The sequence below is a fragment of the Rhinolophus sinicus genome, linkage group LG09, assembly GCF_036562045.2.
Source record: "Rhinolophus sinicus isolate RSC01 linkage group LG09, ASM3656204v1, whole genome shotgun sequence".
Lineage (NCBI taxonomy): Eukaryota > Metazoa > Chordata > Mammalia > Chiroptera > Rhinolophidae > Rhinolophus > Rhinolophus sinicus.
This window is the reverse complement of record NC_133758.1, coordinates 76,462,087-76,986,503: the sequence shown is the minus strand read 5'-3', so window position 1 is coordinate 76,986,503 and position 524,417 is coordinate 76,462,087. Positions and strand designations below refer to the sequence as shown.

The window sequence follows — 524,417 nt, the reverse complement described above, 5'->3', positions numbered from 1 at the left end:
TTCCCAGATCTCCCTTCAAGAAAGGAGGTATTCTCCCACATTTCAGCTTAGAATCTCTTTAGGGATTAATCAACTGCATCCACTGACGCTTCCACCTGCTCCAGTTGCTCTCGGCCCACATCCAATGACTGGTAGATAGTGGAATATAAAGACCAGCCATTTGGGCCTAATTTTGAAAAGATTAGTTGCACCTGCACATCAAGAACCATCTAATGGACCATCTTAGCTCCAGAACAACTTGTAGAGTTGACGTCTGGCAATATTCATAGCTTGAATTCAGTTTTTGCCCAATCCTGCTTCGTCACCCTCCCTTCCACAGGTGTTAATCCCAATGGCATTCCCTAATGAACATCTTGCAGGCTAACTCCATCTTAGAGGTTACTTCCAGGGGAATCTAAATAGCAACTCAAGCTGGAGAGCCTCATTATGACCACTTACTTCATTTTGTCCTCTTCTATGGAGGAAAAAAAAAAAAAGCACTTTATTTTTTAACTTAATACAAAAATTGTTTATCTCTTATTGAATTATATCAAATACACAATATATTCTTATATAACTAATGGTTTGGGACCATTACATCTATTTTATTATATATAAATGAAATTTTTTGTATGTGTATTGCTATATCAATTTAAATTGCAAAGTCTAGATAGTTTATTGGATCAATGTTTTAAATTCTAATTGGTTTAACTATAGAATATGGATACTTAAAATATGCATTTTAAGGTAATATATGCCATAGAACACATGTACCCTTAATGATTTGAAATAATTAGTTGATCTGAAATATTTTATCTTTGCAAGTCAATACGATGTATTCAGTACCTCCATTTTAAAAAAGACAGGTAGTAGAAGTCTAAGATGGGAAGAAAATGCCCTCTAGTGGCAAATCTTGATAAAATAAATTTTATGTTAAAGCATTAAACTCAATGCCTTGTTTAACAAAAAGTTAAATGTCTGTTCTGTGCTAGGTGCTATATTGGGCACAGGATACAATTGTGAACAAAATTTAAAAAATAAAAATCCTCTTTTAATATGCACTCCAGTGAGAGATAGACACACTTAAAAATAATTAAAATAACTGCATATTTAGTGAAGAAGATGAATGGAATGTCATGTGGGGTCTCTGGTCCCACTCCCCGCACCAGAACACAGGATATGGTGAGGCCGAAAAAGAACACCAATGGAGCCATGGATAGGGGGTTCATACCACTATATTCTCGCTGGTGGCTGGGCTGGAAACACAGGAAGCGGGATCCATACTATCCTCAATCTGCTGTCTGCTTCTCTGACAAGCAACCAACGTAGTTATATTAGTGGCTAATGGCTAACTGGTAACAGCTGATGGCCACCCAGCCACAGTGGATGGCCATTTGATTCCAGCTGATGGCCATCTAATAACCAAGCCAGCACTTTTCCACATGAGGGTGAGAGCTTGGAAACTGCTCTCTGGGACTATGTCCCTACAGGAAACAAACACTATTCTGAGACAGAGAACAGCAAGGGGGAACTTGCTTTATCATAATATACCACTTCTGCATTTGTAGAGAGCTTCAATCTTCTAATTTATATTTAATGGGCCAGGATGTCACTATACAACTGATTTAGCTGAATCTGCTTTTTCAGCAACACTGTCATTGTTGCTGTTGCTTTGTTTTAAAGAATTGAAAACTAGAATATTTGTTTTAAAGAATTTGAAAACTAGAATATCAAAGTCAAAAGGGGATTCAGCTAAATCACTTGTCTAGTGACATCCTAGAATACTAATTCATATACTCAATATCTAAAATTTTACATAACAATTTTTCATGTTTTTCAAAATAACAAAGAAGTAAGAGGAAATTTATTGTATTACCAGTAGAAGGGTTTCACAAATACATAATAATTTAGAGCCTCATTCTCATAACAAGAATATAACTTTGTTACTTAGAAATGATAATAATAATAATAATAATAATAATAACTTACAGAACTTCCCATTCATCTTGTTAGATGAGCACTGGGGGGAAAAAAAACAAACAACAACTTCAAGATCCTACAAGATCCCACTGACTTCATCACTGATGTTGCTTGGCCTTTTTGAATTTTGTTATAGGGTCAGACCCTTCACAAAAAATAACGAAAAATGGATCAAATACCTTAATGTAAAATGCAAAACTGTAAAAGTCCTAGAAGATAACATAGGAGAAAATCTAGACTTTGGGTTTTGTGATGATTTTTTTAGATAAAACACAAATGACAGGATCTATGAAAGAAATCATTGCGTAATGAGATTCATTAAAATTTAAAATAAATGTTCTGTGAAAGACAATATTAAGAAAATAAAAATACAAACCACAGATTTGGAGAAAATATTTGAAAACACATATCTGATAAAGAACTGCTCTCCAAAATACACAAAGAACTATTATTAAAACTTAACAATAAGAAAACAAACAACCAAGTAAAAAGTGGGCCAAAAACCTTAACAGACACCTCCCCAAAGCAGTTATACAAATGCATACACGCAGATGAAAAGATGTTCCAAGTCATATATCATCAGGGGAATGCAATTAAAAGTACAATGAGATACTATTACACACTTATTAGGAGGGCCAAAGTTCAGAACCTGACAACATCAAATCCTGTTAAGGATATGGAGCAACAGGGACTCTTTCATTGCTGGTGGAATGCAAAATAGTACAGCCATTTTGGAAGAAACTTTGGTGTTTTCTTACAAAACTAACCATATTCTTATCGTATGATTCAGCAATTGTGCTACTTGGTATTTACTGAAAGGAGTTAAAAATTTATGTCTACATGAAAGCCTGCACACAGATGTTTATAGTAGCTTTATTCATAATTAATAAAACTTGGAAACAAAGATGTTTTTCAGCAGGTGAATGGATAAATAAATGTAGTACAGTTAGACAATGGAATATTATTTAGTGCTGAAAATCAATGAGCTATCAAGCCCTGAGAAGACATGGAGGAAACTGAAACTTAAAAGTACCCACCCTAAAAAGGATCCATACTGTGTGATTCCTATTATATGACATTCTGGAAAAGGCAAAACCAGCGACAGTAAAAAGATCGGTGGTTGCCATCTTTTGGGGGGAGATAACAAGTATGAATGAATGAGCACAGAGGGTTTTTTAAGCACTTAAAATACTCTATATGATATTGCAGTGATGGATAAACAAGGTTGGACAATTAAGTTCATGAACTCATCCTAGAAAAAATGCTACATACCTCATTGCTGAACATCACTATGGTCACCTTTGAAGTACTCCCCTTGAGATGCTATGCACTGATGCAAGCACCTAGTCCACCCTTCAAACCAATTTTGGAACTCGTTTTCTGGAATGACCATCAGAGCTGTCGTCATATTACTCTTGATGTCCTGAATGTCATAAAAACATCTTCCTTTCAATATTTCCTTTATCTTCTGGTAAAGAAAGAAGTCATTTGGGTCCAGATCAGGTGAGTAGGGAGGGTATTCCAATATAATTATTTGTTTACTGGCTAAAAACTCTCTCACAGACAGCGCCGTATGAGCTGGTGCTTTGTCGTGATAAATTGTTGGTGAAAATCTCAGGTCGTCTAATTTTTTCATGCAGCCTTTTCAGTACTTCCAAATAGTAAACTTGGTTAACTGTTTGTCCAGTTGGCACAAATTCACAATAAATAATCCCTCTGATATCAAAAAAGGTTAGTAACATCGTTGAAACAAGTTTGCGAACTTAATTGTCTGGCCTTGTATGTAATTGTACATTTGTCCTAACCCATAAAATGTACAACACCAAGAGTGAATTTCAATATAAATTATGGACTTTGGGTGATAATGATGTGTCACTATTGGTTCATCAATTATAACAAAGGTAGCAGTATGGTGGGCAATGTAATAATGGGGGAGGCTATGAATGTTTGGGGACACAGGATATATGGGAAATCTCTACCTTTCTCTCAAAATTGCTGTGAACCTAAAACTGCTCAAAAAGAAAGGAAGAAAGAAAGAAAGAAAGAAAGAAAGAAAGAAAGAAAGAAAGAAAGAAAGAAAGAAAGAGAAAAATGAAGTCTTTAAAAAAACGAATAAAAACAAATCACAATGATTTAGGATGTTTTTAGGCTGGATTTAGGTTAATACCTTGGAACTTCCTCATCAAGGTTAAGTTAATAAGACCTAATTTATGTCTTCTCCTCACAAATGTGATCTCAGTGCCCAGACCAATGTCTGATCAGAGTAGTTAATAAATGAGTGACTGATGAATAAAAATAAAAAATAAAAATTGAAGGGGGAAAGAGTTTATTATTACATCAAAAGAGTAATTGATCTTCTTTCTTTTTGGAATATATTTATCCATTATGTGGTGTATTGTGCATATTTCCTAATATGTATTGCTCTTTTCCCAGCTGCTCTGAATGAGAGCACTGCTTTGTTTCAATGATTCACAAAGCATGCTATGCCATTCCTAATATTCTAATTTATAAAGCATTCAAGTAAACACAGAATTCTGGTATTAGTTCAGATAAATAAATAATTCACAGTACACATTATTCTAGGTGAAAATCAAAGAAAATGTGACATATAGGGTCTGACAAACTAGAAATATGAGTGCAAAAACATCGGAATGAAATTTGTATGGTCATTTCATTCTTTAATTTATTTTTCCCCTCAGGATTTAGATAATCATATTTAGGAACTAAATATTGTAACAGGACTCTAACAGAGCTAAGTGCAGAGAGTAGTTTGTCAGTAACCATGAAGAAAATTTTTCTAAGTACACACCCACTAAAATATCATATCTAGTCACCCAACACTATTCCTTTGTTTTTGCAGAAAAAAAAATGAAATGGTCCTAAGCTTTTTCAAAGAAATTATAGACAACTTATTATAAATAGAAGGTAGGTGACAGCTTAATCTAGCTGCTAGTGGAAAACTTAACACCTGCCATCATGAATTTTAACAAGGAGCAATGATTTTAACAAGTTTGAAAACCTAAGAACATTAGCATCTCCAAACTACAGGTTAGAAACCTAAAAATAGGTTGATAAATATCAAGGAAATAACCATCTTGATATATGTCCTCACACAACTACTTGTTAAGAAATTGGGATTACTTATTTTTACTCTGAAATAAATTAAAATACTTGAATTTATCATTGTCCTTTCCTCTCATGCCAACAACTGGGGAGGACAATTTAACACTGAGAAAATGCCCTCTATAACTTAATAATCTGGATACTTGGTTATACATGAACACTTTTTAATGATCCTCTTCTTGTCATTCTCTTAAATAAACTTTTATCTGTTGTTCCACTCGAGCATGATCCTCAAAGTGCTTTCTGTCTACTCCTTGGGAATCCCAAACCCCATTCACGGATTCATAGATCAGAAGTATATTAATAATAATATTAATGTATTATTTCGCTTTTCACTCTAGTTGGCTCATAAGTATAAAGTGGAGTTTTTCCGAGACAGGTAGGAGAATCCAGCCATTTTCTACTGTTAGAGAGTATAGAAATTTGATAAAAGGTAAAACAATGCCAATGAAATTGACAAACCTGAATGACTTTGGAAGTGGATTCATAACAAGACCCTCCATGAAAGAACAGTCTCACTGCCGCCACCACCTTGGTGGTGCCCTTGTGAGACCTGATACAAAGAACCAGCTGAACCACAGAGACTTGCAACCCATGAAATTAAGAGAATAGTATGTGGATGTTATTTTAAGCCACAAATTTTTGGTAATTTGTTGCAGCAACAATAGGAAACTAATAAAGAAGATCACTAGTCCTATATTTTTTATCTATAAAAATATGCATTCAACAAATATTTACAAAGAAATAGTAGTGACGTGTCTGGAAGTAAGTATTTTCTAGTACTCTAGGTGAAGAGAGCATATGCTCTTTGGTATAAAATGTGCAGTATAATATTATATATTATATAGACTGGCATTTTGTAAATACATTTTATGGCATAGGAAATGTAAAGATGATGCTCTTTGCTTATGGAAAGATCAGTTAGTTTTAATTTTATTTATATTAAAAATGCTATGAGGAATGTGTCTAGTGGCTTAATAAATATTCTGATCAGAATCTCAGTAACATAAATGAAAAGATTATATAAAACAATTTTTTTTAAAAAACTAATATTTATTCTAGCACCCTTACCTAAAAGGTTTCTCTCATATTCTCATATCGCCAAGATAATATTATGAGAAGCAGAAAAGGATACTGCTTATAGTAACAAATTAGAAAATATTCCTTTTAAACAAAAGCAAGTTCCATGTGTGAAGAACTAAATACTGAACTTAGATACAAAAAGTGAAAAAACAAAAAACAAAAAGCATAAGGAGGGTTTGAAAAGATCATTTTGTGTTTTAATAAAGGGGAAAACTACTTGGAGTCCATCTTATGCCAAAGCTAAATACAAAATAGAAATAGTGTATATATAGTAAACCACTCTTTACTCACAGAATACTCAGAGGTTATAATACAGGCATTGGACACAATCTGCTGTATGGACCCAGTGAGGTCCCGAAATTTATACAATTGGGGGGGATCCTCTTAAAAAAAAAAGGCCACAAAAGTATAAATATAAAACTAAATAAGAAAGTAAATATTTATTTAGAATGGAAAAGAAATTGCAATAAATAAACCATTCTTAAGCCTGCAAATAACACAAACTTATAAAATCCAGTAAACTAATGTTTTATTAATTGACTGTCTGGCGTACTTCTTTCTTTCCTTTTTTTTCTTTTAATATTAAGAGGTTATTTGAGCAAAAATCGATTTGAATTGGGCAGCACAAAACTGGAAGTGGTTAGGAGTGCTCCCCCAACAGGAGTTGGGGAAAGATTTACATAGAGATATTGTGGAATCAAACAAAATAAGTTATTTAAATGGCTATAGCTTAAAGCCTAGTTGGCTGTTTGTTGTTGTTTATCCTTAGCGTTTTGATTTTATAACCATGAAGCATTTACAGACTTAGATTTTGGTTTGTTTACATAGGCCGCCGTGGCATCATTGCCATTTGAGTCTAATGGCTTCCTTGTTTCAATAATTGAACAATTCCCCCATTTTGCTCATCCTCTTGTACATGATAGATTGATCAAAAGTTGAGTATTAGTACCACTCTCAGTCATCATCAGAGTTAAGATGCTTTTGTCTCATTGTGCAACTCATAGCACATGATGTCAGATTCATGGAAAGATTATTTTCGTTGTTCATCTTGTTTCTCTTTCTCCAAGTCTAGTGAGACCATACGATGTGCTGCTGGTGGCTGTGAACATGCATTTAAGATCTCTAAGTGAATACAGTGTACCTGGGAGGCTGCAAGGATGACTATTAGGAAGATAATGCCAGGAGACTGACGTACACTCCTTCACCAGGGCCCCCATGAACCAGGCTAGTTGGTGTCAAATAAACCAGAGAATGTAGCTGAAGGTGCATTAAACTTGTTTTAGTCAAGTGCTTATTTGTTAATTTCTTATATTTGCTACAATATCAGAGGTGTTGATCCATGTACAGCAAGAGTTGTTTGGTATGGCACAGGTTCCTTCTTACTCAGCCAATACGTAATCTAAACCAATTCTACAGAGGGTGCCAAGAAAAAGTATATACATTTTAAGAAAGGAAAAAAAACTATTAAAACTGTAATACTCAATGTATACCGATAGCAAAAGATGAATACGAGTCAGGTTGGACTTCTGCAATTACAAGAGATACTCAAAGTGGTTACCATCAGCGTCCAGACATTCTGATTATGGTGAACTGTTGCTGGAGAATGTTGACCAAAGTATCCACTTGTATAGATTTTTTAGGCACCCCTGGTATTATCTAGAAGTCCCTTAGCAAGCCTAGGGACTTTTTATTAGTGGTCTGACACACTTCTCTTTTTCTTTTTTTAATAAAAAAACTGTATTTACTTAGAAGCATTCAGAATGTCAGCAAAACAGCTGCAATTATTTTTTTGCAGTTACAGAGTGGTATTCAGTTAACAGAACAATTATTTCATATAAGCTGCATCACAGACAACTGAAGATGAAAAAACTACCATCCCCATATATCACTAATTTGTGCTGTGCCCCAGCAAGAACCTGCTTTAAATCTCCATGCCAATTTACAACCCCGATACTGTACCAGCCAAAGTTAATGGCTATTGAAAACACCACCCGGACAGGGCTATCTAAAAACACATGCAGTAGTGTGTTAACTACACACACACAAAAAAAATAAAATAATAAAAAATAAAATAAAAAACACTGTACAGTTTAAAAATGTATATTACACAGCCTTACATCTCAATGTTTTTTCCTTGAAAGGAATGAGGTGTGTACTGGGGATAAGGGGTTAAATGCTTTATGAACAAGAAAAAATAAACTGAGCTACAACCAACTTATTCATCATCATCATCTCCTTATTCATCTTCATCTTTTCATCTTCCTTCTCTTCCTTCTTTTCCTGCTTTTTTCAGCCTTGACAACTCCCTTTTTTGCCGTGTCAGCCTTTCCTTTAGCTTGGTATGCAGCAATATCCTTTTCGTCTTTTTTCTTCTCTTCATAAGGCTGCTTGTCATTCCCCATCTGTCCCAGCTCCTTTGCAACATGACCAATGGATAGGCCGGGAAGCTTTCCTTTGATTTGGGGAAACAAAACAAGAAAAAGGCCGAAGGAGGCCTTTTAGGTACATTGGCATCCTTGAACTTTGCTTTTTGTTTTCCATGTAGCAGGCATATAAGTTTTCATTTCTCTTTCATAACGGGCTTTGTCTGCCTTTGCCATGTCGTCAAGTTTCCCTTTCTGTTTAGCAGACAGTTTTCCACCTCTCTGAGCACTTCTTAGAAAACTCTCTGAGAAGTTGACTGAAAGAACAGGATGCTTCTTCTTATGCTCCTCCCGGCAGGTGTGCACAAAGAATGTGAATGATGATAGTTTGCCTCTCCGGTGTCCTTTGCCCAAGTTTGATTATTTTTCCTCAGCAAGCCCGGCATCGCACAGTGCCCGTGGTCGGCTCGCACTCGCCCGGGTGCTGTCTCTATGGAGCTGAATGTCCTGCAATGGCGGTGGGAGCCAGACACAGCCTCCTCACTCTCTCCTCTCTTCTGACACACTTCTAATAATGCTTTTGTCTTTCACTTCCGGTTTCATTTTGATTGCTCTAGATTAATTTGGTTGCATTCCTTACATTTTGATTGCTTTTTAAAAAGGTAATGAGTTACAGGTATTTTTAGTGCATATTATAGTCTTTCAATTAACAAAAGTGTCAAATAAACCAGAATACAGTACGTATTACAAGTGACCAGAACTTTAACAAGAAATCTAAAAAACAGAGTGTAATAGTTTCCATGTTATCAGAATTGAGAATTTATGAAATTATGATCAATTTTGAACCACTGGGAAATTAATAGGTGCAGAGTATAGAAAGTGACTCTAATGAAAACGTTGTACAGATACAATAAGAGTTAATATAAAGGAATCACACAGGTGTATATGTAAGCATATTATGAGAGAAATTTACTGGGGCTTAATTACAACCAAGAGACTTTGAGGCATTATATGGAAGAAGTTTTTGATATATTAAACCTTAACACCTTCACCAAAGAAGATGGTGAAGCCTCCGTTTTGGAGATCTAAATGAAAAAGTAGACTGGATTTTATCTTTCAGACTTAAAACCGATGTAGTTTCAGGAACCTGAACAGACGACCTTTCTATTCAATGATTCCATCATTAGAAAGGTTTGTAAAACCCTAGCCTTTCAATCGCTTTCTGGTGCTTATCTCCTATTAAGTCCCATAGGTATAGTTTCCTCCCAGGCCCCAGCCCACTTAAAGCAAAGCAATCATGGGAGTTGCCAACTCATCAAAAGCAGGGTCTAGTCCAGCATTAACCTAATTATACATTGCAACCACTTTCTTATACATCTGGGAGTAACTCCTTGGCTTTCAGCCAGCATCTCTGGGATTTGATTTTCAAGTGACATAGTGAGTTACTTTAAAACGTTTATCTCCTGAATGCTGGAGATGGAATGTCATCATCACAAAGGAGCAAAGTCACAATTGGATCAAAAGCCTCTGCTCATAATAGACGGCATGGCTTTGCCAGTGGTCAGAGAGCCCCAATCTTTTGTTTTTTTGGACTCCTATTTTCTGGGTAATAATGCAGTATCTTGTTCATTATGACTCACTCTGAGGTGATGAAGTCATTATGTGCCTTGCTTTTTCTTCACAGAACATTGGTAAGCATTTTTTTTTTAAACAAAAGTTGATACAAATCTTTGAAATTTCTGCCAAGGAAATTAGGCAGACATCTGAAAAAGAAGCAGCATCACCTAGCCTCATCTAAAATGTACTTTTGTTCCATGTCTATACTTTTTTCAAAAGACCATACACAATTTCCTCTTAGCTAGGAGTCTTTCTGTAGCAAAAGTGTCTGAACAACCTATGGGTTATCTTCTGTGTTTTAGAAAAAGAAGTCTATGTTCTCTTCCACCCCTGCATTTCAGAGGGCTACAGTGTGGTGTAGAGCTCACATGTACTAAATCAATAGCATTTACTGTTGGCAGAAAAATATAATCTGCACCCAATAAGTAGAAACATAAATACAGCCTCACAAGGAAGTTAGTCAATACGTGCATTTCTTCCCCATCTGCTGCTGCTGAGTTTGGCTAGTTTCCCCTTAGGGTGGTTTGCAGTCTCTGTCTTCTGATGTGTTCTCCTCCATAGAGGCTTTATGAGATGGTTTCCTGAGCTGTTATAAGACTCTTTTCCACACTCATTGAGTGCCTGCTTTGATTGATCTTAACAGCACCTTCAAAAATTCTGGTGGAAATCTTTTCTTAGTTGAGGTTTTTAGATATTGGCTATATAACTAAATAAGGAGTTCCATATTTCAAAGTAGTGTATTTGGAAGGGTGCCCAGAGTAAAGAAAACATTAATAGGCATAAAAAACTAACATATGGATGCTATAAGAAGTATGATGGAAAATGTCCAAATAAAGTAGTGGAACCTTCCAATCAAAGAGTGTGAAGGGCAGTAAGGAAAATATGTTCTCTTTTATGTTTGTGCCAAAATGTAAGGACAATACAACCTATAGAGTAAATTTAGCAGATGCTGGAAACTGCAAAAAAGAACACTAGTTGCAGCCAGCTAAGTTTAAAATAACATGCTATTTATGTCTGATTGCAGTTATATTCTATTTTATTTGATTTATTTTATCCATGTTATTTGCATCCATATTATTTGGTCTAGTAAGACTACCTTAAATTTGTACAGTTAGATTGTAACAAATTGTTCTCACAGAAAGAATGAAACACTAAGAATTAATTTCTTAGAAAGACCGATCTAGAAAACATCTATACTATGTCTTGAACTCAATCAGATGGTAATTGTCTTTAAGTTCCTATTATGTACCTAGATAGATGTAGGCCAATCAATGGGGAATATGGCATAATTGCTTCTTTTAAGGAGTTTAAAAGTTAGTGTAAAAAATGATAGAAGGCTACATTTTCTTTTTCCATTCTAGGGTACTTATTTCAAGGCTTTTGATTATAAAGATTTCTTTGTTCCCAAATTAATTATTTTTATTTGACACACACAGCTTTTAGGTAAGGGTTCTCATGTGTTTTATGAGATTTAAAGATTCTTTTGATGGTAAGACATAACACACTAACACTTGGATAGATGAAAGGCAGAACTTTTTGTTACTTATAACTCCAAACTAGAGAAGTCTGCCGGGCAGGGCCACACAGGGGGTTGCAACCAGAGACACGATAACAGCAAGCTGGAACTGTAAGAGGCAGCTTATGTGTGGCAAGCATGGTGGAGTTAGCTAGGTTTCTCAAGTTCCCTGCAGATTCACTAAATTGAATAATTCTGTGGTTTCCAAGGCATACAGGCTGTCTCTAGTCTGTCACTAGGCCCCAGTGTGATTAGGGCTGACGTGCAGTGGCCTAGAGTGTGAGTACCCCATAAGGGAAGTGGTTGGCTATGTACTTGATTAGCTGCTCAAGAAGAGGAACTGATTAACCTCTACTCAGGACCCCAAAACAGAGTCAACAATGCATAATTAAAACAAACAATCAAACTGTATTATATGATGCAGATATAAACTGTGAAAATATTCTTTATAATGTATTCATACTTCCAATAAATATTTAATGAACACACATTATGTGTTGACTCCAAGATGGACATTGAGAAAATAGGATGAATAAGAAGATTCCAGTTTAGGGAAAGATAAAACGAATGATGACAATTTAGTTATGTCTAAGAGTCACATAACATACGGTGTTTTTGGAATACAAATATAGCTATCACTTTTATAGTCCAGACCACTCCAGGAAAACTGTCAGACATAGGACACATCATGAACAAAGATAAAAGAGTTAGATGCAGTTTAACAAGCAGCCTTCTTAGAAAACAGTCTAGCTCAAATATACTATATAAATAAGTCAGAAAAGGCCCAGAAGGATAAAGACACTTGATTTATGTCACAGGTATATAGGAAAGTATAGGAAACAGCCTAGAATACCTTCCACACACATTATGCACCTATGTTTTCTCTGATATGGTTCACATCAGCACTGTTTAATTGCAAATTGCACAAGTTTGACTGTTTGAACATGTTAGGTAAGCATCATAACAATCTGGTCAGAAAGACAAGACATATCATAATAAAGAATAGGTTTAGAATTCCATTCTTTTAAAATGAATACACAATCTCTTCTACTGGACAAAGGGATATCTGGGCCCTCAGCTAGTCAGGGAACCTCAGGCGTCAGCTTTATGGCCACTATAATTGGGTTGCGCTTTGTAGGAGAGTATAAAACCAGCAAAAAGTGAAATGAGGTTGGAGTCTCGTGCAGAGACACAAATGAGTTCTGAAAACGCTCAATGCTAAACCCAAACGAAAAGGCAAGGAGCAAATCCAAGGTTCCATGACACATAGGAGTGAGCTGAATCTTGAAATACAGCCTAGAAATACACCCTGAACAAGGGTTCAGGAGGAAAGAAGTAATATCGGTGACAATCTGTGGGTAAGGAGGAGGCCTTAAAGACACAGTGGGTTCATGCTGGAGTTTTACCTTATAAAATTGAGGTTTTCCATTTGTAATTTACAACATTAAAATAGCTCTGGATGAACTCTATTGGGATAGTCAATTTTTATGTAGTAGTAAAATATATTATATATATTTTTCAATTTTAATATTAAAGCAATTAGCTAGATTATATTGTTTTAGAGCTCCTATAGAATAAAACCTTGATTATTTAAAAGAATAATTGATCATCAGATTATAATAAAATTTGTTAGGTGTAACACTAGAGCTCTCTCTCTCTAGAGAGGTTCATGATATAGTTTAGAAAAAAATCAACAGCCGGTTTATAGTCTCATTGGATATAACAAATCTATATATAGCCAAATAAACATAAAAAAATGTTTCAGATGTATGCATCATTTATATAAAATAGTTGACTAGCTATGATTTCTTTATCTGTCACTGAAGATGCAAAGTGTAGCTTTGTAGCACTTGCATGCTAACTATATACTCTCCATTTCTGAACCAACCCCTAAACCTTCAGTAACTCAGGCCTTAAACTTAGATTGTCCAACTCAAACTTACTCTGCCATTATTCTTCTGTTCAAATTTCCCCTTGTTGCCTAAACTATATATTTTTATAATTGGCTTATTGAATCATAATTTAAACAAGATACAATTATTAAATATGGTTGTACATCTCTCTAGGTGTGTGTGTGTGTGTCTGCGTGAGTGTATGTGTGGTGTGATCAAAACATTGATCGAAACATATGGTGAATGCTGCTGCCGAGTGCCATCCAATGGAAAGGCAGGGATCTTTAATATGGGAAACAGCATGTGGAAACTTAGTAACAATGTGTGACAAGTTTCAACTTTTTAGGTGCAGTCAGTAGGGTGTGAGCTGTGGTTGAGAGAAGGTGTGTTTTCAAGTGTGTAGTAAATCACCTTCTATCATGACAATGCTCCATGTCACACATTGCTTCTGGTATGGAAATTTCTGTCAAATAAAAACGTGGTATGTCCTCATGCACCTTATTCACTGGATCTGGTACCATGAGACTTCTGACTCTTCCTTAAAGTCAAAATGATTCAGGACATCAAGGCAGCCATGACAGTGCAACTAAAGACACTCATGAAAGAGGACTTCCAGAACTGCTTCAGAAAGTGGCAAGAACGATGGGTAAGTGTGTTTGAAGCACGGGTGAGTATTTTGTGGGAGATTAATGGCAATGTGTCTTTTACTGTAATAGATAGTTTTTTTAATTTAACCATTCACTATATATGCTGATCACACCACACACCACACACACACACACACACACACCACACAAACATTGTTCTTTAGCTGATCTCTCCCACTCCACATTCACCATCATTTTCATGCCATTGACTAGCAGACACTTGTTCTTAGGATGTCCTATACTCTGGAGTTAACTAATTAATGCATAGTTTTGTCACTGAATATGTTTTTCATCTCCCATATTATCCTCATACAGGTAGTATACACATACGTGGATTTTTACTTCATTATCCTATCTCATAAGCTCTGTCTTCTATCTGTCAAGCATGGCGAATTGTGATAACTGGCACATTTGCAATAATTTCTACCATTTTTATTTTACATTCTTGATGTGTCACTTTCTCTGTTTCTATTTTTCTTAAATTTTACTATTTTGATATATTTATTATTTTTCTTTTTAATCTTTAAGATATATATATATCTTAACCATTTTTTTTTTTTGTTATTTAGTACCTTAATCCCCTAACAAATAATACTAGGTACTTAGAACACTTTAATTCTGATCTCTCCCCTTCTGATTTGTATGCTACTTTTATGTAAATTTTATTTGTGCTTTTTGTTAAATCTACAAATTAGAGCATACTATTATCTCATATGGGCAATACATATTTCAATTTACTTACATATTAACTTGTTTCTTTGTTCATTATTACTTTTTACATCTCTGGTCATTTTCCCTCTTCCTTAAGTATATCTGATAGAAATTCCTTTATTGAAGATTGATGTAAACTCTTAATTGAACATTTATTCAGTTTAGTTTTTGTTTTCTATTCATTTTGGCTATTTTTACTGTTGTTGCGTTTTGGATTGTTTTGTTTTGTTTGTCCATAGAAATTTATTTAGTTTTCTTATGAGCCCAGTAGTGAATTAAAAGTATGTGTATTTTCATTGATTTAGGATCTTGTTTTGTCGCCAGAGGACTCTTCAGATACACAGACAACGTGCTTCAAGAAAATAGATATTGCATAGGTTTGATTTGGATGACTGCTACAATAAATGAGAGAAGAATATTTATAGATCTGAAGTAATATCTGAGAAAGCTAAGTCTACAAGGAGACTGAAAGCAAGTCAAGGACTAAATGCCTCAAAAGTCATGGGAATTTGGAAGAAAAGTCTTCTGAATGTTTCTATAGTATCATAAGGAATTTGATTTAAGGTCCCTGATATTGGCACATCAATACTTACAGTTACTACCACTTGATTAACAATCAAGCTAGTGTATTACAGTGTTTTAAAAACAAATGTAGGGCCGGCTCGGTGGCTCAGGTGGTTAGAGCTCTATGCTCCTAACTCTGAAGGCTGCCGGTTTGATTCCCACATGGGCCAGTGGGGTCTCAACCACAAGGTTGCCAGTTCAATTCCTCGAGTCCTGCAAGGGATGGTGGGCTCTGCCCCCTGCAATTAAGATTGAACACGGCACATTGAGCTGAGCTGCCTCCCAGATGGCTCAGTTGTTGGTTGGAGCGCGGGCTCTCAACCACAAGGTTGCCAGTTCAATTCCTCGACTCCCACAAGGGATGGTGGGCAGCGCCCCCTGCAACTAAAATTGAACACGGCACCTTGAACTGAGCTACTGCTGAGCTCCCGGATGGCTCAGTTGGTTGGAGCCTGTCCTCTGAACCACAAGGTTGCCGGTTCAGCTCTTGCAAGGGATGGTGGGCTGTGCCCCCTGCAACTAGCAACGGCAACTGGACCTGGAGCTGAGCTGTGCCCTCCACAACTAAGACTGAAAGAACAACTTGAAGCTGAACAGCACCCTCCACAACTAAGATTGAAAGGACAACAACTTGACTTAAATTAATTAATTAATTAATTAATTTAAAAAACTTATCTGAAAAAACAAATGTAGTTCTATAATTTTGTGAACATAAGTTTAAAACTAGTATATATCTTAATAACTTTTAAAGATCGTACTTGGAAAATAGATACAGTAGTCATGAGTTCCTAAAGAAACAAGAGTATTCTAGTCTACTTGAAATATAGTATAAGTGTGTTTGTGTGTCTGTGTTTAAAAAGACCTTTCCATCTATCATAAAGTCCCTCCTCCAGGTCTGTTACATCTTTGTAACAGGCCTCTTTTACATCAATTTTGACCCAGGGATGGTATTTAAAAGACACCTCACCATTTGTCATTCTTTCTAACCTTTATCCTGAGGTGAGATTACAGAAAAATTCATACTATAAAATGTGGGACTCTAAGGCTGCCAGTTTGGGGCTTAGCTCATTACTCAAAAAGTTTCTCATAACTCCTCTCTGTGCACTCCTTTATGTTAATCATGCAAATAAGTGTTCTCTCCTCTATAATTCAAATGGCTTAAAGAAATTGTATTGCCTTTTTCATTCCCTCAATATCCAATAAAACTTTGAATGATTTTTTTTGAAAGAAACATTGAATGAATAAATCAATGAATTAATAACATGATTCCCCCTTTCTAGAAACATTCCTTCTACCACTTTTCTTAGCTATGTTTCTTGTCCTCTGAGTTTCAAATTAAATGTCCACTCCTATCCAATAATACAGGTTCTGGCACTTACCACCAGAAAGATTAATGTCTGAAATACACTGTCAGGTACAGCAGTGCAAACACAAATATGTTGTCCTTTTCTTTGTAAAACAAGTTGAAGACCATGTAACTTTAGTTGCATTGCATTCTATTTAATTCTACTTTTATAGAGTATAATAGATTTAGATAACTATCATTTCTCTTTAAGGTATTACAAAGAGCATACTCCTGCCAGAAGTATAAAATTTATAATGAACCAGAGACATTAAGACAATTAATTAGTTTCTAGAATCACTCACTTTCAACAGCAACTTTATTTTCTACTGTGAAAATAGAAACAACAAAAAATATAGTTGGGTTTTGGGGAGTTTTTTGTGAAAACACTTAATTAAGTGACCTCAGAAGAACATTCTGTAAGCTTGCTACTACTGATCCAAATACAAGTCTCACTGATTGAAGAAGAAACGAAACAAAACAAACAAAACCAAACACTAAGAGAATTTAGTTGGGATTAAGAAAATGTTTATTTGATTTCAAGTATAACTGATGCAATTTTATTTTCTCTGTTTGGAGCAACACATAATTGTTTCAGTTAAACAACATTAGGCTTTTATGAAGTGAAAGAAAAGTCTAATCTCTATCATCTCCACATAAATTACTCTTGTCACATGTGAATATGAGGTTTCCCATACATCTGTTTCATAATCCTCCTCCCAAGGATGACTAGCTAAAGAATTTAAATGTCATGATGGCTCTAAACCAGCTGCCATCCTCAAAGAGCTCTTCCTGGAAAGAGTTTAGTGTTCATTCATGAAGACTGTCATTCTTGGAAATGAGATTGGAAGCACCAGACTATGTTCTTTTCCAGAGCTGTCATGTATGCTCAAATTTAACACTAATCTAAAAAAGACCTTCCTCTTGATTTGCATTTGTGATATAAATATTTACATAAAACAAAGATTTGAGGCAGATCAAGGGTTGCTATGATGTAAATTATCTCAATGGATAAGATTTTTCTGTATTTATAATTTATGTACATGTTTGATTCATAGTTTACTGATCTACACCGTTCTTATGAAATAACTAAGGTTTTATAATTTTCATTCAAAAAGAATACTATATATTCAATTATTTTTATTCTTATGTAAATAATTGAAAACAATATGTTAAATAAAAATAAAAGTTGTAAAAAAGTTAAAGCTAGATAATTTAATCACCTCCCTTAATGATCTAGATTATTCTAAATTGTCTATTAAAATTAAAATGGATCATGCGAAGAGACTATTTAGATGGTAAATGCAGTGATGAGGCTCAAAAATGACATTTCATATGATAAACAGAGCAAACATTTTGGGTGAATTTCAATTCATCAGATAGAATTTTCCCAATGGAAAAATATTCTATAAAGGTAAAGTTGACAAAAACTTATTGATGAGGCTCATGTTAAAATTTTATATATTCTTTGTAGAAAAGACACAAAAATATAACTGAATATGTTTAATTATTTTGCAAAATCTAAGGAACTAATAAACTTTAAAGATGATTAATTAGTAGTAATAGTAGTAGTTGTAATAGCAGTTATAGTAACAATCAGTAATAATAGTTGTTAGTTATAAAGCACCTATTTTATGCAACATATATGTAATAAACTCTATGTATTAAACAATTTACATGAATTATGTATTTGGTCCAAGATCATAATGCTTGAATAAGGTAGAGCTAGAATGAGAAACTAAATGATCTAACTCCAGAGCCTGCACTGTTGGCCACTATGCAATATTGCCTCCATTTACATCATCATTACTATCATTTGGGGATGAGAGCACAGATAGGAGATAAACTAAGTCTTTAGAAATATTACAATTAAAATATGTTTTTATAATTATTTTTTAATTGTTTGTATGTCTACATTATATAAGTTACAAGTATTTGAAAGAGAGGAAAAAAGATGAGTAGGGGAAAGAAGCAGTATACGTAGACAATAGTCACAAAAACAGTAATTTCAAAACTATTTAAATGTTTTACTGAATTAGCTCAACTTGAAAAGTTTCGAAAGATAGAGCAATTAAAACAAAAAGAGAGAGAGAGAGAGAGAGAGAGAATACATTCACGTTCAGGTATATAGTGAACATGGGTGCTGCTCTCTTGAAATCAATTCAATATTTTACCAGTCATGTTAGTGTATATGCCTGTCTCATTCCTGGCCTGTTGCAAAACATCTACCCCACCTAGAGCTTCTGGATTTGGCTGTCCTGGCATCACATAAATCCACAGCCCTGAACATTGCTGTTTACATTAAGATAGACACACAATCCACAGGTAGAGGAGGGATTCATAGGCTGAACTAAGCCAATCAGATTATTTATTTTAAGAACTTCAAAAACACAGAATATAGTCAACCAATAATGGATGCCAGCCAAATGACATATTTTGGGATTAACCTACTAGGGTTGAGTTATGTAAGGGCGATAAATTAGCAAAGTAAGCCATTCTACTAACAAAAATAAGAAAGTACAGCAAACAAGCAGAGAGGCAGAAATGGGAGCCATATAAACTCTGACAGACATAGATTAAGTTCTATTTCTGACAGCTTTCCAGGTTCTGTGAAACCCATCTCTACTTATATTTATTCCTCAAAGTTTCTGAATCTGGGTTTCTTACACAAAAACAATCCCCTACATGGTCTTTGTATAAGTGACTTACAAATCCTTGGAATTAAAATTCCCATTGAGTAGACCAAAATAACAATAGTGTATTGATATCCATTTTCTTATTAGAAGATGGTTGAACTTGGCTTAGATTTAAATAAGGAAGAGTAAGAGATGAAAAAGTCTTGCTCTGTATAGAATTTTTTTGTTAGGAATAAACTTACTGAGAATTGGCTCCTGGGAACTTTCTGTTGAGATGATCCCTGTACCAGGTCAAAAAATTATCTCGTTGTTCAGTAGCTAAAACCTAGGAGGACTCTCAGCTTCTGATCAAAGAACAACTACGAAGTAGACGATGAGAGATTTTCAATGTTCATAATAGTAAAAAGTTCAAAATTAAATACAAATACATCCAAATTATTTAGCTTATTTAAAATATGTCCCATAGAGTTTTTTCCCCACAACTGCTGAATAGACTTTAAATTGGTGACTTTAAACCATTGTATCTACATTACAAAACAATTATATTTTTGTCATTCATTTTTATAAAGAGAAGAAACAATATTACGTTCTTTGACTCATTCGATGAACATTTATTGAGTGCCTAACCTCTACTTTGTGCCAGGGGTTCAAAGAAAAATATGATATATCCCCATCATAAAAGTAGCTTACAATTTTGTGACGAACAATACTGATTCGGAAGTATAAAAAATATATTAAACATTTACATGATTTTTAAAAACTTGATGATAATTTATTAACATTTAAACAATAATTGAAATTAGATTAAGTTTTAAGCAAAGTGAAAAATGTTATCTGTTAAACTGAAATAATGCATCTATCATTATTAAAAATGCTTTGTTAAATATATTACCCAATGAACATTAAATTAACAACAAATCTTCCTAGTGATTTAATTAGTTGCTTAATGAAATATTTAGATTCAATTATGTCATAAAAAGTCTACTGTCAATGGATTAAAGATTTAAATGTGAGACCTGAAATGATGAAACTCCTAGAAGAAAACATAGAATAAAAGCTCCTTGACAAGGATCTAGGTAATGAGTTTTTTGGAAAGCACAAGCAACAAAATTTAAGTAAATAAATAAATTAGTAAATAAATAAATAAATAAATAAATAAATAAATAAATAATTGGGACTACATCAAACTAAAAAGCTTCTGCACAGCAAAAGAAGCCATCAACAAAGTTAAAAGTCAATCTATGGAATGGAAAATAATGCAAACTGTATATCTGTAAGGGGTTAATATCAAAATATATAAAGAACTCATACAACATAATAAATGAAAAACAAAACAAAACAAATGAACAAAAAAACACACTAATAATCCAATTTTAAAAATGAGCAAAAGACATGAGCAGAGTTTTTTCCAAAGAAAATATGCAAATAGTCAATAGGTCCATGAAAAGATGCTCAGCATTAGTAGTCATTAGGGAAATGAAAACTGAAGCTACAATGAGGTATCATATCATACCTATTAGTATGACCATCATCAAAAAGACAAGAGATAACAAATGATGGTGTGGATGTGGAAAAAAGGGAACACTTGTGCACAGTTGGAGATATTGTAAACTGATGCAGCCACTATGGAAAACAGTATAGAGGTTCCTCAAAAAATTAAAAATAGAACTATGATATGATCCAGAAATTTCACTTCTGGGAATATACCCAAAGGACACAGAAACATTAACTCAAAAAGATATCTGCACTCCTATGTTCATAGCAGACTTATTTACAATAGCCAAGACATGGAAACAACCTAAATACCCATTAATGGGTGAATTGATAAAGATGTGGTATATATACAATGGAATATTATGCATAAAAAAATGAAGAAATCGTACCATTTGTGACAACATGGGTTTGAGGCATTATGCTAAGTGAAATAAGTCAGTCAGAGAAAGACAAACACTGTATAATCTAATTTATATGTGGAATCTAAAAACAAAATAGACAAACAAACAAAAACAAAGTCAAAGAAAAAGAGATCAAATTTGTGTTTGTGTTACCAGAGATGGGGGTGGGTGGCTGTCGTGGGGTGAGGAAAGGGGGAATTGCAAGAAGGTGGTAAAGGTACAAACTTCCAGTTATAAGATAAATGAGTACTAGGGATGTAATATATTCCATGATAACTATAGTTAACACTGCTGTGTGATATATAGGAAAGTTGCTAAGATAATAGATCCTAAGAGTTCTCATCAGAAAGAGAAATTTTTTTCTTTACTTTTTATTGTATCTATGTGAGATAATGGATGTTAACTAAGCCTATTGTGGTAATCATTTAACTACATGTACATCAAACCACCATACTTAAAGCTTAAATTTGTACGGAGATGTATGCCAATTATTTCTCAATAAAACTGGGGAAAAAATCCTACTGTCCAACAAAAATAATACTTAACACATTATTCTCCGATGGCTTCTTATACATTAAATTATGAAGTACATAATTTAGGATCCTTTACTCAAAACTGACAAGTTGTATGCTAAATCATGTTGTAAAAATACACATCAAGTATTGTTAGCAGGAGAGAGTAATTAATTAGATATTTATTAATCATCAAAACAGCAACACTGAACATAGCACATAACAAAGTAAATGCTTAATAAAAAAATTGTTGAATAATGTCATAACCCAAGAATAAACCCTTTAAAATTTATTTTCTATGCTAAGCATATACAAAGTGGGGAGAAAAAAAAAAGCAACTTTCTTAAGGGCTAATGATATATTTGGGAAAATGATACCAATATAAATAATTATTTTAAATTTTTTATTCTTTACTTTCTTACTTTGCTTTAGGAAAGTGATAGTTAATATAATATCGCCAACTACAAGAAAACTAGATAATTTAACATAAATGTATTATTTTGTACAGTGGCATATGGAACTATTTTATGGATGACTCTGGTAAAAATTTTGGACTCAATAAGTAAAAAATAAATATGCTTTTCTCTCTGTCACGCTAGCTCAAATTAAAAAGGCATGCGTACTTTCAAAGAAAAAAATCAAGCAAATTTATGGTAGCTGTCTTTTATATCAAACAAATTGTTAGAATTATTTCGAAAGAAAAATCTTTGATTTTTCAGACATAGATGCGACAATCAGAGGACATAATTAAAACCAAATGCATACAAGGTCCAAGATGGCAGAATAGGTAAACACTATGCCAGCGACCTCCCATGATCACAATAAAATTACAACTAAATTATAGAACAGTTAACCTAGAGAATCACCTGAAGACTTGTTGAACAGAACCCCTACAACTAAGATGTAACGAAGAGGCCACATCAAGACTGGTATGAGGAGTGGAGACTCAAAACAGTCTGACCCAAACCCATAGGTAATGGTTGAGGACTGGAAAGCGCACCTTGGTGGCTGAGGTCTCCCTTGAAGAGTGAGGGACCCCAGCCCCACACCGGGATCCCCAGCCCAGGAGTACTGTGCTGGGAAGAGTCTGAAATAAAGAATACAATAACCTAAGTGAAGAATACACTAAAAGAAATCAACAGCAGATCAGATGAAAGAGAAGATATAATCAGTGATTTAGAAGAAAACATATCAGAAAACAGTCAATTGGAACAACAAAAAGAAAAAAAAAGAATTTAAAAAAAATGAAAATAATTTAAAGGACTTCTGGAACATCAAGCATAAAAACATTTGCATCATAAGAATACTGGAGGAGAAGAGAGGAAGCAAGGGACTGAGAACCTACTTGAAGAAATAATAACTAAAAATGTACCTAGCCTTGAAAAGGAAATACATACACATAAAAGCTCAGAAAGTGCAGATAGTACCAAACAAGAAAAACCCAAATAGGCCAGCACCAAGACACATCATAATTAAAACAGCAAAAGTTAAAGACAAACAGAGAATCCTAAAAGCAGCAAGAAAAAGACAACCAGTTACTTATAAGAGAGTTCCCATAGACTGTCAGCTATTTCTCAACAGAAACTTTGCAGGCCAGAGGGGAGTGGTGGGAAATATTCAAAGTGATGAAAACTAAGGACCTATAACCAAGATTATTCTACCCAGTAAGGCTATCATTTTAAATTAAAGGAGAAATGAAGATCTTCCCAGATAAGAAAAAGCTAAACAAATTAATTACCACCAAGCCAGTATTACAAGAAATGTTAAAGTGACTTATTTAAGAAGAAGAAGTAGTAAAACAAACAAACAAAAGAAGATAAAAAAAAACATGAATAATAAAATGGCAGTAACTGCTATGTACCTATCAATAATCACTTTAAATATAAATGAAATAATTGCTCCAATTAAAAGACACAGAATAGCCGAATGGATAAGAAAACAGAACCCGTACGTACGGTGTGCTGTCTACAAGAGGCCCACCTCAGATCGAAAGACAGATAGACTGAAAGTAAAGGGTGAAAAAAGGAAGCAACAATAAATTTTTAACAAGTAATTTTAAGAAAGGGAAAGTATATATATTTTTACATGACAGGAAATCATGTCCAATGTATTTGGTTTTAACTATGTTTTAGAAATTAATCATCTATGGTGTCATTATTCAAAACTAAGTAGAAATTCCAAAAGCAATAAACTTTCCAGCCAGCCTTGGAGTTCAGTTGTCTAGGACCCTAGTTTGTGGTCTTTATTTCCTAACTTTAAATAGTCTCTTTTGGCGTAGCGATGTCAAAGAAAAGGTTCTCAAATCACCACATGATCTGTCAGACAATCACAATAATAGCATAAAACACTACCTTGAATAACAGTGGTGAATATGATACATGTTGCAGTGATTCATTACTAAAACAATATTAATTCAGGAAAACTTTGAAACTCAGACTTAAGTAATATAGTACTACCATGGTTATATTTATGAATGAAATTTTTCGAAGGCAACGTGAAGAATTTGGTATAAAAATGCCACAGGTTGTATGGACTTACAATGAAATATTGCCTTCTCTGTAACACAGAAACCATTTTTTATCTTTGGAATGTTTTCAATATGGAGCAGTGTTTCCTAAAAAAATAAAAGAATTTGACTTCTGCTTAACTAATGAATTGCTTGTTTGTCTTTTCTAGTTAGTAAGGCACTGAAATGACCTTACCAATAACTGCATGATGAAACCAAGAATGTGATGTTAGAATCAATAATAAAAAAACACACTTTTTTGTTAGATAGCAATTCCCATGTGAGAATTGTGTAAGGCCCTCACCTGTGTGTAGCATCAAGTAGAAAAAATGGGGGTTAAATTAACCTATATTACTGCCACTAGCCCCAATATCTACCAAAAAGTTATGGCCAAAGCAAAAGCTATCATACTTACTATACTTACTTATTCCACCTAATAAATGGAGAAAGGAGAAATTTCCATAGGCAATGACAATAGACAGCGAACTTGAAATGACTACTAGGCAGAGTATATCTGGAAAAGGACAAAACTTTATTTCATCTACAAAATTAATTCTACAACTCACTTAATAGTCACATTCTAGACTTCATTCAAACACACAAACTGTATAGTCTTCTTGTTATTATATAGAATGAATAACATATTTTATCTTCACTCTGCATAAAAATCATAGTTTTATATACAACTGACTATAATATGAAATGTACATACACATTTCCTACAATTGAGAATGATTTATTATAACTTCTAAATCTTGTTCATGACAAATATTACAGACAGTGCTAAAAGAGAATTATGTAAGAATAGCTAACTTCAGTTTTTAGTTGAGAAATAAAAATGCAGGTCATTAAGTACCAAATCTTGCAGGACAAATGGTCAGTGGCATGGTGGTGGATATGAAATCAGGGAACCAGTGTCCAACTTTGGCACTGATCTACCACCTCAAAAGTTATAGTTGGAGGTAAATAAAATAATGTTATTGCTGACCCCTGCAGTTCACACATCTATAAGAATTTCTTATAAAAGGCATATGCTTAATAAATATTTATTGAAAAATGAATGAATGAATATACTTTGTGTATGGGAGTGTTTTATATGGCTATGGAGAATTTTGGCTATTATCTTAATTATGGTTAGAGAAATCCCATAGTTCTGTTATATATGTACAATGCAGTGTTATTTATTCTGGTAAAAATGCTGATATAACTTCAAACTCACCTTTAATATTCTTTCTTTTCAAGTTCATCAGTAACATAGGAAACTAAAAAAAAAAAGCTACTTTTATGAACTAGAGAACATGTTTTGTGTGAAGTATATAAAAGCAATTGGAATTCAGTATTTCTAGAAACTTGTAATATTAGGTAACACCATAAATGTATTAACTCCCCTAATTGTGTATTTGCATCTATCATGATGAAGGTACATTTTGTGTAGAGCTATTGTTGTTGAGGATTGCTTCTCTGTGACCAGGTCGCCTTGGTCTCAGGGAACCACCCCCGCGGGAGGATGTGGTGGGCGTTGGGGTTGACCTCTGAAATCCCAGTGCTGCCCCTGCAGCCAGAAGCAGAACTATGCACATCAGCAGCCCTGGGTGCTCCCACTGCAATCAGCCAGGAAAGGTGGGGGGGACGGGATGAGCTGGGAGAGACAGCTGGTGTGTTTGTGACCTTATTCTCTTCTGAGTAATGGCGACTGCTATACCAAAGCTGCCCTGCCTCTGTAGCTCCTCCCTTGTCACTGGAATGAACCACAGAGTGCATCTGCCACTCAGGAACTGTCTCTCCAGTTCTCAGGGCTGTAGATATTCTGCTCTTTAATTTGACACTGCTACCATTTTTTTTCTGGGGTGCGCTGTTAATACTGGGAAGGTATGGGGGAAGGTTGTGGGGAGGTGGCCAGGTTCCACAGCTGTGTTTTCTGTATGGCACTGAAGGATATCAGAGCACATTTGTCTCACTTCTATATTTGACCTTTACCCTGAGGTCTCTATCCTGATTTCTGGGTTCACATACATTATATGCTGATCTCTCAGGCAGAATTGCTAGGGCCACATAGAGTGTACCTGCAGTCTCAATTCTCCCCTCTCTTCTCCCAGGACCACAGTGAGCTCTGGGCTGCACCCTGCGGGCCTCCGTCTCTGCATTTCTCCTTCTCCTCCTCCACTGTTCACCCCATTCGCCCACCTTCAGATGTTTCAGTGCACAGATCTCTCAGACATGTTTGTGTATTGTGTAGGGGATCCTTTGTTGAATTATAGCTTTTCAATTTGTTGTAACTTCAAGGGGAGATATCAAGGAACACCCCTCACGCTGCCGTATTTCTGACATCCAAGGATTTGTTGCTTTGTAACCTGGAGATCAGTGGTCTCCAAGTGTAATCCACAGGTCAGATTCTGTTATTTTTAAAGCTCATCTTTCTCTGTCATTTCTCCTGCAATTTCCCCAGAGATCTCATCCTAGATTCTAAAGGATTTGATGGAACTAAAGTCCTCACTCTCTGTTGATTTCATCAAGAATCTTGTCTTTTGTAAATCAGTCAAGGAAATAAATACAAAAAACTCCTACCCACTCTCCCAAATGTGCTTCCTTTAAGTAAGGCTCTTAATGAAATCCAGGATATATTTAAAGCCCCAGTAGCCAAATATCTATTCTTTAAAAAAAAAAGTCAAATTAGTATACATTTAGATAAAATTATGTGGCTAAAACATGAAGACAAAGGGCATAAGAGTTGTCTTTAATATTAAAGTGTTACCACGTGGAAAAGGATTGAACCAATTTTGAGCTGTTTCACAGAGAATAAATTAAACCAGTGGATGAGAAATACACAGTCTATACAATAAAGACATTTTCTAACAATCAGAGCTCTTCTTCATCCAAGCATTTCTTAATTTATTGGCGATTTTCCATAGAGATGCACAGGAAAGAAAATGGATGGAATGATCTCTAAACTCAATTTAGATCTGAGATCCTGGTGATTGAGCCTTTAGTGAGCCAAACGAGAATCTTAAATTTCTTTTGTAAAACCATAATGTGCAGCCCAGCTCCTAGTATTTTATTAATACGTACCATCTGACGATATAGGCTGTTAAGCCAAAACTCTGATACCAGAAAAAACATTATGCATAGCCCTTCATAAAATTGGCTCTTTTGATATAACTAATCTCAGTTTTACTTTGTGTTGCTGACTGTTTCATTCTATTTTCTTCTGACAATAAGCAGAAGACACCACTGAGCATGAGTCAGGAAAGCCCTCATAGAGGAGTTAGGATATTCTACATTTTGACAATAAGTTATACACATTAAAATACACAAAAAGAAAGCCAACTTAATAAACAAATAGCATTTATACTGTTCAACAACTGAAAAAAAAGGGAAAAGATAAAAATATGGACAAATGATCTGCTTTTATAACTTCTTAGCGAGACTAAATATCATAGAAATAAAAGCACTAAAGTCACCTTTTTAATTTTATTTTTTGAATTTGCTTTATGCAAAGTTTAATACATACAATTATGTATATATTTGTCTTGAACTTAAAAAGAGAAAAGAAAATACTGTAAAATATTTTCACAAATCGTGATTTCAAATTCCAGAAGGCTTTGTGTGTACGTACTGGTTAATGGACTGTGGATGAATGATTTTTATGACTCTCTTTTTGTTAACAGATAACAAAAAATCCTTCAAATATATGAAAATAAGCACATCCAAAGAAGTGAGCAGTTTCCTTTGATGATCTTTCTATTAAACAAATTGGACTATCCTGTATAGTCACTCACTGTTCAGATCAAGTCAGACAATTTAATTCCAACTATGGATTTATTTGTTCATTTGCAAATCAACAGAAGTTTGTTTTTTTTTAAAAAATCATCTTTAGCTATTAGCCTTAAGTTTCTCTATGACTGAGAATTTTACTAACAATTTGAAAATCTGTAAAGAAAGAAAGCTTAAGGTAGGATGCAAGCCAAATTGTGAATTATTTTCATCCTTTAATAATTTGAAATCGTCCATGGTGAGAGGAAAGTAAATTATCTATTATATTATGGAACTAAATACTGGAAATGCATGGAGGTATGGTAGAAATAAATCTGGGTAGACAATAAAAATATTTTGGTTTTAGTTTTGGCTGTAAATAACTAACTGTGAACTTGGAGAGTCATTTCATTTAGTTGTTAATTCATAATCTGCAAAATGAGGGATTTATTAAATACATTATTTTCAAACATTTTTCCCCATTAAATTCTGTGGTGGCCATGAAGGTATAAAATCCAGATCTTCCTTCAAGAAAACAAAAAGTTTTCTCCAAAGAATGTAGTTGATTGACCGCCTCCAGCTGCTGCAACTTTAGAATCTGATGTGGTGTTTATGCCACTTTCTTTCTGAGCTACTCCCAATGACTGACAACAGCGGGAGTATAAGAACTGTGTCATGTGTGCCTCACGAGGGTAATTTCCTCTTTCAGGAAATCTGCTCAAAATTTCTCCCTCAGACTAATGGGATTTCTCAGAACTGCACTGTAGTTTGATGCTCTTATAACTCAATCCTTTCCCCTTCCTTCTCTTTCTTTACAGACATTAGATCAGCATTGTAGGCTGGAGCTCACCCACATGGTAGCCTTGAGAATGTACTTTTCAGACCTCTAACTATAGAGAGAATAATTGATCAAGGGATCGATCTGCTGTGCTCTGACTTCCATTGCCAAGTTTCCAGAGACCACACGTTCCATGGGATGCTCCCCGCCAATGACTGAGAGATGTTAAGGCAGGCCTATTCTTGTCAGATGCAGGATTCCTCTGAAGGCCAACTTTACCTTGAGAATTCCTGAAGACCTTCCTGATTCTCTCTTAGTTTACATTGTCCAATGTCTGTCCTAGCCTTCTCTAGCCACCTAAACTTTTTTTTTTTTTCCACACTGGTATTTCTGCTATAAAATCCTGATATTTTAAATCTCACCTTGGCATCTGCTTCTCTGAGTATTCAGATATCACATTCCATCTCTTCCTGCTCCTTATCACCTTTATCCTTCACAGGTATTTTCCCCAATCAATACTTTACACTCTTAGTTTGATATTGGCTTATGCTTTCTAGAGGTCTAAAATTGACACAAATCCTTTCTTTGAAAAAGTTCAACAGGAAATCCCAATATTAGAAGTAATAGAAAGGGTTTCTTCTGGTTAAAGTAAGTTTTGGGGTACGAAGAGCTCCTTATTCACTGCCACTCTCTCCTTACTTTACCTCCAGTGAAAGCTCCTAAAACATTTTTGAGAAATGTTTTAGCATATGGGTGTGGGGACAGAGCGAGGAGTGCAGTTTCCAGGCTCTCGGACTCACATGGAAAGGTGCTGGCTCAGGTAGTAAATGGCCATCAACTGTGACTGGATGGCCATCAGCTGTGGCTAGTTGGCCGTCAGCTGTAACCAGTGAGCCATTGGCCACTAATATAACTGCCGTGGCTATGCTAGCAGAATGGGGGCTAGCAAGAAGATGGTGGCTGAGCTAGTAAGAGTGGATTGCAGTTAGCAGGACAGATTGCAGCTAGCAAGTGAGGTTGGTTGGCAGAAAAGCGGACAGCAGGTCGCACATTGTGTGACTCCAGCTTCCAGTGAGACTATAGTGGTATGACTCCCCTACCTATAGCTCCGTGGGTGTTCCTTTTGGGCCTAGCCATATCCTGCGTTTTTATGTGGGGAGCAGGAGCTGAGACCCCGCAGGCCGCCCTGCACGACAATGGGGAAGACATTTTGGAAATTCCTAAATAAGATCTTAACACATTAAATGCTATAATTTTATAACATATAAATGTCTTAATTGGAATCCATGTAAGATCTTTATAGTGTTCCCCCAAATCCAAAATTTTACCACTGGAGCCAGGTCCTGGTAGAGGTATCTTCTGGCATCAACCATAAAAATTGTGGTACCAGACCAGAGTATAAGCTTTCTAGGAGATACTGGTCAGCTGGGGACTGCAAAGAGTGAACACAAAGAGGATGCTCACTGGCCTCTGTTCTCTGAGAGCAGCTCTGTGGGCCTTAGATGTGTGTCAACCCAGAAGCCCGACACTTAGGCCAAAGCTCCTGCACAAGCAAACAGACCTCTTTACAGAAAGATCAGGGGTACCTTTCAGTCTGTTGTCCATGCTGTGCCCTGTAGGTGGTAGCCTGCCAAGAACTGTCCCTTGTTGTCTTCCCATGAGAACCTGGAATGCAAGCTCCCAGACCTCCAAAGCCAGACCATGGGGGTCCGCTGGGCAGCAGCTGCAAAAAACAAGCACCAGACTTGTGTAAATGTTCCTTTCCAGGAGACACAGGCACTCTGCAGTGGGGCAGAGGGAGAGCCCAAAGATGGTACGTCATGGTGTGTGGGGAGAGGAAAAAGAAGAATCAAATCAAGACTAAAATTAAAGAAGGAGAAGAAGGAAGAGGAGGAGGAGAAAGGGGGGGGAGGAGGAGGAGGAGGAGGAGGAGGAGGAGGAGGAGGAGAAGAAGGCTAGAATTATTTTAAAAATCTTTCAAAAAAAATTGTTGCATGCGCCCATGGGTGGAGTGGTGAGAGATGGTGGGGCCTCAGGAAAGAAAAGGCCCTCATGGGATGGGGAGAAGGAGAAAGAAAAAAGAAAAAAAAAAGGTCTAGAATTTTAAAATAAATTAGTTATCTAGCTAGCTAGACAGACAGACTGACAGACTGACAGACTGACAGATTAGACTGATTAGATGGATGGATGGATGGATGGATGGATGGATGGATGGATGGATGGACAGATAGAGTGGGCAGATAGATAGACAGATAGATGGGGATGGTGCCCACAGGCTAGAGCAAAGCAGAGGGAAAGCATGAAGCTGGAGCCTGTTAGTCTCCATCCTTGGAGAGAGGTCCAGCAGGCTCCTATTTGTGGGTGTTGAATTAGATGTCTGCCGCTCAAATGATGCTCTTTCAAAGTCTGGTCCTGATAAGCTGCGTGTGAGTTGAGTCCTGGGGCAGGTGAGTGCAAGGGTACAAGCCCTTTCGGAGTCATTCGAAACTAGGTGCAGCCTTGTGGGACTTACCAACATGAGCCCCTTTTGTCTTCAAAGCTAGATGTTTTGGGGGCTCATCTCTCAGGAGCAGGTCTTATGTAAATGTGTGGGTGCCCAATATGGGGTACAAAACTTCCCTTCTGCTCTGGGTTTTTAGTTTGCTCCTGATTGTGGGTCGCTGTGCTGAGGGTGGGGTTTATGGTGAGATTGTGTCTGAGGTCTCCTTCAGGATTTGTTTGGTGGATGTGTAGTGGTTTCTCAGCCAGCTTTTAGGTTCTTTCAGAGGACATTATTCCGAATGTAACTGTAGACTTGGTGCTTCAGTGGGAGGTGAATTCAGGATCTTCTTTCTTTGCCTTCTTGAACCGGACCCGCCCTTTCTCTTTTAATTGAGAATTTTCACTTTGATTTAGTCTTTTATATGTTTGTTAGCTTTTTACAGTCTCCTGACCCTACTTGTTTGTTGTCTCTAATTATCCGTGGCTTGGGGATATCAAACAGATTTGTTAAAAATTATATGCAAGACAAGAAGAAAAGTACAAGAAAACAAAATTACAGACTTTAGTGTAAAAATCACTCATTTGAGTCCATTGCAGACAAATACTTTTTGTAACTTGAAGGGAACTGAGTAGAGACCACATCATCTGACAAATCCATATTTGCTTGTTGATATTTCCACTGGAAGTGTCATGCAGGTGGGCATTTGGAGTCTTTGGTCCCGCTCCCTACATAAGAACGCAGGATATGGTGAGGCCAAGAAGGAACACCCACGGAGCCATAGATGGGGGAGTCATATCACTATATTCTCGCTGGTGGCATCCACCTCTCTGCAATCCGCGCTTGCTAGCTCAGCCACCATCTTCTTGGTAGCCCCCATTTGCTGCTAGTGTAGCCACAGCAGTTATATTAGTGGCCAATGGCTCACTGGTTACAGCTGACAGCTAAGGAGCCACAGCTGATGGCCATCCAATCACAGTTGATGGCCATTTACTACCTGAGCCAGCACCTTTCCATGTGAGGCCGAGAGCCTGGAAACTGCACTCCTGGCTCTGTCCCCACAGGAAGCATCATGTTCAGCATCTAAAGTGATTCTCACCAGTTATGAGTACTTGAGCCTTACTGTAAGCTAATTCTTATTATAAGGAAAATGAAATAATTTTATTTACTCATCTGTTGCTATGATGTACAGGGGTGTGCTGGGGGTGGGTTGAAGATGAAGGAGGGTTGGAAGAAAAAAAGACAAATGAAATATTTCTAAATTAGGCAGGTGAAAATGAATGTAGTATAGAGATTATAGGGCAAATAGATGGGGGGGGTATATAATAAAGCAGTTACTCAAAAGAACTGTCCTGTTAATATACTCATTAGGGATTTAAATAAAAAGATAGCAATATAATACAGCCTGACATCTGTAGGTATCACATTTTCAGACTCTATGAATAACAAGGATAAAATCTGAAGTTATATTGATGTCACTGATCCATGCAGCTTTTGATTAGCTTCTTTTTCAGTTTGATCTGGAATGAAAATTGTTCAAACCCATTCACCAGTGTAAGTATCAAAAGGGCTGTTTGTTCACATTATTCTGATGTGTCATCACTTTTTGGGGTTCATTAGAAACATAAACATGGTTTATACATGTGAGTTATAGTTGATACAGCAGGAATTTAAAACACTAAAGGTATGTGTTCCTCTTCAAAACAGAAGAAGCAATACAAGCAGTAACTTTTTTATGTCTAAAGTAAATAGGAATTATTATGTCTTTTGTAGTAGTCAATTAATCACCTGGAGTTTTACATGTGATCCTGGCTGGGTTAGAGAGTTTATTTATATTATTCATTCTCTTGTCTATAACAACTTTGAATAGTTAATATGCTATTAATTTCTTAAGTTGCCTTTCATTTATGAAAATGTTTATATTTCAATGCCAATATAAGCACTATCTTACCTCCTCTCTGAAGACTTTTCTGCTTGCAGGCTGTCTTCTCTGATCAGAGGTTAACTTGCTTCCTCTACTATTAATTTGTCACTTTCTACCTTGTACTGTAATTTTCTTTTCCTGTGCATGAATTATCTCCACAAATAGATTTTAAGCTACCTGAAAGTCAGGCATTTATCTGAAATCTATTTATATCTCCCTATTCTTCTAGAGTCTTTCATTTGTTAACTCTTGGCAACTTTTTGCAATGTAAATGTCCTCAGCACATAACATGATTTTTTTTCTATGTAAATATCTCACTCTGTATTTTAACTTGTGACATATTCTGACAATTCAAATATTAAATACAATTGAAAAGCCCCTTCATCTTTTATAATCTTACACCATAAATTACAAGTCAAATAAATATTACAAACATTAGAGAAGAGATTGGTTATTTGTATATTTATATGCAATTTTTCTAAATACATGTACATCAAAAAATGATTTATTATCCAGATAAAAAAAACTACCTGGAATCAGCCTGCCTGCTGTACAACATTCCCTGATCTAATCATCAGGTTCTTCAACTCTAAGCATAAGGGATTTAGAATGTCAGGAGACATGGATATCAAAAGCTCCTGAGTTTTCACATCTTAAAACATGATCTCTAGTGATCTTCTGTTGCCATATCATTCGTGCATCTCACCAATATTTACTGAGTACATACTATAAATTAGTAATTTTATAAATACATGGGATACCAAAATGAAAAAAAAAGTCCTTAAATTTGAGTTTACATTCCTGTGCGTGTGTGTGTGTGTGTGTGTGTGTGTGTGTGTGCGTGTTGAAGCAGGAATGGACAATGGTTATCTAAGATGTCAAACTATTACAAGTAGGTAAAGGAAAATAAATCAAGGTAAGTAAGGGGGCAGAGAGTGTTGAATATTACTATTAGTTTACACACATGGGTAGAGAAGGACTCTATAATGTTACATTTGAGAAAAGACTGAAGTGAAGTAAGCGATTTAGCTATTCAAGGGACAAAGTACAGTTAAAACTATCTGAGCAAGGGGAAATGTGGCAGAAAACAACAGTTGAAGACTTGGTCAGGTGTCTGATTGTAGCTTCTTGCAAGACACATAAAGAATTTTAAATTATATTCTGAGTATGTTGATAAGCCTTTTGAGAGACTAAAGTCAGTTGAGATATAACCTGACTTGTGCAAAGCACATAATGGTTAAAATAGACTGTCAGAATTATTCCACTGATAAAACATGATTTATACTGTGGATTAGAGTCAGCTCAATACGCATTAAAAACATTAAATGTGTATGCTCTTTTTCAAAATATCGCATATGTACTAGTCACATCTAGAATTTAGAATCTTAGATATTAACCCCAATATTCAAAGAGCATTCGTTTGTTGATTTTTGTTGCATTGTCTTCAGTGGTAACTGTGTACTGTGGAATGTCCAAAGGGTTTGGTGGCTCCGAGACCAAGGGGCGGTGCCAGTAGTGACTGCTTAGTGGCTCTAAATGATTTAGGAACTCTATTTGAATCATTCACATGGCATAATGCAGCCATATTTTCACAGGCAACCTTCTTCAGTCTCCTTTTTGCAATCAAAAACTCTGAAAGTCAGGCATTCCCCACATTGAAGAGACATTGCCAAATACAACTTTCACTACCAAATAAACATAAATAAAAAACTAGAGGCATCTAATTTGCTCTGTTGGACTAGTTGTCCCATCCTCAAGCAGTAAGCCATAGAAGAGAGGCCCGATCCTCTCATTTAGAGCTTTTCCCAGTGATGTGGGAGACAATTTGCAGCAAGGCAGCCATCTTTAAAAATCTCTTCTCCAGTTACAATGACAGAGACTGGGACACAGAGCAAAGGACACAGTGAGAATAGAGAGCAGAGTCCTGTCATTCTCGACCAAAAACAGAGATTCCTGGGAGACAAGACTAGAACCAAAGTAACTTAATAGCAACATTCATTATCCATTCATTCCATAAATATGTATCAAGTGGCTAATATGTACAGGCACCTGGAGATACTGTGGGTACAGTGACGATCAAGACAGAGTCACTGTCACTCATGCACCTACATTCTATGTTGATTGTCACCTGCCCTTTCTCTACCCAAACTACAGCCAAAACAGTCCTAGGGGAGAAAAAGCCTCCATGATGAGGTCAGTAGCTTTGTTTTGGAAGAAAGGGTACAAATGCTGAGAAACAGAGAAGACCAGCTGGTATGTTCGTTCAAAGAAAGGAAAATCAAGACACTTTGTGAACCTATGAGCTCAAAAGCTGCTACTTTTTTTTTAGACAAATACTTGACTCAGCTTTGAAAAAAAAAAAAAAATCCCAAAGACTAGGCTCTACCTCAGACTAGTGAAATCAATACCTCTGGGGTGGGTGGGACTCCGGCATCAATAACTTTTAAAGTTCTCCAGGTGGTCCAGGATTGAAAACCACTGCAGTAGCTTAATATGTGTCTAAGTATTTTCCTGAACAAGTATATACACCAGACCATATGTATACATGTATATTTGTACGTGTGTGTATACATATGTTTGTGTGTCTGTAGGTACATGGTGTATGTGGTACAGTTATTATTTGAAGGTGGTAGGGACTATCTAACTGAAAACACATTTGGGGACAATTTTGTTTAAATAAATATATCCAAGCTATTCTGCAGGCTGTGACAATTGGGTGTCATTAACAAATTATGTTTAATATCACTGCAGAGAAGAATCCACCTGAAGCTACGTAAACTCTACAGTAATAATTTTTAAAAATCCAATCATTAGTTTCTGGCTATAAGTTATTATCCCTGCATTAAATTCATGATTGTGCTACTCTAATTTATTTTCCTATTAACAAAATATGTGTCTTAATATGTGTCTAAGTACCTCTCAAAAGTTAGACTTTAATCTTTATATAACATGAAACTATTTTGCATCATGTTGTAACTATTTCCTATTCAACTGTTGATAGGAAATGTTACGTTACAGCATACTATAGATGTTGATGCTGTTATTTCTTATCAAGTAAACATGTTGTTTGCCATAGTACTTATTTATTGAAATCCCTTTTCTTGTCAATGATTAATAAACGTGTAAAAATAAGTTGTATACACAAGTGGTACTATCGCCATCCCCTGAACCAGTGCTGCTGAGTCCCTATTTGTCTCTTCTAGAATGTGAAGCAATTTCTCAAAAAAAGTTTCCACATCTGTCACTTCCTCATCTTCTGCTGGCATAATGACCCTTTCAGTCTCTCCCAAATCTTACAGTAATGGCTACAACCCTAGCCAAACAGAGGAAAACAGCTTCTTTAGGAGCTTAAAATAAATGTGGTCTCGTAACACAATAAAGAAATGGGCCACACAGCTCACTTGTGTACTCTGCCCTTAAGGAAGTGTATATCCCTTGGAGTAAGTAGAGAACCAAATCAACATTAAATTACCTCTGTGTAAATAAATTATGTGATAACAGTCACTAAGGAACTTGAATATAAGAATATGGCCTGATATACGAGAAGATTGATTCATCTCCTGATTAGCTGTCATACATCTTCGAACACTTTCATGATGCAAACAAAACCTGTAAGCAGTTTCTTTCTGAGCCTCTCTCTTCACCTTTCCAGTAAGATTCTAGCTGTCATTTGTCAGATTTTATGGTGTTATTATCAGATCTAGATTGACTGTACTAATTATTCTGAAAGATGCCAGAATTTGATCATGCAACAATATTTTACTCCTATTGAAATTATTACAAAAATTTATTCCATCACACTGCCTCTGTTGCTTATTGTTTGTTTGTTTGATTATTGGTAATAGAAAATGGTAGTATTTTGGGATGCATGGCAAATCCTTCTTTTAACAGTTTATGAACATGAATAGACTCTGTAAGGGTTTATTGCTGAAAAATCAAAGTCTGTTGTTCTTGGCTTCTTGATCTTTTTACATTTGTGTGGTGTAAAGAGCCTTCAAACAGCCTGATTCTGTTGCTGCTCCTACTGCCAGATATAGCAAAGCTAAGACATGTTTCTATGAGTTATGTCCTAGTTTTGTTAGTGTTTCAATTTAGGTCCTCTACTTTAGTTCACTCCAGTAGTTCTGTAGATATCTTGATGCATTCCATATTATACATGGTCATAAATACCCTGTGGAGGAGAATTATTTACAACAGTTATTGCTTCTGTAGTTATGACATAGGTTCATTGTAGGTCTAAGACTTTTTTCGTTGGTAAACAGTTCTTGAAATTTAATTGTGCATGGGTTATCCCGATTACACAGTTAATAAACCAAATGTGCTTGAGGCACATGGAACAAAGTCATAACAAAAACGGTATCTTACTATCAGGCCTTCTGTGACCTTACATCATCCAGGTTAACAAACTCGGGTGTTTATTCGGCTCCATAGACCAGTGCTTCTCAGTTTTAATATGTGTACAAAATATTTCAGAAAGTTTAGGGTGGGACTTGAGGTGCTCCTTTTTGCAAGCTTCCCAGTGATACCAATGGTACTAGTCCAAGGACCACACTTAGAATAGAAAGGAACTAGGGAACTGTCTTAAAACCCAAATTCTGGGGCTCTGTGCCTCTCTTACGAAATTGGAATTTCCACAGAAATCCGATTCTTTAAAAATTATTTTATCAATTCTGAAGAATAGCAAAGTTATAAACCATAAACCATTAACACACTATGTATAGAACTCAACAGGGTGAGTCACAGTCCAATTTCTAACTAATTTTTCTAATATCTAATTTTCTGTTAAACCTTAAAGGAAAGCTCATCAAATTAAACACTACTGAGAATCCAGCGCTTAGAGTATTGCAATGGCAATGCACTGGTCAATCAGGAAACACCTTTTTCTCAGCTATCCTCTCAATCCAAAGCACAGCAAGTACTCGAATAAGGTCCTTTTATTCAATATTGTTTGGTTATAATGTTCATGAGGGGAAAAAAAAATGATTCCCTGCTAGGGCCACTGTCTCTGTGGAGTTTGCAGTTTCTCCCCCAGTCTGTGTGGATTTGCTCTGGGTATTGAGTTTCCTCCCACATCCTAAAGATGTATATGTGAGGTGAACTGGCATGTCTAAATTGTCCTGCTCTGAGCAAGTGTGTGTGTGTGTGTGTGTGTGTGTGTGTGTGTGTGTGTGTGTGCGCCCTACCATAAAAGGGAATCCTGTCCAGGGTGGGTTCCTGGCTTGCTACCTGAGCAGGGATGGGATCTGGCCACCTGTGACCCTGAACAGTAATAAATGAGTTGGAAAATCATCTTACTTGTTTCCATTAATCTTTCTTAAATGTGTGTGTAGCTCACATTTATTAATGTTTAACATTATACGTGTTTGGGGTCTTTATATAGAAGTTTGATGATGTTTTGTGACTAGAATTACAGCGTAGGAACTTAACTCTTGTCTATATCAATTAGCCTGTAGTAAACTTGGTTTCATTATAGGTTGTTTGACTTAAAGTTGCAGTTTCCAGTAACATTCTTCAGTTGTGACAACCAAACATGTCTATGGACATTGCCAAGTACCCTGCAGCCCCACCACCACCACCAGGAGGGGAGGCAAAATCACTTTGTTTCCCCAACAGCCTCACTGGGGATGACATGACACATTACTCCTACCCCTTATTTCTAGTCCCCTTGCATTCTACCATCTGGATTAACAGTACACAATTATATTCACTAATTTAGGGTGTATAATGTGTCCTCATGGACAATGGTAAAGGGTATCTTCTCTAAGGCGACCTTATAGCTGTACCTTCTAAAAGTACCCTCCATTTGTCCACAGCTTCAGGGCAATGGAGGGGCCAGGGGAAATACACTTCGTGGGCCTGTGACATAATGCCACATTGTGAGCCAGACTTGTCCAGGACTGCAGTTATTACTGAGTCCTCACACACCAGTTTAAGAGCGGCACCATGATGACGTTTTGGGACCTGGATTATCAGGATCAATTCAGATCCCATGTCCTAGGTCTAAAATCCTGATTTCTCTTTTCTAGTACATAGTTGTCAAGTGGATGGTCCTGAGTGTGGGGACAGAGCCAGGAATGCAGTTTCCAGGCTCTCAGCCTCACATGGAAAGGTGCTGGCTCAGGTAGTAGATGGCCATCAACTGTGATTGGATGGCCATCAGCTGTGGCTCGTTGGCCGTCAGCTGTAACCAGTGAGCCATTGGCCACTAATACAACTGCTGTGGCTACGCTAGCAGTAAATGGGGGCTAGCAAGAAGATGGTGGCTGGCACAGGCAGTGTGGATTGCGGATTGCAAAAAGGCGGATGCCGTCAGTGAGAATATAGTGATATGACTCCCTTATCTATGGCTCCGTGGGTGTTCCTTTTTGGCCTCACCATATCCTGCGTTCTTGTGTGGGGAGCAGGACCAGAGACCCAGCCTGATATCCTGCATGACACAGTTTCTTTAGAAAAGCACTGGAGTTAACACTACTGGACACACTTCTGGTCATGTCGTAGCATCCTTCCCTTTGGGACTTGATGCATGTTCTTCAGTCAATGGATTCCAGTCATAGACCTGGCTCGTGTCTGGAAACTGGGCCTGAAAATGTGATGTTTTACTGGGGACACTGCCCTCAGCCTCCTCATTATTTATCTTCAGTTATTTTTTTGTTTTGTTTTGTTTTTTCAATTGTATAGATTAAGCAATATTCCTGTTGGCTTCCCTACTATCTTATGCCTCAGAACATTGTGTTTTGTGTTGTTTTGTTTTTTTCAACAGCTCACTATGGGTCAGAATCACAGGCTGCCTCTCAGGCTTTGCTATTTCATTATGGCAATTGCTCCCACCTGAAATTTTAATGGTTAAGTGCTACCAGCTGGACTCAATTATTTCAGGATTCTTATTACTTTCAGAGCTCTCTGCTCTGAATCAGCATTTTGTATGATGAGCCCAGCCTAGAGAGGACAATTACCAAGGGGTTTCTCAATGATACTGGCTCACTCTCACTAACATGCTCTTTTTTGCTTTGATAAATGGAAGGTCCCTTGGGCCTTCCCACTGCACACAGTTGCCTGATGTTTTTTTCTGCCTTATCTAGTATAGCCATTACAGCATACACACCATTTTGAGCCTTTAGAGACTGTTAGGGACTAAATGTTTGTGCCCCACTCCCCCATCCCAGTTCATATGTTGAAACCCTTAACTCCAATGTAATGTTATTAGGGGGTGGGGCTTGTGGGAGATAATTAGGTTTAGATGAGATCATGAGGGTGGAGCCCTCATAACAGGGTTAGTTTCCTTATTAGAAAAGGAAGATATATTAGGGCTTCCTCACTTTGTCATATAAGAATATGGCAAGAAGGCAGAGGTCTGCAAGTCAGAAAGAAGGCCCTAGCCAAGAAATGAATCTGCTGATATTTTGATCTTGGACTTGACAGCTTCCAGAATTGAAGAAATAAATGTCTGTTGTTTCAGCCACCCAGTCTATGATATTTTGTTATAGTAGCCTGAGCAAATTAAGACTTAGCTCTTCTTCTAGGATGTAGCTTATTTAGGTCATCACTTTTTCCAAAGTTCCAAGGCCTTTGGAAACTTATTTGCACTGTCTCGTGGGGTCCCTGCCAAAGTGTTAAATAACATATTATGGCACAACTCATTGTTGTCCAACTTTATGCCTCTTTCCTTGATTCTGCACCCATGTATGTTCTCTTGTCTTTCTCTGGCGTCGTTACCTAAATGCTGAAGCTTTTTTTTAGAGTGTATTCATTTTCTTCTCTTAGCAGGTCCAGCACCGTTATGCTGTCATTGATCCTATAATTATGGGTCTGGTGGCCGGATAGGAAAGAAAGTATGCATTGTGTAGGGCAGAGCATAATGTCTTTTGAGACAGAGGCTTCTGCATTGCCTACAAGCAAGGGGCTAAGGGGAAGACTAACATTTAAACTAAGAGATCAGGCTACTTCTGCATGTTCAGATGAGTCAGGGAGACCTAAAGTTTTAGAGATCTTAAACTCATTAATCTAGATGTTCCTATCTCAAATCTCAAGTCTCCACTCTGTCCCAACAGGTGGCTAATCCTGGTGGAGCAAACTTGCCAAGGTTTAGAATTCAAACTGCTCTGGAGCTCTCCTACCCTTATGATTAAGTTCTGGGACAGACCCTCATTTTTTTCTGCCCTCTAGCTGCAGGCAATGGGAATCTCTTTATGGGCAGCTAAAGAAACACTGTGACTTTCAACATTTCACCTTAAATTGGTGATCATTCCCTTCCAGCCTTTCTTTTTTTTCTCTAATACATTAATAACTCATAGTGATAATCATCCAATTTCATAGTTCTTAAAATGACTACTTTCTCCTATATTTCTCAAATGCTTGAGATGTTCCACCAGGCCTCTCCTTCCTTTCACGAGTATCCATCCCCATCAACCACCAGTGAGGGGCTTTCCAATTGCATCATTAGAGAATACACAAAGCCATCTGTACTCTACTGACTGTCAGAGATGGAGTCTTCATTGTCCTGTGGCTGGCAGGTGAGTGAAGCCTCCCATTCTCATTTTAGAATCGGCATCCTAGGACCATTCTGACACCAACTCTCTTAGGCCAGGATTTCCTGGAAATCAAATGCAGTAGAGATTTGTGTATAGGAGGTGTACTGGGAGTATGCCCTGGACCATTCTGCTATGGCTGTGAAGAAAGCAGGATTGGGCGGGGAGAAAAGTTAAATTGCAATTCAGTTACAACAACTACACTTCAGTTGATCCCATGGGAGCTCTCGAGCTGGAGTGGCCCTTCAGAGTCATCCCAACGTGAGGCAAAGAAGCATCGGGCATTTGTTCACCACCATCTCCTCGCCCCCACGCTTAAAATTTGTCATTTCTGTTGTTTTTACAAAATACCTTAATAAACAAAAGAGGAAAACTATTTACATTCTGATGACAGGTAAATAAAAATTCAAAATAACATTATTACAGGGGAATAAAGAAAGATTTTTTTCTGATGATTTCATAAGACAAAGAGGGTTAGGGCACATATAAAATAAAAATTCCTTAAATCCTTAAAACTCTTTTTGCCTAACATCCTGCTCCTCGAAGCAGTTGTTACATCATTTCTGTACTCGTATTCTGCCTGCAGCTTGAACCCTTCTTGGAATATTTCTAATACCATCTTGGGCTGAGTTCTGCCTTCTTATTCACCTCCATAGTTCCCTGACCATCTCTTTCTTTAAGATAATTTGGCTCTTTCTCACCATCTATTGTTTGCAGCCCCATCCACCGGTATGTTTTACTAATCAGGGTTGCTTTGAGATCCATCTGCCTTAGAAGAGCAAAGACTAGAGATCATAAATTCTTTGCAGTTAATATTTTATCCTCTCACATCTGTGTATGCTAACTAGAGCCCACAAACTTTTCCCACGAGTGAAAATAAAATATTTTAGGATTTTCCTTCAAAATGATAATAATCTAATTTTTAAAAGGATATAAATGAAAATTTACCAGTATCAACTTTTAAAATTAGATTCAGATGGAAAAATGCAAAAGCTATCAGAAGATGCTACATTTCTCACAGCAGAATATTTTAAACAAATGTATATCAAAAATTGATATTGAAAGCAAAATTTTATCTTATTCTATGTAGAAAAATTATTGATTTCACTATAAACATACATGTAATTCAATTAAATGGTAGATAACACAACAACTTACACTAATACTTAGTTTTAGTGATTGCAAATGAGAGTGATGTGTTATTTTTTGGATGTTTGAAACCGATTTTCTGATCTCTGCCTGAAATAGTATGTTGTTTACTAAAGAAACATCATAAGGAATATTTATAAGCTATAGGTGAGCTCAGAATTTTTTTTTTTTTTTTTTTTTTTTTTTTTTTTGCCAGGATTGGGGATCAGAAATTGCTAAACATAAACAGCTTATGAGTGATGGAGTCATGATATCAGAAACTGATGTGAGAAAATGATCTAGGTAGATAAGCAGTTCTCTCCAGCATGAGAGTAGTCTTGTCAAGAGTCCCCAGAGGATTTTTTTAATGCCTTTTTCTCATCCTTTCAGGACCAATGGTAAGCTGCTTTAGCTGTTCATTGGACTTACCCAAGGTTTTCTTTCCTGATTTATTTGTCAGTCCAAAGCCAACTCTCTTTTGTAAGGAAAATGCATTGAGGAGGGGGAAAAAAATCTATAATATACAGAAATATTTCAAATAATTTGAAAATAAACATGCAGACTTTGCCCCAATGAATTGTACCATCATTATACACAAAACAAGGATTGCTTCCTATTTTATTCACTGTATTTTTACTGATTTTGGCAATAGATTCTAAAAATATACCACTTAAATGTAAAGCCTGCATTCACCATGAAACGTAATTATTTAGATATTAACTCTAAAAATCTTAGAGATTATGATGCTTATCGGGTTGAATCCAAGTCTAAAGATAAATATACTGGAATAAAAATTTCACTCAAATCCTATCAGGCTATTTCATGTGTATGGTTATTTTTCCAAATATGCTGAAATTGGGATACGTTTAGGAATTTTATACAATGAAAATTGCTAGATTTTTCCATTTTTAGCAAAGCACTTTATAAATCTACCATTATAGGCTAAGAAAAAATGACACACATATCTATAATAAAATCTCAAGATTCAATCCAGTAACAATGAGCAGTTTGGGCTCATTCTATGAAATATAACTAAAGAAATTCATCAGATGCCTGGTAATGTTTAGAAAATGAGTCATTTCCGTACAATATTTGCTTTGGTTAAGTCTTCTAGGCAAGCAGATAAATCAGTCCTAGGTCTTCTGTGGGAAACAAAGTCAATTCAGAATCAAAAACCAGAGAAATGATCTCTGTTTGGTTGCTCCCTTTATCTACTAAGATATGAATATCCTGTCCCCCAAGGTTATACATTAGTTAAGCCTATTCATAGATAATTTTTATCTTTTGCTCTTAAGATTTTATTTGTTGGAAGTGATTGAGAGTTTAGTTAATATTGTATTTTCATTTTGCTTAACAAACATTATATGCCTTTAAGCAAGTACAATCAAGGCACTATTCTAAGTACTTTATCAATATTAACTCATTTAATCCTCAGTACACTGAGATAAGCAATAATTGATATCCCTATTTTATAGACAAGGAAACAGGCACAGAGCTGTTAAATAACTTCCCAAATGTCACACAGCTAGTAAGTAACAAAGAATTCAATCTAGTAATTCTCCCTCTGGAGTTCATATTTGTAACCATTGCATTGTGCTAGATAGTGGAAGAATAAATTATAAAGCTATAAATTGTTGTCTAATTTTATTTTTCAAATTCATAACAAAACTAAAAATCATTTTTCTAGAAATCTGTACCAGGTTCCCAATTTCTCTCCACTCCTTCTCCTACCGTCAGCCTCAATGAGCTCAGCGTGTTCACTCTTAACCCCTGAAACCCTGTAGCCTTATGCTCAGTGTGTTAATATTCTCTTTATGAGGCAGCAAATCATAGATTTCGATGGAAGAGTCTTGGAGCTGTGCTCTTTCAGTTTGCGTCCTGGTTCTGCCAATTAGAAACCATGTAAGTGTGTGCAAGTTATTCACTCTCTTCTGGCCTTCATTTTGGTTGTGTGGAGTAAATGAATTAAAACATGAAGAGCACTTAGATAATGATCAGGTAAATATTGTTCTTCTTATGACTACCTCAGTTCTCAGTAGAAATGCCTACTTCATAAGGTTGTTGCAAGTTGACTCAGAGGTTCTGTAAATCATCTGCCTCGTTGTCAGGTGCCTCGTAGCTCAGTAAATGAATGGGAGTGTCTTTTCTACACAGTTCAGGCTTTTTTCTCTCTTAGGTGGCCATACTTAAGAGTAAGGCCACCTAACTGAGCTCTTATCTTCCCAATTTATCAATCAATTCTGCAAATTACTTATATTTCAATATCTAAATGTGAATTACATCATATCACAGAGTAGTTTTAAGTTTAAGAAAGCCATTCATGTCCTGTGCACTTTGGCTCTAGGTTCCTTTTCCTGCCTCATGTCCCTAATCTTTCTCACTTGTGCATACGGTGTTCCTGTCACACCAGAGAACTCACTTATCCAAACACACTTTGATATCTCTATGCTGAAAACCAGGCCTTTCTTTCCGCTTGAATATCCTGTCAAGTTACTGCTCTTAGCACGGGCCTCATTCAAAAGTTCTCTATGACTCTGTTCATTTCTCAGGAGACAATTTGTTATTCCTTCACACGTGCTCCAAAGGCACACTACTTCCAATCTCCCCATAGTTATGATCACCCTTCATTGCATTTTACAATTATATGTGTGTGTGTGTGTGTGTGTGTGTATATATATATATATATATATATATATATATATATATAAATAATTGTATATATATATATATATATATATATATATATATATATATATATGTGTGTTACTGTGCAGGGACTAAATGCCCTCTACATCAAGAAAAAATGCCTTTTTATGTAAAAAATTCTCAAATATTTACCATATGTACACAATTTGAAAACGTAATGATTCCTCAAGGACAATTTGAAAATGGTAGCCATGTCAGAAATACAGAAGGAAAACAAAAACTTAATATTTACATTAGAAAATTGGTTGGCATCCATTTTCTAAAAACAAATTTGGGGCAAAAAATAATATAAAACAGATATTCAGTTAATGGGAGCAAGATGGAAAATGCTATTGCCAAACCATATTTAAGAGTAATCAGGTTCTCTAAATTGAGCATAAGTCTGAAGTATGATCAAGTTAACAAAAAAGAAAAGGCCAGCGTTATATTGACTGAATTGAAAACAGAGTGTGGGGAAATTTGTATTTTTCCTGCAGAAAACAGAGTGACTATTCCTTCCATGAAGCCAAACCTAAGCCTATGCTTCAGATCTTTATCAACATCACTTTCCCCATTGAGCTTATTTATCCCTTGTTTCATTCCTACCCTGCTCTGTTCTCTGCTAAATGATTTCTTACTCACCATAAATTTTGTGTTAATGGACATCGGTGCAATAGCTCTCATTATATTAAATGCATGTTTCATAGAGCTTTCTGGATTTAGATAGTTGATTAAAGGTAAACTAAGGATTGGATTTCCCTTAGATGGACCAAGCAAGATGGTTGGTCAGCTAGCAAAATCATTAGGTATCTAATATATGTCAGCTCTTGTAGGATGCAGCACTGACCAAAGAAAGATCTACTCACCATCACATGGAGCTCACAATGAGGCAAGAAAGGCAAACAAGTGTCGGTGAGATAGATGCTATAAAATAATACTGTGTATTTGCAAAATTAGGTGTTGTTTTGTCTAGTTTAGGGGTATGAAAGCTATCCCTAAGAAAGTGATATTTAAGCCTACTTCTAAAATACAAATTATATTTAGCTGAACAGAGTAATAAAGGTAGGGAAGATGTATTTTTGGATGAGGGAGAGCAGTTGATGTCGTAGACATAATGTGTGTAGACGTGGAGATGAGAGAACAATGAGGGACTGCAGAAGAAACCTAAAGATGTCAGGATTTTTGCAGAGGAGACAATGAAAGAATTAATAGAATAAGTAAGGCTAGAGATAAGGGCAAAATAATTTGAGGTTTTCTGGTGGACCTCAGTATTTAGATTTGATCCCACGAGTGCTACGCTCCTGCCTCCTGAAAAGGATGGATTTTCTATGAAGTTATCAAAAGCCATTCATTCTTCTTGTGCACTGTGTTCCATCTCCTGTAGCATACCAAAGATTTCACATACTCTCCATCTCCTGAATCATTATTTTTTTCCTACTGGATCATTCCTATGAAAACGTAAATATAGCATAAGAGAGCACATATTAAAAAAAAAAAAAAAAAGCCATTTCCCATCAGCCCAACTTCCCTGAACCATTTTTCTGCACCCCTTAGAGAATATCTCAGCCAAAAACAATGTCTATGTCTGTACTCACTGTCTATACTTTCTCAGCAGTCCACCTTACATCAACATATTTTTGGCAGGATTTTGTCCCCATTCTATACTAAACCCACTATTGCAAAGTGGTCAGTGACCTTCATCACACATGTTCCAGCTGATTCAGTAGCATTTAACGAGCCTGTGTCTCACTACTTAAATTCCTCAGTCGGATATCAGAGACTAGTCCATCATCAACTTTATTGAATACATCTGAACCCCTGCATATGCTTTCCCTGAAACCACTATCACTTTCAGTGAGGTGAACAGAGTGTTGGGGCTTACAGCACACCAACAGCTTTCTTTAAAAATTCTTTTAAATACTCCTCTTTTAAACTTCAACTCCTGAATTTTTGATGCCCTAGAGATGGGTGAGTTTTAAGAGTTGTCAAACAGATTTTCAGCTACCAACATTTGACATTTCTGGATAGTCGTCTAACTTTGTAATATATAATCTTTGGTCGTAATGGCGCAGGTAAACTGAGATGAGAAAAAAATTCATTTTAATATACTCATGTATCTTGAAATGTATCACAATTTTTCATTTAAAACACAGATTCAGCCCACTTCAGGACACTTAGTTCAAAATGCCTTGGGGACTCTTTCCTCTGCAATGATGAAGTTGCTAGGTAGTTAGTAGTCCAGATGTGCCAATGAGTACTAGTATCCACGATGAAGTCACTTTTTCTCTTTTTTAACAGGAGAATTCTAAATGTAGGTTGACAGAGAGCAGCATGCTTATCCTACTTGTTTTTCACCCTAGTATGGGTGGGTGAGAAAGTAAGAAAAAAATACATGGCCATTCTGCTAATGCATATGAGAGAAACATTTCAGTCACGTGGTTAAGCCCACAGTGGACTGAAATTCTTAAGTATGTGCAAACCTGCTTTCTGTGGGAGAGCAACGCCCCAGTATGCTATCTTGGGAAGAAAAAGAAAAAGAAAAAAAAACAAAAACCTGAAAAGTAAATTATAGAAAACTAAAAATATTGGATAGCAAAATACAAATAAAATAAATAAAAGTATGGATGTTCTATTTTACACTCAATACAGGTAGAAAGAGGGTTCTGTTCAATTATTTTCAGCTACAATTTTTTCTTAACAAAGACTTATGTACGTTGTAGTATGATTTACCATTTCTCTGATAATATAAATAAACGTATGTGAAATTATACAGTAAGATATATATCTTCTATGTAAAAGTATAATTATTTTGTATGTTAGAAAATAAGCTTTGTTTTTTTAAAAACACACATCATTTTTAGCACTCTTATTAGGGAAAATAATTAAAATTGAGGCTGTTATTAATATAATTCCAAAAAGTTACAGAATTTGAGTGTTTGCATAGTTAATAAAATGAACCATCTCAAAAATCATTAAATAAAAATGTAAATTATGAAATGTGACGTAAGAGTTCTGCCATTTTAACTTAAGATATTTCTCACCAATAACCATAGGATAGCAATTTATGGCTGAATAAAATTTAGATATACTACATAGAGGGGTTTGATTGATATTTCCATCCATTACACAATGTATGGGTATTATGTAATGTTGCAAACCTATTATTACTTAAAATTGAACAGTTTTTCCTATTTTCATTTTCTTCCATTTTTTATCAGATCACATACATTTTGTATATTTTATAATTTAATTACTTATGATGACTATGGGCATCAACAAGACAATAAATTTATCTAGATCATTTTATTTCTATACTAACTGCATATCCATATAGCTGCCATGGCTGTCATCCCAATGATATTTTGACATGTTGAAGGCCTAACCCTACCTACCCACCAATGCATCTAACCATATGATATATTTCTACCAATTAAGAGCCACATCCGTGTAATTTCCCATGCTGCCATTAAACGTTTTGGTCCTAATTTAAAGAGAAAAATGATGAACAAGTTGGGGAAGTATAAGGATGGGAATATGCATGATACATTAAGCAAGAGCAAAGGAAAGTTAAATGTGAATCTTAAATACATCTTGAGTAATAGTTTGCAATTAATTAGTCAAGAATTGTTGACCTTAAATTGTCCTGCTTTGATTAATAGTACAGGGTGGTGTACCTCTGTTATATCTTTACCATTTTCTATTTGTTGACTATCTTTCCTACTAAACTGGGTTTTTCTCTCTTTAACCTTGACACTTAGTATCATGTAAATAAAACACTTACAAAAATAATGGTTTTGAACTATGTAATAAAATCAACAAAATTATATTATATAGTCTCTTCAGTTAAGTCAGTATTCAAAATAAAACATTTTTTTTCAATTTTCCAGTAGCATATTTTAAAGCAATTATTGCCTATTAAATACTGTTGATAAATAAGCAAATCACATCTTTAGATGTGAATGAATAAAGTCAAGGAAAGAGGACACTTACCACTTTCCATTGATCATTGTCCAGTTAGTACTAGAGAAAAGAGGTTTTGTTTTGAGTTTTTAAGTGGAGAACACATGGGGGAAAATATGAGAGTTTTTAATTTCTAGCTAAACCTTACCTTTAAGTGTTTGTGTTCATTAATTCTTGGCAAAAATGCAATCCTAATTTAGAGATGAAAACGTTTCAATGCACCATAAAACTCATGAACTTCAAAGAGGTCTTACAATGAACATTTTCACAATTTAAGCACAAATGAACGAAACCATGTGGGTTACATTTCTTTTAAAGTATACATGCATTTAGAAATTAAGAAAAAATACACACAACAAATAAATGTGAGGTTTTCATCAAACTCTACATTGAGTGACCAATAATGTCATAACATGTCTATAATTAGTTTAAAATTTAAATTTATCTGAAGCAGAAAACAATTATTAAATTAGAATTTAAAAAAAAAAAAACTTTACTATGATAAAAAACTCAATGTCACCAAAAGTTAATCACTTTCTGACTGTACAAGGCAATGTACTATATATAGCATGCTACTATGTTAGATTTAGTCTGCTTTCTGGCACTTTAGAATAATTCACAATGTGAGATGAGTTCATTTGTTCACCCGAAAAAAGAAAATTAATAGATAAAATATGTACAGGATAGTTTACATAGTGCATTGTGCTTTTCAAGACAACATTCATGGCTGAAGAAGAACCATAGACATGCCAAGTAAAAATCTGTTATTAAAGAGGGATATGCCTGGAGGAATTGAGAGCTCTTTCAGTCCCATCTGAAAAAGAAATTAAATCGTATGCGATATTTATTTTTAAATGATGACAACACAGTGGCTTGTCAAGGTGGAGTCGGAAGGGACAGTCTAAGTACCTGGTGCTGTTAATCAAATCAATTCAGTGCAGTGACTGAGTTCTGACTACTGTACTCTGCTCCAAGCAAACACTCCCTGTAATGGAAGTAATGGTTATTACTGGGGACTCCCTTCTCAAGAGGCATCTAATGGAGCCACTGAATCTCGGAAAGAAACTGAGAATCAGGTTTTGTTTGTTTGTTTGTTTGTTTGTTTGTTTTTTAACTAAAATCTTATTAGGTTCTCCAAATTGAGATGGGAAACAGAAAATATGAAGAATTTTCTACAATGGCAGGAACTATGTCCCAGGCAAGCTCAGTGAAGTGAGGTTTAAATATAAATGTAGCCAGCTACGTTTATTATATGTTTGGCTGCACTTCCCAGTCAGTGTTTTCTTCCACATTACTGATGCAGGTTTCCAGGATTCTTCCTGGAATGGATGCATATTGACTCTGCTTTTTCTCTCATTTGGAATCATATTCACAAGTTTATTCTAAATTGTGATGCCCAAGTGCCTTCTGTGGGAGGCTTTTTTTTTTTTTTTTCACTGTGTTAATTCTTTTTTAGAACTTAACTGCTTGGTATTTGATGTATTAATCCAAAATTTAATTCCTCAGTTTTTGCAGGTATCATATGGACTTTCTTTTTATTATATCCACATGTACATTTCCCCATCAATTAAATTGCGGAAACATATTTGTGTTTTCACATTATCAATCTCAATAAAACCCAGTTTCTGTTTCTCCTACATCATTTATCTAAACAGGATACTGGCGAGGACTAGGTGTTCTAAATATAATGAGTCCATATCCACAATCTTGAATGTATTGGGTTCCCCCAGTTCTGTCTTTTGGGAACCCAGAGTCAACTTGCATCCATCAACTTTGTCTTCTTTTACAGAAAAGCATACGGGGACAATTATAGTTCTTTCTTCAGGTACATCAAACAAACTTGTTACTGGGATCAAAACATAACTGATCTCTAAATTTCGAAACTTTACCCGCATTCTGATCTCTCACTGGGAAGACCTGACATATCCAATTTAGACCCGTACACAAAGCCTCTATTCCAAACAGTAATGGCAGTGTTTTGGTGTCAGTTTAAAGGCCCTACATGTCTCCCAATACTCAGCAAGGAATAAACATGAAGTTTTGGAAAAAGAAATCTCAGTATATTTATATTGCTTCCCAGACGGTGTCACTCTTAGGTGCCGAGTGCTGGTTTCGGGAAATGGAAGAGGTACCCATTACCTTAGTTCAGAGTTAAATATTTTCTTCCCAGAGGAAGCCTCTCAACTCAATATGAGTGAATGTTTACTGTACTAATGTTTAAAGAGGTCAGGACAAGTGAGACATGCTGACTTTGATATACTGTCTTTCTTGCCATCTTCCTTAGAGCATGTTTGATTGAAAGCAACTGAAACCTGCTTACGCAGTTTTCAAGATTAACTGTAAGCTCACAGGTTTATCTCATGAAACCCAAAGTAAGGGCCTATCTTAGGATAAGAAATGCTTGCTGGAGAGTCACCAGGAATACAAGGAAGTTACTGTTGAATTAGTATAGTATTTTGTGGCGGTTAAGAGCATGGGCTCTGCAACCAGACTATTTGAGTTCAAGTTTCAGTTCCTCCATTTGCTTACAGGACTTTTTTGAAACATATAATCTCTCCCATTTCTCATTTATTCAACTATAAAACAGGAATAATAATAATTCCTATTACAGAGGGTTGCTGTAAGAGTTAAGAAATGCAAAGTACTTAAAGTACCTGGTGCATAAAAATGCACTCAATAAAAGTTAAGCACGATAATAATCTGTTTATTGACAGTGCCACATTTATTATATATCCCTTCAATACTTTACAAAAAGCTAAAGCATAACAAAAAATATTAACAAATTTACTCAGTCAAAAAGGGGTGGAGGGTTACTAATAAATTAAAGAATAATGTCGAAAAGAATAGTGCATGGTACAGCATACCCAAAAAATTCTCCATGAAATCTGTGCTTCTAGGACTTTAATATGTATCAATAACAATTTGGCAAGATGTTTTGTCCTTTTTAAAAGTATAAAATGGTTATATCTAATAAAAACCTGTTACATACAATAATAACATTTAGTGAGTAAAGGAGAGAAAAACCTAATATGAAGAAATCCATTGATTTTATGTATGTATCTATGTATTTTAATATACTGCATTATGTAATCACCTAAATTTCATATTGGAAAAATAAACAAGAGTAGCTAAGGCAGTGTGCTCTGAAAAAGAACATGAATGCAAACTAGTTTAGTAGACATGAAAATATATTCTGCCTAAACAATCAAAACTGCTGATAATAATATAGATAGGCAGAGTAATGAATGATATTAGAAAGGCCAGAAATAGATTCAAGTGCAAATAGTTATTGTAACATAATGATGAGATCTCAAATCAGTAACTTATTGGGAAATAGGAGCATTATCATTAAAAACAATAAACTTGGATCCATAATATACATCATACCTGAAAATAAAATCAGAATTGATAAAATGTTTATATGTAAAAAATAAAATAAGAACACTAGAAGATAAGAGCAAAGGATTTTTTTGTAATCACTGAAATGGGAAGGCCTATCTATAACACAAAATATAAAAACCATGAAATAAAAGATCTAATAAGTGTAATTTCGTATCAGTAAAAATCCTTACTGAGGAAGGAGCTTTCAAATCAGCAGATCTGAAGATGGGGACCTGGCAAGAAACTCATGGCCCAGTGACCAGACACCAAGGGAACATGGATGATTCAGCAGAGGTCAAAGTGTACAAATAAGAAGAACCAAGCTCCCGGGGGAAGTTTGTGCTTCCTAGCAGATGCCAGCATGATGACAACACCAGGACATCACACAAAGATATGGCAGTGTGCTAGCTTTCTAGAATTTAGCCTTAAACTAGGGATATGAGGGTGAAATTAAAAAAAAAAAAAAAAAAGCTGCCTAAATTAACTGAGATATCTTGATTTGACCAAGTTAACCTGCAGCAACTGAGTTTTCACTGTCAGGCAAAATGGGGGCTCAAAAAACAAATTAAGTTCTGTTTTTATTTTTACTTCTTCATTGCAAGGATGGAGAAGGAGAATTATAAATAAAATCAAAAGAGAGAATTATAGGAGGAGAATTATAAATAAAGTCAAAAGACAAAAAAAAAGATGATAAAAGATTATTTAATCTGGCTGCATGTAATCAGAACTTCTCTAAAAATACCATTAGCAAAGTTAAAGTACAAACAAAACACTGAGAAAAGTGACTGCCATGTGTGTCACAGAAAAGGACTAATGTCCTCAATATTTAAAGAGCATACAAAAAGCATTAAGAATAAAGACATACAACCCAAAAGAAATATCAAACATTAGTCACAGAACTTTTGAAAATTTGTGCAGCTTCACTTATACATTGTATTTTAATGTGAAAAGTCGTCTAGCAACTTGATGAGTCTGTGGGGAAATATACTCTCATATGTTATGGGTGGAAGTGAAGGTTTTTATAAGCCCTATAGACAATTAGGCAATATCTGTCAAAACTACAAAATGCATATGTTTGACCCTGTATTTCATCCTACAGATTTATTTGCATGCGTGTGAAATTAATGTTTACCTTTTTTATACATATCATTGTCTGTAGTAGCAAATGATTGGAAACAATTCAATATCCATCAGCAAAGGACCATTTAAATTATAATAAATTAAAAGAGTGAGACAATATTTTAAATATTTGTTACGTGTGAAGCTAAGTAAAAGAGTATGCACATATTATATGGAAAGATTTAATGGAAAAAATTACTCATACTTTTTTATACACTTTGAATTTTCAACTATATTAATCATCTATTTAAAGAGTTCAATTTTTTTTTAATTAGAAAAATTGTGGTACAATAGCTCTCACATACAGCATATAAAACCTAATTAGAAAGTTGTTCCATTATTCCAGGAGCAAGGAAGTAATATATTTGTTAAACCTTTTATTATAAGAAAATACCAAATTAAAATCATACTGTGATACCTTTTTTCATTTATCAAATAAAAAATCTAAAATTTGACAGTTCACCTGAGAGTGAACTGTTTCCTGAGAGTTGGTGAGGCCCTCAGGAAATAGGCACTGTTGTACATAGTTGATGGAAGTGTCAGGTACCTGCCACTACAGTATTATCCACACCTAACTTCTTTTTTTTCTTAGCAAAGCCTGTCTCCCACTCTAATAGCTGAAAATATCAGCTACTTGAGCTCCCAGAAACCTATAGACAGGCCATAGCATACAGACAGTACAGAAAAAAAAACCACACACAAAAAAACTGAGAGGATGTCTGGGATTTTTTTTTCCTTCTAATAGGAAAGGACACAGAGAAGGAGAATATTCTCCACTCTGTATGATGCTTTTGACTGTGGCAACCATCGTGGACCATAAGGGGACAAGATAAAAATGCTTTGCATTCAAATTTTGTGTTCTACGAAGAGGGTATCTCTGCCTTTTCTGCCGCTGTTAGTTGGGTAGTCTTATTTGCAGCGGTAAGAATTTTGATATTGATACGTGAAGTTTACCAGAAAATGGGTCAAATGTTAAGAAACAGCAACCTCAAGTGATGGTTGTAACTGTTTTTCACAGGTCAGAGTGTATAGCAGTATAAATGTATAGCAGTATGAGGGTGACAGAGGACCTGAAGGAGCAAGCACGGCACTTTTTCGTGGGGTTGCATCACTTTGCTTTGGCACAACCTTCCTAACGTGTGTGGTTGATTTAAGACCATACGGTTTTAATCTCACCACCAAATATAATTTGTGAGCATAACAAACGCTAATACAATTTACCAAGTGAATGTGGAATTCAAGAAAATAGCTTCTCAATGAACAATGATAACACTGAGATTTAGTTTCTTACGTCTTTGTTGATTTTATCTCTTTCAGATGTCAGCACCCCTTTGTCATTTAGACATCTAAAAATATTGATCATTCAGAACGCAATCACATTAACATTCTCTCTTAAACTATCCAGTGACCAGCAATTACCTTATGAAAGTCCCATTCATCTAAGATCCAATGAAATCCGTGTAAAATACTACTACCTTACAAATGCATTAAGTTCACTTTACAAGCAAAATTCATTTTTAGGTTTTCAATTCTATAGTCTAAAATAATCCCAACAATTTATTTTTTCTCTAAATCAAGTCATATTATCAATTGAAAACTTGTTAAAGTATTTGTAAGCAACAGATTAACTAATTATAGAATTGACAGAGTAAAGATTTCTGTTAGCGGTGACTGAACCAGTTGTAATCAATTAAAAAGCTGATCACAAATATTAATTGACTAGACTATGAGTCACTTCATTAGTTCTAATTTTCTGAACTAAATATTTTTTAATGAAATCAGCAGTACTATCCAGAAAATTGGAAAATTTTATAATTACCAATATACAAAAATCATATATTTTTAAATTTAATTTGTGAATATTAAAAACTTGTTGATTCCTTTCTTTTGCCATTGCATCTATGGCCAACTCCTACTTTTTATATAAATTTATTTTTATGTTTACTATGTTAGAGTTTGAGATAATTTTTCTGAAGCCTGGTAAAGTCTAGATGAAATTGGAACCATTTTATTTGCAGTAGAAATGGCAATGAAAGCATGAAACCACAAATATTTAGAGTTTCATTTTCCAAAATGACATAAATAGTTCATGTAGAATTTAATGAGCCATTTAATTCTTTGTTAACCATTAATTTCTATTCAAAACATTTCACTCTGTTGTTTATGATGATATCTATTTCTCTTTATCCTCCGATATTTTCATCAGTGTGAGATCCATATTGTATCTTCAGGAGGAACAGAAATATATAAAATTATGTAGCAAGGTTGGTTGATTCCTATACCTTAAGGAAACCAGAATTGTGCATTGTCTCAAGAAGACAAATAAGGATGAAAAATATGCTGTGAGGGGAAGAGGAAAAAGAGGAAGGCAGAGTAAAATCAACTTGTGGTCTTTAAAAAAAAAAAAAAAAAAAAAAAAAGATTATATCTGAGGAAAACAATCACAAGATCTACACCCCAAAGCATTAAGGAATAATGTAAATTTCTCTGAATGGTACTTGGGAGTATGGGGGTGGAGGCAATCCTACCAAACTTTCCTTTTTGTTTCCTCCCTCAGCCTCTCTTTTTTCTGTTTTCCTATAGTACCAAGCAAAAAGTATCTCACCCATGACCCAGTTAGACAATTTTTTTCTCCTGGAGGAGTGTATATTTGTTAGGCTGTGTCTAGCACTGTATTGTCATAATATACATGTCTGTGAAAATGTTTCTATATTATGTGTCTAGCACTCTGCTCAACAGTGATGATTCACTGTACACACACACACACACACACACACACACACACACCATGTATATTACATAATTTCTTCACGTAGGATTAACCTTTTTTAAAGTTAAATCTCATACACAAACACAGATTGCATGCTTTCCTATGTGATTCCACTTCCTCTCAAGGATACTTTGATAAGATTTTTAAGTAGTTTTGTTAGATTTACACCTGACACCTTCATCGTCACTCTTCGCTTTCTCTGTTTTCAACTTGTCTGCTTCTTGGACTCCACGATAGTCAACCCCATGAGCCTCACAAATAGACTTATATGCAAAAGTATAAAATTCCAGAAGGAATGTATTTAAATAATACTCAAAACCAATAAGCCCAGGCCTCATTCCCAGCTACCCGCATTTTATTAAGATCTCTGTTTATGTTTCATGATAAGCATGGTGTTGTATCTTTTCTGCCTTGACAATAGCTCCAGTCTGCACATCTTTACCATTATTTCATTCCAGTTGCCTAACTAGTTCAACTTTCTGCTCATGTAAATATATGCTGGTTTTACAATCTCAAAGGAAGATTAAACTTGATTCTTCCCATTTTATTTTACTTATATCCATCTTTGCTGGAACTTAATATTCCTTTTTGTCCTATTCTTAATGAAAATAAAAAATAACAGATCATATTTCAAATGTCTCCTCTTTATAAGGCCATCATATATTCATTTCTCCATCCTGTTTTATTTTATCCCAAACCCTCCCTGTAATTTTAAGAGCATAACACAGCTAAGAAATAACTAATTATTCTTCAGTGTATTATTGAATTGTGATTTATTGCATTTCCTTTCAATTTTGTCACTATTTTAAAAGATAAATAAACATACAGAATTTTCCAAAATGTATCTAATTATAAACCACCACCATGGGCCTTTAACCAAAGCTTTCATTCATTCTGAAATACCCTCAGGTATCTCTACGGAGTGTGTCTTCATGGGATTTTTTTTTTCACTTCTATATACAAAGCAGTAGTGTGTGTATGACTGGCAGAGAACCTTAACAGAATAAAGCTTTGTTTCATTTAACCAACAGGAACAATAGTCTCCTCAATTTCAACAGATTTTTTTTTAATGTCACTCATCTACTCTAATTAGAATTATTAGGAAAGTATATATACTCTTCTTGGGCTCTAAATTTCTAAATAAGTTTTTAAGCTTGCATTTATTCATGCAATAATTAGAAAGAAATGTATTTTATTTACATATTAGTGAAAATACTTGACTAAAGATATTTAAGTGAGTTTGTACAGAGCCATATCTAAGTATAATATCTGTGTGATAACGATTGGGTCATACTGCTAAAGATTACAATTATTTTTGTCTTTCATATCATTAGCCTTAATGCACTCGAATGGTACATGTATCTTAGTATGGATGATCCGCTCAAATGAGTATAATTTTATAACAAAATTGCTTAAGGTGAATTTACTTTTCCACATAACTTCCTTTCACTACTAATGGAGAAGGAATGCATTAGTACTCATGGAACATTCACTGTCAGCCCATTTCCATTTCCTGAATGTAGAAGAAGGCCATTAAAAAGCCATTATGGGGGTCACTCGAGGAGTCAGTGTGTATCTGCTACTGAAAGCCATGTGTGTGGGGATGACGCTGTTGGTGAAATGGCTCCAGAAGTTGAGCTCTCAGTATGGGAAGGGTGACCTAGGCAATCCTCCTCCGACATGGTCCAGGGTGGGCACCAACCTTACTGATATCGTGGCCCACAGAAAGATCACCACCCGGGAGCTGGTGGGTTGCCCACTGTCCAGTTACTATGGAAACTGCCATTCTCTCCGGTTCATGATGGATGCCTCCAACCCCACCCAGCTCTCTGGGTCCTGTGCGTAGCTCCTTCTTTCTGCAGAACCACTTGCAGAAGCATCAGTCCTGATTATCTTCAATGAAAATGACCTGCACTGTTACATGACCATAGAGGAGAGGAAGTCATTAATCAGGCTCCCAGACATCATTGCTTGTGCTAAGCAAAACATCACCATGGCAGAAATCAGTGCCGGGAAAGGCAATGGCTTGCCAGGATCACTGTGCTGGCTCCAGGACACCCACAGAACCAGCAGATGACTACCAGGTAAAGAATGTACTTGGACAGCTCTATGGCAGGAGGCAGAGGATGGCACTGCTGGGCCTCCGGTGGTTTGTTCTTATAAAGACAGGGTGACCGAATGTAAGCCTTTAAGGGGGGCTTCTGTACTGAGTTGCAGTGATGGGAAAACTGAGGCACGCAAGTTACAGAAACTGCTTACACTTACCTCTGACTGAAAAGACTGTCCCAGGACTGGGAGAGCAGGACAAGCCTGCCAGACCTCTGTTCCTCCTAAGCACCCAAAGGAGCTAGGAGGAGATAGGGTTCCCTCAATAGCAAGGGCAGAGAGAGGCTCTGATGGGATTCATCACCAGGCCCTCAGTGGCACGGTCATCAGTGTCCTGCTGTGTCCTCTCATTTCAGCAGAGGGAGCTTGTAGGAGAGCACCTGTGGATTGGTGGATGTGTCCTAGAGTCCCTGTAACAAATTACCACAAACAGTGGCTTTAAACAGCATAAGTTTATAGTCACAGTTCTGGAGGCCAGAAGTCTGAAATCAAAGTTTTAGCAGGGTTGGTTCCTTCTGGAGGCTCTGAGAAAGAATATATCCCTTACCTCTCTTCTGGCTTCTAGTGGCTTCGGGTAATTCTTAGTGTCTGACTTAGGGTCAGCAGAATTTCTTATAAGAACACCTGTCATTGGAGTTAGGGCCCAACCTAAATCCAGGGTGATCTCATCACGAGATCCGTAATTACATCTGTGAAGGCCCTTTTCACAAATAAGGTCACATTTGCCTGTTCTAGGGGTTATTACTTGGGCGACTATTCAACCCACTACAATCAGATAAGAAATCATCTGCTCCCGAGTGTAGTCGTGAGTTCTCCACGAATAGCTTTCTCTGTCTCAGGGGCAGTTTAGGCCGGTTGGGCATGTGCCGCCTTACTTCCTTCGTGTAGAGAAGCAGGCCCGTGTCCCAGACTCCATGTAGTTGCCATCCGTCCCCTTTGCTGGGTAGAGGGAAGCTCTGTTCATGTGGGGGGTTGTAAATGATGTCCCAGAAAAGCAGGGCAGCATGGGCTGAAATGTCATCACTCCCCATGTGAAGAGAGAGGCCTTACAGCGCACTTTTGGGAAGATTTGCTACTGGCTCTTGGCTGTACACCGCCTGTGCCAATGCTGGGTGCCACCTTCTCAGACATGCCCCGTAAATTGTTTCGAGGTACGCCACCAAACAGCCCTAGATGTGAGTGATCTCCACCTCATCGGTGGGGGGGTACTTATAGATTTCACAGATAACTTGGGACTCAAAGGGCTTTCAGACATCCCCCAATTTCAAGGGACATCATCTGAGCAAAGCCTGGTGAAAAGCATGAAGTGTTAGAAGAATTTCTATGAAGCTATAACTCAACAGTTTTTCAGCTAAGGGTGTAAGAATACCAGGAAAGGGGTTAGCACTAGGCCTGAGCTCTGGGAACTAGCTGAGTGCCAGCAGGCAGGAAAGTCCCCCTTTTTCACTATGAAGTTCTGAATTATGTAAACCATGTTTTACATGTTCAAAAAAACAAAACAAAGGAAAAATAGAAATGTAAATCTGAAAAAACAAGCAAACAAAAACCTTAACTGTATATCAAGTTGTTACAATAACCTGAGAGAAAAGAACCTCTAAGGTAACATTTGAACACAACAATTGGTCTGTCTTTAGTTGGACAGGAACAAAAAGAACTGAAAAGAAATTGTAAACCTCATTCTGTATTTCTAGTATAGCATGGATAGTAGAGCAGTTTTATGTATGTTGTACAATAAACTAAGTATATTTGTGAAACATTTTCATTTATTGATGGGAATTTCAGTTATTTTTATATCTTGACTATTGTAAATAGTGCTGAGTAAACATAAGGGTGCATGTATATTTTCACATTAGTGTTTTGGATTTCTTCAGATAAATACCCAGGAGTGGAATTGCTGGGTCATAAGGTAGTTCTATTTTTAATTTTTTGAGGAAATTCCATACTGTTTTCCATAAGGGCTACAGCAATTTGCAATCCCACCAACAGTACACAAGGGATCCCTTTTCTCCACATCCTCGCCAACACTTGTTGTTTTTTGATTTATTAATAATATCCATTCTGACAGTTGTGAGATGATATCACATTGTGCTTTTTATTTGCATTTCTCTGATGATTAGTGACATTGCACATCTTTTCATATGTCTATTAGCCATTGGTATGTCCTCTTTGGAAAAATATCTCTTCAGGTCCTCTGACAATTTTTTAATTGGATTGTTTGTTTTTTCGGTGTTGAGTTGTATGAGTTTTTCATAAATTTTGGATATTAACTCCTTATCAGATGTATCATTGGCAAATATCTTCTCCCATTCAAATGTATTTTCATTTTGTTGATGGTTTCCATTGCTGTGCAAAAACTTTTAGTTTGGCGTAGTCCTATTTATTATTTTTTTCTTTTGTTTCCCCTGGCTGAGGAGCTATATCAGTAAAAATATTACTAAGGGTAATGTCTGAGACTTGACTGCCTATCTTTTCTTTTAGGAGTTCAATGGTTTTGGGTCTTACATTTAAGTCTTTAATCCATTTTGAGTTTATTCTTCTGTATGAAATAAGAAGGTGGTCCAGTTTCATTTTTTGCATGTATCTGTCCAATTTTCACAGCATTTATTGAATAGGCTGTTTTAACCCAAATGAAAATTCTTGCTTCCTTTGTCATACATTAAATGACAATATTGGATATAGTTCTGGGCTGTCTATTCTGTTTCATTGATCTATGTGTCTGTTTCTATGCCAACACCATAATCTTTTGATTACTATGGGCTTGTGGTATAATTTCATATCAGGCAGCATGATTACCTCTAGCTTTGTTCTTCTTTCTCAGGATTGTCATGATTATTTGGGGTCTTTTACAGTTCCATGTAAATTTTAGGATTATTCGATCTAGCTCTATGAAAAATACCATTAGTATTTTAACAGGGATTGCATTGAATCCCCATATTGCTTTGGATGATATGGACATTTTAACTATATTAATTCTTCCTATCCATGAGCATGGTGTATGCTTCCATTTATTTCTATCTTATTTAATTTCCCTCTTCAATATCTTATAATTTTCTGACTACAGGTCTTTTACTTCCTTGGTTAAATTTATTTCTAGGTATTTTATTTATTTATTTTTGATGCAATTGTAAATGGGATTGTTTTATTAATCTTTCTTTCTGATAGTTTGTTATTGGTGTATAAAAATGCAACCAATTACTGAATAGTAATTTTATATCCTGCTACTTTACTAAATTCATTTATCATTTCTAATAGTTTTTGGTAGAATCTTTGGGATTCTTTATATATAGTATCATGTAATCTGCAAATAATGACAATTTTACTTCTTCCTTTCCAATTTTGATGAACTTTATTTATTTTTCTTGTCTAATTGCTGTGTCTAAGACTTCCAGTATTACGTTGAATGGAAGTAGTAAAAGTGGACATCCGTGTCTTGGTCCATCTTAAGGAAAATGCTTTTAGCTTTAACCCATTGGGTTTGATGTTAGCTGTTGGTTCGTCATGTATGGCCTTTATTATGTTGATATATGTTCCCTCAGTTCCCAGTATGGTGAGAGTTTTTATCATAAATGGGTGTTGGATTTTGTCAAATGCTTTTTCTGCATTTATTGATATGAGCATATGATTTTAATTTTAATTTTATTTATGTGGTGTATCACATTAATTGATTTGTGGATATTGAATAAATCTTGCATACCAGGGATGAATCCCTTTTGATTGTGGTGTATGGTCTTTTTAATGTATTGCTGAATTCGGTTTGATAATAGTTTGTTGAGGACTTTTGCATCTATGTTCATTAGGGATATCAGCCTATAATTTTATTTTTTTATAATGTCTTTGTCTAGTTTTGAAATCAGGGTAATGGTGGCCTCTTAAAACAGCTTGGAAGCATTCCCTCATCTTTAATTTTTTGGAAGGGTTTGTAAAGAATAGGTGTTAATTCTTTTTAGAATGTTTGGTAAAATTCACCTGTAAAGCCATTTGGTTCAGGACTTTTGTTTGTTGGGAGCTTGTTGACTACTGATTCAATTTCATGAGTAATAAATAATAAGTCGGTTCATATTTTCTATTTCTTTTAGATTTAGCCATGGAAGATTTCATGCATCTAGGAATTGTTCCATTGTTTCCAGATTATCGAATTTGTTGGCCCATAAATGTTCATAGTTTGTTTGTTTGTATATATATATATATATATATATATATATATATATATATATATATATATATATATATATATTTCTGTGGTGTACTTTGTCACTTCTCCTCTTTCATTTCTGATTTTATTTATTTGGGTCCTCTCTCTTATTTTCTTATTGAGTCTGGTTAAAAGTTTGTCAGTTTTATTTACCCTTTCAAAAAAAAAAATGATCGCTTGATTCATTGATCTTTTGTATCATTATTTTAGCCTCTACTTTATTTATTTCCTCTCTGATCTTCATTATTTCTTTGGACTTTGTTTTCTGTTCTTTTTCCAGTTGGCTTTGGTGTAAAGTTAGACTGTTTATTTGAGATTTTTCTCATTTCTTTAGGTAGGCCTGCATTGCTATGCATTTTTCTCTTAGGACTGCTTTCTCTGTGTCCCACAGATTTGGGGTTGTGTTTTCATTTTCATTTGTCTCAAGGTAACTTTTGATTTCTTCCTTGAGCTCATCATTAACCCATTCAATGTATAGGAGCATGTTATTTAGCCACCATGTGTTTGTGAGTTTTTCAGGTTTTTTTTTTCTTGTAATTGATTTCTAGTTTCATACCATTGTGGTCAGAGAAGATGCTTGATATGATTTCAATCTTCTTAAATGTATTAAGACTTGTTCTGCGACCTAACATGTGGCCTATATTGGAACATGTTCCATGTGCACTTTAAAAGAATGTATGCTCTGCTTCTTTGGAGTGTAATGTTCTGTAAATATCAATAAATATATCTGATCTAATGGTCATTTAAGGCTGCTGTTTCCTTATTGATTTTTTTGTCTGGAAGATCTGTCCGTTCATGTCAGTTGGGTGTTAAAATACCCTTCTTTGTCTCTTATTATAGTCTTTGCTTTAATGTCTCTTTTGTCTGATAAAAGTATTGCTACCCCAGCTTTTTTCTCATTCCTATTTGCATGAAATATCTTTCCCATCCCTTTACTTTCAGTCTATATGTGTCTTTCTATCGGAGGTGCATCTCTTGTAGACAATATGTGCATAAGACTTGTTTTCTTATCCATTCAGCTGCCTTATGTCTTTTAATTGGAGCATTTAGTCCATTTACATTTAAAGTGATTATTGATAGGTACATAGTTATTGCCATTTTATTACTCATATTATTGATCTTTTGCTTGTTTGTTTCATCCCTTCTTCTTTTTAAATAATTTCTTTGAACAGTTATTTTAATATTAACTTGGTGATAATGAAGTCCTTTAGCTTTTTTACTTGTCTGGGAAGCTCTTTATCTTTCCTTCAATTTTAAATGATAGCCTTGCTGTATAGAGTAGTCTTGGTTGTACATCCTTGCTTTTCATTACTTTGAATATTTCATGCCAATCCCTTCTGGCCTGCAAAGTTTCTGTTGAGAAATCAACTCATAGTTCATGGGAGCTCCTTATAATAACTAGTTGTCTTTTTCTTGCTGCATTTAGGATTCTCTTTCTCTTTAATCTATACCATTCTAATTATAATGTGCCATGGTGTGGGCCTGTTTGGGTTCTTCTTCTTTGGGACTCTAGGCACTATCTGGCCTTTTATTTCTGTTTCCTTTGCCAAGTTATGGAAGTTTTCAGTTGTTATTTCTTCAAATACGTTCTGAATCCCTTGTTCTCTCTCTTCTCTTTCTAGTGCTTCTATGATGCACATGTTGGTATCCTTGATGCTGTCCCACAGGTCCCTTAAACTATTTTCTTTTGTTTTTGTTGCTGTTGTTGTTGTTGCTGTTGTTGTTGTTTTGATAGGGTGTTTTCTTCTACCTTGTCTTCTAAATCACTGATTATATCCTCTGCTTCATCTAATCTGCTGTTCATTCCTTCTAGTGTATGCCTCATTTCAATTATTGTATTTTTTTCTTACGTTTTTTGCAGTTTCTATGTCCTTCTTTTTGCTTACTATCTTCCTGTTGAAATTCTCACTGAGTTCCTTAAGCATTTTTATAACCAGTGTTTTAAACTCTGTCTCTGGTAGATTGCTGTCTCCTTTTCATTTAGTTATTTATCTGGAGTTTTCTCCTGTTCTTTCATTTGGGACATGTTTCTTAGTTTCTTCACTCTGGCTACATCTCTGGGTTTGTGTCTATGTATTAGGTAGATCTCCTATATCTCTCAATCTTTGCTAGGTGGTCTATGTAATATGTGTCCTGTGTGTCCAGTGATGCAGTCTTCCTGATCTCCTGTGCATGTGTGCTATGAGTGTCCCTTGAGTGTGTTGTGTGTGCTTTTCTGTTGTATTTGAGCCTTTATTGCTTTTAGTATGTCAGTGGGTGAGATTGACTCCCAGGCTGACTAACTAGGAGGAATAGCTACACCCACAGTGTATGACCTGTTGTGTGGGAACTGACCTCTCAGAGGGAGATTTGCCCTCATGGGCTCTTCTGCCTGTTGAGACTACCCTTTGGGTGTGTTTCTTATGAAGCTAACCAGGTAGTGCTCTGGTGTGGTCTGAAGCTGGCCTCTAGGTTTTGCTTCTCGAGTCTCTTGGGTGGGGCCTCCATGCAGACCGATTTTAGCCTTGCCTGTGACCAACCCAGAGCTACCTGTCAGGACCTCCAAAACTACATGCTGTAGGTTGCTGCCTGTGCTGGACCTGTAGGCATGTGGGGGTGGTATAAGCAGGTGGGGGTGAACCAAGGCTGGTTGCCACCAGTACTAGGCCAGCAGCAGGTTAGCAAAAGGCCCAGGGCTCACCTATTCCTGTTGCCACCTGCTGGCTGCCCATAATGTTCAGCTGTTGACAGAGCCTCCTTAGATGTGCTGGCCAGGCTGGTTGACCCAGTGTTAAGTGTCTCCAGTGATGCAGCACTTGCTTGCTGGCACAGGGTTTCAGGAGTCACAGGATGTTTACAAATTTAATGCAGATTTAGTTCTTGCCCCAGTGCAGGGCCCATGACCACTTCATAAAACATTCAGAGAATACTATGACCAGCCACTGCTCACCTCAGGCCCACAGATCCTTGAGAGCCACCCAAGAGAGGCTGCAGTGCAAGTTGTGGCTGACTGTCTGCCATGGAAATTTCCTCAGGTCACTGCAGGCTGCTGGATGCTGTCAAAGGCTCCACACCTTGTGGGGTGGGGCTGGTCATGTAGGAACAGAGTTCCCCCCATGGTGCAGCACTAGGTGATCTGGACAGGGACCTAAGGCTTCACCAAGGTGATTCACACATGCAGATTTTACCACACCAATGCAGTCTCACATTTGGCCCTTTGGGGGGAGGGTTCAACATGGATAAAATGGTGCTATCCTGTAGGCTACACTTGAGGCAGGCTTCACACTGGGACAATGGCATCTGATCCCTCCAGCTATCACTGCAAAGCTATACAACTCAGTCTTTCCCCATATGTCTCTGACACCTCTCAAGTGAATGCTCCTCCACCAGAAACCAGGTGAGTGTTTGCAAGCAAGTGAGTCTATCCACAGGCCCTTTAAGAGGACATCTGGGCTTCCAGTTGCCTTCTGTGTCACTGGAGAGATGGACAGAGTCCTTGCTGATTTTCACAGCCAGATGTTGTGGGGAACTCCTTTTCCCAATACAAGACCCCTGGGCTGAGGAGCCCAGTGTGGAGCTGGGTCCCCTCCCACTTTAGTGGGGACCTCCAGCACCAAGGTATCTCTCCCAGTTTTCAACCACTACCTGTGGGTTTGGGGGTCAGACCATTTGGCTTCTCTGCCCCTCCTACCACTTTCAATGTGGACCCTTCTTTATACCCTTCATTATAACGGTTCTGTTCAACTAGTCTTCAGATGATTCTTGAGGTTAATTGCTATATAACTTAGTTCTCATTTTGATGTGATCCTGGGAGGTAGCAGGCATAGCACTTACCCAATCTGCCATTTTAGACCTTCTCTCTCCACACTAACTCATAAAGCAGCTCAGACATCAATTGTTGACACCTCCCTTTTGTTCTTCTTCCTACTTTGCTAAATTCTTCTTTCCAAAGACAAATTATACAGTCTCCTTGCATTAGGAACACCATACAGCACTTCGAAACTATGCTTGGGGTTAAACAGCAAAACCATCGAAAAAAGGAACAGAAATGTGAGGGGGGAGAAAAACGGACACAAGTTTATGGTATGAGAGCTGAAACAATGAAACAAGAAGGCAGAGCTTGCTTGCCCTTGTTCAACCATAGTTTGCAACGTGTACATTGAGTGACCCAAATTTTGGCTGCTCTGTGCATGTCTGCAAATGACTGCAAAGGCACACTCTTAGTATAAATTGGGGGGTTACAAATAAATTTTAGCAAGTAGGTGAATTTGCAAAGGCCAAGTCCTTGGATAATGAGGATTGAGTGTATTTATCCTAATCCCATTTCTTAGAGTCAAACATAGAAAGCCTGTATCCTCTTTTGTGTAGCCCTTCTCAAATTTGAAGATAAAGTAATAGTAATAATTATTTCACATTTAACAGACTCCTTTTCACAGGACTTTACCTGTATTTACACATTCAACCTTAGCAACAGTTGTATGAGATAGAAATATGATCATCATCATTTATATTTTAAAAAGAAGCTGACAAGTACCGAGACATTCCATGATTTGCTCAAGTTACAGTGAGTAAGTGGCATAGATGGAACTATATCCAGGTCACCTGTACAGCTTTGTCCAGTTAAGTACTCTGCTGTAGGGCTCACACAACGGCCCCCAATCTCCTTTACCAAATGCCTTCAGCATACCCAGTGACTTGGTCTTAAGTCATCCATATTTGGTAATTGGGTTTTTATCTCTTAAGCTAAAGTGCAGAAAATTCTGCATTTCTATATCATGGTCTTGGCTCCTTGGAAGAATGCTTTTCACAGTATTTTGTCCTGGGCTTATTCTGGGGATACTATAAGAGACATATGGAATCTGTTATTTTATTTATTGGAGAGATGTAGTTGAGGACATTTTTTTTCTACATTACTCAGTGTTCCCAATATAAAGAACCCTGTGAGTCATTTCTCTCAGGCCTAGTGCCAGGAGGAGCCTGAATAATATGCATGCATGTTTTTTTTTTCTTCTGTTGGGACAATGTGAGTCAGATTAATAACCATATTTCCTAAGTGGGTGCCAAAAAACTCTAGAACTCTAAGGGCCGTGTATCCACAACACCCTTCACAGTCATTAAAACTTGCATTACTATGTAATCATTATGTTTTAATTTCCTCTTACTCTTGACACTTCATTCTAGTTGAATTTCCATCACTTACATACATTTAAATAATCTACCTCAAAAGAATTGTGGGATGAAACATAGGGAAAATACATGAATAAACATATAAATTAATTTGATTTGGAGTCACCTGATTTTCCCTGTCACTGTCTTCTAATGCATTCTAACTAATAGACACAGCTTTATAAGTGGCATCCAAAACTGAATGTGAAAATCCATGTGTGCTCTCACCAACGCTCCTAGCCTTATTCTCATGTGCTTTGATCTAATTTTGGTTAAAAGAGAGCATATAATTTGTGTATGAGTTTTCTTAATTCACTATTACGGGATTCTAACATTTTGTAAAATGTACATGGGTATTTTGGGTGAATTTCTATTTAGATTTGTAAGCATATTTTTAAATAAAAACCTTATTTTAACATCATATGAACTTCTATAATTGTTTTTACAAACAATAAAACTCTGCAATTTATTTTTAAAACTTATGCAGATAAATGTAAACAAGGCCAAAGTGACTACATTTCCTAAGAATGACTAGACTACCATGTTTGAGTGTGAGCGAAGTTACACCTGCATAGATTATGCTCCAAAGCAAGGACGGACTCTTACCTTCCTCAATATTATGTCAGCCTAGCAACATCATCACATTAACTGAACTTCTAGGAAGTCATACTGATCATGTGTAAGGAATCTTATTTTTGTTACATGTTTTGTCTATTTGTTTACTGTGGCATCATTTTTTTTTAAAATGTCATGGGGTTGAAAAGATAAAATTCTCCTATAAGCCTGTACATATTAAAACTTCAAAAGCAATTTTTAACAAGTCATAAATGACAGCTATCTCTCTCACAGGAGGGATGAGTTAAGCATGTTATAAAGTAAAACATAGTTTGGTCTCAATATAGTTTAACTTTATTTTATTAAGGATCATTTATATCCCAGAAGATATGGTCAAGTTGAGACTTTTAAGAGACTTTAAATTTTATTATGTTAAAAAAGTGGTTTCTGCTTATTTTCCAAGCAAGTATATGACACATTTTTTTCCATTATATGGATATGATATTGGATATAGTTAAAGATCACACTGTGAACTGATTTTAACTTTAGAACGTGCATTTTGCACGTGATAAATAGATACTAAGATTATGTACATATGACTAATAAAACATTAACATAAAAAGCAGAATCTTCACTTTTCCAGAAAATCAAGAAGGCAGACCTGACTAAAGGTAAAACTAAATACAAATATAGACTGCCTTTTTCCTAGGATTTGCTAAATTTTAAATATATTAATTTTTAAGCTTTTCCCAAAACAATGCTGAATTTTAAACATTCAAATGTAAACCGAGAAAAGTAGGGATAAATTAAATTTGATTTAAAGTGATAAAGAAGGAAGACTATAGTATAATAAATAAATTACATTACTCTACAGATTGGATCATTACAGACCATTATTGAAGAATTGTTATTTAAGTAAAAGACACACATTTTGCCACCTAACAGTTCTCACATTTCTAAATGTATCCTTATAAATCAGGTTTTAATGCTGCCACACAAAAGAAAAAAGTTTATTCTGAACTAATTATATCAATGAATGAAATAACAGAATCTTCTATAGGTATTTATTATTCATTTTCTTTTAAGTTGCCAGCAAACAAAGTTTTAAAGCAAAACAGGTACTTTTTTGATTTATGGCTTTTATCTTGGCATGGATCCTTTAAAATAAAGTAAAATTCATCATGCTCAATTCATGGAAAACTTCATGAAACAGCTCCTTTTGAGTAGTACAAATAAATGTATTGGCAAAGCAATAGGAAGTATAAATTCCACTCACAAAAAAAAAAAAATTTGCTGGCGAAAATAATGTTTATCTATAATCTATCCAGAGTCTAAAATTATCTAAATAATATATACAGAAAGTTTGTCTCTTTCCAGCTATTGAGAGCACATTCTCTGCAGTCCCAAAAGTCAGCAGCAAAGAACCTTATTGTGTAACTAACATCTTAATTTCTATGCAAAAAGCTGTATTATAAAAACAACGACAACAATATGGGACTTTAAACTTGCTAAGACTAACATTTTTGTGAACAATCACTAAAGGTGATGGTGTTTTTCTAAGTTGTGACATGAAACATTAATTGTAGGGGCTTGGAAATATTAGAATGAAAGAGAAATCACCAAAAATTGCAAAATCTTAATTGGTGTTCTGGTTTACTAATTGGAAGCATAAATTTCGAACCAATAATGGTAACATGGATTCAGTTTTATTGAGTACTTACTCTATGCCAAGCACCTGCAATATATAAGTGTACCTAGCATTCAAGGATGCTTCCAGTATGCCTTTTCTTTGTATTGGATGGTTTATATTCTTCCTTCCTTCCTATTGTACATGCTTTTGTATATATTTAATATTATTATCAGTTTATTTTCCCCAGTTTTATAGTCTTTATTATTTTAGTGGTCAGCCTACACCTGTTATGCAATATGATAGCCACTAGTCATAGGTGACTATTAATCTAACTTAATTAAAATTAAATAAAATTTAAAATTAAGTTCTTCAGTCTCACTAGCCACATTTTAACAGAGCCAGCAAAATTTTACGGTAGATTGGGTGCAGGATGAAGAGAGGGTTAGCCATCAAGGAGAATTTTAAGGTCTTTGTCACAAGCACTGCTATGGATGGATTTGCTAACAACTGAGGTGGGAAAGTCCATGGATAGAGATCAGTAACTGTATTTGAAACATGTTAATGTAAAGTATCTATCTGAGCTCTAAGTGGAGATGCCAAGGGGGCATTTGGCTATACAACAAGTCTAGTGTTCAAGAGAGAGGTTTGGGGTGAAAATTTTAATTTGAAAATTAAAAGCCTATAGATAATACTTGGATAAGATCACCAAAATAGCAAGTATAGATAGAGAAGATAAAGGACTGACACTTAAGACACCCCTAAACTAAGAGGTCAGGTAGAAACTGAGAATAGAGTGTAGGAGAGGAGTGTCCTCAAAGCCAAGAAAGGATGTGTTTCAAAGGGGAATATATACATATATATATATATATATATATATATATATATATATATATATATATATATTTTTCCCCCCCAAATACTTTGATAAGTCAACTATGAGGAGAACTGGAAATTAACCATTGAATTTAGCAACCTAGTTGTAACTGACAGAGCAGTTTCTGAGGAAAGTAGGGGTGAAAGCTTGATTAGAGTATGTTTAAAAATGAATTGGAGGGTGAGTTTGGAAATAAGGTTCATGTGTGACTTTTTGAAGATTTTTGCTACAAATGGGATAGTAGCTAACAGGGTAAATGGGGTCAAAGAAGGAACTTTTCAGTCAGGAAATAACACACGTGTGTATGGTGATGGGAATGATCCAACACAGAGGAAATATTGGTGATATAAAGGGAAAGGAGGAAACTATTGGAGAGAGGTCCTTGCTTAGAGGAAAGAGGATAGGATCTGTGAGCCCATGGAATAGCTGAGTTTAGACAGGCTTGTGGAGCACTCTTCCATACTAATGGATAGTAACAGAGATCATACACAAATAGATGCTGGGGAAAATACATTATGTAATACACGTCTGTGGAAGTTCTGAATGCTTGCTTTCCTCAGTGAGGCAGGAGATTATTGATGAGTGAGCATAAGGGCAAACATATGGGGGTTTAGGGGTTAAAGAAGAAAGTGAGAGATAGATATTTAAGATTTTATGATGCATATTATCATTGCCTGGCAATTCTGAGAGTCCTTTTGATGTGCAAAGGCACAAAATGAGGTAAGTCCATGCAATTGTGTGAGTTTTCCCCAGCTTTCATCTGCACAAATGCAGTTGTGGAATGTGGCAGAATAGTATTTAACCATGGTTGCAGCTTTGCAAACTAGTATGATAAGGAAATATAGAATATTATATACAATGAAGTACTTAAGCTGGGGAAAGAGCAATAGAAAACCTCATGCAGTGAGGGAAAATAAAAAGATGGTAACATCTAGAACGGTGGTTCTCAATGTGTGCTCTGGGCATCCCTGGGGTTTTTCCAAGATCCTTTCTGGGAATCCAAACTATTTTCATAATACTAGTAAGATCTTATTTGCCTTTTTCACTCTCATTCTCTCATGAATCTACAATGGATATTCACAAAAGCTCACAATGGGTGATATGAAAACAAATTTAATACATAAACAGATATGAGAATCCATCTACCTTCTTTTGACTAGATATTAAAGTGCTTTTCAGAATGTAAAACAATGCTAGTTTCCTCTAAATTTATTTGTTCTTGGGAACAAATAGTAATTTCCCAAATGTGGAAATTGGTGCTAAAATACGTATTTATGTTTACATATAATGAGTCTATTATTGCTTTATCTTTGGGTGAAGAAAGAAGTCATTGGGGACCAGATCAGGTGAGTAGGGAGGGTGTTCCAATACAGTTATTTGTTTACTGCCCAAAAAGTCCCTCACAGACAGTGCCATGTGACCTGGTGCATTGCCATGATGCAAGAGCCATGAATTATTGGCGAAAAGTTCAGGTCGTCTAACTTTTTAACGCAGACTTTTCAGCACTTCCAAACAGTAAACTTGGTTAACTGTTTGTCCAGTTAGTATTAATTAATAATGAATAATCCCTCTGATATCAACAAAGGTTAGCAACATCTTTTTCACTCTTGATTTGGACTGACGGAACTTTTTTGGTCATGGAGAATTGGCTGACTTCCATTGTGCACTTTGATGCTTTGTTTCAGGGTCATATTGGTGCATCCATGTTTCATCACCAGTGATAACATAGCCCAAAACATCCTCTTACCTCTCCAAAGTGTCTTGGCAACTTTGGCTCTCCCTTGCTTTGGTTCTGGTGAGCTTCTTCAGGACGATTTTTGCACACACCTTTTTTATGCCAAGATTTTCTGTTAAGATTTTCCTAACTGTAAACATCTCTATTGATGTTTACTTGGTCTGCTCTTCCTCTCACAGTCAGCTGACGACTTTGATGCACAAGTCGATAAATTTTTGCAATGTTTTCTTCAGTTCTGCTGATTACTGGCTGCCCTGACATTTCTTCATCAGTGACACATTCTCTCCTCTCAGAAAAATGTTTACTCCATTTGTATACTGCCATTTTCTTCATAGTTTTATCCCCATAAACTTGGACTAACATATTCCTGATTTCACTTCCAATCTTGCCAAGCTTCATAAGAAATTTCATGTTTGTTTTTTGCTCTAATTCAAACTCAGACATTCTCACGACAACATGCAAAAACAATAATGAACGCCACTCAGCAATACACTGCCAAACGTCACGAAAACAGCTATGAGACACTGATATACCAAAGTTATGAAATCTTACCGAGCTGTGTGTACAGTGCTGCCAACGTAAGCACATGGTGGCAAGTTCGTGAACTTAGTTGTCAGGTCTTGTACTATCCAATAAATGTTTCTATGATGATAAAAATGCTCTGTAGCTGAGCTATGCAATATAATGGTCACCAGCCACGTGTGACTATTGAGCACTTGAAATGCAGTTAGTGCAAATGAGGAATGGAATTTTAATTATATTTAATTTAAATATATAATTGTATTGAGTTTAAATTAAATATAGTCACATGGGTCTACCATACTGGGCACTTAAGTACCACTATGAGTCTATGTGGCTGAAATACCTAGGTTGGAGGACAAGATTATTGAAGAAGAAAAATTCAGCAAATTGAGAAGCCAGAGTGTTGAAAGCATCATCTGTGAATGTATTTTGTGCATTAAAATCACCAGGAATTAATATATTAATTGTCAAAATGACAAATAGTCATAAAGCTCTTAAAATTATTATATACCCTGCTGATACCTTCACATGCATTTATTCATTTACTCATCATCATAATCCTGAAATTTAGGTATGAGTGTTCACCATTTTACAGATAAGGAAACAGAGACAAGTAGGCTGTTAGGTAATGTGTTATGCAAGGTAACACATGATTACAGCAGATTTAAACACAGGTACCCAACTTCAGAGTCCATTCTCTTAGATAGTACTTTATGTGGACTTTCATATTTGAGGTTGCTAATCTTTTAAATTTGTTCTTTAAATATTGCAGGTAGTTGATTTGACATTGAGTACACTATGCTAATTGCTAAGACAAGAATCCTACAGAAAAGGCTTGTGATGCAAGTCAAGCAAGACTTCACCAACAGAAAAAAAGTACCATGTAAATAATTTACAGACATGGCTTGGCAAATGTTCAATACATTTTTGAACCACACCCCTGAAAGTGTATTGATGCTAAAATTCAGTTTCCAAGGAAGAGTATCAGCCTTTCTGAATTCACATTTTCCAAATGAGCTAATTAGCCCTCTCGGCTATTTCGACAGCAGTGTTGATAATTATACATACTGAACAGGTAAGTGGGATAATAACCTATAAAAACTGAACAGACTTTTTCTGAGTACATTTAAATATCTCCAGGGCAGGGGTGACGTTTCTTTTTCAGGACATGAGACAATGCCATATGAGCTTTACCAAATCCTTAACAATACGGATGATGATAGCTACTGAATACAACACTTTGCTTATAAACACATTTAGATCAATAATAAATTATAGATCATCTTTAAACAACCCTGGCGACACAATAAAATAACAGTTAAAAGAAGATTTAAGTTATTTTTTATTAAAATGTTTGTTAAACTAAGAAAAAGATAGACATTAATTACTTTGAAGTTAATATTTTATTTACTCAACTTCTATTCCTATCTTTTATTAAGCATTTAACACCTCAATCTAGTTGTTGAATCATAGGGGAAAAAGACTTGAAGAAAGAGTGCTAGCACAAAACACAGGCAGTCTTAATGGAATTAGGCTGTAAAAAATTAAAAATCATGTAGATTAGAATTATTACTACAAAAGATAGTAGTAACATTAAAAAACAGTATTCTTGAAAGTTAAAGTCAGTGACCAAAGCTAACATGATAACTATTGGTCAAGTGTCTGTAATGTCCTGTTCACCATCCTAATGGATGGGGATCCAAAGGTGAACAATACAGATGTCATCCCTGCTTTTGAGTCACAACATAAGTGTTAGAAAATTAAAGGAACATGAAATATTCAAACCTCTATGAAAACCAAAATATCTGATAGTAAAGAATAGTTATGAAAATAAATAACAATCTTATAAACACCACTATTTAACTTTTTATTTAAAAGACTAGAAGAGTTCCTACGAGAAATATGTCAAGGAAAATGTGAAATTTGTGTATATAGTAAACAGTCTTTAAAGCCCTAATAATATTCTTTGTATTTTCAGTATCACTAGTGTGACATCAGAAGTTATTGTACTTCCCTGGGCCTTTTATTTTTCCATCTGTCAAGTTATCATAATTACTCATCTCAGTTAACAATTCTCCAGGGTATAATGAGCCATGTTTACTCCTCAAAGAATTTTGAAAAAAAAAATTATTACCGTCACAGTTTGGTGCTGTTGCAGGTTTGGCAAGTTTTATTGCTACAATATATTTAATATGAATATCAACAAACAGAACAGACATTATTATCTATTATTAAAATAGATGTTTCCAGGTATGATATTTATTTAAACGCAACATTCTAATGTGTTGTTATATAAATATTTCTAGCTACTTAAGTTGTCTTAGTAGTTTAAATGAAACTCCTCTGGTTACTAAAACAAATGATGCACCATTTTTGCTTCTTTGTCAGGGCAATATACTTGTTTAATTTCTTCTATAACATATAGCTTGATAAAACAATATGTACTCATTTTACTCAACAAACGTATACTCGGTACTAGCACGTACAAATAAAGTTAAGCTCACCTGAAGAATACAAAATCATATACAAATAATTCCCATGATCCAGCAGTTAAAAATTTAATTAAAGTAAGAAAAGCAAAGCAAAATAAGTACAATATAATTATAGTTTATAGTGTAATAAATAGAATAAAATTAATCAACATCATGATGCATAGAAAATAAAATAGATTTTATTATTGATTTTTATTTAAGTAGAAGACTGGGTTGTTTGCTATCATTTTTAGATCTGTCAGTTATGTTCTATTTCTGTGCATTTTGTTGTAGCTATTTCCTGATATAGACTGAGCCCACGAGTGGCTTAGTTTATTGTTTTAGAAATCCATTATGAAAATTATATTGTATTGATCTAAATTAGAATTTTTTTTTTTTTGGTATCTAGGTTTTTGCCTTACTATTTGAAAGTTTCCTGTGTGTGTGTGTGTGTGTGTGTGTGTGTGTGTGGATTTATTTATTGCATGAGTAATTGGAGCCCATGGCAATCAAACCCTGGAGAGGTGGCTTTATTACGATGGTATTTATTTTTTAATTCAGCATGCCAATCAGCCTAAAATTCTCATGCTATATGATCAACTGACTTCTTCTCAATAGGAAAGCTTACATGGGACAGTAACATAGTCTTGTGATGGTAGGTAAAAATAAAAGGGCTTTAGACAGAATGTTTCCAAGTTATGATGCTATTCACCCTTCTTCATTTAAGGACACATCTTTCTAACTGATAGGAACATCTGTGTTGGTACACCCCAGCATCACATCACAGTAAAGAAGAAAGAAATATCCTGACTGACCAATATTTCTCCATAATCTAAAATCCATGAAGATTCTTAACATTTTGTATTTTAATGAACATGTTACAATTTTTATAGTTACAACATATTTTAGCTTAGTTTTATTTTATGATAATTTCATCTATTATTAAAAAATAGTCAACAATTAATGATCTCTTTAAAATCATAATTAGGGTGAGTTAGTTGAAAAGGAAAACAATAAATAAATCTATTTGTGCATTAAGCCCCTTGTATCTTTTCTTTGTTTTAGGATTTCATTTATTTAGGTCTTTATTTCCTACTAATAAAAGAAAAAAATGTTATTCTCATATTGAAGTGTTTCTCTGTAATAGTAAGAGAGTATATATATATATATATATATATACTGATGTATATTCCCAAGTATATATATATATATATATATATATATATATATACTTGGGAATTTTCCACATGTAATAAACACTGAATCTCTGTTTCAGTATAACTTGAAATATTTTATTAACTTGATTTGTACATGTGTTCGACATTTTAGCTATTATTTTTGAAGACAAAAATATATTAACTTATGTTTTTTTATACTTCACAAATATTTAAAACATATATATAATATATATAGAGAGAATATATATATGTATATATAAAATAAACTGTATATATGGGGAGAGAGAGAGAGAGAGAGAGACAGATTTAACCTTTTAGTGCCCTTTAACCTTACACTGGTAATACATATTATGTTATATTAGTATTTCTGATGCTATTACTTTGAATAGTTTTGTTCATTATAAGTAACACTTTTGAGGAGCTTGAAGACAGAAGGAGATCGGGACCTCTATAAAACAGATTCTACAGATTATAAATGTACCAAAATCAAATTAGAGAAAAATCTTTCGTATTGAATGACAAGTCATAGACTGTTAAGGATAACGTTTGGCATATGCAATAATTGGTATTACTCTCATTATATCTTGCTGAAACTATGAGGTTCTTTATCTACTTTACTGATTCTTTATGATCAACTTCCCATTGTCTGAGGATGGTACAACACAGTTGGCAGATGGTACGATACAGTATACTGGCCAAAGTACTGAAAACTCACTTCAAATAAGAGCTGAGCAACCAAGTGGAATATCTCCCAGCACTGACTCTCATCCATACAGAGATTCTTAATCTTCAGTGATTTCTTAATACCCTTCTGTGAGTCAAATTTTATTTTTCTAAACCGTAATCCATGAAGAAATCTCTGCTAGTCACATGGTTTCAACTACCTGTATTCGCTTTGCTGACTGACCCTGAATTTGGAGGATATTTGTGACTGCCAAATGCGATAGTGTTCTAGGAATAGACTTTTAATATCTTCTTATTTGCCTGTGGGTAAGAAGCTGCAGTTATATATAATAAACTATGTCTTACATACCAAGCAGCTGTGTAAAAGAGTTGCCAACTAGATAACAGACCAGAATATCAGGTAAATATTTGATCATTGTTTCATTTTCTCAAGAAATGGGTTTCTGAGAAAGTTATTTTTATAGTAAAAACTACAAAGAAATTACACATTTTATTAAAGGGAGATTCTGAATAAAATTTTCTATTTTTGTCATTGTCTAATATAAGTGTTATTGATATGGGTCAGATGATTGTGCCAAAATGCCAAGATTTGTAATGATGTTACCTAACAAATACCACAAAGTGCCAACTCAGATCAACACGACCTTTAATTAATTGCCAGTGCTTCACATTTCAGATCTTGTTATTGAATTCATTGATAGCAATTCAAAGTTTAATATTTGAGTTCAGAGGAAAGTCACAAATATCAGTAAACTTAATATTGCAAAGTAGTTTAGAGACAAGGTTCATATAAACTGAGAGAATAACATTGAAGAGAGAAATTCCTGACTTCACCAAACAAAAATTGCCTCCAGAAACATCCATTCTTACTGTGACTATTTTATTGCCTGAATTCTCCTGAGTAGATAAATTCACAATTAGCAGTAGAATCCTCAGAGTAAGCGGCCCCCTACATCTCAGTCTTGGCTTGTAGAGGCCATTGAAGACTGATTCTCATTCTGGGCTTAAGAGAATTTCAGCTTGAAGAAAGAATGAGATTTCAAAAGATAGCTTACTTTCTTCTTCTATAATTTAGATACCCTATTTCCCCTGTAGGTTCCCCAAGGTCAGAGATTAGCATTTATGAAATTTACATTTTACTCCCAGCACTAATGTAATACTTACTATGTAATAAGCTTCTAGTATATACTTTGCTGAAAAGAACAAATCAAATAAATTACATTATTTTTCATTCTTCCTTTGTTTTTTTTAAAATTTCACTAATAATAATCAGGTATATATTATTAAATTTTAAAATCCAATTTTAATATAAAATATACTTTTATATTATATGATTATGGTATGTTAATACTATATATTGTATAAAATATACATTACAATTAACATTTTAAAGGAATGTTGTGACATATTGTTCATTATAAAATAAAAATACTGCCTCATATAATTTACTATATTATTTTGTTACATAATTGTATTAATTATAACTAATCATGAGTACATTATTTATTTAAACTATATTTAATATTATCACATTAATGTTATTGTGTTAAAAGTACTTATATGTACTGGTAGATTTAAGCACTAGATGGCACCGAATATAATCCTCAAAACAAACTCTGATTTATTATTCCTATTTACAGAGAAGGAAATTGAGATATTAATTGGTTTACCTGGTGAATGGAGAAACTAGACTTCAAACCAAAGTATGCTTAGTTCTGAAGTGATTTCAGTGGACATACTCTATCCTACCTGTTCACTGTTCTTCTAAGAAATAACAAAAGTTGCACAAATTTGCATTTAAACAGACTGCATTTAGACTCCCAAATAAAACCACTCAGTATGTTGCCTAACGCGTAAGAGTTCCTTATCATACGGCATCACCAAAATAATCATAATTATTTTACATGACACATGCATACTTCACATGCATATAAATTATGCTCTATTTGTAATAATGAAACTGCTTCCAACAGCTCAATTCACCAAAGAGAAAAACAGACGGGTGCTAACATATCTCGTCATCATAGTTTTTCTTAAATTCCAAATTTCAGTTGATGTTAGAGTAGAAAAAGCAAGCTAATTAAAGTGAAAAAAATCATTTGATTATTTTAATGCTCAAATGACAAACACTGACGGTCTGTTACCAAATGTCACTCCACCACTTAGTTACTGAAACTATTATATTTAATGGAAGAGGATGTAGGAAATGTGTAACAGGTGCTGCCAACTCTGTGCCATCTCAGTGCTCAGCTTTGCACTCAGATGTTTGAGAACTGAGGAATCAAAGGATACAGAGGCCTGGATCTGTCCTTCTGTTGAAAATGAACCCCATGACTAATGCCTGGAGGTGCATTAATTAGGCTCAGCAGTCATATACAGCATTGAACACCTTGTAACTGAGCCTTCTGCCAATCAACATGTCACTGATAATATTAACTGGCTACAATTAGTTAGTAGATTATGTCCCAAATTATTTCAATGCTTTTCAAAGAGACAGGGATTTTATTTTTCTCTTATCACAGTGTTTTGGATGTCTTGCAAATTCCTTCTTCTGTATTCTTTTTCCCTTCTGTAATTAGATAAAGAGACTTACTTATTGACAGAAGCACGGGAAACCTTCCAAGATGATTACTTTCTAAATTTGTATTTATTTTTCCTAAACAGGCTTCTGACTTCCTCAATTCTTTTGTTCATCTGCAAATGTAGAGGCCTGCCATGTTCTGCCTTATCTGAATGAAGGTGTTATATTTTAAATTTGTTTTCTATTATCTTTTATCTAAAAACCTCAAAATAATTCCAGCCAAATATTCCACAGAATGCCAAGAAACCATGAGTATAAAAATCTAATTGATGTAATTAGCTCACAAACAGTATTATTTCAAGAAATGTAAATTATTTGTAAATAGATTAAGTAATTTAAATGTAAAATTCCCTAATACAGATAGTTAAGCTTTCCAACTTTTAAATGTGTTGTGTGTCTAAATTTAATTTAAACTGAGATATAAAGATTGAAATTCCCATTATGCAATTAAAATTTTTAAAAAAGAATCATATACATAGCACCCTAGAGAAAGACTATTATTTTACTGCTCAAAGGCACCTGTTTATTTAACTTGTAAAAATGACACATTTCCTTTTCAATTACTATTTATAATCTATTGACATCCCAGATAACAATAGAAACAAAAAACACTTAAGATATCAGATTGTCTTCCCATTCTGGAAAAATCATCAATGAATATCCTTCTATGACAAGTTGTTACCCTAAGAAAACAGATGTATTATAACTTAAAATTCCTAAAAATAAAATAAAGAGGTCATTCACTAGATTAATGCAAATTTAGAAAGCTTTAAAGAATATAGCTGTTATCCACTCACTTGAAAACTTTAAGATCTCTGTAACAAATATGCAGTTGTTTTTTCATTTTGCTTTTGTCTGTTTTCTTATTTAATAGAATATTCTGAGGCAGGGTCAAATGTCAGTGGATAAAGATAACAATGTATAAGAGGATCAAGAAAATAATTCCTTTTAAACTGGAATCTAAATTTCTGCAATTAAACCTAACCAGTATTCCCTTTTTGGATGAAGAAGCTCAGTCACATTGACCCAACAGAGCTGATCACACGAGTGTAGCCTGTCAAGAACATGACCCAGAGGCCTACCATGTTTCCCCGAAAATAAGACCTAGCTGGACAATCAGCTCTACTGCGTCTTTTGGAGCAAAAATTAATGTAAGACCCGGTCTTATTATACTATAATTATATTATAGTATACTATACTATATAGTATTATAGTATACTATTATACTATAATAATACTAGACCGGGTCTTATGTAATATAATACAATATAAGAATGGGTCTTATATTAGTTTTTGCTCCAAAAGGAGCATTAGAGCTGATGGTCCAGCTAGGTCTTATTTGGGGGGAAACAGGGTATATGGGATGTAGAGGGTATTTTGGATCTCCACATTAGACACACATATAATCCTTAGGAATCTGCAAAGATATTGGCTAAGAAATAAAGGCAAACTTACAAATCAACACATTTTCAGTTATGGTCTATGAAGCTAGTGGTAACGAATAAAACAATAGCTTTTATTAGATTACCTTGTATTAATAAATACAAATATTTTGCCATAAATTGTTTTCTGCTTCATTTAAATTTAAAGATAAATTTATTTAATCAATTAAAAAGGAGTCTATATCCAGATACACTTGACTTACTGTTAATAACAGCATTTGCATCAATTTGTTAATATAGCTACCCTACAAGAGAAAAATTGGAAAATTCTTTAAGGAAAGTAAAATATATGGTGTGGCATCTTTAGATCATGGTATCATTTCTGAGTACATAAGCCTGCCAAGTTAAAACAAAAACAACAACAACAACAGCAACAACAAAAACACACGTACTACACACACAATCTAACAAACCACTAAATAAGGGATAAACTTAAGGGATAGTCTGAAATTTTCATTAGGCCAGGCCAAGAACTCAGCAATAGAGTAGTGGATCCAAAATAAAAACAATAATCTAAATACACTTTATATTTGATATTTTAACAAGTCTTTGGTTGTTTGATGTTATAAAATATATGAAACTTCATGGTATCTAGGATATGCTATATAAAGATAAGAATTCTAATGATGAGAGAGTATATACCATATTTTGCCATGTATAATATGCTCCCGTGTATAATGTGCACACATATTTTGGCCCAGACTTTCAGAGAAAATTTTTTTCATTTTAATTTTTTAATTCAAATATTTATTTGTTTACATTTAGGTACTTGGTTTTGTATTATAAAGGAATTTTAGCGTTTATTTTTTTTTAGCATATTGTGGTACAAGAAATTTTATGTGACAAATAATTACAATACACAAGAACAGATACAAAGTACATGAAATTTTATATACTGGTAACAAGTTTATGATATTTATGCATCATAGAAAGCCAAGAACTGTTCATTGCAAGTTTCTCGTAAGTTCAACAAAACCGATTATCATATTCCACGGTATTATTTCACATACAGATATCGTTATTGATATCGAGAGTTACACTTTTAACTCAGAAGCATAAACAAAATAATTAAAAACATTTATATAGATATGGAATTAGTACTACCCATGTATAATATGCATTTTATTTTTCCCTCACAAATTTGGGCAAAAAAATGTACATTGTACATAGCAAAATACAGTAAATTCCAGATTATGACTCTATTTTAATGTTCTCTCAAGCTAATTCAAAACATAGCCCTTAAGTTCTCCTTTCATTTTATAGCAATCCTGTGGCAGAAAAGGCAAATCTCTTAACATAAGAAAAAAGGGCAAAACTTTTGGTAGTACTGACATAGATTTCAGTATGTCATGAAACTAAGTTAAAATGGCAGGTAGTTCAAATTTTGTTTTTGTCAATTAGAATTTAGAAGTAAAGTCAGTACATACAGTTCATAAGAATTTGAAAGCAGGGTTTACTAAATAAAATTGACATCAAAATATATCTAAATGATTAATTATTTTAAAAACATTAATTTAAACAATAAATATCTCATCGTGGCAGTTAAGATAACATAGTAATTTCTATTTTGGCCATGAATTTTATTTTGAAGTCACAAGATGGCTGGCTAACAGGCATATGTAGATTTGCATGCGTGTTTTCTTAGATATCATATATACTATAATGATAGTTTTCAAGCTATCTGCTAGAGCAAATTTGTCTGAACAAATGGCAAATTGAAGGGTCAACTACAAAGAATCCCTTCCAAAAATTTAGTTTGTGTGCCTAATTTGGAAAAAAGGAACGAAAGAAAGAAAAAAAAAACAACAAAAAAAAAACAGGCTGCTATTTTCTTGCTGCCAATTAGTTACTTCCATTGAACCAATCATTTCCAAAAGTACTTGAGTTGAACATGTAAAATATCAAATCAAAGAGCTGAACACAAAGAAAGCAAATTAAGGATTATTAATCCCAACTGTGATCTTAGTTTCTAACTTAATTTTTCTTAAATTAAATATATATTTCTTTAATTCAATTCCTTCAGCTATGAAAAGGTCATATCAATTTTACTAATTACCACTTATGAAGATAATTTTGTCACTTCAACTCAAAAGTGTTTTAATATAAATCTTGACAGCTCAGTATAAAACTTAATAAATAGTATAGTAGTTTCATGTTTTACATAAAAGTTTTAATATAGAATTTAACAATGTTTAATATTAATAATAACATGCCTATAAACTTTTTCCAAAACTTTAGGATGAGACATTTTGTTTTTGAAATTCCATTTTGGGAGTTTGCAAAGTTAAATGAGGGGAGAGGGCTAAAGATGGTGGATTAGGTAAATGCTATGCCTACTGCATCCCAGGATCACACCAGAATTATTAGGTTGGTACAAAAGTAATTGCGGTTTAAAATGTTAAAAAATAATTGCAAAAACTGCAATTACTTTTGCACCAACCTAATTCAAATAAATTATAGAACAATCAACTTCAAGAACCATCTGAAGAGTAGCTGAACAGAACCCCTGTAACTAAGGATATAAAGAAGAGGCTACATCAAGGCTGGTAGGTGGGGTGGAGATGTGAAATGGGCTGACATCAAACCCACAGATAGTGGTTGAACACCAGGAGAGACACCTCGGTGACAGAAGTGCTTCCTGAAGAGGGAGGGGTCCCAGGCCCACACCTCTTCCCCAGCCCAGGTATGGGCTGGGAAGAAGAGTTCTCACAACATATGGTGGTGAAAATCAATGAGGATTCTGTCTGCCCATACCGATGAGACGGCTAGAAATCCAGATGTTCTCTGAAAGGGTTCTCACACAGATTCACTTGCTTGCAAACACTCACCTGGTCTCCCGTGGATGGGCAGCAACTCTAGAGGCACCAGAGACATATTGGGAAAAACTGAGTTGTGTGGCTAAGGATGAGGGCTGCAGCCATTATCTTTGTGTGGAGACTTCCTCACATGTCGCCTACAGAAGGGTAACATCTTTTCTATGTTAAACCCTCCCCCAATGGGCCAATCTGAGAGTGCATTGGTCTGATAAAATCTGTGTGTGGGCACCACCTTGGTGATGATGCCCTGGGTCCCTGTCTCACCCAACAAGTACTGTGTCACCCAGGGAACTCTCAGCTACTGAGTGGCTTTCCACACCCCATAGGCTGTGGAAGCCTTATCCAGCAGTAAAGAGCCCTCAGTATCCTGAGGAACTTTCAATAGTGGGAAATGAATCACAAACTGTGTCACAGCCTCTCTTGGGTGGTTCTCGGGGATCTGCAGGCCTAAGGCAAGCAGTGGCTGGCCATCGTGCTTCAGTGTTTTTGCAAAGTGGTCATAGGCCCAGCACCCATGCAAGAAATAAAACTGTGTTAACTTTGTAAAAATCACTTCCCACACACCATAGCTCTTTGGAATTCCTTTTTGCCAACCAAGAGCTGCATAGCTGGGGGCACTCTCAGCACCTGGGTGGCCAGCTTCACCCTAAAAGCTATGGAAGACTTTTACAGCATCAAACAGACAAACAGAGAACCTTTGGTGGTGGGCAGTGAGCAGCAACTTTTGCCACTCCCTTTCTTGGGCAGCTCTCAGGGATCTGCAAGCCTGAGGTGAGCATTGCCCAGCTGTGGTATTCGTAGGATGTTTTGTGAAGTGGTCACAGGCCAGTCACTGGCACAAGAAGTGAATGCATTAACCTTATCAAAACCACCGGCTACATTTCATAACTCCCAGGGAACCCACCCACCCAGTTAGTGCTGTATCGCCAGATACACTCTCAACATTGGGTGGAACAGATCAGCACGTGCATCTAAGGAGGCACTTTCAATGGATCCTGATGGGCAGCCAGCAGGTGACAAAAAGCCTAGGAGGCCCTGGGCCTTTTGCTAAACTGCCCCAGGCCCAATACTGGTGGCAGCCAGACTCAGTTCACAGCAAGGCCACCACCACATGCCTCCAGGTTCAGCACAGGCAGTGGCCAACAACATATAGCTTTGTGGCTCCTAGTAGTTAATAGAGAGCTGATGACAGCAAAGCTGAATGAAATTGGCCTGCATGGCAGTACCTCCCAAGAGACACCAAAAACAACATACTCAGAGGCTGATTTCAGAACACACAAGAGCATTTCCTGGTTAGTCCCAGAAGTGGCACACCCAAAGGTAGTCTCAAGAGGCACAAAAGCCCGTGGAGGCAAATCCCCATCTATCCAGTACTCACAATCAGTCAGCCAGGAAGTCACTCTCACCCACTGATGCACCAAAAACAACAAAGGCTCAACTGAAACAGGAGAATACACACAACACAATCAAGCAACACTCCTGGAACACATGGCCAGGTGATAAGGGAGACTGCACCATTGAATCACACAGGATAAATACTACATAAGACCACCCAGCAAAGATTCAGAGACATAGGAGATCTACCTAATACATACAGGCAAGCACAGAGAGGCACCCAGAATGAGGAAACAAAGAAACAATTTCCAAATGAAAGAACAGAAGAAAACTCCAGAAATACAACTAAATGAAATGGAGGCAACCAACCTACCAGAGACAGAGTTTAAAACACTGGTTATATGAATGCTTAAGAAACTTACTGAGAACTTCAACAAAGAGATAGTAAGCATAAAGAAGGACATAGAATCCATAACAAAGAATCAGTCTGAAATAAAGAATAAATAACCAAAATGAAGAATACACAAGAAGAAATCAGTAGCAGATTAGATAAAACAGAGGATAGAATCAGTGAATTAGAAGACCAGATAGCAGAAAACACCCAATCGGAACAACAAAAAGAAAAAACAATAAAATAAGAAAATGAAAATAGTTTAAGGGACCTCTGGGAAAACATCATAACAACATTCACATCATAGGAGTACCAGAAAGAGAAGAGAGAGAACAAGGGATCAAGAACCTATTGGAAGAAACAATGACTGAAAAGTTCCCTAACCTGGTGAAGGAAATACACATAAAATCCCAGGAAGTGCAGAAAGTGCCAAATAAGAAGGACACAAACAGGCCCACATCAAGACACATCATTATTAAAATGGCAAAGGTTAAAGACAAAGAGAGAATCCTAAAAGCAGCAAGAGAAAGACAGCTAGTTATTTACAAGGGAGCTCCCATAAGACTATCAGCTCGTTTCTCAACAGAAAGTTTGCAGGCCAGAAGGGAGTGGCATGAAATATTCAAACTATTGGCATGAAAAAAAAAAAAAAGAGCATACAACCAAGACTACTCTACAAAGCAAGGCTATCATTTAAAATTGAAGAATAGAGAAAGAGCCCCACCCCCCACACACACGAAAAAAAAAAAAAAAAAACCTAAAGGAATTCATTACCATCAAGCCACTGTTAAAAGAAATGTTAAAATAAATCTTTAAGCAGAAGAAAGAATACAAACAAACTGATGAAGATAGAAAATATGAATAATAAAATGGCAATAGGTATGTACCTATCAATAATCACTTTAAATGTAGACGGATTAAATGTTTCAATCAAAAGACATAGGGTAGCTGAATACATAAGAACACAAGACCCATGCATATGCTGTCTACAAGAGACCCACCTCATATTGAGAGATACACAGACTGAAAGAAATAGGGTGGAAAAAGATATTTTACACAAATGGAAATGAGAGAAAGGCTGGAGTAGCAATACTTATATCAGACAAAATAGACTTTAAAATGAAGACTATAATAAGAGACAAAGAAGAACATTACATAATAATAAAGAGACCAAGCCAACAAGACATCACCCCAGTAAACATTTATGTACCCAACATAAGAGCACTGAAATATATATATAACAAATATTGACCAACATAAAAGCAAAGATCAACTGCAAAACAATCATAGTGGGGGACATTAATACCTCACTGACATGAATGGATAAATCTTCCAGACAGAAAATCAACACAGAGATAGTGGCCTTAAATGGCACACTAGACCAGATGGATATAATTGAAATTTTTAGAGCATTCACACCAAAGCACCAGAATATACATTCTTTTCAAGTGCACATGGAACGTTTTCCAAGATAGACCACATGTTAGGCCACAAAACAAGTTTCAGTAAATTTAAGAAGATTGAAATTATATAAACAGTCTTCTCTGCCCACAATGGTATGAAACTAGAAATCAATTGTGAGGGAAAAAAGCCTGAAAAAACACACAAAAACATAGAGGCTAAATAACATGCTACTAAATAACAAATAGTCAACAATGAGATCAAGGAAGAGATCAAAAGATACTTTGAGACAAATGGAAATGAAAACACAATTACCAAAAATCTATGGGAGACAATGAAAGCAGTCTCAGAGATAAATTCATGTCAATGCAGGCCTACGTAAAGAAACAAGAAAAGTCTAAAAACAAAACAAAACAAACAAACAAAAACCAAAAGAAAAGCAGTCTAATTTTACACCTAAGGGAACTGGAAAAAGGACAGAAAACAAAGCCAAAAGTGAATACAAGGAAGGAAATAATAAACATCAGAGTGGAAATATATGAAATAGAGACTAAAAACAACAACACAAAATATCAATAAAACCAAGCTTTTTTTTGTTGTTTTTTTTTGAGATTAAAAAAAAAAAATTGATAAACCTTTTTTTTTTTTGATAAACCTTTAACCAGATGAGAGAGAGAGAGAGCATCCAAATAAATAAAATCAGAAATGAAAGAGGATAAAGACAAAGAACACCACAGAAATACAAAAAAAAAAAAAAAAAAAAAAATTAAGAAAATACTTCAAGCATATAGGCCAATACATTGGGCAATCTGTAAGACATGAATAAATCCAAGAAGCATGTAATCTTCCAAGGCAGAATCAAGAAGAAACAGAAAATATAAACTAACAAATTACTACTATGGAAATTGAATCATTAATCAACAAGCTCCAAGCAAACAAAAGTCCTGGACCAGATGGATTCACAGGTAAATTTTACCAAACATGAAAAAAAAACAAAAAACAAAAAAATAACAATTAACACCTATTCTCTTCAAACTATTTCAAAAAAATCCAAGAGGAGGTATGGTTCCCAAGCTCATTTTATGAGGCCACCATTACCCTGATTCTCAAACCAGCCAAACACTACAAAAAAGGAAACTAAAGGTCAATACCCTTAGTGAAGATAGATGAAAAAGTCCTCAATAAAATATTAGCAAAGAAAATGCAGTAATACATTAAAAAAGATCACACACCATGATGAAGAGAGATTCATTCCTTGTATGCAAGGTATGTTCAATATCCACGAATCAATTAACATGATATAGCAAATAAAATAAAAACCATATGTTTATATCAACAGATGCAGAAAAAACATTTGACAAAATCCAGCATCCATTTATGGTAAAAACTCTCAGCAAAGTGGGAGTCAAGGGAACGCATCTCAACATAACAAAAGCCATATATGACAAACTCACAGCTAATATACTCAATGGAGAAAAGCCAAAAGCATTCTCCTTAAGATCAGGAAAAAGACAAGGATGTCCACTTTCATCACTTTTATTCAATATAATACAGGAAGTACTAGCCATACCAATTAGAAATAAATAAATACATACATAGATGGCATCCAAATTGGAAAGGAAGAGATAAAAATGTAATTATTTGCAGATGACATGGTACTATATAGAGAGAACCACAAAAATTCCACTAAAAAAAAACACAAAAAAAACTAATAGAACAAATAAATGAATATAGTAAAGTAGCAAGATACAAAATTACTGTTTAGAAATCCATTGGATTTTTATACATCAATAACAATCAGAAAGAGAAATTAGGAAAATAATCCCATTTACCATTACATCAAAAAAATATAAAATAAAATACTTAGGAACAGGAATAAATTCAACCAAGGAAGTAAAAGACCTGTACTCAGAAAATTATAAGACATTGAAGGGGAAATTAAAGAAGATACAAAGAAATAAAAACATATACCATGCTCATGGATAGCAAGAATTAACATAGTTAAAATGTCCATACTACCCAAAGCAATATATAGATTAAATGCAATCCCTATAAAAATATCAATAGTATTTTTTCATAGAACTGGAAAAAATAATCCTGAAATATATATGGAACTATAAAAGACCCTGAATAGCCAGGACAATCCTGAGAAAGATGAACAAAGCTGGAGGTATCACGCTACCTCATAACAAATTATACTACAAAGCCATAATAATCAAAACAACATGCTATTGGCATAAAAACAAACATATAGATCAATGGAACAGAATAGAGACCCGAGAACTATATCCATCCCTATATAGTCATTTAATCTATGACAAAGGAAGCAAGAATTTACAATGTGTTAAAAACAGTCTATTCAAAAAATGATGCTGGGAAAACTGGACAGATACATGCAAAGAAATGAAACTGGATCACCATATAGAAGAATGAACTTAAAATTGGTTAAAGACTTAAAAGTAAAACCTGAAACCACATAATTCCTAGAAGAAAACATAGGCGGTAAATTATCAGAATTTCCTTATTAATATTTTTACTTATATCTCTCTTTAGACAAAGGAAACAAAAGAAAAATAAACAAGTGAGACTACATCAAACTAAAATGTTTTGCACAACAAAGGAAACCATCAACAAAACAAAAAGACGTGCTACTGAATAGGAAAAGATATTTGCTAATAATACATCTGATAAGGAGTTAATATCCAAAATTTATTTTAAAAATTCATACAATTCAACACCAAAATAAACAAACAATTCAGTTAAAAAAATGGGCACAGGATATGAAAAGACATTTCTCCAAAGACATACAGATAGCCAATAGACATATGAAGAGATGCTCAACATCACTAATCATCAGAGAAATGCAAATAAATACCACAATGAGATACCACCTCACTTTTGTCAGAACAGCCATCATCAGTCAATCAAAAGACAAGTGCTGGAGAGGATGTGGAGAAAAGAGAACCCTAGTGCACTGTTAGTGGGATTGAAAATTGGTGTAGTCACTATGGAAAACAGTATGGAGTTTCCTCAAAAAATTAAAAATAGAACTACCTTATGATGCATCAATTCCACTCATAGGCATTTATCCAAAGAAATCCAAAACCCTAATATGAAAAAATTATTGCACCCCTATGTTCATTGCAACACTAGTCACAATAGCCAAGATATAGAAACAACTGAAAGGCTCATCAATAGATGATTAGATAGAAATTGTGGTAAATTTATACAACAGAGTATTACTCTGCCATAAAAAAGAAAGAAAGAAAGAAAGAAAGAAAGAAAGAAAGAAAGAAAGAAAGAAAGAAAGAAAGAAAGAAAGAAAGAAAGAAAGAAAGAAAGAGAAAGAAAGAAAAAGAAAGAAAGAAAAATTACCATTTGCAACAACATAGATTGACCTATAGGCTATTATGCTAAATGAAATAAGTCAGACTGAGAAAGACAAATGCCATATGATCTCACTTATATGTGGAATCTAAAGAACAGAATAAATGAACAAACAAAACAGAAATAGACTCAGATACAGAGAACAAATTCATCATTGCTAGATGGGAGGGGACATTGGGGGATAGGTGAAAAAGGTGAAGGTATCAGGAAGTACTAATCTATAGTCACAAAATAGTCACAGGATGTAATATCCAGCATAGGAAATACTGGACATTACATCCTGTAACTATTTTGTGACTACAAATTAGTACTGTAATAGCATTGGTACTGTAATAGCTACTCGTATGTACAGTATCAGATGGGTAGTAGACTAATTGGGGCTACCACTTTGCGAGGTGTGTAAGTGTCTCATCATTATGTTGTTTTGTACACCTGAAAGTAATAATAATAAAAAAGAAAAGTTAAGTGATGCATATGCCTTATCTTACATCACATTTCCTTTGAAGGCGGAGGCAACAAGTCACAAACTCATCAAAATGCCTGCAGTCAAAAATATATTATTCAGTGTGTAGCCTTATATCAGTTCAGGTTAGAATTGCAAAAAGTCTATTATTTTCAAAGCATTTTGCGTTTCAGAATTGTGGGCCTGTAATATTTAACATTTTTACACACTATTATTTGTTTAATCCTCATTTAACCCTCAAAGCAACCCTTAATGTTAGAATTACTCACCCCACTTTGTAGATGGGGAAATTGAGATTCAGAGGGTATAACTGAGTTTTTGATTCAAAGGCACATTTAACTGCCTCAAACCATGTGATCTTTCTGCTAAAAGGTACTGCCTCAGAAAAGGAAAGTAAAGGGTTAATGTGGAAGTGCGAGACATTTCTGCACCTTTTCAAGCTGAAAGGAAGAAAATCACCAAGACTCTTCCCACATTTAGAAATTGTTAGGGGGCAAAGGTGCTCTATTTGCATAAAATATTGTAACTGTGATAAAAGTAAAAGATGCTTCTTGACCTTAGACAACTTTGGGTTTGATCATAGAGAAAGCTGACAGATCTGTTTTTCAGTTAGGCATCCACTCTCCTGTTCTGGAGGTGCACATTCTGTTCTTGGAAAATGCAAGATTTGAGTTAATATCTCAGTTATCTTAATAAAACCCTTGCAATCTCAGTAGTAAGATGCATAACAAGGAAGGCTGTAACAGAAATTTGGAGTTAGAGCCAGATGAGTTTATGTCTCAACTTCCTAGTCACATACAATACTATGAACAATCACTAAACCTCAGTTTTTTTAATTGAAAAGTGAAAATAATAGCTAGTCAACGGGCTCTTGTGAGGATAAAGGGGATAATATATGTTAAGTGTTTAGTAAACAGTTGGTATTCATGAAATGGCAATCACAGTAAGTTCCATTTTATAAATGAGGGAAAAGAGACAAGAAGTTAGATAACTTTCCTGAAGAAGTATATCCTGAATTATCTGGCATCCAATTTAATTAAACAAAAAACAAAGAGAAAGAACAATACAAAGTGAGAGATAAAAAGGAGTTCCTTAAGGACATGAATTACATATTTTCACTTTATTTCCTTAGAAAAAAAAGCAAAGAACTGTTACTACCTATAAACCACAGAGTCTCTCAAGAGATTACAGTCAAGCTGTCTGTCTTGCGCTGCAGTCACCTCACGGGCCACCTCGGCTCATTCCCATGGTTGTGGGAAGACTGGTTCCTAATGGGCTGTTGGACCTAGGGTCTCAGCTCCTCTATGATGATTGGCTAGATAGCTTCCTCAGTTCGTGCCTAAGAATCTCCATAGGGCAACTCATAACATGGAAACTGGCTTCCCCAAGAGTGAGCAATCCAAAGAGAGACAAAGAAGAAGAGAGGAAGAGAGACTATCTAAAATAGAAACCACAGTCTTTCATAACCTACACTTGGAAGTGACATACCATCACTTCAGCCATAGCCTGTTGGTCACTTGACCAACCCTGGTACAGTGTGAAACAGGACTACCTAGGGTATGAATTCTGGGAGGCAAGGATTATTGGGGACTATTTTGGGGGCTGGACACCACAGAATGCATTCTCAAAAAATGTTGAGAACACTGACCTAGAAAAGATTACCTTCATATTTGGGAATCAAACACGTATGCCGAGATAATGTATTAAAATGCTTATCACAGTATCTGCTATGTATTGGTCTCAGTAAACAATAATTTCCTTCATTTTTTTGAGTAATATTATATTAAATGAGGAACTTAGCTATTTAGAACACTTTTTAGTTATATGAGCCCTTTCATTCTATTGTGAAATGAACATAATGACAAAAATATTGAATTGTTGGAATTATTTTTATAATATCCTTTCTATAAGCCAAAATTAGATACGTTCTTATTCTAACTCTTGTGCTAACTCTTGTGCTATTAGTATCATTTTCAACCTACAATTCATTTGAAGGATTTTTTTTTTGAGCCATGTCCATCTTGTGAGGACACTTTATATTACTACGCTAGATATGATATCAGCACCCATCTACCTGAGCACACAAAAGCTGCAATATGTTGCACGGCTTTCCTTTCAGTTAACTTGCAAGGCAAGTGATTGAGTAAATGAAGGACTATGTGAGACGACTGATGTCAACTCATGTGCTGGATATTATTAAAGCTTCATTTTTCTTATTTTTCTATCAAAATTAATATAAAAAGAATTCATATATTTTTTTCATATGCTAGTAGATCATCTTGGACAGTTCTCTACACATTACTTTGGAGACTGCTGATGTAATGATCCCCAGATTTATCTCCATATGCGCTTGACTTGTCAATTAGTAGTGCTGTTTTGTTTTTGTTTTTTTGTGGGTTTTTTTGCAATTTTGGCTCAGAAAGAGCAGTGGGCTTTCAATTTCAACTTCTTTGAAATAATTCAGTTCTTTCTGTCATTCATCTCACAATAACCTTTCAAAAACAAATGTATCAACCAAAAAACAAACAAGAACAACAACAACAACAACATACCCATACCGAAACAAAACCCTGCTATTGTCACTATTCAAATAAACTCAGCTATGAAGCCACGGAGATCTCCAAGACAGGCAGGAGGGAAATCTGACTTTGGGGAACAGGACTTCATGTGAATGAAACCAGATGTCAAGGGTCCAAGCAGGCTGGTTGGAGGCTTGGACTACAGTCTCAGGAAAATAAGGTGCTGACCAGGACAGCACCACAGGGATCATTCATACTGCCCAGGCATACATGGTACTTGCTGTCAGCTCTGTCAGCAAATGCTGGCCTAGGACTTACTCCTACGATATCCAACTCATGATTTAGGGCAACTGGATAGGTTTGAATCCGCACTCACTGTCGTTATGGGATTCCTTGTAACCTGCCTGCCTCTGTGAGGATCAGAACTGTGCACAGTTTAACTTCTGATTAAAGGAGCAATCAGAGAGCCTGAAGTTGGGTCTTTGCAAAGCCGTATTTTAGCTTAAACAGGCATTGTTAAAACTTGTCAACAAGCAAAATCAGAACAGTATAAAGAAATGAATTTTGTATGCAATGGAAGCCCATTCTCAATAGCGCTTTTATCTCTAAACACCAATTATATGAATGCTGATAATGGTAGATCTGAGCTCTTTGCCCACACTTTGTATGATGAATGTTATAGAATTTGTAGAGACTAGATCAACCAATGTCATTCATGACTGAATAGGAACACCACACGCAAATGTGGGGGATGTGTGGTTTCTAGAAAGGGAGAGCTATAGACACAAACTACATAATGAAACATGCCAGTTATATCCTGGAGATCTGAGACGGGCTGCAGAACAATAAATCACTTTGTTTAAATGGGATTTGAAGAAGTGCACTGTTCAAAGTGACTGCATGTGCTTTTTCCAGGAAGGGAATACAATTAAAATTTAAGTGTAGGGGGGAAAAGATCCAATTCTGAGTATTGCTAAATGATAAAATAATCTAAAATTGTTTACACTTAGAGATTTGGTTTCCTACTGCTTTTTTTTACTTTTTCTTTTCAATCCAATGACAGGGAGAAGAAACTCAACTTCACTGGCTTAATTTACTGTCAGGCTTTTGATCCGATACTTTATTTAATTGGGAAATATTATGATGAGCTAGGTCTCTTTATGCCTATTTTACAAGTAAGGAAGATTAGGCTTTGAGACATTAAGATACTAACCTGAGCTTACACAGTAACTGAAGGAAGCCAGGTTACTTTGACTCCAAACACCATGTTTTTAATCTATTTACACTTCCACATTCCTAGCTGTTTAAAAATTTTTTGGTGATTATCAGAATGTGTTTTACATAAAGCCAACTCGGTGTCTGATTATTCATTGTTAAGAAAATAAATGTAAAATGTATCATTTTAATACATTCTATAAAACATTGCAAAAGAATCAAATATCTTTAAAATAACAACAATTACTCATCATAATTTTATCTATATATAAAAATGATAGAATCTAAGTAGTTGAATATTTCTTTTTAAGTTCACAGATTTTCGTAATATAGAAATTTACAGCTTATAAGCTTGGCAGTTTTCCACACTGAAGATTTATATGCAAAGGTAGTCTCATCATATTCTTCATGGGAATAAAAATAATTAATCAACCAAATGACCTTTCTTCTAGTCAAACATCTGGTACAGTATAAACATAACAAACATTACAAGTAGCTTGGCTGTTAGGAGCTTTGATAAATCATTCTGAAATACTGGAAGAGGTCCTTCTCTATTCTAAAGATGAAATTTAATGAACATCCTCTTACCATATGGTTCTGGATTAACATAACTATATATACTGGTTACTGATATTGTTCCCAAGTGAAAGATATACTTCACCAAATTGTAGACTTTCCTCTCCTATGGTGCACATAATTAAACTGTGGAAATATAGATACTATAGGGAACATGGAACCATTACTTATGAAAGACCATAATGACAGTCAGCTAATAGGATGAAGCATCTAGTAAATTTATAGTTGAAAGCTTATATAAGGTCAAAATTGGTAACTGGATGAAATAATCTGAGATAATTCACAGATTAGATTTAGGTCAATATTTATTAACAACTTATTTACATGAGCTATACAACTATATTATCTACATAACATGTTAAAATACATTTTCATTTATTACAATTTGAAATTAAAATGAAGCTTGCTTATGGAATAACTTGGTTTATTTGAAATACCGAGTAACTGAAAAACTATATATTTTAACAAATACTGACACATTGCTTTTAACAATCAAACTTTAAAAAACTAAATGTAATTTTTTTAAAGATACAAATTATAATACCCAAATTCTTAATTATAGAATAAGATATATGTTAGTTTATAAAAACCCACCATTATCAAATTCACCATTTTTAATACTATTAGTTTTTTACACCAATATAAAAAAAATTAAAGCAAGTAACAAAATTCAAAACATAAATGTATTTTCACATGCTAAATAAGTGTTCCAGACTTAATTACACAAATGTTGCCCCTATTTTTTAACATTATTTTTTTCTTAACCAAAAGTAATACCTGATAGTAAGTTTAATTTTGATGTCATTCAATATATAAAACAGAAGGAAATATTGTCATTATTTCTTTCAAAACTGTTCTTTAGAGCTCTTTTGTAACCATAGAACTATATACATATTATGCACTCAAATAAACTTCACATAGCAAAAAAAACCAAAATCACCTTTTATAAATTTAAATAACTACTTAAGAGTTCATCCTCAATAAATATAACAATAACCAGAAGTCTAAAGTATGTTTTCTGATTATTAAGTCATCACAATGAAATGAAATTACCTAGTATTTTGCTGGATGATTTAACTACAAGTAGGGTGTAGTGATTCACTACATATTTTCATCTTTTAAGGTCTATTCTTACTAGTAAAAAATTTACAAGTGAGTTACAATCATTTTAAATTCAGTTTCTACAGAAAGAAATGTCAGATTTGTTTATCTAAAGATGATACAAAGAAAGTAGTAAAAGATAGCAAGTATTGGAAGGAAACATGGAAATGAGTAAACATTTGCAAGAATAAATAAGTTACATTCTGACAGATCAAGGAGTTAAGATGAAAGTTCATGCTTAAAAAAATTATGTATTTCTTATAAAAGTAACTTTAAATTGGTCAATATAAAATTTTTAAAAATTGAAATAAACTGTGAGAGCACATCCTTCTCTATATTCTCAATTAAATAACAACATCTGACATTTATTGAATGCTTATTTGTGTCAGGAACTGTAGTAGACAAGCATCGTTCATTCATTACCTCATTACTTTTTTAGTCTTCTCAACACCATGAAGTAGGGGCTTTTGTTTTAGAGATGAAGAAACTGAGACTTAGAGAGATTATGAATCTTTTCCAACTCATTTAGATCAGGCAACAAAGTGATAGAGCCAAAAGTGATATACTTTTCTTATTCCATAGCCCGCACCCTTTAATCCTAGGCTGTCACTGAGAACACAATTAGTAAAATTATCTACTGAAAATGTCTACTTCTTAGGATACAGAAATAGTATTCTGCTCATAAAAGAAAAAAGGTTAACCTCAGAGTAACGAGAGAGAAACAACACTGTTTTGTAAACTGGAATTAAGCTCAGTATTAAAGCAGAAAAGGAACGACTATTCAAATGACCTAGGTGAAAGTTTATGGGAGTCTAAAGCAAAGTTGTGACACTAGAAAAAAGGATGATTAAAAATAGTCAACAAACATGTAGGAGGTAAAATTGGTGAGATTTTTTAGTTAATTAATTTTGAATATTGAAAGAGGCAGAAGTTGACGATAACTCCCAGATTGCTTTGAGTTAGCACTTTGATCTTGGACTTCACAGCCCCTAGCACTAGGATATTTCTCACAATCTTTGCTGTTTAAGTCACCCAGTCTATGGTACTTTGTTATAGCAGCCCAAACTGATGAAGACAGTCTATATTCTTTACATCGCTGGCAAACCTAAGTTGGATGTAAAAAGTATTCCTTTCAAACACTCTGTGTTCAATCAGCATCTCTCCAGTTCAAGGTCAGTATTGAAAGACTAGCCTGTGTTGATTCCTGTACAATATACAATTTTTTGAGAGCTTTGCCTTATGGTAGAATATTCTCACATTCAAGGTAATGCAGATGTATGGAAAGGTTTGTGTAAAAAGTGGGCATTGGGAAAGTATGCCACATTTTTCTCTAGACCTTCATTATCTTTAATAGAGTTCTTCAGAAAAACAGAACCAATAAGATGTATGTACAAACAGAAACACATATTTATTTCATTGAATTGTCCCTCGTGATTATGGGAACTGGCAAGTTCATAATGCCAACAAGAGTTGATGTTGCAGTCTTGAGGACAAAGGCTGCCTAGATGTAGAATTCTTTCCTTGACAGAACCTTAATCTTTTCTCTTAAAGCCTTCAACTGATTGAATAAGGTCCACCCACAATGTGGAGTATAATCTGCTTTATTCAATGTGTACTGATTTAAACGTTAATCACACTTTCAAAATACTTTCAAAATACCATCTAGACTGGTATTTCACCAAACAAATAGGCACCACAGCCTAACCAATTTAATACATAAAATTATCACATCATCCTTCTGGGCCTTCCCATTGGTTTACTAACATTGAGCTGAAAAATGTTATAGTAAACAACCATAAACACTTTAACATGAACATCATTAACTAAATTTTTTAATATTTATTTTTATTTTATTTTATGTAAAGTTCACATGCAATTAAATTCACAAATGTTAATTGTACCATACTATGAGTTTTGACAAATGCATACAACTGTATAATACTGTGTAATAGCTGTTAACCATTGTATTCTCCAAATAGTTCCCTCATACTCCTTCCCACTCAATCTTCACCCCACCCTAGAGTAGAACACCACTGTTCTAACTTTTTCCCTACCACAGATTAATTCTGCCTATTATAGAACTACTTATATAGTAATTAAAATTGTATAGTTTGTGCTCTTTTGTGTAAGGCTTCTATCACTTAGCATAGGGTGGAAAATTTGTGACTACATGTTTTTGTATATATATGTGTTTTTTGGTAGGTTTTTGGCTTTATGGCAAGTATATTTTTATGTTCACAACACTCAAATTATAAAAACACCATGTATTAAGTTAATGCTTTTGAGCACCTATAGTAGACAAATCAGTGTATTTAATTTTTAAATTCATTCATTGGCTATATATTTGGAAGTTTACAGTTTAGTTGGAGAAACATCAAAAAGCCACAGAAATATTAATTAAATTTGATAAAGTTAAGTGCAAACTACTATCAGAGCCAAAAATATATAATTAACCTAAACTGAAGGATTATAGTTGGCTACCTTTGTTGTGAAATATAAATTATGAGTTGTTGTATTTCTTAATAAGATATGCATAATAATAATCAACTGTAACATAAGAAAAATAAACATATACATATTTTTGTCATAAACACATTGTGTTTCTTCATTATTTTTAATAACTTCTTCAGTAATCTTTTGAAACCACACTTTAAAAAAATAAATTTTATGAAGATCATTATTTTTAAATAAATAAAAAAAGATTTAGAAGAAAGCAATTATGAAACCTACATTATTTGCACTTTTTAATAAAATGAATAACTAGTTTTCCTTCCACACAATATATACCTGACTCAAGTATATTTTTAATGAGAGCCAAGAAATATTTTCCAAAAAAAAAATATTTTAAATGATGACTAAGAAATTACTTAATTTGTATGTAGTCAATCTGTTATGAAGTGATAACAGTTGCTGTGATAACAGAGCATATCACAGCCACATCAGGTTGGGTCAGATCAGGACAATATTTATTCATACCCACATTGAAATAAGAGAAAAGTTTCTGGTTTAAGGATATAGCCATTTTATATTTTAAAAATAACATATTTGAGATTATTATTTTTAATATTTTGTATCAAATGGTAAAGGCAAAAATGCTTCAATGTGTGATTTAAATAAATTGATACGTGTACAGAACTGCAAATCACAGAGCTGACAAAACTGTCAAGCTAAAGGCATAATGTAACAGATTGCATATATCTCTCACTTCTCTGTAAGCATTACCAATAATGTCAGGCACAGAGAACAAGTATGTGATAAAAACAAACATAAAATAGCTATCTGAAAGAAAATATAAACGTTGCTTAAAACGTAAGTAGCATCATACATATCAAAACATTAACTACATGAGAAAAATACCCAAACACTGTTGGCTCAAAAATCAAGGAATCCTGATATAATTTTAAATCTCTATCAATATGGTTACTTTAGATCAGTGCAATCTCTATGGCCATAAATACAATCTGCAAAATACCATCCATTTATTTATTTTTTGTATTTATAAACAAAATATTTAGCATCTGTTCTTTGTGAGGGATCACATTAGACTCTTAAAATGTATTGGCGAACATACAGAGCTTGCATTTATCAGTGGGTACCTGATAAAATAAAACTGGTATATGAGTAAAATATACAGGATGTTAAAACGTGATCAGGATATCAGGTGGGGTGTTGGGGAACCGTATGTGATTTTAAAAGGTTGGTCAGTGTTGTCCTCATTAAGACAATGACACTAGAACAGCAAGAAAGAAGTTAAGAGAGCAAACCAAGATGATGTCTAGAAAATATTCCAAGCAAAAGGAAGAGCTGCTACACAGACTCTAAGGCAAAGAGTCCAGTGTAACTGGAGCAGCCTAAGTGAGGGGAAGAAAAGGAAAAAATGTAGTAGAAATGGGAAGGGAGCCAGAACATGCATTGTAAGTCATGTTAAGGACTTTGATTTTGACTGTGAGTGAAACTGGGAGACAGTTTACACAAAGGAGTGACTGTAATAGGGGAGGATTAAGTGGTCGTTGTATAAGAGAAAGAAAGAAATCAGATGTTACTGCAAGATTTTTGTCTGTTTTTTTTTTTGTTGTTGTTGTTCTAATCTTAGCACTGAAGGATGGATTTCTAGGGTGACCCTAGTTCAGTTTCCTCCATCTCAGTTTGTGCCTCTTATCAAATATAACACACCTTTTACTTTCAAAGTACCTACTGTAAATGACAAATTATATGTTTTTTCTTAGGCTCACTGAAATGAGGGATACTGGCAGGGAGTAGAATTTTGAGGGAAGATCAGTGAAGTTTTACAAGTGTTTAGTTTGCTTTTTTTCTTTCTTTGTTTTCACTTTATAGAAAATAAAAGTGGAAGTTTAAGTACTAGATATGAGTCTTATCTCATATATTATGTCAGCTCATTTTGGACTCATTAGTACATGAATGACATTTAAAATCTAGACTATATTCCATTATAAAAAAGGTGCAATACAGATAGAAAGCGAAGAGGGCCAAGCACGGAGTCCAAGGACATGAACATGAAGGAGCAAGTGAACCAGCCAAGGAATTGACCAACAAAAAGAGAATAACCTGTCAGTGAGGCAGGAGGAAAACCAAGAAAATGTTGCTGTCTTGGAAGTGATGTGAAAAAATTATAATAAAAAGAAGGCATTGTGTTCCAGACATCTGTTGCTGTACATAAGGCACCTTGAAACTTAGCCAGTTAAAACAGCAACCATTTTATTATACAATCATAATTTTGTGGGTCAAGAATTTGGGCAAGGCTCACATGGGTGACTATTTTGCTCTTTAGAGCACTGACTAAGGTTGTCAGTTAGCTGGTGGAAGGCTAATCAGGAGGGTCCAATACAGTGTCCCTCACACGTCTGGCTTCTTGGCAGGGATGTCTGAAAGGCTGAGTTCAATGGGGATAGTCTACCTGAACACCTACAAATGGCATCTCCAACATGGTAGTCTCAGGGTAATCAGGTTTATTACATGGTGGTGTAGGGCTCCCAGAGAAAATGAGATTTTTAAGATGAGGTAAAGGTGACTGTGCCTTAAGTTCTGGGTCCAGAAACTGGTACAGTGTGACCTCCACCACAGAGAGGAGGTGACATAGACCTCAACTCTCACAGAGAGGAGTGTAAAAGCATCCATGGCCATTTTTAACGTACCATAGAGTGACTAAATGTCACCTGTGGCTGCCAGCCAAATAATATGAGAATTAACAATAGGATTTAATAGCATGAAGGTCATTGGTTTCTTTTATAAGAGAAGTTTCAGTGTCACAATAATAATGAAGTTTGAAAGTTTAGAGTAGATTTAAAACAGAATAGGAGAAAGGGATCAAATATATGGTGGTGGAAACAGAACTGACTTTGGATGGAGAACACACAATGTGATATTAGGTTGGTGCAAAAGTAATTACGGTTTTTGCAATTAAACCTTTTAAACCACAATTACTTTTGCACCAACCTAATATATAGATGATGTATTGCAGAATTGTACACCTGAAACCTATGTAACTTTACTAACAATTGTCACCCCAATAAATTTTAATTAAAAAAATGAATAAGAGAGCAAGACACAATAAATGGGTTCCCCCTTGACTCTGAGTGACAAGATTGAGCAATTCTGAAAATAATATTGCAACTTAAACCATTCTGAATACTTTTCTAATAGAAAACTAGGTCTTTCAGAGCAATAAACATTGATTTTGAAATCCAAATAAATGTCCCTTTAAGTATTTGTTTTTCATTTCTTTCAGCAACATCATTGAGTGGCAATATTGGAACTATCCTAAAATAATGAAATGTCATTTTTTTCCCAAAAATTAAGCATAGAGTTTATGTATATTTTTACATCCTCAGCATCTACCTCAATCCAGACATTAGAGAATAAAATTAAGAAAACAGGTCCAGCTAAAACATAAATATTTGATATCTTGTTTTATTATAACATATTAATTTTGCAATTTAAAAATATAGCTTTTGGTATGGAATTAACAGTTTTGAAACAAGTTCAATTTCTTAGGAAATATACAAAATATAATTTGGGAACTGGGGAGAGAACAGCAATAATGAATAAGCCATTTTATAAAAGACAAAAGATTTGTACAACCTGTAGAGTAAACCATCGGGGAGTAAAAATACATGACTTCAGAACCATGGTGTTTTAAATCTAAGATTCCCTTTGAATATTTCGTTTGTTTAAGCATTGTTATTTGATCAAATACTTCAATAATAAACAACACTGCAACATGCTGTTTATCTAATATTGTTTCAAATTTTGTACAATAAATGTTTAATACTAAGTATGAATGTTTAATCAATTAAATTTCCAATGATAATATTACAAACACAGTGTTTGGGTTATTTGTTATAAATATTTAAGTATATAAAGTAATTTTGGTATACTATATAATTCAAATGATACAAGATAACTTTTAAAAAGGTGTTTCTAATGGCAAAAGAAATATGTTTCTTAAATTTCAGGTACTGTAATTAATTTAAATGATGGAGAACAGAAAGGTCGCCTTTAATTGCTAGTACCTATCTTCTCTGATTAGTATTTTCTGTAGCTCTTTGTTTTTGTTACTTTTACTTAAATAATTTATGCTTTCAAACTATCACAACATGCTATCAGCTTGGCTTAAATGTGGTTGAGCAATTCATTCATTACTGAGTAGTGAAATATCACAGAGGCGTCTACAAGTAAGTAACATGGCTGATTCAAAAGAATCTTATAAATACTTGTTTTAAATTGAAAGAATTTCAGAGGAAAAAATATGTATATCAAAAAAGCATTTGTGAGAGGTACACAAAATTAATAAACAGGCATAAATAATTCCCAATAATTACAATTTTCATTCACCTATGCAAGATAATTGTGCTATAAAATAACATACAGACTTCACATTGGAAAGATGTTTGAATTAACATTAATACTTACTTACAGTTCTGATATTGGAAAAATTTTTTAACTAAACCAAGGTTATTCATGTCTTAATCTTTCCTGTCATCATCTTCACTCCCAATCCATCAACCTTTTTCCTACCTCTAACCCTTATCTCTACCACAAAGTACTTTTGCCTTCTTCTCTTCATTTCATCCAGCTCATCTGTCCTAAATATTCCTCTGGATCTGCTGCACCTCCTTCCATGTAAAATGTCCAATACCCTGTTTGATTTTTAGCATGCCCCCATTGGTGGATAAACAGACTGAAAAGGAATTCATAATCTTATTTACACCAAAGTGTTAGTGGCTTGGTTATTGCTTCTTGCTTACTAGCTTATATCAGTGTTAACCATTGTATATTATAGCATGCAGATAATCATGCTATACAACATGAGAAGCAAATACTGAGGGTGCCAAAAAAATGTATACACATTTCAAGAAAGGAAAAAAATGGCATTAAAATTGTAATAATATATACTGATAACAAAAGATGAATACAAGTTACGTTGGCCTTCTGCAATTACAAGAGGTGCTCAAAGTGGTTACCATCAGCATAATTTTAATACAGTTTTTTCCTTTTGTAAAATGTGCATACATTTTTGACACCCTCTGTATTTATGTCTTTCATTTTGTATATACATTATTAGTGTCCAGGGAATGAAGAGATGTCTATGGAAGAGGCATTGCTTTCAAGGAAGGGGATCTGATTCTCTAGAATCAGAATGAAAAGCAGATAGATAGATGATAGATAGATAGATAGATAGATAGATAGATAGATAGATAGATAGATAGATAGATAGAAGAGGTTTATTATAGGAGTTGACTTATGAGGTTATGGAGACTGAGAAGTCTGAAAATCTGCTGTGTGCAAGCTGGAGAACTAGGAAAGTCAGTGATATAATTTAGTCCAAGTCCAAAGGCCAAGAGCTGTAATGCAGGAGGACAGAAGACTATGGACTTTCCAGTTCAAGGAGATAGAGTAAATTCACACTTCCTCCATCTTTTTGTTCTAATTGTGCCCTCAGGGGATTGGATGATGACAGCCCACATTGGCAGGTCTTCTTTACTCAGTCTACTGATTCAAATACTTATCTCTTCCAGAAATACCCTTGTTGCCAAGCAGCAGCCTACCCGTCTGTCTCCTCGTACCTGCCCCTAAAGAAAGGAGAGTCTGTGAGACGGATCCTTTCAGGGACTTTGCTTTACCTTTGTTCTTGCACCTCATGTCTCCCTCTTTGGCCCCAGAAAGATGGCTGATCAGCCAATGACAAGTAAGATTCCCCACGGGGGTAGGGGGAGACAACTCAAGCCAGGCGCAGTCGAGTGGGGACCAACAGGAGAACCCATGGGGTTCATAGAGGTGGGCACAGCCCCCCACTTTCCCCCGGCTAAGGAAAGTCTCTGCCTCTGTGGCTGCATTTCTTCCCACAACCTGCAGGGGAAGTGACTCAATGACGTGCTCTCCATCTATTCAAGTGCATAAAGGTTTTATCCCTTGGTGTAGTACTTGTCCTGGGACCTATGGTTCCGCTGCCTGAAGGCAAGGGTGATTGGCTTAAACCAGTTTCCTATTGTAATGTATGGGATTCACAGATCTTGAGATTGATAAGCTTTACTTCTTTTACTTCCCCACCTAAAAAATGCCATGCATTGGCCCGATTTGGGGCTCAGTCCTTGAGGCTGCAGTCCCTTGGCCCCACTTACAATCTATTCATGGCTATTGTCTTTTCTTAACCTTGTGTCACCCTCCTCGCTTCCCACAACTCTTGTCGTGCTGAATGCGACATACTCTCACAGACATACCCAGAAATAATGTTTTACCAGCTACCTGGACATCCCTTAGCTCAATTTACTTGACACTTAAAATTAACCATCACACATACATGTTTCCAAAATTAGCATCATTTTCATTCTACCTTCATGAGTTTTGCCATATCAGCATGCCACATGTACTATTATTTATTTAATTTTTAAAATTTAACTCAACTCACTCTTTGACTCTAATAAATTTATTTAGAAAAAATGCATATCACAATGGTAAATGAAAACCAGTGTCATTGTCATAAGTAGTAAAGATTAATATCCATTAAATAAGATAAGAAATATTAAAATTGAACGTATCTATCCATTCACTGCCTAAAATATAACACAGTGAAAAAATAGAATATAAAGTCATCTGCCTTCTATCAATTAAAATATAAACAATTCTATGGCAGTCCGTAATAGCAAATTTAAAGATCCACTGATATGAATGCTTTTTAAAATTGTGTAATCTCTCTCTGTAAATCTCAAGAAATGATAGTAAATTAAAAATTAACAAGAAAAAAATGGATAAGGGAATAATTACAAATGAAAGCAAAAGTTTATAAGGCAGAAAACAAATCATGGACTGAATATCCTTGTAATCTACCAGAGGAGAAACTCAAATATGCACAGAAGCAGCACAGAAACTCAAATATGCACAGGATTGGTTTGTACTACAGAATTCACATGAGTTGAAAGCACCCGATTAAACCATGAATGAAGTAGTCTTGCTTCTACCTAATGCTAATCCTTCATGTGTACATTAGACTTCATCACCTTTCATCTGTTCAAGGAAGCAATTTCAAATATATTTCCTAAATTATCAATTTGTCCTCACCTACTGGATCCTTTCGATTGGCATTGAAACATACTATGATCACTATCATCTAAAAGCAAAAAAAAAACAAAAAAAAAAACTTCTCTTGATTCCACTTTTTCCACCATCTACTACTCAATTTATTTGGTCTTAGAAAGAATTGCCCAATTTCTTCCTCTCATTCTTTCTTTAACCCACTCCAGTGAGGGCTTTGTTCTCTCTGGTCCACAGAAACCAATAAACTCCATTTTGCAAAGTCCAATAGTCAGTTCTTAAAACTCATCATACATGACCTGTAATAAGTATTTGACACAGTTTCTCAATGTCTCCTCTTGAAACCCTTTCTTCATTTGGCTTACAGTACACCCTCTTGGTTTTCTTTTTCTATCTCCCTGATTAACCTAGTCAATTTCTCTTCTCAATATCAATCTCTTAATGCTGGATTGCTCCTCTGTTTTTTTTTTGTTTGTTTTTTCTAAAAACAGATTCCTTTAGTAGTACTATCAAATCTCCGGATTTAGATATCATATTTATGCCAAATATTTTATATTTACATTTCTATCCATCTTGTTCTCTCTCTCTCTCTCAAACTCTAAATTCAAATGCATATTTTAATCTCTATTTGGTTTAATCTCAACATCTCAAGAATCATGTCCAAAACATAATGGATTATTTCTCCTTCGATCTTTATACTTCTGATTACTCAAAAATCATGGAGTTATTTTGATTCTCTTTCTCTCATACTTCACAGATAATTAATCAGGAAATCTTTTGAAATATATCTAATATCCAAACAACCTTAGTTCCAGACCACCATTTTCTCTGTTCTGGATTACTTCAACCTCCTCATTGGTTAGTGTCCTTGCAATACTTCTCTTTAAAAAGATAAAAATTATTTTCACAAAAATGGAGTTTTGCCTTCCATTCACATATCTTATTTAATTTGACTCTCCAGTGGACGAAGAGTTTTAAGGTCAACACAGTATAGTTTATTTTAATTTAAGTACAATGATGCCACATATTCTTGCTGTTTTTGTATACTTTGTTTTTTGTTTGGGTATTACTGAAAAAGTATTTGTAAATAATATAATTATAGTAATTTTCAATAAGACATGCTTAACTGAAAGAAAATACTTGTCTTATATAATAGCATATCTTCCTGTGTATCTAAAAAGCTTTTGTGATAGGTCATCTTGCAACAAGATATTTAATATTTCATAATATAATCTAGTCTGTGATAGACCTCTGTAGCATTAAAAGACCTACAGGGGCGGAGGGCCCTATTGTTCTGTTCACGATTAATGATGTGAAAATGTAAACTAAATAAACTATTTAAGTGCATCAACCTTTATCTTTCCAGACTTGTTTTTTTTCGTTTCCTCCACTCCAGGAAAATTGAAGAAAATGTTTATACCCATTCCTTGCTATCTGAGCATAGCTAGCTAAATCAAATAAAATCTTCAAAATACAGCTTTCTTTAGAAGAACTTTAAGAGTAGTTTGGGAATGGAACTTTGTATTTCATTTCTCTCCCAAAAATGTTGCAAATCAAATTGTAGTTCTTTTTCCATGGGTCTCAGTCCAGTTCCTTCTTTTCTTCCTTTCTTCCTTCTTATGAACAGACTACTCTAACTTCAGTCCTTTTGTAGCCCCCAAAATGAAAACAAAGAATTTACGTTGTAGATATAAACAAGCAAAAATTTTATTTATGAGCACCTATGCAATTTCTTGACTGATTTAGATCTTGTGTCATTTTCCTAATGGTGATTGTTGATGAGGAAGCATAGCAGAATGGTTAAGAGCGTAGGTTCTGGAACAGACCCTGTCCTCATTCAGAACTGTCACATTATTGTTCTGTGTTTCACATCAGAGGTGAATCCATTTTGGTCTCTTTGCCAAATAAAATTAATTTTACTTTTAAGAGCTTAATTATGCCCTTAACATGTAACTTTAGATGAATAGGCAGTGTACTTAGTAAGAAGCAAAAATCTGCATTTTAGAAATCTCACTATAAATACATCTAAAGTCCAGAAGAAATGCAAAGTATTTGCTGTATTCAGTAGCTTTACAGTTCTTGCAGATTTTCTTTTGTATAGTTACCTCCCTCTTCTTCCTCCACTCATGTTTATTTCCATCTTTTTTTATCTGTCAGCCCTCCCAATAACATTTGGCTCTACCCAGTTCTGTCACTGCAGAGAAAGGGGTTGTTTATAATTTTAAATTGAAGATAAAATATATGCTATTCTTCTATCTGGCTAGATCAGAACTAGTTGTTTGTTTGGTCAATTAAAATATTTTGTTTAAGCAAGGAATTTAAAAACAAATTAATATAAAATGTATACATCTTATTTTAATATAAATCATAAGCATATGTGTTTATTCACCAATTTTGTGGTAAAGAACCAGGCCTCTTCTTTGGGTATAATCTATTAAATGAAGTTTTTTTGTGATATTTTCTGTAAAGCATACCCATAATCATCTACAATTTTATTTCAAAATTTGTTAAAGAGAATAAGAATGTAAAGACATTTACAAAGCTATGTGAGTAGTCAGTGTAGCTTTTAAAACTTTTCTCCCAATCTTTAATAGTTGTTTCAACCATTCTGAATTTGACAGCATTTTTTTTATTGACTTGTCCTTATTAAAATTTTCCAAAGCATTCCATTAGTGAAAACCACATCTTCTTAATTCTGTTTGTACTCACATTTCATTGGTTTGCATTAACTGAATTCTATAGTTACATTAACAAGTAAAATTGGCATAAACAGGATTGACTAATAAACATCTGACTTTCAGTAAGAAAGCATCACTATCTGTGAGAGGAAATGCTCAGGTATTTTAATGACCAGCTTAGCAACCTAACAGTTCAGCATATTGTAAATCTCAGTGAATAAGCAGACTGCAGACTCTGTCAATCAATCTTATAAATTGGTTAAAGTGATAGAGATTACAATAGCTTCTATTGGAATTTTAATGGATCATGAGGCAGCTAGTTTCTTTCTATTTTTTCATCTGTCCTAAAGACCTTCTCCAGCAAAGAGTTGCAGCAGAAAGAAGAAGCAAGGTACAAGAACCCCATCCTGCAACACTTGAGTTATTTGCATGCTTAAAGCCTTAGGCTGGAGTAATATATCTGTGACATACTCAATGCACTAATTTTTAGAAGAATTTATCATTGTCAGCAAATAAGTAGGGTATCTAAAGATAGATTATAAACAAACTGAAGAACTATATACTTTACTTGTTATCTCAGGAACAAAGGAATACTGACCAGAGCAGTCATCCTTATTTATTACATGTATGTCGTGCGGGAGACCCTGCTCACTGCGCCTTTTGTCGTGCGCGGAGGCCTTCTCGCCGCACCATCTTTCAGGCGGGGCGGCCTGCGGGGTCTCTGCTCCTGCTCCCCACACAAGAACGCAGGATATGGTGAGGCCGAAAAGGAACACCCACGGAGCCATAGGTAGGGGAGTCATACCACTGTGGTCTCACTGGAGGCTGGGCCCACCGGACGCGTGACCTGCCATTCGCCTTTCCGCCAACCGACCGACCAACAACTCTCCTCCACTCTCTCAACTCTCCTCTTCCGCTCTCTTCGGCTCTGCTCGGCTCCTCGGCAATCCTCGGCAATCCTTCGTAGCCGCAGCAGTTATACCAGCGGCCAATTGGCTAACCGGCCACAGCCGATGGCCATTCACCACCCGAGCCAGTACCCCTTCACGTGGGGCCGAGAGCCTGTAAACTACTCTCTGGGGCCCTGTCCCCACAATGTACTTGGTTAATTTTGTGTTTTTGCAAACATATTGGTAAATATTCACTTTAATTATTTAAATTGCACTGGTCTTCTCATCTCAATGTTGGCACTAAAACTCATGCTTTCTCTGTTTTAAGCTTACTGATTCACTCTGTGTTATTTATTGTGATTCCATTGGTTTTATTAATAATTATGTTATATAAAAATTAGAAGGATTAATGGATGCTTATTATATTCATTTGTTAAGGCTGCTGTAACAAAGTACCACAAACTGAATGGCTTAAACAACAAACTCGTATCATCTCACAGTTCTGGAGGCTAGAAGTCCAAGATCAAGATATTGGCAGGCTTGTTTCTTTCAGAGGGATATGAGGAAGAATTTGAACTTTGTCTCTGCCTAGCTTCTGGTAGTTTGCTGACAATCTTTGGTGCTTCTTGGCTTGTAGAAACATCACTGTCATCTCTGCCTTCATCTTTACATGGCATTCTCCCTGTGTGTATATGTGTCTCTTCACATGGCATTCTTTTATAAGGACACCAGTCATACAGGCTTAGGAGCCCACCCTACTTCGTAACCTCATCCTAGCTTAAATAATTACATCAACAAATACTCTATTTCCAAATAAGGTCACATTCTGAGGTCCTGGTGGTTAGGATTTGAACATATGAGTTTTCTCAGGACATAATTCAAACCATATCACTTTTTATCTTTGAATACAAGAATCTGTACAGAAATTATATACATGTATAAATTTAAGTAGAAGGAATTATAATGCACTCGTGTAACACCTTCATTGTAAATCCCATAAATGAGATAAGGACCTATATTGCCAGGGCACAAGAATTAAAATCAAAACAACATCATAACCTAACAGATTTTTACTTGGCTGAAGAGCTAGATTTTTTTTTTTTTAATCTAAATTCCTCATTCACAGGAATATCAGCAAATCTCCCTTCTGATTTGGACTTCATTTGGAATGTTTCATTTAGAATTACATTTAAGAGTTGTAAACTTGAACAAAAATATTCTATTCATTATTGATACTTTCAAATTCCACATTCTTAGTGAGTTATTAATTTGGTCATAGTCTATACTCTGTTCCTACGTAGATCTAAAAAAAAAAATTTAATTACAAAATTAGTTTTTGAAGTTCAGTATACATAATGTTCTTCCCCTTTTCAACAAAGTTCATGTAAAACTGACATACCATTGAAGCATAGAGTGAGTTAGTGACCATTTTAGTTCTTTCTATTTACCACCTTAATATTTCTATGTTTCTTCTTCCATGTCTCAGCTTACTGTCTATATCTTCTTCCTTTCTCTTCTATTTGCATGTGACACTCTGCTTTATAAGAGCTTAATTTGTTATTTACTCACGTTTAAATACATTTTTCTGTTACTCATTTTTGAAAACATGTTTTGTATCTTATAATCACATTTTCCCAAATTACATTGTATAATTATTAGTTTTTTTTATCTTTTGAAGTTATGATGCATATGATACACTATATTATTTAGACTTCTTGTGTGGAGCTTAAAAATAAATAGGCACTGATGAGAATTAATGTAGAAACAAAGTCATATCATATAATAAAGTTTGGAGTCCTTAGGAAATTGATTCTATTTTTTTTCTAAAATTATATAAACATAAATCATCACAACTTTATTATTTTTAAATGCCTCCTTTTAGTATTAACAGAATTACAAGTAATAATATGGAGACCCAAAGAGCACTGATTAACATCAGTAATCCTATTCAAAGATCAGCTCTTGCCATTATAAGTCAATCAAAAATCAAGTTAAGCCTCTTGACATAATTGGAAGTTTCAAAGAACTCTGAAGAGCATAATTTTCTGTTACATATGTCAAAGCTAGATGAGAAAAATACCATGGGAACAGAAAGGTCGAGGGCTAATCCACTCCAAAGTCATTAAAGATCATATTTAAATTGCTTCAAAAACTTCAAGGTTTTATAAGCCATCATCAAATTCCCCACCAGAACAAGGTGCCTCTGACATGACAGCTGCTCTTTATAGGAAAAGAAGAGTTGCTTTCTCTGTCATGCCAAAATGAATCTTTGGTTTTCAAAGTTTATTTTGTCATGCACATGTTGGTATTACACAAAGTTAGTTAAATTTTAAAGCAGAAATCTATTGTGTCATAATAAAAGGATTTTTTTTTAGCCTAGATGAGCGTATTCAAATCGCATTTTATAAGACTGTATTTGCAAAACTAATTGTAGCCATTTGCACAGTGTTACCGTATTAAATCTTGAAGGATAGGCATTCCCCACTTACTCTGAGTATAGACACCATCGAAGACCCGGAACAGCAAAATAATTACCTAGAGAAGTAAGGCTAACCACAAACACACTTTAAATAAATTATCCTGGTAAGATAATTACTTTTTTCACTTCATTTTGGTAGTGGAAACCTATTTTAATGTAAGGCATTCAATTATAATCAATGAAACTTACTATGTGGCTGCTATAGTCAAAACAGTGTTGGACAGACGCACATACATGCATAACCACAACAATACAAATAAATTGGTGGAACAGAAAAAAGTGCATACACATATCCAATTATGTATATACGTATGCATTTACTGCATAATAGAAGCTACATGTAAATTCAATGTGAAAACTGGTTTATAACAAATGACCTTAGCAGAAGATAAAAGTAAAAATGGACAATAAATCTATGAATCAATATGCAACTTGGGGAAATGTAAATGAAAACATGATTGGCTACTGTATGAGTATTTGCTCATTAAATTGATAACTGCAGTATTATTTACAACAGCTAAGATGTGGAAATAGCCTAAGTGTCTATTAGTGGATGAATGGATATAAAAGATGTGCTATATAGGTGTAATAGAATATTATTTGGCCATGAGAAAAAAGGAAATCCTGCCCTTTACAACAACACGTATAGACCTTGAGGGCATCATGCTACATGATATAAGTCTAACACAGAAAGATAAATGCTGCATGGTGAAATGTAGAAGAGCCAAAGTCATAGATTTAGTATAATGGTGGTTGTCAGAGGCTGCAGGGTGGGACCAATGGAGAGATGTTGGTCAAAGAGTATACATTTCCAGTTATAAGATAAATAATTGAATGTACAGCATGGTGATTACAATTAGCAATACTTTCTTATATACTTGAATGTTGCTAAGAGAGTAGATCTTAAATGTCTTCACCATAAGAAAGAAATGGTAATTGTGTGCCAGGATGGAGGTATTAGCTAACATTATGGTGGTAATGATTTTGCAGTCTATAAGTGTATCAAATCAATATGTTGTACATCTTAAAGTTACACAATGATATATGTCAATTATCTCAATAAAACTGGAAAGAAAACACAAAACATTTAAATCAGTAGACTAAGTAAAGCAGATAGTCTGCTCTAACGTGGGTGGACCTCATCCAATCCGTTGAAAGTCAGAATAGCACAAAAAGGTTAAGTAACCCTTCCTCAAGTCAGAAGGAATGTTTCCTATCTGATGACTAGTGAACTGGGACACTGGCTTTTTTTCTGCCTTAGACTCAAACTAAAATATCAGCTATTCCTAGGTCTAAAGCTTGCTGGCCTATGGACTGAAATGACACCATGAGCTCTCCTGGTTCTCAGCCTTTGAACTTGACTGGAACTATATCACCCACTGTCCTGTGTCTCCAGCTTGCTGATTCACCCTTCAGATCTTGAGACTTACATGAGCCAATTCCTTATAATAAACATATTTTTTCTATATTTATACATATCTTAATGTCTTTACTTCTCTGGAGAGCCTCGACTAATACAACCATTTCAAAAAAATGAATTCAAAAATGATGAACTGAAAAATAATGCAAAAATGATTAACTAAAAAATAAAGGTAGTGATCACGTTTGGGTCAGAGAAGAGGATACATTCAAAATGGGATACACAGGGACCGTAAAGTTTGTTACAGTTCCCTGTTGCTTCTTGTGGGTGGTGAACTTCATGAATGTTCACCTTTAAAATGTACTTTTATCATGTATTATATCTATATGTATATTTTGCAATATTTTTTAATTAAAAAGATTAAATAAATGAAATACATAAAATAATTGATAATAGCAAGTGTTGGTGAGGTGGAAGAGACTGATAATCTTAAAAACTGGGGTGTGTATAAAGTTTGCTAACATACGTTTGCAAAGGTATTTGGCAGCTCTAGTAAAATGTGAAATGCACACGCAATTGACACAGTAGATCTACTTTTAAGAAGTTTCCCTTATAAAATAAATGCAACAGCAAATGAGAATACATTACAATAGTATTTATTGCAGCATTATTTGGCATGACAAAAACTAGAAACAATAATGACCGTCATTAGAAAAACTGAATAAATTATTCAAAATCCATACTATGCAGCTATTGCGTTTTTTAAACATGAGTTAGATTTATAGATACTGACCAAAAAGCAAGTGGTTACAAAATGTTTAGACAAGAAAAAGGCAAAGTGTTTTTTAATGTGTGCAATGTGCTGCCAGTTTGTAAGAACAAGGTGTGGAGACAGTATATAACAGTGTGTGTAGCTATAATGTAAGGCCAGAAGTATGCTACCTAAGTTTTACTTTAAGTCAAATGAAATATAAAAAGACCTAAACATCTGGATTGGTTTAGCACTCTATATTGCTGGCATGTAGACATTTTGTTTAAATATTGAGTGGTTTAGACAGGAGAAATAAAGGAGTAAATTATTTGCTTTGGGTATACTGATTTTAAAAAAGGAAAATTTAAGTGACAAAATAGGACTGGGTGACTACAAGTGCTCCTAAAATTCAACTCCCCTGCTAATATCCAGAAAAAGAAAAAAAAAAAAAGCATACTTCTCTTCATCAATATCTCTGACCAGAAGGTAAAAAATGGTGTAAGACAGGAAATGCATAACTTGTACTTGGTCTGAAAATGATGTTTGCGAACTTGTTGCAACAATGTTGCTAAACTTTTTTGATATCAGAGGGATTATTCATTATGAATTTGTACCAACTGGACAAACAGTTAATCAAGTTTACTATTTGGAAGTGCTGAAAAGGCTGCATTAAAAAGTTAGATGACCTGATCTTTTTCACCAACAATTCATGGCTCTTGCATCAGGGCAATGCACCAGCTCACACAGCACTGTCTGTAAGGGAGTTTTCAGCCAGTAAATGAATAACTGTATTGGAACACCCTCCCTACTCACCTGATCTGGCCCCCAGTGACCTCTTTCTTTACCTGAAGGTAAAGGAAATATTGAAAGGAAAACATTTTAATGACATTCAGGACATCAAGGGTAATACGATGGCAGCTTTGATGGCCATTCCAGAAAAAGAGTTCCAAAATTGTTTTGAAGGGTGGACTAGGCGCTGGCATCGGTGCATAGCTTCCCAAGGGGAGTACTTTGAAGGTGACTGCAGTGATATTCAGCAATGAGGTATGTAGCACTTTTTCTAGGATGAGTTCGTGAACTTAATTGTCTGACTAATTCTCGAATCGCCAATTCTTGTCCTCCTCTTAAATTCCTAAATCTCTGCTCACTTTAAGAAAAATCATCCTTCAATCTATAGAGTGAGATAATTGTATGACAACTAGTAAGTACATATCACTACATCTTTCCCATAGTTCTATTGGACATTAAAATGTGTATTTGATGCACATTCCAGGTACAAATCAATATTATGATTCCTGTATATGAGGTTATAATTTTATTATTTTTGGAGACACATAGGATATATCCATGGCCAAACTCAGAATAACTAGATGGGCTATTGTTATATATACATACATACGTACATACATAATACACATATACATACATATATACATACATACATGCATACATAATTGTTGTGGACTGAATTTTATCCCCTTCAAAATTCATATGGTGAAGCGCTAACCCCAGTAGTTGGAGATAAGACCTTTAAGGCAGTAATTGAAATTAAATGAGGGAGTAAGGATGGGTCCCTAATTCAATGTGACTAGTATCCTTATAAGAACAGAGAGACACCAGGGATGAATGTGCACAAAGGCCATATGAGCACACAGTGTTTAGATGGCCCTTCTGCAAGCCCAGGAGACAGGCATTCAGAGAATCAAAACTTGCCAACACCTTGATCTTGGACTTCCCAGCCTTCAGAACTGTGAGAAAATAAACTCCTGTTGTTTAAGCCACCCAGTCTGTGTATTTTGTTATGGTACCCTAGCAAACACACACACATACACACACATGCACACACACACACACACACACACACACACACACACACACACATCTGCTAAGGCTACCATAACAATCTCATTATATTTGTTAAAATGAGAAGTACATTGTCACGTTCAGGTTGAAATGTGTACCCTAACCGATGATACCAAATGTCTGATAAGATATATCGTACATACAATTTGGAAATTCAAGTTATAAAAGAGACTAATACTATACATTATTTTTTTTACCTTCACTTGCTTTATCTTTATCTTATTTCTCCACCCACATCTGGTATAAATGGAGAGAATGCTTGCTACAAATGATCGTAGATTTATGGTCCTAGAAATTGAAATATGTACCAGGAGGCCAAGTCACTTAACCAGCTGTTTCTGGATCATGTTTTATTACTTAGAATTAGACCATGATGATACAAAACCATTTAACATGTCCCTAGACCCCTAAGGAAAATGGAAACTTATTTAAGTGTTCATGAATCAACACTAATAAGGAATTAAATTGCTTTGGAAAATCTATTGGGAAATCCTCACTGGAGATAGTTAAGAAGAAAAAAAATCCCATGTTAGGATAGAATTTGTGACAGGGATACATGACAGATCATTTTCTCTAAAGAAACCTTTCTAGAAAGAAGCAAGTCTACCTTGAGCAAGAGAACATGGCTATAGTAAAAAGAACAGTAGACAGAAAAATTCAGCATGTGGAAATTTATATCTCTAGATCATGAAAGCCCAATAGGGCTGATACCACTTACAAGATGGCAAAAATTCGTCCTTGGAGAGAGTGAAAACATTTAGACACTACAGTGGTTTGCAGCCCTCCAAAGAACCACAGTACCTAAATAAATGTATAGTATATCTGTGATGTTACAATTTCATGGCGTAAAGGTGATGATTATTAAAAAAAAAAAATGTCTACAAAGATTCCTTAGGGATGTGATTGTTTAAAAAAAGTTAAGAAATTCTGCTGTTGGTAAACTATAACATGAATATATAAAGATACATATCAAAAGAGATCTGGACCTATCTGCTCCCAGCTGCTTGATAAGGAAACTTGGCTAAAACACCCCTCATTCATAATCCCACCAAATTCCAAACCTGGGGCTCTCCAAAGCACCCCCCAAACATTCTCTGAGTTAATAGGAGTGTCATATTATCTTGTCCTTCTCCATCTCCTGAGTTCTTGCTTCTTTCTGTTAGTCTCTCTTCACCCCCATGTGAACCAAAATGTGGAACAGAGCTACTTCACAAGATTCTACAAAATATTAACATTTTTTAAATGTGCCAAAGCATTTACAAGCCTGGTAGATTTTATTCCAAAGTTGGGCATAATAGGGTGGGTCACAGAATTCAGTGGACAACAAGCTACATTACAGTACAAAACAGACGTTTATGTTCTTCAAATCCCCTGTTGGCCAACTCATAGTTGGGAGTTTTCTTTTGGCCCTTCCATCACAGGGCAGTAGACCTGTATCCTCTTTCCTTTTTTCTCCTATTATTGCATACATGCTGAACCCCAACCCCACACTGTCCCCAAACACACAAAAGAAATCTTTTCACAAAAAAACACTCAGTACTCTTCTCTGGAACATTAGAAGCAAAAATTTCTTGGTTACATCTCTAAATCTTTGAAGGTTTTAACTCCTGGCTTACTCTCTGTGATGATTCATTTTATGTGTCAACTTGGCTGAGCTGGGGAATGTCCAGATAGCTGGTGAATACACTATTTCTGGGTGTGTCTGTGAGGGTGTTTCTGGATGAGGTTAGCATATGAATCCATATACTGAGTAATGAAGATCACTTTCCATCCAATTAGTGAAGGCCCGAATAGAGGACAAGGGCAGAGAGAGGGCAACTTTGCTCTGTCCTTAAGCTGGGACATTCATCTCCTGTTACCCTTGATCATTAGTGCTCCTGGTTTCCAGGCCTTCTGGCTCAGACAGATACTCACACCATTAGCTCCCCTGCTGCTCAAGCATTTGGGTTTGCATTGGAATTACACCACCAGATTCCCTGACAGCAGACTGTGGGACTTCCCAATCTCTATAACCACATGAGCCAATCGCTCATAATCAATCTCCTTCTCTCAGAGAAAAACAAAAACAAAACAAAAAAAAAGTTTCTCCAGAGAACAATGATTAATACACCATCAGTCGTGCCAAAATGACTCCTGTTATAGTTCTAGGTGATTTCAATATCTATATAGATTATGTTTATGTTTTCAGTTTTCTGGCTTCTGTATTTGTTCACCTCTTCCTCCCCAATTATCTTTCTCCATTCAACCTCAGCCAGTTACTTTAATGGTCATAACCTAGGCTTGTTATTACCACTAGCTGTATCCTCCCTGTAGTTTTAATTACAAGCATAACCGGCATCTGACCCCCACCTCTTTCCATTTCTCATCATGACTGCAAATCTCCAACTCACTAATACTACCACTATTTCACTTTCTCTCAGCCCACTTCAAGCTTTCTAATCCAATTAATGTTCTACAGTAATCATTGTAATCCTTCCCTTGCAAAAGCCCTAAACTCCCTCACATCTCTTGTTCTACCATCCTTATTTGACAAAAAAAAAGTCACAAGCCTAGTTAAATATAAGTCTTTTCTATCTCCATGCCTATACTATCATAGCTGAACGTAGCTTTAGAAAATCACACAATCAATGATGAATCATCAATCTTTACATTTGTGACCACTAACCTAGAGAGGGCCCTTTTCCTGAACAGTAATTCCTCTTCATTTTTAAAAAAATTTTACTTCATTAAATCATCTATATTACAATTTCTTAGGTTTCCTCTTCATTCCCATTCTCAGCTGATATTCTTTCTTTATTCACTGAGAAAGTTAAATATCAGGAGGGAAGTTCCATAGATCTTTTAAATCCCCAAATACCACTTTTCTACATTTGTATCCTAATATTCTGCCTTTCTGCCATTACCATAAACTATCTGTGTCCCTATCTGAAGACATAGTCCCTTCATTTCTGCACTAAATCTTATTCCCTTCCACTCAAAGGACAGAGCTCTAGAATTCTCTGTGTACATTTTCAATATTTTCCTTTCTCCTGGATCTACTAGATCATCATTACAAAAACTTCAATATGCAAACATGCTATTTCTCCCTTTTCAAAAAAAAACAAAAACAAACAAAACTTCTTGTTGACCCCATTTTACTCACCAATCATAGACTAATTTTATATTCTACTTTTACAGCAAATCTTCCAGACTCACTCTCTAATACCGCTTATCATGTTCTCTACTTAACACATGTCTATTTGTTAATAGCCCAAAACTATCACCAAAACTGCTTTTGTCACCATGACTAACAAATTCTACATTATCTAATCCAATGATCCAATCTCAGTCCTCAATCTACTTGTATCAAAGAAGTATTACTTCTTTTGTTTTGATTGATTACATGGTTGGTTATTTCTTTTGTTTGAATAATTTCTTCAGTTCCATTGTGACAAACTATGTGTTGTTTCCTCTGTTATCTTTGCTGTAACTGCTTCTCTTTAAAGCTTGAAATGACCACAGACTCAGTCCCTGGGTTTTTAATTCTCCCTATTTATTCACTCTGTTAATGGTCTCAATATGTCTCATGGTTTTAAATGCCATCTACATATCTCTAGCTGACATCTTTCCCTTCATCTCCAAACAGACTGTTCAACTCCCCATTTGAACATCTAATTGGAATCTTAGTCTTGTCCAGAAATAAATTCCTATTTTTTTCCCAAAAAAATCTGTTTCTCCTACAGTCTTCCTCATTACATAAGTAGTGTTTCTATATTTTTAATTGCTGGAGGAAATTAAAAATCATCGCCGGTTCTTCTCTTTTATTCACATTCCCCATTTAATCCATTTGTCCCTACCTTTGGAATCAATCCAAAACATAACCATTTCTTGCTATATCCACTGCTACCCGACTGGTCTAAATCAAAATCATCTCTTTTGAAATGTCACAATAACCTCTAAATTGGTTTTCTTTCTTCCATACTCTCGCCTTCCTCCTCCTCATCCAGCCAAGTCTATTCTTAACATAATAGCCAAATTTTCATGTTAAATTATACATCCCATCATGTCACTCTCCCCAAAAACTTGCAAAGGGTTCCCAGATTTCACTCTATAAAAACCTTATCAGGGCCAGCCCAGTGGCTCAGGCGGTTGGAGCTCTGTGCTCCTAATGCTAAAGGCTGACGGTTCAATTCCCACATGGGCCAATGTCAGATAGCTCAGTTGGTTGGAGCACAGGTTCTCAACCACAAGGTTGTCGGTTCGACTCCTTGACTCCCGCAAGGGAGTCACACTTATAGTTGGAGACTTCAACAAAACTGTCTCAATAATAACAGCACAAGTAGACAGAAAAATTAGCAAGGATATAGAAGAATGCAGAAATACCATCAACCAACAAGATCTAATTAATATTTATGGAACACTCTACTCCATAACAGCAGAACATCCATTCTTTCACGTGCCCATGAATGTGTACTAAGACAGAACATATCCTGGGACATTAAACAAACTTCAAAAAACTTAAAATAATTGAAATTATACAGAGTTTGTTTTCTGACCACAGCAGAACCAAACTAGAAATCAATAACAGGAAGATAAGCAAACAAAAAAAAGTTTAGTTGCTCCTGCAACTAAGATTGAACACAGCACCTTGAGTTGAGATGCTGCTGAGCTCCCGGATGACTCAGTTTGTTGGAGCGCGTCCTCTCAACCACAAGGTTGCCGGTTCGACTCCTGCAAGGGATGGTGGGCTGCGCCCCCTGCAACTAATAACTGGCAACTGGACCTGGAGCTGAGCTCTGCCCTCCACAACTAAGATTGAAAGGACAACAACTTGACTTAGAAAAAGTCCTGGAAGTACACACTGTTCCCCAATAAATTCCTGTTCCCCTTCCTCAAATAAAACAAAACAAAACAAACAAACAAAATAAACCCTTACCAATAATAGGTTCCCTACCTGTCCCCTCCCTGCCTTACTCCCCTGAATTCATCTGCTCCCACTAAGATAAAGTATTTGATGAAGGCAAATTAGAGGAAAGTAGTTATAAATACCAGAAACAAGCACATGGCCAGTTACAGAAAGAACTACAATTGTCATAAGTATTTTTCTTTATTTTGTTATAAATATGTTTGTGAGTATATATACATATATTAAACACATGTCTTTGTTTTCTTTTCTCTTACTGTTTAATCACATAACATAAAGTGTATCGACTTTATAAGTATTTAAATACTGTTAATTTTACATCAGCGATTTTAAATTATGGGATATCAGGATATCAGGCCTAGTTCTCTTGCCTCAGATGCCAGGACTTATACCAGTGGCCCCCACCTGGTTCTCAAGTCTGAAGACTTGAACTGAATTACATTACCAGCTTTCTTGGTTCTCATCTTACAGACAGTAGATCCTGGGACTTCTCAGCTTCCATAACCACATGAGTCAGGTTCTACAATAAATCTCTCTCTCATTCTCTCTCTCTTTCTCTCATATATAGATATATATGTATATGTATGTATATGTGTAAGTGTAGGTGTAGGTGTAGATGTAGGTGTAGGTGTAGGTGTAGGAGTAGGTGTAGGTATAGGTTTATGTATCATATTGGTTCTGTTTCTTTTAAGAACCCTAATTAATATGTATGGCTACATAGCAAACTACATCAAAGCTTAGTGTTGTAAAAAATCTATTTATTATACCCACTGACTCTATGGATCAGGAATTCAGACAAGGCAGAGTAGGGATGACTTGTCTGTACTCTGAAATATCCGAAGCCTCAAATGGAAGTCCTGAAGGCAAGGGACTAGGATTGTCTATAAATTTGTTGCTGATGGCTGTCCACTGAGAGACTCCAGTCCTGGCTCTGTGAGTTGCTCCATCTGGTCTCTCCACAAAAGTTAGCGTGAGCTTCCTCACAGTGTGGTGGCTGGTTTCCCAAGAGTAAGCATATCAAAAAGCGCAAGCCAAGTGGAAGCTATATCCATTTTATAACCTAACCTCTAAAGTCACCTAGCATCACTTCCACTGACTCTATTGGTTGGAGTAATCATAAAACTTCCACCAAGTTTAAAAGAAGGGAACATGCAACTGACTCTTTATCAAGGAGTGTCAAAGTTACATTGTAATGAGAGGGGTGAGAGAAGAAACATTGCTGTAGTCATTTTGGAATATACAATCACACACATTTGCCTGGGTACCGTCAAAAATATCCTTGTTCTCTGTTTCTTTACTGATGAATGGAACTAGGCATTCTAATTTTCTGTAATTCAAGGTAAGGAACAATCACATGTGTAACATTTGACCTGTTCTAACAACAGCAACAACATGCATACATTTATAACAATGTGTGTGTGTGTATGTGTGCATGTGTGTGTGTGTGCGCGCGCGCGTAGGTAAACAGGTGTGGCATTTCCTGACACAGAGTTCCTAAATCCTTGGAATTTCCCGAGAGGAACATCTTTTGTTCTAATGAGGCCACTCTTAGCAGGTCCCTAGACAACTTCAGGATGGGGGCTGATCACCAGAAAGACCAATCTTGATTAGAAACCAGGACATGTCAGCCTCATCCCCCCTCACCCTCTGGGGAGGGAAAGTGCTAAAGATTGAGTTAATAATCGATCATGCCTAGATGACGGAACTTGCATAAAAAGCCATAAATGACAGGATTTGGTGAGTTTCAAGGTAGGTGCTGAGAGGGCGGCATGCTGAAAGACAGCATGGAAGCTCCAACCCCCTCCCCTTATCCCTTGCTCTATGAACCTCTTTTATTTGGTTATTTCTGAATTGTGTTCTTTATAATAAACCAGTAATAATAAGTAAAGTGCTTTCCTGAGTTCTGTGAGCCATTCTTGCAAACTTGAGGAGGAGTTATGAGAAAGCCAATTTGGAGCCAGTTAATCAGAAGTAAAGGAAACTCTGGATTTGCTACTATTGTTTGAAATGGTGGCAGTATTGTGGGACTGAGCCCTTAACCTGTGGGGTCTATACTAATTCTAGGTGGTTAGGAATATCAGAGTTGAATCGAATCTTTGGATATCCAGTTGTTATCTAAAGAACTGGAGAATTAGTTTTTGGTAATAGAAAGCCCTGCAGAGTAAGAAAGCACTATCACAGAAAATCTTATTTAAAAAAACATTTTAGGTCTCTTTCTGCAATACCAACAATAGATAGACATCCAGTGGTCCTACTTATAAAGATTTATTTGGAGATCCCCAATTATTATAAATGTATTTCTCAGAATAAACACACATTGACCTGAATTGGAAGTTAGCCAAATGATAGCTATCATATCATCTTTAATCAATTTATTTTCATAAAATTAACACTTCCAGTTCACTAATCTATAGCTCCTCAATTATGGTTACACTCCTCAAATTACCCATCAAAACAAAAGTCAATTGAAAGTCACAAACATTTAATCTATGCTATGGATAGATATAGAAAAAGATAGAAAGTGCTGTTTTCCTTCTATGATTATAGCATTAAATGGTTCAGTAAAATAAGTGAAAATATAGCTACAACACAAGGCAAAGTAAGAATAAGTGCTGAAGAGAAACATAAGTAAAGTGTTATGGGGAGTTGAAAGGAAGGTCATTGCCAAGTAAATCACAGCATAGAAATAAAATGACAAAATAATATAGAAAGAATTTTGTTAACCAAAGAGCAGACATTTCTTTCTGGCTCTGGGGGAATTGCTCACTGGTAGGGCAACCTTCAAGACCAGGATAACATTAAACAGAAGCAAGGTCGATATTAAGTGAATTTGATGGCTGAAACCGTTTTTTGCTCCTGGGCCTATAATTTAAAGTCATTATTGGGCCTTTGAGGCTAATCTCACTAGAACATGTCTAGGGACTGTGGGAGGAGGACAAGTAGAGACGGAATGAAGGAGCGGCAGCAACTTTTGGTAAACAAATTCTGAAACTTAGTATGTAGGTAATCTCTTTGGAACCAATTCCACCCATCAGAGAAATTTTATGACTGTAATATATTAAATTTACTTATATGAGTAGCAGTACAGGTGTGTCTTGAACTATAAAAAAATGAAAACAACCTCCCAATAGTCATAAGAAGGTGGAAAAATGCCATTTTTTTCTGTTAAATAGTGGAAATGCAGCTAAGGCCTGGAAACTCTGAGACTGGTGAGTAAGAATTAGGTAACAGCATCAACAAACTGGATGATGTCATTTTATTTACATGTACAGCGTAAATGTTATGGCTGTATATTTTCTTCTACATCACATGTGTTTAGTTTGAGCAACTAATCTGACTTTTTAAGAAATATTCCATTCTGTAGATTTTAGTTATTTATTATTTTAAATGAAGAGACTGATATTTAACACATATTTAGGGGACATAAGATAATTTGGTTATAAAGTTTTGATAAACGCAGTCACAATTTATTTTCCAAGTAAAGAAATAAAGTAGTCCCATTAATTTACTAATCATATTAAGATTGATCTTTATTTTGTTTATCTAAGGAAAGATGAAAGCATGGTCACTCCAGGCATGCGACATTGTCAACGGAGTTTTCATCACTCTTCCTAATTTATGGCTATTCAGTGGGAACTGAAAAATACTCAGATGGCTGATGGTAGACATCACAATGATTTACTCACCACATCTGCCATCTGCCCTCCGACTACATCGGCTCCATTCAGCAGTCAGATTCTCGTAAAATGGTGTTCCCCACCATTTCCTTCTCTTGTGCTGGTTGGTATTAGTTGACACTGCCCGTCAGATTGGTATTGAAATAGTGTGCTCCCAAGAGAATTACCATGAATAAATTTACTATTCTGACTCATATCATATTTAACCAAGTAGTTAATACAAAAAGGGGGAGATGAAGAAAGATTAACAAAGCGAAAAAAAATCTACAAAAATAATTGCAGGACATTTAATGCTTAGGATTTCATAACCACTTATAAATTCCTATAGTACGCTTTAATTTTTTAAGACAGCAGTTTTCCAGAATAAGAATCTGTGACCATAACCTTGAATTTCTAATATTTATGTGTGAGAGAGATGATCACAGGGAACTGAATATACTCACTTTCTTTTTATTACCTTCAGGGAAAGTAAGAAGGTATGTGTGAGCACATATTTGTGGACTAACCTCAGTGAACTAATTATAATTTAATAAAAGGAAAAAAAAGTCTCAGATTTCCAGCTATCATAAAGATTAAAATTAATAAAGCCAGATTATAAAAAAGCATTATAGCAATTAATCTACACTAAAAGCAATTAGTTCCCGATACATTTATGACCAACTCTAACATTTTTTCATAATTAATCGCAATAAGGATCGGTTCCAACTTTACATTAAAGTCTCTAAAAGTTGTGTCTACTCAGATACATGCATGGTTCAGATACCCCAGAAGTTTTTCAAAGACATAGCATAATGAAATCAAAAGCAAGTTTAGAGCTGTTTAGAAGAAACAATGCTTTGATTGTTTGTGAGGTTATAGCAAACCATTTGGCACAGAATTAAACTTCTTAAACAAATGAAACACAAGAGCTCTTCTATAAATCTTTCCATTGTATTATTATGTAGCACTTTGACACCAAGATGTGCTTAGGCTGGGAGAACAGCCTCTAATTTCATCTGGAGCCAAACACACAGCAAGACAGAACAGTTTTCTTCTTTTCCCAAAAGAAAACCCAGTACAGCATGGAGGTCAGGGCCGCCAATTCCAGATCCTGTGTTGTGATCCTAGCTCTGCAATTTACTGGCTAAGGGACACTGGGCAACTTTGTCCTCAGTTTCCTGATTTGTAAAATGGAAATAATGTATTCACTTGATAGGTTTATTGTGACTAATGGCTAAGAGAACTAAATATGGGTGAAGTCTTTGGACAGGGCCTGGCACATAATTAGCGTTATGTAAGCATTAGCTGTTATTATTGTTACTGACATGAAGGAAAATGTGCATCATACACATCACTGGATCATGTGTACACATGCACATTATCTCATTTCCTTCAGACATCTCCTATTACCTCTCTTTCTGGGCTCCTGTCTCACAGCCTTCATCTGAATGCCCCACTCCTCCTTTTTCCTTCTGTCTGCATGAGGCTCACTGACTACATAGCCTTCTGTGTCTAGAATCACATCCCACACTAAACACCAATAAATACATGACTCAGTTTCTTCACAGTACAACATAACTTTGTTTCAGCTTCTCCAAACTTGGATCCTCTCACCTTTACTTACTATTGTCTTCACATACATGAAAGTATATTTACTGTAAATACTGAATTTATTTCCTGTTAGCAGACAAAAGATCTTTTGTAAACCAGTATCCAGTATTCTGTGAAAGTGGGTAGGAAATGATATAATTTTTTGTTAAAATAGGCAACGTTTGCTACCATTAGCATATTGTATGATTTATTTTCATAAATGTAATTCACCATCCAGTAATTTGACAGCATTGAAAAAAAAACTGAATGTATGAAAAAGTTAGCAAGTGTTTGTTTAGTGTAGCAATTTAGTGTAGAACACTGGAAATGGTCTTGTTTACCTTTTCAGTCTACTTAGTGAATAAAAATCACTACTAAAATCTTCATGAAACTTATAATCTTAATTTCCATGCCTAGGTGTCAATAGGTAAAAAAATATAAACAGGTTTTCTTTAATCAGGACTTTACAAAAACTAAAACAAAATTATGTATACATATATTTGCACAAACTTATTCATAAAATAGTTTTTGGTAGTGTTTTCATATAGACAGAGAGCTAGACAATGCAAACTAGAAAAAAGTATATTCATTCTCAAATAAATTTCAAAGGCTTGCCACTTTAGGAAACAGTGAAAACTCAGAATATTAAACTAGATGAATGTAAAGAAAATAATTGTCTTCATTACAGATTTTTTTTCATTGCTCCCTTTACTCTTTTTGGAGGGAGAAGGAGATTTTTGAATTGAATGGCCCTTGTTTTCTATTGGGGCATTTAAAACCAACTGTAAAAAATTCTCAGTGATTCCCACCACACCACTCCACCCACACACACTTCCACTCAGCTACAAACACAGTCATTCTCAGTTCAGATTTACTTTAAGAGTTTCTGTCACCTGGATTTTAATTGGTCTACTGTATTTCCCTGAAAATAAGACATAACCGGAAAATAAGCCCTAGCATGATTTTTCAAGATGCTTGTAATGTAAGCTCTAGCCCAAAAACAAGCCCCAGTTAAAATCTTCAGACAGATGAACACATTTAGTACGTCCATTGCAACACAAGATGTACGTATTGAATTATAAAATAATATTAATATATAATTAAATATAAATATTATTGACATTAATATTTAAAATAAATGATAATATAAATGTAATATTAATTGAATTATAATTAAGTATTTGTAAATACACAAGCAAGCACCTTTGGATGAGAGGTAAACACCTATGTAAACAGATGACCTCGCAACGTATTGCCGAGTGACCAATTGGAGTACAGACACAACGCACGAATAACATGTGTGCTTGATAATGAATGGATGTGGTTGTGCCTAATATGAATCTTCATAATTCGTGTGTTGTAATGGACTTCATGCATTTGTGTGAAATAAACAAACATTTTCTGAATTTTGGTGCCTGAATTTTTCGTCACTTTTGTGTGGACCATCATTCTTAACTGTCATCATTTTTGTTGCCACTCCTGTCTCATAAGTCTTCAATTAATACTTGATTTAATGGTAGATTTAAAGGGAATAATATTTTGACCCCCAGAAAAGAGGAGTGCAAAAAGAAAGAGCTATTCCATCGAGTAAAAGAAAGGAATTGTGGAGGACTTCCGGGGCAAGAATCTTACGGCTTTCCTCAAAGAGAAGAAGGTGGATCTCTCAGTCGTCTGAAAATAGCGAGCAGAGTATAATAACCTCAGTCAACAGGTGGACGAGGGAAATGCTAAGAAGCGCAAGTGTGGATCAGGTCGGCAACCATTATTTCCTGAGCTGGAAGATACCATCTGTGAATGGACTGCTGACGGGAGAGCAAAGGCTTTGGCTGTGTGCATGGCTCATAGTCAAGCATTTGTCATTGCAATGGCACCACAGTTAGAAATATCCCCAGAGGAGTTCAAAGCATCACAACTCTAGCTGGATGGCTTCCTTTAGTGATACGAACTGTCTGTAAGAAGATCGATAACACTGTTCAAGCTAGAAGATACTGAAGTTATTAAACGTGCACTTGCATTCAAGTCCTTTGTTGATGGCATCAACTTTTCTAAACATCAACTCTCCAATATGATTGCTACGGATGAAAATGCAGTGTTTATGGGCCAAGGACCTCAAACAACAATTGATCAGAGGGGTACCTCGTCAATCTACATTTCCTCCACTGGTTAGGAAAGTGCACATGGTACCTGTATTTTGGCAATTTGTCTGGATGGGAAGAAAGCCCCACCTCTAACCATCACTAAGGGCAAGAAAGATAAGATTGAACATGCTTCAGGCATTTATGTTCTTGAAACCGAAAAAACTTTTTGTACAAAAGCAGTTATAAGGAAGTGGATCTATTTAATGCTGCCACTTGTTTTGCAAGGTGGCCAAAGAGGTCTGCTAGTCTGAGATTCAGCCAGGACTCACCATGCTAAAGACATGAAGAACTTCCTTGCAGAGAGAATAGGTCAAATAACGATTCCCGCAGGAATGACTGCCTATCTCCAGATTCTTGGTGCAATAAATAAGACATTCAAGGACAATTTGCACATGGAAATCAATGACTACATTGAAAACAGAATGGAAAGAAATCAGCGTGGAAACTTTGTGAAGCCTAGCCTGCAAGAGGTCGTTACTTGGGTGAAGAATTCATGGAAAAAATCACTGACAGCTGTGTTGCCAATGCACTACAAACAGGCTACATGGACAAGAAGTGCTCACTTAAGGAGAGCTCTATTGCTGGACATGAGAGACTGGGGTCAATGGCTCTACAGGAAATGGAGTCGCAAGAAATTCAAGCTGGAATTTGGAGTTTGGAGAGTTATTACAATGTTATAGAAGAAGATGACATGACTGTATTTGAATAAATGTAGATTTTTGTACATGAATAAATGAATAAATATAGATTGTTGTACATGAATAAATGTAGATTGTTGTACGTGAAAAAATAAGACATCCCCTGAAAATAAGCCCTAATGTGTTTTTTGGAGCAAAAATTAGTATAAGATCCAGTCTTATTTTCGGGGAAATATGGTAGTAATCTTTGCATTTATTTACACAGATCTGAGATTTTCTGCTTCTAATGCAATCTGAAAAATGCCTGTGCTAGTTACCGATTTCTAGGACCACTATGTCTCCATGTGGATCTGTATGAAGCTGTCTTGCATTTTCTCTTTCTGAAGGCTTAGTCTACTATTTGTGTATTTACTGAAATATAATAAGTTAAGAGGTAAGAAGAGGATATCATCTTGAAAGATATTCATAAATTTCCCAAGGTCAAGAGACCAAAGAAAGAAGCTGGCAACTCCATCATTACATCAGGAGTTTACTAAGGGAACTTACATAGGAGGTACATCTTGGGTGGCCAGGGTTCATGCATATCCTCTGCACCAAGTGGCTGGCACTAAGGGTTTATTCAGGACAGGGCAGAACAGATAAGAGTGCTGGCATGTGACCTGCCCCAGATAAGTGGAAACCACCTTACACATTTGTTCTGGGCAGAGCAAGAGGCTGTTCCAGGAACCAGTGTGCCTGGGGCATAGGGGAGGGGCTGATCATTCTCTGAAGGGATTTATAGGAATCAATCTCTGTTCTGGTCAGGATCCAACTGTATCTAACTCAAGGATCCTGAAGGGGTAACATCATGGAACAACCTCTTCACAAAAGGAGAGAGCAGTAAGCAAATTGAGTCAACATTGATAAAATCATTAAATCTGTGGCAATTTACATCATATTCAAACACCCTGCTCCTCCTGCTACAGAGATTTAACTTGTAGCAGGGGTCCTGCCTTGGCAGACAAAACTAACCATCACAGGTATCAGAGACTACAGGATCCCTCAAAAAGATGATCTAGGGGTCCATTAAGATTCAGTTTGCATGAAGGAATGTGGGACTTCCTATGAAGCACTGGAAGAAAGATGCTCCCTCCACCACCACCACCACCAAGAGCTATGGACATGAGCTGGTGTGGGTGGGAGAACTGTATCTGCTGCTCAGAAAGTCTTCTGGTCTAGTGTTCATGATGTATTCTTTACTGATGGATAAACATGAGTTAGATAAAAGAAAAACAAGAAAAAGAAAAAAAACCACCTGAAAGAGTTTTTTTTTCTTTAACTTAAATCACTGAGTGAATTTTATGGTGGTGGTGGTATAAATTTCTGGTGTTTTCAAAAGTGATGGAATGTGGCACTGACAGCTCTGAGGTGATGTTCCCACAGTGTAAGCACAGTTCTGGGGACAATGACAACCTCTGATGTGAATGTCACCACAGGCAGCCAGACAGGTGAAATGGAAATTGTCATGTGCTACATTGCTCATGAGAGCATGAAAGAAAGACAGAGACAAGACGGAGGGTGAAAGGAAATAAAGAAGCAAAAAAGAGAACACTCAACAAAACCAATACAAATACTATATGAAAATCAGGTAATATTGCTACTTACAAAAATAAATGAATTTCATTACCTTTTAAAGGTTTTTAGTAGTATTTCCTACTACTACTTCCCTATCTTTGCAAGATTTTGCTGTAAAAGTTAATTCAGAGAGTCATCAAGTAAGGAAAAAAGAATGCAAATAAGAAAACGTTTAAGGGTGATTCAAAATATTTCAGCTTAAATGTCTTTTTTCTTCTTAAATTGGCTTGTTCTCTTGAACTCACTATTTTATAGCAAATTCTTTAAAAAGGAAAAAAAAGAACAATGAAAAAGACAGAAAAAACTGTCTTAATTTTTCTTTACTTTCTTGTTCCAGAAGTTATTTTCAGGACCATTTCCTATGAGAGTCATAATCACTCTGGCCTGCTTTGAAGGGAACTCTTAAAACATTCTTTATGCCTTAGCAATGATATTATAAATATTTGTTGGCACAACTAAATAGGCAACTAATTTAGTATTCTAAAGTCAGTCAATTACGTATATCCATACCATGATGTACTTCATGGTCTGATTTGAATATAATATGTTGTATTCAGTAAAAATTAGAAGTTAAGAAAAAGAATACCAAGAATAATTATATATTTTAAAATGCACTAGAAATAAAATTAAAAGATCAAAACTATCAGTTTCCTCTAAGTTTTAATAATGTGGGCTTTATGATTAAAGGAATCCAAGTTTTAAGGTACATGTTAAAAATATTTCTATAACAAGTTAAAGATATTGATAAAATTAAGAAATTAGCAAATAATGAAAACTCTTTAAATACAAACGTGTAGTCTTTACCAAAATTTTATTTTGTTTAATAAACTACAAAATAATGTTGAGTCTGACTAACTTTTCAATTTGATTTATAAAATGACATAGTTCATAATATATTTTAATATTTATCACCAAAAGAGAACATTGTTGTACTACATATACTATCTGGAAAGTATATTAATAAGTAGCCTTCTACATATGTTGTTCTGACAATTAAGTTCTTGAACTTGTTGCAACGATGTTTCTAACATTTTTTTGATATCAGAGGGATTATTCATTATGAATTTGTACCAACTGAACAAACAATTAACCAAGTTTACTATTTGTAAGTGCTGAAAAGGCTGCATGAAAAAATTAGATGACCTGAACTTTTTGCCAACCATTCATGGCTCTTGCATCATGACAACACACCAGCTCACATGGCACTGTCTGTGAGGGAGTTTTTAGCCAGTAAACAAATAACTGTATTGGAACACCCTCCCTACTTACCTGACCTGACCTTCAATGACTTCTTTCTTTACCTGAAGATAAAGGAAATATTGAAAGGAAGACATTTTGATGACATTCAGGACATCAAGAGTAATATGACGACAGCTCCGATGGCCATTTCAGAAAAAGAGTTCCAAATTTGCTTTGAAGGGTGGGCTAGGTGCTGACATCAGTGCATAGCTTCTCAAGGGGAGTATTTCAAAGGTGACCGTAGTGATATTCAGCAATGAGGTATGTAGCACTTTTTCTAGGATGAGTTCATGAACTTAATTGTTAGACCTTGTATGTTCCGCTGTTAAAATAAGGTAAAATCTCCCAAAATATTTGGTTCCCACTTTTGAGTTAACCCAAATAGTCATGTGGCTATGCAGGAAATCTCCTTTGACCATAAGAGTTGATTATTCTCTTGATTAAAGGGATGAATGGGAGAGTCTCAGTCTATTTCTCTCGCAATATGAGTATCAGAAAATTAGGAATCCCACAACTTCAAGCTTGCAATGTCCATCAACCAAGTTCAATATAAACAAATATTATTGGAAGTTTCTGTGTGCTGAAGATAGTATTATATAATATAGATGCATAAATATGAGTACGATAAATTCCCGGCTTGCAAAGAAGAATCAGACAGGCACTGAACTGTATAATAGGCAGACAGGGCCATAACAAAACTCCCAAAGTCAGGTCAGGAGTTCTGGGTATGAATACATTTAAATTAATTTTAAATTTCACTCTCTCAATGTATTTTGTTCCTTTTCTCTTTATTCTTCTATTTCTTTTCATTCCTTTTTATCAGATAAATTAAAAGTACAATATCCAATTGTCATTTCAACTGATAAAGACTGTATAAGGTCTTTAAAGAGAAAAAACAGAAGAACTGAAAACTTGTCTGTTATTGTGGCATTGTGTTCTTTATTTTCTTAATAATGTGATGTTGGCAAATTAAAAAGACAATTCTGATTGTTTCACATGTTCAGCTCCTAGATGAAAATGGCTCTCTATATATTCATAATTTTAAAGCTAGCACTTTTTTTAAGTGTCCAAGAGTTTTAAAATGCACACACTGTATTAACAGCAATTGTTCAGCATGGAATGCACTTAGATACTCAACGGATTACTAAAATTTCCCTTCCTTTCAGAATGCACTTATGCACATGGAAACAGTTTGTAGAGGCTTAGGGCTCTGAAGGGATAAACACTGCATGTATAAAAAGGAGTCTTGCGTGGTGATGGCATAGAATCCCTAATCATTTGTTTTCAGTTTCTCAAAGAAAACAGATAATTTTTTATAGATCTTAATGAGAAAACACATGATATTGGTTGAATTTATTTTATAATGTATGCAAAAATGTAAGTATCATCTCAGATTTCCTTTAAGTACAAAATTACTTAGTAAAATTTGGACGTATACTATTGATTTCAAGTTGGGAATTTGGTACATGATGGAGAATTATTATCTGCTTAATAATCAGGAGAGCCTTGGTGTTATGTGTTTGTGTATGTGTGAGTTTGTGTTGTGTTTAAAGGCCTTTTCTTCCATATGTAAATTAGAAAATGCAAACATTCTTTCCAGTTCCATGTATAGTCCAGAAAGTTGTATAGCCTGGCATGTGAAAATATAGCTATAGTTATAAAGTTCTTGCCTTATTTTCCCCATGCAATTTTTATGAACATCTAATTTTTAAAGTATATGAAAATAGAAAAACTAGACACATAAACTATAATGCTCAAAATTTTGAATAACAATTAAAATATATTTATTGCTAAGTATCATTACCTAGCAACACTACTCTCACATTGATAAAACAGTACATTAAAAAGTTAGTAAAAGGGGAGCTGAATTTTCTTTTAAATCTCTGGTCTTCAGCGTGAATACGTATTTTATCCAATCATATTTAAAGTAGATAGTGAAAAATAACTTAGACATAATGACCTAGAATTGACATCCCCTTTAAAATAAAGTCCTTGATAAATGCCATCTAGTAAACATGTAAACCAAGGATGTGGCTTTACACGGCTGGAGGTAAAAGAAAAAGGACTAAGGACAGTGGACACCTTAAAGAAAATGAGAGGCATGTTAACAGGGATATTTGGCATCCTTTCCTCTTGCACAACTTATCTTCCCAAGAGCAATATCAGGAAGAGAAAAAAAAAAAAAATTAGGTTGGAGAAAAAGTGTGGGTAAAAAATATTGAGATTTACCAGAACAGGTAGAGAAGTGCACTACAATCCAGTCTCTGACTCTGACTCCTGTGACTCTACCTTCCTTGTCATTCTTTGCTTTTGTCATCAGGCCTTTCATTATGGTCTTTGCCCTAAACTCCTAAATTTGTGATGTCAGTCATTTCATTTCTCTTCTATTTAGAATATCATATAGTCTTTCAATTATAATTCAATAAATATTAAATATTGAAAACTTACTATGGACAAGGGCTTAAAATAAATAACATCAAATATAATAAATGCCTCACAAAGGCAGTGCTTAACAGAGCAGCTGACTTAGTCTGAGGCATCACAGTAAGGCTTTCCTAAGCACCCATAATTAGTCATCTGAGTTCTGAAAAGAAGTACATGGTCATCAATTGACTCATGGGGAAAAAGAGGTTAGGTGGCATCCAGAGGTTTGGAAGGGGAGAAAAATACTATGCTACACAAATTAAATGAAACTCAGAGTGGCTGAAACAAAGAGAGGAAGCAAACTGATATGGTGAAATAAGTAAAAAGAGGGATTGGAGGCAGAAAATGGAAGATATTGTAAGTTTTGCTAAGAATCCAGCTAAAAGGCATCAGCAAGCAACCATCCCAGTGTTTTAAGATGAGGAATAATATGATCAGATACACATATTTAACAAACAATTTTGAAAGCAATGTGAGAACCAAATGGACGGGATAGAGTGGAGGTAGATTCAAGACCTATAAGGTAGCTAATATAGTAATTTAAGAGATTTAGGGCCTTGGGCAAGGATTGTGGTGATTTATATGTAATTAAGAGAATAAATATGATATATATTTAGATGCCGAATAGGTGAGAGCAGAAGAGAGAAAGAATCCAAGATTTTTAGATTCAGGAATATTGAATTCGATGTACCTGGGAACTATCTTACTGAATATGTTCAGTGGGTGATGGATAAATGGTCTGAAGCTCAGGAGAGAGATCTGAGCCAGAGAGATATTCATGTGAGAGTAAAGTTACAGAAAGGGTAATTGAAGCCTTCTCAGTAAATTAGATTGTTGAGGGAGAAGGTCTAGAGTAAAAAAAAGAAAAGTGGAATACAAGAGCCAATGATGGGTTTTGCTATATGAGAATTAATTATAAAAGCTTAATTATAGTAAAGGTGAAGAAAAAGAAGTAGGAGAAAAGCCACTGTTGTGATGTGCTACTCAGAGATAAGTAGAACTTACACCTAGTCATTGTGACAAGGGAGTTGCTTGGCTAGGGTACTTTATCCACAGGAGATGAGTACGGAGGGGAAATTGTGGTTAGGACGTTCAAGTTGCTCTATTTTCTCCAGATGTCAAGGCACACATAACATTGGGTGTTAATCTTAGACCTTGCACCACATTCCCACGAAAGCCCAGAGAAGAAAATTTGTCTGCACAGATGGCAACATTGAATATCTCTGGATGCACTAAACTCTAAATACTGTATATGGAACTCCCTATAAATCTCTCTCACTTCTATTTTCTTTCACAATCCTCATGACCACTTTCCAACAAAAAACAGAAAGGCTTAAACTGAATTGTTTCGTATGACATGGAAAAATATTTTCCGCTGAGCCATCCAGGCTTGGCTCTTGAAATCCTAAAAGGGAAGAGGAAGGATTTAGAAAATCCTCTCTGAAGATAGAAGCCTGGCTTAAATGCTTATTGTCTAGCCAGAAAGGTCAAGTGCCCATCAGTCCTTGCCCTGGGGAGGCAAACATGGAAGTTTGTGTTGGGGTAAAGACTTGTAAGAACAGGTTTTTGGTGAGGATTTAGAGAACATTGTGTTTAACATTTGTATATAGGTATATATAGGTATATAGGTATATATATATATATATATATATATATATATATATATATATATATATATGTGTGTGTGTGTGTGTGTAGGTATATATATATATATATATATATATATATATATATATATATAAAACATCTTAGAATCTCTGTTTATTCAAAAGTTTGAATGTCTTGCATATAAATATAATATATCCATATTATCCACCCAGAAATCACTTTTAAATAATTTCTACAATCTTAGACTTTTTCTCCCACTTAATTATTTCCAGGATTTGTACTTAGGTGACTGTGTTACCTTCAACGGTGGGGATTATAGGAGGTGCAGAAAGCTGAATGCTGGAGATGGTAGAGTGTTTGGTGAGAAGCTGAGGTGGAGATAAGGAATTCCATTGGGGACCTATTAAGTTTGAAGTGCTGTGAGATACTAAAGAAAAGGCCTAGTGTGGGATTCATTAAAAGGTTCAGTCTTGGAGGATCAGTTTATAGCTGGGAGTAAAAACCACATGAGTGAATGAGATTTCCCGGGAGAGCACATATGAGAAGAGAAGGGAGCTCAAGTCCCAAGAGGTAGGTTCCCTGAGCCTGAGCGATATTAATAGTACACAAATATTCACCTACCAGACATCCAGAGTAATCCTGAGTGAATAGCCCTGTCTCAGGGATCAAGTTGTTTACAAACATGTGCCCTTTCTATTTTGATGCTTCAACTTGGTCACCATCTGTCTGGAGTTTACCAAAGTAAACCTTTTATTTTATTGTATGTACCTTTGAGCAAGTGTTAGAAAATGTTCACAAACTGCCCTTTGGGTTCTGCTCTAGCTATATGACCCCAAATTCTCCACCCTCTCACCCAACTCGTATCTCTACTGTGATATTGAATCTTCAGTGACAGTGACAATATATTCCCAGAATATTCATTAAAAAAAATATTTGTAGTGTTGATACCTGAAGACCCAAGAATCTCAGATATGCATGAGGAATATCTATGATGGTTTTATTCTCAAATTGAGAATTTATGCTTACCTTGTCTAACAAAGGAAGCATAGTTTTTTACTACAAATTTAAAATCATGGGGGAAATATGCTCTTTCTCAGAGTCTTGAAAAATTTGCTCTGCCAATTGGAATATTAAAACAGAATTTTCCAATTTTTTCTCTGTTTCACATTTGTGAAATTTGCACAGACCTTCTACCATTATGCATTTCTAGAATCCAGTTTATAATGGCACTGCAGGATTTTGTTGATAGTCCCATATGACTCATAAGAAAAAGGAAACAAGAAGTAGTGTCACCATGTGCTTTGTTTTGAACATGTTAACTAAATCTTACAAGAAAAGATTAGAAAATCAATCCCTTTATTCAGTTGAGTAATTGCCCACTTGAATCCCTAAAGGTCCATTATTGTAACATGAACTATAAGATTTCCACTAAGAGTCTTAAAAGAGTCAATAAAAGGTCATGTTTATATACGTTAAAAACACTTGAAAGAATAATATTAACATTGACTCTCTGGCCATGCCCACACTTGCCCAGAAAGGTATTTTGCTAGAAAGTATGCTGTTTTTGACATCAGTATTCTTCTAAATGTGCAGCAGATGTGACCGTTAAAAATCACTGTTGACATATTTTGATTATTTGTAATAGAGAGAAGCCAGTGTGCCTTGATATGTGGAAGGAACTCTTGTTTAATGCCATGCTGCTGATATTGGCCATTCAATTCAGAGGTGCAGAAAGTTTCAAAACTGTATAACTACTGTGCAAAATTGTTGTGTTTAAGCTGGCAAAGTAGATAACAACAAGAAGGGGTTTCTCACTATTCTTTTCAGTCCATTTTTAGCAGACAAATTGATACATGTAGTTGAATTTGCAAAATCAATGCACTTTGCTAATATATAAAAATTTGGATTTTTTATTCCTTATGGAAGATTCTAGGTTACTATGTATATTATGATCTCTAATAAAACTTGATTTAAAAGTTTTTCATAGTCTCAGAATACACTCCTCAGTTACTTTCACTATAAAATCATGTAATGAAATATGTGACAGAGTTAAGAGTTACAAAAGTCAGAAGTGGAGACATAAAAGAAAAACAAAATTCTCTACTTTAAATATAGATAACAAAAACTCTATGACTTTTCATTTTTCATGAGCATCTAATCATGTATTCAAAAACTCAATGTGTTCTCTTGGACCCAGGTTAGTATAGCCTTTTACTTTATTTATTTTTAAAAGAATGTTAGTAAAGAATTTTACTATTTGAAATTATTTATCTGTTAGAGTTAGAGCCTTGTAGAATCAAACTGTAAATTAGTTTTTATACCACACTCCAGAAATTATGTTTCTTACAAAAATCAGTCTTATGGTGCCAAAGAGAAGATTTCAATGCAACTGCAATTAGGTTAATTCAAATTCTCTGCCATGTCACCAATGTTGACCTAATCCTCGGGTATATGTGGGGGACCTTGCAAGTAAGCAGAATTTGGGACTGCTGGTTTAGAGTAATTGTTATCTGAAAATTGAGGAATTCTTGGAAACTCCATCTCAGGAGCCAAAATCTAGAACTTTGAAGGGTGGGTAGTATATTCAACAGAAACCAGAAAGATTAAGCAGATTTAGGGCCAGAATGATGCCTTCATTTCTGTTAATATCTCTAAGGTGTTGCCCTTAATTTCTCTGTAAAGGTAATTTATAGACTTGTTCTGAAGAGTCACTCTCATTATAGGTCACTCTTGCTATGCTCTGGAAATGACAAGGATTCAAATCACCAATTCATAATTATGACTGGTTTGGCAACTCATTCACTGGCATATCCCAGATATCAGTCTAATGGAAGTGAGATAAACCCAAGAACTGTCCTCAAAGGGCACTGTCATATTCCTCAAAACCTTGAGTCCTGAAAGTTGTCCTGCAACTGCTTTGGTTTTGGTAAATAGGTACAGTGATTACTACTACCGTAAAATAATTTATTCCTGGTAATGAAGAAAAAGGACTAAGGGAGTTGAGGAATCATTTCTTAGCCAGCTGTGTTTTCTCCCTAGGAACTTTCCCACTTTTAAATTGTGAAGCTTTACAGAAGGAAGAAGGGTGGAATCATTTTCCCAAAACTGCAAGTGAACTAAATAATGAGGCCCACTAACTATACATAATGATATCTGGAAGAGAGGAGTAGGGAGAAATGAAAATTGATGTCACTTGGAAAAAAGAGGAAAGAGGTCTTATTGTTAGAAAACTGAAGGAGAATGACATTATTTCAATGACAATGTGTTACATGTAAAGAGAGATGGTCTTTCAAATTAATTAATCTTTAGTAAGTATTTTCCAGACTACATATTTAGATTATTTTTGTTATTTTTGAAAAATAACTGTAGGAGATATGTTGTATATACTGTCTAGATGCTTATCAAATGCTTCTTCCTGAAAACACAGAATGACTTCATTTTTGCAACTGGGTTGAGTCCAAATCTCTTGCTTCTGGCCTATGGAAGTATGCAAGGGGGGAGAAAAACTAGTTCCTGACTTATCTCCAGGACTTCATTTTGATGCACTTTGGGGACCATGAGTTTAAATTATTAACATCACATGATAAAAATGGCCTGAATCCCTGGATATTTGCTTGAAGGTAAAGTGCTAAAGGTAGTCAATCCTAATACACATCAGACTGTGACAGTAGAAAGAAAGAAATCCTATGTTGTTACTCAGCTACTAAGTTTCTGTGCTTTATTTTTTAACAAAGCATACTTTAATCTATCCTGACTAACTCATAAATTGGTATTATGTGAGGACTACAGCTGGATTAAAGACCTAAAATATTTGTTATAGATTTAGAGATCAGGCGATGGACAGCAAGAAAACTGGCATTAAAATTGAGAAAGACGATGATCTATATGATGCAGAGGCAAACATTTGGTACAATTGTTTTATGCAGTACCATGAAAGTCAGACTATGTGTCTATTCAGCAAGAAACTCTACAGAATATGATTAAGAAAAAAAAATCAAAGAATTAGAATATTTTGAACATTATTGACTAAACTTAACAAAATATTACCATCAAAGAGAGAAATTTGGAAGTAAATTGGCCATTTTGCAAGCAGAATGAAAGAAAATAGTCCTGAAATGTTGTGCTTTGTGAAGATGGAAAGGCTAGCTACTTAGAGACTCCTAGTAGTTGGTGATGATATTTTAAAAGGATTGAATAAAGACAGATCGAATAAAATGACTCAGATTAATACAATCAATCAAGGCTAAATCAATGTGTATGGGTCTGACAATTAAGTTCACGAGCTTGCCACTGTGAGCTTACATTGACAGTACTGTACAAACAGCTCGGGAAAGTGTAATAATCTTGGTATATCAATGTCTCACAGCTGTGTTCATAACAACGTGTGGTGGTGTCTTGCTGAGTAGCATTCGTTATTGTTGTTGTGTGTTTTGTGTGGCGTTGCAAGAATGTCTGAGCTTGAATTAGAGCAATGAACAAACATTAAATATCCTGTTATAGTTGGCAAGAGTGGAAATGAAATCAGGGACATGTTAGTCCAAGTTTATGGGGATAATGTCATGAAGAAAATGGCAGTGCACAAATGGATTAAACGTTTTTATGAGGGGAGAGAACGCATCACTAATGAAGAGAGCTCAGGGCGGCCAGTAATGAGCAGAATTGATGAAAACATTGCAAAAATTTGTCAAATCATGCATCAAAATCGTCGGCTGATCATGAGAAGCATAGCAGACCAAGTAAACATAGATAGAGAAACAGTTAGGAACATCTTAACTGAAAATCTTGGCATAACAAAGGTGTGTGCAAAAATGGTCCCGAAGGAGCTCACCAATGAACAAAAGCAAAGAAGAGTTGAAGTTTGCCAAGAACTTTTAGACAGGCAAAACAATGTTATGGGCCATGTTATCGCTGGTGATGAAACATGGGTGTACCAATACGACCCTGAAACAAAGCGTCAAAGTACACAATGGAAGTCAGCCAATTCTCCACAACCGAAAAAGTTCCATCAGTCCAAATTAAGAGTGAAAATGACATTGCTAAGCTTTTTTGATATCAGAGGGATTATTCATTATGGATGTATACCAACTGGACAAACAATTAACCAAGTTTATTATTTGGAAGTGCTGAAAAGGCTGCATGAAAAAGTTAGTCTAAAATGACCTGAATTTTTCACGGACAATTCATGGTTCTTGCATCACAACAATGCACCAATTCACATGGCACTGTCTCTGAGGGAGTTTTTAGCGAGTAAACAAACAACTATATTGGAACATTCTCCCTACTCACCTGGTCTTGCCTTCAGTGACTTCTTTCTTTACTGGAAGACTAGGGAAATATTGAAAGAAAGACATTTTGAAGGCATTCAGGTCATCAAATGTAATACAATGAGAGCGCTGAAGTCCATTCCAGAAAAAGAGCTCCAAGATTGCTTTGAAAGGTGGGTTAGGTGCTGGTGTCAGTGCATAGCTTCCCTAGGGGAGTAGTTCACAGGTGATCATAATAATATTCAGCAATGAGGTATGTAGCAATTTTTCTAAGATGAGTTCGCTAACTTAATTGTCAGACCTCATATGTACAACCTTCTCATTAATTGTCCTAAATAAATGGTTACCATTAAATTAAGATTTTTTAAAAGTCAGTGAAAAGCAATGAAATAAATATTTAAGGACAACATCTGGAAAAGAACTTTGGGTATAGAATTACTGGTACATGTAAAATTAGAATAAAACAAATTAGCAGTCTACTGGTTTGAGATAATTTTATTGCCCCAAATCACATATTTTAACTAAAGAAAACTTTGCTTCATAATTAAAACAAATTAATGATAATAAAACCTTGAGCCCCCAACTTTCCACCAGCATGAGGCAGATATTGAAGGCTGTACAACTCTGAACAAGGTATTCTCTATAACATTCATTTCAGATGTAGCCATGGAGAAAAATAGACTAGAAGACGTCTCCAGATGGGTGGATCAGGGGCCATGGAGAAAATGGTAAAAACATAATTCCTTCTAGGGAGATGTACTGGAGCCTAATTTAAGACCCCTTACCCCATGCTCAAGGTAGGGAATCTTAAAAAATAGATCGATAAACAGTAAGGAAGTTGAAACAATGAAACAATCATCAAAAATCTCCCCAAAAATAAAAGCTGAGAACCAGATGGCTTCACTAGTGAATTCTACCAAACATTCAAAGATGATTTAAAACCTATCATTCTCAACCTCTTCCATAAAATTGAAGAAGACGTAACACTTCCTTACTCATTTTAGGAGGCCACCATTATGCTGATACCGAAACCTGGGAAGGATAACACAAAAAGAGAAACTACAGACCAATATCTTTGGTGAATATAGATGCAAAAGTCCTAAACAAAATACTAGCAAATCAAATACAACAATACATTAAAAAGATTATACATCACAATCAAGTGGGGTTCATCCCAGGGGTACAAGGATGGTCCAACATATGCAAATTGATTGATGTGATACACTACACTAACAAAATAAAGGATAAAAATCATATAATCATATCAATAGATACAGAAAAAGCATTTGACAAAATACAACATCCATTTATGATTAAAACACTCAACAAAATGGGTATAGAAGAAAAATACCTCAAAATAATAAAGGCCATATATGACAAACCCTCAACTAATGTACTTGGTGGTAAAAAACTGAAAGCTTTTCCTCTATGGTCAGGGACAAGACAAGGATACCTACCTGTTATTTAAGATAATACTGGAAGTTTTAGCCAGAGTAATCAGGCAAGAGAAAGAAATAAATGGGATCCAAATTGGGAATGAAAAAGTAAAATTGTCACTTTTTACAGACATTATTATTTATATAGAAAACTATAAAGACTCCATAAAAAAAGAAAGAAAGAAAGAAAACAAAACTACTAGAAACAATAAAAAAGTAAAATTGCAGGAAACACTATCAATATATAAAAATCTATTATGTTCTTATATACTAACAACATTTCAGAAAAATAAATTTTAAAAAAAGTCCACTTGTAATTGCAACAAAAATAATAAAATACCTAGGAATATACTAAACTAAGGATATGAAGGACCTACACACTGAAAACTACAAGACACTATTAAAAAATATTGAAGAAGACACAAAGGAATGGAAAAATATTCCATGTTCATGGATTGGAAGAATCAACATATTTAAATGGCCATAGTACCCAAAGCAATATACAGATTTAATGGAACCCCCATGGCATATTTTAAAGAAATAGAATCATCAGATTTGTATGGAACGACAAAAGAGCTCAAATAACCAAAGAATTGCTGAGGAAAAAAGAACAAAGCCAGAGGTATCACACACCCTGACTTCAATTTATACTTCAAAGTTATAACAATCAAAACAATATAATATTGGCAGAAAAACAGACACACAGATCAATGGAATAGTATTGAGAATCCAGAAATAAACACACATATATAAGGGCAGATAATTTTTGACAAAGGAGGCCAAAACATACAATGGAAAAAAAATCTTAAATAAATGGTGCTGGAAAAATTGGAAAGTCACATGCAAAAGAATGACACTATTAGGTTGGTGCAAAAGTAATTGCGGTTTTTGCAATGATTTTTAACCTTTTCAACCGCAATTACTTTTGCACCAACCTAATAGAATGCTATCTGTCCCCATACACCAAAATTAATTCAAAAACAGATCAAAGACCTAGATATAAGACATAGAATAATAAAATACATAGAAGAAAACTTAGTCTTCGAGGGAATTTTATGAATTTGACCTTAAAAGCAAGGGAAAAGCAAAAATAAATTAATGGGACTATATCAAACTAAAAAGCTCTGCAAAAGAACCCATCAACACAACAAAAGGCAACCAACTGAATGGAAGAAGATATTTGCAAACAACATCTACAATAGGGTTAATATCCAAAATATACAAAGAATTTATACCGCTTAACAACAACAACAACAAAAATCCATTTAAAAAATGGGAGAGGACCTGAACAGATACTACTTCCAAGAAGACATACAGATGGCCAACAGACACTCGTATACGAAAAAATGCTCAGCATCACTAATCATCAGAGAAATGCAAATAAAAACCACAATGAGATATCACCTCACCCCAGTTAGAGTTGCTATCATCAACAAGACAAATAGTAACAAGTGTTGGAGAGGCTGTGGAGAAAAAGGAACCCTCATACACTGCTGGTAGGAATGCGGATTGGTGCAGTTGCTATGGAAAACATTGTGGAAGTTCCTCAAAAAATTAATAGAGCTACCATATGACCCTCTTCCAGATATCTATCCAAAATTTTGAAAACATTTATTTTTAAAGATATATGTACCCTATGTTCATTGCATCGTTTATTCATGATAACCAAACTATGAAAACAACTGAAGTGTCCTTCAATAGATGATTGGATAAAGATGTGGTACATATATTCAATGGAATACTACTCAGATATAAGAAAAGGTGAAATACTGCCATATTCAACAACATGGATGAATCTTGAAAATATCATGCTAAGTGAAACAAGTCAGATGGCAAAAGTCAAGAACCGTATAATTTCACTCATATGGGATATAAAACTGAAAGCAACAAACGAACAAGACATACAAAAACTCATAGACACAGACAACAGTATGGTGGTTATCAGAAGGAAAAGGAGGTGGGGAAGGTAGAAAGAGTAAAGGGGGTGAAATACATGGTGACGGAAGGAGATTTGGCTTTCGGTGGTGAGCACATAATGCAATATACAGATGATGCATTGTAGAATTTTACAGCCGTAACCTATATAATTTTATTAACCAATGTCACCCCAATAAATTTAATAAAATTTTAAAAAGAGAAAGCATTGAGAGAGAGAGAAAAAAAGTCTTCCCAGTGGGATGCCAGAAATGTAATGGGCAAGTATTCACTGTATGTGTTTTATCTTTGCACTTTCAGAACGGGAGATTTTATTATTTCTATGTTCCACCATTGGCATTTTCTGTGTGTGTGTGTGCCTGTGTGTGTGTGTGTGTCTGTGTGTGAGAGAGAGAAAGAGCAAGAGAGAGAGAGAGAGAGAGAGAGAGAGAGAGAGAGAGAGAGAAGCTAAATAATTAGTTCATCTAGTTCATAGGTTGCCAATACAAAAGAAATTTCTGGACTAGAGGAAAGGATTGGATATTACCAAAAGGCACAGCACTCTGATCTTGATGCATTCACTGAAAAGAACTTTTGTTTTTCTCCTTTGGGGAGGAAATGAGTATAGTGTATGTGAGAAGGGGCAAGTAAAATTGACATTTAATAATGAAAATTATAAACTGTATTAGAAAACAGATATTAATCAAACCTGTTTCCTCTTCCAAGGCACAGAGCACAATTACATTTGCAAGCCTCCTTTACAATTAACTTTGGATCACATGTACAGTTTTTCTAATGGGAAGTGGGAGAAAATTATGAACTCCACTTCAAGACCTTGCCGTTGATACCTCTTCTGAGAGAGTCATGTAGCTAGCTCCTTCTTGCCTTTTGGCTATGACCTGATGTTGTGCACTTAAGATAACATTAGATACAATGGAAACCCCATGTATCTCCAAATCTCCATTTATAGGCAAGCTACAGGGGAAGCCATGAGAAATACATCATTGAAGACATGTGTTATAATACCTGGCATTCTATGAAATTAATCTTTGATCCATTTTCCCTCCTTTACCACTATTTCCATTCAATCAACATTACCTCTCCATTCTAAAGCATTCTCCACATAAATCACATAGTAATTTCACAGGTGTGATTGATTGTGTTGTTTCTCTCTTTAGAAACATTCCATAAATTTTTACTATGGTTCATCCTCAAATTATTAACAGAGTATAAAGATTCAAACTGCCTTTTATTGCTTCCTACACTTGATTTCTTTTTCTAGTGTCTTTGAGTGACTCCCTAATTTAATTTCTCTGTTTGGAAATTTCTGTTTATTTTTTAAAGTTTCTTGTTTGTGTGAAGATTTTCTAGTCATCTCTGGAAGTGGGGGGTGGGGTTGGGAACAGGAGGGTGGGGAGGTAGGATTGGTTGCTTTTTCCTTTATTCTTTATGTATTCTTTATAGCACATGTAACATATTTCTCTTATTTTATTATAAATATTTGCTTATGCCTACCTTTAATTATAAGTATCACCTCAAAAAAATCTAATATACCTTTATATTACTATTTCCTGGCTTAATTTATAGCACATATTAATCACATATTCATAAATAATAAGTATAATAAAGGGAAAAGTACCAACAGAAATGTTATTCATGTAGGCAAGTTTACACAGTCAATTAATTGACAAAAAATACATTTTAGTTAAAGAACATACTTTGGAAATCCCTCCTATCAGATGTTTTTTTTAATCTTACATTTTTATAACCTCTTTATTCATTATTGTACTTCTCACCTAAAAACCTATTTAACACAATATTTCTGTATTGTATTTGATTATGTTATTACAATTGCTTCATGGTAATTTAATTAGCCATGTTTATAAGTCTCAGAAGCTTTCACTCTGAAAAATAGCAGTTATATCATCTTTCTCCCCAGACATAACTAGAACATATTTTTAATGTAGACTAATTGTTAGTACAAGACTAAACTGGTAGTCTAAACTGCATTAAAAAGCAAATTGCAGCATTAATTTTATAAAAGACATTGGGTTTGAAATTATGAGCCCATCTCTCTTTCTCATTCTTTTTGAAAACTGTAAATTGAATTCTGATTAAATGTTTAAATGCTTTGAATTAAACCATAAAATATAACTTCTAACTCCTTGTCACTAATGCAATGAGATGAAACCAAATCATCTATGAGCTCCTGCTTTGCCAACAAGTAATATCTCTTAGACCCAATCAAGAAAGAAATTTAAAACAAGTTCAATTTCTAATGTAGAACTGGATTTTATAATGAGGTGTCATTTTTCAGAAACAAGAAATTATTTTTATGCTAGCACTGTTTCTTTCCTTGGCAAGGTCAAAAAGACTTGCCTTGAATATTTTATAATATGACTCAGTATTCATACCAATGACAGTTGAAGTCAAAGTTTCCTTCAGATTTCTTCTAATTTATTTAGGTTCCAACATACTTGCCACCAAACACATTTAAATGTTTCTTATGATGAGTCAACAAATACTAACTGTGAACCTACAATATAAGGCACTATGCTAAAACTTGACAGAAACAAAGAACTATAATGCAACACAATTCACAAAGCAACTACCATTCTGGAATTTTTCCATTCAGTTGGCAATAAATTAGCAAAATAAACCAATGCATTAGAGGTGCCAAATTAATGATAATAACAAAAGCTCTGTTTGTATAATGATTTAAAATATATTTGCTTTTATATATATTGTATCATTGAATCTTCATTACAGCCAAACCAGATACAAATCGTTATTATGCCATTCTCTTTTTACAGATCCATTCCTATTGAATTCAATATAGGAGTGCTTCTCCATTGCCTTGGTTCAGGAAGAAATACCAAACTGATTTACTTAGTAATACTTGAGTGGGGAGGTTAGAGATAAATTTTCCTTTTCATATTCTTAGGACTCCAGGATCCACATTCTGATTCTCTGATCTACTTTCTGACTACCCCAAAATGAAATAAGGATTGTCTTACATGAGGGTAAATCTAAGGAGGACTGAGTCAAGTCTCAGGGAACATGACAGGAATCATGTTGCTCCAGATGATGTGCTGGCTGCTGGTGATAGGCGGTGTTCTCTCAACACTAGTTGAAAAAGCAATGGTGTGAGCCTCAGCACAAGAGAGCCGTCGTACTCACTAGTTGGCTACAATACCCCTTCCTTACCAGATGCCAGCCATGTGCATGTCCTCTCAAATGATGCTGGATGCTTATTCTGTTCCATCTATCTGATCCTTCGCCTCAAAATCCTAGAGCCCATCCACCACTTGCCCTATGACCCCACTCCCTGTCCATGTCCCTTTAACTCAGTTTTGCATTTCCTATTTCCAATCTCATTTTCTTAATACTAGATTCACTATTTCAATTCTGTGCTATTGTATTAACCTTCCTCTAATTGGCATCTCTCCCACTTTACAAACTCCACATTGCCACACTTCCTAAAACATAAACCTGATGTTGAATTTCCTCAAAGACTAGGCTTCTTAGCATAGAATTCTACTTATCCAACAGTCCTCATCTCTCACCACCCCATGCTCTCCAACATGGTCCATACACACAAGAAACTTTTAAAGCATCTCTCCATCCAAAATGCTACTCTAAACCTTTATTATGTCTTTGCTCATGTTCCCACTACTTAGGATGACCTTTCTGTCTTTTCTGTATTGAAATAATCATATATCCCCACATTTTAAATCCCACAGTACTCTAACAGGAAGAGTTAATGCCTCTTTCCCCAGTAATTTTGTGTGTGTTTTAAGAACACGTTTTGCAACATTATTAAAACATATTGAAATTTTTATTTGTGAATGTGTTCTTGAAGTCAGAGTGAGCAAAATTCAACAGTTATAATGCCCCATTACAAAGCACACTTTGTTTTTCTACCTTTAGAGATTGCTTATCCCTCATCAAATACATCAGCATCTTTCCTCATGATATATTATACTTTCATATTGAAATACTCTGGCTTGTTTTCCATATGCTAAATTTCTAATTATCCTAAGATTCTGTGCAATGCCATTGCTATTAGGAAACGATTGGTGCATGGTGAATGACATAAGGATATTCTTCTGCCCTGCTTCAGAAAGAATGAACACTGTCCTCCTTTATTTTTCCATAACACTGTATACATCAACTAGAACATAGAACAATGTTATTATCAAAGAAAAGAAATTTAATGCAATAGATAAGAACAGTGTCTCTGGAGACAGATAGACCTAAGTATAAATCATAACCCAACAATGTACAACTTTGAACTTAGGAATATTAACTTTGTTAACACTCAGTTTCCTGAGAAAAGTGATTTCAAATTTCTGCCTAAGTTCATAGATTGTTTTGTGTGAGATGTGCTTGTTAAAAAACACATTTTTTATAAAGTGCTTAACAAAATACCAAGAAATAATAAGCATTCAACAAATGTTATAGTTACGAGATGATTTATGCCTCTCTCAAGTGAGAATATTGGGGGAAAAGCAGATAAGCCCCACTTCACTCCTCCTGGTAATCCTGGCAATTCTGAGATGCTCTTTCTGAGACAGCATGACTACTGGAAAAGCAGGAGTGTTTTGTGACGTTTGGAAGGACCACTGAGGTATAGTAATAGTGCAAAACCACTGTTCTAGACTTAAGGCAACTTGAAGTCAAGAACACACTTTGTTTTGCACCTTTATAAATGAAGATAATATATTGCAAAAGCGGTGTCCCAAATCTTTTGTGGACCTGAATTGAAAATTTTAAGTTAGGTGTCATTCCATTTTTTCATTCAAAATTTGATTGTATGCTGATTCCAATAGCTTTCTTTCTTTCTTTCGTTCTCTCTTTCTTTTTTTCTTTTTTTTTTTTTTTTTTGAAGAAGAAATAATTTGGCTAATAAAGAAAATGTTTCAAGGATTTCTGGTAAAAATGGCAGAGTAGGTAAATGCTGTGCTTACCTACAATCAGGACCACATCAACTACAACTGAACCACAGAACAACCATTATTGAGAATTGTCTAAAGTCTAGCTGAAGTGAAGCCATGAAACTGCAGACATACAGAAGAAGCCACCTTGAGACTGGCAGGAGGGGCATAGATGAAGGATGCGCTGTGCCCATACATGCATGTTATCATTCAAAATTGGGAGACATATCTCAGCTGCAGAGGAGAGTGGGGACCCAGACCCTCCCCAGCCCAGGGTTTCAGTACTTGGGAGAGAAGTCTCCAAAACTTCTGAAAATCAATGGAGATTGTGGGTGAGGGAGACAAGAGGGCAGCTGCACTCCGAGACACTCCTCTTAAAGGGCCCATGCACACAATTACTTACTGATAGCCTCATTTGCGCTCAGCTCCAATGCTGGGGCAACAACTCAAAAGGCATCAGGGACATATGGGGAAAAAAACTAAAGTTTACCTTGAAAAACTTCAAGGTAAGGGCTGGAGGGGCAGCTTTCTCTTGGATGGAGGAACTGATGGAAGCCATTGATTTTTTGCTGATCCCTTCCCATCCCTAAACACAGATGCATGCAGACACTATATCTAAGTCTCCCTCAAACTGGCTATCGCCTTTTGTCTGCCCCACCATAGTAATTCCCTGAGACCACACCCCACCCAATTTTCAGGCACTCCCAAACCACTTCCAGTGGTTTTTCTAATTAAACAGCTGGCCTTGGCTCATGCGGCAGACTTTCCTAAAATCTCTCAAAGGTTCACAAAACCCAAACAAGCAGTGCCTGGCTTTGGCATGTCCCGTACTTCTGGCTGAGCTACCCTAAACCCATTACTAGTGACAGTGAGCTTTGGTTTGTGACTTGGCCTCTCAAAGCACCTTTAAGCACATTGTGGGCAGCAGCCATCTCTGGGTTGCTTTGTGGCTCATGCCAGGTGGCCTCACTCAAGGAACAAACTGCAGCTGAATTTGGCGAACAGGGGGTGCCCTCTCAGGAGGCTCTGGAAATGGCAGGCCTAAGGACTAGCTTCTGACTGGGCCAGAGCATCACCTGGCCACCTCCAAGGATAACACACTCAAATGGCAGACTGGGGAAGCACCAGAGCCCACTAGAGTGAACTCTGATCTATAGTATCAGTACCTGTACAACATCTCCTCCACTGTAGTCAGAGCCAGTCCTCCCAAACAATCAGCCTGAGGCTCAATCCCTTCCACTGACATGCAAACAGCAATCAACTCACAATTACAACAGGAGGGCACACACAACCCACATAAGGGACAACTAGAGTGACCAAGGAGACTGCACCTTGGGGTGCCACAAGACACCTACTATATAAGACTACTCTATAAAGACAGACAAGCATATCAGCCGTACATAGAAACAAACACCGGGAGACAGCAAAAATGGGGAGAAAAAGATTCACGTCCCAAATAAAAAAAAATAACAAAGCTCCAGAAAAAGAACTAAACAAAACAGAGACCAGAAATCTACCAGATGCAGAGTTCCAAACACTGGTTATAAGGATGCTCAATGATCTCAGGGAAAACTTTAACAAAGAAATAGAAAACATAAAAAAGAACCAGTCAGAAATGAAGAATACAATAACTGAAATGAAGAATGCATTACAGGGAATCAACAGCAGATTAGATGAAACAGAGGATAGAATCAGTGATTTACAAGATAATGTAGCATAAAACTACCTATCAACAGCAAAAAGAAAAAAGGAATTCAAAGAAATGAGAATAGGTTAAGGTGCCTCTGGGACAACATCAAGCATACCAACAATCACATCATAGAGGCACCAGAAGGAGAAGAGAGAGACCAAGGAATTGAAAACCTATTTGAAGAAATAATGATGGATAACTTCTCTAGCCTGGTGAAAGAAATGGGTTTTAAGCCCAGAAAGTGTAGAGTCCCAAACAAGATGAATCTAAAGAGGCCCACAACAAGACATATCATAATTAAAATGCCAAAAGTTAAAGACATAGAGAATCTTAAGAGCAGCAAGAGAAAAGCACTCTTGGCTAATAAAGAAAGGTACCAGAAAGGCACCAGAAAGGTACCAGAATGAGAAGAGATAGGGCAGGGAATTAAAAAAACCTATTTGAAGAAATAAGACAGAAAACTTATGTAACCTAGTGAAGAAAGTAGACAGACAAGCCCAGGAAGCACAGAGAGGTCCACATAAAATGAACCTAAAGAGGTCAATACCAAGATACAGCACAATTAAAATGCCAAAGTTTAAAGACAAAGAGAGAATCTTAAAAGCATCAAGAGAAGAGCAGTTAGTTACCCACAGGGAGCTCCCATAAGACTATCAGTTGATTTCTCAACAGAAACTTTGCAGGCCAGTGAGGATTGGCAGGAAATATTCAAAGCGATGAAAAGTAAGGACCTACAACCAAGATCACTCTACCCAGCAAAGCTATCATTTAGAATTGAAGGACAGATAAAGAGCGTCCTAGACACGAAAAAAAAGCTCACCACCAAACCAGTATTACAAGGAATGTTAAAGGGACTTAAGATGAAAAAAAAAAGAGAGAAAATATAAGTAATAAATGGCAATAACTACATATATATCAAAAATTACGTTAAATGTAAATAGGTTAAATGCATCAATCAAAAGATAGGATGACTAAATGAATAAGAAAACAAGAGTCTTACATATGCTGCCTACAAGGGACTCACTTCAAGTCAAAAGATGTAAACAGACTGAAAGTAAAGGAATGGAAAAATATATTTCATGAAAATGGAAAGAAGCAAACAAAAAAAGCTGTGGTAGCAATACTTGTGCCAGACACATAGACTTTAATATAAAAGCTACAACAAGAGACAAAGAAGGAACCAGTAATCTCACTTCTGGGTAATTATCTGAAAAAATTCAAAATGCTACTTCAAGGGGATGTGTGCATCCATATGTTCAATGCAACATTGTTTACAATGGTCAAGATGTGGATGCTACCTGGGTGCCCTTCAATGGATGAATGCATAAAATGTAGATGGTACAATAGAACATTGCTTGGCCATGGAAAGGAATGGGTTCTCACCATCTGTGGTAGCATGGAAATTCCTGAGGGTATTTTGCTGAGTGAAATATGTCAGACAGCAAAAGACAGATGTAATGTGATTTTGCTTATATTTTGAATATAAAGAACAACAACAACAAAAAAAATAGAAACAAACTCATAGATACAGAGAACATTTTGATGATTGCCAGATTTGAGGGAGTTTGGGAATAGGTGAAAAAGGGATTAAGAGGTACCAGTTGGCTGTTACAAAGTAGTCATGAGAATATAGGGTATCGCATAAGGAATATACTCAATAACATTGTAATAACTATTAATATGTATGGTGTCAGATAAGTACTAGATTTACTGGGGTGTTGGATGAGAGGGTGCTTAGGGACAAGGTGAAAAGGTGAAGGCATTGAGAAGTACAAGTTGTTAGTTACAAAATAGTCATGGAGATGTAAAGTATAGCATAGGGAATATAGGCAATACTATGGTAATAACTGTGTATACTGCCAGGTGGGTATTAGACTAGTCAGGGGGATCACTTCTTAAATTATATAAATGTTTAACCACTATGCTATACGCCTGAAATTAATATAAAATAATACTGAATGTCAACCATCATTGAAAAATTTTAAAAGGGGGAGATGGGATGTGAAGGAGATTAAGATGTTTAATTTGCCAAGTATACAACAAATAAGTCATGGGGATGTAATGTACAGCATGGGGAATATAGTCAATAATATTGTGATAGCATGGTACAGGGTCAGATGGTAGCTGGACTTATTATGGTGATCACTTCTTAGGTATATAAATGTTGAATAACATTTGTGTACACCTGAAACTAATATAACATTGTATGTTAGCTATATTTTAATAAGAATCTTTAAAATGGTAAGAGAAAAAAATGTTTCAGCTGGCACTCTGAAATAATGACATAAGTGGGTAAGAGTATAATGAACAAAGAATAGAGAATATAATAAATAATGAACAATTGATCATAGAGAGAAATATTTAGAGCCATATGTTTGCTCTGCATGGATGGTACTATTTAGAAACATTCATGGTAATGCCTGGGTCATTAACCAGGTCAACCAGATTGCTACTTAGAAGCAATGCCTAGGAAAATAACTCAGCTTATTTCCTCCTGGCTGTTCAAACAGTAACAGCATGTTCTACAATCACTCTGAAAACTGTAATTTCAATGTTTTTGCAAAGGAGACAAATTCTTAAAAGTACTTTTTTTCCAGGATGATGATAACATGGTCTCCAAAACATGGATTGAATAAATTAATTCTTTTTTAGTAATTTAAACTATTTGTTCCTTGGGCAACTACATGTTTATAAAATCATAGTACATACACTCATTTCATCCATTTTAAAAAAAAATTAACCACCTGAAATCATATACTAAACTACATACTAATTCTCTTGTTTCTATAGGCCTTTTTGTTACTTTGTGTCATTGAGTTCTGTTATTTAAATAATACCACACTCATTTGGAATTTCAAAAACAAATTTTTGACACATTTTTAGGTTATTTTTTAATCCCTCCATAATTTTTCTTACTGATTTTGTATTTTATTGCTATAGTAAAATTTTAAAATCATTTTATCATGTACCTAAAATGATACTTGGATTTTTATTACAATTGCATTAAATATGTAAATTCATGGATGTAATTCTATTTTTACAACATTAAACTGCTGCTTAAGACCATAGCATATTTAATCTGCTATTTAAATATACTCTGAAGTTTTTCAGAGAGACCCCATGCATTTTCTTTTAGCTTTTTTCTGAGGAACTCCATAGTGTTTCCTTTTGTAAATTATTTTCTTCCATTATATTGCATTGCTGTGTATTGTGAATACATTAGAAAATTATAGGTTCTAGCATATCACTTTTTTATAAGACATTAGTCATCTCATATTAGTTTTGACAATTATTTAACTAAATTGTTTGGGGTTAATTGGTAGCGAGTTGTATTTCTGTAAACGTTAATAATTTTTCCTCATCCTCTCCGGTATTCATAACTTTCTCTTTTGTAAATTGGCTAATATTTTCAACAAAATGTTACACATTACTAGTAATGGCTAGTATTGTGATGACTGTAAGTGTATGTATGTATGTGTTTCTATATTGTTAAAAGATAAACTGAGGCATATTAAAAGTTTTAAAAGTTTATTTGAGCAAACCATTGATTTCAATCATGCAGGGCGAAACCGGAAGCAGCTGGAGCACTCCACTACAGGAGCTAAGAGCAAGGTGTTTATAGAATAGACTAGGAAGCAAAGCAAGGAAATTTTTGGAGATTAGTGTTAAGAATCAACTTCAGAGCAGTAATCATCCCCCTTAAATATTCAGGTTCCCACTTATTGTCAGCATTACTGCTAAATGCATTGGGTCAAGATGACTACTCTATATAGGAGATTAACTCTCCTAAATTTGAAAATACACGTATCTGGAAGGGCTTGAATTAATTTAACACCCACTTATTTTTTTTCATACTACTGTAAATAAGGGGAGAGTTCTAGCAAGTCATTTTCTCATAACATATGTAATAATCCTCAAATAATAAATTAATCAATACACTGATTTAGTATAATAATATTTCGTGTTTGAGATTGAAACATCAAATATATTTTTATCTGTTCTTTAGAAGGTAGAACGGTCTTCATTGAAATCAATATCCGGGAAGAAACTGAGCATACAATTTCCTCAATGAAGATGTAAAAATTAAACTCTAAAAATGATTCTAAACCACAAAACTTGAATATGCAATCTGTTATTCATTTAAATAGTTTACTGCTTGAAGGTTGAGGAATTCATAAATATTTTTATATTACATTTTTAATACCCATAGTATTCTAAATACTATGTAAAACTTTGTAAACAAAAAAAAGTCAGAAATTTTATCCTAAAGTATATGGAATTAATTGGCAAGATTTCTGAGTCTTTGTTACATTTAATTGGAAATTAGTGTTGTAGAATTAGAACAGGCAAAAATCATGTCATTTAATTTTCATCTCAATTATAACATGGCTAGGGAAGGAAATTTAAAAATCATTTGATTACAGCTGTATCTTAATAATAGGGATTTGTGTTTATTTTAGAGGTCATATCATGTCTTTGTTTATGTTACATTTGCTCAAAGATTATATTTAGCCACTTATTTGACAAATTAACAAATTGTTTGCACAACTGCAATATTCTTCAATAACAATATGACAAAAATACATCAAATTATAGCACTAATAACTGTCATCAATAACTGGCATGAGACTTTTAATCATCACCACTATATTTCAGAACATTTGTTTAATATACAAATCAGTCCTAAATATAAGTAATTCACAGTAAAATGAACTGTATGGGAAATAGACTTCTGCTAATTAAAAAATTGAGTGATAAAGAAAGCTTTATTAAGACATAAGTTTTCTTTATCACAACTTTAAAGGAAATGAAAATAAAAATGGTTTAAATAAATTGTAATCTCTTTCACATCTAATTCTGGCTTAAATTTTTTATAGGTGAGCCATCACAAAGTAGAAAGCTTCATTTAGGTAAATAGAAATCACGGGTCATTTATCAAAGAGCACAACCTAATAAAAGGTCCTATTGAACACCGAAGAGGATAAGATTTAAATTGACTTCGGTGGTTCTAGTTACACACACACACACACACACACACACACACAAAGACTGTGAAAGAAATATAAACTTTCTGAAAGAGCCCTTATATTCTCCCTGCAAGAGTGAAAAAACAACTCTAAAACACTGCTCTGAATGATATCATAATGTTAATAAATTGTGAATCCAGATTAATGAATTCTGTATGGGCTGGAGTTTATGCCTGATCTGTTTGACATTAATTTCTATCATAGAAACTCTGACTAAGAACATTCTTTAAGTTATGAAGCCATATGTTAAACTTAACTACAGTAGCTAGTTGAAGAGGAAGTGGAATTTTGCCTATGACAGCTGCAAATAATTAACTTATCCACAGTTCAAGATTAATAAATCCTTATAAAGAAAATATGCATATGAATGTTTCTGAGACAGTTGTAGCTAATGACTAATTTGAACATACACATATATTTTCCACAATCTAGCACTTAATATACTTCAGTATAATACAGCAAGGAAAAAGAACTATGCATATACATTTTAAGAAAGGCACATTCCTTTGTATTAAATACAACAATATTTAATATTTCCCAGAGTAGTTGCTTTATCATTTTAAACTTTAGCATACTTTAATCTACTGTTCTAAAATTAGAGGAAATCCTTAAAATTACATGATATTTATGTGATGTTTTCAATCAACATACTATATAGGAATGGAAAGTAATAGTATTTAATGGTCTTCTAGAAAGAATTAATGTTCCAGATGATTTCAGGTAGGTGCTCTATTGTGGTTACGATTTAACATTTGAAGTCTCAAAGGAAGGCAGGATGTTGAACCACTCACGTGACAGATGGACAACAAGCAGGCAGAAAAATCACAGACAGGCCAATCTTCCCACTCACATGAATGAACACCTGGCTTAGAGACTTGATAGCAGACCTGTGGTCAGTGATCTGATGCAGCACAGCTCTTGGGCTGTAGCCTCTGCCACCATCTATCTTTAGGACTACTTTCAGGAAAGAGGCTCAGTAGTACTCACATTCCCTAGATCGGGTGTCCTTTTTTTCTTTCCCTAGCCTCAACCCACTATCTCTTCTGATTTCTTTCTTTCTACTTATTTAGGCATTGAAGACTTAAAAGCTCATTCTGATTCTGTTCTATAATAATGAGATTTTGATGGTCCATCGGAAAAGCTATATTGGACATTATCCTTAACATTGAGAACAAAAAAGAACCATTAGCCCTCCCTGGAAGATCAATGGGACCAGTCACTAAAAAAAATAAAAATAAAAAAAAAATCAAAACCCCTTCTCCTTGGAGGAGAAGACTCTATCCTTTCCAGTGACTTATTTACTATGTCAACCTTACCATACAGTTCTTCCCCATCACAAGTATAGACAAAAAACATTTCTCACTCCAGTGGGATTAAGTACCTACAGGTGTGTATATAAGCAAATGCCTACACTATTCTTTGATTTTTCCGGGGACCTCTTTGTTATTGAAGTCCCTGTTTCCCTACAAACAAGCTACTTATCTCTATGAAACTGAATTCAGACACTTCGTTCAATTTATTTCCAATTCCTAACACCATTGCTTCTTTATCTCTCAGTAACATTCATCTGAAAAAAACCTCAATTCTTTATCGATCCAAATGTAGGCTTTTTGAGCTTTGAGTGTTTGGGGGAAATGCCACATTTGTGGAATGATTTTGTTAGAAGTCCATGGAATCCAACACAAGCTGTGTTCTTGACCCTGTCCAGAATGCATCTGTGAATCCCTAGTCAGCAACTTCTCCCATCGCCCACGTAACTATATCAAACATTCATAGTTCTCCTAGAACCATGACCCTCTGTACTTCCTTTCTTCCCGCTTGTCAACTGATTTCAACTATCATGTCAGAGTGAAAAAGGACTCGCCCTAATGTTCACTGCACTACCTCCCCATGAGCTGCCTCTCTCCTCCATCCCTTGAAACTGAGTTGGCCCAGATGTTATTTTCTCAATAAGGCTAAACTTCGACTACTCACTTTAAAATTGCAAGCTCCCCAACCTCGGTTCTCAGTCCTCCTTCCCCAACTCCATATTTCTCCGTAGTACTCATCACCTTATACCACATTATATAATTTACTTAATTATGATATTTATTATTTATTTTATAGCTCCCCTACATGACTGTAAGTGTCACAAAGACTGGGATTTATTTGTCTGCTTTGTGCACCAAGCGCTCCAGTCCTAGAGCACAATAAACACTCAAGAAACATTTTTTAAACAAATAAAAAGAGAGTTTTTTAAAGTCCCATGTAGAAATAAAGTACTTAAAGAACTTTAACTTATAATTAGAGGAAACTATAAAAAGAAAATTACAAATTTCAGAATACTTATAAAAATCACCAAGAAATACTTATAAAAAATGACCGATATCCTGATTGTAGAATGTAATTAAAGAGGTACTCAGAATGAAATTTATAGTTTTAAAAAATTATGTCAAGAAACAGAAAATCAAAACAAACAAATAAAGCAAACTAACAAAATCCCTTAGGCATTTAAATCAAGAAGTTGGGGGGAAAATAATAGGATAGACTCACAAAAGCAAGAAAGCAAGGAATGGTATTAAAAATTAGCAAAAGTATAATTGAAATAAGAGCAAAATGGAGAGATTATAAACGTCTTTGAAAAAACAGGTAACATATGTAAACATGGAAAATTAAAAAGAGAAACGATTCACAGATATAAACTACATAACAAAAGGATTACTCTAAATGATAGAGATTACAATGTTTAAAGACTATAAAAACATTTATAGACAAATAATCTAGATGATAAAGATAAAATTCTAAAAAACATAAAATACCACAATAAACATAAAAATACTAGCACAAGTATACATGGGAAACTTGGAGAGATCTATATCCTTTAAAGAAATTGAAAGTAAAATCAAAGCTATACCTAAAAAGCCCCCCAAAATCCTCTAATCTAAACAGATTCCCAAACATTTAATAGCAAAATGATCTCTAATGTATTAATGATGTTATTAAAAAGAAAAAAAAGTAAATTGACTCAACACATTTTATAAATCTAGTTTAATCCTGATTCCAGCACTCTAAAGATATTTTTTTTTAAATTACGAGTCCAGTTCATTTGTGAACATAGGTAAATCAATCCTAAATAAAAAACTTACTAACTGAATCCAATAGTATATTAAAACAGTGCATTACCTCTAAGTAGGTTTTACTTCATAAGTGAAAATATTTTTCAACATCATTTAAAAATTCTTTGATGTAACCTGTCACATTAACAGGCTAAATGAGAGGAAAGGAACAATTAATAAACTTCTGTTTATACTGAAAACACATTAGGAAAATGGGAATATAAGGCAACCACCTTAACTTACAGCAAATGTCATCTTTATTGAAAAACATTTAGAATCATTCTCATTAAGTTCAGGAACAGAACTATGCCTGTGTCTAGTATGATATAGAATTTCTCGTCAATATTATAAGACAAGAAAATGGTAGGTTTATAGATTGGAAGGGAGAAATAATACTGTCATTATTATTGTATAGTAGCCTATAAGAAACACCCCCGATAAACAATTAATAAGTGTATCCAGAAATGATGATGAATACCAGACCGAATTACAGAAATTAATAATTTTTTTCTGTATTACCGTGTTTCCCTGAAAATAAGACCTAGCCGAACCATCAGCTCTAATGCATCTTTTGGAGCAAACATTAATATAAGACCTGGTATATATTATATTATGTTATGTTATGTTATGTTATGTTATGTTATGTTATGTTATGTTATGTTATGTTATATTATACCCGGTATTATATTATATCATACCCAGTCTTACATTATGTTAAAATAAGACCAGGTCTAATATTAATTTTTGCTCCAAAAGACACATTAGAGCTGATAGTCTGGTTGGTCTTATTTTTGGGGAAAATTGTAGCAACAACATGTGTGAAATTATAATAACAGCACAGAGACATTTCTAATGGCATTGAAAACCTTCTAAGTATTTAGGAATCAACCTAATAGAAAATGCAGAAAATCATTACACTTTACACATTAAAGAAATGGCAAAATTTAGAGAAGTGACAATAGCAAGAGTTAGCAAGGGTTTATGGTGCAGACTTGGAAGTATTTAGCTAAATTGCATGTGTGGATGCCCAATGACCCTGTGCTCCTATTCTTCAGGAATATATGCCTGTATCAGTTATAGGCTAGGTTATGCTCTGGTAAAAAAAAATACTTTCGAGATCTCAGTGACCTAAACCAACTCAGATTTATTCTTCTACTACATGTCCATTATGGGTCATGTGGAGGGTAGTCTAGCTATTGTTCTCATGTTTGGACACAGACTAACAGAAATACCATCTGCAATATTGCTGGTCAATGTGGTAGATTATATTTTGAGGAGGTCTCACATCAAAAATTCAATGATTGGGCCAGAATTGACAGATGTCACCTCTTTCACATCAGCTCTTATTATCATTTGCCCGAAAAGCAGAGAGCCAGATGTAGTTCGTGAGCAGTACTAGTGGTAATGTTTGCCCTTATGGTCATCTAGCTCAATCTCCCTAGTACAGGCAAACTACACTCGGTCCATCAGTCTCATCTGGTCATAGGCATCAAGCTCAACGTCCAGGATGTTTGGGTGATATGTGGTAGTCTCTACATCAGGTCTGATGTATCTCTTCTCGATTCAAAGACATGAAAGATTATCTGCCTCCCACGCTGCCTTTGTACCCTGGTAGAATAAGGAGAGTCAGACTAAGTGCTGCTCTTCACAAAGGTGAGGGAATGAGACATATCTACATAGCAGTCATTGGTTCATTGTAGTTCTGAACTATATATGGTGCACACAGTAAAAGCTAATGTGTTCTTGTCAAAATTATAACAAAATTCTCATATGGGCACTTGTACAATAAGTGTATCATGGCATTGTATGTGGCTGTGGGAGTTGGAAGTACTTGGAGGAAATCACTAGCAATTGGAAAAGTAAAATACAATAGATGCATGCTATGGAATACAATGCTATAATAAAAGTAAGAAACCAAATACACAAGTAAAACATATCTCAAAAACAGTGTTAAATGAATAAAATGGAAAAACACTTATGTAAAATTTTAAAAAAATTATTAAATATTTCCCAATAACTTACTAATATTTAAGAACATATAGCAAACATATCAAAAACAAACAAACAAAAATTATGCCTATGTAGGAAGTAGAATAAGAGTGGAAATCAGAAAAGGAAAAATAAAATAAGGTAAAATGAAACAAATGAAAGCAGCCTTGCCCCAATTGCTGATGACAATGCTCAGTGAACTGCAGTGCTGTGTTACCTCTGCATTTAGCAATTAAAGGTGGTAGTAAGCAAAATTCACAGGAATACATGAGCAACTTAGTGGTATGTACTGTGACATGAGATTAACTCACATTAAAGAGTAAAACATGTTTTAAATAAATGTAATAAATTGCATATATCAATTATTTACATAACACACTAAAATGAAATATTACGTAAAAATTTGTCCTTAACAACTTTGTGGAAAACTTGATGCAAAAGCACAGAATTTTTGAGTCTCCATTGTGCTGTTATATTCAATATTGGATAAGGATGTTCAGGATTTCTTCCCCTAAAATTGAGTCCTGTAATTCAGCACACAAATTGGTTTAGGAATGCAGCTTATATTGATTGGGGTTTTCTTGTTAGTGCTGTGTTGTGTTGTGTTGTGTTGTGTGTTGTTCTGTTTTCGTCAAAAAAGCAAGGAGGACTGCATGACCAGGCCAGACTGCTGGATGGTTTTTGGAAAATAGACTTGCTTTTGGAATAAAAGCCTACCATCATTGACCAGGTCAAGTCCCACAACACAAGAGACATTTAAAGAAGATAGAACTTAATTATATATGTGAGAACCTGGTTTCAGTGCTAAGGTTAGAACTGTCTGCTGGAAAATCTGAGACTGTAATATAAGAGTATACAAAGTATACAAATGTGAGAAAACTGTGTACTTGATTACTTATATTAGGACTTTTTTGTCTCCCACCCTTCTCCCTGCATCCTATCACTCCCCCTAACCCCACCCCCGCCCTCTCTGTTTTCATTTGCATTAAGTGATAATAGCCTGTAGGAGTCAGTATCTAAGTACAACTAGAATTTCACTTTTAGATAAAACTGAATTTCTGAATATTTACAAAAGAATGTTGGTTAACAAATTTTGGAATGGTATTTAGTAGCCAATAAAAGCTACTAGAGGTTTAAGCATAGATTAATAAACAGCAGGGAATTTTCTAGACACAGAATTTTCTGGTATTTTAAGAGAAATAGTCTTATTTCAATAAAAATAACCTCTACAATGTATACAATTTTTATAAGAATATAAGGTAGGTGTATATAAAATTCATGCCTAGTACATAAATTAGATATAGCTGACATAGTTGACATAGAGCACTATGTCAACTATTTTAGTACACACAAAACCATGCCATTGTGTAGTCAAGAAGCTACATGAGCTGAGTAAATTAAATTATAAAAATAAGAAAAATGTTGCTAAAAATCAGCACTTACTTTGCCAAAGCAAAATATTTAATTCAGCAAACTACTTTCTTAAATGTATTAGACTTTACAGGAAAAATAAATTCCTCGCATAGCTTATATAACTTTACCAATGAAGTGATTTATTTTCCTTTTTTTTTGATAGATTTATTAACATTATTTAAATGAAAAAAGTTGATATGCTCTATCTAAGGAAATTTTTGATAAATTAGATAAAAGGTGATACTGGCATTAAAAAAAAAAAAAAAAAACTGTGGCGAGATATAAAAATGGAGCAAATGTGGCTGATATAGAAAAGTTAGAAGCCATTACTCTTCCCCATACCCCAAAATGATTATGCCAAATTTGTGCCTTCCTCAGCTCAAATACAAAACTTCTGCTTACATGAAGTAAACTAAGGTATTATTTTTAAAACTATGCAAAGGAGATATATATTGTTTAATTCAATGAACAGATAAATATTCAAAATTTGTTCTAAAAACCTCCATATGAAAACTTAAGAATACCCAGTTGACATCAAGTACAAATGCAATTAGGGCATTTTCCCCATCAAATAACAATATTTATCAAATTCTGATATTCATAATATTAAATGAGGAAATTCTATGTTGAAATCAAAAGCATCTTGGTGAAAATAGTTTATAAATTTTTATCAGTGGTGTATGTTATTTTGAACAAAGTAGAAAAAGTTAATGAAACTGCTAAAGTATCTCAAGAATATATACAGCTATATACTTATTAGATAGCATACATATCCTTTTGCTTAAAATAAAAGAGAAAAATTAATTTTTTTTTTCATACCAGTAAACTCTACCTCTGGCCAAGATTCTTGAATTGACTTTTTAAAATTAATTGTGGCAAAATTTACATAACATAAAATTAACCATTTTAAAATGAAAAATTTAGTGGAATTTAGTATATTCACAATACTGTACACCCACCACTCCTATCGATTTCCAAAATATTTCTATTACTTCAAAACAAAACCCCATATCCCATAATCACTTCCTCCTCATTGTCTCCTCTACCCAGCCCCTAGCTACCACCAAACTATGTTCTGTTCCTATGGATTTGCATTCTCTGGACATGGCATATAAAAGGAATTATACAATATGTGACCTTTCGTGTCTGACGTTTTTCACTAAGTGCAATTTTTTCAATGTTCATCCACTGTTGTACATGTATCAATACTTCATTCTCTTTTATGGCTAAATAACATTTCATTGTATGTATATATCACAGCTTATTTATGCATTAATCCATTGATGGACATTTCGGCTTTTTCCTCTTTGAGGCTATTGTCCATAGACTTGCATCTACATGAGCACACATGTATTTGTTTGAGTGCCTGTATTCAATTATTTTGAGTATACACTCACAAATAGAATTGTTGAGTCATATGGCAATTCCATGTTTAACTTTTGAAGAATTTCTATTTGCTGTTGAGGCTAAATATTTGTTAACACTCTCTCCTATGACCACTAACAAAAAAGAAAAAAAAGTAACAAAAGAACACGTAAGAAACTGTCTGATCAAAAAACATGTTTAGAATATTTAAAAGTGGAGTGGTGGAAAAAAGAGTTATTTTAAATCCTAATTTGGTTTTCATTATACTCAGCTTTTCAAATGGCTTATATTTCCCAATTTGAAAAGTTTGAGGTTGAAGCTTTTAGCTTCATTCAATATTCTGAAATTTAGTTTTATATATTTAATGTTAGGTGTATTTATTCTTTTAGATTGGTTTAAAATTGATTTTAAAACAAGAAAATTAATTAGTCTTAAATAGCAAAACCTTCATGTATTTCCTTTAAGAATAAACACAATAATTTTCTCATAGTTCTGCCTTTTTTATTAAAAGCTACAAAATATAGTGTTAAAAATAACATTAAGTACAAAGTGTGTGATTCTTTTTTTTAAAGCTACGTCCATTCCTTTATTGATAATTTTTGTAGTGTTTAAAGTAAAACTTACGCTAGATTTAATTTTTTTATCATTTTGTCATCCCAAAGAATTAATTCCATACCCTCCTTCAATTATATGTACACATTTTGCATGTTACAAAAAATACCAGTAATTTTAGATCTCCAAAGAGTTTATATATTGTCATTTTCTTAGCTATTCCATGACTTACAAACAGTAAAGACATACTACTTAGGACTACATAGGGAGAAGATGAACTTGAACTATACATTGTTTTTAAAGGAAATTTGATTTCATTATAAAGTATATACAGTGACAGAACTAGATTAGTAGAATTTTGATTTTAGTAATCCCATCGGGACCTCTTTAATAAATAAAGAGCCCCTGATAACTGCGTATCAACTTTACACGAGTGCTGGTAGGGGTTTAAAAGTCTATTTTATTGTAAGTACGTAATCTGCTGATATTAGGATATTAGTATATCAAAATTTAATGTGGAAAAATACTTTATTTGATAAAAATTAATAATTCAATCATCACCTTACCTGTGATTATTTCTACTAAACTGTGCAATGAAGGCTAACTGGAATTAGGAAGATGAAATTCAATCACAAATATCTGAAATAACATTTTCTTCCAATGAAGTTATGATTAAGATCATGAAACCAATATGTGGATATCATTCAAGATTTCAAATTATTTCTATTTTGTTAAGAAAAATTATCTAGGAAAAATAATGTGTCGATTCCAAAAGAAGGCTGGGAAACAAAACAGTTGTTCATACTTGGTTAACATCAGTAACAGAATCTCTAGGAAGCAAACTAACCTTTGTGCAAATTACTAGTACTGGAATGCTACCCAAGTTACGTGTAAGTGTATCTGCACCCAGAGGCAAAAACACACTGTCGTCTTTGTCTTCCCGTGACACGGTACTTCTTCTCTGAGGAGAAGCTGGGAAATCTTCTCCTGGCTCTACGTATTCTTGGAAGTCTCTAATCAACTTTTGTTCCATTTCTTTCATTTTTTCAGGAGGAATTTTCAATTTGCCAATATGTTCTCTAACAACACTTAACACTTGCCCATTTCTGTAAAGAATCCAAAGCAGTCCAAGGCTTTGACATATCAACAACCAGCGTAACTAGAGTGTCGTCCTTCAGAGAAAGGGCATCCAGTGAAAATTTAAGGAGGCCTTTGTCATACAGATCTCCATCTAAGATGCATACATTACATCTTGTTTGATCATCCGTGTCTTCATCGTGAACATTTAAGTACAAATATTCCAGTCCTCTCCCTTTCTTGTACTCCTCTATTCCCTGAGGTTTTCTTATTAAGCTTGCTTTCCCAGCTCCATCTTCACCCAGCAGCAGTACGTTCTTCCCCGCCCGGAGCTTGGAGTGCGAGCGGGTGGAGACCTCGCTGCGGATGCAGGACCAAAGGTTCTGCCCGTCCTCGTCGTCCTGCTGCACCACCGCCGTTGCCCGACGTTAGCTCGTTGGCCAAGGGGCCCCCTGTGTAAATCGAGGCTAATCCTGGTGGAGAAGAGCGGAAGGAGCTGACTCGCCCCACAGCCGCCATTTTTGTCGGGCCGAAGTGTGTGACTCTTTAAACAATGAAAACTATCCTTTAAATGAAGAATTTTATTTTATTAGAATTTGATTGCCTCCATTCTAATTTCACTTGTTTAGAGATTTCCATTCTATATGATCTATCCATGCAAACCCTTAAACATTTTCTTACTTTATATGAAATAATTATCTTTAAATAAGAGAGTATTAACTGTTTACTTAATTAGATTTATGATACAATTGAAATAACTTTTAAAATAAAATTTTATTGATTATTTAAGGTTAATATTTGAGGTTAAACTTTTATAGTAAGACTTTAGATCAATGAAAATATACAAATAGATTTGGTTAAATTCCAAAATAATAGCTAATTATATTACCTGGGGGTTATAATTTAAATATCACATCTGTGTATGACTCATGAGTTATTCTAACTTCATTTTTTTTCTAGTCAGACTTTATATACTTAATGCCTCTGCATTAAGGTCCATGAAAAGATTGATATTAAAGGATCCCCAAGATATATTGTAAAGGGGAAGAAATTCAGTGTTTAAAATTATACGCATATCACATTTTGTGAAAAAAGGGGGGAGATAAGAATACGTATTTATGCTTATTTATATATGCTTCAAGAAACTCGGGAAGGATAAAGACTTAGGAATTACACATGAGAAGTTCATAAGATCAGTTTTGGATAGGAGTGCGGCAGATAATATCTACATGGGGACAGGGATAAATGGAAGACTTTTTACCTCTTTTTATGGTTTATTACTTTTGAATCCTGTGAATATATTACCTAATCAAAATTGTTTTCCATTTGTTGTAAGCTGTTATTCAAGTAGCCCACATTTTCAAAGGCAAACTTTTAACCAGATAATTCAAATATGAAAAGATCATCCTTAGAGAAAATATATAATTGTATAGGAAAACTTTCCATAAACCTTATATTTTGATCTATTTTCTTCACCCCCAAATTTCCTAGTAAGAAACTCATTTTATTCACTTTATGATTAATGCACTTTGCTATGAGCTGGATTTTCCACATTACATTAATTTGCAAACTTTTTGGTTGAATAGGAAAACCAAAACACAGATCTAAATTACAAACTCCAGTTGTATTTTAAGCAGGAAAGCCAAGGTGTGCCACTTTCTAAAAACAGAAAGGCAAAGTTTACTTTAAACAAAGTTACTCATTCTTCCTTGTTATTTTTGTCCTTTTGAGTAATTTGGATGGGTCACAAAGTGAGATCAAAGTTGGATTTTAGAGGTTACCACAAAGTACTGTCAATTTACTATGTGGGAACTATGGATACATATGAGTGGGAGAACTCCCTCTGTGCCTCTCACACACATACACACCCCATAAAATGATGATACTGATCTACACACATTTACCTTGAATTGCAAAAGAACATACCAGTGTTGTTGTTCTTGGAACTAAATAAAATATATATACAATCGTCTATGAAAAGCTACTTTAATATGGACGTTCCATGAAAATGAACTTAGATTACTTGCCTGTGATTAAACTGGATTATGATTTAAAAGCAAACAAACAAAATAAAACAAAGACAATAAAAATAGAGTTTAGACACTTCCAGATGTCAATAATGAAACTCAAAAAATTAAACCAATCAATATTTTCCTTATATAATTTTAAATAGCTATAGATATTATAAAACATGTTGACAATTTGAGGATTAACCTGATTCTATATTCTACCTACAAAATTTTAAAAGTTCTATGATTTAAAATAAAGTGTTCATCAAACTTGGAAGACTTATATGCCTAAGTACTTCAAATCTGAAAAACAGAGAATAGTTAAGAATAGTTTAGATATTTACCCCTATCTCTTTAAGGTTGAGAAGCACGCTACCATAAAATTAGCATTTAATTTCTTGAATACTTTTCTTACGGGTGACACCTTTTACATGATCTAGACATGAAACTGTAAAATAGAAAGAAAACATTGCTGAGGATTTTGGCTTTGCTACTATAAAGATGAGCTTCCTATCTACTTTCTAGCATGCATTGCAACAATTATAGAGAATTAATTAAATTTCAAGTTTAAAACATTTCTTCTAAATAGAACATAAGTTGATGAAATAATTTTAATATGTACCTATATACCATACAATTAATAAAAGAAGTAAAGTTCATTCTTTCTAACTGAAATACCCAATTTAATTATTAACAGTAAACCAAAAAAAAGGTTTACTAAAACTTTGCTCTTTAATTACAAAGGCAGAGATTGAACTATGCTTAAGTATATGCAAAAGCAGAATAATCTTTAGACAAGTTACCATTAACTGATGCTGTGCAACAATTTATTTGTTTTTAAGAGGCATCAGCAAGAAGCTATTAATTCTACCAAATCTAACATTTATTTCACTGAAGAATACACATAACTAAATTTGTAAGCCTGTTCTATGTAAGGAATATCAAACACATCCTAGTCATTCTTACTTAGAATAATCATATTTTTTTCTGGAAAAAGAAAAAGAAAAAGAAAATCATTCCTAAAGAAAAAAAAAAGTTTACTTATAGGTGTTTGAAAATAATATGTAAATTTTCTTTGCTGTCATTCCCCAATCCTTTTTTTTGGGTAATTTCCCTATTCTAGCTACTGTACTTAAAAACTAAGCAACCTATAAGACCCTCTTAATTGCATTTTACTGCAATCTAACAGAACCCAGTCTTGTTTGTGGCAGCAGTGGGCCCAGGTAAACATGATCAATTTCCCAAACTCTCTTGTATCTAGCAGTCAATATATGACATAGTTCTGGCCAATGAGATATATGAAGTCTACTGAATAGGACTTCTGAGAGAAATATCTTGTGTAGTTTGTGATAAAAAAATTTTTAAAGGCTATCTTTTTCTCTCCGTTTCTGTTTGAATGGAATGGTTAGAGTCCAACAGTTCTTTTGAACCAAACTCTAAGATGACAGAGCAATGAGCTGGAAAGAGATTGGGAGTCATCCGATCAGTCCTGTGCTGCCAACCTCTATATGTATTTTATGTAACACATGTATTTTATCTTATGCAATATTGTGTTGTTTTCTGTCAAATGTGGCTAAATCTAATGTTATTATAACTAAAGCAGTGTTCCTGTGCTTTTCCACAGTGCATGTGTCTTTATCACTGCACATTTTTCAGAATAATTGCCAATTCATTCAACTAGACCAGATTTTTAAATTTCCTAGAGCACTATTTTTTCTTTAATAAATCAGGCAATAAAAAATCCTAACATCAAATCTATTCTTAGCATCATTTCATAAGTGAAATGAATGGAATGTTCACACCAAAAAGGTACGGATGACAATTTTAAAAAATAATTTAGCTTTATGAAACACTTCAAACATCATCACCCCATAAATGCTTAAACATTTTTTATAAAGAAGCGTAGATGTATCTATAAATCATTTTTTTGGAAATCATTTGCACTGAGCTATGCATTTCTTGAGGAAGGCGCACTTGCTGAATGATTCACTCATACAAACAAATTTCCATACCCAAAGAGCAAAAAAGAAAAATAAAAAGGAAAAAGTTATCTGTTTTTCTTTACCAGAGCCATGTGAAAATAATTTAATAATAATGCTGATTAATACAAAAAAATGAAAAATGGTAACTGGTCCCTTGGATTAGTAAAATCTTGCCCTCCGAGAAGGAAAATCCATCATCTCTTGGTTGTTCATGCCAAAATCTAGCTACCTTCACTGACAGGAGGCAGAGTCCTTTAAGCTAAGCCTGCAGTTTCCAGTCCGCTGCTAATAATGTAACCTTACACACTTAGCCTCCCTTTGTGGGCTTCAACTTCCTCCTCTGAATGAGAAGGGATTACACTAGACGATGTTATAGTCTTTTTCGCCCTGGCCTGCTATGATTATATATCCAACATAATCCTCTTACTCTGTGGTTTAAGGTTCCTCCACCTTTTTCCAACCTCAGGGGATTTGGGGATCATAGTCTTTGTGTTTGTGAAAATCATTACTAAATTTATCCTTCAATATTCCTGGGCAACTTGAGTAATCTCACTTCCTCTACTTTTTCTCATGCTCCCTTAAGTGTAGACACTAAATTAAATATGATGACTTAGGAAGTTATGAATAATACAATGGAAGTTGGGTAGGGGCTATTCCTATATTTGACATGTCTTAATGCTCTCTGCTTGTGGGGACATCAGAGAACAATAGGAATATGGTTAGTGAGGAATATGGTTAGTGAGACCATATTAATAATCACTTACAAAATGTGTCTTGCACACAGAAAAATGCTGAAAATATGGTTATTAAAAGGAATATTCATTATTTATTTTATACTTTCCACTAACCTTTAAAATGTTGCAGTAATATACAGGCCTGTGTGTATTTCCATTGTGAAAAAATGCCACATTAGGATGGCTGTAATATCATTCTCTCATTCTGCTTCAGAAAAATATTTCATTCTAAAACAATAGGGATAATGTACAGGGACGTTTTGATCAACATAAAAAGAGAAGGGAAGGAGGAGAGAGAGAGAGAGAGAGAGAGAGAGAGAGAGAGAGAGAGAGAGAGAGAGAGAGAGAACAGTTCCAGAACAAAGTTTATTTTACTGTTCCCTTAGGATAATCCCTTATTTTTAGCGCAGTGATTAAAGGAACATTATTTATTTGTTTTTACATTTTTGGACAAAGTCCCTCATAACTCAAAAATAAGCTCTCAAAGTATGAAGATAATTAAGCTAACTAAATCTTATTGCAAATATCAGCGACATCAGAGAACAATAGCAAGCTATTTGGGCGAAGAGATGCCTTGCAGATGAACAGCTCTAGGCTTTCACAGCTCAGATCTGTGGTGGCAGAACAAATATTCATATTAATGAGTCCAAAATATATCAAATATCCCTCATAATACATATTTCTCTGGGGCTGTTTTCCGTGGTTGACGGTGTATCTCTCTCCTGTTTGTTTATATAAATACAGACAGTGAAGGTGCTGAATTCCTCTCTGGTATCTTTTTTACCCTCAGGCTTCCTGCCTACATCAAAGGATACAGCATAGTTGAAAAGGGAACTCAATTATTGTCAAGGCAGAGGAAAGTGTAGCAATGGTATACTCCTATAAAATTGTTTCTCAACAGTTGCAGTCATTCCTTCACTCCTAACACATTTAATATTCTCCCAACAAACATTCTGACCATATTACCAGCATCTAGCTCAGTGCCAGGACCAGTATAGTTCTATTATTTATTTGCATTGCTATCATCAGTATTTACATCTGTATAAAATAAGAGCAGCTCAGAAGTGGACAGGATTCTAAAACCATTAATATATAAACTTCCCTTTCTACACATGTAAAATGAGAATAATATTAATCTGTACCTTAGGTAGCTACTGCGAGAAATAACAGCCTCCATAACGCAGCGTAGTATCTATCTCACAGACTGTTTTAAGGATTTAAATGAGACCCTATTTGTAAAGTGCCCATAGTATGTGCTATTGAGTTTTTGCTAAATAAAATAAAACATTAGTCAGCATTCAATAAATATTAACTAATAATCTGATGATGATACTGACATTAATGTTGATGATAGTCTATACTTCTAAGTAGTCTGTCTAGCATAGAATACAAACACATACCCAGATCATTTAAAAATAATAACAATACAAGGAATTGAAACGTGCACAGGGCATTAGGGAAGCTTCACATGGGCGCACTAATACTTTTGGCTTAGAGAAGTCAGTACAAAGTCCATTTGTTGGACCATGTAATCATTGTCATTTTGCATCTTTCTACATCTTTTTGTCCTGAAATCCAAAACTGGTAAAGCAGCTAGAGTTTGTGAGGGGAGGAAAATATTAGCTGTGTCCTGAGTAAATCTGAGGGGGCAAAGGTAACAGTGAAACTGTCAAGACCCTGTAAGCATGAGGAACACAAGGCTTTGGTAACAAAGATCCATGCAGGTGTATTGCCTTAGACCAAGGAAGGAGGCATATTTTACCCTTTTTCTGAAAGAGAAACAAAGCTGGAACATAGGAAAGCAAGATTATTTTTTATGAAGGCAGATAGTGTTATCCCTGATGTGACTTATTTTCAAGACTAACTGCTTCTCAGATGTTTTTCTTGTTCTGAAATGGCCGAGCAACACTGAGGCCCAGAACCAGCAAATGAATTTTACACGGCCTCAGCAATTGGAAAATGATAGTGTGCGCTCTTGGCGTATATAGGCCAGGGACTCCTTGAAACATTTGTCATGTTCCTAAAGCCCCCTCTATTCCCTAGGGTTCTTTTATAAGGCAGAGATCATCCAAGTGTAGGTAGGCAAACTTAGCATAAAACTAACATTTCTGGGTCCTTCCTTAGACAGAGTAAATTAGAACTCATAAGAAATAAATGTGTGATATGGAAATCTGTATTCTTAACAAGTCCCCTCAGGTAATTTTGATGCCTTGCCAAATGCAACCATGGTTCCAGATTCATACTGTGCAGTCACTGCCTCTCTATTACGTTAAAAAGACTTAAATGTGAAGGACAGCCAGAAAGTGACAGTGACTTATTAACCTAAAATTTTAGAGAAATGTTCGTTAAATTAAAAATTACTTTAAAAATTACTTTGAAATCCCAATTAAAACTCTTCCAATTAAGAGGAAATCAGTAGATACATAAATTCCTTTCAACTTCATTATGAAGAGTTTTAGGTATGAAAATAATACTAAGAAAATAAAAATTCACAGAAGTGACTTTTTATAACAAATTAATTGTTAGTTGTAGATTATCCATTTAATACTGTAAGCACATTAAGCAATGTCAGATGTAAGAGTATCTCTCTGGGCTACATTTCGCTTAATGGATTTTGAAGGAAAGCCATAGAGTAATTCTAATTCATATTTATGTCCCAAAGGACACAGATAGCCCAGAGAGTTATCAAGTTAAAGGCAAGTAATCCTAAAATACTTTTAGTATTTAAAACTGATGTGATATTGAAATTTGGATCTCAATTTAAAAGACTTGTTTAAATTGCGTATCAAATATCCATTTGCTGTTAGTTTCCTAAATGCCAAATACCACTTTAATTTTGAAGGCCAATATATATCTCTAAATATATGTGTGCATGTGTATATATTCATATATGCATATGTGCTATCTGTATATCAGAATGCCTTTTGGACAAGTTATCATAATTACATTAAATTCATAAAATCCAGTTTGGTAATGTTTTGTGTCAAAGATTAAGCAATTGATATAATTTGTCAATATCAACACTGTTCAATATAATAACTGAATTTTGATTCTAACATTCAAAATGCACAATATTTAAGGCAATGACCACATGGTTTTCTAACCTCATTTAAGTTACTTTTTGACAGTGGTACTGTAATAAAACATGTTTATTAATTCAGAAATCAATACATTATATTCTCTCTTCAACTCACTCTTGAAAAGGCTCTTATCAACATCACCTGTAATCTATACCAATTACTCTCAAAATGTGGTTCCCAGACCAGCAGTATCAAGGTCATCAGGAAACTCGTTTAAAATGTATGTTCTTGAACTCCTCTCAGATTATTTCATCAGAAACTCTGGGTTCCAGCAACTTGTGTTTTACTATGTCCTACTGCATCTTCTTAATATACACTAAAGTTTGAAAACCAGGCTCTGTCAAAAGCTTGACTTTCAGCAAAATATGTTATAATTAAACACTTTCAACTTAAAAACAATTATTTAATTATGAAACATTTCAAAATCAAATGGTACAAAGAATAGTATGAAATATACATGCACTCACCATTGCTACTTAACAGACATTAAAAGTTTTGCCATATGTACTTGATTCAAATAATCATTCAAAAAGAAATGCTTCAAAATCACTAGAAAACCAGTACCTTACCCAATATCTTTCCTTTCTTTTTTTAAGGTAATTGTTACGCTGAATGTATGTATATCCATTTTATTCCTGCTTTTATAGCTTTACTGCCTACGTATGTATGTGTCCAAAGATATATAATACTGTTCAGTGTTTTAAAATTTTATGTAAATAAATGTTTACAATTTGCTCTTTTCACTCAAATTGTTTTTGAAATCTGCCTATGAACATGTGTCATGATGAACATGTGTTCTGAACATGTACATTCTCTTAAGTATTTTATATTGTTTTACACAGTAGCTCTCCCTTATCTATGGCTTCGCTCTCTGTGGTTTCGGTTACCCGAGGTCAAGTATGATCTGAAAATATTAAATGGAAAATTCCAAAAATAAAAAATTCATAAATTTTAAATTGCAAGCCATTTTGAGTAGTGCAATGAAATACTGCACCATCCTGATCCATCTCATCCAGGATTGGAATTATCCCTTTGTCCAGTGTATCCATGCTATATGTAGTACTCACCCAGTAGCCACTTAGTAGCCATCTGAGTTATAAGATTTACTGGCACAGTATCGCAATGTTGTGTTCAAGCAACCTTTATGGCAGCCTAATGCTATGTTACAATGCCTGTGCCATTCACCTCACTTCATGTCATCACACAGGCGTTTTCTCATCTCACATTATCATAAGACAGAGGGTGAGTACAGTACAAGAAGATATTTTGAAAGAGACACCACATTCACATAACTTTTATCACAGTATATTGTTATAATCGTTCTATTTTATTTTTAGTTAATGTTATTAATCCCTTACTACGTCTAATTTATAAATCAAACTATCATCAGTATATATGTGCAGGAGAAAACAGTACTATCTGTGGTTTTGGGCATCTACTGGGGTTCTTGAAATGTATCCCCTGTGGATAAGGGGGGACAATGGTATTAAGAACAATCATTTATCAATTTTTATCAGTTCGTTTTTTCTAATACATAATATTGCAATAAACGTTCTTAGAACTTATCTGTATACATGTGTGATTTTGTCTAAAAAATAATTATATATGTTTTATTTGCATATAATTATATTTATAATATATAAATATTATTACTATCTAAGTAATAGTGTTACATTTAATGTAATTATTAACTTTAATATTTAACACGTTAAACATTTCAAATATAAATATTTTATAATAATTATATTGTGTATGTATATAATTTTATGTATATAATCTGGTTTGAGGTATCTATGAAGGGCTGCCACAAACACAACTCCAGGGGGAATAATTTACATTTTAATCTATGTAATGTAGTCATCACCACCTAGAGCTGTGTACTATACATCCTAGGTACCTATAGCAATTCAACTAGACATTGCTAAATGCTCATAACAGTTGTTGCTCTTAATAGCAGTTGTGTCTTTATTTTTCCTTATTCTAACAATTGATAGTAAACAACTCTAATTTTTGCCACAATATGATGAATGTGAAATAAAATTGTTTTACTATTTTGGATTATCCTAATTATTATGGAAGGAGGGTATTTTTCCACAGGCTTATTGGCTATTTAGTAATTTGTTAGAGGTAATGTCTGTTTTTTTATTTTTCATAGTGTTTTGATGTGGTTTTTATCTGACCCTCAGGTTTTTAATTACATGTATTGAATATAGCTTCTTGAGGGGTTTGGCTTTATTTTGAATTGTTTTAAATAGTGTGTTTTGTTACATACATTGTAAAAAAAAAAACTTTTAAACCAACTATATGTATAAAAAGAGTACAAATCTTAAGTTTCATAATCATCTTAAAGTGAACACACCAAAGTATCCACCATCAAGTTCAAAAAGTCAAAAATCACATTAACTAGAAGATTTTTTATACATTTAATGCATTTTTAGTGGTTTGTGCTTTTGAATATTCTTAAGAAATTATTTCCTAACTTATTATCCTGAAAATGGTTCTATACTTTTTCAGAAAGTTATAAAGCTTTCATTTTTATATATAATATTACTTTTCACATTTTTTAACCTATCTGGAATTTATGTATGATTTCAGATAAAGGTCTAATTATTTTTTCATATGAATAGCCAGTTGTTTAAACACTGGTCTATACTTTCTTACTGATTTGAGATATTATCTTTGCCATATTCCATTTCCCTATACTCATGGTTGTATTTCTGAGTTTTCTATTCTCTTTCATTGATCTATGGCATTCTAACTACTATAACATTACAATAAACTTGTTATCTGGAATGGTGTGCGTCATCATTATTCTTTTGATTAAAAATATGTTAGTTAATTGTGGGCTTTTAATATTCCATATGGGTTTAAGAATGACATCAATTTCTATGAAAAAATACCACTAGATTTTCTAATAGAATTATATTTTATAGATCAATATGGAAAGAATAAATATATTTATGACACAGAAAGCCCTATTGAGAATATGGCTTACATGTCTTCATCTTTTTAGGTCTTGGTCTTTATTTGTGCTCTTCAATAAAGTTCCCTCCACCAGCCTGCATTATATTAATTGGATAATGAGGTAGGGTTCAGGAGTTGGGTTACTTTTCTGCGTATGCAGGTCTGCAGGTGGCTGAGGTCTACAAGTAGCTTTTTGCAAAACTGAGGTGCAAGGTGAGGAAGCCAGGCAAATCAGCAGTCCTTTCGGCTTTTTATTTATTTATTAGGCCTCTAGTCTCTCAATATTGGGTCTCTGTGACATAACTGGGGACATTATAAAGAAATATTTATCAGAGCTTACCTAAGCATGAATATTCTTTGCTTCAGATATTTCTACCACAGATCACCTCTTTGTCTTACCATGAAGGCAGACTGTCTCTGGGACTTCTTTTTATAGGAAAAATTGAATTGAAAAGTGGGCAGAATTTGGAGGATGTTTAGGTAAGGGCTTATAATGCCATGTAGAACACCCCTTAATATTACCTACAGAATAAAAAAATCTTGAGCTTACTTCAGACATTCCAGAAACCATGTGCTGTAAATCTATGCCTTTTAAAACAAGACAAAGAAACAAATGAACCCCCCTGACCCTTAGCCGTATATACGACTTACAAGGGACACGGTTAGTAATAAAGAAGAAGCCCTCTGGAAAATGCAGTGAGGGTAGATGATTGTTGCATATGGAATTGTTTAGTTTTAGTTTTCTGTTTTCACCCAGCAGCTCCTGTCACAGAAGCTAGAGCAATGATATTCTCTAAGGACGCTCAAAGTAGAGTCAAGTTCCCTGGATTTTACTGTCTGTAGGACTCACAGGTGCAACATAACTCCCTCTTCTTAAGAGCCCTAAAATACTACATTTGTACAAAGTACTTTCGTCAGCTAAATTCTTTAAATTTACAGGGTGTTTTTTTTTTTTTTTTTCTCATTAAAAATACTCATGTATTGATAACTAACTGCTCTCATAGTATTGGACTGGATGGGGAAAGTGCAAAAATCCCCCGACCCCTTTCTTTTTTCTCTTATTCTTGTTATTAATACAAATGCAGTCCTTATAGTAAGGAAAGCTGGGATAACCTATTGTTTCGCAATTAAGTAAAGAAAAATGTTCACTTTCAAAAAGATTTATTTGGAGTCTCCAAAATTTTAGTTATGCTAGCAACTACATGGATGCAATAAAACAGAAGAAAGGTTTATTACTATTTCCTCCATATAGTCTCTATAGTTTGACCATCCCAAATATACGACATAAACTTAAGATAAAATGGTAAACAACTCCATATTTAAGCAGCAACTTATGCTACTTATCAATTCTTTATTATACAAATCACAAATTATTTAACTTTAATTAAAGGAACAAAATGCCAATAGGAGATGTTAGAAGTGTAATACATCAAAGTGATACTTCAAAAAGCTTTGAAATTACTGATCTAATTAGTCATTATAATCATATACTTAAGAAAATAGCTGCATTTTCATTTTCACATGTGACAAGCTTTATTCACACAAAAGCAAAGATTTTGTTTTGTGAATTAAACATATTATACCTCTGCTCTTTACACTGAGAAAGAGTGTGTTAATTTTCTCTTGCATCTTTCAGTTATCACTAAATTTACAAAAGAAAATATTCCAACTTAACATTTTCCAAGTAGCCTTCCTTAGATTATACACAACGTTTGGAAAGTAAAAGGAGAAAGTGATTTTTATAAATGTTGCTGAAAACATAGATATACCTACCCCCAAGAGACCATTCCACAAAGATACGTTACGTAATTCTTTTAAATAGTCACAGAAGAACAAAACCAAAAAGTCCTGTACACTACCCTGTTTCCCTGAAAATAAGACCTAGCCAGACAATCAGCGCTAATGCGGTTTTGGAGCAAAAATTATTATAAGACCCGGTCTTATATTATATTATATTACATTAAACCCAATCTTATATTATAGTAAAACAAGACTAGGTCTTATATTAATTTTTGCTCCAAAAGACGCATTAGAGCTGATTGTCAGGCTAGGTCTTATTTTGGGGAAAACACGGTATTAAAGCAATAAACTTAAATGAACCTGTGAACTTTGATCTGTACAACTAGATGGGCTGTTCCTAGAGTATATCCATGGTGTGTATGTTGCAGGTGGGAGCAGGCAGAAAGCAAAGGTATATAAATACAAAGATAAAAAGACACAAATATAAACATATAGTGGTTTTAAAACATGTCCCCAATTTTTTTGACCATCCTTCATTCAAGAAATGGAGCTTTGGGGTGACTGGATGGCTCAGTTGGTTAGAGCACGAGCTCTGAACAACAGGGTTGCCTGTTCAATTCCCACATGGGATGGTGGGCTGCACCCCCTGAAATTTCAGATTGAAAACGGCAACTAGACTAGGATTTGAGCTGCACCCTCCACAACTAGATTGGAGGACAATGACTTGCAGCTGGTGGGCCCTGGAAAAACACACTTTTCCCCAATATTCCCCAATAAACAAAACAAAAAAAAAAATTAAAAGGAAAAAAAGTGTTGCTTGTATTCCCTTCCCTTGAAACTGTGTGGGGCTTTATAATTGCCTTAACAAGTAGAATGTAGCACAAGTGGTAATGCCAGATAGCTTCTGTTGTCATCTGTTGCTCTGGGAGCCTTCAACCACCATGTGGGATTCAACCACCATGTGGGAGGACAACATAGACAGATCCATTAAGAGAAAGAGACAGAGAGAGAGAGAGAGAGAGAGAGAGAGAGAATGTCCACAGAGCTCGGCTCTTTGCATTTTCCCAGTTCAGTACCACATATACGATTGACAAACCCTTGAGATGATCCCCGTCACTATCTAACTACAAACCAGAGAGAGAACCTGAGCAAGAATTGCCTACCTGAAATCTGTCAAACCCCAGATTTGCTACTAAAATAAATAGTTGTTATCCTTTTAAGCCACTGTTTAGGATGGCTTGTTACAGAACTGTAGAAAGAACAGTATATGATAAAATTAGCATACACATTGTATGTGAATATAAAATAATAAGACTCTTCACATTGCCTAGCAGAATTACCATGTAACTTCATATAAATTAGATGGTGACCTAAGAATGAAAACATATTGAAGTTAGATTCTGATATAATTTATTTTTCAACAGTGGACAAATTATAGTTTGTTTTCCTTATTTATTAATATCAATAATTGTTGATTTCAGGGTTACCAGTTTCTTTCTTTTGTGACATATTACTAGAATAGCACTACTACATGAGATCAGAATGCAAGAATATGGTTTAATCTATGCTTTTTGTTACTAAAAACAAGTTACTCTTTATTAATTTGTCAAAATTCTTCCCTAAGAAAATTGTGTATGTTCCGTCATTATAATTTCCATTCCCTTATTCTTTTTCCATTGTATAATTGCTTTAAAATATCTCCACTTTTTTAATAACTGCTGGTTTCTGTGATCAGAGTTCTATTTCCCTAAATTAGGGGCAATGTAAAATAATATAGGACTGGACTTTGTTATCTTTCTATACGATTCACTGTCATCCTCCTTTAGTTTTATATAGTCAACCCTTATTTCTAATTCTAATAATATACATACTGAAAATCCAGATGCTGTATCATTATTCTTTTGTTATATTTTTTCTCTATTTGTTTCTTAGGTGTACGATTTAATACATTATCAGTGTTTTATTTGTTTCCAGGCATTGAGCTGATCAGATGTTTGACTCTCAGGGTCTGAAAGCAACCAGGTAAGTTTAAATCTTGTAGCAGTTAGATTTTGCGGAGTAACAAACCATTGCACAAATTAGTGGCTTAAAACAATAACCATTTACTTAGCTCGTGATTCTGCACATGGGTAATTTGAAATGCCTGAGCTGGGTAGCTCTTTTGGTCTAGGCTGGTTTCTCAGTAGAATTACATGATATAAAATTGATGTTTTAACACCAAATTCTTTTTCATTTTAGTAGCTTTTAATTTCTACGTAGTTAGCAGGTAGAAAGAAAAGAAGTCCTCATAATTAATATGAGTTGATGACTTGAGACAATTATCTGGATAAACAGGATAATACATTCAGAAACACTATGGTTGTTAATGAAGGAGAGATACTCATTAATGATTCATCCCTAGTCTGAAACTCCTCTTTTTGATGCTGATAAAAAAAAGAAAAAAAGAAAAAGAAAAGGAAAAAAAAGAAAAACACGAAACAGAAACAAGGAAAAAAAAATTGTTGCCTTAAAAATTATTAAATAAATGAGTTTTGAAGAGAGGGTTAGTTATTTTAAAAAGCTTTTCTCCATCCTCTAAAACTTTTCCACCAAATGCCTTCCTCTGAGGTACTTACAGATAGTTTTTACAGACTTTACTATGATTTGGCTATAGAGAGAGAATATCTCATTAGTCCAGATTTATTCTGCAGTAAAGAATTTGCTTTCATACAAATTTCTGTGGCAGCACAACTCACTGAAAAAAGATCTTTGTGAGAAAAATTTCAATAAAACTAATTATGATACTCTTCTTTAGAAAATTAAAAATTATTTTTCTCCAATCTTTCACTGCTTTTACGAGAAGGATAACATTTCTATCTCACATGTGGGTTACAATGACAGCAGAGAACCATCATGCCAAATTTCTTTCATTACTATACCATATTAAATGAGGATCAACCATACTAATACAACATTTTTCTATAAATTGACTCACTTTTTAAAATCAAGTCCTACATTAATCCTGTCCTAAATAGCAATGTTTATGAAATCACAAATAAGCTGTATTAGTTGTAGTTTCTTAATATACATGACCATTACATATAATTATTAACAGAAAATAATACCTTTAATAGGCATATTGTTCTTTGAAAAACACTAATTGAAATTTTCACAACTGTTTGAGAATTAAGAATAAGACTACATATTTTTTCTTTCCCTGATGCTACATTCAGTAAGAAAAGTTGTGGTGATAATAGTAGTTATTGATGACAAATTCATAGTATTGAAGGTGATGTGAAGCAATTAGTTTAGTTCTCAGCATCATATTTTGAAAGTATCATGGATAAACTAGAGCAGTTTTAAGTAAAGCACAATTCAGTTTCTGTTTCCTTTCAAGTTTTTACCCTACACTTAACTTCTCAAAAAAAACGGGGGGAGGGGGGTTGTTAATATTTATGTCAATATGTTGGTTTTGATGTAACCTAGGTAAAATTTTTTAAATTTCTGTTGATCAACAGAAGTAAGATATACCTACAATGGGCTTATACAACTTACTTTTTACATCAGATCAAGTTGGTAGTGCTAAACTAAAATAATTTAAGATTATGTGTGTATGTGTGTTTGCATGTGTGTGTGTGTGTGTGTGTGTGTGAAACTTGTGCTTCAAACAGCAAAATTTACATTTATACTTACTTAACATGAAAACCTCTGAATTAAGCCAGTATATCCTACAAAAGAACACTCTAAATAAATATGTTGTGATAAAATATTTTAATTAATCAATAAATAACTCTGATCATTAAGTAAGGCATGCTGCTAGTTCTGAAGTGAATTTAGTATTATTTTGCATATCTCATAACAAATAATTTATCTCTCTTCTAAAAATAAGCACACAAAATGTAGTCCTATAAGAAATTCCTTATATTTTAATTATTGTTATATCACTTTACCCCATTTTTATTAGATGTGATATTTAATGTTACTAAAGTTTGAAAACTATTTATTTTAATGCACTCTATGTAGCCAATATTAATCAAAAGGAGAATAAATTTCAACTTACATGTCATTTAAAATTGTTTTTGAAATATGATAAATATTTTATAACAGAGTTTTTAGGCAGTTAGTCCCAACTTTTATTCAATTATTTCTTTTAAATTACAAATTACTTAAATTGTGAATATTTACAATTATAAATAATTATTAACTGTATTATAAAATTATAAATTTCAAAAATTTGTAATATATATAATATTTTGTAATATCTTTCAAAAACATATCTTATAATGTTCTAAAATTAGATTGAGATGATGGTTGTACAACTTGGTATATATACTAAAAACCATTTAGGTTTACACTTTAAATGGGTAAGGTATTGGATGTGTGAATATATCTCAATAAAGTTGTTTAAACATTTTTTCTTACATCTGATGTATCATACAAAACTGTTTTTAGTCCCTTTCCTATTTCTCAAGCCTATGTCTTTGTTCATTCTCTCCCACTTAGGTACCCCACTTTGAACATACTTTTATTATGAATGATCACATTGACTTTGTATACTTACCAGCTTACTGTCTATTTTTCTTACTAAAGTGAACATAAGAATTTGACAGTCAAGGTTGTGGTTTATTTTTATATTCTCAATGCTTAGAATGGTTAATGACAAATATTTGTTGAACAAATTAATTAATTCATATATTAGGAAGAGAAGAACAGAAAATATCCATTTTTATTTGATAACTCTAAAAATGGAAATACAAAGTTATTACACATGTTACCAAAAAGACAGAAGCCAAATATTGAATATATGGTAGCCTTCCCGCTACCCATATAAACTTACATATTATACACTAACATTATAGCATGGATATGAACTTACATATTCTACATTAGCATGACTCAAAGTTTTAATATACTCCTCATCCCAAGTTTACCCCAAAAATATACCAGTTCAATTTTCTATGGAAAGCCTGATCTTCCTACATTGAAAATCTGGGGAAAATATACAGCAATCAAAATGACAGTAGTCCTGGAAAGGTCCAAGATGGCAGAGTAGATAAATACTGTGCCTTCATCCTTCGGTGAAAACATTAAAATTATAATTAAATTATAGAACAATCAACCAGGAGAAGCACCTGAACAGCAGTCTTATGAATAAAAATATAAAGAAGAAGCCACGTCGAGACTTGAAGGAGGGGTAAAGATGCAGAATGGGCCTCAAATCTCCATGTAGTGGCTGAGAATCAGGAAGGATATCTCAGCCACACCTCTGCCCTCCACACCAGATTCCCCAGCGCAGAGTACTAATGATAGGAAGAAGAGCCCACACAACATCTGTCTGCAAAAAACAGTTGGGATTCGGAACATCTGGGCAGGACGGAAGGCTGCAGGAAACCCAGACTGCCTCTTAATTGCCCGTACACAGACTCACTCGCTTGTGGGCACTCACCTTGGGCTCCAGCGAAGGGACAGTGACTCGGGAAGTGTCAAAGACATACAGGGGGTGGGGGTAGACTGAGGTGTGTTGCTTTGGGAGAGGACCGGAGGACAGTTGGCATTTTCCCTGTGTGAGCTCCTTCTCCCATACAACCGGCAGGCAGGCACCATCTTTCCTGTGTTAAGCCCGCGGCCACCACAGCCAAATCTGAATCTGATTGGCCTGGTGAGCTCCAATGCTCCACCCTGCTGATTCACTGGCACCCTACTCCACCCAATTCCCCCAACTCCAAAAGCACTTTCTCTGAGAGCACCCAGCCCCTCTTGCATTGCACTCTTTCTTGGCAAATTATCAGAATATTGCAGGCCCCCACAGGCAGCAACTGGCCTCGATGTGCTCTGAGATGTTTGCTGAGTAGCTTTAGAGTCAGCACTGGCACCAAACCAGAATCTACATTAACCTGGTAACCACAGCTTTTCCCACTCTAGTGACTCTCTGAGTCCCTGCCTCACCCAACTTGCATACTGAATGAGGCTCCATCAGTGGCTGAACCTTAAGGGAGCTGGCGGGTGGCAGCAGGCTTCTGAGTGTCGTAGGATGTCTGCCACTGGCCCAGTACTGATGGCAGACATCCTCAGTTTGTAATGTGGCCTTTTCCACAAGCCTCCAGGTTTAGCACAGGCAGCAAACAACCACAGATTGCTTTGTACCTCCTAGCAGGTAGGCCCTAAACAGTCATAAGCAGTGGGTGACCTGGGCCTGCACTGGAGCCTATCCTAAGAGGCCCAGAACCAACATACTTGGAGGATGGCTGCAGAGCACGACAGAACACCACCCAACTAGCTGACAAGTGGCACACATAAAATGTGTTTTCAACAGACACCAGAGCCTTTTGGGGCAAATCCCATTCAGTGGGGTAAGACTTCCGCACAGCAGCCTGTAAGCTGTGGACATGGCCAAGCCCCACAGCCAATCACCCACTGGCATGCCTATAGAAATCAAGGCTCAACTATCACAGAAGGCCACACACAACCTGCACAAGGGACACTCCTGGAGCATCCAGAGCAGTTGACCAGGGAGATTGTGCCACTGGGCCCCACAGGATACACATTATATAAGGCCACCTGGCAAAACTGGGAGACATAGAAGATCTACCTAATACACAGAAATAATTGCAGAGAGGTAGCCAAAATGAGGTAACAAAGAAAAGTGTCCCAAATGAAACAACAGGAGAAAAATCCAGAAAAAGAACTAAATGAAATGGAAGTAAGCAACCCACCAGAGATAGAGTTCAAAACAATGGTTATAAGGATGCTCAAAGAACTCAGTGAGAACTTCAACAAAGAGTAACAAGCATAAAAACAGACACAGAAACCATAAAAAAAGAACTAGACAGAAGTGAAGAATACAATAACTGAAATGAAGAATGTACTAGAAGGAATCACCAGCAGACTAGATGAAGCAGAGGGCTGAATCAACAATTTGGAAAACAAGGTACCAGAAAACACCCCTTTGAAACAGAAAAAAGAAAAAAAATAATAATAAGGATAGTTTAAGAGACCTCTGGGACATCAAGCATATCAACATTCACATCATAGAGGTCCCAGAAAGAGAAGAGAGAGAGCAAAGGATTGAGAACCTATTTGAAGAAATAATGACTGAAAACTCTCCTAACCTGGCAAAGAAAATGGACATACAAGCCAATGAAGCACAGAGAGTCCCATAAACATGAACTCAAAGATACTCACCCCAAAACACATCATAATTAAAATGGCAAAATTTAAAGAAAATACTAAAAAAGCAAGAGAAAGGCAGCTAGTAATTTATAAGGGAGCTCCTATAAGATCACCATCTGATTTCTCAAGAGAAACTTTGCAGGCTAAAAGTGACTGGTACAAAATATTGAAAGTGAGGAAAACCATGGACCTACAACCAAGAGTATTTTACACAGCAAAGCTATCGCTTAAAATCAAAGGACAGATAAAGAGCTTCCCAGAAAAGAAAAGGCTAAAGGAGATCATCATCACCAAACCAGTATTACAAGGATGTTAAAGGGACTAATTTAAGATATTTAAAAAAATCAAAATTATGAATAATAAAATGGCAATAACTACATATCTATCAACAATTATTTTCAATGTAAGTGGATTAAATGTTCCAATCAAAAGACATAGGGTGGCTGAATGGATAAGAAAACAAAACCCTTACATATGCTGCCTAAAAGAGATTCACTTCAGATTGAAAGACACACACAGACAGAAAGCAAAGGGATGGAAAAAGACATTTCATGAAAATGGGGGGTGGGGGAGTGGAAAAAAGAATGAAAACAGAAAAGCTGGAATACCAGTACTTATACGAGACAAAATAGACTTTCAAACAAAGGCTATAAGAAGAGACAATGAAGGATCCAGTAATCCCATTTCATGGTATTTATCTGAAAAAACCCAAAACACTACTTGGAGGGGACATGTGCACCTGTATGTTCATTGCAGCATTGTTTACACGGCCAAGATGTGGAGGCAGCCTGAGTGTCCACTAATGGAGAATGGATAAAGAGGAGGTAGTACATAGATACAGTGGAATATTGCTCAGCCATGGAAGGGACTGTGTTCTTGCCATCTGCAGCGACATGGGGGGACCTGGAGAGCGTTGTGCTGAGTGGAGTATATCAGAGAAAGACTTATGTAATGTGATTTCACTTACATGTGGAATTAAGAACAAAATTAGCGAACAAAACAGAAACAAAGTCATAAATACAGAGAACATTTTGATGATTGTCAGATGGGGGAGGGTGGGAGTGTGGGTGAAAAAAGGGGAAGGGATTAAGAACAAATTAGTTGTTACAAAGTAGTTATGGGGATGTAGCCTATAGCATAAGGACTATTGTCAACAATATTGTATGGTGTCTGATGGATACTAGATTTTGGTGATAGATGGAAAGGTCAGGAGGCAACATGGAAAATTTGAAGTAATTAAGAAGTACAAGTTAACAGTTACAAAATAGTCATGGGGATGTAAAGTAAATCATAAGGAATATAGTCAATGATATGGTAAAAAGTATGCATAGTGCTAAGTAGGTACTAAATTAGTCAGGGGGATCATTTCTTAAATTGTATAAATGTCTAAACACTATGCTGTACACCTGAAATTAATATAAAATAATATAAAATGTCAACTGTAATTGAAAAATTTGAAAAGGAGGGGAAAAGGTGAAGGAGAATAAGAGGTCCAAATTTCCCGGTATAAAACAAATAAGTCATGGGATGTAATGTACAGCATGGGGAATATAGCCAATAATATTGTGATAGTGTGGTACAGTGTCAGATGGTTGTTGGACTTATCACGGTGATCACTTCCTCAGGTATATAAATGTTGACTAACGACGGAGTATCCCTGAAACTAATAACATATATCATATGTTTGATAAATTTTTAATAAAAATCTTTTTCAAAAAAAGAAAAATGTTACAGTAGCCCCTTTATCGGAGGTTTCACTTTCCGCAGTCAACCACAGTCTGAAAATATTAAATGGAAAATTCCAGAAATTATTCATAAATTGTGCGGCATTCTGAGTAGTATGATGAAATCTTTAACAGCCCTACTCCATTTCTCCTAGGACATGAATCATACTTTTGTCCAGGGTAATCAGACTGTAAATGTGACTCACCTATTCGTCACTCGGTACCCATCTTCGTTATCAGATCAACCATCTTCACATCAGTGCTTATGTTCAAGTAACCCTTATAATAGCCTAACACTATATCACAGTGCCTACGTCATTCATCTTACTCCTCATCACGTAGGCATTTTATCATCTCACATTAGCACAAGGAGGGTGAGTGCAGTACAATAAGATATTTTGAGATAGTCCACATTAATTAACTTTTATTAAAGTATATTGTTATAATTATTCCATTTTATTATTGTTGTCAATATCTTAGTGCTAAGTTTACACATTAAACTTTATCATAGGTATGTATGTGTAGGAAAAAACACAGCATATACAGGGTTCGGTACCATCTATGGTTTCAATGATCCGCTGGGGGGTCTTAGAACATATCCGCTACAGTTAAAAGGGGACTACTGTACATTCAAAGCCACGACAACCTACTTTTGGTTTCTCTCGTAAGAAACCCTTCATGGTTATATTGATAATTTCTTTACATCACCACCGAAAGTTTGGCAGAATTGTTAGACAGTAACATACATCTGAAAGTCCAAGTCAGAGAAACAAAATCAATGAAGCTATACAACAAAATAAAAGAACTAATATTTTGTTAATAGGGTAACAGTTATATAAAAATTCCCCTTTTTCTTTATAATATGATTATTAAATATTTAATATAACATATGGACTATGGGGTATTTGATATGCTGTTAAAAAGTTACTATGTTCATGATGGTATGCTTCACTGAACCATCCCAACTTAATTGGCAAACTTAACAAGTTCTTTTAAAAGAAGATGCATTTAATTTTAAATTTAGTTCTTTTTTTAAAAAAATCATTACTTTGGACTACTATAATTTCAGAACTTTCCAAAAGTTGTTGATTCCATCTGGTAGATTTACATATCTCTTTTAAAAAATCACCTAAATGCCACTTTTATATTATGGTTGAAATCCAGCCATCTCTTAAACAAGAAATGGAAACTGCAACCCACTGAACGTGGCTATAAAATAGTGGAACCCAGTTATATACAAACTCATTATTAAACAGACTTTATTATTCCAGAATTCAAAATATTGTACAAAACATGGTTATAAGCACTAAAATCTGCTCTTACATGATTATGATTTGTGATTTACTATTATAAAATTACTGTTCTATTGCCTACTATGTTATGACATGATGATGAACTCAGCCTTCTCCAAAAGCAAAATTTATTTTGTTAGAGATCAACTGTAAAATTTTAAAAAGGCTCAGATAAAAGACAATTTGCATTGCAGTCAGTTAGAATACTAATTGCTTGACATTGACATGATAATTAGTTACACTTTACATTCTGCTATAGCATTTTTACTGGTATCAACATAGAAAATCAATGCAGTCATAAAAATTTTGTGTCAAATGTCTTAAGTGTTCTTAAAATGTCTACTAGCATTTTAGCTTATTGTACTTTAAAAATTAGTGAAAACCTTAGAGAAATTCATTTCTTTTAAACCAGTATATATCCATATTAAGTGTTATTACTTAATATTGGATCATTTTCAATAAAAACTCAATATAAAATTTATATAACCTTTTCCATTTGATCGACAAGAAAGAAATTCTGGGCAAACACTGCTTGGTGGGGGTCTTCTGACTTTAAATCACTGGCAGGTGATAATTGGCAAAGACAGGGCAGTTTGCAGTAAACACCTTTCTCTATAGAGAAAGTGTTGGGCTACAAAAACCAAGTCCTTTGAACTTTATTGGCTGTTCAACAAATAGGCTTTTCATGATAACAAATGCTTAGCTTTACATCAGCATTATTCTGAATATGCGGTAAGTTTCACTGGCTTAGTTTCACAATTACTTTTACTACTCAGACAAAAAGTAATCTAGAGAGTTCAGTACTTTGAACAGTTAAACTTTTTGTTTGAACAATTATTCCTCTTGCTGAACTGCAAAAGGACCCAAGGTACAGGTACAGCTTTATATTTATTATGCACTGAAAAAGTGCACCCTGTGTAGAATTACAAGGCTCTAATTTCATTGAAAATTTCTGCAATGCCATAAACCAAAAGACTGAAAAATAGAATCTTTAAAATCCTGATATGAGAAGTTAAAGACTTGTACTACTTCAATATGCTCTGTAATCTAATCTGTATATTATTTATTGCTTAAATGATGCATTTCCTACTCCCATATCAAAATTTGTAAATTATAAAATATTCACAAAAAGTTTAGTATTTCATTTAACAATCAGTAATAACAATTTATAAACTCATTCCAGTAGAAAATTAACTATTTTCCTGTCCTACATACAAGGAAAAATCGTATTAATATTCATATTATTGAAAACATCTATTAAACTGCACATATAATTTAGAAGAATTTAATCAGGATCTACCTTTTGCAAAATATTAGGCAATCATAATAGCAATAAATCCCAAAGCTATAAACCCTCCTGTATAGCTTGGGGTATTTTACAGGAAACAGCTCCTTATAAAGAAACATTGCTACCATTTCCCATTAGCTGGGCCCAACTTGAGTTTAACTATGCAAGTTGGCTCAGTGAATTTGATTTTTACCAGAGAGAGAGAACCTTTGGGTGGGAGAGCCTTCCTCCATGGATAATAATAGTATCAGGCAATGGAAATTCTAATACACCACATTAATATTCACAGTAGTGTGTATCCTATTCCAAACCTCCCATAGATTGGCATATGCATTTAAGGGCAGAGGAACTATAAATGAAAGGCTCAAGAATTATTTTCAAACAAAAACCAGTGTGAGATATCTGGAGGCTGAACACAAAGCCAGTGAGAGTCGTAGCCTCCTGACTGTGATGAATAATGCAGTGTGGCTTTGGCATATGGATATCACAGCACAGCGTTATTAGAGCACACACTCCAGCATATTCTCCGTCTGGGGTGGATAACCTTACTGTCTTCATTAGCATCCTGTCTGAAGTGGTAGCACACGGAAGGCACTGGGGCAACTGCATCCAAAGTAAGAAGAGGCTGGTACTGCAGTGTAAGCACAGCACAAACTTCAGCCCTTATCCACAGTGAGTGGGGACTAGTCTAGTTAATGCCGGCCCATTTTAAATGTACATGCACGAAATGCCCTACAAAGAATCAGAAAGAAAGGAAGTTCCCCAGAAGTAGACAGGGGAGAAAGAGTGCAGAAAATGTGTTTATTACTGATGATATAAAACACCCTAATGTAAACTGTGGACTTGGGGTGATGATGACGTGTCAATGTAGGTTCATCAGTTGTAACAAATGTACCCCTGTGGCGGGGATGTTGGTAATGGGGGAGGCTATGCCTTGTGGAGGCAGTGGGTATGTGGGAAATCTCTGTTCCTTACCCTCAGTTTGCTGTGATCCTAAAACTGCTTGAAACGTAAGGCAATAAAAATTTTAAAAATTAGAAAAAGGTACTATCACACTTTTAGAAGTATAGATTCTTTGCATGTTTTGTTTAAAGTAAATATGTTGACATTATTTGGGGAAGAGTTGTTGAAAAGAAGATGAGAATTAATGAAATGAATTACTCCTTAAATATTTAGGAGACAACATCTGCCGTTTGCTCTTTAAAGTGATCTTTCAGTTCATTGAAGAAACTACTCCCGGTTAAACATGCTTCAGTTCTTCATTTAATAACACTAACAAGACAGAACTAATAAGCACAAAAGAAACAGTAAATACCCTGACGATGTGAGCCTTGGGACACTTTTATACATGATGTTATGCACGGATAAGACACTCTGAGCTGCAGTCATCATAGTATTTTTCCTATAATTGTTTTCAATTAGTTAAAATTAGGTATGTTACAGAAGTATGTAACACAGTCTTGGTGGGTAATATAAAAGATTAGGCTGATCTAGAAATAAATAACTTTTTTCCTAAGTTATTAATGCAGATAATACATATACAAGTAATATAATTTTGCATAAATGGGGTCATAACATGTTTTTACATTAGTCTTTTATTTTCTACATGACTCTATACTGTCCCTTCACAGTGCCTCTCAAGCCATGTGATTTAGGAGTACATAGGATAACACCACACATGAACATCCTGTTCCTATAATTTTGAATACCAGTACTTTCTTTTTGTGGAATACATGTCTGGAAGTTAGGTAACACCTAGGATTTCTGGGCTAAAAGTTAAAAAAAAAAAAAAAAAAAAAAAGGATAGATAATAGATAGATGATAGATAGGTAGATAGATAATTTATAAATTATATTTTGAATATGTCAGATATATTCAATAGATATTGTATTGCTACATCACTTTTTAAAACATATAATTTACGCTTCTCTTCTTTTGCATCTTCATCTGTGAGAAACATCCAAAACCATGTAAATGTTTGCCAGTCTTATGAGCATTTCCATTATTGTCAGTGAGTTTGAGAAATTTTTTTAATGTTTATCAGTCCTTCAGATTTATACTTTTATTTTATTTCCCATTCCCTGAGTTCCTTAAGCCCTTGTATAATATAGATGATATTCATATGGAATTGTAGGAATAGCCATGATATATTATTCATTAAAACTAAGAAAATGCAGAGTAAGATATGTAGCATTAATTATAGGTTAATTTTAAAAATCAGATAAATAAATACCTCTCTATATGTACATATGAGATATATGATGAAAAGTATCACAGAAGGCTTTTCACATTTGTTACATCTGGGGTTTGAAAGTTCAGGGGAATGTAGGAGGGATGATCATTTAGCATATATATACATATATATATATGTATATATATGCTTAGAAAAAAGTTATATATGTTTATATTGTATTTTTTCACTTATGTCACAAAGCACATTATTATGTTTGTAATTTAAAGTATGTACTAAGAAATTCCTTTAAATAATAAAAAGATCTGTGGCTTAAGTGATAAATATAATTGCTTATAAGATAAAAATAGTATGTATTCCAGTTTTCATAGAAATAATCATTACAACCATTCTAAACACAAATTTAATTAAGAGTGGGAGTGAGAGAGATATTAATCTCCTATGGTACTCTAAGAAATTTATATTAATATCTTTATAACATTCTGAAAGTGTCTTTTTAATTCCAAAACACTTGCTGGCATGTAATTATACTTCGACCAGTGAATTTTAAGCTCTATGGTATTAACAGGAAAATATAAAATTTGATTGCAAGTACAAAAACAAAACATCACAAAACGATCTTATCTGTAGACAGCCTACAGCAGCAGCTTCGAAGTATCTCTACAGAGATAAAATATCTGCATTCATTCATGAGAATGATTTACCATTGCCTATAAAATGAATATATTCTATGAGATTCAAACTTTATTCTTATGCTGCATATTTGGTATTAAGGCTATTTTAAATATAATTTTAAAAGGGACATTTATATAAAGTGACACAATTTACCAAAAATTGCAAGTAATTTTGGGGACTCTGGAAAGATAAATAGATTAAGAGAAGACTGAAGAATTCCCTCGTCATCTCATAGAATTGTACTTGATAATCTTATCTTAATGATGAATAATGTTGTTATTGTTTATTTTTTTAATAATTTCTTAACATAAAATCTGCCAAGCAAAATCAGTCATTTATTATGAGATGCAGGAATAATGATAAGGTAGATATAATCTAATTATATTTTCACATTCACTAACAAAAAACAAAGTAAATGTCTAGGCAGTATTTCTTCATCTGAAGAATACAATAATTATAACTATACTTATAAATTTTTTATACTTATAAATTTTAATAACTATACTTATAAATTTTCTAAGTATAAATTAAATATATTTTTCATGTGCTTGAATTCCCATGAAAAAGGATTTTTTTCCAACTATGAATTGCTACACTGAAATACTAAATGTGAAAATCAGGCAGCAAACTATAAATGTCAAATTGAACATCTTGGTATGAACAGAGACTTTCATTCAACATAAATTAATTGAGAAATATCTGCAGTATGAAGAGAACTAGAAATTATATGAAATTTGAACAGAATATGGTGAAGTAACATTATTTATTGGGTCGAGTTTGAAAGAAGTCAAAATATGCCCTTTTTTTAAGGGACCCTGCTGAGGGACCTGAATTCTCACATTAATGCTCCTTTAAAAGTGTGCAGTTGCTACAATAAAAGTATTACCTGGCCTATCATTATCTCAGTAGTTCAAATTTCTTGAAACCATGAATTATCCAGTCACCCTGCAGTGCACTGAGGTAATGAAACTCAAGATGGATTGATTTTACATTACCAGGGGTCTGGTGGAGGGGCATGTGTTGACCTAAAGGATTAGACATGTGAGAGGCAATGTGTCATGTACTCTAAGTGAAAAGGCAGTGATTTCCAGTGACCTGGAGACTGGGCCAGGGTGGAGTTGCTTTAAACTCTCTTCTCTGAGTTTCCTGGGCTTTTCAATCTGTTACACCTCTCCCCATGAACACAATCATTCAATGTCATTGTTCCCTACTATTCCATCCACCATCTTTTCCTATTCTCCCTCTTAAGTAATCTCTTTATGTAAGGTCTATTGTGTTATGATCCTCATAAATGACCTTGTGTGCTGAACTTATGGAAGGATACATAAACAAGCAAAATGTAGGTAGGAATATCTTAATCTTTAAAAATCCAAATCTCCAAACTAAGTATGTGAACTTATTATCTTTAGGAACTTTGTCAAAAATTTTATATACATATAAAAAGTGTTGCCTATATTTTATAATTTTTGGAAATCAAGAAAACCTTTGTTTCTTTCCTCTATTATTATAAGGGATATGCCATTCTGTTCTCATTGAGTCAAGCATAGAAAATCAGACTATTGGTAGTTTACTAAGGAAAAACACAAGATAAACATACAAAGGGAATAAATACCAATAGTTATGAATAGAACATAAATATATAAAAGTCATTTAAAACTATTTGTAGACCATCTGATTCAACTAAATGAGTCATAAAATGGTGCTAAAATTCCAATGACCAATGCACACCCTTAGAAGAGAATATCACACAGCCATTACAAAGAATGAGGCAGAAATAATAAATAATTCTCAAAATAAATTATTAAATTAAAAATAGCAAAATATATTTACCAGAAACGTTTGTTGATTTCCAAAGTGTCTGCATCTTTTCCCGTCATATAAATTTTAATGTATTCAATTGCACAATTACCTTTACAATTTTTAAGTATAGTAAGTTTTGTGTCCTCCATATTTGAAAATAAATATTCATGTGTATGTGCGTAAAAAGTAAAAGTACAGTTCAGTATAGACTAAAGAGGATGCTACCACTGATGTAAACTTTTTAAAAGGAATTAACATATACTTAGAGCCTTGTGAGACTGAAATGTTTTTAGAAAGCAAGAAATTGGGACAGAGTTTTTCTAAGGAGGGGGATCAAGGAACTAGGTGGTCAAGAATGGAAACAGACTTATTTGGGCACTACATTAAATACCATTTTATAAAAAAACAACTACAGGTATCATTTCTTCAAAAACAGTTTCATTTTTTTTTTTTAATTATGATACTATAATGTTTATACTTCTTTACCATTTTATCTTTGTATACCATTAACTGGTATTATTTCTTTAAAAATGATTTCAAAAGTTTACAATTGTTAACTTTTAAATAATAAAAGTTTTAATAATACAAGATTTAAATAATACAATGTCTTATAGCATTAGAGAGCTGATCATTGGGTGAGTTCATAAATCTCCTCACTGGGTGGCCGCAGAATATGGAGTACAATGCTAGGGTAAGTGTTTGTAAAAATAGAGGCATCCAATTTCTCTACATCCTTGCCAGCCATTGTTATTTTCTGTCTCTTTAATTACAATCATCCTAGTGGATGTAAAGTGATATTCCACTGTGGTTGTAACTTGCATTTCTCTAACAAATAATGATGTTGAGTATTTTTAATGTGCTTACTGGCAATTTCTACTTTTTCTTTAAACAGATGTCCCTTCAGATCCTTTCATAAAATGGTGTAACCCTTTAGCAAGCAGTCTGGCATTTCTTCAAAAAAGTTAAACGTATAGTTACCATATGATCCAGCAATTTCACTCCTAGGTATGTATGCATCCAAGAGAAATAAAAACATATGAAAAGTTTGTACATGAATATTTATACCACCATTATTCATCATAGTCCAAGGTGAAGACAACCCAAATGTCCATCAACTGATGAATGGATAAAATATGGTATATCCATACAATAGAAAACTATTCAGCCATTAAAAAGAATAAATTCCTGATATGTGCTACAAACATGGATGAACTTTGGGAACATTATGCCACATGAAATAAGTCAGTCACAAAAGACCACGTATTGTATAATTTCATTTATATAAAATTACCAAATTAGGTAAATCCATAGAAACTGAAAGTAGATTGAGGTTGTCTAGGGCTGAGAGAATGGAAGAAAATGAGGAGTAACTGCTAATGGGTGCAGAGTTCCTTTTGGGAGTTGTGAAATGTTCTAAAAGGTAGTGATGGTTGCCTAACTCTGTGAATACACTAAAAACCATTGAATGGATGGATCGTATAATATGTGAATTGGATCTCAATAAAGCTGTTCTTTTATAAGAGAGAGGACAGAGTCCATTGTCTTTGAAAATCTTAGACTCTACATATTTCCTAATCATTTACATTTCTTTTATTATGAAAGACTGCTATGGGTACTGGGAAAAGAAGCATAAAACCATGGTCAATTGTGAATCTTTGTTACTTCATATGTTGATGCAAAGAATTAGGTAATACAAGGAGTGAAAGAAACAGAAAATGACTAACTCTCTAACAATTTGTTTACCATTCTCTGTAGACTTTGGCCAAGAATGAACATCTTCCAGTTTATTTTGTTCATCTAACACTTTCTCTAACATCTCTGTGCCTGGACTGATCCACATGCATTTTAATATCCAGCAATCTCTTATTATCATACAGAATGATTTAGTAAAGGACATGACTGTTTTCAGTATCATATCCAGATGTAGTTTGCCAAAAACTTTGTTTTAAGGCACCCTCGTTTCAGTACATGTAAGCCATTATAGCTAGTATAGTTCTCACAGTTACCATATTGCAGTAAAAAAGTGAAATTGCATTTTAAATCCTTAAGCCAAGTCATTTGTGTGTTCATGTATAATTCACACATAATTTTGAGTAATGTGTTAGAGGGATTTGATGTGTCAACCAAGTTATGCTTCCAAATAGAAATATTTCATTTATTTGGAATCACAGATGCCAAAGGTTGAAATCTTAATTTTCTGTCCCAAATAGCTGTTTATATCATATGGTTCTAACTGAAATAATGCCAACGTCAGTTCACTCTTCTATAAGTAACTGTATTGAAAATGGTGAATATTCTGCATATCTACATGATTCTATATATCAGACATGATTATCAATGCTCTTGAGAGAGTGGTTATGGAGTTCTTTATCATAAAAACATTATGTCAAACTGAATGTCATTTACGAAAGCATTATACATTTCAAGTGTTAATGGGAAACAATGAATGAAAAATAAAGTCACACAGATTAAACCAATTCCCCACTATACTTGAGCTCTTTAGTTAGATTCTACATCTTCTTCATTTTTTGGTTTCTAGAATCTGACATGGTATTTGATATATTTGATAGACACTCATGGACGTTTATTTAGTTCATCCAATTAATACAAAATTATTGAGTCCCATTCATTGCCAGGCCCTGCTGTAGATAATGGGTTATAGCAGTGTACAAAATAATAAAAATCCCTACCTTCACGGGACTTGCATTCTAGAATAGTGAAACTTATAATCAAAAGTGAAAATTGATGAAAATAGAAAATAATCATCCACTAGATATTAGTAAATGCAATGGAAAAGAAAAACAGGTCTGTGAATGAGGATAGTAAATGATGGGATACAGAGTTACAGTTTCAAAAGGGTTAGGCATGGATTTTCTCAGAGATTCTATTTAAATAAAGACCTAAAGGAGTGAGGTAACCATGTGTAAATATGGAGGAGGAACACTTTAGGCAGAGGATAGAGCAGATGCAAGATCCTGAAGCAAAAGTTGGCCTGATATGTTCAAAAAAGCAAGGATGCCGGTATAGCTGTTTTGTGATGACCAAAGGGGAAATCAATAGGAGATGAAGTAAGAAGTTAACAGCAAGCCAGCTCCTCTATTCATCACACCTTGGTCATGCTAAAGACTTGAGTTTTTAGAATAAATGAGAAACACTGAACAGTTAAAGTGGAAACATGCAATAATCTGATTTGTGCATTTTGCATGACGATTCTGGTCTCTGTAGTGAGATTGAGAGGAAAAAGGACTGAAGCAAGTTGACCAATGACTGTGTAAAGCAGAGAATCCTACACAACCAGGTGGGAAAAAAAAAAAAAAAAAAAAAGCAAACATAAAATTGTTTGGGGAGGAGGGGAGAATTACCTGCAAAAAAACTGGTGGAGTACAACTTGCAAAGCTCTCAATATGACACAGAGAGAAAGGGGTCATGGGAAGCTGTGTTTGTTTGTTTGGCCCCACACAGATATGGGGTTGAAAAAGGAAGAAATCACTTCTTTAGAAAATTAATAGTGTATAGGAAAGATGTTAGCCTAGAAATATGTTAGGTTAAGAAAATTTGCCTTCATTAACTGATGTTAATTTTTGTTTGTCAGCTTTTTGTTCTCTCACATGGGGTGCTGTCATTTTTCCCTCGTGTGAGGTGATGATTAGGGTTTGTCTGTTAGCTTTTGTTCCCTCACATGAGGTGCTGTTGTTTTTCCCTCATATGAAGTGATGGTTAGCTTAGGGTTAAAAAAATTCTCCTTCGTCTCATCCCTGGCAGGAGAGTTATGGGATGATGTTGCTTTCTGCCTGTTTCGCCTGCATCAACAGATGAGGTGAAGAAGTAACTAAGTTATATCAGAGTAACGTGACAAGCATATTGCCAGGCTTTAGAAGGCCTTGGGCCAATGGTCCCAGGCGAGAACAGTAGGTATTGTTTGTCCGAATGAACTGGCCCTTCAGCCAGAGAAACAATATTTTTACCACAGTAACTGCTGAACCCTCCTGGGGTTCAGTAACTGACTGAACCTGGGTGTGGGGTGGGGGTGGGGAGACAAGAAACTTGGCTCAAAAATACATCTGAAGAGATACATAAGACAGACCTCAGTGGGCAGTACATTCATCATTCATCATCATTCTGGCATTGACATTGGGAACTTGTATACAACTTACAGTATCAAGAGACGCTCTGACTTCCACGGACCTGGTGAGGTCTGGCTGGTTCCTGACCTCTCCAGTGTTGCTTCCGGACGGTGTGACGAGATTTTAGCATCTACTGTAATAGTTGCTATCCTATAGAATGTATTACTACTTTAGGATGCTCCCTATTAACTTTCTTCATATATTTATCCAAGTGATTTTTGATCAATAGTAAATATATATGCTAAAATATTTTAAACGTGTGTGTGTGTACTCCTTTGTTTTTCCTGCTCATCATTACATAGTGAATATTCTTCTTTGTCACTACACCATAGCAAAGTAAACTATATAGTCTTTTTAAAGGTTAGTTGCAATAAGAAATCTGAAACCATGTCAATAAACATTTTGTGTTCTGTTAGATTAAAGTCCATGGATCTATCTTGTACTTTGATTGGATTTTTTTTCATGCATGATTTTATAACACTGTGTTTTGGTCATTTGGAAAATATCAGCTCTCTGAGTCATGCAACTATTCCAAATGCTGACATATTTTATTATACTATATTGTAAAACATCACTTTCATTTATATCAACTCCATTTCATCAGAAAAACATTAAGTATTAGTAAGCACAAGGTGCCAAATACAAATTGTCCATAATCATAATTTTCATTTGAAAGTTCAAAATTTATCACTGGCAAAGAATTGTGTTAATTGTTTTTTCTTGAAATAAAAGACTCATTTTCTTCATTTGTAAAAAAATAAATAAAAATAAAAATAAATAAATAAAAATGTCTACCAAATATCCATTATGAATAGCAATAGTTTGCCCATCAATTGCTTTTTTCAAATATAAAGGATATTTCATTAAGAAAAACACAAGTACTTTTCCTAGAGACAACTGTCATACTTTGGTAAATAGCAGAAATGCTTATGTGTCACACACAATATTAAAAGGATGTACACTCAAGGATTGAGATTGATATTAATATTTTTAATGTTTCCTCTAGGACATTCTAAAATCAAACTATTTTTCTTTTTTTTTTTTTTTTTTTTTTTAACTGATAGTGTTTGTTGGTGACTTCTGCTAAAGTTTGGGGCTAATACCTTGATTGGGCTAAAAAAATACATATTTTACCCTTTATTGCTTTTGTACTTTTGGAGCTAATGGCAATACAGTAACAGGCAAACAACATGTAAATATTATTATGAAAATAGCTTTGATTTTACAGAGCCCCTGCAAAGGTTATGAGGACTTCAAGAAGACTGTGTACCAAACTTTGTGAACCACTGGTCCAGAAGACTGAGACAGTGAATGTACTGGGGAAATATAACATAATCATTTAGTAGCATTCAGGTTCTTGGCATGAGCTGAAAGTGAAACTCAAAGTCTGCTTTTATGTATTTCCCTAGCTTTGTTCAATTATGTGAATATTGGTAAAGATTAGACAAATGGTCGAATTAAACAGGATTATAGTGTGGTTGAGAAGAGATAGAACAAGGAATTGAAACCTATTTGAAGAAATAATGATGGAAAGCTTCCCTAACCTGGCTAGGAAATAGATATACAGGCCCTGGAAGTGAAGAGAGTCCCAGACAAGATGAACCCCAAAACACCCACACCAAAACACATCATAATTACAATTCCAATGGTTAAAGACAAAGAGAGAATCTTAAAAGCAGCAAGACAAAACCAATCAGTTACATACAAGTGAGTTGTCATAAGAATGTCAGTTGATTTCTCAACAGAAACTTTGCAGGCCAGAAGGGAGTGGCAGGAAATATTAAAAGTGATGAAAATCAACGACCTGCAACCAAGACTACTCTACCCAGCAAAGCTACCATATGAAATGAAAGGACAGATAAAGACCTGCCCAGACAAAAAATAGCTAAAGGAGTTCATTACCTACCAACCCTGTGTTACAAGGATTCTAGAGGGACTTCTTTAAGATCAAAACAAAAATCAACATCTGAATAATAAAATGGTAATCACTACATACCTATCAATAATTACTTTCAATGTAAATGGATTAAATGCTCCAATCAAAAGATAGGGGGGCTGAATGGATAAGAAAACCAGACCCTTACATATGCTGCCTACAAGAGACTCACTATAGATTGAAAAACACACACAGACTGAAAATAAAGAGAATTTAAAATACATATTTAATGAAAATAGAAACAGAAAAGCTGGGGTAGAGATACTTATACCAGACAAACAGACTTTAGAACAAAGTCTATAACAAGAGGCGAAGAAGGAACTAGCTATAGATGATGTAATACAGAATTGTACACCTGAAATCTATGTAATTTTACTAACAATTGTCACCCCAATAAATTTAAAAAATAAATTAAAAAAAAAAAAAATGAAGGAACTAGTAATACCACTTCTGGGTATTTATCCAAAGAAACCCAAACGCTGCTTCGAGTGGACATGCTCATCCTTATGTTCAGTGCAGCATTATTTACAATAGCCAAGATATGAAAGCAACCTGGGTGTCCCTAAATGGATGAATGGATAAAGACGAGGTAGTACATATATATAAAGGAATATTACTAAGTCGTAAAAAAAAGAATGAACTCTTGCCATCTGCGACAACGTGGATGAAGCTAGGGAGTATTTTGCTGAGTAGAGTAAGTCCAACAAAGAAAGAAAAATGTCATATGATTTCACTTATATGTGGAATATAAAGAAAAGAATAAACAAACAAACAAAACAGACAAACTCATAGATACAGAGAACATTTTGATGGTTGCCAGATGGGAAAGGGTTTGGGGGAGGTGAGTGAAAAGGGGAAGGGACTAAGAGGTACAATTTGCTTGCTACACAGTAGTCATGGGGAAGTAGGGCATAGCATAAGGAACATAGTCAGTAATGTTGTAATAACTATGTGTGATGTCAGATGGGTACTAGACTATTGGGATGATAGATGGGAGAGGGGTTGGGGACATGGTGAAAATGTTGAAGGGATTAAGAAATACAAATTGGTAGTTATAAAATAGTCATGGGGATGTAAAGTAAAGCATAGGGAATATAATGAATAATACGGTAATAACTGTATAGTGCCAGGTATGTGTTAGTCAGGAGGATCACTTCGTAAATTATGTAAATGTTTAACCACTATGCTGTACACCTGAAATTAACATAAAATAATATTGAATTACAGTTGTAATTGAAACATTAAAAAAGGGGGAAAAGACAAATAGCGAATAAGAGCTTCAAAGTTCCACGTATGAAGCAAATAAATCATGGGGATGTAATGTACAGCAAAAAGAATATTGTCAGTAATATTGTGATAGCATAATACAGAGTCAAATGGATACTGGACTTATCATAATGATCACTTCTTTAGCTTAGGGAATATAATCAATAATATGGTAATAACTATGTATAGTGCAAGTTGGGTATTGTTGCATAACTATGATGTACAACTGAAACTAATATAATATTGCATGTTAGCTATAATTTAATTGAAAGCTTTAAAAAAGATAATTAAGGTATTATTTCTATTCACATATATTTGCTGAGTGAAAAATCTGGCTTTATGAATTCCCTATATATTTTTAACTTCATGGGGTTAGAAATGTGACAATAAATATTCAATTCATTATATTCACTTGAGAGAAAATTTATATTTATGAAATATGTGATGGTGTGAAATTTTTCAGCAGCATGAAAATTGGTAATTTTACACTGTTGTTAGAAATTGTGCTGCAATTGCTAGCTATGTGATTTTTTCTCGTATGTAATTTTAGCTTATAGTCAATGAGTTTAGGAATTTTTGTAAAATAATAGAAGTATTTTTATACTACTCACTATTAATTTTTATAGTAACCACATATTTGTCTTTATTTCTTTTGAAAATAATATATTGAAAGTGATTGTTTTGGTAAATAATAATAATATAAAGCAAAACCTACTTTTACCTGATTTTATAAAGCTCAACACTGATTTTCAGCTTAATGTATTATGACCCAAAATATATATTTATAATTTTTTGTTAATTTCAATACCATGTCCTCTCTATATAATAAAGACTTTAAAAAAAAAAAGAAAGAAAAACATTTCTTTGTTTATTTGTTTTTTTGTTTTTAAGAAAATGGAACCTAAAGTTAACCCAATTCAACCATGAACTCTGGAAATGTCCATATGTAAACTGAATATACAACTGAATTCTCTCTAGAACACACACAAACAAATGTGTATAACATAAATTTGGATATCTCTGGAGTCAGGGAACTAACAGTTTTTTTGAGAGCTCATTTTTTAACACTGACTTTTAATATTTTATTTTTCATGTTCCAGAATACTGTGGTGAACACTGCCATGGATTGAGAATCAAGAAAATTTGAGTTTTAGGACACATTGCTCTAAAATAAATTAGTGCTTATTTAATACTATTAAATCAACTGTTTGTACAAAGTATGATAAATAAATCGATCTTTCTAAAAAGGCATTATTTAGATTAAAGTTCTTGATCTCAAGTATTTTAACGTATGTGATATTTCTATCATTTTTCTACTCAAGTACTTCAAATATTAAGGCATCAAATTAAGGGATCAGGTTTTTATGGAACAATCAGTTACATGTGTTAGGTATTCAGAGTAAGATAAATTTATCTTCTGCACTAAATAAATGTCATAAAAACTTCAGTAAGAATTTGTTAATATTATCTCAACTTGTAAATATTTTAACTTATGACCTGATTTTATTTTAAGCTTTGTATTCAATTGTATTTCACAATATACCTGCCAGTTATCTCTAGCCCAGGAAGGTGTAGGAATTCAAATAACAAATGCCATACATATCTCAGCCCTTAGATTTTTGTTTGGATGATATGGGTATCTTGGACTTTCAGGCAACCAAATTATTTGCTTTAATGAAGAGGAATTAAGACTATTTTTACAACGTAGCAAAGATTTCACCCTTTGAGCCACAGTTAAGCTTGACACAAAACACACCACTCATCATCTCTTATACTTTAATGGTCCTTCAAAATGTTTATTTTAGGTAGAGAAAGCTTCTTAAATATTTCTGGGACTAACCATTTAAACAAAGAGTATACACAATACACTTTGGAATAAAATTTACAGACACGGAACCATCATTACAACCAGTAGACAAGCACAGAGTAAAGGCTGACCTACTTTTTTTTTTTTTTTTAACACAACGTTAAAGCTGAGAAGTAAACTATCAGAAGATAAAAGAGCAATCAAGATAAAAAGATCAAAATGGCTTACTCAAGTAGATTCCTAAAAGCCTTTCTCTATTATATGTGCTCCATAACCTTGAGCAGGACTGAATAGATTTAATCCCTTGTGTGAAACTGATTTATCTGAGGATATTTTATGATTGAAAATTCAGTACCTTTCAAAATCAGCTACATGCTGTTAGAATATCTGCTTTGTGTTAAGAATAAAACAACCGTTTTGATTGTTTAGTGTATATTAAGTAGTTTTAATTTACTTTGCTGATGATTTTGAAGCTTCTACCGCTTTATTTTTTAAAAAGTATTCTTGTTTTAATTTTAACTGGTTTGAACTAAACTCTGCCATTCTGCAGCTGTTTTGCTAAATAACCTTGGGGAAGTCACATAAGTTACTTCTGTGATTCCATCTTTTCAACCATTTCAAGAGAAAAATAACCCATATGTCTCAGAGAGAACATACAGGCTCTATATTATTAAGATTTCCATAATGGAAGATATTTAGTATGTGTGCATATTTTATAAAACAAAAGTAGAGTTTCATTTAATAGTTTCTCAAAACCCCCATTAACTTTAAGGAGAAAAAAATCTTACTGATTATTAATAATGTTGAGATATGCCTTGGACTCTTAGGAGTATGCCTTAGGACTCTTGGGCTCATCTATCAAAAATTAGTAACCAAAAATACCTTACATAAATGAATAAATAAGAATGGATTTGGTAATGTCACTTTATTTGAAAACCAGGGAACTATGGTGGGAGAAAAGTAACAAATTAGAGTAACTTGTCTATCTCAGGTAGGTAGGAGAAAGGGTGAAAAACAGAAATCAGCCCAAAGCAAACCTTCTGCAATCTTAACTCCTGTGGTGTAAGTGGTGAGCTTCAGTGATCCTGGCATTGAGATGAATTTATAATGCTCAGTAAACTTACTATAAATAAAACATGATGACTTAAGAAAAACAGTAGAATAATGAGTGCCTCAGACCTCTATCCAACCCTCCATTTACTAGTTTTGTGACCTTGGGCCTGTTATTTAACAATTCTATGCTTTACTTTCCTTGTTTTTCCATAGGCATTACAGAACCTAAATTGCAGACTTTTTTTTTTTTTTCTCCCTGTTTTCTTGTGGATTAAAGAACATACATTTAAGGCACAGAGCATAATGTCTGATAAGAGGTCATTTTTAAAAAGGAATTTTTTTTTTTCCGATTTGTAGCTAAGTAGACATGTCCAGGTTGGTAACGATCAAAATTATAAAATAATTAGATTGATTCTATAGCTTTAGACTATTAAACTTCTCTAGGATCACTCACTCACACCATGCGAAAAAGAGGGAGAACCAAATTCATATGAGCTCAGAGAAGCAGTAACCCACGTTTCCTCACTGCCACTGCAGTCGGTTTCTAGAGTAAAAGGCCTGTTCAGTACATGTCTATCCGTTAATTGCCCTGTGAAAAGCCCATGGCCCAGTAATTATAGCTTGAGTTTTAACACTTATTCCATTCTCAAAACCTGGCTGCAGAGTGGGAAACATGCTGTTACTTTCAGAATATATTCTTGCAAACTCTCAGTTCTGTTAAAAGATACATTTATTAAAAAAATAAAAAAGAAGAGTGCTTAATTAATTTTTTTAAATGTTAACTTAGACTAATCATGATTTTTATACATTTTGCAATTTTTTGTTTCCCCTGCTCCCTCCCCCACCCCAATTCTGAGTCAAGCCTTTGTTCACAGTCTTGTTGTGGAGGATGCAGCTCACTGGCCCTGTTGGTATTATGAGCTTTGCCCTCTATCCAGCGGAGCCAGTCGGTCGCCAGCGAGGATGGCCGCACACTGCCTCTCCTGGATCATTTTGCAAAATTTTTACAATGTGTTCTTTAATTTAAAAATGTCAAATTAACGTGCACACATTACCTTTGATATAACAATTCTACTTCTTGGAATTTATTGGGGAAATATTCAGAAATACCGCTACTGAAACATAAATAAGAGCAGAAAGAAGCAATTTAAATGCTCGTCAATAGATTGTCATTGAATTTTGACCTTAAACAAATTGGCAGCTAGATATTTCTCCACTAAAATAGGTTTATTCAGAAACAACAAAGAATTGCCATTCAGGATACGTTGTCTAATGGTAAATCACTCATGCAAATCCAGAAAAACAAAGGAAAGGGACATTCTTTTATGGACTTGGGAGCACCTATTGTAAAGGAAGAGTTCATTGGAGAAAACTGAAAGTTCAAAGTATAGTGATTTTTCATTGATGAGTTATGGCAGTCTCCCATTGGTTGAGCTGGGCAAAGAGGAATTTTTTCTTCCTCCTGCAGAGGTGGTAACATAGTATAACTTCCTGTCAGAGATGCAACAATGTCTCTTCCTGTTGGGGTTGTATGTGTTGAGTGATACATGCATGAACAGTCTACTGTCTTCTAGCCCTCCCTACTCCATTTTAAATGAAGTTCCTATTTATTAATTTTCACAGAATATTAATACATAATGTTTATCAGCATTAAAGTAATTAGGAAAACTAATATAGTCATCCAAAACTACACTATATATTTTGAGACAAAAAATAAAGAACAAAACAGCATGAGTCGTGTTTACAAGAAAACTACAGGCCCCACAGAGCATCACTCATGCTAAAGTCCTATGATACAAAACCTAGATTTAGCACCTGATCTAATTGCAGTTTAAGCCTCTCCTAGAAATATAACCCTCATCAACCAGTCTGGCATTTTCTGGTCAAGCTCCACTAATCTGTCATTTGGGCCCGCTCCATTCCCCATAGAAAGAAGAGGCAATCTGCAGGATAAAAACCCTGCCATTCCCTTCCCCTCAAGGATGTCCTACTCTAAATAATCCTTTCATTTCTTTTGTTAATATCTTCTTTGTCCCACCCTTCTTCCCATAAAAACCTTCCATTTTGTACAGTCCCTGGATGGTCTTTCTAGTTTCTAGATAGGATGCTGCCGGATTCATGGATTTTTAATAAAGCCAATTAGATCTTCAGATTTACTTAGTTGAATTTTGATTTTTAACAGTAGTATTATCTCAATTTATTAGAATTATATATATATATACATGCTATAAGAAATTTGTATTGCAAACACAAAAGGGCTTATTGTGATTTCTCAAGGTGATGGATGTACAGATTTTCTTAATTTTTAATAGTTCTTGGATTTTTTGCATTGATCATAAATTATTTTTACTTGGAAAACTAAAAACTAAAATAAAATGACAATACGTGAATCATGTCATGCTTATAAGATGTAAAGCAGACCGATACTTACAATTTTTTTAAAAAGCAAGAACTTGAGATAGGATTTTAAATAACTAGCACAACTTCTTTATTTCTCAGATAAAGAAACTGAAACCCAGAGAGGTAAAATTATCTCCCAAATTATGCAGCTCCTATTATTAAGTGTCTGTGCCAATCCCGTGATTCTATAATGCTTTTTAAGTGTGCTTTCCTCATTCCAAATAACTAAGCAGATGTTTCACATGCTCAACTTATTTATGGCCTGAAAGATTGCACCACAATTTTGTGCAAGACCATAACCTGAGATAAAGATCTGGCCCATGCCAAACCCATAGATGGGCTTTTAGATAGTGTACTCTTTTACCTCCTCTCCTATTCCTCATTTTGTTGTTTGGTTAGTTTCATCTTTAAAATACATGTTGAAATAATGCCAGGATAAAGTGATCACTGAGGTTGCAATATCACAGTGTCCACTTTGATTTATGGGAAAGCCTTGGACCCTCATCCCAAGAATCCAAATACCTTCAGCTGGCTGAAGCCTTCGAAATGGTAAAAAGCTTTCTATATTTTCACAGCCCAAGGTAAAGTGGAGAATCCACATTCCATTCATTCCTTCCAAGGAGGGAGCTTGTCAGGGCTTCCATACAGAGCACAACTGCTGAAACCACAGAGAGATTCCCACAGATCTAGACTTGACAATCCAGAAGCTCTCTCCCAGGATTCTACCCCTGGATTTTACCTCCTCACCGGTTCTTTTCCCACTGAGTTCCCGTCTCTGAATCAGATGGAAATTCAGGGCACTTTGTGACCACATTTTTGCACACTTATTTAAGCAAATAAGTATTTCCCACCTAGTTTATTATTATTTCACTTGTTTCAAACTTTCAGAAATGTGAAATTTAGCAAATATCATTAAGAGTCAGAATTGTGGCAAAATGTGTGATTGCCTATAACTCTTAAAGAAGTCCTTGATATTTTACAAAGACAGCCACTAACTCACTATGGTGGAAACTAGATAGAATTTTAAATAATTTGGTAGTTAATGTCAGTTATTTTTTTCTTGAGAAAATATATAAACAGGTAATTATTCCCAACCAAATCTATTTAAAATGCACAGATGAGCACATCATAAAATTCTACTGACTATAAAAAATATAAAACTTTTTGAAGAAATGTGATTCCTTACTTCAATGACTCATAGTATTGCAATGTTGAATAATTTTACATTAACAGAATAGAGTTTTGGTACACAAAAATGTGCATTGTAAATAGGTACTCCACTGTTCTTCCTTATGACCTGAAAACGTTTGTAAACGTTTAAAGCAGTTAAGGAATTGTTTATAGTTTCTAAATCTTTCACCAAATCTAAATCTTTCACCAATTCTGGCTAAAAGAATCACCTTATTTTATATTTTTCCCTTTCCTTGAAGGTATATGCACTTGCATTGGTTTTGTTAGTTATTACAAATGATAAGGAGGAGCTGCATGTTCTTGAGGGCTTTTCTTTAAAAAGGGAATTGATGTTTTGCAACGTAGAATGCTTCCTATTAACAAGTTCTAAGGTTTATGTACCTCTGGGTTTCTCTCAGTCTTCACTGCTATGTAGTTTAAGGACCCAAGAAGACTGAATTTTGATTTGGAAGTTTTCCTAATAAGAACCATAAAAACAAATAATCTTTGAGAGATTGTGGTATCTTCCTTTTAGATGTTTATAATGCTTACCAGTATGTGCAAATAACTACAATCTCAATTATAAAATAAAGTTGTAGAATAATTAAGTAATGACAATTGAACAGATTTGGTTATTTCTACAATAATAAAAATAGTAGAATCTGACATAATCACCTCTTTCAAATAATTTTAAAGGAGTACAAACAAAATTACAAAGCTGTCTATCTTAAATAAGTAGTGAAAATTATTTTGTAATATCTTTATTGATTGTGTACTAATAAAGGACCCAATAAGTAAGTATATAGTTTAACATTTTTTTTGTCCTAGTGGTGGAAATTACAGAATATGATTTTTATGCATAATTTTCTATTAAATGAGTATATCATCGTTTACTACCAATTCATGAGAAATCACTATATTACATTTACAACATAAAGTTATTTTGCATATTAAGTTTCAAAGCTTTGGTTGTGAAACTGCTGAGAATGGTGATAGAAATCAGGAACCTCCCTTCTAAGAACCCAGAGATAGCCATCTACAGAGTAGGATCAAGGTGAAAAATCATTTGGGGAAATGTAAGATTCATGGGATCCTAAACCTCTTACTTCCTCTTCAAGCAACAATGATCTGGCTTCTATGTCAACTGAGAGTGATTGAGAGTGACTGAACCATGAAGCAAACCAATGACCACTGCCCCCACCCCCACCCCCATGCCCCGCCATTGCCAAAGCCAAATGTATTTGTTTTACTTAGAATTTACTTCCTTCTTGAAATTCTCTCTCCTCCCTTGGCTTTTCTGTGCTTTACCTTCTGTTTAGTTTCTTTATCCCTCCTGGGCTCTTCTTCTCCTGTCTGAAAGTAAAATGTTGCTCTTCTTCTGAGTTATTTCCTTAGCTAACTTCTATTCTTGAATTTTCTCTTGCTGAGTATTCACATCCATCCTCACAGCTCCAATCTCCAGTTCTGACTGGAGCCCACAGACGAGTTACCGCCAAACAACATCTTCCAGTCCATAACTTCTTGATCTATTCTTATGTATCCCCCGTTTGCCTTCCATTTCCCCTGTATGTTCTCCAGTAACCTCAGATTCAACTTGCCCAGAATTTAATATATTCTTCTGCACTTTGTGTTGTGTTTTCTTATTTTTGATGCCAACAAGCACCCCACCATCCGGGCAGGAAAACCAGGAGATGACGCTTCCTTATTTGTTCATCTTCAAATAGTGACAAAGACCTGCTGATTTTACCTCTTACATGTTCATACATGTGTTACCTTTTCCCAGTCACTATTTCACTTCCCTTACAATCCTGTTTTGTTTTGTTTTCCTGGATCATGCTAATACCAAATTTCCCCTTCTCAAAGCTGACAAAGTGCTTTGTATAAAACACAAACACAAACATAGTGTGCCTTGCTTCAAATTATCAAAAGCCTCCCATTACATAAAGGATAAAGGTACATTTTTTTGGCAGACCATTCAAAGTTTCCCTAATCTTACCTCTTCCTACATCTCCAGCTTCATTCTTCCCCACTTCCCGTTCCACTCAACCCCCATCTGTCTTCTTTGCTCAAATCTTACCTTATAAGTAGTCATACAGTAAGTGTTGGAGACTTTTTAAAAATGGACTATCTGAGGCATCAACCATGTTGGCATCTTCACAGTATATTTTTTATCACGAGTGAACACAGCTTAGAATCTTGCTCATTTTGCAATCTTAGGCAAGTTATTTCACATCTCTCTGTCTTGGAGTCCTTGTCTATAAAATGAGTAAAATAATGTAATATATCTCAAAGTTTGTATAATGTGTTAATACATGGAAACTGCTTAAATTGTATAAGTATGCAAGTTTACCTATAAGGAATAAATAAGTCTTATCTTGTAATAAAAATTGGCCCTAATAGAAATATAATAGACTTGCTCAAAAATCAGATATAAATATTTCATTTGTATCAAGATGCCTCCTAAAGAATGAGAATATATAATTTCATAATATAATACAATAATACAGATAAACATATTATTTATATGTCCCTAGTATCTTATTAAGGCACAAGGAAATTCATTTAAAATATGTATTTTCTTGCCCATCTTCAGTCATTTTGTTTTTGTTGATAATGTAATAATAATAGCACTGAGAACATTTTTACACACAATATCAAGTGTTCTTGGCCTTTATACTGCATTATTGATTCATAAAATTAAACCTGTATGCCATTCTCTTCCCTAATTAAAGTATTTTTCCTTTATTTAAAACAAAAAACAAGCTTTCATTGTTCCAGAAACACAAATCACTGAATCTCTACTTGTAGTTTTATTATGGTAGGTATTCTATAAGTAGTACGTTTTTCTCAAAGAAAAAACAGAAACAAGATCTTAATCATACAATGAAAAGGATAGCTGCTGTGTTTTAATCAAAGCATTACTACTATTGTCAGTGTGTGATTAATTGTTAAAGTGGAAAAGTTCTCTTTCTTTCTTCTAAATGAGTATTTCAACTGAGGGATGCAAAGCGCCAACATATCGTCCCTTTGTGACCTCACTTAAGCCCATCTCCCTTAGGCTGATCCCCTTCCTCAAGATCGTGATCTTTCCATATTGTCCAGCAAAGGATGCCTGATAATACTTATTCTCTCCATGACTTCTGCATTATGATTAGACAATGATAATGTAAAATAACTTCTGAGATAGTATCTCAAACCTCAAAAGTAATGTATAGATTGTATAGTAGGGGTCTCTGTATACACAATAACCAAAACCATACCGTTCCGTCCGCATTTCAATGGGTTAGGAAGGTCAGGTTTTGGAAGGTGAATTATCTGGAATCTCACATTTCAACATATGTGGAGGTGACACTGCAAATCCCCTGTCCCCTCAATATGACATTAGTTCTGTTAATACAAAATAGTGTGTTATCCTTTATAATAACAGGAAAAAAAAGAAAATTCTTCCATATCCTACTGTAAAATCATAAATACTACAATTAATTTATATGAGTCACCTCCACTTTTATAGAGAACTATTTCTAGAAACTACAGGATAAACACAAAATAGAGACTATGTACTGCTGTTCAAACATGCTTCCATCACGGATAAGGTGGTAGAGTGGCAAGAAATGAAATCATTTTGAAAGTAAGAGAATAAGAAGTAAAATGCTAGTCAATAATAAATAAAAGTGTCTTAAAAATGCATACTGTTTCATAATTAATTAACATTGTAAAAAATGTTTTGGGGGACACCCACAATTTTTTATAATGAAAACCTACTTATATTTCCTCAGAAGCTTGGTAATGGAGCATGCAGGTGTTTGTAGAAAATAAAGTTACCTTCCTGGAGAATGGCACTATCAGATATTTTCCAAACTCTACAAGGAATCATGGCAAATTTCAAGACATCGGGATCTATCACATAGAATTTTTTACATAAATTCACAATGCCCCACTTAATTTTGAGACATCTGAGAATAAAGTAATTATTTGTATGACCTAAACCACAACTTAATTCTTCTATTTTTAAAGGATACGTTAAGAAAATATAATTTCATCATAATCTACTTTTTAAGAATTCAGTGGTATCTGTAAAATGGTTTTATACCAGATTGCCAACCATTAGACTAATATTAAGATTTTAAATTTTGAAGGTATGTTCCGTCCATTTTAAAAAACAATGAAAGCAGTTAATAACGAAACCTTAAATCTCTATAGTGATACATTTTATTTCATTTTTAATCATTTTATAATGCGAAGACATGGCCCAGAAAATGTGTTTTGACTGCTAATATGGGACAAACTATTTTAGTCCAGGAATTCTAAATATCCCAAGTAGCCAAATATTATCTTATAAATACTCATATATAAAGTATTGGTTACTTCAATTTTTAGATAATTAGGAAAATACTCAGTCCTTAATCATTTTAAAGAACCCAGGTTAACTAAAGCTAACATGGAAATAGAATATATGAGAGTCTCAGGAACTGGCCTCCTTTAGAGACTCTGGCTAGAGCATGATCTAACAAATTTTTTATTTTAGGGAACCATAGTTCACATGATTAATTTAATCACTGGATCAGTACTGACTCCAACAACCCTATAGTCTTGCAGGTGGATTACTCCTGCCTCCCCATACCTCCATCTATTCTCAAAAGCCAGAGTAATCCTTTTGAAAACAGTGCAAATTACAAAGTCTGACAATTAAGTTTGCAAACTTGTTGCAAGATGTTGCTAACCTTTTTTGATATCAGAGGGATTATTCATTGTGAATTCATACCAAATGGACAAACAGTTACCCAGTTTACTATTTGGAAGTGCCAAGTGAAAAGTTAGACAACCTGAACTTTTCGCCAACAATTCATGGCTCTTGTATCACAAGAATGCACCAGCTCACACAACACTGTTTGTGAGGGAGTTTTTAGCCAGTAAACAAATAACTGTATTGGAACACCCTCCCTATTCACCTGATATGGCCCCCAATGACTTCTATCTTTACCAGAAGATAAAGGAAATATTGAAAGGAAGACATTTTGATGACATTCAGGACATCAAGGGTAATACGACGATGGCTCTGATGGCCATTCCAGAAAAAGAGTTCCAAAATTGCTTTGAAAGGTGAACTAGGCACTGGCGTTGGTGCATAGTTTCCCAAGGGGAGTACTTCAAAGGTGAACATAGTAATATTCAGCAGTGAGGTATGTGGCACTTTTTTTAGGATGAGTTCGCAAATTTAATTCTCCAACGTAGTATATCCCTCCTCTGCTTAAAACACTGTAATTTTTAGTCTCATCAGTGTAGAAGCCCCCCTGACTTCTCTGCCTTGTTATCTTTCAGGTCTCATTTTCCATTTTTTGCTCTTGCTCACTCCACTACAGCCCACAGATATCTTTGCTGTTTATTTCTGGATCATTCTATCAATGCTCCCAGGTTCTTCAGGTCCTTTGGACTTATTCCTTTGGCCTGGAATGCTATTTCCCCTGGAAGATAGATTAGACTGAGGATGGAGAAGGGCCTTGTCACATGGGGTGTCAGCTCCCGCTCCCAAAATAAGAACGCAGGATATGGTGAGGCCAAACAAGAACACCCACGGAGCCATAGAGAGCTCACTATAGTCTCACTGGTAGCTGGGTTGGAGACACAGGAAGCAGGAGCCACACAATCTGCAACCTGCCGTCTGTTTCTCTGCCAACTAACCAACCCCACTTGCTAGCTGTAATCTGCTCTTGCTAGCTCAGCCACCATCTTCTTGCTAACCCCTTTTTGCTGCTAGCATAGCCACAGCAGTTATATTAGTGGCCAATGGCTCACTGGTTACAGCTGACGGCCAACTAGCCACAGCTGATGGCCATCCAATCACAGCCGATGATGTGGCCATTTACTACCTGAGCCAGCACCTTTCCACATGAGGCCGAGAGCCTGGAAACTGCACTCCTGCTCTGTCCCGACACCATGGATGTCTTTCCAAGTCAATATATAGTTGTATCCTTATTTTTAAGGCTGCATAATATCATAGCTTAAATATATCATAATGTATTTAAGTATTTTCCTATTGGACTATTTTATACTATTATAAATAATGTTGTGAAAAACATCTTCATGCGCACATCTTTGTAAACTCATCTGATCGTTTCACTAAGGTTAATTCAGATTGGATCAGAGACTATGCACTCATTTTAAGGCTTTTAGCTCATTTACAAGCAAATGACTTTATATTAGACATTTATCCCCAAACCAGGATTTTAGGTCAATTAAAAATGTACTCAAATCTTTGCATAATTTTAAATATTTTAAAAATAACAGTCCTAAGTTTCAAGGACATACTATGATAAAATCGTTTTAAGGTTCTCCCTCATTTTTCTGTACTCCGATCCACTGCCCTGCTTCCTCACCCGGTCAGGTCTTTAATTACCACCCTCTCAGGAGATCATTACTGCCCAGATTTTATTTCAATTAAATTTAATATTTCTACATCTCTGTAATCCATTCTCCTTCCTTGATTATTTGTGTCTGTTGCATTTATTATTTACCACAATACAATTTATTTACACATTCATTTTATTTATTATCTTTATCACCTTAGAGAATGTAAGCCCCATTAGGTAATTTGTCTGTTTTATTCACTATTGAGTTCTTTAGTAACTAGAACAGTACTTGAATATAGTTTTTGCTTAATATATGCTTGTTATATATAAGACTCTTCCACAGTGATTATACTTCTTCTTTCTTAAAATTTAAATTATTTATTCAGGAATAAAAGTGCAGTTGGTCTTTAACCATCATAATGCTTAAGAGCTTGGGCTCTGGAATCAAAGAGCTTGTGTTCACTTTTTGGCTCCACCCATTACCTATTGCATGACCTTAAGGATAATAACAATGTATGGCTGCTTCACAGAGTATTTGTAATATGTTAATGGAGATCAAGCATGCAAAACTAGCAGAGTCCTTGGCCAGAGTAAACACTGGTCATTGTTAGCGATGTTTATATCAAATTTGCTTAGGTGGGCAGAAAAGTAATGGTTCACATCCTGTATCTCATTAAGTCTGCTTGCCAGTGTGTTAGACCTGAAGTGCTGTTGCCTCCAGAAATATCTGGATTCCTCCAGACTTCCAGACTAAAGGAAGGTATAGGCAGGTTGATGTTTTCCCTAGGGTTGTGTCATCTCAAGTATGTGTTGGATGTATCTTAATTTCTTCTGCAATTACTCATATTCACAAGTACTTATTGGAAATGCAAATAAAGAATCCTATAAATTCTGACAAAAAGCATGGGGAACTGTGGGGACAGAGCCAGGAATGCAGTTTCCAGGCTCTCGGCCTCACGTGGAAAGGTGCGGACTCAGGTAGTAAATGTCCATCAACTGTGATTGGAGGGCCATCAGTTGTGGCTAGGGGACCGTCAGCTGTAACCAGTGAGCCATTGGCTACACTATAATATAACTGCCGTGGATACGCTAGCAGCAAATGGGGGCTAGCAAGAAGATGTTGTGAGCTAGCAAGAGCAGATTACAGCTGGCAAGTGGGGTTGGTTAGTTGGCAGAGAAGCAGATGGCAGGTTGCAGACCATGTGGCTCCTGCTTCCTGTGTCTCCAACCCAGCCGCCAGTGAGACTATAGTTGTGTGACTCCCCTCTCTATGGCTCCGTGGGTGTTCCTTTTTGGCCTCACCATGTCCTGTGTTCTTATGTGGGGAGCGGGACCAAAGACCCCACATGACACCCGGCACAACAGGAACTATAAGAATAATAAAGAGAAGCTAAAAATACTCTTTGAAACCAGGACAGTCCAGATACAATGATAGGTCAAAGAGGGGATCCTAGACCCTAGGGAACCCCTAAAGTCCCCAGGTTTGCATTTTCCATCTGGGTGTGGGCCTGTGACTCAGGATGAATCACCACCACTTAACCCCAGCTGTTTCCATTTCCACAGCTGTGAGAATCTTCCTGGTCTCCAAATTGCCAAAGGTAGTCATTTATAGTGCTTCTCAAATTTGTTAAAGTGACTTCTACCTTAGAAAAGCCAAAAATAAATTCTGCCCTGTTTTTAGACTTATGAATCAACCTAGGAGCCAAATCCTAAATTACAGAAAAGGAAAAAAGTTACTCCAACTCTACATTTAGAAACCATTCTTGCACTGGGACTCTTTTGATTTAACAGCACATTCTAGCATTGAGGAAAAAGAGGAAAAACATTAAACACAATAAAAATAGTAACTCTTCAAATAAATATTTCAAGTCACAATTTAGGACTTGAAGAAAGGAATTACAGTTCTAACGCTAACAGATAATTCTATAGAATTGTTAGTAAATATATTCAAATAGAAATCAATTTATTTAGGAAGAATATATTTTATTACCATTTTCAGAGTAAACATACTAAAAGTGCTAGAGAGAAATTAGATCAGACTCTGGCTTATTTCCCAGAAAATGTGATATCTATAAAAGAAACATCATAATCGGTTTCTTATGCTACCCATTCAGGTGTCTCATGGTTAGTAGAAATTTAAACCAGATCTGCAAAGAAATCAAATCTACTTAAAATGTAAAGGAATAAGACCAGATACCCACAGTAGGTGAGTGTTTTCCCTGTGTATAACCATTTTAGATGCATGAAATTTGTAATTTTCATGGAATTAGTGGAAATAAACTGTAAAATAATATTGCTAGAGTTACAGAATTAGAATATACTCAGTGAGGAAAAAAGGGCTCAATTTCATTCCCATAGATAACATAATTAGATGAATCCTGTCTGATTTAAAGGCTAAACCAGGTTAAGAAATGTATCACTGTGCTAGACAAAGCCATATACTTGGTAGATGTTGAATTAAATAATAATAATTAAAAAGAATTCTCTGTTCACCAAGCTCAGAATGAGATAAGCAAAGAAGACTGAGAAACTAACAAAAATTCCTGAAATTAATCGAACAGGTAGGTAAGACCATATTAATAATATTAAATGATATATAATGATACTTTAAAGAAAAATTTTTAGATGGGCAGGTCCAATTTCTTCTTTCTTTTTTTCACTTGGGCAGTCCAATGGGAGAAAACGGCAAAACGCCAGGAAACCTCCAGTCAGAGGAGAAGGGCATGGTGGCGTTGAGACACCAGGTGGGCGGTCATTCCCGGTGATCCACATTGCTGGCACGGGGGATCCAACATTGGATCTGACTTCAGTTCTTCTGTCGGGATTCTGCTGCTGCATCTCCCGAGCTAAGTGCTGCCCCGCCTGGATGAAACTGGCCAAGTCCTTCAGTGAGAAGATAGTGCTGAGCGTCCCCAAGGGGGCGGGTGGCCCGAAATCATCCTGACATATGCTGTTGAACTTGGGGATTATTCATTAGGTTTGATACCACTCTCATGAAGCTCGGGTTGCTCAGCATGCAGGTGACGTCAAAGGAGCCGACACCTCCCGCGGGATGCGGTGACTCTCTCAGCTTCAGTGCGGCTATCTTGAGATATGACTTGTATGTCCCATGGGGATCCAGCTCTAAGGCCTTCTTGGACTCAGCCACCACCATGGTGTGCTTGTTCAAAACCGGAAAGCGCTAGGCCCATCCTGCTGTAAACTGTGCGGATGGACCGGTCTACGCGGATGCTGCTCTCAGTCCTCACCCGGCCTGGTCAGAGTGGCGTGAGTCACAGCTCCCTTACGGGACAAGAGGGCGTGGGCTCACAGAGGCTCCACGGCTTTTGTTGAGAAGTGCACCATGGCTTCGATGTGTTCTATTTTCATCTGCTCCTTTCCATGGGTTTTGAGGTGTCTGCCTTGCCTCAGCCCTCTTCGGAAGGTGGGGTTCCCTCGGGGTTCTCAGGTCCTGCCATATCTCCTTGCCCACAGCAGCTGCTTCAAACATTCTCAGAAGAATCTGCAGAGTGCAAGGTCGCTGTCTCCACTGTCACTCCACCTGAAGTGATCTCCAGGACTCGATTTGAGAACATGGAATGTACAAGAATGTACATCCTTGTGCTTTTGAAGTGCAGTTTGAAAAGGATACATCATTTAAGTGGTTGAGATAAACTCATCACTGAAAAAATTAAGGTAACAGATCCTGAAAACATGTTTTACTACTACTATTACTACTATTCCTATTCTCATTTGCTCTATCGCATAAATTCTTAATGGGTTTTGTATCACCAGGGGACATTTGGGATTTGTGAGACATTTTAGTTTTCACAACGACTAAGGGACACTACCGGCATGTAGTGGCTGACAGCCAGGGATGCTAGTCATTCTACAATACAAGTACACTTTGGCACAAGAAAACCTGTCTCATATAACTTTGAAATATCTTGCTTAACATTCATACAATTGATTTATATTATCTGAATGTAGAGTCTCATTCTATTTTACATATAAAGAAAAAAGATATTTTGGGAGTGTTTTAAAATATACGGGATTTTCCAGGAATACAACTATGATGTAAATGGAATTGTAAATTTATGTGTTTAATGATTTGTTTTTATTACCAGAGATTAATACTATGGGAACTCCACTGTTGCTCTAGTTTTAAGGTATAGACTAGAATTAGGCTTAGTGGTCTTTTTCCTGATTTTGTTCCTAGAGCATCCTTCCCTATCAACAAGAGGCAAGGAATTTTGACCCAAATAAAAGAATATTTCTCCCTAAGGTTTAGAGAAGAGCTCCTATAAACTGGCCACCCCAGGCATCTTTTCCCTGGTTTTGCTAAATCTTACAAGGACAAAGGACCTCCCAAGAGGAGGTAATCACAAACTCATCCTTAACAAAACCAGCCTAAGGGGAGAGGAAGCAATTTAGAAGGAAGGTATAATCCAAACAAAGAGTACTCCACACAGCAGAAATTGTAACCTCTTAGTTCCTCCCTGGGAAAGCTCTTCCAATACAATAGCCCACTTTGTCATTCTATCAATACTGAGAAAGAGAGGCTTAGGGCTGCTCAGATAGTGTGTAGTGAATAGTTACAATAATTTACCGGATCTGTTTTCTTTGAGATTGTTAGAATAGTTTGAGATAATTTTCTCAAAAAGGGGAAAGAACCAAGTAATTTTAACCTAATAATTATTATAGACTTTATAGGCACATTTATTATTATAGTATGTTTGAACTGAACATTATAATATCTTTGTAGGAAAGTAACATGATTAATTTTATTACATTATGATAATTATGTTAGAAAGTATAATCTGTTGGTATGTCTCAATGTACTGAATACTTTATATAGGCTAGAAAACAGAAAATGTCCCCTAAACATTTATTATACATCAATACTCTGTAACTATTTCTTTTAGTATGTGACGTTTTCTCTATCCCTACTCACAATGTTCAGATCCAATATTATTGATTTTCAATGAAAGGGTGATCTGAAGTCTCTCTCTCTCTCTCTCTCTCTCTCTCTCTCTCTCTCTCTCACACACACACACACACAAAACTGAAAATGTGTTTTTAATATTTATTTATTTTTTTTTTAACTAGCACATTTCACATATTACAATTAGAATGGTAATCCAGAGCTTTACGACTGAATGTGGTTCATGGATCATCAGCATTAACATCAATTGCAACTTGTTTAAAATGCAGTTTCAGACCACAGAATCAAAATTGATATTTAATAAGGTCCTCTTTGTGATTTGTATACAAAATTTCAGAAGTCACCATCTTAATCAAGGGTTTGTAAACTTTCTGTGACTGGCCCAATAGTAAATATTTGAGGCTTTGTGGGCCAGTCTCTTTTGAAACTGCTCAACCCTTCAATTGTAGTGTAACAGCAGTCCTAGATAATATGGAAATATGTGTGTGGCTGTGTTCCAATAATACTTTACTGATGAAAATGGAAATTTGAATTTAATTTAGTTTTTACATGTCACAACATATTATTCTTCCTTTGATATTTCCCCCCATCATTTAAAAATGTAAAATGCTTGTTAGCTCACTGTGGGCTGCCTCAGCCGGTAGGCTATAATTTGATGACTTCTATTCTACAGTAATCTTCCATAAGGTGACGTTTTATGTAGAAGTAATACAATATTTGAGAAACAAAATGTAGAATTGTAAAAAGAATGGATCAAGTCTCAAACAACTGCAAATTATATTAAAGACAATAATAAAGGATAATAATATAAGGCAATCATGAAAAGAAAATAAGATGTCTTTTATCAGGTATGTAATTTATGCTTATAGAATCTATTGAGTAATTTAAAATTATGGAAACCATTTCCTTCAGACAGACACTGTTAAGCTCTCAGTTTAGCAAGATATCATATATGGTTTAGCAAATATCATATACAATTTTGTGTTATAATTTCCCACCTAATACTAGTTCATAAACTTTTTACATGTTACTAAGCGGGGTTTCCCAAAAAATGATTTTAAATGGCTGCCTAATATTCTAACATAAGGGTGTGTCATGTTTTATTAGGCCTTGATATCTTAAGAGAGTCATGGAAAACACAGTAAGGATAACTGGAAGTTATATATATATATATAGAGGTGTGTGTGTGTGTGTGTGTGTGTGTGTATAATGTTGTAAAGTTAATGGATATTTAGAAAAGCATTCTTTAAAGTATGCAAAAGATATTTGAAAAGTCTGGATTCTTCTGGATATGTTCCTGAAATGGAAAACAGAAGTTGTACACACCTATACAAAGAGAGCAAGTACAAACCTACGGTAATCATAATTCAGGTAAAAAAGAAATTGAAATTATACTGAAGTGCTGTATAATGTACATTTTGCCTGCAGGAAGAAAAATAAAAATAAATAGTGTGATAGTATGGCTCCTCCTGTTTGAAAATAACAAAAATCTTTGCAATGTGATGAACAAAAAATAACAAATCAAATCCAAAAACATTGAAATGAATTTTGTAGTTGTGTGTGCTTCTTGATAAAAACGGTATCATTTGTATTTCTGAACTTTTCTTCATTTACTTTTTTTGAACTTTAATAATTTATTTTATTTTTCAGTTACAGTTGACATACAATATTATATTACTTTTAGGTCTACAACATAGTGATTAGACATTTGTATGATTTACGAAGTGATGACGCTGATAAATCTAGTACCCATCTGACACCAAACATAATATGATTAACTATATTCTGTATGCTATACTTTACATCCCCTTGACTATTTTATAACTACCAATCTGTACTTTTTAATCCATTTCCCTTTTTTATTCATTACCCTCAATCTCCCTCCCATCTGGCAACCATCAAAAAGATCTCTATCTATGAGTATGTTTCTCTTTGCTTGTAGTTTTTGTTTGTTTGTTTGTTTCTTTAGATTCTACATATAAGTGAAATCATATGGCATTTGTATTTCTCTGAATAACTTCACTCAGCAAAATGCCCTCTAGGTCCATCCATGTTGTTGCAGATGGTAAGATTTCATTCTTTTTTATGTATGGCTGAGTAATATTTCATTGTAAATGTGTATCACTTCTTTTTTATCTAGTCATCCATTGATGGACACCTAGGTTGCCTCCATATTTTGGCTGTTGTAAACAATGCTGCAATGAACAGTTCAATGCACACATACCATTGAAGTAGTGTTTTGGTTTTCTTCAGATAAATACCCAGAGGTGGGATTAGTGAGACCTTGTTTGTCTTTTGTTATAGCCTTTGTTTAAACGTCTATTTTGTCTGGTATGGGTGTTACTATCCCAGTTTTGGTTTGTTTGTTTGTTGTTTGTTTGTTTTCATCTTGAAGTCCCTCTAACACTCTTTGTGATACTCGTTTGATAGTGATGAACTCCGTCAGCTTTTTCTTCTCTGGGAAACTCTTTATCTGTCCTTCAATTCTAAATTATAGCTTTGCTGCATAGAGTAATCTTGCTTGTAGGTCCTACTTAGCTTTTCATCATTTTGAATATTTCCTGCCAATCCCTCTGGCCTGCAAAGTTTCTGTTGAGAAATCAGCTGATAGTCTTATGGGAGCTCCCTTGTAGATAACTAACTGTTTTTCTCTTGCTGCTTTTAAGATTCTTTCTTTGTCTTTAATCTTGGCATTTTAATTATGATGTGTCTTCGTGTGGGCTTCTTTAGGTTCATCTTGTGTGGACCTCTCTGTGCTGCCTGGGCTTGTCTATCTACTTCCTTCACCAGGATAGGGAAGTTTTCTGTCATTATTTCTTCAAGTTGGTTTTCAATTTCCTGTTCTCTCTTTTCTCCTCCTGGTACCCCTGTGATGCAAATGTTGATATGCTGATGTTGTTCCAGAAGTCCCTTAAACTATCTTCATTTTTTAAATTATTTCTCTTTTGGAAGTTCTGATTAGGTGTTTTCTACTACCTTAACTTCTAAATTGCTGATTTCATCCTCTGCTTCAGCTAATGTAATGCTGATTCCCTCTAATGTAGTTTTCATTTCCATTATTATATATATTTTTTTATTTCTGATTGGTTCTTTTTTTTTTTTTTTTTTTTCATGTTTTCTATCTCCATTTTTAATTTTCCTATCACCTTGTTGAAGTTTTCCCTGAGATCATTGAGCATCCTTATAACCAGTGTTTGGAAGTCTGCATTTGGTAGATTGCTTGTCCCCATTTTGTTTAGTTCTTTTTCTGGAGCTTTGTTCTGTTCTTTTACTTGGGACATGTTTCTTTGTCTCTTCATTTTGGCTGCCCCCTTATATTCGTTTCTATATATTAAGTAGGGCTGCTATGCCTCCTGGTCTTAGTAGTGTGGCCTTATGTAGTAGGTGTGCTGTGAGGCCCAGTGGTGTGGTCTCCCTGGTCACCAGAACAGTGTGCTCCAAGTGTGTCCCTTGTGTACTTTCCTGTTGTAGTTGAGCCTTGAATACTCTTTGCATATCAGTGGTAGAGACTGACCCTTGGTGTCGTGTAGGGTGCCAGGCGGGGTCTCAGCTCCCACTCCCCACATAAGAATGCAGGACACGGTGAGGCCAAAAAGGAACACCCACAGAGCCACAGGCAGGGGAGTCATACTACTATATTCTCACTGGCGGCTGTGTTGGAGAAACAGGAAACAGGAGCCACACTGTTTGCAACCCTCACTGTGCCGCTTGCAGGTTCAGCCACCATCTTCTTGCTAGCAATATCCTGGACACAGCCAGGCTCTCTGGGCACAGCCAGGGTTTCTCAGGACACCACCAGTACTTCTGGGCACAGCCAGACTTACTGGGCTTCTTAGGATACCACCAGTCTTCCCGGACACAGCCAGGGTTTCTCAGGGCACCACCAGTACTTCTGGGCACAGCCAGACTTCCTGGACTTCTTAGGGTACCACCAGTCTTCCTGGACACAGCCAGGGTTTCTCAGGGCACTGCCGCTCTCTCTGGGCACAGCCAGACCTCCTGGACTCAGCCAAGGCTCTCAGGGCACTGCCACTGTCTCTGGGCTCAGCCAGACTTCCTGGACTCAGCCAGGGCTCTCAGGGCATTGCCACTCTCTCTGGGCTCAGCCAGACTTCCCGGACACAGCCAGGGCTCTCAGGGCACTGCCACTCTCTCTGGGCCTCTCAGGGTACCGTGCTAGAACAACATCATCTCACAGTCAAGGTGCTTACATATTCTCCATGGCGGCTGGTTAAGACACAAAAGCAAATATCCCCCACATCCACCAGTTCCACTGCATGGTGGTATGTTCCCAAACAGTCAAATGGTCCATTAAATTAGGGATGGAACCCATTCCCCATAGTCCACAGTCATTCACCAGGGCTGTCCTGGGGGTGAGGGACGACCTTGACCTCACCCTCATCTCCCACGGAGGACTCAGCAAGCGTTTCCTCCTGGGACTACATGTCCCTCATCCAGGCTGCCTCAGCAAGCACTTCCCAGCCCACAGGGCCACAACGACCTTTGCTTTCTCCGGCCTATGCTGGTTGGGGAACCATCCATGTCTTCCCACCCCTCCATGGGGGTCCAGCTCTCCGGCAGCTGCTCCTCCTGGTCTTCCTCAGACTGGGTGTTCATATGCACAAACTGCTCCATCGTCCTTCAGAGAGCTTTGGCCGGCACCGTACCCTGCTCGCTGCGCCATGTGTCATGCAGGAAGGCCTGTGGGGTCTCTGGTCTCGCTCCCCACATAAGAACGCAGGACATGGTGAGGCCAAAAAGGAACACCCACGGAGCCACAGGCAGGGGAGTCATACTACTATATTCTCGCTGGTGGCTGGGTTGGAGAAACAGGAAGCAGGAGCCACACTGTTCGCAACCCTCACTGCACCGCTTGCAGGTTCAGCCACCATCTTCTTGCTAGCCCCCATTTTTTCTGCTAGCATAGCCACAGCAGTTATATTAGTGGCCAATGGCTCACTGGTTACAGCTGACGGCCAACTAGCCCCAGCTGATGGCCATTCAATCACAGTTGATGGCCATTTACTACCTGAACCAGAACCTTTCCATGTGAGGCCAGGAGCCTGGAAACTGCTTTCTGGGGCTCTGTCCCCACACTTGGGCTGATTAGTTGTGAGAACTGACCATGACTACAGTTGAGGAGCTGTTGTGCAGAGGCTGATCCTAGAGAGCAGATTACACTTTATCAGGTTCTGGTGCTGCCCAGTCTATCCCTTGTGTGTTCAGTCCTCAGAGGCAGCCAGGGTTGCTCTGGCTGGATCTGAATTCAACCACTGGGTGTGTACGTCTTGGGGCTTTCTGGGGAGGGGTCCCACTACAGGCCAAGATCAGCAGCAAACGGTGTCATGCCCAGAGCTACCTGTCATGAATCACAAAGCAATGTGCAGATGGCTGCCACCCATGCTCAGCTTGGAGGTCCCTCAAGAGGCCAAGCTGCAAACTAACCCCAGCTGCCACTATTGCCAGGCTCGGGGCTGCTCAGCAAGGCCAGATGTTGCTTTTTGGGTTTTGTGAACCTTAGAGAGATTTTAGGAATGTTTGCAGCATGAACAAAGACAGGCCATTTGCATGGAAAAGGCACTGGAAGTGACTTGGTTGGGCCTGCAAGTTGGGTGGGTAGGGGTCTTAGGGAATTACCAAAGTGGGGTGGAGGAATGGTGTTAGCCAGGTTGATGGAGATTCATGGTAGCTGTTTGCATCTGCACATTAGGTTGAGGGCGCATTCAACAAAGAAACAATGGATTCTTCCAGCACTTCTGTATGGGAGAAAGCTTCCCCTCCAGACCTACACCCTGAAGCTAGACAATTCAGTTTCTCCCTGTATGTCCCTGGCACCTTTCGACCTCCTGCTGCAATGGTGGAGCTCAGAGTGAGTGGGTTTATCAGTGAGTAAGTCCATGCATGGGCCCTTTTTAAAATTTCACTCTCTTTTGTAAAATGCTGATGTTGTTCTTTGTTTGTGTTTCTGAGTTCATTAAACTGCCTTTCTGTGTTTTCTTGCATCTTGTTGAGTTTTTTCAGAACTGCAATCTTGAATTCTCTGTCATTTAAGTCGCATATTTCCATATCTTTAAGTTCCTTTTCTGGGGATTTTTCACTTTCATTCTGATCTGTCTTGTTGCCTTAGTTATTCACAGCAATTACTGATTTATTATTTCTCTTCCTATACATCTACAGGAGTGGCTTCTGCAACAGGTTGATGGGAAGAGGTCTTTCTTTTGTTTTCCAGTACTTGTTTGTAGAATGTTTTATTTTGTCTCTGACTGCAGCTTTTTTTTTCTCTCTCTCACACGGTAGTGCTATGTTTTCTCTGCACATTCTCACACAATGGGGGGTATGGGGACAGAGCCCCAGAAAGCAGTTTCCAGGCTCTCGGCCTCACATAGAAAGGTGCTGGCTAAGGTAGTAAATGGTCATCAACTGTGATTGGATGACCATCAGCTGTGGCTAGTTGGCTGTCAGCTGTAACCAGTGAGCCATTGGCCACTAATATAACTGCTGTGGCTACGCTAGCAAAAAAATGGGGGCTAGCAAGAAGATGGCGGCTGAGCTAACAAGAGTGGATTGCAGAGAGGTGGATGCCGCCAGAGAGAATTAAGTGATATGACTCCCCTACTTATGGCTCCGTGGGTGTTCTTTTTTGGTCTCACCATATCCTGAGTTCTCTTGTGGGGAGTGGGAGCAGAGACCCTGCCAGATGCCCCACATGACAGTGGGCTTCCCTGGGAGACTGGCTTCTCCTCTGTTAATAGTTCGCCTGGGTCACAGGGCGCAGTGTCCGTGTGGGTATGCGGAGAGCTTTTGAAGTTTCAAAGCTCTTCCTGCACTAGATTCAGAGCCCGTATGTTTCAGCAGTTCTGTTTACTCCTCCAGGTATCCGTCCAGATAGGTGGGGCCATGGATGGGGTGAGTTGTGAGAGATGGCCCAGAGCAATGGCGGCAATGACCACCAGAGCCAGTCCCGCTTCCACAGCTCTCTCCCCGCTGCCGGAACCAGTTGGGCTGCAAATCTGTGTCTGTGGTCCACAGTTCTCAGAACAGCAAATATTCTGTTCCTTTGATCTGACACTGCTACTGTTCCACTTCTAGCACTGGGCAGGTGGGGGCGGGGCGAGCTATGGAAGGGTAAGGAGGGGGCAGCTACTCTCAGTGCCCAAGGCTTTGACTCTCTGCTCGGCAGTGAGGGCTTAAACCACCGTTTTCAGCCTTCTTCCCTCAGTCTTTGCTCCGAGGTCTCTGCCATGAGCGTTGGGTTCAGCTGTGTTATATGCTGCCCCCTCAGCCCTGTGGGCCATAAACAGAGCCCCAGCAGTCCGAGTTCTTCCCTCTCCCACAGCTGCAGTAGTTCTGGGAAGCAGCGAGCTCGGAGCACTGAGCTAGGTCTGCGTCCTGCACCCACGCGGCTCCGTCTCCGCACTTCTCCCTTCCCTCCTCCCCTGCTTGTGCGATTCATCCACCTTTAGGTGAATTCAGTAGTGGGCCTCTTTGTTTTGCCTGTCTGCTGTGCAGGGAGTCCTTTGTGGAGTTATTGTTGTTCGATTAGTTGTAAATTCCAGGGGAGCTTTACAGAGGCTCACCTCACGCCGCCATTTTGATGTAGTAGCGCATGGGCCCTTTAAGAGGAACACTTGGGAGTCTAGCAGCCTTGGTCTCACTCCACCACAATATCCACTGGTTTTCACAGTTTGAAGTTGTGGGGACTTCTCTTCTTGGCACTGGAACGCTGGACTAGGGAGCCCTCTGTGAGACTAGGACCACTTGCTCCTCTGGGGAGACCTCTGCCTCTCAGATTTTTAACTACCACACACAGATGTAGGTCCAGCTAGTTCTGTGTCTCCACCTCTTCTACCAGTCTTAATGTGGCTTCCTCTGTATGTCCTTAGTTGTAGGACTTCTTTTAGCTATTCTTCAGGTGATTCTCAATGATGTTTGTTCTGTAGCTCAGCTGTAATTTTGATGTGGTTGTGGGAGGAGTCAAGCACAGCATTTACCTACTCCACCATCTTGTCCTGAAAATTCCTCACTTATTTTTATGAGTGAAAAATATCACACAAATGTTTCTTCTTATTAGAAAAGTAATTTATTGTCTTCCAATTTAGAGATGGAGAAAACCTAAAAGTAGAATATTAGTTAAATTTTAATCATTTTTAAATTAAACTCCAAAATCATTTTATATTATTCCATAGAATTCACAAATTACAAGCATTTATTTTAATCTAACAAGTTATAAGCATTTCCTCAAAACTTTTTTGCAAATTCCCTGAATATGTTGAGAGACAGAATTTGTGTTTGCATGCATGCATACATGTGTATCATTTATTCTTTACTATAAAGCTATTGAGATTTATTCTGTGAGGTTGCCTTATGGATGAATAACTTGGTAAGCTAATATTCTACAATGCTGTCCAAGGTACAGTTATGAATACTCTTATAAAAGAATGTCATTGTGTTTATGAAAACAGCAAATTATTAGGTTTGATGTAACTTTATTAAAAACTTGGTTAGAGTCTACCTACAAAAGACAATAGCAAACAGCCTAAGCTACCAACCTTATTTTCAATGGAGACCATCTCAACAAAAATCTGTTTTCTTTTCTCTTTTTATTTATTTATTTATTTTTTTAGCATGCATGGTCTTATTATTACCTTTTTTATTATGTCATCCTTTTTTTCTAAAGGTTACTAATAACTGCTTGGAAGCCCTTTAAAATGGAAAGTGTCTCTCAAATAATAAATTATTGCAAAACTTAAACAAAGCAGTTGTTTAAAGACTAGAATAGATTTTAAGAATAGGATGAATGTCAAATAAGAGGAAACGCACATACCATGAAATGGACATTTAAAATTTCCCTTAAAATGCAGTCAGGGTGGATTTCCCTGTAAGGTGATATAACTGTAGATCATAACCATGTTTAACATATAGAACATAGCAATAGAATATGGCAAAGGTGATGGGATATACATGTTTATATGTATTGATTATGTGATTATGCTATATGAGACTGTACTGCCTGTCTTGTTGGAGTCTCTTTCTCCCTTGCTCTCTTTGAGGAAGCTAGCAGCTGTGTTGTGGAATGTCACATGACAAGAATCTATGGCGAGCCTCTCAGACTGAGGGCAGCCTTCACATATTGATAAACCTTTGGTCCTTCAGTCACAATAAGCTGAATTCTATCAACATGAGTGAAGTTGGAAGTGGATCCTTCCCCAATAGACACTGAGATGAGACCTCAGCTACGGCAGCATAGAGAGCACAACTGAGTTAGTATTTGTATCTTTAGTGACACATCCTTCTGCTCTGCTATGTCTTTCTGCAGCAGTGCCAAGCTACCTTGGATTCAGTCATGGATAAAACATGTAATCAATTTAACACAATGCTGATGTTTTGCCAAATGGTTGAAGAATAAAGGAGAGGCACTGAGATGTTTAGGTTATTGGTGATAGCATTATTAAAATACGGCAATCTTGCAATCAAAGGAGAGTATAGAGGTAAATAAATAAAGACAGGAGAGGGGTGATGAATTGGAAGAAAGTCAACTGGTGAGTAATCTAAAGGTCCTGATGAGATAGAGCAGGGTTTGCAAATGACAGCCCACAGGCCAAATATGGCCCTGTTTTTGGATAGCCTGCAGCTAATAAATGTTTTTCACATTGTTAAATGTTTGAAAAAACATCAAAGGTATAATATTCTGAAGCATGTAAAAACTGTAAGAAATGCAAGCTTCAGTGTCCATGAAAAAAGTCTTATATTCTAATCCAACCACGCCCATTGTTTACATATTATCTACAGCTGTTTTTGCACTACACCAGTAGAGTCGAGTAGTTGAGGCAGAGACTCTATGTGTGCAAAACGTGAACTACTTGCTCTCTGGTGTCTGAGGTTTAGAAATCAAAAGATTGAGAAATGAAACTTGGGGTAAAGGAGTTTTGCTCTGAGGATGGTTACAGAATTAATGGTTTTGGAAATGGAGCAATTTTGTAATAAAAATATCTAGGTTGTACCCATGAGGTTGATGCTTAGGGAGAAGCTAATCATTAGTCATTAGAAGGTCAAGGAGTTGAAAATGTTGGGTAAGTCAGTCTCTTGAATACTGAAATTATTTAGAATGTCAAGAGATAAGTGCCATAGTCTCTGATGAAAGATAGGAGTTAACAAAGATGTTGTAGGCAGCATCAATGAGAAGAGAGTGGTTAGTTCAAAAGGTATAGACTCCAAAATAGCAAAACTTTTTAAGAGGAGAATAAGCAATTGCCTTTGAGAAGGATGGGTATTGAACATGTAGTCTTGTTGCTGCTGTCTCCACTCTTCTAGACCAGAGCGGTGGAAAACTTGAAGTTCCCTGTTGGGGGAGGAAGAGATGAATTTTGAAGCTTTATTCTCAACAAAACAAGGTCTTGGTCAGAGCTAAAAGGAACAAATGATTATTTGTCACACAAATTTTTTGTTATATCAGGAGTATATGTTAGTAATCAAACATAGTTTTAAATGATCATCTTACTTATATTCAGAATAGAGTATGAAGATTAATTTTTTTCTTTTCATAATTTCTGTATGCTAGACTCATCTTGCATGGTTATATTCTAAAAACATTTTATAAGTTCAAAATTTATACTTAATGTAATTATTAATCTTAAAACTGCTTTGTTGAGGTATAATTGATATACAATAAAACACACATACTTAAGATGTACAATTGATATTTAGACACTTGTGAAATAATCACTATAATCAAGATAGGGACTATATTCATCAGCCCCCCAAAATTCTTTGTTTAATTATTCATTTCTCATAGTAATAAAACTTAACCTAATCTTAACTTGAAGTATTTGATATATTTTCTTTCATTTATTTGTTATTTCATTCTTCAGTAGGTAATGAGTAAATGAGTATATTGAGATGAATACATTGAAGTGAGGATGTGCCCAAGCTTTAAATGGAAATGTTACCTAATCAAGGAATGTAACTTTGGTCAGAATAAATATAATTTTTCCCAACATGCAAGCAATGAATAATTTTTAAATCTCTGAATGAGTCTATTTTTATGAAGAAAGAAATCCCTAAAACAAATGGAACTACTGTAAGATACAGATTTTATAAAATATTTTGCTCTGCAGGTTAAATTTTTCAGCATAGTTTTCAAAAATGTTTTATACTCCTTTAAATTCTGACCATGTTGAGAATGTGTTCCTATATCGATTGTAAGATATTAGCTCTCTTCTATTCTGAGAGGCTAGATTGTCTTTCTACAAAGGTCATTCATTTCATTAATGGGAGTGGAGAGGTATTGGGTTGCCTAGTACCCACACCTCCTAAACAATACACAGGAGACATTCCATATCTACTGCAATTCCTCTGAATATATGGAACATTAGCAATGACACAAGAGCCAAGTTATTTAAATCTTGAAAAATCAATTATCTTTTTGTAATGTTATTTGAAGAAGTACCCGATAAGAGTTTTTAAAAGAAATAAAATATTTTAACCCATTGTTCAAATAGTAGGAAAAAAAAAGCTAACATGTTTAGAGATCTTTGTACAGATCTTTTCATACACCACCAAAATTGAAAAAGAACTTATTTAAGTATTTTAATATTAATACAAAGTGATATAGAAAAAGCTTTGTAAAGCTTTGAATATAAACATATCAGTTTCAAAATAATTATTCTACTTAAGCTTACTTATTATTACTATCTCCATTACAGAAGCTAGAAAATAATACTCAGAAAACTTAATATTTTGATTAAGGACAGCCAGCTACATAGAATTAAAGCAGGATTTAAAACATAGCTTTTTACTCTAAATATTGGTCTGAAAAAAATTGTTTTATATGAAAACATCATTATAAATATTTGATGCTCTTAGATGATTGAAATACACAAAATTAATGTTTAGCATTATGAATTTTAATGTAATTATGTTCAGCATTTATTTTCTTAGTAATTATGCCTTCTTAACTTTTTGACTTGTAATAAAACTTTAGAATTATTATGAGATAGGACATGGATTTTTGAGGGTAAAGCCTCATAGGCAGAGGAAACAGCAAGAGCAAAAGCTCTGAAGTGGGAGTGTGCCTAGTGGTTTGAGAATGATCAAGGGAGTTATGTGGTTCCAGTGGGGTGAGGGAGAAGAAACATGATAGATAAGGTAGAAGACAAGGCAGGATCCAGATCAAGAAGGACCTCATTGACCGCTATGAGGATTTGACTTTTATTCTAATTGATATGGAGCAGAAAAGCATTGGTGAGAAGGGACCGAGACATTTCCGTTTACTGGGGTGGGGGAAGTAGATTTACAGATTGAGGTGGAAACGGAGAGTAAGAAACCAACAGTTCTGCTTTGAACATATTAAGGTAAAGATGTATGTTAAAATCCAAGTGAAACTATCTAGAAGGCAATTAGATATACAAATCTGTTTGAGTTTAGTGGAGGGGTTGAGGGGCTGAGTGTATTGATGTAAATAAATTTGGGGTCCTCAGCACATAGATGTTATGAAAAGCTATGGACTTAGATGAGATTACTAGAGGATGCATTTAGGGTTCAACTGAAGAAGTAGAATGTCTGGAAAGTATATATGGATTTGTTATAGGGATTTAACCTTATACTTCTGTGGAAGCTGATTAATAAGTCTCTGTAAATCTGTTGTCTTCGTATCTGATGCTAGACATTTAAGTACACAGATTGGGCAGTTAGAAGAGAAGAAGAATACGTGGGAGAGGAAAAACAAGCTGGAATCCACAAATACGAACTTGAACCCAGTGAGGACAGACTGAAACCCATGTCAGCAGTTGGTGCCTCTGACCTTGATGATATGGGTGTCCAGCAGAAGCCAGGGCCCTTAGTTGTGGAGTTAAACACACATACCTGGTCCAGGAAACAGAAAAGCTGAAGGTGGTTCCTTCGAAGGTAGAGAAGTTGTAGATGCAAATAAAACAAAATATGTGTTACAAAATGATTTTTGTTTCCCTTCCACCCTTCAAATCTCTCAAGAGTTTGTTTCCCTTTTGACTCAACGTAAGTAGAAATAGGTAAGGAAGGGAATTCTGGGAAAGGTAATTCAGCTTAGCCAAGTTGACACCTTGCAAATCCGTCAATAGAATATATACGGACTATAGCTAGAGAAGAAATGAGGTTGTAGGTCTGAACCCTGTGGCACTCAAAAATTTAGAGATCAGGAATATGAGGGTTTCTAGGAAGTATCCTAAAATACAGAGGACATGTCCTTCTTCATTAATTTCTAATTATTTTTGGTGGCAAAGAAGCTTGGACTGTGAGATGGAAACTAACCCACTGAAGATGGATAAGCAACAAGATAGAAGGTGATTGTGTTACTTATTCATTAGTTAGTTAGTTCATTATTCTGCCTCATCAGCCCTGGACCTACCTCTGGACTGGGTTTGCAAGAGGGAGAAGTCAAATTTGTCCTATTTAAATGACGGTTGTTTTCGGTTTTAACCCCCTGACCTAATTCAACCAAACCTAATTCAAAGTGCTAGAGTGGATTCAAGAGAAAATGAGAGGTGAACAAATGAAGACAGAGTGTGACAATATTTTGAAGGAATTTAACTATAAATTGGAACTCAGAAATGAGTCTCTAGCTGGATGATAAGTGAGGATAGGGAAAGACTTATTTTTTTTAAGATGGGAAATGTTACTATTATGTTTTTCCATGAGGTTGGGGTTTGTCCAATAGGGATGAATTATTTGGTCCTATAGAGAAGGCTTAAATTGATGCAAGGAGTTGCAAACTGAAGAATGGGAATAACAGAAAATTCTAGGAGAGACATTTAGTTTATTTGACTGCTTATTCAGAATGGGTAAAATTATATTTGAATTATTCTCATACATAGTTGTTAATATTGTTATAGTTAAAAACTATAGGAAAATGAATGCTGCAAATTTAAGCAAATCAGCATAATTTTAATCAGGTAGAAATAGATGATACACTATGGTTTTAATGCTGTAAAGCTTACTTCATTGAAAATAATTGGTAAAGTTAACTTTTTATTTTAAAACTTACATCACTCAGAAAATCTTTTAATTTGATTTTCACCTTTGTTTGCAACACACATTGTTGTTTCTTGTGTTTAGTCCTGGATAAAACTTATCAAGCTTATTATAAGTATACAATACACCAATTAACTTTTCATGCTCAGTTATTGAAATTTCATTTAAAGTGTACACGTTTTATTGAGATTCTACTTTTATACCTTCTTTACAATGATAAATAATTCACCTTCAGATCATTAAGCAATTTATTGAAATTGCCGTATAATTAATTTTAGGCATAGCTCTATACTCAAAAAACTAATTTATCCTTGGAAACATGCTAATTTCTCAGTCCTACCTAATACAAAGTGCAATTCTAGCTTGAAATATTCTTTCCGTTTAAATCTCTAGGGAAAGACATTGTTTTATTTTTAATGTTTTGGCAAGCAAGTGGAGTGATGTTGAGCTTTAGAGCAGTTAATATTTTCTGCTCATATTTTTTTGCATTATTTATTGCTTATTAACATATGGGATTATATAAACAGAACATATTTATATGCAATTATATCATCGTGCCATAGTAATAATAATATTAGAGAAGCTTTAGCTATGAGACACAATAGTCATAAAATTAGCGGTGATGAAATTTAGAGTTTTCCAAACTATTGGTTTTTCAATTGTTTGCCAAATTTTAATCAGTACATTTTCGCAAGACATGCTTTCCTATTTGTTACCTTTGTTTCTGACACATTTTTGGTTATCTCTTCAAAATCCTAAGCCTTTTGTTCAGAAAAGATTTCTTGAACAGAAATCTTCCTGTTTTTTGAGTCTTAAAGAAACAGTTTTACAAGGAACATTTATACCCTTTTCCCCTTAACTGGCAAAACCCATTCTGTCAGCCATGAAAAGTGGCTATGTTCAGAATGTAAAGTGTCACATAATTGTTGGATACAGCACACTATTTTGTAATAAGAAGCAAATTGTGAGCAAGAAAAGGCTTGCAATAGGGTTTTGTTTACAACTGAAAACATGTAGTACCAGCCTTGGCCTCCATATGGTGCTGGTGTTTTGTACTGGGACACAAGTCAGAATTACTTGGTGATGCAAAATTACCACTCATCCTGCCCATCAAAAACAATCTGAATAATGAGACAACAGGTTCAAATTAAAAGGCACTGTACCTGAAATCCTGCCTTATGAAAAATCTGTCTCATGCACAATAATAGCTTTGCCAAATCATGTGTGGAAATGACAGTAAAGCAAAATAAAAGGTGACATAAAATAATGAGTTTAGATTTCTTTTTTCATCTTGGAGATCTCACCAATAGGTTCAATGTCACGTTCTTTTTTTTTTCTCTATGTATTATTTTCTCTCTTTCATGGATGGTTATTTGGAGTGGTGTTAAAAAAAGGAAGTCCTTGGGGGAAAAGAGTCTTCATAGGACCTCTGCCAGGTTTTCGCTTTGGTCATTGTGATTCGTTTGAACTCTAAAGTGCACTTTCATAGCCAAAGTATGATTTATTTTGAATATTCCGATTTTCTGTCAGATTCTTCACAACTTTAAAGTTAGTGCTTGTTTCCATTTATTTTAATGTGAAACAGGTATAATTCATTGAGTTGATGGCAGCTTTATGTGATGTATAAAATTTTATATCCATCTGCCAACTGTATGACAATTGAAGATACTATAATATATTGCAAAATATTTGGCTTTTTTACTTAGTTTCTTGCCAACTGACTAATGGATAATTGCATTGGCTTTATCTAAGTCTTTTCTTCTTTCGTAATGTTTTCTTCACGTTAAGCTTACACATTGGCCATACATCTTCTGTCAAAAGTGAACAACTAAAGAAATGATCCAAATAATTGCCAGAAAGAAACTAATTGTTGGTCTCTAAATACCTTAAGCTATATAGAGTGCCTTGCAAATATCACACCCTCAATAATATATTTATTAAATAAATTGTAACTGGTTTGGGTCTGGCTTTAGCAGTTGTAACTAAAAAGCATCTGGAGATCATAGAGAAAATCAATGAGGATTTAAGACTTGAAATAAAGAAAAAAATTTTTAAATTACATTGAATTATCTCTTACTTTCCTCCCTCTTACCCCCCCCATCCCCTTTTTAAGTAAATAATCCAGCAACTGACCTTGAAAAAATTTTATCACTTCATTCCAGGAAGACAAAAAATATAGGTGATCTTAAATTCTAGAATGAGATTAAAGAAACCAGGGAATGGGTAACTTTTTACCTGCAGTTTATGGCACTTATATATAGACTCATACTGAGTCTGTTTCTTATGTGGACTAAGTATAAAATGCTGTCTTTATTTTAGATACATTAGTGTTAACATTATTTGAAAATTTTGGAATCTTTTAGACAAAATAATATAAACATCAGTAACTATTTCTAAGTGATATATTATCCTTAAATCCTTTCTTGGAAATGTCTTTCTTCTCTTGTAAGCAGAATGTGTGTGTGTGTGTGTGTGTGTGTGTGTGTGTGTGTGCTTATATACATATACATTTATATCTCTTTATATATATACACAAATATGAATGACTATTATTACCTGACAATTTTTCTTAAAATTCCTATTTTCTTAGTTCTCTTAGAAATTTGTTCTTTAATAATTGTGCCTGCTCTATTTAGCTCCAGTGTTGTATCTGATTACCAAGCTAAGAAGATTCTTGTTAAGCCTAATAACCTCCAAGGGCCGGTAACTGATCAACTAAACAAATCACTACAATTTGTACAGCTGACACTCTATAACCTGAAATGAAATGAACAGAGTATGCTCTCCCATCTGATACAATCTTGGATGGATGCCTTTACCTCGTGAGTTTAATCACTGAGGCTGGTTGTTGACTGAAGCAGCAGCTGCTTGAAAGGTTTTTATTTTAAAACCATATATAGTTTGTTATTAAAATTTATTAAAAATAAGTTCCTGTTAATGCCAGTAATTTGTAAGAGCCCTCATGAAGGCTTATCTAAATAGCATTCTCCGCAAAGACAATTGTTATGGTTGGAACACAGGCCCCTGGAATCTGGGTTTAAAATGGTGGTTCTGTTCCATACTAGTATTTCACCTCAGGCAAGTTACTTAACATCTATATCTCATATTCTTCTTATGTGTAAGTGGCAATAAAAATAGTATCTATTGCATAGGGTTGTTGTCTGGGTTAATCTGAATTATGTATGAATGTGCCTTGCATGGTGCCTAGCATATAGAAAATAACAAATTAAAATGGAATTAGTTTCATGTATGGTGCTAGGTTTTGAGGATACTAGTCATTATAAAGAACTATAAACAATTCACTATCAGTGCCACCTATGACTCACAAACTATGTTACAACAGACATAAGAAAAACAATAAATTACAATATACGATGGAAGTTTATGTTACATTTTTTTAAAGCAATAATTGGAGCTCTGTCTTTTTTAGGAATTCTCTAAGGAAGAATATAGGAAACCTCTCAGAATCTACAAATTAAAGGGTTTTCAGTGTTAATGACACACATAGTAATTCTATTTTGCCATAGAAAGGACATGAGAAACATTACTGTCCTTTGATTAAAATCAATTAAGGCCCTTACTTGGCACAAAATGCTCAAAATACTTCTGCTTTTCTTTATTGTCAAGGACTGGGGAAGAAAAAAACACAGAATAAACCTAGTGTAAGTCAGAAACAAAGAAATTTAAATTCTATAAAGTATACATTTTGCTCCAATTTTATGAGTCTTTTTTTTTTTTTTTTCAGAATAGATGGTCAAAATGGAAAAATAGGAGGCCAATTGTTAGCTATCTGAACGATGGCATAAGAACGGCATCAGCCAAATCTCTTTTAGGCAAGTGACTGGGCAGGATCCTGGATGATACTGATTGAAGAGGTGCCCTACTCCATACAAATCAGGAGTAATTTAGTTGCCTATTTTTTTCCTCATCGTCTTGAATCAGTGAATGTGGGAAATAGTCAATCCAGACTTCTGGAACCTTCACAGAGTCTTTGAAATAAGGCGTCTGAACTGACCGACCAATAAACACATCAGCAGTCTTGGCGATAAAACCCAGCAGTAGCGATGGCGGCAGCAACAACAACAGCAGGCCAGCAGGCCATACTGGGGCATTTGAGATTCTCCAGATAACAGGGCGAGCAGGAGCAGAAGAAGGATTAGCGAACCTGAACCACCATGGCCACTGTATATAAAGTTTATCTTTAGTTCTGCATAGGATCGTCATCATTGCTCTTGTGATACATTGGTCTATTAGTGGTTTCAATCATAATGTTCTTGAGATGTAGTACTATGTTTTTCACCTATAAATACTGTTTATGATATCATTTTTGTGTACAAGGTTCAATTGGAAAATCCCAGGACATGTCCCATCCCATTCTAAAAGTGATGTCAGTACTCATTTTCATTTTACTTAGCCCTCAAGTATCCACATCTTTCAGTGGCTGTCACTTTTGCTGAAGTAGTTTTAGTGACAGATAGGAAAGAAAATAGTATCAGTGCCTAGATATGTTTCCAACAGCATGTTTCCCAAAGCATAGTAGGTAAAGTATATGCATTTAGTCAGGAGAGGCTATGCTATGCTGTGGCAACAAATAAACCTAACAGCTTAACATAACATATGTTTAGTTCTTGCTCATATAAAGCCTACTGTGGGTCTGGGTAACTTTCCAGTACAATTGTCCCTAATGCAGTGATTCAGGATGTTTCAATCTCATGGTTTCACCATTCAACATAAGGCTTCCGCCATTGCTTTATTTAGAAGGGACTTGAAAGAGACAGAAGAATTACTTTAAAGTATTTCACTGCCACAGCCCAGATGTGACATACATCACTTTTGCTTGCATTTATTTGGTCAAAATTAGTGAAATGGCTTCACATTACTGTCAAGGGGCTGGGAAATACAGTTTTCCATATATATATATATATATATATATATATATATATATATATATATATGAATGGTGAAACCATGAGATTGAAACATCCTGAATCACTGCATTAGGGACAATTGTCCTGGAAAGTTACCCATATATATACTTATACATATACATATACATATACATATATATGTATAAATATATGGCAACCTGGGGCCGGGGTGTGGAGCTGGAGGGCTTGGTCATGCCCTGAAACCCTTTGTCACAGAAAACCCCCTAAAGCATTGAAGGGGGAACAGCCTCATTTATCCTCTCCTATAAAACTCCATACCCCTCTTTGCTTGGGGAGGTTGTGGTCTTTTCTAGCCTGATATATATATATATATATATATATATATATATATATATATATATATATAAAATCTATCTATCTTCCATCTTCCTTGGTAGGAAGGAAAGAATGGATAGTCTTGAGGTGATTAGTTAGTATTCTCTCCCACAGTATGTGATAAATTTTAAGTGGTACAGAGATAAAGTTTCAAATTTTTTGCTGTTTTTCACATGTATTTGAAAAATATAAGTAACACATGAAGACTATGAGGTAATGGTTTAATTTTGCATAAATTTAAGTTAAACTTTAATTGTAGATCTTTATTATTATGATAAAAATGGTTAAAGTGACCAACAGATGTTTAATGTTTGAGTAACACTGACCTCAAGGAATAACTGTAAAACTCAAATTTTAGTACATACAACTTTAGGCAAACTGGGAACATGAGGTGGAGCACAGGAATTTGCTCTTTTAACAAATGCTCTCCAGGATTCAGCAGCAGGTTTTCTGGGACCATAGACTGGGAAGGATTGTTTCAGAGGCCAGTTACTGTTAAAATTGGGGAACCAGGGACAGAAGCTACCATGATGAGTGTGGAACTCCTGATGAGTACTTATTTTCCCTTTTTTTCTCTCACTGCCAGACTGACCTTGCTCTTCATAGAGTGTTGTAAGACTAGCAATAAAGGGTTAACATTTTGGAATGAGACATATGATCTGGCAGACAGTACCTACAAATTGCCATTTGTCTTCTCACCTAGTTTTTCATGTTGTCTAATGTATTCAAACTGGTAGTCTAGTTCCTCTCAAATTAAATATAATACTACCTACAGCTATTGTTGCTGGTCCCAAAGCTCTTTTGTTCACTAAATCTCTTCATTCACTGTTGGTGGCAAATCAGTTTTTTTGTTTGTTTATTTGTGTTTTGTTTTGTTTTTAATTTTTGCATTGCCATGTTTTCCAATGATACCTAGAAATCTCTCCCAAGTAGGGTGACTTTGACATCCTGATTTGTCTATAATATTTTTGATTTGTAGTAATTATTAATAGAAGACTCTTTTACTCTCAAAAAATGTCAACGGATGATAAATCCTGCTCCTGAGGGTTCTTGTTGTATTTTATGATGTAAATGACTGATTTGGTGTCAAAGACTCCTCATTCCGCTGCCAGTGGCTAAAGCCACATGTACACTTCTGGATGCTTAGTTGTTGTTGTTTTTCTGTTGTTTTTTTTTCAACAGTCATTTCTTTTGTCATCACCTACATATTTTCTATAGGCTAGAGAGAAAGGTAGAAGGACATATAAAGGAATTAAAGGGAATAAGCTATGACATTGAGGATAAACCAAAGCATGTTTTGAGAAACCTAAAGTAACTCATTATTCTGGCATGTGACAAATTGTACTAACCTAATCTGAAGGATAACAAGTAAAACTGAAAATGAGTCTTGGTATGTAGCTTGTGTGCACGTGTATGTAACTGGCATCTCTAACATTTATTCCTCCATGGACATTTAATGGTGTGAATTTTGTATCATAATGAAATTGGGTACATCTTATATGGCCTCAGTTCTATAATAGATTTAGGACAGGCACTGTGTAATCTTAAGTAGAATTTAAGTTGTATGAGAGTAGCTATATATTTGTAATAATTATTCTATGCATCGTATTTAATTTTCTCGAATCCTACCATTGGATAACACATATAAAACAGCTGCTATTTACTTTCTAGTTACTTCAATTCGAGGAGAACATTAAAGAGGATTCCAAAAGTACAGTATATCACATTTAGAGCAACCTTTAGGTCTGTAGCTCATCAGACTGGCTTTTAAAATATGCAAGTGCCTACAGAGACCACCCCAGGTTAAAAGTCTCTAAATACTTCACGTTACTTTACTGCTAAATAATGTTTAGAGTCTGTTATCCTTTTAGAGCTTGGAAATCTAATTATTTATAATATCCAGTGACATTTACATTTTGCTAAATATGTTCTGCTCGTAATAGAACATACCATGTCTATGAAAATGGGTAGAGAATGCCTACCTCTACATTTGCTTATATATAATATGTGATATTAGGGTAGCTCATGTTATCTTTTTGTTATAATAACCTGATTATAAAACATAATTCTCAAAAAGTGTCCTGAATTATTATCATTTAAAATACAGAATAAGAAAAGTTTACCATAGTTGAAATTATGTGTTTACCATTTAAGTCTCAGCTATCAAATCAAATATCTATTCAAGTTTATTGGTATCTTAAAACAATACATTTCATTCCCATGCCAACAGCTACAGAGTGTTTGGTTTATTTTATGAGATTGATTGAAAGTAGATTGTAAAGTTGACCTATTGTGTTAAGCTTATTTACACAAACGTAGTGTCTAGGAAAATAAACTCTGAAAGTGCATAGCAGTTGAATCCTAAGGTATTTCACATCTTTAGTTTCCTGATACCTGCTTTACTGGGGTCTGTTGGGTAGAGAATCTGAACTTTATCGTAGTTACTTTATCCTTATGTGGAAGGAAATCACTTGAAAAATTAATTGTTCTTAAATTTGAGGTGAAATTTATAACTTGCTTTTCTTTTCTTTTTCTTTTTTTTAAAGGACTTGTTTTTAATTGATTTGAAGAATTCGCCTAAGCAAAATAATCTTGTTCCAACACATCTATGAAACAATCACAGATGACATTTTTTTTGAGGCTCTTTAAACACATTTCCCTCACAAGAGTTGAAAATAACATTTGTAAAATGTAATCAATATAAAAAGCCATAAATGAGTGTGTGTGTGTGTGTGGGGGGGAATCAGTGGAAACTCCTTTTAAAAATCAATGTGTGTACTAGATGGTGACAAATTGATCATTTAAAATGAATTTGTATTTATTTAAGAATTTATCTTGGTGACTGAGCATTTAAAAGCCCTTCCTGACACACACCCTCTTCTGTTATATAGTCTTAAATAATCAGCCTATTATATACCATTCTCCGTCCTGATTCCCCCTTTCCCATCAAATCGCGGACTTTCCTCCTGCTGCTGAGTGACGCGGGGCCAGTCCTACTGGGAGGGCGGGTGGGAGCCGGCACGTGCACCAGAAACACTTCCTAGAAACAGCAAGTAAGCAGCTCAACCCTGCCTGAACTTTCCCTGTAAACACAGACCGCTGACAGAACGGCATCCCTGCTGGGTGGATCCTGCAACTCCTAGAGGGAATGACACTTCTTTTTAATTATCAAGGTGAAAGGTGAATTAAAACTAGCTGTTTGGCAAGTCGGTGCAAGAGGCTGACTCCTGAGAGGCTTTAAGGAGCCAGAAAAGAAGGGCTTCATTGGAGGAAGGCACCTCCTGTGCTTGGGGCTTTTTTTCCTCAATGAACCGCTCGCAGAAGTGACTAAAAAATACAGTTTCTTCGTGAATCTACCCGCGTAGTTACTGGAGACAGCGCTAGACAGGACATGACTCTGAAGACTCATTCCTTGGAATGTCCTCTTGCTCCAGGCTTATAAACAACTGTCCTGTGGAAAGCAAGGTTTTGCATATCTAAATACCGCCTGACAAATGGCACTTTGGAACTGTGCTTTCTGATGACAACGCGTTCAATTTCTGACAAAGCCTCTCCCACGCTGCCCCTGGAGGGGAGTCCTAAGTAAAACTCAAACCCGCCTTAAATTGAGGATCCGAGGGCTTGCGCCGCGAGCACGGCAGCATGGCATCTGCTGGGTGCCTTCTCACCTGGCTCCTGTGGGGCTACTTACTGGAGCTCAGAGCAGGAGGTCACACAGCTGATACCACTCACCCCCGGTTACGCCTGACACATAAAGGTAGGTCACCTTTTCAGATCCTTTTGTTTAAAAAATAATAATAATAAAGTCATTTAAGATAGATCTTTGGTCTTCACGGGCCCTTAAAATGCAACTGAAAAATATTATTGCAAAACTGACTTAAGATTCTAAGTACCTCTAATTAATATGTCATACTTACCACAGCTGAAGGTGATGCAAAATCACGTGCCAACTTAGAGATGTTATTTTTGTCTTGTAAATATTAGATTTTATTCATGAGAAGTTCACTCACTAGCAGACAAAACAGAAGCAGGTTGTAAATAGCCTGAGGGGTTGAATCCACCAAGTTATCAATTGGTATTTAAAGACCAGTTTATGCATTATGGGAAGCCAGGATGTTGGGAAGAGCTTTAGGTAAATAGAGGTGCAATTGGTTTTTTGTTTTGTGTTGTCCATAATGGGAATGAGACAAGGAGAAAAGAAAATACCCAAGAAGCAAAATGATTCCTTACCATGATAACAAAGTGATCATCATGTAATTAAAATGATTAACAACATATAAATTAGTTTTCTTCTTGAATTGATTATTAGATTTTTTTATGTGTGGAAAAAAAATATTCGGTTTATTTCAAATCCTTGTAAACTGATATATACTGATTAAAATATTAGATACTATTCTCTAGCATCTATTCTTTTAAATGTAAGTGCATATTGTTTAATTGCTGATCTGTCAGAGTGCTTAAATATTTTATTCTGCAACTATGTCTTTTAAAGCAGCATTTAGTCATAAATAAATCATCAAAAGATAGCTTTTGCATCAGGACTAGTAAAAGCCAGTCATGAATAGGTCTGGTGATTCTTCCTGTAAACAAACAAACAAGCAACAAACAAAACCACGTTCTGAGAAAGTGACTTTACTAACCTAAAAGAAATTTGGAATGAATCTTCAGGAAAGAAGTATTTGTTATTACTAACTATTGAGACAGATAACAGATGCAACAATAAGAATTACATAAGAACCATCTTTCAATTGTGTAAGCTTTTAAATTGTCCCCCACTGTAGAAAGAACAGAAGCCTGTATCTTTAAAATATAGGTGTAATGTTTACCAAAGGAGAAACAAAAAGGAAGGCCTGCCTCAGTTTTATATGACATAATTGATCTTTTTGTCATTTTATTGGACGACTTACAGTTGACTTTGACTATAGAGATTTCTCATTTTTAGAATAGCTGAAATCTGTGGATATTTTCTTAGTTTAAATAGATTACCTATAACACTCTCCAGTAGGTAACATGAACTTAAGAGACACATTGACACTAAATTTCTAAAATATTTAACATATAGTACCTAGCATTAGCACACGTCATTTGGTTTGAGAAGATATGTCATAATATGTATCAAAATGCATGTTTCTAAGAAGTTATGATCAAATATCTCAAAATGTAAAAATTTGATATGATGGAATATGAAAAATTAAGGGTGTGATAAAAAGGTAGTACATGGATTGTTTTTCTTATGCAGACAAGTGGATAGCTGTCAGCTTGGGAAGTTACCATTCTGCGAGGCCTGTTATTCATCTTTTTGTAACTCATTATTATGGTACTTGTTTTTTGATAGCTCAATATCGATATGTTTGCAAAGATATCTCATTTCAGTATTTTATTAGAGGGCTTATAATTTGGTCAGAACATACCAGCACTATCTAATAAAACTAAATGCTATGCATAATATCATGCTATGCATAATATTGTTATCAGGCTCATCTTCACTATATCTCTCTTAATCAAAGGAATAACAATAACTGATGTTATGAGTTGTGTTAAATTGGTGTGGGAGTAGAACTGCTAGTATCTATGTGTAAACTAGAATGAAAACTCCTACAGATTTCCTTTTGGTTTTACTGTCACTAGCTGAAAATGGGCAAAACTGTGCTTTTATACAAAGACAGCATAGAGTTACCTGAAAATAGAATATTCTCACTTGTGCAGTGTAGTTAGCAAAGTCAGCGAAGAGATCACACTGTAGATGCAGCCTGAAGCAGCAAACGCCTGCTGCACCACCAGTGGGTACCTCAGTAACAGGGAAAGCACTGGACTGCCAGAGCAGGGATATTCAGTCCTATCAATATGCTGTGAAGATCCCATTTATCTCCATATACTCTGGAATTCAGTGGACATGTAGAGATGTCCAAAAACTAAGGGGAGACTATTTCAGAGTATAATCTTTTGCTATCCTAAATGATACCAGAAATGGTAAAATTTCAGTAGTGGTGAATCAGATGGTTAATATTATAAACAGGTGCATGGTCCTTCAAAATAAGAGGCACTAGACATAAGCAATGTATTGCCTCTTCACTGTTGCCTGACCCCACCAGAGAAATCCTGAAGGCTCCCTAGAGGTGGCCTATGGAATTAATCCAGGGATTCATTTCATAGCAGTGGTCTATACCACATGGGAGAAAAACAGCATTTTTTGTGTGTGTGTGTGTCGTCCATTATCAAGATGACTCTTGATACTACAAGCCTGAGAAGGAGAAAGTTGCACTGTCATATACAAAGCTTGTGTTAAATTATGTAAAAATATGCCTGCCCCCCCCCCCCCCAACAAAAAAAGGCCCAAGAATTTCTCTTTTCCTCTCTCTTCCATCCTTGTCTATCTCTGGAAGCAGCATGTACTTAAACAGAGCTTGAGAGGAAGAGACCATTAGGACTAAAAGGAGAATTGGCAGAGAAGGAGGGAGACAAGGTACAAAGTTGATGTGAGATGTGGAGCATCTTCTACCATCCTTCCCACCGCTCTCCAGCCACAGTGAGATGATAGTGAACTCCTCCCTCTTCTTACTGAATACTCACTCCACTTCAATATTAAGGAAATATGCTAACACAGGGCAAGTTTAGTGGATAAAAAGATGAGGTGCTTACTCTTGTTGGGGCAATGTATATATCTTTCAATATATTTTACAGGTACAAGATAAAATCGGTTTACAAATAAAGAGATAGCAAAGATTAAAATGGCAATATTTTTGTCCTGCTCTGTAAGAATTTTAAATAATGATTTGAGTTGAGATTAGCTATATCAGGCAAGTATTTAAAAGTTTATGAAAATTTAAGAATTATAGCCAATACCCTAAAGAGAGTAATATTGGTATGATTAATACAAATGTGTAATATTCTACCCCAAGAATTTCCTTGAAAAATAACTAAGATGCTCATGACAGAAATGAAGGAAAGAGAGAATAAAGGGAGAGGAATCTGGTGGATTCAGCCACTTCTCTCTGTTGATGTCTGTTCTCTCCTGATCTTTCACCATTCTGCATTAATGAGGTTACAGGGAAGTCAAAAATAACCATGTTGATGATGGCGCTCAAAGAAGAAAACAAATGAGCAAAGCCTCAAGTCAAAGAAGAAATCGTCGTGCATGTGGAAAGCCCCAGAAATTCAATCCAGGGAGCTTGGCATTTGGGATAGGTTATCAAAGTCCCAATAAAGAACGACATAGTCACAGAAGCCAAGGGAGAATGGCTGCTTAAGCAGAAGATGTTCTCCCAGGATGTTCGGTGAAAAGATAGCTAAATAAAGGCATGGATATGGCAGAAGATCATTTCTAAAATAAGTTGACATTATAAATGTAGATTTGAGCGTTGAATATATATCCATACATACAGAAAGTGGGAAAGAGAGTGTTAATTATTCTATCTGTTATTTGGACGTTATAACCAATTAATACAGATTTGTCACAGTTCAGAGAGCTCAGAATTTGAAGCCACAGGTCTCTACTCCAGCTCTAGTCCTCCCACTTGTACTAATGGTAATTGCCTGTGCCCCAGATGCCTTGATTTGAAAATAGGGATAGTAATGGAGCTTTCCCTGTATATCTTACTGGGTTTTTGAGAGGATCAAATGGAACAACAATATCTGTGAAAGCACTTTATACCTAAAAATTACATTATTAATATTTCCTGTAGACTGCTATAAACTGAGAAGGTTGGAAAGAAATGTGTCCTAAAGAGAAAAAACCCTTGGGAATGGCATGGGTTTGAATATCAATAAGTGCTAGGATAATGCTAATATAGAATACAGAAGTTGGTCTTAACTAGCCTAAAATGTATGGTTTATCCTGATACATTAAATTCACTCCAAATCCCACTTTCCCTACCTTTGACCTCTAGTTGTAATAATTTAGAAGATGATTACAGCATCTGTGCGTTTTCCAAGATTCATGGCCAGAATTTATTTATTTTTTATTATAAAACTGTGCATATATCCATTTATTACACATATTTACTTTACACCACACGTTTTAGAATGTTTTCCCTTTTATATGGAAAAAAATGAGAAGGAATTCTAGAAGATCACAATTATATATAAAAGTTTTGAATGATCATCCTGGAGGCTATGGTATTTATTTTACATCCAGAGCAAATAAAAAAGAGTTAAGTGACTGAGCCAGTTTTTCCTGACCCAGCTCATAGCTTTTGTTCCTGAGCCAGTAACTAGGTATTATCAATAGTAACATTCGTCACACATCCCTGCGTGGTTAACAAATAAAAACTGGTCATAAAGCATGATTCATAAAGAAAGTAGTTAAATAGGACCTGAGAGCAAACACAAACCTTCAATACCCAGATCTCCATGGGGGAGAATCAGTGAGAATTAAGTGGTGGATTTCTTACAAAACATTTACATTAAAACAAATAATAATAAATAAATAACCCATTGGATAAGATGAAAGAAATTACTTTTGTTTTTTCAGTTTGGTTTACACAGAATATACTTTCTGTAAGGGGAATCTATGCAAGGATTTTAGACTACTCTTTGTATTTTTATTATGTTGTTAAAAGCAAATATTGCCCGTACTTCACAGAAGTGTATTGGACATACAAATGACCCTGAATAACTCTATGAGGTACTCAGTTCTTATCTGGATGTTGGGTTTTACAGTGGACAAATGAGTTATGCTTTAGCATAGAAACAGGATCAGAGAAGTCAGCATTAGAAAAAGCAGTAAATGGAATTTATAAATGAGCTGGGCCGATTTGGGACTGCAAAATAGTTTAGTTGCATAAAACCATTTCTTAAAAGTTTTGTGAGGGCGGTGTTCTATACATAATAAAGAACCAATACTTTTCTTGACTAGTAAATGTATGCAATAGTCATGTTGTCACAATTGAATATTCTTTCAAAAATTTGCATTGCCATATTATTATTTTATTGTCCATGTCAGATTTGTTATTTAGCCTGAGAGCATGTTATAGAGAGCGCCTCTGTTTCTGTCTGGGATGAGATCACTTGGTGGCCTCGGTTCTATGACCACATAATAAAGCACCAAACATCAATGACGGCCATTGCTGGTGAAAATTGTTAACAATCTGCTGAGCCAGTTTTATTTCATCAAAGATATCTACTGGAATCATCATTGAAGTCGTTAGTGGGAGAGCATGCAAAAAGACTTACTCCTTTATCTTTGTGTGTAAAATCTTATGTGGTTTAGTAGAGGAATTTAGTCTGCAGGAATCCAGAAATAGCGCTTTGCATGCATGCATGCCCCTTCATCCATAGCCACGGCCGTGTTCAAGTGGTCTTGGAAGTTCATTTTCAAAGAATTTAAAACAAAACATAACTGAAATTATACCGCTTAAAACATTTTCCAAAAGCTGCAGAGTGAAGATTTAGATTATTTTCTTGGTTTCAATAGACAGGGCTAAATGTTGTTAGTAGTCTTTAGCACATCTGACACTTTGGAATATTATATAAATTATACAAAGGATGATTATTTTAATAATGAATTATTTCGCAGTGTGGCTTTAAATAACATTTGAACCATAAGAGAAACTGTTAATGTCATTAGTTATTTCTTTCACTTAAACAAGCATTATTCTTTGTACTCATGCTAAGGATGATAATGACAAGACTGGACATTTTATAGGCTGGATTTCCTGGACTATGAATGAAAAGGATATGTTAACACCACCTTTAAAACAAGTGTTACAGTATCAGATATTGAGAACATTTTCTGTCAAAGAATGTGGGGATTTCAAGAACAGAAATGTCTGTGGTACTGATGACTTCGTCGGGCTCTTGTAGTGGCCATAGCAACTGACCCACGAAGTTTTCAGCCTGCCTTAGTTCTAGTAACGACTGGTGCAGGGTATTCCCACCATATGGCCCCATTCTCCGGGAAATCTTGCTTTCGCAACTAGCATGGAAACGGAAAATAAATCCATAATTTCTGAGGTTTAAAGAGGTATTTCCATTTCTATCCCTGGTAACTAAACTCTCCACTATCCCTGCTCTCTGCTCAGGGATTTAGCTCATAGTCTTAGCACAGTACACATGAAAAGTAGTTTAGGTCTAGGTATTACAAAACAGTCTCACATTCTAATTTCAGTGGCCTAAATACTCTAGATTTCAGATGAGGTATACCTAATGTGAATCTTGTTTCTGGCTGTATGACCTGAGCAAGGAATTGATCTTTTCTGAGTATATGAGTAGTTTTCTCACCTTTAAAATGGAATGATACGGGGTGGCCGGTTGGCTCAGTGGGTTAGAGTGCAGTGTTCATAACACCAAGGTCTCTGGTTCGATTCCCACATGGCCAATGAGCTGCACCCTCCACAACTAGATTGAAAAGAATGACTTGACTTGGAGCTGATGGGTTCTGGGAAACCATATTGTTCCCCAATATTCCCCAATGAAAATTAAAAGAAAAAGGGAGCAATATATAACTTTTAGCACTCTGACAGGATTACACGAGATAATGCAAATTCATGTGGCAAATATTTTATCCTTAAGAAGCTTAAGAAGAAGTTCAGAGAGAATTATCCTGCTTGGGATCCACTTTTTATTCGAAAAGCAATCGTGAGTTAATTTGTGACTTAAAATAAGGGAAGGTTTTTAATCATCAGTTTTTTGTTTGTTTTTACTTGAAAGCAAAGATTTTTCTTTTATGAAATCCGGCTCTTCATGGACTGGATGAGTAGGAAGAACAAGGGGTATTGGTGTCTCTCATGTTTGTCAGTTACTGTAGAATTTCTTTATTAATAATTTAAGGAAGCTTGGAACTTTATCTGATGGTGACAGCAGACCTAAGTCACAAACTAAACAAAAGTTACTGACAAAGGTAGTTGTAGACCCAGCTTTGTGAAGCATGAAAGAACCAATATCACTAAGGGCAGACGACTAAGGCCAGACAATATCAGTGTCAAAAGTTAAACTAAGCAGTGTCCTCTAGGCAGCTACCAGCCCAGGATGTCATTTGCATTGAAAGTGAAAGAACACTTTCTACTCTACATTCCCCTAGAGAAACAGGTAAGATGTCTGGTGTGGGGCACCATTCCTGACACTTAGTAGGTGTTCAATAAATGTTGTAACATGGGTATATGAATCCAACAAAATGATGGAAAGCAGTGTTTTTAAAGGGAAGTCTGATGGGGCCTGCGGTGAGGAGTACCAGGGAAACTAAGGAATCCTGAACAACTATTTATGGCTCCTTTGGTAAAACATGTTAGGAGAAAGGCTCTGGCTTTCTCTGCCAATTCGCCTTCATGCCCCTCAGTGCTCCATTGTAGTGAAGCAGCTGGGGCTCCAGACATACTCCCAACACATCAACCATATTCTCTCCTCTATAATCAGTGTCCTTTCTTGTGGTGGTGGTGTTGCTCTTAAATCTACCTTTATATGTACTTGTCATTGCTGAGTGACTGCCACCACCCCTTCCTTTTTTTCTTATCACTTCATTCTTAGATGACCCATTTGTGTTGTTGTCACCACCCCCTTCCTCTCTTTTTCGTCTCCCCTCTGTCTTTCCCAGATAGATATTTTTATTTCTTCCCCATCTTAAGCCCAAAGTGGAAAGAACACACTTTTAGTGAATGATTTATATGTATTGGTCCTCAGTTTACCTTTGATATTTACTTCATTTTTGTTGTCTAATTAAATGGATAAAAACATGACGTTTAATTTTTAAAGAGAAAAAGTTTAATTATACTCATTAGGCGTTCAAAATGTGTTGAAATGTATGACACAGGAAATGAAGTATTAAAATAAATCGCTTCCTAGTTACCTGGACAACTTGTCCTCTTTGTCTCTCCTATTTTTCCGGTGGGAGGCCGAGGCTCCCAGCACCATGGGGCTATGGAGACTGGGAGACGGAAGGAATTAGGGAACTAAGTAGGAGAGAATAGCATCTGCCATCCACTCTGTGGCTAAACTTGAGTTAAGTGCATGTTAGAATAGTATTTATGCAAACCTGTCTATGTACTTTCGGCTTGTTTTATCTGAGTTCTTTGAGTTTTAATTCATTGAAACCAGAATAAAGAGGGTTTTTCTTCACCGGCTAGAGCAGAGGATGTAGCATCCCTAAGGATAAGTCACAGTGGCGATTTTAGGTGTTTGGGCTAACTCCAGAACCAGAAAAGAACGGCAGCAAAGAAAATGGGAATAAAAAAGGGAGAATATAGAGGTCAGTTGGGGATACTGACTCTTTTCTTCCTGACCAGTTCTCTCCCAGCAAAGGATAGGAACGGAGGGGGGCTTTAAATTCAAAGCTCAAGATACACTGTAGAGCTAAAAAGACAAAGAGGCTGACAGCATTGCTTATAGCTCTTTATGTGTCCTGATTGCTTTTTACCTAACCCTGAGTCAAAAAGTTTATTATGGACTATGTGATTTCTGAGCTCCTTTTCAATTCCAGAAAAGCAGGACTCTTTTCTTTTCCTTCCCAGACCTCCCAGTGTGTCTAATTTCTCCAAAACACTTTTGGAAATTTTATTAGCATGTCCTAGTGGAAAGAGTATGGACAGGCAATTTTAAAATTCTGGGTTTGAATCCAGTGTGCCCTATTTGAGGCTGTATTAGTCTTGGAAATCATTGAACTTTGGAGGCTTACTTCCCTCGTAAATATAAAAGGGCTAATGAGCACTGTCTTTCTAGCTCATGTGACTAGTGTAGAAAATGTAACTGTACCATTGGAGATGTATGATACCGTGTTGCGATGGCTTATACAATTATTTCATGTTATTGTCTTTAAATGTATTTTAAGATCCTTGAGGGCAGGGAGTATTTTTCGGGTAAGACCTCCGGACAGAATAAAATGACTAAAGCCTGTAACTAAAGGCCGGGTGTTTCATATCTACCGAATAAAAATAAAACTTTTTGTTGTTGTTGCCTTCGATCTTATAGTCAAAATGGCAAACTTGTAAAGGCTTATTTTATTTTTTCAGAGGTAGAACTACTGCTAAATAATTCACCTGAGGAAAGGCTTAGTTAGATTTCATTGCCGAGGAGACGATGTTTAGGATTTTCTTCTGTTCCTCTTCCAAACTGGGGTCAGAGAGGAGACAGAAGCTGGGGTTAACCATTGTTGTACAAAGTGTACGGGACTGGCCATCAGCCTCCCCTGGGAACTGCCAAATCAGGCCTACCGAATCAACAATTCTGGGGCTCGGGAATCTGTGTTTTCACAAACCCTGCAGGTGATTCTTAATGCGCACTTGAGCATGAGAAACACTGGGGGCTAAGTGCTTGGGATGATGCTACAAAGGAGCCTCACTTTCATAGTACCCTTTTCAGTTTTTCCCCTTCCATTCCGTCACCTTGGTTAAGAGTGTCATTTATTCAAATTTCCAAATGACAGCCTTGGTCTTAATAAACATACTTAAATTCATAAGTAACTATTATATCATTCTCTACCTATTAGTTTTTAATTCTATATTTATATACACTTATTGATAATTTAACATACAAATTAATTATTTTTAAAGCTTACTATTTCCATATTTATTTCATATTGTTTTGATGTTTGTATAGCATTTTCTTTTTTTATTATTCTTATCGGGGTGACATTGGTAGTAAAATTATATATTTTTAAAGTGTGCAATTCTATATATTGCATTGTGTGTTCACCACCAAGAATCAGTCCTCCTATCACATATATTTGATCCATTTTACCCTCTTTTACTACCTCCCCCTGCTTACGCTCTGGTAACCACTAAAGTGTTATCTGTGTCTTTGAGTTTTTGTTTGTTTGTTTGTCCTGTCCGTTCGTGTTTTTTCTTCAGTTTTATATCCCACATATGAGTAAAATCATATGATTCTCAACTTTTTCTGACTTATTTTACTTAGCGTGATAATCTCAAGATCCATCCATGTTGTTGCAATGACAGTATTTCATCTTTTCTTATTGTTGAGTAATATTCCATTGTGTATATATGCTACATCTTCTTTATCCAATCATCTATTGAAGGACACTTTAGTTGTGTCCATGTCTTGGCTACTGTGAATGATGCTGCAGTGAACATATTGGTACATACTGTATATCTTTATGAATAAATATTTTCAGATTTTTTTTGTAGGTAACCAGATTGCTAGGTTATATGGTAATTCTATTCTTAATTTACTGAGGAACTTTCATGTTGTTTTCCATAGTGGCTGTACCAATTTACATTCTCACCAGCAGTGTGTGAGTGTTTCTTTTTCTCCACAGCCTCTCCAATACTTGGTATTACTTATCGTGTTGATAATAGCCATTCTAATAGTTGGGAGATGATATCTCATTGTAGTTTTGATTTGCATTTCTCTAATGACTAGTGAAGTTGACAGTTTTTTCATATATCTGTTGGCCATTTTATTTGTATGTCTCCTTGGGAGAAGTTTTGGATGAGGTTGTCTGCCCATTTTTAAGTAGATTGGGTTTTGGTTGTTGAGTTGTATGAGTTCTTTACATATTTTAGATATAATTAGATCCTTATCATAGGTGTTGTTTACACATATTTTCTCCCATTTTGTTGGTTGCCTCTTTTTTTTTTTTTTGATGGTTTCTAATGTTGTGCAAATGTTTTTTAGTTTGATCTAGTCCCATTCATTTATTTTTGCTTTTACTTAACTTGCTTTTGAGTTCAAATTCATAAAATGCTCTTTGAATCCCAAAATCCATAAGTTTAGTACCTGTGCTTTCTTCTATGAAATTTGTATTTTCGGTCTTCTATTTAGATATTTGGTCCATTTTGAGTTAATTTTGCTAGTATATGGTGACAGATAGCAGTCTAGTTTCATTCTTTTGCACATAGATTTCTAATTTTCCCAGCACCATTTATTAAAAAGACTTTCTTTTCTCCATTGTATGTTTTTGGCTCCTTTATCAAAAATTATCTGCCCATATACCTACGGGTTTATTTCTGAGTTTTTAGTTCTATTCCATTGGTCTGCCTGTCTGCCTTTTTGCCAATATCATGCTGTTTTCGTTATTGTCACTTAGTAGTATATAATGATATCAGGGAGTTGAAACCTCCAGCCTTGTTCTTTTTTCTCCAGATTGTTTTGGCTATTAGGGGTCTTTTGTGATTCCATGCAAATCTGATTTTTTTTGTTCTATTTCGTAAAAAATGCCATTGGGATTTTGATGGAGATTGCATTCAATATTTATATTGCTTTGGGTAATATGGCCATTTTAACTATGTTGATTCTTCCAATCCATGAACACAGAATATCTTTGTATTTCTTTGTATCTTCCTCAATTTCTTTTAATAATGTTTTTTAGTTTTAGTTTTCAGTGTATACATTCTTCATATCCTTTGTTAAATTTATTTTTAGGTATTTTATTATTTTTGTTGCAATTGCAAAAGGAATTATTGTTTACCTTTCTTTTTCTGAATTTGTATTGGTAGTATACAGGAACACAATGGATTCTTGTACCTTGATTTTGTATCCTGCCATTTTACTATATTTGTTTATTGTTTCTAATAGATTGTTTTTGGTGGAATGTTTAGGGTTTTCTATGTATAGAATCATGTCATGTACAAAAAGTGACAATTTGACCTCTTCATTCTCAATTAGGATGACTTCTATTTCTTTCTTTGCCTGATTGCTCTGGCGAGGACTTCCATCCAATACTATATTGAATAACAGTGGTGATAGGCAGCATCCTTGTTTTCTTCCTGAGCTTAGAGGAAAAGCTTTCAGTTTTTCACCGTTAAGTGGGAAATTAGCTAAGGGTTTTTTCATATATGGCATTTATTAAGTTGAGGTACTTTCCTTCTATACCCATTTTATTAAGGATTTTAATTATAAATGGATTCTAAAATACTTTTTCTGCATCTCTTCATATAATACGATTTTTATCCTTTCATTTTAGGGGTGATGGTTATACAGCATTGTGAATTTACTTAATATCATTGAATTGTATGTTTAAAATGGTTAAAATGCTAAATTTTATGTTGTCATATATGTTGTACCGTAATAATTTTTTTTTACCACAAACAAATAAAATAAGAAATTTGTTAACAAACACACACACAACCTTACCTATACTCAAACCCTTTTTCCAAAAAGCTTACTATCTAGTTGTAAACAGTGGTAAGCCATGATGAAGCAAGATTTTTATTCTATAGTAAAAGTTAACACAAAGTGCTATGAAAGCGTTGTTGGGAATTAAAGGAGGACCAGAGCTGAGTCTTGGAAATGAATAGGAGTAACCTGGGCAAGAAGCAATGAACAAATTGTTTATGTGTCTTATCCCATCTTGCCAAAATTTCTGCCATTCTCCAACTTCTATTCCACTATATCTTCCTTGAAACATAGTTACCCTTGGATATTTAATTAACCAAGTTCCACTGTATTCTTTGTTCTATACACAATAGTATCACAAATGCATTTTATTCATGCTAAATTAAATTGCCCCATTTACATAGAACTTTAAGGAATTCTCATTTTATTTGTGTAATATATAATTAATGCAAATTCACAAGTGGAATTTGAAATTTTGAAAGCAAGTATATTGCTTTTTATTATTTGAATCCTTAGAATGTAACAAACTTTAGGTACTTAATAAATATGTTTTATCTATTGTATTTAATGTATAGAATTTAATTGTTTTCTCTGTTCACACTAGTATACTAATCTTAATTCTTTTGTTGAGTGCCACATATAAAAGTTTCCTAATGAAGATATCAAAAAATTAGATGATGGGACTTGAGGAACATTCAGAAGTGAGGAAAAAGGCTGAGAATACTTTTCTTCTGCCACTGCTCCAAAATGTTAGGCTCTAATTTGGCTTTAAGTCTTCTGTTACAGAAGCTATGAAGAAAAATCCAGAACTGCTTTACAATTATTCAGAAAAAATATCCATATTTTATGGAAAGATAGTTTGAGCTTTTGGCAGAGGGTAAGTTGAATTCATCTGGGCCATTACATGGTCAGTGTCACATTTCAATCACCTTGTCTTCCAGTTTGCTCCAATCGTGATTTCCCAATGTCCAATGTAGCATCTCATTGATTTCTAGAGTGATGTACTATGAAGAAAGACAAAGAATTAATTCACAAAATTAGTGACAAATCAGAAAAAAAAAAGTCAGGACTATGAAAGTGTAATAACTTACCCAACTCTTTCGTTTTTGAGGAATGCCTTCAGTGACCAAAAGCAAGAATGTCTTTTTGTTTTTGTCAGTTTATCCTTGTGTGAAGGTTGTTTTATTAATAATTTGACTATGTTGCCTTTGTTTTTGGATTTATTATTTTAAAAGCATAGGTAACAATATAGTGAGGAGGATAGACAATGGTTATAAGTTTTATGATTATAGTTAGTTTATGTAAGATATTTTCAATTTATTTCCTAACCCAGATTAGTTGAGGAACAACCAATGAACATTTATCTTAAGATTTTATTATCTACAAGCCTTACAGAAATTGACAATATATTTTGCAATGTTGTATGTCTGAGTTTTTTTTTTTCTTTTTAGCGCCATGCTAATTAATCAAATATAATACATCTAACGTGAAAGAGAAAATTAAGGGACATTAACAGAAATGTCAAAAGTAAAGTTAATTCAGGAGAACGCACACATTTGTCACTCTTCCTTACTACTATAAGGAGTAAATAAATATGGAAATGGGAAACACTTGATTAATTTAGTTTTAGAAACTAAAGTCAGGTTGTCAAACTAAATATGTAGAAAATAGGATCATTTTGATAATTGTGACTGAGCAAGTCACAAATAATACATTTTTTTTTAATGGGAAAAGTGTTGGAAAATCAAAATGATTCCTTTGGAAATAACTATTATTATTGATGACACAGAGATAGCTTATATTTCCTTATCAAAGCCAAAAATAAAAAAGAAAAGATTAAAAAATTTTTCAAGTTTGGCATACCACAATGCATAAATGTTACACATATTTCTGCTTAGATGAATGATATCTGACAGATACTTTGTAATTGCTTAGAATGGGTACTAGAATATTGAGCTTGCTAACAGCTTAAGGGTCTGTATAAACTTGAGCTAAGCATATGTTGTATTCTTAGAATAGCCATACTACCCATGTTTAAAATTTAAATCAAAAAGAAAAAAATAGTTTTTTCAATGTTAGATGATAAAATTTTAGTTTATGATGTACTCAATTGTCCAGAAAATTTCCCCTTTTCACTAATAAGGGAACACAAAATATTTCCTTTGCATTTGTTCAGAATGAAGAAAGAGAAAAGAGAAGATAGGACTATAAAATACTGGAATGGATAGTAGGAGCCACCAAAAATATCAATTTTCTTACTATATATCACAGTTATGAGAAGTTAATATGTTTAAATTTTAACACATTAATGTGATTTGATTTCCTAGTAATTCCCCAAAGCAAAATTCCCTGTAATAATATACAGACATATATGAGAAGAAAAATATTATAGTTAAGTCAATTATGCTTACAATTAAAAGAATGTAATGATATCTTTGTCATTATATTTCTCAGAAATAAGATAAAAGTTATGTACTGGGCACTGCTTTTGACAGATTTTTTTGCCAAATGTTTTTTACTTGCTCCAAAATATGTATGCGCAAACTGAAGTCTGATTTATTTTAGGATTGTAGAAGAATTTTTCGTATCTGGAGAATCAAAAAAGAAGTCCTTAAGACTTAAAATCAATAAAATTGGAAAGGAATAAATATAAAAAATAAAATTATGAAGCTGATATCAATGAGAAAATCTACATGCACATAAAGCAGTAATCACTCAGGAAACACATCCAATGCCTTTTATAATATCGGTCTCAGGGGATGTAAAATAAATAGAATACTAGGATTTTATTATATGCAGTTATCTTTTAGAATATATAATTGTGCTTTAGGCATTTACATTTCTATATTAGTGAACATATTATAACAGCAATCTATATATATATATATTAGACTAAATATGCCACTTGTCCTTTTAGTCTGCTAATTTACACCCACTTTATAGTTAGAACAGACCTTGATATTGCTTTATTTTTGAATGCCCAGAATACTGGTAAATGAGAACATTTATACACAATTTGTCATTGGAAAGAATGAAACTCTTGCCAGCAAAGGCATTTCTGTAGGGCACAGAGGCTCTTGCCTGTGAATGGTTTCTGGAATACTGTAAATTCACTGCTGACAGCACTGCTGCATTTCACTTCGGAGGCTCCCCCAGCCAGGCTCCAGGTTTCCATTCACACTGCTCGCCCCTGAAATTTCCCTTTGTTTCCACTGACTATTTTTTTCTCTTAACAAATAGGCCCAGCTGCTCCTGCAGCCTGTTGCCCACACTCCCCCATACTGCTCTTGCAGGATGGCAGCGAGAGCAAAGAATAACAGCTGGGATTGGCTTCCTTTGGCATCTAAATAATTTGGGGTGGGTCCATTCCTAACTTTATTATTTTATTTAATTTTATAATCTTTCCTTCTGCTGAACTTTTAAAAAAACAGATACTACATGATGGTTTTTCCAACTTGGCATCCTCATCTGTCTGTGACTCTCTTATACCTGGCTGCTCAAGGCAAACAAGCTGGTTCATTTTGTGCATTATTTTTTCCACTTTTGAGCACCTTTTGGAAAGCAAAGTAGCAGAAACAAATTTATTAGTGTGTTCTTGGACACATTATTTAACCTTTCTCTGACTCAAAGAGGTGGATAATAAATAGCACTGATGTCAGTGATTGTGATAGGATTAAATGGAAGAACATTTGTATGCATTTAGAATAGTGCCTGGGATATAGTAAATGCTAAGAAATTGTCTGATGGAAAGAACGTCAAAGAGAGAAAGGAAGAGGGACAGGGAAAGAGTACAGAAGAGAGCATGCCAAAGCAAGAGTGGAGAAGGGGGGTGGGGGAGGAGAGGAGAGAAAGAAGAGGGAGGGAAGGAGGGAACAAGGGAGAGAAAACAGGAGAGTGGGAGAGAGGAGTAACTCCTGGAATGTGGAAAAAAAACATTAACTACACTTATGCAATTAAGACCAACGTTACACACTTAGCATTTTATAGATCCTATTCTGAGCAAATAATCAAACCAAATCACTAATTAGTAAAAGAGTGGAGTTTAGGAAACCTTGTAGAATTTTACCAAAATCAGATAATTTTATTGATGGTAAGAATTTTAGTGATTTAAATCATGCCCATGGCATCCAGGCACGTTTATCGTTTTTAACGTGTACATTCTCATAGAAAGGGATATCACTATTTGATAAGGAAGTCCATTACTGTTTGTATGTTCTAATGAGGAGAAAAGCATTTATCTACCTAATCTCACGTCTGATTTAACGTGTACCTTCCACTTTTTAGTCTTAGTTATTTCTTCTAATGCCAGCGGGGTATAAGTCTTGACAGACCTCCAAACGTGTACATATAGTAATCGTGCCGTTTTGGGGGATGAATATTCTTCGTGCCATGATTATCCCTAGTCAGCTGTCAGGGTGCTGATCACGCTCCTCTTGACAGTGTCCCCCTTAGGAGGGATCGCCACAGTCAGTGCTCACGAGATTCCTGCCTCGTTCACAGAATAGTGACTTTTATTTATTAAAGCCACCTGAATTGACAGCAGCTTATTTGGCAAATATGCCAACCTATTGCTTTATGTTGAGATTGCTGTCAGGCCTTCTGAGGGTTTTCACACAGACTCTAAGCCAGCTCTTGACTTCACATGTGGGGTTTATTTGTTGAAGTTAAGGAGTAAACCCCCTCCTACTCTCTCCAGTCTAGAATGTGGATCATAAGCATAGTAACAGCATGGGGTGCCCTGAAAATGGACAAGAGCTCAGGAGTGAAACAGCCTTATATTCAAAGACTATTTCTGCTATTGTGTGTTCTTACTTCATTTTCTTAACATCAGTTCCCACATTTATTGTCTTAAAGGTACTCGTTCATTAGAAATGATAAAACTTGCATTTGTTGTAGACATTCTTTTAAAGTATTTTTAAATTTAAAATATACATTTTGGGGACTGTTTCTAAAGTGTCGGTATTTGGGAGAATTGAAACACACTTTTAAGACAAACTTAAAATTAGAATATATAAAATATATGCTTTTGGCTTTCAGGGAAGATGTTGCCCAATAAATGTCATTGCTGATTTTCTTCCTAAATATTATAAGATACTTTATATAATTCTAGTAAATGAAAGGTTAATTTGAAATTCTTTAATATGAAGAAGTAAAACACAATCTTTCTTCACAGTTAAACAGAAGATTTTAAATGTCTTAACAATTTTTATTTTAAAAGAATTTGGAATGGTCACCACAACAGAATGGCAGAATTAAAATACCATCATAGCTGTGATTGCTTAATTTTGTAACTTTAATTTGCTGTCATTTTGCAGATTTGCCAGTCTCTCTGGGTATTTGTAGGAAGTCCTGTGCTTTAAAAAAAGAATCACATGATTCTTTTTTTGGAATATTTCTTTCATTAACTCCTTGTAAATCAAATAGTAAGCTCTAGAAAAATATTTCTGCAGAAGACTTTATATCTTAAAAATATGCATCATTAAAATTACATTTAAAAAAAGAAACTTATATTTTTACCAAGCTTATTTGTAGCCGCTGTCTGTTTTTGTTATAGGATTACCTTCAGCCAGGCTCTTTTCCTATCTTACTAGTTTATGAGCTGTTTACACTCTTTAGGAATTTTGAATGTAGAGGAGGAATGGCTCTAAGGGTAGTAACAAGATTGTCATTGTTATAAGGTGTATCACTATCATATGTATCTCAGCATACAACAGTTTTTATAGCACTAATTGACAATGTTTCAGAATTCTATGCTGTAATAACAGGATGCCTGTATTATCTCAGAAAATAACACATGACAAACACTCTCACTGCTCTGCCATAAATCAAATTTGCTTTGTAAGGTATGTTTGGAGTGTTTTGCAGTTGTTATCAGTACATTATCTTCAAGTACTTTCAAGCATATTTGAATATAATATTTTTCCTCTAAGTTATATGCATTGATTAAAGAGATAGGGTCAAACTTTTGCTATCTTATTTTATTTACTATGATAATTTCATCAATAAGAGGAAATGGAGAAATAAAAACCACTTTCCTTTATATTATTATAGAGACTGTCAAACTTTCTTTTCCTTTAAGTTAAAAAGTGAAACAATTCTTTTTAAATCAATTAATCTATCTCAAGTAAATAAAAAATATTCTATAATACTATAGAATATTCTATATTCTAAAAAAATGTGATATCAAATATAACTTCTAAACCTAAATTCATGTTATATAAGAAGTACCATTTTTTCAACTAGAGGGTTTATAAAGTAAAATTGTTTTATTGCTTTTCTTGATAGTAAAGAAAAGTGTAAGTTAGGAGAAAGTACAAAAACTACCTAAATTCACAATGGATACTTATGAATCCCACTAAAAGTTGTTAATATTTTGGTAAATAAGCATCCTTCCAGATATATAGTTATATATTTGAACACATAAATGATTTTTATAAACATGAGTTCATACTGTGTATGCTTATTAATCTGCTGTTATCTATGCCATGAGGTGTTCCCATGCTAAGGATGAGTATAGAGTTATACTGCGTCCTTTTTGATTATCCTATAGTATCACCTTGTTTGAATGTAACATAATTCATGTACTCAGTTGTAGATTACAGGATGTTTAAGTTGTTTCTAGTTTTATTTTCTTATTATAAGTGATATTGTTGTGATCATTAGTATACATATCCTTACTCTGATTATCTCAGAGGTATCGATTTCTAAAAATATAGTTGGTTAGCCAGATGAGAAGGTATTTTGGGAACCTAGGAGTATAAATTTAGAATAATATTTTTTCCATTTTAACCACCATATTCTTATCCAAGAATCACATTGACATCAGGACACTTTAAAATGCCTACTTTTTAAAAGCAAGATTCATTCACATTATTATTGTGAACTCTAGGTGTACTATCCATTCTGATGTGTCTGTGGTTAGTAGACATAATCCGTAAATACCATCAAAGTCAGGAAGAAAATTATCTCACAAAATATTTTGTATTCAAAAATCATTTGGATTTTTTTGGTATGCAAATCTACAGGTAATCTTATAGAATATAGGATAAATCCCTCATTTTTATTACTTCATTCTGTCCATTCTGAGCGATATAGGACATATATGATGAGAACCTTCTTCTTCTCTCCTAGGACTTATTAAATAAAGCGTAAAACATTTGTTTAATTATTTATGGAGTACCTACCTATGTATTGAGTACCTACTGAATGCCAGGGTACTATTTCTAGGGGTTTGGATGAAACGACAAACACAATTTCTGCTCTGTTTATCTATGTATCTATTTATAATTATATTATCCACAATTGATAATAATTTGCCCTCTTTTCTAACAGCAGTACTTTTTTTCTATTTCATATACTTTTCCTTTGTTTCCTTTTTCAAAATAATGTTCAAAGAGGGAAGGAAATAGTATTTTCTCACATGTGACAAATTCAAGGCAAATGTGATTACTTCCTCTTAATATATCCATAACAGACAAGGAATATGGCATTCTGTACTTCCGAGACCAGGCATAGCTTCAGAATCCTTTTCACTACAGTGCTTCAAGTAAACTATTGTTTTCTTTATTTCTCATTTTATACTAAAAACAAATACATGTTGGACTATTTGAAATGACAGAAATGAGTTAATAATGGGTCTTAGTAAGCAGAGGGCTCAAATTGATGATTAACAGATAAAATTCAGAACACTCGGTTAAGCAAATTCCAAGAAAGCAACAAATAATTTCTCATTCAAGTATGTTCCAACTATTGCAAGGAGATGTACGTATACTAAATATTATTCATGTTTATATGAAATTTTAATTTTTTTGCTAACTTTAATTTTTTGCTAAATCCAAGTATGATTCATCTATATTTTATGAAAATGACCACAATAATATGAAATTAAGTGACCAACTGAGGTTTACACCATGAATTTAACACATAATGGATCAGAACAAAAATACGCAAAAACATTCAAAAGTAACTTTAAATGACTCCAAGACCTCCAAGCCTTGTTATATAAGGTATTACTATATAAATAGAAAAGAAGGAGTCCAACAGAGGGAGTCATGGTTTTCTAAAAAACACTTTTATAACATTTATTAAAATGTTTAATTTTGAACCATTTGATAAGAATGTAAATATATGTAGATATATATATATGTGTATACATATATGTGCACATGTGCACATGTGTCTACTACATAATTTATAGTAAAAATAAGATTTTTGAGAAAACATTATGAATAACATAATCTCATATTTGCAAACTATATGTATGTATGAGTATGAAAAAATTCTGAAAAATTGTATATCCCATTGTATTTATCTCTGAGTAGCAGCATGTGGATTATGTTCACTTTCCTCCTAATACCCAGTTGAACTGTCATGTTAACATTTATAATTAGATTTCCCATATACTATTTTATTTTAACACAAAAATGTGCTAGCCATCCATCAAAAAATAGAGCAAAGAAGGTCACAGAGGCAAATTTTACCAATACTTAATCAAGCACTGTCCAGATGAGAATAAATTTGAGCCAACTGATTTTGTATAGTAAGGCCATGTTGGTTATAATATGGATAGCTGAGGACACAGTGGCTGATGATATTAAGTAGGCATTTCTACAAACTTATTGCCAAAATGAAGTAGTATCTGTAGAATGAAGAACTAGAATCAGCCAACAAACTTGTCACGAAGGTTAAGCTGTCGTAATGAGGCCAAAGAGAAGATAAAGATTATATGATGTCTAACCTCAACTCTTCATTTCTGACTGTGAATTTGGGTAAATTAGTTAACCTCCATCAACCTCAGTTTTCTCAACGTCAGTTAAAATGGATAGTACCTACTTTATAGTGAAAATTGTGATTCGTAGTAGATACTCACAAATGTTTATCCCACCAGTTCCCCATTACCTTTCTTACTCGGACTTTTTACCACTTCCTTACTCGCAGCATCTCTTCTGTCATCTCTCACTCCACTCCTGACTACATAGAATAAATGATGAGTAACACAAAATGCAGGAGGATGGTAGAAAGCTATGACTCCTTCCCCACCCCCAACTCTAGACATCAGTTAGAGAAGGGAGGAAGGGAAAAGACCTGTAAATGACACAGTCTGGAAAACAGGTCTCTCATGAATTTCAGACTTGTGTATACATTTATTTGCTAAGAGTCTCTACCAATGGTCCTTCCCAAACTCAGCATATCCAAAATGCGATTCATTATCTTCCTTCTGTGTTTCTCATCACAGTGACTTGTGTATGCATTAACCCCAGTGGCCAAGTCACAAATAGGTAAGTGGCCCTTGATCTTGTTTCTCTCTAACCAGACACTTTCACCACCAACCCAACTACCTGCGTTGAGTCAGGTGGTCATCAAGTCCATGAACACTACATATTTATTGTTTCTTAAATTCATTTCTCTTTGGTCCCACCCTCTTTGGTGTTTTTGTGGTCCATCTGCTTTATTGACATTGACTGATATCTTACTGTCAGTTCCATCTACTCTTCATACATTAAGCAGAATGATCATTAAAAATGCAAATCTTGGGGCCGGCCCAGTAGCTCAGGTGGTTAGAGCTCTATGCTCCTAACTCCGAAGGATGCCGGTTCGATTATCACATGGACCAGTAGGCTCTCAACCACAAGGTTGCCAGTTCAACTCCTCGAGTCCTGCAAGGGATGGTGGGCAGCGCCCCCTGCAACTAAGATTGGACATGGCACCTTGAGCTAAGCTGTCGCTGAGCTTCTGGGTGGCTCAGTTGGTTGGAGCATGTCCTCTCAACCAGAAGGTTGCTGGTTTGACTCCTGCAAGGGATGGTGGGCTGCGCCCCCTGCAACTAGCAATGGCAACTGGACCTGGAGCTGAGCTGCGCCCTCCACAACTAAGACTGAAAGGACAACGACTTGACTTGGAAAAAAGTCCTGGAAGTACACACTGTTCCCCAATAAAGTCCTGTTCCCCTTCCCCAATAAAATCTTAAAAAAAAAAAAAATGCAAATCTTACTCATTTAAGTTCCCAAAATAACTCTTTAATGGAAGAATGCACATGACATTTTAAAGGAAACACATACTTCTTGGCATGGTACATTATGGTTTTTGTGATCTGAAACTTGTTTACTTTTCCTGTCCTTGTTATGTATCTTTTTTGAGTTCTAGTCTCCAGAGCTACTAAATTCCACAATATTCTGGAGACTGTCAAGGTTTTTCTTGCCTCTAGGTCTTTGTACATTGCTTCTGCTTCCTAGACTATCTCTTATTTTTGTCTGTATTTGCCCTTCATATTCTGCTTACTGTTAATGCCTGTGCATTTTTAGGACTCAATTTAGATGTGATGTGCCTTTGCCAATCTTTCCTTAACCACGGCAGCACTCCATGCATATGAGGTGTGACAATTAAGTTTGCGAACTCATCCTAGAAAAAATGTTACATACCTTATTGCTGAATATCATTATGGTCACCTTTGAAGAACTCCCCTTGGGAAACTATGCACCAACAACGCCAGCCCCTAGTTCATCCTTCAAAGCAATTTTGGAACTCTTTTTCTGGAATGTCCATCAGAGCTGTCGTTGTGTTACCCTTGATGTCCTGAATGTCATCAAAAATGTTTTCCTTTCAATATTTCCTTTATCTTCAGGTAAAGAAGAAGTCTTTGGGGCCAGATCAGGAGAGTAGGGAGAGTGTTCCAATAAAGTTATTTGTTGCCTGTCTAAAAACTCCCTGACAGACAGTGCCACGTGAGCTGGTGCATTGTCCTGGTGCAAGAGCCATGAATTATTGGCGAAAAGTTCAGGTCATCTAACTTTTTCACGCAGCGTTTTCAGCACTTCCAAATAGTAAACTTGGTTTACTATTTGTCCAGTTGGTACAAATTCATAATGAATAATTCCTCTGATATCAAAAAAAAGACTAGCAACATTGTTGCAAAAAATTTGCAAACTTAGTGTTCAGACCTCTTACTTTGTTACAATTATTGTACTGTATTGCAATTGTCTATCTATTAAGTTCACTAGGATAAACTTGTTGAGAGTGGCAGCAGTATTTTATTCATCACATAGCATAAGCACATATCACAATAATTAGCAAAAAGTAAAACCTCAATCAATATATGGATGAATGTGTTGTGCTATGATCAACTGGTCTTTTCTGGATACTCATTCTGTACAAGAAACATGCGGGACAAGCTCAACTTCAAAAGCATCTTATTTAGCCTAAGGACCCAGAAATAGCCTGTTTATAGATAACTAGAATTATTCCCAAATATGTTATCCTAAACTTAATCATTTAGGTCGATATAAATTTTTGTTTTTGTGAAAGAATACTTTTTAAGCACTACTCTACTTTGTATAAACTCCAGATCAGCATTTTGTTTGATAAGATCTAGTACATGAAACAACCTTTTATTTATTTATTTTTACAGAACACAAAACACCTTTATTACATGGACTAAGATAGGAGGGAGGAGGATTTATCTGCCTTTCCAGGCCTTGAGTTTCTTCAGCTAGAACTCCAGCTTCTTGCCCTCTTGCACACAGCCATCTGCTCGGCCACACTGGCCTGGTCTTGAAGCGATGCATGCAAGAAGCGTGCCCTGCTGGAACTGCTCCTCTGGAAGACTGCTGATTTGGGCGTTCTTTTCCTTTTCATCACATTTCTTCTGAATTTGCTTTGATCGTTTTTTGTTTAAAATCTCTTCCTTCTCAGGAGTCAGCTTGTCCCCCATCGTGCAGCCCAGGGGCAATGCTTAGTGGGACTCATACCACTGTCTGTCCTGTGTGCTGTCAGTGAGCACGAGGCAGTTCTTCACTAGGGTCTTGGTGCGGACCAGTCCCTTGTTGGATGCATTGTAGACAACATCAATAATCCTTGTGTTGCACGTACAACACTCAGAGCCCTCGGAGAAGTTCCCCATGTCCAGCCTCAATGCGGGTACTTCTTGTGTCCTCCATGCACATGGATTGTCTATATGCGGCGGGGGCCAGTTTTAGTGTTGGCAGCAGGGCATCCCAGCTCCTATTTTCGCTTCTTGTGGTAGGGCTTTCTCTTGCCACTCGTCTTGCGGCACTTGTCCCAGTTGTCCCGAGAGATGCTCATGGCTCAGCGCCGATTGGAAAGAGCTGAAGCAACCTTTTAAAAAGCCCATTAAAGAGTGATTTAAAATTTCCTCCTTCATAAATCTCTTAGTTTACTAATGTATCCAAATTATAAATTCTAATAAAGGAAGTGGAAGCTCTTTATACTCTGACTCAGTTATGGAAAAATATTTGGTGGGGATTAGTTTCATCCCTTTATAGTCAACCTCCTTAGGGCATTTGTTACCACTCATATATGAAATAGAAGTTGGTCATTCTCAAAAGAGGATTATGTATAAATACCATTGCAAAAGAAGATTATATAGGAATATAAAACATGAACATATGTTAATGGTGAAAATGAATGCGCTGGCTACAAAAATATTTAAAATTATGACAAAATATAGTTTGTGCTTTGTATTTTTTTTATTTAGAATAATAATTCTTAACATATGTTTAGGAATTTTAACCAAATTAATTATTAAAATGAAGACAATAAAGGGCATGCATTGGAATCTTTGACGATTGCTTCTTGGCAGTGGTGGGATCTCCTGTGGGCCCAGAGGATGCAGTAAGATTTCAGTAAAGAGAGAACAAGGTGGATAGAAGGCACTGCAGGCTGATGCAAAAGGGCAAGCGTGAGGTGGACGCTGTAGTGGATTTTTAGGAGAAAGCCAAACTTTTGAGAAAGAGCAAGGAATACCCTTGAGTAAGTAGACTGCAGCCAGTTTGCCAGACACTTTCTATTCACTGGAAGATAATATAGGGTGATAAATTGTGATTTTTTGTACAAATAAAAAAAATCAAACATAATTCCTTTTTCTATTCTGTCAAAATGTCCCATGTCACAATTAGTTATCTCTAACTTCAGATGTATGGTACTTCTATTTCATCTAGAATGTACTTGTACGAAAAGTAGGAAATGCAAAAAAAGTGATTTTTTTTCTTATATAAAAAAGGTCATAACATGAATGACAATTGCCCTAGCTAGATCAAGTTTTATAATGATCCAGATATTTCTCTATTATGCATCATAATTACTGCCATAGTCCAAAATGTTTTTGCCGTATAAAAACTCCACTTACCAAAAGGTTAAGAAAATAGACTCACACATAATTAGCAGCATCTATTTACCCCGAACCAAACATAATTATTGAAATCACAAAAATCATAGATTTGGAAGGGACCCAAATAGATTACCTAATTCGTAGTCTAATCTCCTCAAGGACACACATTTAACCTACCACAAAATAGATACTACTGAAGAGTTTTTTTGTTTTTTTTTCTGTTTTTTTTTTTCCCAAAGATTTTATTGGGGAAAGGGAACAGGACTTTATTGGGCAACAGTGTGTACTTCCAAGACTTTCTTTTATTTTTTTCCAAGTCAAGTTGTTGTCCTTTCAATCTTAGTTGTGGAGGGTGCAGCTCAGCTCCAGGTCCAGTTGCCATTGCTAGTTGCAGGGGGCACAGCCCACCATCCCTTGCAGAAGTCGAACTGGCAACCTTGTGGTTGAGAGCCCACTGGCCCATGTGGGAATCGAACTGGCAGCCCTCGGAGTTAGGAGCACGGAGTTCCAACTGCCTGAGCCACCGGACCTGCCCCTTTTTTTCTTTTCTTAATCAATTTATCCAATTAATCCATTTCACTAACTTTAGGCAGGATTACTTAAAACCTTTCCTGATGAAAAAATTCCATTTAGTCAATAAAGCTCTCTGGAGAGAGTGAGGTTCCACATCAGCTCTTAGTATTTAGGAAAGCTTAGTGTTTAAAAAGCTTAACGAAAACGAATTCTTTATTATTATATCTCAGGTGACTCGTCTATGTTTCTTCCATTCAAGACACCTCTTCCTAGTGTTTTGCAGTTCACTTACAACAGTAGAACTTTTTTTTTTTTTTTCAATATAGTTGCTGTAAAATCTGCCTTCAGGTGGGAAGGTATGTATGCGTGTGTGCAAATTCTCTCCCTCCAGCGGTAAAAGCATGATGGAGGTATATAAAGTATGACTTATTAATGTTATTCTTTTTATGACCTTAGACATTCCATGTAGTTTTAACATATAAATCATCTTTCCTTAACTATAGAAATATCATTCTTCTGCCAGCTTCTAGGACCCCCCACATTCACCGATGGCTGCCCGCATTATGGTAGAGCCCATGTGAATCTATTTTTTTCCTCTGGGCCATCATCCAAGCTCTTGCATGTCCCCTAAGTTTTTCTTCTCATCAGTATTTTACTCAGTCTCCAGGTCCCTCAGTGCTACACTATCTGGTACATAGGGGATTGAATAACAACCTTATGTGATTTGAATGCTATTAATAATGCAAACTCTATAAACAGTATATTCCCATTTTAGCACTATTTGGAGGAATCAGATCACATATTAAGGAGAACAATAGTGGTAGTTTCAGGTTACTTGTAGAATGTAAGGTATATAGGTGCCAGAGGAGCCCTTTGAAAAGTCTGGCAATAGAGAAAGTGCTCAATTAATATGAGCTACTGTTTTCAGCTATGATGAAGATAGTAGTAGTGGTGGTGATATTATCTAAATATGTTATAAGGAGCTGTACCTTATTCATTTTTATCTTCTGCATGGAATATAGTGCTTTGTCCAATTCATAGATATATTCAATGCATATATTCGTATACACATTCAATAAGTATGTATTGATTCAATGAAACAAAATCCTCTATTTAAGAATAATAAGTAGGAAGTTACTTAAACATTGAAGTTATTGCGAAATATTTTTTGAACTCCTTATTGGTGTTTTAATTCATTGTTGAGCACATGATAGGACTGCACATGCCTTCCTCTCCTTGGAAGTTAGCATGAGTTTGTAACTAGCTTTGACCAATTAAATGAGGTCAGATTAACAACTGCCACTTCTGTGCAAAAACTGTGAGCTATGAACCTGAGAGTGTGATTTGTCACATTTTCTTTTCTTGGCTCAGCAGTCACAAATGCACTTGCCAAGATGGAGATTCTGTCATTGTGGGTCCCCGAGTTACTTGTTAAGCAGGGTATCACTTGAAGACCTGCCTTAGATACGTAAACAGATGTAGAAATAAATGTCTGTTGTTTTAAGCCACTGATATTTCTAGGGTTGTTTTAAATTTCTGCATAACCTGTCCTCTCTTGACTGACAAGTGGCAACACTTTTATTTGTGAAGAAAACATTTTTGCTACTAGACTTGACTAAGCAAGCTATTTTCTCCACATACAAGTAAATTATTTTCAGGTGTCACTCTGCATAACTGATTGTGCCATGCTAACTCTCTCTATACTAAATGGGTAATTCGTTCCTTACAAAGAAGAAACACAGCATCTCTTACATTTGAAGAGGAAAACAACTTGTGGCTGGTTGTCCGCAGTGCTGAATCAGAAATAAAATTTAGCTTGCTATTTATCTACTGAATTTTAGCACTTTGGAGGCATGTGAGAAGTAGACTTACCTATATTATTGTATCTCATACTCTTTATTCTCTCATCCTTACGCATTAGAAAGTAGAGAGTGAAGTGACAACTTATGACAGGTACAATTGTTAAATAATCACTTGGGACTGTCAGGGGCAAACAGAGCAACTCTTCTCTCTCCTTGTAACAGTAAGAGAGACTGAAGGATGGAGAAAATAATTTTTATTTCCATTTTTCTACCTAACATACTTGGAACTTCTTTTAGAGTTTCAATAATATTCCTGGAATTCTTGTTGCTCTGCTTTTGTATATGAATATCATTGTGTACTTTAAATGCTTTAAAAAACACCACATCCTTAGAAGTTATTTTGTTGCATTTTTTTCAGTAAATGCTTATAAAGAAAGTTATATTTCTTATTCTCTAATGAGGATGACTAGGAAATTAAGATGAAATATGCAGTTTTAGTGAGAACTAAGAGAAGTATGTGAAAAAATAGTTTTGAAAGAACTACCTTTCTGTTTACATCATCCCCAAGAGCACTGTTTTGAATATATTCTTAAGTTTTACATAAGTTTTACTATCTTGGTATGAAGAATTATGATAAAACAATTGAAATGTGGATTATACAATACAAAATAATATTAAAAACAGAAAAATACGAATCTTAATTCAAAAGCTTTGTTAACCATGTTAATATGGATTATTTTTAGACTTGAATTGTTCTCATGTTATATCTGAGTAAGCCTGTTTCTCCATGTAGTGGTAAATAAAGAGCTCCTTGTTAGTTCAACTTTAGATGAAATGAGCAAAGAAAGAGTACTTTCTGAAAACAGTAGTCATTTCATATTGTTTTGTGGTTTACACTGCTCCATTAAAAACAGTGTGTTATTGTTAGGCCTATTTTAAGCAGTCATACAGCCTGATTCACAAAGGAGAATTGATAACTTCTTCCCATGTTTTATTTCTGAATATCTTAAATTTGCTTCTGTATGTTATTTTTTTTAATTGATGAAAGGATGGTGAGAAGGGTAGTATGAGTTAAGCGAATTCATTGGGAGAGATTAAAAAGCATACAGTAAAACAGGTTTCATTGCTTTCAGATTTTAGAATAGTTATGATGTTAGGATGCGTCTTACAATATGAACGAAAATTACTATTTTTAAGTATCTACTGTGCACCCAATGATTTAAATGCATCATCTCAAATCCTCCAAATAGCTTTGTAGTATTATTTATATTTCATACATAAGCTAAAAGAGCCTCAATTATTTAAATGCATTGCCCAAGTAAAACCATGTAGTTAGCAAATGACAAAACTGGACTCAAACCCAGTGTCTGTCTGTACTTTTTAATGCAACAGGCTGAATTATGGGTATGGGTTTTGAAAGATAATTTCCATTTTGTATAGCAGACTATCTTTCCCAATAGTATATAGATTAGTCTTCATTAATTTTTCTACATGAAATATTAGCTTTTATAATAATTATGTTTTAAGGATAGGGAGATCTTATTGGGGAGTTACTATATGAACTCTGAAACATGGTTTCCAAATAACTTATTCCTCAGGGTAAGGGAAAACCTAATGAAAATGTTGAGAAAAAGTACATATTGTATTTAAACTATACAATGTGCTTTGAGCCATATCATAGTTTTTTTCCAGCAAACTAAACTGTTGTTGTTAAGTAGAATTTCTCTGTTGAAATACTACCATTATCCAATATAAATCTCAGTTTTTAAAATAGGAAACTAACATACATCATTTCAACATTTTTTTCTTTTTTGTATTATTAATGGAGAATTCTTTGAACTTCAGAGTTATGCTATATGATTAAATATACAGCAGTGGTTAAAATATTATTCAAAGTGTTTTGTTTTTTTTGAAAGAGGTAAAATGTATGTGTAGGAATATATTATATATATCATAATGTTTAAATTATTTTTCTCAATACATAGGAGACTAATAGTTTCCTAGTAATTACAAACATAGTAATTAAAAAACATAGTAATTTGTCAGACTTTTCTCTATACTTTCTCAATACTTAGAAATTTGTCAGATGGCTTTACTTTTACTTCTTGGCAGGTATCTCTTGAATCCTTAAAATTAATGAAATTTTATGTTGGAAGTTGTACCATAGTGTATATTTCTTAAACTTAGTTCTCTCAAACAATGGGACTTGGGATTTTATCAAATTTGAATGCTTAAATGTGCTCATAACCATTTGGGTTACAAACCATTTAAAAACTGGATGAATACTATGGATTCTCCAGAAAAATTTAAAACTGTCTGTACACTTAAAATGTTGAATCCACATTTAAGCAATTCATGGATTCCCATAAGACTAGCCTATGTCCATGGGCTTCAAATTACAGTGTTTTTAGAACCACAGTAAAAGCTTGGTTATACCAATTGTGACATTATCTTTATTGAATGTATTATATACATAGTAGGAATGGGGGCATGTTTATGATAAAGTCCGAGAAAAGTAGAACAAAATTATATATATGCTATGATTACAATGATATATAATATGCATGTTCTGCACAAAAATTTTAAAGACTCATAGAACTGAAGTAGTATTGTAATCGTAGTAAAATTATGTGAAGGATTATTGTCTTCTTTTTAAAAATTCCTTTTAATGCTGTGGATGAGAAAGGGGCCACAGACTATACCTGACAAGTTCAGAGAAGGCCTGCATGGCAAGCCATACAAATGCGAAAGACCAAAAGTAACAACAAAGGATGATCTAAACATAAAAATTCCTAACTGAAAGAGAGTCATAGTGTGTAGTCATGTCCTAGGCCTGTAAATTCTTTGACAAAGGTCTATCTTTATTTTAAGTGAGCTTATCTATTATCTTTTTGTATCTAAGATAACATACCCTTGGAATGTTAGATTAATCCCCTTTTCCAGACCCCTCAGGGCACAACCTCACACCAGGGGAGAGAACCCCAGAATCCTTTATTGTTATCTTGTTCCCTGAATGCCATCTCTATGTGTTGTAAATTTTAATTATTAACTGTCCTGTATCCACCAATGTAAAAGATGTATGTGTTTCTCCATTTTACTTTTTATCCAATCCTGGAGATTTATTTGCTTGGTTTTCTCCTACCCCCTTAATCTACAACCGGTAGATTGTAGCACTTCTTACAGCTCCTTCTTTTATTCTAATGTATGAAATAAGCCGAGAAACTTCCATTCTCCAGAGTATTTTCTCAAACCCTAGAGATTTTACTTCCCAGCAGCTATCACCAGTTTGGCTCAAACTCAAAAAATTCTCTACAGGTTTGGATGTTCCTTATGTTGACAGTGCTATGTTGTTTTGTATTAAAAATAACATAGTAAGTAAACTACCAAGCAACCATCATTGAGAATACCTGAACTCTAGCTGAACTGAAGTCCTACATAAAAGGACATACAGAAGAAGCCACCTCAAGATGGGTGGAACAGGCAGAGATGTGGAATGGTCTGATCCAACACCTGCTGGTGACCATTAAAATCAGGAGGGATAACTCAGCTGAGGAGGTACCCACTGGAGGAGCAAGGGGTCCCAGCCCCACACCAGGCTCCCCAGCCCAGGGTTCCATTGCCTGGGGGAGAAGTCCCCATAAGTCTGGCTGTGAAAACCAGCAGAGATTGTGGCTGAGTAAATTGAGGGTGGCTGCAGTCCCAGGTGATACTCTTAAAGGGACCATGCAAGGACTTACTTGCTGACAGACTCACTTTGCTTTGAGTTCAAATGCTGGGGCAGCAGTTTGAAAGGTGCCAGGGACATATAGGGAAGAACTGAATTGTCTGGCTCAGGGTGAGGGCTCGAGAGGCAGCTTTCTCCTGAGGGAAAAGTTTGTGGAATCCACTGTTTCTTTGTTAAGCCCTCCTCGCTCCCTGGATGCAGAGGTAGGTGGCCACTATATCTGAGTCTCTGTTAACCTGGCTAACAACATTTGCCCTTCCCTTGTTATCTCTGAGACCCCACCCCACCTAACTTTTGGACAAAACCAAACCCCTTCCAGTGGCTTTTCCATGCAAATGTCCTGTCTTGGCTCATGCTGTGGACTTTGCTAAAATATCTCTAAGGTTCACAAAACCAAAACAAGCATCATCTGGTTTAGGCCTGTCCTATACCTCTGGCTCAGCAGCCTTAAGCCAGACACTAGCAACAGCTGGCCTCTGTTCAAGGCTTGGCTTTTTGAGTCACCTCCAAGCACAGTGTGGGCAGCAGCCACCTGAAGATTGCTTTGTGGCTCAGGCCAGAGCACTGTAGGCAGGGCACAGGCTGAGACTGAACTTGGCCTGCAGTGGCTCCCCTCCCAGGAGGCCTCAGGGCTAGCAATCCTAATGACTGGCTTCAAACTGAGCTGAATAATCACCTGGCCACCTTCTAGGATGACACACTAAAGGGAAGACTGGGCCGACACCAGAGACCTGCTAAAGTGAATCCTGCTCTGTAGGGTCAGCACCTGCATAATAGCTCCTCCAGGGTAGTCATGGCCAGTCTTCACACCTAATCACCTGAGGGTCAGTCCCTCCAACTGATGTGCAAACCAAGGCTCAACTACAGCAGGAGGGCACACACAACCCACACAAGGGACAGACCTGGAGGCCTGGCTCTGGTGACCAGGGATATTGCCCCACTGAGCCCCACAGGACACCTACTACATAAGGCCACTCTACTAAGACTAGGAGGCATGGCAGCCATACCTAATACATAGAAACAAACACAGGGAGGAAGCCAATTGGGGAAACAAAGAAACATGTCCAAAAATTAATTAATTAAACAAACAAAGAAACAAACAAACCAGAACAAAGCTCCAGAAAAGGAACTCAACAAAATGGAGACAAGCAATCTACAAGACACAGAGCTACAAACATTGGTTATAGGAAGGTTCAGTGATCTCAGGGAGAACTTCAACAAAGAGATAGGAAACAAAAAATGGAGATAGAAAACAAAAAGAACCAGTCAGAAAAGAAGAATACAATAACTAATATAAAGAATACATTAAATCAACAGTAGATTAGATGAAGCAGAAGATGGAATCAGTAATTTACAATATAAGGTTGCAAAAATCAACCAATAGAACAGCAAAAGTAAAAGCAAACAACAACAACAACAATGATAATAGTTTAAGGGGCCTCTGGGACAACATCAAGTGTACCAACATTTGCATAACTGTGGTACCAGGAGGAGAAGAGAGAGAACAAGGAATTGAAAACCTATTTGAAGAAACAATGATGGAAAACTTTCCTAACCCAGTGAAGGAAATAGATATACAAGCCCAGGAAACTCAGAGAGCCCCAAATAAGATGAACCCAAAGAGGGCCATACCAAGACACATCATAATTAAAATGCCAAAGGTTAAAGACAAAGAGTGCTTAAAAGAAGCAAGAGAAAACCAGTTAGTTATATACAAGTGAACTCTCAAAAGACTGTCAGATGACTTCTCAACAGAAACTTTGCAGGCCATAAGGGAGTGGCAGGAAACATTCCAAGGGATGAAAACTATGGATCTACAACCAAGATTGCTCTACCCAGCAAAGGTTATCATTTAGAATTGAAGGACAGATAAAGATCTTCCCAGACAAGAAAAAGCTAACGGAGTTCATCACCACCAAACCAGTATTGCAAGGAATCTTAGAGGGACTTCTTTAAGATGGAAAAAAAAAAAAAAATCAAAAATATGAATAATAAATGGCAATAACTACATATCTATTAAGAGTTACTTTGAATGTGAGTGGATTAAATGCTCCAATCAAAATATAGGCTGGCTGAATGGATAAGAAAACAAGACTCTTATATAGGCTGCCTACCAATACAGAGATTCACCTCAGATTAAAAGGCACACACAGACTGAAAGTAAAAGGATGGAAAAAGACATTTCGTAAAAATGGAAACAAACAAACAAGAAAGAAGCTAGAGTAGCAATACTTATACCAGACAAAACAGACTTTAAAACAAAGGCTATACGAGACAAAATATAGACCTAGTGGCCCTACTTCTGGGTATTTGTCCAAAACAAAAATTCAAAGCCCTTGTTCGAGGGGACAAATGCATCCATATGTTCATTTTAGCATTGTTTACAGTGGCCAAGATGTGAAGGCAAACTGGGTGTCTGTCAATGAATGAATTGATATAGATGAGGTGGTACATATATACAATGGAATATTGCTTGGCCAGGGCAGGTAATGGGGTTCTTGCCATCTAGGGCAGCATGGATGGACCTGGAGGGCATGTGCTGAGTGGAGTATGTTAGACAGAGAAAGAAACATGCAATGTGATCTTGCTTACATGTGGTATCTGAAGAGCAAAATAAACAAAACAGAAACAAACTCATAGATACAGAGAACATTTTGATGGCTTCTAGAAGGGAGGGGTTGTGGGAGTGTATGAAAAAGGGGAAGGGATTAAAAAGTACAAATTGGTTGTTACACAGTAGTCATAAGGAGATAGGGTATAGCATAAGGAATGTAGTCAATAATATTGTAATAACTATGGTGTCAGATGGGTACTAGATTTATTGAGGTAATTGATGGGAGAGGTTAGGGGGCAGGGTGAAAAAGATGAATGGATTAAGAAGTACAAATTTGTGATTACAAAATGGTAATGGAAATGTAAAGTAAAGCATAAGGAAAATAGTCAATGATATGGTAATAACTATGAATACTGCCAGGTGGGCACTAGACTGGTGGATCACTTAAATTACGTAAATGTCAAACCATTATGCTGTACACTTGAAACTAATATAAAATAATATTGAATGTCAACTATAATTAAAAAAAAATAGTCAAAGCAATATAAACTACAGCATAGGGAATACAGTCAATAATATTGAAATAACTATGTACAGTGTCAGATGGCTAATAGACTTTTGGGGTTATCACTCTGTGAGGTACTTAAATTTGTCATAACTATGTTGTTTTGTACACCTGAAACTTAAAAAATAAATAAATAAAATAAATTAACCATGTTAAAAAAAGATTATACCTGTGTATTTAAAAGAAAACATGTAAAAGAGAATGAATGAGATGGGCAAAATGCAGTAGCACAGGGACATTACAAATTAAAGGTGTGGAGAATCATAAGAGAAAAAAAATGAAAATGATGTTTAACAGTGCTTAAGTTTAATGAAACTGGAACAACCAATTTTAATAATTTTAGTTTTTGAGATTAAAGTTGGTATATTGTATTGCTTTGATTCTACTGTTTTAGTTGGCTCCTGAATGAACCCCCAAAAGATATTATTAGTGCTGGCACATTTTGAATTATGTTATGAGATGAGATTTGAGTCTATTAAATTTGAGCATGCATCTAGAAAAAAAAAAAGTGCTTCTAAATGTCAGGTGATTTAGACCCCTGAAGGTGAGAGGAGGGCAAATATTTTTGGGAGGGGGAAGGGCCTTTGAGAGGGGCATGCTCATTTGAAATTTATTGCACATTTACTATGTGGAAAGCATTTTTAAATATAGCATCAAGAAAGGTGTTAAGAAGGCAGTAGTTCATATGGTGATCGTGAATGGGGACTTGAGGCCACATCAAAACTACAGAGAATATGGATTGTTTTTCTCAAATATTTCTGTTTATTACATTGGTATTATCAACTTTATTTTGTCTTCCCATGATTTGTCAGAAGTGGAAACAAAAACTACATTGCTCCTATCCTGAAACAGAATTAGAGAGGCAAAAATTTTATCTGTCCCATTCCCAGTATAATCCACAGCATACAGAATCCTCTCTGCTATTCTTCAGTGTTAGTGAAAGTATTCTTTCACCTCCTCCCTTTCCTTTTCCTTCTCCTCTTCCTTATAGTAATGCCTGTAGTAATAGATGTATACAAATACTCATAGTTACCATTTATTGAACTTGTACTACATGTCAAACATTTTTCTAGCAACATTAATTACATTACATTTTATCCTTACACCTTTGATTCAAAGTACATTTTTATGTCAGTTTTCTTTTCAAGGAAAAGAAAATAACTTGTATTAGCTTAAACAAACATCACATTTATTATAAGAGAAGGGACAGTTCATGAACCAGAGCACAATAAAATAACAAGGTCTGAAGGAAGGAGAAGAATCAGGATTTGACAACATAGGAGGAGCTCAGAAAGGACGCTCTTGCAGTCATTGTGTGTGTGTGTGTGTGTGTGTGTGTGTGTGTGTTTTCCTGTATATCTGTAGTTTGCTTTTCTCTATACTAGGAAAAGGTGGTCCCTCTACAGTTTCAAGAACTAGCCAACATTAATGGCTGCCTCTTAAGCCCGAGTCAAAATGTTCAGGAAAGAAACTTTGATTATTAGAGCTTGGGTCAGGTATCCAGGACTGACCCAAAGAACTTTATCTGGAGAGCCAGGTTCACGTAGAATACACATGGGGGAACAGTGCTCAGAGAAAGGGGTCTTGGGTTCATTCTCCAGTGTAAGGATGGAGTAAAGAGGATAAGTCATTTGCCTAAGTTCACCCAAGGCCACTTACATTCCTTGACCTGAGGCCCCTCCTTTGCACCATAAATAAATGACAAAATGAGATTTCAGAATACAGATTTTGTCTGATTTTAAAGCCCAAATAGTTTCATTGAATTGATTTGACTCTGTGTTAGTTTCCTGTTGCTACTGTAAAAAATTAGTTTAAATGTAGTGTCTTGAAACAACAGAAATTTATTATCATACAGTTCTGGATGTCAGAAGCTTTAAATGAGTTGGGAAGGCTATGTTCCTTCTAGAGGTCCTATGAGGAATCTGTGCTCTTGCCTTTCCTAACTTCTAAAGGCCACTTACATTCCTTGACCTGTGGCCCCTCCCTTGCACCATTCCAACCTCTGCTTTTATCATCACATCTCATTCTCTTACTCTTATCCTCCTACTGCCCTCTTGTGTGTGCATTGGATCCACATAGATAGTCCATGATTATCTTCCCATATCAAAATCCTTAACTTCTTCACATTCCTAAAGTCCCTTTTGCACTGTAGGGCAAGCTATTCAAAAATTCCAGGGAATAGGGTGTGTATAGTTTTGGAGAGGCCATTGTTCAGCCTACCACAGCTCTCTAGAGTCTAGTTCATTCCTACCTAACATTGCCACTGGAATTTATCTTTTAATCTTTTTTTCTATAACTTCACTTTCTACCTGTTTCTAGTTATCCTTATTTCTCTATCATTATGATCCTGTTTGAAAACAAAAAAAGAAACAAAAATTATTTTTCTGTGTTTCACATTTATATTTCTTGATGTTCTGCAGTGCTGCCAATAGTGAGTATTTTTGGTCCAGGTAATTCCTAGATCCTTAACTTCTACTGTAGTCTGTGTATTTTTTGAAATGGACTTTGAAGCAAACTTTAATTTTGACAGACAGTGATGGGAGCAAAGGGAAGATATTTCATTTTGAAAGATTTTTATGAACAAAGGCCCAGAGCAAGATACACATGGTATAGCCACAGAAAATAGGTCTTTAGGGAACATTTGATGGGAGGATGACAGGGGAAAGTGAATTGGGAGTCATATTTCAGAAGCTTTCAAATCAATCAGTAGTGGACTTATGTAATATGATTGATGGAAAAATTATTATCTCAAAATTAGGTTTTCTACAAATCTGTTACTTTTAAACTGTGTTTATATTGTGGAAAATGCCCATTTTTTAAAAAAAGCTTGCCATTTTTTATGTATATGAGTACATGGGTTCTACCTTTAAAATACAAAAAGGTCCTTCACACACAATTGTACTCTCTATTATTATTTATAAACGCGCGCGCGCGCACGCACACACACACACACACACACACACACACACACACACAGCCAAAACCCGATTGGAGCACTATAGACATACACCTTAGAACAAGGGTTTGTTCATTCTGCTTTTCTGATCTGTAGTTCTAATGTTTATAATAGTATTGAATGGTTTTCTGAATGTAGAAGTTTATATGTAAACTATGAAGTATTAAGTTTCCAATAAGTCATATATATATATATATATATATATATGCCAAAAAACTGTATGTGCATTTTAAGAAAGGAAAGGAAACTGCATTAAAATTGTAATACTCGATATATACCGATAACAAAGATGAATACAAGTCTTATGTATACATTTTTATAAATATATTTATATTTTATATATATATTATATGTATATAATATATATATACTCATTTCTGCTGTATCATCTTGGATAGAAATTTTCCTAGTGACTATGTTTACAAAAAGTTTCCATATGTTTAATGTTTATTCATTTACTTAGCTGATGTTTATTAAGTGCCACATATTTAGAGATATAGTCATAGAGATATGAAGTCTTAGATATAAAAATGCATAACATATAGACTTTGTTCTAAGAATAAAATTTATAATTGATATACAGTTAAATATATAGATTATAACTGGGTAAGTGCTGAGAAAGACATGCAGAGATGCCACAAAAGCACTGAGGGATGTCACAACAGGTTTTCTGGAGGTAATTATGTTGTAGTTAAGCCTTAAGAGCCTTGGTCATTCCAGGCATTTGGTCCCTTTAAGAGAAGATTGGAATTCTCCCAGCTTAAGCTCTGCAAGTGCTCAGAGCAGCAAGCTGCAAGCATTATTAATGCAGCATATTTCCAAAGGGAGGGTTCCAGCCTGTATAATAGCATCAACTCACCATTGATTTTTATATATAAACATTGACTCAGTTATCTATATGGGCAAGCAAACAATGGATGAATCAAACCCAAGATAACTTTATAAAAGGCACTAGTATTCAGTGCTTTATGTTATTTATTATTGCACTGCTTTCCCTCACTATCTCATTTACTGAAGTTCACCAGTAGAATAAAATGGCATCATTTATCATCCTGGGATCCTTATAATCTTTTAAAAGATCTTTAAAACAATTATGTTTTGATATTATCAAAACTTGAAGTATACAGAAAGATACTGGAGAAGCACCAGATCCAGGATCTCACTGCATTTAAGTTTTGGCACAGTCCTTGTGCCATCTGGACGATCTACCCTGACACCTGCCACTGCAGGTGGATTTCACTCACCTGTGCTCCAATCTTCAGTGGAGCCAACTAGTATAAATCTCCATATTCATGAGAGAATATAGTGTATATGAGAGCATTTTGTAAACCACAGTTGATATATTAATATGAGGCTTTTTAACAATGCAAAATTAGTTGCAATGCCTTCCAAATAGTCCTCTAATTCTCATTTTCCAGAAATAGCCATCAGATGCACCTGATCATTCTTTTAATTATTTTTAATTCTTTGTCTCTCATATACATTATTATGTACCTATTCATATGTATTATCTTCCATTAGGATTAATTAATTTATTTCTTTATATAAAAGTATGGAATATTAGTTCTGTAGGTATCGCGGGGGATAGTGGTGGGGCATTAGAATTGGGTTTGATGTTAGATTACAACAACTTGACCCCATACTATCTATAGAGTAATGTTTTCAGGAATTCATATTATTTTATCACAATAATAACCAAGAATTGTATAGTTGTGCTATATTGTCTTATATCTATTTAACCAATGTTTGGAAAAAATTGAATATAGTCTAGTAATGTGTAGCATCAATTATTGGGTGGAAATGAGCAAGAAAATTAGAAAGCTTGCTAAACTATAACAGTGTTTATGGACATGTTCTTAAGATACTTGCTAATAGGTAGGATAGCTCATGGAAGCTACAACTAATGAATGAAAGCTGGTGAAATAAGAACTTCTTTTCAGCGAAACATAGTCAAGATAGTAAAGTGGATGGACATAAAAACTTAGTGTGAAGACAGTGCACTGATCTGCTGCATTGTTACCAGAGTTCATAGAGAGGGAAGATTGTAGAGTGAGTATCACTAAAGGCTCTTCTTGGCAATTACACACTTATGTAAGCAAAAACAACTATCATAGCAAAGTATCGTGTTTTGTTTTGTTTTTTTCCTTCCTTCCTTTCTTCCTTCCTTCCTCCCTCCCTCCATCCTTCCCTCCCTCCCTCCTTCCCTCCCTTCCTTCTTTCCTTTCTTCCTTTCTTTCTTTTACATTTGGCCTGGATTCTGCAATACCAGAGAACTCCATGACCAAGTTCATGATTTTAAGTGTGTGTTCTGTTTTTTCTTGTCTAGTCTCATATATTGTGGCCATAAAACTTTGTGAATCACAGTGTTAGTGTCAGAAGAGATACTGTACTCCTTGCCAGGAGTATAAAGTATGTAGGTGCTATACATATGTTGCACAACATATGATTGTGCTGATGGTTCTATAATCTGAGTATTACTGTTCTTTCTCAAAGTGTCAGGCAATCACCTGTCCAATTGGTCTATTCGTCACTCTATAGATTTATTGAGAACAGTGTGGTCATGATGTTGAGGGTTAAATGGGCAAGGTGTTACTGGGGGAACTCAAAGGACAATTATCAGAACTGTCAGATGAAAGAACAAACTTTCTAAAGCCCTGCCTTAGGAAGTTGTTATTTTCAATTAGTTCATATAAATGACCAAGTAAATAAATAAATGGGAGAAGGGATAACTCTTTCTTATAGAAGAATTCCAATTAAAATTTAGAACAAATGAGGAAAATATAAAATAACCATGAGAACACCATAATAATAATTGCTGCCAGCAATACCCAGTAAGGATGCTAAAATTAGAGGAAAGAAGTTTAAGGAGAAACAGAATATTTGCAGTCACAAAATATCTTTTCCCAAAATACATCAATTACAAAGAAAAATCATAATAACTGTACAGCAGAGAAACCTCAGCAGGTGCGCCCTTAACCAAGTAAGTGATCAGGGTAAATAAACATCACCAGGCTTATCAAATCATGAACTTTCTATTATGATGCACTGAGATGTGATACATCTCTGTGGTATCCTTCCTAATAATGCATAACCTCAATCTAATTTTGCGAAAACATCAGACACACCCAAATTGAGCAACATTGTACAAAAGAACTGATTGGTACTCATTTAAAAGTGTCATGAAAGACAAGGAATGAATGAACAAATAACACCAAATAAAAAGAGACTAAACAGACAGGACAACTAAAAGCAATCGAGGATCCTGAGTTGGATCCTGAGATAGAAAAACAGTCATGGAAAAGTTGGTGAAATCTGAATAAGGTCTGTAGTTTCGTTCATAGCACTGTACCAATGTTAATGTCTTAGTTTTGATAATGTACTACAGTCATATGTAACATTAAGGAAAACCATGTGAAAGGTGTATGGGAACTGTGTGCTGTGTTTATAACTCCCATAAATCATCTCAAAATAAAGTAAAAAGAAATGCAAGACTCTTGGGAAAAAAACAGAAATCATGTACAGATCATGGAATTGTGAAAAACTGCTGTTTAAGCACACTATGATTGCGATGATTCAGTTGCAAGTAATAGAGAAGCCAACTTAACTGTCTTAAAAATTGTTGATTTTCCTGAAAAAAAATCTTAACAGTAAGGGAGTGCTCAATCAAGATGTTGTTCAACCAAGAGTCTGGCTTCTCTTAACTTAGATTCTCTTTAGGTTACTTTTCCTTCACAAGCCCCTTTACTCTCACGCTGGTAATGTGAAAGCTACAGGAGTTCTAGGCTGACCACTAGTCTCCAGATTGAGGGGCCCACTAATTGCAGTGGCTGTGTTGAAAAAACCAAGGGACTGTTTTTCCTAGAAGTTCCCAGCAAACATCACCCTTCAAAGATCTAACTGGAATAAATTGGGTTGGATACTCATTACTAAGTCAATTGCAGGTACAAAGAACATAATTTAGACGATTTGTCATAGGCCTGGTTTCTAAAAAACAATCACTGGCCAGGATGTTTCAACTATTCTTTCCACCCTGGAGCTGAGGATGGGGTGCTGAGTTGTGTGGGACTGGATTAAGGATATGAACTGAAATCAAGTTCTTAGGAAGAGGAAATGATTATTAGGAAGGAATGAAATAGTCCTATGATATAACATATTTTTTCAAAATAAAAATGTACACATGATCTAGTACTAATAAATATTCTAATATGGAAACAAACAAAAGTGTGTAAAATTTACACCCTTCTAAAAAACTGGGGAAGGTTTGAACTCCTCTTTACAGCAGCGCTATAATTATTTCAGCCTGGTGAGACCCAGTAGGTTAACTTATTAGTCCTTTAAGTTCCATTACTTATCCATTTCCACTTGTTTCAGTCAGCATCCTTGAAAACAATTCTTTTGTTTACATACATTTTGTACATTCCTCACCCTAATTTGATCACCTGCACCTGGAAAACTGGTAATGAAGATTCAGGTGCCTTCATTAAGGAACAAAGCATTGCACAAGCATCCTGCTGGCTGAACAAATTTAAATTGTTCTCATATAAGTTGCTCACCTTCTTCCACATAAAATGTGATATAAAAAGCAAAACAAAGGAGTGTCTTTTGACAGAGAGGGTAAAAATATTCCATGCTCTCCAGAGAGAAACAATTTTAATTGCAATTAACTGGCAAAGCTCTGTATTGGCACCATTCACTATGTGGAAAAACCTCAGTCGCTAATACTAGTGAATACTGATTCACATAATAATAGTATTAATGAATACTAATACCTCTGACACAAGTGAAGGTATTGTAAAGAAAGGACATGACTGGTTTGTGCACCTCCAAACACAAACATAATTTTTTTAACAAAGTGAAATAAAATCTTTTTCACTTTTTAGCATTCAAATACAGTTTTAAATATTATTACCTACAAGTATAATAATTATAGTTTTGAGACTGCCATTGTGGGGACAGAGCCAGGAGTGCAGTTTCCAGGCTCTCAGCCTCACGCTAAAAGGTGCGGGCTCAGGTAGTAAATGGCCATCAACTGTGATTAGATGGCCATCAGCTGTGGCTAGTTGGCCATCAGCTGTAACCAGTGAGCCATTGGCCACTAATATAACTGCTGTGGCTATGCTAGCAGCAAATGGGGGCTGGCAAGAAGATGGTGGCTGAGCTAGCAAGCAAGGATTGCAGTTAGGATGGTGGGTTGTGGACAGTGTGGATCCAGCCTCCAGTGAGACTAGAGTGCCGCCCGCGAGAATATAGTAGTATGACTCCCCTATCTATGGCTCCATGGGTGTTCCTTTTTGGCCTCCCCATATCCTGCGTTCTTATGTGGGAGTGGGACCAGACACTCCGCGTGCCGCCCTGCATGACAGCCATCCACGGCAACAAACTTCTATTTATGCACTACATCTTTTGTTATATATTTCTATAGTGTATTTAAAAATGTTTTGAAAAACATGTTTAAATTGCTCTGTTACTGAGTATCAATTGGATCCACATCTGTAGATCTAAATTCTTTATGTCTAGACCCAGGTATCTTACTGCTTGATGGCTTACTCGATGTGGATAAACCCTGACTGTTCAAACTCAGCTTTATCAAGACTGAATTCATCATAATACAACCCAAACCAGTTCTTCTTCCCATGTCTCCACTTTCTAATGAGAGCACCACCATCCCCATTATCCTCTCTAATTCCTCCTAGCTATTTTTCAGCCTCTACATGCATCGCCTAAGTGCTCTTTCTTTTATATCTAAGTATTCTTTTAAACTCTACTTTCCTTTTCATTCTCACAATGACCATCTTGTTACAACAGACTACATATTTTCTACCTGGTCCAAAAATTCTCTCTCCATCCCAGCAACTCTCTTCCCGCAACACACATGTACACACACAGCTTTCAGAGATAATTACTACTACATAGATTTGATCTTCTGATCTTGACACTCCCTGTTTCAAAATATTTGATGGATAGTGTGGGGACAGAGCCAGGAGTACAGTTTCCAGGCTCTTGGACTCATGTGGAAAGGTGCTAGTTCAGGTAGTAAATGGCCATCAACTGTGATTGGATGGCCATCAGCTGTGGCTAGTTGGCCATCAGATGTAACCAGTGAGCCATTCACCACTAATATAACTGCTGTGGCTATGCTAGCAGCAAATGGAGGCTGACAAGAAGATGATGGCTGAGCTGGCAAGAGCGGATTGCCGTTAGCATGGCAGATTGCAGCTTGCAAGTAAGGTTGGTTGTCACAGATAAGTGGACAGCAGGTTGCCTATAGTGTGGCTCCTGCTTCCTGTGTCTCCAACCCAGCTGCCAGCGAGACTATAGTGGTATGACTCCCCTATCTATGGCTCCATTGATGTTCCTTTTTGGCCTCACCATGTCCTGTGTCATTATGTGGGGAGCAGGACCAGAGACCCCGCATGATACCCTGCATGACAGTGAGCTAGAAACTAAAGTTTAATAAACAAGGCTGTCCATAATTTGGCCACTAACTAACAGTTTACTCAACAATTTTTAGATCTCAGCTAATTGACTTTACTCATGTCTTCATTTCAAAAACATCTGTTTCTATCATTCTCCAAGACACCTTTTTCTACTATTTCTCTTCCCTCCCTGTGGGGACAGAGTCCCAGAGAGCAGTTTCCAGGCTCTCGGCCTCACGTGGAAAGGTGCTGGCTCGGGTAGTAGATGGTCATCAGTTGTGGCTAATTGACCATCAGCTGTAACCAGTTAGCCAATTAGCCACTAATATAACTGCTGCGGCTGCGTTGGTTGGTCACTTGGTTGGTGGGCAGGCAGAAAAGTGGATGGTGGGTTGCAGGTCGTGTGGCTCCAGCCTCCAGTGAGACTATAGTGGTATGACTCCCCTACCTATGGCTCCGTGAGTGCTCCTTTTTGTCCTAGCCATATCCTGAGTTCTTATGCAGGGAGCGGGACCAGAGACCCCGCAGGCTACCTCGCATGACACTCCCTGTCTTAGTTCAGGCTGCTATATCACAGTACCATAAACTGGGTGGTTTATAAACACAGGTATTTATTTTGTGCAATTTTGGAGGCTGGAAGTCTAAGATCATGGTGCTAGCATGGTGGGGTTCTGGTGAGAGCCCACTTTGGTATTGAATACAGCCAAATACTTGCTGTATGCTCACATGTTTTAAAGAGAGCAAGAGAGTAGTCTGGGGTTCCTATTATAAGGGCACTAATCCTATTCATGAGGGCTCCATCTTCATGAACTAATTACCTCCCTAAAACCTCACTTCCTAATACCATCACATTTAGGGTTAGGATTTCAACGTATGAATTTGGAAGGGACACAAATACTCAGTCAATTTCACTCCCTGACCAGCTTTTCTTCAGCTGTTTCATCCTCTCCCTTTATTTTCCCTAGTACCTCTATGATAATCACTTTTAAGTTTAGTATCATCAGCTGAGATACTTTCTTGAATCCCAACCTACATATCAACTGCCTACTACTTAATATATCCTCCTTGATACCAATAGGACTTGTCACTTTCCTCTCCCCATCAACTATGTCCCTCTAATAAATCATCAAGTGTTAATAATTCTACCTCCTGAATATTACTGTGATGTTAGAAAAGTCCCAAGTCTTTTGGCTTATCTGGATAATGGCCTTTGGTGGGGATGAGATAGAAAAAAAATGTAAATTTGGGTCTGTTATTTAAAAGTTATACGAACCACAGAAAATGCTAAAAATACAGATTGACTCCATAGTACTGTAAAACCTAGAAATAATGAATGCTTTGTAAATATAGCAAGCAAAGTATCACCCCTAACATACCCATTAGCCTAACCCGAAGTATAGCTGTATTCATTTTATCTAGCTTCTATCCACACTTAGCACAAAGCATAACTTTGATAGTGAACACTAATCTTCATTTAGAGCTGCAGAATCATTTATAAGTCACAATTTCAGACATTTACATACAAATGATACTTTAAACATAAAAGCATTAGCATATACAATATTTCTAAAGATGATGGCAAAGATTTCTTTCATTATGTTCCTCATAATCTCTGTCAAAATATGCCATAAATACGCACTAAGATACTAACACCATAATATGTTAACAAACAAATACTTATAAATATTTTTATTTCCACAATTAGAACAGACCATTATATTTACAAACAAGTGTTGTGGTTTTACATATATATATATATATATATATATATATATATATATATACATACACACACATATATATATATGTACATATATATACATATATATATATATGTATATATATATATATATATATGTATTTATTTATTTTTTTAATTTTATTGGGGAATATAGGGGAACAGTGTGTTTCTCCAGGGCCCATCAGCTCCACGTCTTTGTCCTTCAATCCAGTTATGGAGGATGCAGCTCAGCTCCAAGTCCAGTCGCTGTTTTCAATCTTAGTTGCAGGGGCGCAGTCCACCATCCCATGTGGGAATTGAACTGGCAACCTTGTTGTTCAGAGCTCGTGCTCTAACCAACTGAGCTATCCGGCCACCCAATGGTTATATTTTTTGTATGATTATATATACAAGACAGATTTAATGTTATAACTGGATCAAAAAAAGTTGATTTAAAATTGTATATAGTACAGTATTTCCTCGAAAATAAGACCTAGCTGGACCATCAGCTCTAATGCGTCTTTTGGAGCAAAAATTAATATCAGATTCGGAATTACATTATATTATAGTACATTACATTGCATTACATTACACCCAGTCTTATCTTATATTATGTTGTATTATATAAGACCAGGTCTTATTTTGATGTAAGACCGTGTCTCATATTAATTTTTGCTCCAAAAGATGCATTAGAGTTGATGGTCCAGCTAGGTCTTATTTTCAGGGAAATACAGTAAGTGCATCAACAACAACAAAAAATAAAATTCTCACCCAATCACTGCCCCATTTGTTATATTACAGTTGTTTTATCGGACAGAGCTCTAGTTCTGGTTTGTTAAGGTGAGTGACATATACATTCTGAACGTATTTGATCATTATGAAAAGAGAAAACAACTTTAGAAAACAAAACAATACCAGTTTTTGTAAAAAAGTTTGAATGTTTTTTTTTTTTTAAACCATATAAAATTGCCAATATTTTATAATAGTGGATTTACACAATTAATTTATGTCGTTAGTCCCATCCCATTAAAACTACTCAAACTGTTTGCTTAATTTCTGTGTTTAAAAACTGTATATTAAATAGAAATGTTGAAAGGATATTTGAATTCAGATTTAGCAAAAAATAGCTAAAACTCTTTGTTAATATTGTATTATATATGATAAACACATATAAAATCTTAAATATAATACAGATTTTTTATTTTACCCCCTTGTTAAACTCGGTGTATAGAACTCTAGACACACTCTTTAAGCAAAATGTAGACTGTAGTGATTTAACAGGAAGAATATTGCCACACTATAAAAATAAACAATTATAACTTGCTGCTGAAAGCAGGTCCCATGATATCCTATAATCCAATAAAGACTTGCACATACAAATAATTTTTTAAATAAAGAATTCTGATGGTGTGTTTAAATTTTGCTTATCTACATTGTGTCAATTTAATTTCTACTGGCAGTAAAACTAAACATTTATTTATCTGTCCTTTGGAGAATTAATCTTTCTTTGTAATTAACTTTAAGATAAAGCTGTAATATGTAGATGACATACAAAAATAAACTGACAGATAATTAATAACTTACTTATCAAAAACTGATGGATTAAATTCTCAATTCACTAATGAAAACAATTCCTATTTCATTTTGATAAAAGCCTATAAAATATTTTTCAGGATGTTTTCATCAATTACGATGCTTTAAGTTTCAAGTAACAGAAAACACAGCTAAAAATGATTAGTGATAAGAAAGTTATGATCTCATTTCCCAAGAAGACACCGGTTTTGCCATGATGTTAAAAATCATGTCCATCATTTTAAATGGTGGCTCTCAATTTGTTAACTTCTACCTTTAGGCTGATTCCTTTCAGAGCCCCAACATGGCTTGTCATTTCGGGCATCACAGGTAGACCGCAAGGTCCAGAAGAAAAAGACTATTTCTTTCTATGCAGCTGTTTTTATGAGCAAGAAAATCCTTTCCTTGTCCCTCATTTTCATTAGACAAAATTACATCTCATACCTGGCAAAGTCATTCATTGGCTAGGAAAAGGGAATTACCTAATTGACTTAGGCTCAACAGTATCCCATGTTTTAGCTCTTCTCTGCACACATGGCGATGGTAATAGTGAACACTCAGACAAAACAGGGGCTCTGCAAGCAAGCAAGAGAGTACAGTGCCTTCAGTTAGGCAATCTACTGTTGCCTAAACATCTTTCTGGCATAGAAAAATGTCTAGAGTGACATACAGTAAACTTTGAGTTCCTCTAGGGAACAGATTGGGGAATATGAGGGGAGAGCACTTACACTTTTTAATTTATATGCTTTTATTGTCGATTTTTTACAGTGAAAATATGTTATTAACCTTTTAATTTAAAAACAAACTCATTTTGCTAAGTAATAAATTACAAAAATGATTGTATTAAATATTCTTTCTGCAAGTAAAAAAGCAGAATAAAGCATATAAAGTAGCATGTTATTACATATTGATCTGAGGGAACTATTTGTCAAGGTGTGAAGAGTCCCTCACTGGATATGGTATATGGAAGTTTGGTATTTAAGAAAAGTATTAACATCAAACAAGGTTTTAGACCAAGTTTAAACTGTTGAAACCTGGCATTTCTGAACTATTCAGATCTCCACCATCAAATAAAATAGCCACTAACCATATGTAGTTATTGAGCAATTGAGGAATGGCTAGTCCAAATCAAGATGTGTTATAAAAGTAAATTACATAATCAAGATTAATAAATATAAAATATCTCAATGAATTTTATATTGATTACATATTGAAATAATATTTTGTATATATTGACTTAAACTATATTAGTAAAATTGTTTTCACCTGATTCCTATTTATTTTTTTAATGTAGCTCATAAAAGATGTAACATTGTATGTGGCTAACATTTGTGACTTGCATTCTATATCTGTACATGTCTCATGAGGTGGGCAACTTAGATTTTAGCAGCCTCATATAAACACCAGTAGCTGGATGTACTGGGATTAAAGTGAAATGTACCAAACTCAACTCTTTAAGTCTCTCAGGAACAAGAACAACTTCAAATTTCATAGATAGTTACATATATATATATATACATATACATGTATATATATATATATATATATATGAATTATCTAGTCATAATCTAGATAAATAATAATCTTAGATGGGAAAGAAACTGAAGAAATAAGAGAGGAATGTATACCAAATAAGAAATGCTTATTTGTTAAAAGTCTGAGGTAATTCCTTAGTGTTGAGACTAACAGAAAATCCTGTCAATCAGATTACCTTCTGAACTAGTCATAATAAAGACAGAGTGACATTACAATTAACTTAGAGAAAATGATACTTGGCTGAACCAATGAAGTACTCTGAGAGCTGAGCGGACACGATACTGACTTGATAATGGAACTGAACAGAGAGTGAAGAGGAATTCTAACCCTCTTTCTAACTCACGCACCTCAGTTTAGTGAGCTGCTAAATACAAAGAGTAGAGAAAGCATCATCTTTGAAGGTTTAGAGGATATCACCACAGAGATAACAGGCTTGTCAGCCTCTATTGGGAGCATCTGAGAAGCAGGATCCTGTGGTTGGAAGATTCCCTCAGGATGTTCAGGAAAGAGCCATAGGGATTTGAGGATGAGATTTCCAGAGATTACACTAATGGCGCTGTGGCTAAGATTTCGTGTTATTTTTTATATTTTTGACCTTTGTTTATTTTTCATGCTAATGTGATCTAAGGCAAATGTGGACTATAATTTAGAACATAATGGTCATCTAAAGATTATTAACAGAGGAAAAAAAGGGTCTAACAACTTTAATCTTTAAGTTATTAGAAAATGCATCCATAATAACATGTGACATTTTGTCATCTGCTTCAGATGTGTGGAGTAGTAATAGGTGACACTGATTTAATATTCAAATTAATTGCTAGCAACTCTTCATATTAACTGGTTTCTCTTGATGTCTCCACTCAGAGAGAGAAATACCTGTCGGCTTTAAGTGCCAATATCTTAATGTCCATCTGCCAAGGCATTCAAGTACAGAGGTTTTCACAATGGTTCTTTTTTTTAAATTTATTTTTCATTTTTCAATTACAGTTGACATACAATACTATATTAATTTAAGGTGTGCAACATAGTGATTAGACATTTATATACTTTACAACGTGATCACCCCATAAATCTAGTACCCATCTGACACCATACATAGTTATTAAAATGTTATTGGCTATATTCCTTATGCCACAATTTACATACTATTTTGTATGTAAATACAAAAAAATAGATCACCATAACTATTCTGTAACTACCAACTTGTACTTCTTAATCACTTATGCTTTTTCACCTCCCCAACCACCTTCCCAGCAGTCAACCATTAAAATGTTCTCCCAATCTATGAGTTTGTTTGTTTGTTTGTTTATTTTGTTCTTTAGATTCCACATAAAGTGGAATCATATGGCATTTGACTTTCTCTGTGTGACTTACTCCACACAGCACAATACACTTTGGGTCCATCCATGTTGATGCACATGGCAAGATTTCATTCTTTTTTATGGCTGAGTAATATTTTATTGTATATATGTTCCATCTCTTTTTTATCCATTAATTTGTCCATTTGTGGACACCCAGGTTGCCTCCACATCTTGGCCATTGCAAACAATGCTGCAACGAACATATGGATGCACATGTCACCTTGAAGTAGCATTTTGGGTTTCTTCAGATAAATACCCAGAAGTGGAATTACTGGGTCTTTCCTTTTCTGTTGTTATAGCCTTTGTTTTAAAGTCTGTTTTGTCTGGTATAAGTATTGATACCCCAGATTTTTTTTTTTTTTCCGTGAGATATCTTTTTCCATACCTTCACTTTCAGTCTGTGTGTGTCTTTTGATCTGCAGTGAGTCTCTTGTAGGCAGTATATGTAAGGGTTTTATTTTCTTATCCATTCAGCCACCTTTTCTAGAGCATTTAATGCATTTACATTTAAACTAATTCTTAGTAGATATGCAGTTATTACCATTTTATTGTTCATATTTTTGATTATTTTTTTTCCTTTCATCTTAAAGAAGTTCCCCTAACATTCCTTGTAATACTGGTTCGGTGGTGATGATGAACTCCTTCAGTTTTTTTTGTTTTGTTCATTTGTTTGTTTTCTTTTTGGTCTGGGAAGGTCGTTATCTGTCCTTTGAGTCTGAATGATAGCTTTGCTGAATAGAGTAATCTTGGTTGTACTTCCTTGGTTTTCATCACTTTGAATATTTCCTGCTACTTCCTTTTAGCCTGCAAAGTTTCTGTGGAGAAATCACTTGACAGTGCTATGAGCACTCCCTTGTAGATGACTAACTGGTTTTCTCTTGCTGCTTTTGAGATTCTCTCTTTGTCTTTAACCTTTGACATTTTAATTATGTCTTGGTGTGGGCCTCTTTGGATTCTTCGTGTTTGGAACACTTTGTGCTTCATGAGCGTGTATGTCTATTTATTATTTATTTTTTTTTGCCAGGTTATGGGGGTTTTCTGTCTTTATTTCTTCAAATCGGTTTTGAAATCCTTGCTGCCTCTCTTCTCCTTCTGGTACCCATATCGTGTGAATGTTGGTATGCTTGATGTTGTCCCAGAGGCCCCTTAAATACCTTCTTTTTTTTTTTTTTTTAATTTTTTTTTTTTTTTTTTTTTTGATTCCTTTGTCTTTTTGCTGTTCTGTTTGGGTGTTTTTTGCTACCTTATCTTCTAAATCTCTGATTCGATTTTCTGCTTCTGACTGTTGTTTTTTATGTTCCCTATCTCCAATTTTATGTTTCATATCTCTGTGTTACAATTCTCCCTGATAGCATCGAGCATCCTTATAACCAGTGTTTTGAACTCTGCATTTTTTAGATTACTTGTGTCCATTTTGTTTAGTTGTTTTTCTGGAGCTTTATTAGTTTGTGGTTTGGCCTTTCGAGGCGTTTCCAAGCCAGCGAAGGTGGTGGCCATCTGTGGATTGTCGATGACCCTGGGCAGAGCACAGACTGAGTCTAACTTGGCCTGTTGCAGGGCATCTCCCAGGAGGCACCAGGGTGGGTGGAATACAGATTGTGACTGCTATTAAAATGGAATTTAATCACATATCTCTAACTGTGACAGGATGGCAGCAACTACCCAACATATATGCAGATACATTGCCTGGATAAATCGGCATATATATATATATGGTCTGTTTAAGTGATCTGCATTCCTTTTGCAAAAGATAAAACTCAGCAAATTCTACTGAAATTATAATGAATTCTTAATGATTAATATCTAAAGACACATTTTAGAGCTATGCAGTCCAAAAACAAAGGTAGCATATGCATATCCACAGTCCTTTCCCTTCTTACCTGCTAAAAAAAATTGAGTCTGTCATCTTGGCTCCTGGTCCTTACCAAACTTAATAAGGGTAATGTGTAGAAAAAAAAGAAAAAGAAAAGAAAAGAAAAAAAAGGTAGATACCAGGAGTGCTAGATTGGATTGGAAAGGACAGCTTTATTTCTGGAAGAGAAAAGTAATAAATTCATAAAGGAAAGAAAGAGTAAAAAGTTTTTAAACATTTGGAGAAAAGACAGAATATTTTTTTCTGGGTAGGTTCTGTATAAATGAGATCAGAAGACAAGAAGGAATTTTGTTGTATATTATTAATGGGATTTCTTTTTGCCCTTTAAAAAAGACTTAAGTAAAGATTGGTAAATTTGTTATGAGTTTTCAAATATGAAATTAAAGCAGCTAAAATATAATTTGAACAGATAGATTTAGTTTGACAAAAAGTATTTAGTATGCTAAGTAAAGTGGACTATTAGGTGTATAAAACTGAACAAAGCAACCAGGAAAAACAAAAATTTATCGCAAGGTTATAGAAAGTATTGGAGAGAGAAACCCCAATACATTATATGGTTGTTCAGGAAGCCTTAAACAACAAAAGAAATACCAGGTTGAGGAGTGTCAGGTGGGAATAATGATTTCTTAAAATATTTCAGCATGAAAGATAGAGGTCACGTGATGAAGACTGAATTGTAAGAAAGCAAATCTTTTAACAATGTGCAGCATAGACATAACTGAAGAGAAATACAAACTATACCAGCATGCATTAGCATGGAATAGGTGTGATTAATCTAAGAAAGGGTTAATTTTCTTACACACTCTACAGTTGACTCTTGAACAACATGGGGGTTAAAGGCACTGACCCCCCACATAGATGAAAATCCATATACAACTTTTGTCTTCCCAGAAACTTAATTTGTCTCTTGGTATCCATGTGGAATTGGTTCGGACTCCTGTGGATACCAAAATCTACAGATGTTCAAGCTTTTATATAAAATGGCACAGATCAATGCATATAGTTGGCCTGCTGCAACCATGGATTCCCAATGGTGGATGGAAAATATTGTTTTCCATCTCTGGTCGGTTGAATCCACTGATACAGAGGACCGGCTGTATATTTATTGAAAAAACCCCACATATAAATGGACCTGTGCAATTCAAACCCATGTTGTTTAAGGATCAAGATTTTCAGGCAATAGATAACAAGCACATAGTTGAATTTCTGACCTAACCCAGATTTGTTTCTGTGAGAAATGTTAAATGTAAAATGGAACTTGAAATATTATATGTGAAATGGAATTAGTAGTATACCCTATGTGTTTTTGAATGATACCCCAAATAGTTGAACATTAAATATGAGAATGAGTGATCAACATGATTCATAATATATTAAGAATATATTTCTATAAACCTCAATGCCATGATATTAGTACATAGAATAACCTTTGGGCCTTAGACTTAGAAAGGTATGCATTAATAAAAAATTGTTTCATACTTAAAATTGTAGCTAATATTTATTGGACACTTACTGTATTTAATGAATTTGCTAATTTCAAATAAGATGCAGTGTTAACTCATTAAATCCTCAAACAACTGTAAGAGTTAGTTACTATTATTACCCCAGTTTTAAAGAAAACTGAGACATATATAGATTAAGTAACTTTCTAAAGTCATCCAACTTCTAAGTGGTGGAGGCAACATTTGAATCCCATAAATCTGGTGCAGGAGCTTGCACTCTGAACCACTACTCATCATTGCCTCACTCAACAGTTAATCCAACCTATTTTCTAAAGCCAAAACAAAGTTCATTTTCAGGGGAAAGCGATCACTCCTCAAAGGCACAATTTTAAGACTGATTTGATGACTTTTAAGTAGAAGACTTTCATCTACATAATTATTTCTGTGCCTTTTAAATAATAAAGAGGCACTTATCCATATGCCATAGAAAAAGTGCTGTTATGCCAGGTCTACAACACCATGTTCTAATCTAATTGTTTGTGTTTCCCATATTCTTCATATATATCCATGATGAATAGCTAAGTTTGTTTTAATTTTCAAGAGACACTGATAATCCATAATATATTTTTACAAGCCTCAAATAACTTAAGGGAAACATATATTTTGTTATAATAAATTGCTTGACATATGATTTGTTATATGTTTGTACTGTTGACATTTGCTTCATGAAATGATGTCCTGAAGAAAGTTCTTTGGTTTTTGTTTGGTAAACTTTACAAAGAAATAAAAGAGAAATAGTGAATTTTAAGAATTTATAGCATCCAATGCTTCTCATACATATCCATTCTAACCTTTATTTTATAGCCTTCAATGTACAAAATGCAGAAATATGGCAGTTCCAGCAAGAATGTCCTTGAAGTTTCCTATGTTGAAAGAAATAACTTGAATATAGCAATTTCAGAGCTCAAGGAAACCTAGAGTCTGTATTTATATTGTTGACTATAGAGATTATTTCCTTTGCTGGTGGATGGCGGGTAATGACAGACTGCACATAAGGAAACGGAAACCTGTAGATTTTTATTATAATGTTTGGAGGAAGATAAGTTTACTTAAAACAACCTCTATTATAGTCTCTTCTTTGGCTTGCTCTTGGTCTTTAAAAATAGGATCTTACTGATTAAAATAGCATGCCAAATCTCTCTGGCTGCTTTAAAGTGATGTAAACCTGAAACATTGTATCAATATAATAACTAGATAGGACCTTCAAGATTCTCCAAAGTTGAGATTATTAGACTTTTGGCTATCCCAAAAACATTTGAGACCTGATGAAAGCTATGTATGTTCTCCTTAGAAAAATGTACATTTGACTATAACTACAACATTTGCTTGACTGTCAGGGATTCTGCACTTCTCATCTGCCCCACAAGGTCCACTAATATCAGAGCCACAACTTCTAACTGACCCAATGCCATGGTTTGTTTCATAGATAATGCAAATTATTTGATAGGACAGAGATGATGACATGTGGATGTGTGTTCAAAGCAGTGCATTTATCTATTCGCACAGACATATGCAGCGATCTATTTACTTTTTGTAACATGTGTAAATTGAGTTTAAGTTATCCAGTCTCTGCCTCCATTTTCACATCTCCTTTTTCTCTCCGTGTGTCACTTATAAGAGGACACTTTGCATTGGATTTAAGGTCCATCAGAATGCTCTCTTTTTGAGGTCTTCATAATTGTATCTGCAAAGACCCTTATCTAAATAAGGAAAACTTATTTCCTAATAAGATTACATTCACATGTTCTGAGATGTGAATATGTTTTTTTGGGTACCATCATTAATCATTTGTTAGGTACATGGTATTAGATATATTATTTCTTTTGATCTTAACATAATTCTGAAGTAGGTAGCAGGGTACCAATTATAGATGAAGAACCTGACACCAATGGAAGTTAAATAACAACCATATTTTATACATCTTAGTCAGAGGTGGAGTTCTTGCTTGGCCTATATTTTCATTGCCCAAAGCTTAATAAGGAAAGATCAATTAGTTACCCAAAGTAAAACACAACAAAAGTTCTTCAAGTTCTCTTGGACTTTGTGATTTAATAAAATAGGAAATGTATGAACACAAGTAGTTGAGATATAAAATAGAAGGTACATACAGTGAAGATAAATATATATAGGTAAGGGTATTCAGAGGAAGCTGATTTACCCAGCTGTTTATCAATTTATGGTGTCTTAAGATGATGAGGCTGATTATAATGCCTCATGTGACATTCTATCTCATTACTTTAATGCTCATATATGCAAATCTGCATCGTCTTACTTAACAAGCATTCAGTTATTCACTTATTCAACATTTTCTGGGGTACCAGAAAATTATGGCATACACTCGAGATGTAATAGTAAAAAAGTAAAAAAACACACAATGTTGTCCCTGTCCCAATGTACATACTAGTGGGTGGGTTAGACAGCAAAGAAATGAAAAGACAAATATATACAATGATGGCTAGTTTTAGTGAGTACTGTGAAAGCAATTGGAGGCTCTATTAGAGAACAGTGGACGGGATCCTAATCTAAGTGGGAGGGTTGGGGAAGGTCTCTCTCTGAATGGGACATTAATGCTGGGGTATAAGCATGGAGAAGAGCTATGCAGTCTGAAGTCACAACATATGCAAATCACCTAAGACCAGGGAATACTTAGTGTCTTCAAAGAACTGAGAGCAACGATTAGTATGGAAGTGTTACATACTGTGAAATAGGCAAGGGCCAGAGAATGTTCACTCCTGCGTTAGGTAAGGAGTAAGGATTTTTCCCAAATGTATTGGAAAAACACTGCAGGACATCAGCAGGGAAATGGAGAAACTGAGTTCCTTTTGGGAAGATTGCTTTTGCTGTTTTTTTTGGAGCACGGATAGGATAGTGGCAAGAGTGGAAGAGGAGGGAGCAGTGAAGGGGCTTTGAGAACCTAAAAATAATCTGGCAATATTAAAGTTCACTTAAATGATTGCCTGCCTCTGACACACACACACACACACACACACACACACACACACACACACACACACGACATATATATATGGAGAGAGAGAGAGAAACACTGTGCTTTTTAAAAATAACATATACACAAACAGACAAGATAGTCAACAATAGCACACACGCATACCATACGGTGGATGTAGTTGTTTCATTATTATGTGAAAGAGAAGAGAAAGTTTATTTAAAAATAATTTCTCTCGAGGAAGAGATTAGATGGCAATCCCATTTCTCTAGCATCTAGTTATCGAAATAGAAAGTAATTTATCAATGATAAATAGTGGTTATTATTTACTTAGCCCCTGCTGCTGTGTAACTTTGCAACATGAGCACTTGATAGAGGTGTGACAGTGTACAGAGCAGAATTACTGCTGGTTGTCAGAACTTCACCCAATCAATGGAAAAGGGAGGTATATGATCTTACAGTCTAGATTTGCATGTATTTGGACTAGGGCAGTTTAAAAATAGAGTTGTGACTTGTGCCTCAGCAAAACCCTAATGCAGTTAGTTTTCAATTCCATTAAATCACAGACTTCTATTTTTTTAAAAACTGGGATTATATTCTTCCTTGTATATATAAGTAAAATACTTGCATTTGTGACTACAATAGAAAGCAATACTCTCTGTGACTCGGAAGTGAAGTGTTAATGAACAGTTATGACCCCTCATTAGAACTGCCTTAAACACTGCAGCATTTTTAAGATGTATAATTTTATTTCTTCTCACAGCAATTGAAAAGGAATAATGTTGGTATTTTGCACTTAATTACTTTTCACTAGTGAACATGGTGATAGGATTTCCTGTTGCTAAGAAAATTCCCCCAACCATCACTCCTGATTGGTGCTATGGACAAAACTTCTTGTGAATAAAATAAAAACATTCCCAATTTATATCTACCTGTACACTCTGACAGATTGTTGCACAGCTGATTTTAGTCCACTTTCTAATACTCTGACTTCAGCAGCAGTTTAATGATCAGTTGGTCAGCTCTTAGCTTTCATTAAATTCCAGATTTTAATTATCACTTTCAGTGATCTAAGTTATATGGCATTTATGCCATATTTGTTTTTAGATTTAATCTACTGATGTTTGCAAAACTTCTTTTTCACGGTGCAAAATTCAATTTATTAAATCAAAAACATTAAAAATTGTTTGAAAATTTTCATTTCAAAATGCTATACAGGTTAAACAAACAAACAAAAAAGACATACCTTAAAAAATAAATAAAACGGTATTTGTAGTTTAAAACCCAGAGGTAGTATTCCTCATTAGAATAGGTCCTTCAAATAGGAAAATTGATAGAATTCACTTCCCTCTTATTGTAACACGGAATTTTAAGCTACAAGAATAATTAAAGTCCATGCTTGTAAATATTACTTAGAGCAGTGCAGCAATATGCTGCAATAGTCTGTGTGTGCAACATTTTGAAAAGTGGTTGTATGATGAAATAATACAGAATACTAGCAACTTAGACAATACGCTGAAAATTATTTTTAGAGATATTTGAGGAATTGAGGACCTGAGACATGATATGAATCCTTGAAAAATGCTGAGTCTTGTCAAGTTGTAAGTCTTAATTCCAGTTACCCTAGAGAATGACTATACCATTCTGATATTACTTTAACACTCTAGGATAATAAATCAGTTTCAGAGTAGACTTGTACAAGGCTTAATTTATGAAACTTTGCAGTATCTAAAATAGTTTAACTTTGTACTTAAAATCCAATTTTATCATCTAGGGAATATAACAAACTATGCAATAATAAAGATCTGATAACATTTTTGACATGGAATTCAATATTTTAATTTTTACAAGGATCAAGGAATGAAACAAAATTCTTGGCAACTATATTTATTGAACAAACATTTACAGCATTTAGTGCCTCATATTTGCTTGGAAGGGGTGTTAAAAAATTAAAATAATATAAGGCTTGCCTTCGAGGCAAAGGAGAGAAGGTTATATAAATTCACACTTATAGTCCAATTCTAAGGTAGAAAGGATTAAAGAAGCACAGAAAATACTTTTATTACATTGAAAAGTTAAAGAAGGCCTCCCAGAAATGATTCATGAACTGTGTTTGATGAAAGAGTTGGAATTAGCTATGTGAAGGAGAGTTCAGGAAATGCATTCTAGACAAATGACAAATCTGTTAGTAAGGCATAACAACAAAAAATGATCGTAGTCTAAATGAAAGAAGGACCAGTGAAGGCAAAGAGGAAGAGATGCATATGATAGTAATGATGAGAAAATGGAAGCAAGGGAGCTGATTTAAAGAAGGGCATCTAGAATGATTTGATTTTATGAATTTTTTTAAATTAAAGTTTATTGGGTTTCATGATTTTATCTATAATGAAGGTTGTGGTAAGGGGGAATTCACTTTTGAGAACATTACTTAGTTTGCAGTAGAAGTGACTAGCGTAAGAAGGATGAACTCAAGAGCAATCAAGAAATGATAAAATGTCTGTACAATCAAGAACATTTTAATTTTAAAAATAGGAAATAGAGATATTGAAATAGTCTGCCTATTTGTAATTGTTCCTGTTGAGTTATGGAAATAATTTTTGGATAAAGGGACTTAAACTGTCATCAAGTTTATCCTCTTACCAAAGTCAGGAATTTTGTTGTTGTTGTACATGATTTTTTTTTTTTTTTTAATGAAATTGACTCAGAACTAAATTGATTGGTGGTTTAGACACAGAATAGAATGTGCTTTGGCTAACTAAAGTACACAAAAGCAAGAATCTTCATCACGTTCCTGAGAATGACTCACTTTTTTCAGTGAGTTAATTCATTTCTAGTTTTCCAAAAACAACTTCAACAAGCCAGAATTTGGACTAGAGTTAGCTACTTTTCTAGCTAGACAATCTTAAATTGACTATAGTAAATGTGAATTAAGAAAGGAAAAATAAATAATTGTGGAAGTTGAAACTTATTCTTAGAGTTTTTCAAATCACCAATGTATCTATTAATTGAAAACATTTTGCATTGACCCAGGATTTCTATTAATCATGTTTTCTTTTTTCCATATTTCTTAGAATATACCAATGGTTGTATTGCTACAAGTGTTATGTAGAAATATCTGCCAGTGTGATGGGCCAGTTTTAATCATAATTTGATTTTTACTAATCTATGTCAAAATATACTAGACACTTCTGCAACTCTAAATCCTATTTATCTGTCTGTATTAAAAATGATAGGCTGATTTCTTTAGGAAAATTTTTCTCTAGGATTTTTTAAATTTAAAATTTGAATTTGAAAATTAATAGTAATTTGTAAAAAGAATACTCAAAATTATTCTGTTAATCCAAACTGAGATGATCACACTAACACCTACAGTTATTTGATTAAATACTAAATTAAAACATACAAGTAGATTGCATTTATATAGTTTATTACATAATACACAGTTATGCATAATAAACAAAAAGTAGCTTTTAGTTTTTTTGGTGTTTTTTTTTTAGTTTTTTGTTTTTTTTAATCTCTGTCCTAATAGATTTAAGTGTAATTAAGTAACATGTCATTCAACTATAGAAAGTAAACTCTAATAAAAGTTCTATCCAATTCAATAAGTATGTACAAATAGTTAAATTTTTATACTAGGAAAAATCGTATTATATCATTTAGATTCTTTCTGTCTTAATAAAGCATGACCAAACTTAACATCTTCATATATGAAATACTATAATATGAGTAGATATTAATTAAATTTCTATACATTTCTGATTAATTCAAATAATCGTACTGATTCCATAACTTCTGTGGCTTTTATTATTCAAGGACTTACCAAAGTTCTGCAAGTCTAAAGGGCTGATATTTGAATAAGCTGTCTTTTGTTATGTCTACACTTAATCAAATTTAGGCATAATACATTTTTATTCTGAAGTCATCTGCTTTTTATTATAGCAAGTCCTTCATTTCTAGGTTTTCTCTTCTTGGTTGCAACTGAGTCTAGCAAGAGAGGGAGTTTGTTTTGGAAAAGTTGTGGAAGAAAATAAATATTTTCTACTTAAATTTTAATATTAGTCTCCCATTTTTTTTAAAAATTGTAATGAATGTCAAAAATAGTTTTCTGTATTGGACAATGCCTTCTAATAGTCTAACTATGTAGTCTATCTTTTAATAACTACAACAGTATGAAAGATAATTGGCAAAGCAATGTTACACCATATATATTAAAATAAGTTAAATATAAGAAACCTAAGAAAACTCCTTGGGGGGGTATACGTAAAACATTTTATTGTTTCATTGCAATATTTCTTTACAAGAAAACTGTCACAGTCATACCTGGATGCAAACAATGTTCTTTCAGAGAAACTTAGAAAGGTAGAACTTATGAGGTCATATCCTTCTTCTTACATGTGCCAACATTCTGAGTTAAAATTAGATATTTTTTTCAAATTCTGGCAGCTATTTGATTATCCATGTTTCTCAGAATCAATGTATTTTAGGTTTCTTTAATTAAAAATAAAAAAGGATAATGTTAAAATTGAGATACAACTTTATATGAAAACATTTTTGCTATTCCCTTATGGTTTGTTAAAGTGTAAATACTCGAAAATTATAGTCGTGATAAATACAAAATAACACAATAGTATATTGCTTCCAACATTCTGAGTTGAGATATATTTTTTGACTTTTTTATGATTAAAAAAAAAAATCACTCTACATTCTCTCTCCTAGAGCCAATTTTCCTCTATTCTTGCTTTAAACCCGCTATTAGCTATAGCGGGCTTCTTTTAGAATTAAAATGAGTAGATAATCTGCCAACACTTTATTCTTTGTATAAATTTCATGTTGTTTGTGTATATTAGAGAATTTTAGGATATAACTCATTTAGGCAAAGCATTACAAACACACACACACACAGACACAAGTCTGATAATTAAGTGTGGGAACTTGTAACAATGTTGCTAACTTTTTTTGATATCAGAGGGATTTTTCATTATGAATTGTACCAACTGGACAAACAGTTAGTGAAGTGTACTATTTGGAAGTACTGAAAAGACTGCGTGAAAGAGTTAGACAACCTGAACTTTTTGCCAATAATTCATAGCTCTTGCATCACGACAATGCACCAGCTCACAGGACACTTCTGTGAGGGAGTTTTTAGCCAGTAAACAAATAACTGTATTAGATCATCTTCCCTACTCACCTGATCTGGCCCCCAATGACTTCTTTCTTTATCCAAAGATAAAGGAAATATTGAAAGGAAGACATTTTGATGACATTCAGGACATCAAGGGTAATATGATGGCATCTCTGATGACCTTTTCAGAAAAACAGTTCCAAAATTGATTTGAAGGGTGGACTAAGCACTGGCATATCAGTGCATACCGCATTTCCCCGAAAATAAGCCCCAGTTAAGATGGTCAGCCAGACAGACGTGTTTAGTGTGTTGCGACGATGTTCCAGAAGAAAATGGCACGACTGTATTTGAATAAATGTAAATTGTTGTTCATGAAAAAATAAGACATCCCCTGAAAATACACCCTAATACAACTTTTGGAGCAAAACTTAATATAAGATCTGGTCTTATTTTTGGAGAAACACAGTAACTTCCCAAGGGGACTACTTCGAAGGTGACCATCGTGATATTGAGCAATGAGGTATGTACCACTTTTTCTAGGATGAGTTTGTGAACTTAATTGTCCAACCTCGTATACAGTATCTCACATTACAGTGATATTTCTCCCTGTAACATAAATGCAGACTAATCAAGTGGCTACTGGCAAGACATATGTGACTTTTATATAAATTTTAATATAATTATTTTAAAATTATATCTAATTATTTGGTGGTTTGAATTAGATAATTCGGTAGATTATATATATATATATATATAAATGGGGTGAATATGAAACATTGCATACGTGAGAAAATGTTAAATTCAATTTATAGATCTTAAAATGATATAAAACAAACATAACTATTACAGAAATTATTTGGAATTTTAGCTAATAACAACTATAAATATAGATTAATTATGTTCTTTTAGCATAACGTATTTTACACATTCATCTGGGAGGTTGAAAAATACACCTTTGTATCACAAATTTTCTTAGAGAAAAAGACCACTAGAAACTCCTAGGTACATTTTAGCCATTTTATGGTTATTTATCCTGTGACTCTTGTCTCTCTCTCTCTCTCTCTCTTTTTTTTTTTTAAGAAACAGAACCCCAGATTTTAGCTGAGTCGAATGCTGCCTATTTTAAAGTCTACATTTTCCACCCTCCCTTATAGTTTATATGCTATTTACTCAACATTTGCATATATTTTAAATTTTCCAACCAAACTTTGAAAATATTAACTGTCATAATCCAATGGATAGACAAGTTTCTTTTTCAAAGGTAATCAGGTAAATTGAAGAATGAATGAACAAGGTATCTAGTACATGCAAATGAAAATTTTAAATTATTTTAATAGTGTTTAGATTTATTAATAAGATTTAATAAATGCTGGCTATGAGAAACAAACTTTTAGTTGATTATTATTTGTATAATTCTTACAATGAAATTTACTTTTATGCATACTTTTCCAATAAATTTTAATCCTAGTATATATTTCAATAACTATTATTTGATAGTAATGTGACGTTCACTTGACATTCTCTTTTCTTTGTAAACTAATATGCTTAATCCATTGTTTGAAGGCTTGAAGCTGTGCAATTAGATAAACACTTGAATAAAAGCTGCCCAGTGCTTAACTGTATGACTGAAACTTTCTTCATAGTGTTATAAATAGCTGAATTCATCTAGCTGTATATGTGTTTTATGAAATTATACTCTGAAGGTGATAGCAAGTATCCTTATCCTTTGATAAGAAATTATGAATTGTATTTTCCCCAGAAATGCAAGGAAAAATGTTAAAATATCTCTCCATTTTCAATTATTCAAAGGGTAGAAAAATTCAAAGAGAGGAGATGGCAAATGACTTTGGTGTTTAGAAAGAAAGTGACCCGCAGTTAATAATAACATTTAATTATCACTGAGATCAGACTCACTTGAGGTATTCCAGGTAATTGTGAACCCAAGGGCTGACATAAAAATAAAAGAAACCAAACAGTTTTTATGTGGGAGTTTTGCATCTTAAAGCTCAAAAGGAGAGACAATATAAATAGGAATGAAATATCAGGAACATGGACAATGACATTTGATAAATACCTGTTGAATTTAAAGTGGAACCAAATAAAATTTGTATCCAATAGTATAGGTAAGTAAAATTAATATTTATATTATTAAATAGAAATAAAAATTATTGCCTTTTACTTTGTGTCTAAATAATACATTCTTCCTAAGACATCATAGTCCATAGAATATAATGCCAGATCTGATATTTGGTTTGATTCTGTCTTGTAAGCAGGTAATAATACTGTGATCTGCTTTTTTCCAAGGAATAATTTTAATATAGTTCATTCCTCCTGCCACTCTCTCTTAACTGGGGGGAGGGACATAGAGGTGTGCTGTTTTTTCTAGCTTTTTCAGCAAGGCTACCTTTCAGGGTAAAAACAAACTTATGATGAATTAGATTTATTAGGCAAATGTGCATTTCAAAGGAAAGTGAAATAATAACCTGTTCTGACACCAACAACTAAAATGAACCACCAAGTAGAGAATTAATAAGCAAATTTATCTTGTATTATTTCTCAGCAAAAGCTACTCTCCCCCATTTCTATTAATTGTTCTCTGTATCAGTTAATTTTTGCTGTGTATCAAATTACCCCCAAACTTAGCGACCTGAAACACTTCAGTTTCTTTAGTTCATGGTTCTGTGGTTGGAATGGACAGTGCTTCTGGTTTCTGAGAGCTTGGCTGATCTCTGTTGGACTTTCTCAGGTTGGCTGGTCATTGTGTGATATGGAGTGGTCACACACGTCTGGTTGTTGGCAGATGGTTGGCTAGTGGACTACTGGAAGAGACTCCTCAGTTTTTCACATGGCCTTTCCTTCTCCATCAGATTAGTAGCCTTGCTCACTGAGTGATCTAAGATTTACTTAGTAGTAGGGCAACACTGTCAGCATGTTAGGAGTAGTGTTTTAGGTTTCTTCATTTCCTCAGAGTAAGTCCTCTCTTTCTCATTGTGTGTATTATGGTCTTTGAAGTACTTTTTCATGATAGAGATTTCTCTCCCATAGCCCTATACCTTCTCATTTTCTTTTACACTTTCTCTCTTTTCCTAAAGGGGAAAAATTCAATTCAATTTTATGTTTCTACCTCCTATAAAGTAAAAGTTTTCCCTAGGAAAACAGAATTATTTCCCTTTCTATATCTTTCTTCTAACATTTTAAATAATGTTGGGAAAAGATAGAGACGTCCTTTAGCCAGAATGAGGCCTGAGTGATGAAAATTCTGCACTGAGGTTTTTTAATACAAGACCCTAGGATTTGGTTTGCATTTCTACTTAGTGAAGAACTGGGAGGGCAAGTCAAGGCTAATATTGGAAGATCAAGCTGCATGCAGTCTTGGCATGTACATATAACACATGGAGCATTGATCAGAGGAAGGAGTGCTCATACCTTTACAATTTATAGTCTTACTCCATTTTTCAAGCCTTACTCAAAACTTTAAAATTCCTTTCTTACTGGCTTACAAAAGCCAGTAATAAAACTGATTAGATCTGTTTTTTAAATTATTGTATTTTATAAAATGCTTAAAGGAACCAGTTTTATACAAGACTAAAATAATTTCCTGATAAAAATAAGAACCCAAGAAGACTGGAGTATCTGATATATAGTAAAGCAGCTATTTTTATTATTTCCTCTAAAACTGAAAAGTGTATCATAAATGTATACATTTCTCTATTTACGATGAACTGTTTACTTTAATGAAGTAAGGTAAGGGAGCCAAAACAATAGATAGTAAATAAGTTGAATTCTCTAATTTTAAAGGTTATATTTAATTACAAAGGTCCAAGAAAATTACAAACATAGGTTCATTATATATGCTTAAGTCAAAATGTTTTTATCTTCCTGTTATTTTTATAACTGTCTATCCAATTTTAAAATAGTGACAGTGAAAACCAGATTTCCCCCTCTATTCCAAGAATGTCAATTTTTGCCAGAAAACACTAACTTTTCCTATGACAAAATTTATCTTAAGACAAATTAAACATTTGTGTATATGTCCAAACACTGATCCATGTGGTATGAATTTTAATTTTATTAAATATAGTAGTCTATGAAGGTATACATTTGATTAATTTGAGGATAGTTAAATAAAGATGCTTGAAGACAATAGCAATTAACAGTGACGTTCTTCCTCAACATAAGTGCCTTATAGAAACCAACTCTGAGTAGTCTCTACAATTTTGAAAACAATTCCAAAAATAAAATAGCTGGCATTTAATGAGTACCTATGGTTTATTCTGGATGTATCATCCAGAGTTCTCACAATATTGCCCAAACTATTCCTTGATTACTTGCCCCAACTAATTTACCTTTTTAAAATTCTAGTGGTTTTGAAGAAGTACTTCTTCCCCATATCCTATCAATATCATTGTATATATTATCTTGGTTTTCTAGCATATTGACAACTACATATATATATATATATATATATATTATCCAATATTATCCTTGCCTAAAAATTTGAGACTGGCAGACTGACAGTTAAAACAGGATATCTCATCCAGAGGATCTTCTTTAGAAAAGCCAATTCATCTGTAGCAAAGGGAATTTGGTCTCAGCTGATAAAATTGCCTTCTGTGACCTTTACAAGTGGCTATTATTTGTGTTCCTTTACAAATGAGGTTGTTGAGAACAAGATGTTAACTTCCCCAATATCAAATAGCTGTAAAGTGTTGAAACCAAATTTGGAAGAATTGCTGTGCCAAAATTTTTCTCTCATAATTTATTTCTTTGAGAATAAGGATTATCATAAACAAATGTTTAGGCAAGGATTATATGTATGTAGTTGTCAATATGCTAGAAACCAATGTAACATATAAAATGATATTGATAGGATATGGGGAAGAATTAGTTCTTCAAAACACACTAGAATTTAGAAAAGGTAAATTAATTGGGGCAAATAATCAATAATACCAACATAGACCAGAGGGCAGCCATTAAGGTTTAATAAAATGAGATTGTCTTGGTCCTGCACGCTAAAAACAAACCAGTATTTCACTACTTTTGAAGGGAAAAACAAAAAATGATACCACAATCAGTCATGTTAGAGCTTGTATAAGATGATGGACCAAGAGTTCATATGTGTAAAGTATGATGAAACAGTAAGCCTGTATATGATATAGATTTTGAAAAAACATGAAAAGGTCCAAAGAAGAATCAATCATTGATTATAAGGTTTCAAATACAGCATATGAGAAAAGGTTAAATGAGTCAGATGTTTTTAAGCACAAAAGAGTGAAAACATTGGGTAAGAAAGGAAGTGTATAAATCATAGATAACTTTAGTAAGATGTGTTCACAAAATTGAATGATTGTAAGATTGTAAATTTTTTGAAAACATGTTTTAAAAGAAATAAATTAATGTGAAGAAACTATTTCATGGGGGTAAAAGGAGGAACTTCTTGACTGTCAATGAGATGAAATGAAAGAAGAATTCCAAAGAAGGTCATAAAATTTCCACCCCTGGAAAGTGAGAAAAACATCGACAGCTGTTCTGTTTATATATTCTGTAGCCTGTAGGCAAAGAAGCTGGTGCAGACATGCTCTCAAAGTCTGTTCCACAAAAGTGATATTGAAGTTTGAACATCAAATATATATCATGGATACCCATATACAAATTGATAATGACCTGTAAAGTACATTAATTCCTTATGCATTTGCTGTTTATTCCCAGGAAATATTTTGAGTTCATTATAATTTCTAAGCCTATCATTATTTTCTGTTTTATAAAGTATTTTGATTCTTTTTTGCCAGCCACATAATTGTCTTTTATTACATCATTACTACAAACAACAAATGTGAATCAGGTACTGAAGTTACCTCTCAGGTGGTAAAGTTATAGCAGTTAAAAAGGCAATTGCTTATCTTTCTGGAGCTGACAGTTAATTGGGGGAAAGAGAATTGCATAAATGATTAACTGTGCAATTGTTAAACAACAATAGTGACTAAAGAACAAAAACATTTACTAAAAATATTTTAATAAAGATGTGAGTGATATATTGATGGGAAACCATTTTTTTAATATGCTAATGAAAGTACAATATGGAGAACATTGACCCAGAAAACCTGGATAAGGCATTCCAGGAATGTAATTTTATGAATGTATTTTTTTCCTGTTAACACTTGAATTTTTTTTTTTTTTTTTTTAACTCTGCTGTATAGGTTTCCCCCTCCAGATTATGGTTCATTTTATAAAATGGCTTTATTTGCAAAATATATTTTGAGAGACTATAAAATGATGGCTTTTTAGAGAAAATGAGTTTACTGCCCACCAAGAGAGAATATTTTAATCATGCAGTTTATTATACTTACAAGATTGGCTTCTACATACAATTCTAGGAAGTTTGATATCTCTGACATGTTTTCATACATGATAGGTTGGACTGGTTGAAAAATGAAGGGAGAAATGATGAATCTACTTAAATTGTTGTCATCTTAAATTTAAAATTGATTGATTATATTTCTTTTTTGGTAAGGTGAATTTTAGGCACCATTCCAGACAGATACCAGGTAGGAGCTGATTAACAGCTTTGATTCCTGTGGGCAAGAGGAAGAATAATGTGAAAGAGTTTTGTTTACTTTAGAGATAGGAAGGCTAAATAGGAATAGGAGAATCACTTTAAATAGTTTTGTATTTATAGTTTTATATGGCTCAAATATTGAGGACAAATTAAACAGAAAACTCATTGACGTAATTAGAAAGCAGATAGAATGAAGATAGATGGACATGTTTGGATGGATATCATAAAGCGGTGGTTCTGGACTTTAGCATGCATCAGAACACTGTGAAAACCACAGTCCCCACTCCCAAGTTTCTGATTAGTTAGGTCTGGGCTAGGACCCTACAATTTGCGTTTCTAATAAATTCTCAGATGCTGCTCTTGCTGCTGGTCTGGACACCACACGGAGACCAACTGGCATAGGGTATGCGTATAGTAGCCTGTGTAAAAAAGTCATCAAACTAATAAAACAAAAATAGTAACAGTAGTGGCAGAGGCAAAACAAGGACAAAAGAAATATCTGCACACAAAGTGTATTAAGGATTGATTTCATTGCTTGCTTTGTCTACAGCCCATTCATAGAAAGGTTGTCCTTCCCACAGTTCTGCTGACTTTAAATGACCATGTCCAATTAGAAGTGATAATCATAGCACTGTAAGCTCCCTGAGGCCAGGGATTTGACCTGTCTGTTCATCACTGTATCTGTAACACTCCCTGATTGCAATTCACTCAATTCACACAGACTCTCAGGAATTTGAACTGAGACACACAGAAGATGCTTGTCCACAGTAGACACTGGAGCTATGAAGTAAATTGATTCCACCAAAATCATAAGAAAAGTAGAAACCACGAGTAAACAAGGAAGTCAGTAGGTAGAGGATAGAACTCAGAAGGTATAACACTATCCTTGATAGCAGCTGGTCTGTTTCAGATGACTTTCCTGGGTCATTGAAATTGCTCTATTTTATTTCCTCTTCTTGGATTCTTATAAGATTTTCCAGTATCTATAGAATAACTCCCTGCTCTCTCCCATTTTTTGGAGCTAGATTGGATATGTCTTTTGCTTCATGCTACTGAAAAACTCACACTAGGACCCAAAGGCTTATTTTCCTGGAATAGGTTGCAAATAATAGCCACTTGTAAAGGTCACAGAAGTCAATTTTGTCAGCTGAGACCAAATTCCCTTTGCTACAGGCTTTTCTAAAGAAGATCCTCTGGATGAGATAGCCTGTTTTAACTGTCAGTGTCTGCCAGTCTCAAGGAATAGTTTCGGTAAAATATGCCTTTCTCAGACAGTGCTCCTGCTATAGTGGTCATTTTATACTTTTAACTGAAAAAGGAGACTCTAGAAAACCCACTCTGGCTACCACTAACTACAGCCCTGGATGTGTACCTGGGTTTCTGAATATCTCTTGGCAGGAACCAGAGCTAGATGGGAAAATTTGTTGACAATCTACTCTCAATTGCGTTGTAGAAATGCAGTTGATAGTATTCGGAAAAATCAGGCCCTTTTCAATTTAAAACTCTCATCAACAATAATAAATCACACAAAAAATGAAACCAAATGTAGCCAGAAATCATCCTCCAAGATAAAGTTTTCAACTTTAACTTTAAGAAAACTCGATGGTTTTAGATTGTTCTTTTAAAAACGTGCTGTGGGGACAGAGCCTCAGAGAGCAATTTCCAGGCTCTTGGCCTCACATAGAAAGGTGCTGGCTCAGCTAGTAAATGACCATCAACTGTCATTGGATTGGCCATCAGCTGTGGCTAGTTGGCCGTCAGCTGTAACCAGTGAGCCATTGGCCACTAATATAACTGCTGTGGCTACACTAGCAGCAAAATGGGGGCCAGCAAAAAGATGGTGCCTGGCAAGCGTGGATTGCTGTTAGGACGGCGGGTTGCAGATTGTGTAGATCCTGCTTCCTGTGTCTCAAGCCCAGCTGCCTGTGAGAATATAGTAAGTAGTATGACTCCCCTATCTATAGCTCCGTGGGTGTTCCTTTTTGGCCTCACCATATCCTGCGTTCTTATGTGGGGAGTGGGACCAGAGACCCCGCAGGCTGCCCTGCGGGACATGTGCCTTTCAAATATTGCCTATGAAACATTTTAGTTTCAAATATGCATATTAAATTCTAACTGCAGTGCTGAATGTCATATTGATGAATTATGAGTAATGTACTTGGTTATTCTTTGGTGTTGTATTTTTCATACTGTGACTTAGGAGTATGATAAAAACCATGAACTGCATGTCCCTTCCTCCCCTGGGCTCTAAGTCAGCAGTAAGCTTAGTGGAGATTTTGTGTATGGTTTGCTTTCAAGATGGGTTCTATGGCTAAAAACTTAGAAATTCAATCCTTTGATATTAATTGGTATGCTTCCTCGCTTATCTCAGCTAAAATGTCTATATTTTTTTTAATTTCATTCACTATAATCAGTGATGCTATGTATACAAGCTGTAGGCTGTCACAAAATATCATTTTTGTTAGGATACTGATGGAATACTTACCCCAAATGAATAGATTATCTTTTAAAATCAGTTTGACATTATACTCCTGCAGGTAAGATTGACACACAATTTCCAGAGTGAATTGAAAATGCTATCAGCTAGTTACTGTGAGAGCTCATGAGACAATGTAATAGGGCTTTCTCAAAGGGAAAATACTTTAAAAAGGCAGCTTAATTCAAAGCATCAGTTGAGTTCTTGAGGGGCAGGGTATTAAGAACAAAGTTACCTGCCAGAGGGAGGAATATAATCAGGGATTAAGAGGTAGGCAAGATTGAAAAACAGGAAAGAGAAAATTGAAGTTTTTGCAAAAACCTGAAAATTCTACCATAAAATTATTTTAGAAACTCAAAAGGGAAGTAGGAAGTAAAAATTCTAAGGGAATCAGAGGAGAAACTCATAGGAGTTATTTTATCCTAAATGAAAACTTGAGGAATAAATAAATTTTCCTTTGAATAAACTCCTAGTTTATTTTGTGGAAGATTTAAGCTCACTTAAAATGCATTGTCATTTTGGAGGTGAGGTCTCACACCTGCTATGTTGAAAAAGTATGGCTGACTCTGTATTTATCCTATATTTTCACATTGACAACTTTGTACACAGTTTAGTGAACATAGATTCCTTATTGGTTTTGTTAGTTCTATGAGAACAGCTGTAGTCTCTTAGCATAATTAGCAGATGCAATAAAAGACACAAAAATTCCCATAATGTATTATAGTAATTCCTTTAGGACTTCTAGATTGGGAAATTTCAGTAAATTAAATCATAGTTTATCGTGGGTCTTTATTTCAGTTTTGAAAAACAATGCTTTGGAAAGCAGTATTATATAATTGACAAGATTATTTTACCCCAATCCATACATTTGAAACTCTGTTACTTGTTTCAGAAAAGATTAGTGTATATGTTAAAAAGATATAATAGACACAAAAAAATTTTGTTCAAAATAGTCTTCTGAAAAATTATTTCCTAGTGTGCAAATTCCATTGGTGTATAGAAAATATAATTTATTAAAAAAGGAGAATTGTTTTAAAGAATGTTTTAAAAGTTAAAGTATTGGTTCTCCTGTCAATATTATAATACATAAACATGTTAAAGATTAATTCAGCTCATTAAAGAGAGAACTAGGAAGACATTATAAGCGGTTAAAAGTAGAATTCTAAGAACCACATACATATAGGAAATAAGAAATTTAAAAATGAATTTACAAATAGATGCAAAACCTATCTATTCACAAGGTAGTGATCAATTGCATAACATCATACACATTTGCATTTCTATGGACAAGAATCATTTGGATTGTTACCAGTTTTCTACATATATTACAGGTAAGCTAGACAGGACACCATGATTTCCTTGTTTTTAAAGTATTATTTCCTACAGTAATAATGCATAGAATATTAAAACAAATGTGGATAAAATGAAACCATTAAGACTGTTTTCATTAATAATTGCTTTTATTTTGACACAATTATATATATATATATATAAATATATAAAATATATATATTCTGTCAAATACCCTTAGGGAAAAGTATCATTTTGCAGAAGAGGAAATTAAGGCTCAAGAAAATAACCTTCCTGAAGTCCCACAGCTAACAACACACTCAGAGAGCATTTAGACTTGTCCCCTTGCTTCAAATCTAGTACTGTTTTTGCTACATCAAAATTGATAGTAAAAAAATAGCAATAATTATTGGTACTTTATTTATGATTATTAAACACCAAGATTGGCTTCAATCATCTACTAACCATGTAGCTGTTTAAATTTATCCTTAATTTAAAACCTGGGAGCTGAAATAAGATTGAAAAAAAATATCACTTTTGACTGGTGAGCTAGCTGAAGTTAACAATTCAAGGAAAGCAAAAAGGAGAGCCAAATTTGGAAGCTTACAGTTAATTTATGTTGTATTTATTTTTTTTATTAAAGAAAATATTGTATTTTGAAATTCGATTTTATATGACATTATTAGTCATTTCTGATTAACTAAAGATAAGAGTATTATTCTTCCATTTTTAGGATAGTAAAGTAGGAGGATTATTATCTCATTTTATTGTGGTTTGTCCTTGTAGCATTGATTTTCAACCATAATTTTATTAAAATGTATTAAAATGTTTAGTTCGGTTTTGAAATGTAACCATAATTTTAAAAACCCATCTGGAATACATCTCTGTGAATATCAGTGGCGCTATTATTTTTTTCCTGCTTCAAAATTTGACAACTGCGTTTTTCAAAAAGTGGATAAAAGTATATTTTTATAACTTTCTCGTCCTCCCCAAATGCCAATTTTGCATTTAAAAAGGAAATTACTACAGAAATGTTCTTTAAACAATCCTATAGTTGTCTTTTGAAACCAAATGCCAGTAGCAAAGAAGACCACAAAAAATTATTCAGTAAAATCTTGGTACCAGTCCGTAGAAATCAAAACAATATGAAGAATGAGTTATTTTGAAAAATCAAAGCTTGTACTTTTTATATACATTATTTCCTGAATTATTACTTATGGTGGAAGGGGGCACCTTTTGTGATGTATTAGGGATCTCCAGAGACATAGAACCAATAGGATGTATGTATAGAAAGAGAGACTTATAAGGAATTGGCTCATGCAATTATGTTGGCTCAGAAGTCTCAAGCTCTCTAGTTGGTAAACTGGAAACCCAGGAGAGCCAATGGTATAGTTTCAGTGCAAAAATCAGCAGGCTGGGGCCTAAGAAGAGCCAGTTTTTCAGTTCCAGTCTGAAGACAGGAAAAGGGTAAGGGGGATCAAATATATGGTGATGGAAGGAGAACTGACTCTGGGTGGTGAACACACAATGGGATTATAGATGATGTAATACAGAATTGTACACCTGAAATCTATGTAATTTTACTAACAATTGTCACCCCAATAAACTAAAAGAAAAAAAAAAGACTAATGTCTTATGCTCATTTAGTCAGGTAAGCGGAGTTCCCTTTCACTTAGTCTTTATTGTCCTATTCAGGTCTTCAGTTGATTGAAGGAAGCCCATTTACATTAGGGAGAGCAATCTGCTTTGTTCAGTGCACTGATTGAGATATTAATCTCATTAAGAATACCCACACAGACACGCCCTAAATGATGTTTCACCAAAAGTCTGGGCACTGCATGGGCCAAATTGACATATAAAATTAACCACTACTGGTGATCTTTTTTTTTCTTAAGTAAAGCCTTTGTAGGCTACATATAGAACTTTATTTTTTTTCCCAATCTTATTGAGATTGTATTAGTTTAATGTGTACAACCTAATGATTTGTTCTATTACACAATAATTACAATGCATTTAGTTAACATTCATCACCTCACGTAATTATGCTTTTCTTCTGATGAGAACTTTTAAGATTTACTCTCTTAGCAACTTACAAATATACAATATTGTTAATTAGAGTCATCATGCTGTATATTACATCCTTTGAACTTACTTGTCTTATAACTGGAAACTTGTACTTTCTGACCATCTTCTTCGTCTATTTCCCCTCCCGCTGAAAACCACCAATTTATTCTGTTTCTATGAGTCTGGCTTTTTTAGATTCCACATATAAGTGAGATTATTTTTGATGATTTTTTAAAATGGATGTATTTATCTCATATATTGAAATTGTTTACTACATATTACATCTACTTTTCCAGATTATTAAATTACAAATATTACGAAAGCTATTATTAGGAATATACATTAGGTAACAAGTTAAATATAGTACTTAATTGATCAAGAACCTCAGTTTTTTCCTGTAACTTGTGTATACAGAAAAAAATATTTCTCTCTAAACAATTTTCATATAGAAAAGCAATGTTTCTGACTTTAATAATTTGGGGTATATGTGCAAATAAGCTAATTATTTCAGAAGCACATTGTGTACACTTTGAATAAAGTGATAATACCTTATTCCTGGGAATAAAGCTTGGGGTTTAACTCATACCCACTCCCAGAATAATTCTTAGTTGGGGACAATGGGGAATAGAGGAATTCAGATCTCATCAGCTAACCATTATGCTAAAGAGACATAAGCTACGGCCATAGTAATTTCATTCTTCAGAAGAATAGGTAGAAAATAAGTATATTTTTCTTTGTGTAACTGTTAGCATCTTTACTGACACAAAGTGTAGAATTTAACTCATTGTTTTAATTTATGGAAATGTGTGAATAGATTTTCTTGAATAATTTGTCAAATATTAACTAATGTTTATTTAAAATAACCATGTCCCTTAAGTGTTCCTTAATGACTGCTACTCGTGATATTCATGAAGACTCTTTAATATTTTAAATTGGAAATAATGATGAACATTGACATATTTATAATGTGAATTAGACAGAATTAATTTTAAATTATTTTCCCACAGTAAGTACATTAATTATAAAATCCTTTTTTAATGTGCCTTGTTAATTCATTAAAATATATTACTATATACTATTGGTAGTTGTATTGTCAAATGAATAATAGCGATTATATTGATTTTATGTCCTACTTATAGATTAATATAAATTGCTTATCTTTTACCAGACCAGTGAAAATTAGACAAGCTTCATTTTAATGCAAATGTATCTAATTGAAATATTAGTGATTTAATATAATTATTATATAGATTTAGTAATAAAAAACAAACTAACTTTCAAATAAGATGTATTGATGTACAACTTTATTGATCTTTAATATATTGTATTCCTTACATTTCTTCAGCAATCTTTAAACTCTATAATCTGATTCATAAATCAAATCTATCTTGAGATCCCCTGGTGGTGTTCTATGTCATTATTATGTGCCTGCTACTTGTATCTACAAATGCTTCCACTGCACATACTATATAAAAAAAAGTAGAGTCATTAAAACTTAGAATTTGTTCCCTATCTCATCAATGTCTAGGTATTTTTCTACGTACAGTTTTCTCATAAAATATAAGATCCGTGAGAGCAGAAGTCATTACCTATTTTATACACTGATGTATCATGGCTCTAAAAACTGCACCTTTAGTAAGGGGCTCAGTAAATAGTTGTTGAATGAATGAATGAATGAATGAACGAATGAATGAATAATAATAATAATGATGATAATAATAATAACCACTTGATACTCGCAGTATAGATTGAATAAGAATATCCATGCAAAGTGCTTGGCAATCTGAAAAGCTTATGTTCCCACAGACATAACACATTACTATCAATAGTTATTTCAGGGAGAGGAGGGAATGTGCAGGGAAGGTAAACAAAGGTGAAACATTTATTTCTCTTTTTAGTTTGATTCCTTTTTTTTTCTTTTAATAAATTCATCTTGCCTATATGAATAATTCCTGTCATGCCTGAAAGAGAACAGTGAATAGTGCAGTTGAAGCTGCCTTTTTCATTTATTAGAAGTTAGACTGAGGATATTCACAGGGACCAGACAAAAAATAAAGAAGTCTGCAGTTTTAAAAAAGAGGATGTCAGGGTGGCCGGATGGCTCAGTTGGCTAGAGTGCGAGCTTTGAACAACAGGGTTGCTGGTGTGATTCCCACATGGGCCCATGAGCTGCGCCCTCCACAACTAGATTGAAGGCAATGAGCTGCCCCTGATCTTCTGGAGGGGTGGCCATATGCCTCAGTTGGTTAGAGCACGTTGCCGGTTCAATTCCCTCATGGGATGGTGGGCTGTGCCCCCTACTAACAATTGAAAATGGTGACTGGACTTAGAGCTGAGCTGCGCCCTCCACAACTAGATTGAAGGTCAATGACTGGGAGCTGATGGGCCCTGGAGAAACACGCTGTTCCCCAATATTCCCCAATAATAAAAATAAATTTAAAAAAAGGTAAAAACATTTAAAAATAATAAATAAATAAAATGAATAAATAAAAAATAAAAAAAGAGGATGTCAGAAAAAATGCTAGAACATGGCTTAGACCATCTTGGGGTGGGATTTCCTTGTCAAGGTTTTCACACTTGTGGTTTTTGGATGACCATTTTATAATGAGTGATCCATGCTACCAAACAAGGATGTGAAACAAGGAAAAATGAATAAAATTAGCTGAAGTATGGTAGGAGATGTTATTATATTCAGGGGGAAAAAATGAGAAGGCATCAAGAGGGTGCAAAAATGAGATCCAGTTTTCTCATGTTCAAAATAGGTAAGCCAGAGTAGCTCTACGGTCTTTTACATCTAGTGCTATGAGTTGATTCTTTCCCTGAATTGCACTGATACATGGGCAAATCACAATTACACACGTCACCTTCTTCAGTCCCATTTTATACATGGGAAACATTTTTCTCTAGTGGGAGAAATGAGTAGGTAATTAGCAAAGGGAAAATAAATAGTTCAGATATAGATAATAAAACACATACTTTTATATCTATGGTAGGAAAAAAATGTTATGACTTTCACCATATACTTTGTTCTTTCGAATCCATTTAAGAAAAAGGGAAAATTTACACACTTATCCACAAACTTCTTGATGAAGAGAACGAGGTAGCATTAGACAGATTTATTCCTTATGTCAGAGCAATATATATATATATGTATATATATGTACATGCATATATATGTATATATACATATATGTGTATATACATGTATGTGTGTATATATACACACATATATATACACATATATGTATATATGTATATTTATATGTGTATATATACGTGTGTATATATCTATATCTATATCTATATCTATATATATAGATATAGATATAGATATATATATACACATGCTGTTGAGATGAATTTCTGCTTTACAAAAAAGGACAACAGGAAAAGTAGTGTTTGCTTAACAGAATTGAAGTCTGCAGCTATTCTGTGGAAAGTGTTTCTTCCGCTTACATTTAAACTAGTGAAGTGACTTTCTTCTGTGATAAACCCAAGATTTTAAAGTGTTATTATACTTGTTATAGAGTGAATGTTCTGAAATAATACATTAAGAATGATACATGAGGGACTTTCCCTTCTTTTACCTTAAATGGCAAAAGAATTGCTCTTACATTACTGAGTCAGCAAACTATTGGCATAATAAATTTTATAAACTGGATTTTTTTAAAAGTCCCAATACTTTTATTTTCCTTTCAATTTTCTCAATTGTATCTCTATTTATAGAATGATCAGTAAAATTGGCTCTGCTCTCTATAGGTTATGAAAGCTTTGTTGGATACACATATCTATATTCAAGGCCTAGAGAAGCATGGCTGCTTCTTCATGTCAAGCAATTTGATCTCAGCTTTTCTATGTGGAATCATCTTTCCATGTCTTGTTAATTTGACAACCTTAATTTAAGGTTACAGTTGAAATTATGTAAAAAAAACACAAATGTTTACACATATTTTTACATTAAAAAGTCAATCATGATTTTGGTCACTTTATACAAACAACATATGAGGTATTTGTGATAAATAATATGGTTAATGTTTAAATTTAAAAAGTTGCTACACTAAAAGACACATGGCCATTCATCCCTCTCAAAATACTCCCTTTCACTTCTAACACACTTATCCCACTGTTTTTGACAATTTCTGAAGCAATTCTGGAACTCCTCTGTGTCATGAGTGTCTTTAGTTGTGCTGTTGTGGCTGCCTTGATGTCCTGAATCGATTCAAAGTGTTTACCTTTCGTGGTCATTTTGACTTTGGGGAAGAGCCAGAAGTCGCACAGTGCCAGATCCAGTGAATAAGATGGATGAAGACACACCATAATGTTTTTATTTGACAGAAATTGCCATACTAGAAGCAATGTGTGACACGAAGCCTTTCCATTGTCATCAAACAATACTCTGAATGCTGCTGCCCAGTGCCATCCAACAGAAAGGCAGGGATCTTCAATATGGAAAGCAACACATAGAACCTTAGTAACAGTGTGTGACAAATTTCAACTTATTCAGTGCAGTCAGTTGGGTATGAGCTATGGTTAAGAGAAGATGTGTTTTAAAGTGTGCCGTAAATCATCCTCCATCATGACAACGCTCCATGTCTGTGTTCAAGTCATGCTATAAAAAGTTTCATTATATTTCTTAATTTCTGTTAAAATTATATTATGAGAATAAATTCTTGACATTCAGTGTTCAGAATGGTATACTTAAGTATGTAAGAGTGAAATACTACTGATGTATAGAATTTTGAAATAATAATTCAGCAAAGAAAATAATAAAATCAAGAAAGATAGAGAAAGAAATTAGGGCCTGACCTTGATAATCATTAGATTTAAATGATAGATGTGTGGGGATTCATAGTGCTATTTTCTTAACTCTTATGTATGTTTGAAATTTGTATGATACAAATATGAAAACCTTGACCTAGAAGAGACCTTACATAGTTCTTCAAAGATGAGTTATCAAGAGATGTTCTATTTAATTTGTGGATTAGGATTGTGTAGAGGAGGAAAAAAAATTCCTTCTCTGCTAGATTCTTGTCTGGGGCTATGTAACAGAAGTAAGGCAAATTAACAAAAGGAAAACATACAAATTTATTTAATACAAGTTTTATACTACATAGAAGCCTTCATGAGGAAATGAAGCCCTAAATAAGTTGGTTAAAGCTGAGTATTTTAATGTTAAATTTGATGAAAATTGTTAAGTCATGAGAAAATGTGGTAGGAAAAAGGGGTATAAGCTAAGTGTGATAAACTGGGGGAAACTTAGCAAGGCCTGTTCATTTGGATTCCTCTCAGCACCCCTCCATCTTCAGAGACAATAAATAAATAAATAAATAAATAAATAAATAAATAAATAAATAAAAATAATAGAAATAAAAATGCTCCTTTTCTCCATTATGGGAGGAGCATATAATGAATGGTCTTACAACTTGCTTCAGGGGAGGAGGAAGTGGGGCTCAGAATTCTTCTAAGACCTGCCATTTCCCAGATTCCTTCAGGTGAAAATATTCATTATACCATGTTGCCATAACTTGCAGAAGCACATTCTAAGCCCTGTCAATGGATAACTTTGTCTATATAACTATAAACTTATAAAGATATAAGAAGAAATAGTTAAATAAAATATTTAGAGTTTTTACCCAAATTAATGTGAATATCTATTCAATTTATATCTTCAGTATTTATAATTGACAACTGATCAATTTTGTCAGCTGTTTTGGAGTAAGCAAAGCCCCCAAAATAATTAATTAATTAATTAATTCATTCATTCATCCATTCATTCATTCATTCATTCAGATGTATTCAACAGACATGTACTGATTACTTATTGTGGCCAGATATTAAGCTAACCTTTGATAATATAAAGATGAAGAGGGCATGGTCCCAACTTTGAAGAAACCAACTGGAATAGGCTGGAGACACACACACACACACACACACACACACACACACACACACAATAGTAGTGTGGATGAGTTCTACAGTCAAAGATTATAGGGAAGTTATGTGGAAACATAAAGGAAGGAGGAGAGAGACTAGTTCTGCTTTCTGGGGTAAGGATGGCAATTACTTGGGTAGAGATAGAAGCCATTCTTGGCAGGCGAAATAATGTGTGCAAGTTCACAAAGAAGTGAAGGAATATACATGTTTGTAAGAGTAAGAACTGTCGTAGGTTATCAAAGTGCATGTTTTTTCAGATTTTTTGGGACATCCTTCATATACAATTCAAAGACATTGCAACAAATTAAAAATAGTATGTTGAATATAAACATAATGTGTGCATATGTAATAGTGGTAGCACTGGGGTTTTTAGTGTTCAATATTGGGCTGCAAGTGAATCTAATCTTACTTCATGTAAACCTCACTTAAGTTATCCTTATAAGACAGTTGGTCTTAACTGGGGGTGATTTTGTGCATAGGGGATATTTTGCAATGTCTGGAAACGTTTTCGATTATTAAAACTGGGACCTTGCTACTAACATCTGACGAGTAGAGACCAGGGATGCTGCTAAACATCCTACAGTTAAAAAATGCCTCCACAGCACAAAAAACTGATCCAGCACAAAGTGTTCGTGGTGCCAAGCTTGAGAAATTCATCTCTGAGATTACTATTGGTCTAGTTTTATAAAAAGTCCAAGAAAAACAAAGCTCTGCGTTCTCTGGTATTCATTCATATCTTTCAATGTTTTAGCATGAATAGTTATATTATAAATTATAAAACATGTATATCTGTCAACCTATTAATCAGTTTAATATCTGGAACCTTCCCTATTCTATGTCATCTACCTGTGTGCTCATCCTCTTAAATTTTTACAAGAGGTCATTATCCTGCTTTATGTTTCATTCTCATCTAAAAATTACCCTTTGATAATAGTTCATTTTTGCTTTGTTTTGTACTTTATAAAAGCAGTATCAGAATCTATGTGTTTTTCTGTTATGTGTTTTCATTTCACTCAATATTATAAGAATCTTTAATATTGTTGGAAGTAGCCATGTTTCATTCATTTTTAATGCTGCATGTTACAACATGGTGAATGTATGCTAAATTTATATAGCCATCCTTCTTTTGATGGAAATTTGGGCTGTTTTCAGTATTTTTTGGTGTTATAAAATGATGTTATAAACGTTATTGTATGTCTCCTGATGAATATGTAAAAGTTTCTTTAGGATATATACTTAGAAGTTGAATTGCTGAATCATAGAATATATGAATATTTAGGTAATTCCACATTTTTGCAAAGCTTAAACCAAATGAGTGTATGGTTGTTCCTTTTGATTCACATATTCATCAACGCTTAGTATTATCTGATTCCTTTATTTTCTTCAATCTAATGGGTCTAAGCTGATATCTCATTGAGGCCTTACTTCTATTACTTAATTTCTAATGAAGTTGCAAACTTTTCATGTGTTATATTGACATTTACATTTCCTCTTTTGTGAAAGACTAAGCGTTTTTTTTCATGACTATTTTTTCTAGTGGGGTGTTTGCATTTACCTTGTTAATTTGTAGGTATTTGTATATATTTTCTAATTCTGTGCAATGTCAAGGATTAATGATCTCAGGAAATGGTTGGAGTTTCTACTATTCAACTCATCAGAACTACTTGACAAAAAAAATAATCCACTGATGGGTTGGCGATGGAATGTTAAGAAAAAGAATCCCATTTTGAGATATATTATTTCTTGATTTTAAATATTTTATCTTTAATCTGTCACACTGTAATAATAAACAGTGAGATAACTGAAACTGGTGGCTATTCTGTAATATAAAACACATGAAAAAAATCCCATGACACGTCATGCGTTTCCTTGATAAATGAATGGAATGTCACATAGCAACTTCTCATTCACACTTAGAATGTATCACTATGTTTACCTTTTGAAAAAGATGTGTCACTACTTTTAAATAATCACAAAACATGAAGCAGAAAGAGCAGCAACTCTATTTCACTCTATTTGGAAAGGATAAATTAAAAATACTGAAAAGAAGTATTGCCTACTTCTGTGTGTATATGCATTCTGCTCATATTATTCCGCACCACACATATATATAGGAATTCAGAAGTAAGAGTATAGAAATTGAATAGAATAACCATTTTAAAATAACAACAATTTGATCAGTCCTTCAAAGCAAGGGATTCAGATCAAGACAAAGTATCATCTGTCCTATGCAGTTGTAAATGTAGGTGTTACCACTTCAAATGATAGCTGACCTTCATATACAATAGCCACATGTATTTAATTTTGAAGGAATATTAGGTAAATGAAAACAGTGGATTTTCTTGGCTCTGGGTGTTTCTTTAACATAGTTTCTGTGGATTGACTTGTGTAATCTCAAGAAGTGTATATAAAACTGTGTTTTTTGTAAAAATAGTGGACTAGAGTAAATTTACTGTAGAACAGGGGAGAGTGCTCTGACATGCCAGTGTTCATCGTGTGGATGATAGAGATTGTTTGCATTAAACTAAAACAACCTTAAAAACCTCCTTGATTTTTAAAATGAAAACTCCTACATGTGATTACCTAGCATTCATTGCTGAGGTGAAATTGAATTGGTAAGGCAAGGAATGCAGAGAAGTAAATGGATGGGGGGAGAAATTTGAATTTAACCTCACAAAAATCATATTCTAGGAAAATGACAAAACACTCATGTTACTGACACTAAAGGGAAAACTTAGAACATGTAAAGCATTTTCTGGGATCTAGCAGACAATGAAAAAAAGTGAATAAACTCAGTTTTAAATATTGTTTTATTTTTAATGACCATATTGGTGGAAACGTTTTATGGATATAGGATTAAATAATGGTGGGTTATATATTAAATGTACACACACAGACAACAATGATTCAATGAAAATTGATAAAATAGTTAAATAATTGCAGAACTTCATTAGTATTTAACAATGAGGATGGGATAAAAATAAAATACGAAAATGTTTTAAATAAATCATTCAAGAGTGTGTCAAGGAAAATGAATAGTGACAAATGTAAAAAATAGGAAAACAGTCACTGGATTTGATTATCAGACTAATAAAAGGCAGAATCAGGATTATAACTCAGGTCCATCTGATAGGCTATTCCATTTATACTTAGCTGTATTCTTTAGAGTGCTTGAATATTTAGAGATGAGAATAGTATTGGTTTTTTGAGGGACTAAATGAGATAACATGTTAAAATATTTTGTAAATTAGAGAAATTTACAAGGATAAGTTGGTATAAGATGTTCATAACAATGTTTCCATACGTCTCTAACATTGAGTCTTTATTATATGGTAGAATGTAAATTTCAGTATCAAATATTTCGATTTGTTGGGACAGAAATATAGTTTAAAACACTTTCGCTGTGATGTTCGACTGTAGTCGAATGCTATTCCCATACCACTGACTGCGGCGTTTGATTTTACCCCATGAGCTAGTGTTCCACAAGGAAGTTTAGAAAAGCAGATGTACATTTTTCTATATTTTTGTGTTTTTCAAGAATGAATATCAATACGAAATTTTTATACTTTGAAGTAATCATTTTAATAAAAAGCATCTTAACTGTATTTACTTAAAATATAAATACTGTAATTATTTTCTTCGGATTTTTCACACATTTTGCAGAACAAAACAATGCAATGAAAAGGTGAAAATGGGATATTAGTTTCTGTTTTTTTCTATTTTCATGGAACACATTCCCAGAAATCAGCCCTGCTTTTAGTTTCCTTTGTTTTGGGGGCATATGTGTTGTTAGGCTGAAAGAAGTTACCAGATTATGATAAACCCTATTCTTGGCCTTTGTTGCCAAAACCCAAAATGTTGAGGATTTATGCTAAACAGGGAGAGGAAGGTGCTTACTTTGTGGATGAGAAGAGTCCTTAGCTCACAAGGGCCAGGCAGTTGGAGCATCCTGGGAATGGTTGGGACTTCTACTCTCCTTATTTATGCTACTCCAGGAAGGTAATCAGACTTAGGGAAATGCTGTATGGTAGGAATACTTAGGGAGAATGTACTTAGCGCATACCCTAGGCACTAGGATTCTCAGCCTCAGGAAGAATCTTGATGTCCAAGTTTGGGAAACACCGGAGGGATGACACCTTGTTAAGAGACTGCAGCCTGGAACCTCGGTCATTTTACAGATGATGAGTGTGGATCAAAGAGCATAGAATCTGTTCATCAAATGTTCTGTCTGGATAGGAAAGACCCCAAGATTCTTCTCAAGACTCTAAAAAGGGAAGAAGTCTTACTAATGCATTAAATTGAAACTCCTCCTTCCTGTTTAATGGAGTCTCAGAGTCACGTACAATTTTATTTCGATTAAATGAGATATTTTGTACCTATCTAGAGTACTGTAATATCCATAATTTCTTTGTAAAACATAAATTCTGGGGGAAGGAGCAAGTCACAGACCTTTATACATTGACTTGTCACTAGCAAGCAGTGAAAAACATGAAGTAGGGCTCTACAAAGTGGAGCAAACTTAAAGTAATTAAATATTTTTAATCACCTGCGGAATTATAGCATCAATGTGGGTGTGAGAAGTGATCAAGTTTATCCCAGTTCTGTTTCTCTAAAAGCTCTTAAACATAGGTATGAAACTGGAAAAAACAAAACCTTGGGGCTAGACACAGTGCATTAAAAGAGAAGTAGAGAGAGAGATTAATTTAGAGACAAAGATAAGAAATAGAGGAAACTAGAGCTCTGGTTGGTGAGCCCACCTCGTACTCTGTGGAGCCAGATATAGAAGGAGATATTGTACTGAGGGTAGCGAAGTTCACCCATCTGGATCTGGCAGTCTCATCCAGGCTGGAAAATGCTACCAATCCCTCATTCTTGTGTATTTTATTTTCTGTTGAAAGATTGATGATTACTCTAGCATCAGAGTGGGTGAATTTTTCATATGTCTGTGTTAGTAAGCCTATTGGAGTCTGGCGGCTTGCCTCACCTGGCAGCTGAAATGCAGGATATACTGCTTTGAAACTCTGTGGGTGGAAGAAAATTGGCCTTGGCCTGTGTGTGCATTAAACAAACCTACTAACCACCACCTCTAGCAGCAACCTAGAGGTTTGGCAAGCAGCCAATTTTCTAAGGTTAAACATAAATCTTTATATATGATTTGATAAGAATATAATAATACCGTACATTCTTTGTTGGGGTGGGGGAGGGTGTTATAACAAAATGTGTCTGACCATAGCAGATCAGTCAATCCAAACTACCATGGGTCACCTTCCGTATTTAGGCTGTGAAAATGGCAGAATAAGTGATTCCATTGTGAAGAGAAAACATGCCCATGTAGAAGATTGGAGTTGATGATAGTTTTGCATGAAGTTTGGACTTTCTGCTAAAATTTTAGCAATGGTTTTGCAAGCTGGAGAAAAATACGGAAGGTTATAGATCAATGATTCTCCTGCTTTCACCATGATGAACTTGTCTTGGAATGTTAGACCTTATGTGGTGCTTATGGGTGAATAATGTACAGTTCCATAGACTGGTTTCTGACTCTGACTAAATGTTAACTAATAATAACCTAGACTATGACTTAATAAAGTATATCAAAAAAGTAAAATTTATAAATTATTAATGAATAAAATAATAAAATTTATAAATATCATGAATTTATTATTAATAATAAAATGGTATTAGTATACATGATTTATTAGTAAATACAATTATAATATTTATTAGAAGATAGTTAAGGCTTTAATTCAGTAGTCTGAAAGAAAAGTTACCTCCAGTTAACATTTGGTAGCTTTTCAAAACGCTTAAGCTATGCTCACATAGGCAGGTGGTTGAAGTTTTAGTAAGGTCAATTTACTAGTTCATTCTCAGCCTTGTTTTGAGTTCCTTACATATTTTCAATTGCTGCCATTCTTATTTCTCAATCAGAAATTATGCTTGCTTAATTTTATTTTCATTTTATTATGTTTAAACTTTTTGTTTAAACAACTTCAGTAAGATTAGTATCTCCATCAATAAAATTTTGACCTAAGATTTGGTGATATTTACTGTAACGAGTTTGCTTTGTATTTTGGACACAAATCCCCCATATCTTTATTGCTAAGGAGACGTATACACATATAACTTGAATGTGCATTCTATTATTTATCACTGATTTATTCTTCATTGGAACGTGAGACTTGGTAGAAAAATGAACGTGAGAGCTTTTCCTGGCCCCCTTAAAAATTTGAGAAACACTGATAAAATATGATTTCAAAGTATGTAATTAGATATTGATACAAATTTAATCTTAGCCCTAAAGTAAAATTTAAGTGAGCTAATGGAGAAAAAATAAATGGCATCTAAGAATTGTTGTGAGTAAAACTGTAATACAGGAAATGTCCTTTTTATTTTGGTCTCCCTCCTTGCCAATTCTCACTCCCCTGCTGTCAAGAAACTGGAGCCTGTCCCTTTGGAAGGCACCCTCCACTCCCCTCCCCTACCCCACACTTCCACAAGCCCTACACTTGCCTGGCACTCACTACATTCTCCACCCCAGCTCACCCACACATCCACCATACAACAAAGTATCTTTAACGTATTCCATCAAGCATACAACATTCAATTAGCTGAGTTATCTAATCATCCAATAAGCCCATAGTTGTTCAGGTTACAGAGCCCTATAAATCCTGGCACTTTAGTGGAACATTGTAAAATACTGATATAGTTAATTTTATCAGCTAAAAATGGAATTTTTTTTCTAAAAAAAAATAAAACATTATAAAATATAAGCATGCAGGTCTGCCTCATCCAATATCCAATGCTGACACATTATAACACTGATCATCTTAGAAATGTATATCCATTGTACTACTGGAAAGCAGAATAAACATATAGTTTTCTTATGGCCAAACCACAGTAAAGGGAAAAGAGCCCTGTCACATGTCCTTATTAGCTAGAAGTTTGCACTGCACAGTACTTGCCTTAGTTTGACTCTTACTCGCCCATGTATTTATTTTCTCTACTACGGTCTTTCTTTCTGCCATTTTTTCTTTTTTTTCCCCATTTTTCTCGAACTGTTTTGCCCCTGAATAGTTGAAAAACAAAATTTTACCAAAGAAGAGTACAACACTGGATATAAAACTACAAGTTTAATAGACACTTAAAAAACTTTCAAGAAAAATAATTTGGGGATTGGGAGTAGACTTTTATCGTTATGAAGAACATGATAAATGTCACTGCATCCTGGGAGGACTGACCCAAAATTGAGAGTAATGAGAACTGGGTGAAGCCATGGCCCTAAGATTTATGTTGACTTCAGAAGTTTTAAAGAAAAAGGAAGAACATTTGCCATCTTAGCAAATGAACATATGATTATTAAACATAGTCCAAATGGACAGTGCCCCTGTAGAGCTTATTTAGTTATGGCTCCCATTTCTGAACATTCCTAGCACTAAATGGGCAATGCAGTGTACAATAAAAGCACATCTTCAAATATTCATTTCAGGAGAACAAGTAATAACTCAGTTGTTGGCTTTAGCAAGGTCAGCAGATCCTGAGTTTCCTTTTAATATATTTATGATACTAGTTCATTAATGTTTTCAATTGGTGGCATTATTAGCTGCCATCAAAGATTTAAGTGTGAGAATGCTTTTAACCAGTAGCCTAATTTTTCCTATGAATTAGGGGAAAAATAATGAAATTTTTATCAGTAAACATCTTGTGTCCAAGTCAAGGAAACTATTAAATCATGGCTTTAAAAACACATAACTAATCCAAGGGGCTATACGGGAATGAGATAAAGGGTCATAAATGAGACATCAATGTAGTGAAACTACAGTACTAGAATCCCGCTGGCTTAGTTTAAGAAAGCTACCTTCAAGGCTTTCCTTCAGATAACTTTTCTTGGATACCAGCTCTACCTGTGTGTACTCAGTATGTCCTTGGGGAAACTACTTAAACCCTTAGGCTCAGTTTTCCCGTGAAGAAAATAAATAGTATCTAGCATAATGAATTGTGGTGATTAAATAAAATAGTGCATATGAGGTACTCAGGACACATGTAGGCATTTAGCATCTGGCACTTGTTACGTTAACCGGGATTTCTGAACACACTATAGCAGAAAGTTTTCTCTCTCATCAGTGAAGCTTTCAAGCCTCCCCAGGTGGAGCTCTGTCATCTCCTACAAAATACACCCGTAAATAGTCACCAAATTGGGGTTTGGAATCGATTATTATGTATACGTGCAGCTGCTTGAATGAATAGCTAACACCACTTCTAAATGATATTATTTGATATGATATACTGGATTTATTCAAGCAATATAGTTTTCAATTATCTATAATTAGGACTTTAAATAAAGGATGATGTAAGGAAGGAAACCATAAAGAACTTATATAGAGTCTACTTAAACATATTTTGCCTGCCTGCCTTCAAAGGCCATAAAGTGTCAATATCTTCTTCTAGGCCATTATACAGGTGCCTAATTACAAGATGTCTTATAAAGTCTTAGGAAATAATTTAATTGGTACTTTTATAGAATTTTTTGTTAATATCTTTATTCTAAAATAAACCCACTCTATAAAAGAGGTAAGAGAAAGCAACAATTTAAAGAATTTTTAGGAGGGCAGGATAAATGGCATATATAATGATTAAAGAATTATTGACCTAATGAAAGTTTAAAAGTTAAGGTCGATTAATCAAGAAGTTTGCAACTAGAGTGCTACAAACATCACACCATATTGAGGTCTCAGCCTGTGTTTCTTCTTTCCCTATAGCTTAGCGAAATGGGAGTGTGTTCACAGTTCTGAAGTCAACACTGTTTAGTGCGTCATTTTTATAGTCATGCAGGACAAGTCCAGGAAAATAAGTTATACATCTGCTTAGGAAAAGAGCCATATTTACCCAATTTCCCCACCTCCATCTTCATCTCCTTCTGCCAAGAGGAATTCATTTTACTGTTTTAGTTACAATAGAGCTGTCTTGGCTTGTTGACGCCCCACAAGCATTTTTACAGACATGTATCACTTTAAATTTCTAGAGCCATTAAATCACAGACTTCCCATTACAAAGGAGCTTGTTATGAGGATGAGATGAGTTGGAACTTTACCATAGTGAATAACTAAAACACTGAATTTATATGAGTCTAGACACATACGCAGGCTCCCTGGAATGACACAAGAGGTATTTTAGTACTTTTAACCCTTAACAGATTTGGCTTTTTATCTTGTCTAAGGAACAAAGAGAAATCTATTTAGTTTTATGTTATTGATTTTGGAATAACATATTCGGTACTTCAGAGAATCCATGGAAATTAACTACCATATATAAAACTGAGGTTTATGAGGTTTTTTGTTTGTTTGTTTGTTTGTTTGTTTTGGCTTACTGGTCCAAATCACTTTACATCTGTTTGTCTCAGTTTCCCCAAACTTAAAGTCAGTCCATTCATGTTTTATCAGTGCAGGACTATCAATAATAATGACCACCACTTACTGAGACTATGTACAAGGGATTTATACATTGTCTTTTATACCAGTCCTACTTGTAGGTTTAATTGGGAAAAACTGAGGCCCATATTAACATAGAAGTAACTTTCCTAAAGTCGTAAGACTAGACTGCTTTTTTTATAGTCTTAAATATATAAAGCATCTCTCTTTTTCAGACTTATAAGCCACAAAAAGCCTATTGTCCAAAATTCTGTATTAGTTATCTGATAACGGTATGAATTTATAACTTAATAACTTGGTCTAAAGTTTTTGAATACCAACTGCATACCAGTTATAGTGGCTGAGAGGCAGAAATACACATGAAAACAGATAAATTACCACCTAAGCCCTGTCCTTTAGGATTTTACAGTGTAGTGAGAGAGACAGGCATTTAAGTTGATTATAAGACCAAGTAACTATAATGAAAAGGTAAGGACACAATCTCTGAAGGAACAAAACTACTGTATCTTCTATTTGCTTTCTAGAGTAAATTATTGCATGTTATTTCATGTTATACTTTCAAAATGGTCAAATTTTTCTCTATGGATTTTATTTTGCTCATTCTATTATTTAAACACTACACAGTTCTATCAAGTATTCTATTATATATACATATACATATGTGTATATATATATATATATAAAACGAGTTCTATTATATATGAAACAAAAGGTATTATACATTTAATATAGTCTGTATATATGTTTATACATATTACATTGAATATATATGCATTTCTATGCATTATTTACATATGTATATATAAAATCTATTGTGTATAAAATACAACCATAATATATACATATGCATATATAACTAGTTCTATTATATAAAAAACAAAATCAAAATCTTTCTGCGTTAAAATATTTTAAGTTTTAAGACTTTTTAAATATGAAACAAGAGTTAACAACAACAAAAGTTTGATATCTATGAACACTAACTCTCTTAAAATCCTCAGAGTTCTCTCTTGGTTTATCTAATTCTGGTCATTAAGAGTTAGGCCTCAGTCTTGGCTGTCACTGAGTCAGTGTGCAGCCCTAGCTGTGAAAAACTAGGTTCCATAAGGATGTGTCTGATTGTAGCCATGGGATGCCAACCTCATTCAACCTGATCTCTAAAGATTCGATTTCCTTCAGTCTAGTCCTTCTAGGGCCTCTTTTAGAGTATGTTTCCCCATGTAGTTCCCTTCTAAGAACTCTCTTTGGAACCATGAGAAGTTATATATTCTTTCTGAATTACAGAAAGCCACCTTATCATTCTGTATATTTTTGACACCATCGCTGGAGGTCTCCCTCTGGGGGCATACACCAGAGTCTTCCAGATTCCCTGAAGGGTAGGCTTCATGACTGCATTGAGTTTTCCTGCATTGGCTGGCAATACTATGTTGGTTGCCCAAAGTTCCCTTATCTGCTAAAAGAAATCAAAGTTCAGCCAAAATCACTTCTCCAATAATCTCCCATTACTATCTTGTCGATGTTTCATTGGCCTCTGAGAACGGTCTTTAGATGAGCTAACAGTAACCTCTCTTAGTGGAAAACAAGGACTGATGGACAGAATTAGGCTCACAGTGCTGACTCTGGCTGAATCGGGTAGCATTTACCCTACACAACATCTACATTTTCTTAGTGTTATAGCCTCTCATTAGTCAAGTGTTAGTATCTGTTCCTTCATTCAACAAATATTTACTGACCCCTTCTGTGAGTGGTGGATACTATACTGGATGCAGAAGATAAAACGAAGAATTTGATAGAAATGATACTTATCTTCATGGAACCTTTACATTAACATCAAAGAATTTTTGAAGTGTTGAGAGGGGCATCCTGCTCATTCCTCCTCTCAAGGAAGTAAGTCAGTGATGTATGTGCAAATCCATGTTCTAAGATTCTAGAATGCTTTTTACCTAAATTAATGAGTTGGAGCAAATGCCAGCAACCCTTCTCCCCCAAATAAATTCATTGGAGTCCTTATTTAAGCCCTTTCCTAAGGATCTAAGCATCTTACAATATTCAGTCATTCCTTTACTGAGGATCTAGGCAACTCATTTCCTTCCTATAACTCAAGACCCAACATGAAAATGACTTCTGATTCATTTGGATACAAATTCTCAAATCTTTTCTTCCAGAAAACAGTTATATTTAAGCAAACATGTTTTACACCATGGGCTATAAAAAGCAAATTTATTTATTAAAACCTACAGATCAACTTAATTTCATAACATCATTAAACATACTATCTTTTTCAGTGTGATTCTGAAATTTATTGTGCTTCAGATTTACCTGGGAAGGTAAAGTAAAATTGTACCTCAGAGTTCCATACACAGTAGTTCTTGGGTGGCGCTAAGGAATCTACATCTTTATTTTAAAATTTTGCAGTTTTACTAAAATAGTCTATAGATCTATCCTTGAGAAATATTACTTTAGATAATATATACCATAATTGGAGAAGTAGATTATCTAATTACGACTTATTATAGAATGATATATTTAGAATGGATAAATGAAATCTAAGGACATAAAGTAAAGCAGAGTCTAAGGAAGAAATATTATTAAATATATTTTGGCCATATGTGTTCTTAGAAAATTATCTTTATAATATATACTAGGTTACTCCCAGTTCAAAGACCAGCAGTCTGTTTGACATTCTCCTTGATAACCCCAACTTTTATGATTTACTAGATGAACGTTTAGATAAAAATTATGCCTAGTGGGCAATTTTCAGGTGTAAAGTTACATCCATATCCCTTTATGCAAAAAAGCTGTTAATAGAATAAGTAATTGAATTTGTTCTTCAACATTTTTGAAGACTAAAATTAAGTTTAAAATGGAAAGAAGCCTTTTTGGTTAAATCTGATGGATTGAACACGCACGTTAGCTTTCACATTTTGTCCAAAGCTCATTAAACATGGATCATGCTAATGGAAAATTTGGTAGGAATGACCTTAGGAAGAGAATGGGGTGAAAAACATGGCACTAATGACTTTAAGAATGGAAAAGGAGAGTGGACTTAGCAGAAATAACTTTTGGGAGGCGGAAAACCAAGGAGAAAAGTGGTAACTGATTTAGTGAACCAAAAAAGCTGGATCCTAACTTAAATAAAGAAGGCTGAGAGTAAATTCAGTCTACGAGGGAACATCCCCAAAACACAGAAATTAGCAGTATCAGATTCTCTAAAATTGGGATAAGGAGGGGCTAACACAGAAAGATCAGTTAAAAGTCTGTTTGAGAAATAGAGTGTCAGACTTTCCTTCCCTTCTCTACAACCAGATGTCTGCTACTTTCTATATCATAAGAAGAGTAAAAGTTTATTATCAGTGGAGCGTAAAGCAGAGGCTTTCTGACTGGGGGATACCAGGCACAGCTGAGAGGCAGGATGACTCTTTTATAAAAATCTGGAGATAGAGAAATTTTACTAAAGCTTGAAATTCCAGCTCTATGTCCCCTGGTTTCTCAGAGCCTTGTATTAGGCCAGGGGTATCCAAACTGCGTCCTGCATGCCAACTGTGCCCTGTAATCCATTTTTTATTGTCCTGCAGCAAATTCCAAAAATATATTTAGTTTACTTAAATAAATCAGGTGAGGCAATACGTACTTCACCTCGAGTGAGTGGCCCAGCTGTTTGTGTATTTTACCGCATATGGCCCTTGGTGAAAAACGTTGAAAAAAGTTTGGACACCCCTGTATTAGGCCTTTACCTAACAGAAATAAATAAATAAATAATAAAATAAAAGAATCTTGTGATGAATGAAACCAGCTGAAAGGTAAGATCCTACACTTCCCCTAGAAAGCTGCCAAAAAAAAACACCCTGCAAGCCTACAGTTGAAATACCCCATCTACCCAATTGCAGCTTCTAATCATTTTTTTTAGTGTCCCAGTCTTATATACAACTATGAAGAGACAGCCATGAATGTCACCAAGTATTTTAGGAAAGATTTTAATAAATAATCCATATTGCTATAAAAATTAACTTAGAGAAAACAAAGGTGTGCAAAAGCAATAAAACTAAACAAACATTAACACATCAATATCCTTAGAGATAACAGTAATCATGGCAGTCATGAAACAAACAAAAGAATACTATTTTTTTTTTAAATCAGGAAAAGAGAGCTCTTTACATTAAATGTGATAATTTAAAAAAATCAGTAGATGAGTTGGACATAGGATTAAGGAAATACCAGTGAAAGAAGAACAAAAAGACAAGCAGATGCAGACATACAGAAAGCAGAGAAGAGGAAATAATAAAACAACTTAAAACAATATTTCCTAGAATTGAAAAGATAGTACAAAGGATCAAAAGACTCGAACTAAAATACATTGCCATTACATTTAAAAGTACTAGGACCAAGAGAAGATCCCCAAAGCTTCCAAAAAACAAGGACAGTTTCATACAAAGGACAAGTGTCAGAGTGGCATTGCATTTTCAATAGCAATACTAAGGTAAAAGACAGTAAACCAATTCCTTTCAAGTTCTGAGACAAAATCATTTCTAACCCTGAAGTCTAAGCCTAGCCAAATTATCAATTAAATGGGAAGGTAAAATGACATAAAGTCTCACAAATTTTGCTTCCCATGTACACTTTCTGAGGAAGCTACTGTAATGTAGAGTAAACCAAGACAGGAGAGTAAACCAAGACAGGAGAGTAAACCAGAAAAGTGAAAGTCTTGGGATGGGGGAAACCAGCCTTCAGCACAAGAGAGAGAGACAGGAATTCTCAGGGATTGTGAAGAGAGATCCCCCAGTAATATTTGTGTAGCTGATAAAGCAGGTGAGATGGCCCCAGGAGAGATTTATTCAAGAAGATAAAATTGACTTTAATGTATTGAGAAGAGCTTAATAACAACTGAGTAAGAGGTCTGAGATATGGCAGTGAGAAGTACATAGATGAAAACAAGAAGACATTTATTCCAGAGGGGGAACAAATTTATAAAATCATAATCAAAGCAAGTTAGAGAAAACAGAGGTTATGCAGAAGCTTTCAAAAGAGTCTGGCTGTCAAAATACTTATATAGTTCTAATAACATAAGAATGTAATAACCAATTATTGATTTAACGAAAGCACAATTTTAATATATTGGAAGAAAGAGAATGAGATGCATGCATGTGCATGATGAGGGTTGCTGTGGTAGGACGAGAGCCAGAAATCCTAATATGTCTCTACAGAAGTAATACAAATGGCCAATAAGCATATAAAAGATGCTCAATGTTGTTAGTCGTCAGGGAAATGCAAATTGAAACCACCAAAAGATAATACTTCATATCCATCAAGATGGCTAGAATCAAAGTCATATACCATGTTTCCCCAAAAATAAGACCGTGTCTTATATTAAGTTTTCCTCCAAAAGATGCATTAGACTTATGTTCAGGGGATGTTCTCCTGAAAAGTCATGCTAGGGCTTCTTTTCCTGTTAGGTCTTATTTTTGGGGAAACACGGTAAAGGTTGGCAAGGATGTGGAGAAATCAGAATTCTTGTACAGTGCTGGTGGGAATGTGAAATTGTGCAGCTGTTTTGGAAAACAGCTGACAGTTCCTCAAATGTTTTAACAAAGTTACCACATAACCCAGCAGTTACTAGGTATATACCCTTAGAGAAGTGAAAACATATGTCCATACACAAATAAAAGCATATGTCCACACAGGAACTTGTACACATATTTATAGTAGCATTATTCATAATAGCCAAAAGGTGGAAACATCTGAAATGTCCATCAATGGAAGACTGGATGGGTACAGAAATGTGGTATATCTGTGCAGTAGAACAAAGTACTGATACATGTTGCTACTGGGATGAACCTTGAAAACATAGTAAGGGAAAAAAGTCAGTCACAAAGTCCACATATTATATGATTCCATTCACAAGAAAGTCCAGAATAGAGAAATTGATAGAGACAATAGATTGGTGGTTGCTTAAGGCTGGGGGATAGGCAACAGGGAGAAGGCAGTAGTCGAGAGGTAATACCAAAAGGTATGGGCTTTCTTTTTGTGGTGACGAAATGTTCCCAAATTGACTGTGATGATGGTTGTATTTATCTGTGAATATACTAAAAAACATTAAATTATACACGTTAAATAGGTGAATTATATATGTGAATTATACCTCAATGAAGCTATATAAAAAAAGAGAAAAAAAAAGTTAAGCAGGAGAACAACCTTATTTAGATTTGAAGATAATCTTAAAAGTTATAGCATAAAAGTGGTTGCCACTTAGGCAGCGTTTCTTAACCTGGGCATTATTGACGTGTGGAGCCATATCATCCTTTGTGCGGCGCTATCCTTTGCAATGTAGAATGATTAAAAGCATCACTCGCCTCTGCCCACTAGATTTGTCTGTAGACATTACCAAATGTCCCTAGGGGGCGAGGGAGCATTGCGTCCCTAGTTGAAAATCACTCTCTAGAGATTGGGAACGTGAGTGGGGTTGAACTACAATATGGAGGCATGGCTATTTTTCATTACAAATATTGAAGGACTACTTGACTCTTTAAACTGTTAACACACCGTTTTTCCCGAAAACAAGGCCTAACCAGATAATAAGCCCTAGCATGAGTTTTCAGGATGATATCCCCTGAATATAAGCCCTAATGCATATTTTGAGGCAAAAATTAATATAAGATCCGGTCTTAGTTTCGAGGAAACACGGTATATGTTAGTCAGATTAGCCTGCTATAACAAGATACCACAGATGGGATAGATTAAGCAACAAAAATGTATGTATTTATCACAGTTCTAGAGGCTGGGAAATCCAGGATCAAGATTTGGTTTCTGGGGAGCGCTCTCTTCCTGGCTTCCAGTTGGGCTGACTTCTTGCTTTATCCTCACATGGTGGGGGAAGGGAAATCTCTCTTCTGATAAGGCCACCAAGGTTACTGGATTAGGGCCCACCTTTATGAGCTCATTTAACCTTAATTACCTCCCAAAAGCCCTATGTAGAAATACAGTCACATTGGGGGTTAGAGTTTCAACAAAATAATTTTTTTTGGGGGGCAACATTCAGTCCACAGCAATGCATAAGTTTGAATGAAATAGAAACTACATATTGGATGTTTTCACAGAAACCCAAGTGTTATTCCTTCACTGAGGTACTAATGAGGTCGCTGTCACTGGGGATGTTATTGACAATGTTGGGAATACTGTTTTTTGTTGTTTTGTTTTGGCTATTTATGTTCATTTAGCAATAATCTTCCAATTGTTATTATAAACTTTGTAGTGTTTTATTAAACTATCTCAATATTATCTTGTGTCAGCCAATGGCCATTGGTGCCAATTCAACAGGAACAGGTATCCCTATTTGGGGTGATGTGAAGGAGACAACTTAGGGCAAACATCTTAGTTGTGATATAGCACAGCTGCGAGAACAGCATGGCTGTGAAACAGCTCAGCAGTTTTACAGGTCAATTATGAAACAGCATGGTTGTGACACAGCAGGGCTGTGAGGACACCCTTTTCTGGCTAGACAGCTCTGCTCTGCCCTGTTCTGCTCCACCTGTTCTTCTCCACTCTGGTCAGGCTTGAAAAGTCTTCCAGTGTTTTATCTTCATCATTTTATCTCAAGCTGAGGAAACGCATACTTCAGTCTTTGGTGGAAAGGGGAAACACACTCTCTGAGCAGAGGGGAGCTGACTTATATGCAGAGAAGTCCATGCCACTGGTCCCAGTTTGGTCTCTTATCATGCAAATCAGGACTCCAAATCCTCACAGTTTGGTCCAAAAAGCACTGTCCTGATTGGTCAGAATGGAGCTGCTCTGATTGGTCAGTGAAGATGCTAATAGGAATATAACTGTGCAGCTCTGATTGTACAGGGAAAGCCTCACTCCTATCAGTTGAAATACAATTCCAGGAACTCCTTTACATGGGCTGGCCCAGTTGATAGGAACCAGGCAGGCAGGCAGTTACAGTGCAGGCCTCTCCTTGAAATGGGGTTTGTGTGAGAGGCCCCCATTTAGAAATAGCTGCTAAGGCTCTGTTTATAAATTTGAGCCCAGTTAGCCATGAGGAGTTCTTCTTGGTAGTTCCCTTCTTTCTCAAAGTCCACACTGGTTACTGAAAAACAAAACAAAACAAAACAAAACAAAAAAAACAAGTGGACTGTTTTATAGGGAAGAATTTTTTGATTATGTGCTTTACTTGTTTTGTCTTGCTTTAGGTAAACCTGGACGTAAATCTTTACCATAAGATTTTCAAGTGATTCTGGAGAAAAGGTGCTATATAAATGAAACATTAACTAAATCATTCCACAAGCACTTTCATATCACTCCTGAACTACATGTAGGCAATTACACTTTTTATAATTGTTATTGATTATTTAAAGCCCTACGTGTGATGTTAGTAATAGATATTCGTTTTAGTTGGTCTAAGATGTTCCACTGGTAAACTAAAATCATTTGATGCTGTGGTTATTTCCCTGTATGTTCAATATTTTAAAGAGGTTCAGTTTACAGTTTTTATTTTGTCAGTTCATTAAAAAAAATCAGATGTTCTTAGTCAAAGTGATCAAAGCTTTATTTAGATTTTTAGCAAATAATTAATCTTAGTTTTACTGCATATATATATATATATATATATATATAAAATAGAGTAGGTACTTTTGAAAGAATTGTCCCATTTATCAAGCTGACATTTTGGCTGCTTCACAAAAAATGCAGATTCCATCATTGGTGTATATAGAGTCAAAGTCAAATCAAATCTTTTGTTCCACTTGGGGATGTTTGATTAATGAGATCCTGCTTGGTTTTATTAATCTTTGTACATTTTTCACATCTCACTTTTGACACGTAACCATTCTCTTTGGAAACTACCATCATTTTCTTTATGTATAATGCAGATTTAATCATAATTTAGGTTTGGAACCTTTTTTCTTTTAGCTTTTCATAAACCATTTATAGGACCTTTATTTCTAAGCTAAATATATTTATTTTTACTCTATCACATGTTGTGAAGGTCTTTCTGTTTTTCTAACCTCTGTTAATAAAATCCACCTGGCAAATAAAATAAAACATCAAAATAATTAATTGAGACCTTTTGCCTCAAGCATATTTTTCTTACCATACCTTTTAGAATATGAAACAACATAAAAATGTAGCTTTAAATTACAACATGAGAATAATGCGGCTTTAGTAACCATTCTCAAGGTCAATTATAGTTTTTTTTAATGCTGTCTTTGAAGCAAGTGTGAATAGAACAGACGTTGCTATTAGGAATGCTATGACTGCTGTGATTACTTAAAACATTTGATAGACAGATGAATAGTATAAATGTTTATCATGTCAGCTTAATGAATAAATCAAGTATTACCTGCCTTTTTCCTTCTTTTTTTAAGCAGCTTTTATTTACTAGTCTCTTGGCCACCTTTAGTTTAATGGCCTTGCTGCTTACTTTATATGCTGTCAAAATGACAGCAGCTTCAGGCAGAAAGCATGGTCAATCCCCAATATTACCTATCCTTAGAGAACAGGGAAGAGCCACGTTTAGGTGGAGACAGAATGCCCACTGAATATAGTCCAGAATTATGAAACCTTTTGATGAGACTCAGACAGGAGTCTTGCTCTAAAAATAGGAAGGAGGTTATAAATTTCAGGAGCTTCATAGTCAAAGCTAAGCAAAGGCTAAGTGCACATTTAGTGGATTCACAGGGAACATCAACTACAGTATTGATGCCTAGAAATGCACGAGGCACAAGATATAATTTCATCCCTGCCTAATAGGCTCTATTTTCAGGGTTTGGAACCCAGCAGGAGACTGTTGATCAGAAAGAGCTTCACTCCTACACAGGAATGGTTCATTATTGCCTCTGGGATGAAATCAAATTCCTAGGTTGGAATAGGAAATAGTTCAAGATCTGGATCCCAATTCCCTATCTAATCTTTTTTCGCCTAATCCCACTCCGCCTAAAGCAAAATATTTTAAACAGGAGAGTTAAGCAAACTTTCTGTAGGGTCAGATGAGAAACTTTGTGGGCCTTACAGTCTCATGCTGTCACACTACTCAACTCTGCTGCTTTGCAGGAAAGCAGCCATAGATAATACATTAAAAAGTGGGCGTGGTTGTGCATCAATACAACTTTATTTACAAGAACAGATGGCTGACCTGATTTGGCCCATGGGCCATAGTTAGCTGACACCTGCTCTAGATCAGTTGATTTACAAACTGAGTTGTGATCGTTGAATATAGTCAATTTTATAGGCCACAACCACTTATGTATTTATTTATTCACCTGCTTACTTAACCTTAAATCCCACACCCATTGTTTATTATAAAGGTCGACCCTGCTCCTCATGATGTAGGATTTCTGATAGCGAGCAAGAGCACCAGGGCCTCCCAACTTTTTGGATTAGCCGGGTTGGCGAGCAGCTACCTGTAGGCTCCGGTCATACTGGATGAAGATGTTGTTCATCTCCTGCAGCCTCATCCACGTTTTTCTGGAAATAGGCCTCTACGGCTTTTGGTGATGAACTGGCATTTGGAGTAAATCTATGCCACGTGACCACCTCCTTTCACACGCACACAGACGTCTGTCACAGGAATTGCTCCTTGCGCAGAAGCAGAAGAGGTTCAAGTAGCTTGTTTTGCCAAGGTGGGGTTCCGTCAGGGCAAACCATGTACCTTGGTGAGGCCTTCTCCCGGGTTGCAGTGCGCCATGGCTGTGGTGGTTTTCTGGCGACAGAAGATCTACGCAGACTGCAAAGGCCCGAGGACTGCGTTTCTGCGGGTGTAGCACCGAGCAGCGCGGCACCACCACCAGAAAAGGCCAGTTTTGTTGTTTTTTAAATAGATGCTTACTTTTAATACTATTTAACATTGCTTTAAAAATTCTGGGTAATACAATAAAACAAGAAACAAATTAAGGAATATGATTGGAAACGAAAAGATAAACCTATCATTTACAAGCAATAAAGCCATAATCATCAAAAATCGAAGATAATCACCTGAAAACCCTTTAGAATGCTGGTAACCAAAATTACCTACACATGGAATCACTTGGGGGCATGCAAAAAAAAAAAAAAAAAAAAATCTTCATGCTGAGCCTTACTTTGTTTTCAGCTTTGTATTGTATTTTACATGTAGGTGTGTAGTGGCTGAGAAATGGAATTTGTTACCTGTGGGCATGGTCTAAAAAGTTTGAAAATTGCCCTAAATGACCTAGAATTGTTGTAGGCTTAAAATGGGGCTCTACATTGCCTTCCGGTAGTATATGTAACAGAACAATACTTGAATTGTTAGCACTTAGGAGGAAAACCCCAGAGGCAAGAAACCCTTGCTTAAATGCTATCATGGTTATTCCCAAGGAGAATGAGCTCCTCTTTAGAACGAGGGCCTAAACCACAGCTGTGAAGGCAGCCTGGAGACTGAGCAGTGCCTGGGCCATCTGACCAACTGTGGTTACAGTAACTCACTACTTTTCCCTCCTCCTCCTTCCTGTTAATTATTCAGATCTTATTTAAGCAGAGTAAGGGAAGGGAGTTTTAGCTGGAGGTAACTTCCTCTAGTGTGGAATAACCCTGGCTGAGGAACAATAGGGACTTGGAACCCCTCATCTCTCTGTCTTATCTTAGATGAAGGATCTTTGTGGCTTTAAATTGTTTTTCTCTCTTCTCTAACCTCCTGGCCTTGGTTGTTTTCTTTCCATGCTCACTCAAACATAAATTGAGGTGAGAAAGGGGAGGTTCCCTTTAGGTGGTAAATCCTAGGAACCCGAATGATACTATAAGGATATTCAGATAGTGACGGTTAAGTAGAGGAAGAGGAAGAGAAAAAAGGGAAGATACAGAAGGGAGTGTTATTTTAAATATTGTCTTACATTTTTGCATTGAAAAAGTTCCTTCAAATTTCCTTAATTTGTACATGCTGTTACCCAGAAGAAATAACAATCAGCAACATGTGCTACTTTTAAAGTCACGTTTATCACATTGGTTTGAGAACCAAAAGCCAAATGTCCCATTTCCTGAGGATGCCTGTATGAAACAGTGGAATGCAAATATTTATATTGAAATTGTTTTCATAGGTGCCTATCTTATATCTTAAGGTGGTTCAAATTAACCAAAGAGAAAATATAAACCTTTCCCTAATAATTTTTACAACAAAAATAAATATTTGTTAAATAAAATATTTTGGTATCTTAAAATGTATACCTTTTTGTACTTAGTATCTGTTCTAAATTGAAAAAAAAATAAGTAAATAAGTTAAATATCATAGAAGTATGAAAAAATATAGCTATTTGAAGATATCTATATTAAGAATATTCCAATCAAGAAGCACACACACAAAAATACTTATTATTTTAGAAAAACCTAAGATTTAGGAATTTTCCCAAGTTGTTTGCTTCTTGTTTGGTTTTCTAACAGTGTAGAAATAAATATTTATACTGGAAAAAGCAAAATGATAACCTTAGGTGATTAATTAGAAGATAAAATATTAGACAAATATTTAGACAAGCAGATACTATCTTATAAATATATTTTATTCATTGTGTATGCCAAAATAAAGCATCATAAAATTGCAAAGTTTTCTTTAAGAAAAATCCATGGTAATTACAGGCAAAAAATGTATGTGTGTATATATACACATATATGTATGTGTGTGTAATGTGTATATATACATATACAGAGGGTGCCAAAAAAATGTATACGCATTTTAAGAAAGGAAAAAATTATTAAAATTGTAATGATCAATATATACCCATAACAAAAGATAAACCCAAGTCATGTTTGACTTCTGCAATTACAAGAGGTGCTCAAAGTGGTTACCATCAGCGTCCAGACACTTCTGATTATGGCGAACTACTGCTTGAGCAATGTTGACCAAAGTGTCCACTTGTATACATTTTTTGGCACCCCTGGTGTGTGTGTGTGTGTGTGTGTGTGTGTATATATATATATATATATATATATATTATGTATGTATCTATCTATCTATCTATCTATCTATCTATCTATCTATCTATCTATCTCTTGGAAAATGTTCCGTGTATAACAAATAAAACTTACTGCTGCTTTTTAATGGCTATATAGTGATTTTAGCCATTAAAATGTTATAATTGTTTTATGATTTATTATTTGTCTAGTTCCAAATGAAAGATATAATATCAGCCTTAGGGTTCAGGAAAGAAATAAGAATCAGAGCAGTTAATGCTTAATTGAGTGCACTATGTCCGTAAAATGACGAGACGTGACAACCTAGAGAAATTGTGATTTACCTATTTGATGCCATATAAACAAAAATACTGAGGCAATGAAATTGAGACACAGAGAGCTTAGAAGTAGGCAGATCTGAGCATCAGTAAGCACAGCCCCCTGTGCATTAAGATATACTTGTAACCTACAGTTCAAATAACTTTTACATGCATTTTTGAGTTTTCTTAGACAACTAGGTGGTTAAGTTTTGTATAACACAACCATTGTGAGATTCATCACCCTCCTTTTCAGTAGAATTATTATTAGTGTATTGTATTTATGGAGTATTCTCTAGTTTTAATGTTTTTAACATATTACCCTGTTTCCCTGAAAATAAGACCTAGTCGGACAATCAGCTCTAATGTATCTTTTGGAGCAAAAATCAATATAAGATCTGGTATTATATTATATTATATTATATTATATTATATTATATTAACCCTGTCTTATTTCAGACTGAGTCTTATATTAATTTTTGCCCCAAAAGATGCATTAGACTGATTGTCTGTCTAGGTCTTATTTTCGGGGAAGCACAATATTTGATTCCTTATAAAAATATAAGTTAGACAAAGCAGATTGCTGATGTTACAGAAGAAATTGAAGCTCAAAAGGAAATGATGTACCTAAAGCCATCATAAAAAGTGTCAGAACAGAGGCTAGAAAAGTTCTTAAAGAAAATTTCATTTCTTTTGTAATATTGCCTCTCAACCAATGAATACTTTAAAAAAAAAATTTAAATCAAAGCTATTTTGTATAATGCTAATTTCTTCCACTATGATATCACTGTTAATTCTTCTCTTCAGTGCTTTTTTTGAAAATTAGGAAAAACTCAAAAGAAATAAGGTAAATATGAAAATATTTTGATTGAGCCATTTGAAAAACTAGGAAATATCCTTTGAGTTATGCTCGTTTGATTTCAGATTAAAATACCAATATCTTCTTTGGAAGCTGTAACCCAAACAACTATCTTAAAATTACTTTATTTCTGAATATAGGGTTTAGTAACTATCAAATGCATTTATCCAAAATAAATATTTAAAGTATTTCATAAATCAGCATGAGCATTTTTACTCAAAATGATTAAAATTGATATGCATAATTGGTATGGATCTCTTGTTCATCTCTTGGGGATAATTAAAAGAAAAAATGCAGGGAGGACAACTCCTGTGTCAATATTACACTGTAGAATAATTTTAGAGTGAGCAAAATGGTTTAGAGATGTGGAAAATCGGTATCAAAAAATTTAAAATGACTAAAATAACTAAGATCTATTTTGCCAGGAAAAAAAAAGAGTATAAATGTAGTCCTACAATGAGATAGAGAAGAATACTTTGCAGAATAAAAGAGTGAACAGGGTGACCCTTTGCTTCTTTTTATCTTTTGATGGGGTTGAATCCTGTTTATGCTGTCAAGGCCATAAATAAAGTTTTTTTCTGTTGTGTTTTCCGTGAACATGAGCTATAATTTTACATATTTTATGTCATCTGTCGTGTTTCTTGTCAAATGAAAATTTGGCACATTGGAATTAATATTGTGAAGTATTGTAGGTTGGGTTCCCTGAGAAGCAGACTCTGAGAGAAGTTAGCATGCAGGACGTTTATTAGAGAGTGCTCTTTGGAGCGACACATAGAAAGAAAGGGAAGAAACCAACATTGGGCAGTGAGAAAGGCTGAATGAAGATTCAGTCTCAGCCAGGGCCTCAAGAATTTTCAAGCAGTCCTTACTTGAGTAGATATCATAATAGCACCTTCAAATCGCCAACCAGAAGGTGTGAAATTAATTTTTTTTTTGTCATGGTAGCAGTTGCTAGTATTGCAAAGAAAGGCTTGGGCATCTAGGTAATTTCAATTTAACACTATTTTTTCTCTTGCCATTCTGTTTACCTAATTTTATAGTCTTAGCATACTGAATGTGGTAAGTGTGGTTACATTTCCATTTTCAGCTAAGAGTAACTTATATTCTTTAGGGAACTACTTTCAAATCCATATAGTTTGAGAGAGGCTGACAATCAAGATATCCCCAAATCACTCCCCTGTTCTTGACATAGTGACAGAATCTATACCCTTAAATACAAAATTATATTCAAAGAGTGGACATGAGACCCATGTCAGGACAATCAGAGTTATAAACTTTAATTCTCTTTCAAATAATTTCATGGTAGCAGAAGGGTAGTTTTTCCTGGATAGTCAAGCCATGGGCCTGCTGGTAGCTCTTTCCACCATAGCTTGACTACAGATGGAGATGTTGTCGAAAGAAGGGTTCTTGGTGTACATCATAGGAAATAATTCAAGTACGCACCAAATAAGCCAAGAAAGCAGCAGATTTACTAAAAAGAGGACAGTACACTCTCAAGAAGGTGAGAGCGGCAGGCCTGAAGAAGAGCAGTTGATCCAAAGAACAAAGAGGTTTAGGAATTTATTAGTCTTAAAATGAGGATACAAAATACTCGTGTTAGGAGTGGTGTTACAGGCATTCATAGGCGGGCCCTTGCCGACCACTCTTTCCTGTTGGGAGGAGGGATTTTTGTCCTTAATTGGCTCTTGTCAGAACTGTCATGGTGACACAGGGAGTGAAAATTTTTCTAGGCCCTCTTGTGAATAATATTATAATCCATTATAATTAGCTAAAGTTCACCTAAAGTGACAAGATGGCGTCCTGGATCTGCTCTCAGCTGCCAAAATCTAGTTCTCACTGGTCTCGCAGCTATACTTTTCTTAAAGATGACCTCATCCCCTTCCTCCTTTGTCTCCCCTCACCTCCTGCTTCCCTTCCTCCCCCTCTCTCCCCATGGCCCTGTTCTTTCTGCCTATGGTAACAGAGAGAGGAAAATGTCATCAGTTATAAGAGTGTGCATGTGTGTGGAGGGTAGGCGCTGGGGGAGAGAACGCGAGAAAAGAACTAATATGACACCCCTAACGTCAATCCCTGAAACTCTGAATGCTTTGACTCTAAGAAATAACCCAGTATACTTATCAGTCCCACAAATACCCTTTTTAAAATGCTTGGTCCAATTAGAGGTGAGTTTACATGAATACTAATACTTGATTTCCACTTCAGTATCCTGGCCAAGCATTTCTGTCCCATTGATTCCAGACACTTTGGTGGGGTCTCCATCACCCCACTTAGCTTTTTCCTGACTCCTTTCCAGGTAACAGTAGATCCTCCATCTATACTAGCTAGTATCCAACATGAATGCGCTTATCATCTGGAACAGCCAGTTTTTGATAGAGATAGCACAACTTTCCACCAATTACCTAGAGTATACAAAGATAGCTATTAATTGTTCCGTATCCTGGTAAGTGTCTTTCTGAATCAGTCATCCTTAGCAGGAAAGCAAAATCATAGGCAAACAAAAGCAAATATAATATATTGACACAATCACTATATACAGCGTTAAGCCATGATGCTATCAGTAAAGAATATGCCAGTATTGTGGTAGAAGAGAAATGGCCTTTCTCCCGTTTTATCAGGAATATAATTTTTTTAGTCATTTGAAGAGCTGCTTCTTGGGGCAATTATAAAATTCTTTAGTTACTATTTAAAACACTTATGTTACATTCCAATGACCAGTATGTGAATGATTTGAAATACTTGACCAGAAAGATAACCCTTATGAGGGTAGAATAGGCAACTTGGCAATATTATTTATCTATGCCAAACTCTATGCTAATATAGTTTGTAGTTAGTTTATTATTTCAGCCATTTTCATGGCACAGTCTGTGGTATAGTCTGGCTAATCTTAAACAAACCACATCATCAGTTGTAACAAAACTTTTATTCAGTTCCTGATAACATTGCGTTGCTATTTTAATTTCAAGGAAAGATGAAAATATTGGATGCTATACTTGTGATTTCTGATAGTGTTTTTCATTCTTTCTTTTTCCCCCTAATTAAAAATGCTTAAGCTTTTTTACTAAATAGTTCCCTTGCTATAGTTTTTACAATGGCTGTTATATAGAGATTACTTTTACTTTATTCATATTCCATATCTTCATATGCTAACTTTGATGGCAATTACTTTTGTCTTAACGTAGTGGGCATTATGCCAAGAGTTATGACAGAAACTATAGACATGTATAAGCATATAATTACATAAGTTTATTAATTTAATATAAATTAAACAGCCATTTCATCATATTCATTGGCAGGGTTTTGAGTTGTTTTTGCTTTAAAAGTCTCTGCCTCATCACAATTTATTTTTTTTCTTTTGTTTTCTTTGTCAACTACTGACATCTTTAGTCAATTCCTTTAGCAGAAAACTTGGGTACTAGATATAATCACTGTACAAATGTTTTTGTAATAGTTGCCACAAATGATATAGTTTTTGCCCTTAAAAATAGTGACAAAAAGTAAGGAAAAAACAATCATTAAAAGTTCTTTCTAAATATTGATAATATATCTGATTCTGAGAAAAATTTATAGTGAAAACACTATCTTTGCTCAAGAAATCACTGATATGATTGGTCTTTGCTACCAACTGTTTGAACGTTCTAAACTTTAAGGATGAAGTATTTAAACTTAAATGCTGCTATTTTACCTGTGCCACCTGTGACTTTTCAGTGTTTAAGTACAAATACATATATGAACATACATTTCAGTGGTCCTTGAACTAGAATGAAGTAGTAATGCTATTTTTGAATAGCTGAGGTAATTGAGCAGATGTGGACAGGAATCAGGGACTAAACATCGTATTCTCCATAAGATCAGGGCTTAATGACTAAAGGGTTATACTATGCTGATGGCCTAGTTTTCTTTTCTCTGACCACCCCACTCCAAGGAAAGAGAAAAGCGAAGCCTTGGAAGTGATCATTGGGGTTGTATTAATTTTCTAGAGCTTCCTTAATGAAGTACCACCAACTAAGTGGGTTCAAACAACAAAAATGTATTCCCCCCACAGTTTTTGAGGCTAGAAGTCCAAAATAAAGGTGTTGGCAGAGCCATGGTCTTTCTGAAGGATCCAGGGAAGAATCCTTCCTTGCCTCTTCCTAGCTTCTGCTGGTTGCTGGCAAGCCTCAGCATTCCTAGGCTTCTGGCTTCATCATTCCATTCTTCCCTCCACTGTCACACAACCTTCTTGTCCATGTCTTTATGTACAAAATTCCCTCATATTATAAGAGCCCTAGTAATTGGATAAGAGCCCACTCTAATCCAGTATGGCCTCTTTCTTACCTTGATTATATCTTCAAAGACCCTATTTTCAAATAAGGTCACATTCACAGGTACTAGGGGTGAGGGCTTGAACATGTTTTTGAGGCTCACAATTAACCCACAACAGGGGTATGGAGGTAGTCAGAGCTGATCCACTGACAGCCATGACATGAGGCAACACAGGGCTCTGATACTTTGACTATGAATGGTTAATTAAAAATACAGTTGGATAAAGCCAGATAGCAACATATGTGCATTCATTTTCATATTCTCCCTGATCCTCCTGAAACAGTAATAACGGGATTTAAAAGCACAAACCACTGGAAAAAAAGAATGGGACAGAAAATAGTAGCAATTTAATTTTGGAAAGTGAATAGTACATGAATGAGTGTAATTGACTTAGCAGAACTAAAAAAGGCAAATCCTAAGCCCACAGAAGCACAAATCAAGAAATAACCTGACTTAGTGCATATAGTACCCTAACTCTACAGGTATTGGAGGCATTGAGTACATATGAAAGTAAGGGTAAATTTGAATTCAGAACTTTGATTGAAAGCCTATTTAATAAGCAGTTGGACCCCCAGATCTCCTACCTCATCCAACACAGCCCTGCTACTTCTTCTCCCCTGTCCATGTAAAGACAGAATGTTGTTTCCTTTTCTTGCCCCGACCTCGGGGTAGGTAAAACAGAGCATCTTTGTACAGAAGGATTAGACTGAAAACAGAGGAACCAGGTGAAAAATTAAATATTGAAACCAGCAGTGTGCTGGTATATGTTTAACAGCCAGCTCTCTGACGAGAGAAAACAAACAAAAAATCTAATTTGCAGAGTTGACTGATGTCAGAGGTGTAAGTAGCACCATCACACTGAGTTGTAGGCTGTCAACATGATGCCCCTGATTGTAATGTTGGAAAGATATGTACACAGTCAGCCTTTAGGAGTGAGCTCATACCAGCTCCAGCCCACCACTGATTGAAAATTACTGAGCCGCCTTCTCCTAATGCTTGGAATGCTGGTGGCCCTCCCAGGACATAATGGGAATAATCTTCTCAGAGGAATATGACCCGTCTAAAAAAATATACTGATGTTGGGCTTCCTTAAAGAAATAATCTACCAACCCTCTCCATAGCAAAGGTCTCAATTGACAAGTCCTATTCATGTTCTAGAGCTTCTTAAGCACCCTCTTAAATATAAGCATACAACCCAAGACCACTGGACAGCTGAAGAAAGCTTTTAAAATGAAAAATAAAGACCAAATAAATAAACAAGTACAGAAACTTGGAGGGAGCAGAAACCATGCTGGAAAAAATAAAAGATCTTCGTAAAGGTTGGAGAAAATATAGCATCCATCAAACAACATCAAGTGCTATTTTAAGGAGCAGCAGAAAACAAAACAGCTCCCTTAATGTAACATCTGGGAAGAGGAGTAAAAATCAGAAAAGAAGCTTTGAAATTTAAGTTGAAGAAATACCCGAGCAGTAGAGGAAATGGTGGAAAAAAACTAAGAAAATAGGAGGCCAACCCAGAAGTTCGACAAGATAAGCACTGAAGAAAGAGAAGTAGGGAATGTATAAATAATTCATTAATACAATTATCGAAGAAAGTTTTTGAGTAAAGACATTTATTTCCAGAGTAAGAGTACAATGGATGGAAACAAATTTATACCAAAGTAGGTCATCATAACATTTTAGAACATTGGGGAAAATATTCTGTGAGGTTCCAGAGAAAATAAATAGGTTACATACATTTCAGGGATTAAAGTTGCTTTGTTCTTCATAGCTTCAACCTGAAAAGCCAGGAGGCAACAGAAAAATGACTTCAAACATCAGAGGAAAGTTATTTCTGAAGTTGAATTCTGTATTTAACCAAAGTATCATTTAATACATTTGAGACTTGCAAGTTCTCAAACAGTTAAATTTGATGCATCATTTCTTAGGAAACTGTTAGAGAATGTACCCACCAAAACAGGAGAGTTAGCCAACAGAGTCAGATCCAAGAAGAAGGGATCCAGGTCAGGAAGGAGTAAAAGGAATGCCCAGAATAAGAGTGATGGGCCATCTCCCAATGAGAGCATGTGCCAACAGCGGGCAGCCAATCCACAAGGCTGTGGGGCAGAGGATCCAAGAGAGATTTCCCCAGGGCAATGAAACTGATGGACTTCCAGATGCATTTTAAAGCATTGAGAGGGGATTTAGACAACTCTGGAGGTGGGTTGAATTTGTGACATGTGTATAGATAACTAAGCAGATTAAAAAAAAACTACAACAAAGGGAGAGAATATTAAATCCTATAATTAAAAGAATACCAGGAAGAAATTAAATGTATTCCTACCATGTATAACTTTGTTCAAAGACAAGCTTTTAAAAAGTCACAATATTTTAATAGCCCGAGAACTGGCAGTTCTGTGCAATGTACAATGACTGGATAAATTCATAAAGCACACCACCTGCTTCCAGGAATGTGGCATGACTCCTGCACAGATTGTATTCTCTGCATTCCTAGAAGTTCTAACTTAGTGAGTAATGAAACAACTTAGAATTTCTTTTTTCTTTGATCAAGTGCTCAAAAAGAGATCAGAAATTTCTCAGCTTTTGGAACTTTAGGTCAAAATTTCCTAGAGATAGTTTCAGCCCTTTTATTTTACTCTGCTGTGGAAGATTTGAGACTATCCTTTAATATACTTCGGGTGGATTCACAGAATAGTAATGCATTAGTGATTTTGTAAATTTCTCTGCTGCCATGACTTCTTTATTAAGGGGGAAGGAAAGATATTCTTGCAAGTAAGGCAAACTTCGCTCAGTATAAATATAAAAGTCAATTTTGCTCAAAACTGTATTCTGTTTGCACTTAGGTAATTTGGTTTCACATAGTTTATGAAGTATTAGATAACAGTGTTTTAGTTAATACAGAAAATAAAATGATTTCACAGTTCACTTGTGATCAAGCAAATATAATATTCCTCTTATGGAAGTTTTTGATGAGACTTTAAAGCATTTTCCCAAAAGAAGAGTATATGAATTATATTTGATTATATGTTATCCAGTAAACAAATTCATTATAACAAATTTATAAATCATAAATTCATAAATCAGTTACTGGTTACCTTCTAGGTCTCAAGCGATGGAAATGCAAGGCCAACACATTGCCCTAACAATGGCGTATTTAGTCTTTAAAAAAAAAATCAATATTATTCCTTGTAATTTGATAAAATGCATTTGAAAACATAGGTGTAATAGAAGGACACCAAAGGAAAATACATAGAATGGTCCTGACAATATCATTGTTCATGGGAAATCTAAGGAATACTACTTCCCGACTCCCCTACCACTAACCAGTATGACTCTATTCTTTGACCTCTTTCCTGAAGACTCTGCGTCTTGACTTAACTAAAAGCCTGTTCTATCTTGGGATCACTCTTGTCATGAAAATCACAGGCAAAACTGTTTAGTCCCCAGCTCGCAAAAGTTGAGGTCAAGGTGATGGTAGTTAGGCCTCTTAATCCTTAACACCACTAATAATAAAGAAGAGGCAGAATAACCACTGACCGAGTACATGGTGTGTGTGACACTGAACACAAGTCTTTGATGCACACTCCTTTTCCACCTCTTTTTCCACTGCCATCTGCCAGCCTCTTTTCTGCTTCCTCGATTTCACCCGCTGTATATGCTGGTGTTGGAACTAACCTGTACTGCCCAAGCCTCTATGAGCAGTCAATCAAATACTACAGTCTGATACCTCCCCACCTTCCCAACACTATCTCTGTCGATCCTGAAAATTGTGATTTGGGGTGCGTTAAGGGTAATAGAAGTGATGGGGGGGGAATGGGAAATGAGGTGAGACTAAGTGTCTCAGGCAGGCTGAGCAAAGTGTAAGGGAAAGAAAAAACCTGGGTGAGACAGTGAACCAAAGAATAAGGGATTAAGTTTGAACTAGTAACAGATAGGCAGCTAAAAGGCTGTTGTATTAAAAGATAGTAATACTTACCTATCCTATTTTTCCTCATTGTATCTCTTGATAATGTCATGATGTCACCTGTTATCTCAAGTGCTGTCTTAGGTTGTATCCCTCAGAAGACCCTAAGTGTTGGTGTGCAAGTTTTTTATTAAAGTAATGTTGGGGAGGATTAAGACAAGTAAGTGGGGAAAACAAGAGTAGCGCCAGCCTTATCCCACCATGGACTTTAGGTTGTAAAAGGACTCCTAAAGGGTTAACCCCTAATTGACTGAAGCAAGGTTTGTATATCCTTGCATCTCTCACATACAGGTCAGTGGCTGGCTGAAGAAATGAATTCCCAGGCACTTCTCATTCTCTGTTATGTCAGAAAAACAGCTCCAGTAGCTGTAGTAGAGGGCAGAGCTCTGAAGTCATCCATGAATACAGAGTGTTAAAGAAAAAAAAGCCCACCAACTTAATGGAACATACAACAATCAAAAGAATGGAAAGAGCGATTTGAGAGGATATAGGTAGAGCACTAAAGAGTGTCTTTGGCTGAAATTATTGCTTGAGGTAGCATTGAAATTGAGGAGAAAACTAATTTATTTCTTAAGAATCAAGCCTGATGCATCTGTCTAATATGTACATCTGTAGGAAACTTCTCAGTAGTGCATCTTTATAATGCTTCTGTACATCCACATCATACAACATGTTGTATGATGCTTCACACAACATCTTTGTAATACTCTAATAGAACACATCTGTCTAATTCTTGTCTTTTTTCCCTTAGAAATATTGCATTAGATAACACATAGCTTAATTGTTTTGTAAAGGTACCTGCTATAGGTACCTGTGTCCACCCAAATTCATATGTTGAAACCCTTACCATCTGTTGTGACTGTATTTAGAGTAAGGAAGAACAGTAGTCCCCCTTATCTTTGGGGGATATGTTGCGAGACTCCCAGTGGATGCCTTAATCAGTAGATAGTATACGTGTGTGTGTTTCTATACATACATACATACATACATACATACATATATACATACATACATACCTATTTTAAGGTTGAACTTATAAATTAGGCACAGAGATTAACAACAGTTAGTAAAATAGAACAATGATGACAACATACTGTAGTAAAAGGTATGTGAATTTAGTCACTCTCTCTTTTTCTGGTAACCGATCTGATACTCAGACATCTACGAAGTGACCAACAGGCACATCGTGTGTATAATATGGATACGCTGGACAAAGGGATGATTTACATCAATACAGGACGGCACAAGATTTCATCACACTCCTCAGAATGGCACGCGATTTAAAACCTAGGAATTGTTTATTTCTGGAATATTCCATTTAGTATTTTTGGGCCAGTCTTGACCACAGGTAACTGAAACCATGGAAAGTGAAACCTTGGATAAGGGGGGACTGCTGTAATTGGGGTTAAATATTTTGTAACAGTTGAGCCCTAATGGGGTTAATGTTCTTATAAGAAAAGACCCAGGCAGCTTGTGAGGACAAACTGAGAAGGTGACTGTCTGTGAGTCAGGAAGAGAGCTCTCACCAGGAACTGAATCAGCTGGCTCCTTGATCTTGTACTTTCCAGCCTCTAGAACTGTGAGAAACAAATTTCTGTTAACTGCGATGAAAACATTCTGTTTATAGGCACACTGTAGAAGAGGGAGTTGGCCATGTGGCGGCCATCTCAATCACTTTACAAGCTAATGTCCCATATACTCTTAAGAGTCCCAAACAGAGCAAGGCAGGTTGCTATTGGGAGCCAGCCAGCAAGACCTGGCTGCCCTCCAGCTTATACACTAGGGAGAGTGTCTGTAACTGGTAGGTTACAAATGATTTGAACTTGCCAATTTGCTGTGATCAGCAAAGCTAACTTTGGCTTAAAATTGTCTTTGAGTGGCTATGTTTTTAAAATGATTCAAAAGTAACTTCTATCCTCTATATCCCCTAAAGAGTATTTGAATTGGACATGCTAAATCTGCATCTTTGTCTTAAATGAAATAGAGGATAGCAATCCAGTACTAATGAGAGAGGTGGATTTTGTTCCTCAAGGAGCTTCTCACCCATAACTGCTACAGAGTCAGTCTTGATCTCATTTAAGTCTCATTTCCCACTGGCAGAAAGGGTGTCATACAGGTGGACGTGTTGGTGAAATTGGGTGAACTTTTGTGCTGGTTGTTAAGGTGAATGGAGGGTGGAAAGGGAGGAAACTAACATTGATTCTGTAGCCCCAGATTTCCCTTCAAGTTCCTTTCATTGGTGAAGGGGCTTGGTAACTGAGGCAGGAACAGCTGTCTAGCCAGGTCCATTCCTGAGATTCCCCAATCTCCTAATGAATGTAATTTTTTAAACAGTACTCTGACGTTATTAGGAATAACTTGAGAGAAGAATTGTGAAGGGCACTCAGATATTTCAACAAGTGCAAGTTCAAGTTATTAGGAATAACTTGAAAGAAGCGTTGTGAATGGCACTCAGATATTTCAACAAGTTCTCTGATGCAGAAGAGTTTTGGAACTTATTTTACATAGAGAGGTCAGAAAATTACCTGAAAGAAGATAACATTCTAGGAGTGCCAATGCCAAAAGAATATCAGGCCTGATTTTATTGTCAGCCTTTTCTATAGCTTACATATTCTTTCATCTTTCGCGTATTTTTTAAGCGCTTATGATGCCACAATCTTTGAGATTTAGAGCCTGGTGCAGTACTTGGGAGGATTGGACAGATGGAACAGTCCATGGCCTAGTTCTCAACCTTTCAACTTTGTGACCTGGGGCAAATTACTTTCCTTCTCTGTGCCTTGGTTTTTCTCTGCTATAAATAGGCCATAATAAGAAAGATACATATCCGGCAGGGGTGGTTGTGCAGATTGAGTCTGTCCCATGCTATTAGCCCTTGAATGTAATAGCTTTTGTTATTACTGTTATGTCAGGTTCTATCCATGCAGAAACTAATAAGACAAAACTTCCATAATTTGGTGGGTTCTAAAGATAAGTACATTAAATAAAAACTCAGAGTGCTAAGTGCTCTAACAGAATATATGTTCCAGAGCCTGGGGCACTCCTCTCAGGGGTTCCTCAGAGGAGGGGGGGATGATGTTAGGGTTTGTTTTGAGTCCTAAAGGACCTTACAAAGGAGACAAGAGGGTGAGGACTGCAGAAAAGACACGGAAGCATGAGAAAATGTGGTGCCTTCAAGGGGTGTTATGTAATTTAGTATAGTTACTACCAGAGGAGACTAGAGAAGCCGTGCTAGAGAATGAAGCTGGGGTGATTGGAAGGGCCAGACCATGGTATAACATTTCAGTTTTTGTTGTAGGGTATTAGGCAAGTCAGATTCTAGAAATTTTGCTCTAGGTTTACTGAGAAAGATTTATTTGAGTTAATAAGTCCAAAGGCCAAGACAAGATAGAAATTTATGAGAAAAAAAGAACGGCTGTGAGGGGGTTTTTTAGGCAGTAGAGCTGGGAAATAGCCTGCAGTTGAAACCATAGTGAAATTTGAAGGCTTTAGAGTAATAGAAGTAGAGAGCTTGCCTGGGAGGGAGGGCTGTGCTAGAGGCTGGGCTGCTGGGATCTCTCTCTCTGGGAATTACCAAGTAAAGAAAGAAATGGAGGACAGGTTAGCATTACCACTGAGATTCCCTAAGAGCTCCTTTTATACCTTTAGCCTCCCTTTTTATTAATCAAACAGAATATTCTGCTGTTGTGCTATTTTACATAATCATTTAATTTTATCCTCGCAATAATTTTATCAGGTAAGTGCTAGTGTCTTCATTTTATGGATGAAAAAAAATTGACAGAAAATGAAAATAAGTGATTTAACTAACATCAGATGAGTAGTAAGAAGATGAGCTTAGATTTGAATTCTGGTCAGACTGAAACCAAAGTTTGATTCCAATACAGCTTTTCTAATCTATGAGCCTTTTTCCTGATTCTATGTCCTCTTACCTTTTTACAGCCTCCAGTTTCAACCACTGCCATAACTATCATTATAAATTTATTTCTACCTTTTCCTTTCCTTTCCTATGAATTGCAAATACTCATCTGCTATCTATTACTGGGCTAATGAACATATTTGGCAGAAACCACAATTTTCAGTTCACGTTCTCCAACTTCAGCTGAATCCTTATAGTCTTTTCCAATTTTCTACTAGTGTTCTTCTGTCCATTCTTTGACCTGTTCCCCATAAATAGGTGTGATCAAAAACTATAGTGAATGTTTAGATAAAAACAAATTATTAGACATATTGCCATTAATTCCCTTCACTTCGAACACACGTATCCCATTGTTCTTACCACTTTCTGAAGCAATTTTGGAAGTCCTCTTTTGTGTCCTTAGTTGCCCTGTCACGGCTGCCTTAATGTCCTGAATCGATTCAAAACGTTTTCTTTTCACTGTCATTTTGGCTTTGGGGAAGAGCCAGAAGTGCCAGATGCGGTGAATAAGGTAGGTGAGGATACACCGTAATGCTTTTATTTGACAGAACTTGCCATATACCAGAATTGATGTGTGACATGGAGCATTGTCACGATGGAGGATGAAATAAAGACATTCACAAAAGAGGACTTCCAGAATTGCTTCAGAAAGCGGCAATAATGATGGGATAATTGTGTTCGAAGTGAGGGGGAGTATTTTGAGGGGCATTAATGGCAATGTGTCTTTTATTGTAATAAATGTTTTTCATTTAAACGTTCACCGTATTTGTTGATCACACCTGTACCTCTCAAATTGAGACTATAGTCATTATGCACTAACTGCAGGTCCATCCCCAACTCACAGAAGTCATACTTTTCTCCTTTCCTGAAGAAAACCAAGGCCATCACATGTGCACTTATTCAACTTTCTATTTCTTCTGTAGATTTTCTTTGTCCCCTCCTTACAACCCCCTGCACATTTACTTGCCTCTAAAGGAAACTATAGCTTTAGGATTTCAATGCTCCTAATGGAATTTGACTCTGATAATCACTTTTCTCCCCCAGAATCCCCAAACTATTCTTCTCCATCATGATCCTTGATTACTGCTGTATAAACACAGTCTCATTTACCTCAGATCTCTCTAAAAATTTACCTGTCGGTTCTCTTCCAAATTCCTCTTGCCTCAGATCCCAATAGTGATTAAAAGCTGGAATATCTCATTTTCCATCGCATAAGAGGTGTATGTGTTATGTTATTAACACCTAAAATTTGATCTATAAGTGTATTTTTGCTTCTGTGTGGATTCTCTTTCCTCATCCCCTACTTTCTTTTTTCCTTTCTTCTGTTTATGGTAATTTTGCTGCTCTAGGTTTCTGCTATCCTTTCCCTTAACCCTCACTCCATTCTTCATGACAAGATAAGGGAATACCTGTCAAGAAAAATATTCTGTCTCCTTAGAAGAGGATGAGGTGATAATGATGAAGCTGGTACAGGCTGCATTGCAAATGCTTTACTTAAAAATTAGTATGGTTCATTTATTCCTGTCACAGGTTGGAGGGAGTATAGTAAAAGCAGCAGTTCCTGGAGTATAATTGCAATTATATTCCAAAATATGAAGTTTTTCTTTTCCCAAGCCTTTGGGTAAATAAAGCTTGCAATCTTGTTGATATATTTAGAACAAGCTCTAGAAGTGACAGTTCTTCTTTGCTCACTCTTCCTCCTCGACAGAGCCAACTTGTTATTTAGAGAATAGTGTGTGTAAATGCCACGGAGCAAAGTCTTTCATGCTCTGTCTAGCATAAGGCAGCTGCAAAAACACAGGATTTGGAGCATCAAGGCTATTGCTGAAGTCTTTCCTTGTCAATGCAGATGTTCAACTTAAATGCATGTGCTTGTAGACCCTGAAAGGAATAGGGTCGACCTGCTATAGGAATACTAAAGATATGCTGTGCTCCTTTCATTTTGGCAGTCACAAGACTACAGTGAGTTTAAAATTATATTCCAGGAACTAAAACATCCCATGGAATGGATGCAGTTTTCTGATAGTAACAAATTCCATATCTATAAAACATGCATATATTATGTCAATGATTGGACATTCTTACTTTTATTGCTAAAATTTATTGTAGTTTCACTCGAAGGCGCTGTTAAGAATCCAACTATATCAAGCATGTCTGACTTCTGTCATCCAGTTAAAAACAATGTGGCAGATAGAGACACTGTTAATTTCCTACTACTGTTTAAAGACACCATTTTGTGTCCACTGATGTTGAATATTAAAATTAGGTGCTGATAATATTAGAACATATTGGCTTTAATGGTTATAATAAATGTATTCTGTCCATTCTAATCTTTTATATAATTAGAAATTATTGTGTCTACCTAATGTTGACGTCCTTTCTTAAATTTCTTAAGCAAGTATTATCTCCCAGTAGTATCAGATTCAAATGATAGAAAATCCTCTTCATGTTAAGATTTGCTAAGTAGCGTTTACATTCGAGAGATTTCAAATTTGCATTATCTTTATTTGTAATATATGTATATTTTTCCCAAAATAAGTTAGCTTTACTGTGAAATTTTTTCAAGTAAAATCAATGTTGAAAAAAGTACACAAAAATATCTTTATACTATTTTGTATCTCTTTCAGACAGCATTTAAATATATTGTAATTGTCCAAATGCCTGTTTAGAAAGAAAATATTTTCTCTTTAAGGAGAAAATGTTTTGTTCAGAGGAGGGAAACTGTAAGCAAGGGTCCATGACTATTTTATACATTCATATGTATACCCAGAAGTTAGTGAAACCATAGGGCAACCGAGTCGGGTTGGTGCTGCCTGAGCCTCTCAGCTAATAGACCCACACAGGAGCTGGGCTATTGAGAATAAGCGTTTATTGTTAGAACACTGGTGATCTGAGAAGGCAGCAAGTTAACACCTTCAAAAACTGCCTTAACATTCCCTGGCAGGCTTATGGTATGTAAGGGAAAATCTGAACATTCCTCCAGAGGCTACTAGAGGCTTCAGGGGTAGGGGGTGACCGTTCTGCTTCATGGAGCCCTTCCTCTAGCAACGTGGCTCTCCAGCGTCATCACCAACCCAGGAACAGTGGTGAGAGCAGCTTGGAAAGAATGCTAGGCCATAGAGTTTGTGATCAATAAACATAAAGGTATTAACCACAAGTTTCAGGGTAATTTTCTAAAGCAAGGAACTGGGACACAGACATTCTGACCTCAAACTGCAGGGGGATGATCTATTGTTATTAAGCTGTAGGTCAAGGAAAAGGTGAGGCCTGGGATGCTGCTAAGCCTCTCTTATGGGGTCCCAGTCAGGCCCTGTTTCATTAGTACTGTGCATAAAAATACTTATTAAATTCATGAGTGAAGCTAAGTTTGCATGGAAGAAGATGAATTTATGTTTGATCGTGATATGTTATATAAAATTGTAAATTTAATGACCGAAAAAAATCACTGATAACTAGTTATTTTGTAAAATGACTCAGCATTTGGGGAAAAAAAATATAAATCCAATGTTTTTAATAGTCTGGGGCCTTACCATTGCTGAGGGAGCAGTCTATCCTAGAGATCCCTGGTAGTAAGTACTTTTGTAATAAACTCTAAGGATTAAGCAGATGGATTAACAATCATACCGTAGTACAGGCAAATCTTGGACTTCCAGAAGTATTTTGTGATGGGATGATGATGTACGTTAGAAATATCTCAAACTGTCTCTTCTTCCAAGCAGTACAGGAAGGATGGAAGAGGAGGCAGTAGGTTAAGGAACTTGTGCTAGTTTTCTTGATAATTTGTGCTAATATTTGAAATCATTTTTAATACAAAAGAACAACTCATACTTAAGTCCCCAAGTATTAATACTTTGTAACATCTGCATGGAATTGAGGACATTTCTTATTTCATGAGAAAACATGCTTTGTAAGTTTAAAAAGTGCTTAAAAAAAAGTAAAACACCTGCAGGGCAGGAGGTTGCCTGAGAGGCTTATCCCCTGGAGTAGTGAGAAGGAAAAGCAGATGAGGAGGGAAGAGAGGAAGACACTGGATGGGGGTGCTTCCTGTGAAAGTATTGTTTTCCCCTCACCTATCTGACCAAGGCTATTGTTTAGTTTAATCTCTTATGTGCCCTGGCAAGGACAAAGCACATCTCAGTCAAGTTTAGGGGAGGAGAGAATAATATGTGGGAAAAATAATTTTCTTAGTTTTTACTTACCATGTGTATACGAGTATATGCATTTATAGGGGAAAAAATGCATGCCTGGAGGCAAGGGAAGCATCTAGGTAAATATGGTATAAAATCATTACCAAAAATAAGATTCCATTTTCCCCAGTTCCTCTTCCTAACTCTTCGGATTCTTTAAAAAAAATCTTGACAAATGTAGGTGAAAGCATATTTCAATTTAATTATTCACAATGCATGTTACAGAATGTCTAGTTAAAAATGACTGTGTAAAGGTAACTTCATTAATCTTTTTTCCTCTTTAGAATAAGAATGTTTTTCTCTTTATGCTGGTGGGTAGTTTCCAGTGAAAGAGGGAAACAGAACCTAGATTGTGCATTAACCATGATGTTACATTGGCCAATAAAAATGTATGCATTATATTTAAAGTCAAGTTTGGTATGCAGTTATATTGGACAGTAAAGAAGGATTTGTTACTTTGCTTCACTTTTAAGAAAACAAAGCCTTTGTGAAAAACATTGGACAGACCTATTAGAAGCCTGTTAAATCCTGAATTTGAACCCTAGGTATATTTATACCAAAAGCTTTAGAGATTTTGACAGCTGGATCAAAATCTATGGCATTTATTTCAAGCATATCCAATTGATTAATGATGCCTGGAAACCTAACTTTATAAGTTACAAAAACACAATGTAATTATTGGTTTCCTAAAAGTGCATACTAAAGTCACCCAGCTAAATCGTCTCTCTTGTAATATGAAAGTGTGTGTACAAATGTATTTTGTAAAGAAGAACCAGCGACAGCTTTGCCTTTAATGATAAAAGGTAGTCTAAATATGGTCTCATAGACTTTTAATTTTGTGGCACATTCACCTTCACTATAAAATATGTAATTAACTTTATAAGATTTTTAAATGTTTGTACAATCAACATTGAACAATTATTGTATTAATTAATCTTTTTATTTTAAGAAACAGTTACCTATTTTCTTCTAACTTAAAATGTTTTGTGGTGCCTCTGTGCTGATTCCCCTGGGAACTCTGCACATTGCATTTGGAAGTGTTATGGGGAGGGGTAATTACACTGTCCAGGGAATTTGTCAGGGAACAGAACTGTGGAAGATTAAAGGAGATGTGATGGTTGCAGGGGTCACAGCCTTGATTTTGAGCCAAGACTCACTATCACTTTTTTAATTGAGTCTGAAAACTAGAAAGCTGTGATGTGGTAGCCACCTATTACCAAGCAGGACACATCTAACTAATTGGAAATGAGTGAGCATGAGGCTTAACAACTCCAAAGACAAAGGATGAGAACAACCAAATATGAATGGCAGTTCACTAAAACAAATACTCAGATAGAGACTTTCGTATTATAATTGATGTGTAACCTCCCTTTGATATTTCAAAAATATAAACTTCTCACTATTCCTATTTCAAAAATGTGACTAGTTTGGCCTTTATTCTAGCTTTAGTCCTTAGGTAAGAAACAGAAAAATGCTTTCCCTTAGTAATGAAGGTTTGATTTCAGAGCATCTTTCTTTTTATATATTGAATAAACTTTAAAAAATATATTGATAGTATTAATGCATCATATTGTTATTGCTGTACTACACCAAAATTAAAAAGCAGATACAATTTACATCACACTGTCATATTCAAAGTAAGGAAATAGCTCGTGTTAGGATACATAAAACACGTCTCTTACCTAATTTACTATAATTGCCTTTGTTATAGCTCCAATTCCTTTTCAGCACATTCGCTTGTATATTCAAACCTCAGATAAATTACTAATTTCAGATACTATTTAATAAGACAAAGTTTTATAATTGCAAAATAATTTGCAGTTATAAAGAAATTTGACATATTTTTGTCCCTCCTTGTTAAGCTCAAATTAATATAAAATACAACTATCTCAAAAATATACTTATGTGATTTATTCCCCCGTTTGCTTCCTTTAGAAGAGTGTTAGAACAAAATATATTGCCTTTTTGCAATGGAATGCCCATCCCTTTGCCTTGTCTTAGCCAATGTCTATACACACAGTAAAATGAATGTTACTAATCCATAGCCTGTATTTCAAGAGTTCGCTAGTTTGCAAGTCCCTGTAAATGAACACACAGATCAAAAGTTTCAGTCTTAAGTAATTTAACAATGTACATAAAGCTTATTCAGGATTTCCAGCCTGAGGGATCTGCTAATTATATATCTCTGTCCAAAGACCTTTTTCTTTGGTCTGGGAAGTATGTTTGCTTCCTCTAAGCACACAATTTCAAGGGGACAATATAGGAATGGATTGGGGAAGGTGGAAGAAATCAGCCACTTGGATAACCACTTCAGGTAAATTAACCATGGAAATCAAATGGGTGAAAATGTCCATACTAGGATATTTTTGGACCATTTTTTTTTCTTTTAATGAGCCTAAACAGTTCCTAGTATTCACTTTCCAATCAATTATAATTTCCCCCACCATTTCTGTGGGGTAAACAAATGAAATTAGCCAATTGTGACCTTTCTCTTTTATACTGAAGTAACACTGACATCATATGCTCCTTTCTCAGAAAATGCTTTTCATATATTGTAACAACTAAAACTGCAGTGATTTCTTGTTCTTTTAATGTTGCTATTAGAGAAGAGAGAGGGACTTTCACCTTGACCTTAACCTCAATTGACAAATGGATACCTCATTGGTCTAAACCCTTCTCCCTTAGAAGCATTCAGCTGCCGGTAGGCAGGGACTAGTTCTACTCAGACCTTTTCAAAATGCTCATCTACTGAGTAGAGGCATGCAAACATTGGGAGTAACCATGATTGTTGTTTGATATTCAATAGAGAATATGTACGACATTACAACCTTTTGACAGGTCTCTGTATTTGGTGTCCTAAAGTCTTTTAGACTAGCCACTGACAGTCTTGGTGACTTGAAGTCTTTTAGACTAGCCAGATTTCTTACCTCAATGTCTTAAAAACCTTACAGATGACAAGAGACACCTATAGTTTTTAAAAGACATCTGGAGAGTTGAAAGCTGCTTAAAATCAACTTGTAGCATTCAACACAGACATTTATTTTTTAGTTTAGTCTCCTTTTAATTGTCATAAATTTGAATAAGGAAGCACCATCTTTTAAAACTAAACTTTCTTCCAGCTCAAATATTCAAGCTTATTCATTATGGAAAAATACATAATATCTTAAAATTATTTTTTTTAACATTATGCAAAATAGATTTATCTCATGGGAGGTGTCTTGTGGGGCAGATGAAGGGCATTCCACTCAATGTCAACTAATCACATCACAGGAAATGTACATAAATGCCTAGGGACAGCCACATTTACTTTCATTATTAATATGTTGATATAATATTCAACTAATCTTTTTTCTCACCCCTACTTTTTCTTAACTGTAATGTCAAGCAGTGATCAGTTTTATTTTCCTCCTATTAATTGACTCAAGATTGATAATGTGTGGAATGTTTCAGCAAGTTTGGTACCCTGGCAATTCTTTGTAACTGACCCACAAGCTTGCAAACCTGTGATTATGTACATACGGGTTTTGTATCTTATGTAATAACCTAGCCTCAGCAGAGTCATTCTACAGCAGAGGTTCTCGGTTTTGTGTCATATTGGAATTACCTGGGAAGATTTTCTTAAAATGCCACTGCCAGACCAAATACACTATTCTTTCTTGATGAGGAACCAAGGCATTTTTTAGATCCTTTTTTAGATCCAACAAGGGATTCCAATGTGCAACCAAGGTAAAGAATCACTGTTCTAGAAGAAACAGAAATAGTCAATATCAGCATAAAGTCAGTTCCTACCACACTGAGCACTGAATGTACTGTAAAAACTTTGCTTTTCTATCAGGATGAAGGATGCCAAAGTAAATTTTTGACCAAATTACTTAGACTTTTGTGACACCTTCATATGTCATGGAGTGTGTCTGATTGCCTCCAGAAATTAGAGCAAAAGTGAACAGTTTAGTTGGATCTGGACTCCCTGTTTTGGCAACATAACAAAGCTGTGTGCCAGGACCTGGAAACCTGGCCTGTTCGGGTAACACTATGAGATCTGTATTGGTGTCAATCTCCACAAACCCCACAGCGCCCACACGCCCCTAACGTAATATTGCCCTTTCCTTCCACATGGAAAACACCCCTCCTCTAGGTTCACCTAATGTTAACATTTATGCGAAACCTAGTTCAATTGTTCAGAAAAAGCTAATTTATTAGTTGATAAAGGTTTAAAGTATAATCCCTCCAGAGGTTCCAAAATTTTAATAGTGTCTCTTGAAAGCCAGAAATCAAAGTTGTAAAACTTTACTGACAGGAGTAACTGGGAGAGAGTTAAATAATGGGCCTCAAAGGGGCTTCTACATTATCCCTCTTCAAATTATACCACATAGGCAGTCTTGCTCATTAGATGAGCCCCTCCGGAAACTAGCTTCTGTTCATAGTAAATTCAGAGCTCACTATTACCTGATCAAAAAATATATGTAGTTTTTGTTCTTTTGGTTCCAAATATGGTGTCTCCTTGGTTATATAAGTATGGTAGTCAATTACATTAGAAATTAATTAATTATTTTATCCATGGTAATTTGCCACTGATGATACACTAAAAATATTTACTAAGGGAAGTGTGCTAATTAATTGCCTTTTAAAAAATTAATTTATTTTAGATACTTTATTATTAAAGACCTTATAAGATGTCATGTTATACCAATGAATATTAAAAACATGGATGAGGTACCTACAGAATTTTTAATATTGTAACTGACTTTTTTAGGAGTTATAACCTCTGTTAGTAGTCTCGCCTTTGCCAAAGAAAATCATGTTACCAATCAGTAATTTAGTCATTTTTAAAAAATGTTCTTGAATGATCTTATTATAAACATTTTACCAATTCAAAAGCATTTAGCAATTTAAGTAAGAGATATATATTTTTATTTTTTATATGGGGAAATCAAGAGGCTCTCTGAGGGCTGCAGTTGATAAATTCTATAAAAGCAGACTGGTACTTGAAAGCTTTAAATACCTCAATATTCTGTATTAATTTGTATTATTTTTAGCACTATGAACTGTAACCAAAATGATCATGTCTTGATATTATTTGTATTGGTTTTAATTGCCATTATTCTTTTCCCCTGTTGCAAAGTGAGAGAAAATGCTGCAGGGAAAGATTTTGCACCCTTTGCTTGCCTGTTTGCCAACCCTCCACATTCACATTCTTTGTTTTCTCTTTCATAGAGGAGACACACACACACACACACACACACACACACTCACGCAGCTCTATTTTAAGGCGGTAAACCCTAGCAGTCACTAACCCAGTCACTAACCTTGAGCATTCTAAAAAATTGCATCATGACTTTGAAGAGTGTCTGCCAATCAGGAAGGTTAATGCATTTGCTCTTTTCCAGTGGCAGAGGCTATCTCTTCTTAGTCATGGGAGGAAGAGAAAATTGACCTCCTGTTCCCAATTTCATACGGAATTTTTTTCCCAGATAGGGGCAGTGACCTTGCCAGAAGGATCCAAGTACATGTAAAATCATATTTGACTTGATGATGAATGGCCAGTTACCTGGATTTAAGCATCTGTTCTGATAAAGTTGGGGGCTGCGGATAGGGCAGTTACGTGTTACTGCATTTTACCCTTGCCTTCAGCTGGCAGGAATGATATTTTCAGAAATTCTGCTGATTCTTCAAGGAGATGATGAGCAGTCCTACCAGTATTATAAAATATAGAACAAGGACCTGATCTTGGATTTCATGAAAGAATTTAGGTTTCATTCTTTGAACTTGTTCTCCTAATAAATTGCTTGTCTAGAGCTAATTTTTATACTTTGAAATATTACCAGTATATTCTACAAAAGACATTTTAATTTATATCATAAAAGTGTCTTCCAAGTTTTCTATGCTTTTTCTTATTTATCATCCATTCTCTTCTTCTCAGCATCTGGAAAGGTATTTACATTTGCCAAGTTATTTGTTTCCTGAATAAGGTTTTGGTTTAGATGATTACATTTCCGTTTAATTAATAGGATATCGAAAGATTATAAAGTTGCCCTTCATTCATCCTGGATTTGAAATTCAGTTATTATTCTGTCAGTTTTGAAATTATGAGGAAAATGTGATGTTAATAGAGAAAGTATCCAAATTACATGGTAGTCATTATTTTACGGTAATATGTCAGTCTGGAAACTACATAGTTTTAAAGGTGCAAATGTTCAGTGTATCACACTGTCAAATTGCAAACTCCTGGTACATCTGGAAGCCATTTTTTCTTAGAAAGAATGTTTCATAGGGTTAAATTAAATGGGTTGAGAGAAAGCTTTATTTTTATAATGAAGAGACTAAAGATCTTTATTAGAGGTCAGGAGAAGAGAATGAAGAGGCTATATCGCTGTGATGCTTTAACATCACGTCAAACTATGCACCTGTCTAGAAATTGACATCTCTGTTCTTCTAAAAACAACCACCAAATTCAATACTGGAAAACTCATAAAAAAGTAAGGTTTAATTGTAATAGCAAAAATGTTAAAATAATTTCCCCTGCTACTCTTATACTTAGAATTTAAATTTCAAAGTTGGAGTGGACATAGTTTTGTATAGTCTATTTTAGATTGAGCTTATAAATAAATAAATGATAAAGAAATGAAGCAAATTTTCTAAGGGAAATAAAGACAAATTTTATCTTGTAAGCTGAGATGGATGTGGATTGAAAGAAAGAATAGAAAATTATCCCAATCTACTGTTGTTAGGGAAGCAAAGTTATAACTTAAAATGCAGACTAGCTGTTTACACTGATCACAGTAACTACTTGCAAAATTTCCTATGATACTTTAAGCCTATGTAATAAGCCTAGAAAACTTCTATGTCTATTGACAGAATAAAATTAAGAAAGGCCTATTTCTACAGTGGAAATTTTCATTTGATGCCCTTGGCCAGTAATTTATCAACGTCAAAGAAAGAAACCCATACATATTGGCCATATGTTAGGTACTGAATCATTTGTATCTTACAGCAATAATAACTAATAACTAGTCATTATTTCCCCATTTTCACATATGAAGAAGTGGATATTCAGAGTTCATTTGTTTCACACATTTTCTCGAGTGCCTACTTAACAAATAGCTAGCACTGGTCTAGGCTCTGGGAATATGACAGTGAACAAGGATGGAAAAAGTCACTCCTCCTATGGAACTTGTTTCCTGTCAGAGGAGGAAGAAAATACGTATGTAAAGAAAAATACAAACAAACAAAAAACAAAACCAGGTAGCATTCATGCAAAGAAAGATATTAAAAGAGAGTGACGTAAATGAGAGTACTTAGGTAGAACTTGAGACTTAGGCTGGGAAGACTTCACAGAGGGAAGATCCATGAGATAGGAGGAGCCAGTGCTATGGAAGTTGGAAGGAGGCACACATCAGGCAGAAATGAAGAGCTGGAGTAAAGCTCTAAAGCCCGTGCCCCCGGGCTCCATGAGCAAGGGAGAAAGTGGGGCAACCTCCGCAGTGAGGTAGGTAGCTGACAGATTGTGATAGACTTTGAGCCAGGATTTTAATCTAGGGACATTGGGAAACAGTTGGAGGGTTTTGTGCAGAGGAAGGAACATCATGATCCAATTTGTATTTTGAAAGAAAGAGTCACTATGGCTACTGTGAGGTGAACCGATTGGGTAAAAGGAGAACTGGGGGAGAGTAGAAGCAGGGAAATAGGAGGCTTTTTCACTGGTCTGATTGAGCAGTCATAGTGGGGATGTTGAGGACAGATAGTGTGGTATTCAGGGAAAGAAGGATCAGGACAAAGCCGAGGATTTTGGCAATGTCCAAATAACTATTTACAGAGAGCGGAAGACTGAGAAAGTTGGTTTATGGGTGGATATCAAGAGTTTGTTCTTCATTTGCTAAAGTGGAGAAGCCTGTTTATTAGACTCCAGATCACAAGTAGGCACTTCGCTAAATAAGTATGGATCTGAGGGTCAATATAGGATATAAAAAATGGAGAGTTATACTATTTTGAAGAACTTGAGATATCAAATATTTAAACCAGTATATGGTAAAGTAAAATACGATTCCAGTTTTAGTAAATTTGCTTGTTTATTATGAGATGGATTATGTATTAGAGAAAATACTATATTATAGTCCAAAGATCAATAAAGTTGTTAGAGAAAGATACAGAATGTCAACAAAAACATAAATATTTAGAGGTGGGGGAAATGGATGAAAGTGTTCAAATAGTACACACTTCCAGTTATAAAGTACATAAGTCATTAGAATATAATGTACAGCATGCTGACTACAGTTAACAATACTGTAGTGTATTTTTGAAAGTTGCTAAGAGAGTAGATCTTAAAAGTTCTCATCACAAGAAAAAAACTATGTGAGGTGATGGATGTTAACTAAACTTCTTGTGGTAATGATTTCACATATATACATAAATCATTATGCCATATACCTTAAACTAATATAATACAATGCTATATGTCAATTATATCTTAATAAAAGTAGAAAAAAATGTATGCTATGTATTAGCAAGTTATATTACTCTAACACTAAAATGATAAAATACAAAATGGAAAAAAATGGTAATAGGCCTATTCAACTTCTTAGCATGACTTAAACATACAGATTGTAGAGAATACATTCGTTTTATAGCCTGGAACATTTCTGATTTAAGATAATATTGAAATATATTTATAATTAATAGCTAATTATACTAATTGCAATTCTGTATACATTAGCCAGCTATTTAAAACTCAGAAAGCATCTTACAAATGCATTTTTTTGGTGATGGGGATATAGATTGAGCAATGGGAGTCAGGATTGTTAAATATGTGATAAAAGGAATGAATTACAAAGTACTATCACTCATTTATTTTAAACCATTTCTAAAATAGAATATGATGTACATTTCACACCATACATTTCATTATTCTTTAAGTTTTAAATATTAAATGAGAACAAAGCAATTGTGAAATGGCATAATCCAGTAAAACTGGCTTTTACTGTAAAATGAATCTTACTTATAGATGTCTAATAAAAATATAAGAAATAAATAAATGAAATCAAAGCTTTGTTGTGAAAAACTTTGATTTCTATAATTTTCATAGACTGCATGAAAATATTTTGAAAGGAAGATATTCAGATGATGGTCAAACCTATAGTATTATGACTATTTTAACTCTAAGAGCTTTTGTAGGTCTTTTAAAAAGCTGTTTCTTCCCACTCCCTTCTGCTAGGATGAATTTTAAGTGACTAACAGTATGGAAAACATTACAGTATTTCACATACATTCTTGGCTTCATTAACTCTTACTTTTAATATCTAAAACAACTTTTCTTTAAAGACTGTTATTAAAATACAGCTAACATACAGTATTATATTAGTTTCAAGTGTACACCATAGTTATTCAACATTTATATACCTAAAGAAGTGATCACCATGGTAAGTCCACCAACCATCTGACACCGTACCACATGATCACAATATTATTGACTATATTTCCTATACTGTACATTTCATCCCAAAGACTTATTTGTTTAATACCTCAACATTTGGCCCTCTTATTCCCCTTCACCTTCCCTCCCCTTCTTAAATTTTTTAATTACAGTTGACATTCAATATTATTTTATATTAATTTCAGGTGTATAACATAATGGTTAGACATTTATATAATTTAAGAAGTGATCCTCCTGACTAGACTAGTACTCACCTGGCAATATACGTAGTTATTACCATATTATTGACTATATCTCCTATGCTTCACTTTACATCCCCATGATTATTTTGTGACAACCAATTTGTATGTTTTAATCCCTTCCCCTTTTTTACCCACTCCCAACCCCCCTCACATCTGGCAACAATCAAAATGTTCTCTGTATCTGTGAGTTTGTTTCTATTTTGTTTGTTTATTTATTTTGTTCTTTAGATTCCACTTATAAGTGAAATCATATGACATTTGTCTTCCTCTGTCTGACTTACTACACTCAGCACAATACTATCTAGATCCATCCATGTTGTTGCAGATGGAAAGATTTCATTCTTTTTATGGTGAGTAATATTCCATCGTATATATGTCCCACCTCTGATTTATCCATTCATCCATTCAAGGACACCCAGGTTGATTCCATATCTTGGCTATTGTAAATAATGCTGCAATGAACATATGGATACACACATCCCCATGAGGTAGCATTTTGGGTTTCTTTGGATAAATACCCAGAAGTGAGATTACTAATTTTGTCTCTTGTTATAGCCTTTGTTTTAAAGTCTATTTTGTGTGATATAAGTATTGTTACCCAGCTTTTCTTTTTCATTTCCATTTTCATTATATATCTTTTTCCATCCCTTTATTTCCAGTCTGGGTGTGTGTTTCAATTTGAAGTGAGTCTCTTGTAGGCAGCATATGTAAGGGTCTTGTTTTCTTATCTACTCAGCCACCCTATGTGTTTTGATTGGAGCTTATCCATTTACATTTAAAGTAATTATTGATAGAAATGTAGTTATTGCTATTTTGTTATTCATATTTTTTTAATTTTTTGTTTATTTGTTTTTTGACTTAAAGAAATCCCCCTAACATTCCTTGTGATACTGGTTTGGTGGTGATGAACTTTAGTTTTTTTGTTGTTTGGGAAATTCTTTATCTGTCCTTCAATTTTAAATGATCCTTGCTGGGTAGAGTAATTTTGGTTGTACATCCTTGCGTTTCATTACTTTGAATATTTTGTGCCAATCCCTTCTGGCCCACAAAGTTTCTATTGAGAAATCACCTTAAAGTCTAATGGGAGCTCCCCTGTAGGTAACTAACTGCTTTTCTCTTGCTGCTTTTAAGATTCTTTCTTTAACCTTTGGCATTTTAATTATGATATGTCTTGGTGTGGGCCTCTTTCAGTTGATCTTGTTAAGGGCTCCTCTGAATTTCCTTTTGTATGCCTATTTCCTTCACCAATTTGGGAAGTTTTCTATCATTATTTCTTCAAGAAGGTTTCCAATTCCTTCCTCTCTTCTTCTTCCAGTACCCCTATAATGCGAATGTTGGTATGCTTGATGTTGTCCTAGAGGCCCCTCAAACTGTCCTCATTTTTTTTTAGATTATTTTTTTCTTTTTGCTGTTCTTTTTGGGTGTTTTCGACCACATTATCATCTAAATCATTAATTCAGTCCTCTGCTTTATCTAATCTGATGTTGATTCCCTCTGATGTATTCTTCATTTCAGCTATTGCTTTTTTTTTTTTAAATTTCTGACTGTTTTTTTTTATGTTTTATGTTTCCATTTTTATGTTTCCTATGTCTTTGTTGAAGTTCTCCCTGAGATGATTTGGCGTTCTTACAACTAGTGTTTTGAACTCTGCATCTGTAGATTGCTTGTCTCCATTTTGTTTAGTTCTTTTTATGGATCTTTGTTCTGTTCTTTTTTTGAGGGATATGTTTCTTTGTCTCCCCATTTTGGTCACCTCCCTGTGTTTATTTCTAGGTACAAGGTAGAGCTGCTATGTCTCCTGGTTTTGGTAGAGTGGCCTTATGTAGTAGGTGTCCTGTGGGACCCAGTGGCATAGTCTTCCTGGTCACCAGAGCTGGGTGCTCCACCTGTGTTCCTTGTATGGGCTGTGTGTGCCCTCCTTGGTTGCTGTTTGCATGTCAATGGAAGGGATTGACCTGTGGGGTGATTTTTTGTGAGTAGTGGCTATGACTACAGTGGAGGAGTTGTGGTGCAGGGGCTGACCTTACAGAGAAGGATTTGCTTGAGCAGTGATCTGGTGCTTGCCCTTTGGGATTGTTATCCTTGGAGGTAGTCAGGTGATGCTCTAGCTGGGTTCAAAGTTAGCCACTGGGCATGCTATCCCCAGGACCTCCTGAGAGGGGACCCCTCCAGGCCAAGTTAAGCTGCAGCCTGTGCCTGCCCAGGGCCACCTGGCATGAGCCACAAAGCAATCTGCAGATGGCCATCACCCATTCCACGCTTAGAGGTGCCCTAAGATTACAAGCTGTGAACCAACGCTGACTGTCACCAGTGCCAGACTTAAGGCTGCTCAGCCAGAGGTATGGGACACACCAAAGCCAGATGCTGCTTGTTTTGGTTTTGTGAACCTTTGAGAGAGTTTAGGAAAGTCTGTAGCATGAGCTAAGGCAGGCCATTTGTATGGAAAAGCCATTTGAAATGGTTTGGGTGTGATGAAAGTTGGGTGGTATGGGGTCTCTGAATCACCAGGGCGAGGCAAACAAATGGTGTTAGCCAGGTTGATGGAGACTCAGATATGACAGCTACCTGCATCTGCATGCTGGGAGGCCCAGAGAGCAAGAAGGAATGATGAGAGGAGGGAAAAGTCTGGGAAGGGAGCATCTTACCAAGATCCCTCGTAAAACCACTCTCACCGCCCCAACTGTGCTACCTCCACTGTGTGTAAGGCTACACAATTTCTATTCCCACATAACTCCTCAGTGGAACAGTTGTGCCTGAGAGTTGGTTGACACCCAAATTCAGTCTGTGGGAGACTAAATGTGTTCCCTGCCGACTTATGATTCATAACACTTTTTTATTTGTTTTGTGAACTGTTAATTGCCAAATTGGTTAATTACCCTGGATAATCAAGAATTTACTCTACTTACTACAGCAAAATTATAACAAATTAGAAATATTTTTCTAACATGGTTTCTACATTTAAGGATCTAACCACCTCCTCCATTTCTAACTCATAACCTCACATAACATAAAACTTAACAGTTTGAAAATTTCTTCAATTCAGATGTTGATAAGGCAATTTAATATTGTGGAAAAATAGACCATAAAGAGAAAAATGACAAAAAGTAAAGACAAAGTACTCTAAGATATGTGAAAAAATGCTTAACATCATCCAAAATGAGAAATATACATTTAGTTTGTATTTCCCCATTTAGGAAATCAGCAGAAATCCTAAACTTTAATAACACAGTGTTGTCAAGGCTATGAGGAAACAGTCACTCTTGCATATAGAAGTGTGATTTTAAACTAATAAAACCCCTATGGAACCAAATTGGTAATATGTGTAAAAAAATTATCAATTCATCAAGCCTAGATATCTCTCCTGATTTTTAATGGTCACGTAGGTGTGGGATCATTCTGTTCTGAGTCTCTGCCCCTCCTACTAGTCTCCAGGTGGCTTCTTTTGTATTTGTTTAGTGGTAGGGCTTTAGTTTAGCTAGGGTTTAGGCAATTCTCAATGATGGTTATTCTGTTGACCCAGTAATTCTACTTCTAAAAATGTATCTTACCAATGTCATGTATGTGAATTTACATATATTCATGTATATACATTGTGGTATTGTTTATAATAGCAAAATTTTGAAATTGTCCAAATGTCCTGCCAATAGGTGATTTATAAAATGGAATAAAAACCCTAAGTTCTGATGCAGAAAGTCTTCCAAGGTATGGCAAGTGAAGAAAAGCAAAGTAAAAACAGGGTTTATATTGATTCCTTTTGTGCACAAAAATGTTGGAAAGATATTAAAGATCTACATACCTTATGTGTTGTACATACTTAAATTCTGGAAGAATATGCAAGAAACTAGACAAGGTTAAGCCATTGAAGGCAAAGGTATGAGAACAGGAAAAGGGAGTCTAAATGTGCGGGAATTTGTTATTATTAACCCTGTATTCTTTCTGGTTTTAAGCCTTAAATGCCTTTTCTTTAAAAAAGAGAAAAAAAAAAAAAGTGAATGGGCCCAATTTATCCAATACATAAATTTGAAAAACTTTACCTCTAAAATTAATTTACAGAAATAAAATGAGGGATACCAAAATCTGATTTGTGTTACTTTAATAGAATTGCATTCATCCTTAATATCCCTCTGAAACTCAGTACCTAATACAGTGGATGTCAATATATATTGAATTGTTGGCAAAATTAAATTATCTGTTATCCCAATACTAAATAATATAAATTAAAAAAAAATACTTTTGCCTTGTTGTATAAAACTTGATGCCTAGCTTTTTTCCATTTAATCCTTCAGGTCTCTACCTGCATGGCCTACCTTGCTTTGCTACTACCACTCTCCTCACCTGCTTATAAAAAAAATAATAATAATCTTCAAACCACCATTCATCCAACTATTGCCCCCTTGTGGCCATCATGCACATCAAAACCAGCTGCTATTTAAACAATAATTCTGGTCCTATAATTGCTCTTAAAACCCTCCTATTCCGTTTAAAATAACATGCCATAGTTTACAAGACTCTGAAGGAACTCTGAAAGAATGTCGTGCTATGGTCCCAGTTCAGAGTACCTCTGGCATGCAGGTTCAGTTTAGGAAGCTATTTACATAAGACTGGCTCCTTTGGCCTCCAATGAACTAGAATAGGATCGTAATTAAACAATTAGGAGGCAGTCAATAACTGCTTAATTAAATCATTGACTTTTAGGTAGTGGTATTTTATGTTCTATGATTTTCAGTTGAATAATTTAAACACATGCACACAAATACATATAGTACATGGATAGACAACGATACTATGTAACCTTGTCCCATAGTGACCTGTGTTCATAGAGATCAGAGACCTGTAAGGCAGAATATCATGTATAACACTGACTGCTAATTTATATAAGGTAGAAACATGAGCAATCGTAAAACACTGACCCTGTTTTGTTTCCCTTGACCGAGGAAAGAAAAGGCTGTTTAAAGACTCGACTCCTCATAAGTCTATTTGAACTCTTTCTGCTTTTGTTAGAGTGGTTTATGATGAAGACGTGGAGCACCACAATGACAATACCTGTATGGACCTTTGACTTGTGAAAGATAGAATCTAAAAGTTCACAGAATGCATGAAAGGCCAACCACAGTCCACTGCAAGAAAGACCAATTAGCAATCCACTGCACTATCCACTGTTTATACTTTAAAAAGTTAATTGCTTATTTCTTTACCACTTGTTTCAACATTATTACAAGCTATTAGCAATCATTGATCAGACTTGTCAAAATCATTAAAGCATGCTGTAAGAAACCTTTTCCCTTTTGAATCATCAAGAAATTGAAGAAAATTTCTAGTGGTTATTTCTATATTTCATTATCATCACCATGCTTATTAGTGTGCAATTCAATAATTTATTGTTGACCTAATTTTAAGAGATGCATTGAATGAAATAATTCATTCAAAAATAATGAAATGTTTGAAGTCCTGGGTCTCAGGAAGTTGCTGCTTTGCAAGTGACAGTGGAAGAAGTGTGCATTCAAGAAGGAAGCACCCCTCCCTTGGAAATCTTTTTTTGTTTGAGAACTGAAAAATGTGTGCTCTCTCTACCCCCATTTTACACATGGATGTGTGGAATTTAAATATATTTTGACAAAGTGAAGAGAGCTGTCTCTGTAATATATTGATGTCAATGAGTTTTAAAACTATTTCCCTTGCAGGTTAAGAAGAAAGGCCATGAGAGGAAATGACTAAATCCTCTGTATATCTTCACTGACAGCTGATAATTAGCATGCAGCTTAGCAAAAATAATTAGTTCCCTCTTGAGAAAATTTCCGGATGAATTCTGAGTTGGTGCATCTCAGTTTAGTCTTGTTTCTTTGTCCACTCCTTCCCCCGAGTAATTCATGTTATTTTTAGAGTAGGAAGAGCTCAAGATGAGCTCCCTCCTTTAAACCGAGTCAGCACTGTCCATTATTTGCACTGTGTTTTTCTGGAGATTACCTGAGATTAGAGTTTCTTTTGTCCCCCTCTTCCTGTATGCTTTCTGATTCTTTCATGTAGGCAGTTTGAAGCAGTGCAAAGGGATAAAGAAGTTAGCCATTGCTTGGTAAATATGCCAAGTCTATGGACTATAATTTGGAGCTGAGATTACTAATAATATTATTTGAAGTACTGGCTCAAAAACTAAAAAGAGAAAAAACAATTAAGGGGGAGGAAAGCTTCCTGCTTCAGTTTCATTTGCTTTTAATGTACATCAAACAACTTTCCATTTTGAAGCTCTTTGAAGTAAAAATATTTCAGTTTCTCAAAAGTAAGATGTATGAAACTAAAAATGTCACAAATTGATAAGTCAAACCAAATTAAAAATTCTGTAGTTATTTGAGACAATTCTTAAATATGAATTAAAGGTACTTAAAATTAAAATTGATATTAACCTGAATTTTTCTGTTAATGCTATTGCTATTGAATTATTTTGAATTATGTCAAACCCAATTATTGAATATTGGGAAAACCTTTCATTTTATCTTGTATGTTATTTATTTATATCAGACTGCAAAAATGCATTTGATTTTGGACACATGATCCTTTAGTAGACTAGGCTTTTCTTAGTTGCTTCTATAGGGAGACTATATATAATTTCATTTCACTTAATATATATATGTAAAATAAGTTATAGAATCATTATTAGTAAACTAACAAGCTTTTAAACAGTGAAATGATCTCTTTGCTCTTTGACTCTGGGGACCGAAACTGAGGATGACTAAACTGTATGAGTTCACAATGGTGATAAACACCCCAGTTCACATGCATTGCTAATAGTCAACTTTTCTTATTCAAATTTTGGTATTATTAAATGAGATAATAAGTGCCAAAGCCCTTAAACAGTATGGGACACATAACGACTCAATAAATATTAATTGTTTTTACCACCTTGAGAGTCAGGGTTGTGGGGAACAATATCAGGACATAAGAGGAAATTTTGTTATATAAAATGAGGCATTTCCCCATATTTATTAGACATAATTTTGTTTTTAATAAAGTAATACATATTCACTGGGAAAAAAAATCAATGATATAGAAAAGTCACATTGGCCTCTAGAAGAGTCCCAACAGCCATATCCTGGACCTCATTTTCACTGGTTATTGTAATTTTTAAAATACAATTTATAGTGATGTTTTCACATTTATTTCTTTGTATACTTAACAAAGTGAATTTTTTTTATGTAAATTAGTTTTTATCTTTTATTATGACATGTTTATTTACAGGACAGAGGTGATAGTTTTTCTTTCTGTAAAATATTTTTCCAACATATTGAAAGAGCAATAATTTGTTCTTGTATCTATTCTGTAAATAAATCATTTTTTCAGTTTTTTGTCTAATAGTTATGTTTCCACTTCTTTTATAAACATTTTAAAACACTTAAACTTTATCAAACTTTATTTTTTATCTTGTTTTTATATTTACAATATTCTTCTTACAGATAAAAGATACTTCAATTACTATAGATTTCATAAGGATGAGACAGATGACTGTCTCTCCATCACAAAAGAGAACAGAAATGGAAATATTCTTCTCTGTGCAGACAGGTTTATTCTCCAAAAGCAAATTATTTTAACAATTCAGTTATCAGGAAGAATGGCTCAGGTCAACTAATGAAAAACCCTAATTTTTATTTTTGGCAGATATTCTTCAAGAGTTCATATGATTATATTGAACATCTATAAACAGCAGGTCAACTTATTCAGCCTACTGGAAATACATATTGTAATGAATTTATGTTATTATAGATTTATTCATGAGTAAAGACAGACTGGATAGGTTTATGATTGATACACATTTCATGGTAACAGCTCCCACTCACCCACCCCATAATTATAGGGACCACACTATTTCCCACATGACTTCCACATTTAACCATAGATGAATAATTGATCCCAAAGCATCCAATCTAGAGGAAGCCAGCAATCTATGACTTGTGAACACTTGCTAACCCAGTTACATTCTTTTCCTTGAGAATTTTGAAATGACAGATAGAAATATCATATAGTGGTGGGGTGGAAGCTGGAAGGTTATACAGTTGGGGGCTAATGTAAGCAAATGAATAAACTCTTTAGAATCAGTACAGTGAAGCAGCGACATTAAGAAAAGCAAGAAGCAAGAAGCAAAGATGAACTATCTCTTAAGGTATAAATTATCCTGTGCTTCTGTTGGTTTTCCAATTTACTGTTAGGCCTGGTTTTCTATCCTTGGATTTGCATTACCTTGATTTAATTAATCTCTGTTCATTGCAGTCATTAATGTCCTAACTAACATGGCCACCCATGGCCATAGTCACTTTGGTAGATTGCACTTTGATATGAATTCAGTTGGCTTGTATTGAGGGATATAATATAAGCAGAAGTATGACAATTAATAACATATTTTAGTGATTCTTTTTAGTGATGTTATATACGTTCATATACTGTGTTTCCCTGAAAATAAGACCTAGCCGGACCATCAGCTCTAATGCATTTTTTGGAGCAAAAATTAATATAAGACCCGATTATATTATATTATATTATATTATATTATAGGATATTAGAGAATGGCTTCTCATCTTCTTTCTCCCTCTTCATCTTAACAGCCCTAGCAATATGTTAGTTTGTTCAGTTGAATATATTTGTATAAGTTATTTCAGATCCTTGGGAAGAGGCAAGTTAAATAATTAAGTTAAAATAGAAAATTGGAGTTAATAATGAAGCATAAATATGTATAATCTTTTAAAAAATGTTTCTTTTATAGAATACCCCTGTGTCCAGTATTCTAGGTTTATATCTGAAGGACTAGTATTTACCCATAATGGATACCTTTAACCTTTTCAGACTTAAAGTCAAGGATGTTGGTGAATCACAGACAGGAAGGACAATTTCAGTCTTAGGAAAAATTAAGGATCACAATCAGGATTTTTGCCTGTGGAAATAAAGAAGGAAAATATAAACCATTGTGTTGATATGTTTTGGTTGGTACCTTGATTCTGAAACAATGTATCTACTGAAGAATCAGTCATTGATGCTATTCTGTTGTATGGTAATGATCAAAGTGGAGAGTTGCAGAGCATTCCGTGCACTTCTCTCTTATTGTAAAAATGTTTAAAGAAAACTACAGTCTAGTCATTGGGTCTTATATGTTTAAAAATGACTTTCGGAATGATTCTAGGAAGTGTTTTCATAAGTGAAATGAAATTTATTGACTTATTGCCTAAGGTATATATTTGATATTCAATTTTATATATCCAGACACTTATGACACTTGGCAGCAACATTACATGAGGTAATATGAATGAACCAAAATAAATAAGTTCCAAAATTTCTTATAACTTAACAAAAGTACTCTCTGACTGTATAATTTAAATATAGGAGAAGTCGTAAATGAATATTTTAACTACTCCCCTTTAGGCAAGCTTAAATATTGGACATGTGATATTTAGATTTGTTCATTGACCACTGCCTCCATTTGTTAAGCTTCCAAAAATGCAGGTTCAGCACTGTCCTTTGAAAGACCCTGTAAAAACATCTATGCATTGGGTTTGTTGATAAAACCCAATGATAAAACCCATTTTACAATGTTTTATCACTTTCATTTCAGAAATGCAGTTTAGTCAGTGAACTAAAGATTTTTGAATGTGGAGGGTGATTAATGTGAGGAAACCAATCTAAGAGGTTAAAATGTTGTGTAAAGGTCCCCTGGTAAAATAAATGACAAAGCCAAGACCAGAACCTGGCTCTCCAGATTCTCAGTCTACAGGACTTTCTTTGATGACATAAACATCTATTACTTTAATTCTCGTTGTGTGTGTGTGTGTGGGGGGTGGGGTGTAATTTGAGTATATTTTCATTATGATAGTGTATGTCTATAAGATAGTCATTTAATCTCCAGGCACTTGCATTTCTCCATCAATAAAATAAAAGACAATTGTTATTTAAACTGTTATACTGTGGTTATTTACTATTTCAGAAAAAAAATAGATAAAAGTAAAGGTCATAAGAAATGAACACTTAAAAACTGCATTTGTTGAATGCACACTTTAGTTTTTTTTCCCTTTGCAGTTTCCAAACCATGTCTCCAAAGGAATATGAGTCCTTTTTTGGATCTCATGGGATAGACTTGGCCAAAAGATGGGATGACATGTCAGAATAAAAGTTGATGTAGCAGAATAAAATAAAATTGATGAGTTAGTAATTAGTTTTTATTATTACTGATGAAGAAATAGGGATTACCACTTTAGAGTATAAGAATTATATAAGTGTAGCAGAAATTGTCAAGTGATAAAAACACTTGATGTCTCTCTGTCCATGTGCATACAGAGGTAATGAGGTCCTAATGACCTCACTGGGAAACAGGCAAGTTCATCCCAAAACTGAAATCATTCGTGGGATGACTTCTTTATTGGCTGGGCTTTCCCTCATTCCAATTCAGACTTCTTAATATTGGCATGGACTTTTCCACTACCACAACATTTTAGGGTAGGATCCTCATATTTGATGCCTTCCACGACTTTCTGTCTTTTCCAGCAAACTTATTTCCTGAGGTCTGCACTTTAGTGTATTTGGTAACTGTAGAGTTTAGAGATATGTTAATTCTAAATAATGCGTAACCATTCTTTCATCAATTGTATCCTTTCAAATAATAATTTCCCTGTGCATAAAACTCGGGGAATTTTAGCAACCTACTGAAATACGGGAACCTTTTCTGGAAAAGGGTCCACTTAGCAGCCCTGTTGCAAAACCATAAGTGCTTATACATTAATATAATGACAAGGTGTAATGGCAGTGGATAGCTTTGATCTATTTTTGTTATGGGATTGGATCCCTAAAATGTTCATGTCTTGCTATTTGTGAATGCATAGTAAGGAAGAAAAACAGTATGATTCTGCTTTGACAAATTTATCTTTCAGGATTCAAGAACACTTACTCTCACAATTCCTTTTTTCTTCCTCCCCAGACAAAGCATTTTATTATTCTTTCCATCTCTTCTTCAAAATCTGTTCTCAGATTTTTTATTTAGATGAATAGTCATATGACTCAGTATCACAAGTTTTACCTGTATGTGAGATACTTTGATTTTAGCAATATTAGTTATTTTAAAATAAAAATTTAACGTTAACCCTACTCTACAAAATTTTGGGCATCCACAGTTTCAAGTAGGTATATAGACTAAATACATTCTTAATAGAGGGAAAAAGAGACTTCATCTCTCCTTTCTCAGAAACAATGTAAGATTTGGCAAAATGCTATAAATTGGTCACATTTCATGTTGTTCTCTAGATGATAGTGTTCTAGTCACCATTCTCTATCAGATGCATTAGGCATTGACCTTTGGAAAATGAAGTTATCTTCTAACTTGTCATTATTTCCCAAGAGGCCTCTTCAGAAATTCTTCAGTATGCAGGGCTGAGTATTGGGGGCAGTATTCTCTCTCATCATCAAAGGCTCTCAGATATCATTTACCAGTCTTAAGTTTTGAACTGCCATATGCGATTAAATACCTTCAACAAACAAACAAACGAATGTACACGCATGAGAAGTCTGCCTGATTCTGACTTTCTAAAATTAAATGTGTATTAGTCATAACAAATAGTTTGTGATTTCTGATGTAGGGATGAATGCATAAATACTAGCCAAAAGCACATTGGTAGAAAGTAGATCACCAGTTTTATCAGTCATCCCCACTGTACTGAGTGCTACCATGTGTTACCTCATTGTGTTAACAACCCTGATAGTTTCCAGACTTGAACAACTTGATTTTGGACATGATTTTCAAAATTAATTTCAAATGGAAACACTCTTTCTGAGTTGGTGTTCATCTGGAATTAAATGGACACACTTTGGGAATATTTATTGTGGATCTGGGATTTTTGTTGCCCATAGAGAAGTAAATATAAAAGTCACAATAAAACGACTTTTCCACGTAGCACTTTACATTAAAGATTGTGAAGAATAATTCTTTCTATATTTAAAAACATAGCATATTTACTTCACATATTAAGTTGAATTAAAGTTTTTAGATTTGTAAACTTATAAAATATTTTAATTTGTTCACATTAAAATTTATTCTCTCATGTGATTTCACTGATATGTGGTATATAAACCAAAAACAACAAAAGAACAAGACAAACAAATGAGAAACAGAAACTCATAGACACGGACAATAGTTTAGTGGTTGCCAGAGGGTAAGGGAGGTGGGGGGGGGGAGGTGAGGGTAAGGGGGATCGAATATATGGTGATGGAAGAACGGACTCTGGGTGATGAACATACAATGGGATTTATAGATGATGTAATACAGAATTGTACACCTGAAATCTATGTAATTTTACTAACAATTGTCACCCCAATAAATTTAATTAAAAAAAAAAATTTATTCTCAATTGTACTCTTTTTTAACATGATGCACAAATATTTTTCATTTTTTTCCAGTTTTGAGATATAGTTGATATATAACATTGTGTAAGTTTGAAGTGTACCACATGTTGGTTTGATATATGCTATATTACAAAATGACCCCAAGAAGTTTAGTTAGCATCCATCACCTCACAAGTTAGAATTTCTTTTCTTATGATGACAACTTTTAGGATCTTTTCTCTTAGCAACTTTCAAATATACAATACTGTATTGTTGATGCACTGTGTATATTTAATTTTTTTGCATAATGAATTTTAAAAGCTTTATGTTTCTGATAAACTGAATGTTAACTATACAGTTCCAATAGGTCTAAAAATAGAGCCATGAGAAAAGTGTTATAAAGGTATTTGTATTTTCTCTTGTGTTTAGTGTCTTTTTTTTTCTTTTGCATTTCAGAGCTCTTGGAATTAAACAGAACATCAATCTTTCATAGCCCTTTTGGATTTCTTGATCTCCATACAATGCTGCTGGATGAATATCAAGAGAGACTCTTTGTGGGAGGCAAGGATCTTGTGTATTCCCTCAGCTTGGAACAAATCAGCAATGGCTACAGAGAGGTATGGAAATATCAAACTGTACTTCAGGACGGAAAGAAAAGGGGTGAGGGAGGTATCTTCTTGCATGGGTGTTATTTGGATTATTTTTGTCATGATCTGAGTCATAATTCTTTTTAAGTTCTTTAACTTAAGTTTATTAGGGTGATTGGTGAATAAAATTATATAGGTTTCAAACGTACAATTCTATAATACATCATCTATATATCATATTGTGTGCTCACCACTCAGAGTCAGTTCTTCCATCACATATATTTGATTCTTTCCTTTCTTTATAGTGTTTGAGATATTATGGGATATAAACAGTTTGATTAAAATGAGTCATAATTTTATTGAAAGTATTCATTAAAATGAAATCATCTTGAGAAAAGTTTCCAAAGCATCAAGAATATATAATATTGACTTTCTAGCACACCACTGATATCTGTATTCCCAGAAGACTTCTGATTGGTGTATTTGACATTCCTCCTGCATGATGGCCCTTTTCACCACTCCCTGAGACCTGGGTTTGGAACATGATGATTTGCCAGCAGTTCTTCTAGGCTCTATTACTCCCAAAATCCCAGCCTGAAGAAATATGGGTATGTGATCTCCATATACCTTAGTCATATAGTTCTGTTGGTAATATCACTAATTCAGGTAGATTAAAGTTTAATATTAAAATAGGCAAGTGCCCAACATTTTCAAGAAAAGATGAACTATGATAGAAAAGTAGTTCCTTTACAAGTGGAGTACAGCATTAGGAATAGAGACAGTGGAAATGTAATGGCTGTGTGTGATATTAGAGGGATAGTGGATGGGGGGATGGGGATTGACACAGTGTGAGGGATGTAAATGATAAATGTCTAAGTATTACTTTGTTTTGTGCACATGAAACTAATAAAAAAAATTAGTTCTTACAGTCTGTGATTATACAGAGTTAAATTGAGCTACATTTTTTTCAGGCCTATATCAACCATACATAAAACATGCAGAAATACTATTTAGACCATGGTATTTTTTGGCTTGAATGTATGTATTATGCAATATTTTTTTCTTTATAATTTACTTATTTATTTTTATGTTTGTCAAAATGATCGATGTCCACATTTTTAAAAGTCATTTAAAGAAATTTATGATGCAAAGCAGCATACTTCCATCCCTGCCAGTTTCTAATCCCTAGAGGAAATCACTTAAAACTCTCTTGCTGTTTCTTCTGGTTCCTACCTCCATATTTCTAAATAAACTGTGTACTGTACTTTCTTGGTATCATTGATTTTACACACTATCTGTTGACTTTCTGTGAAGGAAGATAAGCTTTCTTTTCTTGCAGCAGCATGAACTGGACTCTATTACTGGGCACCACTTCAACAGCAACAACCCCAGTCATCGGTACCCCATCTCACTATAGCTATACCACGATTTTTGGTTAAGTGGTAATTATTTATGTTTTTATAATTAAGAAAATAGATCACACTTCATTCTTGTTCTTTTTTCTGTTTTTCTCTTTTCTTTTCTTTTTTTTTTTTCAATTTTCTTGTTTTTCCTGGGATTAAATATTATCCCATGTTTCCATTTGCTTAGATTTTTAAATTACTTTCACTAAGTTTTGACCAAAGTCTCAACACGAGTTTTTATACTCTTCTAGATGTAGTAAAACACGTCAATTTCCATCAGTTCCAAGTTTTTGGATTTTAAATTAGCAATATCTTTCCAGGTTCTCTTTCCAACTTGGAGTTTAGCTTCACTATCATCCTGGAGCATCCTCTTGATCTCCAAATTGTATAGAACCCTTGTCTTCTTCTTTTCGGATTTAGTCTGACATTTTACTGAAACACACCTACTAGATTCTTGAAGAAAGATCCAAAGTAAAATTTTGAGTTTTGTATGTTTGAAAATAATATTACTCAACATCACACATCATTGATAGATAATGCAAAATTCTAGAATGAAAATCATTATTTTCAGAATTTTCAGAATATCGCTTCATTGTTTTCAAACTTGCAGTGCATCAACTGAAAAGTCTGATGTCTTTCTCATTTCAAAGTTTTGTATACAACTTGTTTCCTGCCACCCTATCCCCCTAATGCTAATACCGTGTGCCTCTGTATATACATTTTTTTCTCAAATTTCTCTTAGATTTGATTTTTATTTTTTCAGCCACTGTGCTGGGATGAAAATGGGCCTTCTACAGGGACCCCATGCCCTTCAGCTCTGGAAACTGTTGATTATTTCTTTGATAGTTTTCCTTCTTTCCATTTTCCTCTGGACTCTCTTTTCTAGGACTCCTGTAAATCATATTGTTTTTTTGTTTTTTTGTTTTCAGTTGTTTGCCCTTATTGTTTATCATACAGACTTTGAATCATTTCTCCCGATTTTTGCCCATAACCACCCCTCTCTTATTCTCACAGGGACTCTAGACTTCCTTCCAATTCCTGAGCATTTTTAAAGTTCCTTTCATGAATCAGCTTGCTTATTGGCTCCCTTCACATGTAGGCATTTCAATTTCAGCTTTCCTAGTGTGCAAAGCCAGTCAACACTTGTCCATATGTTGTAGAACTTCCAAAATGTTGCTGATATTTCTTTGGCATCTCCACTCAAATTCTATTTGTACTTTTTGGTTTATATCCTTTTACTGTCATCTTAATAGTTGCAGAATGGAGTGGAAGCACATACTGTGTTTTCCTCTGACGCTTTTCTGTTTTTCTATCATTTTTAATTCTACTGTGTTTCCCCGAAAATAAGACTTAACCAGAAAATAAGCCCTAGCATGATTTTGTAGGATGACGTCCCCAGAACATAAGCCCTAATGCATCTTTTGGAGCAAAAGTTAATATAAGACCTGTTCTTATTTTTGGGGAAACACAGTATTTTCTCCGTAGTTCTCAAAAGAGATGATTGATATATCTTTCCTTTTCTTTACACACACACACACACACACACACACACACACACACACACACACACATATATATATATCTCAGTAAGTCCTCAGTTAACAGTCAGTAGGTTCTTATAACTGGCAAGAAGAGGTATAATGAAACCAGTTTTACCATAGGCTAACACATAAATAAGAGTTAAGTTCCTACAATATCTCATCAATATTTAAACGATACTATTTAAGTACCGGCTGTGTGTGCGTATATGTGTGTGTGTGTGTGTATTTGTATATGTTACACACATCTCTAAGATTGTCTTCTTCTTCCAGTCAAATTCAATGCGTTTTATTTTGGCCTTTTAATTGTTTTTATTACTCAAAACAGCTTCTTTTTTTTAAGTTTACCTTTCTGACTCTGTGCTTGTGCCATCAACACTTTCACAAGTATTTCTGGTCTTTGATAAGGAAAGTACACTTGATCCTGTCACGGACACATTTAGCACACATGGATCCACCATAGGCCCTGCTGACATGTTTTTTTTGTTTTAGACAACCTCATTAGAACTTTAGGTCTCACAGCACGAACTCCATGAAGTAGGCCTGGGTACATGCCACATGCAGATTTTGGTGCTTTCCCAACTTTCTTGGTATAAAGGGAAACAATTCTGTTACCAGGGGTTCCAGACAGCCTAATTTTGTTAGAAGCTATATTGCAGAACAGCCTCCGATGCTATGTCAAACGCTGGACCATTCTGAATGCCTGTAGACACCGTCTGCAGAAAAATTCAATGTATTTTTCTTCCCTTCCTTGGATGGTATTTTTCCCACTAAAGGTGGTATTCACAGCATGGCTTTTTTCTTTTTCTCTCAGATCATTTGCGTGCTCTGATCTTCTGTGAAGGAATATGTAAACTAGGAATCATAAGTATGGGGATCATAGAACCATCTCTGCTGTGGACTGTCTTGTGTGCCCCCAAAATTTTATGCTTAAACCCTAACCCCAGTACCTCAAAATATAACTGTGTTTGGAGATGGGGCCTTTAAAGAGGATATAAAGTTAAAATAAAGCCTTTTGGGTGAGCCCTAATGCAATCGGACTGGTGTCCTTATAAAGAGATGCACAAAGAGACATGAGGGATGCACACCCACAGAGGAAATACCATGTGAGGACACAGTCTGAAGGGAGCTGTCTGCTAGTCAGGAGGGAAGCCTCAGGGGAAACCGATACCCCCATCTTAGACTTCTAACCTCCAGAACAAAACATATTTGTTACTTAAGTCATCCAGTCTGTGGTATTTGTTATGGCAGCCCTAACAAACTAATACAGTCCCAGGTTAAAATTATGAGTATGTGAGTATTGAAAGCTCCTTCAAGGGATCTGACACACCCAGAAGACTAAGAATCTACATTAAGGAAGTTAGTTCTTAAACAGTTGTCCTTGGATCATCAGGATCATGTAAATCTCATCAAGTGGGTCCCTGGAATCCACATTTATAACAAGGTTTCTAGAAGACTTTATGTATGCAGAGTCTCTTACCAATTTTCCTGAGCTGTTTTTTTTTGTTTGTTTTTTTTCCTATGTGGAACTAAATCCAAGAGATAGCAGCTTTCCACTCTAATGTGATTCCCCTTTAGATGAGGGGAAGTTGAATCATACACTTATTCTCCTTTATTGTTTTGGCCTAATTATACCTTCAGGCCTTTAATGCTGAAAAAACTGACTTTTATGGAGGAAATGACCTGTGAAGACTACATAAGCATAAGAGACCTGGATAGTGATGAGGTTTTATGAACTGCAGCTTAGGGAGCTAAATAAAATAGTGTGTGGCCATAGAAGCTGCAGGGTGCCATCCAGCAAGGATTCAAGGAAAGTAGCCACACTAATTATTAAAGTGAATAACTTTCCTGCACTCAAGGGTAAACCCTCATTTTATGGGGTCTGAAATGTATATAGTTTGGTGGACCTCTTCAGGAAATATAATTAATTCAATTGATAAATTTCAAAATTGATAAGGCTCCTCTAAGGAACATGAAATAATAGGTGCTAGTAAGGAGTCCTGAGGTTTAAACTTCACGTCTGTAAAATAAGCTATAAAATACTTTAATGTAATGGAGAAGATTCAAATATGCATATTTTTCATAGCACAATTTGAATATAACTATAATAAAGGTCCAAATGAAATACTAAGAAAGTGTACAAACTCTAGGGCTTGGGTGTTCTGCAGGACATATAGTTTAAGTTAGACTTTAAATGATCGTTGGAATTTTGATTCACACAGACTGGTAATGGGAATAGAATGAGTAAGAAGGAAGAAGGACAGAAATTTTAGAGCAGTTTGAAATAATGACTAATATCTTTGGCTGAAGTAAATAGGTGAGGGAGGGGAGCATGTGGGTGGAGCAGAGTTCCGAGTGAATGTTAAGGACAGAAATATGGTTGAAACCAGATCCTGCGACTATTAATTGCTACGCCATTGAAACTAATCTCGGCAATTCAGGAATCAGTGGAAGATTATGAATATGTGCATAACATAATTAGAATTGTAGTTTAGTGTGACTGTTTTAGCAGCAGCATGTCAGATAAATGGGAGGAAGAAGGAAGAGAACAGAGCTACGAAACCAGTAGTAGCAGTTAGAATGTAAAACCAGCTCCGTCTCTCCCTAGCAGCTTATGCCCTTTCCACTACATCACAGCACTGAGAAACAGGTTACTGCTTTCGTGTGATCTTCATGTCTCTTAAATTGGTCATCAGCGTACCATTAGTCTATTAGTTCTGCCTTTTGTTATGTTTCTTTCTTCTTGGTTCTCATTCCCTTTGCATGACTACACTTTATCTTAGTAATGGTTAACAAATTAGTGGAATGGTTAGTTGTTGGTGAAAAAACAAATCAAAATTATTAAGTAGTTTGAGGTGTAAATTTTACTTTATTCCACGAAGAAATAAAAAATAGATACGTTTGCTTATTTAACTTATATTTTATGGGACTTCATAGAATGTTTCCTATTTAGTAATAAACTTTTTTCTAACCAACTTTCACCCATATTATTTCTGTTTCTAAATTTCAGCTTCTTTTCTAAAATTATTCTCATCACTATTATTTTAAGCTAAACTTACACTACTCAATTTGTATATCGGTAGATATAGCTCTGTTAAACACTTCTGTTTGTAAAACTATGTACACTTTCTCATTCATTCAACTTAACTGCATTAAAAGTGAAAAAAATCTTGTATATTAGAATTTAACTTTTTATTGTGTGGGAGAAAGGCATTAAACTATAATTTGCATATAAATGGCAGATGGCATTTCACATTAATGATAGCAATTGAGTAAATTTCATCCATTAAAAAGGGCATGTGTCAGGCCAATAACATTTGTGTAGTTGTAATATTGTCTTAATTCACCTGCTTTGGAGTATAAACATTTCAAATACAAATCTTGTCTGAAGTCCAAAAAAATTAAAATTCTGGCATATAAACTACTTGATAAATGACAGTCATTATAATTAAGTATTAAAAGCATAAGCACTCAGGAAGATAATGTGTGTCAAGTTAAAGACTACCATTTATAAACCATTAGGACTCTTAACGTGTTGTATTTAGAATATATTTTCTTGATTTTAATGGTATTTATAGGACATATAATTAAAGCATACATTTACGGACTCTGGTACTGTACATATATGTAAAATACATGAAGGAAAACTAAAATATAAACAGACATTTTCCATTAGAATTAGGAAGAGAATATTAGATGAATTTATAATAGTGTCTTAGTCACTTAAATATATTCCATGAAGAGAAAAATATTAACTGGATCATTTTATTTATTTTTTTAAGTTAAAAAGGCAATAATCTTACTTTAGACAGATATCTTCTTTGTTCATTTGTTTTTGCTCTCTTAAATCTGTGAATATCAAAATGTCTTGTAACAATCAGTTGTTAAATCCTTAATTCTGGTATAATTATGAAACCCAATAGGGAGTCCAGAAAAAAAAATTACTTTGTAATTTACTTTTTATTTTATTTTTCTCCTCCGAGATATATAAGAACAGTAAATGGCCTGTTAATATGCATTGAAACAATTAAGTTATATTGTAGGGGTATTCTGATGAAATGATGTGTATTTAACCTTTTGCTTTTCGTACCTTTTTTGATATAGAGAATTTGGAAATATCATTACACCCTGTTGTTTAACTGCCTTTAAAAATGTTTTGTGCAGAACAAATAGCTTAATTTTATGGGTTTTGTTGATGCTAAACTCTGGAGCAGAACCAAAAGATATCCTGACTGCCAAAATAAATGAAGAAAATTACTTTCCTTACTATCTTGGAAGAACATTTGTACATGATAGCTTTAAAATAACTTTCCATTTCCAATGAGTTCTTTGTCATTTTTTTTTTCCTCACCTGAGTGACCATTTGGATGCTAACCTGAGCCTGTTAAATTTTGTTTTAAACAAACCAAAAAACAAAACTTGAATAAATTTGTATTTACATTGTTCCTTTGGAGAGTTCCAATGTGTTGGACTTTACCGTGGTGAGTGTTCATAATTTAATCTTTTACATCTCTCCCTTCCATCTACCAAAAGTGATCTGTTAAAGATCCTTTTCTCTTCCTACGAAATCCTACCAGTCTTTCAAAGCCTAGATTATTGCTAAAATCCTATAGGATTCCTTTCCTGATTAAACTGGAAATTACTTATTTCATTCATTTGACACTCATTACAGCATTTTCATGTCAGTAAATCTTCTCTCTCAAACTTTGCTGTAAGTTTTTGTTTGTTTGTTTGTTTGTTTTTGTTTTGTTTTGTTTTTAGTGAATGGACTTTTCAAAGAATGTGATAAAGGTATGTTGATTCATACAAGTTAATCAATAGACACTGAATAAGCAGTGACTGCATTTAATGCATCACACCCGGAAGGCATTGGCAGGAATACAGAAATAAATGACTTCCTTGCCCTCTATAACTTATAGTCTAATAAGAGAGGTAAAGTAGAGAAATCATTATAGTTTTAGGTAGAGACAGTAAGAAAAACAGTATAAAGGATCAAAGGACAGAGAAATACTACCTGTTGAAAATGCTATCAGTAAAGGTTTTGTTGTGAAACACTTTGTAAGATGTAACTGAAATAATGATTCCCTTATTCCTAGGGCAGTTGCCGTTATTAGGTTTGCTGCTGCTAGAAACAACACACATTCTGACAATCCTGAAAAGGCCATTTATTTTTTACTGTCACATTATTATTATCTTTAGTTTGTGTCAAGAACTGTGAAGGGCCAGAGATTTTATCCCACTTTCAAGACAAGTTAGCCTGCCATAGTTTCATCGATGCTGGCAGAAGACATGAAATCCTTGGGCCAGAGACAAATGATTCTAGTATTAGTCACAGCATAGCATGTTTCCCTCTCAAGTCCCACAGGAAGTGAGGCATAGCGGCCCAGGTAGATGCTGCACATACAGTGAATATGTGTTATACCTAATTAACCAACCTCAAGCTTAGAGAACTCCCAATTTTATAAGAAGCCTGCTAGCAAACCCGTCCAACCTTTGCCCAGAGAAAGACATTATCTTTATTAGATAATGTACATGAAACAAAACTTCCATTTGCTCTGAACAGAGATTTTATCTCTATCTTCCAACACTGTTTGAAAAGATAGTGCAGAATAAAAGCTGTCAATGGATGTGTAAAAATGCTGTAGAGAATTTTCCCCAAACTATGTTCAAATAAGGCTAGAAATACTCGTTATGAAGTAGTGATTTAGGAAAATATAGGGTCATATGTTGAGGTTGTTTTACTGTCCCAGATATTATTTCATCATTGGTATATTTTTCCAAAGAATTGGTTAAGTTGTCTAATACTTTGAAATTTTGGGAATACAGATTAAAGAAGTCATTGTTTTACATAATGATGAAAAGTGAGTAAGAAGCGATGCTAATATTTTAAGAAGAAAGAGCCCTGCATCTCATTAGTTAAGTGTGTTAAGAATACAAAGCATTATTCTGAATCACAGTTGAGGTATTCTGTAATTTATCCATGCGATAAGCGAATTAGTCATGAAAATCTTTCCAATGATAGATGATCCTACAATAAATTCGTATTTTCTTTATGTGTTCACACACACATTCTAACATATCATTTTGAATAATTTATGCATCCCCAGTAAAATCATAATTCCAAAACCAAATTGAATCTCAAGTTGGAATGGATTTTAGAAATCATCTGAGAAAATATATCCCTGGGTGTATTTTTCCAAAATAATAGAATATAAAATTTATTAAGTTCTACAGCTGCACTTCCAGGATCCTTTCTCTATAATGGTATTAGTGACTCTCCTCAGGCTGATACGAGGCTGCACCTGAAACTGACATTATTGTATTTATGTGATACCTTTCCTGAATCATACACAATCCACGGATGGATTCAGTGCTACAATCAATAGAATCAATTGATTCTATTCTAGGATTTTATGTCTGTGCTTTTGGCTTTCTGGTTGGTTTCCTTTATATTTATCCCTACTTTTTTCCTTAGTCTTTTTCTCTGTGTTGCAACATAAAAAAAGAAAGAAAAAAAAGAAAAAGTCATGTGTTATTTAAAAGTTTATACACTGTACTATGAAAGCAAAAGAAAACCTTCTGCTGAATATTGTTGGTAAGAAATTGGGGAGAGAGCACTACACTAATAAGAACATCCAAAGTAATATTACATACCTGTATTTCAAACCATAGAGTGCTTACTCCTATGATAGGATCATCATAATAAATGCTATTGCTACTACTTTTATACATTCTCAATATTTTTCATGTATCAAGAACTAGATTTGGTCACATAATGTGTGAGGTAAGTGACAAGCCTCTTCCACTTCTAGCATGTTAAGTGCCTAACCTGTTATTTTGTGGGACAGTTTTTAAAAAAGAAACTTACATCTTGATCTCATATGGGATTTACACATATATATCTGTTTCAAAAACTAAAATGCCTACAGGGGTCAGTCAGGTAAAAGAAAAGTCTGAAGCAAATCAGAGTGTCTGTTTCATTGAAAGAATACTTCAGACTTTCAACCCCACACAGAAATGCAAACCTGTTGCTTATCTTCAGATTTTTCTAGAGAAACCAGGAATGTGAATTTTTATGCAAAATTTCTCATTGTTGAATGTTGGGCACTTATTAAAAAATAATTAAATAGTGTGCTCACTAAATAAAAAATACCTTTAATCAGCAACATCTAATATACAGTTCGATAACCATAATGTAATTCCAGGCTAGCAGAGCTGAGGATGGGATGGTGCTAGGAGGAGGGAGGAGAGATATCAGGGAGAGATAATAGGGATCTTTAGGGAACAAACGATAGCCATGGAAAACCCAGTCTGGCATAGTGGCCCAGGCCTAGCAATAGAGTCTGCTGACAGCAAACATTGACACTAGGGACTAGGAAGCTGTACATGAACTGTTCTCAAACTAGGCCCTGGGGACTCTTAAGCATCCTGAGGAGGAAAGGCTATTTTGAAAAAAATAATATCTTGAGAGGCCCAGGCTACTCTATGGGGAAATTTCTGCTTCTTCACCTAAATGTTGACTTGGGAATGGAAAGTGATTAGCTACAAAAATAAAAGAACCATAGACATATTGAGGTACCTGGCTCAAAATAGTCACAGAAGTAGGCGAGCAAGAGAGAACATCTTAGGAGTTCAGTAGACCAGTGCATGTGGACCCAAGGTGCACTGAAGTGCAATGAACTTTGGAGGCAATGAAAAAAAAAACTACACATTGTTCTGGAAAGAGCCAATATCCCTCAAAATACAATCCATAGTCACCTGACCAGCACTGCCCAGGAAGATGATACGTTAGTACACGAAGGTGCACCATGGAATTCCAAGAGATACAAGAACGGGGGCCGATTGAGAATTTTCAGTCAGCTGAGGGAGGGCAATTGATGCAGCAGATGCAGGGATATAGTATTACTAGGAGGCCTAAGGTCTTGAGGCACAGGAAACGTGTGGGGACTTACTGGTTACTAGTTACTTAAATGGATCACATTCCTGGTTCCCCACCCATAGATCTAATCTACATTGTGGGGTTGGACAGAGAAATAGGCAATTTTTTTAAAGAAGCTCCCAAATACTACTACTTCTTTGATAAAGTTGTGGTAAGGACTAAATTCAATGTTGAATCTAAAGTACTCCGTACAAAATTTAGAAAGCTGATGGTGCCAAGTGTCAGTGAGGACTGCTGGCGGAGTATAAACATGCCACCATTCTGGAGAACAATCTGGCACTACATTTACATGAAATACATGCTTACTTTTAGACCCAGTGATTCTGCTCCTAGTTATACACACCGGTGGTATTTTTATACAGATCTTGAAGGATGTGTACAAAGACGCACCAGGGTTTGATGTGGAGATTTGGTGGCAGTCTGGGTGTCCATCACTGGGAGAGGAGATAAGAAAATGTGGGTGAGGGGAGCCATACCTTGAATATTACAAAGAAATGAGAAACAACAGACTGTATACATAGAACTATGTACAGGAGTCATAAAAATCCAGTTTTTAATGAAAAAGATGAGAAAGACTACATAAATTTTAAAATGTGCCCCAAAGCAATAATATACTTTCTAAGAATATATGCAAACAGACAAACAAAAAAATGTCAGTAACAGTTTATAATGATTACCGCTTGGCAGGATGCAAGTAGAACATAGAAGAGGAAAGAGGAGGAAATAAATAAGACAGAGAGACCTTTCAAAATCAATGATATTAATGAGCCATGGGTTGATTGGATGACAGACTCAAACCTCTGCACATTAATTTATCAAGCAAAAGAAAGGAAAACTAAAATTAAGTTATTACTACACTATCTTGCACATAGAGTAATTAATTCTACAGTTTAAGCAAGAACAGAAGCAGTCTCAGAAAATAAAAGAAAATGACAGAGAAAATTTCTTTCATAAAAAAAACAACACACTTCACAGTCAGAAATTTGTGGCATCAGATAACAAGTACTTAATGATTTCTGCCTGTGACCCCAGCAAAGTGTTAAGTACAATTGGAGATAAAAGAATAAATATTTGATATAGTCTCTCCAAGGAAGAAACCAAAATACTTGAAATATAATGAAAATTTCCTGCAATCCAGTGGGAAACTGGTAGAGTTAATGTTTTAAAAAATAAAGACCATCATGTGGTGTATTATTAGGTGATGCATTATAAATATGCACTTAAAATAGTAATTAATCCTTTAATCCTTTCATGCAGGAAACGTTACTGAGTCCAGCACACAGCAAGGTCTGTGCTTAGTAGAAAATTGCAAAGTGAACTCAAGGAGGTGCCCGACTTAAAGGTGCAGACAGGTTCAGGAGACAGACTGGACTGTGGAATATGGCAGGTTTTGACATACAGAATGGGGCTGGTTAAAGTGTGGGTGGTCCTTGAAGGGCTGAGATATGAGGTGAGCCTTCAAAAAGATTCTTTTAAAAAGTCGTAAAGTTTAGCATGAAGTGAAAGCTCAAAGATAAGTGTCTTAATTATGCAAATAATGATGTAAAGAAGATAAAGTCTTGCTTTATCCTTTCAGAACAGAGAACAAAATTAAAATGTATTGCAATGCAGAAAAAAATGAAATGGTTCTTCAGTGTGGTTTATTTTTATGTGCAGTTGCATAATAGTACATTATCTTTTATTTCAGATACACTGGCCTAGTACAGCACTAAAAATAGAAGAATGCATAATGAAGGGAAAAGATTCAGTAAGTATTATTCATTGTAAATTACACAAATCATCAATTATATCTCTCATCAGTCACAAAAGACTGAATGCCTAACCGTTTATTTACTTTAAAAAGCACATATGCAATTCACTTCAGGAAGAAAAAAAAAAAATATATATATATATATACACAATTCATGTATAATATATACATGCACATTATATATGTATATATGTATAATTATGTAAAAATTAATTTCAGTGTAGAGTTAAAGGGAGCTGAGGTACCATCCAGAACTTTGGTTTTTAATTTTATTTTATGATGTTTTAATCAACTCAGATTTATAAAGTCCTTATAGTAATGTTTGTTTCCTATGTATTTGGGGGGAAAAAAATAAAACAAAATAATTGCAGGTAATTTTTTAATTCGAGGCAAAGCTAAACACACTGTGAGATTTCATGTCACTTTGTTTAGTGAATAAGAAGCATGAAGAAACAGAGAAAGAACAAAAGGTTTGGAAGAGGAAGGTAAAGGAAATAAACATTCCTTAGGTTTGCCACAGTGTTTGTGGGGTCTTTCCTATTTCCAGAATCAGTATTGCGTTTCCCGGCAGTTCCCTGCAGTGTGCGAGTGGGAAAAGGCTGTGCAGCAGCACCGCCCCTGGCAGAGTGGCCCGCACACGAAAACATGAGTGAAAGAGGGACCTTCACAGGCAGGGGTAGCTGGTCAGTGATACCGGATGCTTCTTCAGAAGACAGCACTCGTATTTCCTTTTGAAAGTTAACTTATCCCCCCACCCTTTTTTTTCCCAATAAGGAAACAAAATACCATGTAAAAGACTAACGTATATGATAGCAACTCCAGATTCTCTGCAGTAACTGGGTCTCAGTAAAGGAATGAGTCAAGACCTTCTTGCTGCTTTGGTCCACAGCATGATACTGACTAATTGAACACACACTTAGGCTATTTCAGTCTAAGCCTGGCTGAGCCAAAATGTGGTCTAATTGGCCAAGTCAAGTCGTGACAGTGTGTCAAGAGATGAAAAGCAGGTGCTTATAGCAATATGAGAATAGAATAGTTTACCCATCCCTGAATGAGTACATTTTTCCAATTATATGGGTCACCCACAGAATAAAATGCTACACGAGTGGGAAATTGAAGAGATAAATATATCTTGTGTGCCCTGGATAATCAGTTTAGTAGTGAATTTTTCTTACCAAGGGAATGCTATAATCTGTATCATTTATGGTGAGATGGTTCTGCTGGATTTTTCATCCTAATACTATTATACGACAGACGTTAAAATCATAATCTCTCCTTATAAAATATTACATTTACTGATTATTGCATGTATTGATATACAAGTAATATTAACATTATAAGAGTTTAATGTTTCTCTCATAATTTATTTTAAATGAAGTAGCAATGCCTAATTTGCCAACAAGGTGTTTGCTAGAATTAATTTAACCAAGTTGGTATGAGGCAATTTTAAACTTTTTTTCATTCAGCCTACTGATCGTAAAACTCACCTAGTGATTGATGTATTAAACTTTGTTAAGCATATGATATGTATTAGATACTGTGTTTGATTAAGTGAGAAATACAAAGATTTGTAAAATAAAGATTCTGTCCTCAAAAAGATTACAGTTGAATCTCAGTGTAGGCAAACTAGATCTCCTGGGTGGAGTGCAGCCTGCCATAAATAAAGTTTTATTGGAACACAGCCATACCTACTCATTTCTGTATTGTCTCTGGCTGCTTTCATGCTATAGCTACAGAGGTTGAGGTTCAGTTGCAACCAGAAAGGTGAGTAGTAGAAACCAGATCACCCATCAAACTAAATACTCTCTTGTCCTTTATAGAAAAATGTTGCTGATCCCTAGGCTGTAATCTTAGTGTAATAGGTATACAATGTTATTTTTATTGGCTAGCTATCTAATTTCTTGAAAATTCTCTATGCAAGTGTTTTATGTAAATTTATGAGTTTGAAGATATGACTTATTTTTCCAAACATCAAAATTCTGTATTGTCCTAAAGTCTGCATATATTTTCTTAGGAGTAAGGAAGCTTTTTCTAATTATTGGTTTTCTGACTTTATGCTGATTCATTGTTTATATGTACTTAAAAAAATAGCAGCATTGGGAATGACTTAATTACTTAGTGGAACATATTGCCATGCAAATCTTTATGCTTGAATAAATTTCTGAACGGTGCTGTTTTTTATTTCTAAATTTTGTACTAGAATACATGAAAATGATATTCTCCCACTATTAAATGTAATTCCTACATCACTGCCAACTAAAATGTACATTCATCATCCTGGCCTCTTCTGCTGCTCCTTGTCCTTTTTTCATCTTCCTCTCTTGCCCTCTATATTCTAGGGAGACTTACATATTTGATTTCCAGGCTTAGGAAAAACAAAATTCAAAATAGAACTAAACATTTTTATTCTACTAACCAATTTCTTTTTTTTTGCCTTAGAGTGAATGTGCAAATTATGTTCGGGTTTTACATCACTACAATAGGACACACCTTCTGACCTGTGGTACTGGAGCTTTTGACCCACTTTGTTCCTTCATCAGAGTTGGATACCATTTGGAGGTAAGCTGATTTCATTCATTGCTTTGAATAAAAGTAATCATTAAAAGAACGTTAAAAAGTAATGATTAAAAGAAAGGTGGTGGCATTTCTTTTGACAAAAGAGGAAAGCATTGTGATCTTCTGGTTCAGTTTGCTTGAGTCAGAGGAATGATCTTTCTGGACCTTTAAAATCTTTGTCAGCTGTAAAAGCTGTGAGCCAATTAATTCTTTATGTATTCATTCACTGAACAATTTCATTTACTTAATTTGTTTACTTAAAATATTTTTTAATGACAAACTATGTTCTCTAGTGTGTTCTTATATGAATTTTTATTAATGTAAACACCAAATTAGAATGAGCATATATGAACATACATATGCATATATATATACACATACATATATATATACATTTTACATTTATATATATAAATAAAATTACTACATATTTTTTTTTATAAAGGACATGCAAGGACTTGTTGATCCTGTAATTACTCCTTAACCAGATGAGGTGGGGAGGTGGAAATGGGGGGCTGGGTGAGATTGCAAACTGACAAGGTAAATATTAGTGAGTGAGAGCTATATGTCTCTCTCCCCCAGACTCCACTGGTAAGTGATATGGTATAATGAAAGAGAATATCAACTAAATTCTGGCATGCACATAATGTTTACTAACAGGCAGGCTTGAAGATCAGCCATATAAACTGTTTCAACAAACTGAGTAAACTCTCAACTCTCATTTATTTTAGGAACATTTTGAAGCACCTTACATCATAGCATACTCTGAAGCATATTAAACAATATTCTGATGGCAGGATATGTTACATTTTATTTCGGTCAGAAGGCAGAATCCTGCATTATGACAGGATGCAGACAAAACAGTGCTTTAGGTATTCTGTAGTTAAGCAGCTAGATTCTCTTGATTCTTACTCTTCAATTATGAAAGGACAGAAGTGACTATAAAATATTTTCAGCCAGCACATACAAAAAACAACATTCATTTCACTATTGGAAAACTATTTCTGATATTTCTTATACTAATAGTTAACATTCAGGTGAACATATAATTAGCATGATCTGAAGCGCTTACTCTAAGGTGCCTCTGGAGAGTGCCTGATTGAGGTACTTCATCTGTTAAATAAGTGTCATTATAGGCAGGGTTTTTGATTAGCGTATTTTAAATGTTAACTAACTGCCCCTAATTGTACACTAAAGTTAAGTAGCATGCACAAACACATCACATTGTGTTTACTGATTATTTTAAAGAATCAGAGCAGATGCTATAATAGGAGAACTTTAGACAGAGATGTAGGAGGCAAATGAGTTCAGTGCAAAGTCAGTATATTTACACATATACACATATACACTGTACACACACACATATGTGTATACAAACACACATATACACATATATACAAAATCAGATTATGTGCATCTGAGATACAGATCTATTGGAACAAATCCTCTCAATTGTCATGTACATGAAAATGCCTTTGTTTCATCTTTATTTTTGAAGGATATTTTCCCTGGATATAGATTACTAGGTTAATAGGTTTTTGTTTTTTTTTCTTTCAACATCTCAAACATGATTTATTGTCTTCTACTCTTTTTCTGATGTAAATTCAGATTACCCTGTCTGTCATTGTTTTATTTTTTAACATTTTCTCATTATCTTTGGTGTTCAGCAGTTTTTCTGTAGTATGCCTATGTGTGTGTGACAGTGGTGGTAGTGAAAAATTGGTATTTATATACTAAGCTTCTTGGATATAGAAGTTTATGTTTTGCACGTAATTTGGCAAATATTTTGTCATTATTTCAAATAGTATTTCTGTCTCATTTATCCATTCCTCACCTTCAGGGATGCATACATATTTGATATAGTTTGTGTATTGTCCCACAGGTCATTGAGATTTTCATTTTTATTTCACTTTTGTTTCCTCTGTTTTACAAATTGGATAAATTCTGTTGATTTATTTTCAAGTTCATTAGTCCTTTTTTCTGACATCTTCAGTATTCTGTTAAGCCCACCCCATTAATGGTTCATACAGATACTGTACTTTTCAGTTCTAGAACTTTCATTTTGTGTATTTTCCATTTTCGTACCGAGCATTCCCCCAAATTTTTATTTGTAATTACTATATTTTCATTTAAGCCCTTGAACCTATTTTTAATTACTGTTTTAAAATCCCTATATGTTCATTTTAACATGTGGGTCAACCTAAGGTAAGTTTGCATTGAATGCTTTTTCTCTTGACTATGGAGCATATTTTCTTGTTTCTTTCCATATCTAGTAATTTTTATCGTACACTGGACATTATATATTACATGTTTCATTCTGGATCCTGGATTCTATTATCTTTTGAGGAAAGTTAATTTTTTATTCTGGCACACAGTTTACTTGGCTGGATTAAAATTCAAAATTATTTTATGATGGGTAGCAGCCACAAATCTCTTTCAACTTTCCAGCCACTGCTTTTCCCAGTTTGTTTGTACACCTGAATTCAGGTGTCAGCAAAGGATGTGAGAGAGAATATACACACAGATTTCAGGGTACCTCCCTCAGTTTCTGCATATGTCTTCTGGCTTTTCAGCTGATCTGGTACTTTACATCTCTGTTCTATGACTTATCAAGCTAATAAGTCTCTAGCTCGCTGCTTGATTCTAGCTTCCTCATAACGTGAATAGGAGGTTTCCTTGAGTGAGAAACTGTTCAGCTTTTGTGTGTTCTTCATTAATCTCTAGTGCACTCAAATGATGGCTTAGTTCATCATGATTATCTATAGTAGAGTTAGTCCAATACAAGCTGCATTGTCATTACAGAAGTGTAACTTCATGTAATTTACCTTCATATGCATGGTATTGAATATTTTTTCTCATGTAGCTATCTAAGTATTAAATATGATTGAAAACATTTTGGAAAAAGATTCTGTATATGTCATAAGAGGATCTTGTAGCCATATGATAATAAGAGCATTGATATTTTTCCCCAAATTCCATTTGGAAGTCTTGATAAAATATTATATGAGAAAGTGAAAAGTTACAAATTATTATAGACAACGCAAATACTTTGATTAAAAAACTCAGAGGCAGGCACATATAAGATAAGTTGCAGACATTAGTTGGTTGGGAAACAGTAAGATATAAAGCTGGGACAAACTGGTGCAGGATTTTAATGATAGACAGTGGAATGCTGTAGTTATTTTAAAGACAGCATGGAGAGCATGAAGGAGTTTAAGCAGAGTGTTTGATTGACATGACATTAGTAATGTTTTGGATTGATTCAAGCAGAGAGGTGAAAGGCAGAAGAAATTATAGGATTGAGAGGATATTTAATAGCGTTGACACAAAAACAAAGGAAAGGAAGTGAGGAACTGATGTGAGAAGCTGCTCAGTAGGAGAGTTTATGTAACTTGACATTTTATTGGATGTGGCTGATGAAAGGGAATTGGAAAACAATTCCAATTTTATTTCTTGATGATTGGGAAGAAAAACAAAGTATTTAGCAGCAAGAGGGTTCTAAGGAAGCAGAGTAAGTTTTTGTGAGAACATAAAAAATGTTCAGCTTTTCTCAGTTATAGCTCTTTCATGTCCATGTACGGTTGTTTGAAAAATTGATCCTGGAGCTAGGGGAGGGTGTAATCAGAATAGATTGAATTATTGAACCCAAGAGAGTTAATGGTCCCTGAAGGAGTCTCTCACTTTCTCTCTCTCTCTCTCTTGTTCCTCTTTCTATGTCTGTCACTTCTTCTTTTTCTTTCACTTCTTTCTCTCTCTCTCTTCCTCTCACTTCATCAAACTAACTTGCAGAATGCCATTATTTAGGTAGAATGTCTAGGGAATATCAATGTAAACACTAAGCAGATGGAGTAATATAAGGCAAATCAGGTTAGTGTAAATTTAGAATCACACTTGTAAAAGGAAAAGAAAACATGTTATAATGATACATATCATTTTAATGTTACAGAGAGGGCAGTTTTGATGAAGGGATGAGTAATTAGGATGTAGACGATTAAGAAGTGACTGAATAGTGACAAAATAATGGCAGTCATATTACCTATTTAATCCAGAAATAGAATTGTTAAGAAAAGGAAATATGGGGAAAGATATAAAAGGTGTGGAATATTGAAAGAAGTTTCTCTTAGGAGATAGAGAAACTTAAATTATGTATCAAATAAAAGGATAAGACCACTTACCTTCTTGGAGTTAAGGAGGGTTGGGTGGAGAGCAAGTTTGCCAAGAACAGGACTATGGGATATTCAGTGGAGAGATCTCATTAACAGTTACATATAAATGGCCATTTTTCAGCAGAGAGACCTGAACTAAAAATGCAGCTTTGAGAATAAACAGTAACTATGTATGCATATAGTTATATGAGAGAGAGAGAGAGAGAGAGAGAGAGAGCTGATCCTTGGGTACGATATCATTGTTTAGGAAGAGAATTTGAGTAAAAAGAGATAACAGCTAAATATGGAGCCCAGAAACACCAATGTTTGAAAATTTGCTAAAGGAAGAAAAACTTGTAAAGGAGATTAATAAGGAATGACTGAGAGGGTTAGGAGGAAAATAGGAGAGCAAGGTAACACAGAAATTAGGGAGTGATTAATTATGTTAGACATCACCAAGAGTCAAAATATCATTGGAACTTGAAAGTCTTTGGTGACATTTATGAAACGAGTTTCAATAAAATCTAGGCGCAAACTATGGTCTCCCGGCAAAAAGCTTGAAACCAACTTTCTCTTGAATCACTATCTCTTTCTTCATTGCATTATTTTAAATATTTTACTGAAGTGTAATATAAATACAGTAAGTGCACAGCATGTGAATGTATTGTGAGATTATTTCTACAATTGGAAATTGGAATACCCCTGGGTAACAAGCACCAGATCCATTTCTTTCTTTCTTTCTTTTTTGTTTGTTTTCACTTTATTTTTTCTCAAAGGGCACAAACTCTTGTTTGTTTGTTTTTTCTCTCATGTCTCTTCTAGTTCAGTCTTCATTTTCAAAACAACTTTTTCCTTTTTATTTCAAAGAACTTCCTGCATTCTATCACCTCATTCTTGAGGTGTTTTTTTAAATTTGATTTATGCCTTTCTATTATTTTCTTAATTTATTTTCATGTCTATTGAAATACTAAGTTATGGTTGATTCTCATTCATTTTGTGGCATGTCTTTTTGACAAACTTTCATTGTCTGTGGTAATGTTATTCTGTTCCTCATTTTTTTTTTCAATAATAAAATTCTACTGGATTTAGCTGGGATCTTTTCCTATTGCTCGTTTTTATATAAAATTAGTTTTTTCAAACTTTACAAGGGAAATGTTGTTCAGAATAAACATCTAGCTTCACATTCTAGAACTCACCATTCTGTTTTGTAAAGTATTCAAAAATATGGATATGGGTGTGTGTGCGTGTGTGTATTATCTTCTTTAAAAAAGAAGACAACTTTTTTTGAGTAGATAATAAGAGCTATTTCAAATCTCATATCACATTGTTTCAAGGTTTTTTATTTAGAAATTAGCATTACAAAAGTTAAATAAAACATATATATATATATATATACACACACACAGTAAGTGCACAGCATATGATATGTATATATATATATACATATATATATACATATATATTTTTTAAATGATATATATTGTTCATTGGACACTCATCTTTTTTTTTAAATTGAGGAATATTGGGGAATTAGCTCCATGTCAAGTCATTGTTTTCAATCTACATTTTTTTTGGGGGGGCGGGGCGCAGCTAAGCTCCAAGTCAAGTCATTGTTTTCAATCTAGTTGTGGAGGGCGTGGTTCACTGGCCCATGTGGGAATCAAACCAGAGACCTTGGTGTTATGAGCACTGCGCTCCAATCACTGAGCCAACCGGCTGCCTTTTATTTTATTTTTTTTGATACTCATTTCTACATTGTTTTTTCTGCCTTCTTTACTGCAAATCAAAAGGTTTTTTTTGTTTGCTTGTTTTTTTTGTGTGTGTTTTTTTTTTTGTTTTTTTTCAGTGCAGCTGATAGGAAAGGCAATGTCATAATCCCTGGGGGCATCCAAAGGTGAGCATGACACTTTGTCCAGGAGCTTTCAGTCTACTATTTTTGTGATATTTAAAATCCCTTAGGTTATTTAAAAATGTCTAGAACAGAGGGATTGTTCCTTCAGGTCTTTCTCTCCTGTCAATCTTCACAATGAAAGCTGGTAACATGACCTTCTGGTGAGAAGGAAAACAGGATTCCTTGTCCGGGTTTTTGTCTGAGAATGATTATATGAAAGCTCTTGGAAAGACCGACTGCCTGACACACTTCACTTACAGCTCTCTCTTGATCATGCTCTCTGTGTGTGAGGCAGTTTGTAAGAAGCCTTGCGATCCAGCATCATGTGCCTGTGAGCAAAGAGAAGACGCAGAGAGAAACTGGGTGATGCTGTGTTGCTGAGCATCTTTGTCCACTGGGGAATGAGAGAGACCAGGAGAAGCTTATGTTGGGCCAGAACCGTAACTAATTAAAACAGTAGCAGATCATATCCTTAGGGAGCAGTGAGCTCTGCTTGAAGGCGTTTTTTTTTTTTTCTTTTCCACTTAAAAATGTGATTACATGGAAGGAATCAAAGAAAAAAATGCAAGTGCCCCAGTGCCAGCTTTTGCCTACTTATTCCATGGCACTCCTCTGTTAATAGATTGATGTTTATTTTTCCAAATGTGTATGAATGTATGTGTAATGACAAAAAAAAATTAATATTCTACTTGAAGTTCTGATTTTGTTGCTTTTTTTTTTTTTTCAGATTTTTTTTTTTTTTTTTTTTTTAATTGGGGAAGGGGAACAGGACTTTATTGGGAGAACAGTGTGTACTTCCAGGACTTTTTTTTCCAAGTCAAGTTGTTGTCCTTTCAATCTTAGTTGTGGAGGGTGCCATTCAGCTTCAAGTTGTCCTTTCAGTGTTAATTGTGGAGGGTGCAGCTCAGCTCCAGGTCCAGTTGCCCTTGCTAGTTGCAGGGGGCACGGCCCACCACCCCTTGCGGAGTCGAACTGGCAACTTTGTGGTTGAGAGTCCGCGCTCCAACAAACTGAGCCATCTGGGAGGCATCTCAGCTCAAGGTGCTGTGTTCAATCTTAGTTGCAAGGGGCGGAGCCCACCAACCCATGCGGGACTCGAGGAATTGAACTGGCAACCTTGTGGTTGAGAGCCCACTGGCCCATGTGGGAATCGAACCGGCAGCCTTCAGAGTTAGGAGCATGGAGTTCTAACCACCTGAGCCACCAGGCCGGCCCTGATTTTGTTGCTTTTTACTCAAAAATATTTCATGGACATAATGTATGTTAGGGCACAATAATTATCTCTCATTCATTTAAATGGCGGTATAGTATTTCATAGTAAGAATGAACCATAGTGTATGTGATTAAGGGATTTATTTTTAACTGTTAATTCTGAGGCGAACTGTTCATCCTCAGCAAAGCAGAGAATAAGTGTGGTACTTTCTTGATTGGGCATGTAAAGGGCAAGTAAGATGCCCATGGCTGTAACACAGCAAGCATTCATGTCTCTTTAGTTTGATCAGACGTTTTAAAATAGTGCCATATGCCTAATTCAGCTCACAGATGTGCTTTGTTTGTCATAAACAGTGTTTCCTGTTTGTTTTCTTTTATAGAGCCTACATTTGAAAACCTGTTGGTTTCATACTGTAAATTGTGATTTCCATTGGACCAACATGAAAAGAATCAATTGGTACCTCAATAGGGGCATGTGGTGAACAGCATTCCATAATCCCCATCAGTCGCACAATGCACACTCACACCCACCCTCTCTGCCAATTTGTCATCCATGCCTCGCCCTGGCAGGCATTTGCATTTTTTCCCTCAGGTTCTAGAAGGGTCATGAACTTCCTTTAAACCCTTAATCTAATAGTTAGTAACCATAGAATAAGTGAGTGAGTGAGTGAGTGAATGAATGGGTTTGATTATATTGAGGCTTTGATGTATAATTCTGTTTAGGATTCTAACAAGTCTAAATTAAGAAATTGGTTAAGATGTTTATAAGATGGAATTTATAAGTACCCTCTCACACATTTTTTTTCTTTTAATTATTTAGATTTTGCCCACTCTTGAAAAGGATTGGTGATAACATAATAATAGATATTTGTTTTACTTTTCTGATTTTTAGAACATTTTTTTAATTAAATTTATTGGGGCATAAATTAAGCAGCATAGACTAGAGAGCAGAAACAATCTTTAGATGCACTTAATTTTGGTAACTTATGATATTCATACAGAAAAGTATGCAGATCAAAAAAATATACCTATGATTCGTTCTTGCAAATTGAACACATCTATGTAACCAGCATCCAGATCAAGAAATAAAACATTACCAGCACCCCAGAATCTCTGTTTCCCCCTTTAAAATCATTATCCCCCCAATAATGACTTGTCTGATTTCTATCACCATAAATTAGTTTTGCCTCTTTTAATTGTATGTAAATGCAATCACACAGCACATATTTGTATGTTTGCCTAGCTTCTTTTGCTTAATAATAAGGTGAGATTAATCTATGTTGTGTGTAGTTGTAGTTTATTTATTCTCATTGCTGTGTGTGATTATAGATATACTGTGTATCTATGTATTTTTCATATATCTATTTACCCATTCTACTTTTGCTGATTATTTGGGTTGTTACAGCTATTGTGCTGCTATGAACATTCCTGTATATGTCTTTATGTAAACATACGTACTTGTTTTTGCTTAGTACATTGCAGGAGTGGAATTACTGAGAGGATGAATATTTTCAGCGTTAACAAATACTACTACGCTGCTTTCTAGTTATACTAACTTCATGCCCTCCAGCAATGTATGAGTGTTGCAGTTACTCCTCCATACCCCACAGACAATACTCAGTATTGTCTGTCTTTTTTCTAGCCATTTTTGTGGTTGTGTAGTAGTGTTACATTGTGGTTTTAATTTTCATTTTCCTGATGACTAATAAACTTGAGCAGTTTTCATATATTGAGGTTTAGAATTTTTGAGCCAATCTTGAGTTGAAGTGTTCAGTTGGACATTGAAGAGTTGCTTGACATTTGCCAAATGGGTTTATTAGGGATTTTATGAGGGAATAAATGTAAAACATCCAGTTTGGTTTTGGATATAGAGAAAATACTCAGTGAAAGATAATTCCTATTGTTAACCCTTTCTTTTACCTTTAAAACTGATAGAAAATTTAAAATAAGCATCAGAAGTAAAATTAGGAAAAATGGTAGGATAGAACAATTGAATTATACAAAAAGAGGTGGTGGGAAAACAGGAACAGAGAGGGAGAATAAAACTAACAATTCCTGATTATGATTTTGACCTTGTTATCAATCCAGGTAAGTCCAGGATAAAAGATGTGTTATACAGTTCTCATTAGGAATGAAGAGTGTAGAGATTAATGGCATAAGCTTTGGGTCAGGAATACCTGAGTTTTCATTTTTTCACTGCAAGTTAACTGTGTAGCTTATAGGGATTTCAATAATATTGTCTTCCTGGAGTCAGTAGTAGGAATTACGTGTGTGTGTGTGTGTGTGTGTGTGTGTGTGTGTGTGTGTGAAATATTTAAATATAAAACATTTTAAACATAAAAAATAAAAATCATCTTTTAGCCCACCAGTGAAGTAAATACTCCATAAAAATTAGCTAATTTAATTAACTTTTCCATCTTTGAGCTTTGAGATATAATTATTGCATAACTCTTTATGTAAGGGCATTAACAATATTATGCGCAGTGCCCACAATATAAGTTCATTCCAAAGAAACAGAAGAAACTTTCTACATTTGGACTTTTGTACCTCATGCTAATAACTTAATGTTGTCATAGTTTATCACTTTTCACCTTTGTAATACTGTGACAATCAAATGATTTTTTTTCCTCATATGATGGCTATGGAGTATTTGTGGATCTTTTACAGTAGTCACATTAGTCTGCTTTAGGTTGGAAAGAAGGTCAGTTTTTAAATAGTCTCTTGAAAGTACTTGGAGAAATTGTGAAAAAAATATTCCTTAAGATGTTAATAAAATTCTCTAACGCTAAGGTGCATTTGACATTCATCAAAATTTAATGACTATAAGGAGAAAACATGTTAACTTGGTGGGACTTTCTTTATTTTAAGAATATTTTCATAATATTTGAGTAACATTAAGTTATTAAGTAATATGTTGGCTCCTTACAACAAACTTGAATTTTTTTTTTTTAGTGTAGTCAAGTTAAATTAGTTACAAATTCAATCAAATGCCATATTATTGCTAATTCCTGAACATGATATAGAACAGATGTACATAGAACAAAATTTGGTGGTCTAATATTGGCTTAATTAAAATGACTTTCTTCTTTCCAGTCTGGAAAATGCAATTTTGTCAGGTTTTATTTTCCAAAGGGAAATTAAAATATATTTTAAAGTAAGTAAACACTAATTTTACTTATTTATTCCGCTAACTTTTAAAATTATTCAATATTGTAGATACATTTTCCCCAAAACTTTGTTTTGAGTATCTATATAGATAAAACAGCCGGACATAGAAAGTTAAGAAAGAGGGGTAACGAAGTTCAATAGGAATACAGAATTCTTGATGTGCTGTTATCACAATCATTGTCCTACAAGAAGATTAAGAAGAAAGTAATATGAGACTCAAGCAGAATGGAGCCTTTTTTATCATGATGTTGGGGAAAATACCATTTGGCAGGGCACTTTGGCCACTGTGCCTTTTTTTTTTTTTAATTGACTTTACAGTCCTTTTTTAGCATTTCCTACACTACCTGCCTCTTCAGTGCCATTAGAGAGCATAGTGCCTCAATTTTTCTCTCTCTTAAATATAATTTCCCTTTTGCATTTGGTGTAAAGAAGCTTCTGTGCCAACAACAACCTTTTATCCAACAACAGCCTTCTTTCTTCTAAGATTAAAATGTTAAATATGGTTTTCTATGTCCATCCATATTCTCACATCTGAAACATATGTCAGATTTTGGTAGCCTATATATTAGGTTGGTGCAAAAGTAATTGTGGTTTAAAAGGTTAAAAATAATTGCAAAAAACACAATTACTTTTGCACCAACCTAATAGATTGCTTGATCACTATATAGATTTAGTTTTATTTCTGGAATACAATTCTGGAGCAAAATTAACAAGCTGTAGTCTCATCCTAGTTCAACCTCAGAAAAGTCTGTTTTTCTCTCTGATCTTTGATTTTCTCATTTGCAAAATGAGATTAGGGCATTTTCTAAATCTAAAATTACATGTCAATGAAGTAATATTTTCAACCTCACAGCCTGTTAGTAAGAATTAAATTATTGCAATGAGCATCTTAATAAATAAAACATCATGTATTGAGTGCATACCATGTGCCAGATGTTTTTCTTCATTTGCTTTTATGCTCATAACTTCCCACAAGGAAGGAATTATTGCCCTCCTATAACAAATGAGGAAAGTGAAAAAAGAAGTTAGGTTGCTTCTTAAAACTATAAGTGGCCATACTGGGCTTCATGGTCCACGGCCAAGTTCTTTCCATTATGCAGTGCTTCTTTCCTGAATGCTGTAATATGTTAAGACATTTTGTAAACTATGAATTACCATATAGAGAGTTTAATGATGATTGGAATAATTGTGTCTAAGCAGGCGTCTTCTGTGTTAATGTATGCCTTCCACTGCTCTTCCGCTCTCTTCTGTAAACTTGATCTTCACCCGCAGCTGTCCGTAGTTCTCTTCCTATTCTCTCAGTCCTTCACAGTGGAGACCTCACTGCAGTGATTCACAAAACACCACCACAAACTACTCTGTCCCTGTGTATCCACCTTTATGATTTACTAACCCTGGTTCATTGGAACCTTTTCTTTCTTTGGTGCTGCTCCCAAACTGCAGAATATCAGGAGAGAAAAATTAGAGGATGTTGGTTGTCATCATTGTTATTCAGATGAGCCCACTTACAAGTGGTCAGTCATTTCTTGTTTTTCTTTTCTTTTTCTTGTTTTAGTCCTCAATTAACTTTCTTCGCATTGTCCAAGTCAGTACTACTCTGGAGGTGGGATGGGGGTAAAATAATGTAGTGAAACATATAGGCTATGAAACAGAACAGATGAAATTTCAAATCTCGGTTCTGCTACTCACTCACTATCTGTGTGACTTTGGGTCAGTACTTAACATCTTTGGACTTCAGTTTCTTCATCTGGAAACTTATTAAAGTCTCTATTTTAATACGAAGATTGTCCAAGTTGTATGGGTCTTCTGAGTTATGATATTTGGGAAAACAGACGCCCCAGGGATTGGTAGGTATTAAGGCACACTTGATGTTAACTATTTGTTTTTTTCATGTTAGGTCTTCAATGTTGATTTCCTAGTCCTTAACTCTCAGTACTTGAAATGTCTTCTTTCTGTTAAAATGCAAATGGAGGCCATGAAGTAAAAGCCCACAACCTCCCCTCTTTCTACTTCTAAATTTAAGTATTTGATGCGCCTTTTTCGCTCATCATAAGTAATTCTGGATTACTTATTCCATCTACCGTGTTTCCCTGAAAATAAGACCTAGCTGGACCATCATCTCTAATGCATCTTTTGGAGCAAAAATTAATATAAGACCGGGTATTATATTGTATTATATTGTATATATTATACTATATTATATTTATATTATATTAAAGACCTGATCTTATATTATAGTGTAATAAGACTGGGCTTATATTAATTTTTGCTCCAGAAGATGCATTAGAGTTGATGGTCCGGTTAGTTCTTATTTTCTGGGAAACACAGTATGTATGCCCTTTATCATAGCTCTTAACTTCTTCATTACTTTAATCTACCAAATTTTGTATTTCTTTTATCCACTCTCTTTCCTTTCAACATACAGAAATGTTTAGACTTCTTCATTCTAAAATAAAAATTATAAAACAAACAAAAAATTAGCCTCCCCTCTACTTGACCTACAAGCTTATTTCCTTACTTTGTTGACGCTAGGATTTCCTATGAATTTTCCTATAAGTTTCTTGAAAGCATAGTCTGCATTTGCCATTTCTACTTCCTCATCTTCCTTTGGTACTTCTATTACTTTGCTATGTGCTCCCGTTACTGTTATTCATAACCTTCTAGTTACCAAATAAGTATCTCTTTAACTCCTCATTTTATGCTACTTCTCTGCTCTATTTGGCGGTACTTATAATTTTTGTATAGAAGCTTTCCTCTTTTAGATTTTAGGACCATTATTTTTCTCACAGTATTAAAATTCTGAATAGTCTGGCTTTCCAGCCTTTTATATTTTGCTGATTACAGGAATTCTATTTGTGGTATGTGTTTTTCTACAGGGCATACTTTTCTTGATGTTCTTATTAATTCACATGGCTTTATCTATCATCTGTTTGCTGACTAGAAAATCTTATCCCCAGTCTTGACTTCTATCCAGAACTCTACATCTGCATTTTCTATACCTACTGAACACCCATAAAATAATTTCCTATAGATATTGTAAAGGAAGAATTTATTTGATAATAAAACTCTTAAAATTCATGTTGACAAAGGAGGAAGAATCTTATGACAGAGGAGGAGGTAGATCCTGCGTGACCTTCATGACTTCCCTTATTCTAAGAGACCAGTGAGACAATCACAATGTTTTGTGCCATAGCTCAAAGATAATGCATGCTTATGTCTTTGCTCATTCTGATCCCTTTACTTGAAAAACTCATCTTTATTCTCTGTTTGGAAAATCCTAACTCATTTTTCGAGACTGAGCTCATACATCACCTTCTCTGTGATGCTTATCTCAGTTTCCGCCTGGTGAAGTTAATTTCTTTTCTTTTCACTGTACTTGCAAAAACTTTAATTATGAATTATGATTTCTACATGAATGCCAGAGTATCTCTAGGGAAGAGACTGTCATTTTTGTCTCTGTTTCTTCATGGCCCAACATAATCCTGGTAGATATAATGAGCATATATGAGTATATCAGCCTCATAATTTTACTTAACCTAATACTGTTGGCTAGAGCTTCAACTGTTTATTGAATTGATATGAATCCATAAAAGATGTTTCTAAAGATAATTGAATGTGTTGGGTTGACTTTTTAAAATTCAGGATGAGATATTATCAAAATTTAAACGTATTTGAATATTCTTATCAATATTGATAATTCAAGAAGATCATGTATATGCATGTATATGTATAAGCATATATATTAAAGTATATGCATGTATGATGATATTTGCAGCCTTATGGACTAATTTTTGACAGTTTACTCTTTTAAACTACTAAGTTCTTAATTGTCATTTAGATTTTTACCTCTTGTGTAATTTCTATAGTAAACTGCTTTGATTTCAGCTCCAGTAATTTTCCTGTAGCTCAAATGGCATCAGTTGTAGGCTACCTCTACCTGAGCTATGCAAGTAAACTTTTGCTTAGCTCAAATTAGCAACACCTTGGTTGAGTAAGTCAGAGGAAGCAGCATCTAGTCTGTCTTGCTGTGGTTCTGCTGTGACCTATGCCGGTTCATATGAACTCTGACACTTTGTTTTTGTGGTGACACTTTCACTTTGTTTACTTTATCTATCCTAACTGGGCCCCCAGTGGGCTCTTTAGTTCTGGGTTTTGGCTATGAACTGTAGTCCAGTCTTTGGGGTCCTGCTTTGGTTTTGTCTCCTTCCTTAATCCAGTACTCTGCCTCCATGACACAGAGACGCCGCTACCCTGATCTCTTACTGAATGTACTGCCATTCTGGGCGTAACTGGATGTCTCTTTGCCACGTCAGCATTACTCTCTTGGTTGTATCTCATCTTACGTTTTTCTGGCTTTTCCACAAGCCCACTGCCTGTGCCGTCAGCCTCTGCGCTGACAGTCTCATCTCTCTGTAATTCCCTCTGGTTTGTCCTGTCCCTCACATCTACACCCTTATCACAACATCTGGTATTATGCTACATTGTCTGTCCATCAGCTTCACCCTGATCTTTCTTTCCAGACTAGGCCAGTTTCCAGGCTCAGGCAGATCAACCCAGTTTTCACTGATACCCCAGACTCAGAGGCTGGCCTACACATAAAGCTGCATGAAAAATAAAAAGGCTATAAAACAAACAAAAACATACAAAAAACTCACCCCGGTGTAGCATCTTTGGCAAACACAGGAAGGAAGAAAATAAACAAGTAAACAAACCCTGCATTAATGGCATTTTCCGTTCAGGACTTGCTGTAGAACTCTCTGTCCCATCAGGTGGCTAAATCACTATTGAGATAATATAAAATTTACATCAATGAAATATGTGAGAGGACAAAAGTAACAGGAGCCAAGAGGACATGGAGATATTTAAATGGAGCATGCTTACCTTATTTCAAGACAAAACCAGGCTCGTAGACAACTCTTCTTCACTCCAGTGATATCTACGTAGAAATCAGTGAACATAGGGGCTTAAAAAAAAGGCTCTGCACCTAAAACATAGCACTGGAGATTGAAAAGTTTTTCTTAAAGAAATGGAGAGTGAATATAATATCATTTGTTTGAAACACAAGTAAAACTCAATATAACATGAGCTCTATGAAGTAAGATATCCAAAATGCTGTAAAGACTGGAAGGAAATATAACACAGCTTCCACTGTAGTTCTCTCTTGATAGTAGGATTAGCAAAATTCATTCTTTTCAGCTTTTACATATTTATAATCTGCATTTTCCTCTATAATAATATATTGATTTCATATGTAAGTAATGATATTGTTTCAGTCATTTGTAGTCATACAAGTCATTGCCTTCTCCTTTGAAAGGGATGCAAAGAACAGAGACAAATTGAAAGTACTTATTCGATATTTTCTCAATCTCCGTACCTTTCCCAGTCTAAATCACCAGTAACATTTTGGATTGTATCTTTCAGACCTCTTCCTTTCTCTTTGGAATGACATAATTCAAACTGATGATAGTGGTTCAGATACATCTCTGTCTCTCTGTCTCTCTCTCTCTCTCTCTCTCTCTCTCTCTCTCTCTCTAGCTCTAATTCCACACGTGTAGGCTTAATCCATCTCCTGCTGGCTGTGTAATTTAGGGCAAGTCACTTCTCTCCCTGCCTCAGTGTCCTCCTCCATAAAATGGAACTCGTACTAGTGCTCCATGGATAAGGTTGTGAAGATTGGATTCATAGAAGTCAAGCACGTAGACTAGTAATCGTCAGCTGTCGGCGTCACCAGCAGCAGCGGCATTGCCATCATCATATTATTCCTTTAACTTCTCCACTGGCACCAGCTATTGTTGTCACATGTTCATGTACAGACCTGAATTCCTAATCCTAACATATCTTTTGATGTCCTTTATTGAGTTTCTGTTATTGCTTGTCTTCCAAAACGTATCCAAATAGTAAATCAAACACAATTTTAACATGGACTTTCTCATGTTTCCTTCAAAATCTATCATTTCATTCCTTTTTACTCTGTTTCGTATCACAGTTAAAAGGTATTATTCTTTTTTTTCCCTTTTTACCTATGCTTAAACTCTCCACATTGTTTTATCAACCCAGCTTTTCTCCATGTTGAATCAGTGGTAAAATCCTTTCAGCTGTATCTTTAAACTATCTTTCCAACCATTCCATATTCTCTTTCTTCTGTCAGAACTATTATTATCCCTGACTGCCTCCACTAGCTTCCTTACAGTTTTCACTTGTTCTTCAATCTAGCTATTTATCTGCTGTCAAATTAACCTTGCTAAACAATGTCTTTTTAAAACATTAATGACTTACTCTTGCACCCCTAGTGAAAGAAGACCAAATGCTTGATCTCAGAAAGCCAGTGTCCTTCACATTCTCACTCTACTGTGCTTTCTCAGTCTTCTCTCCCTCCTGGTTATTAAACTTCCCCTTTACAAGTTTGATTACAGTCACTCAGGCCTACTCACTTCTTTTCTACCCATTCCTTCATCTGAGGCTTGAATGAAATGGTGTTTTCTCCTTCTCTCTTAAAGGGGAGTGGTAAAGAGACTGGAATTCGATCTTCTTATAACTAGCTATGTAAATTTGAATAAGTCCATTAATATCTCTGAGCTTCAGAAACTTTATCTGTAAAATGAGTTAATTAGGTTCTGTTTTTATTCTACCTTCTGTTATCACTGATCATGTGGTCCTCGTGAAATATGCTGGTTGTCTCTTTAATTTTATTATATTTCTATTCTATGCTGTATATCTATAGACATCAGCCTACAGAATAATCAGACAAAAAAAAAAAAATGAAAACACGCCAAGCATATGCTCACGTCCCTGTTACTCCTGCGTAATAAGCTAGTGTGGTTTGGTACAGGGAGGAACGAGATGCAAGAAAAAAGGTGGGATGTGCTCTCTCCCACTCAAGACTAGCTTGTGAAGCAGGGTTTCCCCATTTCGAGTATATAGCAGATTACACCGTGGCCTGGGAATCATAAATTCAGAAAGGGTTTAATTAGTATTAGCTTTGAATATAATTTTGGAATACTCTGCTCTAACTATATAAGAATACTACAGTGTGGATACATTTCCTCATATGTATATTTCTCTTTCCCTGAGAAAAAGCCAAGAATTCCTCAGATTAGACTCCTCTGATTACCATGAAAGACTTTACCCATTAGCCCCATTTTCCAAAACGTTCTTTGTTGACACTATTAACTCCAAGCACTATATGGTTCCAGCCAGGGGTGAAGGACAAATCAGTTGTTACAGAAAGTGTCCTCTCTCTTGCAGCTGTGCAGTTCTTACTGTGCAGATGGTGGATTTGGTTTTCCTTTTACCAGCGATTCTTTTCTTCTCCACACAGGACTGGGATCCTTTGTGATCATGTATGACTCAGTCAGCTGTAGGAACAGTCATAGAATTGAGGAGTTTTAAAATGTGTCCAAACGAAAGGGAACGGGGATTCAGAAATGAAAAATTGCCCTGAAGCCTGTCTGCATACTAAAAAGGGGCTATGACTTCCTTCCCATGAAAAGCAGATATTCATAGTTGTATAAAAAGCATCTTTGTCCTCAAAAAAGAATTTTGATTCTTGTTTCATTGTGTGTGGTCAGAATAACAGTGAGAATACTCAAACCCAGAGAAGGTAGACAGGAAAAGCAATAGAGATGAGAAATCCAGATCTTAAAGCTTACGAGTCAAAATGGTTCATTTTTGTGATGTGTAAATGTCTAAATAATTATTAGGTTGCTGCAAAAGTAATTGCTGTTTTTGCAATTATTTTCAACCTTTTACACCTCAATTACTTTTGCACCAACCTAATACCGCTATTCTTCAGTTACATTTTTTGACAGTAGACATAAGTGTTTATTCATGATTATTTCTAGCATTCTCCTATTTAATATTTAATTAATAGTAAATAATATTTAATGTTATCTCCTATTTAATATTGTACATATTAGTCTGTAATTGCTTGCTTTAATTATAATATATATACATGTATATGAATTATTACATATATATCATATATTTTATCTAAGAAACAGATACAGTTTAATCCAGTTACTTTATTGAATATGCTGTGACAATTATTTTGTCATACAGTGTAGAAAGAACATCAGAAGTTAAACACCTGTTTATGCTGAACAAATATTTGCTACCACTACATTTTTCTACAAAATTTACCCTAACATATCTGTACAGGATAGCATGTTCATAACTCTTCCCAAAATAGCCATAGTTCCATTCACTAAAATTATTGGCATTTTATTAAGCAAAAACTGAAATTATAAAATCTAGATTGTTACGTGGATTACTGCAAAACTTTATTTTCTTCAGGCTTTTTACATATAATTCTGCTTTGAATATTGCATAATTTGTTTATGTAAAGAAATTCCAAATAAGTAACTTGAGTAATTTGTCATGGAATGCTGTTTCAGTCTCAATATGAATTGTAAATTTAAAATCAGATTAACTGGGTATTCCAGGATGGGATTGACTAGACATATGTGATCGATTTTCAATCGTAGTAAATTTGACTTTTACAAAATCTAACACAGATGATCATAAGGTAAATGAATCAAATTGGTACCCATGCTATAATTATAAGAGTGTGTGTACTCATCTTTCAAATATTTAAAATACCAAATTTCTTAATATTCATGGACTGTGTAGATGCTTGACCACTACACTGTAAACCTGAAGCTGAAGCTGAATAATATTGTATGTCAACTATAATTTAATATATATAGTCACAGGGTATGGAGCATAGCATAGGGAATGGAGTCAGTGGAATTGTAATAGGTATATATGATGTCAGATAGGCACTAGATTGAGGGAGGGGGTTATCACTGTGAGGGGTGAAATGTCTAACCGTTGCATTGTTTTGTACAACTGAAACTAATAAAAAAGTTTAAAAAAAAATCTCAGAACAAGATATTTATTATAATATGACATTTCTAATATGGCCTTGCAGGATATTTCCAACATATATTGCCAACATTCATCTGTTCATATCTGTAGGCTTGTTTAGGCTTTATTTAATCCCTTTCAGTTATTATCCTTATTGATGAACAAATTGTCTCATTCTTATCAAGTAGATACTTCAAGTTGACATTTAAGTCTTTGTGAGATGATATAACCCTAATAGTTTGATAGCTTTCTTTGCTTTCTAGAATGAAAAGATATTCCAAGCCCACTTTGCACATCTAGGGCTTCAGACCATTATCAAATTTTATTTTATGGTCTTTTATTGATTTCTACAAGTTCATTATATATTAAGGAAAAAAGAAAATTTGAGTGAAAAAATGTTTGTGGTGCTTTTTCCATGTAGGATCTTTCTTTTTTTTTAAATTCTTGTCATATTATTTATCTTTCTTTCATGTCTTCTGAATTTTGTGTCTTTAAAAGGCCTTTACACACCCAAGGTTATATACAAGATTTTTACTTTTCCTCATGTAATCCTATTTCTTTTGTATAAATTGTTTACCAATCTGGGCTACAGGGCTATAGGACATAAGGTAATAATCAAACTATTTTTTTCCAAATGGCAACCCAGTTGTCGAAACACCATTTATTGAATAACCCATCATTTATCCATAGTGCTTTGAAATTCTATTCATAACAATGTGAAACCTTACATCACATTGGCTTCTTATAATATAGAGCCAGATTTTAACATTAACTGTAGAACAAGAACAAAAACAAAATGCTGAATGAAACCAGCATTATGCACCATTGGGTGTGATATGAAACACCCATTTGCAAACCCTTGCATTTGTAAGAGGTCAGTTTTCTTTTTCTATATGATTATGTTGTATATTCAAATTTTTCAGTACTTGTAGTTTCTCAGTGGTCTTTTATATTCATTCCTTCTTCTGATTCTCACAATGGTCATGGGAGGTACAGCACAGAAATATGTTTCATATATTTTATAAGTAATGAAATTGAGGTTGAAAGAGGTTATAGGACTCGAGTAAGATTGAATCAGAACCTTTCTTATCTCTATTTTGATTTGATTCTCTTTGTAAAAACATCTTGACTCTCATTCTAATGATTATTCCAGTTCCTATTCTCATTCTCCTTCTTCTTCTTCCTCTTTTACTTTTTACTAGTTTTTGAGAAGATAGTATCAGAGACCTTATTTTATTTCTGCCATTGAAATGACGTATTTGTCTAACATGATTCAACTATTAAAACGTAGTTTTTAGATATTGAAGTATGGTTAATATATTGATTAATGAAAAGCACTAGCCTACTATATTATATATTACTTGTAGTCACCTGTTATTTTGGCTTTGTGACTTGTTAAATTGACAATTAGAGAGGCTAATTTGCTGAATTTTTATGGCGCGTAAAATGAGTAGCCTTCATTGCTTCTTAAATTGAATATTGAATTTAAGAAGTGGGTTTCTTAAGTGTTTGTTGAAAGAAAAAGAAACACACACACATATATATATATCCCCCACAATTTGATGGGAATAATGCTATAAGAGATATATAGTATAGTCCATGGGAGAAGTCTTGGAGAATATCAGTAAAGTCATTTTTCAGCATCATTTTCCCATTAAATAGAAGTTAGTGTGTAGAGCAAAGGAAGATTGAATTATTTTTTTCTCAAAGGGAAAATGTAATTAAAGAGCTGTGGGAGTTCATGTAATGTTATCGTTTATAGAACTTCTAAAGAAAGTCAGTCAGATTGTGCTGGAGTTTAGATTGAATGGTGGGAGTCATGAGGGAGAAAGCTGAGGTCATGTGCTGAAGGTCCTGAGAGCCGTTCAAGAGGTTAGACTTTATTCCATAACAATGTGGAAGCACCAGAGGTTTTCTTTTTTTTTTTTCAGAGGGAGAAGGACATGATTAAATTTGAGAAGGTGATGAGGATGTGGTGGGCAGGTAGGCAGCAAGGAGATGCTGTTTTCTAGTAAAAGCAGGCTTTAGGACAACGTAATCATTAAAGTTTGAGAAGTACTTGCTTCCAAATCTTTTAGTTCATCCAGGCATACATATCTGATAGAGCTATCAGTGTGGTATGAGAATATTGGTATGAGATAAGGGTGCTTAGGATAAGGAGGACAATGGAATCCTGAAGTAATAACTTATGAATACACAAAAGAGGGGAAAGATTATCTTGCCTTCAAATATAGGTTTAGGCAAATGTGTCTTTAAAAATTCAGCACAAGAGGGCCGGCCCGGTGGCTCAGGCGGTTAGAGCTCCATGCTCCTAACTCCGAAGGCTGCCGGTTTGATTCCCACATGGGCCAGTGGGTTCCCAACCACAAGGTTGCCCATTCAATTCCCACAGGGGATGGTGAGCTGTGCCCCCTGCAACTAGAAATGGGAACTGGACCTGGAACTGAGCTGCACCCTCCACAACTAAGATTGAAAGGACAACAACTTGACTTGGAAAAAAGGCCTGGAAGTACACACTGTTCCCCAATAAAGTCCTGTTCCCCTTCCCCAATAAAATCTTTAATATATATATATATTCAGCACAAGAAAATTGAGTTTGAATTTACCTAGATGGATTATATGCTTTTAAAAGAATTTTTGCTACTTCTGAAGCTAATCCAATAATATTAAAGGAAATAAAATACTGGAACACATGATTTAATAAATAAATAATGACATAAAATATTTTTATTTTTTTATGTTTTATTTTTTTCTTAATATTTTTCTTCTTTAAAAATATATTAATGTACATTTTTGAAACTTGATTATGAATTAAATACCTGATAAAAGACACACAACCATGCCCAGCAACAAACACATATACAGCCTTCTTCACTTACAATGGTAGGTAGGATGAGTATTACTATAAAAGGAATATGGAACTAGAAGACACTCTTTGAGACTTGCAAAGCCTCTGATTCCACACATATAAAAAGGCAATAATATTTGTAACAATATTATTGACCCTGGCTTACTTCACAGTCTTATTTTCAGGATGAAATAAGATAACATATGCAAGAATACTTCCTAAATTTTAAAGTATTATACAAATATATTATTTTTAGAGAAAAAATGTGAAAACAAAAGCAATTAAAATGCAAAACTATTAGCCTTAAAGTCAAAACATTTACTAACAACTTTTCTCCTTTTTCTCGTATTTTTTTTTCCTGCTTATTTATTAAGTTTTTGGGAAACATTTCAAATGTTTTTTAATAAATGTTTTTATTGCTTGGCAGAAGAAAGGAAAAATGGTATAGTTAATCACATTCAAAATTAATTTGTCATACAGATTATTAAATAACTATTAGATAATGTGCATGCTGTGTTTATTCTAGACAGTTGAGCCTTGTGTATTTTACTTTTTCACTAACCATTAGAAATAGCTAATATAATAAGTGATTATTTGTTTTGTCGTGTAGTATTTGTAATGTTGTTGTTTACTTTTGACAGCTTTCAGAATATCCAATGGCAATGAAGGAAAAAATAGTATTAGTTCACAAAGCTGATTTATTAATGGGAAATTTTCATTTCATTTAATTGGCATTCCACTTAACACCTGATATGCAAGGACTCATACTTACTGAAAAGAGCTTACAGTAGGCTTGCTGGGTTCTGAGGGCTTTCCTCTAGGCCTAAAGGGGAAAATGTCCCCACATCTACCATTTATTCTTTACAGACACTTTTTTTTTTTTTTCTGAAAGGTAAATGCATCTGTCCACATTTGTAACCTAGATGTCCTGCTTTCGTTCAATCACAGGACGATCTATTCAAAAACTTCTCCATATCACATGGAAATGAAAAGTGCAGCCCACACTGTGAATACTAGTAATGTCTTATAAATTTAAGCCACATTACTTAGGCAGAAATTCCAGCTGTTAAAACATAGATAATGGAAAGCCAGTGTAAATCATGACCAACATTCTCAATAGGATCAAACACAAACATCACACATTACTTGAACCATAAACTTGATTGCTTTGGGGTCACTGACAATGTCATCATGCCTTAAGTTTTCTGGTTGGTTTGGTTGTTGAATTCCACTTCACAAAAGAAAATTATATAACTCCATTTGTACTATTTTATTGGATAGTGCACTAAATTAAACACTGCATTTAAGATCACAATGAACTTGCAAATAATGTGCAAAACTTCATTCTTGAATTTGTAGATAATTTGGCAGTCAGCTTGAGCAATGCAAAATAAAGCAATAAAAGTTTGGAATTTGACTGTTTTCCATCATAATATCAGTGCTGTTCACTTTATGGTAAATGTTCTTTATTTTTATTTCTTTTTAACAATTTCCACATCGCAGTTGTATGAAGTTCAAAAATAATATATTGAGTCTTGAGGCATTAACATGAATTAGATCAGTGTATCTTCTGTCATATGTAGCTTAACAAGGTAAAGAAAGCTTCTGCTCTAAAATAACGGGGGGAAAATCAATTAAATTATTAAAAACTTCTATCAAGTTAGTTGTTTGAAAAAAAATTAAGAACTCAGTCTTTACTCTCAATTCTGTATTGAAGTTTCATTTTCGTACACCACAGTATCAATAAAATACTTTTACTCATGGGAAAAAAAAATCAATTATGTGGGAGAAGAGAAGCCTTAACTAAAAATGTGTGTACCTCCATGTCATATCTCCATATTACTTTAAATGAAATAATGTCATCAATAAGGTCTTGGGAGATTAAAAAAATGTCTTTTTAATTTTCCTATATTTTATTTTTAATAAAATAAGATATAATTTTTAATAATGTGTCATGAGATATTAAATTATGTTATATTCATCCTAAACTTTAATATATCAATCCTGGCAAGATTCCATTAGAAATTAGAAAACTATATATAAAACATATTATCTTCATTGAATAGCTGGGGAAATTAAGGACATATCTGTTCTTCCTTTAGTCGTTGTAGTGATGTCATCAGTTTCATTAAAGGCGATGGCAAGAGAGAAAAAAAGAGAACGATGATGTTGTTCTATAGGCAGCCCCAGGGAAGCATGCACGACAGAGCATAGCATAATAATTTGTACACATTGTTTAGTTCAAATCAAAACACCTGTCCACAGCTATGTTTTGTGAGTTGTTTTGGATCTATAAGAAAATAGGCAAGGACCAGGCAACAAAGGAGATAAGAAAACAATTTGTTTCTGGAAACGTAATATTTATTCAAACAACATAACAGTTGTGCATTTCTGTGCCAGGTATCTTTGATACAGGTGATCAAAGATAAATGTCACATGGGCAATTTCCTCAAGGAAACCCCACAAACCAGTAGGGAAGAAAATCAAACAGACAATTATAATACATAGAAACAAATGACATAAAAGAGGGACTCTTATAATCTCTGGAAGGACACTGAAGGGGGTAGGAATCCACACTAGGTCAGACAAAAGAGTCAGATCAGGATTCCTGGAATTGAGAAAGTCTGTGATGAATTTTTAATTTTATATGGGCATTATTCTAAACATATGGATGAGTCCAAGTGAGCGATATGCAGAAACCTGCAAGTTGTTCAGAATGGCTGGTACCCAGACAGGAAGAGCAGCATTTTAGAGATAAAGAAGTCTTTTATATAAAATTCTAAGGACTTTAGACTGTTCTGTGGAGGCTATGGGAAATCAATGAAAGATCTGAAGCAGGGACATTGTAAGAGGAAATTCATGTTTCAGAAAGAAATCTTTGGCAGCAGTATAGAGAATTAATGGCTGAGGGCCAGGGAGACTGCTCAGGAGGCTGGTGTTAAAATTAAGGAGATAAGTGGTAAAGGAGTGAATCAAATAAGTGATAGGGAGCAGGAAATAATGTTGAATATTGCTAAAAAAAAAGAAAAGAAATAGTTAAGAAAAAGGAAAGAAAAGACTATTTGGAGTCACTTTATGAAAACTGTAGAGTGGTGGGGTTTGGGACTTCACTCTGTTTACAACTGTGTTTCCCATTCCAAGGTCAGGCCCTGACAAATAGGAAAAATGTTGATTTTAAAAAAATGACTGCATAAATGATGTAAACTTATTTTCTCGATCAAACATAAGGCGTGAGGTTGTCTTCTGAGTGTCGAGAGAGGTCATAAGTTAGAGTGCTTGGGTAAATAGCTGCTCAAAAGAATTATAAAAGGACATAACCGAAGAAACATATACATTTTTTGGCAATTTTGAGGGCAGAATTGTTAATGACTGTTTTATGTTTTTGAATGGTTTTTCTCGAGCAGTTATCAGTATCCGAGGTTTTAGAATGGGGATGACAGACACCTGGATGAGAGAATATGGGACAAAGGAATGGAGGGCTGACTAAGGGGGAGAAGAGAGAAGGGACTTTTGTATTTTGAAAAAAATAAAAGGGTCCCAACTCTAGAGGTTGGTATCAGGTCAAAAAATATATATCGTGTTACAAATAATCATGGAGAGGAGGTGGAAGGCTGTGGGGAATCAACAGAACACTCAAGCTTATCATCCCACCTTTGAGCAGTTGCAGTCTATGGCATGGTCTGGGTGTTGTGGCGGAAATGTAGTGGCCCTGAAGTTCATGACCACGGAGGAGATAGGAACCATGCGGTGGGATTGTCGAATAGGCACACGGACAGTATCCTTCAAAGGGTAGAAGCAGCCTGTGAAGGTGGATGACTGATATGACGTCAGTAGGTGCCAGCAACAAATTGATTGCACAGGTGGATGGTGTAAGTCTTGAGAAGAATGGTTGATGGTATAGTAGTTTGGAATGTGGATGGGGGAGCGTGAGTTATGTTAGTATTTCCTTGCAGAATGTAGAGTGTGGGCAAAAAGGGAGCCATCATTTACAAGGACTTAGGCAGGAAGCAGTATCCTCATAGGAGCTATATGAGTTTTACTTTTCTATGGCTGTTATAACAAATTCACAATAATTTAATAGCATAAAACAACACAAAAATTGTATCTCATAGGTCTGTAGGTGAGAAGTTAGAAATGATTCTCAGTGGGCTAAAATCAAGGTGTCAATAGGATTGCTTCCTTCTGGAAGATCTAGGGGGAGAATCCACTACCTTGGCTTTTCCAGCTTCTTAGAGACCACCCACATTTCTTGACTCATGGCCTCATTACTCCATCTTCAAAGCCAGCATTGAATGGCAGGCCTAGTATTCCTCACATTGCATCACTTTAGTTGATTCTCTGCTATCATCATCACATACTTCTTCTCTGACATTTTTAAAGACTGATGTCATTGGGCCCACCTGGATAATCCAAACTATTCTTGCCATCTGGAGGCACTTAATCACATCTTCAAAGTCTTTTTGACATGGTAAAGGAAGATATTCAGAGATTCCAGGGATTAGGACGGGCCGTTTTTTGAGGGTCTATGATTTTGACTAGTATGGGAGCTCTGACTCAGTTAAGGCAAAGAAGTGTTGAAACATGTTGCAAATTGAGTGTGGTATTAAGGATCTACATACCATGAAGTAAAGATTTCAGAAGGCATGGTAGAAAGGTTAGGAGGAGCAATAAACCTGGGCCAGAAATATGGTTTTAGTTTTCATATTATCTCTAATATCTCTATCTATAAAAGAGGCAAAACTTTTATAGGTTTAATTAGCCTTAACCACAGACAGATTATTTTTAACAATGTCTTAAAGTATTGATTTAATAAGTGAAAGTTAATTTCAGGTTCTTACTTATGCTGGCATTGGCCTCTTTCTTTTACCTGCTCTGAGGTGTCATATAAATATGGTTTCAGGTTATTATTGCACAAAACGTGCTTAGATGAAATTTATTGAGGCCACTCACTCATTTGTTACAGGCAACATTTGTGATGAAGCTATTACTTGAATCAACAAAGGAGACTGGGCTCAAAATAATAACAATGTAAAGTTGCATATGGTTGTAGACAGACTCTCAAGTCACTTATGTGGAAAATGCCAACCCTTTACTATTTTTTTACTATCAAATGTTATTTTAGTAATAACAGCATAATAGCCTTTGTCTAAAACAAAAGCAAAAACTGAACAACATTTTTGTTACCACTTCACTTAATTTAGTAATTCAAAAATAAAGTAAAAAGCAGGGACACAATATTACTTTTTTAAGGCATACAATGATTCAAATAAAGAATATTGATAACACCTATATTACACTCCTGCAGAAAGATATGTTCTGATTAATAAAAAGAAATGTAGCGCTTTCTGTGCTCGGTAACAACATCATAATTTAGTAATTAAAATGTTCATCTAACAACCAGCCAAGTTTGGAGACAGTGTCACAGACGATCTATGCAAAGTGATAAGGCAGAGGATTTATACAATTGACAGAAGTTTAAAGCAACTCCTTATTATTTTGTTAAAATATTGTAGTCTTTAAAATTCACATTGCAGTAGTCTTCAAATTTAAGATGTATCACACTCTACTAATTTGACATTGTCTGCCATTTTTGTATTATTTAATTCCCGAAGTATTATTAACCAAGTGTTATATATGGGTGAGATGATTGTATCCTCTAAAGATCTGGTCCTTTTTCTCTTTGTCCAGAAAAATAATGGTGTTTATTTAAAGCAGGGATATTCCAATAGTTTGCCTCTTTTTTAATTATTAGTGGCTAAAAAATTAGAAAATGCAGAACACATGCACTTTTCAGCATTATTGAGATATAATTGACAAATAAAATTATGAGATATTTAGAGTGTACGTCGTGGTTCTATATATATATATATGTATATATATATATATACATATATATATATATATATATATATATAGAAAGCACAGGCTTTTTTAAAATTAACATGGATATCTGTTTATCCTTTAATCTATTGAAAAATACGTTTTTTTAATAGTGATGTGAAAATCAGGCAAAAATGTCTAATTTGTTCATTATTTTAAATGACTTTGTTGAGATAGCTTTAGCCATTAATCAAATAAATGAGAGATAGATATTTGAAGTCTTCTGGAAAAGGATAGGAAGGGTTCAGTCAAGGTACATCTAAGTTTGGACCTGAGGCATCGATCTTTGAGGATATATACAAGTATTCAGTATTCAATGCTCATGCAGTCTCACTGTCAAACTTGAGGTTTCATAAAAGAGAACATCCTTTTACAAACTCAAACAGATTTATGTATTGCACAGAATTGTGTCTCATACATAACTAAAAATTCCAGGATGATTCTGGGTTCCACCTAATTGTTTTCAAACTGTTAGAGTTATAGGCTCTGTGAATATAGTTTCCTATTGATTAAGTCTCCCCTTGAAAGTTGAATACACTGCTACGTCAGATACTGGATACCTTAGACACATGCTGAAATCCACTAATCAACAATAGCCTCAGGAGCCTAGATTATGATTTATATTTATAAAAACCTGTGACTTTTCTAAGACATTGTGACTTCTGCAGTTCTTCAAAATCTGGGATTCTCTTGATCTCTGAATTCTGACAGTTTGAATTTTCTATCAGTTGTACTCACTTGACAGTTTAAATTTAAAGAGTGTATTGTACTTGAATAAATAAGCAATATACTTTTTTTTCTCTTGCAGTTTCAATTTTAGTGTTTAAGGTATCTAATTATATCCATTAGAGAAATTAACTTCATCAATCAATAGACATAAAAAGTTGATTATTGCAGAATTTTGAAGCTATAGAAAATCATGATTTAAGGAAGTTCTACTGAGAATAGATCTTAAAAGTTCTTGTCACAATGTGATATAAGACAATGTATTATAAAACTGTACACTTGAATCCTATATAATTTCACTAACCATTGTTACCCCAATAAATTTAATAAAAGATAATAAAAAAAGAAAAAAATGTTTTGTTTCTTTCTATGGTGATGGATGTTAACTAGGCTTATTGCTGTGATCATTTTACAACATATACAAATATTGAATCATGATGTTTTACACCTAAAACTAATGCTATATGTCAATTATATCTCAATTTAAAACAATAAAAACTAAAAATTAGAAGAAAAGGAAAATTGAAACAGTATAATAGCATATAGTATAAAGTAAAGCCCCTTCACCCTGCCAAAAAAAAAAAAAGAAAAGCAGTTCAGTATATCTCTTCAATAACTATGACTGAGCATTTAGACATTTGATTGTATTCAGACTTACATAATATGTATACCCTACCTGTTTTCCCAAATATTTTGTAAAGTGGCAGTGACTAAAGGGACAAACAGGTATGATATTCATAGACTTGATCACTTCCTCCTCCATATAATGCTATGAAATTGTTTCAGAAATTTACTTGAAACCCCTTTAGCATAGGTATTAGCTGGGTGGACCAATAATTCTAACTCATTTGAACAAACGTTTTCGTGCCGTGTCATTGCAAATTTTCAATCTATGGGAAGTGAACACAAAAATGTCTCAAATGGTTTACTGGCATTCTTACTTTATACTAATCTGTGTAAATTGTCTAAATAGGTAACTTTTCTTTTGTCCTCATATATCAGTTTCGTCACACTCTGGGTCACGGATACATTTGTTCTATAGATTATGATTCAATTCCAAGAATAAGACTCCGGGGGTTATAGAGGTCATGTGAGCTCTGCATTTACCAGAAAGGTTTTGGAAAGGCGGAATCAAAATGGTGATTTTAGGTTATTATAGAGAGAAAGAGGAACATGTGTTAAGTAAGAATGGCAACATAAGGACAGAAAATAAAGTGGAGTAATAGGAGTGACTAGGAAAGTCATGATCAAGTTCAAGAGAAGTGCATGCTATTCCCAATGGTTACTAGGGACTATAATTGCGTATAGGTTCATGATTCACAAATAGGCAAGTATAGTCATATATACCCCAGTGAACAGGATCAGCAATATTCTATTGCAAAGTACCGTTGACCCTTGAACAAAACGGGTTTGAACTGCACAGGCCCACTTATATGAGATTAAAAAAAAAAACCCAAAAAACAAGGGTCCACTGAATTTTCAATCTGTGGCTGGGAATCCACGAATACAGAAGGCTGACTATAGCTATCCACGAATTCCGGCTTCACAGTGGTAGGTTTCCCTGGCCCCTGTGTTGTTCAAGGGTCATCTGTGGTTTTTTTCTACCAAATTTTCCATGTTGATTTTTATTGTCACTTTTCCAAGCTAATTTTCTTTTATCCCAACCATTTATAGCATACTTAATGGAGGTTAATTATAAAAATATTGGTTAATGAGAATTTTGAAATTTGAGAACATGCTGAGAAAATTTCTGTGGTTATGTACTTGCAGTAGGAACCAATAAAGTAGTAGTTTTTCATGGAAATATTAATTTTCAATATCTCATTTGTGTAAAGCCAGACTGAAATATTGCTCAGAATGTGACATTATTTATACATATATATATAGTCAAGTAATTATTTACTCAGTAGTCATCCCTGAATTATTAAATATTAGTTGTCTATACAGAGAATATGTGATGAAGAATAAAAATGATTGGAAATAAATATTTCTGATTATCGATGGAAAATTTTATCATTTTCTGTTGCATACTGTTCAAATAATCAATAATGGTCCTATGGAATAAAAGCTCATTTCTGTGTTTATCATTAAATCTCCTTTTTCCTTTTTTCAGCATATTTTAATTCCTTTGTAATATTTAACTAACACATCTCAGAATAATAAATACTGTCCGATCAAGTGATGAAAACTTCTAATTTCATTCATTTTATCACTTGCATACTTTTTGGGAGGAGTGAGAAAACCCATATGAGCCTGCAAAACCCATGTATTTTTTCATAAACCCCAGTTTATTCCTAAAAATTTGATGTTACTCTCCGGTGCCCTATTTACAATACCTGTTTTAAATAATTAAGGTTAATACATTTATTTGAGCAATTCTTATTAAAGTTGGTACGTTCATAATTGTATTTTTGGTTTTTTTTCAAGGATCCCCTGTTTCACCTGGAATCGCACAGATCAGAGAGAGGAAGGGGCAGGTGTCCTTTTGATCCCAGCTCCTCCTTCATCTCCACTTTAATTGGTAATTATTGCTGCCTCAGACATCAGGTGGTAGTCATAATGATTTTGAAACCTCAGTTACATTCTTTTGGTATTTCTTTATATATCTTGCCTCGTCATATCTTTTGATTTGTGCTGGGAACAATGATGTTACATTTCAACCATGATAACTTGAATCAATTTGACTCTAAAACAAATGCAACTGCTATGAAGTGTGCATGTCTCATTCTGAAAACACAAATTGTCATTTGATACCTGAAATAAGACCTTTTGTATTGTGCAATTTATTATTCACAAAATGCAATTATGTAAATATTTTATTAAAATTCCGCTAGAGAAACTAAACTATTTTAGCATATGTTAATTATTTGTTTTAGTTGTTCTATGATTTTAGGGGAACTTAATATTCTTTCATTGATGTATTTTGCTGTATCATTGGACTACAACAGAAAACCATCCTAATTGAGAACTTCAAAGTTATTACCATGTTTCCCCGAAAATAAGTCCTAAACGGAAAATAAAAGCCCTCGCATGATTTTTCAGGATGCTCGTAATATAAAATAAGCCCTACCATATTTCCCCGAAAATAAGACTGTCTTATATTAAACTTTGCTCCAAAAGATGCGTTAGGGCTTATTTTATATTGCGAGCATCCTGAAAAATCATGCTAGGACTTATTTTCCAGTTAGGTCTTGTTTTTGGAGAAACACAGTATCCAAATTCCTATTAATACAGAGTGTAAACTATAGAGGTCACCAGCTCAAATCACAATTAAATGTCCACATTGGAATAATAGAATAAGCTTGTCATGTCTGATCTAGATTTCGGTTTGATTCAATTTAATTAGATGACGTACATGAGAATTTTACTTAAGACACAGCAAAAGACTCTCCTTTCTCTTTTATACTATTCGGGGTTGAAAATGGCACAATTGTTAAAGTATTCCAGCACTGTGATGGTACAGACTGATGGATGAGTTACCAAGGATAAGATTGAAGAGAGTGATCCTGGACACCTAACATAGTTGCTGTTAGGAATCGTTCTGCTTTCTCAGCGTTGAGAGGTTTTGTTATAGGTGTGGTATGATGTACACGCTTCTATGATTATATTTGCAACACTGACTATATGCTAATATTAGTTTCATGCTGTTCACAGAAAATGAAAACGTGTAAAAAATATGTAGAGACTTACTATTTTAAATAAATGGTTAAAACTGAAAACTTCCCCTGATGATTAATCACAATATCTCATGCTTAATTTAGAGTTGGTATAGACGTGTATTCCTGTGTAGTTCCTGTGTATTCTAGAGGCTGTGTGTTCACTGAGCTTATTCCAGACAGTTGATTTTGATGGACTTTGCATATCACTCCCCGCACTCCCCCATCCCACTCCTGGTACTCAGGTCCAAATAGGTAAAACTTGTGTGTGTGTGTGTGTGTGTGTGTGTGTGTGTGTGTGTGTGTGTGTGTGTGTGTGTGTGTGTAAACAGAATATGAGGGAGATTTTAAATATAGGAATAGTGTTTCCTAAGTCTATTTAGGCTAAGTAGGAACCAATACCTTAGTAATGACACTTTTGGTGAATGTCAGATTCATAAATAATAGAAATTCCTAGTAGATTGTCATCATATGTATTAATATACATGCATTTGATAAACTCATACTATTTTTTCCTAACATTTTTTGTGATTTTTAAACTGCATATATTTAGGATTTTAATACATCTGGATGAAAAAGACTTTCTTATCACCTTTCCTTTACTATACAGAAAAGGCCTTCTATAAAATATTGACTGAATGGAATATTCACTAAGGTTCCTAAATAAGTGAATGACCAAAATGCATTTTGGGATATTATTCATAAAATTATAACAAATGGTATTAAAAGTCAAAAATTACACAGTAAATGCAACTTTTATAGTGAAATCCTAAGAAGATTTGAGTATCATTTATTTTTAATATTTCATTTAAATTTTAAAAGTAATGTTGTTTGCCACCCTGCCACTCACCACTCAGACTCCCTGGAGCTTGTTTATGCATGAAACCAGAAATTTGAAACTGAATTTTTTAAACAGGGAAATATTACTGGAGGGACATTTCCAAGTGAGTTTCATTGAACTTCCAAATCGAATTACACTCTGCTGGAATGTGAAGTGCTTGCCATCTGGGTGGCTGTTTCACTTATTCATAAGAGAAATCAAATCATAAGGGCCCTCCAAGCTAAACACAAAAGTTACAGAATAATCCCTCCAAAGAAAAGAAATAAAAATATAATTCTTCACATGTATTCACTAGCTTTCATCCCAAAGTACCTTTGAGAGATCGTTCACTCACTATGGAAATGTAGCAGCCACCGGGATGGAAACCTGATAACCTATGTGAGCCAGCAACTCTTTAAAAGAGAGGAAGTGGAAATAATTTACCCAATTGAAAAAGCAGCAGGAATTTGCGCTGGAAAAATGGAGCTACCTGTGTTGGAATTTGGCAAGCTCAATGTAGCTTACTCTGACAGGGAAAGAATGTGTTAATGTGGTATTTTATGACCACACACATTTTCTGCTGATGGGTTAGGACAAGACTCCAGAAAAAAAAAAAAAGACCATCTTAATAAATAAATTAATTAATTATTTTCTTAGATTCTCTCATTTAATCTTTCATTTTTTATCTTTATTAAATTTATTGGGGTGACATTGGTTGGTAAAATTAGACAGGTTTCAAGTGTAACATTCTATAATACTTCATCTATATAGTATGGATTGCATTGTGGGATCACCAGCCAGAGTCTTTAGACCATTGCTCCTTCTTTGTTTCTTTGTTAATTATAGGTCACTCTTAACATTTAATGCCTGTTTACATGAAGATGCACTTTCATGATTAAAAAACTTGAATTTGTAACAAAATTCGTAAAACTAACAAAGATCCCAAAGAAAAAAAATGGGCTTGCAAATCAGATAATTTCTTACAATTTCTTAACTTTAGATAGAATTTTCATCTCAGTAACTTTAAATTCAGTTGCCATGGAGTAAAGCTTACTGAAAAATTGAATAAAAAATGAGTATCATTTGCTAGGTGAAAGACAAGTTAATGAATTATATTTTGATTAAATATATAATTTAATTTAGAAATGAAATGTTAATAACATAATGAGTCTATGTGAGGCAGAACTCAAGGAGTAAAGCATGCTCCTTATTGAACTGTGTTCTGTATGTTCAGAAACCAATCAAAATGAAATTATCTATTAATTACTCTTACTCTTCTAATGTCTTTTGTTAATAACATAATTTATTTGGGGGGCATGTAAGTTCATATCTCAGGTATAATATTTCTGCATGTTTAGCCACATTTCCCCCTGCTATGATTACCAATATTATATTTAAAGTGGCCTTAAGTATGCAAGACACTACAACCTCATTTAAAATGTTTATTGAAACAATGAATTATTGAGTAAAATGAATTACTGGATTACTTGCCTATCCCTTTCAAGTCATCCAAAGATACTTAATTCTTATTTTGCCACTAAATTAGTGGGTTTGGTGACTGGCAAAATAAAAATTTAGGAAACATATTCTGTGAGTTATATGTCATTTTGTCCAGGAAGGAAAAATAATAGCGGACACTTTTTCATCAGTTATGTCTGATGTATTATTGAAATATTCCCCTTATTAAGTTGATAACACCTCCAGTAACATCAAGATTTCCCTTATAATTTGCCCTCTCAATTCTATTGCCATTTTTAAAAATGTTCCACTCTGACCCAGATTTATATCGTCAGTTCCAGATGTAATTTAATACACAGAATACTTGAAGTGACAAAGGTGTGCTAACATTCATGTTACATATTACCAGTGTTTGAGGGAAAACCACTCTAATCTGTAATGTACTTTTTTCACACTTTGCTTTGAAGTGTGAGCTTCGTTATTGGGATATTTTTAGGATACTTCTCAGGTTAAAGACTTACTAAAATTTATTTCAACAAATAACCACAAATACGATATTCTACAATCACTGAAATTTTCTTTTTATACTTTTTTGGTCCTATATTACATATTTCAGCAAATAAATCTACAGAACTTTACAGCCCCTGAAGTTTCCTTCCTGTACTTTTATTCATAATAATGAGACCTTTGTGAATATATCTCCTCATTACAAATTCTGTGATTAAAGGTTAGTGTTGATTGAATGAAAGGGAGTCAGAATGCATGCAGGGAAATTTTAAGTGATTATTTCAAGATCCTAACATTAAAATTAAATAAAAAAAAGTAAATGTTTCTTTTTAATTGACTACATTTATATTCAGGGCAGAGTTATAAATGAATAGTTCTCACACAAAATAGGACTTAATAATATTTGAAAAATAAATGAAAAGATCTAAATGAAGGTAAAATGTACATCTCTATAATTGCAGCCTCTATAAATGTAATAAGTGAATGTGCTGGTTCGTTTCTTGAATTCATCCCAACTGTATAGAAACTTAAAGTTATTCCTTACCACGTTTCTGTCCCTAAAGAATATCTGTAATTTCTTATCCAAGACTACTGCTCTCTCTCTTACATTGGGCAGAATGCCAGTTATCCACATGCTAACTGTTGCTTCTGACCATAACTGCTAGTTTCTAAAGAGCTATTTGAATACTTTGCTTATGGTTTCCTCAAAATAAAATAAAACAAAACAAAACAAAACAAAAAAAGATAGAAGAAAAAAAGTTCTACTTTTCCCCATTGACCTTCTCTACCTTAGGAAACTGGTTTGAACATGCCAGTACCCATGTCACTGGTTTGCCACCAAGAAAACTTGGTTTCCAGCATCCCAGCAGATGCAAATGAACAGGTTCAAAACACATTTTTCTTTTATCTTCATGCTTCAGAACCCACCTTCTTAACATTGATAGCTAGTGCCGGATATCTCCCAAAAACAAGCAAGACGCCCAAACAACAAGTACATAACAAAAAAATAAATAAATAAATAAATAAAAAATAAATAAAAAACCCAGTTCTTTCCAGTTTCTTTCAGCATTCTAAGCAGAGTATGAGTGTGAAGTGGGATGTTGGATTTTACAGACAATTTTTATCCGTCTGCATCCTTCCAAGTACGCTTCTGTTTGCAGTTATCTGTGTCAGAGTTGTTCTGCAAAATAGTGCATCTAAAGTAGAATAATTTTCTAACAAAAGTATACAGTTCCGTTATGAAATGAGACAGTTAAATCAGTCTATAGCCATGTGCTTTCCATGAGGCAAATGTATTTCACATTAGATTTGGAGATATTTACAGCATAAAGAGGAGAAATTCTTAAGTGAAACTTAAAATAAGAAGGGTATGAACAACCACTTTGAATTTTTCTCACTAAACAATTAAGATCTATGTTTCCAACATAGTGACTAAAAACTCCAATTGATTAATATACAATCTATGAATAAAGCCCATGGTAAGTTCCATATAATATTAAGGCACTGCAATACTTTTAAAAGTTCAATAAGAGTTTGTATTGTAAAAAAGGAGTGATGTAGAAAAGTATTTTAATTATGCATTTTAATTTGGAATTATTTACAATGGATTTTTTTTTTTTTTTTGTATATTGCTGAGTCAAATGATTATCTTATTATGTTTTCTTTCATATCAGCAGTTCACTGTTGACACAGTCTTTCAGGATTGACACTATTGGGAGGAAATACTAGAAGAAAACAGAGCCCCCGAGTTCATGAATTAAAATGATTAAATAACAAGGTTCTTGAAGAGCCAAATTTCAAAGAACTTTATTAATTTATATAATAGTTTTATTTTTTGTTTCTTTTGATATTTCTCACTGGAACCGTTTTGAAAAAATCAGAATCTTATCCTGAGTTTTTGTTGTTGCATTTCATAGCTTTATTTTTTTTATTTAAACACCTAAAAGTTTCAGACATATTCATTTATTAACTCATTGTGCCATTCATTGATTCAATCAATGTTTGGAGAGTGTTTTCTGTATGCCAGACACAAGTGCAAGATACGGGGACAAAATAATACATAAGGCACATCAAGATGTCTACATTCTAGACTTCTTGAAGAATGCTAGTCTACAGTCATGCATAATGTCAGACACATAAGGAGTCAACTAAAATATAGTAGAATGAGCAATATGATAGAAATAGCCATAGGGGCTATGGTGGTAGTAGACACCATGAAACTAACAAAAGTTTGGTCAGGGAAGGCTTCGTGGAGAAAGTGGGTAATAGTCAGGTAAATGGGAGGTGAAGTGGGAAAGGAGGTGAAGAATTCTAGGCCAACATAAGGGCAGCAGAGAGAACATAAATGCTTGGCAGCCTCAAGAAATCACATGTAGGTCTCTGATTTTACAGGTACTGAGACCGTGAAATGTTGAACGGTTTTGCTAAGGTCAAACAGCAGATTTTGAGCTGGAGGCTTAGTTTGCCAGATTTCCAATGCAGAACTATTCCCACTATTCTTGTATCTGTACATAGAGACTATTGTTGAGCATGACAATGATAAGTTACATTCACCTGTCAAAATACCCTGCAGATGTGTTATTTTTTTATTATAACCACAATGGACCGTCTAAAATTAACATAACATCAGTTACCATCAGAAGCCAGTGCTATAACAATGAAAAATAATATATGGCATAAAAATCAAATGGTTATTTATAGTCAGAATATCAAAATAGGTTATACCAGTTAATTATGGCTAAGCTAATACATTTATTAAATATCATGTCTTCATAGACATACACATAGAAAACTAAAAACCTGGGTAGTTCTGTTCTTATCACTGAAACTCTAAGACATATTTTACTATTTATATGAAATTTTTTCTTTTTCATCCATGAAAATATGATTTATCCAGATGTTATTTTTGTGCTCTATAAAGTACCAAGATTTTGATGCACAGATTTTCTCTAAATATACCAAATGGTTATAATTTTAAAGTAAAGTTTTCAATTACACCCCATGTATTTACTGTAAATACTCTCAATTATTATAATGATGGTATTTTTACTCATTTAATTACTATTAGGTAACATTCGTGCTTATTCTAATTTATTATTTTTCTTCAGAGTGTTTATTTTTTTCGTGAGAATTTATTTTACCAAACATAACTATTATCTATTACTATGAATTTATTTTGTTCTTCACTCTGATAATAAGATAAGAAAGGAGAATCTTTTCCTTCTGAGGAAACTAACATTTCCAACAGAAACACATTTGGTTCAGTTTACACAGCATATAGATTTGGGCACCTGTTTAGCTTCTCTGAAGTCTAAGTCATACAGTTCACATTGTGTTATTTGAATTGTTCACAAACTATTTTCTTTTATCTGGGTACAAAAAGGGAAATTGGGTAAATTGGTAATATATCATCCTTTTCTTTTTCTTTTTTTGTTTCCTTTGTGTAGATAAGCTGCCCTGGGTATATCATTATTTGGTATCATAGGGTTGCCATCTAGTGGTCCCAATGAGTACTTGTTTGTTAAGTTTATAGAATTGATTAAAACACGTAGAACTTTGAAATAATATTCCAAATTGGGATAAGTGCAATATAATTGATGTGGACTAATGTGAAGATTAGTTTCCCATAATCATAACATTTTCAGATATCAAAGTTCAAGCAGTACTTTAGGAAATGAAATATTAAAAACTTGTGAAATAGAAAACGGGCATGATTTTTAAGAAGTCTATATTTTGTGCTCACTATATTAAACATTCAGCCCAGTTAATATTAGAAAAATAAGTCACATTGAGAATAATTTTACAAAATGAACTTTGTATTTTAGATGGGAAATGTAATCAAGTATAATAATTAAAAACAAAAACATTTCAGGAGAAGACTCACTGTGGTGGTTCAACAGTCAATTAACTCTTTTATGGTCAATTCGTTCATTTATGCCATCGAGTTGATGATACCAAGGCCTCTTAATGACTTCAGTTTGACTCTTTCATTCATGTTCAAGAAGTACAGAATCCCAAGTATGGTTCATATCTCTAACCACTGAATGCATTTTATCTTCAAATACTCTTTCTCCACATTTGGATTTAGAATTTCTAGTTGTAACAAGAAATCGCTTCCCATGACAACTAACACTAGTTGACTTTGATATAAATCATGTTGCTCTTTTCCCCATTTATTACCAAAGAATGTGTCTATAAGAGCTCTGGTATAACTTTCTCTACCAAGCTATATTTTCTTAAGTCCAGATGTAAAGAAGCATCTTTTTCAGTTTTTGTTATTTTCCTTGTCATTCCTCTCATTTAGCATACATTAAATACATGGAATGAACTCAACAAATATAACTCTTTTTAAAAAATAAATTGTTATCTTGGATATTTTCAAATACAAAGAAAAATTGAAAGAGGAGTAAACTTTACAGCTGTACCATTTACCTTGATTCACAGGTTGTTAATATTATATCACATTTGCTTCTGTCTCTCTTCTCTCCTTCCCTTCCCTTCCTCCCCCTTTTCTGTTTCTTATATAACATGTATAGTTATAAAATGAATTCTTTTGTGGGAAACCTGCATTTTATTTATTTGCATCCTATACAGTTTTTAAGTATCCATAGTGAATTTTGAGAAATGAAAAATAGTTTATTATAATAACATTTCTAAAAACTTATTTTTCTTAAGTCTTTGAATTCAATTTATATCCCGTTCTATTTCTAAATCTGGTATAACTAGCAAACATCTTCACTTTTTAAAAATTAAGTCAGTTAACTCAAGTTAAAAATAAACTTCCTTACAAAGTGTCCTATTTATAACTCAGTTGATTACTTTCTCAAATTTTAAACCATATAAATGTATTTAATCTAGTCAGGTTTTTAGAAATTGTAAAGGCCTCACCTTAGGGAAAAACTTTCATAAATATTATAACTTTTTTTTTAAAAAATCTGATCAATAAAATATATAAATATGACACTCAAGTTCTCTCAAATTCTGTTTATATGCTTGGTCATAGTTTTATACCTGTAACTTTAATAATTCTAAAATTCAGTGTACAGTTAAGACATATTAAATTGGAAATACAGTTAATTTGAATTCTCTTGAACTTTAAAGCACTTTAAATATAATGTGTGTACCTATGTATGCATTCCACATTTAACAGAAAAGCATTAATACTTTGATTTAGTGTACTTATCATTTCTGTAGTTTTTGCCCACTGTTACACGACACTCATTAAGAAAATATGTTTACCACCCTAAATGGAGGTTGTTGTTTCCAGTATTGTGCCCATCATTTACTTCTTGGTCAGAGATCTTGCCTGGGACAGGACACCTGAGCTGCATCAGCCCAGGATAATCCTTCTGGGACCACTAATGGGCACACTGTTTACCTTTTGTTGTCACTTTGACAAAAGAGGACCCCGAGTCCCTATGCTTGAGAGCTGTTCTTTCTGGAGTTCCAGTTATATCCTTATGTTATTTTTCTAGTTGTTAAACTTTTTTTTCCTCTTCTCATAAGCTATTTTAATGTCTGTCTTTCTGACTGGCTCCAATCATGTTGTCATTTCTTGAGACACTGCATATATTTGTATTTTCCTTGGTCTAATTTTTTTTTATTAAATTTATTGGGGTGACAATGGTTAGTAAAATTACATAGGTTTCAAGTGTCCTATTCTATAATACATCATCTATATATCACATTGTTTGTTTACCACCCAGAGTCAGTTCTCCTTCCATCACCATATATCTGACCCTTTTTATTGTCTTTTACCATCTTCCTCCCCCTCCTCAGTCTGATTTTAAGCCTGCAACCTCCACCACATATGGCAGCTAACTTCATTCATTCTGTTGACTGCCCAACTAAATTATGAACTCCTTATTGCTTTCCTAACTAGGCCCTAAACTTACAAATTAAATGACAACTAATTGGATTATATACAACATTGTCAGACTGTGTTGTTCCCACACTAAAATCATGTTAATAGAAGCAATTTCTTGTTACATAAAGGAATTGAGTTAGTTGACTCACATATAATGCCAATAGTAGTAGTAGTAGTAATAATAATAATAATAATAATAATAATAAAATACCCTGATGATATGAAGGTTAAAAGATGCTTCGTAAAATAAGATCAAACCAGGTTATTTATCAAATACTCATAGGTCTTTGTATGTGCCAGCTACTCTTTTAAGTTCTTTACCCTAACCATTTTGGATGCTATTCCTATCTATAAAAGAGGAAACTGAGAGGTTAAACAACTTGCCCAAGTTCACACAGCTGGTAAGTGGCAGAGTCAGAATTGAAACTGGCAGTCTGACTATACCATGCATGCCCTTAGCAGTAATATTGTTTTCATAAGGTCATATTCATGGTAAACATAGATGTACTTAATATAATTGTGGTTTATACACCGTTTTCCAATCCAGAAACAAGTACTGACTTATTTTTTAACTGATGTTTCCCTGCAGGTAGTGAATTATTTGCTGGACTCTACAGCGACTACTGGGGCAGAGATGCTGCCATCTTCCGGAGCATGGGACGACTGGCCCATATTCGCACCGAGCATGATGACGAGCGCCTACTGAAAGGTAGGGCTGAGGAGAAAAGAGAACTCGTATGTAAATCACAGTGGAACATAAGTCTAGAACTCATGGGAAATTTGCCATTTTGATGGTAACGACAAACGTAATTTATAGTTTTTAAAAAGTTTGGGATTTGTAAAATTAGCACTATTTGTGAATTCAAATATTATACACGATATGTGTATATCATTTTATACCAAAATGGATTTGCTCTATTATGAAACCAATATATGTTTATAGCAATGCTTAGAAATCAGAATTTAAATGGATAAAACAAAGCAAATTCATGAAAAGTGAAAAACCCTTTCATTCAATAAGTTGTTTTAACAATTGGTATAATTTGGTATTAATTGATTGCTTTGCTTTGCTTGTTTTAATAGGATCACATTGCACTTTAGAGGGAAAACTCTAGGAAAATTACTAACCATTTACTGACATAAGAGTCTTTACAAGGAATAATTTTTAAATTTTGGCACAGTGGTAGATGTACAACTAAGATGTAGAACTAAGCCATAATTTTATGGTGATCATTTTCATTGTTTCCAGCCTTTTTGTTAAGATTTCAAGTGCATAGTCATTGTTGGCAGCATGCTATTATTAAAACATTTGACCTACCATATCAATCAAAGGTCATTCACTCAGATACCTTAGACTACAAACACAAAAGCTTATATTTTCTTTCTTAAAATTAAAATGGTCTTCCATGAGCTAGCTTGCTAGATAATTTATGAATATAAAAATATATGTAAAGATTTTGTAGTGTGTCAGATGGGCACATGTCTTATTAAGGAGATCACTTCATGCATGGTGTAGATGCCTGACCATCACTGCACTGTACACCTGAAGCTGAAGCTGAATAATATTGTATGTCAAATATATATATATGCATATATATATATTTGACATACAATATTATTCAGTTTATATATATACATATTATGTATATATACATATTATATATGCATATGTGTATATATATATATATATATATATATATATATATAGTCACAGGATATGGAGTACTGCATAGGGAATAGAATCAATGGAATTGTAATAGATATGTACGAAATCAGAGGGGCAATAAATTGGGGGAGCGTGGTTATTACTGTGAGGGGTGAGATGTCTATTACATTGTTTTGTACACCTGAAACTAATAAAAAATATATGTAATTAATAAAGCAATAGATAATATTAAAAAAAACTAAAACTGCTCTAAAAATAGTGTTTTAATGTAAAAAAAATAAAAATAAATAATGGTAGACTTCCTTAGTAAAATATTTTTCATATGTTTACACTGACTTTTATATATATGGGACAAAATTATGGAGCTTACCATCATAGTGCCCTTAACCTGTACTTCTCTGAATGCAGTTCAAGTCTATAATATATGATGTTCAAAATTATTTATTTCCTACTTGACTCTTTTATTTTGCAATTAAATTACCCTCTAATATTAAAAAAAACTGTTAATTGCATGTAAAATGGAGATATCTACATGATTTTTAATGTTTAATATAAAATTTCAAGGAAAATATTTCTTCCTAAATAATGAAAATTAAACTGAAGCTTTCATGTGACACATAATTTATTAAAATACATTATTTTGTTGTAATAACTATTTCACTTTTATTTTGTTTCTTCTGTAGAACCAAAATTTGTAGGTTCATATATGATTCCTGACAATGAAGACCGAGATGACAACAAAGTGTATTTCTTTTTTACTGAGAAGGCCCTGGAGGCAGAACACAATGCCCATGCAATTTACACCAGAGTGGGGCGACTTTGCATGGTGAGAAATACATTTGTCTCTTATTAAGCTTGCTTATCTCACAGTTTATGGGCAGGCCTTTGTTAATGTTGTAATAGGTTTCTATTTTAAATTATTTTCTGCTATTTCTGTAGGCTGCCTAAAATTTGCATTTACTATCTAATCTTTATCTGTCATATCTACTGAAAGTTTTCTTCTAAAAGAGCTTTGCATTTTGTATAATTCTCCACTTTTCAAAGCCATGTGGAGAAGAAATAATCTATATATTAGGCTGTACTTCTTTTGCCACAGAAGTTGGAGCTTCATTTAAAAAAAAATAATTTAACCAAAATTTTTAAAGTAATTTACGTATGTTTAAACAATTCAGTTGGTTAATTCTGTAAAAAAAACATTTGTAGTTTGTTGGATATTCAGATAGATTATTTGGGACATTTAAAACCAACTGTAATAGCAATATATTGCTAATAATATTGCAAATGGAAAGCTACTTTACTATTTAAGAAGATATTTAAGAGTAAACTTTATAAGAGATGTGTACCTGTCATTGTGCATATATGTATGTATGTACAGAAGGTGCCAAAAAAATGTATACACATTTTAAGAAAGGAAAAAACTGTATTAAAATTGTAATACTCAATATACTATACTGACAACAAAGGATGAATACAAGTCATGTGTATACATTTTTTTTGGCTCCCCTGGTATAGTGTGTGTGAATGCAAATATACGTTATATATATGTGTTGTATGTATACGTACAACATATGTTTGTGTGTGTTTATTTGAAGTTCTTTTTATAAAAGAAAAATGGAAAGGATGCTTCCATATTGATGAGACAAACAAATTGTTTATCAATAGAATAATAAAGGTTATTATTGTACCATAAAATCTACTATTTTGTTTAGGAGAGACCACTCTATTAACAATGTTTTATTCATGGAATGTGTATTTAATGGACCAGAGTGAAAGTACACTGACCAGGTTAAATATGCAAACCTGAAAAAAAAATGTATGCGGAATCCCATTTATGTTACTACTTGAGGATTATGCTAAATTTTTCACATTAAGTCTTCCTGTTTAATAATACAAAATCTATTGTTGGTAAAAGTTCTTTATATACCCACTTACCTGTGTTTTGTTTTTTACAGAATGATGTGGGAGGACAGAGAATACTGGTGAATAAGTGGAGCACTTTCCTAAAAGCGAGATTGGTATGCTCAGTACCAGGAATGAACGGGATTGATACATATTTTGATGAATTAGGTAAATATTGGGAGAATTAAATTTTAATGTTCGATGTATACGCCTCACTATCTCTAGCACATATGGAAAACTTGCTTTTTGCAGTGTTTGACTTAGAGTAAGTTTAACTAGAGTTAAACTTAAAGTAAGTTTATTTTTTTTTTCATTTTGGCCAGGTCCACGTGGTGGGGCAAAGGAGTTACAGGAAGAAAAAGAGACCCATCTTATTAGCTTAGAGGCAGCACTTCTTATTTTTTCTTTGAGACTCAGTTCAAAGCCACCCTGACAAACGAAATGTTTCACTCTTTTGTGATATGAGCATGGTTGTATGACTGTATATGAAAAATAATATCTTAAAATCTTTAATGGGTTCTAAACTGTTTTATGTCAACATGTTTTCTTTATATGCAAAGAGGACTAATGTAATGGTGTTTAATTTTTCAGAGGATGTATTTTTGCTGCATACCAGAGATCATAAGAACCCAGTGATATTTGGACTCTTCAACACTACCAGGTGAGGAATTTACATGGTTAATAAAAACATTATGAAACAAAATACGCCTCACCCCTTCACTGTGTAACTTGGAAATACTATAATAGTATACACCCATTGTCATTCTCCCCTTCTATATTTTGTAAGTCACCAAATTCTCTTTGTTCTCCTGTGTTTGCAATTGCTCTTTCATTTTTTTAAAAAAACTTATGAATTGTTTATTTCTGGAATTTTCCATTTCACATTTTTGGACTGTAGATGACTATGGGTAACTGAAACCACGAAAAGTGAAACCACAGATAAAGGGGAACTGTTGTACCAATGAAGAAAAACTTAAAGATATTTACGACAAAGCAGACCACTGACTGCACATTAAAATCATACACACTGTGTAAGTGCTCAGGAGCTGAAACCTGAAGGTCAAACCTTCCTGTGAAATAGGGACCGCTTCACAGATTTGTGTGTCATAGTTGCGCAGGGGCCATGTGAATTTTCTCTATCATTCAAATTTTAGTATATGTATTGCCAAAGCAAGTGCTATTCTTCCATTTTTAAAACCACAATCTCAATGTAGATCTTTGTTTTTATTTGAAATATCCCAGCATCCTCTTAATTTCTTCTTTCTCGCACCTATAACAGATTTTTTCCCCCATGCAGTTTATAAGATATTAGTTCCGTGCTATAGAGTCTAAGATGATTTTTTTTTATTAATGTGGCACTGGTTAACATAAGCTTCAAGTGCACAACACTGTAGTTCATTATCTGTATACACTATAGCATGCTCACCACCAAAAGTCTTAATTTCTATCCATCAACATATATTTGACTGCCTTTCCCCATTTTGCCGTCCCCTACTCCTCTTCTCCTCTGGTAGTTTGTTTCGTTCATTTATTTCTTTTTTTGTTTTATATTCCACATATGAGTGGAATCATAATGTTTTTGTCCTTTTTTGTCTGACTTATTTGTGAATTTGACTCTGAAGACAAGGGAAACAAATAAAATAATTATTTTAATCATTGTATAACATTTCCCAACTCAGGCCCTCAAGGCTCTCTATCAACTGTTACCCACTCAGCTTTGGAAGTTTATCCTCTAAGCTCTCTAATGCTCCGCTTTTGGCAAAGTAACACCTTGATAGAATCTCAGTGTCTCCTCTATTAATTCCCATCACTGTGATTTTATTTATCCACTTCTCTTGCTTCAAATGACTTTCTCTTCCAACACTGATTGCATCAGTTTTCCAATACTTGTTGTTTGTCATCTTCAAGAAGTGTTCCTTGTTCCTTAGTCACAAAACACTCGACTCACCCTTTCCTCTGGTTGTCCGATTCAGATTCATAGTGAATACATGTTTGTGATTTGCCTTCCCCGTTAAATAAGCTGCTCATGTTTAGGGCTTGTGATTTATTGTTTTTCTTTTTTGTGTTTTTATATTTTGTATGTTTTGAAGAGTGCTGGAAAAGTGAATCAAATATTATTTCATGTGTGTTGATTCTTGAATAAAAATATTATTAGAATTGGTTTGGTTGAAATTGATAAATAATCTTTGCTGAGTGTCTTTCCAAATAAAGCAGTGTGGAGGTGAGACGACTGGAAGAAGAAACAAAGAATTTACCTCAATTCTCTTGACAGGGATCAGATGATAGAACTCAGTTCCTCGTTTGCATTGCATTGACTTTAAAGTGTGATATAATCATGATATAAACTTACTTGCTTAGGGTCTCTCCACAAAGCTTTCGTTTAGTTTTTCAGCAAGTGATTTCTTATGCTCACTTTGAAATAAATAAATAAATAAGTAAATATGCTCTTTTTATAAGTTTCGTGCTATTGTAAGGAGACCTTTTCTTCAACAGAGAAACATGGAAACAATTTTGCTATCAATTGTTCCTTGATGCAAAGAAAAGTAGTTAATGTAGATTGCCAATTATCACAGTCCATAGGAAATCCCTAACTTTTTACACTTCATCTTCTCTCTTATGCCAGTGAAGAGTTTATGCATTGCATGATAATTTCATGTCTTTATGTGGCAAATACAAGCTATAGGATATTCGGCATAGTTTTCTATGTGTTAGTATGATCAGTGTATAAGCTACTTTCCTAAATGATAGCATAGTGGATCTATCTAGATTTCAAAGACGAGACATTATTTTCTTCCATAATTTCAATTTTGACTGTTCAATTTATACATAAATCTGAGAAAAAGGTTTCCCAGCTGTTACCTGACATAAGGGTTGATATTTGTAGCCTGGTGATCAAAGGTTTATTGCCACTTTTTTATGAGACTATCTCTGGTTTTCTCACTATCGTAGGCATTTCCAATTGCTTCAAGGTGTTTTATAAAATGTGTGAATTGATGTCCTAAGACAGTAATATAACTGCTGTTCTACAGGTGTCTTAGGGTGTAAGAGCTTTTATATTTATAAAGAACTTGGCATTTTGCAAAGCACTTGCACAAACCTTAATTATTTTGATTCTAATGCTGAGGGGACTAGGGAAGTGTTAGAATTCATTCAGATCATGCCAAATTAAGAAAAGGGGCCAGACTTTTAAAACACATTATTTAAAAATGTCCTTTTGCAGAAACTTCTTGCATAGGCCCCCAATAAAACTCACCATAGTTAGTCAACTACTGTCTTTATCCTCTTCAAGTAAAAAAAAAAAATTATCAAGAAAATAATTTCAGTTGATGCTAGTTCTGGAGGTAAAAATTCTGAGTTTTATGTAGTTTATATCACTTTCCGCTAATTAACCTAGTTCAGTACAATCATCTTTCCCCTATAGCACAGTTTTCAGTGACCGGGAGGAAGGAACATACAGCAAGCTTCTTAAGGTCAAGAATGGAACAAATCCCCAAATTTTCATGAGTCTTTAGCTTGTTATTCATATCATATACACTGAGAAACCTAATAAAATTTAAATAGAATATATATCAATATTAACAGCATGGTGATTAGGGGAACACTGTCTATTCTGAACATGGAACAACATACAAGGATATAACAACCTTAAGATGAATAATTCAACTGGGAGTGAATCTTATTCAATATTAAGGCCATATCTTCCTTAATAGAAAATATAAAAACAGAATCTAAGATTCAGCAATAATAAAGTGAAGTGACACAACTAAGGATTTTTTTTTTTATTCTAACAATGTCATTTTAAATTTATTATAATAAATAGGCAAAGAAATGGTAAGTTTTGGAATTTCAATACTTAAAATATTGCACTAGTTCACATTTGTAGAATATCGTATCCTTAAGAGGTTGCAGCTTTTTAACCCAAAAGATGTCATCCTTATAAATGTAGTCTGGAGGGTTTGACTAGGTGACCTCCTCATCAGTTCCAGAATACTAATTATATATATTTTTTGGTGTTTTTCAGTAATATATTTAGAGGGCATGCTATATGTGTCTATCATATGTCTAGCATCCGGGCAGCTTTTAATGGACCGTATGCACATAAAGAAGGACCTGAGTACCACTGGTCGCTCTACGAAGGAAAAGTCCCTTATCCCAGGCCTGGTTCTGTAAGTTTAGGCATTTAACAAAGTATTCTTGTTTTTAAAGACTTTTAGTAATATTTTGTTCACTGTTTTAGATGCTTTACAAAATGTTGCATTAAACAATTGAGAAATTCTACACCTAAAACATGCTTGATCACTTGTATGATAAAGAAATATAGCTGTTTATATCTAGTTATACGTTTGTTCTTTAGTGAAAAGAGTCGATGGGGGGTACATATCAGCAGTATTATAAAGTATATATTATCATTGATATTTTGGTTAAGTAGCGCCACTAAAATTTTATTTTTAAGGGTACTGGTGACTACAGAAACATCCAATAAAAGGCGCATCATATACGTCCCATCCTCTTCAGAAGAATCAGTGCCACATAAAATTTCCAAGCAGGAGACTATAACCACATTTTTATATTCTAATCTTTGGGTCAGCCTAAGTTCCATAGTTCAAACTTTCTCCTCACTTCTCACTATTGTGTGTCTAAAAGAAGCTCTTTCTCTGCCTCCTCAGAATACGCAGGATCTCATTGAACATCCCTGTGGGCTCCTAGAAGAAAAGTACCAATAAAGAAGTGTCATTAGAGTATAGGAAGTTCCACCACTTGCCTCTGACCTGGTGCTACCAAAATTCTCCCCAACTAGCCATTCAGACTTTTGTGCTTTTAATTGTGCGTGTATCTAAAAATGATGATGATGACAATGATGGTTTTGTATCGTGTATCCTGCGTACAACTAGGGTGGAAAGAAGTATGATCGTTGTATATGCCATGTGAGCCATGGAGAACATTTAACCTGTCATGCAAATCAAAGCCTAGTCTTTTATGAGCAGCTGGTGAAAACCCATCACTGTGCTGATTCCACAAGTACTTGCAAGTCAAGTAGAAACTGTTTTTGCAGAGCCAAAATCCAAAGTGGAAACAAACCTTACCTCCATTAACAAGTGTATAAGGCTTTACCATTTCAATCACTCTCTCTCACTAGCTTAAAATTATGACTGCCAGTAAGACATAAAGTATATTTTGTTTCACTCTATTGATTGAAATTACAATTTAAATGGAGAAAGCCCAGTCCTGTGGCTTTGTTGGAAATGCTTCTTGAAACCACATGGTATTAAAGGAGATTTGGAGGAAGTAACTGGTTACTGAACTGCTTCCAGGCTGGTCCAAAATGTTTCCAATTATACATCATGAAAGTACACTCAAGTGAAAAATTCATGCCAAATTAAGAAATATGGCCTGAATTTTTAAAACAAACCATTAAAAATGCCCTCTTTGCAGAATCTGATTACTAAACTGCTGTATTTATACTCTAAAGTGGAAAATTTTTATCATGGTAATCATTTCAATTGCTGCTAGTTCTGGAAGAAAATATGTGAAATGAGGGAGCACTTAATAACAAACATGATTCAACACAGTTAAAGATGTTCCAAGAAGTAACTTAAGGTGCTGTTGAATATTTACTTTTAGAAGCAGTGGTTTAAGAATTGAGACATTATAGCAAATATTTCTGGTTTTCTCAATTTATTGTGTCTACTCCATCTAAAAATGATATAAATTCATACAGATTATAGTGGAACAAAGTTTTTTTCTCCCTTAATAATGATGGAATTTGAATATGTTTCTATATTACACCACTAAAGTCTATAGTTATTGAGCCGATTGGAACCATCACCAATCCTATTATCATAGTCTCAATAATAGGAAAGCTATTTTGTGCCATGATCCTTAACATGGGGAGAGCGAGATTTAGCAGACAAAGAGCTTTTTGTTTTGCTATGAACAATACAATGTTTACCTTCAAAATTTAATTTATCATGTGAAGAAATAAATTTTAGGAAATGGAAAACAATTATAGTATTTATGATGTTACACTATTTACCATCTCCAAACTGTACCAATATTACATATACCTCAATTTTCCAGAATTTCACTGCTTTCTGTTTATTTCTAGTGCTGCACATTTGAAATAATTCAGGCTATTCTTGCAATTTTTAATGTAGATTTCATTTCTGTAATGAAGAATATATGCTTACTGTTTCTAAATTCACAGTTAATTAATCGAGCTTACCCAGTTTAGCTCTCTTCATAATTGATTATAAATTTGCTCTTTAGGTTTAGGGGGGAAAAAAAAAAAAAGATCTCATCCATTTGTATTTCAGTGTGCCAGCAAAGTGAATGGAGGGAGGTACGGGACCACGAAAGACTATCCCGATGATGCTATTCGATTTGCAAGAAGCCATCCACTTATGTACCAGCCTATAAAACCTGCCCATAAAAAACCAATACTGGTAAAAACAGATGGAAAATACAACCTGAAACAAATAGCAGTGGATCGAGTAGAAGCGGAGGATGGTCAATATGATGTCTTGTTTATTGGGACAGGTAAGGAGATTAGAAAGACTCAGAAATATTTAAATTGAGCCATAAAAGCAATAATATTATTAATATTTTTTTTAAAAAACACCTATCAACAAATCTCCTTTTGATCCATTACCTATTTGTATGCTGCTTATTTGCTACAGTGGGAGAGAGGATTTGGGGGAAGACAGCACATAATTACTAACACATGGTCAATACTTAATACATTTTAACAAATAAGTGAAGGAATAACTGATGTTAATACACAATGCTGGTTGCAAGTAGAACTTATCATAGAGAAAGTAGGAAGCCATAGCGAGGGTAGTTCTCCTGTCATTCCCCAGCTCCCTCGCCACCTTCTGCCGCTCGGCTTGGTAACATTTCAAGATTTCTGAAACCTTTGGGAAAATAACTTCACCTAAACTTTTAATCACAACAATGTTTATTAGACCCACCAAAATTAATCCTTTGTACCAAACAGGCCAAGTGTTACCCATAATGGAGGTAAACTTGTATACTAAAGCTACAATCTCCTTTATTAATAAAATAAAATGTAATCAATATGCTAAAAGTAAAAATATCAAATAAATCTATAATTTCAATTAGTGCCATTTAGTAGCTCTAGCTGTGGAAGAGAAGTTGAAATCTTGTACATCCAGGATAATATGTAGCAAATTCTGTCAAGCACAGTTGCTATTTAGGAGAATAAGCATTCTACCATATATTACATTTAATCATAGTCTCATAATTCTAAAGAGACATTGCATATGCCCAGATCAGGAATCAGTATATAATATTAATATTGGCACTTGGGCTTCTTAAGTCATACTTTTTGAAAAAGCAAAGATTTAAGTAAGGAAACATTTATCTGATTTCCAGAAATTGACCTTTGGATCTTTAGATTTATTTATTTTAGGAGGTTAATGTTAATACGTAATATGCTCTGCATTGTGGGATCAAGATTAACAAAGCATCGAATTTCTTTAACATACTTAAAATTACCTGGCCCTGAATTCAGTCATAGTGACATCGAACAGAGTTAAAAAAAGAAAATAGTTCCATAAGCAAGATTATATTTGATAAAATTAATCATGGAAAAATGTATGTTATTTTTAAATATCCTGGAGTGTAGTCCAAGAACGTTTTTGGAAATATGTTCTTGGTAGAGTGACCAAAGCTATTTGAGAGAATTCCAGAAATGTCGGGTATATACTTATGCTATCATGCAAACATGCTTGACTCAAAGACATAATCTTATTGAACCACAACTTTTCAGCATAAAAGAACATATTCGATAAATGTGTGATGAGTACAACATTGGAAAATCCCACAAATGATAGTTATTTACCCCCAAATTGCCAGACACATGCTTTAATATTATGTATGTGTGTATGTATCTATGTATCTATCTATCTATCTACAGAGGGAGTCCTTATTATAAAATCATTGGTTGCACCTGAAACTAATAAAATTTTTTTAAAAAAGGGAAAAAACTATTGAAATTGTAATACTATATACCAATAATAAAAGATAAATACAAAAAAAAATTGTTGCTAGCAAATTAATAATTTGAGTTTTATCTTTGCTTTTGTCTTGATGTAGTGATTGTGGGATATTTTGTGTGCTTGGTTTTAAAAATTATAAAAATTTTCATTCTTTTAGTGTATAATACAGGTAATTGTTATTAATTTTATTGTGATCACATTTTATTAACCTAACTACAAGATTTGATAGTTTCTAAACAAATTGCTTAAATACCATAGAAACTCTTAGATCAGTATTTCCAAAGTGCCAATTTTTTTTCTGAGTTATTACTAGCAATACACCAAATTATTTTTACAAGAAAATTAGTGTCTTATGAAAGTTTTTATCGGAAATAACAAATGCAAATTATAAGGAATAATAAAAATAAGATGGGATTTTATAATATTAACATAAATGTATAAAATTATTGATAATTATGGGAGCTAAATGATTCGTTCAGGAGGACTCATAATACTATTCTCTCAATGGTGTATACTTAAAATTTTTCTTATTAAAAGTCTGTGTGTGGCGCATATATATATATATATATATATATATATATATATATATATATATATATATTTCTATAGTGTGTTGTTTCCTAAGATTAAAAGCGTAGTTTCTTACCAGGAAAGTAGCTTTAGGTGAAAAATTTTCTTTCATCGTACATCAAAGAAGCTAGAATAATTTGGCATCTGTGTTATATATCATTAATTCTGAAGATATTTTGATTTCTGAATCTACAATTAGATTTTTGAATCAAATTATTGGAAAAATAATTACGTATTATTTGGTTTACTTTTTGGCCAGACATATAAAGTTGATTTTTTGTTGCTAATTGAAAATATGAATACATAAGTAGTATAATACATAAATACATTGTTTTAAGTAGCAATGATTAAATGTTTCTTGCATCTAGATTTCAAATATTATTTTAATCCATAGTCCCTACATAGTTTTTAATTGTTTGAAAACCAGATTGTGACAAAACTCCTAGATTATCTCTTCTTCTGTTTTTTTACAGATAATGGAATTGTCCTGAAAGTAATCACAATTTACAACCAAGAAACAGAATCAATGGAAGAAGTAATTCTAGAAGAGCTTCAGATATTCAAGGTATTTTTAGTAAAAATCATAGACAACATTTATGTATTATACACAATTGCAAATAAGTTGTAAATAGGAAAGACAGTATGTCATTTTTTTTTCTAACAAGTGTGTTGTGAATTCAGAGTGAATTGAAGTGAAGAGTTACTTAAAATCCTTCTGCATCTATTATACTGTTATAGACCATTTAAATGTAAAGGCGAGTAATTACCTAGCATGAGAAGAATTTCAATATATGAACTATGACTTAAAGAAATAGCACTTAATACCACATATGAAGTCCAGAATCATTATTGTAAAGTTTCATCTTGTACAAATGTACTATCAGCACAGACAATTAAAAAATAGCAGTAAGTTTCATAATGGGGATGTTCTGGTTGTGACAAGTATACTGCTTTTTATTATAGCACATCAATTACATGGAGAATTTACTAAAAAGGAGAAAAATGCAAAACAATAATGGCAAAATTAAACATAACAGAAATAATTGAGTATATATGTGCGCGTGCACACGCACGCACACACACACACACACACACACACACACACAGAGTCAAGTCTTAATATTTGCGGTAGTTGTAGTCTTTACCATGATAATGAACACTGAGTTAGTAAATACAGACCATTGCTCCTAGTGGAAATATAGGATTAGTTTCCTGTGAGTCTCTAGTCACATTTTTTATTAACTAATCAATATATAACCTTGTTTGTTGTGTGTTTCTGTTTAAAGATACATTATTTAGTATATATTTTTTATTAACATCGAACTTGCAGCCAACAGCACTATAACTCATGCCTGAACAAAGTTTATTTAACACACGTATTTTCTCCAAGGCACATCACAGCCTTGGAGCTTCGGAACCCTAGGGAGCACTTCAGCACTATGCTTAGGGGGCATTTTAAATGTGAATATCACCAACAGAAAGCACACAAATGTTCAAAAGTGTCACCAAATAGTTCCAAGAGGACTCTTGTTTACAGTAAGAGAGTTGAAACAAGAAGTCAAAGTATTGCCTGGATCAACTCAGCTGAGACTGTGCGTGTTGGGCAACTCCAACTTTTTGCTACTCTGTGCATGTACATGCTACAGGGACAGGCTACAATGTCCCCGAATGACTGCAATACACAAGTATTGACATTGTGGTTACAAAAAAGTTTTAGCAAGTAGGCAAATTTGCACACACACAATCTATAAACAATGAAAATTGTATATGTATGTAATGAATATATATGAAAATATTTTTATTGATAAAAAACAGTTCATTTCACCTTGGTTATCTCAGAGGTTAGATTCCCCACAGCCAAACCCAAAGCTGATAACATTCCTATCTCAACCAGAGCAGCTATGCTGTTGTTTATTTCACATATTGGACCTCCGTGTCAGATTTCATTTCATATTAGAGACCATAGTTCTTATATTAACAGCATCCACCATAGTATCTTGTCTATATAAACCCTTAAGCGTTCTTTCCTGAATGAATAAATGAATGCACACCTGCATAGAGGGTTGTGCAGCTTAAAATATTTTTATAAAGTGACACAGAGGATCATATTTTCTTTCAAAAAACAATTCTTCTAAGGGTTATCATCCACAGAGTGGATCCCCCCTGCCAATTGCTTCTCCACTTGCAGAACTGTCCTGAATCTGTGGTGTTCCTTAGATGTACTTGTGTTTCCATCACCATCCCTTGAATAACACATGGGGTCTCAAAGCCATCGTAGATGGTCCTTCCTCTGGTGCAGTCCTACGACAGTGAGGTCATTCATCTTGTTCAGAGCCTCCTGGGTTCAGAGTGACTAACCACAATAACTCCAACAGAAAAGTGCTTTATTTAGGCCTTGGGTTAAAACAATTAAAAATCACATCGTTTGTTAGAAATAACACCTACTCAAAGATGTGACTGTTTTACTGTCATGGTTCAACTACTTTATAAGAAAGAACACTGGGGCTTTATTATTTAAAGATACTTGAGTTTCCAAAGCATGAATAATATTTAAATGTAAATACAAAAATCACATTCCATAACAAACGGTAAGCTGCTTAAATTATCCACTACTTTTCTCATCTACGTGTCTGCACCACTCTTTTAGAAAAGGTTGTTAAATAGAAAGCTATATTTTAATAATTGTATTGGCCTATGGATTTACTAAAATGTAAGCTACAATATGATTTCAAGTAATTAATAACCATATTAACGTATGTTCCTATTTCCTTTCTTAAAATAGAAACTTTTTTTTTGTTTTAATTTTCAGGATCCAGTTCCTATTATTTCTATGGAGATTTCTTCAAAGAGAGTAAGTTCTGTGTGTGTGTGCTCTATATATGAGCACACAAAGGATAAAGAACATACGTACATATGCTTATATATGAACAAGTTACAGTTTTATTCTAACAATAATATATAGTGATTTACATGTAATCGAGTTTTTATTTTCTAATTTTAGAAAGGTAAACAAGAGTAGATTTACTTCTATAATCACAAGACATTATTCCATATTTTTTTTTTTTGCTTATGTTTTCACAAAAATAATGGTAATGATGGTAACACAAAAGAGTGTGCAGTGAAGCACAAACCTCCCCTCCATTTTACTGGTACCAGTTTCTGGTGTAAATTTCTCAGAAATAGTTGATGCATATATTACTCAAATTCATAAATGACCTTTTTATGTTTAGACAAATAGGAACATATGGTGTTAACTGTTCTACTACTTGCCCTTTTTACTTAACAACATTTCCTACAGTTTACTCCATGTCTTTCTATACATACATATATATATATATATATATATCAGAGATAAAGTCACAAAAACCATATGAACTCACTTATATATGATATATATATATATATATATATATATATATATATACACACACATGATGTATATGTGTGTGTATGTATTACACACACACACACATACACACAAAAATATCTAAAATGAGCTTATAAATACAGAGAACAGATTGGTGGTTGCCAGAGGCTTGGGGTGGGGATGGGTAAAATGGGTGAAGGTGATCAAAAGGTACAAACGTTCAGTTATAAAATAAATAAGTCTCGATAATGTAATGTACAGCATGGTGATTATAGTTAATAATGCTGTATTGTATATTTGAAAGTTGCGAAGAGAGTACATCTTAAAAGTTGCATTATAAGAAAAAAGAATTTGTACCTATGTGTGGTGAGAAATGTTAATTAACTGAACTTGTGATTATTTTGCAATATATCCAAATGTAAAGTCATTTTATTTTATACCTGAAACTAATAGAGTATTACAGGTCAATTATATCATAATTTTTAAAATGCAAAAAAAAGACCATTTGCTTATTCACTCTCTTATTGAACATTCTTATAGGTCTTTAAAAAAATAAAAACGTACAATGTTAGATGATGAGTCTTTCTACTCAGATACTGAATAAAACAGTAGTCAACTTCTTGAGAACATGTCAAGTCATCCTAGCAAATTTGTTATTCATGCATCCAAGTCTATAAAAGTATTGCATATCTTGGAGAAATTCAAGTAGCAGTGTTCCATTCTCTATCCTAATACAGTAATTGAAGTGAATATTCCCAGAGATAATTGTGTATAAGTATGAAAAATCGAAGTGTAACAGTTTAGTCCATTTCTGCTAGTGGCCTCTCTCTTCTTTGATATCTGTAGCAACAGCTATACATTGGATCTGCTTCTGCCGTGGCCCAAGTCAGATTCCATCAGTGTGACATGTACGGCAGTGGTTGTGCCGACTGCTGCCTGGCTAGAGACCCTTACTGTGCCTGGGATGGCATATCCTGTTCCCGGTATTACCCAACAGGCACTCATGCAAAAAGGTGAGACAGAGTCCGTGATGGAATATCTCCCTCGCTTAGGAAAACTCTAACACTGTTTTTGGTCTTTTTCTTTCTGCACCCATTCCATGAAAATAACCACGTTGTTTTTATTTAAAGGAATTGTAGCCATATTTTATTCATAATAAAAGCTTTGAAAACTTGAATTTTTCCTGAAAATAACTCCCATCAATTATTTTGTAGAAACTGGCGCTGAGCATGCTGCTGGGTTTTTATTTTTCCACTCAGGTTTGAATCAATGCTTTCTCCTTCTGAAACTTCTGCTGCAAGACATTAAACCAGTTTAGATAAACTTAAAATGTGGAAATGGCAAGCCACCACACATGAGGGATTTAAAGACTTAAAAGGAAAATAAATAAATAAATTCTGAAATACATCCTGCATTTGCCCCATGTCCTCTCAACCAGCTGTTCTTCATTTATTTCATTTTGAAAGTGAATATTTTAACTCCTAGGCAAATGCGTGACCTGTATAATTAATGAAATATGTGATTTAATGCAACACAAATGAAAGGTACTTAAAGGCCTCCAAACTCTAATGTCTACAGTTCAACAAGGTCATTGCCACTTGTTAGAGAAGGTAAATCTCAGGATTCTTTGAACAGGAGATCTTGAGGTACAGCAAATGTTTTGAAGAATAAAGATATTTCTTCACTGAAGCCATATGAAATTGTGCGTTCTTTGGGAGAAAATATAAGGGCAAAATATTTGTTATTAATTTAGAATAAGCATTTTTCTTTCTCTTAATATAGTGACCAGAGACAATAAAAAACAAAATCATAGAGCTATATATAATTTCCTTGTTGAAAAGGAATTTTTATTATCTTCAATTATTCTTACTTTTCCACTTTGGCTTACTTTTCTTTAAACCTTTTTCAAAATTTAAGTTAACCCAATGTAGTGTAGTTGTTATTTTTATAGGTTCACATATACAGTAGACTCTCATCAAAAAACGAAAACTTGATCACTAATTCAAAACTTTCGTTAATTTGATGTTAGCTTAATTAACATTTCAATGAGTAAAGAAAGGACATAAGCAGATAGTGAAAAGATGCTTTGAGAGGACATTTATGAACTAAATAATTTACAAGATTAATTATTTTTTGAATATATTATTTAATGACTTATTCACCCATTACATCACTTACTGTGGAATATGCGAGGGGTATAGAGAAACAATCACAGCTATGGGAAATAAGAATGTAAAGTGGAGAATGGAATTGTAAGTAAGTAACTCACTGCTGAGCACTTACTAGGTATGAGGTACTGGACTAAATGCAATACACATAATACATTATTTAATTCTCAAAATAACCCAACCTTTGAACTCAATTTGGAAGACAGAAATATAAGGTGATTGCAGTTAAAGATAATTTATTGTTTGTACAAAGGCATGCAGTTTTCAAGGAAAATCTTGCAGTTCCATAGGTTTGGAGTGAAGTACGGGGACTTGAGGATAGAAAGTTAATATTACCAAAAAGAATAAAGTTAGTTATTTTATTGTTATTAGCAACAATAAAAATGTTTATAAGCCTTGAATCAAATACTTATGAATAACAATGTTTTTTGATGAGGCAGGCAATAGTGATGATGAATTTTAAACTGAATACTTTCCATTGCCAAATATTTCCTGAAATATGGCACATCTTGTAAGGGTGTATAACCACAAGCTTGGTGATATAAATAAAAGGGGTGGATGAGAGATCCAGTCAAGATGGTGGAGTAGGAAAATGCTTGCTTATATTCTCTCTCATGACCATATCAAAATTACAGCTAAACTACAAACATCCATTATATAATTACAATTAATAGTTCATGCCTCTCTTTCTCCCACAAACTGTATGTTCTATGAAAACAGAAACTGTTTTTTGAGAATCGCCTGAAGTCTAACTGAACCAAAGCCCTTCAATTAAGGAATATAGAAGAAGCCAACTCCAAACTGATAGGAGGGGTAGAGACGCAGAACGGGCTGGTCCCACACCCACGTCTAACCATTAAATATCGGGAGGGATATCTTGGCTGCAGAGGTTTCGTCTGGAGGAGTGAGGGATCCCAGCCCCACACCGGGATCCTTAGCCTAGAGTTCCAGTGCTGGGGAGAGAAGTTTCCATAACTTCTGGATGTGAAAACTAGCAGAGATTGTGGCTGAGTGAGATAAAGGCAGCTGCAGTCCCAGGTGCTTGTCTTAAAGGGCCTGTGCACTTACTCGCTGATGGACTCACTCTGAGATCCACAGCTGGGGCAGCAGCTCAAAAGGTGCCAGGAACGTATGGAGAGGAACTGAATTATCTGGTTTCAGGGCAAAAGACTGGAGAGGTAGCTTTCTCCCAAGGGAAAAGCTGGCAGAAGCAATTGTTGTTGTTTTTTGTTTGTTTGTTTTGTATTGTTAAGCCCTCCCCTCTCCAGGCCAGCACACTTAGGCAGCAGCCATATCTGAGTCTCTGTCAACCTGGCTAACACTGTTTGTTCACTGGATTCCCACAGTCCTCATCCCACTCAACTTTTGGGCCCACCCAAGCCTCTTCCAGTGGCTTTTCCTTATAAATGGCATGCCTTGGCACATACTGCAGACTTTTCTAAAATATAGCACAGGTTCATAAAACTCAAACAATCAGCATCTGGCTTTGGCGTGTCCTGTATCTCTGGCTGAGCAGCCCTAAACCTGGCAATAGTGACAGCTGGCCTTGGTTCCCAGGTTGGCCTCTCAAGGGAACTCCAAGCCCAACATGGGTGGTAGCCATCTGGGGATTACTTTGTGGCTCATCTCAGGTGGCCCCGGGCAGAGACAGGCTGAGACAGAACTTGGCCTGAGGTGCATCCCCTCTCAGGAAGCCCCGAGGCTAGCACACCTGGTGCCAGCTTTGAACCCAGCCAGAGCATCATATAGCTGCCTCCAGAGATAGCACACTCAAAGGGCAAACTGGGCAGGCACCAGAGCCCTGCTCATGCAAATACTGCTCTGAAGGGTCAGCTCCTGCAAACAGCTTCTCCAGTGTAATCACAAGCAGTCCACACAACCAATGAGCCTGAGGGGCCTTCCTTCCCATTGATGAGGAAACAGCAACCAAGGCTCAACTACAACAAGAGGACACACTCAACCCACTCAAGGGACAAACCTGGAACACCCAGCACAGGTGGCCAGAGAGATTGCACTGCTGAGCTCCACAGAACACTTACTACATTAGGCTGCTGTTCTCAGACTGGGAGACATAACAGCCCTAGATAATATATAGAAACAAACACAAGGAGACAGCCAAAATGGAGAGAAAAGAAACATGTCCCAAATAAAAGAACAGAACAAAGCTCCAGAAAAAGAACTGAGCAAAATGGTAACAACCAATCTACCAGATGCAGAGTTCAAAACACTTGTTATAAAGATGCTCAATGATCTCAGTGAGAACTTCAACAAAGATATAGGAAACATAAAAATGGAATATTGCTCAGCCAGGAAACGTAATGTGTTCTTTCCATTTGCGGTGGCATGAATGAGGGTAATTTCCTGAGTGGAGTATGTCAGACCGAGAAAGACAAATGCAATGTGATTTCAGGTATATGTGGAATCTAAAAAACAAAGTAAACAATCAAACAAACAAAATGAAACAAACTCAGAGATACAGAGAACATTTTGATGGTTGCCAGATGGGAGGGATGTGGGGGGATGGGTGACAAGGGGGAAGAGATTAAGAAGTCAAATTGTTGTTACAAAGTAATCATGAAGATATAGGGTATCGCATAAGGAATATAGTCAATAACGTCATAATAAGTATGGTATCAGATGAGTACTAGATGTATTGAGGTGTTAGATGGGAGGGGACTTGGGACAGTGTGAGAAAGGTGAAGGCACTAAGAAGTATAAATTGATAGTTACAAAATAGCCATGGGGATGTAAAGTAAAGCATAGGGAATATAGTCAGTAATATGGAAATAACTATGTATATTGCCAGGGGGGTACTAGACTAGTCAGGGGAATCACTTCTTAAATTATACAAATGTCTAACCACTATGCTGTACACCTGAAATTAATATCAAATAATATTGAATGTCAACTGTTATTGAAAAATTAAAAAGGGAGAAAAAGTGAAGGGGAATAAGAGGTTCAAATTTCCATATATAAAACAAATAAGTCATGGCGATGTGATGTACAGCATAGGGGATATAGTCAATAATATTGTGATAGCCTGATACAGTGTCACGTGGTTGCTGGACTTATCATGGTGATCAATTCTTTAGATACATAAATGTTGAATAACTATGGTGTACACCTGAAACTAATATAATATTGTACGTTAGCTGCATTTTAATAAGAATCTTTTAAAAAATAAATAAAAGATGTGAATGAAAAGAGTTATTTGGAGGAAGTTAAATGAATGGGCAAAATTCTAGACAGGAAGGAATGAAATTCTGGAGCCAGGAGCTGTGCTCATAAATGAATTAGTCAATGAATTAGTTCAGCAACATATAATGGAGATCGTTCAATGGTGTCAGATTCTTTTGAACTATCACTCATCCCTGGAAGAGAACCTTTTGGGTCAGTTCCAGCACATGAAGGAAAAGTAGTGTGCTTTTATAGCAGATCGTTTTGCTTCAAACCTAAATAGCAGCAGAAATTAAAAACTGGTCATTAAAATAAATATTTTTCTGTTCAAAGAGTGAAAATGAGTCAACAGAGGAAAAACATTAATTCGCAATCCAAACCAGTTGTTTAAAATAGTCTTCCAAAATGTACTATAATTTAGAGAGTTACGCCTTTTTATTTTCCTTGTTCTTGTATTTTGTCTATTTCCAGTATTCTCTTAAAAAGTTTCAAAGAGGCAAGAAATATAAGAACGTGTGACTTTGAGAATAAAAGACAACTTTGCTTAACCTTTCTAAAACTCCTCAGCATTGACCCTCCTTTTTAAATACTGAAATAATGGACAGCTATATTAGGATAGTATAAAATGAGCTAAAACCATGAAGGACGTGATATCTTTCTTTTTAAATGCATGTTTCCAATGATTTTAAACAAACTTTTTCCATGGTTCTTATTCACATTGCTTATGTAGAGTCATCTGATTGTAGTTCCCTTTATACTCACACCACTTGTATAATAAACATGACACAGCATCATTTCTGAAAAGTGGAAACTATTTCCCATTTCATTGACTTACTCCAGCTCCATTATTCATTATTGCTCATCACAGTTTGGCTACCTAACACCAGAGAAATATTTGAAGTGAGGATTTAACAAAAGCAGTTTAAATCTGATCTAAAGCTGGTATCAGTTGTGTAATCGCTGTACATACTAGTATAAATTAATACAGGAGTATAAATTTTTTTATTTTGCTTCTTTGTTCTGAAGTTCTGTGTTCAGTTTAGCTCAATAGCATGATGCATGTGTCAGTTTTAATCTTAACTTGTAAAACCTCAAGTCTTCAGGTAAGGTTTTCTAATCAACTACATACACACACACACACACACACACACATGCACACACACATATATATGGTTGATATGTATGAATATATGTATATTTATACATATATCATGCTTTTAAACATGTCATAATTCTAAAATTGATTGGAAGTGTTCATCTACCCCAGCTTTCAACATAAGGAAATACGTAAGCAATTGTTTAAATATGAAGTTGTTAATTGAGATCTGAACTCCAGTGTGAGAATGTACTCCATATCTTGAAATAATGTTCCATTGTCATTATTTGAAGGCAGGGAGGAGAACCCTGAGTGGAAAAAAAAAAGACTGAAGTGGATTTTAGGTGTCAGTTAGAACAATTTTATTTTACAAAGTTGGACATAAAGAACCAGGAAATGGAAAAGATATGGATAAGATCATACAGCATATGAGTGGTGGCACTGGGATTTGAATCTGGTTCCCTTTTCCAAATTTTATCATTGCATATGGTTAAAGCATCTCATTGTCACATTAGAATCCTCACCATCTCCCTCTAGGGTAAAACTTCTGCTTTGCCTCCTGTTTTCCCCACGAACTTGGAGACATGCCATGAGTTAGAGAAGCAAGTCGTAGTTTCTGCCTTTATGTAATAGTTCTATTTTTATCTCTAATCTGAATGAATATACTGTTGATCTTGATTTTAAAATTCCAGTACTAATAATGATAATTTCCATTTTCTAATTCCTCAGAAAGATGCTTACAAATTTAAAACAAGACATGTATTCTGAAATTATTTTTCTATAAAGAATGTTATTTTTCAATTATATATCTAAACAATCTGTAAAATATGAAAATATACTAGAAGTGATCCCAACTCTAATAGTCAGTCTTGCAAGACATCTAGTTAAAAATCTATAACACACCATTGCATTGAATGGAGGCATATAATTTCTACACATTATATCCGAATAAAAGAGTAAGTTGAATATGTAATTAGTTTATGTCTTTTTATTGGCAACTATATATGTTTTAATTGGTTATGATGGTTATAAAACAAAATATTTGGATTCAAATACCTTTTTTACATGCACCATATTATGCATTTATAGGTGTTTTATGTATTTTCACTCAAATAGTCTGCCTCAAATCCTGCTGTCTTTGTCTGAAACCATCCCTTACCACCCAAGACCCTCATTTCAAACCAGAAGACTCTTGTTGAACTAAATTTGTAACTAAATGTAAACAGAACCTTCTTAAATTATTGCTTTAGGATCCAGAATTCAAATTTATGTGAACATTTAAAGAATAGCTTTATATAGATCAGAGCTATTGAATAACATTCAATTGAAATATGGAAAACTATGAAACTGAGATTTTATCCTTGTTTTGTGTGACTGATCAATTATTTTGAATAGCAGAATACTACTTGAATCTTTAATGCAGTTGGCTATATTTTAAAGTCTGGAAAATTGAAATCTGAACATCTCCTCTAAATGCATTTACTTTCTTTCAGGCGGTTCCGCAGACAAGACGTTCGGCATGGAAATGCAGCTCAGCAGTGCTTTGGACAGCAGTTTGTTGGTAATCCATAGAAAATCAATTGCTATGGGTTACTTAGAGTGTACATTGAAAAGAAACTGCAAATTTCTTAAAAAGGGTCCTTGCATTCTCCATGGTTGATGTATACAAGAACGGTGTTACTAAAATTATTCTCTTCCATGCAGTTAAAATTTTGTGGTTTTGACGCATACTGTTTACTTATTTAGGAAAATAAGGCTTATATACCACTACCAAGCTTCACTCTTACAGCTTAAAACAGGAATCCTAGAATAAGAATGCTGCATGTTTTAGGTGGTTGATGTCATAGTGATTTGCAGGACTTCCTTTCCATCACAACACTGGGAATATCTTTACCATATTATGTAATTGATGATACTTTTATCAAGAGTGATCTAACTTGTACCAACTCACTTGCTAAGCTTTGGGATAGAATAAAGTGTAAAACTTTGATTCTTTCACCAGAGTAGAGTAAGCTGGGTTTGGTGAGTACAGATGTAGGTTTCTGAGAAACAGTGGTTGGTGGTCTGAAGGATAAAGGATGAGTTGAAATGTCAGCTTTAGGCAAATGTGAGGGCATCGAACAAGACAGAACAACAATGTCATCACTCTTCATGCCGTGATGGTGGTTAGTGAACAGGCTGTGCTTAGTGTCGCTGGTTTCACTGGGAAGTAACAGGGGGAAGGGGCGCCATGATTGGGAGTCCAGCAGTGCTTACACACAGATTCAGAGATTGTGGTCCAGTAGTAGTTTGCTAGACCTCAAGCTGACTCGAGTTGGTGTAGGACATAGGCCTCTGAGAATATTGGCTAGAGAAAGGCAGATCTTAATCTTAGGGAAATGTAGGGGTCAGTTTTGAATCTGAGGAGGATACAGGCAAAGTGAAAACATCCTGGGATCTAATTATTGACTTTAATCTTGGTTAAAACAACAAAAGTAAATCCACTTGCTTTTATTCCTCACTGCAGTTAGATATACTTGTCTGTATACATATTTGAATTCAAGACCAGAGTGAGCCTTTCTGGTCCAAAACATAGATTAGAATCAGGACACTCTGGTTCACAAAGTCCTTAGTTCAGTTTCATACTCTTTTCATACTGCAGACACCCGATACCTGGATAAATACAACTCCTTGTCAATATACACCTATCACTCACACTTGTAAATACACATCACCTCGATTTTGGCTTTCTGTTTTTGTCTGTACCATGAATTGGGTCCTAGGCCTTGCTTAAACATTTGGTGCTCACCTTCTCTCACCTGATTTGAAAAACACTTGCCACTGATTTCCCATAAATTAATACTGATGATGAACTTAACACTGGTGCACTTTCTTAGTGTCCTGATTGTCCCATTCTTTGGAACACTCCTAGTTAACTTCCTTCTGTCCCACCCTATCACCTGCTGTACCTTTTTAATGGTGAGCTTTGGGGTATGCCTAACTCTAACTCCTTTAAATGACCTTGCCTACACATTAGTAATAAGTAATAAAAGTTATTCCCTTTGCTACAGGGATCTGAATAAATAATATTTTTTAAAACATATTTTAAAAAGATCACTTGATAATATTTAAAGATATTATTTGTTTACGAATAAAACCAAAGTCTCAAGGCTGATGTTAACATTCATGTTGTAGGGGACGCTTTGGATAAGACTGAAGAACGACTGGCCTATGGCATTGAGAACAACAGTACTTTGCTGGAATGTACTCCACGATCTCTGCAAGCAAAAGTTATCTGGTTTGTACAGAAAGGACGTGACACAAGAAGAGAGGAGGTAATTCATAGCTGAACATTCACACCATAGTGTCTTGCATGTAGTGTGCAATTAGTAAATAGATGATGATATATTTTGACTTAAAAGAAACAGTGTGTTGTGCTACACATGCCATTAAAAAAGTGGGGTTATTTATTATGTGTGATTTACATACATATGAAGATTTTTAAATATATATATATACACACACATAGATTTCATACATATCTATATGCATATACGTAATATAAATATGTGATATATATCACATATATAAAATTATATATATAATATATATTTACATATATATGTGTGTGTATATATATGTGTATATATATATGGATATATATATATATATTTATAATATATATGTATTAAATTTTTATATATATATAAAATTTAGATCCTGCAAACTGGATTTTTATTCAGGAGGTACTTAGAGCTTCATGATTATAATGCCATATTGTCAAAATGATAGTCTTAAATCGTATGACCCAAGGCAATGTTCTAGAAAAATAGTAAACTTAAATACCATTGACACGTATATCTAAGACATATGGATAATAGAATTAAAACAACAATAGCAGCAATATTAAGCCAGTTGTTTGATAAAGCTTTAATCATGCATGAGACATCGACCCAGGGGTTCCACTATTGTCCACTGGAAACAAAAGAAGACATCATCTCTTTGGTCCTTTTAAGCAGGTTTAGTGGGAGAACTTATATTTCTATGATCATTTAACTAATTAAGGAAGAATGAATTGAGTGATTTTCATAGATGGAAAGATAGGCAACATTTAAAACTCACATACAGAACAGTCTGGAGTCAGTTACTGGATACAAGAATGGGAGTGTAGGCAGTTGGTTTCATGTAGGAAGAGGTCATGGACGTGAAGCACTTAGGGAAGCAGATTGAGCGTCTCTGGTGTTGAAGTAGGCTTTGGACTCAATTTTAGCAAAAGTGGATTTATAAAAATTGAAAGTAGAAGAAAATCTGGTTATATTAAAAAGAAATTGACCTTGGTGAATATTGGAGAAATGGCCCTTAGTAAAGAGAAGGTTGCACGGGAAAGAAATTCTAGAGACCTGCCTTAGGACATAAGGGAGAATTAATAGGTGCAGAGCAGATGGGAGTGAGTCAACAAAATCTCCACCTCGTTTTGGCACTGGAGACCAGACATTTGTCATTGGAAGCCAAAATTACTGAGTGCAAATGTAGAGCACATTGATGTTTTATGCTGTTTTCCTTAGCCTATTGTGAAACTGAAAAATCTAACATGGTTTTGGTTCAAAATCATATACTACATTCTCAAAGATGATAAAATTTTGAATCCCATGTTCCTGGTATAGCTATTAGAGAGAAAGGCACCTCAACTTAACAAAGTCTGTTCAAGATAGTATAGACAGGCAATCAGGAAAGAAGTCTCCTAAATTTTATGATGTCATAAGAATAACCACATGTTTAAAATGTTATAGCATATTGTGCTGAAATAGATTGCTGATTTAGCACTAAAGTATTTTCCATTCCACAAATCTGAGGTGAAACTGTTTTAAATTTCATCATAACTCACTTGCTAGGAGAGGACCTAGGGATATTCTATAGTTCCTCCACTTGAATGGCTTCAGAAGACAGAGAATTCATTTTTCATCAGTAGTTTTCTTCACTCATATTGTTCTGTTTCTAATTTGGAACTCCCCATAATCTGACTTACTTGCAAATCTTTACCAAAACGTTTTGACATGCTGTATCCATCACAATGTCCACTTTTAAGTTTTTTTCTCAGGTTGTTGATATAATCTACGAGTACTTGTGCTTTACCCAAAGCTTTGTTTCTATTTTCAACTACATTCAAATATTCTCAACTAATATATTTACTGGTATTTGAAATTTTGAACTTACTCTCTGCATTACAAGTTTCCTCATAATCAGAGGAATTATTTCTATATACAATATGTATTTCTATAGCCATGTATATTAATTTATTCACAATCTAAAACAGAACAAAACACAAAATTGTTGATTTCAACAAAAGAATGTGTATGTATGCTGTATACAAAAACAGAATAACTTTGCTTATGTGTCCTTTTAAAGTCTTTTTGGGGTCTGTTTAGAGACTTTTTAGTTTTTAAGAGTCCAGAGTTTTATTTAAAGACCATTTTTGCATTGATTTGAGTTCATATGAAACATAAAATAAACATTTTATTATCAAATATTGACCATAGTAAAGGATAATTGAGTTCACTTACTCCAGTCCTTATTTCATATGGACATGCTTTCTAGAGTACCCCTGACAATGGCCATCCAGGCTCATCATGGACACTGTAAGCCACAGAGAGTCATTGATGTGCCATCAGACTACAGCCTTTGTAAAAAATGTTGACTGTCATATATACGTCTTCCTTTTATTGAACTAAAATTTTTGAGTCTGGAGCACCTGCCTGCTAATCCAATCGCAGCCCTCTGTAGTTGTCCAGAAACTACATATTCAGGTGAATAAAATTTTTGCTCAGACGAATATTCAGAAATGCTGCATAACTGAATTGCTAGAAAGCACCTAGCAATTCAGTTATCTAGTTTCTAAATTAGATTACTGCAGTTCATACTTTACAGTCCCCTACTTCCTTAAATACCACACATGAAAGAAACATAATCTCTTTACTGTTTATTCTTAAATATTTACTGAAAGCCTGTTTTGTAAGTACTTCACAAAGGAGCAGTTTCCTTTGGCTTGATGACCTGGTTAGTTATGATGTGCATTAGTTAGTATGAAGTTCTGAGGGAAAAGACTTCATAAATTGGGCTATTTTTTTAATACACATCTACTGCACACAGGAACCGTGGTAGGTGCCTTACCTTATTAGTCTTAGCTCTCACAACTGCACTTTAGATGCAATAATCCTCATCTTACAAAGGCAGAAACTGAAAGAAGCATCGCTCATAACAAAGTCAGTGACACACCCCAGGTTTGACCCAGGTATTCCTGACTCCAAAGCTGAGCTGTTTCACATTTATTTATTGTCTAAGTAACTAGAAATTTGCTACATGTGTTTTATATAATATGCCATCCTATTCTAAACAAAAGTTTTTTATAGATGAGGTCACTGAGATGCAGAAGTTCCCTGGTTACTCAAAGCTAGTAATGTAGATTTAAATCCAGGTCTCTGTGTTCTTTCTACTAAACCACACAACTTTCTGGAATCAGAATTCTAAATGCCATTTCAGAATCTTTGGGACATGGGCAAATGGAAAGCTGTTCATAGCAGAAGTTCTGGAATTTGATTTCTGAAAAGTGCTCCTGATGTTAGTGTGAGAGATATAGCTACAGATGTAGATATAGATATAAGTGTAGGTACAGGTACAGGTACAAGTACAGGTACACGTACAAGTACAGGTGCAGGTACAGGTACAGGTATAGGTACAGGTATAGATATAGGTACAGGTATAGGTACAGATACAGGTTTAGGTATAGGTACAGATACAGGTATTGGTATAGGTACAGGTATAGGTATTAATTTTTTTCCCATCAGAATTTAGTGGAGCATACTTCTGTAGCCTTGGTGGCAAAGGTACTATTCCTTGTGTTAAGCTATCTGAGAACCTGCCAATAATTTGAACAGTTCCCATTCTAAGCATTAATGGCAGGAGTCTTTGTTATGTGATGTTTATACCTCAATTTATTTCCATTGTCTTTTCAGGCTTCTGCTGTATACCTGTTTGTAGAAGAAGGATTCTATATCACAATGAGTGTGCTCTATTGTTTGAACCTATGTAGATATAAAACTCAGAGCACTCTACCTCATTTTCTTGGATTTTTAACTAAAATAATGTTTTATTCATTCATTTGAAATTTTCTAGTATCTACGATAGGGTACCTACCATACATTTTGCTTTCATTGAACTTGTATTCTGGAGAACAGAGAAAGATGATGATGATGATGATGATGATGATGATAATAATAATAACAAAACAGCTAAATAATAAGTATATGTATCAGATGATGATAAGGAGAAAAATACAGGAGATTACTTGCAGGAAGAGGTTGCAATTTGTAAGGGGTGGTCATAGACGGTCTTACTAAGAAGATCACCAACAAAGTGACATTTGGAAGAAAACTTGAAAGAGGTGAGGTAATAGACCACATGAGAGTGTTGGGGAACAATGTTTTAGGCAATGGGAGAAGACGGAGCAAAGGCCCTGAGGTAGGAGTACACCTGATATATTCAAAGAACATCAACATGAAGGGCAGTGTGGCTGGAAAGGAATGAGCACTAGGGAGACTAATAAACTGAGTCCAAAGGTGAGATAAAGAACAGCTCAAGCACGAATTTATAAGCTCGTTGAAAGTGCCTTTGGTGTTTGCTCTGAATTAGAAAGAAAGCCATCAGGTAGTTTTCAGCAGAGCCATGACATGATCAAAATTTGCTTTTAAAATGATCACGTTGGTTATTGTATTAAGAATATACTATGTGAGGGTGGGGATAAAAGTGGAAGCAGATAATCATTGAAATGATAGGGACATTAATCTAATGTTCAGTGCCACAACATTGACTCTTAATGTACCCTTTACCTTCAGGGCGAAATGATGTGACAGTGAAGACCTAGTATGCACATAATAGCAATGTGCATATACTCTCTGGTATTATTGAGACTTGTGAAGGTTGTTTAACATCTCAAATGGAATACTTTTTCAACCTTCTGCTCTCCTCTCTGTTTATGTGTCTGCAATTAATGTTTTGAACTCAGTAAATATTCACTTGTAACCTACTTTAACAGGTGATGAATAAATCATACTCTTAACTCTTTTGAAGCCTATCATCTTACAGTGAATAAAGAATGTTAACAGATCATCCATTATGTTCATTACAAGTTATATTGAAACTATAGGAAAAGAAAATGGTCTCAACCAACAGGTCAAGTATGGAGGTGGCATGATGGACAGTCAGGGAAACTTTCAAGGTCGAGGTGACATTCGAGGTATGTCTTAATGAATGAGTAGAAATAAAGTAATATAAGTATATGTGACAGAGATGAGGAACAATGTGGTATGTGTAGATCTGTGGCTTGGAATGAGGATGCCAAAATGAATAGCTAGATCAAGGAACCATTTCACTGTATCTATAAGCCAATGAGCAAACCTGAGACAAACTGATCAGACACTTTACTCTAGAAACTGGCATACAGGCTTTGAGGATATTAAGGATGCCAAGTAGACCATTTAAGGAGGTATCTCAATAGTCATCTGAAAGATTTTTGACCGAAACTAAACAGGGGTAGCAGGAATGGAATAGACATTTTAATTTTTATGAGATAACATTGAGTGCATTTGAAATTTAAAATAAAATAAAAGTGATCAAAAATGATTCACATGTTCCTTGTTTGGGTGTTTATGTGGTTAATGGTGCAGTAACGTGATTCAAAGAATATTGGAAGGAATATTGGAAGGTTTAGGGAAAGGATGTTGAGTTCATTTTTGGCCATGTTGGGGGCTCACGTAAAGCATTCCTTCAGATAGAGGTGTCTTCTGGTACATGCATATTCAGGAATATAAAGCCCAAGGAAAAATTTGGAATGGCAAGAGATATGTGAGAGATCTCAGCAAGAGGTGATCATTAAATTCGTGGAGTTAACAAAAGTAAGAAGAACACAGCAATCATCAATACTTAAATATGACTTACTGTATGCCTGGCACTGTCCGAAGCATTTTAAATACATTAATATAGTTGATCTCGCAAGAGCCTTATGAAATAGGTGTTATTATTTCTCCCCACTTTATAAAGAAACTGCAGCACAGAGAGATTGAGTTACTTCCATAATATCACAGACCCTGTGAAATCAGTCCGAATTTGAGCCCAAGCAGTCTGGTTTCAATTCTAGGCCCGTAGTCACAATGCAATGGTGTCCCTAACTGCCATAACTTACCTCGGAGAATGAGTACATAAGAAGCAGTGGGAACTAAGGTAGAAGCAAGAGGAAAACCCACTTATAAGGAAAAATTAGGAGAAGACATATTCTAAAAGATGAAGTGAAAATAGTTGGAAAAACAAATAATCATTATAGTTAACTTTCATTCAGTGCCTACTATGTGCCCTGTGCTATTCTATGTACTTTATTTGTTAGCTTATTTAAAACTTACAAAACTTCTCTGAGGTAGTTAGTATTATTATATGTGTTATGGACATGAGGTTAAGTAACTGACGCAAAGTAAACAAATGATAAATACCTGTAGAATAGTAGGCATAGCTTAGGCATAGCTTATGTACACGTAAGTGGTATATACAGCATCAGTGGCATCAGGGGAGTGTGGTAGAATAGAACTCAGTGAAAAGGAATTAGATGCGGACAAAGTAGTAAACAGCACCCTTGGAAAATTTCAGAAAGTAATTACCCAGTCTCTAATGAAAATGTGTCCAATGGAATGTTTAAGCTAGGAACCATCTAGTAATAGGTTCAGTGATCAATGTAGTTGTGTTGAATTAGAAACAGCTAGTATAGTGCACTCTGCCTAAAGGTTTGGAAAAAGAGAGAGGCTGACAAAGGGAGACAAGAGTAGAAAGAAGTTCAATATCTTTTTCTTTTTTCTTTTTTTGTCTTAAGAAAAAGGGTAACTTGGTCATATTTATAGGTTGAAGGGAAGTAGGAATAAAGAAGAAAATGTGCAGCTAACTGATGAAACAAGATAAAGACCAGGTGGGAGAGAATGTAATTATAGACAAAAGTTAAGAGGTGACTTCTAAGAAGGAAAAGAAAAGCACCTCAATCTCTGAATTGGGAGTAAAGAAAATAAAGACTTTATATATGTGGATAAAGTAATTTCATCCAACAAGTTTAGTTGTTCAACAAGTTTAGTTGTTCCCATGGCCTTCTATAATTATTTAAATTTGGTGGCCATATATATTTCTACATATAGTTTTAATTTGGCATACCAGCTCAAATTTTCCTTAAATGATTAATGTGTAAATTATATTTTTGTGATTGCAGGAGACAAAACTGCTGTAAACACAACTAAGTCACCCTAAAATGATATACCCTAGTTTATGAACTCCCAATTCCTCCAATTCCATATACTTGAGTTTATAAGCCTCCAAAATAATTTTAAAAATTTAACCCTGATTAACATCCCAAAGGAAAGGAATCCATTCTTGTTAAGGCACTTGGTTGGCCAATTGAAGTAGTTCTCTATACCTTTCTCTTTTCTCTAAAATGCATAAGTGCTATATTTTAAAACTAAGTAAATGAGGGAAAATTTAAATATGTAATTATTGGCTTATATTTAAATATTTATTAGTTCACTGTGATTAATTTTCAGTTATCATGATATAATCATAATTTCTTCAAGCTACTCATAAGGTTAGTAAATAACTCCTCATTATAATATGATACTTTGAAACCTTTGCGTTTGGAACATGTTACTTTTAACCTGAAAATAGAATAGTCTTTTGAACCTGACAATAATTTAAAGCAGAAGTTGGTAACCCTATAACCTGGGGGATAAATCTGCCCCTCACCTCTTTTGTAAATAAAATTTTATTTGAAACTGCCACGCCCATTTGTTTAGTTGGTGACTATTGATGCTTTCTTGCTACAACTGCAAAGCTGAGCAGTTATATAATAGAGACCATATGACCTCAAAGCCCAAAATGTTTACTATAGATTACTTACAGGAAGTTTATTGACCTGTTTTAAGGGTTCAAATGAAAACACACATATTTTTGTGTGTGTTAGTGTGTCTTTAAAATAAAGTATCTCACTTTAAAATAGCTAATTGTATGAATTGTATAGACTGCTTAATAATGCACAAGTGTACATGTTTATTATAGAAAGTCCGAGAGAGAACGTAAGTTGGCATCAAAACTCCAAAACTTCCATTCACTCTCAATTTTTGTTTTTACTTTGCCATCACTTCTCAACTCTGCCCTCAGACTACCCACTGATTATTAATCAGCAGTTCCTTCCAGATAATTGAATTCATTATATCCATGCTAAATTTGTACAGTTTCAATTAAACTATAATTTAATTGATGATTCAGTGTATTATGGAGACAGCTTCTCTTATAAAAGCAAAACAAAGAAATGCAGTACACAAATTACTTCTTTTAATGTTGCAGTTGTATTATGTCATCTCATCCTTATTCTACCATCTTGTTTGCGAGATGACTCATATTTTCTTGACCTTTACCAATGCTAAACCATGACAGGAAGTCTGAGAGATCAGTACAACCATGTTTACATTTGTGTCGTTATTCACAAGTACTGAAAGCATCAGATTTGTTCCACATTAATGTATTTTTTTTTGTTTTTCTTGTTGTCATAACATGAAGTTCATGAACTCTGCCTTATTTGAGACATCTGTTTAGTAGTTTTGATACTTTTTATTTCAGTCTATTAAAAATATGCTCATCTTTTCTAAGCCAACAACTCTACAGATAAATATTTAGAATTTACAATTTTCAGCCTTGACAAGCATATATTTTTAATTCAACTTTATTGGTGTGACAATGGTTAGTAAAGTTACATAGGTTTCCAGTGTACAATTCTGTAATACATCATCTATATATAACATTGTGTGTTCACCACCCAGAGTCAGTTCTCCTTCCATCACCATATATTTGATCCCGTTTACCCTCATCTACCACCTCTATCCCCACTTACCCTCTGGTAATCACTAAACTATTGTCTATGTCTATGAATTTTTGTTTCTTTATTTTATAATGTCATTTGCTCCATATTTTAGTTACGGAGAAGTTAGCAGTATAGTGCGATGATTTTATTTTTTTCCTTTGCTAATGGAAAAGACACATTTCCTATTATATAAATGAACGATATAAAGCAACTCTGTGGTCATAAGAATGGAAATGAATCTAGAGGTTTAGATAGAACTTTCCTCTGTTAACTTTTCAAGAGAATGCTGAACATCTGTGGAAATTAAACATATCTTCTTAGATCTATGGAATCAGATATGGATCTATGTTTTTTTCCCACTGAGACCACTCTGATACTGGGCATCTGATTAAGCAAAATAACATGGTAATACAGCAAGCCCATTGTCAGGCACACACAAGATGCTCAAAAGTACTAATTCCTTTCACTTTGCAATTCCTTTCGAGTTAGTGTAAATTATAGTTCAAATAGTCTTCTAGAGACTAAACTATATACATCTGATGAAGATATACCAGCTTAGAACTGTACTACATTTTAAACCCCATATAGTAGCTTAGATTGTACTGTACCTGGGCATTTTGTCCTCACCTAACACTGAGACATTACCTTAAAAAAAAATGTATTATTGCAGTGCTGTTCTTTTGATGCCTGCCTCTCATTTTATGAAAACACAGAAGAGATTTTCCTCAGGCCTCCATGCCAGGAGAAGATGTACTTGTCATAAGGAATAATTTTAAAAATATATTTGAGACCTTTGGATCTTAGCATTTATCATACTTTCCTCTTTCCTTAGGTCACTAAGAGATTTAGTGTTGAATTTGTGCTCCTGTTATAATAGTTGATCAGTACCCTATGGTGTGCATTTTTGTTTTTAAACATTAACTTTCCTTTTATCCTGTGTCCTCTTATTTTCCCTTCATCTTGATATTCTTATCTATGGAAATTTTTAACGAAACGTTACCTTTAAATTGCTATTGTTTGTTTGTTTTTTAGCAATATTTATAAAATCATATGACTATAGTTTACTAGAGTGTGAACTGATCTTACAAACAAACTTGGTTTATTGGTTGCCAAACCAGGGTTATCATTTCAAACAGCTGGAGATTGTTTTTTTGTTTGTTTTTGTTTGTTTTTTTTGTGTATCTTAATTCATGTTTTTGACTTCAGATGCATGCTTTAGTTAAACATACTACTTAGCTTATGGCACATCGTCGTGATCAGTTCACACAAATCTCTCTTGTGTGACTTTATTTTTCCTGAAACACCTTTCCACTTTTATCCTTGTTTCCCTATATGCATCCATTGTAATGATTGGAGTATATTCAATACTACATTTGTATATTGAATGAGTATATAACATTTTGAGTATGCATGAGCCACAAAAATACAGTGGTACCTCGGTTTTTTAACGTAATCTGTTCCGGAAGACCATTCAAGTTCTGAAATGTTCGAAAACCGAGGCGCGGTTTCCCCATAAAATGTAATTCAAATGGATTAATCTGTTCCAGACCTTTAGAATCAACCCCTAAAATAGCAATTTAGCATGAATTTTACTATCTAATGATACCATAGATCCATAAAATTTATGGTGTTCGTAGACCGAAATGTTCGTCAACGGAGATGTTCGAAAACCGAGGTACTACTGTAAGCATATTATGCTGTAGATCTTATCCGGCTTCCCTTACTTTTTAGAACTCAACACTGTGTATATGGTTTATCACTGTTACTGTGTCTCTATTTCATTGTTTCTGTCTGCTACTTAATATGCCATAGCATGCATTCATCACCCTTAATTGATCCATTCCCCTAAGAGTGTACCAAAAGTGTCATTAATTCCCACTACCACATCTTTCATAATCATCTCTGAAAATAGCTCCATTTTTATAAGTGCAAATTTCTGTATTATTAACTGTCAGCATCTTTAATTTTTACAATACATAATTGCTGGTTTACTTCCCAGAAGTTCTGCACCATCTTCACTCTCAAAGCAGTTCATGAGTGTTCCCAGTTCCCCATATTATCACCAATATTTAGTATTTTCTAATTTTTTCTTTCTTCTGAGTATAAGATAGTATCTTGTTTAACTTTGGATTTCTAAAATTACTATTACTTGTTGAACATTAACTTACATTTTAATTAAACAATTTGGTTTCTCTTTCTCTGAATTGCCTACTTCTATACTTTTTCTATTCTTTTTTTTCAATGACTTTCAAGAGTTCTTTGTATCTTCTATACATTAATCAATTCTTAAATATAAATATTTGAAATTTCTTCTTTGCTATAGTTGGTGTTTTTTAATATAACATTTTTTCACAGTATAGTTTTGAGTTCTTACTTATGATAACTTTCTTATCATTGTCTTTTATTAGAAATAACTTTTTGACAATTGGATCTTTAGTTAAATATAAATACAACCTTGTTTTCTATATAGTGAAATAGGTTTTCCAAATGAGCTATTAAAGAATTTGCCCTGTCTCTATTGGGTATCCATTTCTATCATATAGTAGGTTAACATTGGAATGTATTTTTAATAAAATATTTTTATTTTTATGCTTTCATATGTGATATATTTTCTGTAAGTCAAACTTTTTTTTTTTTTTTTTGTATTGGAGACAGGCCAGATAAACAAACAAACAAATATATAAATTGTTGGTCTTCACGAGTATTTCTTAACTAAAACTAATTTTATAGTTAAATATATTCTGAACTATACCAATTCAAGGCCTACATCTGTCCTTTTCCTATGAAAAGTGTGGAACCATGTGGTTGATACACATGGAAATCACTTCTTCTTCCTGACCAGCTACCAGATGTGCAGGGTTCTTTGCTCAATTGCCTTTTTTTTTTATTTGACTTATGAAACATACTGAATCAATCTTTATAGCTAAGAATATTAAAACCATTTTCAGTAAGGAATCCTGTATTTTTTTTAGATTGCCTATAAGAATATTTGATAAAATGATGTATTATGTACCATCTTCTTGACCAAGGAAATCTGGTCTGCAGACGTAGAGAAAGAACAGCTGAATGAAAACAATTCTGTAATCAAGATTTGATGTTGAAGGTACCCATGTTAATTAAATTGGAAAGATTAAATCATGGAAGGACTTCAAATACAAATTTCTAAGTCATTTATTATTTTTAGGTATTTGTAGGCCATGGAAGATACATTTAACTTTCAAGGTAATTTAACCTACATTGTGCACAGCTGTCCAGATTTGAGAGTTAAAACATCTTTTATTCTTGAATTTATGATCCACTGGAGAGAATTTATAACCAGGAGAGAAGACCTGAATTCTTGGATAGACCCTAACTCTAAAATGCAAATAAAAGATGTGAGACAGTTCCCATTGCAATCACCGTGCATCCATATCTTTGAACCAGTCTGGACTTTACACAATGCAATGTTTATCAAACTTGGATTTCCGATTATGAAAGAAATACCTGCTTTTTACACTGGATTTGGAAAAACAAACAAACAAACAAAAGAACTCTCCTAATTCAGAGATCAAGGAGGATTTGTATTAATTTCAAGTTTTGCTTTTTGTTTTATTTTAAAACACTTTCGTAAACTGCTTGCTATATGCCAGAAACTAGGCTAGATGACTTTCACATTTTCTCACGTGTCATTCACTCTCGCAGAGAGAACAAAAGATCATACACAGTGAGGGTGTTTGTGTGTAGATTCTTTTCAGGGGAAGGCAGTGTCCTAAAACTGCTTATCCTATATGTCTGTGAAACACAGCCCTCTTATGTTAATGACTAACTGCTCCTGAAGTGATGCTTGCTTCCCCTCTATCCAGATCATTATTGGATTTATGTAGAAATGGTGAATAACTTGGATACATCCTTATTGGTTTACCCTGTTGCCTTGCACGCTTGTGTACTCTCCTTTTTCACTGTGTTCTGAGCATTCTACTCATTATGGAATATTTACAATAATTGTGAGATAGATCTTTGCCCTTATGAAAGGCATAATGTTAAAGAGATGAAACTTGCATGGAAATATTGTTTGAAGAGGATCATAAATACCATCTCCTATGCTACAAATATGGATATTATTGACTTACAGAAAGAAACGAAAGATCTTTATGGGCTATGAAGAAAATATTCACTTAAAAAGTGAAAGTTTAAGCCTGGAAGGAAATTTTCAAAACTGGATTGGTAGACAGTAAAAGGAGTTTACTAAGGGAAAGAAAGAATCCGACCAGAATAAGACATGGAAGTGGGAAATAAGGTTTCAATGCAGGGAATTGAGAGCAGAAGGAGCTATGAGAGGAAGATTTGACTCTAGTATTATACAGGCTGTTTCCACCACCTGTCTTTAAAAGTAAAACATTATCCTTGGGCTGCTAGCATGACTTCTATTAAAATGTTTATTAAAAATTCACAAGACTCAAACACGAAATACATTCTTTATGCTTGTAACTTTTACTCAAATATAGAAGCAAAATAAGTTTACAAATAAAATATAAACACATCTATACATCATTTAAATATTTATTTAATATGATGATTTTTCCCTATTGAAATAAAGTATCTCTATGCACATAATACGGGACACAGACTACTACATATGTGTGTTTATGTGTGTATATAGGACATCTGCCTATAATACTGCTTGCCATGTGATGACTCAATCCTTTTAACACTTTATTCAACTGACTTCAAAACTTTTTATGTACATTACTACATAAGGGTGTTGTTTAGTTTTCATTTGGCTAGAACCTATCATTAGCATATTAAATCCATCTTTGTTCTTCTCAGAAGCTGGAAACTATCAAAGCATTGAAAAAGGCTCAGATCCGTGATACACACAGACAATAACAATGAGATTGATCTTCCACATGATCCCATATATAGTTTTTTTTTAATTTATATTGATTATCATGAAAATAAACACACTAATTTAAGAAATCCTTGCAGAAAACTCATTGATCTCCAGAAATGCACCTATTCCCCCAATCCCAGTCTGAGAACACTGTTTTAAGCTGTTGGAGATAGAGATTTATAAAGGTAGGATCTGGTTAATGGAACAATTCTCACCTGCTTGGGCAAGCAGCAGAGTCTGAATAACTGGTCAGTCAGGAGCATGACCAAAGGAAGTAAACTTTGAAGAAGAGTAAAATAGTACTCATTTGTTGAAATAAAGGGGAAAGATATCAGTAAGCAGAAAATTAATTGAAGGACCATTATATATTTGAAGATAATGTTGCATGCTCATGTGTATAAAGTTTAGTAGGCGAAACGATGGTAATAAGGGAAGGAGGACACTTTTACAGGGTGTGAAGGAAGAGATAACCTATATGAAGAGAGAACATTTAGGTCAGCCTTTCTGGAAAACAAAGAATGAGCCATAGGGAAGTTTCTTTAGACAAATACAAGAGCATAGGTCCTGAACAGAATCCAGATGGACATGAAAACAGGGACAGAAAGAAGGAAGATTTGGGGGAGTCAGCCAGGAGATAAAGTCAAAGAATCAGTTATGAAGTATGAGAAGCTAATGTGGCAAAAACAGTGAAATGGAGTGGATATTTCTGTGGTCATCACTGAAACAATGTTGATGGGGATTTGGGATGTTTTGGGTATGAGAACATAATGAGAGAGAAGTATATTTGAACAACAGCTGGAGACAGGGAGACTAGAAGAATGATGATGCAATTTTCATAAATGGGGAAGTTGGTGAATGAGGGGACAGTTCGAGTGGAAAGACACTGAACTGCAGATAACGAAGGATCAAATAAGTCTCAATCAGTGTCTTGTAATACACAGGCATCGGAAAGCAATGGATTATGTATGTGTATGATGCACCATCTTAGAGAAGCTGATTGAAACAAGGAAGCAGAAGAGTTACCAAATGGATAGAAATAAAACATAGATCAGGGAAGGATAGAGAATTGTACCTCAGAGGGAATGGGAAATGTACAGAAGATACCAAGAAAGAACCAGGAAGAGAACTGGGACAGTATAATGGCATGGACTACACAGAAAAAAAAAGAAAAGACATTTAAGGAGGCAAGTCCATCTATATCAAATGCAGCTACAAGTTTAAAAACAATGGAGGCTGTCCTTCTGAGTCGGTATCATGAGAGGCATGGTGTGGTGATAGTCAGGTTGCAATAGATGGAGGATTTATGGAGAAAAACTAGTGATGAGGAGAAGACCACCAAGAGGCCTGATTAAAATGAGCAGAGCGACATAAAGTCCTTAAGTGTTACTGGTTATGTATGGCAGGTGCCAAGAATACATTCTCAGAAAAACCTATGAATAGGTACCAGATTGGTTTTATGTAGTAAGGATGTCTTTGGTTTGAGGGCTCTTCCTTGTTCCTCCCTGGAAGAAGTTCCTGAGTTAATGGCTGTAGCATTTTTGTCTACTTGGGCATGGTCCTTCCATGTCAAGGGAAGCCCCCGTGAAGGATGTACTTGTATGGAGCCCCTTTTATCGCCCAACTATGTCACTATGAAACTGTGGAGTAAATGATTTACCTTACATAGCTGAAAAAAAAAAAAAAATACCTCTGGGAGCCTCATAATTTATCATTAACATTCCTGTTTGAGGTACAATCCCCTACTCTACCAATATTGTCACTATGCCACATTATCACAAATTATGTAAATGACCACACATGAGGAATTACACATGAGAAATCTCATTGCATCTTCAGACATGACCAAACTGACCAAGAGCTAAGCCCGGCAGGTGTGGCAGGACCTACCCCTGGGACAAAAACATGCTTGTTGGAATGGACTTTACTGCGAAGGTGGTTGTGGTTGTGCGGTTATGCCCCTCATATATTGGTGAAGGTGAACATTGTTTTTGTTTTGTATTCTCAAAGGGGAAGTCAGCCAGTACAGTGTGAACCGCCTTTTTATCATCAAGATATGATCTTGGGCCCATGAAAACACATAGCTGTTTACTTTTAGCTAGAAGAATGTATATAAGGAAAGGTAGAGCTACATATTGATGGCACTGTGCAAAATAGTTTCACCTGTGTTACCTTATTTAAATTTCATAGCAATTCTTCAAGCAACATTAGGATTATTATCTCCATTTTTACAATGAAAACTGAGGCAGAAAATATACATTAATGTCCCAGATCACACCATTAGTAGAGTGTGATGCCAGCATTTAATCTAGTTTTGTCTAATGTCAAATTATATACTCACTACTACAACAATTGGTGATAAAATATGAGTTATTGAATGAAAGCTTTATTGTGGTCTTCTTACCCTGAAGTGTAATTATTTATAGAAGCAATGTGCATAATTTATTATGTTACAAACATAAAAAGAAGATATTTGAGTACTGAAAATATATGCAAACTTAATATTTACTAGACTGTGAGGTCCTACAGAGCAGAATCTGGATTTTACTTGTTAACTTTTAAATCTCTTTTAAATGGACAGCCTTGTGGAAATGTAAAGAATTCTCACTTAATTAACAGATGGATTTTTTTTTTTTTTTTTTTGGTAAGTAAAGAGAGTGAAAGAAGCCCAGCTGTCTAAACAGAGATTTTTATAGAAACGTTGGTCATTATGATTTGGAAGGCATAAGAACCCTTGAACTAATAATGTGAGAAATGGAATCTGTCTGTTCATTAAAAAAGAAAATAAATAACTTTGACAAATCTTCATTTCACTGTAACTTTAAGTGCTATATTGAACTGAATTTCCTAATTATTAATTGAAATCACTAAAGAGAAAAGTCTCTTGCTTTGCCCTTTATTTTATTTTATTTTATTTTATTTTATTTTATATGTTTTATTTAAAACACCATAAATTTATTCTATTACAGTTCTGGAGGTCAGAATTCCAAAATCAGTTTCTCTGAGCTCTTGAGGATCTAGGGGCAGAATCAGTTTCCTTGCCTCTTTCAGTTTCTGGTATTCCTCAATTTTGACTTGTGTTCCCTTCCCTCCATCTTCAGAATATATCACTCCAATATTTGTTATCATTAACACATCCCATTCTCTTCTCTCTCGCTTTGCTCTTTAAAATATTGATGTGAAATGACCTCAGAGTCATTGATTTGAAGTGACTTCAAATGTAATCCAGTTTACACATACACAGACACACAGCTGATTTCATTACTTAGCTCCGTGTGTGTGTGTGTGTGTGTGTGTGTGTGTGTGTGTGTGTGTGGGTGGGTGTATGTATTACTTTCAAGATTTCATCACATGATAATGGAAATGAAAAAACTCAGCATAGTGGAAAGGTTCATAGGTTGGTGTTCTTCTCTGCTGGATAATACGTATTAATTGTTATTAATATTTTAATATTAAATTAACTGGATAATTGTTATTAATATTATTTTTTTCTTGCAGGTGAAAACGGATGACAGAGTGGTTAAGATGGACCTTGGTTTACTCTTCCTAAGGGTACGCAAAATGGATGCTGGTACCTATTTTTGCCAGACAGTAGAGCATAGTTTTATCCACACTGTCCGTAAAATCACCCTGGAGGTTGTGGAAGAGGAGAGGGTAGAGGAAATGTTTAACAAAGACTATGAAGAGGATGGGCCTCACAAGATGCCTTGTCCGGCTCAGAGCAGCATCCCGCAGGGAACAAAACCGTGGTACAAGGAGTTCTTGCAGCTGATTGGTTACAGCAACTTCCAGAGAGTAGAAGAATACTGTGAAAAGGTATGGTGCACAGATAAGAAGAGGAAAAAGCATAAAATGTCGCCTTCCAAGTGGAAATATGCCAACCCCCAGGAAAAGAAGCTCCGTCCCAAAGCCGAGCACTACCGCCTGCCTAGGCACACGCTGGACTCCTGATGGGGGAAGCCATCGCCTGGCTTCTGAAGAATTTATATTTGGAACCAAAAGACAGAGACAGAGAGAGAGAGAGAGAGAGACAGAGAGAGAGAGAGAGAGAGAGAGAGAGAGACCATCTAACTTCTTTGCATTACATAAACAACATTTCTGTAATACAGAAATGACTATAAAGGTGTTATAATAAATTATTCTACATACTCATCTGGTTAAATATCACATAAAATTAACTAATTTTTTAAAATAAATGTATTGCTCAGTGGTTTCATGTTGTATTTATCAAAAAGTGATCATAATTGTAGTTTTGAGTACTTGGCTGCTTTTTCCAGGGCAATTATTATTTTACCCTTGGAAGACTGAAGAGTATTGGAACATTGATAAAAAGTTAAATATTTTAATAATAATGGAATAAATAAAAATAAATGTTTTAATCTTTCTGAATTTTGTCTTTCCACCACCGTGTAAAATATGCATAACATCAGATACTTTAACATTTTCATGTAAACTGTCTGTACTTTTTAAGAATTCCTGTATTAGTGTTGTCAAAGCCATGAGTTTTATGAAGCAGGTGTGTTGTAATTATTGCAAACCATGAAAGAAAACTTGTGGCCACCTTGAGGCTTGTGCCCTTCATAAAACATTTATTAAACCACGTTCATAATAGTTATGTTTCATGATGAAAACACATCCTTTCAATTTCACTCCATTGCAGAAGAATGAAGTAAAGGTAACTTCTCCAAAAGATATAAAAGAATGTCATAATAGATGGAGTTACAGTTAGAACGCTAACGGAAAAAAATTTTGCTGCCCTCTTCTGGGAGAAAAAGTATATTCTCTTATTGTTTTTGGTTTTTGTTTTTTTGTTTTAACTCTACAGTTTGTTTAAAGATTTGAAAGCAATTTCTCAGTAAGTACATCTAACCCATTTTCAGAAAAAAAACTAACTGAAAAATGTGTTAATGCTTATGTCATACTTTAAGATGGAGATAACATGTTTATGAATAATTTATTACCTCACAATCCAAAATGACGATAATATAGCGCTCATAAAGACTTATATTTTATGCCTTCTAAATAATCTTCCCTGAAATCTAAAATATGTTTGAGAAACATAACTTTATTTCATAAGAAAATATTAAAGTATTTTGCTTGCAGTTATCAAATTCTCCTAGTTTGTGTTAACAAATAGGAAAATGATTTCATGAGTTCACTTAACTATCAAGATGTTAGAGCACTTTTACTTTGCTCTTATAAATATTATCAAGATATTGTATTTTTGAAAATGTTTATTCCCTGAAGCTTTTTCCTCCTATTTTATTTAGCAGTTGCCTTTCTAGCATATAAAATTTTTGAGATTTTTTTTTCATTTAAATAAAAATAAATAGCAAACGACTTACACATGAAAACATGTATGAATATTTAAATGTTAATTTTAAATATCCATTTTAGTTTTCAAAATTAGCTTATAGGCTATATAATTGAGAAAGTGAAAGTATTGAGAACATGCAATGTCTTTCAATTTCATTCTAATATTAAATACATAAATGTTTTAGGAAAGTTTAAGAGGTTAATTCATTAAGCCACCAAGACGCAAAAAATCGAAAGGATACAAATATATTGAAATATTATCATTTTCTAAAAACCCAGTTGCTATTTACATAAGGATCCACTGGAGGTCATTGCTGCTCACCAATATTTACTGAAAACAGAATGTATTGAAAGTTATGTTTAAAAAGCTGTATTTCAGTAAAAGCTGCCTAATGTGGAGAAATAGAACCGTAACCACAGATTACAGGATCCTTAGCAAAGTTATGTCCAAAATACTCAAAGTGAACAGGTAAGTCAATAAAGCACTATTTATTGAAAATATCCTTCCTTTAACACAAGAAAAGGGAAAGCAGGGTTTTCTACTGTATTTGAATTATAAGAAAAGGAAGGTAGATATGGCGTAAGTAGTTATTTTAATCTCAATATCACAAACAAGCAGTTAATATTAATGATGACAAATGATGTCACTTGAAACCAAAAAGATTTGGTAGCTGAAGTGCTAAAACTGAGAAAAATAACTTTTCTATGACGTCGTACGGATTGAATGAACCTACATGCTGTTTGATTAACTGAGATGACTATTAGCCAGAAAATGAAATACTTTACATAAAATGCTAAATTTGATTCTGGAAAAATAAATACAACCCAAAACTTTTTAAAATGCTGATTTGAGAGAGTCCTGATAAGAAAATTTTGAGTACTCAATTCAACAATTTAGGGAGAACACAAAATTTATATATACAGAGGGCACAAAAAAAAATGTATACACATTTTAAGAAAGGAAAAAACTATGAAAATTGTGATAACATATACCGATAACAAAAGATGAATACAAGTCATGTTTGACTTCTGTAATTACAAGAGGTACTCAAAATGGTTACCATCAGTGTAATTTTAATAAGTTTTTTCCTTTCTTAAAATGTGTATACCTTTTTTTGGCACCCTCTGTATATACATATATACATATGTGCTTTTTTTTTTTTTTGCTTTTTTTTTCAGTTCTGTCTCCCTGCTCCCTTTTCTCTCCCAGGTGTGTGTGTGTGCATACACATGCACACACACACACACACACACACACACACGACATGCTTTAGGATGAATCCATTGCCCTCTCAAAAGACAGACAAACCAACAACCTATGTTGGTTGCTCTACCCTTCTTGAGAATCTGAAACACACCACAAAAGCACATTCCTAGTCTTTTGTTCTTTCTGGGATTAGAAGTCAAATTCAAAATCTCATTTGAGAAATGTGGAGGCTTGGAAAATCACAAATGAATTGATAAGATTGATCCCATTTTCTGAACTTGGGAAGGGTCACCTGCTTATCCACCTGCAATGCTTGGAAGAATTAAGATTTTGCCCCAACCACACATTATTTTCATTTCCCCAGACATATACTCACTGAAGGAGAGAAATGCTCTCTAGGAGGACCCAATTGAAAAAGAGTCATAACCACTTATCCTAGTTTCAAAGGGGCTCCTCCATGTAGGGTCAGTCTCCTGTTTCTTCAGACCTCAGTTAAGTTATTCTCTGTTAAGGGAGAGGACCTGTGGATGGAATGAGCCTTGACGTGACAATGCACATCTCCTCTTTCAGTGTTTATGTCACTTATTGAGCTAGAAATGTGGATTTATTAGCAAGGAGAATTACAGTTTGAAGGGATTTTACTTCAGGATCTGTGATGTCTCTTCCATGTCTAACATCCTACCTTGCTAAGTTTTCTTTTGTGTTTATTCCCAAATACTTCAGTGCAAAGATATCAGCTTGGAGAAACGGGGATGAAAAATAGAACTAAACACTAATAAGAACTCTAGAAAAAAGGGAACAGAAAGTTTTTGCCTATTTACTAAATGGAAATTCCATATATATTTTAGAATTTTTTCTTTCCCCAAGTTAGTTAACTACTTACAATGTTTTCATTGTGTTTAATATTTGTTGTAGGGTGTAGGGTTTTGTAAATCTTCCTAGTGATCCTAAATATTTGTAAAATTTGTAAAATAAATTGTTTTGAGTGTTGGTGTTAAGCATGAAACACAGCAGCTGCTGTCCTTACAAATGAATTACCTTTAGCCTGACAGATAGATTAAGACAGTTACTTCTCATTGTATAGATATTTGAGATCTCAGGAGAAAGTGCTACAGTTAGGATGACAGTAAAAAGTTGATGTTCCGTGTCTTACAGCAGAATATCACATTGAGTTACTTTTTCAAACACCAGGCTCATTTATTAAGGACAACAACTGTTGAATTTAAATCAGATATAAATAATAGATTTTCAGGAACATTCTTGATTGTAGTGTGTTATTTAAGCTGGCATGTTTATTCTTCTGGGGCAGATGGTGTTATATTTTGGCTTTCATTATAAATTGAATGTGTTCTGATTGTTTAAAGGGCTTAGTTATAAGCTAGAGTACTATGTTGGGGTATTCTTGTTTGTATGGCTTCCTTTTATGTGCTTGCCTAGGTCCCATAAAAGCATGTAGCATATGATTCCTTTTCCCTGGTTATAAGCCATGATACTTGTGGTCATCTGGTGGCAAGCTGCAAAGACCATTGACAGTGTGTCTCATTGACTAGCATATGATCTGCCACTATGCACTGCATACTTTGAACCATTATGTACAATTTCTATTTACTTCGACTTAGATGATAAATAAATATTTGCTAACCCCTTATGTGCTGTCCGAGGAGTGTTTTCTAAGTTTTTGTCAGTTGAATTCAAGTTTCATGTTATGTCAAGCCTAAATGTAAAGGTGCAACGCTAGACTAGTACAATGCTTTTTAAGAAGTTAGAAAAAAAAGTCAATCCTCTTTCCTTGGAAATTTGTAAGTCAACTTTCTTCAGGAGGGAAAAGTCTGTTCATCTCGTGATCCTGTAGCAGTTGGGTTTATTTAAGCCACATCATGTTTCTAGGACCAGCAGCTAGAAAGACCTTTCAAAATGGCATCATCCAGGTAAGAGATGAAAAATGAATGCTTTTAAAGTGTAACTGGTAGGATGTTTACTGTTTTTTGCAAGCCTCCATTTTTATCTTAACATATCTAAATTGGTGTTTTCTCTGCTATTTTTAGAAGACCTTGGGGAGGTTATTTAAATGACATTTAGTGTTAAAGGAATCTCTCTTTGAGTTTTATTTTCAAGTATTGTATTGATAAATAATTACAGTGACTTAAAGGAAGAATTTGTCAGCAGTTCCAGCATAGTGTTTTTGGCAGCTATACGATATGAAAATGTCATTAGTGATAACTGTTTATACATGTTTTAAACTTGCATTCATTTGTAATACAGGGCCTACTTTTAGTGGAGTATTTGATGAACTCATTGAAACTGATCTTTAAATGCATATTCACTCATTAGTCAAGGGAAAGCAGAGAAACAGTTGTGGTAACTAGAAATCTGTTACCTGTTGTTCAAAGGGAACAAAGTATGTGCCTATCTTTCTATCCAAATACTACATGCCAGGCCCTAGGCTAGGTGCTGCATGAAATATAGAAATGTTAATAATGTCATTAAGTTATATGGATAAATAAAAATTGAATTATATTTGTTCTAAGAATATGTTGACAGTTTTCACTGGAAAAATTTCAAATCTGATTTTTTACTTTAGAAACATGAAACCCAATAAGAGTGTAGCTTTTAAATGTATCTCAAGTATTTGTAATGTTGTGAAAAGCCCTTCTAATTATGAATCTTGAGACTTCTGGTCAGGATGACATTAAAAAGCCAGGATTTGATTCACAGGAGATGCAATGAAGTAGAAATGATAGATGGTAAACAAAAAGAGAAAAAATAATAATAACAAAAAAGAGACAGACAAACACAACAAGAAGGCAGCCACCTGCAAGAAGGGAAGCGGGCTCTCACCAGAAGCCAAATCTGCAAGTACTTTGATCTTGGACTTCCCAGCCTCCTGAACTGTGAGAAATACATGTCTGTAGTTTAAGCCACCCAGTCTGTGGTATTTTCTTACAGTAGCCTGTGCAGACTAATACACAAAGGAAAGAACGGAGAAAGGCAGACAGATTAAGCATAAACAGAAATATGCAAATAAGCCTACAAATATTCCAGAACATCTGAAAATATCTAAACTTAAATAGTGGTATCTGGAAAAAGTGGTAAAAAGTGGCCTATAATGGCTGTTGGCTTATATCAGGTTAGGACATTCAGAAACAGTTTTCAAATTGAGGGTGATTTTTTTCTCTGTGCATCAGAATAGGTTTCTGATAGGGGAGAAAATGAAATTAAAACTCAGTTTTCAACAACAATGACAACAAAATAGTGACAAGCAGGACGGTCCTGGGACATCATCCCAGGAGTTCAATATAGTTGGAAAGAATGGTTAAAAAGTTGTTTTATTTTCCATGTGTTGTTTTTAAAGCAGTGTAAAACAACTCGCATTTATTACATCATAATTTCCGCAAATCAGAATTCAAGGCACAACATATCTCAGCTGGATTCTCTGCTTAAGATCTCAGAAGATCAGTACCACCTGTCAGCAGCCTGGGACATGGGGAGGAATCCACTCCCAAGTTCATTCAGGTATCTGGGAGAATTTTGTTCCTTGTGGTTTTGGGACAGAGATTCCCTGGCCTCTCTATATTCAACACTAGCAATGGAATGATGTCTTGTTCTCATACTTGGGACCTCTCTGACTTCCTCTTATGCTACACTTTTCTGCCTCCAACTGGATAAATTTCTCTGCTTTTAAGGTTTTTGTGATTAGACTATGCCCACGTAGATAACCCAGGCCAATCTCCCTATTTTAAGATTTGCAACCTTAATTACATCTGCAAAATCCCTTTGCCATGTAACACAATATATTCTCAGGTTCTGGGGCTTAGGATGTGGACATATTTGGGAGACAACAGTCCATCCTCTCTCCTCCAAAGATTCACATATTTCCCAAATGCAAAACACATTTACCCCATCTTAAGGTCCCCAAAGGTCTCATCCTACTACAGCATCAGCTTGAAAGTCCCAAACCATATCACCTGTCTTCTAAATGAGGTGCAGATAAGGCTCTTGGGGGTATCCATAAAATAGCCTTCTAGGGCACAGTCCTTATTCATCTGTGGCCCCGTGAAACTAAAAAGGAAGCTATTTGCTTCCAACATACAATGATGGGACAGGAATAGAGTAATCGTTTGTAGATATTCTGATTCAAACAGGGAGAAAATGGTAGGTGAAATGGAATCACCACCCAAAGCAGTTTCAAAATTCAGCTGGTCAGCCCCCTTTAGGTATGAAGGCCTGGAAATATACTTCTGTGGGTCTCAGTTTTGCCCTCTGAATCTCCATTTTGCATTGTAGGCTCTCTATCCCACTTTCTGGATTCCTAAATGGCCTTTTAATAGAAAAATTATTATGAAGTACATTGGTAATTATCTCAACTCCCTATTTGTAAAATCATTTTTCTATTAAAATAATGATTATGTATAATTGAAAGATGATCTTGAATGAGTTATGCTGACTGTAACATTCTATCAGTTTAATAAATTAAAATTCTAAGTTCATAGTTGTATTACCTAAAAGTCTTGTGGGAAGGTGAAATTAAAGTAGAATTTTGGGGAAAAATAATAATTTTATATTCATAAGTACCTGTTATGCTAAGTAGTGGATATTTCCAAGCATGATCTCATTTAACACTAAAAAAGAGAAGAAAACCTCTTCAAGGTAGGTGTATTTACAGATAAGAAAACAGAGGTAATCTGTACATCTTAGATGCAAAGAAAGAGATTAAACAATGATATTTACCCAAAAGTCAAGGCAGTGAAACTCTAGGACCACCTGATAATTTGTGGAGACTTCTTTGTAAGGTGATTATGGAAACATGTCTTCACCTTTTTAATTGCTTTTAGTTGAGGCCTCCTTTTTCTTTTTCCTTAATTTTTATCACAGTTTTTCTCACTGGTCTCCCTTCCTCTATTGTTTCCTTCTCATCTATTCTTTACCCAGAAGCCAAATTCATCCTCTGTTCCTAAAGCAACAAATGGATCCTATCTCACTTCTGCTTAAAACACTCAATGGCTTCTGTATCACTGATAAAAGTCCCAAATCCCTTAACTTGGCTTTAAATTCCCTCTTGACTTAACTCTGTTCGAGTCTCCTCAGTCTTCATTCTCTCCCACCCTCTTTCTCCTTCTTGCCATATTTACGTATATTTTCCATAGTCCACCTAACTATCTTACTGAGGCACTATTCCTGCTGAAATTTCATGGAAGGCTTTTATACCCTGAAACCTTCCTTATCCTCAAGACGAATAGGCAACACTACTATGTGATCTCATAATTCTCTGTAGTCCCCCTTTTCATAGCACTTTTATCACTGTGATTGCTGGTTTGCTTTGTGAAGGTATTTTGTGGGCAGGAGCTCTGCCTTGTTCACTCTTGTCCCTGGAATGTAGTACCAATAATCGTCAATAGATATTAAATAAGTAATTATGGCATGGATGAATGAATCTATTAGGTTATGAATATGCTGAAATGACTCATGAATTTCCTGAAATTGTATCCAAATTTTGTTCTGTAGAAAAGTTGATAGACAGTTTTTATCAATTATTAAAAGAACCATTGACCCAAAGGTCAAGAAGAATTGTGCTAATATAATACATCAAATTATACATGAGGAGGCATAACCAATAATGTTAAATTACTTGTTAAAGGTAAAATGGAGATGCAAAATGAAAAAAGAATCCAGATCATCAGATGTTGCACATTCTTATAAGGACACAATGTGTCTCTTATCAAATGAAATTTAACGTAAAAAAAATTTATATGTCTCGGCAGAGTATTGTAATGTAACTACAATCCAAGTAATAAGTTGCATTTATTGTAGAAAGCTGTAGATTTCTCTGTTCCTTGTCCATTCAGCCCAAGGTGGAGAGAGATTTTTTTTTTTTTTTGCTGAATGAAAGAATGCATGAATGAGTGGTTGATGAATGAACAAATCAGAGAATAACATCATTTAGGTTCAAATAACAAACTATAAACAAAAAGTTTCTTAAATGAAGAGGACATTTATTCCCTAGAGAACTAGAAATCCAAAGGAAGGCAATTCCAGGGTTGGTTAATTCTATAGCACAGCAACATTTTGAAAGGCTCAGTAATTTCCACATTCTGTCTGCTGTACCAGGCATTGACTTTGTCTTCAGGTATATGCTCTAGATACGTATTTTATTACACACAAAATGCTAACAATAGTACTCAAGGGCAGATTACCTGCTCTTCCCCCCTAAACTCACCAAAGCCTCCAAAAGACTTCCATACTCTGATTGGGTCAACACCCACATCAAGGATGTAAGGGAGGTGGAATTTCCAACCATATAGTACAAAACAAATACTCTCTGAGAAAGAAAAAGAGTGGGAGAGAAAGACGGGTGGGCAAAAAGCAGGATCTGCTATAGACATCATCTGTTAAGGCAACGAAAAATAGATTTAAAACTAAAATTTAAATTACAATTAGTAACACTGGTGTGGGATAGGCAAGGAACTGATAATTTAGAGAATAAGCTCCCTATTTAAGAATCCAAATTACATTACACTCAGGCAATGTAAAAAAAAAAAATCAAAAAAGTCAATTATTTTGTTGGTAAATTCTACACATTTGAAATGTTGCTACAATAGTTTATGAGAAAGTAATATCTGGGGAAGCTTTCTAAAAATAGGTTAACCATGGATGAAGGTTCATTTTATATAATTGAAGCAAAAGGGAAAAATCTGGACACCAAAAATAGTATTCAAAGTTTACATTTTATTAGACATAAAAGGACAGCACATTTTTTTCTTGTCATGCAATTCTTAAAGAACAGATGGCAGAAATGGAGACACTTTTGGAGCTTTCTTGGAATGTCTGTTTCTTGTCAGTTTTGTCACTGTTTGTATCAGGAAGTTTTGTCTTGTGAACTGTACAGCAAAAACTCCAGAAATAAGTAAAAGATATCCTAGCCTAAGCCAGCAAAACTCAATTCTAATTATTATTTTAATAAGTAACTTAGAAAGATCACTAGTTTCTCTGTTTCCAAATATGTAAAATTAACTACAACTACCAAATACGTAAAATGAAGTTGCAGGGCTAGATGATTTTGGAACACTTATCATTTATAACACTGTTTGATCCTATAAATTGGGATTTCTTTTCAAAAGACTAGTTCAAGTATCTTACAGCAAAAAATCAAACTCTTAAGTATAAAGGCAGAACTACTTTATCTTTAAAGTGTCTTTTAAGCTTTATTGACATACAGTTGATGGAAAATAAAATGTACATACTTAAATTATGCAATGTGATGAGTTTTCTCATATGTATACTTCTTTGAAACTGACATAATCAATATAATGAATGTATGCATTACCCCAGAAGTTTCCTCATACCCGTTTTAAATTTATTTCTCCCTCCCCTTCCCTGCCTCTGCCCAGGCAATCACTCATTTCTTTTCTGACACTATAGATTAGTTCGTGTTTTCTAGAATTTTATATAAATGGAAACATACAGTATGCTCTCTATTTGTCTAGCTCCTTTCACTCAACATCATTATTTTCAGATTTTCCCAAGTTGTTGAATGTATCAATAATCCATTCTTTTTCATTCCACTATCATAGATTTATAAAAATTTGCTATATGTTTTAGTTGTTTCAGCATTTACAAATATGTATTTATGTATTACAAATAAAACTGCTTTGTATTTATGTATTACAAATAAAACTGCTTTGAACATTAACGAACAAGTCTTTGTATGTATATAAGCATTTATTCTCTTGGGTAGATACCTACGAGTGGAATTTCTGGATTGTGTAGTTGGTATATACTTAACTTTGAAGAAACTGTCAAATTGTTTTCCAAAATGATTATACAATTTTACATTCTCACAAGTCGTGTATGAGAATTCCATTTCTTCCATATCCTCACCAACGCTTGGTATGTTCAGTTATTTTTATTTTTTTTATTTTTTATTTTAGTCATTCTATTTTAGTCATTCTACTAGATGTATAGTAGTCTCTCACTGTGGTTTTTAATTTGCATTTCCCTAATGACTAATGACATGGAACATCTTTTCATGTGCTTATTATTATTCTTATATCTTCTTTGGTGACATGTCTATTCAAATATTTTGTCCATTTTATTGAGTTGTTTGTCTTCTCCTTATTAAGTTGTAAGGGTTGTTTACATATTTTAGACACAAGGTCTTTGTTAGATATAGATTTTGTAAATATTTCTCTCAGACTTTGGATATTTTCATTCATTTGGTAACAATGTCTTATAAGCAGCAAATGTTTTCTTTCTTCTCTTTTTTTTATTGAGTCCAATTTATTGACATTTCCAGTTTTTTTGTGTGTGTTGAATTTAAGAAATTTGTGTTTGCCAAACACAAGGTCACTAAGATTTTCTCCAGTATTTTCTTCTAGAAGTCGATGGCTTCAGCTGTTACATTTAGATCAAAAGTTCACTTGAAATTATGTGTATGCTGTGAAATACGAAGTTAGACAATTAAGTTCACAAACTCATCCCAGAAAAAGTGATACCTATCTCATTGCTGAAATCACTATTGTCACCTTCGAAGTATTCCCCTTGGGAAGCTATGCACCAACACCAGCGCTTACGCCACCCATCAAAGCAATTTTGGAACTCTTTCTGAAATGGTCACCAGAGCTGTTGTTGTTTTACCCTTGATGTCCTGAAGGTCATAAAAATGTTTTCCTTTCAATATTTCCTTTATCTTCAGATAAAGAAAGAAGTCATCTGTGAGTAGGGAGGGTGTTCCAATAGTTATTTGTTTACTGGCTAAAAACTCCCTCACAGACAGTGCTGTGTGAGCTGGTGCATTGTCTTGATGCAAGAACCATGAATTGTTGGTGAAAAGTTCAAGTCATCTAACTTTTTCACGCAGTCTTTTCAGCCCTCTAAATAGTAAACTTGGTTAAGTGTCCAGTTGGTACAAATTCATAATGAATAATCCCTTTGATATCAAAAAAACGTTAACAACATCATTGCAAGCAAGTTCACGAACTAAACTGTCTGGTATGTGTCAAGATTTATGTCTTTGCCTGTGGCTACTCCACTGTCCAGCACCATTTGTTAAAAAAAAAAAAAAAAGACTTTCCCATTTAATCGTGTTGGCAGCTTTTGACGAAGGTAATCAGGTATAGAAATTTTAGGCTGGCTGAGTCAGGCTAATTTCCCAGACTTAGATTTATCCCTGTCTAACTTCCCAATCATTAGATTTATCCCTGTCCCCAAATGTGCATCATTCTGTACATATGAAAGTATTTTACTCGTCTAATAATTCTGTCAAATAAATATCTTTGATTTATCAAGCACCCTTCTTTAAAATGCTAATAACGTGGAGAATTGAGTGGGCTAGAATTCACACAAGCAATATCAGTCAGCCAACCAGCTAACAGCCATGTGAGGCCATCTGAACAGTTAAAATGACATTTTTGATAGTGTAGAGGAGGAGGTGGGGTAAGTCAGAGAGGAAAGGAAGCAGCTACTTGGTTTTTAGAACAGAAACTTTTAGGGAAAGTTCAGTCCTTGGTTGAAAGACTTAGAGTAAACAAAAGCGGAATGTGGTTCTAGAGGTAAGAAAAAGTAAAATAGGAGATACATTTTATTTTTATGCAGTTTTCCCAATATTTGTTTTGCCCTCTATTCACAAAAAGGGATACAATTTCAAAATGCTTTCTCTAACCCCCTTCGTGTCTGCCTCCACTTCTACTGTCCACCTCTGAGTTCTCAGATACCAGTGCCTTCTTCCTCCTCCTTTTTTGCACTTAACGCTCAGAAAGCAGGCTAGTTGATCTAGAAGCCTTTCAGGGATCTATCATTTAAAAAGATTCTTGTGGGCTCTCAAAGTAATTCAGTAGCTGTTTACAACATCATTCCCTTAGGGACAATACATTTTTGAGTTATCAAATTAGTTTACAAAGGAATGCAACCTGTCCCTTTGGGCAGGGATTTCTACGTTACATAATCATAAAATGCCATCTAAATCCTCAAAGGTTTAATTATATGAAAAACAATCTTAGTGCTAAAATAAGCAATTTTTTTGCAATTATTTTTAACCTTTTAAACCACAATTACTTTTTGTACCTACTTAATAATATATTTTATTGGAATGTCATTTTCTAAATTTGAAATGCATATTTGATTATCATGTTTTTTATTAAGCAGACTATTATAGCAAGTAGAATAATATGTCAAATATATAAACTGGTCTCTAAAATTTATGCAGAATTAGATATGTACTACATCATTTTTACTCTATCAGGAGTGATGTTGCAGATATATTCTTGGTAGCAATCTGAAAATTGGAGTTTATTTTTAAATGTGAGAATGTCTCATTTCTTCAACTAATTAATTTCATTTAAGGAGGATGCACATAGGAACACTGAATTAATTTATTCTGGTTTGTCAGGTCTATATGTAGATTAGCAGTCAAAGCATTTCTAAACAGGAGACTTTAAAATTACATCTCTTTCACCACATTTTATGATATAGCTCAACATAGCAGAAAAAATACTACAGAATGTGTTCAGAGAATTCATAAATGAAAGACTGAGACACTTTACTGAAGAGATCACTATTTCATATGCTACATCTATCTCTTCATCATCTACTAAGTTTGAGGCCTGTGGTAGTTGTATTCAGTACAGAGCAAGGCTCCCTTTATATTATGTGAAAAATTATCTCTGTACCAAGCAACGGCTCCAATACAGGCTTCCAATGCCCGTCTCCTGCCTCATGTCATTCTCCTCCCAATCCTTTATGTCTCTGTCTATATCTATATCGACATACAAATATAGATATATTTTGCATCACTAATTCTCTTACTGCCCTTCTAAAAATTTCCTCCAAAGACTCTATTTTTTGTACAGAATAAAACCAAAACTCCTTACCATAATTTTCAAGGCACTTTCATTATGTGTTCTATGCTATACACCAACTAAGAAAACTTACGAAATTTGTCTGGCAGTTAAAATGTTTTTACTGTGATACCCTCGTCTCCTGGCATGTTATAAAATAGAGTGACAAATTCACGCACATTACAACTTGGATAGGCAGAGAAACTGGTTTCTGTACTGTCCGAATGCCCAGATCTTTTTCACAAGCTCCCAGTATCTACGTTATCTATCAAGAAAAACACATTAGTACTTTTGATCTCAATTTGGTCTCATGAAATTACTTTGACAGTCCTTTTTGGACCTTAATGCTCAGTCTTTCTAATTGCTACATGCTCTCTCCCACCCAAGTTCTCTGAGGAAAAGAGTGCTCTGACCTACGTGGAAAGGAAGAATGATGTGATCTTGTGTCATTGTGGATGACTGTCTTCATAGTCAAGCCACGCTTTAGAGTATCCTTGGCCTCCTAGAGTCTTCAACTGACTTATGATGACATGAGGGGAAAAAAACAAACACATCTGACTTTCTCTTAAGGCCTTGATGATTCAAACTCACCTCCCAACTCCCTGATGCTAAGTTATACTGGGTCTGGCTATAGCACTCCTGATGCGTGGCCCAGATAGTCCACCTGTGGTACCACTCGCCTCTGCTGGTAAGTTACCTGGCCAGCAACCCTTGACTACCTTTCATTTCTGTCCACAAGGAGCATAAGAACGTCTGGTAATTGATTCAGCTTATGGAAACTCATGTGAACTTTGTGAGCTGCTGTCCACGTACTCTCACACTGTGCCACCATATTTCTTTGATGAAATCCAGTCCCAAATTTGTATATGGATATTTTATAAGACAGTCTCCTCTAACTCTTCCACGTGCTATATAGGTTCTTCTGTCCTTAGAGACCTCTTCTTGTCACCCAGTTTCCCGTGCTTTAGGGATTTAAAGCAACTGAGAGGGAGAGAGAAGGAGTCAAGGCCTGAGATTTTAAAAGGTAGCCTGTTACTGTTTTATAGATGCTGAGAGAAGGCACAAAGTCCCTGGATCAGAGACAAAGGACTTTATTACTCATAATATAGCAAGAACAAAGCGAATGAGGGTGGCCTTTGTTCCCCTTGTCCCCCACATTCCATGGAGGTAACACAAAATGGCTTAAGTGAATACTGAGCATACAGTGGGTTTAAGTCACAGTGAAGAACATTGATCTTGGGGAAGTTGCTGCTTCTACATTAAGCCTCGTCTTTGTTCTGGAAGGACACAATTCATCATCCCGTCAGGTTGCTTGCTGCCAATACAACCCTGAGAAATGGCTGAGGTAAGTGCAGTCAAGGCTTTGAATTTTTCCCACCACACTTCCCCCACCACCACCCCAAGAACATGCAGGGACACTTATGTTCCATGGAGGAGTGCCTTTCCCAACAGAAGTTTCATACGAGGTCTGACAATTAAGTTCACAAACTTGTTGCTAACCTTTTGTGATATCAGAGGGATTATTAATTGAGAATTTGTACCAACTGGACAAACAGTTAATGAAATTTACTATTTGGAAGGGCTGAAAAGACTGCATGCAAATGTTAGACAGCCTGAACTTTTCGCCAACAATTCATGGCTCTTGCATCACAACAACGCACCAGCTCACCTGGCACTGTCTGTCAGGGAGTTTTTAGCCAGGAAACAAATAACTGTATAGGAACACCCTCCCTACTCACCTGATCTGACTTCTTTCCTTACCTGAAGATAAAGGAAATATTGAAAGGAAGACATTTTGATGACATTCAGGACATCATGTGTAATATGACTACAGTTCTGATGGCCATTCTTGAAAAAGAGTTCCAAGATTGCTTTCAAGGGTGGACTAGTCGCTGGTGTCAGAGCATAACTTCCCAAGCAGAGTACTTAAAAGGTGACTGTAGTGATATTCAGCAATAAGGTATGTAACACTTTTTCTTGGATGAGCTTGGGAACTTATTTGTCTCACCTTGTATACATTCGTTACATTTAGCCTCTCCTGCATCTCACTCCAGTCCACAATCCCCTACCAGAAGGGGTGAGGTTTTCTTTTTTTTTCACCCTACATAATATCCATTTTGTCTCTCATCAATGCCTTATGCTAAGACATTGTAGTGGGTAGGAGTATCTTCCCTACATACATAAAGATAGTTCTCAAATGCCTGCCATACTTAGCTCTTGAAAAAATCAGTAGGAGCTGAATCAGTGAAGGTTCTCTGGGATACAGATACAGGATGCAGTTAGAAGGTATGAGAATTTTTTGAGGTAATGCTTGTGAAAAACAAAGGGTGATTGAGGAGAAAAAGTAGCCAGGTAAATACCTTAAGAGCATGACACAGGTCTGACACCTACCATATAAGAGGAGACAGGAGAAGAAAGTAATATTTGGGAAGAAGAGTCTCCATGAGGTACCTCTGAGAAAGTTGTAGACAGCCCAGTGGGGAGTCCAGCATTGGGGAGAAACGACAAGATGCCACAGTCAGTCGCTGAATCGCTCTGGCTGAGGGCTTCGGTTAGAGCCATTAGCTGACCGCACTTACTGACAACTGGTTCTGTCTTACGGGGAGTTCTCGCAATGTACTTTGGCTGCCATAGGAACTAAAGGAATCACATGTCTTTTTTATTTTCATAATGGCTTGTTTTAAAGCCTGTCATCAAACTAAAGTACTCAAATACTCACCACATCTGTCTCAGAACCGTAATTGGTGGCTTGTACTGGGAAATGGGAGATTGCAATGGGGGAAATTAGAACATATCCTTTAATTTTTGAAAAATATTTCCATTGCAGTATTCCCTTATGTCTTAAGATGTTGAAACCATATCTCCTTCAAAGTTCAAGGTACATCTTTTCTATAAATATCTCCGAGAGTTAATCCCTGACTAGTAAGCCTACATAAACACTGTGCTATGAAGGATCAAAATAAATATTTAATGATGTGCCTAAACCCACTTATTTCTATTTCATTTTCAAGACTTCCTTAGTTTCTTGATAGAAGGTCTAATAATGGCAATTACCTGCAGGTCCAGACCTGCTTCAGTATATGCACAGATACTAACTAGCAGAGGCAGGAATTTTCTTAACTCACTCTGTCCCACGTTTTAAAAATCAGGTCACTTCCCCCAATATGGGATCTCTGGCCCAGATGTAGCCTGTGCACTTTTTTTTTTTTTTTTTTTTTTTTTAACATTATGTTCTCTGACTTATTTTTTTAATTCCAATTATATCAAAACTCCACTGAGATAGGGGTAAGTCCTAGTTATATGTATAATCATAATGGAGGACTCATTCAGTATACTCTCATACAAGTTTTTACTTGAAAATTCTGAGTAGAAGATGGCTTAGGAGGAGTGTTCTGACTCAGGAAAAATTAGTGGAAATCAATAGTGCTTCAGTAGAAGGGGGTCAGTTAAAATCAGCTACTATCAGGAATAGAGAGGCAAAATAGTACAAAGGAAAGGATTGCTCTTGTGGATTAGTAGCCATGGTGATGGAGAGGAAAATATAGGGGATGAGATCATGGGCAAGAAGGGGTGAGCAGAATAGCTCTAGAGGCCAAGGGCATAAGAGGGATTCAGTAGAAAATCCTCAGTCCTGGTCCCTTTCACCTTGAACTCTAATTTCCTAATGTATCCAGTCCAGCTTCCTGGGCATCCGATCCACGTCTCATATCCTAGTTTCTGCCTACTTATCATGTTTCATGTTCCAGCCAGTTGCTGGTACTGCCTAACACATTGTGAGTACTGATAATTATTTTATCCTAGTGTTTGACTCTTTACTCTTTGTCCCTAATAATTTATCAGGGATCATCATTTAATGACAAATAATATGATGCTACCAAACACGCTGCTTCATTTTTTAATTGGACAGCAGCCATAATGCTGAGCAATCTGTTAGCTATGTCCCACTAGTGCAGACGATCCTGAGCTTTACGTAATTGGTTGTATTGTCTGCCAGCCCTCGCTATGGCCGACCAAGTCTTTGCCCTAGGAAGCAGGTCTCCATTTGGCTTGCTCCAGGTCCCTATTGTTCCCACTAGGCCAAGGTCATGGATTATTTGACCTAACCATAATATTCCTAGACATAATATTCTTAAAAGATAGATAGAATTGTGAGAGATAAATAAGATAAGAAAAGGAAACACCAATAGCAAAAGTGCAAAATGAATTAAAAAAACAAACAAAACACAACACAAAACTGCAGTTGCCCGCTGCTGTGACCATTGTAGCTAAAATGGTTCATGGAGAGTTTATTTAGCAAGGCAGGCCTGGATGCAATAGAAACTAAAGTGTAGCTTTTGATTGGGGAAAGAGCCTGTGCTAGAGATTGCTGATCATCCCCATTTTCCATTATTTTTCTTCCTTGTAATAATAGATTCCTTTCATTTACAACTGGGCGCACACCACCCTAGATTCCTTTGCAGCTAGATAGAGACATGTGACTACACTCAACCCAAATGAATTATATCTGCAATTGGTGGGGAAAATCTCTTACAAAGAAAATCCTTTTCCTTTCTTTTTTGTGCTGGCAGATAATAATAGTGAACGTTGGATCTGCTGCCTTGAACCCCAACCTGGGCTTCACGTGAAGAATCACAAAGGCACCCTAATTGGTCCTGGATCTTTGAGCTTTTAAGCCTCTGTTTTGGGTTCCGTTTACACCACATTATATGTTTATTAATAAAGAGCTTTAAAAGACTAAGGCCCAAAATAAATAACACCAATCCATTGAAGGCTATCGTGAAACATTCAACTCCTAAGGAACACTGATGCCAGGATGCGTTTCACATTTTCTCTGGTCCAGTGCTTTTACTGGCCAATATTAAGGTAACATAAATACATGCACCAGATACATGACTTCCTCTTTCTCACTGAACTTGATTGGTGGTATATATTTTAGAAAACTAATTAGCTTTGGCACAGTAATACCACCTTCCAGTGTCAGCCTTCAGCAGCAAGGCAAGCAGACAGCCATGATTGTGATATCTTTAGCCAGATACAAAACACCTCATATGTATTCCCAACAGAGTAATTTAGCTCTTCCACTAGGCAGTTTTAATGAAAATATTGCTAATGTTCTTAGGATCCCTAGAAGAGAGAGAAGATCAGAGTCTTCTAATGTATTGCCTATTTACCCAGATAAATTGTTTCATTAGGAGTTGTCACATAGAAAGTGTCGGAAAAGTAGATATAAAGGTATTCAATGTTCCTGGGAGTTTTGTTAGATGAGGCTTTCTTCCCAGAAAAGGAGGCTGTGTGAAGAGTGCTCTCAGAAGCTCTTTGTCAATGGCTAGCACTTAAAATGGGCAAGGCCTGCACAGTCATTGTCTTATCAACTCTTCCCAGCAACCCTAAGAGAGAGGACTCTGTACCACCCCTCATTTTACAAATGAGAACACTGGTTTGGCCAGGTTTAGGGACATGCCCAAGGTCACCGTAAGTGACAGAGCTGGATTTCAAACCCAGTAAGACTGACTTCCTAGCCTGTGGTTTAACCTACTCTCTATACTACCTCAACATTTCCTGGCTCACATGAGGAGTTGAGTATAACTTATCCTGACCTCTCAGTGTGGCATGGAATTGCCCTTATAGCCATTGGGTATCAATCCCTCATTTGTAAGCCACTGGCTTCATATGGCAGAGCAATGATGTAATTTTAGTCAGAGTGCTACAATTTCTGACCCTGGGAAGGCACTGATGACAAGAAAACACATGCAAAGTATAATCAAAGTTTGATAGATGTTCCCAAGATAAAACTTATATGTGTAATTACTAAAAACTCCTAAGCCTAACTCTCACTGCATTAACCAGTTATAAACCAAGTCAATGTTTCTTAATAAAAATCATGCCAAATCCAGTTTGGGGATCACTTTCCTTTTCTTTGATTTTTTTTTTTCTTTTAAAGTCTTTAAATAGATATTTCACACCTCGCTTCTAAATATATTACACACTTTTTTTTTTCCATTTAGTGATCATTTGAATTTGAAATATAAAAATTTCCTGGAACGACCTGAGCCCAGAAACAAGAGCAGCCCTCCATTCCCGGTGATTTAATCAGTGAGTCTGGCTGTGAATTTTTCGAGTGAGTAGGCTCTATAATGAGCTGCTTATTTTCCCAGTTATCATAATAGAAAGGGCATGAACCAGAAACCGGTTCCAACGGGAGTGCTCGTGACTGTCAGATAAGAAGAGGAGCTGCTTTGAGAATGTGCCTGTGACTCAGCTCTGTGAAATTTACCAGCATCCTCCTCCTAGATAAAGACTAAGTGGCAGAATGAGAAATCTGTTAAAGTCTCTTAGTGGAGAAGGAGGACTCTGAGTATTGAACCCACTCCTAAAACTGAAGGGATGCTGATTGCTGATCTAGATAAGACGAGAGTGAAGTCCTTGTTTTTTTTGATGATACTGAGATTAGCACAATTTATGGTCCTGTAGATTTCTAAGAGATAACATGCTTCTTTGGCTCCTAGCCCAATGTGATTTTTAAATCCTCTAAGCTATAGGAATTTGATTGTGCTTTCTTCATGAGACTAACCATACTGGGCCATAACATGCCTCATAATATATTTGCTTTATACATCCATCGATAATTTTATGTTCTCTATTGAATTCAGTTTTTCAGTTTCCCATGACATATTTATATTTGTATATCCCTGAGATTAATGTTTTGCACATTGATGTAAATATACTTATTGAATAATTAGGGGGAATGATTCCTCTCTTTCTTTTAGGTATTCTGAAGCATTTTCCCTTTAGTTATCTAGTGTTATTCTTTTGCTTACTGACCACATACTACTTGATAAAATTAATGAAATTGTTTGTATTTGATCATTTGTAACCTACAAAAGCAAAAACATATATGGTTCAACTTAAAGTTTCCACAAATCACAAACCATTAAAGTTACATTAATAAACCCAACATAATGTGAACTGTATATTATATTTAAAACCTCATATCTGTGATATGAGCATCAGAGCATAAGTTCTTCTTATGAGCATACATACTTCTCAATATTTTATAGCCTTAAACTTTCTTTTTCCATAAGAAATGTTTTTATGTCTTGGGTTTATGTTTCACATTATAAGAAGAAACTAGTTGCCACCTAGACTTATGTGTATATTATTCTGGGAAATTTATAAAATATAGATCTAACTTGAATGCAAGTTATGATAGTAAAATTATTTTAATTTTGGTTAGTAGATGGCATAAATATTAAAATGATAATGCTTACAGCATTATAAATATAAAATATCCACTCACTTAACAAGCATTTCTTAGGGGCCCAACATGGGCAAGGGGCACTGACTCAGAGAATACGACATGAAAGAGATGCTCTATATTCTCTCAAGGAATTACAAAAAGAAGAGGAACAACATCCACTGTTCATATATGTCTGTCACTTATATTCTTAAGTAAGGAATGAATCGTCCTCTAAGTATATAAGCTCTAATTTATTGGGTAAAAGAAAGTTCTTCCCTGTGTTATTGTAATTTACCATTTAAGTCATTGTGACATGAACTTGTGTATGTTACGCTAAGGCTTAAGTGGCATGGCGATGTCCAAATCTTTCATTGCTAAGCCTGTGTCTCTAGTAAGGGAAATGCTGCAGGAACCAAATACTGCTTTTATTTGAGGGGGCCCTTAAGAGATAAAAAATATAAGGCAAAATAGTTTGAAGAGCCCTCATTAGTGCTAACTCACTCTTACTGCCTCATCTTTAAAGCTATTTAAAAGAGTTATTAAGTAAATCTGTGAAGGTGCCCACTTAGAAGTAATGGGGGCAGAGGGCGCTCCACCGCTCCCAAAGCCGGCACCCAGAGCCTTTAATGAGGCAGGTGGGAGTTCGTTCTAGTTCTGGGTTAGTGTGGTTCCCTGCCTCCCGGTATTCCCAGCGTTGTGAGAGCCCCTCCTTTAGTGACTTGCTTTCAAAGAGAATACATACAGCAAAAGTGATGTCACTTCCAAGATTAGATTATAGAACATAGCATGCCCTCTCTTGCTCGCTCACTGGCACCCCCTGAGGGATCCAGCTGCCCTGTGTGAGCTGCCCTTCGGAGACACCCAGATCACAGGAATTGAGGGCAGGCTTGAACCACCGGTCAGTGCGCCACCCCAGACGGAACTGAACCCGGCCCACAACTACTGTACGTGAGCTCAGAGGCAGACTCTGTCCAGTTGAACCTCGAGGTGATTATGGGCTTGGGCAATGCTGTGGTTGCCGTCTGGAGGAGACCCTGAGTCCAGGATTCAGCTGAGCAGCACCAGAAACCTGACCCAGAGAAACCATGAGGTCATGTCTGTGGGTTATTTTAAACTACCACATTTCACGGTATGTTTTTTGTGTTTTTTTAATACAATGGGAGATAACTAATGCAAATTCTTATTTCCTAGGGTTGACAGTAAAGATTTTAGCTACGAAGTAAGATGGTGGATAGAAGGGAGAAAGACAAAGAAAAGTCGGATGGCTGAATCAAGGGAGGGAGCATTAGACTCAGGATCATAGGCATCTTTTTTCTCAACGAAGATGTTGGGAGTCAAGTGAAATAAATGAGTACAACCAAAGGAAATAAGACCTTTATAACAGTTCACTCAGAAAAACTTCAGACACAGGTAATCCTAGTGGGAAATCCCTTTAATTGTGGCATCAACACAGTATTTATGAACATGCTGAGTTCCAAGACCAATGACAATTAATTTTTAAGATATTCAAAGACTCCTCAAATTATAAACATAACACAAAGCTACATACACATATACAGGCATACCTCCGGGATACTGCAGTCCTACTCCAGGGCACTGCCACAAAGCAAGTGTTGCCCTGAAGTGAGTCATAATCATTATGATGGTGGAGGGTGTCCTGCCTTCAATTTGTAAAAAAAAAAAATGCAACATGTGTGAAACACAATAAAGTGAAGCACAATAACACAAGGTCGACCTGTGTTATCTTGGTGACTTACTAGGTTGGTGAACTTTGGAAAATAATTTTACCACCTTAACCTCTGTTTTCTTCTATGTCTGAAAGAAAAACTGTACTACCCATCCCCTAGAGTTGTAGAAATAAGAAATCGTATGCAAATCACTGAGTGCCATACCTGGCACTTGCAAATTGGCTCCTACCTTTATGATCTAATTTTCCTCTTTCATCTTATATCGCGTGTGAAGGTCTTCATTCAGTGAATATGGCCACTCAGCATTTAACTTGAATAGTTTAAGACCAAGTGCTTAGAGGAGCCTTAGAGGCCATTTGGGATGCTGGTCTTTCTGAGCACTAAAACTTCATCATACAGTGGAGGGTGATTTTCTAATTACAGTCAAAAGACTCCTGATTTGCTCCCAAGTATGGAATTTGGAGTTCACATTCCAGAAATGAAATCCATTTTAACACCCACTCTTCAACACATATATAGATCTAAGTCTGTGACATGCTATCTTAGTTGAATTCTGCCAAATTTCCTACTTGGGGCTGCCTGAAACAGGATTGTTATTTTCCAAATAACCACAGAGGCTCTTTCTCTCTCCCTTTCTCTTGTTCTCTTTTCTTTCCTTTTCTTTCTTTCATTAGTGTCTGAAATATCAGTTGGTAAAAATTCTGTATTTTTTCCACATTGCTTTTTCCTCTCTTCTGGCATTATATTTTGACCTAGATTAATCCTTCAAAATCATCATGCGGTGTTTTGAAACAGCCAGTGCCAGCAATCCAAGGAAGGGTTGAATAATGGTAAAGTGTCAAATAATGGTAAATTGTGGAGTTAAGGTTCAAAGTCAAGGAGCTTGAGTCTAGAGCCCATAATTACCCTACATAGTTTCTCCCCAACACTATCTTGTCTCCAAAGATCACACACAGTGATTTTACTTTTTTACTTACTACTCCTCAGTCCTGCACTTCCTTATATTCTCAGATGAAAGAGATTGTTATGAAAGGGGAAAACAAAAAAACAGTCAGTGATGAGCTTGGTATAGAACAAGATAATGACCACATAGTACAAGGGACCTGAAATCAAAGATTTTGGTATTACATAAACATGGGCACATCGAACCAATTATGTACAAGGCATTGTACTGATTGGATAATAAAATATGGAGACAGGTGTCTAAACTTGAAGAATCCACATTCTAGAGAGAAAGTCAGGGATATAAACAAACAAATAAATAATCTAGTAAGTGCAGAACTAGAGGTTTGGGGCATTTTTTTAAAGCCCAGCTGGTTCCAGTAGCAGTGAAACTCATTTGTCTGTGGCATAGCAAGCAAGTGCAGGAGTAATAGGAGTGAGAAAGAAAGGTAGTTGATAAGACATGAAAGAAGGAACTTAAAAATGATGCCGAGGAAAGTGTACTTTATCTTGTCAAAAGTGGAAAGACACCATGATTAATGTGTTAAGGAATAACTCTGCTGGTTTGATAGGAGTGAAGAAAGATGGGCAGTAGGAAACCCGAACAGTAATGTAGGGCAGAGAGGATTAGGTCTGAAATGAGGTTGTAACAGGGGATCCATGCAGAATCAACACAATTGAGTGGCTGATTGAATTTCAGCATGAAGGACAGCTAGAATCTAACAGGACTGTGAAGTTTCTCACTGAGGTAAGTGAGTAGACTGTAACAGTATTAACAGATGGTAACAGTATTTCTCATTGGAAAATCATTTGCAAAGCCTTTTCTATAACATTTAACTTGAAAGACAGTAGCGCTAAAGCAGAGGGAAACTTATCTAAGTGCAGGATCAATCAGGAGAAGAACAAGGAATCTAAACATTGAGGACATAACTGTCAGACAGTTGGGTCTTCCCTTTGCTAGAATGTAGCAAGTTACCTATAAGCAACTGGCTCTTCACACTTTATTAGTTGACTAGCCTCAGTAGGTTATTTAAACTTAAGAAGTCTCTTACTAGACTTATCGCTCAGCCAAGACATTATTTTTTTCTTCTTTTTTGAGGTATAATTCGTATACAAAAATTGCCTATAATTAATATGTACAATTTAGTGAGTGTGGACAATTTACACACTTGTGTTACCATCACCACCATCTAGGTTATAAACCTATCGATTACCTCCAAAAGTTTCCTTGTGTACCTTTGTAGTTTCTTTTGTTTGTTTGTTTGTTTTGTAATATAAGGACACTTTGTGAGATGTACCCTCCCAACAAAATTTTAAGTTCACGATACCTTATTGTTACCTGTAGGAACTATGCTGTATAGCAGATCTTTGGAATTTACTTATCTTGTGTAACTATATACCTTTGAACAACAACTCCCTATATCCCCCTTCCCTTGACGAGCATTGTATCACCTATTTCTACAATTTTGCTTATTTTATATTATTTCAAGTTTAAATATCTCTAGACCCAGACTTATGAACTTTAATTTTTTTATTAATGTTTATTGGGGTGATCATTGTTAGTAAAGTTACATAAGTTTCAAGTGTACAATTCTGTAATCTGTCATCTATATATCACATTGTGTGTTCACCACCCAGAGTCAGTTCTCCTTACATCGCCATATATTTGTCCCCTTTACTAGCCCCTCCCCCCTTACACTCCGGTAACCACTAAATTATTGTCTGTGTGTATGAGTTTTTGTTTCTTCATTTGTTTGTCTTGTTCCTTTGCTGTTTTTAGTTTTACATCCCATATATCAGTGAAATCATATGGTTCTTGACTTTTTCTGTCTTATTTTGCTTAGCATAATAATCTCGAGATCCATCCATGTTGCCGCAAAGAGGACTATTTCATCTTTTCTTATGGCAGAATAGTATTCCATTGTGTATATGTACCACAACTTCTTTATCCAATCATCTATCGAAAGACACTTTGGTTGTTTTCATGTCTTGGCCACCGTAAATAAAGCTGCAATGAATATCGGAGCACATATATCTTTACGGATGAATGTTTTCAGATTTTTTGGGTAGATACCCCAGGAGAGGGACTACTGGGTCATATGGTAATTCTATTCTTAATTTTTTGAGGAACCGCCACACTGCCTTGCATAGCGGCTGTACCAGTCTGCATTCCCAACAACAGTGTATGAGGGTTCTTTTTTATCCACAGCCCCTTCTGCACTTGTTGCTATTTGTATTGTTGATCATAGCCATTCTAACTGGGGTGACGTGATATCTCATTATGGTTTTTGAGAAAAATAATGTATTTTTACAGTATTTCCTTTCAAAATACACAGGGAATGATAGAATATTACATATACACATACACACATAAATATATACACACATGTATATATGTATATATAAGAAATAGAACTCTCAGGTGGCAGAGGGTTGCAAAGGACATGCATGAGTGAATAAATTTATGATTAATTGCTTTATGAAGAAATGAGTAAATATAGATTTTATGTTGAAATGTATATTTTTGCTTGAGATATAGATAGTATAGGCCTTGATATACCTATTACACAATTTGTGCTTTTTTTTATTGTTGATGATGCTCAAAGTTTTTCATTTCTTTGCTTTTTAATTGCTGTTGAACAGATCTATTATATTTCAGACTTTTACATTCCTGAAGGGTTAATTAAGGGAGCTATATTGCAGAAGTTACATACTTTAAATTGTTAGATTTCCTTAGAGTAGAACTAGCTCAAGATTCTGTAGTCTGCAATTATTAATTTTACCTCAAATGTACTAATTAAATGTGAAAAGAATAGTAACACAATAGGTGGTATCAAATAAATGATCAGGTTTTTCTGTTTATCCCAGTAGCATCTTAGTAGTTAATGAAGAGAAAATCAATTTATAGATTTTTAAAAACAGTGTTAAATTTTAATAGCTAAACTAAGAGACTACAGAAAGGGAGTTATAACCCATCAGTAGATATTAAAACCCAAAAGCCTAATTTTTCGTGACAATGACCACCACTTACCCCTCATCCACATGCCCCTTTGCTGTGGTTTTTGGGTAGTCCTACCAGAATTTGATGGACTTATGATCATTCTACAGATTTGTCTTGTTTGTCGTGATTTTAGTGTAAGTGGTACTTTCTCAAAAATTACTTCATCTTTAGTTAAATTTCTTTTTATAGATGATTAATTGGGACCAATTAAGAAAAGGTAGTCACAAGGAGAGTGAGAATGAAGGGAATGGCATTAATAAGTTAGATTTTCTTTTTCTCTTTGGATCCTTTGAATGCTTGATTAATAAGTTCTTTGATATTTTGTACACAAAAAGAGAGAATAGGATTTCTGGATATGAAAATAAAATCTGCTAATTGATATATTAAAATCTCTGCTTTCCCAAATGCTGTTCCCATTTCAAATCCGTTTGGTTGCCTACTGTCTTCTTAAAGTATTCTATAAAGGCTTTAGTGCAATATTCATCATCATTGTTATCACTTACAAACAGTAATGACCCTCACTTAGAAAAGCTGATTGGAAAATGAATGTAGGGAGACAGAGGTCTAGCTCAGAAAGGATCATGATTTTCAAAACAACAGCTTTTTTTTGTGGCAAATGTTACAACTACTCAACATAAAGTGACCGTGTATGTCTTATTTCTGATTGAGATTCAACACAGCCAATCTTAAATTTAAAGTAAGTTCCTTAATTGTCACTAGAACACGTAAACTAATATTAATAGACTGATAAATTGTATAGACTGTTACTCACATGGCAATACATATTAATCATGATTCAGGTACTTGCTAAAAAATATGACCTTATAAATATAAAATTTCTCAGACATAAAAATCTTCACAAATGAATGCCTGAAGAAACTGCATTCTCTGTGTTTCTCTAGATGGCCTAAAATCTGTTCCTATGTTAATCTAAAGCAGCAAAAATTATTACTTGAAGTTTATCTATTGACCACTTGACAGAAGTGTGCTTATTGAATTATGTGTGGCATCATGCCCTTGACTTGTGTTGAGGTTTTCTTCTGAGGATTTGTATTATGAAGCACCACCATAGAGGTTGTTCCTGAATTTACTCTAAGGATATTGTTGAGGACACATTTTGTTACACAGGATTTTCCTTGTGAAGATTGTCAAAAGACATTAGTTTAAATTTTTAGAATCAGAAATTGCTGAGCATTTCCTGAATAAATTTACTTCTCTTAGGGATTCTGTGAATTTTGTAACTCAGCAAATCCCAGACTAAGCGTAACAATCACCAAGGAAGACTTTCAAAATGAGAGACTCCAGGGCCTTTTCCCAGATCTGCTGAATCAAAACATGGAAGCACAAGAACTTGTGGTTTTCATGAAGTTCCCCTGTGATTGTCTATGATCAAACATTGAAAATCACTGGAGGAACTGGCTGAGTTTCCCATTTCTCACTGCCAGTTAGAAAAGTTAAGAGGCAAAATTGTAGTCTACACTTGAGTTCGTATGATTTCATATTAAGTACATATTTTTAAATTTATCTATTTCAAACTGTATCCTGCCTTGATTTTTCTTTGCCTTAATTTTGCATTATTTTCTACTTTATACTCTATCTCATGTTTGACAAATTATTGCTTACCACCTTTTAATCCTTTATTTTAATTAAGTAAAATTGTATCTTATAATATACAGAGATTTTAAGTGTCCTGTTTAAAAAACATTGATAAATTATACATGGTATAACAACCATCTGAATCAAGATAAAATGAATATCTCCAGAAAGTTGCTTAATGTCCTTCTCTAGTCATTTCTCTTCCATCTACCCACTAACTATAGCAATGAATGATCTGAGTCACTATTATTAATTGAACCTGCTTTAGAACTTCAAACAAATTAAATTATGTGGTATGTACTCATTTATGTCTGGTTTCTTTTACTGAAAAAAAAAATGTTTTTTTTAAGATTCATTCATGTTGCTGTAATTAACAGTAGTTCATTCTTTTTATAGCCGAATAGCAATCCATTTTCAAGACTATATCAAAATGTATTTATTCAATTATCTGTTGATGGACATTGAGTTATTTCCAGTGTGGGCTATTATGAGTGAACATTGTTGTACAAACGTGTCTTTTCTGGACACGTTTTGATTTATCTTGGGCAAGATACTAGGAGTGAAATTGTTCGGTCCCAGAAACTCTATGTTTAACATTTTAGAAACTGCTTTTCTAAAGTGATAGTATTATTTGACACTCTCATCAGCAAAGTATGAAAAGTCCAACTGCTTAATAAGCTTGCAAGCAATTGAAATCTGTCAATCTTTTCAAAATATGATATGTAATGCTATCAAATTTTGTTTTGAATTTGCATTTCTGTCACATTTGGAAATGCTGAGAACATTTTCATTCACTTAGTCATTTGTATGTATTCCTCAGTAAAGTGTATTTTCAAATTTTGGACTGTCTTTCTTAGCTTGTTTGTCTGTTATTAACTTCATATTACTGACTTATAGGATAATATATTCTGGATACAAGTCTTTTTTTTTTTTTCAGATATGTTTCTTGCAAATAATTTCTTCCAGTGTGTGGCTTGACTTTTCATTTTTCAATGTTGACATTTGACGAGCAGAACTTATTAATTTTGATGAAGCCCAATTTATCACTTTTTTCTTTTATTAGTGTTTTAGTGTCCTGTAGAAGAAATCTTTGTCTACTGCATTTTTGCAAACATATTCCCCTATATTGTCTTCCTGAAGGTTTATGGTTTTAATTTTTACATTTATTTCTATGATCTATCTCCAACTAATTTTTGTGCTTGGTGTGAGATAGGAGTTTGTTTTCATTTTGATCTCTACAAATATCCAATTATTCCATCATCATTATTGAAAAGATGATCTCTTCCTCATTAAATTACTTTGGTACTTTTGTTGAATAAGAGTTGAACATATATATATATATATATATATATATATATATATATATATATTTGGGTCTAGTCACAGTCTGTTTTCTGTTTCATTGATTTATTTATGTATATGACAATTATACACTATATTCATATCTGTAAATATATAGTGAGGATTAAAAGATTAAAATTAGGGAGAATAAGTAAAATCAGGCAGTATGTATGTAACAATGTTTTGAGATTATTTTTGATAACTTCTTGGCATTTCTACATAAATTTTAGAATTAACCAGTCAAATTGTCCATATAAACTGTTGGAATATTGACTCATTTGGTTGACTCTAGGCCAAATTGGGGAGAACTGACATCTTCATAATATTGACTCTTTAAATTCATGGATGTGGCATATTTTTTCATTTATTTGGCCCAAATGTTCATCTAATGAGTTAGTCATATCGCATTTCCTCTTTGTTAGTATGGTAAATTGTCATTATTCATTTTCAAATGTTGAACTAAATTTGCATTCTTTTCTTTTTTATTGATGTATAGTGGCCATATAACATTAGTTTCAGGTGTACAACATAATGATTCGTTACTTGTATATATTGCAAAATTATCACCACAATAAACTTGCATTCTTGAGATAAGCCCCACTTTTTGATGATGTATTGTCATTTGGTATATTCTGGGTTTACTTTGTTAATATTTTGTGCATATTTTGAGTATGTTCATGAGTGTAATTTGTTTTTAATTTTCATTTATTTTTGATATTCTTATCAGGTTTTGCTATGAGGTTTGTGCTCTATTTTACTTTACTCTCTAGCTACATCTTCAGTACTCGAAGGAGATAAAAAGCTGGTCCTCTCACTTTTCTGTCTTGGCAGGGTGTCTCAGTTCCTAGACTAATGTAAAATAAATAAATAAATAAATAAATAAATAAATAAATAATAAAGAGAGAGAGAGATAAATAAATACTTCAAACTTGAACCTGGTGGCTTCAAATAAGAGAAATTTATTCTGTTACAGTTCTGCATGCTAGAAGTCTAAATCAAGGCATGATTTAGGCTGTACTCCCTCCAAATGCTCTAGGGGAGAATTCTTCCTTATCTCTTCCAGCTTCTAGAGATTCCAGATATTCCTTGACTTCTGACTACATAACTCCAATCTCTGTCTCCATCTTCACATGGCCTTCAATTCTGTGTCTGTATCTTGTATCTTTTATAAGGAATTGAAATTAGGTCCCACCCAATAATCAAGTATGATCTCAGTTCTAGTTCCTTAATGTAATTACATCTGAAAAAAAAAAAAAAAAAAAAAAATATATATATATATATATATATATATATATATATATATATATATATAAAGAGTTCCTTTTTAAACACAAACAAGATTCAAGCCTTGGCGGGTTCCATGGTAGTTTCCATGGTTGTTCCCCCCCAAAATATGTCTATACCCTAACCCAGTGACTGTGACGTTATTTTAATATATATATATATATATATATATATATATATATATATATAATAATTTAGTGTGGCTAGAATACTACATGTGTATATGTAAAACCTACAGTTGACACTGGAGAAGTCAGCTGGTGCCAGGTTGCAAGACTGTTCTGTAAACAGTGGCTGCTGCTGGAGGTTTCAAAACTAAGGCAAAGCCTGATGATAGGACAGAATCTGAAAAACTAAAATTCTAATAATTTAAAGGATGTTTCCTGAGGAAACTATTGAGAAAGAAACAAAATAATACAACAATCAGCTAGGGTTCTGTAACAACCTTGCTATTAGAGAAAACCCATCTACACCAGTTCTGTTGGACATTTATAGGTGAGATTGTCCCCACTGGTGTCTAAGGGGAGTGAGATGTAGTTTAGCTTTTCCAGTGGTGGATAGTGAGATAGGACTGGGGAAGAAGGTATCCTGTATAAAGTTTCACTAAATGACAGAGAGAGAGAGGAGAGATAGGTAGTGATTGATTCATTCATAACAAGTCCTGATTCTTCAAAAGTCGGTTTTGCATTTAGTTTAACGAAGATTCAGATGGCTCAATGATGTCTCACCTGTAGTAAATTTAACCCGTTATTATGTACACATTAGTTAGAAGTCACTTCTTGGAATCTTTTTTAAGATCCTCTTATCTCTCAACAGAGGCTTCCAAGCATTTTCTCAGCATCTCTTCTGTATTGCCCACCTGCTCAGTAACGTGCACCTGGTTTACTGGTCTTTTACAAGCTTTGATTGTTGTTATTGTTAGTGTCACTCTACACATGAAAGCAAACATGCACACACTCTCACTTCAAGGAGACAACACACTTAGCCATGACAAATGGTGATCAATATTATATTTATAGCACATACCTATTTCTGACAAGTATTTAAAAATAAATTTTCACTTTAGTTAAAATTCACAGTCATGCTGAGAAAGTTGTTCATCCTGAGCAAGTAAAACATTTCTCTCTCTCCATTGACTTGATTTAATCTGCACTCATCATATAGGGAAAGCAAAATGGTGAGATGAGTTCCCCTCGGGAGAGCTATTTCTAGTATAGATAGCAATACTGATATTGAATATCTGGTATCATAGTTAGGACATGGGACAGGTTTTTACTCCCTAATAAACAGCTCTCTCCAAGTATCTTATGATACTTAGATCCCTTTTATGGATTTGTATCTCTTATGCTTTTTCACTCTCAGAAAGCTTCAAGTTTCAGACTTTAGCAGAAAGGAATCAGAGGCATTGTGCTCTATGAGAGATAATAAGTTCTAGGGGTGAACTTACAAAATTGTTCCAGCTTTTGAACGAAATAATTTGCAATATATGTGACTTAGAAATATGTTACTTGGTAGACTGAACCATATTAAAATACTTATAAAAATGTATTTAGTGTTTTCATTCTAAAAGCTTTTATAAGCCATCAACAAATAGGTCATATTGAGACATTTGTTGTCTTCTCCCATAAACAAGGAAGTCACAGTTTATAGTACAATCATGGGATAGATCAATTATTTGTGCTATGTTTGCTATATGATACTAATTTTTTATTAAAGATAATTTTGACTTAAGATTTTTTTTCTGTTGTCATTAATGGGCTATTTGTATATTTTTGTCATATATAGAAATCTTGCTGGAAAATGGAAATCATATTTGAAGGACTTTGCTCATTCTTTATGTGCAGTTATAAAGACATTTTTCATCTTCACCGTGGCTCTTTAGTTTTAAAAATACTATTTACCATGTAAATATTTAAACCTATCATACTTTAAATTTCTCACAGACCAAGATAGGATTTAAGCTGTGCCTACTTTTCTTTTCTCTACAGACTAACACTGAGGCTGATATGTAGTTGGGTTTAGACAAATGGTGGGCAACAAAAGGAGGTCAGAGGATGGGAGCAGGGAGATTGAGGGCATTTATTCTGCTTCCTTGTGACCACCTTGTTGTGCTTTGGAAAGTTCCTCAGCAGCCACAGATCCTGTCATCCTTCTTCCACAGCTCTAGCTCTGACCCAGCTCTGCTAACACTGTTTGCTGTCTTGACACATCAAGCCTAGAAGTTGTAATGGATTCTAGTCTCACTGACTGCTGACAGTTCCCTTAACCCTTCATACACTTCTGAAAATAGTCCCTTAATTGAATTCTTAAACAGTTTTGAGTATACCTTGTGTCTTCTAACCAGGACGCTGCTTAATACAGTATCAGGAGCAGCAAAAGGAAACAAGCCCCCTAATTGAGAATCTGGTACAGGTTTGATTATATATTTAATGAACACATGGATAATCACCTTCCCAGGAAAGATGGAATACCATAGTGCGCAGTGAGCGTAACACTTGCTTAATTAATCAAGGAGCCCAGAGCTTCTTTTAAATAACAAGGTGCTACAAGATCAAGAGGTTGTGGCACTTAGTTGCCAGGTCAAAAGAGGTAATCACAAAGATAATGGGGTTGGATAACGGCTTCTTATTACGCTGGAAATGTTACAAAAAGAAAATATACATTCAGGAAGTTGATTCTCCCAATTCAAAAGACAGGTAGAAAAATCATAAAAACTCTATGGTGACCAAGAATCCTGTAACTTGTATGAGTTCAGAACAGTCAAGTTTGAAGATCCTGTCCCCCAGCCCTGATTGCATGGGTTGTACAGTTATCATACCAGCTAAATATGCAATTCTACCATGCTTCTTGTGCTAAAACAGCACTTTTCATGGTATCTTTTGAGAATCACTGGAGATCCCTAATATATCTCAGAGGGACTGTGAGGATAAAACTATTTTCATAATAAAGCAAAGACAGAATTTTCCTTATGATCTCCATTTTCTTCTAAGTCTTCAGTGGAATTTGGTAGAAGCTACATGAAGGATGATAAAGTCACTGCTCTAGCAGCTAATGGGATGTGTGTTGGTGTATACTGTTGTCTTAAATTGTTCTCAGTCTTAAGTTTGAAATATTAAATATCAAAAGATACACCCCATATAGTAAACTCTCTTGGAAGTTATCAATAACTTTTCAAAGGGTAACAGGGACCTGAGACAAAAAGTTAGAGAACAACTTCACCAACATAAGGGCAACATAGTTGCCCTCATGTTAACTACTAGTTAAAGAGTGAGGCTGAGACATGTGATGAGGACATTCTGATAGATTTAGGTGCTGCTGAGAATTGAAAAGTTCAAATTTCCTTGAATCTCCTTTGCCAGTTTCTTAGGTAACTGGCCTTCCGATGCAAAAAAAACCCTTTTGTTACTACACTTAAAGAAGTTGTCTCAAGAGAATGACTATTCTCCTCAGCAAAACCCTCCCCTCCCTCTCTGACACATGCACTCAGACACTCCTTATTTTCTCAAAGTGTATTTCAGGGATTGCATCCCAGAATAGTCCAGAAAGGTAAGAGTGAGGTTTCCTTCAGGGAGAGAAGTGTAATACAATAAAGATCCAGCATCCTTCCAATCTGCATTGTTATAGAGGATCAGGGTTCATGTACAGGAATATATTTTGAGGATGTAGAACCACAGGGAATGAAATATAAGTTGAACGGGGCTTAATTTATTAATGTGGATATGTCTATCCAGAATTCAAGATTGAATGTGCTGCTAGACCAACTAAGAGTGGCCTTAAATGTGCGTCATGTTAGTTACCTGAAGCCTATTTAGAAACCAACCATGAACTAATATCTTCTTTGTTGATACTGTGTGTGTGTGTGTGTGTGTGTGTGTGTGTGTGTGTGTGTGTTTAAGCAAGAAAATGATAAACACGGACTTAAGGATAGTAGTTATCTGCCTCTGAAGAAGACAGGAGAATGGATAGAGAAAGGGCATGTTAGTGGAATTTATTTTTAATGTTTGAGATCTAGGGGTTGGATGTTGAGTTCAGAGTGACCAATTTGAATCGGTCAAATTCAGCATTAATTTCTTATATGAGTCTTTTAACAAGTTAAAGATAACAAATGTCCTAAAACTGGTAAAAACAAAACAAAACAAAAAAACTATCAACAAGAAGCATCATCAAAGTAACACAATTAGAGTCAATTTCATCAGTCAAGATGGAGAAATAAGGAGTGTTTTCAAGAACAAAAAACTGTCATTATTTGAATATAAGTGCTTATCTAGGAATAGATGTGTCTAATGGAAATTATTTAAGTTGTTATAACCAGTAAGATAGATTTCTGATTTAAAATATATCTAAAAAGAAAAGTATGAACTAAAAGTGAGTGAATCTTACTAATCTATGTAATGAAACCTATAGAAATAAACAGATGAATGGAATGGACAAGTCAAGAAATATATATATAACAGTGAGGAATAATTACCAGGGAGTGGCAATGAAGAACAAGAACGAAACAAAACCCCCAAGGTCCAGGGTGTCAAACAAACAAAACAACACTGATAAACAATCCCTCTCAAAATCAACAACCAAATGAGAGGGATTCTGGGAAAGCAGAGTCCTTACCTACTATGAAGTTCCACAGCGTTTCTCAGTAAGAACTTTTGGCACAAAAGGCAATAAATCTTCAGCAGGACTTGAAGCATCAAGGCCATGTAACATCCCTGACCCCTGTCCACCAAATGCCAGGAGTGGTCTCCAATCATGTGGCAGACATTCCTCCAAACATTTTGAGTGCCAGAGGCTGGTATTCTTTCCGAGCAATAAGAGACTCTGTTCCGGGGAAGAGGTTGACCATTGGGGAATTTTGTTTATGACCGACCATACATTCAGAGAGAATAGCAAAAGGTTTCAGAAATTGGAGCTATGCGGGGTTTGAATCAGATTAGAGGCTCTACAGAGGCATGAGGGATGAGAACTGTGGGATGAGGACTGGGAGGCTTGGCTTTGGAGAAGCCACTGACATAAATAGGGATACGAGGATTGATGGAATTTTTTTTTTTGATGATCTCTTAAAAAGGCATGAATGATGATTTCTAACTGCTACTTTCTTGTCAAACTTTTCTCTCAGGAAGTTTCTGGTGGTGAAGCAGATAGCACCGGCTTAAGGAGTTGCACCAGGAACCTTTAAAGGTCCATGAATCTTCACTTCACTCCAGAGGTGGGCAACATTCAGCCAGCAAAGGGACAGCCACACTGATAGGGACATATTCAGAAAATTTTATCATAAGTGATCAGATTATCATTTTGATAGAAATATACTTAGTTTGTATTATTTTATGACCCCTTTCTACAATCCCACAATTTCATATTTGAAGCTAATGTAAATTTGATATGAGGCATTAATCCTATGACCCATTATAATTCCAGCCAATCAACCATCTTTACTTTTGTTATAGTGTTTTAGGCTGTTTGAACCTTTTGTGTCAAACCATTCTGCAGATTGCTACCAATTTAAGCAGAGCCTGATTAAAACTTATTATAAATCAAAATTTTGGTATTTTATATATGAGATGAATTTTACAACTAATTCTGATTCATTTCAGATGTTTCTGAATTTTAATTTAATGAAAATTAAAATAATTTAAATCAAATTGACTGTAAGATTTTAAATTAAATTTAAATTCCTAATTTAGATGCTTTACAATTTCAATTTAGAATTTTAATTGACCTCAAATATAAACTAATTTAAATTCATTTTAAAATTCAGATTCAATTTGAAGAAACAGCAATTACTCTGTTCTGTGGTTTCAGCCCATCAGAGTAGACTAAAATTATATCTTTTCAGTATATCTTCTTTCTTTCCCTCCCTCCCTCCAGTGGCTTACAAAATGTCAAGAGAAGACAGAAACCTACCTAGATGTAAACAAGGAGGGTGAGTATTGTAATATAAAATCAATATTAAAACCAACAGAAAAAGTCAATCTGACTTTTATGTCACAAAGCACTGGCAATCCTAAAAAAAGAAATTCTAAAAGTGAAAAGTTATTCTCTGATAAAAGTTTTCGTTGATCTAAGTTCTAAATGATGGTGGATAGTGTTCAGTTTCAATAATATAAATATAAACTCCAAGTTAGTACAATCGTATTAGTCGTTGTTGTTTTAAAAACATTATATTTTATATGGCAGCTAATATAGAGAACTCCCAGTTTGAATATGAATTCAGCTATATGTGTTCAATTGGAGAGTAAACTTATAATGGTTTAGCATCATTCAAGTTAGCTTTGGTTATAATTCCTGTCTCCAATCCCAGTTGAGATTATGTATTTACAAATTTAAACACTAGATTCACTTGTGATAGCAGATTATTGTAAAAATGAAGAAAAGAACTTGAGTCACTTCAATTCTGTCACTCTATGTGACCACTCAAGAGTTATTTTTTTATTTATAATTAAAACAATGAAGCAGAGCAGAAAATGCAAGTCACAGCACTTTTATTGGGTAAATGCAAATTGTAGTTGAGTAATGAAATATTTTATTGAACTTGAATAATATCTTTAAAATTGAAATCTAATTTTTAAAAATTGTTATTCTTGCTTATTATTAAACAGTACTGTTATTATTCGTTACTACTACAGACCAATATATAGGTTTCAGTGTTCCCCACTTTATAAAAAATGCACAATGTAATTAAGAAATATTAATCTGGTACTTTATTTTCCATGTTTTATACTATGATATTACTTATTTGTTTGTCTTATTATGGCGTGATTTTATACACATGTATATTTCAATAAAATAAAATTTTCACTGCCTGTCTTTTTTTCTAGCCATTGTTTTATTCATTTCATGCCATGATTGTTACTGAAAATAATTTTGTCATGAGAAAGGATATTAAAAAATGATCTGCCTCCTTGCTCCTGTATCAAATGCACTAGGAATGCCATTCTATTCCTCAGTCTCTTCCTTCCTCCTTTTCTACACAACACAAGATGTGAGAATACAAGGCTTGTGTGTACTTTGATGAGACTCCTGAATCTAGAACAAATTTTGCAGCACATGTTGGGTGCTCAGTAAGCATTCATTTTGTGTAGCACTATATTATCTCAATTTTATTTATTTTTTAAAATATATTGGAATATTTTATGAACATGAAAGAATAGTTAAGTGCCTTTTAGGATCATCATGGGTTGTAATATTATTTGGAATTCTAATATTCTTAAACAAAATATAATTATAAGAAAAATCTATGAAATTATATTCAAAGAATGAAATAAAATTGGCTGAATAGAAAAGATTGTGGAAAGTGTTAAGAAAAAATGTGCAAGTCCACTATTTCACTCTAGTTATATCTTGTACCTCCAAGTTTCTGCAAAGCTACAGTAAATTTCCCAAATCTGTAACTATTCATATTTAGAAGAAACTGTTATTTGATTCATAGACTTAAATGAGTTTTGCTGTAGCTGAGTCCGAGCAAATCACTAGAGATTTTTCTATATTCAGAAAACTAAGACAGATTTTATGACTTCAGCAGTGTGCCTCACTAGAAATGAATCACAAAGACAGAAGCCCCAGACACTAGACACAAGTACCTTTAAGACGTTTTATAAAGTGAATTTCAGTTTTCTGTAACCTCTACAAGAAAGGACCCTGGAGATAGACGACTTTGGTCTGAACAGCATGTCTATCACTTAGCTGTGTGATCTTGCGTTACTTAGCCTCTCCTTGGCAAAACAATACATAAATAAAAAATAAATTTAAAAAAGTTATCTGTGAGTAATAAGTGGATTAATATATGTGAAGTCTTTAGTACATATTAACATATGTAAATTATGTAGAACAACATGTAAATGCTTGTTACTATGAGTAACATATCATTAATGTATTGATCTTTTATGTTTCCTTGTTTCTGTTACTTTATTTTAACCCTGTGAAGTATAATTATATGAGAAGTAAATTATTTTCTTTGGGTCAGAAAAATGGAGTTTGAAAAAAAACATTTTAACTCTTCCATATAGTTTGCTACAACTGATTCATGTAAAGGATTTACTTTAATATTAAGAAACATTTGATTCCATTCCTCTTCTCCAAAACCGTGTATATATCCTGCAATTATTAGTGTGGTTCTCACAACAATCTTGTGACTTCTGAAGGATGTGGACAAGCACTGGGCTAAAAATGTGTTGTTTGTAACATGCTGATTGTTGAGATTATAATGTTCCTAAGAGAATATCAATAATGACTGCAAAAAGACAGGGGCAAGGAAAATAAAACATAATATTTTTAAAAGAACAAAGCCCAATACCCTGAATTGCCAAAGCAATCCTGAGAAAAAAGGACAAGGCCAAAGGTATCACACTCCCTGACTTCAGCTTGTACTACAAAGCAACAGTAATCAAAACAGCATGCTATTGGCAGAAAAACTGACACGCAGACCAATGGAATAGAATTGACAACCCAGAAATAAACCCACATACATATGGGCAGATAATTTTCAACAAAGGAGCCAAAAATATACAATGGAGAAAAGAAAGACTCTTCAATAAATGTTGCTGGGAAAATTGGAAAGCCACATGCAAAAGAATGAAACTAGACTGCTATCTGTCATCATACACCAAAATTAATTCAAAATGGATCAAAGACCTAAATAGAAAACCTGAAACAATAAATTGTTTGCAGAAGAAAGCATAGGTACTAACTTATGGACCTTGGATTTAGAAATAATTTTATGAATTTGAAGGTAAGGAAGTAAAAGCAAAACTAAATGAATGGGACTATATCAAACTAAAAAGCTTCTGAACAACAAAAGAAACCATCGGCAAAACAAAGTGGCAACTAGCCAATTGGGAGAAGATATTTGCAAACAACACCTCCAATAAGGAGCTAATATCTAAAATACAGAGGGTGCCAAAAAAATGTATACACATTTTAAGAAAGGAAAACTGTATTAAAATTATACTACTCAATATATGTCAATAACAAAAGATAAATACAAGTCACGCTTGACTTCTGCAATTACAAGAGGTGCTCAAAGTGGTTACCATCAGCGTCCAGACATGTCTGATAATGGTGAACTACTGCTTGAGCAACATTGACCAAAGTGTCCACTTGTATACATTTTTTGGCACCCCCAGTGTGTATAAAGAACTCATACAACTCAACAACAAAAGAAACAAACAGTCCAATTAATGATGGGCAGAGGACCTGAATAGATACTTCTCCCAGGAAGACAAACAAATGTCCAACAGATATATGAAAAAATGTTCAACTTCACTAACTTCTAAGGCAACGCATATCAAAACCACAATGAGATACCACCTCACACCTGTTAGAAGGACTATTATCGAGAAAACAAGCAATAACAAGCGTTAGAGAGGTTGTGGAGAAAAAGGAACCCTCATACACTGCTGGTGGGAATGCAAATTGGTATAGCTACTATGGGAAACAGTATGGAAGCTTCTAAAAAAATTAAAAATAGAATTACCATGTGACCCAGCAATCCATCTTCTGGAATCTAACCCAAAAATCTGAAAACATTTATCCGTTAAGATATATGCACCCCTATGTTTATTGCAGCATTATTCATGGTGGCCAAGACATGGAAACAACCAAAGTGCCTTTCCATAGATGATTGAATAAAGAAGATGTGGTACATATATACAATGGAATATTGCTCAGCCATAAGAAAAGATGAGTGGAGGCTGCATGGCTCAGTTGGTTAGAGCGTGA

The 524,417-nt window shown here is 34.8% G+C and overlaps 1 protein-coding gene, 1 non-coding gene and 5 pseudogenes across 2 annotated transcripts; 2 read left to right on the top strand and 5 right to left on the bottom strand.

Annotated features, from left to right (window-relative positions):
• Positions 1-8,411: 8,411 nt before the first annotated feature.
• On the bottom strand, positions 8,412-30,716 carry LOC109455371 (uncharacterized; annotated as a pseudogene).
• A 27,695-nt stretch (positions 30,717-58,411) lies between these two features.
• LOC109455370 (ADP-ribosylation factor-like protein 16) lies at positions 58,412-58,942 on the top strand (annotated as a pseudogene).
• A 183,293-nt stretch (positions 58,943-242,235) lies between these two features.
• SEMA3E (semaphorin 3E) lies at positions 242,236-484,345 on the top strand. The gene is made up of 17 exons (XM_019746903.2): positions 242,236-243,003; positions 385,165-385,325; positions 397,863-397,922; positions 400,365-400,484; positions 431,644-431,737; positions 442,113-442,232; positions 443,873-444,015; positions 445,142-445,256; positions 445,680-445,749; positions 449,110-449,254; positions 451,403-451,625; positions 454,150-454,241; positions 456,486-456,527; positions 457,890-458,056; positions 464,978-465,045; positions 466,659-466,798; positions 483,764-484,345. Exons 1-17 carry the CDS (start codon positions 242,889-242,891, stop codon positions 484,214-484,216), a joined length of 2,328 nt encoding a protein of 775 aa, XP_019602462.1. The 5' UTR covers positions 242,236-242,888; the 3' UTR covers positions 484,217-484,345.
• Positions 266,698-267,323, bottom strand: LOC109455383 (small ribosomal subunit protein eS8; annotated as a pseudogene).
• LOC109455364 (small ribosomal subunit protein uS9) lies at positions 340,250-343,413 on the bottom strand (annotated as a pseudogene).
• On the bottom strand, positions 388,556-388,930 carry LOC109455363 (large ribosomal subunit protein eL34; annotated as a pseudogene).
• LOC141567073 (U6 spliceosomal RNA) lies at positions 446,162-446,266 on the bottom strand. The gene has a single exon (XR_012489469.1). It is a non-coding gene; the product is annotated as a U6 spliceosomal RNA (small nuclear RNA).
• Positions 484,346-524,417: the final 40,072 nt, after the last annotated feature.

Bases quoted from the DNA above. Each gene is read 5' to 3' on its own strand.
- SEMA3E (XM_019746903.2), top strand. From the start codon at position 242,889: ATGGCATCTGCTGGGTGCCTTCTCACCTGGCTCCTGTGGGGCTACTTA. The intron at 243,004-385,164 runs GTAGGTCACCTT...TTTGCATTTCAG, and splicing joins GTTACGCCTGACACATAAAG to AGCTCTTGGAATTAAACAGA. The intron at 456,528-457,889 runs GTAAGTTCTGTG...TGATATCTGTAG, and splicing joins TGGAGATTTCTTCAAAGAGA to CAACAGCTATACATTGGATC.